At 32.6% G+C, this 576,716-nt stretch overlaps 27 protein-coding genes and 1 long non-coding RNA gene across 57 annotated transcripts; 12 read left to right on the top strand and 16 right to left on the bottom strand.

Annotated features, from left to right (window-relative positions):
* Window positions 1-2,171: 2,171 nt before the first annotated feature.
* On the bottom strand, window positions 2,172-59,244 carry LOC140061166 (uncharacterized). 2 transcript variants are annotated; one of them, XM_072107646.1, is made up of 20 exons: window positions 59,157-59,244; window positions 53,228-53,280; window positions 46,009-46,896; window positions 44,340-45,576; window positions 42,708-42,874; window positions 34,724-34,862; window positions 33,883-33,944; window positions 32,812-33,413; window positions 32,335-32,470; window positions 31,212-31,361; window positions 30,896-30,975; window positions 30,484-30,613; window positions 29,863-29,935; window positions 27,170-27,243; window positions 26,079-26,138; window positions 17,036-17,156; window positions 14,015-14,159; window positions 9,411-9,560; window positions 8,870-8,957; window positions 2,172-5,504 (listed from the first exon to the last, which is right to left on the bottom strand). In XM_072107646.1, the coding sequence occupies exons 3-20, from the start codon at window positions 46,564-46,566 to the stop codon at window positions 5,463-5,465; spliced, it is 4,014 nt and encodes a 1,337-aa protein (XP_071963747.1). In that variant the 5' UTR covers window positions 46,567-46,896; window positions 53,228-53,280; window positions 59,157-59,244; the 3' UTR covers window positions 2,172-5,462. The 2 variants fall into 2 exon arrangements, with proteins under 2 accessions (XP_071963747.1, XP_071963746.1); XM_072107645.1 differs by having other exon boundaries at window positions 44,340-46,896.
* LOC140061297 (uncharacterized) lies at window positions 49,257-50,795 on the top strand. The gene has a single exon (XM_072107806.1). It carries the CDS (start codon window positions 49,257-49,259, stop codon window positions 50,793-50,795), a length of 1,539 nt encoding a protein of 512 aa, XP_071963907.1.
* A 996-nt stretch (window positions 59,245-60,240) lies between the features above and the next one.
* LOC140060609 (rab3 GTPase-activating protein non-catalytic subunit-like) lies at window positions 60,241-74,672 on the top strand. The gene is made up of 28 exons (XM_072106891.1): window positions 60,241-60,398; window positions 60,772-60,827; window positions 61,060-61,189; window positions 61,577-61,658; window positions 61,775-62,100; window positions 62,281-62,379; window positions 62,677-62,825; window positions 63,246-63,325; window positions 63,448-63,534; window positions 63,860-63,999; window positions 64,183-64,396; window positions 64,548-64,777; window positions 65,201-65,265; window positions 65,496-65,729; window positions 66,489-66,765; window positions 66,928-67,025; window positions 68,801-69,052; window positions 69,344-69,541; window positions 69,685-69,808; window positions 70,028-70,219; window positions 70,342-70,448; window positions 70,718-70,784; window positions 71,401-71,507; window positions 71,996-72,070; window positions 72,535-72,837; window positions 73,015-73,269; window positions 73,809-73,967; window positions 74,063-74,672. Exons 1-28 carry the CDS (start codon window positions 60,278-60,280, stop codon window positions 74,207-74,209), a joined length of 4,374 nt encoding a protein of 1,457 aa, XP_071962992.1. The 5' UTR covers window positions 60,241-60,277; the 3' UTR covers window positions 74,210-74,672.
* Window positions 74,673-74,876: 204 nt separating this feature from the next.
* Window positions 74,877-90,953, bottom strand: LOC140060334 (G protein-coupled receptor 137Ba-like). Its single transcript, XM_072106494.1, has 6 exons — window positions 90,389-90,953; window positions 89,629-89,898; window positions 88,021-88,161; window positions 87,545-87,670; window positions 81,961-82,085; window positions 74,877-79,874 (listed from the first exon to the last, which is right to left on the bottom strand). The coding sequence occupies exons 1-6, from the start codon at window positions 90,782-90,784 to the stop codon at window positions 79,691-79,693; spliced, it is 1,242 nt and encodes a 413-aa protein (XP_071962595.1). The 5' UTR covers window positions 90,785-90,953; the 3' UTR covers window positions 74,877-79,690.
* A 4,117-nt stretch (window positions 90,954-95,070) lies between these two features.
* Window positions 95,071-97,484, top strand: LOC140060370 (uncharacterized). The gene is made up of 3 exons (XM_072106548.1): window positions 95,071-95,189; window positions 95,682-95,810; window positions 96,201-97,484. The coding sequence occupies exons 1-3, from the start codon at window positions 95,133-95,135 to the stop codon at window positions 96,321-96,323; spliced, it is 309 nt and encodes a 102-aa protein (XP_071962649.1). The 5' UTR covers window positions 95,071-95,132; the 3' UTR covers window positions 96,324-97,484.
* A 2,354-nt stretch (window positions 97,485-99,838) lies between these two features.
* Window positions 99,839-107,872, bottom strand: LOC140060164 (N-acetylgalactosaminyltransferase 7-like). Its single transcript, XM_072106260.1, has 9 exons — window positions 107,688-107,872; window positions 107,044-107,324; window positions 106,751-106,917; window positions 106,222-106,435; window positions 105,168-105,341; window positions 102,916-103,156; window positions 101,828-102,046; window positions 101,110-101,331; window positions 99,839-100,613 (listed from the first exon to the last, which is right to left on the bottom strand). Exons 1-9 carry the CDS (start codon window positions 107,820-107,822, stop codon window positions 100,470-100,472), a joined length of 1,797 nt encoding a protein of 598 aa, XP_071962361.1. The 5' UTR covers window positions 107,823-107,872; the 3' UTR covers window positions 99,839-100,469.
* Window positions 107,873-107,989: 117 nt separating this feature from the next.
* Window positions 107,990-113,429, top strand: LOC140060631 (centriolar and ciliogenesis-associated protein HYLS1-like). 3 transcript variants are annotated; one of them, XM_072106924.1, is made up of 11 exons: window positions 107,990-108,037; window positions 108,721-108,841; window positions 109,250-109,312; window positions 109,779-109,870; window positions 110,322-110,443; window positions 110,564-110,619; window positions 110,731-110,867; window positions 111,119-111,179; window positions 111,438-111,504; window positions 112,037-112,118; window positions 112,597-113,429. In XM_072106924.1, exons 2-11 carry the CDS (start codon window positions 108,739-108,741, stop codon window positions 112,771-112,773), a joined length of 960 nt encoding a protein of 319 aa, XP_071963025.1. In that variant the 5' UTR covers window positions 107,990-108,037; window positions 108,721-108,738; the 3' UTR covers window positions 112,774-113,429. The 3 variants fall into 3 exon arrangements, with proteins under 3 accessions (XP_071963025.1, XP_071963023.1, XP_071963024.1); XM_072106922.1 differs by lacking the exon at window positions 107,990-108,037 and adding an exon at window positions 108,131-108,230; XM_072106923.1 differs by lacking the exon at window positions 107,990-108,037 and adding an exon at window positions 108,187-108,192 and having other exon boundaries at window positions 108,729-108,841.
* A 2,210-nt stretch (window positions 113,430-115,639) lies between these two features.
* Window positions 115,640-127,537, bottom strand: LOC140061152 (tectonin beta-propeller repeat-containing protein 2-like). The gene is made up of 15 exons (XM_072107618.1): window positions 127,454-127,537; window positions 126,902-127,119; window positions 126,575-126,697; window positions 126,005-126,133; window positions 124,768-124,925; window positions 122,677-123,128; window positions 120,989-121,525; window positions 119,374-120,691; window positions 118,773-118,902; window positions 118,120-118,309; window positions 117,950-118,039; window positions 117,507-117,737; window positions 116,915-117,205; window positions 116,268-116,417; window positions 115,640-115,962 (listed from the first exon to the last, which is right to left on the bottom strand). The coding sequence occupies exons 2-15, from the start codon at window positions 127,100-127,102 to the stop codon at window positions 115,826-115,828; spliced, it is 4,137 nt and encodes a 1,378-aa protein (XP_071963719.1). The 5' UTR covers window positions 127,103-127,119; window positions 127,454-127,537; the 3' UTR covers window positions 115,640-115,825.
* Window positions 127,538-127,579: 42 nt separating this feature from the next.
* LOC140061157 (RNA transcription, translation and transport factor protein-like) lies at window positions 127,580-134,058 on the top strand. Of its 3 annotated transcripts, none has more exons than XM_072107628.1 (7): window positions 127,580-127,673; window positions 128,620-128,744; window positions 129,115-129,214; window positions 129,760-129,837; window positions 130,135-130,295; window positions 132,285-132,333; window positions 132,815-134,058. In XM_072107628.1, the coding sequence occupies exons 1-7, from the start codon at window positions 127,595-127,597 to the stop codon at window positions 132,970-132,972; spliced, it is 750 nt and encodes a 249-aa protein (XP_071963729.1). In that variant the 5' UTR covers window positions 127,580-127,594; the 3' UTR covers window positions 132,973-134,058. The 3 variants fall into 3 exon arrangements, with proteins under 3 accessions (XP_071963729.1, XP_071963732.1, XP_071963730.1); XM_072107631.1 differs by lacking the exon at window positions 127,580-127,673 and adding an exon at window positions 128,085-128,144; XM_072107629.1 differs by lacking the exon at window positions 127,580-127,673 and adding an exon at window positions 128,100-128,238 and having other exon boundaries at window positions 132,815-134,056.
* Window positions 134,059-134,343: 285 nt separating this feature from the next.
* Window positions 134,344-157,473, bottom strand: LOC140061153 (nidogen-1-like). Of its 7 annotated transcripts, none has more exons than XM_072107621.1 (23): window positions 157,223-157,473; window positions 153,336-153,469; window positions 147,726-147,882; window positions 147,312-147,499; window positions 146,911-147,062; window positions 146,638-146,763; window positions 146,215-146,451; window positions 144,275-144,475; window positions 143,515-143,748; window positions 143,147-143,267; window positions 142,324-142,439; window positions 142,068-142,181; window positions 141,127-141,249; window positions 140,335-140,448; window positions 139,444-139,572; window positions 138,902-139,024; window positions 138,580-138,813; window positions 138,288-138,459; window positions 137,859-138,016; window positions 137,546-137,675; window positions 137,261-137,376; window positions 136,830-136,997; window positions 134,344-135,697 (listed from the first exon to the last, which is right to left on the bottom strand). In XM_072107621.1, exons 1-22 carry the CDS (start codon window positions 157,409-157,411, stop codon window positions 136,867-136,869), a joined length of 3,399 nt encoding a protein of 1,132 aa, XP_071963722.1. In that variant the 5' UTR covers window positions 157,412-157,473; the 3' UTR covers window positions 134,344-135,697; window positions 136,830-136,866. The 7 variants fall into 7 exon arrangements, with proteins under 7 accessions (XP_071963722.1, XP_071963721.1, XP_071963720.1 ...); XM_072107620.1 differs by having other exon boundaries at window positions 136,857-136,997; window positions 142,324-142,437; window positions 143,139-143,267; XM_072107619.1 differs by having other exon boundaries at window positions 142,324-142,437; window positions 143,139-143,267.
* On the top strand, window positions 145,457-222,987 carry LOC140061158 (uncharacterized). 5 transcript variants are annotated; one of them, XR_011847412.1, is made up of 5 exons: window positions 145,457-145,582; window positions 157,840-157,923; window positions 205,374-205,794; window positions 210,843-210,910; window positions 222,875-222,987. XR_011847412.1 is itself a non-coding variant. In XM_072107632.1 (4 exons), exons 3-4 carry the CDS (start codon window positions 205,402-205,404, stop codon window positions 210,858-210,860), a joined length of 411 nt encoding a protein of 136 aa, XP_071963733.1. In that variant the 5' UTR covers window positions 145,457-145,582; window positions 157,840-157,923; window positions 205,374-205,401; the 3' UTR covers window positions 210,861-211,775. The 5 variants fall into 5 exon arrangements, 1 of the variants encoding a protein (XP_071963733.1); XR_011847411.1 differs by lacking the exon at window positions 222,875-222,987 and adding an exon at window positions 211,891-212,439; XR_011847414.1 differs by lacking the exons at window positions 205,374-205,794; window positions 222,875-222,987 and adding an exon at window positions 211,891-212,439.
* LOC140061160 (glycoprotein hormone beta-5-like) lies at window positions 202,462-209,174 on the bottom strand. The gene is made up of 2 exons (XM_072107634.1): window positions 208,672-209,174; window positions 202,462-203,027 (listed from the first exon to the last, which is right to left on the bottom strand). Exons 1-2 carry the CDS (start codon window positions 208,870-208,872, stop codon window positions 202,824-202,826), a joined length of 405 nt encoding a protein of 134 aa, XP_071963735.1. The 5' UTR covers window positions 208,873-209,174; the 3' UTR covers window positions 202,462-202,823.
* Window positions 222,988-223,007: 20 nt separating the features above from the next.
* On the bottom strand, window positions 223,008-232,593 carry LOC140061159 (thyrostimulin alpha-2 subunit-like). The gene is made up of 5 exons (XM_072107633.1): window positions 232,434-232,593; window positions 229,443-229,520; window positions 227,874-228,001; window positions 225,931-226,109; window positions 223,008-224,912 (listed from the first exon to the last, which is right to left on the bottom strand). Coding segments are annotated over exons 2-5 (408 nt in total). The 5' UTR covers window positions 229,445-229,520; window positions 232,434-232,593; the 3' UTR covers window positions 223,008-224,813.
* Window positions 232,594-237,701: 5,108 nt separating this feature from the next.
* LOC140061154 (serine/threonine-protein phosphatase 4 regulatory subunit 4-like) lies at window positions 237,702-289,390 on the top strand. Its single transcript, XM_072107626.1, has 25 exons — window positions 237,702-237,969; window positions 240,190-240,263; window positions 244,400-244,502; window positions 245,044-245,191; window positions 246,474-246,547; window positions 248,412-248,518; window positions 249,085-249,192; window positions 249,675-249,796; window positions 261,624-261,746; window positions 262,348-262,445; window positions 263,771-263,848; window positions 264,934-265,053; window positions 265,526-265,603; window positions 266,491-266,574; window positions 275,427-275,609; window positions 277,323-277,428; window positions 277,807-277,954; window positions 278,612-278,756; window positions 279,611-279,652; window positions 279,793-279,994; window positions 280,295-280,390; window positions 280,701-280,830; window positions 284,131-284,189; window positions 284,878-284,962; window positions 285,518-289,390. The coding sequence occupies exons 1-25, from the start codon at window positions 237,880-237,882 to the stop codon at window positions 285,537-285,539; spliced, it is 2,625 nt and encodes an 874-aa protein (XP_071963727.1). The 5' UTR covers window positions 237,702-237,879; the 3' UTR covers window positions 285,540-289,390.
* On the top strand, window positions 270,564-273,483 carry LOC140060860 (uncharacterized). The gene has a single exon (XM_072107220.1). The coding sequence runs from the start codon at window positions 270,754-270,756 to the stop codon at window positions 273,481-273,483; it is 2,730 nt and encodes a 909-aa protein (XP_071963321.1). The 5' UTR covers window positions 270,564-270,753.
* Window positions 289,391-290,109: 719 nt separating the features above from the next.
* On the bottom strand, window positions 290,110-294,810 carry LOC140061156 (uncharacterized). The gene is made up of 7 exons (XM_072107627.1): window positions 294,707-294,810; window positions 294,112-294,266; window positions 293,635-293,941; window positions 293,413-293,487; window positions 292,295-293,196; window positions 291,785-291,920; window positions 290,110-291,459 (listed from the first exon to the last, which is right to left on the bottom strand). Exons 1-7 carry the CDS (start codon window positions 294,768-294,770, stop codon window positions 290,903-290,905), a joined length of 2,196 nt encoding a protein of 731 aa, XP_071963728.1. The 5' UTR covers window positions 294,771-294,810; the 3' UTR covers window positions 290,110-290,902.
* Window positions 294,811-295,089: 279 nt separating this feature from the next.
* Window positions 295,090-360,526, top strand: LOC140061199 (EH domain-binding protein 1-like). Of its 6 annotated transcripts, none has more exons than XM_072107699.1 (25): window positions 295,090-295,137; window positions 304,826-304,875; window positions 307,602-307,661; window positions 309,642-309,809; window positions 326,422-326,479; window positions 327,008-327,103; window positions 327,479-327,535; window positions 327,659-327,843; window positions 328,283-328,503; window positions 331,174-331,227; window positions 333,989-334,127; window positions 334,507-334,654; window positions 335,175-335,350; window positions 335,754-335,802; window positions 335,978-336,661; window positions 341,131-341,265; window positions 342,730-342,856; window positions 346,567-346,593; window positions 350,194-350,301; window positions 352,684-352,793; window positions 352,931-353,042; window positions 353,494-353,587; window positions 355,655-355,728; window positions 356,988-357,102; window positions 357,213-360,526. In XM_072107699.1, the coding sequence occupies exons 4-25, from the start codon at window positions 309,706-309,708 to the stop codon at window positions 357,298-357,300; spliced, it is 2,961 nt and encodes a 986-aa protein (XP_071963800.1). In that variant the 5' UTR covers window positions 295,090-295,137; window positions 304,826-304,875; window positions 307,602-307,661; window positions 309,642-309,705; the 3' UTR covers window positions 357,301-360,526. The 6 variants fall into 6 exon arrangements, with proteins under 6 accessions (XP_071963800.1, XP_071963803.1, XP_071963805.1 ...); XM_072107702.1 differs by having other exon boundaries at window positions 327,008-327,076; XM_072107704.1 differs by lacking the exon at window positions 350,194-350,301.
* On the bottom strand, window positions 314,317-316,779 carry LOC140060861 (uncharacterized). The gene is made up of 3 exons (XM_072107221.1): window positions 316,139-316,779; window positions 315,207-316,046; window positions 314,317-315,101 (listed from the first exon to the last, which is right to left on the bottom strand). The coding sequence occupies exons 1-3, from the start codon at window positions 316,777-316,779 to the stop codon at window positions 314,837-314,839; spliced, it is 1,746 nt and encodes a 581-aa protein (XP_071963322.1). The 3' UTR covers window positions 314,317-314,836.
* A 4,475-nt stretch (window positions 360,527-365,001) lies between the features above and the next one.
* On the top strand, window positions 365,002-383,086 carry LOC140060249 (homeobox protein OTX2-like). Of its 2 annotated transcripts, none has more exons than XM_072106384.1 (4): window positions 365,002-365,276; window positions 379,077-379,245; window positions 380,403-380,554; window positions 381,535-383,086. In XM_072106384.1, exons 2-4 carry the CDS (start codon window positions 379,116-379,118, stop codon window positions 382,075-382,077), a joined length of 825 nt encoding a protein of 274 aa, XP_071962485.1. In that variant the 5' UTR covers window positions 365,002-365,276; window positions 379,077-379,115; the 3' UTR covers window positions 382,078-383,086. The 2 variants fall into 2 exon arrangements, with proteins under 2 accessions (XP_071962485.1, XP_071962483.1); XM_072106382.1 differs by lacking the exon at window positions 365,002-365,276 and adding an exon at window positions 372,348-372,497.
* A 17,600-nt stretch (window positions 383,087-400,686) lies between these two features.
* Window positions 400,687-490,694, bottom strand: LOC140060993 (pleckstrin homology domain-containing family H member 1-like). Of its 4 annotated transcripts, none has more exons than XM_072107374.1 (25): window positions 490,500-490,694; window positions 456,566-456,628; window positions 449,440-449,589; window positions 442,133-442,216; window positions 429,044-429,125; window positions 424,782-425,932; window positions 418,016-418,094; window positions 416,643-416,737; window positions 414,472-414,679; window positions 413,093-413,238; window positions 412,802-412,912; window positions 412,337-412,493; window positions 411,843-412,012; window positions 408,757-408,942; window positions 408,261-408,482; window positions 407,350-407,526; window positions 406,219-406,316; window positions 405,624-405,957; window positions 405,423-405,520; window positions 404,347-404,488; window positions 403,947-404,068; window positions 403,275-403,404; window positions 403,046-403,123; window positions 402,705-402,860; window positions 400,687-401,874 (listed from the first exon to the last, which is right to left on the bottom strand). In XM_072107374.1, the coding sequence occupies exons 1-25, from the start codon at window positions 490,635-490,637 to the stop codon at window positions 401,692-401,694; spliced, it is 4,560 nt and encodes a 1,519-aa protein (XP_071963475.1). In that variant the 5' UTR covers window positions 490,638-490,694; the 3' UTR covers window positions 400,687-401,691. The 4 variants fall into 4 exon arrangements, with proteins under 4 accessions (XP_071963475.1, XP_071963474.1, XP_071963476.1 ...); XM_072107373.1 differs by having other exon boundaries at window positions 406,219-406,448; XM_072107375.1 differs by lacking the exon at window positions 490,500-490,694 and adding an exon at window positions 475,648-475,969 and having other exon boundaries at window positions 406,219-406,448.
* Window positions 490,695-513,089: 22,395 nt separating this feature from the next.
* LOC140060791 (dehydrogenase/reductase SDR family member 7-like) lies at window positions 513,090-520,411 on the bottom strand. Of its 4 annotated transcripts, none has more exons than XM_072107138.1 (8): window positions 520,303-520,411; window positions 519,689-519,896; window positions 519,159-519,241; window positions 518,686-518,859; window positions 517,497-517,736; window positions 516,364-516,483; window positions 514,801-514,982; window positions 513,090-513,726 (listed from the first exon to the last, which is right to left on the bottom strand). In XM_072107138.1, the coding sequence occupies exons 2-8, from the start codon at window positions 519,870-519,872 to the stop codon at window positions 513,663-513,665; spliced, it is 1,047 nt and encodes a 348-aa protein (XP_071963239.1). In that variant the 5' UTR covers window positions 519,873-519,896; window positions 520,303-520,411; the 3' UTR covers window positions 513,090-513,662. The 4 variants fall into 4 exon arrangements, with proteins under 4 accessions (XP_071963239.1, XP_071963242.1, XP_071963240.1 ...); XM_072107141.1 differs by lacking the exon at window positions 514,801-514,982 and adding an exon at window positions 515,002-515,183; XM_072107139.1 differs by having other exon boundaries at window positions 520,271-520,400.
* A 764-nt stretch (window positions 520,412-521,175) lies between these two features.
* LOC140060806 (thioredoxin-related transmembrane protein 1-like) lies at window positions 521,176-528,714 on the bottom strand. Its single transcript, XM_072107155.1, has 5 exons — window positions 528,505-528,714; window positions 527,706-527,867; window positions 525,973-526,101; window positions 525,340-525,487; window positions 521,176-523,406 (listed from the first exon to the last, which is right to left on the bottom strand). The coding sequence occupies exons 1-5, from the start codon at window positions 528,636-528,638 to the stop codon at window positions 523,179-523,181; spliced, it is 801 nt and encodes a 266-aa protein (XP_071963256.1). The 5' UTR covers window positions 528,639-528,714; the 3' UTR covers window positions 521,176-523,178.
* Window positions 528,715-529,235: 521 nt separating this feature from the next.
* Window positions 529,236-556,053, bottom strand: LOC140059836 (serine/threonine-protein phosphatase PP1-beta catalytic subunit). The gene is made up of 8 exons (XM_072105778.1): window positions 555,965-556,053; window positions 555,200-555,331; window positions 548,303-548,533; window positions 547,610-547,714; window positions 540,309-540,380; window positions 534,130-534,281; window positions 533,406-533,540; window positions 529,236-532,735 (listed from the first exon to the last, which is right to left on the bottom strand). The coding sequence occupies exons 1-8, from the start codon at window positions 556,014-556,016 to the stop codon at window positions 532,637-532,639; spliced, it is 978 nt and encodes a 325-aa protein (XP_071961879.1). The 5' UTR covers window positions 556,017-556,053; the 3' UTR covers window positions 529,236-532,636.
* Window positions 556,054-556,716: 663 nt separating this feature from the next.
* On the top strand, window positions 556,717-557,683 carry LOC140061014 (uncharacterized). The gene is made up of 3 exons (XR_011847390.1): window positions 556,717-557,217; window positions 557,315-557,403; window positions 557,489-557,683. It is a non-coding gene; the product is annotated as an uncharacterized lncRNA (long non-coding RNA).
* Window positions 557,684-558,244: 561 nt separating this feature from the next.
* LOC140060765 (signal recognition particle 9 kDa protein-like) lies at window positions 558,245-559,402 on the bottom strand. The gene is made up of 3 exons (XM_072107107.1): window positions 559,237-559,402; window positions 558,761-558,829; window positions 558,245-558,439 (listed from the first exon to the last, which is right to left on the bottom strand). Exons 1-3 carry the CDS (start codon window positions 559,393-559,395, stop codon window positions 558,350-558,352), a joined length of 318 nt encoding a protein of 105 aa, XP_071963208.1. The 5' UTR covers window positions 559,396-559,402; the 3' UTR covers window positions 558,245-558,349.
* A 183-nt stretch (window positions 559,403-559,585) lies between these two features.
* On the bottom strand, window positions 559,586-563,885 carry LOC140060006 (prostaglandin reductase 2-like). Of its 3 annotated transcripts, none has more exons than XM_072106029.1 (7): window positions 563,752-563,885; window positions 562,407-562,525; window positions 561,957-562,148; window positions 561,187-561,357; window positions 560,778-560,987; window positions 560,113-560,301; window positions 559,586-559,817 (listed from the first exon to the last, which is right to left on the bottom strand). In XM_072106029.1, the coding sequence occupies exons 1-7, from the start codon at window positions 563,780-563,782 to the stop codon at window positions 559,710-559,712; spliced, it is 1,020 nt and encodes a 339-aa protein (XP_071962130.1). In that variant the 5' UTR covers window positions 563,783-563,885; the 3' UTR covers window positions 559,586-559,709. The 3 variants fall into 3 exon arrangements, with proteins under 3 accessions (XP_071962130.1, XP_071962129.1, XP_071962131.1); XM_072106028.1 differs by having other exon boundaries at window positions 560,092-560,301; XM_072106030.1 differs by lacking the exon at window positions 563,752-563,885 and adding an exon at window positions 562,707-562,801 and having other exon boundaries at window positions 560,092-560,301.
* Window positions 563,886-564,476: 591 nt separating this feature from the next.
* LOC140060205 (endoplasmic reticulum lectin 1-like) lies at window positions 564,477-570,555 on the bottom strand. The gene is made up of 12 exons (XM_072106318.1): window positions 570,509-570,555; window positions 569,785-570,018; window positions 569,202-569,375; window positions 568,817-568,894; window positions 568,646-568,717; window positions 568,019-568,242; window positions 567,447-567,567; window positions 567,108-567,233; window positions 566,800-566,862; window positions 566,445-566,551; window positions 565,876-566,029; window positions 564,477-565,699 (listed from the first exon to the last, which is right to left on the bottom strand). The coding sequence occupies exons 2-12, from the start codon at window positions 569,914-569,916 to the stop codon at window positions 565,628-565,630; spliced, it is 1,323 nt and encodes a 440-aa protein (XP_071962419.1). The 5' UTR covers window positions 569,917-570,018; window positions 570,509-570,555; the 3' UTR covers window positions 564,477-565,627.
* Window positions 570,556-570,751: 196 nt separating this feature from the next.
* On the top strand, window positions 570,752-573,048 carry LOC140060348 (probable RNA-binding protein EIF1AD). The gene is made up of 4 exons (XM_072106510.1): window positions 570,752-571,301; window positions 571,474-571,582; window positions 571,950-572,058; window positions 572,478-573,048. The coding sequence occupies exons 1-4, from the start codon at window positions 571,215-571,217 to the stop codon at window positions 572,698-572,700; spliced, it is 528 nt and encodes a 175-aa protein (XP_071962611.1). The 5' UTR covers window positions 570,752-571,214; the 3' UTR covers window positions 572,701-573,048.
* The last annotated feature ends 3,668 nt before the right edge of the window (window positions 573,049-576,716 follow it).

Below are 576,716 nucleotides of genomic sequence, written 5' to 3' on the forward strand. Positions count from 1 at the left end.
GTTATATATTGAGAAGACAGCAATTGAATATAAGTCATTTTTGTATTCACAATCAGACCCTAAAAGAAGTTCTCTAAAAGAGCTTCTGCCATTGTCAATATTTTTAAAAATGTTATCTATGTTTGTCCATAAAGTTTTATTTCGTATGCAGCTCCGAAGTTTGCACATTGTGGCGATGTGAAAGGTATATACAAGTGCTTGATTATAGGCTTAAAGTTAAGATTGCAAAATGATTTACACAGACAAGCGGTAACGGTAATAAAAATATAGAATCCATGTTATTCCTTATGACCATTTACACACAACGTGGAGGAGCGGACTTGTGGTTTCCGCTCAGGATAACAGATCCTATACGTGGGACAAGATACACTGTTTCCGCTTACCGTTACTGTTCGTCCGTGTAAAATGGCCTTTAAACTGAATTTTTTTTCGAAATCTGAACAAAATCTTCGATCGCTAGACCAACACAACCGCTACGGTAACTTGTATGAAGATCACAGGGAGCCGGTAGTTATTAAATATTGTACCTTTACGCTAAAGGTATAAGTCGACTATCAGCACTAATAAATGTCGCGCCAGATAGGCTGCTAACGCGACAACTGTACACGCTTATAGTTACCCAGGTGTGTCGCAAAAACTAGTAGCCTACACTTCCTAAATCGCAATTTTAGTTGCGCCGGCGACTTTTCATAAATTTCACAATTTTAATGAGTCTGTACAATTACGATTTTGTCGAAGTTTTAAGAACCCGAACTTTACGCGTTAAACCAGATTGGCCATCCGTCACACCAATTGGGAAATCGAGCTTCGATGGCACGTTATATGACGCGCCAGAAATGACACAAACGGCGGTAATAACAAGCAAGAATGCTGTCGACATGTATGAGGGCTGTCTTGCCCAAGCCAAAGTTTATTGTCGTACCGAACATACATAAACTGTCTAGGCCTACATGTATAAAGAAAATTATGTAATTTATAGTAAAATTATTATACAATAGAGTATAAGCATGAAGAAAATGTATTTCTATTTTCCAAATGACGGAAAAATAAATAAATGTGGAAAATATACGTACGAATAGACGATAAGAACACTACATCAACGTAGTGTCTATAGCACCGGATACCAGTTAAAACATAACACTAGATTTGAACTCATCAACTGGACGAGTAGGTTATACGCGCAAACGCATCGTGCACGTTAAAATTATGTTTATAGTGTTGAATATGCCTTTACTGTATTTGAATATAGGCCTAACCATGGATTAATCCATGGCCTAACGTACGTGCGTAACAATCATTGTTTCATGCCTTTAATTCATGCGGTATGTAAAAAAAGACGAGTCGGTTTTTTAACCTGTTCTTTTTCTATAATACAGTTTTGCCGTTTTACTTCCAAAACCATCTCAAATACGATAGCCTGATCTTACCGTACATTTTCCTATCTTTACAGTTGTTGTTATAATTCCGATACTCTTTATTGCTAGGATTTTATTTTGTTATCGCAGTGGGAATAATTCTTACATCTTTCTATCAGATGGCTTGAGTATCGCAGACAAGCAGACTTCTCTGTTTGAAGAGGGGTCATTAATACACAATCAAAGAAGCTCTCACATCCGATCAATTTTTGCATAATTTTCCTAAAATCTATTTTTCAGTATAAGCTGAATTATTTCCCACGACAGAAAGTTAGGCCCTACAATTTTTTTCGTTGTTGAGCGTAGAGATGGCGATGCATGTTTTAGACAATAATTGCGGTTCTAAAAATCCCATTATCATAATAAATGGCTCTGAAACAGCATGATGGATTGCAAAGATTCCTTGTCAAAGTATTTATTAGGATTAAATCGAGGATTAAACAATTAATCTGTAAATTTTAACACGGGACGACAATAAAAGTCATAAAGATGAATAAAATCAAACTTTAAACAGGATATAATAAAGTTGTTTACTTTTTGCCCAATAGGCTATATAAATAACGAAATAAAAAATACTGATTTCGCTCATAAAATAAACTGTAACATTTATCCAAAATCCCATTGACTTCCAGACTATGGCATTCCGGTTATCCCTTTTTTGTCCATTAATTACGATTCAATCAGGAAAAAATGTTTTTATCCAAACGCGCAGCAGTCGCACGAATTCGTATAGAAAGAAACCACATAACATCTAAATATAATATGAATAAAAATAGTAAAAATGTTTATTATATGCAAATACAATCCAATATACAATAAACAAATAAGTAGTTGAACAAATAAAAACGATCCCATTAAGCCTATACATAAAACACAAACTAATTTCTTTTGTAAATTTTGTATGAATACAAAAGAACGAACACTGATTACATTCAATAATATAAAAACAAATCTACATGTGATAATTCATCAGTGACACTCACAAAATTTACGCGCGCGTACAAACATGATCATCAAAGTCTGTACGCACATGTGAAACGATGCGTCTTCACAAAGTAGTCTTTAAAGTTTACGCGCGCGTACACTATTATCAAAGTTTGTACGCACATGTCAAGTGACTTCATTACATGAGTCGACGCGCGCGTACAAAAATAATCAATATCTGTACACAAGCGTACATTTTGTGAATTTTACTAAATTACTAAATTATGAAATACTGTGATTTTTTAAAAATATCATGCATCATCGAAGACACGGTCGGTATTGTGTGTAATAAATTTATCAAATAATTTTAAAACGATTTGAAATCATTCGTGAAACAATCCGCCAATGATTGGTAATTAATAGTAGTCAAAATTTGTTATTATCGTTCCGGACTGGCAAAAATTGCATGACTATTATATTTTAGTATGTGAGTATTAATATTTCAACTATAAATAATTATACATTGTATATTAAATTAAATATTTCATTAAGCGATAAGAAATGTTACTTTTATAATATGTCAGCAACTGCTAAAAACGCAGAGCCAGTTCTAAGAGAGTTTTGAATATAAAAACTACACTACAAAATCGTATAGAAAACTTGATTATAGAACACATTCAACGTTGATTTTTATCAAACTATTTACATAATGATAAATACAATTACCATTAAATATACCCTGTTATAACTATGGATGTAAGGAGTTTATTAAAATATCATTATATGAATTGTTTTCGAAAATTACAGGTAATTTTTTTTAAAAGGCGTTTATCTAACTGGATCATTTATGAATAGCTAATAATAAGTTGTGTTCACGTACTCGGGTCACAATGTGGTACCGTATTTAATGGGAAATGGCGGTTTTCTGTAGTACTGGGACACACTGTAAAAACTGCCTACTAACTATGTGTGTATTATATAAATTGTTATTGCTGCTGCGCCGATATATTGGAAGAACATTGATAAGAATATAAACCTATATTATATACTTGCAAGTTTATAAAATGTTAACCGAGTACAGGTTTGGTCCTATTGGTTTAGCCAAGACTATTTTGATGGCCAAGCATGATTGAGACTCTTTAGAAGGCTCGTTTGACCATTTATTCAATTAAATGACCAACTCAGCTTTGGTTAAATTAGAAATTACTATGGTGTTTCTTTGAAATAGAAAAGGTCCACGGAAAAACAGACTGGCCTACTTTACAGACGGACACAAATTGCTTGGCGTCAGTCACATTATTTGTCAAAAAGTAAAATTAGTTGATCGAATTAATCAACAAAATAACGAGTTGAGTTATAAATAATTAGTATATTAATATTATTAATATAATATTAATATTAATTAATTAATTAAAAGCAAAAAACAATAAAAACCACCTTTGCTAAAGCTGTATATAAACGCTGACACATTTCCAATAACAAATTCTAAACTTGTCTAACTACATTTTCACCTAGTCTCTTATTGCACTTACTTACAAAAAAAACCCCGAAAAACACACACACACACACACAAAAAAACTATTTATATATTTGTATAATGTATATATTTATATTATTTTTTTTTACAAGGGTATTAAAGTTTTCCTTTGGTGCCAATATTCTAGTTTAATAAACTGCTTATATAATTGTATTTACAGCAGTAGTCAGGTAGCTCAAACAGGAAGGGGAGAAAGGAAAGGATGGAAGGGGAAAAGAGGGAGAGGGGAAAGAGAGAGAGGAGAAAAAGGGAGAGAGGAGAAAGAGGGAAAGGAGAAAGAGGGAGAGGGGAAAGAGGGAGGGGAAAGAGGGAGAAGATAAAGAGGAGGGTACAGGAGAGATGAATGTGGATCAGGAGGGCTCAAAAGTGTTTTGTACTGTAATTTTCATCTAAGGTAAACTGGTAGGCGAACATTAAAGCTGAAGAAAGAAAAAGTTTTCCTGAAGAAAGACATTACTTTGCCATTTTTTAACTGAATGAAAGATGTTGGTGCATAGAGGGCTTTAGAAAATTTCAAATTAAGTGATAAAATTACATCGAAAAAAAAAATGTGAAAAAAATTTACCTTTTCAAAAAGCCAATTAGCTTTCAAAGTAAATAAATTATGATATTTACTTAAAAACATACCCTGTTGTCCGTGACAATTGAGAAACCATGTTTTGAGAAAGGAATGTGTTGGGTTTAGAGAGTAGACAATCCGACTACACCTCTAGTCTTACCGAGAACTTCATCTGAACTTTGAGGAAAACTCAAAACTTTGAAAAAGTTACTGTGTTGACGCAAGGAAAGTCACACAGGGACGAGAAACGGACAGGAAAACGTACATGAATAAAAATAAAAATGTAACATATTTTTTGTATGAAATTAATTACTATATACTGTAGCATGTATTCATAGTAGAGATATGTTAGTTAATTTGATTTATGGATGTTAAATAATCACTGTTAGCCGCAGCTAGGTACATCTCTAGTTAATGATTGTAAACGTAAATACAAGTATATAACACTGTAATATGGGTTTTGATATAAGAGGGAGGGGGAAGCCGAGATATAACAGCCATACACATACATCACGTTCACCTAACAAAATATAAGAATTTTCATTCTTATGCTGTGATATCAATATCATCATGTTATGATATGATCAAGTTGTGATCATGTTGTGATATCATCATTTTGTGATCAAGTTGTAATTATGTTGTGACATCATCGTGCTGTGATCTTGTTATGATATCATCAAGTTATGATATCATCATGTTATGAGATCATCATGTTATGATATCATCCTGCTGTGATCATGTTGTATCATCATACTTTGTGATCATGTTGTGATATTTCATCCTGATATCCAAATATAGACCATACCTAATCATATCACCAACAATATTACCACATTAAACACACTTTAATACCAATGTGTTTTGCAGTAGTAGTAAACCTTACCAACCTCACAATTTGACCCAGCAGATGCTTCACAAATCCGCTAAGTCAAAGGTCAAGTCATTTAGATTGACCCATCAAATATTGCACCATTTTTTTATACATTCATTTCATTCTCGTTATTCTTTGTTATTCTCCTTTATCATCTCATTTTGCATCTTTTAAATTTTGGGCTGCAAGTTTTGCTTTCTATAACAAAAAACAGATTAAAAAAATGTTGTATATACAGAACAGTAAAATCTATTGACTAAATATTGTTATACAGTATACTTTCACAGTTTTCATAAAAAATGCTGATTGCATTTCAAATTCAAAACACATTTTATATAAGCAACTGTAAAATATAACAAATATAAGATTTAGACCGCATCCAGGATTTTAAATAATTTTTTGATGAGGGCAGGCAATAGGTAGTGAGGAAAATCGTTTCAAACCCAGTTGCCATTACACACCTCACAACGTTTGATGACTGTGACCGTGAAATCTCGATGAGAAATTGTACGATGGGAATACGACAACCATTTATTTCGAAAGAAAAATTATACAAATATTTACAGTAGTAAAGAACATCATGTGGCCCCCATTTTTGGCCTTATTGGAGGACTTGTAAAGGTGGTTTTAGAGAAAGATTCAACTTACAAGGAGTGACGTACAAGATCATTAGGGTGTCTCACAATCGGCCTACATTATTACACAACTAGGCTAACTTAATCAATTTGCATTATGACTTAGAAAGAGCAACACAGCTGGTGAACAGTGTGTATGGTCAAATATTATACTATACTATCACTTATTTAATTGTATAACATACGATATTTTTTTACACTGGAGGTAGAAAGTAGAAGAAAACAAGGGTGAATATAAACTCCTCTTCTAAACATAAAGTGTGTGTCTGAACAGGGCTTAAGGATAACAAACAAGATAGAAAATAACCCTCTATAGCAACACATTATGTTTAGTGTGAAGAGGACTTAAGGATAATATTATACTAGCATTTATTTAATTGTACACCATAAGATATAATTTTATACTGGAGGTAGAAAGTAGACGATAACAAACAAGGGTGAATATAAAACTTAACATAATGTTCTAGTGTGGACAGGGCTTAAGAATAACAAACTAGGGTAGCATATAACCCTCTACAGCTACATATTAGTGTGAATGGATAATATTATACGAGTACTCATAAATATACCAAAAGAGATACACTTGAAAATGAAAAGTAGACAATTGAACAAAGGTGAAAATATTAACGCTCCTCGTCTAAACATAATGTTCTATTGTGAACAGGGCTTAAGGATGGAAAGGGTGGAAATATAACCCTCTATAGCTACAAATTATGTTCTAATGTGAACAGGGCTTAAAGATAATAAAAACTAAAGGTATTAAAAGAGGTTTTGTATTACAAAGAGAAGCCTACTGTATAGGATGATGTCTCTTTCTACAAATTTGCTAGAAACCGTTTTCTTTGTGTTGAAACACAAAGAAATAAATTGTGTAAACGAAAAAACTATTATTGTTTAAAAACTCTTTAAGAATTGGAGACAGGAAAATGCTAAATTTACAAATTACTATAAATCTTAAAGGCATAGACGGAAGCAATTTCCAGTGATTCCTAGAAATCAAGACACATAAAACCTGGACAATTCTATTATAAGAAAAAAATATACAAAACAGTTGCTTTTCAATAATGTTAATGGTAACATGCGTTTAATAACTTTTCTTATTTATTATTAGATATTACTCAGACATGATTTGAACTTAGAACATATAAATGATAGGTAATGAATTAATATCACATGCTGTATAAACCACTAGATACATTAATTATATCATGCATCCAATAGTTTCCTTGCTAATTACAGGCAGTTATCAGCATGGATAAACTATCTCCCATTCTCATTTGAGGCTTAAGCTCTGTCTACACTATCAAACTAGTTTGAAGAAAAAAGTGTGATGTGCCCAAACATAGTAGTGATATGCCCATATATAGTAGCAATATGACATCATCATGTCCATATATGGGCACATCCCATTTTTTTTGTCACATAAAGTTTGAAAGTTTAGACAAAGCATTATAGAGAGGAGTACTAGGCACTAGGTCAGGATTGAACCCTGGACCTTGGCATTTGAAGGAAATCAGGTTAACCACCAAGCTACAGCTCCACTACTATTTAAAACAGTTAAAAATATATATTTTGGAACAAAAATTTCTTTGAAAAAAAAATCGTTTATTAGAGGATTTGAACCAAAGCTCTTATAAATGAAAGGAAAAACCACAAAACTGGTTTTTTCTTTCACAAAGATGCAAGTTCAAGTTTCAGTATTTTGGTACAATGTCCCACCTACCAGCCTGCAATCAGCGCGCTGCCAATCTTCATATACTACATAATGAACTGATGAAATTGATGGAACCTTGCTGGCGCTACCAGTAGCCCAGGGCTCTTCAACTAATACCAAAACATAGTATTAACAGTGGTTGGATCTCCCAAAGCCCAGGAGCAGAGCAGTCATAATAACTGATTCAATAGCGTGATAAACTTGAGAAAACATTGGCTTTGACAGTAAGCGCTTATCTATTAGCATTCATTATTTTTGATCGATTTCTTCCAGTTTGTAGACGGAGAACGTATCGCGAGGTTTGACGTGTCAATGAACTACTGATGTGTCAGAAATATTCGCTAAAAGATGATGAATTTATCGCCGTAAGATTATGTTAATTTACCGTGATAAAGAGACACATTGGCAATGACTAAAAATGTCCTTGTAGCCTATATACATATTTTGTTGCCAACATGACATTTTGACACAATGATGATATCTCTCAAGGAGAAGGAGAACAATCACATTAATTGTATATGACACATTGACAGGTTACAATAGTGAAATAGAGGAAATGAACAAATGATGAATTGGTTAGGAAAGATTATCTGTGAAATCCTGAACTAATAAATCATTTGTAGTTTACATTAAAAATTCATTTGATAAAACAAATAAGGTGTTTATGCTAAGGGGACACCTTTGAGACCCAACAACGTGTCCCCTTAATAGAGGTGTCTCCTGAATCAGGGGTTGGCAGTAGTATTAAAACATATATATACTAACTGTTGCTTGTTTAACATGAAAGCGTCCTCTAATAGGGGTGTCCTTTGATTAGAGGTTGGCCTTAGTATTAATACAGATGTTGCCCCTCACAGAAAAATGTCCCTCTTAATTTCTAAATACGGGGTTGCCTAAAACATATATTGCAACTCTGAATAGAGGTTGGCAGTAGTCGTGCTTCTCACAGCAATAATGACCTCTTAATAGTGGTCAGTGGCGTAAGGCATAGTCAAAGGTCAAAGGCTCCGAGTTTAGCACTCCTAAAGGCCCTCCAAATGCTGGATAGTTGCATTGGACTGCTCATGCCCTGGGGCCCCTGGGTTTAGCAAGTGAGCAATAATAGCCATTACGCCACTGATAATGGTGTTAACTCAATAGGGGTTGGCCCAAATGAAGAGGTTGTTTTTTATTTTACATTATTATATTATATCAAATGTTATTGTAATACTCACCAATCCGCCTGCTTTCTTCACTCCCTTTACAACAATTGTTTCCTTTTCTTCTTTTATCTTTTTTACTTTCTCATGTGCTTCTCTGACTCTGTAAAAACATAGAAATTCCATTTTATACCGGTATTCCATTTTTTTTATAGCACATTTTATTAAATGCAATTTAATTTGTCCCTGTCCCTGAACCTGATAACACACTGCCTTGTCTGGACTAAAAAAAATTTTTATCATACAAAAGAAAAATCACTTAATTAACTTAACTTAATTTAAATCAATTCCCCTCATACTACATTCAGCTTACATACTTTACAACAACAAAAAATCATGCTGATTTTACGGATTCATTACATGAAGAATATTTACACAAATGTTTGCTTGTTATATTTTTTATTATACAAAAGAAAATCTCTTGTTAATTTAATTTAACTCAATCCTCTTTATACTACATTCAGCTTACATACTTTTCCAAAAAAAAAAATCATGCTGATTTTACGGATTTATTACATGAAGAAATTGTGTATAAAAATATTTACACATTGCTTACTTTTGTTTGGCAATCCGTTGTTGTTCCTTCTTCCAAATGTCTTTAAAATCCCGACAAAATGGCACCCAGAGGTTAAAGAGATAATTCGGGGTGACATCATCTTCACCCTGTTTAGGCTTCGCACAGTAATAGTTCACCATGGATGCAAAACTATTAAATTAAGAAGAATATAAAACATAGCAATATAGAGTCTTCATGTCTTCGACGTGGGCTCCAAACAATAACACACCAATGTATAGTTAAATGAAAATAATTAAACATTGCAATTATAGTATGACAATGTCTGCACTTAGTTTTTAAACATTACAAATTTACCACTGACACAATACTATTAATATCAAACAATATCAAACACAACAATATAAGGTGATCATCTTTACTTAATTCACAAAGCCCGCAAACCTATTAAAATTATTAACATATCAAACACAACAATATAAGGTGATCATCTTTACTTAATTCACAAAGCCCGCAAACCTATTAAAATTATTAACATATCAAACATACTTAATTTTGGGTGGCAAGTCCACATAGTGTTTACGTTTGATGGGGTAATATTAAGGTGCCTGGTATTTTAAGGGGGGAAATAAAAGATTTATAATGTAAAGAAAAATAAAGAGAGAAGTATAGAGGAAACGCAATTAAGAAATGAGATTTATGAGTTGCAGTATATATGAGAATATGATTTATATACTAACAGTTTTGTTTATACAAGAATACACTTTGCTATTTTAAATGGTCAAATATTTAAATAAATAACTTTGGTGAATGATCTTATATACAGACGTACATGTATGGCTACTACATGTTAATTAATATTGTTAACCTGTTGGATTAGGCCAAAGAAAAAAAAAATGTAGTTTCACGTCCCCTTCCTCATAACATTTTGGAGTCACAAAACTATTTTTTTATTTATTTAATTCTGTAGTAAAAATTTCAAATGAACTTCAAAATTGCATAATTGCAGTCAAAGGGGAGTGCACATTCCAAGTGCTACCCCCTGGATGTGACATCCCCTGGATGTGCTATCCCTCGATGTGATTCCCTGGATATTTGCTACCCTCTAAATGTGCTACCCCCTGGATGTGCTACCCCCTGGATGTGCTACCCCCTGGATGTGCTACCCCCTGGATGTGCTACCCCCTGGATGTCCTACTCCTTGGATGTCCTACTCCTTGGATGTCCTACTCCCTGGATGTGCTACCCCTTGGATGTGCTACCCCCTGGATGTGCTACCCCTTGGATGTGCTACACCCTGGATGTGCTACCCCCTGGATGTGCTACCCCCTGGATGTGCTACCCCCTGGATGTGCTACCCCCTGGATGTGCTACCCCCTGGATGTGCTACCCCCTGGATGTCCTACCCCCTGGATGTCCTACCCCTTGGATGTCCTACCCCTTGGATGTCCTACCCCCTGGATGTCCTACCCCCTGGATGTCCTACCCCTTGGATGTCCTACCCCCTGGATGTCCTACACCCTGGATGTCCTACCCCTTGGATGTCCTACCCCCTGGATGTGCTACCCCCTGGATGTGCTACCCCCTGGATGTGCTACCCCTTGGACGTCCTACCCCCTGGATGTGCTACACCCTGGATGTGCTACCCCTTGGATGTCCTACACCCTGGATGTGACACTCCCTAGATGTGCTACCCCTGGATGTGCTACTCCTAGATGTGCTACCTGCTACTCCTAGATGTGCTACCTGCTGATGTGCTACGCTCTGAATGTGCTACGCTCTGAATGTGCTACGCTCTGAATGTGCTACTCCTTGGATGTGCTACTCCTTTGATGTGCTACCCCTAGATGTGCTACCCCCTGGATTCGCTACCCCCTCGATGTGCCACTTCTGGATGCGTCACCTCTGGATATGCTAAGCCCTGCCCACACTAACTTGTTTGCACCCATGTTTTGTAGCTTCATCGCTGTATTCTGTAGCTACTTCAACATATAAAATACAGGATTTCATGTAGCAAGCTGAGTGTATGATATAGTTTCGTCATCAACAGACCTGATATTACATGAACTTGGAGCCAGTCTCAGGAGATACAGATATTTAGACTGACTGGCTCTTGCCAGAAGTATTACAAGTCAAAAGTAACCACTGTGTTTGAAGTAGTCAAATGTAATTTACATGCTTTAAGATGAGTGGGAGTCTCAATGCTACAAACACTAGATTTATGTACATTTTGAGGATTTTAGTAACAGCTTGTTGATAATTTATACTTTTGTATGTGTTTAAGTCCCTTAAGTTTTTACCAGGGACCAGTACCAATTCTTTTTGGTTTCTTTTTTGTTGATTTTATGATTTAAATATTCTGTTTTTTATTTAATATCTTGTAAAAACAGTATTGTTTAGTTTTGTTTTAACACTTTTCACAGAAATATTAATTGTATGACACACTATACAGTATACTCAATTTAACATAGTGATATGTTTGATACAAAATATGTGACTAGAAACTTTGCAAGTGAGAGATGCAAGGATATCTATGGGTATAATGTTTCTCAAACAATGTGGATATCATAATCATTTCAAATGATTGACAATCACACTAAATACATTTTGTCCCCCAAATATGAGCATATTCCAAAATCTCAAATGAAGCGCTTTTTCTGAAAGAGATGATCAACGCATTTCTGGTCCTCTTGTATAAGCCCACAGCATTTACTGCTATAAGCCCATCACATTGACCCATGTATGTGTACTAACAGAATCAGTACAGCAATATAAATATTAAAAGTATGTCTTATAATGTAATAGTGTACACAGTTTAATCAACTCAAAGATATATGAATACAGTATGAGTATCTTAAATATTTAAATATAAATACATCCGAGAATTCTTGGGTGGTGCTCGAACAAAGACCAGATCACAAGCCTGGCGTTCACACCTCTAGACCACGCCTACGCAGATGGTAGGGTTAGATTCGAGCCCAAAGAAGCAGAGGGTATTGCACCGACAGGATAATTATTTAATGTCAGAGTGAGGACAATAACTTTAATTAATAAACTTTGATCCTATGCAAGGCTACATGCAAGGTACTGTAGATATTAAATAATAATAATTAATATTGTTAATAAATATAAAAAAGTACAAAACATTAGAACAGTAGAACTGCTGTGGTCTGTACTTTTCTTGACAATCATACATCAACTATAAGTCTGTCACAAATACAAACACTTACACATAACGGTTGAATCAAATGTGATATTATAATGATTTATAATGAACCTTATGCCCTCAATTGCAAGATTTTTTTACTAATGAACCCTCAGCTATTTAGCCTAGTTATGAGAAGCTAAAGGATTTCATTAGTACGCCAATATGGCACCTGTTAGGTCTTAGTAAACATGACGGAAAGCAACTAGTTTGATGTAAAACAATATATATGAATGCTTCTCTTGACAGATTCACAACACTGTGGTCTGCGGTTTGTTTGTGACGGGTGCAAAGAAAAAAGTAAAGTTCTAAGAAATTCATAAAATAAAACTACTTGTGGAACCGCAATTCACTGGTCTAAATATCAAAATAGTGATAGATAGAGAGTTGAAGTAAAAAGCACCAAACAATCGAAAAAAGTTCCTAAAATTAAACACCAGAAAGCTACTGTGGAATCCAGTTCCAAACTATCGTTTCAGGTGCAAAAGAAAAACGACAGCCTATGTGTAATACAACCAAAGACAAAAAAATATGCGCAACATATAAGTGGGCATAATTGCAAACTGATGCGCATAGTGATAGCTGCATTGTCTCGCAATTTTACAAAGAATACGGAAGTTAACTGAGCTATCTCAACACTGCTAGGTTGGTGAGAACAATTGCAGAGAACAATTGTGACGCTCTGTTGCTTTTTAGTTTCTAGTTTTCCTGAATCTTTAAAATTTTAACAAGACATTCATGTTATGTCCAAATAGCTCATAATTTAGTTTCACAATACTTCACAGATCCAGTAATTTAATATTTACATTTCAAAAATGTGGTATTTTATTTCGAGTATAAATAATATTTGCAAATACATACAGTTATTGTCTCTGTTTGTAAGAATGATAAATTACTTTGTTCGCAATAAACATTGTTTTTACTTTTATGATTGAATACAGTACAATCATTATTATATACCTTTGAATTTTAAGATTTGTAGAATGTTTGTGAATTTATTCTAAGCTCTTTCTACACTATCAAACTTTATGTGACAGAAAAATGTGATGACGTCAAATCACTACTATATTTACAGTACATCACAGTATTTTTGTCAAACTAGTTTGATAGTAGAACTGTGATGGGGACAAGGATTCCAATTGACAATCCTTGGAAATATGGAAAAAAAAACAATACAGTATATCCTCGGATATAATGCTACTTCTGGTCTAATTCTCACCTCCTGTATGATTTCACAGGCATATCCCTGGGTATAGTCCCAGTATTGACTTTTGGTCTGGATGTACAGGTAGGCCAATAGCCAGTTTTTACAAGAAATGTTTACCAATCATTTTTTTGTGAACCATGGTTTCCCCAGGTATAGTCTAAATTTTGTGTTTTATGGGGTAGGGATTATACAAGAGGATATATACGGTATTTTAAAATAATGTTTTGTACTTACGTTTCTTTGGCTTTAATAATCAATTCTTCTTGGTTTTGTACTTCTAGTTTAGCACTCAGCACAAAATTCTGCAAGTTGTCTTTGAAAGGTTGAAGATACTCTTCTGCAGATGTCTCCACTACTCTCTGCACACGCTCATCACATCCTGACAAATAAAGCAAACATTACTCATTAAATAAAATAATCAAAAAATATACTGAAAACAGTCTTAACTAGAGGTGCACACAGAGCACAAACCTCCGTCTAGGCATATAATAATAATAATAATAATAATAATAAACAATATTTATATAGCGCCTAATGGATCACTGACCCCTCTAGGTGCTTTACATAGGACCTTAACTAATGGAACATATGAAAATTGAATGACTTATTCCCATACAGCTATGAAACCATCCTTTAAAGTCTTATGAAAATCGGGCGATAATTTATTGAGTAATCCTACTAACGATATAGAAACAAACATACGCGATCAACCATATAACCTCTCGTTATTCTGGCGGAGGTAATAATAAGTCTTTACTTTCAATATGGTGGCAATTGCAGAGAATTTTGGATTAAAAAGATAACCTAACTTAACTATTTAAAGAAACGATTACATGGTTGTTTTTTAAATTCCACACACCCATTTAAATATTGCTCAATCGAGCATCGTCCAAATGCATTTCGGGTAATAAATAAGTTAATGAAAATTTGTATATGTTTCCTTCATAAAGTACTATATATCATACTGTACAAGCCAACACTCTCGTTTTGGCCAGAATACTCCAATATTTTAGATTCGTCTCCCAGCCTATAACATCGTGCTTCCGGTTTTCCACATTTTCATTAAAAGCAAAATTACGATATTTAAGCCATTAAGACCATCTGTGGTCATAATTGATTTTTTTCTGTTCGGAAAGAGCATTCCCCTCACATAACCACCACGTGATACCTGGATTTTCAGGATATGGAGAAGAAACCGGCACTTTCAGACAAACTAAGGAGATTCCAGTATTGGAAGAGTTCAGGATACAGCAAAACTTTCACTTTTACATTGGAAAAGACCGACAACAAGTTGGTAAAACAATTTATTGATAGACTGCATGAAATTGTGATATTATAGCAAATATAATATCATGCCCTTGAACTGTCAAAATGCCGTCTGATTGGTTGAATGTTTAGTGTCAATAAATGTCAATGAAGTAGCAATTTATCTCATTTTATCTCATTGCACCTGACATCATCTATGATTGATTGATTGATGTCAAAATGATAAATGGGAAATATTACTCCACAACCAATAAATAATCCTAGTATTTTCTTATATTCAAACAAACAAATAAAATTCAGTTCTGAAATTTATCTGGACATGATTGATTATTATTGATGATTAATGTGTTGATTAAATAAGTATTGATTAATTGATTATTATTATTATTATTGATAAATATGATAGGGGAGGGCAGATAGCATTACTTTCTTAAACAATTGAACCTTTTATACAATTATACAAAAAAAATCTGAACATGATTACAGTATTCATCATTAATGTATTGAATAAATAATTGATTAATTGATAATTATTGTTTATTGATGAATGAATGGGATAAGAGAAGGCAAATAGCATTATTCTCTATTAATGAGGCACCTCCGGTCTCTCTTCAAGGATTTCCTCCAACCCATCCCCAAATACAGTTTATTAGTAGATGAAAGTAGTATCTCCTTACCATGGTTGTCCCTTGAATAGGTTTCTTCTGTACTAAATACTGCATTAATATTATTGTTTATAATTTATAATTATTTTGTTACGAAAGAAATCAGGCTTCGGCGCGTCTGGAATTGCTGTGGTTGGCTATGAAGGCTGGGCGAGGTCTGAAAACTATTCCTATAATATTCTAAAATTAGCTATTCTAATATAAATATTAACCTTTGGTCATTTTGTAATACATTCTAGCCAAAATAATTGCACTTACTCAAAGATTTTGATCTGAAAAAAAGTGATGAAAATTAATTTCTTGATGTATTTAATTCATTATGTTGTCTGGATTCTAAGATATATGTGTCTCTGAACTGGTTTGCCTGTTGCAAACAGTCTGAGCAAAAACTTAAGGAATTTTAATTGCTAACTTTCAAAATTTAGTGACTCCATACTACATCAATAATTTTAAAGTAGTGAAAGAAAATGAAATTCTTCCAATGCAAAATCCTATTCACCATTTACAAAACTGTATCAGCTACATAACACAGAAAAGTATCCCTTTAATAGGTGTCCCTTTAATAAATAGGGGTGTCTTTTCAATAAGGATCCCCTGGATAGGGTTTCCCCTGAAGAAGGACAGTCCAAAGAACTTAGTACATCTTTCGAGACGAGTAGGGTAGGTTACCCCGGTGTACTAGTATACACACAGCCACTGTCACTCATCAAGAGGCCACCTTGATTGTCAGCATACGCTGTTTAGGGTCACCCTCTATAATTAAGGTGTAATAAAATAAATAAAATAATAGAGGGTTTCTATCCTACTAGATTTAGGATTTTCAAATCCAATTTTTTTCTGTAAATTAATTATTTCATTTGAATTTTTTCCTTACAAAATCCTGTTCAAATGAGTACCAATCAAACAGAAATACCGTTAACATTTTAAAAATTTCAGAACACGACACGACACGACACGATAACTTGCTAATTACTTAATTACAGAAAGGGAAGTAATACAGTCTTATTACAAGACATTGGCATTGTTTGACCATCCTAAGAAAATCAAAGAAATTAGTTACAACTCAGGATTAGAACCACAAGAACGTTAATGTAAGCTACTACATGCTATTTCACAGAATTGTGTCAATCACTAGAAGTTCTTTGAATTATACACTACGTTTGATTATTAATTTAGAAAATTTCTGGCCAGGAGATTTTTTCTCTTTCTATGTTACTAGTTTTATTATTTCTGTTTGGATCCAAGAAGAATAGCTAAATGTTGGTTTGCAATTTCAGTTGCTTTTCTAGAGTATAGATAGACGAACAAACGGGGTCATAATCACCTTTCAAATCTCGCCGTACACTCCTAAGATCTTTGTCGACATCTTCAAACTTAACGAGTGTCGCCTTCGTCACTTTACTCGGTTCCGGTATGGGAAGATGCGTTAGTTCAGTGCCGGCATTCTGAAACAAAGAGACACAAGTATAATAAAATAATGACGCTCAGACCGATAAACGATTTCTCCAAAGCAATGTAATTAAAACGACCCCAACGTAGATAGTTTTTAAACTTGTTGTGAGGCCAGTTCATGGAAATAGTATATATTTTACGGTTGCCATTAGTCTCTCTGGAAGCGAACCACTCATAAAAGATAATTGGTGGATACAGTAATCTTGTTTTTATTAAGAGATTTCTTATAAATTGTAGTTACTAGATTTCTTGTTAAATAACTTGAAGAAATTAATTACTTGTATACTGTACACAACTTAATTAATTTCTAAACAGAATTTGTTTTTAAAGAGAATACGGTAGATGGCTACATACAGTTTATTTTCTGAAGTAAAAGTTCATTGAAAGTTAATGAAACTAACTTCAAAAGAACAATACACAAGAATCTCTATTAAAGATACACATTCAGGACACAATTGTCCCTTTAAATTGTCCTTCTGAAAAATGTTATTTTAAATATTTTTGTTGTTAAATATGTAATTTATTATATATGTCACATAATAGAATATTCAATTTGACCAAAAATTGGATTGAAAAAAAATTATTTATCTAAAAAAACTGTAATTTAATAAGTGAAATCATTTTTCAATGGAAGTGAATACATTCATTAGAACTGCAAAATGGGCTATTAAAAGTCTGATTTATAAATCTTTATTTTTCATGATTTTGGGGACAATGCATCTTTAATTGGGTGTCCCCTGAATAGAATTTGGTTAGCTGTTAAGAAATATTATCATTAAAGCTAAAAATAAACAGTTAAGTATAAAAAAATATTTTATTTTAGATGTAAAATATAAAATAGTACAGTTTTATTTTGTTTAATTTTCACATATCTTTTTGAGACAAACTTGGCAATTTTAATCAAAAATATTTAAATAAAAAATCAACTTGATTAAAACGAAGAATCTATAAGCTGAACCTCAAATAATTTAATCCATTGAAAATAAATCCATCTAAACAAATCCCCGTAATAAAAACTAAATCTTTTTTAATCTAGATGGTGTCCATAAGGTGAAATTCCTTTCTACAAATCTGCAAACGCCTTAAGGTAAATTTTGAATAAGAAGTTTGCGACATGTCTTCCAAATTAAACAAGTTACTGAATTGTCCCGATTATAAAAAGTTGATTTCTAACAGACTTCTTGGCTTCTGATGGCTATCTCAACTTAAAATTTTCTTAAAAACTTAACACGATCATTTTAAATTCTTTATTTCTTTATTTGTATTTAACACTTACAGGTATTTTAATCATTTAAAGTATGAGTCAAGGTACTGTACTTTTTTCTAAATGCTGTTATAACTTTTGTCACTTTTTATCACCGTTGTTTCGATGATTACAGTTTAAATTGAAAGAATTTGATACAAATGAAATTGTAAAATGTAGTTGAAAATTTACAGTGTATTTAGTTACACAACTATTGGCATGAAAATAATCTATCAAGTGTTTAAACTCAAAGACTTTCACTGTGCGCAGTTTGCTATCTATTGCGACGTCAAAAAGGAAAAGTATTCAAGTATCTATTTTAAAATTAGTATTAAGAGTGATAGTACTTGTATTGAGGTAATTCAATTGTTGAAAATAGCATATTCTTAGTGGGTACAGATGTTTAAAATAGACAAATCATTGTTTTAAATACATTAAACAATTCTTGGAAACTTATTCTAAATTTGAAAATCTTTTGTTTTTATCTGTATAAAAAGGAAACTCTTTTTCTGGATAGAATAGACAGTATATGAACAGAAAGACTTTATAGAACAAATCAACACCTCCTTTGGGAGCTCCATATTCAGGGGACACCCCTATTAAGGAGACACTTCCTTGTTAAAATAAAGAGGAAATATATGTTTTATTTAACACCAAGGCCAACCACTATTCAATGGACACCACTAACAAGAGGACACTTTTTTGTATAAATGTCTAAATTGTACAATTTTCCTGTGTTAATGTCTGTAAGAATGGTATTTTTTTTGTAGAATTTCGTCTGTTTATAACAACTGTTTTTGTCAAAATCCTGAATTAAATATCGTTTATTGTATATAGTATAAGTATATTGTCCATAAATTAGTTAACAATGCTACCAATTATAGATTAGATTAACTTTTCGGCTTTTCTTTTTGTTATTTTTATGTATGTGTTTTTATATTTTTATCTATATTTTCATCGTGTAATTTGTGTATACACTGTTGAATGTGAAAGAATAAAATACAAAAATACAACAAATATTTGTACAGTTAAATCATATTTTTATGATTGTGCCAAAACTACAGTATCTGACATTGTTCCACAATCCACAGACCAAGAAACATACAGCCTGTATTAAAGCATTTTGGTTTTATGTGTTCCTTTAACATCCAACAATAATTAGCTAGGTGTCAAACTTTAATTATATCTGTTTGGTCAATTATCACTGACCAGTCCTGAAGATCAAGAAGGCAAAATGAGCCGCCAGTCAAGGCTCAGATGTGGACCAAAGAGTCCCTGAGTTGGCTCTCAGACAAATTGAATTATAAGATGGCGTATGCTCTATATTATTATCTGATTGGTTTCCATATGTGATGTTTTCCATTTGGTATTTTGGGACGAAATCAAATTTAAATTTGGAGCATCTCTTTCTCCTAATGTTGCCAGATTTAATTACACTTCTATACTTATATTCTATTAAAATATTTCTGTATTTAGAGTAATGTTAACAGGTTTAATTTCTATATTATAATCACACATATTACCGTAGAGTATTTGGATTATTTTTACCTTATTCTTTCAACTATATTAATATATGTATTTTTTGTCTCATTCTGCCCTGCACATGCTTGATCCTCCAAGCTGACGTGGGATGTATGTAACAATGTATTTAACAAAAAATTAAGAATGATTTGGGAGATGCTGTATCTTCCAATTATAAATTTGTTCAAGGTTTTTTTAACTAGCATTAATGTCAGATCCATTCATAGAAGAAAATCTATCTGACGGATAGATTGGACCAGAGATCACCTGACCACTTTTAAGTTTGAATTGAAATATTTTTTTTGGTAATACAATACTGTACAGTAAATACTATCATAATATACGATATATTTTTAGTTGCGTTTCTATAATTTTAAATTCGGAAAGGTTGCAAATAGGCCTAGATGCAAATTGCCACTGTTACAAAAAGTGAAACATCAATAAAATAACAGTATTTGTGGTCTGTAAAGTCCATATAAAGGATACAATATACCTGCTACAGACTGTTTGGCGTGTTGGCTGGTCCGCCTCTGCAAATTCCCTTGCGTAATTATTTAATCATTGTTACAATATCTATTGATTTTCTTACAACAAACAAGTCATTTTCGTCATGATCAAGATAATCTAGAAATTAAATCCTATGTTTTGTAACCCTTTGAACCATTTAGTCCCAAAGGGATGCAACTGTATACCATGTACAAACACAAATTAAGATTTTAAATGCTTATTTTTATCAGTGGTATTTAGGTAGGTATGTCTTTGGATTTTACCGATTTCTAAAACTGCGATTCATCTCAATAATTATGATGGTTTTTCATTTAAAAACATCATTAAAAACAACATTACATTTAATAAAATCATCAAAGTAAATGTTAATATTGTCTTACCAATTCTTGGAAATTATCCCAGAATTAATTAAAGTCATACTTAGTAAGATAAAGCACTTTATAGAAATAGTTCACTGTCCTTTGACAGTGCCTCCCATGTGGTCAAACGATGAAAGAAAAACCGAAATAGATGGCGCCTCTATTCCAAGTCTTTCAGATGACATGACAATTTAGCATTGTTTGGAGACGCGCCAACGAGGGCGGCTATCAACGGCACTTAACATTCGTCATTGTATTACTTTTTCTTTGCTTTGTACTGGCAGAGCTGTAACCAAAATATGCAGCATAAGCATGACTTTATAATATAGGTAAATTGATGCATGCTGTGTGGATGGTGAAATGGTGTTTGGTGCAATGCTGTGCTATTGAATGCGGCCATAGCCTGAAATATGAAATGTGTAAAAAACAAACAATGATTTGACATTGGTTAATAGTGTCAGACTCTGCCTTGGTAATGATTTTGAGAGGCTAATTGGGCATCTTATGTTACAGATCCTGGCAATTACCTCCTACCGTTTCAGTTAAAATTAATCATTTTGATGTAGCCAGTTATTGTATCGTCAATTTCATTTATATTCAATTTAAAGTTATAATACTTGATAGAAAGGTAGTCTACCTTAAAATTTGAATTATTTTTTTCAAATTTTATTTTGTGAAGGTCTCTTTTGTTTTAAGGATTATTATCATATCAAATTTTTTAATTTTAAAAATAAGTTTGTCAATCAATCAATCAATCAATAATTATGCTCTTATCATAATATTAAATGAAATTAAGAATGACAATTTATCCATATTATTATTATTATATTTATTTTAATATATTTCACAACTTACACAGTAAAACCATTCCTTTAGGCCATTCCTATTCAGGGGACATCCCATGAAGATAGGGGAAACAATGGTATGTTTTAACACTGGCAACAATTCTATTGGACTCATTTGTTTGGTCCTATTAAGGAGTCCCTTTAATAGGTGTTATACTGTAGTTGTAGTAAATTTGTGTATAAAAAAAAAAGAAGGCTAGTCTGTCTTAAGATTTTATATAAATTTAATAGGTCTATGATCGCGAGATCAGATCTAGACTAAGAAAGAAATCAGAATTATTACAAAATATGTACTGATCTGTTAATAATTCCTAAATCAGGAAGATCAAGGTTAAAGGTATGTATTTTGTAGATAAAAATAAATATAAAAATTATGAAAACAATCTGGTGTTTTTTTCCATTTAGTTATTTCTATAAATACATAAAAAATATTATGCAAGATGATTTTATTTTTAAACATAAAAATAGCAAACATCATAATAAATTGATTAGTCAGAATATAAGATATGATCTGATTTTTTTTTATAATTAGTAACAAATATCTAAATAAAAAATAGTGGCTAAGAAAAAGAGGAAATTTAAAACAGGAAGCTGTAAATAATGATTATTGTTTCATTGATTAATTTTTAGTTTTAGTTTAGATGTCATTTAATTTTATATAACACAAATGTCTCTATGCACTCGCTTTGCAAACAAGTCAAATTAACAAACACATAAAAAAGACTAATAATAATCCACGTAACAATTGAGTTGTTGTTCCCTCTCTACAGTATATCTGAATGTAGCTCAGACAATTTTTTGTTCCCTTATCAATTATCTGAAATGTTAAAATTAACACACACACAAAAAGACTATAAGGCACGTAAAAATATGAGTTGTTTTTCCCTTCCTACATCCGAATGTAGCTCAGACAATTTTTTGTTCTCTTACCAATTATATCTGTAACGGCAAAATTAACAGGGAAAGTCCCATATCAAAGCTATTTGTATAGAAATCATACTCGGATTTTGTGTATGTAGTAATTTACAAGAATTTGAATAAATTCAACAAGGAAACTGACACACAAAACATAACATTCACAACATTTTATTCCTCCAGTGGTTTACAAAAAAAAAACTTTCCTTCCTCCAATTTTCTTCTTTTTTAAAGTAACATCAACATTTTTTTATTATGTGGCCTTACAGATTTATATGATTAAATAAAAACGGGATGCAAAAAATAAGTAATGAGTATTGTATGTTCATCAAGTTAATCTAAGGATTATATACTGTTCTTTCTGACAAGGATACTACTATAGTAAATTATCTTTCCACCTTCCCCAATTATTGCTTTAGGGCGCTGGATACTCTAAAACCTATTATCCACTATAATCATACCCTGTCAACTCCTACTAAAGCTGCCGAAGGTGTTACTAAACTTGCACAGTGGAAGGCTTACAGACGCCCTAAGAGAAACCTACATATAAAAGCTCATAGATCACCATTTGATGATTGTGCAGCATTGACAGATGCCTCGATTTTTAAAACATTCACTGCTCGTTAAATACTATAACTGATTTTGTTCATTGTTTTTGTTTTAGATTTTTTACATCTAAGAATATTTGAGTAATAATGCCTTTGGTCGATCACATTAATCAGTTTGTTTTACAAAATTAATTTGACAATACAGCAAATTTGTCATCCTTTATTTACATAAAAGCAATGAGTTACACATAACATTTAAAGTTAAGAATGTTTAATATTAGAACATATTTGAGAGATAGATGTAGGATTTTCCATCCATACTAGCTACTACTAGCACTATAGAATACATAATTTCTATGTATTATCTACGAAACTAACATTTCGATCATATTTATAATAAACTTTGAAACCATCACTGCTTTTTGCTGAATTTTATTTATTTGTTTTTATGTATTTTCCTCAAAACATAAAAAATGAAGATTAATAAAATCAGAATTTGAATAGGGCATTTTGTTGTTTTAATTAATTTAATCACTTCCAAAGTTCCATAGAAAAAAAAATAAACAAAAAATGTTCACTTATGAAAAGTGGTTAATTTCAAACAAAAGCTGGCAGCCCATTTGACTATTTTTTTTTTGTGCTTTAAATTACAGTTTTTTCAGTTAAATCATTTTTTTCCTAATCCAATTTTTGGTCATTGAAAGTAAATAATTATTTTGTGACAATAAAATGGTATATTTAACAATAAAATTGTTTCCGTGGACAATATATCTAAAAAGAATTCAAATTTTCCAAGCCACATGACATAATATGAATCTTTGTCATACAAAAGAAATCCATTGATATCTTTTACAATGTATTCTTAAAATATCGTTAGTTGGAAGCTATGTGAAAGAAAACTTCTATATGAATGTCCATATTACGTCTAATTTGATCGACCTTTGAACTTATTAAGTGAAAGTTATTACCAAATAACTAATTGATTTAAAAATAGTTAATGAGGTGATTAAAACAAATTGAAGGAAGGTGATGTGAAAACAACACAAGAAAGTAGTTGATAGAGTCGCGGAGATGCCTTTGAGGGATAATAAATGCAGACAATGAGAAAAACGCGCATATTTATTAAGACGGTCGCGGACATTAAAATCTTTGTCTAACGGGAAAACAGGAAATTATAGGATTAAGAATCTTTGATGTTGCAACTTTTTATCCGATTTCAGTGACAGGCCAAACGAAAGATATTTACGATTGGGTGTTTGTGATTACGACGCAAAAGCCGAGGAATTGCTTGACACAACAAATATAAGTCGGTATGTCTACCAAAGAGGCTTTTAATTCCATCGGCCAAAGTCTGAAATCCCTGTGGAGACATCAAACCTTATAGGCTAGGCTTTAAGCCGCAAATAAAATGCGTCTGCAAATTAGTCCTGTTTAGACCTTATTTGGAGAGATATTACCACAGGGTGTGGATGGAATCGGGGCTAGGCTCAAGTATGTTGGTTATACAGATGGTACTATTGCAGATGGGAAGATAAGCTTCTTCGGATGAGTGTAACGACAACATGTGGCATTTCTGACCGCCATGTGTTCACAGATATCCTAGTCATTAATCTATAGTAGACAATGTCCCAGCATGATACAGATATTTCCTCATGCCTTATGTATTAGTATCGCAAACAATAACCAGAGGCCTACGTAGTTAATCACATAGTAAAAAAACACACACAGGATAAATAAGTGTAGATTACATATCAATTATCCCTTTAGGGCTTCACATAGAGGGCGCTATTGTGCCTCTTACATAGTATCGCAACCAATAGCCAGAAGCCATACAATAATATGTAAACATGAACAGGATTATCCCCTGGTAGGCTTAACTAAGCCAGACAGGTCAGTGGGTGGAGAGCAGGATAAATTCACCCCAAAACTGGTGCTCCAAATTATGGGGTTGGGTGTGAGGCCGCCTTATCACCCTTTAAAAAGACTCGTCACAGAAAGAAACCGAAATAAAAATTCTTCTTTTTTTCCATTATTAAGATTGATTGATGATTTTAAAAAAATGTTCTAATTTCGACAAAAAAGTAATATTAAAAACAAAGCCGTAAGACAAACATGACTAAAGGTTAAAATAAGCAATAAAGTTAATGGGACATGACTGAGGAGGCAAGGCTGTCGGCCTCTGGTGTTTTCTACCTTAGATCATTACTGAAATCTTAAATTAATGTATAATTTGACAACTAATGTAAACAATCAAAAACACTATGAATGTTTTTTAAAATTTTAGTTTATGAATATTAATCATCATGTGTTCCCGATTTTTCTCTCAAATACGATTATCAAATTCTAAACAATTGCCGCAAAATATCACATTATTAACATTGATTGTCTGCCCACGTAATTCTACCTACTCTACAAATGAGGTGGATGCAGAAATTATTCAAATTCCAAAGACTTAACTGATTTAAATATGAAATTGATAAAAAATAGAGCAAGATTTAGATTTACAGATAAAAAGGTCACTTGAAAAGGAATGAATGCAATGGAGTACAGTCCACTTCCCTAATACTGGACGTCTGGTTTTTCATGAAATTCTGGTATTTCGAATGCGTTTTAATGGTTAAAAAGAATTTGGGACCTTTGGGACCCCAAAGAGAACTGATTTGCAGAGGGTCTGGTATTAAAAGAGTCGATTAACATTAAAGAATTTTAAGAAGGGTGTAAAACTGATAGAAAATACTATCATTCCAAGCACATAATTCTTTATGCTAAATGATTTCATAATGCATCAAAATGAAAAAGAGGGAGAGCTAAAATCAGTGTGGAGGAAAATTGTTTGAACAAACCTGAAGAAAGAAAAACGTCACTTTGGGAAGAATAGAACAGCCAAAGACAGAGTAGATAGAGCATTTTGTTGTAGCCAGCCGGAATGAAGAGGATAACTTAACCTAATGTATTCATATGGTATTTTTACACTCACCTCATCAAATTTCTTTATATAGTATCTGACAATATAATGCAACAATGTTTCCTTATCCTCCTAGAAAAAAAATGATTAAAAATGTATTATTCTTTTAATAACTTAGTACAGTTTTTTAATAAGGAACGCCCCTTGATAAGGTGAACTCTTGAAAAGAAGTCCTTCCGTAAGGTGGTCCTTTATTAGAGTATTAGAGTATTCACAGAGTGTCGTCTGTTGGGAATATGTCTCTTAAAAAGTTTAACCCTCTAAAAAGTGGTCCTTCGATATAGGAGTTTCTTTTAATCGTGGTACTTCAACAAACAACAAACAAACAAACATTGTATTGATTCGTATGTTAAATTTATTATGACAAAGATTTCCAATTGGACATAAGCCAATACAATTAGGTATCATGTTATTAGATTAAAACAAAAGATCTATCTATAGAGTAAAGTATAATATGATCCAACTCTTAATTTAATAATATAAAAGAAAAAAGATGTTTAAACTTTAAAAGATAAAAATAGAACAAAAGATAGTATTGTATAAAGCAGAATAATAAAGAACATGTTTAAACTAATTTTATTCAGATGAATGATATTGCATTTTCTTTTTTGTCAGTCAGTCAAATATATTTCTACAAAATATGCTACAATTTCTGAAAATAAACCATTTTGAATTACGGTAAATCCAAGTTTCCTGAAATTCTAAATTTTATCCTAATTAAATTAAAAGAAAAATAAGTTTTTCATTTAATAAATATATCTAGAAATGTTTACGGTTTTCAGAGTAACATATTTGACTGCAAACTATGTATTTTTTTAATTTGTTTGTCAGACTACAAAGTAATACTCATGTAGATTAATTTTTGTCAAACTTAGAGGGCGCTATATAACTTAAAATCATGCACTAAACTAATCACTTAAATGTTGATAACATTAATTAGAGCAAGAAAGTATGCTTTTTTGTCTCTTTTTGCAGTAGAAGTGCGGAGTATTCAGTGTGTTGTATTTGTGGGGAAATTGCTTACATATCTGCTTGTATTTAAGTATTCCTATTAAATATCTTATACTTCTGTAATAACTTATAACAAAACGATAAATACTTACTGAGCTTTTAACATCTTTTAATTTTGGTAATATTTCCAAGCCAAACCCATCTGCTTGTCCTCGAGTTCTGTTACCTACAAGAAAAAAGAATTTTAATATAATGTTTAACAAATAAAATCAAATCTCTCTCGCTCTCAAGAACTTTTTAAAAGAATGTAATTCAATTCAATTTCTTTATTGCTGCAAATGCCATCAAGGGCTAATATCCGCATAAACATACTGCATCATACAAACATAATTATACATATTTACATTTAAAATTTAAACACATAAAAATTATAGTCATTGAAATATGCTTAGAAAGAGTAGCAGTATGTCTTCCCATGAAATTGGGTCATTTGGAAGGAGAGTTGGTCGAGTGGGTAATGAGCTCTTATACAAGTACCAAAAGGGAGAGTTGGTCTAGTGGGTAATGAGCTCCTATACAAGTACCAAAAGGGAGAGTTGGTCTAGTGGGTAATGAGCTCTTATACAAGTACCAAAAGTGAGAGTTGGTCTAGTGGGTAATGAGCTCTTATACAAGTACCAAAAGGGAGAGTTGGTCTAGTGGGTAATGAGCTCCTATACAAGTACCAAAAGGGAGAGTTGGTCTAGTGGGTAATAAGCTCTTATACAAGTACCAAAAGGGAGAGTTGGTCTAGTGGGTAATAAGCTCTTATACAAGTACCAAAAGTGAGAGTTGGTCTAGTGGGTAATAAGCTCTTATACAAGTACCAAAAGGGAGAGTTGGTCTAGTGGGTAATAAGCTCTTATACAAGTACCAAAAGGGAGAGTTGGTCTAGTGGGTAATGAGCTCTTATACAAGTACCAAAAGTGAGAGTTGGTCTAGTGGGTAATGAGCTCTTATACAAGTACCAAAAGGGAGAGTTGGTCTAGTGGGTAATGAGCTCCTATACAAGTACCAAAAGTGAGAGTTGGTCTAGTGGGTAATGAGCTCTTATACAAGTACCAAAAGGGAGAGTTGGTCTAGTGGGTAATGAGCTCCTATACAAGTACCAAAAGGGAGAGTTGGTCTAGTGGGTAATAAGCTCTTATACAAGTACCAAAAGGGAGAGTTGGTCTAGTGGGTAATGAGCTCTTATACAAGTACCAAAAGTGAGAGTTGGTCTAGTGGGTAATGAGCTCTTATACAAGTACCAAAAGGGAGAGTTGGTCTAGTGGGTAATGAGCTCCTATACAAGTACCAAAAGGGAGAGTTGGTCTAGTGGGTAATAAGCTCTTATACAAGTACCAAAAGGGAGAGTTGGTCTAGTGGGTAATGAGCTCTTATACAAGTACCAAAAGGGAGAGTTGGTCTAGTGGGTAATGAGCTCCTATACAAGTACCAAAAGGGAGAGTTGGTCTAGTGGGTAATGAGCTCCTATACAAGTACCAAAAGGGAGAGTTGGTCTAGTGGGTAATGAGCTCTTATACAAGTACCAAAAGGGAGAGTTGGTCTAGTGGGTAATGAGCTCCTATACAAGTACCAAAAGGGAGAGTTGGTCTAGTGGGTAATGAGCTCTTATACAAGTACCAAAAGGGAGAGTTGGTCTAGTGGGTAATGAGCTCTTATACAAGTACCAAAAGTGAGAGTTGGTCTAGTGGGTAATAAGCTCTTATACAAGTACCAAAAGTGAGAGTTGGTCTAGTGGGTAATGAGCTCTTATACAAGTACCAAAAGGGAGAGTTGGTCTAGTGGGTAATGAGCTCTTATACAAGTACCAAAAGGGAGAGTTGGTCTAGTGGGTAATGAGCTCTTATACAAGTACCAAAAGGGAGAGTTGGTCTAGTGGGTAATGAGCTCTTATACAAGTACCAAAAGGGAGAGTTGGTCTAGTGGGTAATGAGCTCTTATACAAGTACCAAAAGGGAGAGTTGGTCTAGTGGGTAATGAGCTCCTATACAAGTACCAAAAGTGAGAGTTGGTCTAGTGGGTAATGAGCTCCTATACAAGTACCAAAAGTGAGAGTTGGTCTAGTGGGTAATGAGCTCCTATACAAGTACCAAAAGGGAGAGTTGGTCTAGTGGGTAATGAGCTCTTATATAAGTACCAAAAGGGCGAGTTGGTCTAGTGGGTAATGAGCTCTTATACAAGTACCAAAAGGGAGAGTTGGTCTAGTGGGTAATGAGCTCTTATACAAGTACCAAAAGTGAGAGTTGGTCTAGTGGGTAATGAGCTCTTATACAAGTACCAAAAGGGAGAGTTGGTCTAGTGGGTAATGAGCTCTTATACAAGTACCAAAAGGGAGAGTTGGTCTAGTGGGTAATGAGCTCTTATACAAGTACCAAAAGGGAGAGTTGGTCTAGTGGGTAATGAGCTCTTATACAAGTACCAAAAGGGAGAGTTGGTCTAGTGGGTAATGAGCTCTTATATAAGTACCAAAAGGGCGAGTTGGTCTAGTGGGTAATGAGCTCTTATACAAGTACCAAAAGGGAGAGTTGGTCTAGTGGGTAATGAGCTCCTATACAAGTACCAAAAGGGAGAGTTGGTCTAGTGGGTAATGAGCTCTTATACAAGTACCAAAAGTGAGAGTTGGTCTAGTGGGTAATGAGCTCTTATACAAGTACCAAAAGGGAGAGTTGGTCTAGTGGGTAATGAGCTCTTATACAAGTACCAAAAGTGACAAAATAATTGAGTCATTTGGAAGGAGAGTTGTTCTAGTGGGTAATGAGCTCTTATACAAGTACCAAAAGTGACAAAATAATTAGTGTACCTCCGTTCATGTAGTTTCCAAAGGTCAATATAATTCCACAAATTGTTTCAACTTCTGGACTATGTAAAAGCATCTACAAATAAAAAAAGATGCATTATAAGTGTTACTACAATTGCTGCAGTAAATTTATCACTACAGAACAATGTATATTAGACTAAAGCTCTGTCCACACTATCAAACTTTATGTGATGTGCCTATATACGGACAGGATGATATTGATGATACCATATTTGAGCATATCACTACCATATTTGGGCACACATTTTTGTCAAACTAGTTTGATAGACAGAGCTTTAGAATCAAATAATCATATGGGAATAAAAATCAAATGTAAACAAAAGTAACACATTTTTACACAGTAGAAGGACTTTGGATGCTTTCATTTGGAAATGGTACTGTAGATGACGGAAAAACATTAGATCTACAAAATACAGTTCAAATAATAAACAGAATGGGGTATACGTGTGCCCAAATATGGTAGTGATATGCCTAAATATAGTAGTGATTTTGAGATCATCCTGTCCATATATGGGCAGATCACATTTTTTTTTCACATTAAGTTTGATAGTGTAGATAGAGCTTTAGACAGGATTTGAACCCCGGATCCTCTATAATACATACCTTTGAAACTTCATGGAGGTTCTTAACCCTGGATGCTATATCTTGCAGACTGTCTTTAAATATCTCCTGGTAGGTTAAACAATACACACGATCCTCAAAACTTGGAATTTGCGATAGTTCATATAAAAATCTGAAAGAAAGCACATAAAATAATCCCAAGAACATGATGTATCTATCTATCTAAAATGTTATTAGTCAGATGTTTGCCTTATTCTTGACCTAATACTACATATATATGATAATTAGGTCAAACTTATGTCCTTAAGATGGCTAAGCTGACGTTTATACCTCGAGTCCAGGATGGGGATGTGGCCTAGGACTATATGTCCAGGAATATTCCAATACATGTGTTATAGTAAATACTACTGCTGTACTACTACTATTAAAAGTTTCTTTTTCTTTTAAAACATACTGTTCTGGTTTGTCTAGTGATACATCTGGTTTCTTCTTGCAATGTTTTTGAATTAGTTTCAGCTCTTCTGGTTGTGGTCTCTGCAATTAAAACAAAATATATCATAGAAGAATACCTTTTTTACTTACTAACTAATAGAAGGGCTTATTTTACTTTGTTATATAGGGTTTACTTACCAGATCATAGAGGGCTGACTTACTAGTTTATAGAGGGCTTACTTACTAGTTTATAGAGGGCTTACTTACTAGCTCATAAAGGCTTACTTACTAGATCATAGAGAGCTTACTAAATACTAGATTATAGAAGGCTTACTTACTAGCTCATAGAGGGCTTCAAGGTTTTCAAGATCCAACACTGAAGAATCAAGGTTAAGAACAGCAGATTCTATGTCCGACATCTCCGCATGTAAGCTGGACATGAGGATACCAACGGCTTGGGATCGCTTACTGTCTAATAATTTGGCCACCTGAAAAAAGGGTCATCAGAAATTTTAAAAGAATATTTGTTATCAATAGAAAAGATTTGTTCAAACTTGCACAACCAATAAAATGAGAACCGGTTTAAAAAATGTAAAGCATTAATTGTATTATTATTGTTATTGTATTATTATCATATTTTTATGTGGCATTCAAACTTCTATACCTATGGGTCATGTTCAGTTCACACTGTCTGGCTAACGTTACTTAAACCAAAAATTCAATGATTTTTTCCCCAAATACACACAATAGAGTTGAAACGCACCTTAAGCTTCCATTTTAAACATTTAAGAATTGGTTTTGTTATATAATATTTTAAAAGTTCAAAAGTTTGTTTGTATAAGTTTGGAAGTATACATGCAATAAAAATGAATTTAATACAAACTGAAAACGTTTTAAAGGATTAAAAATATATAAAGCTATGTCTACACTATCAAACTAGTTTGACAAAAAATGTGTGATGTGTTCAAATATGGTAGTGATATGTTTAAATATGGTAGTGATATGTTCAAATATGGTAGTGATATGTTTAAATATGGTAGTGATATGTTTAAATATGGTAGTGATATGTTCAAATATGGTAGTGATATGTTTAAATATGGTAGTGATATGTTCAAATATGGTAGTGATATGTTTAAATATGGTAGTGATATGTTTAAATATGGTAGTGATATGTTCAAATATGGTAGTGATATGTTTAAATATGGTAGTGATATGTTTAAATATGGTAGTGATATGTTTAAATATGGTAGTGATATGTTCAAATATGGTAGTAAGTGATATGACATCATCCTGTCCATATATGGGCACATAATATTTTTTTTGTCAGATAAAGTTTGATATTGTAGACAGAGCTTAAGAAAGAAGAAATTACCAATTTAGAGCTTAAGAACGTTAATTAAAATAATGTATTTAGAAATTATTAATATTTGGAAATTATGATATCATTTTTCTTAAACAAACCTTCTTTGTCTTTTGTTTAGCTTCATATGTATCTGATAAAGCCTTCTTTTTCGTTAATAGTTTCTTACTGAATAGACCTTCAAATTCACTGGAGTCTATTTCTAAATCATCAAGCTTTTTCCACAAACATGTTTCTCTGAAGAAAAAAAACAAATTTGTAAATTTTATATTGGTTCAAAAACAAGTGAAATCATCCATTATATGAATTATTCATATATGCATGCAAACGGCAAATACTGTATTACCATGGACCTATAATAGGTCCATGGTATTACAAATATTTATCCACAATTTTGGCTTTCCACGGATTAGAATTTCTCAATTTTCTTTCAAATTAATAATAAACTACATGTATTTTTTTTTGTTATCTGTACAATGAATTCTTAGACTAAGGTTCTTTATTTGCTATGGATATTATGATTTAATTATTCAGAAATAAAAAGATGAATAAATGAATAAATACAAAAGTATACTTACAATGTAAATTTATTGACAGTTTTTAGTTTTTTAAGTTGAATTCTTGTCCAATACAATGGTTTCATAGGCACTGATGGTTCTACGATTTTCTTAAGCTTCTCTGAATCAGGAGTGACTGCCCCTCCTCCAGGAGGTGGTGGGGCACCAGGAGGGGGAGGTGCACCTGGAGGCAGAGGTACGCCAGGTGGTGGTGGTGGTGGTGGAGGTGCACCACCAGGTAATGGAGGAGGAGGTGGTACACCACCAGGTAGAGGAGGTGGCGGTGGCACTCCACCTGGGAGAGGCGGCGGTGGTGGAATTACTCCTCCTGGGGGTGCCGGAGGTGGGGGTGGTGGCGGTATAACAGACGTGGAGGGTGTAACAAATTGTGAGCTGTCTTGTTTTCCTTCAAACAGTTTAATATGATCGTCCATAGCGGTTCTGTCAATTCCAATAGTCTCTGTTTCGACGGCTTTGTCAACAAGTTCTACTTTCTTTTTTTGGTTAGATTTTGATTGGACTATTGCCAATTGTGAGCTAATTATCATCACATCCTCTTTTAATACGTTTATCTCTGATGTGTGCTCATCCCTAAGTAATGATACTGCATTATCCTGCTCTTCCTGAAATATAAATTACATTTAAAATAAATAGTATATAAATATAAATTGATAAGGCAAAGATTCAGTTTGATTTATTTATCATTATGATTTATATAGTGCCTTTCCATAATTTGATAATTTTAGGCTAAATCACTGTACAGTCAACCCAAACATATGAAAGACTTACTTGAAACTTAGAAAAAAGATGAGTTTCAAAATTTGTTTAAAGTATTCGTTCATGTACACTAATTCGAAAACTTTATGTGAAAAAAAATATGATTTGCCCATATATGGACATGATGATGTCATATCGCTACCGTATTTGCACATATCACTACCATATTTGGGCACATCACAATTTTTTTTGTCTAACTAGTTTGATAGTTTAGACAGAGCTTAACATAAAAGTATATTACATATTAGCTGTTCAGTTAAAGCCCAGCTGCTTGACTATAAATGTGGGGTTATTAAGAAATAAAATATATCTTACTCTAATTTGGTCAATAAGAATTTGGTGTTCTTTCTTTATCCCCATTATAATCTTCTGATGATCTGAAAAAAAATTTAATTAAAAATGTGAAACAAAGAAATTAATTATTAATCAGGAAAATATTTAGCTGCTAATAGGAAATAATAAAAGAACAAATACATGAAGCTGTAGCTTGGTTTCTAGCTTGTTTGCTTCCAATTCCAAGGTCTAGTGGCCGTATTCACTAATCACACTCAAGTGAGATATTTCCCTTAAATATTAAGTATTTCACTTAACTCAATAAATAATAAGATAGGAGATTTTTTTTTTAACTTTTAGATTAAGTATTTTCCTCATCCTAAGTGTGAATGGTGAATACGGCCACTGAGTTCAATCTGGCCCTGGTGTCTGGGTTGTAACACAAGGCTGTATCTACTCACTTAAGCTTTTATTTAGCTTAGCAAAACTCTGAAGTTTACACACACCGAGGCACAAACCATACCATATAAGTGCGAGTAGGTGGCCAAGCGCTTAAGACAGTGGAACCGTAATTACGTAGCCATAACATCGGCAATGGTTCGAGGCTCACTAGCTCCATGGTTTTGGTCTTCTCGGATAATGACTATAAACCAAGTTCCAGTGAAGAATCTAGCTTTAAAGAACCTAGTACATCTTTCAAGACCAGGATGGGGTGCTTACCCCGGTGTACTAGTTGACACATCCACTGTCATATGCAGACACTGATCATAACTGGGCCCTTGACTGAAGAGGTCACCCAGTATAAATAAATAATAAACTAAAATCTATCCATCCCATAACTTAATGTTGGATGTGTATAAAATTCAAAAAAATCTAACTTTACCTTTCTCAGAGTATTTCAATGAACCAGGGGCTGGTCTTGGTGGAGGCCAGACAGATGAAAGTTTGCCCGGTGCTAGATTCAGGGGTTGTGATGGACTCGTTACTTGAACACCATGGTTCCAACAGTACATAGCATCCAGCTGAAATGATTTTAACAATTTATATTGGCTTAATACGAATATTTATTATCATAAATGTGCAATATTGAATAATTATTATAAGTAAGTTTTAATCTTTTATCCAATTTTTATCTGAGAATTGAATTGTTTTTGTGTTGTTGCTGTGTTGGTGAAATATTTCTGTGTATTTTTACTGTTTTTTATATATTATATGCCAGTTTATATATTATATGCCAGTTTATATATTATATGCCAGTTTTCAAATAAAAATTCTGTTAATTTCATTTTAGTGGACAAATATAGATACTATGACAATGGCAACAACCTAAAAACCGTTTATAAGCCCACTCTGGGATATCTAAACACATTGCAAAGACTTTAAGTATAAACTGTATATCTCAAGTATATGCCCACTCTGGGATATCTAAACACATTGCAAAGACTTTAAGTATAAACTGTATATCTCAAGTATATGCCCACTCAGGCAGGAACCTAAAAGTGAACCTAATCACTATAACAAGAGTTCAGGTTCCGTACTCCCAAAGTAACAACAATGATATAAAATAAAAAACTATATAAAAATATTTAAATAACAAATAGACGAATCAACAGTGTCAATATAAAATAAACGGATAAAATACATAATAGTCGATTCAACAAAGTCAATATAAAACATGTGATTTAAGTGAATTTAAAAAGCCCATTCTGGGATATATGCCCACTCTGGGATATCTAAACACATTGCAAAGACTTTAAGTATAAACTGTATATCTCAAGTATATGGCCACTCTGGGATATCTAAACACATTGCAAAGACTTTAAGTATAAACTGTATATCTCAAGTATATGCCCACTCTGGGATATCTAAACACATCGCAAAGACTTTAAGTATAAACTGTATATCTCAAGTATATGCCCACTCTGGGATATCTAAACACATTGCAAAGACTTTAAGTATAAACTGTATATCTCAAGTATATGCCCACTCTGGGATATCTAAACACATTGCAAAAACTTTAAGTATAAACTGTATATCTCAAGTATATGCCCACTCTGGGATATCTAAACACATTGCAAAGACTTTAAGTATAAACTGTATATCTCAAGTATATGCCCACTCTGGGATATCTAAACACATTGCAAAGACTTTAAGTATAAACTGTATATCTCAAGTATATGCCCACTCTGGGATATCTAAACACATTGCAAAGACTTTAAGTATAAACTGTATATCTCAAGTATATGGCCACTCTGGGATATCTAAACACATTGCAAAGACTTTAAGTATAAACTGTATATCTCAAGTATATGCCCACTCTGGGATATCTAAACACATTGCAAAGACTTTAAGTATAAACTGTATATCTCAAGTACATGCCCACTCTGGGATATCTAAACACATTGCAAAGGCTTTAAGTATAAACTGTATATCTCAAGTATATGCCCACTCTGGGATATCTAAACACATTGCAAAGACTTTAAGTATAAACTGTATATCTCAAGTATATGGCCAGTTTGGGATATTTAAACACACTGTAAACAGGTAAAAAGCATGATTCCACTCCAGATCACTCCAGCAAACTTGTACTGAATGAATGTTTGCTAATAGTTTACAACATGCAGTTCCTTGGTATGTAAACTTAAAAACTTACACACACACACTATCCTCCACAACTTTTCCTGTAACTCTCTCACCTCCTCCCCCATTCCACCCTCCCATCCCCCTGGCCCATTACACCCACCCCCTCAACCCCCATATACAAATTTGATTTTTTTTCTTTGGAAGCGACATCATCATGGTTATTATTGTAAGAACATACAATAAAACCGGAAGATTTTGCTATTATTAAACTTGATGAATTCAAATGTACACAATCAAACTACTTCTTTAGCGGTGCAGTCAATTGTTGAAAACTATTTACTGTATATTCAGTATTGTATAGTGTTTGAATATGATGATCCTATGGTCTATTCCATTACCTGAACTACCTACATAATACATTGTTATGACTCAATGGATAAACATAGTTAGTTAATAGTTTAAATATCAATTTTGAATAAAGGGAGTGTAGGAGTGCAGTATTAAAGCATTAAGCCATTTACAAGCAGTTTGTCATTAGAATGGAGGCCTTAGATTTAAGCACTAAAATAATTGTTGAAATTCACAAAGATGAATCGCATTTGTGTACATGTCATGAACTGACAGGAGACGATGACAGATTACCTTACATTAAACAATCAGGAAGTTTAATCAACTCTGGACAAAACATTGGGTATGGAGAAATTAAAGAACAACCAACTGAAATGATCAAGCAACAAGTGGAAACATCAAGAAAAACGGAAACAAATCAATTGTTTACCTATCAACGTTCCACAACAGGCAAGAAAAAGATGGTCGCACTTGATCTACGTGTACACAGAAAGAACACGAAACCTGCATTTAAAATTCCACAAGAGAAATTTCAACAGAAGAAAGTTGTGATAGATGCTGTAAATGATGATCTAATGAATAAATCACTGCGAGAAAAGACTAAGAAAAACCAAGCAATACCGCAGCACGTTAAGAATCAACTGATTAATGCGTATGAGGACGTTAATATGCAGTATACGTGCATCGCTGACAAGTTGGGAATAAATAGATCTACAGCTGGAAGCATTATAAGACGATACAGAGTAAAGAACAAAATTGCTGTTAAGAAATGTCATCAATCGGTAACATTTACGAATGAACTGTTGTAGAGGATTGTTGTTGTTGTTCTGAGGGCCTCATGTATGTCAGCCATGTTGTTGTGAGTTACACTCATGATCCATGATTTAAAATAGGGGGTGGAGAGGATTGTTGTTGTTCTGAGGGCCTCATTTATGTCAGCCATGCTGTTTTGAGTTACACTTGTTCAAGAAATAACATAAATAATGCGTACATATCAATGTGGCATATGCTCACATCAAATTCAAAAGTGACATTTTTTACTCTGTAGCAGTAGCTATTAAAATTGTTTAGGGGGAGGGGGGATATTTTAAAATTGGGTGTAGGGTCTAAAAATGGCAAAATTTATGCCCTCATCCTTCCCTTTGATTCTGCCTTTGTAGTGTAAGACCCATCTTCCACCCCTTGCACCCAACATTGTTTTGGATTAATACTTAAGTATCAACATTTTGTTTGACCTGTTATCATTGTGGATAGAAGACTTTAAATTGTTGGGTTTTTACTTACATGACTTGTAATGATGTTTGTATTTTAATTTTAAGTTACCTAAAGCTCTGTCTACACTATCAAACTTTATGTGACAAAAAATGTTATGTGCCCATATATGGACATGATAATGTCATATCGGTACCATATTTGGGTATATCACTACCATATTTGGGAATATTACTACCATATTTGGGAATATCACTACCATATTTGGGTATATCACTACCATATTTGGGAATATCACTACCATATTTGGGTATATCACTACCATATACTGCACATCACACTTTTTTTTAAACATTTGTTCTGGTATTTGTATGCGTTTTGTTCTTACCCACCTTTTAATTGGCGAGTTCCTTTTTGCTGTTGGTTGGTTTTGGAAATAAAATAAAAATAACTAGTTTGATAGGGTGGACAGAGCTTAAGGTCCGATTGAGTGATTGAGCGACCCTCGTTGGATAACAATAGAGTAGTATATTATAGGCTAGATATTCAGGGATTTATGGGTGGTAGACATAAAAATAAGCTAATGGAAGATTGTACAATTTTAGACTATTTAAAAAACAATTTAGGCTGTTCTCTGCTTTCAAAAATACAACTACATCCTACCTGCAATTCATTTGTACCAATTTATAAATCCAATTAAACATTTAAAAAACTGTATAATTATTCGCAATGTCTATACTCTGTCCTTGATACTATACTACAAATGGGCCTGACTGCGAAACCAACAATGTGTGTACATTGTGTGAAACAAATCTGAGATTAAATTCATATTAATATTTTGCATTAATTAACTGTTGTTGTGTTATGTATTGTTATTGGGTGTGATGTTGCATGTGTCATTATTGATTGCTATTGGTACACTCCATTGATGACTAAAGCGTTTAACGTTACGCATGACTGACTTCTCCTGTTTGTGGTAGCGGGTAACGAAGCATGACTGACTTCTCGTGTTTGTGGTAGGAGGTAACGAAGCATTCCATCAACAGTATAAGTTCGAAAATGAGAATAATAAATTAATTACACAAACCAATAGTGGTGTTAATGGTCTGTAAGTCTTCCTTAGCTTTACCTGGATAAACCGACATAGGCCTTTCCCCTTCGAAGGTAGAACATAACTCAAAAAGAGTATGTATGGGCGTTGTCGCCAATCTGAGGACGTGGGACACAGATACCACTGTCTTGGAGGGAAATTTTTAAATTTTTTGTACTTTCAGTATGTTCTCCTCTCGAAGGGGAAAAGGCCTGTCGGTTTATCCAGGTAAAGTTAGTCACGAAATAGACTAAATAAAATACCGCTACAAATACAATAGAACTTCTATTTAGGAAAGATTTTCAGAACCCAACAAAGTTTCCCCTTATAGGAACTCCCTTTGAATAGGGATTGATCGTACCAATAAAATTGCGTTATTCACATGAATGCATTTCTTAATAGGGGTGTCTCCCCTGAATATTCGTGCATTTATTAAGAACATAAATAAATCAAATGAATGCAATAACCAACGACCTACAATTTAATTATTGTGCGCATGCAAGCAAGTTGGGACGTGCTGCTTCTCTCTAAACCTCAACGCAGGTTAGGGTATTTCTAGCTGAGGTGACAACAACAACAAATCGATTGACATGACCTAACCTATTCCTAAGGGTCGTTGCAATTTGAAAGTCTACTTTCGCATCCACATAGCAGTTATATCAATCAAAGCTCCCAGTATCCTAGAAAGGCTGGGCAACCTATTCTAGCTACTGGCTGCAGCTCTTTGTGCTACTGTACCAATTGTTACTCCTGGGTAGAAAACTTTCTTTACCATGAACATGGATACTCAAACCCACAATAAAATTGATGTAATATTCAAATAAAATAATACATGGCTGCCAGTAGTCTATTGCACTCTCTAAATACGAAAGAAGTAAACTATAAGTTAACTGAGACATGGTACCTGAAGCTGTAGACTGGACATTGCTAGTAATGAATCCAGGCATCAAACACATACAAACTACAAACCTAAGGCATATACATACATTCAGCTAATAATTGTGTAAAATTGTCCAAGATATTCATAAAATATTACACATGAATTAATGACTATTTAGGGTATTTTGAATGATTTCGATAATTTATTAACGATATATACTTAAATGTTTCCGCAAACATTTCAAAATAATCTTTTGATGGATGGGGAAAATGTCTGGTCGTGAACCGACATTACTGTAATGGATGAAAAAGGTTATTGCGTAAAACAAAAAATGCAAAGTAATGCAAACTGGTTATGAGTGTATGATTAGGCGGCCTGGGCATAAAAGTTTAATAGTGTAGACAGAGCTGAGGGTCTCCATTAAAAGGGGGTTTTTAACTAGACAAGTGGACCAGTAAAATTATATTTTTACTGGTCCTCCACTCCTTTTCGGCCTATACCCTCATATTTTTGAAAACAATAAATTTATGCTGCCCAGATTAATGGAAAATCGCAACATACTCTGTATAGAAATTATGCTTTTTACAGATATTATTATTATTATTATTGATATTTAAATTTTATTATATTGATTATAAAAGATTTTGTTGAAATTTTGAAAGATTACTTCTTATTCAACTGGTCCACTAAGCATTCAACTGGCGGACCAGTGTTAATTAAAACACTCTTAAGCTCTGTCTACACTATCAAACTAGTTGGACAAAAAAGTGTGATATGCCTATATATGGTAATGATATGCTTAAATATGGTAGTGATATGCCATCATCATGTCCATATATGGGCACATCACATTTTGTTATCACATAAAGTTTGGTAGTGTAGGCAGAGCTTTAGAGGGTGCAGGATTATACTGGATTCCTAATAATGGTATTTAGCAATGTCTTTGTGTCAAAGTGTGGGCTAAACTAATAGGGGTGGGATTATACTCAATCTAGGTCGTATACTATGGAACGCCGTTTACGCAACATTTTGATGATATGAATTTTATGACGCGATATGTGAATGAAATGCATCGATATGAATTAAATGGTGCGATATATGAATGAAATGTTTTGAATTGAATGCTTTGAATTGAATATTTTGAATGAAATGTTTTGAATGAAATGTTTTGAATGAAATGTTTTGAATGAAATGTTTTGAATGAAATGTTTTGAATGAAATGTTTTGAATGAAATGTTTGAATTGAATTGAAAAGTCAAACTATTGGTGGCGTATGTCATTCTCGCTCGCGATTATTTTCTCAACCTCTTAGGCCTAAGCCTGGGTACCCTCATCTCCTTTCTTCCACGCTGCCTTTACAGAGAATCCTAACAGACCTGGGTTCGGAAATATGTATTCCAATGTTTCAGGTCTGTTAGAGAGTCTCTGTAAAGGATTCATATTGATGACAGCGTTGAAAGGAGATGAGGGTACCCATGCTTAGGCCTATTAAGAGGTTGAAAAAAAATCGCGAGCGGGAATGACATACGCCGCCAATAGTTTGACTTTTCAATTCAATTCAAACATTTCATTCAAAACATTTAATTCAAAACATTTCATTCAAAACATTTCATTCAAAACATTTCATTCAAAACATTTCATTCAAAACATTTCATTCAAAACATTCAATTCAAAGCATTCAATTCAAAACATTTCATTCATATATCACGCCATTCAATTCATATCGATGCATTTCATTCACATATCGCGTCATAAAATTCATATCATCGAAATGTTGCGTAAACGGCGTTCCATAGTATACAGTAGTATACATAGTGTGAAATGTATTCCAAGATAGTGTATACATTATACCTAATGACTGTATACATTACTGTTGAATTTCTTTCAAAGTCAGTAAAGATCTTTTTGTATTTGTGAGGTCAAATGTAACTTGTTTACCTCATAGAGGTATTAGTTTATTTTATAGTATATCTCCAGGTTTAAAATTGCCTATTGTTGATATCAGACTGGTAATAAAATACTACTTTTTTAGAAAGTAGGAAATCAGAAAGAGTTGTAAAAGAAGATCCTTTAACGATTGGCGATATAAAAATACTTTTAGATAGATATTTATTATCTATTTAAAATATAGTAAAAATCTTCACAATTTATATTACAATTATGGTTAATATTCAAATTTTTATGATTTGTTGATGACAATATCTACAGTTCTGTTTATATTATAACACATGCAGGTTCAGGGAATTCTACTTGGGGCGTACGTTTCCCCTTTTGACAGTTAAAATAAAATTGTTACTACTTTTAGATATCGATTTTTTACAGTCTTTTTAAGTACTATGTTATCGCTCGCCATTTGACAAATTCTGGATGATCCACCCCTGATTCTTTAGGATATTTTATATTTCTTAAAAGCAACCCATTCAGTGCCTCATAGATTCTTTTTATTACAATTAATAACTATTTATTTTGATTTGTATTAACTTGATGTACCATAAATATATATGTTTTTTTGTTGTTGTTAATGTAATCTTGCTTTAGTATAATTTTGAGTATAATACAAATGCAGATACGAGACACAATAGGCCTCCATACTTTAAAATAAGGGAAAAGAGAAGTGTTGTAAAGTCCCAATAGGCCTCCATACGTTGAAATAAGGAAAAAGAGAAGTGTTGTAAAGTCCCAATAGGCCTCCATAATATGAAATAAGGGAAAAGTCAATTGTTGAAAAGTCCCAATTTAAATCTTAACACTTACCATAAATGCATCCGCCCCTGTGTCTGCCTCAAGAGGTCGCAGCACACCAATATCTAAAAGACTGTTGCACAGTGAGATGGACGCTTGCCGGACATCTGCCTCTGTGGACGGCGACTGCACCGTCTGGTCAACCACTGACGAACATAGCCAGTCTAGCAATCGTTTCCCTGTAAAAATAACACGTCCGTGGAAATCATTTATAATTGCAGATTGGATCTTTTCAAATGAGCCCTGCCGTTTAACACGGTACATTGTGGGATACTTCGCACTATACAACACAGTCCGAGTTTGTCTAAATCTACAGCCTGGTACTAAATGGAACCAAGCACCTCCAAATATATAAAAACTCCCAACAAGTATTTACTAAATAAACATTCCTTTTATCTATGTAACGTTTGATTACTATGAATTATAAGTTTGATAACACAATCATAATTAGTCAGGTTCATATGATTTAGCTACGTAAACAAATGCTTTTCTTAAAACATAAAGAATGTTAACATATGATTTAACAAAGTAAATATAAGAGTTATGCGACGCAAGAACTATGATATATGAGCTCAATTAAGTGTTTACATCCAGTTTGGGAAAAATAACAATATCATAAAAATTATTTAATAATAATAATAATAAATACAATTTTGCCAATTATTTTCTATTGGCACAGGCATTTAGTTCCTATTATCATCAGCATACTGGAAGATAACGATAACTCCTTACTCACACACTGTACCACTATCACATTTGTCTAACCTTCAAAGTTTACTGTACACACCGGTGAACACAGAAAACGCTGACAATGCCCTGTGTTTGTGTAAATTCCGGAGTTTTGCTAGGCAATGCGAAAGGGGTACAGCATACATACGGATTTCTAAACACAGGGCTTATGGAATAATTTTAAATGTATATATTGATGAACAATTCTATGTAGTTAAGTTCTTATGTTATGGAGACTCTGTTGCTTTTGGGGTCCCCAGGACATTTTGATGTCGAATAAATAAATGAAATAAAACGATAATTTCTCATCTAAATGTTGAGAAAATTATTCTGCCAATTGTATCTCGAAAATGTTTAGCCATCTTGATCATACTCACTAAGAGGAAAAGATTTTTAGTAGTGTTTCAAAATACTAGATTATGCTAAAAAAGATTGATTATTTGTTGTATGAATTTTGATTATGAATATTAAAATAATAATTAGATAATCAAAAGATGGATTGTCACTCATATGCCTTTGATTTTAAATAATAAACAAACTTAAATTTCTGCTAAAATTGGATAATTACAAGATGGATCAATTGTTATACAAATTTTGATTTTTGAATATTAAATACACTGAAAAAAATATGTGGTAGAAGTGTATGCAAATTACTCTCACTATTCAATTTTAAACCAACAATGGCACTGGTACAGTAGTATACAAGTGCCACTTACCTGGATAAACTGAAAACAGCCCTGTCTCTCCAAACAGGGGATGCATTTACAAAAAAAGAATTTGACATGTGGCATGGTTCCCACTAGAGGATGCAGTTCTCAGATGAAACCATTAAGCAATACGGGTGCCCTCTTCAGAAAGAGAGAAGGCTATTGTCGGTTTATCCAGGTATGCTAGGCACGAAATGATTCAACTTACCAGCAAAATTCTCCTGATCTTTACAGAGGGCTCTGAAATTTAACAGTGATAGCTTCTGTTTTTCTGCAAATCCTTCCAGAGCTCCATCCTTTGAACTTAGTGCCGATTCAAGTGATTTCGAAACTCTCAAACTTCTATGTTCATTTAGCTGTTCCGGTGACATCAGACGCGATGTTGACGATCTAACTAACCTGTCTTCGGTGCGCTTTCTGCCAAACCTACGCATAGTTGTCGCATCTCTTGAATAAGGTTTTGCAGTGAATTTAAACAGGTTTAACGTTTGTGGACGTTTACGAGGGAATGATCCAGTGGCAGGGTCAAGGAATGATATATCTGGCATAGAGAAAGCAGATGTTAAGATGTCATCATCGCTGGTGTCTTCTCCTGCTAGAGGAAGACTCTGACCAAGCTTAGCACTTTCAGGGTCTCTACCTTCACTGAATGTCCTCTTATAGAATGGCTTTGCCGTCCGCTGCTGCACATCCTCAGAAGATACTGTTTTCTTTATTAAGCTAGGATCAATGACTGTTTTTAATTTTTCTTTCAGACTTTTCCCGGCAGATGATTTCTTTCTCTTTTTACCTCCACGTTTAGAAAGAGACGGCATCGTCGCATAACCTGAAAATATAGTTGATTCAATATCTGGACTGAGACCTGCCTGTAAACTTGGAACCAACATTGGTTTTTTAAAGGTTGTGTCGTCGCAATCGAAAAAGACATCTGAATCCGGAGATTTGTCTTTTTTACTACCTTGGAGATCATAAGAACCGGCAAGAATCCTACTCTCGTCGTGTGAAGAGACTGTATGGTTCTCCATATTCAAATCATCTTCAACAATATCTATAAAGGTATTATACTTCAGTTGGTAATAAGGCACTGGACTGGTCAACGATTCATCTTTTGTATTAGATTCATCTTTTGTAAGTGACTGAAGATCAGACTCTGACAAAGTTGGCAGCGATTGCTTCCAGAAAGAGAAGTCATCAAAGGACTCATCCGTCTTGTCAGCATCAGCTACCAACAGATCATCCATCAATATCGATTTATCTGGTGCATGAAGATCCTTTTCATTTGATTCTGCTGTAACATCCTGATCATTGTCCATAACTATCTGAATATCCTCTGTTGCAACGGTATGGTCAATGAAATCATCAGAGGCATCTCCATTTGTTTGGTCTTCACTACCAGTTGAGCAAGAATTATTGCTATTTTTATCGGGCAGTACTGTGGTTTTTAACTGTGAAACAGCAGAAATACCAGATGTTATTGTTTTGTTAGTTAAAACCTTTGATAAATTGTTAGTACAAAATTTATCAGAGTTTTCTTTTGTTAGATTATCAGTAATGTTAGTGCTCTCGCGTCTACTATCAATGTTAATTACAGGTGTACGCTCATTTGCATTAGCCACCTGGGTGTTATTCCTATCGGTAGTATTAACAGAGGTTTGTTTCCCTATTTTAACTACTTTATTCTTCTCAATCAGATCTTGTTTATCACTTTCACTGACATCTGGTGTCTTGGCGTTCCCCTGCATGTTGGCTAATACTTCAACACTCATAGACACAGAATTATCTGGACATACTAAATGGTCATCTTTCGTGTTAGAGTTGTTAGTAGTAGGTTTAGTTTTAATTCCTATTATACCTGAATCATCAGTGTTATTACTTACTGATGCCTCTTCGTTAACAACCTTTGCATTGTCATTAGCTTTGGAATTTCCCTTTTTACGTAAAAAGCTTCTCCTCCCATCAGCCTTTCCACTTTTTTGCTTAGCAACCGGTTCAAAATCCAAGTCACTTGAAAATGTCACATACTCGATCGTCGCAAAGCTTGATTTGTTTGAATTATCAATTGAACCTTTCTGAGCGACGCTTAACGGCACCCGCTTATTGTCACCGGAATTACGAGTACTACCTGACATGTCTATTTTTGTTATTTCCGATGGCACATTCTGTTTTGTTTTGCTTTGCACGCCTTTTGTAATTTCATTGGTTATTCCACCACCAGCAAATAAATTCACAGCATCTTTGTGTTCATTGTGATGACGGCGTTTACTTTTATGAGACGAGTCATGGTGGTGTTTAACTTTAAACCGGCCACTAGACTTCGACAGACTGTGACGGAGCCCTCCACTTTTAGATCGAGGGACTTTCTCATCGGTTCGACCGGTTGAAGTTGAATGACCTGCTGGAGTTTTTCCTCCTTCTTTACTCTGATTTTCTCCCATTTTAATCAGTTATTAAAACAATTAAACATATTGGAAATAGATTAATTATTCTCTCATTTATATTCACCCTATAAAAATAGAATATTCTTCATGAAAATGGGTCAGGTTTTTTAATAGCTGGTAAACAAAGACATGCTATTCAGATATTCAAAGTTCAAATAACAGATTGAATACACTAGGATGTAACGATATATGCCAAGTTAAAAGCTCAGTAATCCACTGAAGGTTTGCCTATTGTGTTCAGTTCAAAATTCAATGAATGAAGTCTTTAACAAAATGCTTTCCTTGTGTGGTTTACCAAATCATATGCCACAACTTGATCGACCTTTTCTGTAAAAAAAGTAAATAAATTGTTATGTTATGTTATGATATTTATAATAATTATGAATTACACAGTAATATATATTTACAGTAAATTTGTGTTAAATCCACACAATTTTTTTTTTACTAATGTTTGATCTTTTTTGGTTTAAAGCACTTGTGCTTATTTTGTATCCTATTCCATTATCATATTTTATTGTATGTGTATGGGGTTTTCTTTATTATGGAATAAAAATGTTGATGATTGATTGAAATATAATAATTTACTTAGACTTTTATGACAATAATTTCATTTTAAATAGGTTTTTTTTAGGATACAGCAATATTTATCTATAATCTTTTCTACAGTATACCAGCATAAAGAACCAGCATCACAGAACGAACCAGGATTTCTATAAAAGGCAAGGAGCTATTTATATATCAAAATAATTAAATATATAGATTAGGAGACTGTATGCATGGGTGGGGTCATTACCAAAACAGAATAATAAATACAGGATGAACATTTGAAAATGTTGGTGATATAAACAATTAGTTTAAATATTTGTTTATATTATAATAGACAACTAATTAAAAGAATTTATTTTTAAAAAGGGTGACAACTTTCCTACTAAAACAAGAATGGTAATTTTTGTTGTTACCATTTTTTCTAGTACTGTATTTATGGTAATATTTTATAAGCACTAAATCACTGTATTAAGTGTTACTTATCATTTGCCATTGGATGATTCTAATTAATTATTATACCAACCACAACATTGTCCTACTGTAAAGTAGATGGCACTACATTACATTTAGGACTTTCCTAACATTGGTTTGCAATATAAAATTATAGAGGGCAGTAGAGCATTTTAGAACTTTATCATCCCAGCACTCCTGACAATCAATGGTAACCAATTAAAAAAATTAATTCAAAAATATTTTGATAATTTAAATTAAATTTCAGTATATCACCAGGTAGTTTTGAATTCATGTTCTGTGCCTGATATGTTGATAAATAATAACAAATTTATTTTTCTTACATTGTATAGAAATTTTAAATGTTATCTAAGAAAAAAACGTTCACAATTTCATTAATTCTATGTGTTGTCTTGGGGTTATATTATATAGACCATGGAAAATTGATTGCTGTTTTATATTCTCTTATTCGGTTAAGTTATTCATATCAAAGTATATTTATGATATAATAATGCATCTAGCCTCAAGCTATTCTGCATAATATTAAGTAAAAAAAAATTTATATTGCTATAATTCTGCTACACAATTATGACATTGAATAGCATTCATATTACATTACAGTACATTATGTTTCTCTAGGAAATAGAGTAGTATAGTTGGGAGAGATTGAGGGTTGATCTGCATTATAATTTGTAAAGTGAATTTTTGGGGAAATGGGGGCAGGGGGAGATGGGGGCAGGGGGAGATGCAGTGTCAGGGAGAGAAGGGATGTCAACTCATCCAATGATACCACATGTCAATTTCATACAGCACAGTAGATTCTTTACACAAACCATCAGTAGTGTTGGGATATTGGTATTCTATGAGTTGAGTGGCTGAGCGGTTAAGACAGTGGAATCGTAAATATGTAGCCATCATCAGCAAGGGGTCTATAGGTTCACTTGCTCCATGGTTCTGGTAGTAGAACAAGTCTTCTCAGATATAAGGACTATAAATCGTTTTACTTAGTATATCTTTCGATACGAGTAGGGGGTTACTCCGGTGTACTAGTACATCACAGCCACTGATCATAACTGGGCCCTCCTGGAGACCAGTATTTGACTGAAGGTTACCCAGTATAAATAAATAACAAATTCAAATTCAAATACTACAAAAACAAACCTACTTTTTCTTACTGTACATGATATGATAATGACTAAATTTCCTAAGTAGACATCTAAATTGACATATCTACAACACTGTGAAGCAATTCGTGTCTTATACTCAAATTACAACATGCGATATACATTTCTCTTATAGGTGATATTTGTTCTCTTTTAAGAGAAGCTGAAAAGACAAGTGTTCTATTTGAATGCTATTGATTCTCATCAGAGACTGTATTGATGTGGCTTGGTTCGTTAACAAATTATGAAATACAAGCTGACATAATCTAATTCTCGTATTAGTATATCAGCCGTAATCAAAGTTTGTTGCAGATTTTAACACATTGAATAAAGTACAGTATGTGAATGGTAATGTAGAGCGAAATCATACAGTCAACTATCACCAATTGAAATCTCTTATGACTCGGATGCAGAATTCTTGCTTCCCTTTGAAAATAAAAACAATACAGATTCCAACTTGGAAAAATGAAATAACGTGAGAGACGGGATAAAAGCGTGATCAAACTAAGGTGATCTATTTTAAAATATATGGCAATATGGAATATTGGAATTCGTGGTAGATTATGGAATATTATAAGTAGCTTGTACGACAATGTTAAGGGGCAAGTAAGATTTGGTGACATTGAAACACAGTCTTTTGATATAGAAGAAGGTGTTAAGCAAGGGTGTGTCCTTTCCCCAACCCTGTTTTGCATAATAATGAACGAACTCACTAAATTATTACGAGAACACGCGTTAGGTGTGCGCATACACGATATCTGCCTTGGTAGCCTTTTTTGGGCCGACGATATTGTACTTTTAGCAGATAGCGAAAAAGAACTCAATAAAATGTTAGATTTAGTATCCTTATTTGCTAAAAAATGGAAATTTAATTTTAATAGTGAAAAGTCAAATGTTTTGATAATAGGCCAGAATCTGAATAGCGAAAAACTTTGGAAATTGGGGGATACTTTTATATCTGAAGTTGAAACATATAAGTATCTTGGTGTATACATTTCTAGAAATCTAAAAGACAATTTCCACATCAATCAAGTTATTAAAAAGGGCAATAGGATCATTGCGTACATTAAATCTATTATAGATAGACTCAACAATTTTGATCGTGTTGTATATGGAGATATCCTTTGGAGAAGTATCGGCCTTCCGACTATTAACTATGCTTGTGCTGTATGTGTCAATACAAATACTAAAGACATACAAAGGATTGAGTCTCTTCAATTACAAATGGCGCGAACAATTCTTAAAGCGAGTAGAAGCACTGCAAAAGAGGCACTTTATGGCGATCTAGGTTGGCAACCAATTAAAGTAACTCAGGATATTTTTAAAGCAAAATATATAAGAAATGTTATGTGTATGGAAATGTATCGTTGGCCAAAACTTATATTAAACACAATTATTAGACATAAGAATTTTAATTCAAGGTACCAATTTATTAATGAATTTGAAAAAACTTGTGATTATATTAAGTTCGATTTCAATGCCATTCTTAATGATATATGTACAGGTACTGATATTGATATAAACTGGGTCAAGCCATTTGAAAATACAATTAAACAATCGTATTCTACTTTTTGGAAACAAGAAGTATTAAGAAAATCATCTTTGCTTGATTACTCTTTGATAAAAGAGTCACCTAGCCTAGAACCTTACCTACTGGATAAAACAGATTTTTATGGCTCAAGTTTAAAATTTAAACTTCGTATAAACACTTTACCACTTGGAAAAATTACAAATAAGTGGAACATTGATAATCTAAATGACAAGTGTAAGGTTTGTGGGTCAGGTGAAGAAGATGTTAAACATTTCCTGTTTATTTGTAATAAGTTACATTGTATTAGAATGGAAGAATTACAAACACTTCAACATAAACTTATTGCAATAAATTGTGTAGATACTTGGGTAAATTTTATTTCTGGTGACCTATCTATTAAGGTTCAATATGTCCTAGGAAGCACGTTATTCCATAAAAATAACTCTCACGACATTTATGCTGTATTTGACAGTTATTGTAAAATGTACACAAGCCGTGCTTGGAAATTAAGAAATGCAATTGTATTACAAATTTGAACTGTTTTATTTTTTAAAAAAAAGTGTTTTCTTTTCCATTGCTGTTGCAAAATTAGTAGTTGTATATTAGTGTAGTTTTAGTTTGTAAATAAGTTTTGTAATAGCGTCGAGTCAAATTTTATGTCTATCTCAAATATGTTTTATTTTCGTTTCAGTTTTTATTTTTCATTGTTTTTGTATTGAATTTTGTAATTGGTATGGACGCACCATCTACGCATGTGTGCCACTGTTAAAAAAGTGTTGTTCCAAATAAATATTATTATAGTAGTAAAATACTGAATTATTTTAGAAAATCTTAGCATCTACCGGCATAAAGTAAACAATAATGTAGGTTTGACCAGCACTTTTCCAAGCGTTGCACGCCAATTAATATTTGCATATCTCAGATAAATTGTACCTTTAGCAAAGTTTCAGGATTGAAACTCCTGTGATTAACGGAAAACCTGGGAGGTCTGACATAGCAATGTTCAGTTTTAACACACCAGGTTTGTAAAACCGCAGTATATAAAATTATGAACCCCTAAATCTACTGTTTCATTATCATTGTTAAATATAAAATTTTCATCAAGAATAACAGATTTATACTTGCCAATTTAGATTAGAAAACCACTATCAATCGTACAATAATAAACACTTTTTTCAGAGCACAGAAGCAATACAGCTCAGTAGTTTGAATACATTAACCAAATACTGCAAAAATCATATGTATTGAAAGTGTCTTATAATGCTTTTAAAATTATAAAACACTTGAAACTGAATAAAATAAAACGCACAATCAGTTGAGTAGCAGGATATAAAACAAATTGTACTTAAGTGGTGATATATCTATAAAATCCATGGTGATTATTTGTACCACATCAAAAGATTATAAAACATAAAAATAAGAATCACACTGTCATTGTCAATTTATCGTGAAGTCACAATTTGTATACTAATAGTTTACATTGCAGCTACAGTTGTAGGAAAATTTATCAATGTTAAAAAATGAAACTTTATTAAATTCATGGGTCAATTTTATTACAAACTATAAAAGAGATATAAATAGAAAAAAAATTAAGTGCCTGAAAAATGTATCCATAGTGTTTTAAAGGCAAATACGTTTTATTTTTTAATTTGTTGATGTTAATCATAAGTTAGAATTACATACGGTATCTGGTCTTGGTTTTTTGCAAGAAATAAAATAAAAGCACTCAGAAACCGAGTGAAATCAGAGGACGCATGTTTTATTTGTGAAGTTATTATACACCGATTTTTCTGTACTGTAAGTATATACTGTACCCATTCTATTTTGCCAAGTACAGTAATAAGAATATAATATCTAGTAACAACCTTTCCTTTTTTAGCAGTCTGTCTAGAAAAGGTAACAAGGTTATCAGCACAAAAGTGTATAAAATATGATGGTCTAACTAGATACAGTTGAAATGATTGAAAACATTAGAATAAACTTGCGATTTCTTTTATATATGCACCAAGAAAATGTTATAAAATATTAAATAATCGCGATCATAGTATTTATAATGGATACTATACTATACTATACTGTACCAATCATCGTCGTACATTACAAAGTAAATTTTTACAAAACTCATTTATAAGCCGATTCGGATTTTAATAGACAGGAAATCAGAGAGATAGCATAATGGTTTAAAATGCAATAAGATGAAATAACACTATTTACTTTTAAGAGCGTTTGAATGCAAAATATGGAAGTATAAGACTAAGACTAAAAGATCATGTCAAAAATTTGAAAGCTTTTTTTTTAGTATAATTATTGATTCATGTTTACTACAGTAATTTAAAATTTGTATGAAAAAGTGGAAACTCATATTTTTATGCCAATCCATTGTTTTTAACAAGATTTTACAGTATATATTTATATTTATATATATCTGCTAACTTTTCTGGCTGTTTACTTTATCATTTTGATTTAGCTTTTCGCTTTTTTTTTGTATCTCCATAGAGATCCAGCCACTGATACCCACAGCATTGTCATTTGTTTCAGTAATTTGCCTTTGGATTTATATTTATATATATATATATATATATATATATATATATTCTTTATTTTCCCCTTGTACTTGGGAAAAAAAAAATGTTGAGGTTTGGTGTTTTGGTGTTTTTATTTATGTTTTTATCTGTGTCTATTTTAATTGTTATTATTTTATGTATTTGTTCACTCATAAGCCAGAATTGGCTGGTCTTTAAATAAATAAATAAATACAAAAAATACCTGAAATTGTAGCAGTAGTCACTCCAGTAGAAACACTTTGACATAATTCATAACCAAAAAAAGCTACGTCGTCATTAAATGCTAGGCTACAGAAAATGCTCACGCAAGGATTGACGACACAAATGACACAAGGGAACAGTACAGTATGTTGAAGCAAAACCATTGCTTTAATTTATGATACAAAATGTAAAATGTACTCTACCTTTATCCTTGTTGATGTCTGAACAGCAAAGAACTGACTAGGCCAGAGATTCTCTGCAAATAGAATAATAAAACTTTAATACTTCACATACTGTACTGGTATAAAACCTTTAATACAAAATTTTGTTTGGACAATTAACCGACTGTACTGTACTGTACACATGTCAGTATTAAAGCCAATTTATACAGAAAAGCAGAAACGGTACGCATAAAAACGATGTGTAGCTTGTTCCATGTAGAATCTGTATCTATCCTGAGCGGAAAACCGCCTGTCCTCTCCGCATTGTGTGTAAATGGTCATGTAAAACATAGATTCTATATTTTTATTGCCGTTACCGCTCGTCTGTGTAAATTGACCTTTATTATGGAAAACTACTATTTTGTGATTATGAACAGTATTTTGCAAATGGTACCCTCATCTTGAAGGACAAATATGACGCTATCTCAGCTTGGTTCCTACTAGGACGCAACGCAATGAGATAAGCCGCAACTCAAGCAAATTGACCAATTAAATCAATGGATTATTCAAACTATTGCTTTTGATTGGTCAATTCGCTTACGTTCTTGCAATACGTCATATGTGAACCAAGCTAATAGTAATGTAATTTTATAATCCTTGTCTCTGATAGCTTAGCCCTTTTACTCACATAAGGTATAAAACTTACATTTTAAAACCGTAGTACTAGTAGTACTGTACTATTACATACTGTACTGTACTATACTAAGTATTCATATGCTAAAACGACTGTAGTGTTAAACAATTGGAAGGAAAAACACCTGTAAATGATTTTCAAACTTACAACTCTTGTTCGCATTCCAACATCAAATCAATCAATAACACTCAGTATAATAAATGTTTATTTTCCAGTTATGTAATAATGGAAGAATGTTTATTTACTAATATTACAATGGAGGAATGTTTATTTTATGCAACAATTTCCTGAATGCTTTATCATATTGCATATCATAATGCAAATTGTGTATCAAAATAAATGTATGAAATCATCTAAAAATTATACTTTAACCTCACCAATGACCTTTTATAAGCAGTACCTTAACATCCCAAGAGGCTCTAACATTATGAGTGGAGTCATTAAAGGCAACGAGACCTATCAGGACTTGCACAGCATACTAAACTGTATGAAGATATTAAACCGTTAAGAATAGTAGATTTAAAATGGACTTGAAAATATACTGTAGCATCATGAAGAATAATCATCATAAAGTTGTCGTAATAGTTTCATGAAAATAATTAATAATCAAAATGAAATAATATTGGAGATAAGATTGAAGATATTAAACGGTTACAAATATAAGATTTAAATAAAATGGACATTTAAATGTAGCATCATGAAGAATATTCAACATAAAGTTGTCTTTAAATTCATATAAAGGTTCAAAAATCGAATACGGTAACATGAAAGAAATATTAGCAAATGCAAAAATTACACTGTTACAGTAGTAGTACTTTTTCTAGTATTCTCCGACATTCTGAATTTATTGTAATGTTTAGTTACTATATAAACAAATCTTTTAAAATCAATAATTTATAAAACTTTGTTTAGTTATTGATATAATAAATTAAACTAGAAAACTAGAAAATCTTAATCTTGAAAATGATAGATTAAAACGAGGAAGGATTTCAATTTGGGTCATCACCGTTTGTTTGTGTAATCAAAATACAGAAACAAGACGTGAAGTAATTCAACAGCCATCTGTTCTGTTAACTTTCCACCTCTATCGGCTAAAGCTCTGTCTACACATCAAACTAGTTTGAGTGTGATATGCCCAAATATGGTAGCAATATGTCCAAATATGGTAGTGATATGACATCATCATGTCCATATATGGGTACAGTACATCACATTTTATTTTTCACATAAAGTTCGATAGTGTACTGTATAGACAGAGCTTAACATCCAAAATTCTCAGCCATAATCCATTTCATATTTCATTAAAATTAAATTCCTATAGTATTAAGAATTTTAAATAGAATATTTATTAAGTTTGAACAATCAATACATTCATAATGCAACATTGATAATAAAGTTTTGTTATTAAAATTTCAGAAGCATTTGTGGACTCGCGGCAGTTTTGTTGTCTGTAATCCATGGCTCCTTTGGGAGATATGTTAATGGTAATTGTACTAATTTATCATTATAATGACTGGTTATCCAATGTATCATTTAAAGCCTGGTTTATACAACAAATCCACAATCTTGTCAATCTACAAAATTCTTTTCCAAAGATGATATCAATAACCAAGTATAATCCCATGGGACTAAGTCTGTAAAAATGTATCTATGAAATTTGGAGGACAAATAGGAGGTGGGAATCAAATCTAGTCATATTGCAATAAACAATTATTATGTCAGAGTTGAGGACAGGGTTCATGGAATGTACCATTATCTGGTAGGGGTTTTTAATATTGTAGCTCTTTTTTTAGAGAGAATAGGCCAATGTAAGTTTATCCATGTATAAAGCTAGGCACAAAATAGACTAAAGTATTTTAAAATGCTGTTCAGGCCATGTGAAATTACTTCATACATTTTCTTTAAAATATCAAATCTTTTTGATGGCCTTACATTACACATTGCTTTATATTTATCTTAATGGGAATAATATTCAAATCTTAGTTTAAGAATGGTAATTGAGAAATTGTGTATTGTCTTCTACTTGTACTTAATAGGCTATTAGTATTACGAAACAGGTAAATTGTCCAAGAGACGATAATAACATCTTCTTTCATACTAAATGAAGTCTAGATATATATTTGTCTACTGTGGAGTTTGGTTACAACTTTTAATGTTTAAGCATTGCTATTCTTAATTGTAAAAAGCACTTTATTCCATTGATTATCTTCACCCAGGAGAAAAATGGGTACTGAATGTACATACCAATGCTGCTCTAATTAATTTTCCAACATTAGAATGACAAATTGTGTGTTTTGTAGCATTTGATTGAATTAATTTCTGATTATTAATATTAATTATTATATAATAAATTAATTAAATATTGTAAGTGAGTATGGTTGGTATAATTAATAATATTAGCTGAAAACGGTTCTTTTTCTGAAAGAATGTTATGAAAGAAACTGTGTAAAAATTCACCAATGTGTAGCATAAAGAAATGCTACACATAATATAATAATATAAATATAATAATGCAATATTTATATAGCGCTATTTCGTAACAAAGATCAGAGTGTTTCTAGTGTTTGTTGATTTAATTAAAATTATCTAGACTCTGAGCAGGAAATAGGCTAACCAAAGACAACCCATTAATGACAACAACAAAAACACCACCCCACTGTTCCCCCCGCTATTTAAGGTGCAATAGCCATAGTAGTGTTTGTTGTCTATGCCTATGTTTTAAAATATGCAGTTTACAAAACCACCACTGAGCACAAATTCCAATGCAATTTGTGTAATCTCAGGTCTTTAATTTTATAATACCATAAAACATACACTAAATGGCCACAATCTTTTATACCTTAAATCTAAGCAATTTATATCAATTTTCCACACTGGTTCCCATCAATAAAAGAAACATTGTATTTCTGTGGATAACCCTGACTCTGTACAAAATTAGTTTATTTTATTATGCATCAATTCCCTTTACAAATATATAAAAATAATAGTTACTTTAAGGAACCACCTGCCTGCCAATATTACTACTTTTTTCTGACACTGTACAATACAACTGTACTTTTGTATTCTGATTCACACTAGTTCAAAATGGTTTTTTTGCATGACCATCTATCTATTTTAACTGTGGTTTAAATGGGGCAAAGATCCCGCTTGTAGTTTCGGGCTTATATGGTGATTCCCCCTGAGAAAAAAAGTATAAAAAATAAATAGTATAGCAAATTATTTAAATAAATATCTCCACATTTTACAGAATTTTTATTATAATATCCTCTTTTGTTTAATATTTAAATTGATAAATTTATGTACACTCATTGCTGAGTATTTCACAAAAACATTTAATCTAATTTGATAGTGTGGACAGAGACTTTATAATCAAATGGGACAACCAGCTACTGATGCATTTACTGATTAATGCTAATACTTCAAACACCTTTTACAATAATTGATCATCATATAATTATTGTAACAAAAATGGCAATGATCAGGCTCTAATCGGCTAGTATTAGATGCGTTGATGCGTTTAATTTTAAACATATGGTGGTGATATGGTGGTGATTTGATGGTGATGGTGATGGTGATGATTTGATGGTGGTGGTGATTTGATGGTGGTGGTGATTTGATTGGTGGAGGAGGTGATGGTGGATTGATAGTGGTGGAGGTGCAATTTTAAAGCACTTAACAGAAACTTATCCCATTCTGCCTTTAGATCAGATCCCTCACATTTGATTTGTATAACAATTATATAACAAACTTGAGGGTAGGATTATCTACTCAATGGTAGATTTTACCCGAGTCAGTGGTACAGTACGTACCTTTCAAACCAAAAGCAATTTATTTATTTGCTAAACATTAAGGTTTATCGCAAATCAAGTGATTTGCGAGAAACGTCATTGCACAAAGCATGATTGGAAGGCCCGGTATATAAAGTATATACATTTTTTATTATACAGTGGAGCTATTTCTCCAAAACTCTTCCCATCATGCATCGCTCACGCTATTTGCGATAAACCTTATTTGGCAATACTATACAGTAGCTCAATGTGGTTTCAGTCAAAATGATGTATCACTTAGATAATAAAATAATTTTTGGGAGTGCTGTTACTCTTATTTTTTACTAATGGAATACAAAATAATGTTCTACGTCTTTTTCTTTCATTGTCATCACATATTAAAGCCAATCATCAATCAATAATTTCAAACTGAAATATGAATTTTTTATAACTAGAAAATGATTATGCATCTGTTTTAAACTAAGTATTCATTGCTTCACTTACAATACCTTATGTCTAGCCATATGGCCATCCTGAGGAAAAGTAACCTGCTTCACTTACAATACCTTATGTCTAGCCATATGGCCATCCTGAGGAAAAGTAACCTGAGACATCAAATTAATAAATTAAAGGCATTGAGTCATATTAAATAAAATATTTAATAAAATTTACGTGGTATGTGAAGACAAAAATAACAATGCAATTTATAATTGTATTAATGAATAAAAATAGTATACAGTATTAATGTACAGTAGATAGGCTATGTGTAGTGTCTGTAGTAGTTAGGCCAGATTAAAATGTCGGCCTGTCTACATTCATGTAGAGTAGGCCTAGTAACAGTAGTACAGATGTTCCAACCCCGAATATTCAAAAAAAATTTTGCACTGTTCTGAATCCTGTTTTTTAGGTTATTTCTGTCTCTAAATACATATTATAGATAGAGGGCGTAAACACTTCAAATCCGCTAAAAAAAATGTAGACTGCCCGAAATTGTTAACTTGGGGGTTGGAACATCTGCAAGTACAGTAGTAGCAAAGGGATTTTCTTTAGCGGCAGAAGCCGAACAGACTTGGTAAATATTTTTCCTTGGTGGCAGACCATGAATTTGACCGTTCCATACCTGGCAGCAAAAATGAACGACGGATGTAGAAAATGTAGTAAAATGAACTGCAGGCTATACAAATTAGAAAAAGCAATCCAACCAACATAAAAAATAATGGAATTTCTATAATAAATAAGCTAAGCTAAAGATATATGGTAAAATTTGCCATTTTGCCAACAGCCAGTTTGGACGAGCAGGTTACCGCGCAGGAGAAAAGGCAATCAGCCGCCTTCTTTCTCGCCTGCCTCTCTCAGCTCTCCTCCTACTCCACGTCGTACTACTACTACTAGCTAGCCAGCTTCGACTGCATGTGTCTTCGTTCGTCGTCAAGAAGTACCAAACAGTTTGGCGTAAAAGCTAATAAAAATTTTTATATGATAAACAAAGGGCAGTTAATGATTAACTAACCTCTAACTATGTGAAATGGTACAAATAATCCAAAATAAGTTCATTTCGGGAAAGTAAACAACCTCTATCATCCATCCATGTCATGAGCAGTCAGCTTGCAGACAGGTTGTTGAGAAAAAATGTAGACCGTCTTTTTAACAATCTCAACTTTGACCCAAATGGCAATGTTGACACGCTTCAGTTGTTATTGGATTTTTTTTTATTTAATCGTCGCGTAATTAAACAAAAATATAACAATTACAAACATATGGAATTCATTTCAACACCCGCAAATATACGTGGAAATAGATATTTTGTAATATAATTTTTTTTAAAGGTATTTTAATAACATTGAGCGCCAATGATACGTGTAATTATTTTTATAGTACAATTGTTTACAAATGGAACGAAGTTGATTTATGTTCTCTGAAAAAAAGATCATGAATGAATTAATGAATTTGCGGAATGTGATTAAAATTATAATTTTATTGCATGCGGTCATCCTCCCAAATGTAACTGAATGGCGACGCAAATTTATCACACATTCCGCCGATAATTATGATTTTTTATAGTTTTACAGTTTTGTGTTACTCCTTCCAACTGCTAAATTTGAGTGCCTATGTTGAGATAGAAACATTGCATAATTCAATTAAATTTGTTTTAAATATAAAACTAAAAATTAAAATAATATAATATATACAATGAACTCAAGAAAAAGAAAATAAGTAGCAACAATTGTATTGTACACTTACTCTTAGAATAATAATATTGATAAAAATATATAAATTTAAAATTTAAATAAGTATACAATTGATTCGTAAAATTCATATGACAAAATCAACTTTTTTAGGATAATCATCACTAGGCCTAAATCAACCTAAATCATGTTATAATTATAACTTGAGTAACTTTTTTTTGTTTATACGAAAATCTAAAAAAAAATATAAATTTTCTATGAAGTTTCAATACATAGAACCTTATTAATATTATTTCGTATCCTTTTTAGGAACGTTTATAGTGTTCATCCAATGAAAACTAGTTATTACAGGGATTTCCACCTCTTGAGTGATCCAATCGAAATACAGCGATACGTAAACAAAATTGACTCATTCGCCATGAAAGTATCGTAAAATCACATAAAAATGTCGTGTGTTTTGAATAAGTTAGGACAATTTCAAGACATTTTGGCAGTAAGTTCCTTCTTACTGAACTCTCCATCAAACTTGGAAGCGCAATCGGAACAAAAAACGTCTAATGAAAATGGTAAGTTTTGCAGTCCAAAATTTCACCCAGCTAGGCCGACGATATGTTATCCGTGTATACGTAGGTGTGGCAAAAGACAGGCTGATTCGGGCTTTTAAAGCATGCCACACTCCAGTTAAGTTTGTCTCAAATAGGGCTAGAAAATATTGTTGGTTTCTGGAACTTTTATAATAGAATTATAGATATAATTGTATTGAAGTTAACAATAATGTCGGATGATATTTCAGACCAGCCTACACTGGGTTTATTTTGCTGGTAAATATAATAAATAAATTATTTTTTTGAAACTATATTTATGAGTAGGACAGGTATGATCTTTTGTGATCTAGGCCTACAGTAGTCTTAGTTATTGATAATAATATTTTATTTACAGAAGGCTGGGATGAAGACTGGTCGTGGCCTGATGATGCCAATGAAGCTAAACAGCAGGTACTATTTAAAAAAAAACAATTTCCGAATCTTTATTTTCAAACAAATATAATTTCATCAATCAGTGATTGTTAATTTTTCTTATAAATTAAACACACACAGTTTAATTTATTTAATAAATATTCTAAGCACACAGCAATCCACATTTCTAGTACATTGCACCATGTCATATGTATAGTAATTTCTATAATAATACAATAGTATTTTATTGATTACATTTATTTGTTTTAAGGAGGAGAGAGGTAGCAACAAAGATGAGAGTGTAACTAAGGATGCTTGGTTACCTGACTGCAGTGTAAGCCTTTCGCCAGCTAATGATTTGTTGGTTTTAGCATATGACGAGAGAGTCGTCTTTCTTCAACGTAAGTTGACATACTGTATTAGTTCACTACAGTATCTGTCTCCAAAGGTAGATAAATACAGTAATATATTCTTTGATTATTATTAATAATTGAATATTGTAAATACACAACATTATATAAGTGCCTTTATAAAGAAAGATAAAGACTCTTTGTACCTATAAATCTGTCACACTCTGAAAAAAAAGATGAGAAAAACAAAGTTAGAAATATTGAGTCATAATGACTTTCCTCGCTTTTTTATTTTTGGAGTTTGTTTCATATTATGATTTATCAAACTTATTAGTATACCCTCTGGTTTCTGTACAGAAAAATTAACAAAATATAAACAGATACCGTAGCTGAATTTGGAGAACATATAATTTATATATTTTACATTTTTTTCTGTAGAAAAATGGGACCCAGACGAAACTGAAGGGGCAGGTTGCAGGTACCATATCATATACAAAGGAATGCTAAACCAGGAGGAAGGGTAAGCTGTGTATTTATTTCAGCATCTTTCACAAATGTAAAATAATAGCAAATCACATGTTTTGTTTGGGTAGGTGTCGGCCATAAGAAAATCCAGATTTTCCATATCATTTACAGGGAATGTATAACAAAAGTGCTATGCGTGCCGTTGGCATCTCAACAACGCAGTTCCCAAGGAAGACCAGACTGGACGTGTGTCATAGTTGGATTTACATCAGGATATGTTAGAATGTACACTGAGAATGGCGCCCTCTTGTTGTCACAGTTGCTCCACGAGGATCCAGTCTTAAACCTAAAGTGTAGAACACATGATGTTCCGCGCTATCCCGGAATTGCGGAACAAACGGAAGAGCTTTCCATTCTTTTTCCAACATCTTTAGTACTTGTCGATGGATTTAGCTTGTTTCAGTCTCTCCGAGCTTGCCGTAACCAATTAGCAAGAGGTAATAATATTATATATAAATGTTTGTTTATTTATTTATTAAAAATGACACATAAAAATAATTTTATACTACTGTATGAAAACGATGACAAAAATATTTTGTTTAAATAATTTATTCTTAATAATATGGATTATAAGTTTCAGTGGCTACTGTACTTTAAAATATTAATGCTTTCTACAGCACATGCAAGTGGGACCGATGCCATTCAGCCTCCACCATTAGCATACAAGAAATGGGGGTTACTAAACCAGGATACAACTGAAGATCAAGTTAGTTGTGGTAAGTTTTATAATAAAATAATAATAAAACCTCTATTAAGGGGACACCCTCGAGACCCAACAAATTGTCTCTTTAGTAGGGCTGTCCCTGAATAGAAGTTGCCTCTCGTTTGTTTTAAGGGAAAGTGTTCCCTTAATAGGGGTGACCTCAAGGAGAGGTTCTACTATATGAGGACTTTCAAGCTCAACACCAGTGCCATACATTTGCAGCAAATAATATATAGTGTTCGTTTCTTGGGAGTGTCCCATGAATAGGGGTGTCACAAAGGAGGTGTACTAACTGTATTTTCTTTTATAGGTGTGATAACCCCATGTGCATTTGATCAGTTACACACAGCATCCATTCTTGGTGGATACTCTGCAGCCATTAAGTCCCATGCACCAGTTTGTTCAAGGTACCTGTCTGTCGGAACAAGCCCATTTGTTGGGGTGTTTGATGCCATTGAGGTGAGGGAACATATTCTATTTTATCATTCCAATTTTATACTCAGTGTTCAAAGATTCAGAAGATTCAAATTTTATTCTCATCCATTTCTGAAAATTCCATTGCTTGCATTAAAAATTAGAAAATAACTACGGTATTGAAACTACATTACTATAAACATATTTGATATATATAAAAACAATAAAAAGCATTAACTATTTACAGTATATTTCACTTATAACTTTCATTATTTGTAATATTTGTTAAAAATTGTAATGTATTTTCTAATTAATCATTGGTCCCATCCTCATCATCTTTCCCATTATCATTATCATCAACATCATTCAATAACCATTGATATCAAGCCACTTTTTCCTCATTATCGTCATCTGGTGACACATCCAGACTCATATTTAACACAATAACTGTAATTTTATTTTTAGGGTAGCACTCAGCCCCTTATGTCAGATGTAGCTTTTGCAGTAGCAAGCAAACTCAAATCTGCCCTCATTTCAGCTGCCAGGTAAGTATATAGGTTGTAAGTTTGTCAATTGGAACACAAACCTGAGACAGTTATTACATACGTGTGTGTTATTGTGTGACATGAATATATTTATGTGTAAGTCTTTCTTTTTTTTTTTCTAGTGGATGGTGGTTTCGCGGTAAGCAACCAGCAGAAGATTTGTCAGCTGGAAAACCAAAAGTAGAACCAGCCACGTCATTACCGATCCGGTAAACATTCTTTATAATCATTAGTTTATTTAATTTATTTTATTTTTGATTCAAATTTGTTTGTGCATTATTTTATTTTTATTGTTACATGTTTATGTCTCATCATTTTGTGTTTTTGTGAGGGTTCCTAATGATCAGCTTCGGTTGGATGGACCACCCTCGTAAAAATTTAATTTCTTAAATAGAAGGCTATTTGAGTAAAAATCTGTTATAGTAAAAATTAAAAAGATAACATTTATATATAGCAATCATTCCATTTTCATTTCATATCTTTTTACTTTTACTGTTCTTCTCATATCTCTTTATCAATTATATCATTTTGCAGATTTAGTATTCCTGACTTACGACGCAATGGTGACAGTATACATTTAGCTCCAACCAATAGATTAGCTGTTACAACTGATAGCTTTGGGCGTGTCATGTTGGTTGATGTCACTAGAGGAATTGTTGTTAGAATCTGGAAAGGTAAGAGCGCTATACTTTATATTCATGAGAATATTCAAAGAGACATTCTCAATCCTACTTCAGTTTTTACATGATGTACTGTAAATCTAACTAGGCTGGTAATTTGCAACTTATTACAATTTTCTTCCACAAATGGAACATGAAGTTTTAGATAAAATATTATTTATTTTATAAATATTCTAGGTTATCGTGATGCCCAGTGCGGGTGGGTACAAGTTAAAGAAGACTTCCATAAAGAGAAGTCGGACCAGAACAAAGGTTTAAAGAAAAAGAATGCTACATTTCCTAGGCTTGCGTTGTTCTTGGTAATCTATGCACCACGGCGTGGGATCCTAGAAGTCTGGAACATCCAGCAGGGGCCTAGAGTGGCTGCTTTTAATGTGCCTAAATCTTGCAGGTTAGTCTTCAAACTTTTTGAAGAATTAAAACCTTAAATTTTAAGTAGTAACAAATATGAATAAAATGTGCATTATTATAAAATACTGTATTTCTCATAAATACACATACTGTATATTAATTTCTTACTTTTTCTGTCAAATTTATTTTAGACTCCTTGCTCCAGGCTATGGTATTCTTGGGCTTAACCATTTAACAGTACAGGATTCCAGGAGGCAATATAAGCAACTTCAGTGTGTCTTGATGGAGCCTAGTGGTTTATTAAAAACAGTCTATGTCCCATTTCACTTAGCCCTTAGCGATAAGAACAGCAAGAAAGCTAGAGATATGCATCTTGTAAAGAAGCTATCCAGTTTACTGCATAACAGAAATAATCTTAAAGGTACGGTGATTAAAACATAAACATTGATAATATAAGGAGCTTTCGATTTGTTACGACTGACGACCTAACTACCGTAGGTCAAGTCAATCGATGTGTTGTCGGTCATCATCTGGACCTAGAAACCATAAAAACTATGTTGAGGTGTGGAGCGAGAAAACATGTCCCAATATCCCTAACATGGCGTAGTTTGGTCGTCAGTTGTCAGTCCTAGCAAATCAAAAGCTTTCTAATAATCTGTGAAAGAACCATATATTTGTGGTCTAATGGTATGATACTTGCCCTTCAAGAAACCCTTTTCATACAATTCCAACAATCGTTGATAACATGCTCCAATAAGCACTATTTGTAGAATGTAGTTTGTTTATATTGATATTTAGTACCTCATAGTAAATCATTGTTTCTTTCGATATTTTAATCATTTAGAACCTTTAGAGCAAGCTATAACACCAGTGCTATTGGATATTAAGATAGCATCTTACAAACAACAGGTATGCAAATGCATTTTGTACAATCAAGTCAACCTCTCCCTTTAAAGCTCTGTCTACACTATCAAACTAGTTTGACACAAAAGTGCGATGTGCCCAATAGTGTAGACAGAGCTTAAGATTATATACCGTAATAAATAAATAAACATTTGATGTTTCCATTCAGATTTGAAACTTTATTAAGTATACATGCATACTAATTCTATTAGTAATTTTCTTCCTAATTTTTGTAGGGATTAAATAAAATCTTAGCCACAAAAAATGTGCCATCAATGGTACAACTGTACGCAATGGAATCTCTGGTTGCACAATTACGATCACAGGAGCCAAACTCGCTGGACTATGAGAGCCAGTGCCTGCTGCAGTTCTGCCTAGCTCAGAAATGTCTACTAAAGTCTTACAATGGTATCTTGAAAATTAATAGTAGTGAAATGGCAGGAAAAATGGAGGAAGACATTAATATAGAGGTACAGTATGGTTTCTATAACTTCTCAATCATAATACAGTATGCAAATTTGGAAATTATAAATGCCAAAGATAGGACATTAGGTTAAGTTCTGAATTTAATTTCTCCATCCTCCACTGATACAATGTGTTTTTCTAGATAATGCTGTTTTGGATGGAATCTCTGTCTTCACTATCAATGTTTATGTGACAAACAAATGTGATGTGCCCGTACTGTATATGGACATGTTGATTTCATTCACTACTACCATTTTGCTCATCACACTTTTTTTTTGTTAAACAAGTTTGATAGTGACAGAGCTTTAGTAACAATGTGATTGTATTCAGTATGCTCATCTCACACATAGGGGCAGCCATTTTTTTAAAAACCATATTTAATGAGGGTGATCCATCCAGCTATTGCTGATCATTAGGGACATATACTGTACACAAGATGCTCTACATAAACAAAGTCTTATTACAAGTCTTTGGGAGTGGAGTAATTTGGTCCTTAGAAAAAATCCTGACATGTGACGGGACTTGAACCCAGGACCCTTGGAGTGGTAGCCAAGCATCATAACCACCAAGCCACAACGCCATATTGAATGCAAGACTTTGGTTATCTTTATGTTCTGTAACTAAGAATGAACACACTGTAATAATGAACTGCTACAGAGTGTTGATTTCTAGCAAACAGCAAAGACTTATTAAGAAATACTGTGGACATAACATTGGCTATTAGCTAGTTTTCTGAAGTTTATCTTCCACCCCTCTTTCTACAGACCCTTTCAGATACATTGACAATGGATGAAGAAGAGATCAAACAATTTCAAGAACAAATCACACACTACCTTAAAGCCTGCTACACCACTAAAGTGCATTTTACAGACACTGAAGCCTTTATGGACACGTCACAGTTCTTGCAGTGCTTTGAGGTCAAAGTTGAACATAGTTTAGAGAGCCAGGAAGAGAAAGATGTTGACACGATGGTAGATAACCAGCCTCAGGCTGTCATTAAGATCAAAGAGAACCTTTCTGAAGATCTGCAATCAGAATTAGGTAAGATGGTGGATACCATTAATACTCCTGGGTCCAAAAGAAGCATACGCCAAGCATCTCAACTACCTCTCCTTTATTTATTTTTTTCAAGAACAAGTTTTATGAGATAACCATTTATTCAATGGGCAATTGTTGAAATTGCTTTTCTCTTTTTGTTTCTAGGTGTATTTTTATTCAAAGCTTGTTTAACTGGGCAAAGTGATGTACAAGATTTGTTTCCAATCATTGAGCAGCTTAGTGTTCCTATTAAAGACTTCTTGGTGAGTTTATATATGAACCACAACTATGTCATTCATTCATTTAGTTTCTGGTCCATAGTAAAATTACGTATAAACTAACTAAAAAATGACTAATTACATCTCAGGATGGTATTCCACCTGGAGAGCATCTTCGACTTATAAGACATTTTTGCTATAATCTACATTGTAATCTTCCTTAAGCTCTATCTACACTATCAAACTAGATTGAAAAAAAAAGTGTGGTGTTCCCAAATAAGGTATTAATATGCCCAAATATGGTAGTAATATGACATCATCATGTCTATATATGGGCACATTTTTTTGTCACAAAAAGTTTGATAGTGTAGACAGAGCTTAAGAATTTTAACTGTAGCACTTTCTTATTGCAGCATTATTTAAATTTAGCTGTAGCAATCTCTCTTATTACTGCAGTATTTATTATATGATACTCATAATAATAACATATTGTGCATGATAATTACTGTAGGTAACCTCAAAATGATCTAATCTATTTATGTTTATCTTCAAAAAATAAACATTTAGTGACATCTTTAATAAATAAAAGGATTATTTTTTTAATGATGATAATATTTTTATTCAATTTTAATCGATTTCATAAAAGGACTGGATGAAGGCAAGTTTGTGCATCAAATTTTAATTGCTTTTTTTTCTTCAAGGCCTTTTTATGCTACTTCCATTTTTTAAAATTTATAATTTACATACTTTGTGATCAAATAGTATTTTATCAATTTCTTAAATATAAACTATAATTCTTATAATGAACCCTTGATTAAATTTTATTTTTATATCTCTGGTTGTGGGTTTTTTAAAAGATAGACTACCTCATTTCAACTTATTGCAACATATCTTTCCATTTGTAGCTTTTAATGTATCAACAACCTGTGTTACAAAATAAATTAAATTCTACCTTTGCAGCATACCTGTGCATAAATGTCACTCAATGTTTAAGTGTTGCCAACCTACGCAGGGCTATGATTAATGCATTTAATGCGGGAGAACAATTCCACTCATTTCAGCATTACATTAACAGCGTATGTAGGCCTATGTTGCATAAAGTATGTATGTAGCAAAGGTCAAAGTTTTTTTCAAAATTGACCTACATTGAACATGTTCAACTAGGTATGAAGCTCTGTGTACACTCTAAACTTGTTTGACAAAAAAAAAGATGTGCCCAAATATGGTAGTGATATGCTTAAATATAGTAGTCGTATGACATCATTATGTCCATATATGGGCATATCACATAAAGTTTGATAGTGTAGACAGAGCTTAAGTGGAGAACACAAACTTATGGTGACCAGGTCTCTGCTTTTTTCTGTTTCTGCTAACTCAGTTAGTGGGTTCCCTTGGTCCTGTCTGTGCATTTGGACAATGAAAGAAATTAGCACAACATTTGTAGTGGTATAAACCATGCTTATTGGCAGCTTGAAATTATATAATGGGTTTAGAAGACATTTTGCACAATAATTATCAATTGACAGGCATACATAGCATATCAAACAATCACAGACCAATCTTAACGTTTTTTTTGTTTGGAAAACCGTAACTTCCCCCAACCCATGCCAAAGTTAGGACCCTCTAAAATAATTTATTGTAAAGTAAACTCTTCTTCACAAACCACTTATTGCTAATTTCTCTTTTAAACTATTGTAATAATTTTAATAAATAATATTAAATAATAGAATAATATATATTATTATGTAGGTCAATACATTATCATATAATTGCCAACTCATATTTACAGTATATGACTTCTCTATTACTTTTGTAAACAGGTTCTTTTGGTTAAGACATGGCTTGAACAGGAAGAGACCGTTCTTAAGAACCTGACATCATCCTGCCATCTTTACCAGTTCTTAACACTCTTTAGCGATGCCTCTAAAACATCTCGGAAGGATGACTTTAGTTCTTACATACAGCTGCAGGAAATCATCATGACCTCCAAACAAGTTGCAGCTGCTTTGGTCATGTCTGTTGTTATTAAGTCGGTACTTGGCATGTCGTCGCCGGAGGACTCTTCCACTCAGGTACAGGTCAAGCATATTTTTAAATTGTTTATACAGTACAATCAGGGAGATGTAAAAACATAACTTCATCTCCCTGTTGATTCTAGGCTAGTTCCCTACTCCCTGGCTGGTAGTTCTAGGTTAGTTCCTTACTCCCTGGTGGTTCTAGGCTAGTTGCCTACTCCCTGGTGGTTCTAGGCTAGTTGCTTACTCCCTAGTGGTTCTAGGCTAGTTGCCTACTCCCTGGTGGTTCTAGGCTAGTTGCCTACTCCCTGGTGGTTCTAACTAATATCAAATACTCAATTTATATAGGAGATGGAAACAAGTGCTGCAGAGAGCTCTGTTGAGCCAGAATCCACAAACAATGCTGAATCAGCTGTTGAGATCACCCAAGAGTTGGACCATACCTGGGTTAATATACTAGGAACATCAGAATCATGGCAGACAGTAGTCAACCAATTACATGATGTTACATCGCTATGCAGTTTGCTCTACACAAAACCACATCAGGTATGGTAAATCATAAAACCAGACACTTGTGGGGCAAGTGGTTCTGATACTGCAAATTTGGTAACATTCCAATAAACTAATTCATTATGAAACACATCCTTAATATGGTTTTTGTGCTTAAAGATGGCTAACTTTCTTTTTAGGAGGTTACTGCCAACATTGGAAGGGGTGACATGGTTGGCTGGACAGCAAGCCAGGATTATTCTGTAGGAATACAAACTCCAGAATCTCCTATTACACTCAAGACGTTGCTAAAAGGTGGAAGAGGTAATTAAAGATTTTAGACTTATTTTGACCACCATCCACATTTATACTTAATTAATTATCTATAAAGAAATATTTTATATATTATTATTTGTGGAAAATCAATAAACAAACAAAAACAAAGTAAAAGATGTTCTGTTTTAATGAATGTTGCTATATTTTAGGCAAAGGAATATCCCTGAACCTCTATGCTTTACAATTATGTTTTCTTATACTTTTTAGATATTTTTGCCGAGTTGCTAGGCAAATGGGTGGTAAAACATGGTGTTTCACCTACGTATTTGTCCAATCACCACGCCTTTCAGAGATCATTCAGTACAGGCAGTGATGCAGAAACAGTTGCCATGGAGACAGATGCAAATGATGATAAAGATGCAAATGATGATAAAGATGATGGACAAAATTGTCTTCAGAGTATGTTGTATTAATAAGTACTGTATTGTGTCTCTAACCAAACTGCAGGCAATTATGTGATGACATGATAGAGTGAATACCCAAGTTTAATTAATTTGTATGATACCTTTATTTTCTAATAGAATTGTTGGCAGACATTTTGAAGCGGCTGCCCCATAGTTTAGAACATGATACCATTCAAGCTCACTGTTGTTGGGAATATATTGTACAGTGGAATAAAGCCCCAGAGGTAGGTAAATGTAGATGTGGGAAAATGAGAGACCAAAATGTGTAGGCCTAGTGTACTTTTACTGTACAATACAGTGGAATAATAATCCAGATAGGCATAATTATGGTAACATAAGGATGGGAAAGAAAGGAGAGAATTACTGTCACACTACAGTAAGTATGATCATAAGGAAGCATACTTATATAGAAATGAATATCATGAATATGATTATTTCTTAACCTATATTATTTAAATTTACTAGTTCAGTCTCTTTTACTTGTTGTTTTAAGGCAACAGATATGTTGGCGCAAGGATTAGAACACCTCAAGATGTTACAAAATGGAATTCTGAGACTAGGTAACCAATTTGTTAAAGCTCTGTCTACACTATCATTTTATCAAACTAGTTTGAAAAAAGTATGATGTGCCCAAATACGGTAGTGATATGGCCAAATATGGTAGTGATATGACATCATCATGTCAATATAATTATGGGCACATCATTTTTTTGTAACATAAAGTTTGATAGTGTTGTCACATTTTTAGTACACATCTTTTGAGACACCCCTATTCAAGGGACACTTCCCTGTGAAGCAGAGGTAATTTCTGTTCCAAACACCATTAATTGCAACCCCTATTCAGGAGACACCCATATTTAAAAAAGACACTTTTTGGGTCCCAAAAATTGTCCCTTAAAAGAGGCTTTATAGATATAACACTGTTCATGTGTTCATTAAAGACATTATTAATAGCTAAATATAGTTTTCATTATAACCAACACACATTCTATTTACAATTAGTTTGATAAAAAAAGTGTGATGTGCCCAAATACAGTAGTGATATACCCAAATATGGTAGTTATATGACATCATAATGTCCATATATGGGTACATCACATTTCTTTGTCAAGTTTGATAATGTAGATAGATCTTAATAGTTGTCACATGCATGTGAATGTTCTTTTTTTTTTATAGGTGTGGCGACGCTAATGTGGAGCACGTTCCTTGCTAAGAGAGTGTCGGCTGGCGCTTACTTAATGGATAAAGTTGGCAAGGCACCCAAAGATAGGCTTTGCAGGAAGGTATATCGTGTTTAGTTTCACTTTCTTCAGAAAAACATTTTAATAATTAAATTTAGGATATGTAAACACAATTTAAAGTTTAATATAGTCTCCTCCAACTTAAAAACAATTTTGTAAAATGTTATTGTTCAGTTATTTTTCATTCATTTAATATTTCACTTTGTGTTTTGCTACTTTACATAACACCTTGAACAAACTTACTTAAGTCATACCAACCCAAATGTCATCAAATTTAAGGATTTTTTAATTAAAGCATTCAAATTTAGTATGAGTTTATGTGGAAGTTAGTTCTCTTACAGTAGCTAGCTTCTTATAATAATAATAATTAAAATTTCAGCCGAGAATTTAAACCTATATACTTATTTGTCATTAAAATAAAATCATCTTTACAAAAAAAATGGCCGAAAAGTTTGTTCAATTGATACTGTACTCAAGCAAACATAACAAAGTAATTACATTTTTAATGTTGTTTTTATGTGCATATTTAGGAAATCGGACTAAGTGACAGCGCTTTTCAGAAGTTTATGGGGTCAGTTTGTGATCTGTTTGACATTATTCAGATGGTAAGTGCATTTCATAATTATATTATTATTTTTTAGCATAATTCTAATGTTTGACTCATGTGAAACTATCTTTTAATTAATTTTATGAGGAAAATTAAGTTTAAATACAATGAATACATATTTCTTAACAGTTTTGAACTACCTTATATATGTACAGTTCTATTCATAAAACACAGCATTGTGTACTGTATCTGTATTGCATGTATGAAATGCCATGCGTGCCAAAATTATGTCTGTATACTCTAAATTTGAAACAACCAATCATTTGTGCTGTATCTTGACCTAGGTCGAAGGAATCACCTAAACCACTAGTATTTCGAGTTGAGGATCTTTAACACAGCATTGTGTACTGTACCTGTGTTATGTGTATGAAATGCCATGTGTGCCAAAATTATGTCTTATTATTACAAAACCCCTGAATACTGTAATTTGAAACAAATAGTTTGTGTTGTTTCTTAACCTAGGTCGAAGGTGAATCACCTAAGCCACCAGTATTTCGAGTTGAGGATCTTTGGCAGGTGATTCAAGGCTCAACACCACTGATGGTCCTTGCAAGTTACCAACAGCCACCAAATCAACAACTCGTTATCGTTCACAAACAGCTGTGTACGGTAATGCAGGCAGTAATGACGTTTATGCTTAAATCCGTAAAGCCTCTGCAGTATTTTGATGGTACAACGAAAAGCATGTTTTTCAGAGAGCTAGGTGGCTCTGCGCCGACCCCTGAAAAGAATATTAGTCTTGCATTGATGGAGAAACGGCAAGAGGTAATGTGTTTCAGATAGACAGATATCAGTATCTATAGAAAATTGTAGATTTTCAATATAAATAGTATATGGCTTTTATTTCATAAATTCCGTTCAAAGAACTATTATTAATGAAAATTATTTAAAAACTATAACTGTAATTTCAATTATTATTTTATTATTTAAATTTTCTTTTAGTTTGTAAATAAACTTGTAATATCATCATTTACGAACACAACTCCAAATCATGAGGATGGCGCCAAAACACCGGAAGTGATTGCCGTCTCTCCATCAGTATCGTTCATGATTCGATTCCGAAAGTGTTCACCAGCAAGTGTGTGGCCAGCAGTTGCCCAACAACTAGCCCTTGTTTGGAATGTTGATGTTGATATGGTTAAGAGACATCATTCGTTGCAGCTGTACAGCTTGGGATATGACAAGCAGGCTGAGGAGGTATGTTGCGCTTTATACGTTAACCATCTCAAAGTGCAGTGGACCAGTAACACATCTCTTCTAAAGGGTTGTCGAGTTTCACACTAATACTCTTCCTAACGATACACTGGGTTATTTAAAGTGCACAGGAGACAGATGTGTACACTAGACCGCCAGTTTTAGGTCCTTATCTGAGAACAGTTGAACAAGATTTTGTGCCACTCGACTCTTAACGGTTCTTTTAAGTCAAGTACTGCCACCAAACGGTGCTCGTTTATCTTTTCACAATAAGGGCTGAGTACATTAGGGTACTGCCCTACTCTTCCAAAACATACACTGGTTTATTTAAAGAACACAGGAGACAGATGTGTACACTGTACTGGACCTCCGGTTTTAAGTCCTTATCCGAGAAGACTAGATTTTGTGCTGCTCAACTCAAAATTAAGTTCTTTCTTCTGTTCTTCATTCATTTATTCTTCATTTCTTCCTTCAATCATCCAGATTTTAAAATGTTCCTCGATTCATGTATACGGGTTGAATCTCTTTCTTTTTATTGACAGGTTTTAACAACAGTGAGTGAAAATACAGAAATAGCGATGCAACTGATGGAGGTCGTAGGTCAACGACTTCATTACATCGCCGTTGATCAAGCAAATGACGTTAGTGTAGAGAAACTGACATCAGTCCCTGCCAACCTCATGAGTTGGATTAAAACAAAGGTATGTTATTTCGACACATTACTGTAAAGCTCTACCAAACCAGTCTAATCTAAACAGAGGTAAATGTGTTATGTATGATTATTTTTTTTCTCTAGGATTCAAGTTTACTAAGGTGTCCAAATGTTCCTATAGTAGACACTGTTCAACTAATGGGGAAAGTGGTAGGACTGTTACCAGAACATCACAGTCTATACAACAAGGCTATCAGCTTAGTCGAGACATGTCATGCATTAGCTGAATAAATATTTGTTATGGTGATAAATTATATTAACTTAAATTTTTATCCAATAATTCTATATGATTTAATATTGGAAGTCGTTTGGTCAATCTTGGTTTCTCTACAGTGTTACTTGTATCACATATGATACCTGTATCATATGATGTGGAGAGGATCACGTGATCACAACTATTTATTATGATCTGTCGGAGATCAGAGGAGACTTCAGTAAGATCATGCAAATAAATTGAAGTCAAATAAAACTATAGATTTTCTTTTTCCAGACATTACAATAATAATAAAGAATAATTAAAAAAAAAAATGATTTACTCACTTTTTTATTTATCACTATTCACCAATACACAACTATAATTGAAGATTTTATGAATACAAACCAGACCGGCCTCTATTCAACAGCCCAATAGAAAGTTCTCCCGGAACCTAAGATTTGACCAACAGACAGATCTCTATGCAAGATTCCTCTAAGAATTTACCAGTAGACCGGTATCTATTGAACAGCCCAATAGACAGTTCTCTCGAAACCTAAGATTTGACCAACAGACAGACCTCTATGCAAGATCCCTCTAAGAATTTACCAATATACCATTGGCCTATAAATGATATGTCCATATATAGACAGCTCTATACAAAAGCCATAAAAATTGACCAATATACAATAGATATCACTTTATTATTGTAATTCTTTTATGTAACTGTTGTACTGTATTGAAATAATCACAAAGCCATTTTAATTAGCTAAGACCTAATCAACAGCAACAATAGCAATAGTTTAATGAATGCAATTGTTAGGCAGTGAAATACGAAGTCCAATTTATATTTGTTTAGCACCCTGTTCAGAAAAGTGCACCCTGACCCTTTAGGAAAAAATGTATTCAACAGGTTCTCACTACTTAAAATAATTAAGAATACATTTGCACAAGATTCTCAGAATGGCAGAATGTATTTCTGAAGATATCCTTTTTTTTAAATATGCCTGTATTTTTTTTTTTTTTATTCAATTTTATGCAAAATATGTCTACAGCAATAATGTTCAAATTATTTTACATTTCTGCAATTGGATAGCCTATAATTGCCAAGATATCTAGCTATAATCCAATTAGTGACATTTCTACATTTGACAAAACGTTTGTACGCAAAAAAGAATATTAAATGTTGCTAATATCATCAGTTTATTTTCCAGAAATCTTAATACAATATTGAAATATTGGTAATTCAATTAAAGAGAAAAAATATATATGAAATCATTAGTACAAAATAGACAATCTTATCAAAATCATTCAATAAATAGTAATAGACACAATAAAAAATATTTTCTTCATAAAAAAAACTCACAACCACAAATAGTGTGTCATCATAGACACAAACTATATAACTATCTTCGAAAAATATTGCGCTTGTATCGGGTCTATATAATATGTTATAAACAACAAATAATTACACTGAAATTAATATTAATACTGTAGCTATTAACCGATTGAAGTCGCTCAAACCAAACTTTGAAAGAGTTTTTGTTTAGAATGAGATTGTTAAAAAGAAATGTGATCCAATTATTTTATCATTGCATAAAGAAAATATATCAAAATAGAGATATTTGATAAACAACCAATTACATGTAGAACTGTAAATCTCTGTCTACATCAAACTTTATGACAAAAAATGTATATATATACATATGGACATATTACTACCAAAGACATATCACTACCATATATGGGCACATCACACTTTTTTTGTCAAACTAGTTTGATAGTGTAGACAGAGCTTAAATGATGACAGAGATCTGACAATTACAAGCACATTGTTGAAAACATTGGATCACAAATTCAATAAACATTGACATTCGATTAATTAGTAATAGTATTGTTAAAAGTAAAAAAAAAAAGCACCGAAAAAATGTTATTGAAACCCAAAAGTCAGTAGGTAATGAGATCAAGTTAAAATAAAGATTTAAAGGTACTGTAGCAATTGTGACATCATGTAATTTGCATATTATGCATTATATTTAAATACAAAGTTACAAATAAAATGTAAAAATTAAAATGTTGAAAAATGTTAATTGGTTAGTTTCACAGCCTCAATAGAAATACATTGTGCATTACAGATATTCATAACATAAACAATTGATTTACATGTATTAGTGTTTAGTGTTTTCAACAAATCAGTTAAAACAAAATGCAAACCTAAATCTCTGTCTACACTATCAAACTTTAGGTGAAAGCAAAATTGTAATATGCCCACACACTGTATGGACATGATGATGTCATATCACTACCATATTTAGGCGCATTACACTTTTTCTGTCAACCTATTTTGATAGTGTAAACAGAGCTTTACAAAAGAAGAGGATAAATCCACTCATTTCAAACGCTGTGTTAACGGCACAGGCGATACTGTATGTGAATCAACATTAGGATTTTGGTTATGATCGTAAAAAGGATGGAATACTTTATCAAATCACAAAATATACATAAAATCAATGAACACATTTACTAACTACAATTACAAGTAGGATGTATAAATGAAATCATCATAGCATACCACTGCATGTACAGACATTACATATAATTTGTTGCATTGATAGATAGATATACATAAAATTACACAAAAAAATAATATAGCACAATTATTGAAGAAAACTGATTTAATAAAGGATGATAGACATATAAAATTACAAAAAAAATATTATTAAAGCAATTATAGAGGAAAACTAATTTACTAAGGGATATAAAAGCTAATTTTATTTTGGTCATACATCAATACTTTCGTTTCTCTCCCATTTGGGCAAGTTAGCTGCGGGTTTTACTAGCCCATTTCTTGTCAAGGTACTGCATACTGTACATGGGGGTGGGGAAAAGAACTAAAGGGGAAAATCCTAACTCAAATGTGTTTTTAAGCTCTGTCTACACTATCAAAACTTTATGTGACAAAAAAATGTGATGTACCCATGTATATAGACATGATGATGTCATATCACTACCATATTTGGGCACATCATACTTTTTTTTGTCAAACTAGTTTGATAGTATAGATAGAGCTTTACTTCACTACATGTGATCTAATAGTACATAGTACTATCAACTCTCCCTGAGTGATTTTCACATTAATTTAAATGTACTGCATTGTAGCAGTTACAACATTACCCACAAGGAAACATCAATTTCCCTTTACATAAACCAGGTTAAACAGGCTAAATCAACGTCTATTGAACATATTGATACCAGAGCAGTCAGCCATATCACTTAATGTAAAAAAAAAACATATCAATTGAAGTTTAACCTAAAGCTCTGTCCACACTATCAAACTAGTGAAACCATGATGTGCGCAAATATGGTAGTGATACAGTATGGCACATATAGTATACAAATATAGTGATATGACATCATGTCCATATACAGTATGTGCACATCACATTTTTTTGTCACATAAAGATTGATAGTGTAGACAAAGCTTAACAATGTAATAAGTACAGTACAGATCTTTTTAAATAGTTCCTCTTTTTCTGTTAATATTTATTTTCCTAATGGGTTTCCGATTTAAAATCAGAAGTAGTATTGTTATGTAATATAATTATATAATTTGATTTCAGCAGGCCAAATAATACAAATTGCTCATTTTTTATAAATAATGTCATTCAACATACAGCTGCAGAATAATCATAATTGAGGAACATGTAACTATTGGATATATACAGTGCGAGTAATAAATGTGAAATTGAATTGACAGAGAAATGGTGCTATTGTCTGTCAGTACATTAATAACTTGAACTAAAAAATAATAATCTGTAGAGATAAAAATAATCTCATTAGTAGAAATCAGACTTTAGAAATATGAAAATAAAAAGAGACTAAAACTATATTTCAAATCTATTAATCAATATTTTAACTATTAAACAATGTTGTATTGTAACAAAATGATATTTTTACTGAAATATCGAAATATATGGAATACTCAGGGGAAGTGTCTTGGAAAACTACGGGAAGTGTGAGCCTGGTGTTATCCCAGTATAATTATTATTCAGAACATTGTCATGAATATTCAGCACATTTTCATGAATATTAAACACATGGTCATGAATATTAAACACATTGTCAATGTCATGAATATTAAACACATTGTCATAAATATTCAAATCATTTAACCACTAGTAGATAATTTTCACAATCATAATAATCATCTTTTAAATTATTAATTTTTGACCGGCAATACATTTTCGAAAATTTCGCTTTCAATCCAATTACCTTCATTATTTCAGAATAAATCTCAAATGCTATAAATAATTCTATTTCATACTAATATTGCAGATTTTTAATTATATTTATACAGATAACTTTTGAATATTTTTACTTCGCATTCAACTTGTGCTTACAGCCATAGACAATTAGTACATTATAATGATGAATATTCAACACCATATCATGAATATTTAACACCATATCATGAATACTCAACGCCATATCATGAATAGTCAACATCATATCATGAATAGTCAACATCATATCCTGATTATTCAACATCATATCATGAATATTCAACACCATATCATGAATAGTCAACACCATATCATGAATATTCAACACTATATCATGAAGAGTCAACACCATATCATGAATAGTCAACATCATATCATGATTATTCAACCCCCTATCATAGATATTCAACACCATTTCATAAATATTTAACATCATATCATGAATATTCAACACAATATCATGAATATTCAACACAATATCATGAATAGTCACCACCATATCATGAAGAGTCAACACCATATCATGAATAGTCAACACTACATCATGATTACTCAACCTCCTATCATAAATATTCAACACCATTTCATGAATATTCAGCACCAGATCATGAATATTCAAAAACTAATCACACAGTAACATTCAATGTTTGACATATGGGTAGGGCATATTTTGTCCAGAAACACACTATCTGGTTGGTTATATGTGGACATACATTATAGTGAATAAACTGTATTCACCATACTTGTAATAATAATTTGTAAATGAAAAATTACAGCAAGGTTGAATTTTTTTAATGAAAAACTACCAGCATTTTTCGTCATTTCTTGCTTCAAAATATTTTTTTTTAAACTTACAAACTATTTCAAAGCGCTGAAATGTACCCGAAATAATTGATTATAGACCATTTATTTCATACCTCCTAAATGTTATTCTATTTAACCTGGTGTGATGTGAAAATGATGACCTAGTTTTGGTTAATGAACTTCAAATTTTGACTACAAGAATCACAAACATCAGTCAACTTGTACTCTTACTTACTGACATATTACTATCGCTAAACTCAGTTTTTTACATCTAGTATGTTAATTTGTTATCACATGACAGATTAGAAATCAACAGAGCATAACGATCATTTATGCAAGCTTTACAAACCAATGCGATTATCTAAATTTGAAAATTTGAGATCTTCATTTATATGAAAACTTCAATAAGCTGATTGGCTGAAGACATGATTTTCAGTCATAGATTTGCTGATAGCCGCCGATTGAAATTCTGCCTGAGAAAAGTAATGGTGGCGTGGTCCCAGGCATGATGTACTGCCCCCCTGACGAGTAACTGTTGCTACGGATAATCGTCCCGTAGCCCAACTGCGGGGTCCCGTTTATCGATGTAGACGGTGAATGCATATCAGTAGAAAGGCTGTCAAAACAGAACAAAATATAAGGTTTAAATACATCTTGATTGAATAAAACATAATAAATACATTTCAAATTGAAAACTATAAAATAAATAAGAAGCAAATTAAATATTTCACAAGCAATTATAAGAATGGCTTTTATTTCATACTATCATGGCAATAAAATTGAATTGTGGGTAAAATAGTATTATATTATATAGTAACAAATAAAAAAAAAATTGTATAATGTGGTTTCATCATTATGTATTAATAATTATTGATACTAATAGGCAGGGTGGGATTGTCATTAAAATGAAAAGTAAAAGTAACTGAACATGCATTAGAACTCGTCAATACATTTCTAATATAATACTAACGAAAGCCTTGGCCAAGGGTCAGAAAATATTAAATAAGTGAGGATTATATTGAAATTATGGGATCACCCAATACAAGTACCACAAGATAAAATATGCAATTCATATTTAACTGAAGAAGTCACTATAAAGCTCTGTCTACACTATCAAACTTTATGTGACAAACAAAATGTGATGTGCCTAGGGACATGATAATGTCATATCACTACCATATTTGGGCATATCTCTACCATATTTGGGCACATCACAGTAGTTTGATAGTGTAGACAGAGCTTTACATTCAATCAAATAATTTATGTATTGTAGGATGAGAAACGTCATTGAAATAAAAAGTTAAAGCAAATTAACACATGTCTGATCTCATTTATATGGAAATGTAAACATTCATGCATTCTATACACTATCTACTTATAAATTCACTTTCTGGTTGTTTCTTTTTTTAACGTTGACTTTTTAAATACCATATTTGCTTAAATTGTCTGTGTATCAATCTATTGTTATCCACAGTATTGATTTTAGTCATTTGGTTTGGAAAATACAAAATGTCTAATATTATTTCTATGGTTATGGTTTCATTTGATATTAAAATGAAAGAAATTTGTTGAAAAAATCTGTTATGTTTAAATTAATACAAATTGGTTCTTTCCATATACAGTAGTACAGTATGTGTTAGATAAAATAGGGCTTCGTAGTACAAGAAATCTGTATCTTAAGTCTGAAGTAATGTTTGGTGGGCAGGGGTAGGGTGTTGGGAAGTCTGCATTTTCAGAACCATAGAAAAAGCTTGATCAACCAAACACATCTAGTATTCAACTAATCATGTGTAAATTTTATCTTCTTTTAGGGCAGGGGTGGGGTGTTGAGAAGTCTGCATTTCCAGAACCATAGAAAAAGCTTGATCAACTAAACACATCTAGTATATATTCAACTATTTGTGTAAATTTTATCTTCTTTTAGGGCAGGGGTGGGGTGTTGGGAAGTCTGCATTTCCAGAACCATAGAAAAAGCTTGATTAACCAAACACATCTAGTATTCAACTAATCATGTGTAAATTTTATCTTCTTTTAGGGCAGGGTGGGGTGTTGAGAAGTCTGCATTTCCAGAACCATAGAAAAAGCTTGATCAACCAAACACATCTAGTATATATTCAACTATTTGTGTAAATTTTATCTTCTTTTAGGGCAGGGGTGGGGTGTTGAGAAGTCTGCATTTCCAGAACCATAGAAAAAGCTTGATCAACCAAACACATCTAGTATATATTCAACTATTTGTGTAAATTTTATCTTCTTTTAGGGCAGGGGTGGGGTGTTGGGAAGTCTGCATTTTCAGAACCATAGAAAAAGCTTGATCAACCAAACACATCTAGTATTCAACTAATCATGTGTAAATTTTATCTTCTTTTAGGGCAGGGGTGGGGTGTTGAGAAGTCTGCATTTCCAGAACCATAGAAAAAGCTTGATCAACAAAGCACATCTAGTATATATTCAACTAATCATGTGTAAATTTTATCTTCTTTTAGGGCAGGGGTGGGGTGTTGGGAAGTCTGCATTTCCAGAACCATAGAAAAAGCTTGATCAACAAAGCACATCTAGTATATATTCAACTAATCATGTGTCAATTTTATCTTCTTTTAGTTTTATTGTTCATGTTCTGAAAGTTTCATTTTAAACTCATTGCATACAGGAAACTAGGAAAACCTTGTAAGATTGTAAGTAGTACCATTATTAATACTTACTCTGCAGATGCTGTGTTTGTATTAAACGCTCGGCAAAGATCATCGTCACTATCATATCGTCGTGGGTTGTCAAAGAAATAAGCTTTAGAGGGTGTTCTATTCACACTCTTAACTTCTGGTGCAGTCTGAAAAAAAAAATTACAGAAATAATTTTGTCTTCCACATTTTTTAGAAATTAGATGATGATTCTAAATAAAGATTGTAATCATGGCTTTCCTCTCGTTATTTGAAGTTAGTTTTATACTACTTTATTTTAGAATTGGCAAAATATATCATGACTCAAATTTCAGTTTTACCTTAAAAAAGAACATACATATTTCAGTAACCATTTTCTAAATGACAACAGTTCCAAATTTTATAAAGGTACTAAAAAGGTACCAAATATTACGGCAAACAAATTTAACAGTATCTTATGGACATACAGACGTACAGTAATCTAAGTGGTGGATCCAGGATTTTGCTAACATTAATTAACAGTCTTTCAAAAGTAGATCAAGAAGTAGTTTATAATTTAATTTAGCTGTCAAATGACATTACTATAAGGCAGCTATTGCGTACCATACACAAAGTGTATCACTAAAAAATATAATACAACTTTCTGGATGATATCTTCTCCAATTTTTCAAAAAAATTCTTGAAGATCATAAACTTAAAGAGCATACATAATTTTTAATGAAATCAAGATTTGCATACTGCAAACTTGAAACCGATAATTTGAAACATGAATGTGTCTCCTTAATGGAGGTGCCTCAAAGAAGAGGGTCTAGTTTGTAATACTAATACATTTTAAAATGTTATTTTTGTGGCAAAATGTTTTCTAACATACTGTAACATACACTAGACTACTTCAAATGATGTATATTATATTCCAATAGTCCTATTCATACATCATAACTTTTTATAATATTAATATTGAATTTGGCATTGACACTTAATTTTCCATCCTTTGATGCCTTTTGAAGGTCACAGATGGCTGCACTTTAAATAATATATCATAAAAGACTTGTTCATATAGCATATCTAATATAAAGGGTGTCACGAAAGCTCAGACCACGAAAGCTCAGACCCCCTAAGACCTAAGATCACGAAAGCTAAGACCCAACACCTAAGATTACAAATATTTATTTTTCGCACCTGCCTTGTATTTTAACTCCTAACATTTATTCTGAATACCACACCTTAGAATTGGCACTTTCATGAAAAAGAATCACATAAAAAGTAACAAATACATTTTTAAATTGATGATTTTACAGACGTTTTTCTCGCACACAAAATGACTAGCCTACAGTACAGTAGGCCTACCCCATGGGCCATGTTCAATGTTTTTGTTTCTATGGAACGTCAAAAGAGCAAAAATTATATAGAGGGCTGAAAACTCTGTGGAGTCCATCTACAGTGTGGATGGAACAATGTAAAATTAAAATTGTAATGATAATAGTATAATCATGCAAGTACGAAGAAATAAATACTGGCAAATAAATTTTAATTTAAAAATCATGATAAGTTTTTTTGTTTCGTGTTCTTTCTGTTTTTATACTTGTACTATTATTGTTGCTCTTTTGGCGCTCCATAGAAACAAAAACATTGAGCATGGGGAGCTCGAGGAGTTACATTACAGTATACAAAGAAACACATCTGTAAAATCATCAATTTAAAGGATTTATTTATTTGTTATTATGTGTTTCTCCTTCTGAAAGTACTTATAAGTCGTAATTTTAATGTGTGGTGTTCAGGATAAAGTTAGTCAACAAATTTGGAGTCAAAATACAAGAAAGGCAGGTGCGTAAGAAAAACATCCTCTGAACCAACACAATGGAGTAAATATATACCAACAAACAACCCGTCAAGTTTGTTTGTTGTAAAGAAAAAATATACATTTACTCAACGGGCGAAAATAATGTGAGTTTATCTATGTTTTGCGGTAGTATTAAATTATATTTATGGTAATAAATGAAACCTACTGTGTTTAAAACTATGTATGGATAAACAAGTATTGTTTTTAAGCTGTAGTATATCTTAGTATTTGTAATCTTAGGTGTTGGGTCTTAGCTTTCGTGATCTTAGGTCTTAGGGGGTCTGAGCTTTCGTGGTCTGAGCTTTCGTGACACCCCTAATATAAATTATAGAATACATTTACAATACAGTACAACAACCCCTTCTTTGGGACACTCCTAATTGAAAGAACACTCCTATTCAAAGGACACTCCTATTAAGAGGACAGTTGGGTTTGTGTCCCTAAGGTGTCCCCTTAATAGAATGATGTTCAAACTATACTTTTAATACACTTTACATCATAAAACCCATCCATTGAGACACCCTTATTAAAGGGACACCTTATTAAGAGGACAGTTTGTTTTGTGTCCCCGAAGTGTCCCTTTAATAGATGTTCTAACTATACTTTTAATACACTTTACATCATAAAACCCATCCATTGAGACACCCTTATTAAAGAGACACCTTAGACACCTTAAGAGGACAGTTTGTTTTGTGTCCCAAAATGTCCCCTTGATAGACGTTAGTATACTTTTGATACACTTTACATCATAAAACCCATCCATTGAGACACCATTATTAAAGGGACACCCTATTAAGACAGTTTGTTTTGTGTCCCCAAAGTGTCCCCTTAATAGATGTTCTAACTATACTTTTAATACACTTTACATCATAAAACCCATCCATTGAGACACCCTTATTAAAGGGACACCCCATTAAGAGGACAGTTTGTTTTGTGCCCCAAAATGTCCCCTTAATAGATGTTCAAACTATACGTTTAATAATATAATACACTTTACATCATAAAACCCATCCATTGAGACACCATTATTAAAGGGACACCCTATTAAGAGGACAGTTTGTTTTGTGCCCCAAAATGTCCCCTTAATAGATGTTCAAACTATACTTTTAATAATATAATACACTTTACATCATAAAACCTATCCATTGAGACACCATTATTAAAGGGACACCCTATTAAGAGGACAGTTTGTTTTGTGCCCCAAAATGTCCCCTTAATAGATGTTCAAACTATACTTTTAATAATATAATACACTTTACATCATAAAACCCATCCATTGAGACACCATTATTAAAGGGACACCCTATTAAGAGGACAGTTTGTTTTGTGCCCCAAAATGTCCCCTTAATAGACGTTAGTATATACTTTTGATTTACTTTGTATAAATTTTCTTTAAACTTGAAAATTGCTTTAATTTCCTCAACATTCAATTGAGAACAGAAAGAAAGGAAGCCAACAGCAAACAACAGGAAAGCAAATTGTAAGATGAATAACCAAGACCTTTTTTTTTTATATATATTGGAAGATTAAAATATCAGACAACAATTTTAAAAATAATACTTGATTTCCTTACATTATTAACATTTTTAATCAGTGAAAAACAGGGGTTTCCAGAAATGTACATTGCTTCATTTTTTAGTGCTTTATTTATGATGATTATTTTGTGTATGATGATGTGTAGATAATTATAATACATCGTAGGCTACGAACAATACATCATAGGCTACGAACAATACATCGTAGGTTACGAACAATACATCGTAGGTTACGAACAATACATCGTAGGCTACGAACAATACATCATAGGCTACGAACAATACATCGTAGGCTACAAACAATACATCGTAGGCTACGAACAATACATCGTAGGCTACGAACAATACATCGTAGGTTACGAACAATACATCGTAGGCTACGAACAATACATCGTAGGCTACGAACAATACATCGTAGGTTACGAACAATACATCGTAGGCTACGAACAATACATCGTAGGTTACGAACAATACATCGTAGGTCACAAACAATACATCAGTTTTAAAAATACATGAAAAATGAAGATTAATAAAATAAGATTTTATTAGGCCATTTTGAAGGTTTAATGAAGTTATTCACTTCTGTAGAAATAAACGGGAAAAAAAACAAATAAAAATAATTATTTCACTAATATAAAAAGACAAAATAAACTGTTAATTTCAACCAAAAACTCTTTGTCTGACAGACAATTTTAAAAGTATTTTTTTCAGGTAAATAATTTTTTTCAATCCAGTTATAACAAACTGTCATGTGACAATAAAATGACATATTCCCCAATATTTAAAAAAAAATTTTTCAGGGGAACAATATAACTTTAACTTCGTTTAACTGTTTATTTGAAAAAGGTCTCAAGATCCTAAATCATTTGTAATTTGTAGTTTCATATATTAAGTAAGTAAACATGAAACTATATTTTTTGTTATCTTTGTTGAAATTTGAAAATGTGTGTTCTATTCCAAATTTACCAACAAAGGTGACCTAATTTTTGTACTAAACAATACAACATTATCATTCAATTGAAAATGAAAGTATAGTCAAGTCTAGCTGTTATCTAGTATGAATTACACAACAAATTTGACAAACAAAAGTACAATAGATTTTGTGAACCATGTTATTTTGAAACCGTTTTAACCACATTCAAACAGATTATAATACTAAATATAGTTAGTCACTTCAGGATTTTTTTGAAAAAGTTTACAGTTTCAGGAAGTACAGTATGATGTACAGTAGACAAATGTTTTAATATTTTTTTAATTATTTTTACAAAGTATTACAATTACATTGCAGTTATTTAAAAGAATAGTGCCTCTGCAGGGAAAAATTTCATTTTAAAATTTTGTTTAGCAATATTGCTAATCAAACTGATTTTTGAGTCGAGAAACATAGTTTTGTATTGTATTTTTTGCTACACAATTTAAAATATCTGTAGCAAAAAGGTTGTTTTGTATAGCTTTTTGCTATGCTACACTGGCGAAATTATTCCCTGCTCTGTTGTGTAAGGAAATAATAAAAGTTATTATCATTATTGTTATTATGCAATTCAATCAATTTTTGGAAAAATATAAAAAAATATTAAGTAAAGGTAATGACTTATGTGAATGTTGAACCTGGGTGTTATGCTTGATGTACTGTAGCCACCATTGTTTGCTGAGTATTATTCCATTGGGGGCTTTCTCATGGTATGCTAAGGTTTGACTGTAGCCATAGCATAGCAACCAAATGCTCTGCAGTCAGGCCTATAGCAATCCTACATGAAAGCCCCAGTTGTCTATGGGTCTACATATCAAGCGGAACATACAGCTTCAACATTAACTGAAAATTCTTTCAGTTATATTAATGTCCCTTTAAAAAAATAATTTTTTAAAGGGTCGTTGTTGAAATGCCACTTTAATGTCCATATTCACTTTTAATGAAAATTGGATCAGAAAATATGTCTTTACATGAAAAACCTGTAATTTTTAAATTACATGTTTTTATGGATGTTATTGTTAAATACTAATTTATACTTGTAATACTTTTCTGCTTTTATTTTTAATATACAGTAGTAGTTATTCTATATTTAAGCTCTGTCTATACTTTCAAACTTTATGTGAGAAAAAAACGTGATGTACCATATTTGGGTATATCACTACCATATTTGGGAAAAAACTACCATTATTTGGGCACATCACACTTTTTTGTCAAACTATTTTGATAGTGTAGACAAAGCTTTAAACAAAAAATTGATACAAAGAAAGTGATGAATTATCTTACCAATCTTGATGCGTATCTTCTGACACGGAAAAACATGACGACAATAAGTGTTGGCAGGAACTCCCACAGAAATAATATTATACAGAAAGTTATGAAACGGTATCCTTTTAGATTCCGATAGTCAGCCTAGAAAAAAATATTATTTGTTAGAACTTTGCTAAAACTGAGTGTTAATTAGGAGTGGGAACATTATTTTTGTTATCCTAGCCACATCCTGTCTAAAAGCCTTTAGCTTTTCAGTGTTTTAATCTAGAATTTTACACAATTTTTAACCAACTTTTAAAGATGTATTTTCCCCTGAAAACATGAAAAATATAAAATTTTGAGTATGCCATTTTGTTTTCATGGTACAATATCTTTTTTAAAAGATTTTTATTTGGTTTTCTTATCTTTAATGTATTGTTGTAATGTAAACAAACGCCTACAAGTTCAAACCACGTAATGTGATTAAGAATAATCGTGACATTAGAACTCACTTGGTCAGAAACATTTGGCCAACTGTACCCAAAATTCTCTTGGTTGTTGCAGGCCACAGCAATAATGTTGTACGCTGTCCTTGTAAGGTACAGGAACGTAATGATAATGCAGGCTGCTGTTGCATGGCATACTGTTGTTCCCTGACAAAAGAAACAAAAAATAAAATAAAACGATCCGTCGGGTTGCAGAACAATAATCATTATTTTAAAAAGACAAATTTTATTAATTTACCGTGCTTATTTATTAAACTAAGTCTCAATTGAGGCTTAGGGAGTGAAGTTGAAAGAGTTATCAGTTACAAACCCTGGTACTAGGTCAGGATTTATTTATTCTTTCCTCATCTACTGTAGGGGCTATTTTTAATCAAATTTAATGACATGAAAGTAGATCCACACTAGTACCCTTTTCACATTGTTTTTGGACTCCGACACAGACTAGGCTAGGGCATCAACACCAGTGTTTTGTATGGTGTGCACTCCAATGTACTGACACAGACTAGGCTAGGGCATCAACACCAGTGTTTTGTATGGTGTGCACTCCAATGTACTGACATAGACCGACACAGACTAGGCTAGGGCATCAACACCAGTGTTTTGTATGGTGTGCACTCCAATGTACTGACACCGACTGACACAGACTAGGCTAGGGCATCAACACCAGTGTTTTGTATGGTGTGCACCCCAATGACAATGTAAACAAACTCCAGAGTTTTGCAAGGCGATGCAATTGAAAGGGTTATGTTTATTCCCTTCTGCACGGTCAGCAATACAGTAAATCACTACCTTATCATATTGAATAAACTAATAACGGCAATGTTAGTTTATCCAGTTAAGTTATCACAATAGTCAGATATTTACTCTAAGTAAATATCAATATTGAATATTTATCACATGACATGTGTATCCGATAATACAACAAATAAAAAGGTGCCTGGCAAAATTTATATAATATTTCTAGCACAGAACATTTCTTATAGTATTTTCAATATACAATAATTTTTATATGGTAATATATAAAATTTTAGATTTCAATCTATTTCAAATGTTGCAATAACCGTATCATACAGATTGTAATTATGGTCTGATGTCAAATAGGCTTATCAGATAATTTCCTTCATTAGGTCAAATTCTGTGAGGCCTTAAGGATTTTGGAAAAACAATTTTTAATATATCACACAGCAGGTCAGCCCGTCAATATGTATTTTGCTATTGTTCTTGGCTAAGACACTGGGGACCATTTGATCCATGTAGATAAATCATAACATGAACGATCTATTAATGATTTTTTTTTAAAGACATATCAGCAATTTTCAACAAATTTGTGTTCTTATTGTATTCTAAAACAGTTATTAATGCATGCATGTTGCAAAAATATGTCAAAGCTTTACTCAATATAAATTAGAGAGGAAATATTGTAGCTACAATTTGTTCATACACATAAAAAACCGAGAAACTCTCCAATTTCAGGTTGGATCAACTAAATTGCTTTTAAATCAAGTCTAAATTCAGGCTTAGGAAATGGAGTACAAAACAGTACATAACCTTTGTACTAGCATTGAACGTGTCCAACAGAAATTAAAACCAGGCGGCAACAACACCTATACCTACCCTTGCTTCTAACAGTACGTTTGCTGATGTCATTCTTGCTAATTTCCATATTACGATAGATAATGAAATTCCACCAGTGAAAAACAATATACCACTAATTATCACTCGTAGATGTACAATTATGTCCTTCTCAAATTTTGTAGAAAGTATTACCGCTAATAGATTGACTAAAAAGAATGTTATAACTAAAAATGCAACACCAGTCCGAAGAAGCAGTTTTTTCCTCTTGTATTTCTCTGGTTCATACCTTATCTTTGCTTTAAAAACAACCTGAAAAATGAAAGAGAACAAAACAATTCATTTGTTGGTTGATTTTTCTATACCAGTTTGGTACGGATTTAATGCCATCTTTTATTTAATTAAACTTTCTCAACATGACTCATGCATTTAGAATTTGTTTCATCTTTAATGTGTTAAGATTGAATAACTTTTTATAATTCGGACTACACAAGATTAAATTTCAAAAACAGATAGTTCTCAAACTTAACGCTGTGGTTAGGCTTCATGAAATGCAACTGCACAACGTTGGAGATCAGACACTTTTGTAATCGATACGCATGAGAAGAGGCAAAAAAAGACGAATAAAGAGAATCGAACCCACAACCCTGCGATCTCAAGTCAGTCAAACAAATTAAGACTTTAAATACGCTGTGCAATTTACTGTGAAAATATGTATTGGGTATTTTATTTAATTAATCAACCAATCACAATAGTGCGCATGTCGGAACTGTAACCACATTTCGTAAGCTAAAACACGCACCTGTCCAAAGTATACTATAAGAAGACAAAGTGTTGTAAACTGGAGGCACACCGGAAAGCAATATAACAAGAAATATGCGCACAAATTCAATGTGTTCGCTAAATCACAATTGAAAATGTAAAAAGAAAACAATGTAGTCCTCAATGCTGCCCATATTAAACAGAGAAAAAGAAATACTGTTTGATAGCTTTTCCGTTTGTGTTTGTAGTATAAAATTAAGAACAACTGGACGTAAACAAAGAAGAACAGAAAGCTGTAGAGAACGATGAAAGTGATGGTAAAGCTTAGCTCAACACTTGGTGGGACAGCAGGTCCTGTGATGGGCACAGCAGGTGGCTCAGTCTCAGACGCCGATCGCATTTCCAGCCTCGAACTTGACATTGCACTCGTTTTCATCTTGTTGAAGAGACGAACCAAAATGACGTATACCACTAATGATACATTTTCACTTTATTGTTCAATTTTTTTGTTGCTGAAATTAAACTCGGAAAAGCTCAGTAAACTTGAATTTGTGGGTAGTTGGCTAACATTCTCTCCAACAAGAAGGTTGACGTACGTTCGCGAACAGAATTTGTTGAATGTGATCGATTTCCTCGGTGAATTCCATTGAACTTTGACCGATATTTAAAATTGATGGCGCACTTCAGAATTTGAGGCACAATCATTTTCATACATCACCTTTACAATAAATCGTTGCTGAGACTTTTGACGAATTTTTCAACTTAGTATAAGCATGTGGAGGAAATATCCATGGTATAAGCATGGAAGAAAAATTATATTAAAAACATTATATAATGTTTTCCTCTATGTTATAAGCTAGTAACTTAATGATACATGCCGGGAATAATAATTCTGTGGACATACCAAACGACATAACCTTATTCTCTGTTATTGAGTTAAAGTTTGCAAACAATTTCGTTTTTTAGCATTTAAGAAAATTATTTTATTTTCGTTTATGACTGCAAATGATAAACTGTACCGAGTTGAATAAGAAATAGAAGTTGATTGAGAGGATGTGTTGAGTCGTGATCTATATTTCCAAAACGACCTATCGATACCTTTAGATATAATTAGTGTAGTATGATATCATTATTCTTATCATATATATATTATATTTTTGGAGGATTGCTATTTAGCCTCATCATGTATCATTATTTTTTGTCTAAAATTGCTCTTATTATTTTTCGTTTTTGTGCAGCCTTCGCAAACTGTCTTTGGCTTCTCTAATATAGATGCCAAAACTCTGGATTTAACCAAAGACCTCAGATAAACAGTATTAATATTTTAATAACTGAAAAGAAAAACTGGACTACAAAAGTTGACAACATTTAAATAATGTATGTGTAGATGTGTCTGTGGTGGTCGGGGTGTTGGGGCAGCAGTGGAGGGTTGAATTTATTTATTTGTTGTTTGTTGCGTTTTTATGTTTGTTCTAATTGTGGTGTGATAATAAATAGGATTTAGTCTAGCACTGTGTCCTACTATACCCATTTTGGTTGTACTCGCGCACGTCCATAGTGATAGGATTTAGTCTAGCACTGTGTCCTACTATACCCATTTTGGTTGTACTCGCGCACGTCCATAGTGATAGGATTTAGTCTAGCACTGTGTCCTACTATACCCATTTTGGTTGTACTCGCGCACGTCCATAGTGATAGGATTTAGTTTAGCACTGTGTCATACTATACCCATTTTGGTTGTACTCGCGCACGTCCATAGTGATAGGATTTAGTCTAGCACTGTGCCCTACTATACCCATTTTGGTTGTACTCGCGCACGTCCACAGTGATAGGATTTAGTTTAGCACTGTGTCATACTATACCCATTTTGGTTGTACTCGCGCACGTCCACAGTGATAGGATTTAGTCTAGCACTGTGCCCTACCCATTTTGGTTGTACTCGCGCACGTCCACAGTGATAGGATTTAGTTTAGCACTGTGTCATACTATACCCATTTTGGTTGTACTCGCGCACGTCCATAGTGATAGGATTTAGTCTAGCACTGTGTCATACTATACCCATTTTGGTTGTACTCGCGCACGTCCACAGTGATAGGATTTAGTCTAGCACTGTACCCTACTATACCCATTTTGGTTGTACTCGCGCACGTCCACAGTGATAGGATTTAGTCTAGCACTGTACCCTACTATACCCATTTTGGTTGTACTCGCGCACGTCCATAGTGATAGGATTTAGTCTAGCACTGTGCCCTACTATACCCATTTTGGTTGTACTCGCGCACGTCCACAGTGATAGGATTTAGTCTAGCACTGTGTCATACTATACCCATTTTGGTTGTACTCGCGCACGTCCATAGTGATAGGATTTAGTCTAGCACTGTGCCCTACCCATTTTGGTTGTACTCGCGCACGTCCATAGTGATAGGATTTAGTCTAGCACTGTACCCTACTATACCCATTTTGGTTGTACTCGCGCACGTCCATAGTGATAGGATTTAGTCTAGCACTGTGTCATACTATACCCATTTTGGTTGTACTCGCGCACGTCCATAGTGATAGGATTTAGTCTAGCACTGTGTCATACTATACCCATTTTGGTTGTACTCGCGCACGTCCACAGTGATAGGATTTAGTCTAGCACTGTGTCATACTATACCCATTTTGGTTGTACTCGCGCACGTCCACAGTGATAGGATTTAGTCTAGCACTGTACCCTACTATACCCATTTTGGTTGTACTCGCGCACGTCCATAGTGATAGGATTTAGTCTAGCACTGTGTCATACTATACCCATTTTGGTTGTACTCGCGCACGTCCATAGTGATAGGATTTAGTCTAGCACTGTGCCCTACCCATTTTGGTTGTACTCGCGCACGTCCATAGTGATAGGATTTAGTTTAGCACTGTGTCATACTATACCCATTTTGGTTGTACTCGCGCACGTCCACAGTGATAGGATTTAGTCTAGCACTGTACCCTACTATACCCATTTTGGTTGTACTCGCGCACGTCCATAGTGATAGGATTTAGTCTAGCACTGTACCCTACTATACCCATTTTGGTTGTACTCGCGCACGTCCACAGTGATAGGATTTAGTCTAGCACTGTACCCTACTATACCCATTTTGGTTGTACTCGCGCACGTCCATAGTGATAGGATTTAGTCTAGCACTGTACCCTACTATACCCATTTTGGTTGTACTCGCGCACGTCCACAGTGATAGGATTTAGTTTAGCACTGTGTCATACTATACCCATTTTGGTTGTACTCGCGCACGTCCATAGTGATAGGATTTAGTCTAGCACTGTACCCTACTATACCCATTTTGGTTGTACTCGCGCACGTCCATAGTGATAGGATTTAGTTTAGCACTGTACCCTACTATACCCATTTTGGTTGTACTCGCGCACGTCCATAGTGATAGGATTTAGTCTAGCACTGTACCCTACTATACCCATTTTGGTTGTACTCGCGCACGTCCATAGTGATAGGATTTAGTTTAGCACTGTGTCATACTATACCCATTTTGGTTGTACTCGCGCACGTCCACAGTGATAGGATTTAGTCTAGCACTGTGCCCTACCCATTTTGGTTGTACTCGCGCACGTCCATAGTGATAGGATTTAGTCTAGCACTGTACCCTACTATACCCATTTTGGTTGTACTCGCGCACGTCCACAGTGATAGGATTTAGTCTAGCACTGTACCCTACTATACCCATTTTGGTTGTACTCGCGCACGTCCATAGTGATAGGATTTAGTTTAGCACTGTGTCATACTATACCCATTTTGGTTGTACTCGCGCACGTCCATAGTGATAGGATTTAGTCTAGCACTGTGCCCTACTATACCCATTTTGGTTGTACTCGCGCACGTCCATAGTGATAGGATTTAGTTTAGCACTGTGTCATACTATACCCATTTTGGTTGTACTCGCGCACGTCCGCAGTGATAGGATTTAGTCTAGCACTGTGCCCTACTATACCCATTTTGGTTGTACTCGCGCACGTCCATAGTGATAGGATTTAGTTTAGCACTGTGTCATACTATACCCATTTTGGTTGTACTCGCGCACGTCCACAGTGATAGGATTTAGTCTAGCACTGTGCCATACTATACCCATTTTGGTTGTACTCGCGCACGTCCATAGTGATAGGATTTAGTCTAGCACTGTGCCATACTATACCCATTTTGGTTGTACTCGCGCACGTCCATAGTGATAGGATTTAGTCTAGCACTGTGCCCTATACCCATTTTGGTTGTACTCGCGCACGTCCACGGTGATAGGATTTAGTCTAGCACTGTGCCCTACCCATTTTGGTTGTACTCGCGCACGTCCATAGTGATAGGATTTAGTCTAGCACTGTACGCATTTGGTATAGTAGTACTGTACTTGCGCACAGTGATAATAAATAGGATTTAGTTTAGCACTGTACGCTACTATACCCATTTTTTGGTTGTACTAGCGCACAGTGATAATAATAGGATTAGGTTTACCACTGTGCGCTACTATACCCTATGGGCCCTCATCTTAACCAAACACCATTGTCTAACAGACAATTTTAAGTATTTTTTTTCGATCCAGTTTTTGGTCTAAGTGAATATATTTTTTGTGACATTAAAATGGCATATTCGACAAAAAAATTGTTTAGGGGGACAATATATCTTTAAAGAATATTTTATTTCAAATTATAAAATTTTTTCGGCTATTAGAGGGCGCACCTTCAAAATTGGGGCTCTTCATAATCAATTACAAAAGTATTTACAAATATTTTGGTAAAAAATGGACCTAGTAAACAAGGAAGACTTTAGGCTAAATACAGCTGATCTTATTCAACAGGTAAAGATTATATTAAAGATATCATTTATATAAACACTTATGTAGATTATTTGCTGTATCGCCCACAATTTTGTCAATATATGAGCCTTCTCACTTAGGGTAGTTAGGCCTAGGCTAGGCCTACTACTACAAACCCATCTGATCATAGGCCTAGACAGAACAGTCCCCCACAACAAGCTCAGTCAGCTCCACCGTTGAGGTTGGATAGACGTGGCCTACGTTTGGGGGCGGAGGGCTATCTACGTATACCTTTTTTCTTATCTTTTGTGGATCACCACCACCTTTAATATTCATTCAATTTTTCATTACATAATTTCTAAACATTTTCTACCTTTTAAATTATTTTCTGTTTTCCCCAAGCATATCATTAAATTTTAACCTAAAAATATCAATAACATTATTTTTGTTAAATCACATTCATTTATATTTCATTTAGCATATTTACAGTATACCTTTATTTACTATGAAATACTTGATTATCTCCTCTTCCAGCTTTCTCTTTTACTATGGCTAAACAAGAAAGAAGATGAAAGCAGTTTATATAAGCTTGTGACTTCATTAAGAGTTTGGTACGAAATGTATTCCAGGGTTTCTTCGGAAGACGAAATCGATGCGTGCCGGGTATGTTGCGGTATTTTATTAATCCATGTTATTTTCCTCTCATGAGATGTTGCGGACTTTCAGACAACAAAGCCCTACTAACTCTCTCTCACTTATTTTCTAAATACAATCATTAAATACAGTGGCACCCCTTTGAATTCAAAGCACGACCTCTTTTTTTAACTCACCAATTTGTGTTTCTTAAGTTATCATAATTATTTGGGGATGTCAAAGGGGGGGGGGGGGGGTGGTGGCATTTAATCAAATAAATATGTAAAGGCTGGTTTTAGTCAACATTGTCTAGAGGGATTTTTGTTAAAACTTTGGCAGCCAATATATTGTGATCTATATAGGCCGATTTTCTTTGTACTATTTTAACAATTTCTTGCTTATTTTTTCGTACTCTTCTAGAATGAGACGGTCCTAAATATAGCAGACTACATCAAGAAACACCCCAATGCATCCAAAGAACAAATGACTGCGGAAATCGCCAAACAAGTTCAGGCATTTGCACAAAAGGTTGATGCAATGTAGTAAATACTGTATGAGCAAGACAAAATAAGATAGAAACGTGTTGAAATTTTGCTATGTTTTACTGCAGTAATCCTATTCTAGTTGCTGCAGTACAATACCATTGCACACACTTTACTGCAGTAACCATAGTATATTATGATATTATATCAACAACTATAGTTAAGCTCAACTAAAGACATTATTTACAGTATAGTAATGTAATATTTTTACAGCAATTTTTACATAATTTTTAATGTTAATTATGATTATAAATATTTAGAAAAAATGGATAATAGAATTGTATATATTGATTATAACCTTAACTCTATTAATCTTATTTAATGCTATAGGCCTTTTTTTTAGTTGTCATTTAATGAATATAATGCATAATATAAATACTGTATACATACAGGGACAACAAAACATTGAGCAATGTTAATGTAATGTTAATAATCCCCATAAATTATACACTTCGATAAGGGTTTCCGTTTACACGGGAAGTACCGGTATGGTGTACCCTAAATAGAGGTGTCAGATGAAGGGGATTCTGCTGTAATTTTGTTTCTTTTCAATTTCAATTTTTTCGTTTCTGTCGTATTTATATGGTGTTGATTTTTTTTTTTGTAATACAGTATCACGAACTTGTGTAAAAACAATCAATATTGATTGAACGAGTTGTACTGCACCTCAGTCTCGTGTCTAAATAAAGTTTATATATATATAAGCTTGGATGATTCATCGCTTATGATAGGTTAAACAATTGTATTGACTTTCTAGCTTGCATTCCAGTGGTAACTAAATTTGATAATACAAAAATCTGTTTAGCATTCACTCATTATGTTTATACACTACTATATTAATTGTATTAGTTATATCAAGGTTAATATTTTATACCACCTTTTCTATAGAATTTAAGATATTTTAAGATCTGATGGTTTAAGTTTTAAACTTAATGACTGAAACAGCAAATAGATGAAGAAACTCAGCTGTAGCACTTGGAGTAGTAATACAATTCTTGTTTTATAGTACAAAAAGCAAAATTAAAAATGATTTTTTTGCTGTGAAAAAATAACTATTATGTTTATATTAAGTGGTGTAAATAGTTTTAGTAATAATATTTTCTTTTCTTGGCAAAAGCGTCTAATATTTGCTCATTTTGCATCAGTGACAATAAAATGTGATATGTGAAAGTTAAAAATATACTTCCATTTAGTTTTATTTCAGTACATGAGTTGCATAATGTATACATCATCATATCACATCTCCTAGAAATTTTGCTAGGCGATATGAAATGGGTATAAGTAATGTCTTGAAAGTTTTTTTGAGGAGTAGGTTATGCCAATCCTATTATTAGTGTGCTGTGAAAAGTGTTACATGGTTATTACAGTAAAACCTCTAATAAGGGACTCTTTTTGGACCCAAAAGTGTACTGTATTACCAAAGATGTTATACACAGGATATTCTGCTCCATAATTTGTGCCGAACAACTGCATGATGGAAAGGATATTCTGCTTCATAAACTGTGCTGAATAACTGCATGATGGGAAGAATGGGTTACAGTAACACTAAATAGTTACATTCTCACAATAAGAAAAAAAATATACACAAGTACAGTATTACAATTTTATTGGTTTGCTTTTGACAAAAGATCTCAACCAAGAATAAATTAAATAGACAGAAAGACATACATATTCAAAAGTTACAAAGAAGATTTCATGATAATATTTTGAGCAGAAATTTTGTTTTTGAAATGACAAAATTTAAGGCACAATTTAGTGATAATCCTAAAATGTTACAACTGGAAACTAAAAATTTTGAAGGTAACTGTCAACGGGACTGATTGCTTTAAAATATTATATCTTAACTTATGAGATAATCTTTTAAAATTCCAGTTTGACATGAGTTATATCCTTCATTCAATGCAAGCTACCAATGATTATTGGTAACATTTAAGGTTTAATTTCTAGTTAAAGATGTATTGTCCCCCTAAACAAATATTTTAAAAAATGTTGTTGCTGGTTTTTGGTTAAAATTAACCGTTTCGTTTGTCTTTTTATGTGAATAACTGTATTAAAACTGCAAAATGGCCCATTTTTCAGGTTTTTGTGGGACAAAACATCTTTAACTATAATAGCAAAGCAAAATCTTTTCAGAAAAATTTGCATAATAATAATTGTATTGCTCCAATATCATTAAGAGTAAACATTTTATGTAATCTATTACTGGTAAAATTTAAATGAATCTTAAGTAAATAGTGACTTACCGAAATCAGGTTAGTCATGAAAGTGTCAAAGGTCAATTACATTTATTGGGCCTTTGTCGTATTAATGACCAATATAGGATTTAAATGATATGTACAAAATATGTAACTAATTAATCAAATAAGTCATTAATTATGAATAGTATATACATGAATAAAGCTCTGTCTACACTAACAAACTAACAAAGTTTATGTGATTTTCCCATATATGGACATGATGATGTCATATCAGTACCATATTTGGGCATATAACTATCATATTTGGGCATATAACTACCATATTTGGGCACATGACATTTTTTTTATCAAACCAGTTTTATAGTGTAGCTAGCTTAAGAAAGACATTAGATCTTTTTAACACTTGCTACAACAAAAAGTACAAGTATATAAAGTACATACAGTGTAGTCTACAAAATATATTACAATACAATTCACTATTGTATTAGTTTACTAAGATTTTTTATAGTGGTGATTGAGCACTCTTGGGTGGTATGTGTGATATATAACATTCAAATTAATTGAAATTTAACCTTGTTGAACTAAATAACTTTTACTAGCTATGGGTTGCAGCGCCCCTGCTTTAACCTGTCGGCCACTCCATTATACTCGAACATATACAGAATTTAGTTTTTGGTAAGGTGGTGGGGGATGAGGTTCCAATCACTCTTAATATGGTGTAGTATAGTACTGTGTGTGTATTTCTTTCACATATTATACAATACAGTCGTACATAGATATTCACAGTTTGGTTTCTACCCATTTCACATGCATAAATATGATTTGTTTAAACTAGAACAATTAAAGCCCATTTATTATACATAAAAAGATACATGTGTTCATGCAAATGAGGCATGCTTCTCTAAATTTGCATATTCAAATTACTTTGACCTTTAATCGGTCTAAGACACTTTGGTTGCCATAGAAATTACAAGGTGATATTTTTCTAAATATAACAATAAGAGAAATAATAATGAAATTATACAGAAAATCATTGTATCAAGCTACAATAAATATGTTGAAACAAATACAATTAAATAAATAATACATAACATTTATCCTAAACGCTAAGAAAATATTAAAACGAATAACGATTTGTTAAAAATTAACTTCATAATAAAAACTGTAGTATGACAGTTTTTCAAAAAAATTAAAATGTCCAAATCACTAACAGAACAAGATGTTAAAATAACACAACAACCATAATATTAATTTGTATACAAATATATTTTTGTGTATCAAGAATATCCTATCTATATTTCAGAACAAGATGCCTGAAAGAATTAGAAATTGAAATTTCAAATATATACTATATTCCATATTTTTCTAATATAAATTCAGCATAAATTCATTACTTTTAACTTGCTGTATTATATTAGTACTTGTTTGAGGTCCAATATATATTCCAATATAAAGAATAAATCAAACTTATATTTATTTATCATATATTCTTAATAAGATTTATTGCACAGACTTTGGTATGTGTTATCTAATGTTGTATAGATATCATTACACCATGGTATAATTTGTAAAAAATATTTGTTCCACCCAATAACATTGAATGATTATATTATTGAAGTAATATTTCCAAAGAAACTTATTACTAAAGCCATGTCTAGACTATCACACTTTAATGTGATAACAAAAATTGTCACTGTGCCCAAATCTGCTAGTGATATGATATTATCCAGCACATAAATGGACACATCAAATTTGTTTGTCACATAAAATTTGATAGTGTAGACAGAGCTTTAGAATAGAACCTTGGGGGGAGAGCATTTAACTTTTATTCCAACAGCACATGCCCAATTATAACTAGGCCTACTGAAAAGTAAAGGGTAAGTTAACAGTGAAAGTGTATACTCATAATCTCCATTTTCAGCGACCCTCGACCTTTAGCCATTTTCCCATTAGTGACGTAGCATATTCTTGCTTGAAATGTCCCATTGTTGTACAGGTATGTCTGCATTGCACGCTTTCATGAGTACATCACGTTTCGACGCTACATATTCTAGACACAGGTTCTGATCGGTTATTTTTAGTTGATGTGTTTCCTGAAAAAAAAAATTAAAATTTATGAAAAATCAAACAAAATCTTGACAGGATTTGAAGACCACAGGATTGGTAGCCGAGAATATTAACAACCAACAGTGGAATAACGCAGAGGCCCCTGGTTTAGGAACCCTAAGTTGCCCTTTAACCCGTTTTTAGCCTTTTTCAATTTAATGCCTGTTTATTTCTCTGGACACTGCTCAGGGGGCCCCATAAGCCCTGGGCCTCTGGGTTTAATAGCCAGTGAGCACTGGGGATGGTGATTGATAGTGTGATTTTTGTTGTACTGACATAGGTATAAAGACCATCCTCGAGTATAAGCCCACCACCTACTTTTGATAAATGTTTATAAGACCAGAACTAATTTTGGAATCTTAGTAAGTAGTATATAAAGGAAAACATAGTTGATAACTAGGTCTAGCTGTTGTAGGGCTAGGCAATTTATGTTGATGGTGTGTGAGCCTATACCGCCATCGGTATGGTACATTCTTATCTTACCTCTACGTAAGTCCAATGGTACTTATCGCCAATTTCACATTTCCGTAATCGTACATCCCCTGATTTTGCATACGCACACTGATCATGCAATCTGAATTGCCCATCTTCAGTAACCCGGAACAACTGGTTTCCTCCACCTCCGTGGCAACCGGATGTGGCAATTTTACCACCATCACGCCTCCCCATGGAATCAACACATACTTTAGTGTTGAGTGCTTGAACCTAGCAAGGCAATATAAGTACAGAATTTGATCAAACTAATGTATCAATATTTGAATGAGACACTTCAACTACTTTGAAGGAAAGGGGGTGGGGCAGGGTACTTTTTTTTAAGAAGGGGCATCTTTGCAAGTATACATACATATATATATATATTGATATAAAGTTTTTCGAACACCACATATGTAGTTCTGTAAAGAACTCAGTGTTGAGTTTCTTGATGCTTCGATCAATATACTTGAGTGAGAATGATCTATTTATCGAAACATCGAGAAATTCAACAGTTCTTTTCAGAACTACATATATGGTGTACCACAAACATTATATCTATATATTACTTTTGCCATGCAAACATTCAAACAATATAATGAGGTATACAATATAGTAAACATTGTAAACCAAACATTGATTGATGATCTTGCAATGTAAATGGTCTACACATACAACTGATGTATATTGACAAAATGTTGATTTAGGAAAATAATTTAAGCAGACTTACTTCACCCCATTTTATGTTGGCGGCCGGAAGAGGAAACTTAAGAGGGATATCTGGTGCTATTTCTGTCATGAACCAGTGGAAATTCTTGCAATTATGAGTCTTTTTAAACTCAAGCTGCTTCGTTAGGTCACCAGTATCTACCATCAACGCATCTGGTTTACTTCGGTAGAAATATTTTGCGTAATCGTCAAACCAAACATCAACCACTCGTCTTAAATTCTAAAAGAAAAAAATCAAATGTAAATTGTATTTATGAACATAAAAAAACAAGGTACTGTACTGTATTCTCTCTCTTACAAGTGGGAAATGGTTCAATGTTAATATATTTATTTACTATATATTTGTAAAATCTGTCAAGAGTCGAGCCAGGCTGGTAAAGTATTGTGAATCTGGTGAATTGGATCTACAAAAGGAATTAAAGCCCTTGTTTGAGACAACCATATTCATGGGACATTTCCATTAAGGAAAACTTTTCTATGAAATGAACAGAGAGTAATATTGTAATTAGAAATAATACTTTTGGCCATGTTTTTGTTAAAGATATATTGTCCCCCTAAAAAAATATTTTTTTTACATTTTTTTGTTGAATATGTTATTTTAATGTCACATAATAGTTATTCACTCTCACAAAAAATTGGGTCTGAAAAAAATGTATTTACCTGAGAAAAATGTAATTTCAAGCCAAAAATGGTCAAATTGTCTGGAAGACAATGAGTTTTTGGGTAATTTAACTGTTTATTTTGTCTTTCTATAGGTGAAATAATTTTTTCCCCCCGTTTTTTTTCTTATGGAAGTGAACAACTTCATTAAAACTGCAAAATGGCCTATTTAAAGTCCGATTTTAAAAATCTTTATTTTTCATGATTTTGGGGGACAATACATCTTTAATATATTTACCATTATCAATAGAAAATGTAAAATGTATTATTATGTGATTTATACTGCATTTGGAAAGTATTTATTTATGTGATATACTTTTTTGTTCACTTTGTCTGTTTTGTAAATGGTCCCCCTGACACAAGTTCTTTCTAGGTGATGCCACCATTTGTTTTTGTTTAAGATTTTATGAAAATAAAAATCTGTCTTACCCTTTGACCCAGTATAAGCATACTGCCATTAGGAGCAGAGTAAGGAACCCGTCCAAGAATCCTGTAGATGTGACCCACTCTTGAACAGGGTACCCATAGCAGGGACCCACCGCACATCCAGATTTTAAAAGATAATTCAAAGTTTTCACCTCCCCAAATCTCCAAGCCTTCATCGTAGGCCCCAAGTTCAAAGAAGTAGTTTTTGTCCATGGCAAACAAGCCGCCTGCCATAGCTGGTGATCTGTAAAAATGAAAAATACTTGTGTGAATGTTATGCTAAGTTACTAGATTGTGATGATGGTAAAGTAAGATGCTTGACTGCCAATACCAGTGTCTAGGTCTCAAATTGTTATTACCCGACGTCTCAGGCTGAAATTATGAATAATGCATGAGATTAAAAGTAGGGGATCCTCTCCCGCTGATCTGGTAGGCTCTACACTGATAGCTGCCGTGGGTCCATATAGGGCCGCATCCAAAATTCCTTAGTTTCCAGAGCTTGAGAATCAGAATAAATTTACAGTTACCTTTATTAATTACTGTCTATATTAAAGCTAGTCAACCTTTTTCCTAAATAATAATAATAATAGTTCATTCTTATATAGCGCTCTACAAGCAAGCTTCTCTAAGCGCTGAACATTATTACCCCAGTCATTTTTTTTTTGGATCAAACACGTATGGAAACATACTCCCATAATGCAGCTAGTAATCAGCGCAAAGTTGTGTCTTGATCTAACCGGGTACCCATTTATACACCTAACCTTCTAAATAATCTCTCTCAACTATTAAAAAATACATAAAAGATTTCAATAAGATTTAAACCCAGCTCAACAACCTGAAATTCAGACAATTGCACCACACAAGCTCATTGACACAACCTAGTTGATCTATCTCCATACTTATATAGCGCCACCTATAATTTCCTAATTGATACCATTATTAATCTCATGTATTATTCATAATTTCTGCCTGAGATGTCGAGTAATTTTGCGTCCTGGGTTTCAAATCCTTAATAGAAACTATAATTTAATTTAATAAGTTTGACACTACTGTAAATACCTAAATCAATAATTTTGGTATTTGGTAAATATTGGTATATAATGCCTCTCTCCATTTGTAGTACATGTTTGAATCCATAACAAATATTTATATATACAAATTAACATTCTGTTTACGCTTTTCATTATTCTTGTAAGAAATCGGTAAGTCGAAATCCTCAAATATTTATAAAATGATGAATATTGTTTTCCACAAACAAATTCCTCGCACTAACAAATCTGGGTGCAACCTCCGGAAAGCATCATTATAACAAACTTTAAGTCGGTTGATATCTTTTTTTTAAATGATTAGACCATAAAGGAGAACAGTACATGTTAATACAATATGATCTGAACAAAAAACATTTGATTGATTTGGAGCAAGGTATGACAATTTCCTACATAAAACATTACCTCTTATACATGTCCCACCCTTTACAAATTACAGTGAGAACATATCAATTTACAGCCACCCGGCAGACTTTAATTTTCAATGCGTTGGATTGTTACAATACAGATAAAATAAATTATGCAATACATATAAAATGTACTATAGAAACATGAGCATAAAATCAATACAGTATTGCCTGCGCCATCTGTAGCTAAAGAAGAATTACGAGAATGTATTCATCATTAAATTTATTTATTGCATTAATTAATACAGTAATTACACTTCTATGATAATAAAATACCTGTATACAATCACACTAATAGATAATAATTTTGCAGTCACTATTGTGTATTTTACCTGTATAGGAGACATTTTCATAAGGAAAATGTGTATAAAATCAAAGAACCTCTATAAAGTGGACACCTTCAGGACCCAACAAAGTATCCATTAACTATTCAGAGGACATCCCAATTAAACAATTTAATTAGGGTGTCCCCTGAATAGGGGTTGGCTGTAGTATTAAAAAAAGTATATTCTTGTTAATAGTGGTTTTCCTAAATAGTGGTGTCCTCTGAATAGTGGTGTCCAATATTTATATAACATCAGTAATCTTCTACAGTGATGTAGCCACAAGAAATAAAGTGGTTCGGTTTTCACAAGAAATGGGAACAATCTCTGTTCAAGCCACTGGGTTGTCAAAGGCCTCTGTGAAAAAGGTTGAAACCTTACCAACCGTACTGGTGGCTACGGTCCTATTCTAACATTAGGTAAATTGGGTATAAGTATTTCACAAAGTTTGTTATACTTTAACTAAAATGACCACTTACCTCCATGGCTCTGTTGAATACCGTCGCCTTGCTTTTTCAAATTCCGGAAGATTAAAATGTTTCCAGTAAAGACTCCAATCAAACCCACCTCGATCTGGTTCTCCAGATCCTTGTGGATGGAATCTGTAATCTTGGTTGTCAATGACATCAATGATCGGGTTCACGACGGTCGTTCTAAAGAATAAAAGCAATTCAACATATAGTTTTTTATACATTTTTAATTTTTAGAATTGATATCCAATCACAGGACAAACCTAGAAAATATGCTCTACACAAAATGAAAAAAAAAATGAAACATAAAGAAAATTGTGGAGAATGAATTTTACCTATTAATAGGGATATTTCGCAACCTTACGAATACGATAACGAAAACGGATACGTCACACATTTGTGAAACTTTTGAGCTGATCCCCATTTCCTATTCGTAAAGCATATTCGTGTTGACGAATATCACCAGTCATATTCGTAACTACAAAACAAGTATAGTTTTTGATCTACTTTGCACATTTTGCATTTGAATCAGGAATGATTCATGATTATAATATAATTATACTTTTATTGAAAGTAATTTACTAAAGTAATTTACTAAAATGTCAGGTCAATTTTGATAAATAGCAGTTTTTAAAGTTGTCACTCGCTTTGATCTTACGCTAGGCCTAGGCAGCCAAGCACCAATCAACACGTACCTGCGCTTCGCTCAAATTTACCGCAGTCATATTTTGGACGGCGCCATCAATATTTCGTTGCCATGCGAAACAGATTTTTACAGACTTACGAAAAACGAATACGTGTGTGTGACGTATCCGTTTTCGTTATCGTATTCGTAAGATTGCGAAACCTCCCTATTGTATGATATGTAAACAGTAAACATGCTACTACTACTAAAAAAAGAATCAACAAAGAAAAAAAAAAAATTTAATAAACAGAGTATTTTTAGGACGTACTATTGTAACTTATCGGCGCACTTCCATAAATGTGAGTTTCTATGGTTGAGCAAACATTATATATATATTTACTTTTTATTTTAGTTAATTATAAACACATGAAGTCTCACCTATTTTTAGCAATAGGTGTGAGCAGCGGTGGCAGCCAATTAAGGCCAACTTCGCAATGAGCATCCAGCCATAACAACACTTCACCAGACGCGTACTTGGCTCCGTTTATACGTGTGCGTATTAATCCTTCACGCCTCTCGTTGCGAAGTACCTTGACCTTATTTTGAAACTTTGGAAGTCTGGCGTAATCATCTAGGCGCTGTTTTAAATGATCTGAAATGTGTATTTTATTTTACTCATAATAATTTAATTGATTAAATGCAAAGAAACATCTGTAAATATCACAAGCCACTTAATAAATACCTACTCAAATCAACAGCAATCAAATTTTACAGACTTTTCAATTAAACCTATTTTCCACTAGGTGAATTTTATTTGCACAAATCGTTAGCGTCAGCTTATATTCAGGCATATTAATATATATAATTTGCCTAGTGGAAACTTTACATTGCTTGAACCGCTGGCATTGGTAGGTAAGCAACGTATTAATAATGTTAATAACCAAGCTACATAGAGTGAAGCACTAACCTTTTGTACTAAAGTCATCTACCAGTATAATCTCATGTAGAAGCTCTGGCGGGGTTCGGTTCATTATGCTGTGGACATTTCGTAGCAGTGTCGACCATCCCTCATTGTGAAACACGATGATCACGCTGGTCTTCGGAAGTTTTTCTGGGTAGTGCCAAAACTTACATCTGAAAAATTTAAATATGCAATAATAAATTAAAGACCAAAAAACCGTTCATCATAAAGAAATCATATTGTAATTTCTGCCCCACTTTCATGATGTTCTTTTGACGATTATGCCAGGCCATACTTACTGTTCATTTCTTAAATCTGGAATGTTTCTATCCAAAGAAATTTTATCACTGACATATTGGTTAAAACCATATTCTATAATTTTTTCATCTACAGCGGCTTTTTCCTCATGCAGTGTTTTTACAGGGACCCCATTCTCACCCGGCCCTTCTCGCGGTGCTTGTGGGGGTGGCTCGTAATTGCCTATAGTGTCTTTAAAAACAGCGCCATTTTGACTGTATTTGGTATTTAAATCATGACCAGGAGCACCGCCACCTTCATTAAAATCATATCGGTACGAGTTCTAGAAGAGAAATGAAACAAATAATGAAATATAAATATTTTGTTATAATTTTTTTTACAAAATTTTGATTTAGCATACCATAGAGATATTATAGTGAACTATAATATCTCTATGAGCATACCAACAGAATTCCAGTATTAAGTACAGATTTTTTTTTCATGCAAAAAACTATATATATAATCATAATTAATATTTTTTGAGAAGAAAAAATTATTATTTGACTGCAGGCGCTATACCTAAAGCTAGGCTGCAAATTCAAACAGGAACAGTAGCACACGACCGGATAGTAAACCCAATCAGTCAGTAGAACTAGTAGTAGGTACACAGTACTAAAAAAACAAAAACACACCGGCCTAAACTCACCTTCCTGTTATGTTTGTTTGCATCAGCTGCACCTAAATCATTCGAGAAAAAAACATTTCTAACAAATAATAAAACGACAATGACTATAGTTAAGAGGTAGCATAATCTTCGATGTTTCAAACGAACTCTAGCCATGTTGTTTTTTAGTTCGAAACTAAGAACTCGTTATTAAAAAAATAAAAGTTCATGCCACGATTCAGTTTGATTGGTTTTTAAAGATAGAAATTACTCAAGCGAAGCGACAGCATCAATAATCGTTTGAGGTCGCTCGTCATAAGAGGTAAGAGATGTCGTTAGCAAAATTGAGGTTTAAATTACTTTGTTAGATCAGTATACTAACATAAAAAAGTGTGAGTAAAACCAAATATACAATGAGATGAATATAAAAATGGACATTTTTTGTTACTAGTTTATACCGAGTTCAGTTCACTATTTAAAAATGTTTACAATAACATGCGGCATATCCGGCGTTCCATAGTAAAATTGGCACAACGTTTAAAATACAAAAATTCCAACGAACCGCGCTCTGTTAGTGTTAGTTGGGTAAGCTAAAAAAGCGAAAACGTACCACAAATATAACTAACTAATGTATTTTAATCAAAGTAAATAACAATTTAAGAATGTAGGCATTTTGTTCAGTCCAGTTTATACTATAAAAATGAGTATTTTCTATAAATATTAAATATTGGGTTAGCCGCTATATAGGCCTAGGCCTCTAAACTAACGTAGGCCCTAGCCTAGTAGTAGGCTGGCCGGTACCAGCCTAGCCCCTCTCTGTATACTATAGAAAGGATGCCCTATAGAAAGAGGCATACTAGCTAGAGGCCTAGACTAGGTCAGGGCCTTGCTTGGCTAGGTAGCCTGTTTATTTACTAGCTAGACTAGCCTAGTTAGTAGTAAAAGTAATAATGGCTATTTTTTATTAATTAATTAAAGAAGTGAGATACTGATAATAGCGGGAACAGAATTTGAACTCAAACGATCTGGCCCAACCTAATTAATGAATTGTTGATATAAAGTTTGTTATTTACAGTTTAAAATACTCTTGATCATGATGGATGGACTACATTTTACTGAAGAGGATATCCGAGAACAGCTGGTGGCATTAGGCTACCAGAATATACCACCTTCTAGACTAAAAGAATTTGCAAGAGGTAAAATTTAAATCAGTTATTTCAGATTGGTGACGTGATGCTGTCGTAATTTAATTATACAAATTTTCATGAGTACTGATATCAACATACCAGTGAACCCATGCACATTGCAAATCTTAACCCAAATCGAAGTATGGGGATACACCCTCGTTGCTAGCCAGGGTTTGTTCTTTAAATGAACCCATTAACCTAAATATAATTATTTATAGGTACTGTAGGCCTACCGTATTGGTCCTTTAAATATCATGGAAATCACTGATGTTTGAAATATGTTATTTTGTGTAAAATTTATTCTGAAATATTTATATGAAGCTTAATATCTTGATATTCATATTGCTATAACTTTTATTTACAGTATTGTATTGATTTTCATTATATTAAACAAATTTTGTTGATTTTTCTATATAGATTTAGAGAAATTGATTGAACAAGAACGCTCATATTCCAATACTTCATCATCTACTGCAGGAGGTAAGTCTTAATATTTAAAACAAAGAGAAACTTGTCATAAACAAATGAAATTCCAAAATTTGCTGTAAATTTTTTTCCAATGATGAAGTGTGTTCACAATTCATTTTTCACAATGCTGGTCTGTGTCTTCAATTATATCAATTTAACGCTAATTAAATACAGTGTCTCCCTCCTTTGCGACAAGCTTATTCAAAGGTGTAGGCTGGTTGCTGTCTTTTTGCGAAAATGGTAATCAGAGCTGCAGATCTTCATAAATACTTTGAAAATGTCAGGCCTCTAGAGGCCTAATAATAAAGTAAACTCCCTCCAGCCTGCTATTTATGGAAAATATATGTTTTAACACTACTGTACGGCTAACCCCTATCAGGAAATACCGGTACCCTTGAGCAGATACTTGGTTGAGTCCCAAATGTGTCCCCTTAATAGGAGTTTGTACTGTTTTAATGGTGTAATTTTTTATTTACAGACACTGATGTACATGTAAGCTCTGCTACCGCAAGACAACCATTCAAGGCCAATACTAGTACTACACATGAGTACCAGCAAAACCCATCCACTGTGAGTATAAAGGTGGGTCAGCCAAACCTGTTCCACCCCAGTCTAAGGCCTGTTCAGACCTACAGAGTTATGCTTTTGTATCGTACAAATTCATAGGTCTGAACGACAGCTCAATGTACAAGATTAGTGAACGACGCTTACAATACGAAAGTCATGCATCAATAATTTTGACCTCTAACCAATCAAATTTACTCCTGCATACCAGATGTTTGTTTGCCTAAATTGGTGACACTTTTCAAACAGTTTCAAACGAAAGCGTTAGTTAAGCAAACCTGAATACTTTGCTGTTACGACGCTAATTATAATATGACATTGCTTGCGATACGAAAACATAACTCTATGGATCTGAACATACACTAAGTCCACTTAAAGCTTGTTTGATCAACTCAAAATATAAGTTTGTTTTTATCAATTTTTAAATGCATAATGCAATATTATATTTTCTTTAAAGAACTATCACTCACAGTATGGAAAGGAAAATGAACAAAAACCTGATTATCAGCCCAAAGGTATCCTTAAAAAGGACCTTGCAAGACAAACAAGGAAACCCCCTATCTTACGTAAAGTTGTGAGGTACAGTATTATTTAGCATCTTTTCATTCTACTATTAAATAATTTATGCGTGCATGAACATACATTAGTATTGGAGAGTTTTTTGTACCAAAAAGTTATAAATATTTTTTTTTTTTGTAGAAAAAGAGATGGTAAAGCACAGGTATTTGATGAATCTACTACAGAAAGTGAAGCAGGTATATTTTTGAAATTTATTTATTTATTATATAATATATTATTTGTTTATTTCAGTAAACATATGATTTTTTTGTGACTAATTTAAACATTTTTTTTATTATTCTCCAAAGATGAAATGACTGCAATAAATGATCAGCTTGGGCGACTCCCTCTTAACGATGCTGAGTCATATACTGAAACTGACACCGATACGTCAAGCATTATTCACGAAATATTCCCAAGAAGGCCACGTTCTTCACGCGATTTAGTAAGCTAATTTATTTAGTTTATTTCTTATATTAATTTATTAAGTCCATTGTTAAGCTCTGTCTACACTATCAAACTTTATGTGACAAAAAAGTGTGATGTGCCCAAATATAATAGTGATACATCATGATGTCTATATATGGGCACATCACATTTTTTTGTCACATAAAGTTTGATAGTGTAGACAGAGCTTTAAGTGTTCTTCTAATATATATGATGTAGCCACTGACTTTCTAATTTCCTTCTCCTTAGTATTCACACAGACCATCTGGTGATGAAGAGGGCATATACAAACCACATTTACCAAGATCTTGTAAGTCAACCTCTATTTGTTTAACCTGCTTCACACTAAAGTTCCTGCCAGTATAACCTGGAGAACACTTGAGTGTGAACTAGGCTGAAAGGCAATTTACACAGATGAGCGGTTCCGCTTTCCGTTACTGCTTGTCTGTGTAAATTGGCCTTTAAGATACAATTTTAAAGCAGTTTTATTATTTATATATATATAAATATTATATATATATAAATATATTATATATATATATATTTACTACTTAAATTATTTTTCTAGTTATCCGGCCATCATCTGCACAATGTCATTACAGACGAAACAATGTCAAGACAGATCCTGTGTCAAGGTAATATTTATTTATGATAATAAGAATCAAAAAGCACAATCAGCATGTTTTACTATATCTTACCTTATGGAGTTGGGTAGCCGGATGGTTAGGACACTTGACTGTCATATAGAGAGATCCTGGCTCAATTCCCGACAACTCCCAGTCCACTAAGCTGTAAATGAGTACCTGGTTGAAAATACTAGGTAGAAAAAATTTGGCGTGGAAAGGAACTGGCCACCCTACCACATAATGCCGAAACTTAGTAACATGACCTCCTAACAGCTCATTCCCCTAAATGGAATACGGGACTTTATACCTTATGGCCAAAGAAAATGGTGTATACTTTAAAAAATGTATCTTAAGATCTGTCTACACTATCAAACTTTATGTTACAAAAAATGTGTTGTGCCCATATATGGACATGATTATGTCATATCACTACCATATTTGGTTATATCACTACCATATTTGATCACACACTTTTTTATCAAACAAGTTTGATAGTGTAGACAGAGCTTAAAAGTTAGTTTCTTTTTTTTTTTTTTTCAAGACATCAAATGTACCAGAGTGAATGGCATTCCAGAAAAGTTCCTGGTGAAAAGAACCGGAAAGACCTAAGATGGAACATTAGGGTAAGCCATTATAAATTTGTACCCACAATTTATATGAAAAGGGAAAGGTTCAGATATTTTTTATCAATGAGATATATTTTTATTATATTGGGCAAATAATTCTTCTTGGTCTTTTAGTGCTGTGAGACGTCAGTAAATAGCGCTTTATAAAAGTTGATTAAATATTAGTTATTATGAAAATGTCTATAAAACGTTATTACAGAACCTCTCCTATGGGTCACCCATATTAAAGAAATACTTTCATGGTTGGGAGGGGGTAAAGTGTGGGATTTATATGTTTACATATATATATATATATATATATATATATATTCAGGCAACATCCTATTAGGGAAACATTTTGTTTGGTCCCGAATCCTCTACTACTGTAATTATCATTATTGTTAGTGAATAAGTATAATTTTATTCATTCAATAATATATGTATATAACTAACTTACATGTTGTGAACTACAGTAGCTTTACATTTCAATTTACAGGAACGAATGATGTACAAAGATGACCCAGTTCTACCAAAAAATCAGACAAGAGTTTATGTTCCCAACTCCTACCAAGTACCAACCGAAAAGAAACGACAAGCCCTTCGTTGGGCGGTTAGGACAGATTTAGCTAACAGACAAATGCCCCAGCCAGCTTCTGCAGCCTTCCAATTGTAAAGTTATCTAGAATTCTAGAGTTATATTTAACAAAATATGCTATAATACAATGTTTTCTACTTGGCCTTGTGTTGTATACGTACGTCCAGGTACGAACCGATTGGGCAGTAAATACAGATTTAGTTCAGTCAAAATGCCCCAGCCAGCTTCTACAGGCTTGCAATTTTAAAGGCAGAGTTCAATTTAACAAAATATGCTATAATACAATATTTTCTACGTGGCCTTATGTTGTATGCTCCCAGATACCAACCGATTGGACAGTAAAGACCGATTTGCAGATCTAAATACAGAGTTATATTTATCAACTAAATATATAATAATGTTTGGCCTTGATTTGTATTGGTTGCTTCCAGGTATCCACTGATAAAAAGGGAAGTGCATTAGCAGTTAGCTTGTAGATAAATAATCTGCTCTTAATCTGACCAGGGAGTTGTAATAACAACTCCCTGATCTGACAGTCTTGTATAGACAATACGTCTTTGTTCTTCAATCACATCTTTGTTTAAGTTGATACCTATAAAAAATATATTGTGTGATGATAGATTTATTATAAATTGTATATAAATTGACAATTGAGATTTCCTCAATGTGTTTGTATGTGTTTGAGTACTGTAGTTAAAACTAAAGTGCTGTATGTATTTTGATTTTTGTATTACTGTGCATCTCTCATTTACATATTTTGTAGTGTGGGATTTGTTACTATATTCTGTAGTGTACTAACATAGTTTTTCTAAATAAAAAATATTTTTCAACTAAATAGAAATTTTAGTTAATTTGTATGTTAATATATAAACTCTCCCAATACCAGACTTTTTGGAAAACAATACATATTTGGCCAGCCAAATGGTGTTCGGTATTGGGAGAGTTGACAGTATATAATTCAATTTGTATCAGCAAATTATAACCTGTTGTGTATGACATATGATAATGTACTTCAAGAAAAAACAACACGAAAACAAATTTCCCTTCCAATTACTACAATTATAATTAATGTTTAAAAAAGCAAACTTTAAAATATACAGTATGATAAAATATAGAGTATGAGAAAACTTAAATTGCATATACATATTTATAAAATAAAATAAAGCTCTGTATACACTAGTCAACTAGTTTGACAAAAAAGTGTGATAAACTCAAATATAATAACGATATAACATCATCATGTCCATATATGGGTACATCACATCTTTTGTCACATAAAGTTAGACAGAGCTTTATACCTCTTTCACGTTGCTTTGCAAACCTTTGGAGTTTACACAATGAGGCACCAACACAGGTGTTTTTTTAATGGTATTTGCCAGTGTGTGTTTAAACTGGAGTTTTGTTAAGCAATGTGAAAGGGGTAACTGCCAATGCTATTCTAAACCTGTTATACATTATGCATGCATTGCTTAAAAAACTGCATGTAAAAGCCTGTTTTCCATTAGTTTGTTTGTTTTATCTTTATACTGGGTGACCTCTTCAGTCAAAGACTGATCTCCCAGAGGGCCCAGTTGGTGATCAGTGGCTGTGATGTACTAATACACCGGGGTAACCCTCTACTCGTCTCGAAAGATGTACTAGGTTCTTTAAAGTGCACACGAGCAAGTTGTGTACACTGGACCTACGGTTTATAGTCCTTATCCGAGAAGACCCGTTCTACCACCAGAACCATGGAGTGAGTGAGCCTCGAACCCCTGCTGATGTTATGGCTACGTGATTACGGTTCCACTGTCTTAACCGCTCGGCCACTCACTCATTAGCAAATGTATTCACACAAAAACTATCATTCCTGAGTTGTGATTGGTTGCACATTTTTGTTCACGTCACAAAAAGTAAGATAAAAATATTAATATGCATTCCTTAGTGAAAACTTTCATTTTGCGCCAACCATTTTGCATAGTGGAAAACTGGCGAAATTTGGGGGATGCTATAATGACCATATAAGGAAGCAATGTTATGGAAATCTTAATGGTTTTCTACTCTAGTTACTGCAGTAAATTAAATGTATTCTACTCTAGCTATTCCCGTAAAACTTAAATCAAGGCCTACTGAAATTAAATTACTGTAACAGAGTACAATTATTAATACTCAATAAAATTAATATATTCTCTGTGTAAATACAATTTTTGTTAAATATATAGTTTCATTTTCAAACAATGTAAAAAAATTAAATAATGCAATTGGAAAAAATGATTGTTATATCTTAAATTAGAAAAAAAGTAAAAGTATTGCACTAAAACCGGAATGATTGCTATTTACAATATTTTTGATAGCTTTTTTAACCTGTATCGTTCAGTTTCTATAGACGTATGGCTATTAACACTCGGCGAACAGATTTTATGTGCAAGGGTACTCTCGATTACAGGATGTCCATATTTAATATATATAATTATTATTTTACATACATTTATGTAGTCTAGGTTTTAAACAGCGATTCAGCTTAATAAAAAGATAAACATTTTTGCACATATGGCATGTCATACATGTACTTAAGCTGGAACAGACAAAAATTTCAAAACATGATCCACTGTTGACAATAACTACAGAAGTCTCACACTTCTGGGAAACCTCTGATAAGAATAATACATGAACATTTTGGCAGCGTAATGGTATGATAAACATAGTCCTTTAGTATATAATGAAAATTATTGAACCAATTGTAGTTTGAATTTTTAGTCTGGCTTTAGTAGTTAAAAATAAAATATTGACTTTGTTTCAGCGAATAAGATATACACTTTTACTGTACATGTTACTTTTACATTAACTTTTAACGAACACACCATAAACAGCAACCATATTTTGGTTAATGAACTTGTGAACTAGTGAATAATGCATAGGATTGTTGAGATTTAATTAAGGCAGAAATTATGAGAAATTACTCCGGAAATGTTTGGAATTGTTGGGGAATGAAGTAAAAACCTAAGCCTTGTCTACACTATCAAACTTTATGTGACAAATGTGATGAGCCTATACTGTATATAGACATGATGATGTCACATCACTACCATATTTGGGAATCAGTACCATATTTGGGCACATCACACTTTTTTGTGATAGTGTAGACAGAGCTTTAGATTACATCCCATTCTTCCTCTTCCATTATCTTGGTATGTTCTAGGTCATCTACACCACGGTTAAACATCTTAACACACTGCTGGTAAATGTGCCCATTAACATCAATCGACCACAGTTCATCATTTTGACTCACTAAAACAAGAAAATTACCAATTAACTATGAAAATAATTATAATAATGTCAATATAGTCAATCTAAAGCTCTATCTACACTGTGATGTGCCAAAATATGGTAATATGACATCATCGTGCACATAAATGGGCATTTATTTGTCCCATAATGTTTGGTAGTGTAGACAGAGCTTTATATGTAGCACTTTAATGCCCACAGTTTAAAGTGCTTCACATTACCTTCATTTGATAGGACATGCATGGACAGCCATATTAACAAACAGGAAAACAAAGAAATAATTCAAATATAATATAATAAGTAATTACCAGAGATATATGAAAAATTGCCAGGAATTTTTTTCCAGTAGTCACCCAGTGGATTTCTCTCTGTGATTCCATAGCGACGTGCGACATCACCATTTGGACAAAGAGCCCAGACCGTCTCAGAGCTGACACACAGTTGGTTAGCTGGTGTTCCTAAATAGAAATATAACACCTTATAATTTTTGCCATTTTACAATTTAACATTTAGTTTTAAAATAGAAATTGTATTGTCTTTTCATTTAGTATAATGCATGGTTGACTCCATGGTTTTGGTGGTGGAACAATTCTTCTCGGATAAGGACTATAAACCGTAGGTCCACTCTACACACATGGCCTGTGTGCACTTTCGAGATGAATAGGGGGATACTCCGGTGTACTATTTCACACACTCAGACACCGTCACACACAGTCACTACTTAAAAGTATGCCTTTTAGTAATGCTCATATTAGGCATAGTTGCAAAATCTTCAGCTTCTTGAAGGCAGCAACCTAATAGAAGAGGTTGAACAACAACAACACCTCGCAGCGATCTACTCCCATTGCTCGTATATAAATACCAAGAAGCTTGATTGCCTAATGTGAAAGATTTGGATAACATTGAAGAAGAAGATTGAGTTAATAAAAAAAAAGAATATTAAAATATCACATACCTTGAACAATTTCCCATTTTAAACCAATTGGCAAGAGCTCAGATATTCCCCCTCTTGCATACACGTTTTTCTTATTGTCTAAGGCCCAAACAATGTTGTCGCTAGGCCCAACATAGACGTTAGTGAAGTAGGTGCCGTTGCCTGCAGGTTTGCCATCCACTAGCACCCAGGCAGGGACCATGGTGTCATTTCGAGGCATACATAGGCCTAGCCTAAAGTAGATAGCACCCTCATCATCACAAGCCCATACAGCTATGGAGCCGCAACTGAGGTGAACCACTTTGTTTGATCCTAAAAAAATTAAACACAGATTTTTATCAACTATGGCTAAACAAATGTATACAGCACTCAACAAAATTCAAGAGTTTGGTTTTATTCAATCTTATTTATTTATGACCAGACCAGTGAACCGCCTATGCTGACAATCAAGGGGCCCTCATGATGAGTTATAACTGTCTGTGTGTAACAGTGGTTGCACTGTATCAACCGCTTGAACACTCACACCCTTGGCAAAGAGCTACAAATAAAGAACAAAGCAAGTAATATACTTGGAAAATGATTTGCAAGAATTTTGCATAAAGGTTAGACATACTGAGTTGAGACAGATTCAATGTTTTCCATTTCAGGCCCTGAGGATGCCTCTCCGAAATGCCATCTCGCACATACACGGTGTTACTTTCCCCGATTGCCCACAAACCATAGGCTGAGCTGCTAAGGTAGGTTAGGTTATCTTTGATGGTAGGAGGTTCCACTAGGGATGGCCGCAGGGTATCGGAAGGAAAACAAAACACCTCTCCACTTTTCTGTAGAGTCCAAACCATACCTATATATAGAAGAGCAATTAATAAGAAGTGTACAGTTTTGGTATTTTTGTGTTGCTGTGTATTGACCTATCACAATCAACAGCTCTTCCACTGTTCCTCTACATGTAAGAACCAACTCTTGTGATTGGTCAAATCATTTTGCACAATTGCACAGGCTTAAACTGAAATAAGGTATTTTATGTTTGTTTTAATTAATTTTAACAAGGCTTACCACTTGTCGCATAGGTCCCTGATGCAGAAATACACAGCCATTGAATGGACTGGGATAATCCATGGGGAGACACCACATTCCAATAGTGTCCTAAAAATAAACAACAAATGGAATAAACGACATGTCTGAACAAGAATTGATACAATAAAATGAAAAATGTGTAGGCCTACCAATGAGGTTTCCTTTTGAAGCATACAGAGAGCTCTTGTCATGCCCAGAGCCGACCACCCAAACTCCTGCACTGCTTGCGCCAACCAGCATCGGCCTAGGTTGATGCTGTACTTTCAAATGATGGCTCATTGTGTTGAATATTGTCTTGAAATAACTTTGATCTTGCATCAAGTACTGACTCATCGGGACCTGCGAAGAGATAAATAATAATTGGTTGGTTACGCATCATGTGTCATTTGAAATTAAGCCCTAACAAAAAAATCTAATCATTCAAACAAAATCTAATGGTGATAATGAACATGCTCTAAATGCACGTTCAACTTTTCTTTCTGTAAACATTTTGTCATTTTTTGGCACGCTACGTTGTTGACTGATCGCATTTGGAAATCAACTTGTTGTTGAATGTTTTGTATTTGTTGAATGGAGAGAATATTTCATTCGTTGAAAAATTGACTGCTCTATTTGAAACTTGGCTCATGCCTCATTAAAACATTAAAAATAGAGCAGGCAATTTTTCAACAAATGAAATATTCTCACCATCCAACATTCATATTTGTGTACTGATTACATATGAATGCTGAATTTTAAAAACAGTCCTATCTTGAATTGAGATTGTATGGATAAATCAGTTGAACAACTTATAACAACTGACCTGCCACCAATGGTTAGTATCTCCTTGTGGCGTTTCCATAGTTACTCCAGTTTTGAACCAAACATTTCCATCTTGGTCAATAACCCAGCCAGTGTTTCTGCTATCAAGAGCAATACTTGCAACATCAAAACTAAAATAAGTACAAAAATAAGTTTAGATGACAATTTTTAAAATTACATTTCAGAACTATCTTACTTGATTACAGCTATATTGTCCCACTAAAAAAATATGCCATTTTAATAACACAGTTATTCATTTTTAACCATTTATTTTAATAAGTGAAAACCTTTTTTTCTAAAGAAGTGATTAACTTTATTAAAAATGCAAAATAGTCTATTCAAAGTCTGATTTTATTAATGCTTATTTTTCATGTTTTTGAAAGACAATACATCTTTAAACTTTCGTGTTATATTTTGCAGTGAAATATTTAGATTACTGTAAAACACCAAATAGTAAATAATTTAGATTTCAAAAAGGGTGGAGTGAGCACCTCAAGTGGATGTTGCACTGTGTAACACAAAAAATAAAAAATAGGATATGATCAGCATTGGTTGCTAATTTTCAATTAATTATTGAACTAAACTGAAACATGCAGACGTACCTTTGGTTGTCAAACTGCACCCACTGGTTCCCAATTTGTTTGGTAGCTGTAATACCCAGTCTATAAACAATCGTTCCGTCCATGACACGACCCCATGCTACCCCTCGACTTGTTACGACTTGGTCCATTTTGGTCTGAAAAGAGCTTGAAACCTTTATGCTTCGTGAACATACCCGGTCACGACTCAAGTTCTGTTGAACATAAACATCATGGTTAGTTTTAACAATCCATGCTATATTCTCATCCAGTGAAACATAACGAACATCGTTGCAAGCCGGTGCCCATTTAGAGCCGATAGGAGACCGTGGCGTGATAGGAGCACTTGCGTACGCTATTCCTGTTTTCCGATGCACTCGCCAAACAATGCTTTCTGTATGCGATACCGCCATTTGTTGTGCCGATTCACGTAATTTATCCCATTTATTTTTACTTCCGTTGATAAGTTTAAAATGTACTTTATCATGATTGTCCACGAACCATATGTGTTTATCGGAGATGATTAATTGCGTTATGACCCCAGGGGTGTCACATTGTACCCAGCTACCTGCTACCTTTTGCTGAATTCCTTCAGGAATGTTCAAGTCCTCTTTAGACATTTCAGATTCTTGGCTTTCAGAGCTTTCTGAAATTACATCAGCATCATGTACAATTTCAAGTGATTTAGAAGAATCTAGGGATTTTGGCTGATTGTAAATATCATAAATGTCAGCGTCGCCAGGCTCTGCGGGAAGATTATTCTCCTTCAAGCTATGAATTTCATCTGACGACGTCCCATTTTCATAAAACGCACAAGGATCTGAAACATCTGGACTTTGTGGGTAACCATTATGGTTCATAAGATTATCCTCACAAGAACCAGGCTTCGAAGTCAGACTTCCTATATCCGAACCTATTGCATTGTCTTCTTTCGATAAATCATTAACATTAACTAAATTGTTGCCATATTTGTCATCATAACCAATATCATTAATATCACCAATATGGAATGGTTCAATGGAATTTTGTGATGGTTGAATATTACTATGGAATGGTTCAACATAATTACGGGATGTTTGAATTTTACTATGGGATGCATCAGTACTACAAGGTGGTATAGCATTAAATAACTGATCAGTATTATCAAATTGAACATTTTCATTCTGTTCACGAGATGTAACATTTCCCCTTTCATAAATCTCTCCGGATGTTGATACATTTATTGAATCATCCTGTGGCAATAACTGATCTTCATCAACTTCTTGTGTTCTCGGTGAAGTTCCAATCTCTGGCGACGTTATTGGAAAATCAGACAAAGAGGATTTATCATCCTTTTTCTTGTCTGTAAAAAAAGAAAAAAAAATATCGAAAATAGGAATGGTGGAATAAAAGTATGTCTGTGGTTGTGGACAGAGGAATGGCGTTTTGGTGGAGGACACAAACGGAGTAGCATCTGTGTTACATTTGTCACATGGATGTCACATGTCATGAAGATGCAGATAGACTACTATATTGCTGTATAGATTATTTTATGCTTTTTTTTATTTAAATTGAGTCAAGTTGAGTCAGAAAGCAGTTAACTTTTACAAATACAGCATTTGCTTCTTTCTTTTTTAATTGACTCTTTAAACCAATTTACCTTTTTTTTTTTTCTTCTTTTTCTTTTTATGACCATCATAAACAAGGTCTTCTTCAAATTTTTCAGTTGAAATTTCGTCAAAATTATTCACTCTAGTGCTGCTATCATCCACTGCATCTTTACCCACATTTGCATCAGCAGTAGGGAACTGGTTGCCAAGAGAGCTTTCATTTACTTTATGGTTCTCTTCCGCTTCTTTCAGAGCTGCAAGGACATCCACAGAGAGGTCGGCTGCAGGAGTTTTTGGTGCAGATTGTCCAGATGTCGATTCCTTTCTATTTGGAGTCGGCGAAGGCTTTGGAGAAGGCTTTGGAGATGCCTTCGGAGATTGCTTAAATTTTAGTTCAAGTTTTTCAAGATTGTCTTTTGTCTTCTTTGCATTGTTGGCGATCCCGTCTACAGCCTTGTCAAAGAATTGGAGAACTTTAGATTTCTGTTCTGAATCAGTTTGATGTTCTTGCGATTCTTCTTTTGCTCTTCTTTCCTCATTCTGTTTCTGAAGAATTTGAAGTTCTTCCATTGTAAATTGTGTATGATCTATAATAAATAGCATTGTAAAGATGACATCCAACAAGGGACAAAAAGAAAATGAATGAGGGCTAATGTAAAAATGCATAAAGAAGTTAGGATTAAAAATGGACTTACAATTTTGTTCAGAACTTTAAGCCTCTAACAGAGATCATTACCACTTTTGCTTTTTGCTTATGTTGTATAAAATATATCCATCAAGTATCGTGGTCACAACTGGTGTATAATGTATATGAAACAACTATTTTTGGACTTGTTTCTCAAACAAATGCGACAGAAATCAATTTGTAATGCCTTCACAACCACTGTTGATCACTTGCGTGCATTCATTACCAGGATTAATACACATTTGATCACGAATAGCAACTTTACTATCTACTCAAATTAACACTATTGGTGTTCACCAAGTTTACCCAATAAATGAAGAACAGAAATGGTGAATACATGTTAATAGTCTGTAGTTAAGTAAATTGAAATGACTATTGTGGAAATATCTGAACCTTTGCATTGTACCATCCAGAAGTTAATAATAGTGAATAATGAATGTATGAGTCATATGACAGGAAGTATATAATAATATGTTGGGGGTTTCCCCTCCAGCAAACCCTAACATTTTCATAACACAATATACAATATGAATAATATATAAGTAAATCAACTGGAACAAATCTATTCAATAGATAATAAAAAAAAATCTTTTAATGTAATTTATGTGTCAATTTGCATCAACAGTAGAACCAGTTTTTAAGCTAATTATGTGACAAAAAAGTGTGATGTGCCCAAATATGGTAGTGATATGCTTAATTATGGTAGTGATATGACATCATCATGTCCATATATGGGCACATTACATTTTCACATATTGTTTGATAGTGTAGACAGAGCTTAAGGGGACACTTTCTGGACAATTTTTAAACCACAATTTTAAGACATAAACTTTAATTTAAGCATAATGTATCAACTGTCAAGAAGTATGAATAAAAACTATTAGTCAATTACACAATAGATATACAACTTAATAATAACTTAACAACACAAGTCATTTAAGGGGGTTATTTTAGGGATTGGTAAGAGTTCCTGTAACAATAAGTCCATTTAGGGGGAATTTTAGGGATTGTAAGTTTTGATATAAATAAATTATTAAAAAAAAACAAACAAACCTGATAATCTTGAATAAATGTTTTCTGGATTAGAGGCTAGCCTTATTAGCGGTCTCCCAGCACCTTTGGTGAGTATAAATATTTCATCGTTGACGACTGACACACCCATGATGCTTCCTAGACTACCGGCGCATCCTCCGACAATCGTTTTATTAATTGGATCAAGAATAAATAAAGAGCTGTACGACCAAGATATAACTAGTGTTTCTTTATACATTATGACCGGTCCGAGTTGGACTTCACTCTGTCCGTCCTGAATAAGTGATGGAGTGTCTTCGAGAAGTTGAAGCTGTGGGTAGCCTAGGTTTATAAGATCTTTAAACAGTAAGGTCTCTTCCACTTTCCCGTCCATGTCAGATCGCCACAATCGTAGGCCTGGTCTGGACAAGTAGAATTTGGCATCACTTGCCTTGCAAACAGCTGGGATGAAATTGGCTCCAAAAGTTCCTTTGCTGTAAAGATAAAATACTTCATTTCATCAACAAAACTAGTGGAAATAATGGTGCTTGTCTCATACAAAGATAAAACATTAATAAATATATCAAAATATATAATATTAATTTTTATCCAAATAAAAGGTATGTTATTAAAAGTATACAGTAATTTTTCTCTAATTCCCCTACAAGATGCTATGCTAGATTTAATTTATGTTACAATGTTATTTTCTTTTCTATAATTTCATTTTTAAAAATGCTACTCAAAAATATACTCAAGTAATTTCAAAATTTATTTTTAAAGTTTCTCATTTTAAAGTCATGTGAATGACATTAATACTTTCACTTTTCAATGTATGTAATCATGTTTCATGTCAATTGTCATGGTGGTTGTTGTTGTTGTTGTCATGGTGGTTGTTGTTGTTGTTGTCATGGTGGTTGTTGTTGTTGTTGTCATGGTGGTTGTTGTTGTTGTTGTCATGGTGGTTGTTGTTGTTGTTGTCATGGTGGTTGTTGTTGTTGTTGTCATGGTGGTTGTTGTTGTTGTTGTCATGGTGGTTGTTGTTGTTGTTGTCATGGTGGTTGTTGTTGTTGTTGTCATGGTGGTTGTTGTTGTTGTTGTCATGGTGGTTGTTGTTGTTGTCATGGTGGTTGTTGTTGTTGTTGTCATGGTGGTTGTTGTTGTTGTCATGGTGGTTGTTGTTGTTGTTGTCATGGTGGTTGTTGTTGTTGTCATGGTGGTTGTTGTTGTTGTAGTCATGGTGGTTGTTGTTGTTGTTGTCATAGTGGTTGTTGTTGTTGTTGTTGTGAGGGCGTGTGGCGCAGTGTGTTGGACGTTGGACTACCGATCGTCAGACCTAGGTTCGAATCCAACTCTCGCCGCATTGCTTGTATCCGTAGGCAAGATACTTTACTTACGTTGCCTCTCTCAACCCAGGTGTATAAATGGGTACCCAGTTAGATCTAGACACAACTGCGCTGGTTACCGGCTGCATTATGGGAGTATGTTTCCATACGTGTTTGATCCCAAAAAATACTGGGGTAATAATGCTTGTAAAGCGCCTTTGAGCATGATTACTCATGAAAAGGGCGCTATATAAATCTGGTATTATTATTGTCATGGTGGTTGTTGTTGTTATGATCAAACTTTGCTCTTTCCCTCGCTATTCTGAAAGTCTATCAGTAAAGTTATATATTTCAATTTGTATCATTTCATTCATCCATGGTCAAACACAGTAAAATATTGTTGAAATTATTTTCATTTGTTCAAAGATAAAAATTCACATAAAATACAAAAATTAGTTAAAAAGGTTAAAATTTGGTACATGTAATGTAAATTACAGATAAAATACATTGTTTAAAATACAAAATACAAGTAAGATTGGTTTGTGTACAGCATAAAATGATGATTGTTTGCATCTACAAGCTTTGTGGTTTAATGGTAAGATACTAGTCCTGTCAGTGAAAGGTCATACGTTCAATTCCTTTCTGAGACACTTTTTTCATATGTAGCAAAAAATTGAATGTTGATGCCTGATATGATTAGGACATCATGATTATGAGACAATGTTAAAAATGTACCACTTTTCTAAAGATTTGTTTGTTTGATATAATTGTTAAATTCATATTTTTAAAGATTAGATTGTTTTTACTTTACCATTTTCTTGGTTGTTGGCCAACTTGTTTAATACTTTTACTATCAGACTCAAATATTACAGTTCGATACCACGTTGACACAAGAAGTGATTTACGAGAGTAGCTTAATTGTACCACGGGATCACTTTCCTTTAAGATAACTAAAGTTGTACACTTTTTCTGAAACAAACAAGTTTGTAATATTTAAACAAACTATTTCAAAAATATACAAACTATAATGACTGATTAGAGAATAAGATACATACACTTTTTGGATTTATATAGTAATAATGATGTGGTTATGAATATATGTTAATTATGGTTTAATTAATATACAATGATGATAATGATGATAATGATAATGATGATGATAATAAAGTTTATAATGATGATGATAATAATGATGCTGATGAAGTTGATTGATGATGATAATAATAATAATAATGATGATGATGATGATGATGATGATGATGATGATGATGATGATGATGATGATGATGATGATGATGATGATGATGATGATGATGATGATGATGATGATAATAATGATGATGATGATGATGATGATGATGATAATAATGATGATGATGATGATGATAATGATGTCAATTACAATACAAACACCTATTAATGTTATTTATTATTATTACTAAATTATTATATTGTTATTGTATTAAATAATAAAATGATGACAATTGTAAAAACAAAAATCAATGTCAAATCTAATAGCTACTGTATTATATATCATTTAGGACGTATATCATCACATGACAGGAAGGTTGACACAACAAAAGTAGTAATACTTGTGGCAAATTGGCGTTACAAATACAATGGTGCTTTATTATAAGTTGGTGGCGCTCTATATCATGGTGACTAGACATTTTTATTGCTGACAATTTTCAATGAAGATTTTTACTAATTTTTATTTATTGATGTATTTTATTTGGCTTGTAAATTGCTGAAAAAAAGTTCATATATATATATGTACAAATGTAACAAAAGTTCATATATATATTTAAAAATGTAACAAAAGTTCATATATATATATGTACAAATGTAACAAAAGTTCATATATATATGTACAAATGTAACGAATAAATAAAACGGCATTGGTATGTCCGACATGGCCAAATAATGTAATCTTTAAATGTAATTTTTTTTATAGCAATCTGGATTTTATACCTTTTAAATGTGTTTTCTACTATTTTTACCTTCTCATGTTTTTTTCATTTAAGATAAAGGATGATTTTACTACTTACCTCATAGAAGTCTACTTCAGTGCAGACAATGACACCTTGGTTATCACCTGAATATAGCTTCATACCATTCGTACTCCATTCAACACATGTTACTTGACTTTTGTGGGCCTTTAATGAAAACATCTCAACCTGAAAAAAAAGGGAGCATTTTAGTTACTTAAATAACTTTTATTTATTTATGAATTGTCCCTCAAAAACATGAACAATTAATATTAATAATATCAGACTTCAAATAAGCCATTTTGCATTTTTAATAAAGTTATTCACTTCTGTAAAAAAAAAACAAAAAAGAAATAATTATTTCACTTATAAAAAGGCAAAAACAACAGTTAATTTTAACCAGAAACCATTGTCTGACAGACAATTTAAGTAAATTTTGCTTTAAATTACATTTTTTTTAGGTAAATAATTTTTTTTTTTTTTTTTTTTTTTTTCAATCCAGTTTTTATCCAAAGTGAATAACTATTATGTGACATTAAAATGGCATATTCAACAACAAATTTGAAAAAAAGAACATTTTAGGGGGACAATATTTATTGTTATCTTTAAGATCTCGGATTGGTTATTTACCTGTTGTGGTCGTCCAGGTTTGGGAAGAAGGTGTAGCTCAACTGTTCCTGTTGATGTTCCTATGGCAACCTGATAATCTAATGCTTTTAACATCTTCAATGCTGTTATTTTTCCCGATTTATCCTACAAAAGCAATCATTCATGAATAAACTAATTATTTAATAAATCAGAATTCAAGTATAGGTCTATAAGGTAACTTCTTTTGGCCTTTTAGCTCACCCTTAATCTCTGTCTACACTATATCAAACTATAGTTTGTGATGTGGCCAATTGAATATATTATGGGCACATAAAGATAGTGTAGACAGACCCTTACTCCATGTCTTACCTGACATCTTATTTTTGTCATCTGACGATCCTTTCGATTGAGTAGAAAAAGCATTCCAAAATTCACACCAATTGCAATGAAGTCTGCATTTACATCCATCGAGAGCCACTCAACATTCAGAGATGTCAGCCCTCGTTGAGCCTTCTTGGGCATTACATTTACGAGGTAACTCAATGGTTCATATTCTCTCAGATTTTCCATGATTCCCTAAATTTACCCTATAAAAAAATGTGTTTTGTTAGTACATAAATAAAATCATACACTATCAATAATGATCACAAGTCACCCATGCCATGATCTCCCAGCCCTTCCTTGTGCCAAGAATTCCCATAGCTAGGCCTACCTTACCTATATATTGCACTAACTGCCTGTTTGTAGTACAGTAAAAAGTAAGGCACCTCTTCATCTGGACTGGTGGTACTGGTAGTACTCTTAGGCCTAGCCCCTAGCTAGCTAGTCCTGCTATTTCATTATTTAGTTTAGGCCTCACTGCAGGTAATTTATATAATTGAACAAAAAAATATTATAGAAAACAAGGTTAATTCACCGTACCTGTATATTACAATTCTGGAGGAAAAACAAACACTTTCTGGTTGACCTCTTTTTTACCGGTTTTATCAAAGAACCGAAGTTCTTTGATTTTATTGCGAAATAAAAATAAGGAGAAGTCATGTGACAACCATCATTATTTTTATGTGTGACTACCAGAGCGTGAAAGAGCTCGAGAAAAGGAGTCATACCAATCTACGCCCGGGAGGGCCCGGTATCACCGGTAGGGAAATACGATATAAAATGTTATCAAGTACATGCTAACATTATATTTAATGTTATTATGATATTTAATTGTACGTTTATACAAAATACTGATTATGTTTTATTTCTAAACTGAAGTAATGTTTTGTGTGGCGTTGAACGCGTTTGTGAACGCGTTGAGACGAATGAATAATTTAAACAATATTTCAACTGATTTTAATTTATAAGTTAAATTAAAATAATGTTCATTTTATATTATAAAACCGGGACTCTCTACCAGACGACACCGGGCACCTACCAGACGTCACCGGGCACCTACCAGACGTTGACGCATATGCGTCGTTTTTGCACCTTTTTTGGAACCCATCATCATCAAAACGCACACAACAACGCACACGTAAATACCAAGAGAGGGCAGCAAACAATTTGATCGACTTTCCTTTATGTATTTTGTGACACATGAGTAGAGTAAAAACATCTGCGATTTTAGGTCTATAGCTTTAAAAATCATTAATAAATTGCAATAATGTTTAAACGAAAGTTAGACGCATTGGGTTATTGTAGTGGTGATTTACATATTAGAGGTAAATGTATAGTTTTGAATTTGGCTAGGCCTAGGCTACCGAGTAATTTATGAGTACTACTACTACTAGCTAGGCCTAGCTAGGCCCTCTAGGTTAGGCCTAGTACTAGGCCTACTACTCTAGTAGGTTAGGGACGATATGCATGGGGAGATGGATGGCGCGCACCATATCCGAGTTCTGAGCATGAGGAGAGGGAGGCCTAGCTTTGGGTTTTTCCCAACAAATATTGTGGTGACCTGAAAAAGGTTCCAGTTGTTGTTCCAGACAATTTTGGTCAGACTACAAAATTAAATGTTGGGGGAAAAAATAATAAAATAAAAATATTCTTTTCTTTCTATGTCGTTTTATAAATGTTAATGCCACAAATTATTAATTGTGCAGATGATGTTGAATGGAGAAATTTTGTTTATTGGATTGAAGACCAACGAATTCGATTTTATACAATACAAGACAGAGATAACCTGCGTACAGCTACAGGAGAGAAATGGACAGAAGCCTGTGAAAAGGTACCTTTTAACCTGGGTGGGGCTTGTTGGAACTACAGCCAACAGAGACCTAGATCTTGGTATTTGTTTAGTCGTTTGTCCAAACAAATTCTGAAAAAAAAAATAATGAAATAATTCAAGTCGCACAATGTCAATAGTTACAGTATTTACTCGCAAGAAAAAAAATATATATATACCTGATAAACAATAATTGAAGCAAAACATTTGTCAACTAGAAGACCATCTTGAAGTCAATGTATATACTATATATAAAAATATTGATTAATTTGATTAAAACTACTAAATTGCCTATTCAAAGTTTGATTTAGATGTTTTATAAAAAATAAAATGGCATAAAATTAGTAAACATTTCATTATTATTAACCTGTAGTATTTACAAGTCCTACAATGCCCATACAACATAGGGGACAGAGTGGTGATAGCAGACTGGTTACTTGGACAGGCGGTGAGACTAGAATATGGAGAAAAAGGTAATATGATCAATACTCTTCCATTATTTAATCACCAGGCATAGCGATATCCAACACTTCAGTCCAAGGGTCCTGGGTTCAAGTCCTGTCATATTTCTGGATTTTTTCTAATGACAAAAATTACAACTCCACTCCCATAGATTTGTAATAAGACGTTTTTTATGTAGAGCATCTTGTATATGTTTGTCTTGTGAACAGGATTGCCACCTTTAAGAAGGATAGTGAGGAATTCACTTATGGTTATCCTTGGAAATTCGCCTAAATATATAAAAACAAAACTTAGTTAGATTGAGTGAAAGAAATGTCCTCAATCATTGCCCATATATACTAAGAATAAATAGCTGGCACAAGATTTTTCAAGAAGGAGCGCTAACATAGTCTGTCAAAAAAAATATATCAAAACGTAATTCATTATTTTATTTCATTTACCAAATAAGAGAAGAGTGCATGCCCCCAAGAGCAACCTCACTGAATCCACCCATGATTCTCAAGTGTAGTTTAAAACAAACGATCTCTAACATAAATATAATATAATTTATTTTTAGTTGAAAAATATAAAGCAGCCTCAGTTGAAAGTATCGTTCATGGAGCAGTCACCAAAGATCCCTTTGAGCATTTTAAATGTAAGCCTTTTTTTTTTCAATTTGATATCTTTTACTAATGGTTTCTAGGATGCTGCTTATTTGTGACAAGTGAGAAGTTGATTGTTAAGGAGGCCTGTAGAAATTATAGGGGAGATGACGTACCATTTGGTGCAAAAGTCTCTAGACCCAAAATATGTGTAGAAGTCTCTACACCTCTACCTTATAAAAAAACTCCTGATCATAGTATGTAATTCACTGTCTGCTTTATTTGAAATAAAACTTTACTTATATTATTGTACAGAATACCTTCTATAATCTCTACTTGTCTTTTTTCAGTGGATGATTCAAACTTCAAAGCTGGTTTAGCATCCATTTGCCGGCAGCTTAACATGCCCGAGCACTTTGATCAGGAAGTAACGCTACGTGGCGTTAGTATCCTGATAAATCAACGTTTGTCCAAAGAGGCATTGGAAAACAAACAGTTTACAAGTCAAGAGGTTTGCTATATATATTTAGTAATGTACTTAGGGTTTTTACAACATTATCCGCTTTATAAAACAATGTTATTATTATTATTAAGTTATATGCATGATATGCATATAACCTCTTGATTCTGTCAGAATCTTTATTTATTTCTTTATTTATTTATTTATTTATTTATTCTTTCCTTAGCACTATTTGTCCCTGAATTATCTTGATATCAGTTTCATCTATCTAAGTCAATTTTTCAGAGTATATTCCTTATGGCCAGGAATCGATGTGGTTATGTTTTCAGGGTGCGCAATCAAACATTACGCGGTCTACGCGCGATTTAACGAAATCACGTTTGTAATCATATCTTCACAAGCATGAATCACTTTTAAACAAAATTTGGTACTCATAAATTTCAGGTCATATTTCATCATATGGCAATACAATTACGTGCGTAGCGCATATAACGCATGCGTACGGGCGCTTAAAATGTTGAAAATTGTCAGAATTTATTTTCGATGAAATTAGAGTACGTTTCAGGCAATTTTAAGCGTTTAAAAAATTGCCATGAGTGCGCAGATTTTTGCATGCGCACTGCGCGTCAAACATTAATGCGCACTATTTTTGTCCGATTACTGTTGTATAACCTTTCTTTAATAATATCATCATATTTTATTCACTTTTCAACGCGAAACAGCATTATACGAGCACGTCAAAAGTGACAGGCTACGCACGTGTAAGTTAACAAAAATAATGGTGAAAATATGCTAAATTTTAAAATTAATATATATCGTTAGAATGCTCGGGAACAACTATTTTTCATTAAATTTTCTTGAAGTGTATGTATCATATGTATGATTTATTATGAAATTAGAAGAACAAAAGTTGATTAAGTCATCATTAATGGCATATTAAATTTAACAAAATTAATTTCGACAATCAAACAAATTATAACATTTTCTTAGGCCAAAATAACAAACTTAACATTAACTTTCTTCCTTAAGAAGTTCATATATTAAAGTTAAAAGTATATAGTTTGACAGTGCATCGTTTTTTTTATTTTTAAAGATGTCATCATAGTAAAACATTATAATTCATTGCGGTATGTAATATCTATCTGCACCAAAGTGTTTACTGCATAGTAAATACACGGAGGAATCTTTCCTTAACTTTTAGTCAGTTGTGTATGGCTCGGTGGTCTCTGCTTGTGTCTATAGCATTCAAGTACCGAGTTCGAGTCTCACATTGGGAAACCAAACGAAATAAGATTTTTTTAATTATCCGTATTGGTTGTTCAATTGTATTTCTTAGTGTTAGATTATACACATGATTTATAATGAAATCTAAATAAAAACACAAATGTGGTTTATGACATTATTATACGCAGAAAGATCTTTGATCGGATTATGATACCGGCTATTGTATTTGCGTTTGCAAGATCCTATCATATATTATAAATAACTAACAATTCTGAGAAAATCAATCAATCAATATATCTTAAATCAATCAATTATCTTTATTTAAATCAATGCATATAACCTATAATTCGTCATAGTGACGAATTAAATCTAGTTATTATAGAGGTTTGCAGAATTTAGACTTGCATATCATTTAACTATTCAATATAACAAGAACTTTTTACTTCAAAACAGCAAGTCTGAGTATAGGCCTAATAAGTATTAGTAATAATCTTGTGCAGTTTGACTGGAGAGTTATATAAAACAACCTCCTGCTACTAGGCTAAGCATTGCAACATTGTACATCCATCATAGCCTGAAAATAAGCAATCCTGACCACATAAAAAGCCAATATAAATAATGTGTGTAGTTTATTAGTTTGTTGTGTGTATATTAAAATAGACTTGGTGGATTTACTGCAGAGAACAAAAAGTAATCCAGACATGATAAGCGCTATATAAATGTCGCATTACATTGCATAAGCCAATAATGTGTGTACTTTACTAGATTATACTATGTATATTAATTCATGTAATAATTAATTAATTTGATTCAAAGGGTGTTGCATTCAATCTGGAGGACTGTCCTTTAGGATTTGATACTGAAGGTAAGTTGAGTTCTTCACTATTTGAACATATTTTTTCAGAAAACATGGTTATCTTTTGTAAAGACATGGGTATCTTTTCTGCACGTCAACCTGTCTTAAAAACATGAAATAATTCCAACCCAACTAGACTTGCTTGAGTGATATATATTTCACTGCAATTTGCTTAAGCTCTGTCTACGCTATCAAACAAGTTTGAAAAAAAAATTAATGGTAGTAATATGACATCATCATGTCCATATATGGGCACATCACATTTTGTGACATAACGTTTCATAGTGGAAACAGAGCTTTAGATTGCAAAATGCAAAAAAAAAATAGAAATTGGTGAAAATTTGTTTCAATCTGTAAAATATTTTAATCTCATAATTTATTTGTAAATTGAAAGAAATGTTTCTTAACGTTATTCTGATTTTGAAAGAAATAAATGTTTACTTGATTGATTGATTGATTAATAAGTTATAAATTAATTAAATCTTTTCAGATAGAAACTTAAACGAAGCTGCTAAGGTTTTACGTCTACTTCACGTAAACGAACTTCGAGAATTACAGACGAAAATCAATGAAGCGATAGTGAGCGCGCAAAGTGTAACGGCCAATCCCAAGACGGATGAACGGTTAGGAAAAGTTGGTAGGATGTAAAAATGTATATTACTGTGGATAGCAGTTTGTATGAAGTAATACATACCCGAGAGGTTGGTAGAATGTATAGGTTATCTTGTGCAACATCAATTATACCTATAGCAGTTTGTATAAGGTAAGGGATTATGTGAAAATTATTATACTGCAGTTACTGCAGTAATGAGTCTTTTACTGCAATAACTAAGTTTGTTTCAAAGAAGAAGTTTATGAGACACTGCAATAATATAAACAGTGTGTATTGTTTTCTAAAGAAAATAATTGCATAAACAAAATGTACAGTAGTTACTGCAGTAACTGCAGTAGAATAATTTTGACTTGATTTCAAATAAAACACACACTTGAGAAGTTGGTAGAGTGTAAATAGGTATAGGTTGTTACATCAATTAGACCTATAGCAGTTTGTAGAAATAACACAACACATGCCTGAGAAGGTATTTAGTGCTACTCAACAAGGTTAAAGCTTAGTTCACATTTGGCTGAATGCACATTATGGTATAGTAGACAGATTGTGTCTTGATAACAAAGCCAGAGTAGTGTGAACTAATGCTAATCAACAATGTTAAGCTCGGTTCAAATTTGGCTGAATGTTCATATAGTACACAGATTGTGTCTTTATAACAAGTGTGAACAGGAATCTAATGCTACTCAACAATGTTAAGCTCAGTTCACATTTGGCTGAATGTACACGGATTGTGTCTGTATAATCTCGGTACTGTAATACATATGTATAATCTTGACATATAGACCATACATGTGAGACATATTTGACACTTTGTATCATATTATTGCATAGAATACTGTAGACACATATATCAAATTAAGACATTTGTTGGCAACCAGTGCTTTTGTTTCTAAAGATGCAACAAGAATATTTACCGATTGTTGTCTCGCAGAAAGATTGAAAAGGCCTAAAAATTGGCAATTCTCAATTAAGAAACGATAGAAAATAAGCCTACATTGTGTTAAAATAAAATTCAACTGAGCATAGAAAAGAATTTAATTTAGAATTTATTGTTTACTTGTCAACCATTTTTTGCCCATGAGTTAATCTTAAACTATACTTTACGAGATTTAAAAAAGCATATTTTTTAAACATAGCTTAATGTGTTTTTAAAAAAATTTATGTTGTCTAAAATTAAATAATTTGTTTTGTTCATACAGTTCATTCGAATTATTTATTTAAATGTATATATCTATAAAATATATAAAACGTAGGCGCCAATATTACTTATAATAATCACACTCAAAGATGCAGTGTAAATTAATTTATTATTGCTAAGCTGACTGCACAGAAACAATAAAAGAAACAAACACCATTTGCTTATAGTAAGAATTTTATTATTGATTACAAAATAGAAAATAAGATTCTTCACAAACACGAAAGACACACAATTTAAAGTCTTATTATTGTATCGGAAGTACAAGCATAGATATAGTCTACACTAGCACATTACAATTTGGTTTGAACACTTGAGTTTGGAAACAAAAAAAGTTCGGTAGTGTAGACGAGTTGATTGATAATAATGTTGCAGAAAATAAGTTTGCAGAAGACCACACAAGCAAACTTTAGGTTGAAAACTTCAGCAAAAAAAATTTGTTTTCCAAACTTTTTAAACAAATTTTGCTAGTGTAAAAGTTGATAAACTTCTGCAAACTGCCAGAAAACAAGTTTGCAGAAGGCGATGCATTTTTTGACAATAAAACTAGTTTGACATGATTTGCAAACTCAGCGAATGAAATCAAGTCTTTGTAATCATGTGATTCTGCAAGTGGACAAAATAACAGACTCCAGTAAGCCAATCAAATCAGTCTTTGTAGTCATGTGATTTTTAGGTTCTAAAGAACTTCTCTAAGCAGTGGCAAAACTCAGACCGTTTCAAACCAATGTTTGGTACCATTTTCTAGTGTACTTGTGTTTGGTTTATTAAATACTTCGAAGTAGTATTGCGCCAGGGAGATATAGTAATTGGTCAAATGTTTGTCCTACTCTGACGTCATTGTTTTTTAAAGAATCAGTACATTACCATAACAAATTTTCATCTAAATATTTTATTTATTTTACTAAAAACCAAAATCTATACACCGATACACACATCAACTAACATAGAAAAGATAGAAATGTCGCAATTTGATATATCAAAAATAGTTTTAGAAAATTACCCTTTAAAATACTCTAATTATAAAATATCTATCACTCCCTGAACACCTGTATAAGTATAATGTGCAAATTATTTGCTATGAATATCTAATATTCTAAAATGGTTACATGCATTTATTCTAATTTTTACATTTTTAATATCACTCATTAAAAATATGTAGTCAATCCCGAAAAGTGCTCTAAAATTTAGAAAACAAAAATCAGCGCTAACTTTCAACATTCTTTTTAGTCTAAAAAGTATGTTTAATTCGAGTATTCAAACATTTTCATTACTTACGTAAAATTTTAAAACGATTTTGTTTTCTCAAGGTGATACATTTTTATCTATGAGCAAGTCGAGCACTTCTCGGGACTGAAACATCTCAAATTAAAAAAGTTTCATATGACTATCTACTTTTGGCATGCATATGTACACTTATTCTAATAGGATAGGATGCCAAATATGTATAAGAATACGATCTATACTATATTGGAAATAGTTGACAATATTTTCTACGAAGTAGTAGTACAAACAATGTTTTCAGGCAAAGTTCAAGTAGCAACACAATGCATTTATCTTGGCTAACCCTGAAAAAAAACCACACACGATAAAAGAATTACAAATATTATTTTTATTATTATTATATCAATATTTATAAAGCGTCAATTCAAAGACCGAGGTACAAAATCAAAGGCGCTGGGCATGTTAGTGGTCGAAAAATGAGTTTTGAGCAATTTTTTAAATAAGGCAACAGAAGAGCAGTGTTTAATTTGTGGGGGGAGTGAATTCCAGAGTGTGGGTGCTGAAAACGATCTATGGCCAAAGGTTTTAGTGGCTATGCGTGGAACAGAGAGTATTATATAACACCTATATAAATTCCTGTCATTTGATTGGACGAATGTGGGTCACATGGCGTGCAATAGTACGCACTATTCAACGATCGTTAAATAGTACTTTTTGAAACATTTTTGTGTACGAAAAAAAAAAACGTCTCGCGGATGAAAAAAAATCTAGTACACAAATTATCCTATGATATGGCTCTGTACTGTGAAATACAACAGCGCCACCTGTCGTCTGGTCTCAGTTTCGTTTTTCTTTTAAACATTTGAGTACGAAATTTATTTAGGAATTTATTTAGATGTTATATAAAACAAATAATGAATGTTTTGTATTCGTGTAATGGTACAAATAATGGCACGAGGTGAATGAAGAAAGGTTATATTTCAACGAGGCGGAGCCGAGTTGAAATATAACCTTTCATCATTCACCTCGTGCCATTATTTGTACCATTACACTCATAAACATTCATTATTTGTATAATATATATATATATAAATATGTATTTAGGATACGAAAAAAGAACGCAGTAAAGCAAATATCAATAATTATAAATAAGCTTTATTGTATTACATTTAGGGCATAACCAGACTATGTATAAGTGTTATGTTCTGAAACAAATAATCAGACCCATGCGGGGACCAAGGTTCATATACGTGTTTCAATACGGGTTTGTGTGTATCGGTGTGATCATGTTCTCTGTATGGTAAGATCAAACGAATTATGTCAACTGTCGAATGTGATTTAAAGACGGTAACGGTAATAAAAATATAGAATGTTATTCCTTATGACTATTTACGCACAACGCGGAGCGGACGGGCGGTTACCGCTTAGGATAGATACAGATTCTATGTGGGACAAGCTAGGCGGTTTTCCACTTACCGTTACCGCTCAATGTGATGTCCTTACTTGTAATGTTCTATGGTGCTTCTTCGCAGGGGATAGCGTTACCGTCTGAATAGGAACCGCATGCGCATGTCTTCTCGTTTCCTGGTTTAGGTAAGCATAGGGCGCTGCAATCGCCATTGTTGTATGCACAAGCGTTTGAACCTAAAAACATGTTAAAGTATTATACAGTTTATCATTTTAAAAAAATTGTAGAACTCTTATTAAGAAGACACCTTCGGGACACAACCAACTGCCACTTTAATAGGGAGTGTCTCCTGAACAGAGAGAGGTCGTAGCGGTAAATATTTGCTTCTTGTACATTTCACGGGAAAGTGTCCCCTTGCCCTGAATAAAGGTGTCCTAAAGGAGGGGTTTAACAGTTTGGCTGGAAAATTCTAAAAATGTCAAAATTAATATAGGCCTACCTGCTGGACAGGTGTCTGCTACAACGATTCCGTACAAACGACCAGAGCCGCCAGGTGGTGACTGCAGTGGGGTTCCTAGGCTGTCGTCGTTCTTGCCAACATTCTCAATTTTTCCACTAAAATGAATCAATAAAAGTAGGCCTAATGATAAAATAAAACACTCCTTCATTCTATAGTCGATATAGTTTTGAAAATATAAGCATCTTTCAGAAACCTGTATACCATAATTGGAATACGCCTACAGTTAGCTGCACCGTTTTACTCAACATTAGCAATTATACTTACGACCGCCAATCCGTCCAGTAGAATATGTTTGAGTTCACGGTAATACTGAATGGATAATTTGCCTTGGACGTAACTGTAAATCGAGAACTTATATCTCCGTCCAAGTTCATACACTCAACTTTCCTTGTACCTAAAAAGAACGAAATGAAAGAAATATGCATATACTGCCTCACCATAATTTAAAGAGAGACAACTATCTTCCTCTGAGGTACTTGTAGCTATTTCTGTGGTCATGGTAACATTAAATTTCATAAATCAATATTCTAATCTGTAGTTATCGTACAGTAGTAAATATTACATAAGAAGACTCTACCTGCGTCGGCCCAACAAATCTGTTGGCTTCTGTAGTCGATTGTAAGCCCATTTGGTAGCTTGATGTTCTGGCTCACCATCACCCTTCGGTTGCTTCCGTCAAGAGCCGACATCTCGATTTTCGGGTTGCTTCTTGTCCAGTCGGTCCAATAAAGGTTTCTATGAAACAGAAAAGTAAATTCAACATTCAAATAAAATAAAAACATCTACGCCTACGTTTTGAACTCAAAAAAGTTTATTAGTTCTGAAAAGAACTGTTGAGTTGCTCTACGTTTCGATCAATATGCTTTGATCGTCCTCAGGAGTCCAGGAAACTTGGAATATAAGTGGAATAGGGTGGTACTGGTCTCTTTACAATAAAATAACACGTTACCCGCCAACAGGATCAACAACAGAACGAGATCTCTTTACAATAAAACAACAACATTACCCGCCAACAGGATCAACAACAACAGAACGTGGCTGCTTCATATTGTCTTCAAATAATATTCGTCGATGTGAGCCGTCCAGCTGTGATACTTCAATACGATGGTAACCAGAGTCTGTCCAGTACATGTTGCGACTGACCCAGTCAACAGCAATTCCTTCTGGGCTTAATAGTCCTTAAAAGAGAAGAGTATCTGGTTACTGGAGATCTCTCTCAGTAAGACTTAAAAGGCAGTATCATCAATGTCAATTGTCTTAAGAAGACGGTTATTTCAGAAAAAGATGTAGTCTTTCACCTGATCTGATAAGTACTGTAGCACCAGTTCCGTCTCTGTATACACTGTTGATAGTACGGGAAGCAATGTCTGTCCAGTAGATGACCTCATTTCGACAGTCATAACCTACGCCAATGATCGTCTGACGTGAGTTCATGTATACTTTGCGCCCTGGTTGTCCATTTAGTGGTAGACTCATCAACGAATTCGATTGTGCGAATATAAGGAAACCGTCTTTATCACCTACTGGAGATGCTTTGAAAGATATTGAAGTAGAAGTTGATTATGTGTTAAGTTAAGCCTAATAATGTACCGATTCGTGAATATAAGCTACGGTAGTTACCAATACACGATCTGCCATCGCCTTCATAGCCGTCACGGCATACGCAGTTGTAGCTGCCTTGGTAGTTCTCACACCTCGCTTGACTGTGGCAGTCATGAATGCCCAAATTACACTCATTAATATCTGAGAATTTACGAAAAAATAGAGTTGCCAGGACTTGTGTATATTTGAATAAGTTGTGAATATAATCCAAACAGGAAAACAATATTATAGATCTACCCAAAAAAACATTTATCAACAGGTCCTTTTTGTCATATCAAACAGACGTCCGTAATTACAATTATTACATTATTACATTATGTAATGACGATTATGACGTCTTCCTAAATTATTAAACATACGTCAACATTGCGTTTGGTATCTAAATCTTGGTTCCCACTAGGACACAACGCAATTAAGTAAGCGCAAAGCAAGTAATCACGACACGATAGATCATTAACTGCCAATTGTCAACTCGCTTGCATTGCGCTTACGTCCTTGTGTTACGTCCTAGTGGGAACCAAGCTTAAGATGTCTCCAGTAGGTACCATATTTTTACTGACCTGTGCATACGAAACCATTTCCTTCGAAGCCAGCCAAGCATTCACACGTGTATGTCTGACCAAAGGGTTTACAGTCACCCGCGTACTGGTCACATGCGTTGGAAGCGCAAGGGTCTCCAATTGGAATCTCTGTTAAATATAATATAACAATATTAATATTACTTGATCTCATAAAATCCAAAAAGCATTGCTGTAATATGAGGTATGTTTTGTAGCTTTGATAAAATAAATTAACAGAAGCGTCTCTTTTTGAGAGAACACCTCATTTAAGGGGACACTTTCCCGTGAAACGAACTATTAATCAGAAAACAAACAACCCTATATTAAGGACATTAAGGGGACAGGGACATTTTGTTAATGTTGGGTCCCAAAGGTGTTTTTAAGAGGGGTTCTATAAACTTGCTAAGTCTGTAGTTATTGACTTTTACGTTTCGATTTTTTTGTCATGTATTATACATGAAACGCCATATGTACCAAATTTTTTAATTTTTACTTCTTTCTGTCTAGAATATAGAGTGAGAGGGGGGGGGGGGGTGTTCTAGTGTAGGCCTATGTTACCGTAACTGATGTTTGCAAAATATTTACTGTCTCTACATATCTGCTTCATAAAAGCTTTAGGGATTAACTCATTTACACACCTACACACAAAACATAAAAGTAAAACAAACCCATCGTTGCAATAGCAAGCAGACAAAACAAAATGCTTCATTTTCAAATGTTAAGCTCTGTCTACACTTTCAAACTTTATTTGACAAACAAAATGTGATGTGCCCATATATGGACATGATGATATCATATTACTACCATATTTAGGCATATCACTACCATATTTGGCCACATCACACTTTTTTAGTAGTTTGATAATGTAGACAGAGCTTAATGCAAACTTACCTACACACACATTATCAACTACATCAAAGCCATCGTTGCAATAGCAACCAGTCACACCATCTCTCGTCTCACAATGTGCGTTTTCATTGCATACATAAGGTGCACATGCTACAGCTATACAGATAAAAGAAGATCCCAAAAGAATATGCAAGCAAGCTTAGTACTAGTTGGTTAAATTCAGCAATAGACCCACACCAAAATACAGTAATAATTGTATTATGTCGACACAATTAGTAAAGTGTCTCAAACGGCGCCCCGTATTAACCACACTGAATGATCTAAATAACTATAGTGGGTCAACTCATGAGACCATTATTGATTCCTTGTAATATTAATAATTTTGTTTATTGAATTTTGGTCTCACAAATTAGGGATGGAAGTAGTAATGTCCCAAACGGCGCCCCGTACTAACCACACTGAATGATCTAAATAACTATAGTGGGTCAACTCATGAGACCATTATTGATTCCTTGTTATTAATAATTTTGTTTATTGAATTTTGGTCTCACAAATTAGGGATGGAAGTAGTAATGTTCCCAAACGGCGCCCCGTATTAACCACACTGAATGATCTAAATAACTATAGTGGGTCAACTCATGAGACCATTATTGATTCCTTATATTAATAATTTTGGTTATTGAATTTCGGTCTCACGAATTGGGGATATGAAGGTTTTTAGGATTTCATGTTAACGATTAGCATTATTACTTGTAATAAGTAATTTCACGGATTAAATTTTAAATAATATTTATATATTATATAATTGTGCTAATTTCTAATTGGTTACCGTACCTACACACGTATCGCCAGTAAGCGTGTATCCATCGATACAAATACAGATTGCTAAGTTATATTGGTCTAACTGGCACCTTGCATTATTATCCACGCATATAAAACCATCGCATGCATCCACAGCTGAAGCAAGTAAATTGTTGTGGTGAAGAAAAGTGTTATAAATAAAAAGTTAGTTATCATTCAGATTTAAAAACCAAACTACTATTGGTAAATTAAATAAAAAAACGTTCATAAAACATTGCACTTTTAGCTTGGTTCTCACTTGGACACTATGTAACAAGTAATTTGACCAATCATGACGCGATCATGGATCATTTGAACTGTGATTAGTCGTCGTTGCATCCAAATGGCACTACTTAAGCGCATCACAAGTAATTTGACCAATCATGATGCGATCATGGATCATTTGAACTGTGATTAGTCGTCGTTGCATCCAAATGGCACTACTTAAGCGCACCACAATTTGACTAATCATGACGCGATCATGGATCATTTGAACTGTGATTGGTCGTCGTTGCATCCAAGTGAGAATCAAGTTTTAGCAGCATACACCGGAATTAGTGAAGCATAACCAAAAGCACATAATAATAAAGTAATATAGAAAACAGGCAAGGCCAGCCCAAGCTGTTTACTAAAAGTTACATATTAAAAAGAGAATATTTATAGGGCCTATTGAAGTCATTATGATGTGATTTGCCTTTACTTGTACTAAATGCAGCAGAATGCAGATATTCGCTGTGGTTCCCACTTGGACGCAACGTAATGACGTAAGCGCACCACAAATAATTTGACCAAACACGACTCGAACTGTCGTTTGTAATTGGTCAACTCACTTGCATAGCGCCTACGTCCTTGCATTGCGTCCAAGGGAACACATCAAGCTTTAGCGTATAAAAAAGCTCATAACCTGTTCAGCGATACAATGTCATCCGACTTACCAACGCAGTATCCTCCTTCCTGTCTGTAATTTTCTAAACAGATGCATTGTGCGTTTCCAGAAACGTCTTCCTGACAGTACGCGTTTGAGGGGCAGATCTCAGCCTCGCAGGGACCTGGAAAATAATTCAATTCAATTCAATCTTTAATGTCGGAATCTCTGCTCCATAAAAAATAACATAATTACGTACTGTATACATTTGATTTCATTTAGTAGATTGTTTATAAAGGTATAATGACATTGGCTTATTATAGTACCTCGGCAGTTGAAGCCATCCCACGTGTAACCAGGACTAGTACAAACGCATGTGTATCCAGCTGCAACGACAGCGCAATATGCATCGCTTCCACAGTCGACGGTTGCACATATATCTATAGTTATAGAAGAGTAGCAAGAAAAATAGTTTGCATTTAAATTGTGCAGGGTGGTAAAAAAAACAGATTGGTATTACCAGGTAAACTCCATTGAACATTTTGCTTGAAATGAAGTTAAACAAAGACGCCAAAATGGAAATTAAATCTTTTTTCAAGAATTCATGTTTTTCCTTCGTTTGTTCTCTGATGTTTTTCATTTGACTGTATTTATGTATGATGCATGGTATGAGGTGGATTTGTAATATAAACAAACACACACTAGAAGAAGCAAATTAGCAGAAATCAAAGAATGGTGATATACAGTATTTGATCCTTACTGAACGCAACGCAAGTAGTTTGACAAGGGAGTTGTTAACAACATAATAATAAGGCCCTACCTGATTTGACCAATCGGAAGAGATCGAGTTATTGCGTGTGTGTGTAACTAACTTGAAGAAGGTCTAAAGCACTTTCTACACTATCAAACTTTATGTGTCAACAAAAATGTGATGTGCTCAAATATGGTAGTAACATGCCCAAATATGGTAGGCCTACTGATCACATCACATTTTTTTTGTCACATCAAGTTTGATAGTGTAGACAGAGCTTAACTTTAGTCCTGGACTGTACAGTATATCTTCTTAGTCCTCTTTGAAGAATACCGGACCATAAAGTTTAGTTTACACGCAATAACTTTCACTTAAAGTACGTAGGCCTACCTCTAGGCCTACAATTGTAACCATCCCCTTCATATCCATCATTACACGTGCAGTAGAAGCTGTTTCCTCGAGGAGTGCAAATACCATAACTACTACAGTCATTATTTGCGCATGGATCAACAACAGTTTCTGAATAGTAGAACAAATTACGTTAGGCCTATTCCTTTACATTGCGTTATAGCTTGCTTCCAACTTGGACCAAACGCAAGTGATTTGATCAATTACAATCGACAGTTCATGCATACTATCAATTGCGTCGTGATTGGTCAAATTACTTGCGGTAAAAGTCTATTGCGTTGCGTACGCGTCCAACCAACTAGGAAGGAAACTTTCATACGACGGTTTTTTTGTTGTTATTATAGGCATACATACTTACGATCACTTGGTCCTATTTTAGACGCTGTAGCAAATCTAAGAATATTTCCCTGATTTTCGTCGATATCAAATGAAGTATACTGCTGAATGATGTTTAAACTCATCGAATCCTGTCCGCTTGGTCTGTCACGTTCGTCTGCCGTGCACTCTTGGTATGTTATCGTTTGATCAACGTTGTACGTAATGCTAAAATCGTTAAACCGTACCACACGGGTGCTAACCGAACGAATTCGACCTGTAGAAGAAAGTATCCATCTATCTATCCAATTCTAACCAACTTAATAGACCTACTACAAAATGTCCATGAAATCGACAATATAAACTAGGCCTAACTTTTTGGTTGACAAACTGTTCTGAATTGGGTTATTTACATTTGAGTTTGAGATCATCCAGACGATGTGTATGGTTAAAGCTTGGTTCTTACTAGCGACGCAACGTAACGCAACCTACGCAACGAAAGAAAATGCCCTTTCAATAATTGTGTTTGCCCCCGCCGCCCCGCATGCGTGAAATCAAACCTGCGCGATGCAGCACTGTTGCATCGCCGGCGGTTCCTACGCAATACAGCACTTAGCGTCAATACGTAGTTGCGTTGCGTTCTAGTGGGAACCACGCTTAACTAAGACATAATTATAAGTTTGACGAACCAGGTAATTGAGAACAATAGCATAACAATCAAAGTAAATATTGCTCAAAGCCAAGGTTACCGCCAATATATCTAGCAGACGATATGAATGAATGTTTCCGTTTTGAGATCATACCTGGCTCCTTCCTTTCATACACCACTTTATGTTCATCGTAGGCAACAGTTCCATCAGATTTCGATATTACTGGCAATGTGCCTTCCACGTTGGTGTTTACCTGAAGTTGCCCTAGATTATCAAAACCTAGAAATTCCTGTACAATGCGCACTTCGTAACCCCCGTCAACGGACACGTACGCATCCCGCAACAACTTTCCACCTGAAATATTTAATCAATAAGTAATTAGGCCTATTTACAATATTTCTGACAATTGTATATTTAAGAAATGTAATAATAAAAGCAATCGCCATGATTATCTTACATACGGTAGGCCTAATTGTGTATTTATTCATTTATATCGTTAAATTGTATCGAGAAAGAGGCCTACAACAAAATTGCCATGATTATTTTTAATTTTACATTCATGTAAATATATTTCTCCTAAAGTTTAATCCTTATTTGTAAGACACTGTTCATGGGTGATTAATTTATATTTTTATTTTTGTATACGAGCAAACTGGAATTTAATTTTAATGATATAAACTCTTTTAATTTATTTTTTACTGTGAATTTGAATATGCAACATTGATAAAAATGAACCAGAAATGAATATAAGTGAAGAATAAGGTATAAGAACATACTGTAGAATACCATAGGGGGAAGTCAGTATTGTGGGATACATGGCAATAATCAGTCAGTCAGTGCAACAGAAAATGTCAGGGAGGGGAGCGGGAATAACCTACCAACAAGTTCTATAAGAAAGACGTTTAGGCCTACAGACAGTTTCTTTACATGCCAATTACACCGGCAATCATTGAGAAAACTGATCTGAGGTTATAGTAATGAAGCATACTTTCACGTAACTTGCCTTCTATGGGTCTAAATTCAAACGTCTAATGTTTTCCCAGTGGAAAAAAAAACATTATAAAACCCATAAACTTTTAAAAATGTTGTACACTACCGTACGTGACGTCATTATGCATCTCTCAGAGGCAATATAGAAACTGTATGTTTTAAAATAGATTTATTTCATACGAATATAATTTTAGATTTAAGGTTGGGTGGGGTAGGATAGAACAGATAAAAAGAATAATTAATTTACCATTAATTTATTACCCAAAATCCGTTTATTTTGCAAAACTAAAAATGCGCATGCGTAATGTTTTTTAAAAGGTGTGCAAAATTCAAAACAGACGACATCGAAAGAAAACATAAGCCCTAGGCTAGGCCTAGGCCTACTCAGTCTAGACTTCAGCTTATTAATTAAAAAACACAGACTACAATGGCTGAATTTGTGATGTTCATGAACTACAACATCAAAGTAAAGTAAGTAGATCTATCGTATATATTTATAAAATAACTTTTATTTAGACAAGTTGTGCTAGACATGCACGGCTAAGCTTCTCTTAACTAGCCTAGGCCAAGGCCTAGGCTCTAACTAACTAAGCTTAACTCCCTGCACTGATCCGAAGCTAGTGACACTGTCGCTAGTCGGCTTTACATTCAATGGCCTGGCTAACTAGGACTAGGCCTAGTCGAAACTTCTACTGCTACAAGGCAACGAGTCTGCTGGCCTAGCTCAGCAAGTTTGGTAGCTTATTTGTCCTGTTCACCCGATGTGACATGGATGGGGTGATATCGTTAAATTGTGTATGATGTTTTAGAATTGAACCTGGTCTAGCCTTACACAACTTACTAGGCCTATACTAACTTTTCTATAAACTATTAATGGCGCAGGTAAGACTACATCCCTATTTCGTTTTTATCATATTCATGTTTAGTTTTTTTTTTAATAAAAAGACTTGAACAAATGTTGTTTTTCCTTTTTTTAGTTTAAAAAGTCTTGTAATTCTCTCTCAATTTGTATCTTTTCGTTTTAATTGTTATTATTTTGTATTATACTATAACTTTATTTGATATTTAATCAACAATAAATAAAGAAATTTTGAATATCAAACCTGTGAGTTGGAATCCATTCACAGATTTGTCATCGTCCGGCAGCGAGAACATCCATCCCATGAACTCGCCAATCGTTGACAATATCTGCATTGTTAGCCCAAGATCTTCGTCAACAGGGCTTACGGCCACGTAAGCTCTGCCCTCATTTATGACCCCAAAGGTATGAAGGTCTAAATCAACGAACGGTACGCCATTGATGTTGCCATTCATAAGACCACTCGCCCGAATATCGGTATCTAAAATATGAAAACGGCAAAGCGTTAAAACAAAAAAAAGAGGGCCTTAAACATCATTATTAAGCATGTATGCCTATTCCCAATTCTATTTCTAGTTCATTTCGTCTAATGGCAATTGCACGACATGACCATTTAATTTGTACGTCGTCCATACCAGTTATGAAACAGAATCTCAGGATCACTTACTCTTTAATGTACACCCCAGGCCATTTCCGATGTAACCGTCGGCGCAGACACAGCATTCTCCATCTGTAAACTGTCTACATCCTCCATTCTCATGACATTGACTACAATCATCTTCGACAACATCAGCTAGAATAGTAAAAAAAAAATTAATTTAATATGATACACTATAATGAACGTTATAAATAATGCCTTCCTGGTCCTTTATAATATAGACCTATCATACTTAACACCTTGGTACACTAATTATCACCAGATATGGTATTGTATTTTTACCTTGATTACTAGTTTCTTCCACAGGCGTTTCAGTTGTTATAACAAATGGTATTTCGTCCGTTGGCTCTGCTCCGGAACCCTCTGGTTCACTGGAACTGAATTCTGCTCTAAGGTCGTATACAAACAATCCAGGTCTGCCGACATTGGTTGTTCTGTAGGGAATACGTTGAACAAAACCAGAGTGTGTATGAGTGAAAATACGGTTAAATAAATTAGGTGTGACTGTTTTTGAAAAATAAATGCATTGCCTGCTATTTGATATGAATACAATGTGTTCACAATTAGTATAAAGGTTCATCTGGATCCCAGTATAGTATTCAAATATTTTTTCTTTTCGATCATCCAAAAGAAAAATCTGAATAATGTGCTCAAAATATATTGAAAAACAAAAGGTGCCTTACAGATATAAATCGAACGCGCTGGAGGAAGCTGATCCTGGTAAAGTGAAGTACGAACGCCTATCGCCAAGCGTAACTCCTGCTTGTGGGTAGTTTGTGATCAATGACGGTTCGTTGATTGGATCTTCGTACATAAACAAGCCGTACGTTGACGAGCCATCGGTTGCCAATGCCAGTTGGAATGTGGCACTCTAAATTATAATTGGAAAAATGTTATGCATTGAACCACTGTCACCAACATTGCCATCACCAATAACACAAACGGATAGGAGCCACCACCACCACCTAAACCTCATCAGCAATTGCAGGCGCTTCCAATACCAGCAACGACGTCGTATTATCAAAAGCATAGAAATCACATAGCGGATTAACAATGTGTATTTTTTATCCAACGCGTAAAACAGAACATTAACCTACCTCTACATCTCCTTTCTGACGGACGTCTTCCCAGGTAAAAATTAATACTGATCTTGGCTGAAAGTCTTTGTTCATGTATCGCCATATGTCTTGTTTAGCTCTTCTAAGGTAGTATTCGTCGTTAGTCGAACCATACCAGACATAACCAGCATCAGAACTGAAAAAAACCCCAATTGATTACTATAACAACAAGATTACAAGTAATGGCAATACCGTGAATCTTCTAATAGTAATCCCCCTTCTAATAGTAACCCAAGTCAGTCTATAATAATAACCCACTACTTTAATAGTAACCCATGCGAGTTACTATTAGAGTCACAAAAACTTATGATACAGCCGTATTTTTAAAATATGGAGATAATGCATGTTAATCTCGGGAGTAGGGGAGGATTGAGTGTTTTTGTGTTTATTAATTAAAGTTATAGTTCAACCAAATTTGTTTATTTGTACTGTTTTATTATTTTGCTATGAGTTGCTGACTGGGGGTGGGTTACTATTTTCAGGTGCCTAATTTAAGATTAGTAATAGTAACCCACTACTCTTACTAATAGTAACCCACCTTAAAAAAAACAATCAAAGAATAATAACACAGGGTTACAATTAGAAGATTTACGGTAACTATACTGACATTCACACTTCTCAAAAACGTTGTGCCCAAAGACATGTGCGTAATTGATTGAAATGTAGTTATTAATTATTTACGGTTTTTGTGTTTCTTTCAAGTTTTCGATTACTTACAACTACAGTAATATATCGGGAAAGCAGAGTTGGGAAAGTACGTCTTTCAATGCATGGCGACGATCCATACCGAATATATATGGGCAAGTATGCGATCGCCGACATTGTTCAGATAGTAACAAGACACATGGGAATTTCTCCCAAGTTTGGTCAAGCAACCAATTTGTAGCAGTTACTTTTGTTCCCCCCATGGGGTATTAAAAATCAGATTTAAAAGTACCGAGTGTCGTAAATAATATACAAATAATGAATGTTTATGAGTGCAATGGTACAAATAATGGCACGAGGTGAATGATGAAAGGTTATATCAACGAGGCAAAGCCGAGTTGATATAACCTTTCATCATTCACCAAGTGCCATTATTTGTACCATTACACGAATACAAAACATTCATTATTTGTTTTATATAACATCTAGACGTTTTTTTTTCGTACACAAAAATGTTTCAAAAAGTACTATTTAACGATCGTTGAATAGTGCGTACTATTGCACGCCATGTGACCCACATTCGTCCAATCAAATGACAGGAATTTATATAGGTGTTATATAAAAGAACTTATTTGCAAGTCGCTAAATTGTTTTTCAATATTATAATGTTCTAATAACGTGTATTATTTCCGACTTGTGGTATATACCTCGCAAACTAGACTATTTAACGAGTCGTAAATAAGTTCCTTAACTAGATTTGATGACTTTTTGTATTACTCACGCGATATGTAACTTACTTAAATGAGTCTTGAATTAAACAGTACATGTATGTTTTGATCATTTTTAAATTCCTTTTTCAAATCAACATCAAGATTAGATATTCGCATCAAAGTATTCAAAATTGTATACACTGTTCAATAAATAACTAGATAGGCCTGAGATAGTTTTCAATCAAATGTTCAAGCACAGTGTAGGCCTATACATTGTAAGTGACATCGTTCACACTGGGCACATACAAATGGTGCCTAATATACGCTAGTGCATTTAAAAAAAGTTTTGACCGAAGGATTGTCCTTCCTATTTTGATATTAGATAACACACCATATTTTACGTTTGATCACGATTTAACCTAGTTCATATGAGTGTCACTACATGACCTAAATAGACATACATACAATACATTTCACTTTCTTTCTTTTGGACTTAAGGCCCATTTACACTAGGACATAAAACAAAATAAATTAGAACGGGTTTAGTTTCTAGGATAATCATAATTAAATCAATTTACGTCGTAATCAATAATAAACAATAACATATTTTTATTGTCACGATATTATATTTCTCTTAGTCCTACTAATCATGATTTTGATTGGACGTGTGAAAATATCATTTTCATCAAAGGAAGCATACATGGTTATCGTGTAGTTCTACGGTGAAATTTTTTTATATTTCTTGTGTTTTATGCATGGAAAATGCATATCTATGTATCGTTATCGTCCTAGTGTAAATTGGCATTTACACGATATTTCGGGACGATATTATAACAACATTTTGTGAATAGTGAACATTTTCATTGGAAAAATTGTGATTAAAAATAGGTAATAGTTGATCTGAAGCCTGAGTAGGAAACACATAATATATAGTTTTGCACTGCATTTTTGTATGAACATGTAGGAATAGGCCTAGCTTAGTCATAAGAATGTCCACCCTATATGTTTCAAAATCCTGAATCCGCCACTGGAGGTTCATGTAGCTATGCTGCACTGGGGCGAAAATCATCCAACACTATAAGTACCATCAATTAAGCATTAATTGTTGATGGATCTCTTTGATCATTTCAGACTTTTCATTCCTTTTACAGACGATTGCAGTCAAAAAATAAACATGTCCCCGGATATTATTATGACCCCGGCTAATTCAATCTATTGTGTCTTTGGAACATTTTCTGCTCGAGCGACTGAGACATAATTACCGCAGTCACCACATGAATCTGATTTTACAATTTTCATTTAAAACCGTTTTTAACTGATTTATAACTATTGTGATTGGTATTGAGGATAACAAAACAACTTGGAACTGTTACAAATTAGTTACAGCAGACAGATATCACAGTTCAATAAGCAACTGATTCGAGTTCATAGCAAGTTCAAGCGAAGAGAAAATATTTATATCATTTTCGCTCGGATAGTCCTATTTTACTAAATATCAAGTTTATTGTTTCAGTTTTCAGGGAGATTTAGGAAATAAATAAAGTTTCTTTAGATACTACAGAATCTGACAAACAAGTAGCCAATAATATGGATTTGAGTGTCGGGGAAAGTTCCGGGCAGGTTACCATTCCGTTTACACGGAATAATACTTTAAGATCCTACCATTAATTGTGTCCACACAGGAGTAACATTTATTTCTCGGCAAAATGTTTTCTACTGTTTCGACTCAAATCCAACCTGTCATCTTAGATTAAGTAGTTGATCTATAGGTTTGTTAATAAACCTGGCTTCATTGAAACCATTTGCTAAAGATAAACTCAAGTAGGTCTACATGCGACGACCCTTAACACATAGTACCCCTCAATATAATAATCAATGGTGTTTGTCACTGTTCCTGGTATAGACATCGAAGGAATATTTTGGTAAAGTTTGGTTCCCATTTAGAAGCAATTCTTAACACTAGACCCAACTAAATCTATGGCGGGCTAAATTGTCATTTAATCATTAAATGAGATATCTCTTTTTAAACTAAGGTATCTCTATTGAAAACTATAGGATATCTTTGTTAATGATTATATGACAGTTTGGCCCGCCATAGATATTAATGTGACAGTTTGGATGATCCATCGCGTCGTGATAGGTCAAATTACATATGGCGCGCGTACGTTCTTGCGTTACGTACTTTAAGTGGAAATCGAGCTTAAAGGTTAGGTTTACTGTACTTGCAATAGCATTTACGAAATAATTGTTATAAAAAGGCAGTTGTTAGATTGCATGGTTATAATACGTTTCTTGTTTACAACTCCGGTCAATTATGTTTGTAGCCTCCGAAGTTTATGAATGACCGGCAAAAGAACGTCAAACAATGATAACCCGTACATAAGAGTTTATCCTGATATCGAATAAATGGCGTTTCAAAAGCTAAACAAATACAAATAGGGGGCTTACAAAACCACATAATCTCCTTATTGTGTGTCGATGAAGGTTCAAACCGAGTCGCCTGTCTTTGAATGAGCATTTTTGTATCATTCTTTGGGACATTTAGTTTGTATATGTTCTGTACTTACAAACGTAATATGTTTAACCTTGCAAAATTGATTATAAATTAAGTTGAATGAATTGGAATTACAATTTGCTTCCGATTGCTAATGTAATAATAGAAGTTTACAAAGAGACTAGAATAATGCTAATTAAGTTTATATTCCGGTTCTAATTAATTATTGCACAATAGGACTGCGTAACAATTACTTTTTTTTACGCGTGCGTCTAAAGCAGTATAACCATGGACCTATGAATTAATCTAATTTAGGTCCATTATAACCTTATGTCTATAGCGACAAAAAAAATCTAGATTATCTCCTCTTCTGACAGCAATCTTAATCCAATGTGATACCGTATGTAAGATATGATTTAGAGACTTAGGTTAATCATGGAGTTATGTTGCTGGTGGTATGACCTGTTGCTGTTAGTAGACACGATACTGTAGGACCATTGACATGTCGTTAGCCACGATATCTTACACGAATCGGCTGCAATTTAAGGGCTACACTACAACCATAAGCAAACACTATAATGTCAGTGTTTGTTACGATAAAACGATAAGAAAGGGAGTCAATATTTGACCAGAATTAACTTGAATGGCAATGAAATAAAATATTCCATGGCATCATCATTCTCATGGACAATGGACAATGAAAGGTCAATTCCCATCAACTAATAGAAATATTGTTGACGAAAAATGTCTAGAATACCTTCCTTCCAGTACAGTAAATATTGTAAAATGCAATAAAATCCCGTGCACAATGATTGTATTTGAGGTGTTACGTAGCGGTAGACGTTACCGTTCCATCATCTCTCGTACAAATATGTTTCGTAACAGCTTTTATCCAGCTGCCGTTCGGGCATTGAAGCGGCTTGTCAGTACGTACGAGAGTGATGCGAAACTTTGTAGTTGTTTTTCGTTTATCTGTTTTTGTATATCTCAGAGCAAACATAATTTCTATGTATATTTTATATGCAAATGACAATAAATGGAAGTAATTTTCCACTGATGAATGAATGAATATGATCAAGTATCATTTCTCTTTCGTACAAAAAAGAAACTATTTCAGGTAAAATCATAGGTACGGTCTGCTGATACTGAGAATATAATGTAATAGTAATAGGTCCATGTGGAGGAGTGAGATGTACTTTTAAAGCAAGTTAATCAGCTTACCTGCCCTAATTGACATTCGGATTATACCGATAAGGCTATAATGCAAATATTGAAATCTTGCAAGGGCAATGAATCTCGTGTAGTTCATTGGCATCTTTTATTTTTTCTAGTTCTACAATGACGTAATAATGCTAGTTGCTGAAGGCCTACCGGGAAATGAAATATAATATACTAAATGGAAAGCACATTATTCAGTGGCGTAACGCAGAGGCCCTTGGTTTAGAAGCCCTAAGTAGCCCTCCAACGCTGGAGGCCTCGGGCGTTTTTAGCTTTTTTCGACATATTTTAATGTCTGTTTCCCCTCTGAGCACTGCTCACGGCCACCATAAGCTCCGGGGCCCTATAGGTTTAGCCAGTGAGCGCTCATAGTCGTTACTACGCCACTGATATTATCACAGTCGATACCTCAATCCCCACCACCACTCTTGTCCCAAGGTGCCAGTAAGTACAAAACTTAATTATCGCCACCGAGGTAATTATTATTACTCGGTCATTAAGAAATATTTTTCAAATCTTTACCTGGTATCAAAGTCTGCTAGAAACGGTGCAATCAGTCTTGTTGGGTAATTTGAAAGATATGTAGGCCGACTAAAATCGTACGCCTTCTCACCGAGTGGGGTTGGTTCGAACTTTAAAAACCCGTCAGTATGTACCTGTGTATAAAAAAAAAGCAGGTCTCGTAAAAAGCGTGTCATAATCAAACAACAACAACAAACGCACAAAGTACGTACATTGTACGTACGCACATAACATACGTATAAAGTATACGCTAAAAAGTCGTCAGTATGTACCTGTACAATAAAACAGACTCATTAAAAGTGAGTCACTTGTCAAACCAAACAACATCAAACGCATAAAGTATGTACAACGTACGTACGCACATATACGCAATCATGATTGCGTGAATGATCACATATAGGAACCAATGCTGTCGTAACCAGTAATAAACGTTTATTTAAAAAATTCATCGAAAATAAAATTATGTAAAATTCGTGCTTAAACCAATAATGATATACACAGACAGACACAGAAGTTTTTCTTTTATTTATTGGTAATTAGTTTGAGAATTTCTGCTGTTTTGAAGTGCAGACAAATACATATGAAGTGTATTACATTGTAACGAGAGGCGGATTATTTAAATGGTTGTTAAACTATATAAACATATCATAATGTGTATTGCACTACTGGGAACACAAGTTGAAGGTGGGTCAATACAATATTTTTTTTTCAAGGATGTGTTTCAACGACATAATGTTAACATAAAACATTTTAAACATTCTGATAAAACCTAAGTTGACATTGGAATGAAATATTCTGATAAAACAAAAGTTGACATTTTAAAAATAAAACATGATAAAACAGTTTATTAGATTACATTTTTGGAATATTGAAGAATTTTATTTAATTTCTAGGCTATAATATTATTTGGAAATAAGTTTGGACGTAACGTTCATAAACAATGAGGTACGGTACCAACAGTTCAAAGTTCAAATTGCTAATCAAGTAACACTTGATTAGAAAAGAAAAGAATTTTAAAGAAAATATCAAATTCCTCGAGGAAGTTATTGTCCTTTGCTGAAGCACTGTAGGATTAACTTTGGAACTTTTGGACAATCCTAATGAATGATTATTTTATACAATTTATTTTATCGAAGCCAATATTGAAATAAATCTGGTTTACAAACAATCTTAATTATCGATTTAAAAATAATGTTTACATAGCTTTTTATACATATTTCTTTTATATTTCCTGTTATGTCTGATATATGGCTAAGTTTAGTAAAACCACTACACACATCCTAATTGGTACCTACGTCATCCGAGTCCTTGATCTAACTTATTATGCGAATAAAAAAAGTTGTATTACCGTAGTATCAACGCTACACATGATAGTTATAGTACATGGTATGTTTTTCCGTTAAAAAAAAAAGTATGACAAGCCAAGTTCGCCAAAAATACTCAATCCACTAAGCAATTGATACCATCTACACCGGTATGATGTCATGCTATTAACGTCTGCGGTGGAATGTGGTAGCTATTATAAAAGGTACGGGAAGAGAACTTGATAAACATAGACATCCTGACAAGCATGGAAGAAAACAAGATGGAGGAAAAAGAACAAAAACCAGACGAAAATGAAAGGAAAAGAACAAAAACCAACGAAGATGAGAGAAAAGGAACAAATACCAAACGAAGATGAAAGAAAAAGAACAAAAACCAGACGAAGATGAAAGAAGAAGAACGATAACCAGACAAAGATGAAAGAAAAAGAACGATAACCAGACGAAGATGAAAGAAAAAGAACGATAACCAGACGAAGATGAAAGAAAAAGAACGATAACCAGACGAAGATGAAAGAAAAAGGACGATAACCAGACGAAGATGAAAGAAAAAGAACACAAACCAGACGAAGATGAAAGAAAAAGAACGATAACCAGACGAAGATGAAAGAAAAAGAACGATAACCAGACGAAGATGAAAGAAAAAGAACGATAACCAGACGAAGATGAAAGAAAAAGAACGATAACCAGACGAAGATGAAAGAAAAAGAACAATAACCAGAACAAGATGAAAGAAAAAGAACGATAACCAGACGAAGATGAAAGAAAAAGAACGATAACCAGACCAAGATTACAGAAAAAGAACAAAAACCAGACCAAGATATGAATAAGGATGACTAAAAGAAGATGACAGAAAAAGAACGATAACCAGACGAAAATATGAATAAGGATGACTAAAAGAAAATGAAAGAAAAGGATGACTAAATAGAAGATTAACGAAATGGATGACCAAATGGAAAAAAAAAACAAAGTTAAAAAAGAATGACAACCAAAAAAAAAAGTAAGAAAATAAAGCAAAAGAATCGAAGAAAGAAAAGAAGATGATAATGAAAAAAAAATATCCACGAGAAGATCAAGAAGAAGAATAAATAAGATAATGAACAAAAAAAACGCGATAATAACAAATTGGAAAAGAAGAAAGAGATGTTATTACAAATTTGGAATAATAAGAGAGAAACAAAACAATATAAACCAAACATGATTGAAGAAAAGCTATCACATTTTCTAACTATGTGTAGGCCTACTAGATACATTGTACAACATGAACATAGTAGTAGAAATATTTGACCTACATTTACCCTTTTGATAATAAAGGAGTGTTGGAGTTTTATCTCTTTGTCCTAATAGACCATGATAATATCAGCAGTAAAGTACTGCTATTATTAGATATGGGTTATTATTTCTGATGATAAACAACACATAGGCCTTTTTAACGGATATGGATATAGGCCCGAGTATAAAGTTATGTTTTCTCCAAATTGGTACTTGTTATCTAACAATAAATGTATTTTTGTCGGAAGTTGTTTCTTATGAATAATCTGGAAATGAGTATCAAGTATTAAAAGATATAATATGTGGAAAACATCCGTACTTAGTACAGTACAAGTAAAAGTTATTTGTACAACTATAGGCTAATTCCTATGGTGTAACACAGCCCGTCTGTCATTAGCATTTCAATGGTGTTTTCGGTTCACCGCAACATCTTTTATGCATTTTCACAGCCTCCAGAGGAAAAAAAATAATTGATAGGACATAAATAGGCAAAAATCGCGACAATATCCGCGTCAATAGCCACATGTAAACAGCCAGCGCCCTGGATGTCCGCTTGGGTAACGAACAATTCAAGAACCCAGCCTAGTCCGAATTGTTCTTCTGAAATCGTTTCTGATAATTACTTAACAATAACAGGTATTAGACCGATTTCTTTTTAATGCAATGACGGAGCAGCCGAGTTATGTTTGATTGAGGTGTTTATGGAGTCTGTAAGTCTTCGGAGAGGGATAAAATCTCGTTCACATTCCAATGCCGTGAAATTTTTGTTTGATTAAACGTATATGAAATCGGTTGAGTCATGCGAAGAATCGGGACTTATCAAACCCACGGGGCTACCTTAAAATATATTTATTTATAGATCTTTATTACACAACCCTGGTAAGCATTCATGTGTACACAAACTTGTTCATCTCACTCTATATAAAGACAAATTTACTGTCTTTATATCTCTAGCTGTCATCTATCTATGTAGTCATCATCGGTGCATAAATCGAGGTGATAATAAATAACAGTTTAAGAATCCAACAAATGTTATTTATCTCATTGATATAGTCAGTTTTAATTAAATTGTAAACATGGCACTATGTTACATAATGAATAGATAGACACTGTACAATAAACAGATGTTAGTGTAGGTCTATATAGGACATGGAGTTGTAGGACTATAGTTTAATACTTCCTAAAAAATAACTATAGGCCTAAATAATTGGTATTAGGTGTTTTAACAATACGATTTCCCGTCCTACATAGATTAGAATTGTAGGCCTACAGCAAAATCAATACAGTACTTACAAATATTGCGGTTAGTTGTGCATTGTTTAAAATAACTGGAACCCTGGTGTTCAGATTTGCTTGTTGATCGTCACCCGATCGGATAGCTTTATGCCCCTCTGATGCTCCGTATGGGTAGAAATCTCCCCTACGTAGGCCAAGTACTGTTGTTGCCAGGCCTAGCAGCAATACCTGCCCGAGGGAACCCATTTCTGTTCACCTTTACGATGTTTGACTTCGTGATTTACAAAAGAGGCAAGACAAGAGGCACTGGCCTGAGCTTTAACACAATACAAGTGCTTAACTAAATCTCAAAGTTTAGAACCGGAGCAAATCTGGGCTGTTCCACTTTGTAAAAGGGGAGTTTCGCTTTTCTTCTGAACAAAATCAACAGGTCGTTCTTGTGGGAAATAATAATAATTATTATAGCATAAATTGTAGCATGTATTAACCTGAATATGTATCCCTGAGTTGTTTTTTTTTTAACAGAAAAAATAAAGCCAGGTGTGAGTTAATTTTCAAATTAACACATACACCTGTATTCAAACGTTTGCTAAATGAACAGGAATGTATAGATATGCGTTTATAAACAAATTCGTTTATATATCTTTAACTATCTTCTATTTGTTATTTAATAGATTTGTTGTACGTTCAACGTAATGTTACTTCGGTAAGCCATGTTATTTTGGTTCATAAATTGTATTCGAAAGCACATTAATAAGGTAAGCATATATGATTTGTTTTAATCAACACACATACATTTTGTTAAATGTCGATTTTAGCGGCCTCCCCGTCCATACAGATCGTGCGACTATGAATTGCGCCGATGGAATTCAAATTTTGAATGGAAACTCTCCCATTCTCGTTCTTCTTTCTTATGGGAACACGTTTCATTCTATTCACAATTTTACTTCGTTTACTCAGCAAATATCAAGATGCCAACGGGAAAATCAAAACAATTAAACTTTGTAAAGATTTCAGAATAATGAGACCTGTTTCCAAGGTAACGTTTGTGTAAAGAGTGTTGCGAACAATGTACGTACCGCGCTTCGAAATTGTTGATAATCCTAAAATTGATTTTCGTAAGTCAAATTTTTACCATACAGTCGCCGCATGATTATTTTCGCCAATTAATCAGTAATTGTCGTAATCATTACGCCAAAGATTACCGTACTTATAAGATATTCTTTAATGATTTTGGACTTTTTTAGAAAGTTTCCGGGTTTTAAAGACCCGCATGCGCCACATCAATTTAGCTGTATATACACAGAAGAAGTTCATTAATTCATTCACATATAAGTCAAGTTTAGGTATCTCCTCTCTACTTTGCAAAAAGATAACATTTCTAAAGGAGGATATAACCACCAAAATAATCTAGCATGCTATACTAATAAACTGAATGTATTTGAGGTCATAGTCATGTAGTCGTATAAAACACTGGTAATAAAAAACACGTATATATGTGATAGTTTATCGCTCGCGACACTTGGTGTCAAAAGATCAACATATTTAATTATAACTAGGGGATTTCTTTGTTTTAAAAACTTTCACTTCAGTTATAGGAGATGAATAACTGTTTAGAAATGTCTTACCCATACGCGGGGGTTCGCTTGTTTTTTTTTTTCTTCCCGAGTGAAATTCAAGAGCTAAACATTTTCGAATGCACCTTTGCTGCATGGTATTTCATAAATCTCTGTCTACACTATCAAACTAGTTTGATAAAAAAGGTGTGATGTGCCTAAATACGGTAGTTATATGCCCAAACATATTATGGTAGGTATATGACATCATCATGGCCATATATGGGCACATCACATTTTTTTGTCACATAAAATATGATAGTGTAGACAGAGCTTAAGCATCAGCTGATCACACACGCGTGCACATTGTACGAAATGATAAGGTTTTTATAATGTGTGATGATATTGTTGCCATTCATGGAGAGAAATGCGAAACTCGAGCGGTGGGGTATGAAATGACACAATCACTTTATTTCAACGCCAAGAAACCCACTCAATCGTGTGATTCGGAATTGTTACCCTTGTTCCTTACAAAATTAATCGCTGTTGTAGAAAACCTTCAAACTCCGGCTCATTTAACAAAAGGGTAACTTTTGTAAATGTTTCCAGGTAATGAGGTGCCGACAATGCGATCGGTAATAGTAATATTCGTCATACTTTTGTAGTTTTGAGGTCAATCGATTATTTCATGTTGTTTTTTGTTTGTTTACAAGTTTGCATAAGTTTAGGAGGTATCTTTAAAATGATTTTGTCAAATTGGTATCGTCAGCAAATATTTCCCCTGGGGCGCAATTTGGTCGCGTCAAATGCGATCAAAGCCAACTATGGTTTTAACAAAGATGATATAGCGCAGCGGTGCTATGATTTTGGTTTTAGGCCTTCCTATATTGACATATATTGACATTATAGGCCTAATCGTTGCTATTGACCAAAAATGTGTTTGTCCGCATTGCGCAAACCGACTTTTCCACACTGCTTTGCATATTCAAACGATCCGAATGTTTACGAACGCGCATCATATTATATTTCAGATTTTTAGAAAATGTCGCACACGGAATTTACGCACACTTAACGTCTGCAAAGCCGTATTGTAGGCCTGCCGTAACTAGGCCTAATTGTTTACTACATTTGTTTTTTACAACTAGCATTGCTTTGTGGATTGTAAATGACGAGGCGTCAAGTTTGGAGACGTTCTCGCCGGATCATATTTTGTTTTTAAATTCAATTTATTCTTTCGGGGAGAGCTCAGTATTCGGAGGCGAACAGTGATACTATAGGCCCTAGTTATGTATTTTTTAGAGTAAACTCATTACTATGAACTTTCAAACCGTAAGCCGACCAAATATCGATAATTGGAATATTGACGATGCGCCTACGACGTCTGGATCGCCACCGTCAATTAGGAGCAGAACTCATCTACGGCCAACGTATGCTGATGAACCATACGATATTCGAGCTATAGACCATTTGAATGGCAGATATATTGACTGTTCTATTGAATACAATTTCGATGAGGCTCTAGAGTCGCCATCGGCATCCCCAAACTCTGCTGAGTCTTGTGACGTTTCCCTGCTGGACCGGCACCACAACCACCAAGCAGACTACAGCCTCAGAATTGCAGACGATGTTGATGAATGTGGTGATTACTATGGAACGCATACTTTTCGAAATACAACGAAGAAATGCACCAGCGGCCCATCATACAATTGGAACTTAAATTTATTATCGAGAATATTAGCGAAGACAAAGCGTTGTGTTCCACGGTACCCGGATGATATCTGCAGTCATCAGCAATTTGTATTCTTTTTCTTTCTAGGCATTTTTGGTATACTGTTCTTTTTGTGTTTTTAAGGCGACCGTAATTAAATTAAGCTGGCTCTACGTCAGCACTATCGTATTTATAATAAATTGTCGTATTTCCTTAGTGATTTGTTTGATTTTTAAAATGAGACTAATAAACGCCAAGCTATCCGCACCCCCGACCCTTATTACAAAATAATCGAAGAAATACGGTATTACAAAGAGGGCGGGTGACATTTTATTGAAATTGAAACAAAAATGCGTAGGCGACGATCAGTCATGAACAATGTGTTTGCTGCCCTCAAATCTGTTCTACACACGGAATACTCGCGTTTATTTTTCGAGTGGCATTCTCCAGTCTGATGCGTCAAATAATAACCTTATGTTCTGCACGAATATTACACGCGTACCGTATCATACACGAAATGTACAGTATACTGTAATGTAGATATTCCTCGATTATGAATGATAACCTATTATTAGAGCCGTTTCTTTGATGTAAAAATGATTAAGTGTCTAAAATCCAGTAGGCCTATTAAAGGTTATTAAATATATTCTTGACTGAGATAAGCACTCAATCACAATAGTTGTTTGTGCTTCCAAAAGCTACCCCTACCAACTCAAAATATATTTGGTTTGTCAATGAATATGAAGTGTGAATATGTCTACTGCTGAGACACTTACAAGGCCTACTTGATGTGTAAAAAGGAAGAAACCTTGGTCTAACAGACAAGAATGTCCGGGAGTCTAATATAACATTCACATGTTGTCCTTTCAATTTCTAATATGCCCGTTAGTAAGTTAAATACATTTTGAACAATATGAATACATTTTGAACAATATGAATACATTTTGAACAATATGAATACATTTTTCAAAATATTCAGCAATTTATGAACATTTTATTTGCGTTTAAATTTATAAATTCTCCAGAAATTATTTACTTACTTACAAATTTAACTCATCTCAATAGTAGATGTCTGTTCGCCATTTCCCTCTGTTCCATGGTTATGATATTTATCTTAATTGGATCAAATCTATTAACTGAAAAACATTTGTTTTCGGACCTAAATTAGTGTATAGAGAATGACTTCTTGATGGATTACTGTAGAAAAAGTTTTAGTCATTTAGTTACAAAGAGCATACACAAAGGTACGGTTCATTCAAATATAATACTCCCACGTCGTGAAACGTCTACTTGTTGAAACCATATAATGAAGCCGCCAGAGGATATGATTTCTAATGTTTTCTAAAACATAACATTAATCACATTCATTGTTTCATTAAGCAAGAATGATGTAAGTGCTGTATGTTATATGATTGGTATGACGCGAATTGAAAGTCTAAAGCTCTGTCCACACTATCAAACTAGTTTGACAAAAAAAGTGTGAGGAAGGCCTACCCAAATAATAATGGTAGTGATATGACATCATCATGTCCATATGGGCACATCACATTTTTGTCACATAAACTTTGATAGTGTAGAAACGGCCTAAAGGACTGTCTTTGTAAACCATTCCTCCAATGAAAGGAAACATGTCACACACTTTCCTAAAACACTGGAGACCACCTTAGAATTCAGTACATCATCATCTACATATTTTATTTCCATGTCGCTAATATCATACGCATAGACTCTATACAGCTCAATATGTCGGTCGGTTGGTCGGTCGGTAAACTATACAAAATACGAGCTCATGTATTATACGCCATATGTACCAAACTATTTATCTTTATCTCTAATTTATTTTACTAATATTTTGTAGTCATTCGAAGTTGTGTACTGAACTGAAAGCTTTAAATAACCCGTCTCTCCCTTTCTCTCTCCCTCTCCCTCCCTCTCACAATCTCTGTACGGTCCAATTTAGTTATGAAAAGTAGTAGGCCTACTGGATCGAATTTAGAAAGAAATTTAACATTTAAACGCTTAAAAACAAACATTAAGATGGGCTGGCCACATTTGGTTATATGGTTTTCAATAACTAAGACTAACTGTTTCTTCATATATGTATTAATTTTGATGTTCAATTTGTTTTTTATCACCTATAGCAGTACTTTTTAAAATTGTTTTAAGAAGTAATTTTAACCAATTTTATACATATTTTGTAAATTGAAACGCAATTCAGCATTTTTGCTGCCATGTTTTAATCTTTTTAAATACCAATGAATAATAGCTGTTATGATCGAACAAGGTGGTTAACTGATTAATAGGGCACAATCTTTGGAATGATACGTTTAGCCGTTGGTCACATACATAATGCATTGTGTGCGCCAGAGCACGTAATTGTGAATTACACCAAGATGATACATTTATTTTTATTGTTATTTTATTTCGAAACCCAACCAACAGCAAAAAGAAATTTGCCAATAACATGAGGTTTAACACACAGAAACAAACAAATACAAATACAAAAGCGGATACAAATACATGTGATGATAGTTCGCAAACTAAATTAGCATTTTCATCGACAACTGCAAAATTTAATTTGTTGATTTAGATTGAAACTAATAATAAAAACATTCTATGATTGGTTTTGAACAAACCTAAAACTGAACAAAAACGTGAATAGAAAGTAACACAGCTCGATCGATTATTTAGAAATTGAATACATTTAAGACAAAAATGTCAAACACATTTTATTTAAAAAAGGGTAATTCATAGCATAGTTTCGGGTATTGCAAGCAATACTAGAGTACCGTAAAACATGCGTAACCAATGTATTTACGTTTACTAGACAGTGACGCCATTAACCCCACTCACTATACGTCTCATCCTTTTGTGTTTAAATAACTGTGATTCGATTTGATTCGAACATACGAGTATAATATTGTTGACACATTGAGTGGTCACCACTGTTACACCACGGGGCCATACTGGTGCTCTATACACTATGGTAATGGGAGAGAACGCTGTAAGTGGCTACAGGACATGACGAGACCATGAAACGTGGTTCCCACTAGCGACGCAACGTAACGCAACATACGCAACGTTAGAAAATGCCCTTCCAATAATTGTGTTTGCCCCCGCCTGCGTGAAATAAAACTTGCGATGTTTACAACAGTATTGCGTCGTCGGTTCCCACTTGTGATTACGCAATACAGTACTTTGCGTCTAGTGGGAACCACGCTTTAGAGGAGAAACATTGATGCATCTAGTCTAGTCCCAGAGCGCATTGAGCACTTTTTAGTAGATATGTGCGCTTTACAAATCTGATATATTATTAATATTACCCCTAGAGTGAATTATATAAATGGTTACGTATAAATAGTATATTTAAAAAAATGAGTATATCTGTTTGGATTTAATGTCCTTCGCATAGAAAAATTGTAATCAACATGGGGTTATCGACATTTGAATGTTATCTATTTTGAGTGATGTCGATTGATGAGATTAATTGTCATGTTCCTTGTCTTGTTTACTTTGTCTTATTGAGTCGAGGGACACAATCACGCGTTGCATTGCATTTTAAATACACTGATTCATCAGAATTTAGCGATTCCGTGTAAATCGTGATTGAATATTGTATTCAGTGGATAGGCCTAATGTACAATGTTTGTGTACAGTGCGTGCTTCATTAGAACCCCTATTGATGATGGGACATCTTCGGGACCTAACAAAGTTTCCTAATAATAGGAGTGTCCCTTTATTAGGAGTGCCTCTCTCTCTGAGTAGGTGAATTGGTAGTGTTAAAAAACACATTGTTTTCCTTCGCGCGTACGATAAGCCGTATAATAATTGTTTGCACGCCGCGAGGAGTGGGTCTGTTCAGGTTTATTTACCCGAGTAAATTAGTTTCATGGGCCGATTATAAGTAATAAGTAAACCTCTGTCAACACTATCAAACTAGTGTGATGTGCCCAAATATGGCAGTAATATGACTAAATATGGTAATGATATGACATCATCATGTCCATATATGGGCACATCACATTTTTTGTCATCAACTTACTTGGGTAAATAACTAAGCCTGAACTTTTTTTTCTTCTTTTCTTACGATAACATTATTCTTATTTTACGCGAACTTATGTAATTTTTCTTTTGTTGTTTACACAAGTAAGGCATTCTGTCATTTATGAACAGCCTGTAATAATAAAGATTTAGCATAAACATAACATACGGTACACCATTTAAATTGGACAAATAATGCAAATTATTTCGATAAATATACTTAAAATAAATCACATACTGTTATAGTACTATCAAAATTAAAAGGCACAACAAGTGATTTCAAACAGAATTGAAGTTATCAATTATTATTATTATTATTAGGTGTCGCGTCGGTGACAATACGAAGGAGACATTGCGTAAGTGTGTGTTTTGTAGTGTCACGTGTCCATTCACCCATCCTCATACGCAGTTTAATACTGTATAAAAGTTTCTTGTTGTCTTTATTCGTGGTTCACTTTAAAACACAAACATAATGCTTTTAACACTATTTTTTGCTGATCGCGTAAATACACGCGTGTATGCGTTTACTGTAGCGCGCCATCTTAATTGAGTTATAATTAAAAATGGTGAACAATTTTCTGCAATAAGTTCTATTGAAATGGTATATCACACGTCACTGCTTCAGTCACTCTAAAGTACAGTATTAATTAGAAAAAGGTTATTGTTAGTTAGAGTGAGTTATGTCATAGTCTTTAGGTTTTTATAAAAAAAAAGACCAACGTTTCTAAAATGCGTCATTTTAAATGTATTAATTAATACAGTATTAAAGAAATATGTTGTAATGTTTCGTGAACAATGCTTATATCAAAATAAACATCCTGAAATATACGTGTCAGATTGGTCTGAACGCAGTGCGTAATCAATTTTGCATACACGTCATCCGCACCTGTCGAAATGAACTACAAAACGTGGTTAATAGGCTAGTGAGTGTTGAACCACTTTACTTGGACATTCATCAAACAAATTTAAGGGAAATTTAAAAATTAATGATGTCCAGCAGACTGGACCAATTAATTAGACCGCAAGTAATTTTGGTCAATGCATTTGCTTTAGTAAAAATATTTAAAATAAATAATACAATATAATTGAATTTAATGTTACATTTAAATACGATTAAAATAACATGTAGTACTATACAATATTGCACAATACTATAACTCAAAAGTTAGATATATCTCGCAGTACCTTATCAATCAAACTGGAAAGGGCATTTTTAATCCACGCAGTGGCGCTATGACTGCTCTACCCTGCGTACCGCATGACGTCATAAAACATTTGAGTCAATAAGAAAACTGGATTCGTGGGACGGACATGAAGGAAAAACGGCGCGAATCAGAGAGCAGACAAGCTTAATAAAACTGACTTTCCCGTGTATTGTCATATTAACTGACTGGCAAGATTGATTGCTACTTGAGGGATATACCTATATGGTTGGTTTCTTCAAAAGAGAACTCTTTCATCATTTTCTTCAACTAAATAATCACATTGACTCATTCCTGCACAGAAGAAATCGACGCTTAACAGGTTAGTACGAATTAATATTTGTTATAACTTATCACAGTATTCATATATCTATGCCTATTGATACATGGCCTGCGTATAAGCCAGTTTTATTCTTACTATAAAGGCCTATATAGTTTTACACTGAATATTCGTAAGGTCAGTGTTGAATGTGTTGAATGCATATCAATTTTTAGTTAGAGAGGACTGGTAGTCTTTCGCCGTATTACGTCAACAAAATATCTCATGCATGTGTTAGTTGTTTTAATTACTGAAAACCAATTTCTACTACTGTACTTAATACCATACCTTGATCACTAGGAATAGTCACGCTATGGCTTACAATCGGTTTATGAAAACTAGGCCTTGCGACAATTAGTATTAGGCCTATGTTTAATGTGTGCCAAATCCCCAACCGCACTAGGTTTTAAAGTCCAACTAACATAATAGAACCAACATTCGCCAAAAATATAGTATTATGCTATACACAAAATGTTGACTATTTAAAATTCATTCTTTTCGTGTTTTGTGGAAAGTAACTTTATGAGTGTAAAGATTCCGATTGTCTTTTTTAAATTTAGTGTTTTATTCAATCGTTTATGTTCAAAATGTCCTTTCTTTAAAATGACAACATTTTCAGTCAAAGATGCTTTAGAGTTGATATTTATGGCACATCACCAAACTATGCTATCGTTAGATGAGTGTACAATTTTCAAGTAAATTATGATGTTTTATAGACCTGTATGTGCTATATGTACTGAACGTATTTCACATCAAAATTCAGATTAGAATTCTCCCTTGATGTTTTGCTTGGAATTGGCGCAATGCAGTTATTTGATTATTATCAATTAAGTTTTTAAAGATGTTAAAGGTGTGTAGGCCCCCTAGTTCCATAATTAAAGAATTAGGAGGAAATAAACCGGAATATTCTTCCGTAGCCGGAGGGCGGACATCGATGTATATATATTTATAGACATGGGTTAAAAGGTGAATACAACTTAGGACTATATTACTAATGGAAACCTAAGTAAAGTAATAGATTTTGAACATTAACTAATATAATGAAATCTTCCTTTCTTTGACAAATGTTCTGCAAAATTGTAAAGCGTTCTTCATAGTTTATTTTTCAAATGATTGTTTTTTTGTAATATGTAGAGCATGAAATACAAAATTGTATTTTGAAATAAGGTTTTATCCAATAATTGTAGGCCTCAGTTTGTCTTTGTGTAATTGTTGATAAAAATAAAAACGTCACGTCCGTTCTTTTCCGATTGTAACAATACACCACTGGTATACCACGCCAGTCCCATTCTTTGAACTCTTTTAATTTTAGATTTTCCAAATCTATACACTAATTATTTTTGCTTTAGTTATTTTATATTTCTTGTGCTTTAGTACATACTTCAATTGAATCTAGGCTGATAATTTATAGTTGGCTCTTCTATACTGTTTATGCCTAATCATATTTATGACCTCAAAGGTAAATCAAAGTGTTTTATAGTTTTGGCCATTTCTACTGCGATGTGAAATTAAGTTTTCTATCTAGTTATAAAGTGTGACATAGGCCTAAAGGATAACACAATTTGGTACCAAATGTTTCAAGTTTACTGAAATCATCGAAATTGGTTTCACTATCGTTAAGTTATTAATATTATTTAATGTGGTAAATTAAAGTTACTATACTAACCAAACGCTTGCTTGTTTCCAAAATGACAGCGGTTGTTTTTGTATTTTGGTCCGCATAAACAGCATCTTACTAGAACGAATTTAATAGAAAGAACCATTTAAATTGTTTAAAATGAATTTTTCTTTTTCTAATTACTTTTTATTAAGGTCTAATAAGAAAGAATATGAGATAATGTACATTACATGTTGTAATATTCTCAGTTTCGGCCGTTGTTCTTGTTTTTCAGCTACTTGGACGTCATTCCATTTAGTTTGAAAAGCGTCGAATAATTTGTTATGAGATAAAGATTTGTACATAAAAAGATAACAGAAAAAAAGTGAGATAAAGAATATTGTATTCTAGTAAAGCAAGATAGTTTTAGAACATAATCTCATTTTAAATAAGCAAATCGAATTTTGGTTCGGTTAAAGACTTGTTCCAGATTAAGTTATTTAGTGTCGGAAGTTCTGTTGAGTTATTTTAACTTTTAACAAAACAGATACATTCAATATCCTACATAAATCTGGTATGGAATCCGATTATTAAATTGGAAAAATAATGGTAAAAATATCAGAAACTATAGACCTAAAATTAAATAGGAAATGCCACAGGCCAGAGAGAAAACATGTCAAATAGAAATCACCAATGATCAATATTGTTTTTATATGTATATTAAACGCAAATGACGTTATTTTTTTAGGCACATCAATCAAAGTGTTATCATCTTAGCTTTAAAACGCGTTTTATCCAAATGATAGGAAACGCACCTGCCCGCATTAAAATACCTAATGAAGCTTAACCGATGTTTACTTAGTCTGTTGTAGGTTACCAAACTCAACCTAGAGGAAACAGAAACATAAACATCAATTATCAATGTCTTTGAGCTTTTATAATTAAAGTTTATTAACTTAAGGCGAGGCTCCCTTGTTTAAATCCTGTATGAGTCCACCCCAGATCACTTTATAATATTAGAGCAGTATAGAGCCACTTTTCTGTTAAGCTCTGTCTACACTATCAAACTAGTTTGACAAAAAAAGTGTGATGTTCCCAAATATGGTTGTGATATACCCAAATATGGTATATCTATATGGACACATTGCACTTGTTATGTACGGTATTTTGCTTGTTTTTGTATAATCTCAAAAGATTGTTTTGTATTTTATCACACGCCGGAAGGATAAGATATTTTTCTCAGTTAGTCCATTATAATCAAGAGGATGGAATTCTTTATTCATTTCTTTAGTTGGTCAGTTTTTTAATTAAGATAAAGTACACAGTGTATTTTTTGTATTTCTTTTGGGAATGTCGTGTACTTTATGTTGAATCGATTTTATGGATTTATGAATGTACTTTGTTCATAATATAGATTTTAAATTTCTTAAATCTGCTTACGATATTATTATAAATTATGTGATAAAAATAGAAATTTCAAAATATTAGACCTTTAGCTATGATATCGGCATACTTGGAATTATGAATCAAGTGCCCCGGATTAACCGTATTATGAAATTTAATTAAATGTTGAGTATCAAGAATCTTACGAAAACATCGTTTTGATAAAAATGTTTATTAAAGGGCCTAACTGTAATGTCAGATACAAAACGTTTTAAACTATCCTATCCTTGATTTATTTTCAAAAAGTAAGCTCTGTCTACACCATTAAACTGGTTTGACAAAAAAAGGTGTGATGTGTCCAAATATGGTAGTGATATGCCCAAATATGGTAGTGGAATGACATCATCATGTCCATACTTGGTAGTGGTATGACATCATCATGTTCATATATGGGCACATCACATTTTTTGTCACATAAAGTTTGATAGTGTAGACAAGACTTCACCGATTTAAACAAATATGATTTTAGAAATCCACATTCTTGTACCACTTGTTAGATTTATCAAACTGTGCATAACTTCTCAATACCAACTCTGTGGATCATACACTTGCTTAATGTAAAACCTCAACTCAATATAATGTGTCCACTGAATAGGGTGAATAGGGGTGTCGTAATGGAAAAGTTCTACTGTACACTACCTATCTGTTGTTACCTATCTGTAGTTAGGACATAGGTTTACCTAAAGCGTGGTTCCCACTAGCGACGCAACACAAGGACGTAACGCAACGCAAATGAATTGACCAATCACAAGCGATGGCTTATTCGCTTCTAATTGCTAACTATCTATAACTTCGCTTGTCATTGGTTAAAACGCTTGCGTTGCGTTTACGTCCTTGCGTTACGTTCTAGTGGGAACCAAGCTTAAATAGGAGATTCGTTGGAATAGAAAACTGTATACTACTGCTTATTAGCAAACCATTGATTTCGAACACACTTCATTTGGAGAGCTAGTCATCAAATCAAGGTCACTTTCTACAATTCCATAAACCACACTAATAGCCGATTCGATCTTTAAGATGTTTAACTAATGGCACTATTATTGATAATTTGTTCCATTTTTTATAACCAGTAAAGTGGATAGACGTGATTTTTTAGTGACTAATTTTGTGTGAATTGTTTACCTAAATACCGGAACATGTATTTATACATTAATGGGCGTGAACTTAGCTGTGTTCGTTGTAGATCAAATCAAAAGGTTGTCTGTCTGAACACGTCTTGTCTAATTGATATAGCAATATAAGTAGTAAATTAATGTAAGTGAAGTGGTATATTAGGATTTATGTGACTTTCCGTGAGTTTACATTGTGAGTCACTGGATACTGTGTTAGAAATTCTAGGCCTACATCCATTCATCATTCATTATGAATAACAAAGTCGTTTTTTGTCGATATCTATAACACCATGTAATGCCTAGGCCAAATGTTAATAATTATTAGATAGGGCCTATATAGCGCAAATAAACGATGCGCTCGACAATAAAGAGAAAGAGTAGAAACCAAAAGGAAGAGAACAAAAAGACAAAAACAACAAATGTAAAAGAAGTTTCACAGATTTATCAATTACAGTATTTTAACAACAATTTATTTTTCTTTACCTTAATGTTACTAAATTATATTCCTCTTTCGTTTTCAGAATGCAACTTTGGCGTGTCATACACTGGTTGTATTTGCTACCTTTGGTGTTTCTAGTGAGTACATTAATAGCAACCTCATCACAGGGACAGGCTTTAGGTTGTTCAATATTAAAGAATACACAATACGAAGCACATAAGCACGGCTGCCGGACACAAATTATACGAACAGATACGTGTGGAGGCAGATGTCACACGCATCAGGTATAAACAACAAATATATTATATACATTAAAAATGATTGATTATCTCTCATATACTATTACCTCAAGTTGCGTTTATATTGCCACATAGTACCACAGTAACGAATCATTTATATACGATGTGACAGAAACAGACGTATCAACACTATGTTTCAAGCTTTTTTATTCTACTGCAGTTACTGCAGTACCTCGTTTTACTGCGTATGATTTTAAACTTGTCCCATGTAGAAGTTCAGGCAGTCACTGCATCGGCTTGCATATTGAAAAAGCTCCAAGTAAAAAAAAAGTGGCATGGTCCGTAAAGCGTGGTTCCCACTAGCGACGCAACGCAAGGACGTAATGCAACGCAAGTGAATTGACCAATCACAAGCGATGGCTTATTCGCTTGTGATTGCTAACTGTCTATAACTTCGCTTGTCATCGGTTAAAACGCTTGCGTTGCGTTTACGTCCTTGCGTTACGTTCTAGTGGGAACCAAGCTTTACTATCGGAGCATTATTATTTTAGGATGTGGGAATAATTACCATGGACAAATACCCACATAGACACAGTTTGTATTAGTGTGTTTTTATCATCACTATCTAAATATGCAAATTTAAATTTGCATATATCTATGAGTGATGAAAGTTCAGTTTAGCGTTGAAACCGTTGATCAGCGTGGCGGACAAAATCGAAAAGTTAGAATTTTTGAAAACATATTGTAAACAAAACATTAATGAATATATAAATACATTACATTAATCAATCGTTCGATTTATATACAATGCATTATTTTTTTATCTTCATTCTTCTTTATTTTATTTTTTTTTATCTTCTACAGGTTCCAAGACTTGAGCGACCTTTTATCGATTCAGACCACAAGTTATGTTCATACAGCCGCGTAGAATGGAAATCAATTCAATTGAACGACTGTGATCCCGGTGTGAACAGGACCTATTCGTTTATGAACGCAAAAGCCTGCCAATGTAGATATTGCAATAGTGCATACACGAACTGTCTTGGAGTTTAGGTTAATTCAAATAATTTTGTATTTATATTATTAATTAGCTAATAATGCAATATGTAAAATATATACTAAATTACTGGCGCAAGTATAATTCCCCTCAAATTGTGGAGTAATGATATGATCATTTGATGATCGTACTTGTTGGTTGACTCAATACATAATTGGTCCTCGGATGTAATCCCATCTTGATCAAGTGGTAGGCTTAAGCTTAGTTCCCACTAGGACGCACCCCATGGATGTAAGCGCAACGCAGGTAATTTGACCAATTACAAGCAATAGATTATCCAAACTGTCGCTTTGTCATTGGTCAACTCAATCAACAACAAAACCGGTTTAACAAACAGGCAGACAGACATTGAAAGACAGTATGAGGGTTCTATTTATATAGAATATATATTACAGTACGTTTGTTACTATTAATGTCGGTGTAGGTGTTGTCACGATTGGGATTCTGTTCTTACAGTTGGTACATTCTAGAATTAGACAGTAGTGGATAGGGAAGAATTCCCATCATATGGGCTAGGATGATAGAGATTTATACTATTTACCATATAAATGTTATATTGTTTTCTGTTGTATATATTAATTATGATAACATTTTTGTTGTCTTGTGTGAGTTCTTCTCACGTTTATTTAAATTCTCATTGATGAATATATTATATACATATAAGTACATTTGTGACAATTAAAAGTAATTTTAATTATGATAACAATCATAATAATAATAATACTATTTCAAATTTTAAAAAAATTATAAGGTATGCTTAATTTATTTATCATCAACTATTGGCAAACATTGTACATATTAGTAAAGGTATCGTTGATTCTCAATGACATCTTACAATGTAATGCATTACGTTAGTGCTGATGGTGTTTATCTTGTGTAGGCCTACTATTGTTTAGTATATTTTGAAATAAACTGACCACTCATTTACAATTAGCTCTTACTCCTAGTGAACGAGTTTTTCCTTTTAGTAATATTATTTATCTTTATGGCGGTTTTTTTTTGTTTGTCTAAAAATAGTATACAGCGTTGTTTACAATTAATTTTCCAATTTTATGTTTTAACCAAATTCCAAAAAGAGAAAGATTTGTACATGATTTCTATATTAATCAAGAAATACGTATAAATGTATTTTAGACCAACACTTTCCATTTCTAACTCAGCCTTATATTAATATCTTTGTTTCTTTGCCCGAGGGATTTTCAGTACACGTAGGCTGTATATAGTAATTAACAAAATAGGCCCATATCAAGGTTTACGCTTGGTAAACTTACATACAAGGTCTTTTATCTTTCACAAATCAACAAAATACAATAATCATATCAACCAACACACACCCACGTGTTGTTTTGTTTCTTTCATATTTTAAAATAAATCAAAAATATTTCACATTTGCACAACATTGAAACGATGGCCTTCTTCTGATTTTTAAAAAATTATTATTCACATACCAATTGGTTTCTTACTTTTTAAAAATAGTATTATATATTTGGGGTTTACTATATATCACGGCGAACAAAGGCAGTCTGCGTAACGCGTACATACGACGTTGCGCGTATTCTTCAATGTGTGTCACTAACAACGTCAGCCTGATGTGTTGCTTTCTTGTCAATCATTTTAAAACAAAATGACAACAGTCGATACAATTCAGTAACATTCTAGACTAGTCTGCAAAAAAAACTGCATCGCAGTAACTTTCTGACCTAATGCCGTTTAATTATAGACATGTCGACGTCTATCTCAACCAACCTACACAATGTAATATATTAGTAAAGCCTACATCAGACTGATCGAAGGATAGATGATGCTCACAAATTGACATCTGCGGCAATCCAATCCAATGAGCTATGATTAATACTTAATATATTAAAAATTTCACTTTGAAAAAAAGATTCACCTGCTCTGGTTGCTACAGAGGTGGGAGTCATTTATCTAATCATTTATTTATATCATGACAACCAAATTCAGATAATAATAATAATTATGAGCTATAACAATTCTCTCTCTGATTAACCTTAGCCTAGTTTAGATCCTGGTAGTAGTAGAAAAGAAAATAATTATACTTAACTATTTCTAATTTAGTGTTAATTAGAGTGGGGTTGAGTTAATTCTTATCCTGTACAATTTTAAAAATATACATCCGGTTTAACCTATATATGCTAATAAAACAAGCATTGTCATTCTATTCCATTCATTCATGCCAAAAGAGAGTGGAATAGTATTGTTTACGTTGAAAATATATTTATTTATTTGAATTTACACCTTTAGATCGGTGGCACATTTATAGCACTAAGGTGAATCCTTTAAAATAACAATATAACATATAAAATACAATAGACAAAAAAATGCATTTTTACATACAGAAAAGTGTATACTCTAGTAGCTAGATCAACTTTCGTATGCACTTTGAGGTCCAGAGAATTTGACTTCAGAAATTGGTTTAGGGTGGTCAAACAATCATTTTTGGCTTGGTTACACATTTTGAAAATGTGGCGAAAGGTCAAAAGGTCAGGGTGAAAGGTTATAATACCAAACACCAATAGGTCCTTAAATCTCGACAACCACTGGTCACACCAAGGTAATTTTTGTCTCAAATTGATCGGAAGGTATACATTTATATTCAGTCTAATGGGACAATTTAGTCAAAAATGACCGGAAATGCCATTTCTGACCTTTGACCCACTACAGAGGGCATGTATGTATCTCCGTAAGTACTGGTCGTAGACACTTGAATTAGGTCCTAAAATGTTCGCAATATACATTTATTTATTTGTTGCACATTTTGAAAAATGTTACAAAAGGTCAAAGGGTCAGGGTCAAAGGTTATATGAACAAACACAAATAGGTACTTGTATCTTGGCAACCACTGGTCGCAGCAAGTCAATTTTAGTCTCAAAATGTTGAGAAGGCATGTATTCATATTCAGTCTAATGAGACATTTTAGTGAAAAATGATCAAAAATGCCATTTCTGACCTTTGACCCACATACCAGGGCATCTTAATATCTCTGTAAGTACTGGTCGTAGAAACTTAAATTTGGTATCAAATTGTTGGAAATATACATATTTACATTCATTCTAACAGAAAAATTGGTGAAAAGATGATCAGAAATACTATTAATTACTACATACCTCTACACAACTTATTCTTAAATAAATGGTATGCAATAACTGATGCTTTAAATGGTTTCATTATAGGAATTACAACAAATCCTTTACTGTTTGTAATTATACTTTTGCTTATAATAATGCTAGAAAATATTGTTTTTGGTGTAATATGGTAAAAATATATGTATATCAAATAAATACACCCTAGATATAAAACAAGGCCATATAGATGGCTGCAGTCGCGTGCTCAAGTGAGTGTTTACCGACCGACCAACCGACCGACGGACATAGTGAGCTGTAGAGTCGCGACGCGACTAAAAGTACAACACAATTAATATTGTAATAAGAATAACTGGATGAAACCTCCTTCATCCGGGTGCAAGTACAATCATGATATTGAAAAGGTATCGGAGACAACTATAATAGACCAATTCATTGTCATCATTCTGTTGTATAATATTTTTTAATGTCACAGACAAATTATGCATAATTTATACACGTCTGTTCCCAGTGTACATAATAAAACAATATTTCTGGAGATTTATTATCAATACCACTAGAAACTTAGGTTTTTTTTATTTTTTAAGTACTAAATGCATTGACAATAAAAGCATCAGAAGTGTATTTTAAAATCATGATAAAATCATACTACAATACACTACAGTACACAAGGGTGTTTTCAGGAAAGCTGGACATATTGAAACTATGTATTGGCATATATGCAAAAGACGTGTTGATTGTTGACAAGTTGTAGTTACAAACAAAACAGATGACAAATTGTGTAATCGTGTCTCATATAGTGTCTCAGGATAATGATGTGTCATTGTTTTATATCATTATATACTGGCACCTGGAGAGGATTCGTTAAATGGAGCCTGTGACAGTGTCACTTTTATTCTAAAAGACAGAAACATTTTAAATAAACGCTCACCCCTCCCTTCGATTTAAGCGCCCCGCCACAAGCATATACACAACAAGGCCATATACATGGCTGCAGTCGCGTGCTCAAATTTTTGTTAGTGTTTACCGACCAACATAGTGAGCTGTAGAGTTGCGTTGCATGCGACTAATAATTGTATCACAACACATTTCAATGACTACCATAATCTACAATTTACCAAGCATTTTTGTATCACTTTTTGATAATAATTAATTATAACATGCCATATTACACCAATAAAAAACGAAAAATCCCTTCTGAACAATAAATGCACGGGGCGTTTATTAGGATGAATTCGGTAAGTTACTTTAGCATTCTGAAAAGAATTCTGTTGGGCTCGACGTTTCTATCAAAATGTTTGATCATCCTCGGGGGTCAAAAATACTTTCTAGCATTATTATAAGCAAAAATACAATTACAAACAGTAAAGGATTTGTTTTAAATCGTATAATGAAACAATTTAAAGCATAAGTTATTGCAAAACATTACTGTACAAGAATAAGTTGTGTAGAGATATGTTATTCGTTTGAAACAATAACATTAGTAATTAATAGTATTTCTGGTCATCTTTTAACCAAATTTTCTATTAGAATGAATGTAAATATGTATATTTCGATCAATTTGATACCAAATTTAAGTTTCTACAACCAGTACTTACAGAGATATGAAGATGCCCTGTCAGAATAAGTTGTGTAGAGGTATGTTTTTTGTTTGAAACATTAGTAATTAATAGTATTTCTGATCATCTTTTCACCAAATTTTCTGTTAGAATGAATGTAAATATGTATATTTCCAACAATTTGATACCAAATTTAAGTTTCTACGACCAGTACTTACAGAGGTATGAAGATGCTCTGGTATGTGGGTCAAAGGTCAGAAAGGGCATTTCTGATCATTTTTGACTAAAATTCCCCATTAGACTGAATATGAATGCATGCCTTCTGAACATTTTGAGACCAACATTGACTTGCTGCGACCAGTGGTTGCCAAGATACAAGTAGCTATTTATATTTCTTCATATAACCCTTGACCCTGACTCTTTGACCTTTTGTAACATTTTTCAAAATGTGTAACAAATAACAAAATCTATATTTCGAACAGTTTAAGACCAAATTCAAGTGTCTACGACCAGTAGTTACGGAGATACATACATGCCCTGGGTTTTGGGTCAAAGGTCAGAAATGGCATTTCCGGTCATTTTTTACTAAAATGTCCCATTAGACTGAATATAAATGTATACCTTCTGATCAATTTGAGACCAAAATTACCTTGCTGTGACCAGTGGTTGTCGAGATTTAAGGACATGTTGGTGTTTGGTGTTATAACCTTTCACCCTGACCTTTTGACCTTTCGCCACATTTTCAAAATGTGTAACCAAGCCAAAATTGATTGTTTGACCACCCTAAACCAATTTCTGAAGTCAAATTCTCTGGACCTCAACGTGCATACGAAAGTTGATCTAGCTACTAGAGTAGTAAGGCAAAAGAAAGAAGATAAAACCAATTTATATGAAAACATAACATATTTCTTAAATAATTTATTTAATCTATTTTTTACTTCTTTAGTTCTAAACATGTTAAACTTATGTGTTAGAGAAAAGATATTAGTTTAATTGTTGTTTTTTTGGAGTTTCTAATTGTGTTATATTATTTATATTTAATTTGTTTTGTTTTGAGGAGCCTATTCACCACAAGCTTTGCTTTCTTTTAGGCTCTTCCACTTTATATTTATATATTTGTAAAGTGAAATAAATAAATGAAAGGAAATGAAATGAAACATACTAAAACAACACAACGGGATTTTGTTTATTAATAAAAGCACCATTCAGCCAACAAATGGCTTGTCGAAAAGAGTTGATACAACTTATTTGAAAAAGTGGCAATGTACTGTATAATGTATAATAGATGAAAGGTTGTAGTCAGGACCTAATTCCGTACGAGTATCGGGTGAACTAAAACCGCTTTGAAAAAAATATTCACTACAATGTTGTGCCTAGCCTGTGTTCCAGACTTAATATTAGTAAAAAGATAAATATTTTGGCATATATGGCGTTTCATACATAAACTACTCGAACTTCTATTTCAGACAAGCATCGAAAAGCCTCGAAATCGCTAAAGACTTGGGGCAAGTTGTACCCTTCTTCAAATACTAGGGTTTCATTAACTTACTTTAAATTATAGTCCTCGTGTACGACACGAAAGTTACACGCGTGTCAATTGTAAATAATTGTTCAGTATACTAATCATTCCTTAGTTTTTACCAAACCTGTTTGTTTTTTTCTTTCCTTAATTATGCTGATAAATCATCCACCAATCAGTAAAAACTCTTAATATCGCTTTTGAAGCAAGGGCCTAAGGCCTAAACTAAAATAAAAAAGGACATTTAAAAACATTTTAGCAAATTTTCCGTTCTGTAACGAACAACATGTTTCAAGATTGCAAATAATATGATATATGGCGATATACGATTTCTATATTTGGTAAATATATATATATATATATACTGTATTTGTTTTCAATCTTTCTACATAACTACATAGATTTATGGGAGTGCAGAGAAAAAAGTTACAAATAGAGAATCTCCTAAAGAAAACTGACAAAATTGACAAATACAATTAAAAAAAAAGGAAAAACATTTAAAATAATATTTTATGTTTATGATCATCGTCAAGAGATAAAAATGTTGATAATATTATATTAGGCCTAACAGTCGCCATATATAAGTTATAGAAATAGAATAGTTATTCCATAATATACTCGTATTTAATTTGTTCTACTGTCAACTCCCCTTCATCCACATATCTTATTGCATGCCTTTTAAAACACTGACACAAAGTAAGCTTATTTTCTGACTTAAAATAATAATAAAATAATAACACGAAATAATGTTTTGATAAATCGTTTCTGTAAAAATTAAACATACTGTGCTTTTAAAAACATGTATATTCCGTATTTTATTCGAATCTTTCCCATCATCCATACTTTTTCTATTTCATGACATAGATCACTAATGTAGAACACTAGATCCCAGTTTGTATCAATTGGGGTTTTAGGCTGAGAATATTTTTTTTTTACCTTCTCAATAGATTTAATATTATCTCTGCCAAATGACTAAAACTATTTAAATCATGCCGAGTATTTTTTCCGCAATCTAACCTGCTTAACGAGATTATTTAACGTGATTTATTTATGTCGTCATAACATCGTTCTTTAGTTAAAAAATCAAATAACCTGGCAACGAACCCATTTAACTTTTTTCTAAATGCTAACATTACCATAGAAACTGGAACACGCTAGTGCCACGTCTTCTGGTGAGCGCAATGACGTCAGCTTTTACATTATCTTCTACACCCCTGACAGGTATCGAAGTCAATTGAACTTCATGCATCAAATTAAAGTAAATGCGAAATTTCGAACTCTCTCTAAATGCTACTCCGCTAAGTCCGCAAACTAATCAGTTTACGGGAATTATATTGATATAGACGTCAGTCGTATTTCATTGACTGTCTTATTGTTTTTATTGGTAGAAATGATCTGAATAATCATATCATATAATGTAATTATTTTGATTGACTAAATGGGGAAATCGTTGTAGTAAGACTAACTCAGTCGCCAGTTGGTCGTCATGTATGTTGCAACTCAGGAACGGGTAATCAGAAGGTGATACCAAAAGATGCATTGGAATTATTAATATGTTTCAATTAAATGGACAAGACATAGTGGCGTATTTAGGATTTGGAAAGAAGTGGGTGTTCTTGAAGAACAGGTGTGATTGTCGGTGTTCAATGCGGAACAGCTTTCCCCTTCTCTGGACATATTTTTTATTTTCGGTTCGTTGGTATTTCCCATCATTATATTATACAGTAAAATATCTATTTTAAGAACACCTCGACATTCTGATCAAAAAGAGGTAACTTTCCCTGACACGAACGAGGGGAATATACGTTTTAACACTACCGCCAACCCCATTCAGGAGAAACTTTGTTCCCAAATTTGTCCCATCAATAGGGGTCTATAAATTGCAATGTATCATACAATCTATACATACAATCTTAAATAATGTAATTTATGATACTGTATTGCTTTCCATTTTGTTAAAACCATTTTTTTTTCTCTCAAGAGGCTATTCTATTTTTCTCGTGACAAAAATATATAATCTATAAATCAATCATCATGTCTTTTCAGAATCTTGTATCGTTATATAACCGATGCGTTACTCTACTTAGCCACTGTTATTAAAATCTTCTTTAATCCATCCATTCACTTATTAAAATAGAATACTTGAGTATTTACTACGACTAATAATAATAATGCGTATAATGCCTGATTAGGCAAATATGTTCAATTTATATAATGCGTTTTAAACAGAAAGAACATTAACAATCATTATGCTTTTTTAAATATTATGCCAATGGGACTAACGTTGAGCCCAGAGCAGTGTTGTATTTTTAGTCGCGTACAACGCGACTCTACAGCTCACTATGTCGGTCGGTTGGTCGGTAAACACTAACTTGAGCACGCGACTGCAGCCCCTATGGCCTTGTTTACATACTCTCCTCTCCTACTAACTTAGGGTAAGTCCCGTATACATTTCTGAACGGAGAGGAATGAGCTGTTAGGAGCTCGGTTTACTAATACGCGGCCTTATCCCCCCAACTCATTTACATTTACAGCTGAGTAAACTGGGAGTTGTCGGGAATTGTACCCCGGTCTCTCTCTGTATGAAATTCAAGTGTCCTAACTACTCGGCTACCCAACTGATATCAACGTAATACGACAGAAAAAAATGATTAATTAGCTATTAACTGATGGTGCCACCAAGCAACATTATTAGAGTACTGATATTGCTGTTGTATAAAAAAGATGATACGATAAAACGTCACACTATGACGTCACTTTAATCAAACCCACAGATTGTAATGCGTCATTTGTGTATAGAGGGCGATATCAACTCTCATTTTGAAATGAGGAAAGCCAGGAAATAGTCTGCTACCGTTCAAATGATTGTGAGAGCAATTGAGTAGAATTTATAGAAAAGCAATTTTCACTTTTCACAAAACTTGTGATTACTGAATAAACTGTCCTAAAGCGCCAGCACAAGTTATATTTTACCAGGCTATTCATTTATTTCGTGTGAATCTTCGTTTCGTAAAAATTGTTTTACTGATATACTGCCCTCTATTACTATTATGCTAATTACGAAGCGATTCGAAAGCGCCACCAACTGCTAATACTAAGCAAACTTGGATTTATAGGTTACTTACGATTTATTTCGTGTTGGTGTGAATCAGGTATAAATAACATTGTGGAATGTGCGTATAGTAATATACTACTGTTGACTGATATACTGCCCTCTATTACTATTATGTTAATTAATGAGTGGATATTCGAAAGCGCCACCAACTGCTAATACTAAGCAAACTTGTTTTGTTTCACCAAGCTGGTTACTTAAGATTTATTTCATGATGGTTTGAATCAGGTATAAATAACATTGTGGAATGTGCGTTTTGCCATCTACTACTGTTGACTGATATACTGCCCTCTATATTACTATTCTGCTGATTACTGATTAAACCGAAAGCGCCACCAACTGCTAATACTAAGCAAACTTGTTTTGTTTCACCAAGCTGGTTACTTACGATTTATTTCGTGTTAGAAAATTGTGAAATGTGCGTATAGTACTGTATAATCTACAAGTTGACAGATGTACTGCCCTCTATTACTGTTAATGTTAATAACTGCGTGAATTCGAAAGCGCCACCAACTGCTACTATTGAGCAAAACTTTACCAAAGAGAACACAGCAATGCTATCACCTGGCACTAGTTACTAACAATTGATTATAATGTGCACGCAATTCAGAGCTCTTGTAAAAAAAATCGGATTCATTGAGAAATCAATCAATCAAGTCCAATACTGCCATTTATGGAGTGGGCAGAAAATGAAAGATAAAACAATGACCTTCTGAAATGTATATTCGTTTATTTTACAAATGTTCTTTTCGAATAATAACTATCATATACCACCGTGATTGTCTCTTCATTCTTATGCTCTCTTACTTTACTTTTTTTTCAATTTTTGTTTCCTATTGCCTCACTTCATAATTCTTTATCTGGACATATCGTTATTACTTAATCGCCCTATATCAGAGTTGTGAAACGAAATAAATTTAAATTAACCGTATACTACTTAAAATACCCATGTTCGTAACAACGTGTTTTCTATCGGTATTTTACACATTAAATTTGTTTATATTTTACTACTATAGGCCTATTTAACATAGATTTCATCAAACACTGTAAATGGAATGATAGATTGAATGAATAAATTGAGATATTAGGCTAAGACTTTAAAACACAACGTTTGTCTCGTTAACCCAACTAAACCTTACATCGTAACGGTGTCATTGATATAATAATGAATTAATTAAATTACTAATACATTTTGTATGCCTTAATGTCACCGACGCAGTTATAGTGTTCGGTAGTTCAGCATAAACTAGGTTTGTAATAAATAACGGAACTATTCTTCAGATTTATGTGTAATGAATCTATTTCCATAATAACTTATAGGGTTAAGAATAGATTGGTTTTTAACAATTAAGCTTGTAACATTATATAAAAGGCACCTGTAGAACGCCATAATAATTTATCATTTTGTTTATTTATCATCATTTGTCATCTTACTAGTGTGTTCATACTAGAGATCAGAGCGGTTTGTAAATTCGTTACGATGTGATATTTATCATATAGAAATACCGGAAAACTGCCTTCCTTTATTTCCTAATTATTTCACTCACGTCAAACTGAACTCATTTTAAGAGGTTTTTCTTTAGTGTGAATGGTTTTTAAACCAAGAAAGTTTCTTGCAAGTTTCGTCAACACACACAAAGAACAAAATAATATTTAAAGTTGGTCCTATTCAATTGCACTCTTACACACAATCCAATTAAAGGACTCATGCCTTCATATATTACATTTTAAATCTAGTTTAAACCCATGAATTACAAAAATATTCTCCGATAGTCAACTTAAAATACATAATTGTATAATTTAACAGTGATGATGACATAGGCCTAATTAGCGCATTAGTTCAGCGTCGCGGTATTTATAACTCGTTCGTATTGACCTCGGTTGACCGCAACGACATTCAAATTTATCTTCATGCGTATAGTTTGTTTTCACTCCTTTACCACACTTCATCTGGTAGTTTTTCTTCAATGGTACTTCCCTGATAGTTAGCTGACATAGCTGATGACTCGATTTCACGTAAGGGGCTTCTATATGTGGCTCCTGTAAAGAAAAAAAAGAATAAATTATATATGGTCACATCTGTTGTATATAATGTAGTCTGGGTTCCAGACGGAGTTTTGTCTTAATATTAGTAAAAAGATAAATATTTTGGCACATATGGCGTTTCATACGTATACTACTTGATTTTGATTTTCAGACAAAAATCGCGGTCGCAATAAAAACAAATAAATAAAAAAGACGATACAGACTTGGGGCAAGTCTATATAATATAATGGTATGACCTCATTTGCATGTTCAGTCACCTGTATACATTGCTTGACGGTGCGATGTCAAGGAACTATAACAATCGTATGTTACAAACCAAACATAGTTTTGCACACTCCTTGAAGCGATGAGAAGCCCTCGCATTGGCAAAAGAACTGCATGCCCACTGCATGCGCAGTGTGTCGTTTCGTCATCTTTTTATACACTAAATGACGTCATGCTTAACATCTTCATTTGAATTTCAGACATCTGTAAAATATGCTGTTTACCTTTACTGACGCAGCTTTACCGGAAATAAACTAAATAGTAGGCTATTTTTATTTTCAGTTTCTACTAGTTTAGAAATTGGTAAACTAATATTCCTCCGATTTTGTTTGTAACCCTAAGGTGGTGTCTGAAAGTCTGTGATATAGTAGTTAAATGGTGCCAACATATCCGAAGTAAGTTATTCACAAGTAATAACACACACTCGTGTATAACGTGAACACGATTCTTAATCGGATCCTAACAATCAATGATATTGTTTATGGGACATGTTAAAATGCCTTTTTTTAATTATTAGCTACTGTAGTACGTAGGAATGATTATGTGAGTTTGTTGAATGTCACAACGTACAAAACTTGCAGACATGCACTCAGATATGGCCATTTACTATTGTGTTGTTTATTTCCTTTCTGATCCAATAGCTATTGACAGCTTGGAATTAATATCGCTGTTGACATTTCGTCAATTAATTGACCAAAGCATAGGAAAGCTTACATTTAAATTATTGGTTTCCGCTAACATTTTCCGGCTTGATCATCGATTAAAGCAGAGAGCACCAAAGCTACTGTACATTGACACTTTTTCCGACGGTTCCGTTTTGTTAAAAATATTCTAGAAAATTTAACGATGCCGTTTTTCGTTCCGTTAAACATGAATGTGGTTTATACCTTTAAAACTATCAAAGCGCGCGTAACGCACTATGTTGGTCGGTGAACACTAACTCAAATTTGAGCACACGACTGCAGCCATGTATATGGCCGTGTTTGGAAACGTTTGATGCTTTTTTAAAACAGTTATTCACAATGACCAAAATAAATTGAGTTGCAGGCCAATACTGCTACTGACAAGTAGATGTCAGTGAAAGTTCAAAACTGGTGGTCTTTTCATTATAAATTTATTTATGTAAAGGTCATTATTTATAACGCCATTATATCATTATATAAAAGACATTTATTCCATTTTAATACTCGTAAATAAGACATATCAAGAAAGTTGCCGAAGCCAATATCTTCCTTAATCGTATTCCGACTTTTATATTCCGAAAATTTAAAGTAACAGTAATGTTATTGAACAGTCATTCGCCACTGATAGCTAAGACGATTTATCAATTGTAAAGAAATTGGTTTGAAGGTAACCCTGCCGTAAAGTTTCTAAATTTGCACACATTTAATCATGTTAGGCAATAGTATCAAATAGACATTAATGATCTTATACGCTTCTAGCATTCGTTACTAATGTTAGAATGTGATAAAAACAGTTTAAAATCTTGATCCTATTGGAGAGTTTACGATTGTGTCCGACCTGATACTTTACAATTATATTGTCAACTTCAATAAAGGGACATCAAGTTTTGTATCTGTTCATAAATGTATAACGGTATAAAATGTTGATCCTGTTCTCTGAAGAGTTTAAACCTGTTCGACCTTACTGTCTCAACTCGATACGGCGTTATACTCTTCTCTTCATAACACTTAACTGTAAAAATAGATCTTAAACATCTATTTTGTACTCAACTTTTCCACACATTTAACTTTTAAACACGCAGTTTAGCGTGTTTAAAACCTAAATGCGTTTATAGATACATGTTGTGTTCCTCCAATCGTTTAGCAGTCAATAGGCCTATGTTTAGGTACGTGTTTAGCGTAGCGTGCATATGATTTTACTGTGACGGTAAAAAGCTCCACACATGAGCTCCACACATGGCAAATTGCGAGTCCAATGTTTTAACACTCCGCTACGCAAAAGGTATATTTAGTGATCCTTTGATATTCTAATTTTGAATAGAGATTTTGATTGAAATCATAAAGATTCCTGTTTTTAGAAATGTGTTTGGAATAAATTAAACTTCATTTACACATTGATGAGCCTAATATTATCAAAAACTATGCGTAAATAAGTTAAGTGACGTTTTTATATAAACATATCCGACAGTAATTATTTTTATTGCGAGGCTAACTATTCCTCGTGGGTATAAGGCAATATCAATATAGTTCTTTGACATTTTAATAAAACTGTATAGTGGACATTAATGATATTACATACTAATTTTAACGTCACAGTAATTTTAAAAGAAATTGTTAAATTAATGGTACGCCGTAGGATTGTTCTTCTGTATAAAATTAGTATAAAGTGAATAGAAACAAAATGTCAAAAGATCATAACAGGTTTACTTAAAACATGGTTGAAGCGGTACTGACTATGGAAAGCCATTAGCGCCAAAACTGAAACGAAAACGAATGGACAAAAGCATGTCTACATTGTTGAATGTTACCATACTGTTTCCAAATCTTATGAATAAAATTAGTTTAATGTAATTTTTTATTTGGATTTTCCACGTATTTATCCAGGGAAGAGTATTCCACTTCTCTTACTTGTTTCTTTACTTGTTCACTTGTTTCCCGTACACTTTCGTCTACGGGATCGAGGCGAAGCACTCAGTGCTTAAAAGCCCCTCTTAGCAATAAAATCATATTCAATATATGGTGAAAACTTCAGCGGGTGGTTGGACCATACGACGTTAAGTTTTGCTTTGAACAAGTTCACCGTAGCACATGAAACTACATCTCTTATTTATTCCACTGTTTTAAATTATTTTAACATGAAAGTGGCATTTTATTTTTGGTTATATAATTTTCATAAAGATCCTATTTGACTTCTCATTATCAATTTCTTCTGTAAACTAAGAAACTGTTGTTCCACTTTTCGTTTAATTTTTTTTTAGTTTTAACACAAAATTTTTTTTTTAATTTTGTAGATAGGTTATCTAATTTTCATTACGATCCTTGTGTCAAAGTTCAACTTATTTAATGTTATTGTATTCTTTATACAGACTTCCTGTTATCAATTTCGCCTAGAAATTAAGATACTTTATTATCTTCTTTGATAATGATGAATGTACTTAAATGGTGCAGAAATTAGTGCCAATCATTCTCATTAAAGTTGTTTAAATTGGTTAGTTACTTAATCCATTTCTTTGATCGTTTTCTTAATGAACGTAATGTAAATATTATATCAATTTAATCTACTGTTAAGTGAGATTCAATGTATCCATAATTAATTCAAATTTATTATCTGATCATTGTGATTGGTTGATAATGTTTGTATTTCTTAGCAACGGCGTCACAGTCATTCTTTACTGGTGCCATGCCAAAAAACGTAAGCTGAATTATTTAATAATTTGGCAATATTGGCTTACTATTATAGGGTAGGATATACTAGGCCAAAGTTGGAAAATATGGCGGATGAACTGACCTTTTTTGTCCCTACTGGCATATTTAACAGTTTCTCGAATTAAATATTGCAAGGTTCTATTTTTTTTTATCCCTGAACTAATTTTGTTCTATAACTAACTGCAGGTGTTCTATAAACATTTATAATATTAATTCTGATGTCTGATGAATACTTTATATCTGTTTTAGCTTAAATCAATAATCGACAGGTAATGGATGTATTGCATTTCTTTACATTAACAAAATATATATATACAGGCATTAAAGCATAAATGCATTGAAGAGAGGAATTAAATTGAAATGAATTGCTATCAAAATTACATTAAAAATTAAATCAAATTACTAATAAATGGAATGAAAAAATATCATTAATTATAATCAAAATTTTAAAATAAATATGCAATTATCAATTTTTCCATATGAAAGATTCCTACAAACGATTTTGTTTCCAAAGTTATTAACATCAATAACATCAGCATTCAGTAGGTGGATTGTGGCACAGGGGACGCTTAGCACCAATCGCCTAGAGCACTTTTGTTGGCAAGGTGGGCTCTAGAAATCTTTGTTATTCTTTAGTGATGAATGTTTAGAATAGACGGTTTACTGGCAAGTGTACCCCCAGAGTCATGGAATCTCACCCCGTGTAGGAATCTCACCTCATGTATGACCCACGAAGACTATATTCCTATGGCGGTATTAAGCTCTTCTACACCATCGAACTAGTTTGACAAACAAGTGCGATGTGCCCAAATATGGTAGTGATATGACATCATCATTCATATATGGGCACATCACTTTTTGTTGTCACATTCAGTTTGATAGTGTAGACAGAGCCTTACTAAGGGACGAATGCTTTTTAGTCGCGTGCAAACGCGCTTCTGTTGGTCGGTCGGTTGGTTGGTCGGTCGGTCGGTCGGTTGGTCGGTAAACACTAACTCAAATTTGAAAACGCGACTGCAGCCATGTAGACTGCAGCCATGTAGACTGCAGCCATGTATATGGCCTTGTTCCTTTGCTTAGAGAGTCAATGTTTAGAGTTGATAGAGATTCTTGACGTAGGCCTATATGTGGCAATTGTGAAGATTATCCGAAGATACTTTTTTTCGATCTTAATTTGCTTCCACTTATTACTAATATTCACTTATTATAATAAAATACAATTGTTGTGAAACGATGTCAAATGAGTACGTTGCTGTAGTAATAGAGCCCATTATAATGAATGTCGTTTATCTACATCAACTTGATAAAATCAGGAAATTGTATTACATAAGAGATTTGTACAAGTAGAATAAATTCATCAAGTGTAGTTATACATTCTCATGTATTTAGTATACATTTCTATATTACAAAAATAATACAGAAATTTAATAGTAATGATGTCATTATTGTTGATATCAATGGCACGATGTGTTAAAAATTGTTTTTTCATCTAGTTCACAAAAATTTGATAAGATAAGAATGTGTTTGGAAAATAATGATATAACAATAACGAATAATAATTAAACAACAAAACCTATAATACAAGATAACTTTATTGTAAAATTATAATTCTAGGTGCCTATACGTTTAGGTTTGTTTTCTTCAAAGCAACAAGAATGTACAAGATAAATAAAATAGAGATATAAAAGATAGTTTCATGTTAACAATGTATTATGCTGTATAAGTATATTGATTGATCTCTAAAATACAATATAAAAAGAATAAGTGTTCAGCTCACTATGTCGGTCGGTTGGTCGGTCGGTCGGTTGGTCGGTAAACACTAACTTGAGCACGCGACTGCAGCCATGTATATGGCCTTGTTTTTTTTTTTACAGATATATGAATATTATATAGAAATATGAAATCCCTATTCATTTTATTTATATATAGGCCTATACCGCGTTGCGTTTTGCGCATATTTGAAAAATCACTATGTGAAACAAAGCAACGTTTATAACAGAACTACTTCCAACATTATTGACACTAACTTAGTAATCTACTGTACTGCAATAACATAACTACTGTACTGCAGTAACAAAAATCATGCAATATACTTTTTACTCATAACGATAACAAAATGTCTTACCTCATAACTTAGACATCTTCCAATACATTTAGTTGTTTCGAGGACGGTAAGGGGACTACACCCCTCCCTCTCCACCACCGTTCTCATCTTGATGGGCCTGCAGTATTTGACCACCGGCTTAGACGCAAGGTCACTGACAATCTGTAAAAACTTTTCCATTCTTTGGGCATTACCTGGTTCCATAAAAACTAGAAACGTTGCCATAATTGCCCATGTGTGTATCATCTTTATCGTGAACATTGTTTTCGATGATGCGATAAAAAGTCCAGTCAGCTGTCCTGGTAGAAATCGTTTTAAACTTACAACTGTTGAACATGTCCTGCTCGTCACTATACTATGACGTAGGCTGACGTTTATGAATTCATATCTGAGTGCGCTCAGTTCAGTTTCCCAACAGTCAATGCCGTTATATAAAACACTATCAAAGCCGAGATTCCATTAGTCTTATCGTAACAATTTTAAATCCCATCTGTTATTTCTAGAATAAGAACCGATTTATAAAAAAGCCGGCTTTGACTAATTTCTCGATATTACTTGGTCAAGCTCATACGTAAATTCATCTGTCTAATTAAACACAATTGAAATGGGCAGAAATATAATTAACAAAATGTTATTTTACAACTAAGCAAACGCAGTAATATCAATCCTAATTATAGTTGTTATTGCATAGGCTTTTACTACTTTAAATGCTTAAAGTTGGTCGCTTATTGTTATCGTTTTACTAAATTTATTATTTTAGTTTCTGATCTCAAATCTTGAGGTATATTATTTTATACTCATAGAGTTTATTAAAGATAATTATAGTAGTAAAAATATTGATGGTAATAAATTTGTTATTAATTTGACATTGATTGGTTTGTGCCTGGGGATATATTCAGGGGTATATGATTATTGAATGCAGACAGGCAATATTCCGTCCCTTCCCTGTGTCTTGACTTGTTTGCCTGAGCAAACTTGTTTTTCCGCTAGGAAAATCTGTTCGTACGAATCAAATAATAATGAGTTCAGATTTGTTGCTCATTGTTCGAACCACAAAAAGTGGTACAAACTTCAGAAGCTCCCCTATTAAAGATATATTTTCCCCCTGAAAAAAATCATTTTTTAAATTGTTTTTTTATGCCATTGTATTGTCACAATAATAGTTGTTCACTTTGACCAAATGGGTTTTTGGTTGAATTTAACTATTTTGTCATTTTATAAGTGAAAACATTAATTTTTTCCGGGGTTTTTTTTTCTACGGAAGTGATTAACTTTATCAAAGTCTTGATTTTATTAATCTTAATTTTTCATGGTTTTGGGAAACAATACATCTTTAAGAGAACATCTTCATAAAATGAAGTTAATTAACATTGTCCTTATAAACCGTTACTAACCCATGGTGAAACCCTTTCCAAGTTTACTGCCTAACTCTCATTTTGAATTATTTTTTTCATTCAGAAGAAACACAACGCGAGATAAAAAAATGTAGTAAAATAAATGTTCGCCGTTGTAAATCGCAATAAAAATTCTGGATAAAAAGATAAAACCTACAGTACTGAAAGCTTTTGAAAAAAAACATGCCTACATGAATTTGTATGCAGTGTCGGTTGAGGCTTTTCTTATAATAACACTCTTTGTGAGTGTTCGAGTTTGTGGCGAGAGAGTAGGCCCATAAAGATAAATCAATATACGCATGCGCATAAGCTAAGGTTGTCGATTCGCATGAATACATTCGACTAGTGGAAATACAGCTTTTTACAATAAGTATAACTCAACTGCTGGTGTGCTGTCAAAGTCTATAGAAACACGAAACGTGGGGCTGGCCATTAACAGTATTTAAAATTAGGTTTAGAAAAAATAACCACTAGAATTTTTTTTAATGAATTAGTATTAAAAAAACTATACATAGATAGGTTTTAGTAAGCTTCAACAAGTGACGATTAGTTAATTAATCAGCGCAACGTGCATGTAATGTATTAGTATGCCAATACATTGTTTCGTGTAATATCTAAATGGCGCCAAAGAAACAAGTTTAACGCAATGGTCTGATAATTTGACGGTATACAGTTATTATGAGAACGCTTACATTGTTGCGCAGCGTGGACGGCACGAACCCATGGTCAGCTCCAGAGCTACATGCCTGGTAATTATACTGAGACCATCAGTTTCATGTTAAATTTAAGCTGAAATAATCAACGAGTACACTCTACAAAGTAAAGTAATATAGTTAGAATGTTACGGCCAACATGGAAGTTAGAAGTACTGTATAGGTATATAACAACAACAAGGCGCCATATACATGGCTGCAGTGGCGTGCTCAAATTTAAGTTAGTGTTTACCGACCGACCGACCGACATAATGAGCTGTAGAGTCGCGTTTGCACGCGACTAAAAATAATCGCAGTTAAGAATGTGTTTCTGGTAGGCCTATTCAGAAAACAACACAAAATTGTTTACGATATCTCTGTGCTAAAATGCAATTACACCGTCAATATTAAGCGAGAAACTGAATGCGTTAAAACTAATAATTATTAGTAATTAGTGTTACCCCACGCTGGAATTTTGTTTTTATAGACTAGGTTCTCTCTCATAACGTTGATGAATAATTCCTAAAAGTCTCGCTTCGGTGCGACAGAGACTAATTATCTTCGAACAGTCATCTGTAACCTGCTTTAAGGTGAAAAGTCCATAACAATGATTATCTAGCTATAGTACTGTTTTTAACTGAAGAACGTCACTCTGATTTTTTGTTGTTTATAATTAGAAACTTCCGCTCATTACAAAAGGATTAAAAATTGTAATGTTTTGTTCTTTGACACTCGTTATACTGGATTCCTAGAACAATGTTAAACTATGTTTGATAAATGATACTTGTTGTAACAAAGTGGTACGTTAAGTGACGTAGTGTGTAGGTTCTAACCCAGGGAAGAATAATTTCACTTTTCCCTGCTATACCAAACAAAGTTAGTAAAAAGATTCTATGAACTTCCGCGTAAGGTGATATGGCAGGTTGAGGAGGACAGGTATTATGATCACGAAATGCATTTATGATTTTGCTCTTCCATCATCCGATATACATGGTAGATGGATGAAGTTATTGTATTAACCACGTGACTATGTGGCGTCGGTTTATTTATATATGTTTTTTTTATATTTAAAATAATGTAGACACTTGTAATTTGTTCTTGAGCTATGGAGAATTTTGTACTCTGTATTCTTTTTTTCCGAAATAAAAGATGAAATGAAATAAATATTTTGTCACATATGGCGTAACAGACTTGGAGCAATAAGCTTATGTGATGTATTGAAAGGTTGTTGATGATAACTTAGAATCACGACGGAAAGATTATTATTTCCCCGATTGAGTTTCGTAGCAACGATTAAGCTTTCCGTAGCAACGATTGGACCCGGAATCAATGCGTTATTACGTTTACATTGAATATTACGTCATAAGGAATTGAAATGTTTATTTATTCAAAGCTATGATTAAATACCATTGCAAATAATAGCGCAAATATTGAAAAGTTGAAGATGGGCCCGTATATGAATATTGAAGATTTCACTTTCATTTGTTTTGTAATACTCTTTATGAAAGAAAAAGTATCGATACGGGTAAAACGGTTGATAACATAATATTACTCCGTTCAGTGTTCTCGTGTACAAGCTTACCTTATACCTTTCCTCATCGGGCCGAGTTTCCCATAAGACTACTACAAGGCTCTCCGGTCAATTCTGTTCTTAGCTTCATTCCATGATCTCCAGAAATATATATTTATGTATTTTTGCGTAATAAAAAGTGTAAACATTTTTAAAATTCAATTTGGCAGATTGTTTTCTTCACTCAAACTAATATCTCATTTCATAATCATTTCATAAGACATTTTATATTATGATGTAGGCCAAATAGCAATAGTGAAACATCTTAGCAACTACAGCTAAGTGAATAATAATCAATAGTGTAATGTTCTAATTAAAACATGTCATTTCGTATTTGGCATTACTTGTGTAAAAATATAGAGTGTGATGACGTCACGTGCGTAGGTGCATTCACCATATACTCTCATTATTAAATTTGGATAACAATAAAAAAATATTTAAATGTGTTACAAAACACTCATACTTGACGTATATGATCTTGTATCGATTTAGAATTTAATCTAATAGCGGAACTTTTTCCGGTATGATGCCGTCTATGTGAAGAGCTATGTTGACATCTATAATTGAATTGTTTTCTTGGATGTTGTTTTTAATGCAATCTAACAACAGGACACTGAGCTCACATTGGCAGAATAGAAACTCGCAACAGTCCTTTGATCTGATATCTGGCTGCGACAAATACCAACAGTACTGTACTATATTTTCCGCGGCGCGGTGTCTGAACATGGAACAAATCGTGTCGCAACCACAGATACACCCTTTGATCTCCGAAGCTCAGCATCCTGTTGCATCAGCATCAAGTTAGGCCTAAAACCGAGGTCGAGGCTCGGTTTTTGACATTTTTTACTCCCGTTTTTCCACGTTGCATGTTTTTTATTATGTGTTACAACTTTTTTTTTTAAATTATTTCTTCTGGAACCGAATTCATTGATTGATTTATGTTTCTCCTGTAGAGTACTGAACTCATGCCACACAACAAGTCTTCGTTACAAAATATTATGGCAGTGAGCCCTCTATCGATATAGCTTAGTATTTTGTGTGAACTCACGATTGCATGAGTTTTTGCAGATATTTTGAAGTCTTTAATAAATTAGTGGCCTAATGTTTACAAAATAAATCCATTTTTTAAAATAATAAATTAAAAGTAATAGTAACCATACATGTTTGTATGGGATGTCTACACGGCCTTAAAAAAAATATCTCATTTCGTATAGAGGCCTTTATCAAACGTAGGCTACGTGTGTAGCCTAAACGCAGCGCCGAAAAAACATACCGTAGTGCAAAGCCCGGAGTTTTCTCCGGCCACCGAACTAGATGTAGGCTATCGTTTCACTGTGATTTAAGTTTCAACGGTTATCTCATCATGACTAACCACACTAACAAATGTATTGATGTTTTCAAATATTCAATACATGTTCGTTATGCTTGATGAGAAATCCTAGTCGTGAAATAGTTCCATCCCTCTTTTAAACACTTTTTAAACGTTTTCTCCCTTAGACTTCAGATGTCTGGCAATTGATTACTTAAACAAATGTTTTGAATAACTAGGGCATGTTTGTTAGTAACCAGTTTATCTTGCCTACTGTTGCAATGATGATTTGCCAGAGGAGGTTTTGGTAGTATAGACTTAATGTGATTGTTCTATTTTAATGTTCTTAGAAATAGTTGTTTGACAAATGCCGCTTTCATTCGTCAATGTATTTTTGTACACAATACTGACTATAAACTGTATTTAAGTAAATTAATGTTTTGATGTAATGGGAAAAGTATGTAAATGGACCGTAGGCCCTACACTCCCAACATACAGACTTCCATGAAATGGAGTTGACTGCAACTGAGACTGTAAGCTAATTCTGTTCGAAAGGACTCAAAACATATACCGATGCTTTGGTGGTTATCCTAGTGACACGCGAGACCCATCCATTTGTATTGCTTCCTCGCATTACACTCGATGAATACACGCGAGTATCCTATGTGGTATTATGTAGATTTGATGTGAACGTGTGGTTTATGTAATACATTAATCTTGTTCTGTCGCATGGAAAGTTCCCAGAGATTATACTCGGCTTGTATCTAAGACAGATGAGTGTCAAATAAGTTCGTGACGTAACAGACGATAGGTGGCGCCTTCTGAAAGTCTCCTTTTCCAACGTTTGTAGATGAATCTTTTCAGTAGATTATCATTGAACGAATTTAAATTCTAGTTTCATTTCCATCAGACATAATACAAGTGATTATTTGGAATCTATCAAGTACATTAAAGTCAATTATTACCTCTTTCCAGACTTTTTAACATGAGCTTGATGATAGGTGGCGCCCTACAAATCATCAGTTTAAAAACGTTTTTCACAGTAGTTTTGTCACTTTCTTGTAGACTAAACTGATTGGACCGTTTTTTAATAGGCGTGGATAAGACATTTAATGTTTACTACTATGTTCAGGAAATATAAATGTTATGTTCTGCTGTTTTGCAATACTCTGTAAAATCATCACTTTCTTGAAAATCAATGTTATTGTATAGAAAGGGCGAGCACTACTAAATTTGGATGCAAAATTGCCTCGAAAAATGAAACGAATACGTAATACAAACCTATAGATAGAACGTGTTTGTCGTTAATAATCGGTCACTTTATGTCTTGCTTACTAAGTAAACGTCCGTCTCATAATATAAATTGCTCAAACCGAATACAGTTGATATTCCGTCAGTTTTGTTATGTAGACATAGTCAGTCATTATCGCTTATCTGGTCAGTGATGTGACACTATCTTGTTATTTGACTGTTAGTCAATTGGTCGCCCGATGATCGGTTGGTCAGTCATTCGATTAATGATTGGTCCTAGCTTTTCATTTATCAATTTCTTTTAATTAATCATGGATCAATTGTTAGTTAGACAGTTTTTTCATATTATATCTTCTTTGTACTAATTGTTATTGTGCTTTGCATGTTCTTTATATTGTTGACAGTTTTCAAAACAAATCTCTATTATCGTAATTCATGGACAAATAAATATAATATGACATTTTGAGAAGATTTTAATTGTGCTGTTATAGAAACTGCAAAATAATTCCACAACCAACTTCCTCCTTCTTCTTCGATCGTCAACTGGCTGCTAGCACCAAATAATCTAAGCCCGTCACGAATACTTTTAAAACTAGCAGTCATAAGCCAGGGACGTCATACTCACACTTACCAATTTAAAAAGAAAAGATTTTAAAGTATTTGAAAAACATTTGAGGATTAAATTTTGAATAATAAAAATCATTTCTTTTTCTACGAGAATCGTTTCAAGAAAAGATTTGCAGAAACATCAATTTATAGCTTACAGATGTCATAGTTTTCTCCACTTGTTTCAGGCCTGCTGTCCATCGGGTATTGAAGTTGACGCATGCGTAAAACAGCTGTAGGCCTGTTTGTATGTATAACGTTTGTGCTTTAAATTTGTTTGGTTGGTATATTAGGTTGGTATATTAAGAGGCGTTTTCGTTAAGCGTGTCATACAAAGTAACTCCACCCAACGCAAAAGTGCCTAATCTCCTCTAACGGGTGATTATTAGCATACTCTTGCAAGTTATTTTCTATGACGTCAGCTCGATAGTAAAGAGGCACTTAAAGCACGGATGACATTTACGCATGCGCATATTAGTATAATATTACTGCTCATTATTTCAAAAATGCTTGTCACAAATTGATATATTGATATAATGTATTAATCCTATTACTTTTCGTTGCATCTCGAAGAAGACCTCTACGTAAGTAGAGCGATTTCTCTATTTAGAGGTCAATGTGGCATAGATTTGTTTATTGCGCGCCCATTCTCACCCGCCATCCGTTCCTATTTTAGATCTACAGATAATCATTAATAATATGAGCAATGGTAATTGCATTGTTACTGTTTAGGTATGGCGGTTTGACTTTCATAATCTTTGTCAAATAGATCAGTGCAAAACATGACAAGACACTTTAAATTTGTTCATTCCAATCGGTTTATCTAAATGAGGTTAGATTTGATTATTATATTATTATGCGCTTTTTAGTACGTTTTTCCACAACGCAGAAACAAAATAAAGTTTACTACAGGTCTTTCTCAGTCAAAATGTTTGTTTATAATGAAGGAATGCTGAGATTTGTTTCATTATGTATCGGGCGAAACTCATCGATATTGCCTATGGTTTTGGAAATGTGTAAGGGAGTGAAAAGAATCGCAGCCTCGGATCTGACTACTCCTATATTTTTCATTAATGGCTATAGATACATACCATTACTTTGGCTAGCATTGATATATTGGTGGCGTTACAGAACTGTATTAAATCTCGAGTTACCTGTATCTTAAATAGGACAGAAATATTTAATAGCACGCCCTCTGTTGGTCTCTGTCATTTGCTACGTATTTCGGTCAATTTATGAGCGCTTAATTTCTATTTTTGTATTGAAAGTTAGCAACTTATAATACTGAATACTGAATACTGAAATGCTTTATTTGTCCATCATCATCATAAAATAACAACAGAAAATCTTCTTGAAGATTGACAATTATTAGTACAAAAATAAATAGATATGCAAAGTATGTACACACACATAATTGCACAACAAAAAAATGAAAATAAAAATAAGTTATGAAACACGGTGTAAAAATGACTAGGTATTAAAATTGAATAGGATTCAGGAGATTAAAATAGTTTAAAACAGCTTTAAAAGGATTAAAAGCAGCTTTAAAAGGATTCAAACCATTAGAAGTACATTATGATGAATTAAACTGTACATGTATTGAGTTAATGAGCAAAATGGTGTCCTTAAATGCATTTTGAGTCGCTGTCTGCACTAGTAAATCATTTACAGTTTACACGATACATTGTATATGTCTCTACTTATTATTTATTATTTTTTAGCCTACGGTTGTTCTAATAAACAGTATTTTACACAGAGTAAATTACTATACATTTCGGTAATCACAACACTTGTAAAAGTGTTTATGTTTTCATTAGGACTAAAGTATTAATAGGCACGTTCGTAGAAAATGACGTCTCAATTTTAAAGATTAGTTAGTAATGAAAGTTCTACTACTATCGAATTACTTATATAGTTCTCATTAGGACGCATGCGCAAGGATGTATAGCCCGTGAAAGCAATCAAACAATCACACGCGATAGTTGGGATAATACTGTAGGCCCATAATGTAGTTCCCCTGAAAAATAATTTTTAAATTTTTGTTGTTGAATATGCCATTTTAATGTTACATAATAGTTATCCACTTTGACCAAAAATTGGATGTAAACACAATTTATTATACCTGAAGAAACTGTAATTTAAAGCAAAAAAATTTTCAAATTGGCTGCCAGCCAATGGATTTTTGGTCGAATATAACTATTTATTATATTATTTTATAAATGAAAACATTATTTGTTTTTGTTTTTTTTCTATGGAAGTGATTAAGCTTATTAAATTACAAAATCCCCTAATCAAAGTCTGATTTAATTAACCTTCATTTTTCATTAAAGGACAATACATCTTTAAGGAAGGTACGCGCAATTCATTCTTGAAACCATGTATGGCGTTAGAGAATTATGCGTTCGTTTGAGGTGCAAAGTTATGGATTGGTGTGTACTGCATGACGATTGGTGTGTACTGCATGATAAATGTGAACTGAAGGCAGAGGAGGCGTTCCATACAAAGTGACTCACTTTTTGCCTTTTCCCTTGCTTGCTCATTCACTGATGTAGTTATACAGTAAATCAACAGCTTAATAAATAACAACATCTTGTAAATCATATCGTATTAAGCGCGCTTAGCAAAAAAAAAATCATTTTTTGTTTTCTTTAAGTCATGCCTTTTTTTAGTCCATTCCATAAGATAAAAAGAACTGGTTTAATAATTAAAGCATCGGTGTTTCACTTAAGCACTTCTTAAATATCTTGACTTAAGTAAAATCAGGCTCCTAAAACCTTCCACATCCTTTCCCCTGGTCACATTTTGTCTACGTATTGCTTTAAATATTGATAAATACTAATCCTGAACTGTATTGTATTACTTTATCAATCAGTGAAAAGCAATCTTCATCTAAAAAAAACACATGTTTCCAGACCCATGGGATGCTCGAGTATAAAATAAACTTTTTTTCTGATTAAAATTGCATAAATATTTTATTTTTAGAGCATATGAAGCCATAAATCTCCTCCCACACTGAGTTCAGATAATCGGGCTGTTGTATATTGAGCCACTAGGACGCAACTAAGGACGTAAGCGAAACGAATTGACCAATCACAAGTGGCAGTTTGAATAATCCATCGCTTTTGATTGGTCAATTCACCTGCGTTGCGGCTTACTTCCTTGCGGATAGCCAAGCTTTGGATGGAACGCAAGAACGTATTCCATGTAACGCGATAATTTAACCAATAACAAGCGATAGTTTGAATTATCCATCACTTGTGATCAAATCGCTTGGTTTGCGCGAACGTACACATCTTTGTGTTGCGTTCTAGTGGGAAACAAGATTAAAGTCGTTTATTTAGGAAAATGTAGAGTCATAAAAGAAAATAGAATATTGATAATTATATAACACCTATATAAATTCCTGTCATTTGATTGGACGAATGTGGGTCACATGGCGTGCAATAGTACGCACTATTCAACGATCGTTAAATAGTACTTTTTGAAACATTTTTGTTTGTTATTTAGATGTTATATAAAACAAATAATGAATGTTTTGTATTCGTGTAATGGTACAAATAATGGCACTTGGTGAATGATGAAAGGTTATATCAACTCGGCTTTGCCTCGTTGATCCTTTCATCATTCACCTCGTGCCATTATTTGTACCATTGCACTCATAAACATTCATTATTTGTATACTATACTATTATAAAACATATTCTATATTAAGGGACCCAACAGAATTTCTATTCAATAGTGGTGTTCCTTAAGCTTGGTTCCCACAAGGACGTAAACGCAATGCAGGCGTGTTAACCAAAGACAAGCGACAGTTCGAATAATCCATCGCTTGTGATTGGTCAACTCACTTACGTTGCGCCAACATCCTTGCGTTGCGTCCTAGTGGGAACCAATCTTTACTGGACGTTTGCCGTTTCCACTCGTTCGTTTCGCATGAAATGGTCTCTTTAAATGTCTCCTACATAATGGAGTATCCCAATGGAGATTACTGTATTTTATTAGACAGGGTTTATTAAACCACCAGTCGTCTAGTGGATGCGTTCACAGTGAAGGTAGTTTAAAGAGTTGTTCATCTTTCTAGGCCACACTGTAAGAGTATAATGATTCAATGAACCTTTTTAGTTCAAATAACAACTAGAACATCTCTATAACTCTTCCTACCATCGATCGATTCATACATCGATGACGAGTATCAGTTACATTGCATTTTGAATTTTATTATAAAGCCCCAAACAATTGCATTGAGAATAAATAACACGTACAATAAACAAATTCGCTGAGACCTATATTAAACCGATTAACCGGTTGTTTCTTACCATCACTGATTTATCATCGTCAATATCAAATTCGTATAGATATTCACGTAAAGTTTTGAGTATCAATTAATTGAATATCTAGGAAATGAATTTATGGTCGTTACCTGGTGGATAAAATTCAGATACATCTAACATATGAAACGAAATTCTGAGATTGTTTTACTTATGCTCACGTTTTGTACGCTATATATATATTATTATATACGAAACAAAATTCTGTGATTGTTTTATTTAGGCCTATGCACACGCTATATATTAATTATTATACTCCCTGCATCCGAATCGAAATATTTGGCTGTGTAAGAAACGCACTTTCAGAAAACATAATATCAATAATTATCTGATTATTCTGAGATAATGGTTATTAATAATAGTCAACACATGTGGATACTAAAACTAATTAGTTATAATTTTGTTTCACGGGTAACGCAGCATTGGTCACATCACACGTATCTACTTAAAACACGGAAAATAAAAATTAATTTTATAAAAACATTCAAACCAGACAGGTGGTAATTTATGTTCCAGACTGCATTTCGATTTCATATTTTGTAAAAAGATACATGTTTTGGCACACATGGCGTTCCATACGTATAATACGTCAGCCCATTGGAATACTGTACAGCACAAACTAAACTACAGACTTGGGGCAAGTCGATAAAGCAACATAGATGGCCTACAAACCAAGTTGTCATTAGATAAGATCTAACCGACTATTGCAAGTCAGTTAAATACAAGTCTAGGTGCATTATATGAAATACATGTTATCTCTGTCAGTGTCAGTAGCTTCTATTTGCAGACAAGGTATGACGTTAACATGTGTATCAATTTATTTCTACGATACCCAATGCACGACAACTAATGACATCTGACGAATCGGATGAATCAAGCGTGTGGAACGGATTTAAGCTGATCCGAATCGTATCAGAGTTACATCCGATAATGTTAACTCCGATAATAACTCCGATATGTTTTATCCGGTGTTTTCACTGTGGATGACATGTTCCCTTTTATTCTTTATAAACAGGACCATATGTAAAACAGGTGATAAATCTATACCTGATATGTTTTTAACCTGTATAAATATGTTTTAAATAAAAAATAAATAATAATAATAATAATAATATTAATAGAAACACAGCGATTATAATGAAAACGTTTAGTGTGGTCAGGTAATTAATTGTGCAGTTTTTTTTGTTGTCATTATTGAAGTAATGGTCATGCCTGTGGCCATTCATGAATATTACACGGTATCAGTGAATCCGTTTTGTACTAACAAACCCGTGTTGTAGCAACGAACATGTTACTCGTGATTATCTGCCAAAACAAGCCATTACTAAAGGCAATGAAAACACAATTATGACTCAAAGAGTAATGGATGAACCTGCTTCAGATATTAGAATATTAAAACTTAATTGTCACACTTCCAAGTAGCAAATTAATATATTTCTGTATTTGAGTGATTGAATATGTATTACTCCCATACAAATATGTTATGGAACATTTACGCCGGCGTTACACTACCGTGATAAATCAATAACGAGTTTTTTTAGTTGTATTCAACGTTATTGTTATTTTTTGTCATGTCATTTTACTAGAGCATTATGATCTGTTACTCTCAAATCTTAAAGAGGTATTTATATTCGAATCATTGTATTTGGCCTACATATTGTTCATTTAATGCTTACACGCCTTGAGGTGGTTGTAATATATTTAATCGCATTTAAACCGTAATAATTCAAGTCGTGTCGTAGGCGGGGTCGAACACACTTTTTACAGCTCACTATGTTGGTCGGTCGTTCGGTAAACACTAACTTAAACACGCGAATGCAGCCATGTGTATGGCCTTGTTTGTACATGGAAATGATGGGAGCCATTTTTAGCGACAAAATTCTTGCAATTTCCAAGTCTCATCCTCACAACAACCATGGGCGTGGTCTATACAGCCTCTTGGATACGTCACTATCACTATAAAGTTTGGTTCCCACTAGGACGCAAAGGGCAAGGACTTAATAAACGCAACGTAATGTAATTTGACCACCAATCATGAAGCGATTGATGATGGTCAAATAACTGGCGTTGCGCTTACGCGCGCCCACGCGTTGCGTCTATAAAATAAAAACAAAGCGTTAGGCCATAGGTTTTTATTTATCGTAATACTAATATATGTTGTTATAACTTAAATCGAATAACATCGAATTTAAATTCTTGTAAATGGACTTTAAAAAATCCATATCCTTCATTCGTGTTATTTTACATTAAGTGGTATCGAGTTAGAAAAACGTTTATAATGTGTTAATGTTTAGTAACAAAACCCACTAAGACGCTCAAAGCTTTTGATAATCAAAAACATTTATTTCATTTCAAGAACACAACTTTCAAAAATGAATAGAATAATTAAGAGTTTGTTGTTAGATAGTTGGAGGTTTGTTATTGTTGAATATCCATGCCGCAAATTGGCGACGGTACGTTTGTACAAGCGTTGTTTAGCAGTTCTTCAGGTATACGTGTCTACAATTAGCTTTAAATTTCAAGTTTGCAGAAATCAAAGTAAATCCACGTTATCTAGAATAAATAGATGGATTTTGTTCATGGTCTATTTTCCCGGCTATAGATAGTTGCCTGTGAGTTATGTGCACGCAGAGGTTGTCTTGGAAGCTGCAATAGTAACTGATCTGTCCATGGTGTCTGCTATTCGCCCGGCAACCGATTATACGTAGTTGTCTGGGCGGTATGCGTACGCCGATTCTGAAGAACTTGGCGCTTTACATACGCATGTGACTGCGTTTATATACGTGTACGTTGGGTCTACGCCATTTGCACAATTGCTCAGTGTTTTTGTAGCCGTCGTGTATGTATCATAGTAACACATAGGATGGAAGGCGGCCGTGTACGGAGGTTCCAACTCCGGAATCTGAAAGAAAAAAATAGTATTTTAATTTACGTCACAAATATATGAATGTAAAGTTGGCGCAATTAAATTTTTGAATAAACCAGAACTGAATTAATATGTGCGCGCAACCTCACAAGTTTCCTGTATATTAGGCCTAACGTGACCAGGTTTAAGATTAAAGGGATCAATGCAGTACCCATTTCCCCACCGTCCTTATCAACCTAATAATGGTGTATTTTTTGGAATTTTGACTTAATTTTAGTAAAAAGATAAATATTTTGGCACATATGGCGTTTCATACGTTATACTATTTGAGCTTGAATTTTCAGACATTTCGAAACGTCGACTGGTGGAATAACATAAAAAGACAATAACTACAGACTTAGGGCAAGTCTACTGTTGATGGTACATGGTTGGGAATGGTGAGCTGGTAACCAATTTGATAGTGCAGATATTATAGGGCCTATAGTAGATGATGAATGTGGTACGGATAAATTGACACGTGTCATTTGTATATAAACTATGGTTGAAACGTACTGTTACGCCTACATGGAAAGTAGTTCCTTAATAGATGCTTAATTCACAATGGAGTAATAAAACGGAATTAAATGAAAAAAAAATGTCTTTGTAAACGTCATTATGAAAACAAACTCGGCTTTTAGGAGAAGATCGAAATTAACCACATCCGGAAATCAAATGGAAAATACGCGTTAGTTTAATTTCTTATGAAAAAAGAAGTAATTCAGGAAACCAAATTACCGATTGTATACTATCGATGATTTATTAAAGTACATCATTAATTTAATATTCACAAACAAATTTGATTAAATATAATAATTTTATTGTCTTATTCAAATTTTTCTTTTGAAGTATAAAAAGAAAATAAAGCTTTGTCTACACTATCAAACTTTATGCGACAAAAAAATGCGATGTGCTCATACAGGACTATGGTATGATGATGTCATATCACTACCATATTTAGGTATATCACTACCATATTATTGAAATTGAAAAACAATACAAATCGTTGTCTACACTATAAAACATTATGTGACAAAAATGTGATGTGCCCACATATATAGACATGATGATGTCTCGTTTCCATTTGGGTATATAGTAGGCCTACTTTTTTTTGTCCAACTAGCTTGTGATAGTGAAGACAGAGCTTAAGGTTGTAATAAAAAGAAACTGCAAATGCTGTTTACTGTCACTAGACATAATACCGTACTAAAATCGGATGGGGATTGACGGTATATTAATATAGCATATACATATTTGGAACCGACGGATACGATTTCGGTAATAAATAACTGTTTATGTAGAGCATCTTGTCTATATGTGGGATTGCCACTTTTAAGAAGGATAGTGAATGAATTTGCTTATGGTTATCCTCGGCAATTTGCCTAAAATATATAAAAACAAAAACAAAAACAACTCAACATTCACCCGTTTCATACTCGTTCCCATTTTTTTACAATTGCAATTTTTTTAACAGTCTAAAACACTTTCCTAGAGTTGACAATGCTTTTAAGTTGATGATGAATCTTAGTATTTTTCTGGGTTATATTTCTGACCTTTCCGGAGTTTCTTTCAATTAAATATTTGTCAATACTAATGTTCTGTGCCAGTATTCGTTACACTACAGATGTGTATTTCAGAGAGGCCCGTAAAGAGCTGTTTGTACAATAACCATCATGTTTAATAATGATTTACTGACTTCTAGTATTGTTGTATTGATGTTTATGAGACTAGTTGGGTTAGTTTGTAATAAGCAGTAACCTATTTCACACATTTCTTGTGAAGCAGTAGGCCTAAAGATAAAATAAAGGGTTGTGCACACCATTATGCCTAAAATAGTAAGCTGGTAAATTTGCGAAATTTTATTTTATTTGTTTTTCGTGGGTGTCCCAAAACATCGGAAGCTGACAATTAGTGGTGCACTTACATATAGGCACAATACGTATCACATATATACAAAGTGCAATACAAACAAAAGTGTCCCCCCGGTTAGGGGTGTCCCAAAGGAGGGAAACCCGCAATAGTACGCATTAAGCCGATTTTCCACTAGGCGAATTTGTTCGCGCGAATCGAAGGCGTCAGCTAATACGCATGCGTAGAGTATGATTTGGAAGATGTAAACATGAATACACATGCGTACAAGCTGGCGCTTTCGATTCGCGCGAACAAATTCGCCTAGTGGAAAATCGGCTTTAGGCGGATTTTCAAACATACAGTGTGTGCTTCCTACAATGACAGTGACAAAAAAATGTATGTACCCATATATGGACATGATGATGTCATATCCCTACCATATTTAAGCATATCACTACCATATTTGGACACATCACACTTTTTTTGTCAAACTAGTTTGATAGGTAAAAGAAGCCAAATTGCGATGGGCAGGTCACATAGCAAGAAGAGAAGACAACAGAAAAGATTGACAGAATGGCAGACGAGAATCGGTAAAAGAAGAGAAGGTAGACAAACACGCAGATGGAGGGGCGACATCATATCTTATACAGGTACAACTTGTAGGACAGCACAGAACAGAAAGAAATGTGGGAAAGGCTTGAGGAGGGCTACATACGACAGGGGCAGTGATGTTGCTAAACCCAGAGCTTATGGGGTCCCTAAGCAGTGCCCAGAGGAACAGGCAATAGAATATGCCGAAAAAAAAGCTAAGAAGCTCGAGTCCTCCAGCGTTGAAGGGCCACTTTGGGTCCAGGCTAAACCAGGGGGCCTCATGCCTCTGCGTTACGCCACTGGCACAGTGGATGATAGAGCCGAGGTAAGTGACGGCTTCTACTGTATCATGACTCGACGTTTCGATTTGACATTTTTACTGTGCTTTATTTTTGTCATAGATCTTTTTATATAACTCGTTCATGGTTTTAAATTACCTTTCTAAGAGAACTATAAAAAGCACTAGTTTGTTTATTGAATAAACTATGCACCACTGTATTAGAAACAAAACTCAATTCTCGTTCTATATACATAGTATTAATAGATAGTGACTATTTTTTATGATAACAGATTTACTCTATTTTGATTTGTGCAATTGCGAAGTTTTCGCTTTGTTTGTATCATTGTTATTGATAATTAAATAGAAACTATTAAAAAAAATGTGTTACTAGTAAAATGGATGAATAATTCGAATCGAGATTTTATTGTCACTGTCCAGTGGTCGTAACACGTTGCCATATAAGTGTGACGTTCACGACAAATGAGACCTTTTTCATAAAACGCTAATTAAATAAGATAAACAAAATAACAATAATTCTAGACGTTTGTGGTTGTAGCAATATATACAAGAAAAACAATTATCAATCAAATTTGTTAGAGATGTCAATATTATGTATTCTACTTCGGAGAACTGTTTTTACGTTCATAGCACGTTTTTTGTTTTAGCTCACACTTCACACGTAAATCACGCATTAAATCGCGTAAAGCTTGGTTCCCACTAGGACGCTTCGCAAGGACTAGTGGGAACCAATCGTAATTGTGTTTGCCCAGGATGTTTATATTATCATATGTTTGAGAGGATTACACTGGATCAATGTAAATTAAAGACACACTGTTTTATTGATCACGTGTACACTTAATGATCCATCATTTTGTGTCTTGACGTTTACTGTCATTTCCGCCAATACTTTAAGTCCCATTATTAACACCATTACGAGACTCGCAAACCCACACCTATAATAAGCTCAGGGTGTTATTAACTGATTCCTCAACTCCAGCACTGACGTTGATTTACATTTAAATGTTGCTTGAGTCATTTAATTACAGTCCCAGCTACTTATGGTATTTCTGCGATAATTGGTATACGTGTGTTGCAAACATATCGTTTCAGGCGACCGTATATCAATCAATATCAATGCAAATTATGTTTGTATTCTATCATGCTGTCTCAATGATTCAAATTAACTGTCATTGAAAATAATAAATATTGGAATTTGATTTTAATTTACGTGTGTTATTGGTATTAAGCTTGGTTCCCACTAGAACGTAACGCAAGGACGTAAACGCAACGCAAGCGTTTTAACCAATGACAAGCGAAGTTATAGACAGTTAAGCTTGGTTCCCACTAGAACGTAATGCAAGGACGTAAACGCAATGCAAGCGTTTTAACCAATGACAAGCGAAGTTATAGACAGTTAGCAATCACAAGCGAATAAGCCATCGCTTGTGATTGGTCAATTCACTTGCGTTGCGTTACGTCCTTCTTACGTCCGTCGCTAGTGGGAACCACGCTTTAAATATAGTCGTATAGAAAATAACACTGTTTCAGGTGATTGCACACAAGCCATTACCGTCAATACTATTTTATATTCAATTAAATTTAAAAATCGAATGTACAATATACAGTATTGTTCGATAAATCTTTTACGCGTGGCGTGCGAGTGAATTTCGAGGGCTAAAATTATGTGCTTTTCCCCTCACATACTATATATCATAGCAAAGACTTGTCAAACGGACGTAAGATAACTATTACTGAATAGTCAGTTATTTTATTTTAGTTTAAAACATGTATCTTAAAGGTAATTAAGAAGAATAACATTTCTTTTATTTTATAAGATGAAATTCTTTTAATAGTAAAACTACTTCTCAATAATCTGAAAGCATGTTATTAAACAATAAAGCCGTAGATGACATTCACTATAACGTGAGATTTTTTTTTAAGTAACCAAAAAGCTAAACAAAAAACATAAAAGTAAAAATATGGCGCCAGAGGCAAAATATAAAGCTCCCGTTACAAATATTTCTTCCATAATCTTTGATGAAAATCATAAAAATTAGGATCATGAAAGAAAGACGAAAATCGACGAGAGAAATTTCGACCGACTTTTATTTAATTTATTTCGTAATAAAAAAATACATAACAAAATAAAAAACTAAACAAAACAATGTTCAAAATCCAAAAGACTGGTTAAACAAAAAGCGAAGTGAATCACTGTCAAGTGGCTCACCAAAATGGAAAATGAAAAAAGAATAACATTCTTAAAAATGTATTGTCCCCCTGAAAAAATAATTCTTTAAAAAAAAAAATCATTTTTTTTAACAGGCCATTCTAATGTCACCTAATAGTTATTCACTTTGACCAAAAATTGGATCGAAAAAAACCAATTTTTTTAACTTTAACTTTATTCAACCTACAAATAACCTATTATTATTAACTACAAAGTCCTATTAATTAATCTTCATTTTTCATGTTTTTGTGGAACAATACATCTTTAATATGAAACTGAGCAAGCTAATTTAGGCCTACTGTATCTTAAACCCCTTTTTTATTTTTAAATTTAAACAGAAAAGCTATGCAATTCAATTAATTTCATGGATATTAACTTTTACGTTAATTATTGTATTTTGCTGGGTTATTTGACATGTTGTAAAATAGATCGACCAATAAGATTACAATTTATACAAGATAGATACATTATTTCAGGTAAAGTAGATCTAAATGCTACATATACGTATTTACATGTACATTGATAGCGGATTAGCAATTTGGGTATTATATCCATGACACGCCAGCATGAACTCAGGTTTACCCCTTCCACAATGCTAAATCCTAAAACATATTAAATAATATTAAAAAGACACCTACGTTTACATAACCATTCAGTTCCACTTTAATCAAATTGAATAAGATTAAGATTCTTACCTCATTTGAGTTACAACGACCCCAGCATCCATGCACGTATATAACCTGGTCCTGGCACCCTGGCTTTGATGCTATATGTTTCATTTTTGTGTGTTTGAAACAGTCTGTCGTCGTGCTAGGATCTACAGAGTTCACTGTAGATATTAATACAAAAGGCAGCACGGCCAAAAAAGCATACAATCTTCGATGATCCATTCGCATAGTACTTCAGGCCTAAATGGAACAAAAAACACATTAAAGAATTCCCAGTTATACGCAACACTAAGTCTGTCGTGTGTCTAAGTACTGAAATTGCTGTTTCAATAAATCGCTCTCTTTGGTTCTGTATACGGCAGGTCATCCACGCATTAAGTGTAGATGTTATTATCACGCCAAACACGTTCAATATTCCCAGGCTATTTGAGATTACAAACTGTATATCACAAATTCTGTCAGATTCTGACCATATTTTCTGATAGTACAGAAACAAAATAAAGAATCTTAAAATACGATAGAGGTTAGGTTAGCAGTTTATTCATGCAGCAATGGCGTACCATATTGTACCTGAACAATTAAACCGTGTATATACTAATTTGAGTTTTTTTATAGACTGTTAAGTTCATTCAGACGTTATCCAATGATTGTTCCTGTTTCTTTTTTACATGTTACGTTACGTGGTGACTTTCTATTGGCTAAAAGTATTTTTCTGACTTTCATGTTTTGTGCAACATATAAAATAAATGTATGTCATGCAATAATGTATTATACATGCGGTATCTCAACTAAAACGAGAATGTTTAGATTATGTTGTCATAACTGCGCTGGCATGTATCAGGTTCAAGGCGCTAACAAACGAACGTTATACGCGTGTGTTCAAAAACTGATGTAATATTGTGTAATTATGTGTGTCTTGTGGTACTACTAACGAATCGCTTAAATCTTCATCATCTTAATTATTATGACAGTTAAAATGAAAATAAAATTAGTAGTTTGTAATGACAAACATTCACTTGACCTCTGACTTATTGTGACATTAAGTTTGTATGTCAATATCAGTACTTGATTTGTCTTTAGATGATTTATTAACTATACGTACATACTTACGGGCTTAATAATGGCCCTATGTATCAGATATATCCATAGGCAAGTAAATGTAAAGACAACAGTGTCAACAGAGTGGATAAAGAATGATGCCATGGTAAAAGTTGAAGAGTGATTAAAAGAAATGTAGACGTTGCTGGTTAGAGTCTACGCCTGCATACTATCCTCTGGAACAACCCTTTAAGCTTGGTTCCCCTTTATGACGTAACGAAAGGACGTACATGTAATAAAAAGTCATTTGACGAATCAGAAACGACGAGAGTACAGATGATCCATCACTTGTTACTATTGCGTTTACGTCCCTCGTTACGTTACGTACGTTACGTTATGTCCTTCGTAACGTTATGTCCTTCGTTACGTTATCTCCTTCGTTACCAGGCTTTGCTGTCACATACACCAGTCTAGTTTGACAGTTGAGCTCGCGTTTTACTCGCAACAGTTGCGATGTCGATTGGCGCGTCGTGTATCATTGATCGTGTACATAAAATTACGTATCTCTGGAAATATTAAATAACATTAAAGCGTGGTTCCCACTAGCGACGCAACACAAGGACGTAACGCAACACAAGTGAATTGACCAATCACAAGCGATGGCTTAAGCGTGGTTCCCACTAGCGACGCAACGCAAGGACGTAAAGCAACGCAAGTGAATTGACCAATCACAAGCGATGGCTTATTCGCTTGTGATTGCTAACTGTCTATAACTTCGCTTGTCATTGGTTAAAACGCTTGCGTTGCGTTTACGTCTTTGCGTTACGTTATAGTGGGAGACAAGCTTTATTCGCTTGTGATTGCTAACTGTCTATAACTTCGCTTATCATTGGTTAAAATGCTTGCGTTGCGTTTACGTCCTTGCGTTACGTTCTAGTGGGAACCAAGCTTAACTAAATATAACTTATTGAGAATGTATAATATATTATATTGAATACAATATTACCGAACGTAAAACAACAGTTGAGTTCAACTTTTGTATCATGTTGGTTCATTGTGTTCAAATTTTGTATCATGTTGGTTCATTGTGTTCAAACTTTTGTTTAACTTCACATTTAATATACTTATATGTTACTTATATGTTGTATCTTTTTTTTAAGATGGTAGATGAAGATTAACCTGTTTGGTAGACGGACTAGATCGACTTGGAGACATAGTAGGCCTAAATGTAAGCTTTCAATGTTTGTAATTATGTGATTATTAGCTATTTACCAAAGAGGAATTACTGGCTGGTTTTATAGTTCGTCATACATTCGCTAAAAATATGAAATTTAGTATTATTAGTCTTTTGAATTAGCATTTTTGTTTTTGTTTCGACTGCCAGAGTTCAAAGCTAATTAAAATGGACGTTGTATGAAACTGTAAGCAGGTTATCCAGTGCTACCATAGTAGCCACAGGAAGACTTGGGCATATTTAGATAGTAATATGATAATTTTTGGGTTTCCAACTCCAGAAGTAAAAAAAAAGCAACTATACCTACCAAAACTATCGTATATCTTTTAGATATTGAACTCCTTTCTTTTATTATTATTTGTTGTTTTTTTTAATGTATTTTTGTTTCTTTTCTGATAAAATCAATAACGAAATGTACATATTGTAACACAATATAGGGCCTAAAAGACTAAACTTAAAATCCCATTTTCAAAATGGTAACAAATAAGTATGGTGCTGTAAATACATTCTTATAAGAAACATTTAAAGAACCTATGCATAATTGATCAGATGTTTGACAAAGCACAATTACGTCAGAGTAGGGCAAACATCTGACCAATTACTTTACCTGACGCAAAGCTCATTCGCATTAAACAATACATCACTATGCAAATCGCAATTGTTAGGCAAAATCGTTAAAAAAAATTGTTGAAGAGCTAAGTACATAATTATGTAAGTGTGTGGCTTGTGCGTCTAATCTCCAAAACGTTTACTTTATTAAACGGATGTTTATTTGGTTAGTTTTCTATAATTTTTATAGAAAACAAGTAATATATAACGTCAGTCAAATTATATAGAATGACAATTAAAACAATTTGGTTTTTTGCTGTCGGAAGTAGAGTAGATCACGTCTTGATTAATAGGATATGTAGAAATAAACCACTCAATAAAATTTGCGTCCTTAATTTTCTATTATTAAAATTTATCATGCGAAGGCACAACAAGATTGAAGACCGATCATCAAAGGCGGGGCTGGGTTCTGAACTGATCTGTGTCTGAGCCGAGTAAAGCATCAAACAATGTATGATTGATTGACTTGACAGAAAAACTGAACACAATAAGGAAAACTCTATTCTTTCGGCTTTCAATGAATACAACCTAAAGATTACCACGCAGTTTACACGGCGCCAACGTAATAACGTACGATTGCCTGCGTAATTGGATTACGTTGGATGCTATTGTACCCAAATCAAGTGAAAATGTCGTAACATGTATTATTTAATCCAATCAAATTCGTCCACTGCGATAACTTCAACAAAATTAGTGCCTACGTTAGCAATTAGAAAAATCTTGTTATTGGAATTTTATGCGATTCCTCTGAGACTCATTGTGTATACTCCCTGAAAGTAGTATTGGGTTTAGAACGCCTTGCTTGCTAACGTCATCGAGTTCTATACAACCGTAGGGGTTAGGTTAAGTGGCAGGCGGTAGAAAATTGGCGGGATATACGAGATTTATTTTCATCAGTACTTTATATCGGTCATTATTTATTTTCGAATTAAATATAAAAGCAGATGATTTTAGGAAACATAAAAATGAAATATTTCACAAATACTCACAGAAAAATAGTTTTATTCGTTTTTATTACTTATGCAGGTGCAAACATTTCCGTTATACGATGTTATTTTAAAGTACCACCTGTGATTAATTAGTTACACATAATTATTGTATGTTATCAATGTAAATCAAACATCAAAATGAAGTTCAAGCGAGGTTTTATTTTTATTTTCAGCAGGCGGTTCGAATATTTAATATATAAACATGATTCAGTAACTGAAAAGTAATATAAAACGGTTATAATTGCATAAATTATACTCTGCAGTTCTATGGTTTTAATTACTCTGTTTTGGTTAATTTCTTTCGACTAGACCTTTTTAGACCTGCTAGATTCTTGAAGTGTACGATTTTTAATGAACAAAATAAACACTGTCGATGTTAAAGATGTATTGTTCCCCAAAAACATGAAAAAATGAAGATTAATTAAAGACTTTGAATACGTTATGTTGTAGTTTTAATCAAGTTAATTACTTCCGTAGAAAAAAACCCGAGAAAATATAATGTTTTCACTTTTTTAAAAAATGGTTAAATTCAACCAATTTGACTATTTTTTGCTTTAAATTACAGTTTTTCAGGTAAATTCACTTGTTTTCAATCTAATTTTTGGTCAAGAAGGATAACTATTTTATGGGACATTAAAATGGCATATTTAACACACAAAAAAAATGTTCAAGAATTATTTTTTCAGAAGGACAATACATTTTTAATAAAAAGGGAAAAAAATTGTATATGAAGATATGAAAATGCAAGTTATGCTTTTTGGTTATTGAGTGTACATTTGGATCGGACAGTGTCAACAGAAATCCCATAGCATATCTTGTGAATTGAACCAATAATTCTGGTTTATAAGAACGTAACTCGTAGAGGGATAAGATATTTGAACGATAGAAGATAACTATTTGGATATAAGAAAATGCAAGTTCTGTTATTTAGATATTGAGTGTAAATATGAAAAGGCAGTGTCAACGGAAATAAATCTTATAGAATTTGTTATGAATTGAACCAAGAATTCTGGTTTGTAAGGAAGTACCCCTTATTGTAGCAACATTTGAATGGCAAATTACCTAATTTAATTGTCGATTGTGAACGATACGTAACTTTATTAAATATGTACAACTTTTAACAAGATATTAATCTCCAAAGTAAAATAGACCTTATAGATTAATACCACATTTACTACTCAGTCAACGTACCTTAAAATGTCCTTAATCCCCCACAAAATCTCCAATATTATGCTCAATTTCTAAAGATATTTTGTCTGCTTGTCTGATAGGATGGTCTGCCTCTTTACCATGAGTTGTCAATGTTCTTCCAAAGGTGTACAGAATAATCAAAATATATCATTTCTTGTCAAGATTATAACGCGCATGTCACTCTGCTGGATGTCAATACTGGTCAAATATATTTTTGTCTTCTTGATAATCAAATTAATGAATGATTTTTACGTATACATTGGTTACGTTTCAATATTGGTATACTTTTGTCTTGTGATGCTAACGAACGCGTCTGTGGCTTAACCTCACTATCCTTTACGATTGAATGCACTGTTAGATATATTTGAACTTGGGTTGTAATTTAGAGATAACTCCGTAATTAAACATGGCATTAGCTGTTAACAAGGAGTCGGTGAGGTAGCTATGAGTGGATGGACTTTGGGATCTGTACACATAGTTGTGATCACTTGATCTTTGTTTATTACTGTAATTATTAGATATTTACTTATTTAAGTCAAGTGACCGAGTGGTTAAGGCAGGGACGTAGCAATAAAACCGTAGTTCGGAGGTAGAAGAAGTCTTTTCGGATAAGGACCAGTGTACATAATGTGACTTTAAAGAATCCGGTGCATCTTTCGAAAGAGTGGGTTAACCCGGTGTAGGCCTACTGTTCCATCTCACCCACTGTCGCTGCACTGTGGTTGTCGTGGATGTAACGTTTCTCAACAGTCATATGACAATCCATGATACAATGTTTATCTATGCTTAATTCACTTAGGGGGAGGAGGTGGGGGACGAGATACATCAGACCTTACATTGAGGCTTTAAAGCTCAGGTACAGGCATGAATTTTAAATATAATATTTGGTTAATTGTACATAAATCAAATATTTGTAACAGAAATCGAGACGAAAAAACATGAATTTCCCTTAATATGGTCAAATACAAAATTTGGCAAAAATTCTTCCATAAAAAACAGAAAGACTTTTTTTCAGTAGTTAGGTAGTTAACCTAATGTAATAACATGTCTGGTGACTCCCTAGACGGTGAAAAAAGATGGTGGATATACAGTGGATAATTTTTGCTATAGCATGAAAATAAAAAGTTGAAGTTGAATAAAAATATCAGAAATGTAAAATTCAAGTTATATTACCTATATTTAGTCATCTGATAACACTTTTTACCACACCGTTTATTTTTCATAGCTTTTTAAAATGCCTCTCTATTTACAAAATTTGTGTACAAAAGAATAGAGATTTTACTGTGTAACTGATAAGAAAGTGCTTATTTTCAACAAGCTTGTGTAACACAAATAAAATCCCAAAAATTATGAAACATAGGGGAAACTATAGATCGATAATTAATGGAATGTATGATCAATAGAAATTTTTTGCCCGCACCTGGCCTTTAAAGTGCACTGAAAAGATAGATTTAAACTTTTATAGCGCATGCTTAGTTGTCGAAGATATATATAACATGACGTCACTAACATACAACACCCGTAATTTCGCTAAGAAAATAAAGCTCCGTATAAAAAGATTTACCAATGCTAAGAAATGTTGTTCAAACATTACGGATAGAAATATTGGGCGTTTCTACGAATCGGTAAATAAATAAAGTTACTAATTTTATAAAAGGGAAGTTAATATAGGATGTTAAATTATTGTTGGCCATTTGTCGTCATGCAAAGTAACTGTTTGTTTTTTTTTTACAATTATAGACGGCAAAGTATTTCGGCCTTCTCAAATAAACGTTTATATTGATCAGAGTGTGATTTAATGGCGTTTAATCGGTTCGGTTCCACAAAGTAATCTACTGATAGACGAGTAAAACATTACTACAAATTTTATAAATATAAATACAAGATCCGTGTCTGGAAAGTTACTCTCTCAGCTGTGTATTGAATGTATTACTGTTTCATAATGGACATTTACCATTTAATGCATACGAAATAAGTTGTCTTACGTTTTAAAAAACGTAAGTTATCCAGGAAGGCAAATAGCCAACACATTTCTATTATAGGTTTATGAATTGATTTTATTGCTCGACTTATATTGATTTATAACATTTCTCATGTCAACTGTTTCATTAAATGTATTTGAATTTGTACATCAAGTAGAATTGCGTATCTCCAGAGACCACTAAGATCCACTATAGGCATTTTTTTTCAATATACAAAACGTGAATGCATGTGTGGCATCAGCTTAGAAAATCTTGAAAATTATGGCAACAGAAATGTTAATTAGTAAATTATTGAATACAACATCAGGTTGTATCAACCAAAATTATTGTTATTAGGTTTTAGTAGCAAAGTTACATTAGTTTAGAAAGGTCAAAACAGTGATATAAGACAAAAAGTCATGTATTTTGAAACCACGTGTCGCTTTAAACTTGATCTTTCCTTCTCCTTTCTTTATTTTCTTACGTTGCGTCTCAGTGTGAATCAAGCTTAAGAAGAACTAACACAAAATTCATCCGCAGAAAAGATTATAACCCCTTTCAGACACACAGTCACCTCTGGCAAAACTTCTACAATCAAAAACTGTCGTTTTCTTCCCACAATTTATTTATTACTTTGTGTGATGCTTTCCTTTCCGTATATATTGAAACGAAAACGTAATGTTTTCAGTAATATAACATTCCCTTTAACTACCCACTTTTATACCGCTAGCATTACTTTATTGTTACTTTACCCATTTACCTACATTTGTTTGTCTCGTCATGTCTCCGGAACTAGAACAACTTAAATTAATTTCCTAAAACTGCTTGTTTTTCTCTTATTTGCAAATATTATAAACAAAATGAAACGGTGTACTGTAATTAAGTAAATGGGAAACAATGATTATTATGTATCGACACTACAAAGATCCTTAGGGCGTACCGCTTTGATTAAAAGGTATGGTTTTGATTTATACGTCTGAATATGCGTTCTAGTTTCTAGGTAATGGTGTTTAACAATACATTTAGATATGTTTTATACTTATAAGCTTTTGTTCCCACTAGGACGCGACACAAGGACGTAAGGACAACGAATGTACTTTGACCAATCACGACGGGTCATCCGAACTCTCGGTTGTGATTGGTCAACTCACTTGCGTTATGCTTACATCGTTGCCTTGCGTCCAAGTGTATGCAGTGACCAGGCTTTCGTGCTTTATAATTTAATGGTTTAATTTCTTCCAAACTTGTTTCTTTGAAAAGTTAGTGTTATTACTCTTGTCGTGTGTTACTAAAACATGATAAAGAAGATATACGGTCTGTTAATATGTCATTATCGGTACGACATGACAAGCCTCCCAATGATCATTAATGTCGGTGGTTTTTCTATTTGATTGTCTTCATTATTCTTTGAATCACCTACTTACCACGGGTGATGATGCACAAAATAGCTTCAAATAGAAAAGCAAAATAATGTATCGTATGGTTGTTGTACATTTTAGTGATTAATTTACGTTTCTTTGATTAACTATGTTTTAATAACATCAGTATCTTTAGAGAATGTTCAGAGTAGGGCAAACATCTGACAATATTGCCATAGCTTCCTAAAGGCAAAGCTACATTGCAGTTATCATCTTGTTGGCAGTTCCCGCTGTTCTTCTGCACTGTAAAAATAGTATTTAGATCCTAAACATATTATAGTGTGTACCCACGTTTTCCACACATTTAGCCTTGAACATGTTCAGATCTGAAATATGTTTAGGTTCTAAACACATTCTAAACATATTGTTCTACCTAACTCAACACATCAGTGATTGATTGTTAAACATGTGGAGCAATATAATGACACGTTTAGGTTTGAAACGTGTTAAATTTTTCATGTGTGGAGCATGTGTGGAACTTTTTTTCCGCCACAGTAAAATCATAATGCACCCAACGCTAAACACGTTCCTGAACATGTTGACTGCTACACATGTGGAGAAATTGAACATAATAGTGACATGTTGGAAAACAACATGTAGCTATAAACACATTTAGGTTTTAAACGCACTAAACATGTAACTACGTTTTAAAAAGCTCCACACTGTTTTTACAGTGTGAATCCAACCCTGGCCATAAGAGCAAACTCGGTAGTATAGAGGTATGAACGACAGACTAGTGATCTCGAGGACGTGGTTTTGGGGCACATTTCCTATCCTTTTTCATTCAACACTAAACATTCGCCTGACGCAGTAAGAAATTACAGTAGGCTATTCCCTCAGTCAGTATTATTTAGATTATACCAAATTGATGAACTAACTGTAATACAAATTGACGTCATATGTGTTTTATGTTGTTAACCCTTTACCAACCGTATTTATTCCAGTATCCAGGACTCTTTCCCGTGCAACGAAAAGTAGAGTAGAACCCTTCCCTTTGGGACATCCCTATTACGGAGACTAGTGACAGGAACTAGAGGTAATATATGTTTTAACATTACGGCCAATGACACCCCTTTTCAGGGGACAACTCTAATATTTTTTTTTAAATCCATATACAAAACAAAAAAAAGAAAAAATGTCAACAATTTTATTTATTTTTTTATAAAATGACAAAATAAATGGTCCATTTCGACCAAAAACCCATTGGCTTGGCAGCCAATTTGATTTGAAGTTTTTTTTTCAGGTAAATAATTTTTTTTCTATTCAATTTTTAATCAAAGTGGATAACTATTATGTAAATTTAATATGGCATATTTTAAAAAAAATTAAAAATATTTTTTTCAGTGGGATAATACATGCACATTTAAAAACTTACAGATTAACTACAATCATCACATCTTAAGGTACTTTACAAAAAGCAATCTCCCCTACCCCTCTGTGGGTCTCAACTTTATAAATAAATAATTGTTTTAATGCGGCTGATTGTAGTCTTTCAAACCAAACGGCTGATCTAAACAAAATTGCCTAATTAGGAACAAATAGCAAATGAATCATTTAAAAGATACATCACACAAAATGAGTCAAATTGCCGCTGGCAAATGTGTATTGCTAAATTAAAATATAGACGCTATATGTCTTCAAAGATTAAAAATGAAACAGAAATAGCCTGTGTAATTTGTCTAAATTAAGAAGACAAATTGATTGAAGAACAAAGCTTGTTTAATGATGTTATACATTTTGTAGGTATAGATGCGCTTAATAGCAATAAAACGAGCGGCTTAACATATGCGCATGGTACACAATAAACCAATCGATGTTCTGGTAGTGATCGTTACTACTGGTTTCTAAGTGTATATAATTATTTAATTTTTTAATGCTTTTGTAATCAATAACAAAATAAAGATCTTCTTTTATAAATCAGAACAACAAAAATTAACTTCCACAAATCAAAAATAATGATAAAGAGTACACGCCTCACGTTAGTATGTTTTCACAATCTTAAACGTTAAACGTTTCCAAAAGGGTATTATATAGTTAGTTCGATCTTAGATATAGTTATTCAAGCTTTGATTGTTAGTTTGCCTGTGATGTTGGTTGCGTTGTTTTTTATATCATTAAAAACTATTATTTTCTTTCTTAAACAAAATGTGTTTTCTTTTTTTTATTAAGCTTGGTTCCCACTAGGACGCAACACAAGGACGTAAGCGCAACGTAAGTTATTTGACCAATCACAAGCTATGGATTATTCGAACTGTCGCTTGTCGTTGGTTTACTGTGTTTACGTCCTTTCGCTGCGTCTCTATCTTCATCGTCATCGTTGTAATTTCCCACAATCATTGTGTTGATTATCACGGAACTATAGTGGGAACCAAGCTTTATTATTATGGTGGTGCACTCAAAGTGGTTTTTTAAATGTCTGTGCTTAACAGTCACAGAATACGTCATCTACTACGTGTTCAATGAGGTATTAAATACTACACTTAAATGATACAATCATTCAATATTCTGTAATTCTTAACCAGCAACCAAACACGCGTACACATTTCCATTAATATCTTTCTTTGAAACAATCCTATTTAGCGTAAAATTAAAAAATTATGACCATGAAGTTATGAAGTAAAATTAAAAATAGACTCTTAATCAATTCCGCATGGCACGTACTAAAATATACCTAATTATTATTATTATCTTAGAATAGTATTTCCACTCTATGAAAATAAATCACCAAGCAAAATGAACTGACTCATAAATGGCTTTTTATATTCTATTATAAAATCATACTATTAGGAACTAATCTAAATAAAATTGTGCTCAAAAGCATTTAAACCAAGACTAACGTGTGTACCGTATATTATTTGTAATTATTCTGTTCCCTATATTCCCTAATATACTTAAAAATGCAAGATGTAGGCCTAATTCCGAAAAATAATAAACTCCGAAAAAATGTTGATTTTCTTACGGTATCATGGCTAGTTTGTCACGACAATAATGCCGTTTATTGTCGATAGACATGATATCATACGTTGTGTTATCTTTAATGCCATTTTTAACTGTTTTATCACTTAATACTTTTATTACATTGAGTTAACAAGACCATGACGAGTCCTCAATCATTACTTATTGGCATCATTTCTAAAGGTCAAACATCAAATTGATAAGTTCATCTTAATAATCCATGGATTTTCTACGAATTACCAACAGTGGTACTAAAATGTCATTGACCTCATAATGTTATACAATTGGATCATTGTCGTTGGCGTGTGTTTATTGTATTTATTTAAAAAATACACCAAAATGTGCTTAATCTTAAAGAGGAGTTCATTTAACAGAATTCCATCGATCATCAACTCTCAACCAACTTAATGGTCGACGGACTTACAGCTACTGTCAATAAAAACATGAACTTAAACGCTCATATATCATCAATGATTTATCGCTATGTTGCATATTTAAATTTATAGCTATGTTGTATAAGCATATTTAAATTAATTCAAGTAGAATGCGGGTACCGTAACAGGTCAAGTATCGGGGATTAAAAAATGGCTTTAAAACAATATAGCGCCGCATACGAATTATGACGATCCAAAGTAAACGTTGATGGCGCTTTAGAAATCACGCCTATTACACAAACCTCAGCAAAGGATTGATAACTTTCTTAAGTTGCAACCCTCTCATAGTTACTTTCCTGATTTGATTTTATTTGATGTATCTCCACGGGTCATATGACATTATATTGTCTTCAGTATCATAGGAAAATCCCTTAATACCCTGTCACACGTGATGCCTGTATTATGTTAAGTCTAAAATTAGGAAATAAGAAGGCACCTAGGTTAGTCTTATGGCTCATGACACAGGCTGTATATTTTATGCTTTGTGACATTGTATTAAAGAATTTGCCCATAATGTGCAGTCAAATATAATGAATTGATTTGTTAGGAAAACTGATTTAAACGGGAGGAATTCGAGTTGTAAGTAAACACTGTAACTCGGTTAATTTCTTATTTAACTTGTTTTAAATATTGTAACTATGTTAACATGTTTATATTAACCTGTCTTAAAGGATTAAAATTACAACATTTTTCATACGAATGTTATTTTTCACTAGTACATATTTGAAAGCAGTGTTCAGGCCTTATCATGTTTGTCTCTCCTCTTGGCCTTACATTCTCCACACTATACACACTCTCGTACAATGAGAACGAACCAATGTTATATCAATACCACTTTCACAGCTAAACTCCAGAGTGTGTACACACCGGGGCCGCACATACAAACAATTGTTTTCCTCCTGATACATGTTCTTATTTTCATTACAACAGACAATGTAGCCTATGTAGCCATATGTTTTAATCTTATGTTATTTGTGCGCGCGTATGAAAATTTAAAACAAACATGTTTACATTTTTACTCTTTACATTGACAAATAACTTTATAAATAGCCATTTCATGAGTAAGTTTCTGTCAATAAGAATTTAATTACAGCGACTAATTGTTATCTATACAAAGGAATGGTAAAAATAACCAATCGCGTTAAATTTAATTATATTGGAAAATAATCATATTTGGACGGGGAATAGTTTACGAGATGCCTTAGCTTGTTTTGAAAGTGACGTAGGTTTGGAGCGTGGTCTATTTTGCATTACGTCCGTTTGGCTGATACTTGTTTGGTTCTTAATGAAATCAAATGTGTTTTTCGTGTATTGCTAGTACGAGAGTAATTGACTTGTAATGGTAAAACGAGAACAGCTAACGTAAATACTCGTTTACCGCTTGGCGATGTGACGTACATAATTTTGACCCGCAAGCATGAAGAAAAATCACCAATCAGCAAGAATTAAAGAGTTTTATGTTGATATAACCATAGAGGAATATACCTCCATTATATAATATAAACTATAATAAGATGATTGCGGCCGCGCGTCAGTATAATAAAATTGATAAAATCAGCGCGTACTCGATAACATCTTTACGCGTTTGTTGGCGTACAAAAAGCGACATCCGGCGCATTATTCTCGTATAGAAAGCCACCGACCCACGTAGGCATAACGCTGTTCAAATATGAGTGACTGTTAATTCGCAACGTGTATGTGTTTTTTGAGTCATAAAATACGGTACAGGAAGCTGTTTGAACGACAGGTTAATCATCGTAGTATGTACGATGCGAGAGTGGGTCGACGACGCGCCTGGCTGCGTGTAAATATTCACAACACTCATGCAATATTCATAGGAAAGTTATACGAGTATCTATTTATGTTCCTAAAAAAACATCAAAACAATTTCGAGTAATTAAGTAATACCGATGTGAATTTTAAATTTACTTTGAACTAGCGTGTGTGACATTTAAGAAGTTACCATTTCACAACAAATGGCGCCTGGCAGGCCGGCTCATTCTAACGCTTAGATGCATATTTTAGAAATAACAGAAATAAAACCGCCAACGTTTAAGTCAAAAAGCACAGTAAGTTATCCAGTGATGAATTCAAATTTCAAGTCGATGGAAATAGTGTTACAGATTTATAACTTCCTAAATAGTAAGCTAGCAGTTTGTCAATTGCACGACAAGAATGTTTAATAGTCAATTACTTAGCCAGGAGTATTTAAGAGAAGAAGAAAAGCTTCTTAAACTTAGACAAGCTCATCAAAGTTGTTTGTGATGTCTCGTCTTTGTAAATATATGTGTCTAATAACAACTCTAAACAATTAAAATCACAATTATTGTTGTTATACATTATGTCTGACGGTATAACATTGTAGTTATGCGTATTTATTTTAAACGATTTCTTTAAATAGAGAGAAGATAATTCTGCAGATTTTCAAATAGAATTCGCTGTGAATGAGCACACATAAACACATTCCACCTCAAGCCCGTAGCCAGGGGGAATTGGAAAGAACCCCCCTTTCAAACTAGAAAGAAAGAAGTCTAGAAGTGAAATTTCTAGTAAATGGCTTAAAACTCATGACCATTTTGCCTAATCTTACGTAGCCAGCAGGCAAATTATTTTCAAATTATCATTCATATACTTAGTAGGTCTAAATATACGATCTTTTCTAAAGTTAATTCTTCTACTTTCTTCTACTTATACTACAAAATGTTTATATCTTTAAATTTTCGAAGGAATGTCTAAATAGATATTGTTGTTTGACTTCATTTCTCAGTTCCAATTATGCTGAACGGTGCACAGTAGTAAGATGTAGTAGTCTCCTTATATTTTGTGCTCGTGGCGCCCCATACCTTACGGCATCAAGGAGGAATTGCACGATATTACTTTTTCAATCTTTGTTATTTTGTTACTTTTATCTTTTGTTCTGGGTCCCAGTAAGACGAATATCTACTTCTATCTGATGATAATAACACTCTTTTCTTTTTTTCTTTGCATTTTCATAATTTTGTCATAATTCATGCCATTATCCAGGCTAAATAAATGTTATTGTAATAAATGTTATTGAAGTTATTTAGTGGAATGCACTTTTGGAAAATCATTGCAAATGGAGGATGCACGATGATTTTTTTAAGTGTCATTTATGATGTTACAAACATATTTGTGATCTGTGCGTCACATTTAAATGTGTTATTTCCCCTCGTTTTCTTTACTAACTTAATAACCCCAAGATTGATAAGCTTACATCAACCCCGTCGTGTCACTTTTTATCCACTCAAAAAACCTACTGCATTGTAAAAACAAAATAAATCAAGACAAAATCCGATAACACGACATTCTGTAAGTGCGTTATATTTTTAAAATAACAAACATAAATTTAAAACGTAACGTGTAATATAACTGATGAATTAATTTGATCTTGTATAGACAATGAATATACATCATTTTGGTATAGTTATTTAATATTAAACTATTTTAATCAAGATATTAATTTGTTTAGGCCTAATAAATTAGCGAATAAATAAAGACATATTGTGTATTGTGAGTTCCCTAAAACATGTACATTACACTAAAGTAGATAGGACGTAGATAAACATCATCGTATCTTGTGTATTAATAATTACATAGCCTAGCCCTATCAATCCTCAGAATGGAAATCAGTATGTGACGATAGTAGTGTATCAATCATATATTTATACGTCAGTTTACTAGTTTCAATAAATCATGATTCTCTCCGTTAAAACGTCTGCACACGTTTTAGCGCTCATAATTGTTTAGAATTTGTGTGACATTTAACCGTGTGTGTCATATTATCTTTGGAGTTATCCGTCAGAAATATCCTTATATTTAACATGTTAAAGATTTTTGTAATCATCGTTCCGGAACGCACGCGTCCAGGTCAAAGTTTATACTGATGACGTAATACGAGTTGCGTTGTGTGATCATTAAGAGAGCGTGTGAATGGATATTGTTAAATTTTCCATTTCTATGGCATCAGTGGTAACTACAGAAATGATGAATGCATACTTCGGCTAGTAACTTTAAAGGTGTGTTTCCACTGACGGGATACTGGTGTGCGTGTATGAAGATGCATGGGGTGTCTGCTGTATTAGGTCTAAGTCACACTGGAATGTTAAGACGGATCCATATCAATCCCAAATCGAAATATAAAAATATGCATTGATATTTAAACAGTTTCTTCAACAATTATGATGACGTATAAAGATCGCGTGTTTGTGTACATCAGCTGGCATGACGTCATACTGTTCAAAAAATTCAAAATGTTGAACGAAATATACAGATATGTAATAGTGATGGGCTTAGTCTAACATTATTAGGTATTCGTCTCTTCAGTCACTGACGTCACACAGCGAACATTCACATGTTTTAGCTGATCGAAACGTATCCCTGTAAACCTGATTGTCAACGCATTGTAGTACAATATTTACCTGTAAAATAAAATACTTTATTTTAAAGAGTTTCTAAATTTTCCCACATGCTTACACACAACATTAGTTAATATTAATTTAGCTTTAAGTTAATGATGATTTCATAGTCTGATATATTCTGATAGTTCAATCAATTATTTTACTTATTTTCTACTCAAACTCATTTTATTTAAATTAAATCAATAAACCAAACGTGTTTTTAACCAATGCACTTCAATGTTAGAGAGGCGATAATAACAGATTTTTAAAACCACCCAAGAGTTTTAAGTTCACTGTTATTGATTTAGCAAACAAATGTACACTTACAGTATTATATTTTTCCCGATGTGATCATCATTTATAAAACTGTCAAATACGCTAGGACGCACATTAAGCTGGGCTTTCCACTTGGACGCAACGCAAGGATGTAATTACGATTCGACGGATCATTTAAAGTAAAGCTCTGTCTACACTATCAAAGTTTATGTGATGGGCCCATAATTATATGGACATGATGATCATATCACTACCATATTTAAGCATATCACTACCAAATTTGGGTATATCACACTTTTTTTTGTTAAACTCCTTTTGGAAGTGCAGACAGAGATTTACGCTTGTGTTTGGTCAACTCACTTGAGTTGTACCACGTGGTTGCATTGCGTCCAAGTGGGAGCCGAAGCTTTAGTGGGAGGCAGCGTATAGACTCCCGAGCAACGCAATTTGATTCAGATGAAATTTCGCTCCCTTATTACTTATTGTGTGACGAAAAATGTGATGTGCCCATATATGGACATGATGATGTCATAACACTACCATTTTTTTGGACACATCACCACCATATTTAGGCACATCACACATTTCTGTTAAACTAGTTTGATAGTGTAGACAGAGCTTTAGGATGTGAATATAGTGGGAAAATAAGTTCAGGAGATTTCTCCGTTACAGGCAGTTTTCGAATCTACAGCTCACTAATGTCTTTCGACACTAGTAAGCGCTTTCTAAATCCCGAGTTATTATCATAATGTGCTGAACTTACATCATGTGTTTGACCGATTGTACAACATGACCCATAAGATGAGAAAACCTGAAGGCCACCACTCCGCTGTAACGTATCTTGTGATGATAAGAATGAATAAGACATACAGTATCCTCTACATGCATTCATTTGGACGTATTCAACATGGCAACCCGGTATTCGAACTTCTTTTGTATAGCCTGCAGAAAGAAAAAAGAAATATAAAAAGAAAAATAGATTTTAATTGACGAAACAAGCGCAATGCGCAATGCAATAGAACCTCTATACAATGGACACCTTCGGGACCCAGCCATTAATGGTAGGGGTTGACTTCAGCCGATTATCGGTACTGTGTCTATTTCCGAAGTATCATGGAATATTTGGTAATACAACATCACATGTGTTTCACATGTATCTAATATTAACCCACCCTTAACCTTACATGATACAGGCACCATGTGATATAAATGAGATGCTGTATTACCAAATATTTCTATGATACTTCGGAAATAGAGTTATGTGGGAGATACATTACTGGGTATTGACAGTGTTAAACGCATATTATTTCCCTTCGTTGTTTAGTGGGCCCGTGAGTAGAGGTGGCCCCTGATTTGAGGTTCCCCCTTAGAGCTATTGGCATCGATTCCCACTTTGGTACAACGCGGCAGCTCGTTCAGGTAATGATCCATCACGTTCAGATTGGTCAAATTACTTGCGGTGCGCTTGCGTACAAGTGTGAACCAATTTTAAAGGAGGGATTCTGCTGTATTTCAGTTGTCCATTATCGTTCCCACCAGTTACTTTGGTTTTGTCGTTGGTCGAGTGGATGGCGAACAATGTAGATCACTACGAACACATTTAAATATCCACGATGTAACGAAAATTGTTGACATTGTTATATTAGTCATAATAAAACATGATCATTAAGAATCTAAAGTAAATTTGCCGAACGATCATTAATAATAAACCTTCTGCACGATGAGTTATCATCAGGTAGTTATAAAGTTCAATGTTGAGAATGCACAGCAATTAGGTCTTCTGTTGTAGGCTATACACAACCAAGCGAAATTTGCCCTTGTTCGTTGTAAAAAGAGGATTATTGCGAACTGCTGATAAATTATTATAATGATGACGTTTAATCGAAAAGATGATGGTAATACTTATGAGTACAATAATTTTTATTTATTTCATTACATTTATTTACATACAGTAGAACCGCTATTAAGAGGACACCTTCGAGACCCAATAAAATGTCCCTGAAGCTTGGTTCCCACTAGAACGCAAGGACGTAAACGCAACGCAAGCGTTTTGACCAATGACAAGCGACAGTTCGAGTAATCCATCGCTTGTGATTGGTCAATTTACTTACGTTGCGTTACGTCCTTGTATTGCGTCTCTAGTGGGAACCAAGCATTAGGGGTTTCCCTGCGTAGGGGGTTGGCCAAAGTACTCGGTGCTACGATCCTGAATGATAAGTATACGAGAATGGGAGATCAAAATGAAGGCAAATGTCCCAATGTTAGGCGAGCCCAAATAGTGATAAAATACAATTGTGCTTATACAATAGTAATTTAAAATGTTGATTATCATATTCCAAAGTAGAATAGTTTCCAATTCCTTCGATTATATCAAAAGCTTGTTTGTTCAAGCACTATTTCCATATACATTATAGGCTATAATCATGTTTGCTAGGCCTACGATTCCGTATTTGTAAGGTATTACATTTTATCTTACAATATGTTTGTTAACGTAAAATAATTTATTCACATATTATTCGAGAGATAAAATGTTTGTCCTAAAGAGTTACGATAATTCTGAGCCAATTTGACAATACTTCTACAAGATGACATCAAACGAACATTATCGCCACTTGTTCTCAATATTGCTAATGGAAATACAAGTATGTCGACTATACTCGTGACGTCACTTTGACCGTTACATCTAAGAATATTTGAATCACTTACCGACCACGTGGCAACCTGGTTGCTCCCAGTAGTTGTCTCCATTGGCTAGCATTATGGCGGTGATTAGAACCAGTGATTTCAATAGTAAACACATCTTTTGATTAACCGTTATTGTCAACGAAGACAACCTAAATAAGAAGAGTTATTATTACTTTAGTGAATTGGTAAATATTTATTCCGGATTCGCAATTTGCAAAAATGAATGAATGTAAGTGGATGGTCACGCTAAGATGATTTATAAATGCGACCAGTGGCGGATCCATGATTTTGAAATATGGAGGAGGCGGAGGGCTTAAAGTGATAACATTGTGAACGGAACCTAATGAGATAGTTATAGATGGGGGCGTTCCGGCTGGCGATATTTCTTTTCGTACATAAGTTGGGGACCCCTCATGAAACGTCACAAAATAAACATATTCATTAGTCATTTCCATAAGAAGGTGTAAGAATTACAACTACAATTCGCTAATGCAAACGCTTTCTGTCGAGCCGTCTGTGTAGTTGAGTGGATTAGACTATGGACTTTACATGTCGATGTATTGGGTTCGAATCTCATGAGCAACTTCTTTTTACTTTATAGTGAGATACAGATTATTGTAGGTTTAGTTATATTTAGGAAGTAGTTCGGCTATTTTTCACATAAGTGGTCCCCAACTTATGTACGATAAATAAAATCACCGGGCCTAGATCCGCCTATGACGTATAAGAGGAGGTGAGGATATTATTTGCCTTCTTCGCCTTTAAATAAAGTCGATGACATAGGCACTTACTACTATATGCAAAAATATTCGATTCATCATCATCATCATCATTTAATAATGATTAGCGACGTTGTTGTAACACAACTAATATAAATATGATTAAACTAAACAGCTAAAAATAAGCATTTTAAAATAGATATGCGTACTATTAATAGTAAGGTGTTAAGTGATCTCTGTTCCACTAGCTTATTATTTTTGGCATATACGGTGTAAGACGCTGTCTATTTTTGAATGGACAGTAGTAAATATTATTAGAAGACCGACTAAATATAGTTTTAATCACATGAGTGTAAGCGATCGGGAAAGGTTTATTTTAAGACTTTATGACCAGTTTTTGTGAAATACAGAGCCTGTAATTTTGTTATAGGCCTAGATGTTATTGTGCGGAATTTTTACTAGTTCAGATATTACGTAATGTAATCATATAGGCCTATATATTTATAGTCTATATTAAAACATTTTATAAAATATTGGCAGATTAATAAAGTCAGTAGACACAATTAATAATTCTAAACTGAAATAATAACAATTTAAAAAAAAATTATACTTTGAATTCTTGGTTTTATAACAGTAGAAAAACAACAATACTTTTATGGTTATTTTTGGTTTCTGATGATTTTAATCTTTTACGGGAATACGTGTTGCAAATTGATTACACATTTTCATTATTTTGGATGCACTATGCCGATTGGTTTGTGCCGCTGTTCCATTCTAAATAAAGTTATTATTTATTTATCTATTTCATTAGTAATAGGTAATTTGTAAAATAATAACAAATGTATATTCATCATTATTTTTATATACTTACATAATACTATGTCTCCCCTTAAGTTAAAAATAAGTATAAGAAAATTCTCCACTCGATCAGAATTCGAATTTATTCTTCCTGAAAAGAGAATGAATTTTGTTGATTAAACGGTTCTCTTTTGTGTGTAGCTTCCGCCACTTAAGGCGGTAATAAGGCTGATGGATTAGAAGTCGGACAGGTCGATTGAAAAAGCATCCGCTATGAAGTCCATCAGCTGGTCATCTAGTTAGATGACAATGAAATTACGATTCACTTTTAATATTATGTCACTATCTCTATTTGTGACCCACTTATATATAGAAAATAATGTAGGCCAAAGAATTATCACTACACACTACTGTAAGCTGTAAGAAATGCAATACATATTATATAATAATTGTTCTTGTAATCATCATTGACCAAGTTAGTAATATCAACAGTGTCAGACGAGCAGTGTTACCAAATTAATATGTAATCAAAAAATGCAACATCGAAAAAAAACAACTCTGACTTTATTCATTACTCATAATACTCATATCATTTGATAATATGGTCAATGCTTTAAGTAATTAATATTTATTTTTCATCTCTTTTCACACATTGTCCTCTTTGTATCTTTTTTTTCTTTTCTAAACTATTTTGTACAATGTGTTGAAAATAAATAAATGAAATGAAAAACAATAATACACCTTTCTTGGGAAAGAGACTCGATCCCTGATAGACCACCGAAAATATATCACAATTTAGATTAAAACTTTTGTTTTTCAATTTTGCTTAGGCCCCTAATCGCGTCTTATAGTTGGTATATGACTGGAGTTTGAAATTTAAAACAAAAATAGTCGAATTTCTTTAATGTCTTTTGAGAAAGTTATTTAAAAAAAAGTTCCATCTTTTTAAAGTCTTAAAGTCATACATCATTTCACCTTTACATTGCTGTCCAAATTGTAAGTGATTCATTTATAGCAACGTGTACGTATAATAGCTAACAATTAATATTATTTTTTATATCTTCACTATCCAGCATCAAGGACGACTCACAAATCACAGGATTGGAAACTATGATATTTATTTTTAAAAATATGTTAATTAAATATTATTAAAATGTAAATTAGAAGTTTTATTTCAATTTAGTTATATAATTATATATATTGTATAATTATTATATAATATATAATTTTCACTATCCAGCACAAAAGACGACTCACCAATCACAGGATTGGAACTATGAAATTAGAAGTTTTATTTCAATTAGTTATATAATTATATATATATATTATATAAGTATTATATAATATATATAATTTTCACTATCTAGCATCAAGAACGACTCGCGCCATCACAGGATTGAATTTATTTTTAAAATATGTTAATTAAATACAATTATTTTATATAATTAAATACGACATATAATGTATTAGTATAATGTTGCTTGTTGCTGCTACATTGTATATTTTGACGTCAAACGTCACCATTACTCTTACCCATTAATTTCTCGAATCTTTTCCGTTAGAATCGACAACATGCAATTCATATAGGTAGATCTAACGAACGATATCAGAATATATTTTGCTTACATAAAGCTCTGTCTACACTATTAAACTGTATGTGACAAAAAAGTGTGATGTGCCTATATATGGTAGTGATATACCCAAATATAGTAGTGATATGACATCATCATGTCCATATATGGGCACATCACATTTTTTGTCACATAAAGTTTGATAGTGTAGACAGAGCTTTTCAATGATATTGATAGAGTTTATTAAATCGAGTTAGTGATTTTTATTTTCTAATGAAGTGTTTTATTGTAATTCCTGTGTTTAAGATGGCCGTCCTGTAATTAGTAAAGTGCCTGTTAGGATCAAAATAAGTGTACTATTAATAATTAAATTAAAGCCATGTTTTTAGTTCCTAAGCTGGTATTCAATCAAAGTCAATCAATTTATCATTTATTTCTCTTCTTCTCTTTCATAGAATATAAAAATTAAACATTGGTATTACCCTTTACAGTAGAACTCCTCCTATAGGGCTATTACCTATTCAGAGGACTACTTCATTAAATGGACACTTTACTATAAAACGAACAACATATGTTTTAAAAATGCGGCCAACACCTATTCAGTGGCCATTTTTCCGTAACACATAGGAGCAGTTTTAACACCACGGCTAACCCCTATTCAGGAGACACTTTCCCGTAACACATAGGAGCAATATATATTTTAACATCACGACTAACCCCTATTCAGGGGACACATTCCCGTAACACATAGGAGCAATATATTATATTTTACCACCACGACTAACCCCTATTCAGGGGACACATTCCCGTAACACATAGGAGCAATATATTATATTTTAACACCACGACTAACCCCTGTTCAGTTTACACCACTTTTAAACTAGATGTCTTGTATTGGTATATTCACATGTCATTTAACTAATGTGCGGTAGCATAACGCATGCATACACTTTGGTCAAACGATTTTCTAGTATTGAGTACGTGTACAAACACTTATATATCATAGCAGTGTAAACATATACTTGAAAATAACAAGATGATAAAGATAAAACTTCACGAACCAAATAGAGATCGAATAATTCCCTTTTTAAATAGTTAATTAATTTATTATTTTACTACATTATATCAGCAACCTATGATTACGTATTCCACGTTTTTAATGAAACATTTATTTCTTGGCCTGAGGTTATTGATTTAGGTTACTAATGATTAAATAGTACCTATGAATATTCATCCCAGGCCTACTGACCAAGCAATGAGATCAAGGATCAAGTGTTAACATGTGTGTTTAAGAGGCCTATAAAACGTTATAAAGGCCTATATACCTGGGACCATCTAACATAGCTGACCTTTGTCCAAGTAGTCGTAATATTACCCCACTATCTTTTTATTTTATTAATTATAATTATTATACACCCTAGTTGTAAGTTAGAGAATGAATGTAACCACCAACAGACTCTTTCTATACATTAAAATGACAATATTTAACTTACTCTAAACCGGCAACTATTTACAAGCGTGAAAACGCCGTAAGTATTTAGTCCTTCGCTTCGTTATTGACTATCTTTATCTTCGTAGCGACTATTATTTTCCTTCCAAGTTCAGACTATAGTCTCAATGTGAATATAGAAATATCGATAATACGTACGCCTGCTCCACAGAATCGCGATGAGTAAGTTATTTCATCGACGGATGATAAATATATTACGCCCTCTACGACGTCAGCAGATTAATAACCAATTCCGGAATACCCACTGATTGAAATTGATATCTTTGTGCAAAAATATAATTAATTTTTACCGGCAAATACATCATTATTGCCACATTTCATGTCCCCTTTTTTTTGGCAAATGACGCGTGGTAGAAAAACACGTAAACACCTAAGATTAATTATTAACATTATGCAAATCTCTTTACGTAGATCCCGCTTGAAATCTGGATAAGAACAACATAATGCATCAGGATTTCATTTTAATGTAAGTAAGTATGTAAGTGGCTTTCAGATTGAAATATCAAGGATAAGCAAGTACGTAGGCTGGTATAAAGTGCACTTTAGTCATTTTGTTGGCTATGAAGTGAATCAAAGCGAATTAAGACCTCAATCTTACATTTTTATATGTAATTTGATCAACGTTTCTATTTCTGTAAAATTTAATAATAACCTATACCATTATTATTCAAAAAATAGCCCCAGTGATTATACAATAATTTAAAAAAAATTGAAAAAATAATAAAACTATATAGTATGAGACAAATTCAATTATTTTGACACAAATTGTTATCGAATGAAGATACATATATAAACAGTTATCGGCAAATCATGACGTCATTACATAATCTCGTAATTTGTTTGATAGAAACATTCAATTATTAATAAGTTTGTATTCGTATTACATGTCTTTAAGATTATTAGCAGAGACAGTTGAATAAAACTCGATCAGATTTCCACAACAAAACATTTCAACAATTTTTAGAGCAGGAGAATCATTATTGCATTAATAATGCCTCTATTCATGCGTCGGTACGTTATAACTTATCAATAGAGCTTGGTGGTTAACATGCTTGTCTTCCAATCCGAAGGTCCAGGGTTCAATCCTCAGTCCCTTAGTTAGTGGCTGTAACTGACTAGTCGTTCAACTCTACTTCCTAAGTCTCAATTTACAAGCATAGGTCTGACTTTTTACTAACCCAGATATATTATCTCCCTAAACTTATATTATTGAAATATTATGCTGTAGGCCTATCCTAATAATTAATTATCTATTTAGCAAAACCAACACTCTTTATATCAAAATGGATTAAGAATTTTGTTTACGAAACGTTTACTTGGACATTGGCCTGGCTGGTGACGTATTTGTCTGTGTTGATCAAAGTAAACTCAACTTTAAAATGTGATTAATTGTGTTTTTATTACCAACTTGACAGTACAACCAATTTTGTGTTTATTTCTATGTTTTTATGTAACGAAATACAAGTTAATATTCATCTTCTTGTCAGTTGGTACGAAGCAGAAACAAATTAAGCTTTATACCCTAGAGGACTTATACTTTCGACTACAGATTCATGGTTTAGACAGATCTTAGGAAAAATCAATAGGCCTTATACTTTAAGATTTAGAATGGCGTTGATGACATCAGCATTTTCTGATTATGAATACAAATAATACGAATTCTTCGTATGTTAGTTGACTTTGTATAAGTATACATAATTTCAGAATGATCAGGTATATCACTGATGATTGATAAATGAAGCCTATCGTCTGAGATTTATTTTCATTGTCAGCAACAGAGTCTTTGGCAATTATGTTTTTGGTCAAACTGAGTTTTTTTGAAAAATTGGTTTTCAACATGATGTTTTTCCCGTCAAAAACAAATTCAGAAAACTAGATGTCGGAAAACTGAATTTTCGGCAATTTACCGGTAGTTTTCAGCAAATTTAACTCAAATATGGTTTTCGATAAACAGAGTTTTGGGTAACAAAAAAAACAAAAAGTTTTTGGTCAGTAAACAAAGTTTTGGAAGATAGGTTTACATGCAAATTTAATTTTAACAAGTGATTTTCGGTAATTTAAACTAGATCAACTAGATTTCGGAAAATCAAATTTTTTGGTAAACTGAGTTTTCGAAAAATGTACAAATTAACTTCAACAGTGTTTTTGGTTAAACTTTGTTTCAGCAAACTTGATTTTGGAACAACCATGTTCAGTAAACATGGTTTTTAGTAAATTGAGTTTTCTACAACATGGTTTTGGTAAAACATGTTTTGACAAACTTTCTTCGGTCTGATTTTTCTTCTAATTATTCAGCAAAAGTTTATTTCAGAAATATTTGATTTCGGCAAATATATTTTCCGACAAACTTTATTTTGATAAAGCAGGATTTTCTTAAGTTTCCCGTCAACCGATTATCCGGTAAGGACTGAACTTCATCAAAGTGTGTTCCAGCGTGTACTTACAGGATACATCATCTACCGAGAATCTACATATTATAATAATAAGTTCACAATGATTTTTGTAAAAGTAAAATCATCTGCAGCGTTCCTAACAACCAACTGTTATTGTAACTGCTTTGAAATCCCTTTCAAAAGTCATGAAAACATTTTTACAGAATTAAGATGTTTATTATTTTTGCAGCAAAATATATTCGAATGATGTCATCATTAAGTGACAGTTAACATAATATAATATCATTTGATATAAGATATAAAGGTGGTAATGATTAGGTGTTTTCAATTAATGGCATAACCGTAATATCATTACGTCATACGCGCGCGTTGCTCTTCTTGTTAATGACAAAGGCGAGGTAATAACAGTATCTTCATTTTTGACCTTGATATTTAGGAGAGGATCATTTAAAAGAAGAAAAAAAATCTTGAATGGATTGACAATCGGAGGAGGTGATTGATTGGTGTCCATTAGTCACTGTATAATAGGTCTACGCATCTAATGAAACGATAACAAATACGAGAAACTGAGGTTGTTTTAAGCTTTCAATATCACTGATTCTTTCTATAATGTTTTCTGGAATTCTGGACAATCTAGAACTAGAATGTGTGATTCGATTGTAATAATTGTATTACTATACAGTTTAATCTATATTCAAGTTATGTAATATTGTTTAAAATGGTAAATAGGCTAAAGCTACATTATCAAACTAGTTTGACAACAAACATTGTGATGTGCCCAAATATGGTAGTGATATATGCTTAAAAATATGGTAGTGATATGACATCATCATGTCCATATACGGGCACATCAGAGCTTAACGATGAAAATCAATCAGGTGGTTAAAAAATAAATGGATGTACTCTGAGGCATTACTTACAAAACCTACACAAATAAATGTTAAAGATTTAATATACCTATATGAAAAATGTTGGTGAAGAATGAAATAAAACTTCGAATAGGCAATTTTAATATCGGTATTCACTTTCACCGAAAAACCGAACAAGATAAACGTTTACATTTAAAGCTTTGTTTCCACTAGCGACGCAACGCAAGGACGTAACGCAACGTAAAGCTTGGTTCCCACTAGAACGTAACGCAAGGACGTAAACGCAACGCAAGCGTTTTAACCAATGATAAGCGAAGTTATAGTGGGAACCACGCTTTACGTGGCAGAATCACGTCTTTAAGGTTTTTGGTAAACAAACATTTAAATTACGGGTAAATACAATTGAATAGGTCAACATATTTGGGTTTTTTTTCAATCAATCTTTTAAAAAATACAAATGTATGAAACTAAAATATCATATTTACCAATATTTAATTATTATTATTATTATTATTTTGATTTGACGTTTTCATCAATTTCTTAACGCGCATGTCACGTTAGTATAGTCGTCACTGTGTGACTATTTGCGTGCGTGGTTTCGACGTAGAAATTAAATTAACAAATACACAGATCTTCACCAAATGTAAACAATTTAATTATTGTTTCTTGTTTCCATCTTATAATTGTTAATACGTGAAGGTGACTGCGGGGTCACGGCCGTAATCAACTTCTATATTACTTTCTCCATTGTGGTAATTATTAATTTTCTTCTACGATTCGTCGTCGGCGCCTGAAAAAGATGTATTTTGTGCCTCGTGGCAGTTGCTGACGTTTAAATAATAATGCTGAAAAATGGCAAATGGATAATGCTCGTCGTAACGAATATGAGTGGTGTGTGTTGTTGTACAGATAAAATTAAGTCGTGGTTTTAAAAATATTAAAGCAGGCCTACGAATTTATGAGAAAAAATAAGCGACATAAAACCAATAGGCCTATTATGGTCATTAAAAAAATAAAATAATAAATAAAACAATTTCAATTTGACAATGTTTTTAGTGTTTTAATTTTTAGACCCAGCTTAAGTTCCTGCTTGTAATATTATGTGCTATTTTAAGTAATGTTGTAGGTTCCTTTGAAAAAAAAGTTAAATGGATGGAAAAAAACCCTAAAATTATGTTTTTAATTGCGACACTGTAAGCGCCTCTTCATTCAAAGTACGGATATTGTAGGCCTATATTTTTTACGCGCGCGCCCTTTCACTGATACCTTTGCTTAAGACGATAGATGGCGCTTGTACATATTTTGAAGCTATCTTCATAATCCGATGTCATTATCCTTAATAATGCTGTTAATGGAACTTGTTTACACGAAAGATGCCAATTAATCGTTAACTATTAATCGCACGCTATATTTAGACTCTAATTCAGATACCAAATAATGATACACCTTCTGTTACTATTAGCAACGTACGGTGATGATGTACGGCTATCAACCAATCAATTAAGAGTTTGATATTTCCGGCAAAATTGTGAAATTTCACTATGTAAGAAAAGGTCACAATTACAAACAAACAAAAAACCCACACATAATGATATTTTATCCTAGTATAACTGTCTGAAACTTGGTATCTAATTATTCAATATACGTACGAGGCTTTTACGCAGGCTACTTATAGTTATTCAATATACATAATATAACATAATTTTATTTTCTCGCCTAGGTCTTTAATAGTTCAATTTGCTATTGACAAAAATCGTGGTTAATTAATCGATGACAACATTTAAACAAATGTTTGAAATGTTTCAATAATTTTATTTATACTATAAAGAATGCTTTTATGAGATTTATTTAGCCTAGACTAATTAATAATGATAATAATTTTTATTTGTCAAAGACTAGGACTCGAGGCCAAGTCGAATCCGATTCCTTCTTCAATTTAAAATAGCGCCATCTATAACTGAGATTGTTTTTCTAAAAACCAATGGCGGCGATAACAACGACGCTGCTACCGTAAAAACTAACCAAGTCGAATCAATCAAATAACTTTTCTAGGAGATAATTATTTGCTTTTGATGTACCACTGACATGAAAAAGTGCAAATAATGTAATCAAGGATTTTATTAGTAAAATAGGTGCATTTTAACGTTACAATTTACTATTTACTACAATGGATTGGAGCTCCAAGGAAGGTGTCGCGGAGATCGAGGAGAATTTGGCCGATCTCAGCCTTGAGAAAACAATAACCAGTAGCCTAAAGGTAAATAAGGTTAAGCTAATAATAGCCTATCTTATAAAGATAAATCTTGAGTGAATCAGTTAAAAATTGTATCAGATTTGAAAACGATTTTATTACATCTTTTTATCAGGCAGACAAGGCACTTTTTTTTGTTTGTTTTCATGACATTTCGTAAAAAAATCAGTGCTGTTACTGCTGGTTACCGAGTCATGTACTAAACTTTAGGCCTACGCCCGGAAGGGACCGGTACCGCCCGGCCATCAAGTACATGCAAACATTATATTTAATGTAATTGTGATATTTAAAGGGGGGTTCCGGGTTTAAAATGAATAGTAAAAAATGTAAAATATATTTGTTTGTCTCTTGAACGGTAAAAGTTTCAATTTATATAAGCGCCCAGTGAAGCAGAACGAAGGCTGTGAAATGAGGCCAAATTACAAGTGCAGCTACGGCGATATGACACTGTGTTACAGAATAGGAAATTCGTGAAATGGTCAATCTTCCGACGACTCGTTATCATTAACCATATCAATTACTTTTGTAAAATTATACTTATCTGATGTAATTTTAGTCGGTCTTCCCATTTATAAAGTCAATGTTCTATGAAAATTCATCAAAATAGTGAAAAATTAGATATGTTTGCACTTTACGTTTGCCGATTTTCGCACTGACTTAGGGAAAGCCTTCAAAATCAATGAAGCGTAACGTATACATTCCTGCTGAGAGCGAGGAGAGCGAGACGACGATACACGTGCTCTATCTACCCATGCCTGGCATCGTCACGTGATAAGCAGATACAGTATACAATACCAAACTGGTCGGGTCGAGTATACCCCGTCTATAATTACAACATGAACGATGTACAGTATTTGATTGAAGGTTGACTCGACCTACCGGAATGGTATAGATAATATAGCTCGAATGAGAGAGTTGGAATATTTGTAAACATAAGTATTGCTAATTTTAAGAAGTGTAGCCTAGTAAAAGGCCTGGTAGTATCAATTCGCATAGGGTCTACTACACTAGCTAGCTCAATTTTTAACTGGGCCGGATCGGCTAGGTCTCCTTCCTACTACTGGTCTACTTGCTTGATGCAGTAGTATCCGCTTTTTTGGAGAGTAAACTAGGCCTATTTTAGGCCTACTTAGACGATCGGGACATCATACGTGCGGACGGCGAACGGCGATACAGTATTTACAGCCGATTTTGTAGAATGTTTTAGGTTTAGATTGTTTAGGAGTTTGGCTGATAGGATGGGTTTGGAATCCACTGAGTTTTGTTTTTTATGGGCCAATCGTTTAGTAGTGGGCCAATCGTTTAGTAGTAGGCTAGCTAGGCCCATGATGGGCCCCAATGTTTTAGCGTTTTAATCTCTAGTCAGAATGGCTCTCACCCATGAAAAAAAATGATTTAGGCTAGGCCTAGCCTAGTACGTGAAGCCGATAGTACGATCTGTACTATTCGAGGTATAAAAATAGTATATAATTTATGACTCCGTAATCTATACTAAATTTTGTATTTATTAAATGTCAAATAAATATATGCTACTACTGTTGTTATTACACTTTAGGCCTAGAGCTTAGAAAACCTACAAATAATGTATTTCACAATGATCGGGTGGTCGTCGTTTGACAGGGGAGATTGAAAAACACAACGTACATGACGTCGCGAGTTATGAATCCACTGATGACGTGATTTTGTGAATATCTCATGAATATTAATGAGCTTCCCTAAGCTGCTGAAAAACAAACTTTCCATGAATTTACCCTAAAATGTATATGAAATTTTATTTTTTTATTTCTCGTTATTATTTCTTCATTCTGACATGTCTATATTTTTATAATATTTTTTATTTAATAAATAAACGATATTTAAAAGCAATTTTAAACCCAGAATCCCCCTTTAATTGTACTTTTTATACATTTTGAATCTAAAAAAACTGTCAACATACTGATTAGGCTAGCCGAGGTTTATTTCGAAAGGAATAAACTTCCCCTTCCCTTCATAATCTTCCCCTTCCCTTCATAACATATACTGTAGGGGTGTGTCACAACTCTGATAGGGGTTGGTCTAGCCCCAACAAGCACTACCTCTGGGTTAAATGGTATTCCCAAATTAATGACACAACATATTGAAATATTATTAGACAAAAGTACAAAAATACAGTACACTACAGTTACAGATCAATAACTTAACATTATTTAAAAATATATTTTTAATTTTTAATTGTATTCTTTGCAGAGTGCAGAGGAGATTGAGCGTTTGACTGTTGATGAGAGTTTAAATGACATTCAACGTGCTGTGTTTTTATTAAGGTGAGTAGAATGAATGTTATGCCAAACTACTGTAGCATTACATTTTTATCAAAAATTATATATAATTTCTTTTTTATCATGTTTGAATTGTTTTTATACATTTAAAAATATATTTGTAAGCTTTCAATTAGTGAGAATTTCTCATCTTAAATTTAAAGCAAGTTGTACCAATCTTTAGTGTTAATACTGTATATAAAATTAAATATAAACTACATATTACCAAGGCAATAACAAGAGGATGCTGAGCTCCCAGACATTAAAGGGTTTATCTGTGGCTGCAACACAGCCAGTTTCACGCCCCTTAATAGACACTTCACGCTGCGGATATTATGTACATCAGTACTGTTGGTATTTGTGGCAGCCAGACATAAGATCAAAGGACTGTTACGAGTTCCTATTTTGGCAAGGCAAGCTCAGTGTCCTGACTGTTAGAATGCCTTGATATTATTGTATAGGTTACCGGTATGTACCATTTCCTACCATTTTGATAACTTACTGTATCCACCATTATCCACTTTCTTAGAGATTATTTGAAACCTCAAGATTCATGTATTTTATTGAAAAATTGAAATGGTTTTTTTTATGAACAAATTGTTGATGTCTATGAACTGTCAAATAAATAACTGATATTCTTAAACTATAGTCTATACTATCATCAAACTTGATGTGACAAAAAAATGTGATCCATAATGAACATGATGATGTCATATGACTTCCATATTTGGGCATATCACACTTTTTTTTCAAACTAGTTTGATGGTGTAGGCATAGCTTTAAAATGCTTTAACACATCCTATGGTAAAGTGCACAATTGATTTGATGGGATAGTCTGCCCATTGTTCCGATTGTCCAATAATCAATTCTTTATCCTATTTTGAAAGAAGTCCATTCAGATGATCATTGTATACAAGACCTCTTTCTCAAGGACTAGATACTGTTGGTTTAAAATAGAGATATTTATTTAAATATTGGCTAGGTCCCAAAACTGTTTATTTAGTTTGACTGCATTGTTTGGGATTAAAGAAAGTGAAATAACTTCATACTATATTTTTATGTAGGGTATACTTACTGTACTATAGTACAGTACTGTAGTACTGTACTATAGTACTACTAGTATTAGCCCTGTTTAAATACTAGCCCTGTTTAATACTAGCCCACTGTACAATGTACAGTACTGCAAACTGGGCAAGTTGGCAATCCAATTTTGGTGGTCTTGTGAAAATTGTGCATCGTTTCCAACATGAACAGGAAAGCCATAAACCCTTACATCTGTTCCAATTAGTATGTACCTGTATTGTGAGGAATAGGTCGGGCTAGCAAAGCATATTGGTTTGGGCTAGTACGATTGACTAAACTACACTCAGTTGGCTATTAAAAACTGTAGGTTACTGTCCAAGACTCTCATCACATAACTCTGCTAGCTCCACAAAATGTAATTTTAAAACTAATATAGTCATCATTATGATAATGTCCTGTTATTAATTTTTAAAAAACATAAAATTCTTTGGAAATTAAGATATTGACATTAAAACCAGGATGTGATATGGCATATTAAATATTAAACTACAGTACTGAAGTAACTGTACATGTATATGCATATTTTTTAAGACTCTTTAGAATTCTGTTGACTTTATAAACGATTAAGGCATGGTGTATACAAACAAGTTTTAAGAAAAGAAACCATCACCACTACACCAATATAATTGATAATATTCATCCATGTTTGTGATATCAATAATCAACTATTGTTTGTTGTTTGTTGAAGACTATCTTTCAACAATTATCGTTGATAAATCTTCTTTCCCTGTGGAATTGTTTGTTTTATTTTGAATAAACGACGACAACGTTAACACTTGAAAACATTGTGAGATACATAACGGTAGATCTGGGATTCCAACCCAATTAACTTATTTAATATTGGTACAATTCTGTGTACTGTATACAGTATGAAAATTTCCTTTGAATACTCTACAATAGTTATATTTTAAAGATGTATTGTCCCCCTGATAAAATAATTATTTATTTATTAATTTTTTTTTTAATATTCCATTTTAATGTCACATAATAGTTCTCCACTTCGAACAAAAATTGAATCGACAAAAAAATGTTTTTACCTGAAAAAGCTATAATTTAATAAAGCAAAAAATAGTCAAATTGTCTGTCAGACAATTTTGGTTTAAATTTTACCGTTTATTTTGTCATTTTATATAACATTATAATAAGAAAACATTATTTTGTTTCTTTTTTTTTCGGTGAGTGATTAACTTTATGAAAACTTCAAAATAACCTATTCAACAAAGTTTAATTAATCTTATTTTTTCATGTTTCTCTATGTTTTTGAGGAACAATACATTTAATAAAAATTAGGAGGTGTGATATTTAAGCTACGATGTAAAGTTTAACTATACTATTGTCTACATAATATTATTGATTAGACATTTAACGAATGAGTATTATTATTATGACCTAGGTTAAAAATGTTAAATATGTAAAGTGATATAATATTTCATCACTCTATTATGACTGTTTCTTATAAATAACCAATTTAGTTAAGTTTAATTTATGAGCAACAGCCAGTTACTGTAGTTAATACTGTTGGCTTTAATTGTCACACATCTGTATTAACTTCAATCATATCAAATAATAATTACTGTAATGTACATTCTGTTGTTGTTATTTATTGGTTTTTTTTTTCAAATTTAAAAAAGTGAGAGTAATTTGAAAAGTTCCTGTTGCATATCTACACCGTACTGTACCAAAAACTAAAAAATAAATTAAATAAAACTGTATTAAAATTGTGTAAGTTTAACTGGAATGTGAGGAAGTCCCCCCCTCCCTTAGATAGAGACACCGTGTATGATTCCTCCATGTGGCAGATATAGCACAGCGCCTACAGAAATTTATAATATCCTTCCATAACACAATGTTTTAGTTTTCGCTCAAATGTATTGAATGAATTTTTATAACCTAATGTTTATATACTTTTTAATGTAATAATTTATAATGTTTGTATTTGATTGTGTAGTAAAGATAAGTCCATATTTATTTTTTTGTTGTTGCACATCTCTTGAGAATTGTGCCTCTGTTATAAAAGAGAAAAATAAAGTTATTATTATTAATATTATTATTACAGTTCTATAATAATTAACAAATACAGTAGGAGTAGAAACAATATATAATAATAATAATATACTGTAGTAAACAATTTGAATTCTATGTTTACATGATTCCCTTAAGCGTGGTTCCCACTAGCGACGCAACGCAAGGACGTAACGCAACGCAAGTGAATTGACCAATCACAAGCGATGGCTTATTCGCTTGTGATTGCTAAACTGTCTATGTATAACTTCGCTTGTCATTGGTTAAAACGCTTGCGTTGCGTTTACATCCTTGCGTTACGTTCTAATGTGAACCAAGCTTTAATTAATGTAGTACTTGCTATTTGGTTATTCTTTACTGTATTGATACTTTTCACACTTAAGCTTGGTTCCCACTAGAACGTAACGCAAGGACGTAAATGCAACACAAGCGTTTTAACCAATGACAAGCGAAGTTATAGACAGTTAGTAATCACAAGCGAATAAGCCATCGCTTGTGATTGGTCAATTCACTTGCGTTGCGTTACGTCCTTGTTTTGCGTCGCTAGTGGGAACCAAGCTTAAGGATGTGCATACTGTACATTACTGTACAAGAAGACAAACCATCAAAATTAAAATGTTTTCTAAAGCTCTGTCTACACTATAAAATGTGACAAAAAATGTTATGTGCTCATATACTGTATGGACATGATAATATAATTTCACTACCATATTTGACCTTATTTGGGCACATCACACTTTTTTGTCAAACTAGGTTGATAGTGTAGACAGAACTTACTTGATTAGTAGTATGTATTAGTGAATCTGGTAAGAATATTAAGCTTTAGACATTACCATTTTACTATTTATCATAAGTACAATACAACCTAGCCAGGTGAATGTCTTATCACCTGCGAGCATTATGTAACAGATTCTTTATTTTCTCAGAGCCTAATCCCTGTATTTTATCAAATGTCATCATACCCAATGAAATATTTTCCCTGTGTGATGACTAACAACAATCTTGTCTGATCAAGACGTATGCTTTGTTTTCTTTAGCTCCGGTCAAGAGGTCCAACGGATCAGCGTCATTAAGAATCTAGCCTCGCTTATCACAGACAATCATGACGACGCAATGCGAAGGGTCGTGCCCAAAGTTAGGGTAAGATAAAATGTCAATATCTATCACTTTTTAAGACAAACTGGACAAATTCATTCATTTCCTTTATTTCGGATAGTACATCATACATCCACAAAGGCAACCTCAAATAAAATATAAAAATACTATATTGTACTAATTTTTTTAACTAGACTAATAAAATAATTTATGACAAGATAAAAAAACCTAAAAAATTAAGATGAATAAACCATTTTGCAGTTTTGATAAAGTTATTCATTTCTGTAAATAATTATTTCACCTATAAAAAGACAAAATAAACGGTTAATTTTAACCAAAAACCATTGTCTGGCAGACAATTGAAGTATTTTTTGCTTTAAATTCATTCTTTTCAGATAAATAATTTTTGTTTCGATCCAGTTTTTTGTCAAAGTTAATAATTATTATGACATTTAAATGACATATTCAACAAAAAATGTGAAAAAAAAACCATTTTTTTAGGGAAAAAATATAGTATATCTCAGATTTTGCATTCCACATACAGATTTTTGATAAAAGAACATTTTAAAATGATTGTTATTTTTAGGAGGTGCTACATCTGGCCAGCATTGAACTTCAGCAGGCTGCAGCCGAAACATTTGTTCATATCGCAGAGAAGCAGATTGTGTTGCACGCTACATATTCACAAACGTTCCTGCAAACGATTCTAACAAATATTGACAACAGAGATCCAGGTAGGTTGTTTGTTTTATAACATTTGTTCTCAAATTCAGGAAATTTTTTATTTTTATGTCAATGGTTACCAGATGTCTCTATGTAGCCACCCACCTGAACCAGTACCAGAATGGTCTTGAGGAGAGACTTGAACCTAAGCCAATTCTATAGACTATAGGTAGATGGCGACCCTGTCGTAACCGCTCGGCCACTCAACTTGAATATATTATCAGGCATTCTCAGATATACAGTACTATGTACTGAAGAAGGCAGCGGCAAGGTGGAGGGGAGGGAGGGGCTGTTTGTAGAGATTTACTGTATAAGAGATGGATATTGAAAAAAAGCGCAGAAAACATTAGGTTAATATAGGAATCCAATTGATACAAATATGCTGCAATATATACCATTAGTCCATTAATTCTACACACTAGTACCACCATAATATAATTACTGTACTGTTTTGTATGTATTATTAAATTAATACCAAGTAATTACAGTAATGTTGGTGCTGTCCAATATTGCTTTTAGTGCAAGATTAACTGCTTATGCTTTGATGTGGAAGCAACTCCCAATGGTGGGGACAAGCACTAGACATGGCTTACCTTTTCAGCATAATGAATCAAAATTAATTATGTATTGACTTTAATTATAAAAAATTGCATAAATTTACTCTATTACAATTACTATACTGTACTATAATGCACTGTTTTTCTAACATTGTGCTCTAACGACTTTGCAATTGTACAGTTAATTCTCCCAATACCAGACTCTCTGAAAACCAGAAACTCTCCCAAGACTTTTCTAGAGGTTTAAAATGTCCCATTCATTTTTAAAAACACATTCTAAATACCAGACTTTCCGGAAAACCAGACTATTCAGCCAGCCCAAAGGTGTCTATATTGTGAGAGTTGACTGTGTAATGAATTGGATTTATAGTTACAATTAACACTATATTATTTAAAATAAAAAATACGTGATTACATTTGCTACTGTACATATTAAACCAATATTGGTTAATTCAAACAGTCCTAACAACATATCGCATATAACAGTGAGTCCATTAAAAACATGTAATTTTCTATTGTAAAATACTACAGTGCTATAGTATTAGCTCTGTCTACACTATCAAACTACATAGTTTGACAAAAAAAATGCTAGTGATATGCCCAAATATGGTAGTGATATACCCATCATGTCTATATATGGGCACATCACATTTTTTTGTCACAACATAAAGTTTGATAGTGTAGACAAAGACTATAGTATTTGATAATTACTATTTTATTTTTTATATTTTTTTAGATATTTCTGAAGCATGGTTAGGTGTTCTATTACAAGTTATTTCACATTTACCGAAAGATCTTATTCGAAAAGAGGCAAGTGAATACTGTATTTATTATAATATTATTTTATATTAAACATAAATTAATACTGAAAATATATTCATATTTATTTATTTCCCAGAAAACACACAAAATATACAAGTACAAACATCAGATAACCTTTAAAATATCAACAAAACCACACAAAATTCTGGTTGTGAACAGAGTCTCTAAATAAGCACGAAATGTAAATGTCATAAATTGGTTCAATAAATTTTTAATCAATTTGAATTTCAGATTAAAAAAACATGAAACCATGCATTGAAATCATGTATTTAAACATGATATTGTAAATGAATACAGTATATAAATTATATTATAACCTCCAATCAACTGTACAACCGTAGGAGGTGTACGATGTCATCATCAACAACGTTCGATTATAAAATACTTCGTTTTTTTACACTATAGCTGAAACTTTATCATTTTTAAACTAAAGCTACAATACCATACAATACAAAACAATATCAAACTTTATGTGACAAAAAAATGTAATGTGCTTATATATGGACATGATGATGTCATATCACTACCATATTTGGGCATATCACTACAATATTTGGGCACATCACACTTTTTTTCAAACTAGTTTGATAGTGTAGACAGAGCTACTGTAAGTGAAATTCTTGAAGATTGTCATTGAATCATTGAATATTGATAATACAGTTACTGCTGTATCTGATTAAAAAATTGCAAGTACTAGGGTCATAAATTCTAATTAATGTTGTCCAAGTACTGTGTACATGTTTGAATTGCATTTCATAATTATTTTAATAAGGTGTTATTAACATGAACAAATTTGAAAGGTTCAAATTACTGATGTCATAAATTAAGTTAAAACTACAGAAGGAGATTGCATGCTGTGATTTGTTCCAATCCCGTCAAATTGATTTTACAAACCCATCAAATCAGGTTAAATTAAAAACACAAGTGCCAGAATGTGTACAGTAACCATGGCAATGATATTATGAACACTTTCGGTTCAGTAGAGTTGTCTGAATGTAATAACAGTCACTGATTACAGATCATGTGTAATAAAGTGATATAATCAAGTATGTACAATCGGCAGGTGTTTGTAGTAACGCGACCGTAGTAATGATTCTCGTGTAGCTAACGACGCTGGTGTACTAACGAGCCTTGTGTGTAGTAACACCCATTGTGGTTGAGATAGTCATATTAGCTTATATTCTTAACAATGGTTTCATAGCATTGTGTTGTATCTTCCATATTCAAAGCCTATCCAGGAAATAGGTATTCTCGATTGAGTGAGCGAAATCATATATTTTTGGTATTGGTGATACAGTACAGCAATACATGCATCATAAATAATATTTGTACCTTATTTGCATAACAATGTACTATCATATCATCATGATTACATACTATACGTAAGAATATTAATGTGTACAACAAATCACAAACAGATAATAATATAATATAAAGAAATAATTTTTTTTACAAAATTACTGATTCTAGTATAATTTAGAAATTAGACTTATATGACTCCTTTCCCCCCCCCCCCCCCCCCACACACACACATAATCAATTTATTGAATTTATGTATGTATTTTATTATATTGTGGAAATAAATCAAAATTTAAATTTTTCTTTTTTACACTACAGTTATAATTTCATAGAATCTCTATTATAATAATTAAGAAGTGAAAGTTTAACTTTTAATATCGGTTGATCTGTACTACAGTAACCCAATATGCTCACAATGTGATAAATAAATGCATTCAATTTTCATGTCATTAAAAAACAATTATATTTAAATAGTTAGGATACAATTATTGTATTTATGATTTTTGTAACTATTTTAACTAAACTATTTTGTTTTTCTAATTGTTTCTGGTAGATTTTAACAGTAGCTATTTCTAAAGGTAGGCTGACGCAACTAATGCAATCACGTCTTGCGAGCTGTCTCATCCTGGGCAAAATAGCAACACGATTTGACTCTTTTATGTAAGCATTCACTTTATGTTACTTGAGTGCTTTCTTATTTTCACCAAAAGAGGCTTATTTTAAGACGATCATTCTGCTTCACTGCTGTCGGGAAAATAAGTGGGATTGATTTTTGTTATCAATGTTTTTGCATTTTTTAAATTTTGTTTATGTCTTTAGGCACATAATCACTGTCCTATCCTATCAGATAGGTGGTAATCCAATTAAAACTGTGTACATTGGACCTATGGTTTATAGTCCTTATCCGAGAAGACTTGTTCCACCACCAGAACCTTCGAACAGGCCTCAAACCCATGCCCATATTGTTGGCTCTGTAGGTGTGGTAAACGTCACCCCTGCCTTAACTGCTCGGCCATTTGACTCGCATTATGAATTAAAAGATGTTTACTACTGTAGATAATTTCAATACAAAATTTGATGATAAAAAACGATTGACATTTCGAAACCATCATTGACCCATTCTCAAGTATTTAAATCAAAATGTAAAATTATAATATAGAAATTTTAAACCCGAAGCTATCTTTTAATTATCGCTTCAAATATTATATTTTTTATTTATTTTTTAGGATCAGAAAAGATCTTTTACCTCTCGTAACCTCATTATGCCAAGACATCGAGTATGAAGTAAGGGCGTGCATGTGTCGGCAATTGGATGCCGTGGCAAGAGGATTAGGGTAAGTTTAAACCAATCAGGGGGGTTTATAGAGGACTATGGAAGCATTTTATGACGATATTTTGCTAAAGGCTTGGCTTGTACTTTAGAAGGTTAAAAGTTAAGTGCATCTGCTCTAGGGATTGTGTGATCTATCATAATTTGTCAAAAGAATGTGATTCATTTAAAACATCACAATTTATAGGATTTTTTCTGACGTAAATGTAAATGACGGTCAATAAATTCTCTCAGATTAAGTGGGGTTTTTTTTGGCAATGATTGGTCGAAAGTTCAAACTAGGTTTTTTTTTGTGGGGTTAGAAGGAATCATTCCAAAGGAAAAGTAGAGTATAACCTCTATATGTCATAGGAAAGGGGAAGTTCCCTGAATAGAAGGTGGCCTCGCATTTAAAGTGTCCTCTAAATAGGAGTGGTCTAAAAGAAGGGGTTCTACAGTACTGTACAGAAGCTGAAATTTATATAAAATATTGTATTGTCCTTGCAGACTGGAACCAACAAAAAGTGCAATTCTACCGGAGCTAGTTGAACTTAGCAATGATGAGGAGAGCTGTGTACGGTTAGCAGCACTGGAAACTATAGTCAACCTACTAAGTCTGCTGGACGATGGTAAGTTTCTGAATCACAATTTAATTACTGCAGTAAAATTTAATTACAGTAAGTAAGTAAGTTTAATTGCAGTAAGATGTAATTAATGTAGTAATTTTGAATTACTGCAGTAATCATTAATTACTGCATTAAAATGTAATTACTGTGGTTGGTTGGTACGTATCCGTCATGTCTGACAGTTTGTGACTCTCATGATAGCGTTCCACTGTTTACGATCAGCAGCTAGTTAAATACTGTAGTAAAAGCTAATTACTGCAGTAAAATATAATTACTGCAGTAAAATGTAATTACTGTAGTAAAAGCTAATTACTGCAGTAAAATATAATTACTTCAGTAAAATGTAATTACTGCAGTAATCTTCAATTACATTATTACTATTTTGCTTTTTTTAAATAATTGCATCCATCAATTTTTAAAAACTATATACACATTACGCAAGAAAGTAAACAGTGGCAGTGTATACAAAAACAGATACAAACAGAAGTTATAACAAATACATTAAAATATTGCGAACCTCTGACTTTGACTTACAGTACCGGACAGAATTATTGCAGATTTTGAACGCATTCAACGCATTGTTAAAGTGTTGACAACGCGTTGAAACTGCGTTGTCCGTTGGCGTTGAAAGTGTTGAGTTCGTTGAACTGTTTATTCAACCAACACAATGTGTTGCGTTGAGTTTGCGTTGAAATAACGAACAATCGGATTCGTATGGTATTTACAGATTGCCAGTGTGTATTAGTAGTAGTAGTAATAGTATAAAATACAGTATTACAAATATTTAAGAAAACAAACATAATGTGTATTTTTCCGCGGAAACCTAGCTTAATATATTACACTAGGCTAGGCCTACTACTAACGAGTAGGCCCCGTGTGTATATGAGCCGCGTCTGCCATCGCAGTTAAAAGTAGTGGTCATGTCCTTAATTACTGTGTGCCTATATTAACTGGAGTATTAAATACCAAAGTTAAGGCGGCGGTGAATCTTGGAGGCTAGGTCACATCGTAATTAATTATTTCCAAACTAAAAACTTCGCAGTACTGTACTACATTTTTCTCGATTTATAAAAACAACGTAGCCTACACCCGCCGCCATGGAAGGCAACAATACACCACCAACATAACGATCCAGCATGGTTGTCGTCTTTTTCACGCATGCTTTTCGTGACGTGAGGGACGAACTGATCGAAAGGTGAAGAGTTCATTCATTATGAAATAACGCGTAATTAAAAGGGAAAAAATCGTTTAGTTTTATTATTATCCATAAATATATCATTTATATCATGTATTATATTATAAATTAATTATTGTGATGCCTAACGTAACCCATGCAGAGAAAAGCGTTAAATATAATAACCAAGAAATAGGAATGACCAATTTGATGACAATAGGCAATGTTAGGCGTTTTCTTTAAAATCAAAACCTGTGCCATACCATATTATTCACGCCAAGGTGTAACCCACAAATATTTGAATAACCAAACAATTCAGAATAAAGAACCACTTTATTCTGATGCAAGACAATATATTATTACAGGCGAGGTTTAGGCGTTTTCTCTTTAACATACTATTGTTTTGTTTCTTAATATAATTATATTGGCCTCCTCCTGAAATGGTATGGGAGTTGCGAGAATATGCGAGCGAACAGCCAACATTTTAATCAGTTTACAGTGTGATGCTTTTCAAAACGCGCAACGTTTTCAACGCGTTGAACGCTATGGGATTCAATTGTTTAACGTCGTCAATGAACGGTCAACGGGTTCAACACATTCAACACGCTCTATTGTTAACGTATTCAAAACGCTTTTTGTACTTAAAAATGTAATGTTGTTCGATTTATAAAGATTTAAATTGGTTCATGGGTGTCGGACACGTCAAATTTTTTAGTTCTTTCAAATTACATTACAACAAACAATGGGACAATTATAAAATAAAAACCAAAATAGAGAAACAATATTTTAACTTTATCTCTTGAATCTCGAACAGCTAAAAAATGTAGGCCTAAATAAAATTAATTACTTCGTCGTCATTAACGATCGTTAAATACGTCATAACACACGTGGTGTTTTTCTTGAGGAAACCAGGGTGGCGGCCTCGTGTGTTGATGTCAGTAATTTCCACGTTGTTTGATTTTACGACGTGAGATCGTGTTTTCCCCCGGAAGGCCTACAGTACAGTGTTAACTGTTAGACTTGGCATCGACCTTATTATTCGATGTTTTCCTTCACTAAACACTGGGAAATATCACTGTGTGTTTTATTTGGTAACTGTCCGTTCAATACTTAAAAATATATCTAAGCTTCATATATATTTTATTTATATTAAAATATCTGGTAGTGACTGCCGATAGGTATTTTGCCTGTTGTTGTTACTGATCGTTCAGGCGTGCAATCGGCCAGTCTAGTGCTGCAGCAGCTAGCGTTGAAATAACTAATTGTTTACTTGACATGCTGATAATGACTTTCGTTGAATAAACAACTAAACGTTGAAAGCCGTTCAACGCAACGCAAACACAACGCAACGACAACGTGTTGAATGCGTTGGGATTTTTGCAATAATTCTGTCCTGTACTGAGTACCGGACAGAATTATTGCAGATTTTGAACGCATTCAACGCATTGTTAAAGTGTTGACAACGCGTTGAAACTGCGTTGTCCGTTGGCGTTGAAAGTGTTGAGTTCGTTGAACTGTTTATTCAACCAACACAATGTGTTGCGTTGAGTTTGCGTTGAAATAACGAACAATCGGATTCGTATGGTATTTACAGATTGCCAGTGTGTATTAGTAGTAGTAGTAATAGTATAAAATACAGTATTACAAATATTTAAGAAAACAAACATAATGTGTATTTTTCCGCGGAAACCTAGCTTAATATATTACACTAGGCTAGGCCTACTACTAACGAGTAGGCCCCGTGTGTATATGAGCCGCGTCTGCCATCGCAGTTAAAAGTAGTGGTCATGTCCTTAATTACTGTGTGCCTATATTAACTGGAGTATTAAATACCAAAGTTAAGGCGGCGGTGAATCTTGGAGGCTAGGTCACATCGTAATTAATTATTTCCAAACTAAAAACTTCGCAGTACTGTACTACATTTTTCTCGATTTATAAAAACAACGTAGCCTACACCCGCCGCCATGGAAGGCAACAATACACCACCAACATAACGATCCAGCATGGTTGTCGTCTTTTTCACGCATGCTTTTCGTGACGTGAGGGACGAACTGATCGAAAGGTGAAGAGTTCATTCATTATGAAATAACGCGTAATTAAAAGGGAAAAAATCGTTTAGTTTTATTATTATCCATAAATATATCATTTATATCATGTATTATATTATAAATTAATTATTGTGATGCCTAACGTAACCCATGCAGAGAAAAGCGTTAAATATAATAACCAAGAAATAGGAATGACCAATTTGATGACAATAGGCAATGTTAGGCGTTTTCTTTAAAATCAAAACCTGTGCCATACCATATTATTCACGCCAAGGTGTAACCCACAAATATTTGAATAACCAAACAATTCAGAATAAAGAACCACTTTATTCTGATGCAAGACAATATATTATTACAGGCGAGGTTTAGGCGTTTTCTCTTTAACATACTATTGTTTTGTTTCTTAATATAATTATATTGGCCTCCTCCTGAAATGGTATGGGAGTTGCGAGAATATGCGAGCGAACAGCCAACATTTTAATCAGTTTACAGTGTGATGCTTTTCAAAACGCGCAACGTTTTCAACGCGTTGAACGCTATGGGATTCAATTGTTTAACGTCGTCAATGAACGGTCAACGGGTTCAACACATTCAACACGCTCTATTGTTAACGTATTCAAAACGCTTTTTGTACTTAAAAATGTAATGTTGTTCGATTTATAAAGATTTAAATTGGTTCATGGGTGTCGGACACGTCAAATTTTTTAGTTCTTTCAAATTACATTACAACAAACAATGGGACAATTATAAAATAAAAACCAAAATAGAGAAACAATATTTTAACTTTATCTCTTGAATCTCGAACAGCTAAAAAATGTAGGCCTAAATAAAATTAATTACTTCGTCGTCATTAACGATCGTTAAATACGTCATAACACACGTGGTGTTTTTCTTGAGGAAACCAGGGTGGCGGCCTCGTGTGTTGATGTCAGTAATTTCCACGTTGTTTGATTTTACGACGTGAGATCGTGTTTTCCCCCGGAAGGCCTACAGTACAGTGTTAACTGTTAGACTTGGCATCGACCTTATTATTCGATGTTTTCCTTCACTAAACACTGGGAAATATCACTGTGTGTTTTATTTGGTAACTGTCCGTTCAATACTTAAAAATATATCTAAGCTTCATATATATTTTATTTATATTAAAATATCTGGTAGTGACTGCCGATAGGTATTTTGCCTGTTGTTGTTACTGATCGTTCAGGCGTGCAATCGGCCAGTCTAGTGCTGCAGCAGCTAGCGTTGAAATAACTAATTGTTTACTTGACATGCTGATAATGACTTTCGTTGAATAAACAACTAAACGTTGAAAGCCGTTCAACGCAACGCAAACACAACGCAACGACAACGTGTTGAATGCGTTGGGATTTTTGCAATAATTCTGTCCTGTACTGTATATCCAGATTATAGTGGGTAATAACAATAACCCCATTTTATTTGATCTTGTAATCATTGTGCAATTTAAAGAATATTATGTATAGTTTAACAGCATTGTGTGTACAGTTTACCATTATCGGTGTAAATGCCTTCAATACAATTTTTTTAGTGACATTTTCCGCCTGAAAAAATTGTTTTCTAATAAAAATAATAGTAATCCTTCTTATAGTGTTTATTGGATAATTCTTCCAAGCGCTTCACATTATTACCCCAGTATTTTTTTTTATCAAACACGTATGGAAACATACTCCCATAATGCAGCTAGTAATCAGCACAAAGTTGTGTCTTGATCAAATCAGGTACCCATTTATACACCTGGGTGGAGTACATCCCCAATGTTTATTAGGTTTTCCTTTATGCCATTTTGTACTGTTCTAGTACTTCATTATAATATGATAAAGCCCCATTTCCTACGTTTTTTTAGATTTAATTTAAGGTCACAAATTTAATACATTAATTGTAAAAATACATACTATACAGTATGTCCTATTGCGATAACTTTTTTCATCTTTAAATGGTTTAAAATGTGAAAAATAAGTTGATTCTAATAATTGAAGCGTTCCACTCTAAATATTGGTAATATAATTTGGGAGCACATACAATAAGTTATTTACTTGTGTATTGTGCAAATTTCATCAAAATTTGTATGCACAATTGATATTAAATTAAGCAATGTGCTATAACAGAAATGCAATCCACACTACCAAAAACTGACAATTTCTTGTTTTCTAGAATTTTTTTTATTACGAAATAATTACTCGTATAAGAAGAATTTAGCCTTTAAGAAAAAGTCTGGTTTTTGCTGAATTTCTTGTTACAAAAATAGGAGAGTTTGGCTGTAATTTCTAATATCATTATACTACATTATAATCTGTATGTTTTTCAGTGTAGTTAATACTGTGTATAGCGTACTGTAACAGTACTGTATGTATATTTGTGTGTGTGTGTGTGAAAATAGCATATCTGAATACATTGGAATGTCTCTCTTGAGTTTATGTTGTAGGCATGATTTGGGATTTACGAAAGGTGACATAGTTAATGATGTGTGGCGTAAATCATGCTTGTGTTAAAGCAGCAAAAACTAATAAAACATAAAGGTCAGATTGCTGGGTGTTTAAATTATTATTCCATTTGATCTTTGCCAATTCGTTAGTATACTTGCAGTACATAAAAATATGTTTTAATTTTTATTCAGGTGTAATTTTTGTATTATCGTACAGTATATGAAGTACCGTATATTTCGGTGTATAAGTTGCACCTGTGTATAAGACGCACCCCCTAACTGAGAGTAAAATATCGGTATTTTTTATATCGTCTATGTATAAGACGCACTTTATATTTCATCATTTTAACAATGTTTTTTTTTAAATTGTAATCAATATTATTGTTTTAATATATTGTTATATCTACAACGGAGTCCTTTATTTAGGGTTTTTCTTACCTAGGCTCGGCCGCGCCCAGCCTCAACAAGTTCTTCTAACTTGTTATTCATGAGTTTCGCACCTGCAACATCGAGTGCATGACCGTGTGTGTAACACGCACGTGTGTGGGCTAGCCTCGCTCGATCATTTCGAGAGGGCGTACGTTTTCACGGACAATCGTATTCGATTAGTATCTATGTATCCGAAAAGTGTATACGCTAGGTCCATGCTATAATCAACTGGAGAATATACTAGTCGAATACCATAGACCATGTGGCCGCCAAGAAGGGCTTGCGCTGGGGGTACGGCGGTCGACGATCGTGCGTATAACTATAAATAAATACTATTCCAATCGTAAACGTTTACAAATGAAATTTTATCGGAGCGCCTAAAACAGCTCCATAATGAACAAATATTTTCATCATATTTAGTATATATAACATCACGCTAAAATGCCTTGAAAACTAGGCAGAAGCAGGTTGCCGTTACGTTAGTACACTGTAGCTAGCCTAGGCTAGGCCTAGCCAACGAGGTGACGATATGTAGGCTACAATCTGTGTGGTGTGAGGCATAATGTTCGGTGTATAAGACGCACCCTTAATTTAGAGGGCAAATTTGCGTGTCAAAAGTGCGACTTACACACTGAAATATATGGTATGTAGCACCATAGGGCCTGGAAATTCGGAGTGGGATTATACTTGGATTTATTGCATAATTCAATGTATTTATCAAAGCCTTATTCTCTCTAGCTTAAATTAGGCGTTGCGATTACTGTATATTCAAACGTGGGATTATTAATAATTAAAATCCAATTCACAATTATGCATTTGTCAATTGTATGACCAACTATACGACCCCGGGAGAGGTGCATCATTTGTCCAATGTGAATCATACCTTAGGAATACCATGGCACACCTCTACGTCAAAAATTGACTTGCCTTTAGGTGACCATGACGCACCCATTTTGACGCCTTGTGACCAAGTTTTTCATGGGGTAGTGACGGACATTGACACACCATTGTTCATTGATGTAACATACCATTTAGGTTTTTCACACACTGCTGCATCAATAATTATTTGTAAATGATACCTTAAACGGAACTTAAATACTGTAAATGTATTTTTTATAGCCTATGTATTGTACAATAGTTTAATCAATTATGTTGTTAGATAAATAAGCCTCCATTAAATTGTTAATTAAATTATTAATTAAAATAGAGATCCTACTGTAGGCCATTGTATCTCCTATATAACCCATTGAAATTGTTGAAAGCAATTTCATTCAACAAAAATTAATTCATTTTACAAATCCCAAAAGTACAATTTCATATAATTCTCAAGATAAATTGTTATTTCAAAGTGAAAAATTGTATATATTTTTTTTATTTCCTGAAACATATTTAAGAATGTTTCAAATGTCTAGGGGCATGTTTGTCCCTTTTTCTATGACTCAATATTGAGGAATTCTGAATTCTTTTTGGTTCAATTTGAGTCTTGTTTCACTCTCTCATAATTCATCTATAAATTGTTAAGATTCCCCTAATAATTTGTCAATACAACAAGAACAAATCAATCCCTGAAGATTTTTTTTACAAAATAATTATTAACCTGTATCTACACTATTAAACTTTATGTCACAAAAAAATATGATGTGCCCAATGATGATGATATATCACTGCCATATTTGGGATATCACTACCATATATTTGGGCACATCAAACTTTTTTTTGTCAAGCTAGTTTGATAGTGTAGACAGCAAGCTTAAGACAAAGTTGTATACATGTGGTCTTGTACTAATTGGTTTAACAAATTAGTTTTATACAAAGAGAATCTAAATTGCATTTATATTTTACAGGGTTGTCCAACCTTTGATAAAATATATGTATATTTTTTGTTTAATGTATTTTTTTATAATTATAGCAAAATAATTATTAACTGCAATATATACAAAGTTTGGTATGTACAGAGGTTTCCTATATTATGGTCTCGTACTAAAGGACAAAATTAGTTTGATACTATAAGTGGATCAATAACATAAAGTGAAACCACATTTAGAGGTTCCAATTATTATTTATATATTTCCAAAGTAGTCTAAACTTCTGATACTGTAGAACAATTTCACCAGTTTTTTAGCACTGCAATTTGCATTAAAAAAATATATTGTTCTAGCCAAGATGCAAGGTGGAACTACTGTACATTTAATACGTTAATTCTTCATACACCTTCGTACAAACATGGAGGTATGGTTTTCCAGCAATATTATCATTGATGTAATTTGCATTTTTAATTCCATATTTATTAAACTGTAGTACAGTAGGCTTTATTGGAAATTGCTATCTCCTGAGTTCCCATAAATATACAATTGTGGGATTACCTACTCAAAAGAACACACCTTTTGACCTATTAGTGTTAAATACAACAGTTATATTTATCTCTGTCTGATCAGTGATAGTACCATTTTGGTATTTCACAATAGTATAAAAGAGTATAATAGCTACCTGTGTGTTTTGGAAATTGAACAGGTCCTGCTAAGTAAAAAGTATTTTTATTAAGTACTGTCTAAATACGATATTGAAAGAAGGTGTTTGTATAGCATTTGGATGGGGTTGTGCCATGCTTTAACAGTTTTATTGTGAACTTGTACTTAGACAATACAAGCGTACTGACAAGGTAAAGCAGGGTTATCAGGTATTGTTACCCCTTGCAGGGGTTTATTTAAGGTTGCGAGTGAAAATAGAAGTTGATGGGAAGATAAAAGTAAGAAGTGCAAGTGGCCCCAGTAGGTTCTAACACCAAATTCCATATATGAATCTCCTTCTTTGCCCCAGTGTCTATATTGTATCAAAGATATTCTTATTTTCATAAAATTCTTTTACCAGCAATAATTGTTTTGTTCTTGGTATTACTCGAACACCAAATACTATAATGAATCTCCTTTTTTGCCCCAGTGTCTATATCGTATCAAAGATATTCTTATTTTCGCTAAATTCTTTTACCAGCAATAATTGTTTTGTTCTTTGTAACTCGAACACCAAATACTATAATAAATCTTAATCTTTGTCCCAGTGTCTATATCGTATCAAAAGAACAGTATTCTTTTTTTCGCTGAATTTTACCAGCAATAATTGTTTTGCTCTTGTTATTAAAACTCACTCTAAAACCAAATTCTATATGAATCTCCTTCTTTGCCCCCAGTGTCTATATCATATCAAATATATTCTTATTTTCGCTAAATTGTTTACCAGCAATAATTGTTTTGCTTGTTAAACTTTCTCTTCATAAACCTGGGTCAAAACACAGGATTTGAGAATGATTTTGTTTGTCAAATACTGTACAATATACAAACACATGAGGCTTTAAAGTCTCAAAAAGACATGACTTACATATTTTTTTACTGTGGACTCTTGACATTTTAAAAGAGGATCTTATATAAACAAAGCTGTTTGGTGTTTTTATGAGGAATATGTTCAAACTTACAGTATGTAATCTAATATTCTTTCTAATCTTTTTCTTGATCAACAAGCCATTGCAAGGAATTCATTTTTCACACAAGGTATCTTTATACTAGATAAATAGCTTTACATTTTTTGCATGGCCCCCTTTTTTTTAATCGTTTTTTTACGAAAGTTTCATCGTAAATTAATTGTGTATTTTATTATTTCAATTTTTTTATTTTAATTGGCATTGCACACTATTTTTATCTGTATTAAACTATATTTTTATATAATTTATTTTTATATTTTAAGTACAGTACCTTCTTCTATGTACCTAGACGATTTCATGTGTAGAAGTTTGCTTGCCATATGTCCCTCTAAATGTTAAGCAGTTTTTAGTATGGCCTACAAGAGCTGTTGTAACTAAAGTTATTAGGGAGGTTCCGCAACCTTACAAATATGATAACGAAAACGGATACGTCATATATTTGTGAAACTTTTGAGCTGATCCCCATTTCATATTCGTAAAGCGTATTCGTGTTGACGAATATCACCAGTCATATTCGTAACTACAAAACGAGTATAGTTTTTGATCTATTTTGTACATTTTGCATTTGAATTAGGAATGATTCATGATTATAATATAATTATAGATTTATTGAAAGTAATTTACTAAAGTAATTTACTAAAATGCCAGGTCAATTTAGATAAATAGCAGTTTTTAAAGTCCTCACTCGCTTTGATGTTACGCTAGGCCTACAGTAGGCAGCCAAGCACCAAGCAACACGTACCTGCGCTTCGCTCAAATTTACCGCAGTCATATTTTGGACGCGCCTCAATATTTGGTTGCCATGCGAAACAGATTTTTTTATGACTTACGAAAACGAATACGTGTGCGTGATGTATCTGTTGTCGTTATCGTATTCGTAAGATTGCGAAACCTCCCTATTGTTTCTTTTTTAAAAGTGCACTTTGTGTATTTTGTTATTGTTATTTGTTAGAGACGTTTAACAATGTAGTACAATATAACAAAATTCATTTCCACATTTCCCCTCTAAGTCTAAATGAGACTTGTTTAAACTATATCAGTCAATGCTATTATTAGTTTAGTTGTATTTGAAAAAAGTAATGTGCCCTATATTTATTTTAAAAGTGCACTTTGTGTATTTGTTTTAATTGTTATTTGTTACAGACGTTTTAACAATGTAGTACCCTACATACTGTATACATTATTCTCTACTCAGAGAATAGTATTATTGTGTAGAGGAAGAATTACAGTATAACAAAATTCCATTTACAAATTTCCCCTCTAACCTGTTTAACTATATCAGTCAATGCTAGAGTTATAATACTGTATTGAAAGACATCCATAAACACCTATTAATACACCTGTAGACAGTTATATTGGGTCAGATAATCTTTGTATGCACACATCGATTGAATGTCTTTATAGTGTTCAATTCTAATTGTATTAATTTTGCTGGTGTGTCATTACATGCTATTGTTAGTTTGGTCTAATGAGCTCTTTTCAATGGGCAGAGACAATAGAGACTTCAATTTAAGACCTACAACCTATTTGTCATTCATCGTAGCCTGGATCTACAGTAGAATCCATAAAAACTATGTCATATTATCATTATTTGATGCCCAAAATAACTATGTCAAATAACTTGGTCATCTATGTCATCGAAAATCGAAAGCTCTTTTCAGTAATGCCTCACTGCAAATAATTTTCAAAACCAGAAAAATCCCAAATTGTTACCTCCTTTAAAATGCATTCTAAGTAATATAACCAGACATTCTCCCCAGAGCCTTAAGAAAGTTGATCATATTTAATTATCCATTAATTGATTTTATCATAAAATATTCTTAGGGGATTTGATTTATTTTTGACTAATTTTTAATGTTTATCTTAAATGGCATGATCACCAGTTTGTTTTATTATGAATATACTTTATATGAACACTTTGCTCTTATGGCCTAAATCTCCAATGATGAAATTCAAACATGATGGCAATTATTGCAATGGTCATTTTACTGACTGATTTTGTTACAATTTTTTTTCCATGCACTGCATGTTTAAATTTATACTAAAGCTCTGTTCACACTATCAAACTTTATGTGAACAAAAATGTGATGTCATATCACTACCATAAATTTGGGTATTTGGGCATATCACACTTTTTTTTGTCAAACTAGTACTTTAATAGTGTAGACAGAGCTTTAAACTTTGTTCCGACGCGTAGTATTTCTTGTTTTCCATTTCTTTACAATCATCATTGAGAGTATATATTTTAATTTGTATATTTATTGCAGAAACATGTACGCAGACGATAATCCCACTAATTTGTAAATTTTGTGAGACTGCCATGATACAAGAGGATGCTACGCTACCAACCGTTGCGAGACAGTTTGGAAAGTTATCTCACGGTTTATCAGGTACAGAAACCTGTTTCTGTTAATCCAGTTAATTACTCTGTTAATTACAGCCATTTTTTAAGTGTTAACATACTTGTCTGTAAAAATGATGTTATTGATATTTTGCCTAAAAACCAATAAATGGACTGATTATGTTTAAATAACATACCATATTTACCGGGAGTTTATTATTCAGGAGGATTTCTACCAAATAAAAATGTGTTTTAATACTAATATTGTATATCATATGTATGTGGCGGGGCGTTAATTTTAAGAAAGAAAGAAATAAACATCCCGGGCGTTTATTCCAAATGATGTTCATTTATTCGAGGGAAGCGTTTATTCAAAGCAGGGCATTTATTTGATTAAATATGGTAGTATAAAACTGACAAATAACAAGAAAGAAGCCATGATTCGACGTTTCTATCTTTATTTGATCATTATCAGGAATTATTGCCTAGTATATGTTTTAGTTTTTATATTGCTTATAAATATTATCTGTTATATGATATGTAATAGATTATCTCTTCAAGGTATAATCATAACCATCAAATTTGATTTTTTTTGTGTATGATGTTATAATTTGTTGTGTCTAATTTGTGTCTATTTTGTTTTTATTTAGTTAACCTAAATGAAGAACAGAAAGCATGGATGATGAGTTTCTATTGTAAACTATGTTTACTTGGTCTTAATAATAAAAATAAAGATAATGGAATACAGGTAGGCAAATTTATCTATTACTTCTCTCCCATATCATTTATATCAAAAATACATAGTTTACATACCCTAAGAACAACACTGAACAACATTAGGTTTGATATTGATAAAAAAGACTTTTTGGCACACATAGCAACAGCTCAGGTGTAGGTATGATTTATTTTTCAATCTGTTATGGATAGCTATACGAATACCCATATTTTCAATTCTTCAAACAAGTTTCTCAACTCAATAATAATAATGATAATAATAATAATAATAATACCCAGATTTTTGTTAACTCTTTATTACTTGATAATATTTAAATTGTTTTGTTCCAGCAAAACTTATTTTTGAGAAATAACAACTTGTCCATATTATAAAACTTCTTTCGTTCACTGTTCATTCATTTTTATTTTATTACTATGTTTATGAAGGCAAAAGATCCACCAGTATTAACAAAGGTGAAAGAATCTTGATAAGTTTGATGTGTGGTTAGGTTTTGGAGCTTTTTGTTTGGCCATTGAATCTGTGGCATGGCAGATTCAGGGTGATAATTGGAAGGTCATTGGCGGTCTGTGGATATAGTTCTTTTGCTTGTTTATGGCCTTCTCTGAATCCGCCACTGATCATCATCGTTAACATTATTAAAGATTGATGTTTTTTAATAACTAAAGCTCTGTCTACTCTATCAAACTTTATGTGAAAAATATGTGACCATATATGGAAATACTACCGTATTTGGGCAGACCAGTACCATATTTGCGCACATCACACATTTTTTGTCGAACTAGTTTGATAGTGGAGACAGCTTTATAATATGTGTATGATTTTAACCTGATTGAAGTGTCTCTCAATAAGTGTATTAAGTATAATACAGTACATTTTGTTTCAGCAATTGTATTAAATGTCATACTAATTTAATAATTCACTTATTATAAGATTTGTATCACTGTTTTGTGCTTAATTAAAAATATATTTGCTTTTTTTTATATAAGAATAATCTTAGAAACAATATCATAATTGAAACTTTGCACCATAGAGCAGATGTTTTGCCCTGCGTAATTGTTTCCAATAAATGTACAATTAATTATAGAGTTGGGACTCGAACCCACAACTTCCAGATCACTGGCCTGACGTTCATACCGCCGATCATCAAGCTTGCGCTGATGATATCATAAGTATATTCATCACTATTATTTTATCAATATCATCTCTAATAATCAGATTTGGAAGTTATTAAACCATGTATAGTATTACTCTGCTATCATTTTCGTTTTCCGCTCCATCTTCCTGGAGAGAGAAATTTGAGCTTGTATATTATTAAATTGTGTATTCTTACATTACAGAGTCCGCCAGTTTTACCAATTTATACTGATGAAGATAGATATATAGAGTGTAGAATAGCTTCGGCCTTTAATATACCTGTAAGTATTTCTCGGAAAGTAGTTAATATTTAACTTAAGCGCTTATAATTACTGTCATGTGATCTATTACGAAATAGTTAATGTCTGGAAGTTTTTCACAAAGCTTAATTAAAAGACAAAGTACACAAATATAGAGCCATGGGAATTAAATAATATGGTTCTCATCCACAAATTTCAGAAAAGTATTCGATTGACTAGATTTTAATCACATGCGCACACACTTGCGTCCCATCATCTAGTGCTCAAACATACCAAGGACGCTGAACTTGCCTTACCAAGATAGGAACTCGTAACAGTCCTTTGATCTTATGTCTGGCTGCCACAAATACCAACAGTACCTGTATATGTAATATTTTCCACGGCGTGGTGTCTGTTTTGAGGAAGCTATTTATTGGCCAATCAAAAATCAGAGGGGGAATGGTACTAATCGTGTCGTAGCGACAGATAAACCCTATGATTTTGGAGCTCGGTGTCCTGTTGTTAGATTGTCTTAAACATATATTGAATAATGCATTCTATAATAGAGAGGTTTCGCAATCTTACGAATACGATAACGAAAACGGATACGTCACGCACACGTATTCGTTTTCGTAAGCCATAAAAAAATCTGTTTCGCATGGCAACGAAATATTGAGGGCGCATCCAAAATATGACTGCGGTAAATTTGAGCGAAGCGCGGGTACGTGTTGCTTGGTGCTTGGCTGCCTAGGCCTAGCGTAACATCAAAGCGAGTGAGGACTTTAAAAACTGCTATTTATCAAAATTGACCTGGCATTTTAGTAAATTACTTTAGTAAATTACTTTCAATAAATCTATAATTATATTATAATCATGAATCATTCCTGATTCAAATGCAAAATGTGCAAAATAGATCAAAAACTATACTCGTTTTGTAGTTACGAATATCACTGGTGATATTCGTCAACACGAATACGCTTTACGAATATGAAATGAGGATCAGCTTAAAAGTTTCACAAATGTATGACGTATCCGTTTTCGTTATCGTATTCGTAAGGTTGCTAAACCTCCCTATTGGCCTAATTTTTCCATTTAAATTATATTGAAATATTGTTTTGTTATTTCAGTGTATGGTCTTGTTTGCTGGTGCTCGTAACTTCAAAAGAGAACTTCATGGAACCTTTGCCAGTCTCTGTGATGACCCACATCCTATGGTCAGGTCAACTATAGCCACTGGGTTTCATGAGGTCAGTGAAGCCAACTTTATGGCTATGTTAAAGGATGTCTCTTGAATAAATGTGTTCATTGAATAAATATTCTTCAACTTGACTGGACAGATACCACTTTCACATTGTCTAGAAAAGTTCCAGTTTACGCACACTGCGAGGCATTAACGTCAGGCATTAACGCCGATGTGGGGGTGTGGGGGCATTAACACCGGTCTTGGGGGCTGAGGGAATTAACACCGGCCTTTTGTTTGGTGTGTGCCCCAAGGTGTGTGCTAGGCAATCTTAAAGGTGTAAATCTCTGTCAACACTATAAAACTTTATGTGCCCATATATATGGACACAATGATGTCATATCACTACCATAATATTTGGGCACATCGCACTTTTTTTCTCAAACTAATTTGATAGTGAGGCATAGCTTATTGGTCCATAACAATTTGTACTTTTACCTACAGTGTCTTATTATTATATAATTTGTTTTCATCCATAGATTGCTAAGCTATTGGGTAATAATGTCTCATTGATTCAGGGTGAACTGATCAATCTGCTCAAAGATGAATCTGTTGATGTAAGTACATCCTTAAGTTAACTCTCCCGAATCTGAACCACTTTGGGCCGGCCCAAAATGCTTACTTATTTTGGCCTTAGCCGTTTTAGGGCTGTTGGGGCCCTGTTCTCCCCATCAGTTTGGTCCATTCTTTGAATGAGTGTTTCTTGGGTCTTCCACAAAATTACATTAATAATTAGTTGTTACTGTTTTGAACCTTAAGACAATTTTGTTGGTTTTGGAGAGTTTTTGATATTCAGGGTATCCAGTTCGGAGGAAGTCAATTTCCAACTACTACACTACTATAGTACAAATAATTTGTCGGTGTTCGTGGAACTAGAATCCGACCGCAACTGTGCCTTGAATTGATTGAGGAGGCAAATTCCCAATGTTCCCGCATAATAAATTAACATGGCGTAACTAACTATGAAATCCCTAATTATAAATATGATCGCTCTCTATCAATAAGTTAAATTAATGTTGTATTGTTTTCTTGCGTTTTAAATACATGCATACTAATTATGGAATGACCTTTCAAATTTCTTTGACCACATCATCTTGTAACTTTAATCTCTGTTCACACTATCAAACTTTATGTGACAAAAGAAATGTGATGTGCCCATATGGACATGATGATGTCATATCACTACAATATTTGGGAACAACAAACTTTTTTTTATCAAATTTTTTGGACCACATCGTCTTGTAAAGCTCTGTCTACACTATCAAACTTTATGTGACAAAAACATGTGATGTACCCATATATGGACATGATGATGTCATTTCACTGCCATATTTAAGCATATCACTACCATATTTGGGCACATCACACTTTTTTTGTCAAACTAATTTGATTGTGTAGACAGAGCTTTACAAAGAATGGTGTTGATTTTCTTTGTTTTTTACAGGTGTTACAGGGCCTTGTTTCTCACCTGCCTGAGACATTGCAGATGTTTGCAAAGAGCAGCGGCAACGTAGTAACGGAATCAAAGGTAATTTGATCATTAATTAATTAAAGGAGATGTTTTCTCAAGGACCTATGTGTTCAGCCTATTTCTATATCAATACGCTTTATCGTTGTTAGACATCGTTCTACTATTTGAGAATGCCAAGAATGCTTCTCACGGTAATAAGCTTAACACAGGCGTAGTAATGCGTAGGGAATGGTTGATTGCAGGCGCCATCTGGTTGGTTCCTCTCCTTGAAGAATCATTTATCTCACTGCGATAACATTAGAGTTGACGATCTAGCCTTCAGCTATAAGATCATTGAATTTAATATTGTTTTAAGTATCATTTTTTGTTGGCTGGGTCACCCTCTTAAAATACAGTGAAATAACATCACTATTAAAGTGTTTCTTTAATAGGAGATTCTACTGTGTATAGGTCAAAATATTAAAAAATAAAAAATTGTTATCTTCCATATCTTTATTTTCAACTATGCATTCATAATTATACAAAATAATCATATCCACTTTCAATTGACTTCTATTTTTTAAAAAGCAATTATCAGGTAAATACAATCTTGTTCTTGCTAGATATTTGGTTTTGGGTTTAGCAATGTGGTACACTGTCGCCGGGTAAGATTAAACGCTAGTGTACGATTGCAATGCCTGTCTGTAGATTATGCACAGATTAGATAGTATATATACCACTAATGTTTCAGATTGTGCATGAGATAATATACTAAACTATAATTCAACTATGACTTTGTTTACATTTGAAACACACTTTTTTGATTTGGACATTTTTGTGACATGGGACTCTGAGATCGATAGATTTAGTACTGTAAGATTTTTTAAAGTGACAACTTTCATTTTTCCATGGAAGTGCCAATGACACACCTAAAGAAATGGCGTGTTCAGACCCTTTGAAACACCGATTCTCGCCAGATCACCGAAGTTAAGCAACGTTGGGCCTGGTTAGAGCTTGGATGGGGGACCATCTGGGAATACCGGGTGCTGTATATAGAGCTGGGGTCCCATTAGGGATTTGAAATCAACACTACTGACTCTTATGGCAGCCCCTGCATCTAGTATCTGCCTCAGACGTATTGGCCCATGCCTTTCCTCTGGTCAAGGTGTGCACTGGACGACAGAAGCCCTTTATCAATGTTAGGACCAATCAAGGTGCTTAAACAGTCCTGGCTTAGTTTCTTTCATCCATCATTCAGATGAATGTAAAACTATTTGACAGACGTCAGCCATAATAATAGGGCAAACACATACTGTATCTATCATTCTAGGTTGTTTAGCAATAGCATTACAGACACTACTCTTTATCATTAGATTGAGCACACTTAATTAGATAGTAAATTTCTATAATTTCTAATACATGGACATTGTAAACCTATAAAATCCCTAAAGTAGTTAAAGTGAATGCGTATGGAGATGCTTTAGGATACGTATATCATTTATTAGCAAGTATCAAATATTCCATAGAACTAGGTTTTATTTTAGATAAGTAAATGTCTGATTAATTATTAGGTTATAGATTGATTAATAAGCAACAAGGATGTCAAATATCTATTAAAAACGTTTCTTTGGTCTTGCCGTAAAAATCAATATTGGAATGCCCACAATACTTGACCAAGACTCCATCAAATGCAGACATTATGATTACAAGACAATCTAGAACTCTCTGTGTCTTCTTTTAGCAAATAAACGCAGACGCATTTAAGACATTTTTAAAATTAAATACCTCTTGATGACTTACAAATTGTCTAGCAAAATGTTTACACTGGTTTGTTTTTTTTTATAATGGTCTTAAAAAACCATTATTACAGGTTAAATTTACGGTTAGAATTTCATGTTTGAAAGGTGAAAAATATTATAGTCTATATCGTGCCTGCTTACCTGGATAAACACGACATAAGCCCTTTTCCACGAAGTGCGAAACAATTACGAAAAGAAGAATTTAGCGGTAGCTCACCTCCATGATAAATGGGACAGTCCGCTATAGCGCCCTCTAGTGGGACCACTCCCACGTAATACCGTCATCATTTCTTTTCGTATCGTCGTAGTTGACAGACACGAAGTTTTTTCGAAGAGAAGACGAATTTCAAGGAATTCTACAGACTAGAATAGTCTAGCTAGCCGAGGCTAAGTTTAACTTTCATTATTATTGATACGTTGGAATACGTTGCCGTTGTTGTTTAGACAAGGCAGAAATATCGTTTCTTATTGTTATTTTGAGAATTTGATACGTTGCAAACCGTTGACTCGCCTAGCAAGCGAGTCAGAAATAGCTTTAGAGTTCACCGGGGTCACCGGCCGAGTGTAGGCAACGCTATACAACAGAATCAGTCAGGCGCTAGGTTAAGAGACTGTTTGTTAGGTAGTTGATTGTGTGTCTGTTAGACAGGTGTTTTGCACCATCATGCCTAAGCAAGAGTGTGTCCAGTGTAGGGGCCCGCGGACGACGGTGAAATGGGATCGCCACATGCGATGTATTAAGTGCCGTACGTGCAATCAGGATAACCCGTGTGACGTTTGCGTTCGCTGGACGCCAGCCAAGTTTGCGTCGCTTCCGCGGCCCGTGGAACGCACTGTTGAGGTCGGTGTTCCGGAGGAGTCCGCGCCTGTGGCGGCTCCAGTGGTAGCTACGCACGATGTCGTGCAACGCGAGGAAGAGCCTGTGGCTTCCGTTCCACTTGCGAAGGAGGTTATTCTCGGCGCCGCGCCTGTTCCCGCTGCGGCCTCTGCAGCCCCGGACCCTAATGAGTTGTCTCCGGCGTTGCTGCATGCCATTGCGGCGGCGGTAAGGGCTTTACCAAGGGACGAGCCTACGGTAGCCCCAGCCCAGCGTCCTCCGATTCCGTATTATCCGGTGCCCCCTCCTCAGACACCACTACCGCCCTTTTCTGAGGGTGCTTCGATGGAAGACGACTATTTGTCTGATCGGACTATGGTCACGCTCTCGGATGAGGAGAGAGCCGCGTCGCTTAGGGGGCCCGGTGAGGAGGGTTTACAGGCGCTCGTGAACAGAGTTCTTCCGGCGGTACTGGCCTATCTTGGAATCGACTACTCGCTCCGCGAGCCTAAGCCTGCGCCTTCAACTAAGCGGTTTTCTACTTTCGGCATGCGTACGCCTCTTAGGAAAAGCACTACCTGTCCGGTGGTGCCTCTCGACCAAGAACTGATCGACCGCTTAGACGTGTTTGCGCGCGACTCAACAACGACACGTAGAGCCGCACCGTACATTCTCTCGTCGGCCTTTCCGGTGCCGTCAACGCAATTTGATAAGTACATCATTGCACCGGGAGTGCCTGATGCAGCCAAAGACCGCGTCCGAGAGGACCAGGGCGTAGAGGCTGGCAAGACCAACTACTTGGCTCCGAAGGCTGCTAAGACAGAAGAGACGCTTCTCGCAGTTGATAGAGCGGCCCGCGAGACAGTACGCGTGACGTCTATTTCTGGTTATCTCTTGTCGTTCCTGGCGGACCCGGAACACCCTAGAGAGCGTGATGACGAGGTCATCGCTTTGCTGCAGCAAATAACTGGTCTTATCGCTGATCAGCAAGCGTTTATTTCCGTTACGTCGGCCGCTGCTCGCCGGGTCAACGTCCTCCAGGGGACAGATATCGCGCCAGCGCAATATCGTAGATTCACTACATCGGAATCTTTCGGCGCTAAGGATCTCTTCTTCGGGAGTTTCTCCCAAAAGGAAGATAAGTGGGCGCGTGAGCGGGAGGCACGTCGTGAAACTCGATCGAGATTCCCGCAGAAACGTCGGGCTAGCCGTGGACGTTCGGGACCATCCAGACCGCCTCCCCTTTTTCCGGCTCCAGTACCGCCAACGCAACCGCCAGTACCGACACCGGCGCGTCCTGATACGCAGGCTTCTACTTCTTCCCGCGTTCGCACCCCACATGACATCAACAGATATCCCCGACCTGCACGAGGCAGGCCCGGAAGATATGACGCCAGCCATAAGAGCGGCAGGCGTCCGGGTGCGTTCGCGCGTCGCCGGTGACGCGATCGGTACGCCCGTCCCCAACATCGACGGGCAGGTGGGGGGTCGCCTAAGACGGTTCGCCCGAGTGTGGGAGACCCTGTCGGAGGACAGGTGGATTCTCGCCACCATAAAAAACGGCTACAGCATCGAATTTACGAGCCCCCCGGTGAGCGGGGGCGCTCGGTCGACAAGAATTCCGCCAGAGCCTCTAAAGAGATGTGCGCTTCTGGACGGCCTCAATTCTCTTCTCCAAAAAGGAGCAGTAGAACCAGTCGACGAACGATGCGCCGTCTCGGGACACGAGTCGACCGTCTTCCTCACAGAAAAGAAGACAGGCGACTGGCGACCTATTTTAAACCTGAGGAGTCTAAACAAGCGGTTTATTCGGCCCCAAAGGTTTCGGATGGAGACAGTCTCAACCATCCTTCTGGGGCTAAGACGAGGAGACTGGGCAGCCTCGATAGACCTGAAAGATGCGTACTTTCACGTTCCTATCGCAGAGGCAGATCGACGTTGGCTACGTTTCAGAATCCTCGACCAACTGTACCAATTCGTCGCTTTGCCGTTCGGCCTATCGACGGCTCCACGCGTGTTTACACGCATAGTCAGAACGCTGGCGTCGTTCTTCCACAAACATGGAATAAGAGTATTCATGTATCTCGACGATTGGTTGGTCGTGGCCCAGTCCAAGGACAGGCTGATGAGCAGTCTGCAATATGTCCTTCTCGTAACGGAACAGGCAGGTTTCATTGTCAATCGGGAGAAGTCGTGCCTGGTGCCGACACAGCTCCCGTTATACCTCGGAGCACAGATAAATCTCGTGACGGGCTTGGCGTGTCCATCCCAACAACGCATCGCGTCTGCAATGAGTGCAGTACGCAATCTAATATCTGCTCGTGCTCCGACGGCTTACGAATGGCTCAGAGCACTGGGTTGTCTGGCCAGCTTCGTTGCCTTAGTTCCGTATTGCCGGCTACGTATGAGACCTTTACAGCTGCATCTGCTGGCTCATTACCGACCGCACATAGACTCCCTACACAAAGTGGTTCCGTCGAATGCATTCATTCAGACGCATCTCGAATGGTGGCTGGTAGAAGGCAGGTTGACTGTGGGAATGCCGATTCAAAAATCTTTGCCGGACGTCCGTATAGAGACAGACGCATCCGAGACAGGCTGGGGCGGTTGCTCCAAGGCACTCCGCGCCTCCGGCCTTTGGACGGTCAAGGAGGCGCGCTCCCACATCAACCTCCTAGAACTCTGGGCAGTCGTCAGGACCTTGAAGGCCCTTCGACCTCACGTGACCGGTCGTCACGTCCTTATCCATTCCGACAACACAACAGTGGTAGCATATATAAATCGTCAGGGAGGCACGAGGTCACCGACGTTATGCTTCCACCTCTGGAGACTGATGATGTGGTGCATAGGCAACAACATCAAACTCTCGGCTGCCCACATTGCGGGCAGCCTCAACATTGTGGCGGACGCTCTGTCCCGACAAACACTTTGTCCCACGGAATGGCGCCTTCTACCCAGCATTGCCACACTGATATTCGACCACTTCGGGCGGCCTCATATAGATCTGTTTGCGACGTCAGACAACACACAGCTCCCGACCTTCTGCACAAGGTTTCGGGATGCACGTGCGTGGGCGGTGGATGCCCTATCCATACCGTGGGACGGACTATGGGCTTATGCGTTTCCACCGATCTCACTAATACCAACTGTTCTGACGCACATTCAGCGCCATCCTTGCCGGGTCCTTCTGATCGCCCCGGGCTGGGCTCGACAAGCGTGGTATCCACTGCTTCTCGACCTGCTCTACGATCATCCCCTGCGTCTTCCAGTTCGAGAGGATCTGCTGACGCAGGGCCGAGCTGTGTTCTCACTACAGAACCTACAATCCCTGCGCCTGACTGTATGGCCATTGTCAGGGATCAGCTCCGAGACTCAGGCATTCCAGATGGCCCTGCCGCCCTCGCGGCGAAATCTCGTCGGGAATCTACTCTTACCGTCTACAATAGCCGATTAAAGCATTTCTTTACATGGTGCAGGCGCCAACAAATAACACCAGGGTTGGTTACCCTTGGTCAAGTATGCGCCTTCCTGCATTACCTATTTGAGTCAGGTCTTCAGGTCCGCACCATTTCAGGCTATAGGTCCGCCATTGGGGCGGTGACACCAACACTGAAAGACGGTTCTACGATTTCGTCATCCTCCGTTATCACTCAGCTGATACGGGGGATGTTCAGACAACGACCTCCAGTCAAGGTCTTGATTCCTCGATGGGATGTCAACGTCGTTCTAGCCGCTCTTACACGCCCGCCATTTGAGCCTATGAGTAAGGCTTCTCTTTACAATCTCTCGCTGAAGACGGCGTTCCTGCTCGCATTGTCATCGTGCAAACGCCGAGGCGAGCTGCACGCTCTTACCTTAGAACCAGGGCATGTGAGGTTCGAGCGAGGCGGCGTGAGGCTAGTGTTTAGGAAAGATTTCCTAGCAAAAACTCAGACGTTGAAATATTCGCCGCCGGCTGTGTTCGTCCCCACCATCACATCTTACTCGGCGGTTGACGGGGACAAACTTTGGTGCCCAGTGAGGGCCCTCAAGTGGTATATCCACCGCACAAAGACAATTAGAGACGGAGTGTCTCACCTGTTTGTCACCTCTGTTCCACCACACCGCGCCGCAGCTAAATCAACCATAGCAAGGTGGGTCGTATCTACAATTCAAAACGCTTACACGTCATCGGACACACCGCCGCCGGCACACATGCATCAATTGCGCGCGGTTGCCACTTCGTGGGCGTTGTTCGCGGGTGTCCCTGTAGCTGACATTATGGAAGCGGCATGGTGGCGAACACAGTCTACATTCACCTCTTACTATCTTTCGGATGTGTCCGCTAATCTAGCTCCAGTGGCGACAGCAGTACTGAAGCCTCGTCTATAGGTATGTACTGGGGAAAAAATTTTGTTTCTTGTCACCCACCGCCGACTAGATATCTAGTCCGGTGCTACACTGGCTTATGTCGTGTTTATCCATTTAAGCAGGCACGATATAGACTACACAAACCAGAAATGGTGTTGGTAGTCTATGAGTGCCGCTTACCTGGATAAACGCCCGCCCGCCGTCCCCTCAGACAAGAGGTCTTGAGAAATGATGACGGTATTACGTGGGAGTGGTCCCACTAGAGGGCGCTATAGCGGACTGTCCCATTTATCATGGAGGTGAGCTACCGCTAAATTCTTCTTTTCGTAATTGTTTCGCACTTCGTGGAAAAGGGCTTATGTCGTGTTTATCCAGGTAAGCGGCACTCATAGACTACCAACACCATTTCTGGTTTGTGTAATTTTTGTTAGAAAAAAAAGTATATTCAGGAAATATCTCTGAACAAATATGGATTTGTTATCATATATTTAAAATTATATCATAACAACAAAGATATTGTTTTTCATTTTTCCTCATTTGTCAAATTGTATTTGCATCGAAAATTAAAAGTTTTACATAATAATTAATTTTAAGGGAATATCGCCAAACAATCATTTAAAATGATATCAAACAAATATAGGTTTATTTCTTACCGCCAAGACTTATCAAATTATATTTGCATTAGAAATTGAAATGTTGCCATAATAATTATGCCATTTGATGTGCTTCTTGATCGGGTACTCTGACATCAATGGTCCGGTTATTAAAATTTAAAGTAGGGAGAATTTGCTGTGGCAGTTTTAAAATGTTAATATGTATTTGACAGTAGCATTGCAATCTACGTAATATTTTACCAGCTTTTATCATCCCCAGCTATTAACTAATTGCATGTTCTACCTCAAATACACATCATTCACACACATAATTAGCTAATTAGCATTTTTCATTATCATGATTTTTAACAACTTAAGGAGCTTCATGCTGGTAAAAAAAACTACCTGATTGTATGAATAATACACTAGGGAGTCTCATTACTATATCTTTTTTCATTAGTATTTTTAATTACTTCTTCATGATAGAAAAAAAACACATCTGAACAGCTTGAAAAGCTTCTAATGATTTTGTCTATTTTTAAACTGTATCTTGTTGCAGAACAACAATTGTGACTATGTCCTAATTGAATACATTGATGTTTAAAAAAAATAACATGCTTATTTTTTAAAGATCTAGTTAAATGATATAAATGTACTCAATTTCAGTTGAATGGCACCAATTACAGATTATATTACAAAGTGTACACATAGACATAGTCTTTTTTACATGATGGAATTTTCACAAGAAATACCATTAACATTTAAAATACCATATACTCTTTTTGCTGTGATTTTATACCAGAAACAATAAATTCCATGCTACACAGAATATGAATATGAAGCTTATTTGTTTCACCTTTATATATTTAATGACATTTGACTTCCTAAGTATTATTTATATCATCAAATTCTACTTTTCTAACATTTTTTAAAGTTTAGTAAGTAGACTTCTATTGCTAGAATTTTTAACACAGAACCGTTGAAGGAGTTAAATTAAACCTAGGATTGTACCATCAGATGCAGTGTTCTCCCAATATAGAAAATTAAGCGGAAGAGTACAAAATTGTATAAAGATATAACTATCTACTAAATACAAAGAAGTCAAATAATATTGTACTTTGTCTATCCAATCGACAACATACAGCCTTTGATTGCCCTTGGTCTATGTTTTTAATGGCTAGGCCTAACCTACCACTAAAAGAGTGTTTATGTACAATTTCCTTACACCTTTTTTAATACTCGTTGGAGTAAATTTAAACCGGCAAATCTTGCTGGCAAAACCTGCTTCGGGAGAACACCACACCGCATCATCATTAAACTTGCTCAACATTTTTATATATATGTATATATATTATTTTGTCTTATCGTTAGGTATCTGGGTTGTCTGAGCTAATTCCGGCGCTTTGCGAAGCTGAACTGAACATTTCGCAATGTCGACGGTGGCGCCTTCATGTGTCCATGTTAGAGAAGCTTTCCTGTCTTCCCAAGTGTCTTACAAGTGATCAAATTTATAGTAAATTTATTCCAATTGTAACGAAGCATATTACAATGCATGTAAGTAGTTTCAAAGTATAATACAGCTGTCTCATTTGTCTTTGTGTCCAATGGCTAGCTATGGTTAGCTACCATGGTCTTTGTGTCCAATGGTTAGCTATGGTTAGCTACCATGGTCTTTGTGTCCAATGGCTAGCTATGGTTAGATACCATGGTCTTTGTGTCCAATGGTTAGCTATGGTTAGCTACCATGGTCTTGTGTCCAATGGTTAGCTGTGGTTAGCTACCATGGTCTTTGTGTCCAATGGTTAGCTACTATGGTCTTTGTGTCCAATGGCTAGCTATGGTTAGCTACCATGGTCTTTGTGTCCAATGGTTAGCTATGGTTAGCTACCATGGTCTTTGTGTCCAATGGTTAGCTGTGGTTAGCTACCATGGTCTTTGTGTCCAATGGTTAGCTATGGTTAGCTACCATGGTCTTTGTGTCCAATGGTTAGCTACCATGGTCTTTGTGTCCAATGGTTAGCTACCATAGTCTTTGTGTCCAATGGTTAGCTACCATGGTCTTTGTGTCCAATGGATAGCTACCATGGTCTTTGTGTCCAATGGTTAGCTACCATGGTATTTGTGTCCAATGGTTAGCTACCATGGTCTTTGTGTCCAATGGTTAGCTACCATGGTCTTTGTGTCCAATGGTTAGCTACCATGGTCTTTGTGTCCAATGGCTAGCTACCATGGTCTTTGTGTCCAATGGCTAGCTACCATGGTCTTTGTGTCCAATGGTTAGCTACCATGGTCTTTGTGTCCAATGGTTAGCTATGGTTAGCTACCATGGTCTTTGTGTCCAATGGTCAGCTACCATGGTCTTTGTGTCCAATGGTTAGCTACCATGGTCTTTGTGTCCAATGGTTAGCTACCATGGTCTTTGTGTCCAATGGTTAGCTACCATGGTCTTTGTGTCCAATGGTTAGCTACCATGGTCTTTGTGTCCAATTGTTAGCTACCATGGTCTTTGTGTCCAATGGTTAGCTACCATGGTCTTTGTGTCCAATGGTTAGCTACCATGGTCTTTGTGTCCAATGGTTAGCTACCATGGTCTATGTGTCCAATGGTTAGCTACCATGGTCTTTGTGTCCAATGGTTAGCTACCATGGTCTTTGTGTCTAATGATTAGCTACCATGGTCTTTGTGTCCAATGGTTAGCTACCATGGTCAATGTGTCCAATGGTTAGCTACCATGGTCTATGTGTCCAATGGTTAGCTACCATGGTCTTTGTGTCCAATGGTTAGCTACCATGGTCTATGTGTCCAATGGTTAGCTACCATGGTCTTTGTGTCATATGGTTTAGTTACCATGGTCTTTTTTTTTTCCAATGGTTAGCTACCATGATTCCACCTACCCATAATGAAATATATGCTATGCATATATTTTTATGCACTGGACCTTTTATCCTAGAAGACTAAAACTATCAGCGAGGAGAGCCTTTCCTGGACCGATTTTACGACTAGGTTCTCACATGCTATTCCCTTACCATTATGTCATATACATTCTAAAAATTGTCTGGTCCTTACCTTAATAACTGAGAAATAGTTGAGATCTTAAGCTCTGTCTACACTATCAAAGTTTATGTGACAGGAAAGTGTGATGTGCCCAAATATGGTAGTGATCTGACATCATTGTGTCCATATCACATCACATTTTTTTGTCTAATAAAATGTAATAGTGTAGAGAGAGCTTAAGTCATGAGTCTAAATATTTCTTGTCTTTTGCAGAGAGTTCTTCCGGTGAAGCGTGCTGCTGTAAGGACATTGTGTGTATTTATGAGATACAACAGAAAACAAGAACACAGGCAAGAGATATGTAGTAGACTAATACAAGGTAAAAAATGCAGCAATTTATATGCTAATTCTTGTAATATACGGACTTCCAAGTGTCTATTCTTATATTGCAAGACTAGAACTTTTTTAGAAGCGGCTTATAATGTAATCTCATCACTGATACAATAATTATTGTTTTCATTTTACAGAGAATATAGTAGAGCCTTCAGAGGAGACCTTCGTGCCTCCTTAAATGTTTCGGCGTTGGATGTTGTGTTAAAATATATTATATTTTTTGGGAAAGTGTCCCCTTAATAGGAGTGTAGGTGAATAAAATTGCCCGTAGTCTTAAAATATATTTCCCTTCGTCATCATTTGATAGGAGGGTGTCCCTTTTTAAAGTTTTATTCACTAATATTTTTCTTTGTGTTTTTTCTAGCCTGCTGTCACTCTAAATCATGTACATATAGGATGCTTTTCATTGATGTTTGCCAGGATATCATGGAGTTTTTCTCCAAGGCTTATTTCAAAGATAATTTGTATGAATTTGTATTAGAATTAGCTGAGGATCCTGTTCCCAATGTTAGGTAAGATTACACTACACTATCAAACTATATGTGATGCTCTCATATATAGACATGATGATGTCATATCACTACCATATTTGGGAATATCAGTACCATATTTGGGCACACTTTATATATAAATTATACTAGTTTGATGTAGACAGAGCTGTTTCTGCTACAAAATATTACCCAAAATGCAATGTGCTCAAACATCCAAGATGAGTAGTTGCCTTAAGGTCAACAGGGGTGAATAAAATCTTTATATTGCATTGCAGCTAAAACTTACATAGCCCTAACAGGTTAAATGGCATTCAAACACCCAAAAAATTTGTGTTTTTAACCGTTGTTTTGAGAATGTCATTTAACTTTTTTTTTTTCCTGTTTCTGCTATTGCGAAATTTGGGATAATTTAATAATTGGTTATATATTCGCAGCAGAAACAAGCAAAATGTTGTTGCTTAATATGATTACTACACAATTTCATGTTCATAATTATTAATATTTTACAGTTTAAAATTCTGCACAATCTTGCCTATGTTAATTTATTTTACCTGGTTAAATGATAGTGATTGTTTGCAACAGAAATAGGCCAAATGTCGTTATTTGTACTGTGTTTATTCAATATATTACACAATTTCATATTCATGACTTATAACATATATTTACATATGTTTACAGGTTAAAATTCTGCACAATCTTGCCTATGTTAAAGTCTCAAATGAAGTTACCTAAGGATCGACAGATGCTACAAGATTTGGAGTACATGGCAAGGAAGCTAATGCTACAAGAAAACGACAGGGACGTCAAATCCGCAATTAGAAATGTAGGTTACATATTTACAAAATAAATCATACTATACTAAATTCCCATGGTCCTGGGTTCAAATCCCATCCTCAGCAAAACAACTCCACTTGAAGAATAAAGCTCTGTCTACACTATCAAACTAGTTTGACAAAAAAAAGTGTGATGTGCCCAAATATGGTAGTGATATGCTCAAATATGGTAGTAATATGACATCATCATGTCCATACATTTTTTTGTGACATAAAGTTTGATAGAGTTTTAATAGTAATTTATAAACTACGGACAGAATGCGAAATACTATTTTTAATCATGAGAATTATCCAAGTTACGATTGGAATTGAACCAATGCCCTCAGATTCTTTAACAAGAAGCTGACTGGTAACCTTATGTGCATACATTATGAACAAATTGTCGTATGCGAGTGGACGGTTGAGTAGTTTTTTCGTTGAGTACTTCTTTAACGGAGTATTTTGAGCATTGAGATTGTTCTTAACGAAAAAGCTTTCGTTGTCAACGTTTTCTATTCGAATGACTTTCTGTTGAGCACAAATTTACAATTCGAATACAAAAAGTACTCAGCGAATCTTTACGTTGACAACGAAAGTTCCCAATCGAATACGACAATTGATAACATTTATTTCACTTTTTCCATAAAACATTTTGTGCTTGAAATAAAATGAAAGTACAATTGATCAAAAGTAATAAAGAAATAATAAATAATAGATAAATGAGAAAAATTACAATTGTATTTTTATGATTTAATGAGTAAATAGAATTATAGCCTTGCAATTCTGAAGTATTTTTAGTATTTATGTTACTCTATGTATTAAAATCAAATTCATTAAAATACCGGTTTTCTTATTTCCATTTTAGGCTTCATTCGAATTGGATAAAATTCAAGTTGTTATGGAATCTGTAAGTATTTTACACCATGTCAATTTAAGATTAAAACAACTGTTTCAAACCATATTATATTTTTACCATAGATCGGATACATTATACATTTAACATTATTCAAATATTAATATTTGTAATCTTTTTGGGGTTTTTCGCAGCTTACAAAGCCGGGAACAGAACATGATATTTTAGATCAGCGTAAAGAAGAAGAAGAAAAAAAGATTTTAGAATTAGAAAAACGAGAACTAGAGGAAAAAGAGCAAGCGCCAAGTAAACCTGGTGCTCCTTCCAAAACCGACCGTAAAAAACCCAACAGCGCAAATATTACAGAATCCAAGCTTTCAACTAAACGAAATACTGGTAAATAATCTTTAACAATGAAAATTGGCATTTAAAATTAATTAAATTATTGTGGCATTAAAAAAACTTTTTATTGTGATTATTAATAATAATTTTGTGTCCATTAATAATAATATATACTGGATTTATAAAGCACCTAATGTTGTGAAACCTCTAAGCGCTGTACATGTTATTACATTACATTGTTTAAAAACCTTTTGAGCACAACACTGTGTATTATAGTATGAATCATGGTTTCAACTCTTAGTGTTTTTGTCTACATGATGATTGAAAATGTTTGTTAATTTCGGCATTTGCTAGGCTCTAAAACAAATAAGACAACAAGTTCAACTAGTAAGAAGAATGCAACCTCATCTATCCTGCCTGGTCCTCCACCTCACCACACCTCAGCAAAAGGTAAATAGAACAGCATTCTCACTATGTCATCATATGGAATAAGTCTTTCTTTTTCCAAAATGAATGGCTTTAAAACTGGAAATCCATTGTACACATCTGGCTTGTGTGAACTTTAAAGAGCCTAATGAATCTTTCCAAAAAAAACGTTTTTGGTTACCCCTGTTGTACTGGTCCATCTTAACCTGTTTATGGTAGGCACTGTACTGTGGCTGCCATGTGTCCGTAGAAGACCTAATCCAAATGTCCTCATTTAGCATGAATATTATGAAACTAAAAAATCAAACAAATTGTATATACTATTTCGTTTTAGCTTCTAAGACTACAAAGTCAACTGTGAAAGCACACACCAACTCATCGCTCTCGTCCAAGTCGGCTGGTAACCGTGGTCGCAAATCTCCAACGCATGCCGAAAACAACAATATAGAATCACCAACTGGAAAGTAAGTCAATTATGTTTTATCAAACAAAATGTCTTTTTAAGGAATCCAAATTTTGCCAAATTTATACCTCATTAAAGTTTTATCTACACTATCAAATTGTTATGTGACAAAAAATGTGATGTGCCTTTATATATGGACATGATGATGTCATATCTCCACCATATTTAGGCATATCACTACCATATTTAGCCTGGCCACAGCTGTTTCCAATATTAAAGTAGCAAAAAGGATTATCATTTTTACATATAAAACTATATCTCTCGTATGTATATTAATACTATATATTGTATTATTGATTATTTTGCTGTATGTAAATTAATTAATAATAGTGTTTTTATGAAGTGGTATGAATACTAAATTAATATGTTGTGTGGAGTGTTGAGTAAAGTAAATATGTTTGTACCGAGTGTTGATTGAAGATTAATAGTAGGTTGATATTAGGTTATATATAATAATTAAAAATTGCGTTATAACTTAAAAATTCATTTGCAAAAACATTTTATCGATTCATTGTTTGAAATGAAAAAAGAATGTATTATATACCGTAAATTGTAATGTAAATGTTAATATTTGTTTGTCTTTTCTGTACAATAGAAATATGTGTAATATTATATAGTGTACATATTGCATTTTGGTAGGCATACATATATATCCCTGCATTAAATGTATCTTCTCCTTATCTGCACTTTCAGCATCCTTTCTAATTTATCATAATTATCACTATTACCAATATCATCAATATACCATCATCCTTATACCAAAACCACTGCCACCAGAATGCCATTAACACCACTACCACAATATACCATCCTCATTATCATCATCAGTATACCATTATCATTATCTGACATTAGTACATTATTATACCCACATCATTACCACCAGAACACCGTTATAGGATAGAAACAAACCATCATCATTAGTATACTATCATCAGTATACCATCATCATTATACCATCATCATTATACCATCATCATATACCAACACTAATACCTACCACCAGAACACCATTGTTGTACCAATACTAATACGAATATACCATCATCATCATCAGTATACCATCATCATTATAGCAACATCACTACCGCCATACCACCATTATTATACCAACACTAACTATCACTAATAAACCATCATCATCATTAGTATACCATCATTACTATACCAACACCACTACCACCATTGTTATACCAACACTACTATCACCAATATATCATCATTATCATCAGTATACCATCATCCTTGTACCAACACCACTACCACCAGAACACCACCATTATACCAACACTACTGATACCAAAATACCATCATTATCATCAGTATACCATCATCCTTGTACCAACACCACTACCACCAGAACACCACTATTATACCAACACTACTTATACCAATATACCATCATTATCATTATCATCAGTATATTATCATCCTTGTATCAACACCACTACCACCAGAACACCACTATTATACCAACACTACTGATAACCAATATATCATCATTATCATCAGCATACCATCATCCTTGTACCAACACCACTACCACCAGAACACCACTATTATACCAACACTACTGATACCAATATATCATCATTATCATCAGTATACCATCATCCTTGTACCAACACTACTACCACCAGAACACCACTATTATACCAACACTACTTATACCAATATACCATCATTATCATTATCATCAGTATATTATCATCCTTGTACCAACACCACTACCACCAGAACACCACTATTATACCAACACTACTTATACCAATATACCATCATTATTATTACTATCACTATACCATTATCATTAAGGTCATAATTACTATCATGTTGATCACCAATAGTATCATCCTCTCTAAAGCTCTGTCTACACTATCAAACTTTATGTGATGTGTCCATATATGGACATGATGATCACTACCATATTTGGGCATATCACTACCATATATAGGCACACCACATTTTTTTCACTAGTTTGATAGTGTAGACAGAGCTTTAAATTCAAACCCAAAGTTTCAAATGGTGATATGTATGTGTTCGTATTTGTGTGTCTTGCTACTCAAATTTGTATCCCTAATCTTGTGAAGATATTTTGCATTTTGTATACGTTTCTCTATAGCTCATGTATTTGCATTTTCAGCAACAGAAGAAGGGCTGGTTCGGAAGGCCTGATTTATCCACCGCCCTCTATTTCCAACAGGTCAACCACGTGACTTGAACTTCATTTATTAGCTTATCACGTCGTATAATTAAATTCACTATATAACATGTGTGCTGTGTTTTAATATCACAATTTTGAAAAAGAGTTGGTACAGAAACAAAAGCCATAAATTTATGCTTAAATTTTATAGAAAAACCTACATAATGTAAACACATTTTACCACCAAGGCATTTTATTTACTTTTAATACTTATGTGTGATGTGTGAGATTACAATACTTTACACAATACTAACTCATGTTTAATTAATATATATATATTACAATTAATATTACAGATCAATTTTCATTTATTTATGATAATTTTATGCTTTTGAAATTTATTTTTAGTCATATTATAATGTGTTAGCATTTGAAAGTACAAGGGCAAAACATACAGTAGAACACTTATTAAGTGTCCAGGCAGGTGTCCCTGAATAGGTTTGAGAGTAGTGTTAAAAGACACATTGACCCTTTATTTCATGAGCCAGTGTCCCCTTAATAGGTGTGTCACTTTAATAGTGTCGACCATACTGTTAAGACACATTGGCCCCTAAATAGGCCCAGGGATTTCCTAAAGGAGTCATCATAATGTGACTTATATTATCCATGTAATAAAATTGTTTACTGTTAAACAGTATTCATATATACAATTGCACTGCATTATAGTATTACAGTTTAATATAGTAGACTTGTGCACTCATTTTATGTGTATATATATATTTGCATACATTAGTGACATTTCACTGAATGATATATATTGAATGTAATTTGTGTGTATTATATTGGAACGCAATGGTTTTCACTACCATCGTTATCACCATATCATTATCACCATATCATCACTTGCCTCGACCAAGACCACTACCATAAACATTGTCATCATCATTGTAAATCATTATTAATTATCAGGACCGTCAATATTGTCTACAATAATACTATCACCATTATAATACCCAGTATATTATCACTTTTTATCATATTTCATCACCATCACATGTATAAATTATTATTATGTCACCGTGACAATTTACTAACATTTGCTGTTTTAATTAATCCCATTTTATAATTTTAAACTTTACATTAATTCTTCATTTTCAGGTTAAGAAAAGTTTCAGATGTAGGAGTGCGCAGAGTGGCTAGTAGTAGCCCAGTACAAGGTATTGTTTAAATTTAATAACTGTATAATGCTTTGTCCACACTATCAAACAAGTGTGATGTTCCGAAATAGGGTACTGATATGCCCAAATATGGTAGTGATATGACATCATCATGTCCATATATGGGCACATCACATTTTTTTGTCACAAAGTTTGATAGTGTAGATAGAGCTTAACACAAATCGTCTTTAACTATACTTTTTCTTTTTAACAATTAGAAGCAAAATGTAATATATTATATATTGTTTGATAAAAAAATATAAATCTTGTATAATATAATATTAGTAGTTCAATATACAAATATATATTTAGTATAATAATATCAATAAAGATATAGTGTATATTTGTTATTAATAATCAATAGTATGTTTTTAATTGTTATAATTTTGTGTTGCAAAATAATATTAATATTTAATAGGAAAATCATAAATTTTATATACTGTAATTAATGTCTATTTTTTCTTCAAGCTTCAGGACAACCAAAGCTTACTTCATGTCGTTTAATTTATACAAATTATCACATAAAATAATGTTAATAAATAAAAATAATGCTATATTATTAATAAATAACATTAACAAATATTTATATTCAATTGTATTATGTATTTGTATTGATAGAATAGAGTAATAATTGATTTATTCTTTGTGGGATTCTATTGGCTACTAACCTTCTTACCTCTTGAAACAGGTCTCCCTCAACGTAATAGTTCAGCTTCTTCTGTTTCGAGTACAAGCTCACGTAAATCTACTCACAATGTGTCCACAACAAAGTCGTAAGTCTGTTACCGTGTGTTTCTTGTTTATGTTGTTCTAATATAATTATACTTGTAAACATATTATAATGCTTGGTTCACTGTAAATGTAATATGAATAATGACTCCATTTTGTGTCCGATTTATCAGTAAACAACAGTAGGTAGTTGACTGTTTTCCTCTTTAACAATAGAGATGTAACTAAAATATATTACAGTTCAGTGAACACATAATTCAAGTTTTGTCATAATGTAGAGTTGTGACTTGGTGGTTATGATGCTTGGCTACCAATCACAGGGTCTTGGGTTCAAGTCCTGTCATATATCAGATTTTTTTTCTAATGAAAAATTACAACTCCACTCCCAAAGACTTATAATAAGACTTTGTTTATGTAGAGCATCTTGTGTATATGTTTGTCTTGTGAATGGGATTGCCACCTTTAAGAAGGATAGTGTATGGTTATCCTTGCCAATTTGCCTAAATAGATAAAAACAAAACAAAAAATTAAAAAATGTGAACATCAAAATTGGTCAGCAATTTATTTATCTGTATTTGTTTTGGTTTTTTTTCGACCAGGAAAAAGAGTAGCAAAACGTAGCAGTAGGTTCCTTAGCTACGAGCACCAATATGGATGGACCCCGAAAAATACATCAACTGGTTGAAGAAGGCAACAAAGTAGTTGTAGAACACAACAACCTAGAATTACATTAAAAGAATGCCACCAGCAAAAGATGGTGAACCAAATGATGTAAATGCTCAAATGGCAGCTTGAAGGTTGGGGATTTATGCAAAGACAGCTGACTGTGAATATGGTAGAATCAAGATGTTGGACTTTGACTGTGAAGATGGTGGATTCAAGTTCTCTTTTTAATAAAATACATTTTGATTGATATGTTATCGAGAAAAAAAATAGGTTGCCATCAGTTGAATATGGCAACCATGGGAGGATGGCACATCAAGTGTACAAGAACTGGAGTTGCCAACATTTAGTGAGTGACATCATACAGATCAACTACTGCATGAACTTGGTCTGGTGCTACAATAAAGACTCGCTCTTAACTTGGTCAGGTGCTACACACATGCTGAAGATATCTTCCGTGTTCACACTCTTCAACGACAACCATATGATGTTTTGTCCATGTTCTTCTGTGAAGGAGTATTTATTTAACAGACCAGCTTCGTTGCTAACAAATGGTTTACTTCATAGTATAGACTCAACCTAATGGATGTAGTGCAGTGGTGTATTACAGGGTGCATAACATACATTTAAATAACAGACACAAAAATAGAATTCAGTTATTACGTATATATAACGTTCACTTCAAATTGTGATTTTAAATTTAATTATTTGTAAGTCTTTATTTTAAAGAAGGTGCTTCGTCTCCCTCACCACCGTATTAGGAAGCTTTCGAAATGAGCGACACGGCATCAGAACTTTCACAGACTGTTGAACAGGCATCGCGTCTTGTCCAATCCGTATCTCTATTTCCCTAATGTTAATACAAGATGCTCCTTTGCATTGATAATTAAAAAAATATATTTAAATGTTTATTCCCTCCTAATGTACACATTATTTTTATTGATTTATAACAATTTCTAATTGATATTAATTGGTGCGGCTTCCATGATAGATATTTTGATACATATACATGGTGCTCTGGCAAGCCAACAGAATGTTTTTAATTAATAACAATTTTATAAAAGAATATAACTTGCACGATTATATAAATTTGGCTTCCAAAAATTTCAATTTTTATCTGTCAAATTAGTTTATTTCATTTCTCCTTCTTTCACTTTTCATGCATGATTTTTTTTATCAAAAACTTGTGGTATGTCCAATTTATTGTATGAAAAATATCGGGATATGAACCAGCGACCTCACGCTTGCAGGTTGCAGGTATCATATTTGTACCATAATAGAGATAACAAACATACAGAATATCCATGCTGACAAACGAATGATCCAATTTTAACATCAAGTTGTAGATTGAATGGATTGAGCATGTGCAGATGTGTGTTACGCCCTACTGCCTTCTGTAGTGTATTTGGATATTAAACTCCAATTAAAAATCGTACAAACATGAAAACATACAGTTTAAGAAAGAAGAAGGAACTTATGTTGTATAAACAATTAATGGCCGTGATTCAGATTATATAGAATGTTTAAAAATATCAAACCTTGACAAATGTTTTCTAACTACACCTTTGCAAAGCCAAAAATAAAATGTGTAATGTTACTTATTACTATTTATTTATTTTTATTGATAAATACACAATCTAATATTAATATTATTTAATGAGTATAGGATTTTTATTTATTTCTTGTTTATTTAATCTTATTTTATATGGTCAACTCTTAAACTTTCCAAAATTATTAATCTGAAAAAATAATTTTCAATAAACCAGACATAGACTATGGATATCTGGGTTTTAAGAAGTTGACCTGTCATAATGATAAATATCTATTCTGTGACAATGTTTAGAAAATGACTATAGATCTGTTCATTGTGATGATGTCACAATACCATGTGATCAAAACTTGTTCTTTATGTAAATGTAAAATTGATACTTTATATTACTGTTACTGAATCAATTATTTTGTATTTTATGTACAATCTTCTTTTAAATTATTAAGTTTTAAAACATAAAATTCCTGAAAGCTGAGCTAAGCTTGAGTAGATTATGAAATCACTGGTGGGTAACAACTGCTTTGGTGTCTGTTGACAACAAATAGAGTCACATGGTACTATGATGTCATATGATTTTGATTTATTTATATTAAGATGTTTTGTTATTAGATTACAAAATTTAGATGTTTGTAAATTGTTTGTTAATTTATATAGTTTCAATCTCAATTAATTATTGTTGTATGCCTTTAATATTATATGTGCAATAATTTAACCATTGATGAATCATTTAGTTACGTCCAAAAAGTATTCATACATAAACAAAAGACCCTCCAATTAAAAACCACTTTCATCATCACTAACAACCCACCTCCAAAAAGAGTTTTCGCCATTTTGCCTTTTAATGTCAGTGATTTTGACTTTACATGCATGTATGTTCCATAACTAAAAAAACAGCTGAGTGTTGTGTTTGCTATGAAAATAATGTCCAATTGGGAGATTATATGAATTATGAGTTTCTTTGATATGTTGGGGGTAGGGGGATTCGATTTGATTTTAGTTCAAAATTCATACCAAATCACTCACTAAACTTTCTGTGTAGAAATACATCACAAAACATGGTACGCATTTATACTATTATGAAGAGAAAATATATATATTCATAAAGAATACTGCTGGTGCTCAACAGCTTATCAATATTGTTGTAGTGTCTGGACAGAAAAGTGTGTAAAATGTGTGTGATAAAATAGGACATGCAATTATGCTTGTGTACTGTATACATTCAGTAAAAATGTTATTCGATTTAGAAACTTTTCCAAAAGCCCTTTTCCTCATTCATTACATCCTTATACCTTTATCTTGATATAGAGTAGAAAACCCTCCTTTGGGGACATCCCTATTCATGGCACAGGGATATCCTTATTCAGGGGACAGGGACATCCCTATTCAGGGGACAGGGACGTCCCTATTCAGGGGACAGGGACATCCCTATTCATGGCACAGGGACTTCCCTATTCCGAAGACAGGGGCACAAAAATTCAGGGGACAGAGACATCCCTATTCAGGGGACAGGGACATCCTTTATCCGGGAACAGGGACATCCCTATTCCTGGGACAGGAACATCCTTTTTTTTGGGAACAGGGACACCCCTATTCCGGGAAACAGGGACATCCCTATCCAGAGTACAGGAACATCCCTATCCAGGGTACAGGAACATCCCTATCCAGGGTACAGGAACATCCCTATTCAGGGTACAGGAACATTCCTATTAAGGAGACACTTTCTTGGGTCCTGAAGGTGTCCTTTTCATAGGATTTCTACTGTATTTTGGATTTCTACTGTATTTTGGATTAAGCGTTTTTATCATTGTTAACATAGATGAACACAGTATCTAAGATTTTAGAAGTATTAACAACCAGATTTTTAAGAATATATTAATCTAATTTATTTTTCTGCAACATTTGTAGTATACTTAATTTGACAAATCCACCCTACACTATCAAACTAGACAAAAAAAGTGTGATGTGCCCAAATATGGTAGTGATATGAGGTCATCATGTCCATATATGGGCACATCACATTAACTTTGAAAGTGTAGACTGAGCTTAAACCAGCCATTTTTAACAGATATAGAATAAGATTCTGTTTAGAACATAGAACACAATTGGTTTTTAATTAGTAAAAGCAAGTCACTGTTTCATCAACATCTTATTGTGTACAGAGACAGTATCTTGGTCTAGATAATTATTGTCATTTTAAAAGAGCTTGATTATTCTCGCAGTTGTTGTAAATAAATGTTGTAAAAATGTAGTAATTGATTTATTAGATTGTTCTTGGGTTTTCTTAAAGAGTCTTTCACACCTGTTCCAGGCACGGTTCCGGTCTGGCGCCGGCAAGTCAAAAGGAACGCCAAACGTTTTCTATGCTATGCGGCAATCGATTTGATTTGCCAGTACAGGACCTGTGCTGGAACAGATGTGAAAGAGCCTTAACTGTTTTTCGTAAATAGGGTGCATGGAATAAATTAGGTCTGTATAGAGTAGTGTAGTTAATGTAGTGTAACTCTTCCTTTGGGTTGACACTCCTATTTCACTTCATTGTGAAATGAACAAGTACCAATACATGTTTTAAACACTGCACCAACCCACTATTTAGGGGACACATATAAAGGTTGGTGGGTCCTGAAGGTGTCCCCTTAATAGGGGTTCCACTGTATTCGCTTTGCCGAACCTTGTCCAATGACCAACAGTACGTACAATATTTCCCTTAGCCAAGTGAATATGGCCACTGGTCATCACAAATCAAAAAGGGGTGGTGTTCTAGGAATGACTTCGCAGTCCTAGTCGATGGAAAGTCTGTTCTGAATCTAGTTTGTGATTTTGATTAAAAAGGACAGAACAATAATAATTACTGAACCATTTGCGTATAATAATTTAAGTTGAATTTAATAATTTCTAAATTATAAAATACAAAAGATAACAATATAAATTATATAATGTATAAATTTAAAAACTAGTACAGTAGAAATCTACTTATTATGGTGGATCCATACATTTCAGATACAGTATTTTAATTTTTTTGATTTTAATCAGATTATCATCTTGTCAAAAATACAATCACATATGTTTATCTAAAGTTTTTTATATTAATAATAATGATTTAGTAATGATTATTTAGTACTTTCATTTCTTAAGCTCTGTCTACACTAGCAAACTTTATGTGACAAAAAAATGTGATGTTCCCATATATTGACATGATGGTGTCATATCTACCTAACTACCTTATTTGGGCACATCACACTTTTTTTGATAGTGTAGACAGAGCTTTATATGTTTATCAAGCTGTAATAAAGTTCATGAAAATGTGCCATTCACAAATTCTTCCAATCAATTATTGTAAGGCAACAAAACAGTGCCAGACATGGGTCCATGATGGGATTATACCTGTAGCTGCAGTACAATATTAATCCCATGTACTAACTTAGTCATAATAAACAATGTATCTTTGGTAATTTATGTAGATGCCGTTTTAAGGAACAGACCTGCCGCTATTTATTTAATAGCTTCTGAGATGTTTAAATAATTTAGATTTTTTTTTTTGGTTGCTATGATGCAACAGAGAGTCTCCAAACATCAATCGTGACAACCATAAGATCTGAAAGACTTCCAGTAGGTACTGTATGAAAGTGTGGTTCCCACTTGGATGCAACAAGACGATATAGACACAATGCAATCACGAGCGACAGTTTTGATGATCTTGATTGGTCAAATTACTTGCTGTGCGTTTACGTCCTTGTTGTGTCGCATCCAAGTGGAAACCAAGCTTAAAGAAAAGTTAATTTATAAGAAGAATTCTAATATTTCCTTCCATGTCTCTGAGTGGGTTAGTAATCTCACTGAGAGACGCCAAACAAGAGGCAATATCTTCAGTTTCTTCTTGATCTGTTGATATCACAGTCTTTTCCTCTTTTGCAATCTGTGCCAATACATTTAGTTGAGAATCAGACGGCATAAGCAGAGCATTCGAGTTGTCGTGCATGGACGGTTTTTGTTCCGTTTCTTCAACCGGACTTGGTTCTACCTTATCAATCATTTTATGAGTCTTTGCTAAATGTATTCCATCTGTTTTTAAGACTTTCCCATGCTTTGCATATAAATGTCTTTTATACGTGTTCCTGGTTTTGAACCGGGCAGAGCACTCAGTGCAGCCAAATGGTTCCTCGCCCGTGTGTCGTCGCAGGTGTTCCCTGAAATGACTGGCGTGTCTGAATTCTCTGCCGCAATGTTCGCAAGTAAACCGACTTTGGTCGTTATGGATCATCATGTGATACTTGAGACTGTGTAGCCGAGTGAATGTAGCTGAACAAACTTTGCAGGAGTATGGTTTTATACCTGTAAATGAAAAAAAAAAATTGTTGTGGAGCTTTAGATTGGTGGTTAATCTTCTTGCTTTCCAATCTCAAGGTTCAGGGTTAAATTCTGACCTAGTGCCAGGGTTGTAACTCCCTACTCCTAACTACACTCCCTAAGCCTCAGATAAGACTTAGTCTATAAGCACGATAAATTATTAAATAGTTTATCCATCCTGTAATTAGCAAGTTACTATGTCTATGAAATGAAACAGATCAGATTGATGAACTGGCTACCAAAATAATTGACTATTCCATATATTGTTTGGGGTTACTTTTATAAAATGTGTGTGTGCATGTTAACTTACCTGCATGACTCCTGTAGTGGGCACGCAGAGTTCCAAATGCAGTGAGCATCTTTCCACAAATCTCGCATTCCAATAGTTCCCCCTTTCTAATACGACTTCGTTTGCGTGACTGGTATAAGAGTTCCAAGGCTTGTTTCTAGATGTTTTGATAAAAATATTTACTGGTAATAATTTATTTTTCAATATTTTTAGATATTTTTTTAACAGTATTACAAGGAATTTAGCTTTTTAGTAATTGCCACTTGCATTATATGCAAAACTTATTGGGTACTTTATGCAGTTGTTGTAGATTACTGGCCCAGTAAGTCCCTCGCTAGTAACATGTAAGTTGAAATAGCAATAATAAGTAATGGTACAAAAAAAAAAATTCTTGAAGCATTGTGAAAACAAATGAAAGGGGAAAATGGGAGAAAGTCAAAGTTTAATGTATGTGGATATGCTGTCATCTCTAACCAGAGTTTAAACTGATGGACTGCAGTTAGCATCAGTAACACAAAGACAACCACTTACTCTTATTCTTCTCTCATCAGGTGTCAAATGTTGAAAGAGTTCATAGTTGATGACTGCCAGTTGTGGATCCTGCTTCCTTTTCTTTTTACCTTTTGTCAGGCCAACATCCTGACATACATTGTCCATATCAAAGTCTGTCACAATCTCCACACTATCAATATCAGCTGTAGAACTCTTAAACGGCTTCTCTTTCATATCAAGACGCTCTTCTTCTACCACTTCCTCCTCTTGAAAAACTACTTGATAATCTTGATAATCTTGACTAGTAATTTCCGGTTCAGGTATTGGCATACCAGATGAGTCAGTATGTAGAGCTGTTGGCAGAGGTTTTGTTGGAAGGAGCGCGTAGACGTGGTCGACATGAGGCGGTGTAAGAGGAACGACCTCCATCATGGCAATCAGGTCATCAGCAGTACCCTGCATGTATGTCTGTACGACGATCTCTGCACCAATATTATCTGCATTGATTTCCTCTGTTATACAGTTCTCACCAATAGGTAGATCAAAAATGAACTCTGAGCTTTCTGAAGATATGTCTCTCTGTAATGATTTTGGAGGTCTTCCTAACTTAACTTCTTCTTTTGGTAAATCTATGACATTATTTACTGACAGACTCTGCTCTTCGACTGTCTGTCTTGGGATTTTTATATCTGCATCTTCTGGTTTGTTGGGTGTTTCTGAGGTACTGGATAGGTTGATCAATCTTCCTTTGGGTAGAAACACAAGTTCATTCACTCCTTCATCAGAATGAATGATTGTAAACTTGTCATCAATGTGTTTACTGTCACTATGCAACACTTTAGCTAGTATTCTTTCACTTCTTCTTCCTTGTTTTGTTGCGTCTTGCTCATCTTCATTTTCCGACTCTTTCATGAAATGCTTTTGGGGAGATGTTTCTGAAGCTATATAAATAGATGTAATTTGTTAAAATAAATGTATCAAACTAGTTTGCCCAAATATGGTAGGAATGTCACATCATCATGTCCATATATGGGCACATCACATGTTTTTGTCACATAAAGTTTGATAGTGTAGAGAGAGATTTAGAGTTAGAAAGCATGTGTCCACATAATCAAGATATCTTAGTAAGTTAACATAAATTAAATGATTGAACTTACATTCACTGTCTACACAAAGTGGCCTCTTCACTGCAGTGATATTAACAGTATCCTTTGCTCTCTTTGAATCTGGATCTAAAATAATAAACAAAATAAATAATTTTTTATATTTTGCATATTGATGTAATTTTCTGGAAAAAATAATCCCAGTTGGTTTAAGCTGAATAACTTGTTGACTCTCTAGACCCAACAAAGCTTAACTTATACAGTGGTTTTGATTACCCAAATTACTGAGTGTCAGGAGTTCCCCAATATGTCGAAGTAGATGCCGTCGAATCTCCTCCTTGGTGTCCGAAGCTGAACCGCAAAAAACCTCTCTGCAATTATGCGGCATCATCTGACAGCTGTACTCGTGCTGGATGATCGTGCTTGATCGATCTTTAGGAATCTGCTTGGTGGTATGAATGGCGTACTTGTCAACAAGTTCTGTTACCGGTAAACGTCGTAATAGATCTACGTTCAGCGACTCCTCTTCTGCGAGTTTACTTTTCTTTGATTTGGTTCCAGAATGAGATGGTACTATCTTTTTCTAAAAAAATAAATATTAATGTTTTATTTTACATTTGCAAACAATCAATCGTTCCATTTTTAAAACGCCAAAAATAAAAAATATTGATTCTTACAATTATTTAATACAGTTTTTTATTTTTTTAGTTATTTTCTATTGTCACCAAGTGTAACACCAGGAAACAACCTTACTTTTGTTCCTTTCTTTGATGGTGTCTGTGGTTTCTTTTTCGCTTTTTTTAATGGGGAAGGTGGCGACAGATTTTTTGCCATCATCTTGCTCACGATTCGGCTTGACCTTCGTGTACTTTGTGGCACTTCTGAATCTAATTGGTGACCTGAAGTTTCTTTTGATACAAAAGATTTTTAGTTATAGGAAAAAAAGATTGATTTATTATTTAAAAAACAAAATAAACAATACAAACATTCTAAAGAAGGGAAAATACAACTTTATTTTGGAGAACAAAGACCATATCTTTCTTAAAAGTTTGTCTTATCATGGATTGATTCTATTTCTTCAATACAATTGAAATTTTAAGTATAAAATAGGCCTATATAAACATATTTTGTTGTTAAATATATTTATACTTTATATCATTTAAACATAATAAAGTTAAACACAGTGTTTATAGTTTGTACAGTACGTTCTGTATGTATGTAGCAGCACACACAGCAGCAAGTCACGAAGACGAAATACGATTGTCATTGCTGAATATTATAACAATCATTTTTAATGCTTTAAGCAGAAATCTGTTATGTAAAATATAACTCTAGTAAGGCTACATACCATCTGGTACACATAGCTCCAAAGATCGCTGAGGTTTGTTTTGTTTTCTCTTGGTTGAAGACATTTTAATTGATTTAAATCAATTTTTGCGTCTTCTGCTCCAATTTGAAGTCGTCTGCTTTGCGAATTGTAAGCGAGGTCATATTATATGACCCAGAAATAAGTTTTTTATTTTTGGAATATTTTCTTAATTTATATTAATCTTACGTAGATTATAAAGCACATAATTTCAAATTAAACAATAAAATTATTTTAAAACCTCCAAATAATATTTTTATAATTTTAGAATAATCAATGATGTGCCGGAAATGGCGATTTCCGATTTTTCGATGTCGTAAAAATAGCAAAAGGTTTTTGTTGACACTCTGTTTTCCAAAGGTCAAATTTTACTGCACACCCCACATCAAAATTGAGAAAAAATAAGAAACATTGTAAGTTGATTGTAGATAATTTATTTGATTTGGCATGTTATGTGTGGCATTAAACGTGTGTAACATACTTGGTGAATATTATAGTATAATGTTATAACAGATACCAAAATTGTATAACGAAATCCATTAATATTGATATTGGTCTCTACTAAAATAGGCCACACAAGCTAGGCCTAGCCAGTCAAAGAAAGGAGGAGAGCTAGTATTACTATTACTATTACTATTACTATTAGGAGGGGTAGTTAGGCCTACTAAATTATCTTGCTATCACTAGACTGAGGCCTAGGCCTAGTCTAATAGGGATCCAGTCAAGTCGCCCCATCGCAAAGTCGCCCCATACAAAGTCGCCCAATACAAAGTCGCCCCATCGCAAAGTCGCCCCAAAACAAAGTCGCCCCGGCACAGTCGCCCCATCGCAAAGTCGCCCCATTACAAAGTCGCCCCATCGCAAAGTCGCTCCATCGCAAAGTCGCCCCAACGCAAAGTCGCCCCATTGCAAAGTCGCCCACGGTTTTAATCATATTGGGTGCGTTTGATATCGATTGCGTTGTTACTTTGGTTGCGCTAAATGTCGTATACATTATAATGTTTATCATATTATATATGTTATGCGCGATTTGAACGATTTGCGCAATTTGAAATTGCGCAAAAAAAATCCTTACGCAATTTGAATTGAAACATGTGTTTCAAATTGCGCAAGCAACGTATTAAATTGCGCAAGTAATCTGCAAATTGCGCAAAGTTTTTCGACAGATTGTGAAATCATGCACACCCATATTTTTATAGTAATTTCTAAGAATGATTCAAAATTAAAGATAAATATCGCATTTCCTTATTTTAGTAGTGCAAATATTGTTATAAGTTAGCATACCGTCGAAGAACCGACGAAGGAAAACGAAGCGGTGGTGTTCCACCAGGCGGGCGTGGCGCGGGCGGCCGGCTATACTACTCTAGCCTAGCTAGGGTCTGGACTACTGATACTGACTAGGTTACATGGCCTAGCTTAAACTAATATTAAAAACTTAATTTTTACATTTATTTTGATTTATTTCAAGTTACAGTGATAATATTATTTAATTGTAATAATAAATGTTATGTATTTATTATACACATGTTATCTTCGCATTTATTATGTTTTATTTTGAGTTATTTAGTTTCCAATAAATTATTATAATACCGATTGTCTGGTAGAATTTTGTTGCGCAATTTGAAAATTTACAGTTCGTTTTCAAATTGCGCAAAGGTGTCATTTTGCGCAAGAACTATCTTGCGCAATTTACAAATTGTGCAGCGCAATTTAAAATTGCGCAAAGATTTTCTTGCGCAATTTGAAATTGCGCAAGTTGATTGCGCAATTTGAAATTGCGCAAAAAAATCCTTGCGCAATTTTAAATTGCGCAAGAATTCTTTGCGCAATTTCAAATTGCGCAAGGATTTTTTTGCGCAATTTCAAATTGCGCAAATCGTTCAAATCGCGCATAACATATACATAATTTGTGTTTTAATTTTTATTTTACAGGTTTTAATGGAGTGATGTGCTTTTTAAAAATCATTAAAAAAAATAGTTCCTAAAAAGATTATCCCTGATTTATAGTTTCGAAAATGTTAATTTAATATGATTTTAAAATTAGTTACCAGAGCCACAATTACGAATCTTTCTTCAACCTACGCGTGGATACCAGCTAATTTTTTAGGATAATATAATAAATGTATAAAAATGTGTAGTACTAGTAGTAGGCCTTCGTATAGATTTACAGTAGTTAAAACAATAACAGTGTTGTGAGACAATGAGTGTTAGGCTACTTATTGATCATTTTGCATTTATTGACAAGTTATGTGTCTTAATTTTATAATGACTTTTCAAAATGAAGAAATAAGAAAAAAGGATTTCATCGCCGATATGATTGTTTTACATGCAGGTATTTTAGTAAAATTAAAATGCTACATTTTGACCATGGAAAAACCATCGTACAGTATCGTGTGCGTGTTTTTTAAAAAGGGGAATCCCCGACGGTCAGCAGAAAGACGTAGCAGCTGTGAGGAAACAGATACCAGAAGGCGCAGCTCCGATTGGTTTCAGAGAATGTTTCAGATGGCGAGTCGCCTTTTATTCAACAGCACAATGATAATTTTACTGAAGAAATTCTTTTCAACCCTTTTGGTTATAGAACATTCTAATTATCATGCCTAATAAATATCCTCATATCGGGTGTTTATTTAATTTTAAATTAAACAAGACACTGAAGAGGTACGGAATAATACGTACACGACGGACGTACGACGAATACACACACGCCCGTCATCATTTACGACATATAGTGGTGATATGATGCAATTTTATAATGGATATAATGATGGGATTGCCTTTCCAGGCTTACAATCAAGAATCGCATCGACACAATGTAGTTGATATGGGGTTTAAAAAGGCACATCGCCTAAACTTTCCCATTATAACTAAACTAAACTAAACTAAACAATCAATGTTCATTGTTATATGTATATAATAATAGTAAACTGAATGTTTATAAATAAATTGTTTTACGTAATTTGTTGCATATAAAATAAAAGACACAGACGTAGCCTACGTTTCCTATAAAATATTTCACATTTTAATAATTATGTACTGTTAAATGACATTATGCTGGATAATACTATAATCTTAAACTATGTTTACATATTATTAATATAGGCCTAATAATAATAATAAATATTCACCAAAGTAAAAATGATCTAGATCGTATAACATCATTTTATCGCGACCAAAATTAAACGCAACCGATTTCGAACGCGACTGATATCATCGTAAAACTCCGGCGGGGTTTCCCCATCTTGAGATGGTGCGTTGTAACCGGCGGAGTAATTACGGGGGTTTCCCTCTGGTAAGCTAGCACGTTAGAGTGCGACCGCGGAGTGATTAGTCGGGGGCTTCGTCTCTGATGATGGGAGTGCGTGCCGATCGTGTGACCTGAGAGTGAGACTAGGGCCTACATGGCGGGGCTTCCCCCTTTTATGCCTACACGTTCCGTGTTATTTTGTGTATCATTGCGACATTTTACGCACTTGTAAACTATTTTTTAACGTTTTGGGGCGACTTTGCGATAGGGCGACTTTGTGATAGGGCGACTTTGCGATGGGGCGACTTTGCGATGGGGCGACTTTGCGATGGGGCGACTTTGCGATGGGGCGACTGTGTCGGGGCGACTTTGTTTTGGGGCGACTTTGCGATGGGGCGACTGTGTAAGGGGCGACTTTGTATGGGGCGACTTTGCGATGGGGCGACTTGACTAGCATCCGTTAAATACTCACTGCGAACACTACAACTATAAGATGTCTCAACTTTACACTATAAACTAGCCTTCTATCTATAAGTATATAAAATATGGTATGGTATATTTTTTGCATATTTGTTTTTATTATGACTTAATTTTCACTAACTAATCTAAATGTTTATGTTGTCAATTAACAATAATTAATATTTTTATTAAGGTGGCTGGTGGCTTTTTAGTTGTATAGTGCTCTAATTAACACTTTGACTGCCAAACACGAAGATCTTCGTGTTTGGAAACACAACGCTTGACTGCCAAACACAAAGATCTTCGTGTTTCGCATTTTTTTACGAAATCCGGTAGATAGGTTAATTATTGGTATATACTATAAATACGGACACTATATTCGGTCTGGACCGTCAATATTTTACTTTACGAACGATTTTCAAAATGGTACCTGTCGAAATAACATACACCGCGCATCACAGTAGCGCGTACAGCGATGGTTTGGCGCATTGTGTATCGGTCGCGCGCTAGCTATGCCGCCGAAGCATTACAAAGGTTTATGTGGATTGGCATGTTTGTTTGTTATCTGAATAAAAAATAATGGATGAATTTTCAATATGAAGTCTTTAATTTTATTATTGTATGGATACCCTAATTGTTTTGGTGTTTCACTGTAAGTGGCCGAGTTTCACGCAACAAACTTGTTTACAAATGGTATGAATATTATCATCAGTTTACTAGCTAGGCTAGTAGTACTAGGCTAGCCTAGGCCTAGTCGTAAAACGGTTCCGGACCAACTTTAGGCCTATTTACAGTAACTAGGCCTGGTGTCTTTACTATGTGGATTTTGGCGAAACATTGATGTAAGATGATTTATAAAATGTAATACATTTTTCGATAGTGATAACTTGATTTTATAGGCCTATCGGTGCCGTGTAAGTAACTTTTTCGTTGTTTGTTGATCTCACCGGGCGATATTTTCATATTGTGATGTCTTGCACAAAATCGCGAATATCTCGACTTTCTTGCCCGAAACTACGAAAAACTCAAAAAGTGGGTTACTTTCATTTTACTATTACGATTTACATATATTGCGATTTGACAATCGTTGTTGGTACCATTGTAAAGCTAAAATCTTTATGATTATTTTAGTCTAAATTACATGTAAATCAGATCACATACATAGTTTCAATCAGCTTTAATAAAAACATCGAATTGGGCTAAAAACGCTGGCGGTGGCAGTTTCTAACTGGAAAAACCTCTGGCAGTCAAAGTGTTAATATAGCTAAGCCTAGGTATCTACTGTATACAGATACAATTTTAATGCAATGACAAATATTTTCACTCTCTCATCTGTACTATGTACTGTAGTGAATGAAGTATTCTGAACGATTGCTTTATTATATCTGAGTTGCGTTTAATAATATTACATAAAAAATGAATAATTTTATAATAAATTAGTCTATTCTGATATAATAAATGTTATTTATAAATTATTGATTTATATTTTGATAATTGAATTAATACTCCCACAATACAGTGTACTGTAGCCATGGTTACTCTCATTTATATCGTATGGTATTATGCAATAAATCATAAACAAAATTTCAGTTTTCATGGTAGTCAAAATATTACTGCTTTTGAAATCTTGTTATTTAAATTGTTTATGTGGAGGAGAGGGGTCATTTCCAATTGAGATCCCAGCAACTGTTTAATGTAATGCACTCGTCAATTGTATGACCCACTATACGAACCCCAGGAGAGGTCATGTTAAAAAACAGGGATGGATGGTACATCAAATCAATAAACAATGTTGTATCAATGTCCATCACTTTACCGCCCACTATATCATTAGCACCATGGTCACAGTGCGTCAAAATTGGGGTGTCATGGTCACATTTTTTTATGCATAATGTATTCATAAGGTACAGTATGATTCACATCAGACAAATGACGCACCTCTCCCAGTACAGGGGTCGTATAGTGGGTCATACAAATGACGCACCTCTCTCAGGGGTCGTATAGTGGGTCATGCAATTGACAAGTACATAATATAATTATTGTTTTATTTTTTATAACTATAATCATAATAACAATAATTACAATAATTTAAAACAATACTATTAATAACTACTACAGTAGTAATGACTATAATTTTTATGTGTTTGAATTTTAAATGTAAATATGTATAATTATGTTTGTATGATGTAGTATGTTTAAGCGGATATTAGCCCTTGATGGCATTTGCAGCAAAGAAATTGAATTGAATTATACTACTGACTGACAGTGACACTGTATTCAGATCCAACATAATTCAAATGTGGAGCGCTAACATAATGTTAATTAATGTGTCAAAAAGTAATTTCTTTTTTCATTGTATCTTTCAAAAGGGGAAGAATGTGCTGTAGTGCTACTATACTGGATCTGCCCCTGTGTATACAGATACGTTTTTGGCAATATATTTTTAACAGTGACCTTTAACCTTTACTGTACCTTCCAGAAAATACATAATAAAACATTAGGAATACTTATAACTGGCTAAATGGTTGCAAAGTTCAAGTTCAGTATTGTTTATAATTTGTCAATGTCAACATCACACAGCATATGGAGTGATTGATGAATCTAAAAAAAGAATGTCAATGCTATTGCAATGTATTCAATGATGGTCATTTTAAAAGTGTGTCATAGTTCACGGGCTGTTAGCCAGTCATTGGCTGTAAAATGTGTCATAGTTCACAAGCTGTTAGCCAATCAGTGGCTGGAAAATGTGGCATAGTTCATGGGCTGTTAGCCAATCAGTGGCAGGAAAATGTGGCATAGTTCATGGGCTGTTATGTTAGCCAATCAGTGGCTGGAAAATGTGGCATAGTTCATGGGCTGTTAGCCAATCAGTGGCTGGAAAATGTGGCATAGTTCATGGGCTGTTAGCCAATCAGTGTTTATAAATTTTTTTGCTATTGATTAATGTAATTCAGGTAATAAATATTTCGCCAGTGAGAACTCAATTGTTTAATATTGATGTCGATTTTATACAAAATTATGGATTTTGCCTATTTAAAAAAAAAACATTTATTGGGCTCAGTATTAAAACAAGATGATACTTCTCCTTATAGAATACAGTAATGTTCTCTCTTTAATTTCAAATTGATAATTATTAGAAATAGAGTAGACACTCTATTAAAGGGACCCAACAGAGTTCCTCCTAAAGAGTTAGATGTAGTGTTGCTCTCATTTATTGCATGTGAATTTGTCCCCTTAATACGAAATGACCCAAAGAACGAGTTTTACTTAAAATAACTTTAAAATAATAGAAGTATCGTAATAAAGAAAAAATATATATTGAGACTCTTAATAATATTAATAATGATAGTGATTATTTTATGTTTGATAACAGTCATATAATATACTACAGTACATAAAATATGGTTTTTCTTTAGCCTACTACTTCCATCCTGGAAATGGCTGGATGTGGTTAAAAGATAGTTCCTTTACAGGCTACTGCTTTACCATACTGCATTGAAAGCATTAGTTTTCCTCTTAAAGGTCATGTCTATGTCAGTAAAGAATCATGCAAAATTAGGTCAAGTTTGAGATCTGAACGAATAATAAGGATACAAAAAATCGCAGTTACAGCAAATTCTGAATTGGTGCAATATTTATTCATTTATTTTGTTACAAAATTTATTACCCTAGTTTGTTTCACAGGAAAGTGTCCATTGAATGTGTATTGGCCAATATTTCCCCTTCACATAGAAAAGTGTCTGTATAATGTGTGTCCCATAAATATGGGTTTGCTGTAGTAGTGTTTATATTGCCCCTTAATATTATTTTAATTATTGACCCTTGTTCATTTAGCAAAAAAATCTTATTAATAAGAATTTCCCAAAGTTGGCTACTGTATTTTAAAGTTTAGATTTATTTAATAATTTTTAGATTTATTAAATATGGATGATTCATTTATAGCATCCTTATCTATCATTACATCTTTATAAATTGTTTAAATTAGAGGAAATAAAATTAATATATAATTTAACAGTAACGGAAAACAATAATAAAAAATATAACATGCCGAAAGGAGATTTTTGTATTAATTATTTAAATGTTATTGAATTTAGTTTGAACTACGCTTTTAAAAAGTAGTACACGGGTTATAAACTATAGCTCTTAATTAAACCTTATCAAAACTAGATACTATTTTTAAATGGCATGATTTTTAAAGTTCAAGTTTTTATTTTTAAATCTGCAAAATTGTATCAAAATACGTGATCTCATGGTAACAATTCCAAGTCACATAGACTCACTCATGATTAAGCTGCATCATTGAACCAGCGAAAGCTAGAGCAAAAACATATGTTTTATTCTCTTTGGATCATCCAAAAGAAAAATTATTTGATTACTAAATCAGAAACCTAGGATAATTTTCTCAGCTGTTTTGTAGACAGTGTTACATTTGATTTTAACTGGGAAATGATAAAGCCACGTCACTGAATTCAGGTCAGTTTAGTATTAATCTCTGTCTACACTATCAAACTTTATGTGACAAAAAAATGCAATGTGCCCATATATGGACATGATGATGTTTGATAATGTAGACAGAGCTTTAGATTTTCATTGTACAATTCATTTTGATAATTGTATGCAGATCTCAAGTGTACTATGAATTAGACTAATCAGACATCTTAATTAACCGCTCAGACAATTTTGGAAGTAATTTGCATAACTAATCTGCTCCGATTATGTCATCAAAATGTATTTTGAATTGATATTTGATTAAGATCAGTACATTTTATCATTATATCACACTTAATATACTTTAGACAGAGAAGAAATTCTGCAGTAAAATGCCCGGTGATAGAATGAAAATTAAATATATGAGAATGAGGAAAAAATGCCCAAACTGAGATTTGAACTTAGAACCTTCTGCTTAATATGCATGTGTCCTAACCATTAGACCATTGAGGTTTTCATTGATATTTTTAGAATTTGATTTGATAGCGACTCAGACTTTTTAACACCATCAGTATGGTACAGCAAAACATCTACATTTTTATTTATTTCTTTCTCCCAGCCAATAATGTTAAATCATGCTTCAGTCAATTTTGTTCACTATCACTGATTTAACATTCTTAATGCTTAATTTATTTGATAATTTATTTAATAACATTATCAGTCGGATGGTTTCCAATTTCTCTCTACATTAAACATTCATCAAAAGTGTAGTAAATTGTACATTTTACAGTAATATTCACTAGCCTGTACCATACTATATTTCAATCTTTTAGCACATCAGCGGTTTAGTACTCTAGGTTAGTTTTGTATAACGCAACACAAAATGTACAGTATGTAAACAGCAATCGGGAAAGTATATCTTTGGTGATAATATTAATTATGCGTAATATTGGGCGTTTCTCAGAAACATCCACACAATACATTGAGTATTAATTCACAATAAAATCAATTTTACATAAAGAATATGTTTTTCTTTTGTCATTCGTTTAATATTGATTCACATTTTGTTGAGTTATCGTTAACAAAATTAGGATGAGCCAACAAGATAATACATCATTGTTTACCTGGAAAATAACATTATCATTGTTAGATTTAATTTGATTCATCATAGAACTATGTACGGAAGCCAAATACAGGGCCGTAGCCACCAGTATGGTTGGTAAGGTTTCAACCTGACCACTTTTTCACAGAAGCCTATTGACATGACAACTCTGTGGCTTCAACAGGAATGGTTTACTTTTCTTGCGAAAACCGCACTACTTTCTTGTGGCTACTGTACATCACTGAAATAAGATAATTAGATTTTTTTTAAAGTAGAACAAGTGTTCAAATGTTTTTATTACAGTATAGTAAAACTTCTCATAAATGAACGAGAGAATATATTTTAACAATATAGAAAAATAATAGTGGGTTAGATTGCATTACAATCAAAATATTGTACTAATTAATACTATTCTTCCACAAGAAATTAGGCCTAAGCTCTGTCTACACTCTCAAACTGTAGAAAGTGTGATGTATCTAAATATTGTAGTGATATGCCCAAATATGGAAGTGATACAGTATGACATCATCACATCACTTTTGTTTTGTCACATCAAGTTTGATAGTGTAGACAGAGCTTTAGGGCATATTTTATTTTAGGATAATTATTACAGGATGCTGTGAGAAATGTATATCTTCACCAGACGAAAACACATTAAATATATAAAAATAAATCTATAACATTCCTTATTCATTCAATGAAAGCCCAACCCAAATAATTAATGTAATGATACCCATACAGCATATCCTGGCTTGTTGTGTTACACAGTGCTATAAGTATTGACTCAGCCACACTATATTCTATGTATGTTCACTGGGATGTTATGATAGTTGATTTTACCATTGATTTCTGATTCTCTTTTCAGGTTTGTTGTTCCTTACTACTGATGTTGTGAGTACTAGTTCTATACTATAGGTAATTATATTTATTATCTTTATTTTATTTCAAACTATTTCTAATATTGATTGTGAGGACATTCAATTCAATTCAATTCAACTTCAAGAAAATGAGGTAAACATAATAAATAATAAAATTAATAACAAGGCAATTGCTGATAAAAAAAAGTATACATTAATCAATAAGAGGATTAAGGGGGTCATGTTAAAATTATTTTGCTGCAGTAACTAAATTTTTACTGCAATAATGTATGAGTTTAATTTGTGATTAATATAGAAGTTTATGAGCCCAATGATGTGATAAGGCAGGTTTGTGATACATTATTCTGTTAATTATAAAGGTACAGTATTTAAGAACAACTATCTAAAGATGTGTCTGCACTTTTAAAGTTTATGTGACAACAAAATGTGGTATGCCCATATATGGACAAGATGTCATATCACTACCTTGTTTGGGCATATCACTACCATATTAGGTTACAACACACTTCTGTTGTCAAACTAGTTTGACATGGTAGACAGAGCTTTAGATGCCAACTATAAAAGAGGTAAGATGGATCTTTATGTGTTCTCTCCTTTTCCAGTGTACTGTTGATGAGATCATTACCAATATGTAAACCCTGCGCAAAGAGAGAGTGTCCGTAATATTTTTGAGAGTGACCGTAGCACCATCAACATAGAAATTGTCAAAAAAACAAGACATTTTGACAAACTTTATCACCGAACTCGCAAATCTACATTTTTCATTATTCTAATTAGCAGAAACAGTAAATATTTTGTAAGATCCTCATTTTTATAGTTTTTTTGTATTTCAGTTTAAAAGCGAGTCTTTAATCAGCTGATTTATGTCAAACGGTCAGGGACATAATTATTAAAAACCCTTTGTCATAATCATAATTGTCACTTCCCCTCAGTGGACAGTCGATAATTTCTCTTTCTTTTGAACTAGTCCCATGTTTTACTAGCCTATATCTTTTTTGCTTCCTAATTCTTTTCCGTATTTCTATGTGATATTATAATTATAAAGACTTGCTCATTGAGAACTGACGGAGAGAGAACATAAAGAAAAGGTAAAGGTGTCAATTTATATGCAGATATTAATGTTCCAGCTAACTATAAATAACTTGTATTAATAGCTTATATTCACGGTTTCCTGTACTTCATATTGATCAAGACTTATTGTACATGGAAATATTTACAATAATATCTCATTTTAAAATTGCGTTGTGACTATAATGAAAATGTACCAATTTACAACCTATGATAGAGATAAAAATAATTTTTTTACACACTTATGCAAGCAAATGTACAATTAAGGGTTACATTTTGTACGTAATATGTTAAATTTTAAACTGACCTTATTAAAATGTACCTATTTACATTCCATGGTGAAGTAAAGAGAAAGAAAAAAAAAAGCAGTCTCAATAGTTGACATTAAAGACAAGTATATTGAAAGATTGCAATGATCTTTTTACTCACTTAAGCGTGGTTCCCACTAGCGACGCAACGCAAGGACGTAACGCAACGCAAGTGAATTGACCAATCACAAGCGATGACTTATTCGCTTGTGATTGCTAACTGTCTATAACTTTGCTGGTCACTGGTTAAAACGCTTGCGTTGCATTTACGTCCTTGCGTTACGTTCTAGTGGGAATCAAGCTTTAGTTTACGTCCTTGCGTTACGTTCTAGTGGGAATCAAGCTTAAAGCAAGCAAATGTATTAAGGGTTTTATTTTGTGTGTACAGTAGAACCTGTGTTTTACGTACCCTAATTTTACGTTCCCTGGATTTTACGTACCCTGGATTTTACGTATGCTTAAAATAACCAATGACGTCATCATTTTCTTACATTGAGGGCATTTTCAAACAAAGCCATGGCTGTGTAAGGAATTCTGCTGTGTAAGACAAGCTACACACGTGCATTCCTCCTACAGCAGCGACCGTTTTTATTGATAGAAAATACAAGAACATTATTGATATTAAGCGCACAGGCTGTATATACTGTGTACTTTTTTAGTTAGGCCTCACATCTTGCTAGGCCTGCTAGCCTGGACTGAATAGTCTAGGCAAGGCCTAGCTAGTGACCACCTGCATGCTGTACAGTAAAGTAGGCAAACACGGTAGCCTTTATAGCTACGATCTCTACATATTTGGGGTCAATTTAAGGTCAACCTTGATTTTACGAATCTCTTGTTTTACGTACGCCTTTCGGTCCCGTACCGTACGTAAAATGAAGGTTCTACTGTAATAGGTTACATTTTTGTTGTATCCATGACCTTATTAAAATGTACCTATTTACACTCCATGGTGAATTAAGGAGAAAGAAACAGAAATATCAGTTGTTGTTTACATTATTGGTTTCATTGTCCGACCTAATTTGATGACTTGTTATACTAATTGTACGATGAATTGTTTCCCCGATTTGCGCAAGGGATATGGAAAATCTCCGTCGATTAGCTTATGTATCACTTCATTTCCTGGAAATCCAAGGGCAATCCTTTAGGAATTTATTTGAATTGTATTCAATTGTCATTATAGAATTAAGAATTTTGGTTTATTAGTCTGGGAAATTAAAATGATAATTTAACATTCATGTATACATGTAGAAAGCAATGTTAAGTTAATGATTTAATTCTAGATAACCTTGTAAAAGGGGTGAACCTTGTTATGTGTCAATTCGCACAATCGCAAGGAAAGACAAACATAGATAATGTTGGTTTTATTACTATATTTTTTATCTTTCAGATTTGATTGGACAATACTGTATTTCGATAACTGACAAGAAGATAAAAAGTGTATAACCATGTAAGTAAATTGTTTGTGGAATGCACTATATGAATATAACATTAATAGGGTTGTCCCCTAAATAGGGGTGTCACAAATAAACCTGATTGACGAAAATGTTTGAGGAGCACCTCATTTCAGTATCTTACCATCATGGCCTAAAGCAGCCACATTTTAAAACTGACTACTTTAATAATAATATTCGTTTATATATAGTGCTTATTACACTGCTTCTAAGCGCTTCATATTATTACCCTAGTCATTTTTTTTAATGAAACATTTTTTGGAAACTCCCATAATGCAGCTAGTAATCAGCGCAAAGTTGTATTTTGATGTAACTGGGTACCAATTTATACACCTGGGTGGAGAGAGGCAAACATAAGTAAAGTATCTTGCATAATGATAAAAGCAATGCGACGAGAGTTGGATTCGAACCACGATCTCATGATCAGTAGTCTAAGGTCCAACACTGTGCTACACACCCTCTTTCCATGGTAAATTTAACACTGGAGAGGTTTAAATTGGGAGATGAAAAAATGAAAAGGTTTAATTTATATCAGTGATCAGTGACACAAGAGACACACCAAATCAATTACCAATTATAAAATTGATTGATTTGGTTAATATTCTTAAATAGTACCACAATTGGATAATCTTTAAGCTAATCCCTGCTTTGACCATTTGACCAATTTGAAATTTGACCACAGACTCTCTCATTCGTTATTAATTAATTCGTAGGTTTTATCCCTAGACAAATTAAAACTCTTGCGTTTCTCGTTTGACCAATGCTCAATAGAAATCTTGTGAAATTTAAGATTGTCTGTTTATGATTAACTCTATTACTACGTTATTACTTCGTTAAGAAGGCTTTGACATTTTATCATTATATTCCAATCTTGTGAAATTTGAATCAAATTTACAGTTGAAGTAATAGACATACTTTATTTTATGGAACCGCTAACCAGTGGCATTAATGCATGGGTCAAAAATAGAACCAAGAAAAAACGATGAACGTATAATGTATAAATATTAGCAGTCCGGCTCAATCACTGTTATCATTATTTATGTTCAACTTTAACGATTCGAAAATTCAACGCAACTAGCCATAGCGTTATGTAGCCTGGAAAACAGGCTTTAGTTGCCCTCCAATACCAGGTAGTTGCATTTAGGATTCTCATGCTCTGAAGCCCCTGGGTTTAGCCAGTGAATGCTCATAATTGTAACATTACCATGCAGATGCATGTATAAGCCAACCCTAGGCTAAAAAGCACACCCCAACTTTAAATCAATGTCCGTATCTTTGTGTGTATATTCCCACACACCAAACCTCACTAAATTATTTATCAACTGTCTTTATGAAAAAAAAAAAACTCAAGTAGACGATGATACAGTTATGAATGTGATTATATTAATTTATTCAAATTCATCTTTTGTAAACATATGATATTAATTATTAAATTCAAATGTAAACAAACGCCAATATAAAACTAAAATACTGTACACCACAATTATTGTTTAAACTCAAGTTGACGATGATACAGTTATGAATGTGTTGTATTCATTTTTATTCAAATTCATCTTTTGTAAACATATGACATTAATTGTTAAATTCAACTGTAGACAAACTAAAATATTACCACAATTATTGTCTAAATGATGTAATTATCATATTTGTTATTATACTTATTAATTATGCATGTATTTGACATATTGTGTTAACAAATCAAATATTGCATTAAGTTTGTTAAGAATTGTTGAATATGTGACATTAGATTGTTGAGGCTACGGATTATCACACTAAAATGTATTTGAATCGTAAAATATACCTGAATGTGCTCTACTCTTATTGAGAGCGTATTATACTAATAGTGCCTGCAGCATGTAAAGGGACAATTTGAGATCATACATTTTCGGGGAAAAAATCTTTATCTGACACTATCATCTATTTAAATTTAACTTGTTCTTTCTAAGTAAAGCTTATTGAACCTTTTTTTTTTCCAGATGCAGCGTAAACAACAAATTCTTTGATCGTTTTTGAGTGATGAGCCGATAACTGTCTGCAGCTATGTCTTCTGTTTGGAAAAGATTACAGCGGGTCGGGAAACGGGCTGCAAAGTTTAAGTTTACCTGCTCATACCATGAACTGCAACTCAAAGCAACTAAGAAATGGTAAGTTTTTAGTTGTATAAAATTGTTTTACATCCTCCCCACCCACCCTCTATTAAAATTATCATGCCTTGCTCCCTGAAATAGGAACAAATATTAATAATATTATTATTATAATATTCATTCAGATGAATACAGGTAGCTGTTCATTTTGTCAGAAACATAATATTATTAAAGGCTATCCATAATAGTAAGAATAGCACTTTTCATAGCACCTTGTTGCAATAGGTGTCCATTTAAGGGCCCCCTAAGGCACTATAAAAATGGTTGTGAGCAAGCTGTACAGTATGAAAACAAGTAGTTTGTTACAGTGATGATAGTGCGTATCCAACTGATGTATTTAATAGGTATCGAAAATAAAAGGAGTTAACAATTTATAAAAATTAAAGTGAAATGAGTAATTTTGAAATTGTTATTTCATAGTAAGATTATATTATGTATTGTAAGGTGACTTTCAATAAAGTGACATTCTGTAAGGTAACATTCTATAAGGTGATATATTCTGTAAATGACATTCTGTAAGGTGACATTCTATAAGGTGATATATTCTGTAACTGACATTCTATAAGGTGACATTCTATAAGGTGATATATTCTGTAACTGACATTCTGTGTAAGGTAACATTCTATAAGGTGATATTCTGTAAATGACATTCTGTATTAGGTGACATTCTGTGAGGTGATATTCTGTGAGGTGACATTCTGTGAGGTGATATTCTGTAACTGACATTCTCTAAGGTGACATTATATAATGTGATTTATTCTGTAACTGACATTCTGTAAGGTGACATTATATAAGGTAATATTCTGTAAGTGACATTCTGTAACTGACATTCTCTAATGTGATAGTCTGTAACTGACATTCTGTAAGGTGACATTCTAAAAGGTGACATTCTATAATGTGATCTGTAACTGACATTCTGTAAGGTGACATTCTCTAAGGTGACATTCTATAAGGTGATATTCTGTAGCTGACATTCTGTAAGGTGACATTCTATAAGGTGACTTTCTGTATGTGACATTTTATAATGTGATTTTCTGTAACTGACATTCTGTAAGGTGACACTCTATAACGTAATATTCTGTAAGGTGACATTTATTCTACAATATAAGGTGATATTCTGTCAACTGACATTATAAAATGTAAAACTCTGTAAAGTTGAAATTCTGTAAGAGTGTGTTTCTTCTCAGTAACACCAGACAACACATTCAGCTGAAATTAACAGTTATTTTACAGTGCATTCACATTTTTACTACAAAAAATAATAATTTTCAGTTTTTATAGTCCTTTTATTTATTTATTGTTTGGGTTTCATCTGTCAGAATTGCTTTCTCATTTATTATGTCAAGCTAAATAGCAGCTCAGGAAGTGCAGAATTCTATGAAACTGTTTGTCATTACATCCGAGTATATCCCCAACCCATATTTATAAATGATATAATTTGTGACAAAAGACGAAATAGACACTCTTTAGAGCACACATCTGCTTTTGAATATGAATTAAATATTGTCCAACATTTGTTGTTCCTTTTCAAATATGTAGTAATGTTTAACAATCAACTTCACGTGGCTAAACCAATCTGCGCCTTGTGATACCTTCCGCAAATTTGACAACTTTTTTTTTTCAATTGCAAAACTTGGCAAGGAAGCTATCACATTGTTTATTTATCTGTGAGCATGTGCAGAAGGTTGTTATGCTCTATCGCTTTATTTGGTGCTGTGTTGTGCCTAGTATTTCATAAAAATCTTGCTTCTGTCTATTTTCATTTAGGATATGACTCACCGTAGGGCCTATTTTAGTATCACCTGTTTCACCCTATTTGCTGCATCTCGGTTTATGATCAATTCTAAATTTAGCTAGCCCATAATTATATCCCATGGACTTTAACACTATGCATTTACACTGTATCAATTGTTTTGTTGTTTGTTATCACTGCTAGGTATACAATACTTTACTGTAGTCCAATTGAAGCTGTATTTCCCTACAAAATACAAGGTTTCTTAAGTTTCTTTAATGTTCTCCTGCCGACCTAAAAACTACTAAAGGCCGACGCTATCTCAAGACGAATTGTCTCGTCAGGATTCAACTCAGACAGCACCAACGAGTCAAGATGTCGGGCATCGTCGTTTTGTAGATATAGGAGAATATGGTATACTGTTACGTGTTATGGAACATTATTGTTTTGTGACATAATATACAAATAATGAATGTTTATGAGTGGAATGGTACAAATAATGAATGTTTATGAGTGGAATGGTACAAATAATGAATGTTTATGAGTGGAATGGTACAAATAATGAATGTTTATGAGTGGAATGGTACAAATAATTAATGTTTATGAGTGGAATGGTACAAATAATGAATGTTTATGAGTGGAATGGTACAAATAATACCTTAAATTTAAAGCACTTCTTTTTAATCAACCTGCGTACATTAGTCAATTAATCACCATTTATGTTCCTGGACGGACTCTTAGATCATCTGATGATATCTTACTCTCTGTTCCACGCATAGCTACTAAAACTTTGATCATAGATCGTTTTCTTTTGCAGCACCCACACTCTGGAATTCACTCCCCGCACAAATTAAACACTGCTCTTCTGTTGCCTTATTTAAAAAATTGCTCAAAACTTATTTTTTCGACCTCTAACATACATAGCGCCATTGATTTTGTACCTCGGTCTTTGAATTGACGCTTTATAAATTTTGATATTATAATAATAATAATTACAAACTTCGCCAGGCAACTGAAACTGATCTAGACTAATTATGTTTTTTTTCAACGATTCCATGTCTTGTAGAGTGTTTCCCATTAATTAATCAAAATCACACAAACGATAAATTAGTACATATCTCTCTAAAAATATGAGATTATCATCGTGGCGAAAATACAAAAAAGCAGCACTGTTTGATTTCTAAAGTAATGCTTTTATTCAACAAATATTTTCTGTAACCAAAAAAGATTTTTTTTCCGTACACGACAAAAAAAAAACGATTGTTAAATAGTGCGTACTATTGCACGCCATGTGACCCACAATCGTCCAATCAAATTACATGAATTTATTTAGGTGTTATATAAAAAATAATAATGATGTTTAATTAATGTTCATAATGCAGCAGTTTCCATTGGAATGTACTCCAACACTGTTGAATTATGTCTGTTGGAATTTGTACCAAGTGCAGTGAATAATTTAACTCTACTACTCCCTGTAATAATATGATTAGCATGGAAATTAAAGCACTTACTGTATCTCAGGAGAGTTTAGTAAGTGTTTTGGTACCTTTTGACAATTTCAAACACCTTAAAGTGCATTTTGTCACATTTGTAAAATGTTTGTTTATAAGAATACCAACAGGGTGCACGGTGATGTTGATAATTAAACTTTAAACACCTATTTTACGTAATAGACTACCTTAGTGAATATTTGACCCATTGGGCATAAATATTGTTACATGGGTGGAAACAAAACTTGGAAAATGTTCGCTCTTTATCACCTCTGACCTGCTGACTCCTGGGTCATCAAAATCTATAATCTTTTATATTGTCAAAAAAAACAGATCAGAGATTATTTTTATTTTTTTTTTATTTATTCAACTTCCCACTAACAGGATCGGGACCAACAGGTGGTAAACACCTCTAAAAACGGTCATGTTGTAAAATAGGTTACAACCATACCCTATTTTTTTCTGTTGTCATTATTTAATTTTCTGTATAATATTAAAACTATCCTATAGTATAAATATAGTAATATAATTATAGTAGTGTTTGTGAGGAAAAGCAAAATTGGAAGTGAGCCCTCTGTTGGTGAAACTCTCAAACCACTAGCTGAAAATGTGTCTATAAAACGTCTAAAGACATTGAGAAAGTACTTTCTATGGATTAGTACCAACTTATTGTTTTAACTCAACTTATTTTCGTTTAAAGATTAATCATCAATGCATTTTTAAAGGATATAACATATATTTGTATTTTACTTTTAATAATTCTGTACTGTATATACAGTGGAACCCTACTAATAGTGGGGTGCCTTAGGGTCAAAAACGTTACACGGATGACAAAGTTTTCAAATTTTGCACATATGTTCACTTGGACATACAGATTAAAAAAATCACTGTAGCCAAGAAAAAAAATGTATTTTATGACCATATTTGGAGTATTTTCAAAATGGCCGCCAAAACAAAATGATGGTCCATATCTTAGTAACCGGTAGGGGTACAGAGTTCATTTTAGTGTTAAATTGCTTAGAACACATATGTTTCTATTCACTCTAATACAACATTTTGTTAGAAAATGGCCGGAATCATCATTTCCGGAATTGTGACCTTTGACCCTAGTATGGTCATATCTCGATAACTACTGACAGTAGAAACATGAGGTTGGTCTTAAAATATTCACAATATACATGTTAGTATTTGGTCTAACGAACTATTTTTCCCAAAAGTGACTGGAAATCATAATATTGACCTTTGACCCGATAACCTCAAATTTCGTTACTGAATGCGCATAACATCAAAATATTGGGCTTAAATTGTCAAAAATGTATATTTTTGTATTAATTAAGGTAATGACTGAATTTGTCAATTGACCAGAAGTAATTATATTAACTTTTGACTTAAATTTTGTTTTATATCACTACAACATTGGCAGTAAATCGTCAAACACTTATTTTTCACGCAATACATTGTTTTCTCAACAAATTTAAACAATTACTTTTTCATATGATATGTTTGTTTAGAATGATTCAGATTGTTGTATCTAGAGATATGGCCTACCTGGTTATGTGTAGAGGAATGTTACATTTTACTATGCGTGATTACATTTCCAGATTATTTTCTGCAAGTTGTAAGCTTCAATAAATTAATATAACTGTTTTGCAGTGTATTATATTTACAGTTTACACTTCTTCATTTTATATTTCAAACCTCAGTTATTAAAAAATAAAATAAATAAATAATAATAATAAGTATTAACTATGTCTTAGAAATAATAAATTCTGACACGGATCGTCTGTATTCAATTACGAGTAATATTATCTGGGACATTTGCAGCTGCACAGTTCTGTACAAGGGAGGTTGGATTTGGCACATTTGCAAGTCACACAACCACGGTCAGATTTGCAGCCACATTTGATAAGTTCATTGCAGGCCTTGGCTGCTTCTGGTTTAGTCATCCAAACTGGCTTCCAATGTGTGTCTTCTAATGTCCAACCCCAATCTTCTGGAGTAGGAATAGTTGGTTCAGCATTCTGACAAGTGGTCCATATACCTCCTTGATATATGGCTCTTTTCACATAAGTAATGCATCCTACAATATAAATGTAATATAATGTACAAACAATGCTGTTTAGTTGAATAAAAAAAAGTATGCACTAAGTATAAGTTTAATTGTATTCCAACCATTCAATTTTAATTACCTGGGTGGGTGGAACATGAGCAATATCCTTGTTCTTCTGTGAAAACATATTTCGACGGGCTTCATTTACTGATAATGATATGCTGCTTTTGTTGTATAGAAGAATAGTGAGCCGCTCAATATGTTTGAAGTTGAGAGAAAGACAGTCAACTTGTTGAAAAGGATGTCTGTACATGGAAAGAAATGCCTCTGTTGCCTCTGGAAATGATTTCCATGCTTTCCAAGCACTCTTCTTACTCTTACCGAAAAATGAGGATGTAGTGTCACAACCTGAAAAAGCATGGAAAAGTGGAAGGGCGCATGCCATGCTTTCACCTAGATGTCTACACATGTTGTTGATGTTATAGTAACAGAAGTGATTACCAGTGCCGAATGCAACCCACAGTTTCAGTTCAGGAAATCGATGGCAAAGATTGAAAAATTGACCAATTAGAATGATGATAATGTCAGTATCCACTGTTCGCACCATGATTTGTCTTGCACCATGCTCCAACGAGTGCACCAAATGAATTACAATCCTGGTATCTGCTTCTTCTTGTGTTGAGTTACTCATGTTGTTTCCTTTAGATATGACTGATGTACCCTTTGTTATGTACACATTCTTGTTGTCTGTAAATGATTGTTGTTCAACTAACTCAGACAAATATAGGAATAGTTCCTCTTTGTTTTTGGAATTAAGAAGGAAGTCTTTCCACTTGACAGGTGTCTTGGTTTTTGGTTCTACTTTTAAGCGTACACCTTTACCTCTCTTCTCTCTAGTAGATTCTTTAATGCTTGATGAAATATATCTATCCCACACAACATTTCGAAATGTTGTAGAAGGATTTCTTTCAAGCGCGTTTTATTAAATGATATATTCTCTCCAAATTGATGAAGACGATCTTCAAACCAAGAATGTAAATGTGATAATTGAAATAACAATGTTCCCTCTTCTACTAATCCCTCTACATAAGAAACCAATTCTGCAAACACTCTGCCTTTCACACGATCTCTTTCTGTTTTAGAAAAAGACAAAGTATTGCTTTGATGTTTTCTATATCGATTTCTAAATTGCGTCAAACAATCCATGTGGTATTTTGCTGCAATAGCTACTAAATCACCATTCGAAATAGTAGCAAGAAGATCAAAATCATTCATTTCTGTCGCCATTCTTCGAAGTATTTTTGTCAGTGACACCTTTGAGTATTCATGAAGCTTTTGAAATGTATCTTTTTTGCAGAAAATACAGTTATTTCTGCTAGGACTTGCAACTTTCTGTCTTTTTGAAGACCGCTCTTTCGTATCTATGTTTTCTTTTACTTGATGTTTTCTTAACCTTTCCAGCTTAGTGTTGTTGAACTTCAAATGGCAAGAATGATGCCACGAGGCACCGTTTTTAATAAAAGCCTCCGGTGTACCATGGTCTCCATATTCTAATGAAAGTGGTGAAGCTTGTAGTTGCTTAAAGCCGTCTACATTGTTTAAAAACGCTTCGTACACACATCTAGCATTAATGTTTCCTCGTTTTTGTGAACACCTTAAACTTTCCGATGTAGCAGACTGGCATCTTGACCAGTCCATTGTAAGTGTTTACTTACACCTAGTCTAGTCATAGGGCTAGTGTCTCGAACATAAATTCTGTGAAATATATAGAGTAAACTTAAACAAATAACAATCCTGATAGTTAAAAAATAAATATGAATGTTTTTCTTTTATTCATTTTCTATCATTCATGTTTTAACCAAAATACGTGTAAGAAGCAATTCCTGTACCTATTGGTCCTAAACCTATAGCCTACATCAATTATTTAAAGTTATTAAAAAAAATTGTAATTATTTAAATTATTTAAAGTTAAATTTAATAATGATGTGTAATTGCAATATAATTTTTCACAAAACTACACTTGGGACTCCCTGTAACTAAGCATTTGCTAGGCCTATGAGAGGCATCCGCTTTGCATTGCCACAGTCGTTTTCGCCGTGGAGGTATGCCTAGCAACGAGCCTGTGTTAGCCTAGCCTAATTGATAATCAATTTAAATGCTTAAAAGAAACAAGAAAGTAAATTAATGGTAACCTAATGCTTTAAAGTGGTAAATCAATATATATATATTTAATAAAAACACTTGTTTGAAATCAACAACTGCTTTATAAGCATAAAAATACTTACCACTTGGCAATTATCCACCTGTCAACACGTTTGACTTCATAAACTTTTAGCCAATCAGAATGCCGGATTTTATGAATACTCATTTTGGAGGGAAATCTTTGTCTAGGTAATACTATAGTAATTGATTGTATATAAAAGGGGTTCTATGGACCTTAAATAATGAAATCATTGTTATTATTAGTATTTATTATTCTCAAATAGAAACTATTATAACAAATATTGTGATTTATTTTAACTGGTCTTTGGAACGTTAAAAAATAGATTATGTCGAAAAGGCACTGCTTCTCTATAACACTGAAGTTAGTTGTAGTGATATAAAACAAAATTTAAGTCAAAAGTTAATATAATTACTTCTGGTCAATTGACAAATTCAGTCATTACCTTAATTAATACAAAAATATACATTTTTGACAATTTAAGCCCAATATTTTGATGTTATGCGCATTCGGTAACGAAATTTGAGGTTATCGGGTCAAAGGTCAATATTATGATTTCCAGTCACTTTTGGGGAAAATAGTTCGTTAGACCAAATACTAACATGTATATTGTGAATATTTTAAGACCAACCTCATGTTTCTACTGTCAGTAGTTATCGAGATATGACCATACTAGGGTCAAAGGTCACAATTCCGGAAATGATGATTCCGGCCATTTTCTAATAAAATGTTGTATTAGAGTGAATAGAAACATATGTGTTCTAAGCAATTTAACACTAAAATGAACTCTGTACCCCTACCGGTTACTAAGATATGGACCATCATTTTGTTTTGGCGGCCATTTTGAAAATACTCCAAATATGGTCATAAAATACATTTTTTTTCTTGGCTACAGTGATTTTTTTAATCTGTATGTCCAAGTGAACATATGTGCAAAATTTGAAAACTTTGTCATCCGTGTAACGTTTTTGACCATTTTTTCCCTTAAGGCACCCCACTATAAGGGGAAACTTTACCATGAAAATGTTAACAATATGACCACCCCTTATTTAAGTGGATACTTGGCTGGTCATGAATTTGTTCCTTTATTTGTGTTTTCTACTGTATGCAACTGCAAATATGTTGGATAGCATTTTACCGTCTAAAGTAATGACTTAAGCTCTGTCTACACTATCAAACTAGTTTGACAAAAAAAGTTTGATGTGCCCAAATATGGTAGTGATATGATATCATCATGTATATATGGGCACATATAGTTTTATAGTGTAGACAGAGCCTTAGACATCTTGTATTTAAATCCAACAATAATAATGGCCAATTTATCTATTGTTGATCCTTTAATTATCATTATCTTAATTATACATAAAAGAAGTGTGTTTGTATGATTATTTCTGTCATTATACATGGATTTGGACTATACTTTTAATAATCCTATTATTGGACAATGATAAGTATGTTTGCTAATTGCAGGGTTTTTTCCCCTTTTATTTTTTCCCAATTAAAAACAGAAACTTACAAAACAGATGGAGTATTAAGTTAATATATTCCTCCATACACAAAGTAATTGTTATTACAGGATTTTATATTTCTTATTTAATAGACAGTAATAATGTTATTTGATCATTAGTAAGGAAAATCAAACAGCTATAGATAATAGTATCATGTATATTATTAATCCAAAGGCAAATTACTGGGGAAAAAATGACAATGCTATGGGTATCAGTGTCTGGATTTTAATAGAGATACAAAATAAGCTCAAACCTAAATAAAAATGATATAATGTAAAACAGCCAGAAAAATGTGCAAAGCTTTTGGGCAACACTAGCCTTTATTTATTTTTGTTGTTGTCTGTGTGTCATGTCAGATTAATTGGATATTCAAGATTATAACATTATTTAAAACAATAAGGAAATCATGAAATAATACTAAATAGTAATAACAAATTTTAAAAACATGTTTACTTCTTTTGGAGTCTTATTGCTGAAAAACACCATTATTTACAAAGGTAACGTGTCGAGAAGTATTCTAGTGGGAACAATACAAGTGATAATGGGGTACGTAACACCTCTCTCTATTCCAATCAAGACACAGTACTTCAAACAATACCTCTGTAAATAACAATAGAAACAGGTGAATCAATGGGCTACCTTAGGTAATCAATGGCCCACAAGTATTGATCTGTCCACTCATCTTAAACAATTAGCAATCTCCATTGCAGGTAGCCAATTTGCCCTCCCCTTATCTATTGTATAACTTATTGATTTCCGACTTTTCTCCAGCAAAACAACACATATTTTGTGTCTTGTTTTTTCCCATCTCTATTCTTCTGGGTACAATCTTCCCTCCTTGAAGACAGTTAGGGTATTAATTGAAGTTGGACCCATAGAGGATTAGTCAAGTTACCCTTTATAGTAAATTCAAGTAGAACATTAGATTTGAGCAGATTAATTGATTGGATTGGGTATCAGATAGATTAATTTAGGAAATAACTTTCAGTATTTGATGTGATTGATAGATTATTGGTTTATTAGTTAACAACTGTACTTTGCTTATCAATCCCAGGGTTCTTGGTCCAGATACTTCCAAGTTCTATGATTACTCTGATGGCCAATGTAGCACCAATATCTACTGTATAGCCTCATACTCTCAATAAACTCAATAGTGGAGGAGGTTGTTTCTGTTGGTTGGTTTAAACAATAAAAAATAATTTCTTTTCCCACTCAGATTTCTATAATAGTTTTGTTTATATACAGTATGCATCATTTATGACTAAATACACTCGTAAATAAATATATGTATTAATGTGCTTTAGATTGAAAAAAAAATCTGGATTTGGCCACCCTAACCAGCATATTTATAACCTTTTATTTTCTAACAAGGCCATACACATGGCTGCAGTCCCGTGCTCAAATTTGAGTTAGTGTTTACCAACCAACCGACCGACAGAGTGAGCTATAGAGTCGACTTTTGCACACGGCTTAATACAGGACTATATGTAAAACATCTATACCTGTTTTTATCTTGTATAAATATGTTGTAAATTAATCAAATAAAATATTTATACAGTGGATACTTTGTTTGGTCCCCTGAATAGAATTGCTGTACTACACTGCCCTTAGCTCATTTCTGATTAGGGGTGAGTTGTTCTGCTGTAGTTATAATGCATGTATTCCTACCATAGATAGATACTTGATATGACTCACTACTACTAGCTGTTGATTCGTCTATTTGTTTTTTAAATATTTTTATATAGTTTATTTTATATCATTGTTGTTACTTTGGGAGTACGGAACCTGAACTCTTGTTATAGTGATTAGGTTCACTTTTAGGTTCCTGCCTACTCCCTTAGTTTCTGTGTTTTGTTTGTTTGTAACTGGTTTTTGGCAATAAATAATAATAATAATAATAAGTATTATGTGTCCATTTTTGTTTAGTTGAATGTACAAGAAATATGTTTGAAACCAAATACAAAAATTGTTATTAGTAATGTATTATTATTGTTTGATTTTCTGTTCATGTATCATATGTATTATTAATAGGGACCCTCATAAGACAAGCTTTTGCCTCTAATCTGATTCCCAGTTGTTCTTAACTGACTAAATGTGGAATAAATAATATTTTTTTTTAAATAAAATTTTGAAACTAATAATAATGAGGTGCATCATTCCATTTTTCTATACAATTAATTTATGAAAAATTATTATTGAATTTCAAAACATTTATAATAATTCTGTCAGAATGTATCATGGATGCATTTTACAGTAACCTGTTATTTTGGTTTCACTTAGTCAAGAAATTTAAAGGTACATTTTACTGGTCTATTGTTTGTAACTTGAGTGGCGTTACTATTGTACAGAATAATAAAACATCACTTTCAGTTGATGTTGTTCTAGAATAGATACATTGTATAGAACTGACTTTCCATGTTGTACTAAACTAGTCCTGTTATGAATACCGGACTAGTAGCCCATTCACGCTTTCCCTGACCTGGGAATTTTAAACAATTCAGTTTGATTTTGTACCTTAATGAAGCAACGGAAGAAACTCCTTTTTCAATAAGTTCTTAAACCCCCTTTTGTTATATTGTTTCTTTTAATTTAAAAGTAAATCTTTAGAAAACTCTTTGCCATGTTCTTCATTATTAGTAAGAAACAACTGACTATCTCGTCCATTCATGATGTCTGGCTTTCCATAGTGATTGCCTCTTTTCAAGCGGCAGAGGTTTTAATCTTCAAAGGCCGAGTTAATTAGTAAGGTATTATTAAGATTTGAGGTGGACGTTTTTTGGCACAGATACCCACGGAGTACTTAGCTTTTAATAGTGTATGGTACAATAGGTAGTCTCCAGCCATTCAATTTAGACAGTCTCCACATTTGGTTAATTAGTAAAGTTGCTTCATAGCCGTTTTACGGTAGCGTATCCAGGGTAGAAGATTGCGATGTAGTAGACAGGTACAGAACATAACAACTCCTTCCTATAGTGTTCGTCAAAATACTAGATGTAGTCAGAAAATATACTGTAGCATACCAACTAAAACAACAATTTCTCAACATTAAAGATATAGTGTTCCCCTAAAAAAATAATTGTTCACAATTTTTTTGTTGAATATTAAATTTTAATGTCATAATAGTTATTCACTTTGGCCAAAAATGGTATCGAAAAAAAATATTTACCTGAAAAAACTGTAATTTAAAGCAAAAAATGTCAAATTGTCTGTCAGAAAATTGGTTTTTGGTTGAATTTAACCATTTATTTTGTTACGGTTTGATTATTTATTATATGGAAGTGATTACATGGAAAAAGTGAAGTGATTCTTTTTTTAAATAAGTTAGCTAATAATAATTTTTTTCATTCATACATGATTTTTATTAATTCATAAAATAGTCATTCTATTTTTGTTTAAATATTTTTTAAGAGCGCCCTCAATTGTCCGTTTTTGCATAACTTTTCAACTTTTCAAGAATTGTTTTGTTTGAAATCCTATTATAAATTTGGATTTGTTTAAAGGTTTATTTCTTCATATTTGAAATTTATAAATCAACCTCATATACTAGTTGCTTAAAGCAGATGTTCCAAAGAGAAATTGGTTAAAACACTCATTTTATATTGCTGGATTAAACATCATTTGTTCATAATTAATAAGCATATAATTATGTATGTATTACTTGTTGTTAATATTAATCATTTTAGTAGCTAATGATCAGGGTTGTGTAAACGTATCCCGTTGACCAATAGCAGGTGACAAGCATATGTTAGCCTAATCTCCGTCCAGACTCCGTTTTCATTTTGCGAACAATGATATTGGAAAATCTTTTGTAAAAGTGGAAATGTAGTTTGGTGTTTTGCTTAATAATCAGAGTCTTTGGATCAAATTGTAGCTCTGTCGAGTACCAGGATTTTTTTTATTGGCACATCAATTTTACCAAACCCTTCCTTTGGGACACTGTGACCTCTAATCTGTAGACACCTATTTTTTTCGACATAAATGACTCTAAAGTTCGTTTAGATCCAGAGAAACCTATTAACTATTAATATTACATGTTAGCGCTCTCCTGTTTAAAAAAAATCCTGACTGGCTCCTTAGAAAGTCAGACATGGGCTTAATAATTAGTGAGGCTAAAGCTCTATCACACAGTACACTATCAAGCTAGTTTGACAAAAAAGTGTGATGTGCCCAAATATGGTAGTGAAATGACATCATCATGCCCATATTACTAACTATGTGCACATTACATATTTTTTTCACATAAAGTTTGATAGTGTAGACTGAGCTTTACAATAAAGTCAGTTTGTTTGTTAGTTCACCATCTTATTCAGCAAAGCATGCTGAATATTGTGCCGTTCTGCCATCAGCGTAGGAGGTCAAACTCAGAAAAAGTACCTTAGTCTTTTTCTTTAATGAGGATTAGGCCTTTGACAGTATTTACAAACCCCCTAGCATTTTACCAAATTCAAAAGGTACAGAAACAAGTTGTATTGAAAATTGGCACCTTACACAAAGCTTCAAACCAACACGCAAGACAAGTGCCTATGTCTGTTCACTTCCGAGAGGTGTCGAAAGAAAAAGAAACCCCCGGGTGGTTGCGGTGTAGTTTAAAAGACAAATTGTATCGCATTTTATGTACTTTATGTACTTAGATTGAATTTTGTGTACGATCTGCTTGTGTCTCGATTTTATGTATTTAATTTAATCGCCATTTATCATTATCACTATTATTTTTATCACTATTTATCATATTAAAATTAAATTGCTAAATATTATCACTCTACAGGTATCGCTATTATCATTGTCATCACTATTATGATTATCATCATTATTGTCCTTATCATCACTGTTATCATTATCATCAAATTATCATTATCATCACTCTTATCATTATCATCACTATTATCATTATCATCACTATTATCATTATCATCACTATTATCATTATCATCACTCCTATCATTATCATCACTCCTATCATTATCATCACTATTATCATTATCATCATTATTATCATTATCATCACTATTATCATTATCATCACTATCATCATTATCATCACTATTATCATTATCATCGCTATCATCATTATCATCACTATCATCATTATCATCACTATCATCATTATCACTATTATCATTATCACTATTATCATTATCACTATTATCATTATCATCACTATCATCATTATCATCACTATTATCATTATCATCACTATTATCATTATCATCACTATTATCATCATAACTATTATCATCATAACTATTATCATTATCATCACTATTATCATTATCATCACTATTATCATTATCACTATTATCATTATCATCAGTATTATCATTATCACTATTATCATTATCACTATTATCATTATCATCACTATTATCATTATCATCAGTATTATCATTATCACTATTATCATTATCATCACTATTATCATTATCACTATTATTATTATCATCACTATTTACAGGTATCAACACTACCACCATCACTATTAATTATCATTATCACCATCAACAGAATCATCATTGTTATATTATATGTATTTATTGGTCTTTGATATCAGTGAGTATCTTTAGTGGTGCAAGCAACCAAAATAAAATCAATAAATGAGGTAAATAAAACACAAAACCTAAATAACAAAGCTACCCTGTACATGGATGAATGAAATAAATAAAAAGATCATTAAAGTAAAAGGTCCAACAACTATCAAACCTAAGCTATTGTATTCTAAAAACCAAGACATTTCCACCGAATTATTATTATTTTATAACAAATAAAAAGACAAATTGTATTATTGTACTTAAATTGAGTTTACATACTTAACTTACTCAAGTTCAATTTGTTGTATTAAAATCTTATTGGCATAAGCAGACTAATCCTCCGTTTAGTATCAACCGCAACACCGGCATTTAAATCCAACTCATAGGTGTTAAACATTTATTACTTAATACCGTATTAATGGGCGCGAATTTATTTCCAAATGGGTATAAATTTGGCAAACAATTTGAATAAATTGGATCAGATTAAGGCTTAAATAGGTCGCTAATCTATCGCCTCATGGATGCTGACTTTCTACCTTACCTGGGTACCCTTAATCTGCCTCTGTAATGGTGTTATACCTCTAAGGGCTAGACTTTATAAACCACTTAACTTTAAAAGAATATTAAAGTTAACTTTTTGTTTTAAGCCTCTTACTGTACATTAGTTTCAGTATTGAATTATATGTTGTAAGTTAAATTCTGTTGTAAGCGGGTTTGTGGTTCTGTCTGGGATTTGATAATGTAGTTTTTTTAAATATTGTGTTTGCCACGGGACATATATCATCAAATATTAAAGTTAACTTTTTGGTTATTTAAGCTGCTTAAATTATTTTCTTATTATTTGATTAAATATGTGGTAAAGAAATATACATTCTGTTGTAAGTGGTTTGGTCAATTTTATTATTAAATAAATAAATAAATAATTAACTACAAATTATTTAAGATTCTTTTGTCCAATGACGTTGATGTGGCTATAGTATGAGTTATAGACAGGGAATAATTTCGCCAGTGTAGCATAGCAAAAAGCTATACAAAACAACCTTTTTGCTACACATTTCTACAATTGTGTAGCAAAAAATACAATACAAAACTATGTTTCTTGACTAAAAAATCAGTTTGATTAGCAATTTTGCTAAACAAAATTTTCAAATGAAATTTTTCCCTGATAGATACTAGAAGAATATTTTGTAAATAAAATGAGAGATAAAATAAGTAGAAATTTCAATAATAAATCTCAGTATATACGCGGTACTCGGTAAAGCCTTGTCTACACTATCAAACGTGATGTGAAAAAAAATGGGGGGTTGTGCCCATATATGGACATGATGATGTCATATCACTACCATATTTGGGTATATCACTACCATATTTGAGCACATCACACTTTTTTGTCAAACTAGTTTGATAGTGTAAACAGAGCTTAAGGGAGTAAGACTTTAGAGTAGGAATTTAGTTCCCTTTTAACCTTCCTGCCACCTACTTTGTAATTGTATGATGTTTTTGGAAATAAAGAATAAGATTAAGAATATCATATCATTTATTTTGGCAAAAAAATAAAATATAAGATATTTAAAGATATTTAAAAATACATTTTTTGGGGGAAAAAAGGTTTAAAATGGAGTTATTATTATTAGCTTTTTTTTGCTATTTTATTTGTAATCTCGTTTGTCTTTTTTTAAGCAATTTGCATTGGATTTATAGTTAAAATGATTATACTTTTATTTTGTCGAAAAATGTTTTATTAGAGTTTTACTTCTATTTATTCTAACTGTTGAAGGTTGTTGTACTATTTTATCAGCATTTTTATTATCAAACTTATCAATAATTGTTGGTGTATGCTCTAACCATGATCATATCTCCACAAACAAAATTGAAAATTGACGTTGGTATTGGCATTGCCCAGCGGCGCTTTGTTTTGTTACCTCATATCAAAGAGTTTTGTTAATATTAGGTTGTCTTTTCATTCCAAGGAAAATAGAGTTTCCTGTTTTTTGTAGATAGATAAAATCATTTTAAACCTGTAAAAAATATTTATTATTGACAGTTGATGAGTGAAATTGTTAGAATTGTTTTTCTTTCTTCATAGGCAACCAAATAAATTAACTGTGGTGTGGACAAGAAGAGGCAGAAAGAAACCTACAAAGGTATGTTTTTGTTGAAGTTATGAAAAATAGTTAAGAATCATAAAACAACACTAAAGTAATAACAATGAAAATGAGGTGTTCAATTACAACTGCTGTACACTTACAGTATAATAAACACTATAATATCCATAAAAACTTTTACACAATAAAAAAAAATCAATATAATAATTATTTTAATCATTATTTCTAAAATCGATTAATTAAGAAAAAACATTCTACTCATCATCCCATGCATAATGTATTTGAGGTGTTACGTAGTGGTAGACGTTACCATCATCCATCATCTCTCGTACAAATAGGTTTTGTAACGGCTTTTATCCAGCCGTCATTCACACACTGAATACTTGTCAGTATACCGTACGAGAGTGCTGTGACACTTTGTAATTGTTTTTGTTAGTTTTTCATTCATCTGTTTTTGTATATCTCAGAGCAAACATAATTTCTATGTATATTTTATATGCAAATGACAATAAATGGACGTAATTTTCCACTGATGAATGAATGAAAAACATTTTCTTTTTCTTTCAGTTACATCAATGGGTGCCTGGTATCAAAGACCCATACAGGGGGTCTATTGTCTGGACAGTACCTGAAAATGTAGAAATTTCTGTTACACTATTTAAGGTGATTATATTATATATTTCACGTTTTTTCCTTTTTCTGTTTTGTGTGATTACAAATAAACAAGTAACAACAACATATTAATTTAAATATTTTAAATGTCGGGACAGTACCTGAAAATGTAGACATTTCTGTTACTCTATTTAAGGTGATTATATATTTCATGCTTTTTACATTTTTCTGTTTTGTGTGATTACAAATTCTTAATAAACAAGCAAAAACAACAAATTATTTTAAATGTTTTAAATGTCTGGACATTACCTGAAAATGTATAAATTACTGTTGCTCTATTTAAGGTGGTTATATATTTTACCCTTTTAACATTTTGCTGTTTTGTGTGATTTACATACAAAAAAATTGTTTGAAATGTTTTTAAAGGAAAATCGACCTGATGCAGAATTTGAAGATAAAGAATGGACCTTTGTCATAGAAGATGTAAGTTGACAGTAAATTTAAACAATTTCCTTTATCCTAAATTAATTATCAATTATCCAACTTAATTTTACCTTCCTGAGAGTAAAGCACTTTGATATCATTAAACTTTGTTCACTATTTTAGGAGTCAAAGAAAGGCAAAAGGAGACCTCTTGCGCAAGCTACCGTAAACATGAAAGACTTTGCCACACTGCTTCCATCGCAAGAATTCAAAACCATTAAACTACGACCGATAAACGGCAAGAGATGCGAGGAAGCAAGCATTAAGTTGACGATGTCGTGTATGTTAATTAAGGAGGGATCCGCAATGTAAGTCAATTTTATGTTCTTATTTAATTAACCTTTCATCAATTTTCCTCCTAAACTTGCCTATTACAGGATGAATACACTATAAGTCATTTTAGACTTGGGAAGTAGATTAGAAAAAGTTGTGAGTTAAAGCCATGGCACTAGGTCAGGATTAAACCCTGGACCCTGGCATTGGAAAACAAGAATGTTAAACACCAAGCTACAGAGCCACTTTATGTCCTGCAGAAACTTTTCTGCAGGACTGATACCCTAAAGCTCTGTCTACATTATCAAACTTGTGACAAAAACAAAATGTGATGTGCCCATATATGGACATGATGATGTCATATCACTACCATATTTAAGCATATCACTACTATATTTGGGCATGTCACTTTTTTTGTCAAACTAGTTTGATAGTGTAGACTGAGCTTAAGTCTATTTTTACTCCTTGTTATAGGGATGATGATATGCAGAGTTTAGCCAGTATATTGAGTTTTCATCAACCAGACATAGCGGACATGGCTGATTTTGATGATGAAGACGATGATGACGATGAGATCACGGATAAAGAATCAGCGATGAAGATCTCTGAGATCGCCAACTCAATCAATCTGCTCTCGGAACTAGAAGATGAAAGTTTGAATCCTGTAGGGGATAGTGGTGATGAGTTTGGATCAGGTTGGTTTAAAATATTGTTTTGTTTATTATTTCCATTTTGTGCAATTTGATGTGTAGTAACGTCTGTTCACATGTGAACCCAGACTTGTTCTGTTGTGTTTCTCAATGGCTTCATTCATTTTGTATAGAATTCAAAATAATATAGTTTGAATGGTTCTATACTTAAACACTACATTTTTTTTATCTGATCCGGAATCTCGGCTCGATGTCAATGTATAGCGTTAGATTTAGCCATAGAGATTTTACAAAATCTGTAAGATTTTACAAAATTTTACACGTCCATATAGTATAAATAAACCCAGCATGTACAAATATCTAGTAAAATACTCCAGACTTTTGTTGTACCAGGCTTGGAAAATAAAATGTGGGCTAGTAACCATATTGGGCTAGTAACCATATTGGACTAGTAATTTTTAGTGGGCTATTGAGGGAAACAAATTGAGATTGAGATAATATAATTGGCAGAAGTAATGGATAATGAATATAATGCAGAAGTAGGCGTAAGGGGCAGTCCCTAGTTTAATGTAATGATTTAACCTTAAAGACCCTAGCTTTGAAATTTAACGGATTATTAACGATCTAATTCCTTCCTCCCAATTGTGGTGGTTTTTGTTAGAATAATCCCAAGCAATAATCTTCATAATTACTTAGTTGAGTTTATTTCCAGATTTTCTATTATACAATGTTATTCCTCGTACTTAGCTTGCTGACTGAAAGACAAAAATATTTGGTAAAAAGATCAGACCTGGATTAATAGACCAATGCGAACCCCTCGGTAAACAGTTAATGTAAAATCTCTTTTATTATAACATAACAAACACAGAAACCTGAAATAATATAAAGCCCATTGTGGGCAGATGTGATCGTTTGAAAGTTTAATGGAAAAAGGGTGTGAATGTGTATTGTTTGGGTTATTTTTATTTGCTAGTAGCAGTTTATAGATTTCAATAAGTTGGTAAATACTGGTAGACAACGGTGAAAAAGTACATTTCCTGTGTATGACATGTTTTAGGTTGTACGAAACACCTTGACCTTATTCTACAGCATAGACTATGATTTTATTATTTAGATTAATGAAGCGCGATTAATTAAACTATTTGGTTGCAGTATAAAGCTAACAATGATTACAGTTTTTTGCAGTGTTGGGTACCGGTGGACACGTGTGTTTGTGAATGGGGCATGGAACAGATGATGTAGAAATGCCTCCAAGCGCAAACTTATTGTGGCAGTGTGCGCACAAAAGAGTTAAGCGTGCACTAACTCGGTTAATTAGTCTAGGTCAATGCGTCGATTTCGCAAACCAGCGCTACCAATCGCTTGACTGGTCGGCTGCTAAACGCGATTAGTTTGTTTGATATGTGAGATGACATTTAAGATTGTTGCCACGGGTTCAACGCCTGGTTAAGAATAGACACCACAATTTTCAATTGATTTCGCTTTTTTACTTAATTTCAATAATTAACCAAAGAAATAATTAAAAAATACAATTGAGTGTTTGTATAAGGAATATGTTAACAATTGAGTATTTCCTTTTCCATTTTGTAAAATTCTATAGATTGTACAGGTAGTTAAATGATAATACATCAAATTTCTTTAGAAACTTTTTGGTGGTGATTTTTTAAATATAATCATTATAATTTATATTTCTTTTTGTACTATGATTTAAATGAACATATTTTTATTTTTTTTTTCAATTAACCAAATATAAAAACATAAAATTAGCCCTTGTTGATACCAAAAGTTGTGTGTTGAGTGGGTTACTACAACAGTTTATAGAGTACACCACACAAAAACAAATAAATTAATTTCCACTTTTCACTAGAATTCCGAAGTTTCAGGTAGTATGCAAACTTTTTTGTATCAAATTTGTTATATATTTTGTTATTAAACTTGTGGCATTTATACATTTCAAACTATTATTAAAATTTGGTATTCCACCATTACAACAAAATATCTATCCTAGAGAAAAACCTATTTGATAAATATGCCTTTAAAGTCGCCGATTGTGCAACAGATTACAGTACTTTATAGATTTACTCATTAAAAATTCATGTTACTTGTTTTTGTTTACCCTTTCATCTGTGTTTAATCCAAGTGTGAGGGCAGTAAAGATTGTAAATGCACAATGAGAAAATCTGTATTGATTTTTCATTTGGCTCTCTTCTGTAAGATTTTTTCTGACATTGAGTAAAGGAGTTGTTGCTTAGTGGTTAAGACCTGGATTCCTGGATTCTGGGTTTGAATCCGGTCAGATGTCAGGATTGTTTCTCACAACAACAACAAAAAACTCCACTCCAAAAAACTTGTTGTAGGGCATCTTTTGTATGTTTGTCATACCACCTTTAAGAAGAATAGTAAATTAATTATCCTTTGCAATTTGCCTCATACTGAATACATTTCTAGCTAGGCCTAGTTAGAGGGGGCCTAGCCTAATTCTCAACCCAATGTGAGGTGTATAAGATGTAAACAAACACTCTATAAACCGTACCAGCCAGTAAGTTTACTGTACATAAAACATTGTTTATTTTACTAACAGTAAATAATGTACCAGATACATGAAATAATAAATTGTATTTCTTAATCTTTTTAATCTTTTCATACTGTACTGTTTTCCTCCTAATAATTCTTATTCAGTTCTCTTTTCTTCTTTTAATCTGCCTCAATTTTCAGGACGCAGACGAAGACATTTTTTACCCTTTGCTAAATACAAAGGTTCCAAGAAAGGTTTGCTTATCCACATATATTATGAACTCATTTAGTAAATGCCTAGTGTCCACAATATATGATGCAATGTGAAAAATGTTTAAACAAATAAATTATATAGAAATTCAGTAAATTTTAAACAGTATTGTAGTTGAGCTAGTTAAGCTGTAGCGTGCAAAGTGAAGCTGCTTCCGTAGTGGCATTGCAGCTTGGGTAGCGGAGCTGTAGCTTGGTGGCTAACATGCCTTCCTTCCAATCCCAAGGTCTACGGTTCAATCCTGACCTAGTGCCAGGATTCAATCCTGCATCCAGAGTCCAATCCTGACCTAGTAGTGCCATGGTTCAATCCTGACCTAGTGCCAGGGTTGTAACTATTTCTACTTCACTGCCTAAGCCTCAAATGAGACTTTATAAACATGATTTAGTTTATCCATCCTGTAATTAGCCAGTTACATGCATTTGAAATATTTTAAAAATCAAATCAATTATTTATCTCATTTCACTCATACTTTATGATCTAGACTCTTTGCGATTATTCTTTAATTTCTTGATTTATACATGATTTAAAATGTTGATTTATAATTTATACAGTTCATGATAATATTTTAATAATAATTTAATTTAGATTTTTATATCTTTCAAACCTACAAATGTATGCTAATTATTGATAATTATTCTTTGAAATTATTGCAAGTCTATAATCATTTGAAAATGAAATCCATTGTATCAAAATATAGTTTTGGACACTAAGCAGTACAGATGTATTATTTGTTTTTAGAGTTATTTTTTCATTTTGATTTAATTAGTGCATTGTTTATTAATATGTTCATGTGTGCTGTGAGGCTATTTTAAAGTGGTTTTTATTTCATATATATATTTTAATTTAAGATTTTTTTTTTAATGCAATCATTTTGTAATTTTGTTATATTTTAAAACACATTTTTTAAGTCATTCCATGTTGTTTTTTCTATATTATTAGTAAATAAAAAGCTTTGCTTTTTTTAAATTATTCTGATGATTTATGATAATACAGTGATATTTATATATGTATTTAAAAATATTGTTTGTGTTTTTGTTAATTTTGTTTATAGCACTTATTTGTTTTGACTACCTTTAGTAATTAAATTAATTTTAAGTTATTGTAAACAGAGAAAAACTATATTTCATTTATAAAATGACGACGTTTTTTGTTTGTTTTTTTAAATGTTTTAAAGCATAGTGGTAATTTAGCTTGGTGGTTATCATGATAGCCTACCATTTCAAGGGTGTAAGTTCTAGTCCCAAGTCTGTCACATGATGTTTATACTTGGTCTACTACAATGTTCAGACTATTAATTGCAAGATTTACAATTATCAGAAAAATCTTTTCTTCATTTAAACATTTTCTTTTTAAAACGGAATGACAGATGACAGAAACCACTTTCCCACAAAAGGGGCATAGAATTCAGAAGAAAGGACAGCTCGCATTTTGATAGTGTGACGTCGTTTAAATTGGCCCGCAAGCTCATGTTGCACTTAACAAGCGTCCGCATTTTGTGTTTACCAAACAATTCCTTTTCAATCAGTTAGTGAATGCCGTTCTTTACTTTCAATACCATGATTATGTAATATACATCTACACACGCTGTAACATTATTTAAAATATTCACCAAACAATTACCGAGTCCCTCTTATTAACCCTCAAGTGTATAACCCATTGGAGAGGTACATGCTTCTTGAACAATAGCCATTGAAATCTATTGTCCATCAGTCATTGAAAATATATTGTCCATTGGTCTTGGAAGTCTATTGTCCATTTCTACATACCTATCTTCTATCAACTTATACAATGGTCAATTTTTTACCTCTTGTTTCGGAAAATTTCCTAAGGGCTTATGAATACCGTTGGGAGATAATAAGTACACGCAACATGCACGCGATTGTAAATTGTTAAACTTTATTTTTAATGTATCTACAGGAATTTTTTTTTCCATCTCTGGTTGCATGCTTCCACACAGTTCTATGTATATTTTTTTTTTTTATGTTTATTATTATTATTATTATTAAAAGATTAAATTTTATGTATACATTTTCTGTATAAAAATTATTAATCTCAAGTAATTATCTTATGGCTTTCTAAATATAAAATTACTTTATAAAAGATTAAATGTTATGTTTCCTTTAAAACAACAAATTGTATGTAAATATTTGTTGGGTTTTTTTTTTCAAAGATACCATTTTCGTTCACAAATCCAAATATTTTTCAAATCTTGTTCATTCATTGTTTATTTTTATTTTAACTTTGACAATGATCAAATTGTTTATATATTTCTAACATTAATAACTAAAGTTTATTAAAATATTTATTTAGTTATTTGTACTAATTTATATTTATTATGACAAATATTATTTAACAAGTTTAAAATGTGTTATACATTTGTTTACTTAAGATGTTAAAAAAATGTTAAAATTTCGTTTAGATTAAAAATTATTACATTTAAATTTCATTTGCTTTAGCCTTTTTATAATTCAAATATTACTTTTCAATAGTTTATCATTTATTTTTATATGATAATAGTTTTATTGTTTCTGAACAACTTTTGCTTCTTCATCTTCTTTTGTCTGTTTTTCTGTTTAGGGGTTGGTAAAGACAAGTTTTTTTACATCTATTTCCGATCCCTGAAACAGCTCCTATTTATTGTTACCATTTAACTTATTGTAAATGTATGATTATGGTTTTTTTCTTTGACTGTTTCAAATAAATGTAAATGAAATAAAAATAAAATTATGAATTTTTTTTTAGATGGATATTTCGATGATGATTTCAGTGTAGAGTTTGATGATCCTTTAGAAAACTTAGAAAATGAAACATTTCGGGAAGAAGAAGAAAAAGTGGTTGAGGAAAGTAATGGAGACAGTACAACTCCAGAAGATCAGGATATGTAAGACACCCACCAGGAAATTAATTTTCTAATCTAATCTAATATAATTTCACTGGTCCAAAACTTGTAAACCTCCCAAATATTAAACGAACGAATTAGGACCAGAAGATAGTTTTCAAAGTTTCCTGTTTTTCAAAAGTGGTGACTTAGAAATCAGAATTTTCACTTGCAATTTTGTCAAAATTATTCTGCAACAGTTATTGCAGTACCCTTTTTTTTTAGCAATTTTTTTCTGGGTAATCATACACTGTTTATCGCAGTAACTTCTATATTAACAAAATAAATCATACACCGTTCCAGCAATAAAATGTAGGTACTGCAGTAACTGCAGGAAAATAATTTTGACATGATCCTTAAATGTTTCACTTTCTCTTGTCAGCACACCAACAGAATCAAGACCTAGGTACAGGAAACGGAAGGAGTCTCCTCCTGATGTCAAGCCGCCGCTGCAGCTTGATCTCGCCAGACAACCAGTCTCAAGTGCTGCTCAGAAAGAGAGCACTCTACGAACTACTACTACATCAGAGGTTTGTTTTAAGAGGTTTTTTTTATTCTGTTGTGTCTACGATTATGTTTTTTTAACCATTCCAATAAGGATTTTGGAAAGCTCATCTTAAATTGGGTGGATCAAATTTTTGTAATAATATATATACAGTAGAGACTTAAGTTAACAGTGGTTGAAAATCTTGGAAGCCGTACACGCTTCGGTACATAGTGATGTATAGTAAGCACCAATCACAACACGATGGATGATCCGAACTGTTGTGTTGTGCATAGTTCGTCGCGTTGCATCCAAGTGGAAAACGAAGCTTTAAGCTCTGTCTACACTATAAAACTTTTGTGACAAAAAAATGTGACATGATGATGTCATATCACTACCATATTTAGGCATATCACACTTTTTTTGTCAAAGAGATCTTTAGAAGTTGTAGAAACATTTAGTAATCATTTCAACTGCAATTTGGAGTGTCCTTACTCCTTGTTTTTATTCATTAGTGAAAACAAATTTGATTAAAATTGTATTATTAAACATGCAACACTTTTCAGCCTCCTCCTCGTAAGGTACTGAAAGGTAAGAAGTCTGCCCCCAGTCAGGAGCTGCTGGAGTGGTGCCGGAATGCAACTAATGATTACAAAGGAGTAAAGATCACCAATCTGACAACCTCTTGGAGGAATGGCATGGCATTCTGTGCAATACTTCATCATTTTCATCCTGAACTAATGTAAGTTGTGGTACTTAATGTAGGTACTTAACTCCCAAACCCAAAGTCCTAAGTTTAATCATTGATAATCTAGGTGCTTAACTTTTAAACCAAACGTTTGTACTTATGCTCTGATAAAGTACCAATATGGTTTGTTACTTCTTATTCAGTGATCTTGGGCTTTAATAGTAATAGTCTCTAAAGTTCTCCTCTAGGAAGGGATTCACTAGGTTGATGCGACTGGTTTTTAGGAGCTTGGGTCTGCGACCTACTTAGTTTAAAAATATCAGTTGTTAGTTGGTAGTACAGTAGTAGTATTAGTTCGCTGCGGAAGGTTGAATGAATTTAGTGCGATCTGTCAATTTAACAAATATAATAACTGCAATTATGTTTTAACTGTATTTACTTATTTATAATGTTTCAGTGATTTCAATTCTCTGTCGCCACATGACATAAAAGGAAACTGCAAAAAGGTAACTATTGAACAGTTTACTAAATTATAATATACTAATAATAAAAGATGAATGACAGATAGAAACAGAGACATTATGTAAGCCTTAAACAAATATATTTAAATTTATATAAGTATAACATCATTTATTCATGTGAAAACCAAACATTGACTTTTTTTTGTTTGGCCAATTTTAGGCATTTGATTCAGCAGCCTCAATAGGAATTCCAAAGTTAATGGAACCACAAGACATGGTGTTACGTTCTGTCCCAGACAAACTGGCAGTTACAACATATTTGTTTCAAATACGCGCTCATTTTACAGGACAGGAAATGCAAGTGCGAAGTATAGGAGACACTTCAAAAAAGAGCACGTACGTTGTTGGGAAATTTAGCACAGATAGCGAAGGAAAAGTTTCTGAAAACATGTTTGAGCAAGAAGCCCGAACTCTGCAAGATGTACCAAAACCAGAGAAACCAGTTACTCCTGGAACCCCGGAATCTAATGGTGTAACCCCAGATGAAAATAACTCTAAAGTATCAACTAATAGTGTCTCTAAAATATCAAGTAATAGTCTCACACCGGACTCGGAAAACGAAGGTCTTGATAAAACTAATATAGGAAACAACGGTAGCGCGGTTGGAAGGAAAATATTGCGTTCAAGTCATAGTCGTAAAATAATTAAGCAAGGGTCGAGGGAAAAACTAAAAATAGATCCTGCTTTAGTGACAACTTTGGAGAATGGAGAAAAGGAAGATAAAATAGACATTAAAAAAAATGATGAGAATAAAGAAAAGGAAAGTGTTAATGTTGAAGAGATAGAGGAGAAACCAACAATTGAGGAGAAAGAGAAGGAAACCGTGGAAGAAGACATGTCAGAGGTCAGTTATGTTTTTTTTTTTCTAAGTTGTTTTTTCCTACACTCTTTGTAGAATTGATATTTTATGATTAAAGTAAAGTGAACAAATTTAGTTAATTTCATTAAAGATACAGTTTTGTTAATGTATTTCTTATTCTTTACTTTTTTTTAGTCTTACCCTAAATACTGTAGGTTAATTATAATGATACCATCATTTACTGTATTTTGGACTCATATTTATTATTATTTGTACATTTTTCTATGGACTGTGTTTGTCTGAAATAAAAATATTACATGCAATACATTACATACATTAAGTAGCAAAATGTTATAAAATCAGATATTTCACTCTTCACTGATGAAATCAAACATCTACTGTTACCAAATTGAGTCTTAGATTAAAAAATCATTTAGTGGACTTGAACCTACAACCTGATCCTTACAGAATGAGCAACTTAATCACTAGACCACAAAAGATCTTCAGAGTATAAACGATTACAATTATAACCAGTATACATGTTATCATACATTATTAAAATAGTATGGTATTACTTAACCAAATAACATTATTGATATTGCTATCTAAATACTAGCAGGGTATAAATCCCTCTTATTCTTGAACACTTAATCTTATTAAAGTTTGATTTTAATAATTAGATTTACAATTATATAATATTATTAAATGTTAAATACATTTGTTGTAGAGATTGTATCTATAAAATAGATTATCGGCTTTGTTTAGCTATGATTATGCTCGTATAGATCTTTTTATTTTAAAAAAGTACCGCTGAATTAAGCAGAGGTCTTTAGACTTGGTTATAACTTGCAATCAAATTAACCAAATGTTTATTACAATCTAAGCAAAATAAGGACATATCCCTGAGGCTGTTAGGGAAAAAAGCTTTTAAATCGAATTAATTTTTTTTTTTATTGTGACGTGTTTTGTCATTTTGATAATTAAACTGTTTTTGTTTTTCGTCTAGTAAATTAAAATCGATTGTTATGATGTAGACAATAAGAATGTGGAATTTTAATTTTAATTTAAAAAGGCTCAGATCTTTGATTAAATTGCTAAATTTAATAGGTCTTCCTAATTATTAATTACGTAGATTAATGCTATTTATAGATTTCATCTTTATGAATTAGCAAATGATTTTTTTCAATCAAATCATTATGTTTTAAAAACCAAAATTTGATTCATTTATTAATTAATTATGGAAATAATATAAATTAGGTTACGATAACAACAGATTAAATTAATAAGGGAAGAAAGTATCACATGAAAAAGATAATTTTAGATGTTTTAATTATAAAACAAACTAATTAATTACTTTTATTGATTGATAAATTTTAATCAGGTTACAATACTAATGAAGTGTCTCTATAGTCATAGTATTAAATGTGATAGAAAATAAACCGAAAACAACAAATCTTAATTGGCATATTTGTTAGATGAACAATAATTTGTAAAATAATAAATAAAACTAAATTATAACAAATTGAGATGTAATCATCATAAAATGGCATTTAGACCCCAAGAGCGTCTCTTATACCGACAATAAATCATAGTTGAATTGACTTTAAACGACAACGTTATTGCAAATTAAAATGTTTTGATCCAAACAAACATTGATCATAGCTATACATGTATCAGACTTAACTACATGTTGACTCTTGTACGGTTTACGCGTCACTCGTGGGTACAAGTACCTGCTTACGCATTTCACCGACTAAATCCCGTGCATTTTTCGGCTATCATTCTTCTAGTCGTTAAGCCTCTTTGCAAGATTTTAATCTCCTCAAATTGCGATTTGCCAAGAATAATTTAGGTGTGAGAAAGTGAAGGAGAGACAGAAAGCCGTTGAGAGTGAATTCGTCGTCGATATACTACCAAAACAAATTTACCCTCCATCAGATTGATTAATTTTCTGATTTAATTTCTTCCCATCAGTACATGGCAGATTAATGTAATACTGTAACTCTATACTATTCATTAGGTATTATTTCTGGAGGCGATACACGTTTTGGATTTATGTACATTTTTGCTTTCGTAAAATCATAATTTTGATTGTGATTTGATATAGGTTCTCATCCCTTCATTACTGTCTAAGAAATGTTATGTACAGTACTATTCTTTACTTTAAGCTCTATCTACACTATTAAGCTTGTTTGACAAAAAGGTGTGTGCTCAAATATGGTAGTGATATGCTTAAATATGGTAGTGATATGCTCAAATATGGTAGTGATATGCTCAAATATGGTAGTGATATGCTCAAATATGGTAGTGATATGCTCAAATATGGTAGTGATATGCTTAAATATGGTAGTGATATGCTTAAATATGGTAGTGATATGCTCAAATATGGTAGTGATATGCTTAAATATTGTAGTGATATGACATCATCATGTTATGTTATATGGGCATATCACATTTTTTTGTCACATAAAGTTTGATAGTGTAGACAGAGCTTAGTTTATGGGATTACAATGACAATAAAGAAGCGAGGGCTGATTTGGGTATACTGTAGGTAAAATTAAATTGGAGTTTTGTATTTTATGCCCTTCCTAATTCTACCACAAGTAATATGATGGCAAATATGAGTCATATTTCAAGATAAGTAGTCTTATAAAGTAATAAATAATTATTTATTTTTAATATCATTAATTTCTGTTTTACATTCTCCTCATAATGAAATAGCACATAAAACGACTAAACTAAAGATGATAGTGTTGATTAGATAGATATAAAGTCCATTTCTTAGGCTCAATCAAATCAACCAAAATCGTTATTAAATATCATACCTCATTGCAATTAGAGACCAATTTATGGTGATAACGTAGCCTGCGCCCCTGGGCAAGCTTTTAAACCAAATTACGTTTTTTTTAATAGCGCAGTCTTGGTAATTGGTTTGTTTCTAAATTCTAAATTCATAATGTCATAGATAAGAATAATTTATAAATATGTAGAGCAATATACTTTTTGTGTTGTGTTCATTTTAACATCCAAAAACTTGCTGAGTACAAGAGATAAAGACTTTAAATACTTTTTTTACTAGTATTTTTCAACCAGGTACCGTACTTATTTACAGCAGAGTTGTTCTTATCGGGAATCGAATCTGCGTCTTTCTGTAAATTAAGCTTCATAAACCACTCGGCTACCAAACTCATATTCTCAGTTTATAACAGTATACAATAACACCACCAAAAATACTACTACTAAACAGTTCTTTTTATCAATGCTTACTGTAGTTCTAGCCAAATATTTATACTGTACTCAACAGTGAACCACCTCCTTCCCCCTTATATACCCACCCTCAAATTTTGTTCTCTCTTTGTCTCATTTTCTCTTGCAACTTCTTGTAGCTTTTTTCTAGATTAGTTAGTACTGTCTTTAAATAACTCTTAATTATGCCAAAACCACCTTAATATAAAATTGATTGCCACTAATTCCGAATAGTTTATCGTAACCAGATTACGTACACACGTCAGCTGAAATCCGTCCCTATCCATTTCAATATCCCTCTTTTTATAGTTTTCTTAAATGTGTTAAGCTGATTTCCTTTGGTGCATATTTAAAATCTTATAAATGTTTAATTCTACTTAAAGTATTAACGTCAATACAAAATACCAAATTTGAATTGTTGAATGAATTGTCGCAGATTATCCTTTACATAGGGGTATTTTGCTTTCTGTTGTGTTAATTCCTTGTATTATGATTTCTTAATATTCTATGTAAATGAAGCGAAGGGAAAGATCTTAGCTAAAATCCTCTTTACTACCAAATTCAACTTCCTTGTATCCTCTTCCTAAGAAGATTTTCTTTCTAAGCGCATTCCGTTAGCTGCTTATAAAATAAATCAGAAGTCAAATCCTTCTCAGTTTGTGTTTCACGTCAAAAATAGAAGTTCCTCATTTTCTTCTTTCTGTTTAACTTTAAAATGAAAACTCTTAACTGATTTTAGAGTTACACATGCTGTGGAAATACCTTTGGATTTTTTCTTTAGTTTTGTATATGCTGACATTCGAAGATAAAAATTTTCATGTTGCACCTTGAAAATGCGCGTTTCAATCCAATTTGTTTTAATTTACTGAAGTTCTGAAACAAATTTAGAGTTCTTCGGTGTAATACTTTTCTTTAGTTTTGTATGGTGCCAGTTGGAGATAAATTTTCTTGTTCAGCACTTAAAGCTGTAAGTTTAAGTAGAGAAAGTAAGTAGAGTTCTCCAGATTGTGGAAATACCTTTGAAAATGGATCAATACTATTTCTTTGCTCTTGTGTGGAGCCATTCAACGACAACATTATGCCATGGAGTTTTTAAAGATAAATTGTCTTGTTGCATAGATAAGTTATTGAAGCTCTAAACTGAGTTTAGAATTCTCCAGATTGTGAAAACACCTTTTGAAAATGGATCAATACTAATTGCTCTTGGGAGTTTTAACAAAATATTTGGTTTCCAATAGTCCAATAAAATTCTTTGTTTTTTTATCTAGCAAAATTTGTCAAGAAGAGAGCAACTGCAGTTAAGAGCTCGGAAATTATTAGAGCAAGCTCGCAAAGAGGCAAATGCAAAACTTTCTCGCAACAACGATGGATCATTAAAGTCACCTGATGAAGATCCAGCTGATGTGAGTAACAGAATTTAAATAGTTTGGTTTCTTGATGACAAAGAAAGCTAAACTTTCTAAACTAAGGTCTCAAGAAAGATCAGCTACTGTGACTCCGGTGGCTGTATTCACCAATCACTCTTGAGATATCTTCCTTAAAGCTTGGTTCCCACTAGTTAGAACTCAACAACAGACGCAAGTTATCATATTTTCTTGCGTTGTGTTGTGGCAGGATTTTGTTTCCAAGCTTTAATAAGTATTTTTTACATAAGTCAATAAATATTTAAGGATTTTCCTTAAGTGATATTCACTGGGAGAATTTTTAAATATATTATTATTCCCCTGAAGTGTGATTGGTGATTACAGCCACTGGACCTTAGGATTGCAAGCATTTTGAGCACCACTACTTAAATACCACAGTTATTAGAATGTTGGCTGTTTGAATCACTTTAAAAGATGTTTATACAGTATTAAAATGCATACAATTATTTCTTTAGTGCTGTTATCGCATTTAATTTTAAATTTATCGTAGCAAATTGCATTTACACTCGATTATCTTCAATTTACCTGTATAGTTTTTGACAAATTAATTTGTGCTGATGTAATTTCCATATTGATCGTGTCATCAAAAACATGACAGAGTATTTGGGGTTGTAAGTACAAGGTTCTTTGCGGAAATAAGAGTTTGGATAGATTCTGAATAAGTATTTAAGTGTTATTGAGTTTTTAGAGATTGATTTCACAATGCTGTTTGAGTATCATGGGTTATTTTTTATGTTACGAGTGTTAGTAGAGTGTGTGTGGGGTTATTGTAAGTTTACATATGATCGTGTATTGTGTGTACTATCATGATTGAGACATAAAGGGTTTAGCCATCCTAGTTTTTTTGCCTTTGTAAAAATACTATAATGATTTTTTTATGGAAATTTGATACAGTATAATAATTTAATTCATATTGTGCGTAATATTGTTAAACCTTACTTTAAAATTACTGTTTTACTTTTCACTGAATCAAGTTATGAATTTGTAGTAAATCGTAAATATATACGATTGATTGAAATATAGATTGATTGATTGAAATATATATTTATACTGGGTAACCTCTTCAGTCAAAGACTGGTCTCCCAGAGGGCCCAGTTGGTGATCAGTGGCTGTGATGTACTAATACACCGGGGTAACCCCCTACTCGTCTCGAAAGATGTACTAGGTTCTTTAAAGTGCACACGAGCTAGATGTGTACACTGGACCTACGGTTTATAGTCCTTATCCGAGAAGACTCGTTCTACCACCAGAACCATGGAGTGAGTGAGCCTCGAACCCATGCCGATGTTATGGCTACGTAATTACGGTTCCACTGTCTTAACCGCTCGGCCACTCACTCACTCACTCATACAATATAACGAAACCCCCTTATTATTCTTTAAGAATGGTATTTTCTCCTGTCTACAACTGTGTAATTTGAATCCCCTTTTAATTAAAATATAGGCCGAGTCTGTACGGAAAGCTAACCTCAAACAACGTGCTAAACAACTTATTGCCGATACGCGGAAGAATCTTAATCGACCAGAACCAACAAATCTTGATGAAATCGCAACTAGCGGAAATTCTCTAGGTGAGTACACATTAAATAAAACACTATATCATATATTTTATTGGATAAATGAAATTCCATAACTCATCAATTTTTCCAGTTAATCATCAATTTCTTTATTTTAATCAATAATGTTATCTAAAACTTCGTAAATTTCAATATCCGATTCAAAATGGTAATTGAATGGGGCGTTTCAACAATGCTGAATAATCAGCTGCAAAAAATACTCGTTATTTATCTTAACTGTAAACTGCATTGTGGCTAATATTATGCAAAGTCAACGCAGATCTACATACTAGAATAACAGGTTATAATTAGTAACAACTAAGACAAAATGGTGGGAACTAAAATAATTATTATTAGAGAAAGCAGACTGATTTAGCATATAATCCGTTTGGTCTCCGTTGAAAGTAGACAGAAAATCAAAGATAAATTGATAGCGCCATCCATTTTTTTTCCACCAACAAATTTGCTGTAACTTTAGAATAGAATGAATCCTTTCCGCTTTCTCTGTTTTTAATTATTATTGGTACAGCTACCCTTGTAAAACAAAGTTGAATGAATAAATAAATAAATAATTTTTAGTATAGTATTTATAAAAATTTTTTTAGTTTTTACTTTTTACTTTTTAATAAAATATTAATGTTCTAACTTTATTTTTTATTTTATTCAAGTTGTATTAACGTTGTTTGTTATCTTCTAGGTTTCTGTTAATCAATTTAAAAACTATAATCATGCATTTCTAACCCGTAAAACTGTATATATGTATTATATATATTTTGAAATTAATATAATTATTTTATTACTGATAAAATATTATTTTTGGAAAAATAATTTTACTCATTTTTAAAGTGGTTTGATGTGAAAAACCATGCATTTCTAACCTGTAAAACTGTTCATATATATTTTGAAATTGATATAATTATTTTATTCTTAATCTTACTGATAAAATTTTCTTTTTAGAAAAATAATTTTACTCATTTTTTAAGTGGTTAGATGTGAAAAATAAATTCTGTTTTGATTTTTTTTTTTAATTTACTCAATAAATTAATGAAATAGCTTGCAAACGTCTTTATCACGATTACCAATAAGAAATTCAAATAAATTCATTTCATTAAAGTTATTAATTCAAGAACTGGGGAAATGATTTAGTCTGTTTGCCAACAAAAAATACTCAGGGGACGTTAAGAGTAAAAAACGAGTGTTTTATGTTAAAGTAATTATGTGAAATGCTGGATTAAGATATTTTGAGCGATGAGATAAGAACCGTAACCTCTGGGCCACACCTCCAAGTCCAATAACAGAATGTCTCTGATTTCAAGCAATTTTCTAAATTGCATTGTCAATATTAATGTCTCTATGATTTATTAGGTGAATGGCTATTAGGCAATCTAATTCAAATATGTTTAGCGTGTTATCTAAATTAGATTTTGTAACAGTATGATTTCCAAATTCTTAGATATAGGCACTAAATTTTAGAAATACTTAAAGATATATTGTCTCCCTAAAATTTTATTTTTTTACATTTTTTTTAATATGCCATTTTAATGTCATATAAAAGTTATTCACTTTGACCAAAAACTGGATAAAAAAAAAATGATTTACCTGAGAAAAAAATGTTAATTTATTAAAGCAAAATATACTTAAATTGTCTGTCAGTGTCAGACAATTGTTTTTGGTTAAAATTAACCATTTCTTTTGTCTTTTTATAAGTGAAATATAATTTTTTGGGGAGTTGGGGAAGGGGGTTTGGGGATAATACATCCTTAAGAATTTATCATTGTATAAAAGATTTTTTTTTGTTACTCCTTTAATGAAAAGTAAAAATTATAATTGGTGATAATAATTATGAAAATTGATAAAAACAGAAAAATTTGAACACAATTCGAACTTGGACTTGTTAAGCAATGCAATTGGCATACCAGTTGACTACCGGTACTTAATTTATATCACGATTGTTTATATGTTATGATATAATACTATAATTTGAATTCTATAAGTTTATACAAATTTTAAAATAACCATATTTATGAAGCCAGTGTAGCAAAACTAATTTTCTATACTTAATTGAACACTTAAATAAGTGTGTTTTTTTTATAATATTTACGGTTTGTTAGGCCCAACCTCTTCAGCAACAATTGTCTTACTCTACGTACCCTACAGCCAACTAGAACCTATTCACTAGGCTAACAGTACCCCTATTTTTGTCAATTCATACACTCTTTGAGTGTTTTAGTAGCAATAGGTACACCAAACCCAGCCAACCTCAGGCCACAATTGTTTTTCTGTTTAGAGGCTCCTGGCAATGTTTTGCTACTGACACGCTGTTCGATTCCGCCTCTGTCTAATTTCTATGGATGTGTATTTCTGTTAGAAAACCAAGCCAATGAACTTTTCGCATCGTTTGGCTAGAAAAAGACTTGTACTAAACTAATATATAATTGGTATCAAAGGTTGTAATTTAAGTGTTCCATTTCTGAAGTAAAAACGGAAAGACGACAGTTTACTTTTGGCAGCTTGGACTTAATTTGTTCATACAACAAGTCATTGATGTTGTTTATATAAAAGTAAACATAGAAGGCGCAAAGTGTCTGGTTCTAAAACTCTCTAAATATGATCCACATAAAACACCTTAATAACCACTTAAGCTAAAGAGTCAATACAAACAAGAACTAAATGGGAAATCAGTTTTTGATTGTGAAACAGATTTAGCCTAGTTAAATAAACACAAACACTTTACAAACATTTTTATGAGTGGTTTTCTGAAACTAATGTGTCTGTATTTGTGTTGTTACATAATCAGGCATTGCAGATATAAAGATTATGAACATTATGTGTTGTCTTATGTTTACCTTTTGTATTAACCGCTATAAAGGCTTAAAATAGAGTTGATAGTATTTATTAGGAACTATAAAAGTACAATATATTTTTGTAATACTCCTAATAGTAATATTGACATTTGAATTTTGTTCAATAGTACAAAGAAAAAAATATAGTGAAGTGAAGTCAAATTTTAAAAAGGAATATAAAGGAATATAAAGTTAACTAAACGTAACCTAAGAATTGAAAAACTACATAATAAGTCTTAATAATAATAATAATAATAACAACTTTATTTAAAAACGGATGCAACACTTGAATCACCATATTGGTGTTTTTCACAAGGCCGTTACTTACTACAAAACTATTTATACTATTACACAAGTTATCAATTACAGTCATGAAAAAATATAGAGTTTCAAGTATATTTTTTTTCTTAAGCCCTGTCTACACTGTCAAACTTTATGTGACAAAAAAATTTGATGTGCCCATATATGGGCATATATTTGGGCTTATCATTACCATATTTGGGTACATCACACTTTTTTGTCACAAAGTTTGATAGTGTAGACACGACTTTAGAATATAATGGTAATTGAAAAACTGTGATAATTCCAAGCTGCTTTACAAACTGTATAATAACGTAAATTAATTATATTTTTCATTTCTAGTTAAGTTAGGATGCACATTGGAAACATGTTGATAAATCTGTCCTTACATTTATATATTACTGAGGATTTGTGGGGTGTTTTTTTTTGGGGGGGGGGGGTTTATTGCTTCAGTTGAGAAAGTGATTTACTTGTCACTTGCTTGATTTCTGTTTTTTTACAAATTTTAAAACATTATTCTTCATTTACAAACTTGTCCAACTTTTCCACCTTCTTTATTTCTTCATTTCTATTGGATACCAGGTTCTCGTTACAAGGTGTTTCAACTTGGTAAGATGCTGTTAAATAAAACATGCTTGTTTCATATCATTTGTGTAAACCTTTATATTTCATGCACTAACAATTTCATGTTATTAAATCGTAATTTCACTACATCTTTGAATATACTTATTAATCTACTAGAAAAAAAAATGCCTGCAGTGTAAAAATATATTTGAAAGAATGGTTTTTATTAGTTTCCATCATATTGTAGTCATTTTTTTGTGTTAAATTGTGGTTATGTTTGTTGTATTGGTGTGTGTAATTAGAATAATGTCTGTAGTGTTTTCAAACTGCCTAGAAAAGTTAAACATATATTGTTAGAGCAGAATGAATAAAGAATTTAAAGGATAAGTACAGTTGAACCCCTCCTTCGGGGAACCCCCATTCAGGGGACACTTTTTTTTGTGAAATGAATGAGGGGAAATATATTTTGAACACTACAACTATTCTATGTTTTTTTTGTAATTATTATTTTATGTTTATTGCCGAAATGAATAAAATAAATAAAATAAATAAATATTCAGGGGACAGCCCTATTAAGGGACACTAGCGGTTTTGCTATTTTGATTACACGTTGTAATATTAAAATATTAGTTTTTTGGGGGTTTTTTTTTTTGTGTGTTTCTTTTTTTTTAATTGTTGGAAATTTGATTAGGTTATTTGGTGATAATTTTGTAAGCACATGTGTAGTTATATGAGCATTATGTTATTTTTGTTAGCACAAGTGTCGTTATGTGAACATAATGTGTAGACATGTGTTGAATACACGTCGTAAGCGTGTTTTATGTGGAGGTATGTGTACGTCTTGTATGACTCAAGATGCTGTACGTGTACTACAATTACTCTCGACGTGTGTTATATATAAACGTACTTACTTCACTGCACACTCAAAATGCAATACGCGTGTGTCAGTGAGAATATTTCACGCTTTGTAAGTTTGACAAAATTATTGTAACAAACAAATACGCAACAATGATTTAAAACCCTAAAGAAATCTTATTTGTCGAATATTTTATTTCTTAGGCTTTGTGTGTTGTAAATGTAAAGAAGGATATTTATTAAATAGCTACTAAAGTACTTTGAGCAAAGTTATTTTGATAGTTTGCCCAGACATAATTAATACATTGACCATTTGCTAAATTTAGTTTTTAATTTTTCTCAAATTGTATGTTACTACTTACTACTACAAACTTTTGAAGTTCCATTTATGCATAAAACCAATTTTAAACAGTGATAATTTTGTAGCCGTTTGATAAAAATTTGTGTAAATTGATCTTACACCTATTATGAACAATTAGATAAACTGAGAGCAACCTTGAAAGAAAAAAGAAATAACTTATTTGCACTTATTTGTGAATAAACTGTATTATTTGGTTGTGGTTTGATATAATTATATAGATCTTTAGAATATGTTTCCAATTGCCCAACCACAATACCATAACTGCCTACCCCATTGACATTTATTTCATTGAAATTTTGTGGCCATGACCCAACATAATAATGGTATATATTTTGTATTCATCGTCCACACACAAGCGAATGAAAAGACCAATTGTACGGCCACTCTGACCACTTCGAAGTGCGGAATAAAAAAACAACGAAAGACCTTGGCACTGAATTTTTGCCGGAATGTCTAAGGAAAAATTGATAAATAAAAGTTGTGAAATTGAATCCGGCTTGGTTTATAACCCTGACCACTAGCCAGCGGGCTAGGAAAAACTTAAATTTGTGATGGTATAATGCCTTTTAACACCCTTAAGTCTGTTGACAGTTGCTTAAGACTTCCCTTAAGACAGAGTTTTAAACAAGTTAAAGAAGAAAAGCACTATAGATAGAAAACAAGCCTAGTGTACTTTTCATTTTAAAAAGTTCTGTAAATTTATCAAACCTGTTTAATTTATAAATTTACAGGTATAGAAGAAATTCTAAACCGTCTGGTAATAGTAATACACTGAAAATTAATTAATTAATTTTGAAACAGTAGATATCTGAGAACGAGAACCAAGATTCAAACTTTGAACCTTCTGCTTATATGCACATAACAGTTTAATGTATTAATAAGTAGTGTAGGGATTACAAATTTACGAATAATAAATTTTGAAGAAAAACAAACAGATAAGACTTCCTGTTAAATATTTTGCAAAACTAATTTAATTAATGTTTCTGAATATTAATAAGCATTATAAATATGTATAACATTGTTATGTATATTAATAAACATTATTTAAAGCTTAAATTAATATTGGAACATTTATTCATTAATCCTTGATTAAGCTGTATGATTTAGAAATCAAATCTACATATTAATTTTTTTTTTTTAACAGTATTTCACCGTTTTTTATTTAAAAATTACAATAAAAGTTTGTTCAACTTTAAATAATGTTGTATTCAATTATTATTAAACCACAGCTGTATGATTTAGGAAACGGATCTACATTAATAATTTATGAAAAACAATATTTTACCTCTTACTTAAAAAAGTTCTTTCGACCTTATAAATTAAATGTTATATTCAATGTAATAATGTATTAATACGCTATAGCTAAGTGGTTAACATGCTTGCCTTCCAATCCTGACCTATAGTGTCAGGGATGTAGTTCACGGGACTGTGTGTACTTTACTCCCTAGACCGCAAATGAGACTTAAGCTCTGTCTACACTATAAAATTAGTTTGACAAAAAAAGTGTGATGTGCCCAAATATGGTAGTGATATGACATCATCATGGCAATATATGGGCACAGCACATTTGTTGTCACATAAAGTTTGATAGTGTAGACAGAGCTTTAGTTTATAAGTTTGATAAAGTTGATGTAGTTGGCAATTTACTTGCTGGTGTATAAGGTATGAAAAAAAACCAAAAACTAAACAACTTCAAGAACGCTAAAAATGATGATGTAATTTATTTCTAAGTTTATTTCTCAAGAATATGTGTGCCATTGCTAATATTATTATTATTATTAAAATAATAAATTATAAATATATATTAAACATGAAAACAATATTTGATACTAACAGTGTAGTTTAAGCTACTAGACAATAACCATTATAAATTTCTTTTTCCTTCCATATAACACTAATATTGGTCACATGTTTGCCCTAATTTGGGGACCCCTTTGAAAACAAGCCTCTGGGCTTAAAGGGCCATCCCCTGATTTCCATGCTTATTTTCTAGTTTAGTCTTGTATTATTATATTTAATGTTTTCTCGTTTTATTTCATTTACATTATACTGTTTTATAATTTTGTACTGTTCTTGGAAAGCAATAAATATTACTTACTTACTAATTTAACGTAATTGTACTTTTTGATAAATACATATTGAGAACGCTTGTGGAAAAAAAAATTCTCTATTCTCTGGTTGGACTCGAACCCACAAGCACCAGATCACTAGCCTGGCACTCATACTTCTAGACCACCAAGCGGTACAATTACGTTTGAGTAGGGCAAGCATCTGACCAAATTACTTAGCTCCCCGTTTAAAAGCTACTCCGCAGTAGTTTAACAATTCACTAATATTGCAATGCATGTTTTGTTTTTCTAACAACAATCTTGTTTATTTAATTTCTAAGCATGATGTTTTTTGCGATATTTGTTTATTACCGTGAACAGGTTTAAGGCACAACTCAGGTGGTTTATCGCAAAAAGTTGCATCAACAAAGAAAACATCCTTACAGTCTTTTAGTGATCTTATTGTTGTTTCTCCTAAACCTAAATCAGGTAATACTTTTTTACTAACAAATAATTTTGATTTCCCATTTTCTGTTTGTTCTATTTTTTATTTTTTTATTACAGTAATATTTTTTTTTTTTTTATATGTGTCTAAACATTCCTCTTAATGGTTCCAATTTTCTGATTTTGGTTAATTTTTGTTAGGTTTCAAAATTCAATAAAAATTTGTCATGATGTTACAAAAATCCTTCACCGTTAAACCCCAATTGGCCCCATAGAGTAGATAATGGTGAATTGCTTAATCTCATAAAAAAAGCACTGTTCTTGTAAAATAAATAAAAAGGCGTTCCAGCTAAATTGCGCATCTTGAGGACGACACAATAAAATACAGTTTAAGCAAGGAGTTTCTTAAAATACATCTCCCTGGTTTAAACAAGTAATAATAATTGCAACAACAATATCTATTTAATAACTTTTTAACTTTTTTCCTTCTGAAATAAATGTCATATGTTTTAAACATTTTAACTATGACGAAATAAATGAATTTATTTTGATTATATAAACAGATTGATTTTAGCTTTTTCATATCAACTTAGAGTTGGACATGTTTTCTTAGTCTGTATATAAAGATCAATAGTTTGAAGAAATGATCTCAGCCCTCTTGCTGTTTGCAGCTGTAACTTTCCTTTATATCATAGGTCTACTTCAGCATCTACAGCATCCGGCCTAGGCCTAATCCCATTGACTCTGTGTGGTCAAGTGGTCATCAAACTGACCACTTTAAAACGTACTTGTAGGTGATATCAAGTATTGAATAACTAGTCAAATATTTTAGAAAAGTTTTGCCAATATATACTTCTCCATGATGATTTATAATTTTGGAAATGTCTTATTGCTAATATTATATACATTCTGATTATGTCTACGATTTTTTAATAAATTTTATTTTAGAAATATTAATATCTACTGTATTAATGTTCTAATAACAAAAACATATTATAATTATCTTAAAATATATAGAATACTGTATTTGACATAGTATAATCAGTTGGAACAACTCCCAGGTATAATCCCATAAGAAATTAAGTAAAAAATAGTGGGTTGGATTATATCTGGATTATATTTGTCTATTACCAAAAATCTAATCTAATTTAAGGGTGGATATTATATTGTATTATACTTGGTCAAATTCAATAATAATAATTATAATACATAATCTTATTTTAATATTTTTACATAATCTTTTAAAATAAAATTGCATTCTATTTTTTAAAGAATATATTTTACAATTTTATTTTAATAAATAAAATATTCATAACAAATATTTATTTTTTTTTGCATTATGTTCTTAGAATATTTTAATTGATATAAAATGTGCATTTCTTAATGTTATCAAATTTATGTTTTTTATATATATTTTTATAAAAAATATATTGGAACGTTTGTATATTTTCATAGATATTGTTACTTGTTAAGTATAACATGTATTTGCATGTGTGGAGAAATTCTTGACCATGTTATGTCATTATATATCAATTTTACAATTATCATATATGTGGTATTCATTTTATATCATTTTCAAATAATATTTTATATTTTTAATATATAAATGTTCTTTTTAAAGCACAACTTCTGGTTTAATATTTCTATTGTTTAATAATCATGTGCAACATTAATGATAACTAATAATAATTACTTTTTTGCGATGGTGTCGAAAGAGAGTTATAAAATTGTTCAAACTAAGAAGGAACTTTGTAAGAAAATTACACTAATTAAAATGTTCCGCTATAAATGCACTTTTTAACAGAATGTGATAATTTGTTGTAAAGTTAGAGATGCGATCAAAAATGTATAAAGTAATTTATTTTAAAGAAAGATTCTCCTTACCCTAGAGAGTTCTTCTCCCCGTAACTGTCTCACTTAATAAGAGCATTAAGTAAATTATGTCCCTAGGATGTAGACATTAGTATATTATTTAATGTGGATTAAATTTTGTAAGAAACACTGGCAATCTTATATAGGCCTACTTTTCACATAACATGTTCTGAACAAATTTAAAATTTAAATTTGTCACTACTAAGTATTGAAAGTGCATGAAGTGCAGACAGAAGAAATAAATATCCAGAAAGACTAAATTTATTTAATTTAAATAAAGATATAGTATTCTCTCTTACCTAATACATTCAACTCTGACTCTGAAAACCAAAAAGTTTCCCAATCAAGCAGTTCTTGAGGTTCAAAAGTTCTCTAATTCTTTGTCTGTATTACGACTTCCTTTAAACAAGTATTTGAGAATATTGATGTCCATCTTAAATGAACATAAAAACTTTAGTGTAAATAATATTAGGAGATTAGTTGTTGGGATATTTTTATTTGATTAATAATTATTTAGTACTTATTTTTTCAAATTTTGTTTACCAAAAATTTAAGAAACAGAATCAGAAGATACCGAATCGACTAAAGATGATAATGAAAAGGACCCGCAATCTGAGGAAGTTTTGGATACTTCGGTGGTTGACGGAGAATTACCGATCGAACAGGTGTGTTTAAGTTCTGGAACTATTGATGTACAAATACCGATTTCCTCATCTTAATTTCCATTATAAACTGGCCAGTTTAGAATGTTTTCTATGCCTATATATAACATTAACTACTATATAAATGTTTATCTTGTCAGGAGGGAAGTGACTATATAATGGGTGAATATGCTGCCCTAGAGAGGGAGCAGAAAGGTTTGGATCAGCGAGCAGGTATCGTGGAAAAGGCACTTCGAAAGGCTATGGAAGGAGGTAAAGCTTTACGCATTATGCAAGAATTTGTGTTTATTATTTACCTAATAATGGATCATAATCTTCATAGTATTTTACAGTAAAACCCCTTACAGTATAACATCATTATGATAACTGTACGTTCTTTTTCTACAGGTTTTTTTCCAAAAAGAAACATTTATCAATCAAATGTATTTCTTAAAATGCAGAAAAATATGATTAGTTAATTGTTTACAACTTGACCTTGTTACAACCTCATCCCACATCCACAAACTACTCATCTAAAACGAGATTGACTAAACGGAATCATTCCGTGAAAACATAACCGCTTTTAATCATCTTAAAGGCTTAGCGGTGGAAAACAATTTGCCAAGACAATGAAGATAAAGAACTTTGAAATTAATATTAAACGATTCATAATGTAGATGTCGAGAGGAGTACGAGTACTTGAGTGTTTTTTTGCTTCCCGTAGGTACTGATGACGAAGGTCAGCTAATGCAGGAATGGTTTGAGCTTGTCAATAAAAAGAATGCGTTGATTCGCCGACAAGACGAGCTCAATACAATGTAAGTTAGGTTGTGTAATTTTGCTGCATTTCCAACAACTTTAGTAGCTTCAAATTTAAAAGTTAGAAGAATAAAAGGTCAAACAAAGATGAAATGAGGAAGTGAAAAAAGGAAAGTAAAAGGAATATTATATAAAAGATGATGGAGTAAAAATGTTGTGATTATTAAACTATTCAATTATGATTATTGAGAGAGATAGCTTAGTGGTATAGAGTGGTGAGTGAGCCTATACATATATAGGTTGTCTCTTCTGATGGAACATTTAGCAGTCGGCTCCAAGTATACATTACAATCAAAAAGCTCCGCATATGGAGGAGGGCCAAATAAAAAAATGCCTTTCAAACTCACTTGCAAGTCTGTAGCCTCTCCATTGGGACCTAATTTGAAGGTGCTAGCCAGGTGCAGTGTCCTACTTGTCTAGAAGTCACAAAAGCCTACTACATCAACAAATTATGAGTCAAATTATACAAATATTTAACAAGACTTAACTGTTACATCATATAATACTCACAAATAAGATACCAAGTCAAATGTCGTCAAACCACCCATACATGTGTACATATGATAGATGAAGTATTTTCAATACAAGCATCATAGTGATAATGGGGATCAAATTTGCTTAATGGATTAAGGATCTTGAAGATTAACTCCATTAGAAATTAAGCCCTAGGAAAGATAGACTTTGGTCCAAAAAGTGGTCGTTAATTCGTGGACGCCCTATATGGATAATGTTTAATGAAATTGATAACATTTTGCACATATAACGCTGTAAAATGAAACATTTAATAATAGATTTTTAATAATATTGGTAGACAGGTTAAAATTAAATTTACTTAGCGGATTAGTGATATGCAAGATTAGGATTAAAGCCTCAGGTGAATATGCTGTTGATTCTTGTAATCTTGCTAATCCTTACAGCAGACGCAACAAGTGATATTATAATTATATTAAAGTAAATAATTATGAATAATTTGCTTAATTAAATTGCAAAAATTTGCAAGTTTGGGAGAAATTTAGAATGTACTTCTTTCTGTAGCAAACATGAGCAATGTAATTTCTTTGACAAAAATAAATTTTGTATTTATTGTAGATAAAGGTTCTTAATTATTTTCACGATACCTAAATAATAAGAAATAATGTGAAGGAAAGAAGCAGAATACATAATACATAAGATTTACCATTTACCAAACACAACCTTTTGCTTAGACTATTAATTGACGTTACTGACAAAGCATTGTGTTGGAAAACAAACTTTTTTTTAGCAAAACTTAAAAAATATGAACATAATATAGTTGTTTCCTAAAATTCCTAAAAATGAAAAAAACTAAGATACCGTGGGAATGTGTCCAACTCAATAGCTATGCCTGTATTCTTTTCGTAATAACTAAAGTTAATGGTCAAACTGACCGCTATTGTTTAGAAGGACATTCAATGAATAGAAAGGTTATGTAATAGTGCCTAGGAATTCAATTGTCTTTCTTAAAGAACCCATTCACAGTTACTTTGTACAAATTCTTTCTTTTACTCAAACTCACTGATGCATGACACTTTATTTCTGTACAAACTTTGTAAATGACTGTTCAACATGTTTCAAACTTCTTTGTCATTGAGTTTACATGTTTTAACAGTAAACAAGTTCATGTTGTTATGTATATTGGTAATATTGTTAAAAGAAGGAGATTCCCAAAATATATGTTTACTTTTAGAAAACAAATTTAAATTAGGATTGAAGATAATAATAAAGATAAAGTTAAAAGATAATTTAAAGATATTTTTTCTTTGCTACATTTTACATGTATAAATTTGCTAAATTTATTAGTATACTTAAATCATCAGTACATTAGAACCATTATTAAGGGGAGACCAATAATGTGTCCCTTTAATGTGTCCCTTTAATGTGTCCCTTTAATGTGTCCCTTTAATGTGTCCCTTTAATGTGTCCCTTTAATAGAGGTGTTCCAAAGCAGTGTTTTACTGTATATAACTAAGACATTTTTTGAGCAATATCTTTGCAATGATATTTAAATTGAAAATTCCTTCTTATTGTTAATTTTTAACTTTTTTCAGGGAGAAGGAACACGATCTTGAAAGAAGATTTGAAATGCTAAATAGAGAGTTGCGTAATATGATGTCTATTGAAGGTATCCAACAAATTCTCTTTCATTCATTTCAATCTTTCATTCAATACTTTATTCAATCTTTTATTCAATATTTTATTCAATCCATCATTCAATCTTTCATTCTATCTTTCATTCAATCATTCTTTCAATCTTTCATTTTATCTTTCATTTAATGTTTTATTCTATCTTTCATTCAATCATTCTTTCAATCTTTCATTCAATCAATCATTCTTTCAATCTTTCATTCAATCATTCTTTCAATCTTTCATTCTATCTTTCATTTAATGTTTCATTCAATGTTTCATTCAATCTTTCATTTTCTTTTATTCAATCATTCTTTCAATCTTTCATTTAATGTTTCATTTAATCTTTCATTCAATTTTCATTCTATCTTTCATTCAGTCTTTCATTATTTTTCATTCAATCTTCCATTCAATCTTTCATTCAATCTTTTATTCAATCGTTCTTTCAATTAATTTATTTCTTCACAATCAACCTTTCATTTTTGAATGCATTCTTTTCTCAATTCATTACTCATAACATTTTTGTATCATGTATTTTTGTAAATTGATACAATAATTTGTTTTGAATAATTTTTTTTAATTATTTGTTTGAATATATTTTTATTTAAAGTTTATCCCTTGGAATATAATAATAACTGATTATGAATTAGTAATGTATTTATTAGTGATGTTATTGATTGAAATATGTTATTTATACTTTGGGCATAAAGGGTCAGGGTTACATCCCATACCTCATCTTTTCAAGGAAAAACCTTCACGACATATTTGGTTGTTTACTAACGTTTGCCGGATCAGCCTTTTTCTTTCTTCTATTTTCTTTCGTTTTATCACTACCACTCAGAAGTTGGTAGAATAATAGGTAAATTGTGTCGTAACAAGTATGTCAAGGGTATATGAAACAATAAAAGCAAATTATTTACAAGAATAATAGGACAAATAATTACTTAGATACAGGTTGTGTATAAAACCTTGTCTACAGTCTCAAACTCTCAAATGTGACAAATATGGATGATGATGTCATATCACTACCATATATGGGCACATCACACTTTTTTTGTCAAACTAGTTTGATAGTGTAGACAGAGCTTAAGACTGCTATGATAGCACTAAGTACAAAACTTTATTTATTAAAGCAATTTGTGGGAAAATAGACTTCTAAAATATTCATTGTATTAGTAGGATATTACGTCCCTATTTATTTTAGTATTTTATATACCCAGGCTTTTGTCAACTATGATTATGCTTTACCATATATAGAATGTCAAAAGTCAGAGGCTGAGAAACGAAGAGAAGAATTGCTTCTAGAAGAACTTGTTATTATTGTAGATAAACGTAATGACCTAGTACAACAACTTGACGAACAAGAAAGAGAGTAAGACTTTGACATCAATTCTTTTAAACTCATAGATCAAAAATAAATTATTTGTCCATTAAATATTTGTTATTTATGATTGAATATGTTTTATTTTTTACCCTGTTTAGAGCTGAGGAAGAAGAGGAACATATCCAGAATGTATTTCAACGAAAGAGTTTACCATTAAATAACAAAGATTCTTGTGTCGTGCAGTGACCTGATGACATTGACAATCATCAACTTCTTGTTAAAGTTCTTTCTGTTGTTTGACAACAGTGATGATAATCAGAAACTAATACTAACTTTGATGTCTTCTGGTCTGATGTCAAGTTATGGTAATATTGATGTTGCTAACTTTACAAGTTTTGATGCCATCAACTTTTGGTGGAAGTACTGATGTTGTCAACTTCTGCTAACTTTGATGCCGTCAACTTCTGGTAGTACTGATGTTGTCAAGTTTTGCCAACTTAGATGCCATCAGCATCTGGCGGTACTGGTGTTGTCAAGTTCTGGCAGCTTTGATGCCGTCACCATCTGGTGGTAGTACTGATGTTGCCAACTTCTGCCAACTTTTATGCCATCAACTATTGGTAGTACTGATGTTGTCAACTTCTGGTAACTTCTATGCCATCAAATTCTGGTGGTAGTACTGATGTTGCTAACTTCTGGCAACTTTGATGCCATCACCATCTGGTAGTACTGATGTCAACTTTTGGCAACTTTGATGCCATCACCATCTGGTAGTACTGATGTTAACTTCTGGCAACTTTGATGCCATTACCATCTGGTAGTACTGATGTTAACTTCTGGCAACTTTGATGCCATCACCATCTGGTAGTACTGATGTTAACTTCTGGCAACTTTGATGCCATTACCATCTGTCAGTAATATACTGATGTTATCAACTTCTGGTAACTTGATGCCATCAACTGGTGGAATTACTGATGTTGCCAACTTCTGGTAGTACTGATGTTGCCAACTTTAATGGTATCATTGATGCTATCAACCGGAAACTTCTGCTGGTATCATTGATGCTGCCAACCTGAATACATTAACACTATTCCAGTTCCTCTAACCTTTTTAAAACTTCGAAACTGTTTTATTTGATTGTTTAAATCTAAACCGGCCTTCATAATCATTTAACTTTTAACTCACTGTTTCTAACTGAAAAATACTAATAATTAATTATCGTGTGTTCCACCACAGCACATCTTTTTTATAGTTCCTAGCAACAAAAGTGTACCATTGATATTTAATATCCCCTACATACAATTATATACTAATTTTCTCTCATCTTACTAATTTATTTATTTTATTGAACCTTGATATATTTTTTGCGTTTTAAAAACTATTTTTTTATTATCATATATTTAGATATTTTCAAAGTGACATTTAAATAGTTTAAATATAGAAATTTATTTATTTAAAATATATTTTTCTTATTTCATTCAATCGTTTAATAATTTATCATTCCTTTATTTCTGAATATAATTTTGACCTACCATTAACGCTAGTGTTTCTAATTTTAAATTCATACATTTCCTTCACATTCAATTTAATCTTTATTAATTAAATTACTATGCTGCCATCTTAACACATAGCCTTTGTATTAGTTACATAATTTTTTATTTATTCATAGAAATCATTTAGGCTAATTTATTATTGGTTAATTTACACATTAATTATCACTTATTTAAAATACACTGTTGTTCACCAATGAAGGAATTATTCTGATCCATGGTTGTACCGATATATTTTAATTTTTAGCTCACGGGGCAGTATATGTGTGTTATTAAATTTAACCATTTTAATTTATTCACCTTAGAAATTGGTATAGGTATATCATTCATTTTAGTATAAAAAAGACATACTAGTAATTGAAGGAAAAATAACCGGAGATGGAGGCAATCCGTACGCCTCAATCTGAAAAGCAATCCCGACAGCTTCGAGTGGTTAAATTATTGTAGCTGTGTAGTAGCTGTAATGATTTTTATTTTCTATTTAAACCATGAAATGTAAACTTTTATTGAAGTATTTGTAAATCTGTAATATAAAACGTCTTTTTTCTGAGTGGGGAGGGGGGATTATTCTAATTTTTTCTCGATTCGTTGTTTAGTATATGCCTAAAATTCGGTGCTTTTTGTTTTGTTTCAGAAATGCAATTTTATTCAAATTATGAATTCATAAATAATAAAACGATATTAAGGAAGAAATGTTATTATTATGGAAGGCGCGTCGTAGATAATCCATTGTTTTCATATATTTTTCGTTTCATGAATCGTTTTAAAAAATTAATTAATTAATAATAGAGAGAAGAAGTAATGAAATTTGGTATGGGTTAAATTCTTGAGTTCCGACTAACTCAAAACTTCGTTTAAATAAAAGATTTATTTTAATGATCATACGGGGCTGCAAGCTTACCATGCTAGCTTACTATGCTTAAATTAATCTGAATGGCGAATGCGAGAAAACTATTCAATTTTCCATATCTGAGTTACTTACGACGTAGTGTTAAAGTTGAAAATATTGTTCGTTAGTACCGTTAGTTTAGACAAATTCTAGACTCGTTTGTTGGAGTGTATATTATGATAATACTAAAAATTGATATTTTAGAAATAAATACGTCATGTGTGTTAATATATAATGTAAGTTTACGTGTGCAATGTAAGAGAATTCAAAGTTTAAATAATACTGCATAAGTTCACCAATATTAGGCCTACATATAGTAATGTCTTTATTATTATTTCACCGGCGGCCGTGAAGAGATTACGTTTGGAAAATTATACGGTGAAATTTGTCAAATTATTTGACCGGCACTCGTTACGATATTGTATTCGGAAAGTTTAGAAAGATAGGAGAATTAATTAATTCAGCTCTGTCTACACTATCAAACTTTATGTGTCCGAAATAAATGGTCACGATGACGTCATATCACTACCATATTTGGGCATCACACTTTTTTTGTCAAACTAGTTTGATAGTGTAGACAAAGCTTTAACTACGGTGCCTAATATAAATAGTCTATGTTTCTGAGAAACATTTTGTTTAGACCTAATTTTATTTGAACATCCGTTCCGTGCCTTTAAATTACATTTTATCTGAGAATTTAAGAGAATACCGTATCTTTATTTATTTATTTTATTTATTTATGTTTTACTTATTTTCGTCGTGAAAGCCAACTTCGTGTGGGTGAGAGATGTTAGACGCTTTTGGCGTAGGCTTATACATTATTTTATAATTTTTTCTCAATTGGATGCCGTAATACGAGACTAACACGAGATAAGCTATAATATAAAGAAATGTATAAATTCAAATCGACATATTTTGGTATTTAAATAGGGGTGTACAACTCATTATAGCATTTGTTTTGTTTTTTATTTTGTTCTTTTTTTCTTCTATTTTATTGTAATATTAAAAGAATGCACGGTCAGGTGATGTACATTAAAGGTAAATAAATAAAATAATAAGATATAATAAAACATTGTTTTGTCTTTTTGTTAATGAATATAAATTGTACAGAATATGTCATATTAATACTAACGATCTTATTTTTTTTATCGTTTATGATTCTCTCCCATCTTTATTCGTTAATGTATGCATATATTTTAATTTACAATAATTCATTATTATATAATACAAATTATAGATCAAGTTATCAATTTCAGGCAGCACACAAACACTTATTTTCCATAGTCACTGTATACAAATATTGCACATCATTAAAAATCATAATATTTTAATATATTGTTTACCTGTTATATTTGGTCAAAATGTATGGCTATTATTACATTGTTCATGATTGTGTTTATATCTCTCCATTTTAATCCAAGAAATTCCAGGATTCAAGTCAGGATGAGAATGTTTAGTTTGTTTATTTTTAGTCATGGAGTAAAGTTACTCCATGTTTTTAGTGCATTAGTCGGGTAGGAAGAAGGTGATTTCTATGCGATCTAAACCAGTTGAATGTCCAGTTTTTGTATCGTAAAGTTTTTTGCCGTGACACTCGCGAACTTCTCAGTCGCGACGCTATAATTCAGCTTTGTTGATCCGCTAGATAGGCCCTACTACTTTCAATTTCAATTCAAATTAATATATATTTAATTTCTTTTAAGATTTAAACAATAATGGAATAAATAAAAAATAACATTGACAAATAAGACATCTGTGGGGAGGAAGAAGGCAGTATCCCAGAAAGATACAGGACCTTGCGTCTAGTCTGCCTCGGACACAAAACGGGATAAAGACAAGCGGGACACGGGGCAAGACAAATCAACAGAAAATAACCAGGACATTAAACACTAGGCCTACTACCAAATTATAGTCTTTAAATACCGTAATACCGTATATTGACTGCGAACCTACTGCATGTAATAACACTTAGTAGGCCATCAATGTCATGCATTACCATCGAATAGATAGACCTAATGGAGAAATACGGTAATACACAACCAACCAATCTGTAAATACCGTATTCACTGAACCTACTGCTTTGAACCTACTGCTTTTAATTACACTTAGTAGAAACATATCAATTTCACGCATCACCATCTGTCACAATTTTACCTTTAAGAAGTCATTTACAAAAAAAAATCAAATTTAATTGAACAATATAACCACTCCCTGATATAACAATATTAATTTTATTTTTATTATCATTTATATAACAATAATTGCATTATTGTTTATTTTCAATTCTTTAATAAACTTCGTTGTCATGGGAATTGTGTAAAATTATCATTATTCCGTCATGTTTGCACTTTTTTCAACCCTAAGGATATTAATATTTTCTGACAAAGAACCAGTCAGTTTACAAATATGATATTTTTTTAAATTTCATTATGAATAGGGGTTTTCAACTTTAATGTTTTAATTTAAATAGTATTGTTTGTTTCTGTTCCTCTTGATACATTTTAATTTTTACCGCCACGTTTTTTGGAGATGTTTTTTTTTATTATATTATTTCGGTCATGTCAAACGGTTCAAAAGTTTTTTAAACTCTCATTACAAATTTAATTGAATATTTTAATTTAGCCAAAATGTATTATTCATTGTACTAATACGGTACCGTGTTTGGCCTGCTTTAAATAATTATCACTGGCTATGTAACATGAATGTTGTTATAAGCTTCTTAATGTTATATTATGTCCAAGTTAAACTGGTATAAATGAAATGTAGGCCTAGTTTATTAATGTTAAATGTAGTTATATGGTTCAAAATAACTAGGTCTTGGGTGTATTCATTTTTTGTATATAGAACTTATGGATTAATGTAATGTAGGCCAGAAACTTTAATAACATTTTCCATAGATAATGTTGCATCATTGTGTTTTTGGTTTTTTTTAGTAATTCGATTTAATTAAATTTTAATCCTGGCGCACTTTGTGTGTATTTTCGTGTGACTTTTGCTTTAAATATTTAAATCAACCGTTTGTAATGGATCATATCTAGTCCTCCTTATAACTTAAGTGTTTTCCTACAACGAAGTATCTCATTATCCACAAATTATTAATTATTTTTATTTTATCAATTCTGTACATCTTTGGGAATAGCATCTTTAATTAAGCTCTGTTTTTTAACGATATTTATTCACATTTAATGGAATCGCTTTCGTTAAAAACATCCTTGACCTGTAAGATACCAAGTTTTGTTTTATTTTCCTTTAATTAATATTAAATTATTTTGTATTATTATTTTTTATTATAGAAATAGTACTCATACATTCATTCAATTTCGTCAAAATCAACAATAACAATTTACAAGAAAGTTTGGATGTTTAAATTTATTTTAAATTGTTAAGTTTTGTTTTACCTCAATTAATATTTACTAATTACTTTTTTTTATTATAGAAATAGTACTTTTTCATACATTAATTCATTTTCGTCAAAATCAACAATAACAATTTACAAGAAAGTTTGGAAGTTGAAATTTATTTTAAATTGTTAAGTTTTGTTTTACTTTAATTAATATTTAATATTTACTTCTTTTTTTTGGATAGAAATAGTACTTTTTCATACATTAATTCATTTTTATAGAAATAGTACCTTTTCATACATTCAATAATGACAATATACAAGAACGTTTGAAAGTTTACTTGTAATTTCTAAACTGATGACGTCAAACCCCCTTTGCCTTATTTGGGTCCATTGTATGTAGTCAAACATGGTGGAAAGAATTCAATTCCAAAAACGTTCTTATCCCGATCTTTGGTCACGGTAGACTCGCAATGTAAACTAACTTGTTTAAAATACCAAGGAGTTGTTACTCCCTGAAAATACACAAAGAAGAATTTACAAATTGTTATATCGTTTTTATTTTGTTTATAATTTCGCCGCTTTTAGGCCTATACATTGAATAACAATAGAGATAATAACACAATTACTTAATTATTTGATTCTCCTTTCTTTGTGAATCGCTCCATTAACTGTTTATCGTATTGCAACTGTAATCGCTTGAGTGAGCAGTATACTCTCATTTCCACTGATAATAACCGGTTTAATTTGTGGAATCGGTTACCGCTTTCTAAAGCTTGATATGGACCAATCATAGAAATTAATTAAGCGGTAATTATTTGTTTTGATTAATAAATTTAATGTATTTATATTATTGTATTGTTACTTGTAAATATTTTTTTTTTTTTAGGTATAGCAATTATTATTCATGCTTTTTTCCCCTATATGTTCTGTTCTGTTTTGTTTCTTATTGTGAGTGCCACTGATTCAAAGGTGTATCGTCAACAAATAAACACAATTTTCTTTTTAAATTCAAATCATTTAATTATTAATTAATATAAAATTGGTTATTGTAAATAGAGGATTTAACAAAAAAAAAGAATGTTAGGAAGTAAGTACTTTATTAATGGTAGGCCTATGATACTAAAGGTGAACATGTTTTAGGCCTATATCAATGAGGGAAACAGAAAATAATGAAAAAGGTAGAAAATGTTGAGAATTATGTAATGAAACATTGAATGAATAAAGGTGGTGGTGAACCACAAAAGATTTAAAAAAAAATTGAATCATAGAGGAAAAAATAAATATTTTAATTTATTTTTTTTTTCACAAAATCGAAGTTATCAACATTATAGAAACTAAAAACGGATTGTTTAAAATCTATAAATAAATAAATTTGAATTATGAATTTTCTGAACGATTCCTTATTTATTATAAGTGCATTATTAGGAAATATACATATATTAGGAAAAGATATCATTATTTAATACTGAATAAATAGAATCTAAATTTTATATTTAAAATGAATTATTCTAAATTAAATTGAATTTTAACCGTTTTTCAGAATGGCAAATTGAACGTGTAGTAGAAACAGTTGATTTACCTAATGAAAAAACTTAACCTTGACATGGTTTTTTTAAAGGGCCACAAATGTAAATGTAATTGTTATCTTTTTGTTTGAAAATAATTGTATTTTGAATGAATGAATGACATATTTACATACCAAATGCAACACATAATAGACGTCTTTTATTTGATTCATTTTTTATTGTAGGCCATATCTGTCATATCTTGCCAAAGGCAGATTAGACGCGTTATTAATGTATTGATACATTCATTTAATAACTGTCCTATATGGAGTCAATGAATTTGGTTATTTTTATACGTTTTATTCACGTTGTTTTATTATTTATTATCAATATTAATTTATTTTCAAAGAAATATGTAAATATATTTGTTGGTTTTTCTGTATAATATTATTTTATTTTTTTATCATTATTTTTGTTAGTAATTATTTGAGGTCTATTGAGTCACTGAATGTGGTTATTGTTTTGAGTAAGTATCCTATGTTGTTTTATTGTTTATTATCAATAATAATTTATTTTAGAAATATGTTAATATATACATTTGTTTTTCTGTATATAATATTATTTTTTTTTTTTTTATCATTTTTGGTTCGTAATTAATGAGGTCTATTAAGGCATTGGATGTGGGCATTGTTTTGAGTAAGTGTTATCTTATGTTTTATTATTTATTATCAATAATACAGTCATGTATAGTTTCAAAGAAATATTAATGTTGATATTTTATGTTTTTTTGTATATAATATTATTTTTATTAGTATTATTTTTGTTAGTATTTATGATGGACCTATTGAGGCAGAAATTTAGCAGACAATGTGGAATACCCACGACTTATTGATGGAAATTGGCGCGAAATTCATCATTAACTCGCATAATAGAAGGTACGGTAGGCTTTATTATTTGTTCAATTCTTTATCTTTCGAAATTGTCATCTTCGAGTTTATTTTGATAATTCCATCATATCAAAAAATTAGAATTTCACCTATGTTACACTGTATATAGATATACAGTATATATATTGTACTGTACATATTGTATATGGCATATAATAGGCACAACTAAACACTATAAGCGTATAATAGGATGGAATACAACAACATTTTCCGATCGTATATTAACATACATGCATGTTAAAAAAATGTTAATGTCAATAAAATGATAAAAATGATCACCTATAATTCGTCAAAGTGACGAATTAAATTCTAGTTATTTGTTTATATATGTAATTACTGCCCTACATCTAACACAAAGTTAGCTTATATAGGCCTATGGATATTAACAATTAGTTTTTCACATTCGAAAACTCCACCACTTCTGCTGCATCTGTTCAACAGCCTAACAACATGTGGATACCAGTTTTAAATCAGTGTGGCCTACAAAGATGAATCCTTATAGGCCTATATTCTTTTAAATGAAATAAACAAATTATTAAAAAAATTTATTTTAAAAAAAATAATAATGTTAAGGAAATAAAAAGTAGTGAGACATTATTTCAGTATTTATCGAATGGTAAATTTTCTAATCAAATGTTTAGGCCTACAACTTGACTAATTATCTCTCCCACTCCTTTACAATTTCATTGAATAGGCCTACCCTAGATAGGGTAGGCCTATATTGTTTAAATTGAATTGATAAGTTATACATAGTCGAATTATACCAGAAATATGCGGAGGTACAATGAGTACATTCGATTTCATGACTATTATTAACATGTCTATATACATTAACAGGAATTTAGTTAATTCCTCTATGGTATTAGCTTATTATCATTTAGTGGACTGTTGTGCTTAAAATGCCTTTGTTTTTAAGTGTGTAATGATGGATAAATCTTGTTATCCGATTACAAATATCATATCTGTCATTTTGAAGTCGTTTATATATAATTTGCATAGAGCTCATTCTACAGGTGGTCTTGCAAATTGTGTAACTTAGTAAATCATTATTGTTGTGATATTATTTGCGCAGGCATATAGCCTATTTTTTTTTTAAGTATGCCGATTGTGTTTACTTTACAAGCTGGTCCCACCACCCAATATGAGAGCTATCATTAGATATATGAAATCGATAAAGGCAATTTGCTTTAGTGTAATTATATTGAAGCGTGTGAAAAATGCTTTAATGGTGTTTTGAAGCGTTGAGATTTTAACAACCTGTTGTGGGGACGAGGTGACTTTGTATGAGTCGGACACGGATCTATGTTGGAGATTGCCGTGGGAAGGGCAATGTCTGTTGCGTTTTGGATCACGCACCTTTTCGCTATCTTGCTACCAGTGTGCAATAAAAAGTAAAGTTCGTGCGCTTTATCCACGCTTTGATAGAACATTTGTTGACATGGTGTTGTTTGTTAATAGCTGTATGATGTGTTGACCTATTAGCCAAATTATGTATCGATACCGGCAAACATTCGTGTTAAGTGTAGGCTAACTACTGTTTGTAGGTCTATATTTAGTTTAAGAGAGAAACGGTCGAACAATGATAACCAATGCTGAAAAGAAATAAATTAGTTTTTAGGCATATGGGTTATCGTTCCAATGCATTTTTCACTCTACTTTTATTTCTTTTCCAAGGGAGAGTACTCACATAGTGTCTTCGTCACTTTTCTACAATCCGCCAGACTGGTGTTACTTAGTAGTTGTATTTTTTATTGAATTATATGTCTTCTGGAAAACAAATGAATTGAATTGAATTAAAAGGGGAAGAAAAAAAGTACCATCCTAAACATAGTTCAAAATATGTTTTCAGTTACCGTAGGCATAGGGGCCTATATAATGTAAAATGTCAATTGAATGTGATACGAGTACTGAAAGATTTGTATTACAGTACAAAAAGATCTAAAATACTTTAGGTCACTTTTACCTGTCAAGAATTGAAATGTCTTATTTAATTTCCTTTTAATCAATGGCTTAACACTTTTAACACTCTGGAATAGTCCCAAAACATCGTAGGCCCTACCAAATACGAAAACCGTCTAGGCCTACATAAGCTTATTAAGTACAGGTATTTTGACAGCTTTACTCTGTGTGCTTAAGCCATTTAAACGAATCCTAGATAGATTAAACCCGTTAACCAGGATTAAATATTCATTTGTTTTTGGAACGGATTTAGCAATTGACTTTTCTTGACAGTTTTCGACACATAAAAACTTGAGCATCAGTGTGGTTATATTTGTGTATGTGTTTAAGTGTTTATTTGTATAACACAACCGGTCTGTGGGACATCGCGGTTAGAGAATGGAACCCTGGACCTAGAATCGATTTTACGCCCGGAATGTATCGTGTTTTTCGTGTATGAAATAATAACTCGGAAAGCAAACATCGATTGTAGTGCAAAATAACAAATGAGAATAAATAGATTTTTGTCAGTAGAATCAATCAGTTGAGAGAACCCGTCCCCTGGAATTACTCAGCCTTGAAGAGCGAATGACACCTCTACACAAAATGCAATATTGGTACCAAATAACACAGAAAATATTCGGTTGTTCATTATAGAGTATAACCTCCGTTCAGGGGACATTCCTATAAATGCAAATTTACACATATGAGCGGTAACGGTAATAAAAATATGTTATTCCTTATGACCATTTACACATACCATTTTACAACTCAAAAAAAAAAATCGGAGCGGACGGGCGGTTTCTGCGCAAGAAAGACAGCGTTTACGTGGACAAGCTACGCGGTTTTCCGCTTACCGTTACCTCTCGACATTTTGCCGTGAAATGTTTTAACATTATGGCTACACTGTACACTCCTGAGAGGACTCTCCTAACATAGATAAGTAATTAAGGGCCTCTAACAACGTTGGTACTAATCCATTTAGACCCTACTCTAATGTACTTTTATAAAATGTTACTTCAAATTTTACATGCTAGTGGTTGTTAAAGAACAATATTATCTTCAAAGCTTGTGTAGTTAATCCTAACAACTTACTGGCTTGACGCTATTACACAATAATACCATTTTGTAGTTTGTAGGCCTAGTATTGCTCTTGAAATCTTGGGCCTAGCTTGATCTTAGCTAACAAGGTAAATCAGATAGAGCACCCTAGCCTATAAGCACATTTTATTTTCTATTTGGCTTAGCCTTTATATTAACTATGTTTCAGAAATCAAAGGGTCCACTAATTAATTAAATATAATAATATAAAATCCGAATAAAGTGAGGCAAGCCAATGTGTTTCTAATTTTTTTAAAATATACTATTTACTTATACTCATTTTAACTAAAAATTCGATCGGGAAAAACCTTATTTTAAAGACAATAGTCAAACAGATGCGAATTTGACAACGGGGTTTTGGTTAAATTGACGGTTTATTTAGGGTTTTTTGGTGGCATCATTATTTTTGTAATGTTTTGTTTTCTGCGAAGTGAATAACTTTATTAAAACTGCAAAATAGTCTATTAAAAGTTATATTTTATTAATCCTTATTTTTCATGTTTGGAGAGACAATGCATAGAATGTACATAATCATTGTATTGATATTGATTAGCATATTCTATTACAGTATCAGCAACAGTTCGGAAGAGATCAAGTTAATTAATCATCGATAATTAAACTTTAATTACCGGAACCTTTGATGATAGTGTATATGACTATGTTTAAATAAACAATGTTAACAAGTTTATTGGAAATACATTTCATCCATGAATACTCGACATTGTAAGATAAAACAAATCTGCCTGCGCATGCTCAATAAATGATTGCGTTTCTCCATAGTGTAATTGATATATTGATTGATTGATTTTATTCGATATTCATACATAAAAGTTAAAATATACAATGTATAAAAAGAATACCTGGATAACCCAGTCGCCAAAAAAGTAAACTTCGAAGAAGAAAAAAAGTAGGCCGAGGGGTTAATCTGTAAGTTTGTCAAATTAATATATTAACATAATAATGTGTAAGTTTATCAGATTACTATTTACCTAAATATTTATGAAGAGAATATAAAAGGAAAAATATTATAGGAATAGGAACAATATAAAATACATAAATAAAATATTTATCATCTCAATATAGAATTAAAATAAAGGAAGTTTTTAACATGGTAAAAGTAAAACATTGTCTAGGTCTACACTATCAAACTTTATGTGACAACAAAAATGTGATGTGCCCATTTATGGACATGATGATGTCATATCACTACCATATTTGGGTACATCACACTTTTTTTTTATACTAGTTTGATAGTGTAGACAGAGCTTTAGAGTTGGAGCAGTTTGGATATACCAAATAAGAAAGAAGCCAAACCGATTGAACAATACATCACTTACCCTGAATATGACACATTTTATTTATATAACAACATATTATAATTATTAAAAAAAGGAAAAAAAAAACATTTAAATGGATAGAAATAATTCCATTCTCGTTGTTTATAGCTTTGAACGGCACCTGCTGATTTATTGATTTTAGGCAAATTTTCCATAGCACTGTCGGAGATTTTAATCTAGTGGAAATTTGACGGGAGAGCGAACGCGGCAACATCAATAGGATTTAAAACAATTAGACAAATAAACTATGAGTCTTAAGACGTTACCGTTTATAGACATAAACAAGTTTGTAAATATGGAAAATTGATTTATGGTGTTTATTAATCTGGTGTGTTTATTACACCAGGAAGAAAATAATTTCACCGCTTTTATACCAAACAGTTTTTATTTTGTGGCCGTCTGTAGTTTTCATAACTGAAAAAATTGTATGTAAACCGTAGCTTCGCTTCAAATCAAGAATAAAATTCTAATATTTACCAACTAATTGACCTGAATTAAGTTGTTTTATGTTTTGCCGAACTTGCTAACTTTTTTTGAAAAGAGTAAATAGTCGAAATTACTTCATTTTGAAATTGTTAAAACGAGAAAATATTCAAGTGTTTTTATTACAAATGAAAGTGGTAGTCAAATATGATCTATATCTTAGATTTTTCTATTTTTCCTTTTCTATTTGTCCTTTGGTGTTTTGTGCTATTTGTTTGTTCATGATTAGTTTGGCCATGATTTGGTAAAGTATTCGAATGCCCCATTTGGACCACTTTGCTATCGGCATTCTCGTGTATAATGAATATGTTTCATTCGTTCGTTCATTCATCAGTGGAAATACTTCTATTTATTGTTATTTGCATATATTACATAGAAATAGTTTGTTTGTAAAACTGTAACATTACTTGTAAACGTTCAGTGTTCAATGTTTAATCTTCATTTCTTTTATTATAACTGTATGGAAAACATTTAATTTGACGAACGAGTTTATTTTAACAAATTGAAAGATCTGGTTGTTGTAGGCCTACTCATATAAAACAATGCTCGTGTGGGCTTCTACTCTTTTCACCCGTAAGATCCAAAACTATAATATTGGCCTAGGCAATTATTTTATCATATAAATATTACTATTTTAAATTGTACATACATTATAATATACATCTTTTTTTATTTAAAATATGTCATCTTTTTTGTTTCACAGACATGTTTTTTTTATGTTTCAATCATTATTTTTTCGCCTTTTAAAAAATACAATACCTCCGATAAAGAAAGTACAAAAGTAAATCAATTACTTGAATAACAAAAATAAATTTACCAAAAATTAATAATAATAAAACTGGTAAAAACATGTAAAAACATTCAATTAGGTCTACAATTTTAATTTGCAAAACATATCTAGAAATTTAGTGTTATATTAGGCCTAAACTTTATAAATTATAATACATTTAAAATGGGTTTTTTTTTCTCCCACTTTTATTCGTTCGTCATATCACAAATACATATTATAGATGTTCGTTATTATTTCTATTTTTTAGCTTTTTTTAAATACTTTTCTTCTTTCTTTAATCAAGGAGGAATTAAACCGATTCCTCCATACTGTAATGATGTTGTATCAATGTTTTATTTATTTAGTATTAAACAACATGCTTCATTAATACGTGTATATTCGATGAGTTTGTGTATGAAGTCGGCATTATTGTTTCAATTCTTATCTATAACCATAGTTTATATCACTAACATGTGACGTAAACAAACAACACATCATAAGAAATACCGACTTTATTTTAATAAATAAACAATTATCCGTCATGTATGTTCCTTTACAGCGGTCTGGCTTCAAGTAATAGCATGTTGTAATGTTTAAATCAGGAAAAATTTCACTCTTCACTAGGTTTAGTGAATGGTGTAGAAATGTTAAAAGATGCAGATGACAGGGCGGTGGAGGTGTAACTGGTAGCTTTCAAAGACATTGTTAGCTACAAAATTATTAGCGACAATTATACCATACCCTTTATTATGTTTGTTATATAAAAATGTTTTAGTCTCAACGATTATAAGCAACGTCTTGGTTAAGTCGAAGATGCTCTCCAGGTGGAATGCCATCATAAGATGAGTAGTAGTAATTAGTCTTGTTTATTTTATTTCATTAATATGTAATTTTTACTTTCTATGGACCAGAGATTCCGAAATAAAAGAATGAATGATTAGATTATTTAAAGCCGATCATACTATGTTAGTCTATAATAACAACCAGTGCTATAGGCCTAAAACAAATATAAAATTTCGATCCAAAAAAAAATTATTTGAAATATATCTTTTTCTTTTCTTTTTTTTAAATCAAAACTTAAGCCCCTAAAAAGCCATCTGTCAAACGCGGCTTAAACTTAAAAGGATTGGGTAGGCGCACGAGCAGAAAACATTTTTCTTTTATAGTTAGTTAAACTAGTGAAAAATTGTTTGAAAATGAGATGATTTACCCTCTCATTTAAGATCAGTCAGTCAAAAGCACATACAGCCCGAGACTGGGGAATATTGAGATATCTAACCAATGGTGTAGCGTGTAGCATAGCGTCAGCAATCCGATTGATCGTATCGATAAAAGTTTATATAAGCTGCTCGCTGATTGGTTGATAACCATAAAAGGGTAGATTTCGGTACGAGTCAGGCGGGTGAATGGTTCATATATCCTGGTTGGTTGTAATTTTAGTATAATCAGTTGTAAACTAGGGCTGGTATAACTATATTCTTCAAACGGTTGTTTTCATTTGCTAAAAAACGTTGTTGGTTAAGATCTTTTTTTCTAAATCCGGTGTTTAACAGTCTAAGGATAAGTCATTATTGTTAACAAGTAAGTTCATTTCTTTAATCCTGATAGATATTCTTTTTTAATCTCAAGTATTTAGCAAGTATTAACTTGTTAGTCTTTATATTAGGCTTAGGCAGCGAACAAATAATGATTATTGTTTGATTTTACGTTTTACGGCTTAGCTTTAAAAATTATTTATCGGTAATTTATCTTTTGATTTATTAATAATTTAGCTGTTTAATTTTATTGTTTATGTTTTAATGTTTTAATATAAACAAATAACGTGTAAACCTACTAAACATGTGCATTAATAATTCATTATTATTAGGCGTATAATATTTGTAAATCATTTCTATTTTTGCGGTTTTAACACTATAATATAATTTTAGTTTGTAGATCTATTATTAGGCCTAAACATAATAACTAATGCCTGATTTTTTCGCTTTCCTTTTTAATTTGTGGTTTTATTCAATAAATTCGTTGTTCTGTTTTATATTTAGTGGGTTAGTGAACGCGAGACTGTTTACTCTTTTTCTATTATTTTCTTTATATTTTATCAGTACGTATTCAGTCTATACTCTGCATCATTGATTCTACATTGTAGGCTATGACCCTCTCTTTTATTCCAATCAAAAGTGCATTTAACACGGTTGCAAACCTCGAATAATATACAATTCGATTCCCCAAGAGGCTAACACATATTGTAAAGCATGTTACAGTATATAGCCTACACAATAGGACTACCGTTTGCCTACGAATGCACTTTGTAAAAAGTACCAAATGCCTTGGGAAAATAAATGCCCTAGTCCGGTTGTGAGACTGGTTAATAAATGTTAGGCCTAGACCTGTCGTGCGTAACTCGTACCATGGAGTAAATCCATGCTCGTACGTACTAGAGAACGGTGCTTAAAAGTCGGGTCATATCCTCGGTGGGTACAGTTAAGTATGTGATGCATACATGCTACTTAACATTCTGTAAATCCAATTTAGTCTATTATTTTTAATTTCAATAGAAATGTATTGTTAAGTTAAATGTTAATGAAAGCTCTATCTGGAAGAGTATGTGTATGTCTGTTTCTATATCGCATACGGGAAAAGAACAACTCTATCCTTAATAGCGTATAATTTTATAACGACGCCATATATATAAATAATACAATATGCTATGCGTGCATGTAGAATTATAGTAATCTATAAAATGCGATTATTGAATAATTGTGACCTATTGTAAATTTAAAATTCAAGGTAACTACTTAGGCAAATATACATAGGGAAGTCAAACCATTCTGTTCAAAGATTTTTCCAGGTAAAATTCGATACCGAGTTGATGATTCATTAAATGGAGGAATCCCATTCTTCAATCAAATGGTTTGCTATCAACGAAAAATTTAAAAAATAAAATGCAGTTAATCTCAATATTATTCAAATGTTAACAAAAAAAAATCGTTCCCTTGATTCTAAGGTTCAAGGTCTTGCACATTCTGTTTCTTCTGTTTAACTCTGCAAAAGTGGAAATTCTTCCAAGCCCAAAGAACGACCTGGGTCGATTCGTACTATGATTTGACGGTTATGGTATAAATTAATTTTAAATGTTGTATACATTCATTTTCGACCTAACAGTAAGTCGATGTTAGGCCCATTCGTCCCCCTGATCGATAGTGACCGAGGCCGGTGCGTGGATACCGTGGCCTTCCCTGTTGTTCAACAACGTGCGATAAGAAAACAAATCATAGTTGTAAATCGATTAAAAAAACCGGCAAATGAAATACGAAACGCATTCAATGTTCAGTCGAATTATTCGTTGGGTTAAAAACTAAAACGAATTCAAATTTAAATAGACATAAGATATTAAATACGCTGAAGAAGGAGATAACAAACGAATCATAAGAACAATCATTGTTAGAAATAACCATATAATAATATAATTCAATTTAAAAAATCAAATTTTTTTTATCTAGAAAGTAATTCGGCCTAAATATCCAAATTAAATATTTAACATTTTTTAGTTTAGAAACTGACCCGAGAAATTTACGAACGTCTGGGCCTGAGATAAGTGTATAGGCCTATAGTTTTAAATATTTATTTATTCTTTCTTTTGACTGGATTGCATTTTCAGTAACGCAGTACTGCTTTCCAAAATGGTCCAGTTATAAGTTTAAAAGTAAATAAAAATTATAACATTAGTTTATAGGCCAATGTTTCCTTGTTTATGTTTGCATATACTGTGTAGGCCCTTATGTTACACATAATGTAGAAGATGATATTCGTTATAAATACTTGTATAGGTGTACATCATTTTAATGATCAACGCAATACAATTAGGCCTATTGGTGTTGTAGCAGCTAGGTGAAAATCGCGGGGGTTTATACGGCATCCCTGTGCGCGTCCCTTTTTTGACGAGCCTGTTTTGTCACCAGACAACTTTTCACGCGGCAACTTCTTAGAGACACCTATCAAGAATGACTTCATTAGCCTTATTATGAAAATCTTATCAAAAAAAGTCACACGATTTGCCTTAGAAAATACAATGCAAAGTGTGATTCCTTATAGAGCGTCGTACTTGCCTATTCTTTGATCGAGTCGCAAACAGACAAGTTTGTAACCCTGCTAATTTAACCTCTATGTCAATTAATGCACTTTTATGTTAACGAAGCCCCTTCAATTGAATTTTTAAAGATATTTTTCTATAAAACCTTTATTAACGCTTAATTTAATAGATACAGATTTTGTTTTTGAAAATTTGTTTAGATTTTAGTTTTTGTTGTATTTATTTTTGTACGTGTGCACATATTCTGCAAACACATTGAAAAACAAATTAAAAATAATAAAAAGTCTTACATTTGTGGATTATATAACATTGTTTTGGTAAACACTGACCCTCCGAATTGTGTTTTTTTTTTCTGAATAAGCAGATATGAATTTAGATAACAGTAAAAACTGGGTTTTAAAAAAATAAAGTAAACCTGTAAGGGAAACAATAAAATTAACATAATAAAAATATAAGTTTATCAATATCAACACGCACTTGCTTTAAACGGGCGCGCCAGATTTAACAGATTTCTTTTTATTGACGTGTTACAGATTTTTTTTTAAATCTGTAAATGACCTCAAAAATATTACAAAACGCGGAGGAAATTCTGAGTAATAAAAGAGAAATTATTTCGGATGAGAAAACTTCTGTAGGTGTACATAATTGTTCTTGGTCGTGCGACGAACTGAATCGTTTGTGAGGTCAATTATGTTTGACTTTTACGGTTAATATAATTATTTCTATCACATCTGCGTACGCCTACAGTAGCCTTTACTATGGGTCCCTATAAGCTTTTTGTAGGCAGCTGGAAGCCCTTCGGCAGGGGTTTATAAACCGTTGAATTTGCACGCTCCACCTGCTAAAAACATGGTATTTAAGACGGTTGAATTTTTTACGGTAATTTAGCCTCGTTTTGAGAATTAGTTCGTATGTTTTCATAAGTTTTGTTTTCTGTTTATCACGTGGCTAGGTATGCATCAATGCATTAAATCTGTACCGTGCTATGTGGTCATACGCCTCTAATATTACACCCCTTAGATCAATGTCAACGTTATATATAATCGATGTTATAATCCACATGTTAATGTGTATTTACCCCACGTTTAATCCGATGATTACCCATCCTTTCTACTTGATGTTAACGTATTAAACTGATTTGTCTAATCCCCACATTTAATCCGCAAATTACAAATTATGCCAGAAATCCCCTTCCTCTTAGGACCTCTTAAGATGGTGTATCCTGATCCATTTAAATGGATAAGACGTGTTCTGTTCCCGTCAGAAAGTTAGCATACTAAACCCCCGTTTACACACGAACACACAACACTAATAACGACATAGTCTATTGCTCGTCATTTCAGCTTAAACCCCCGTTCACATTATACAACGATATCATATAATTTGACAATCACGAAGTTAATTTTGATATCATTTTGTGTGCGCAGATTGTTATATTAATTAGATTGAGTGGAGGATCATAGCTTACGCATGAGTCTACCTTGGTGCACTTGTCGTTCTAACCCAATCTTTAATTTTGCCAAATGAATCGAATATCGCTCATAGTACTCAACTCAATCAAATCATTGCCAATTTACAGTAGCACACTATTAAATTAATCGTTAACGAGTTGCGAGTGTTTATCCTTTATTACGGAGATTGATGCACGATAAATTAGATTACGGTACTTGAAAAGGCGGCGGTTGATAGAACTTCCACGACAACACAACAACAATAATTAAACGTTGGCCAATTAGTATAACTAAATCGTTATATTGTGAAATGTATATATATCATATTTATAGATAACTGAAATCTACACGGATTGCATTGGTTGTGTATTCGACTTACACGTATCGAATGGTGGCGTTGGATGCGACTTTATTGAGACTTTGCCAAGATAATGTGTTCACGTATAGATCGTGTATTGTCGGATGCTATAGTCCTAGATCGCCACAGGGACGTCAATTTAATTTAACTGCCTAGCTTTCACAAATTCATATTTATCTGTTAGGTATTTTTTGCAATATTGCTCCATTATTATTTCCATTTTACTTTCCATGAAAATATACCGCACTTTAAAAACATAAAGAAAAACTCGGCTTTACATTTCGTTAAAAAAATAAATACGTTAATAGACGTAGAAACTCACCCGGTGAAAGCACAACCCCAGGTCCTCTGCTTTTAAGATGTTCATGACTGATTGAATTGAACAAAAAAATAAACGATTTATTTTTCGATTTTATTAATTCCACGATTGTTATGACTGAATATTTTGGATAATTCTGTTTTTATAATGATTTGTATTATTTATAGTTACCATAGTAATACGTTTAAAGAATTGAGTCTCATGTACTTAACACTTTTAAATTATTAATTATTATGATGTTGATTTTGAACAGAATAAATAAATATATTAAAAGCTCAACACTATTTCTTATTTGATCTACACCAAACCAGATTAAAACAGAATAACTCACTCCAATCCACGTGTTCATTTTTTTTTCATAGTCCCTGATTGCACTTTTTGGCGCATTTATATGTCATTCGCAGACTACAGGGTGTGATTTAAAATTCCAATCAAATCAATTTCTTGTACTATTACGTTATGCTGGTGACGATCGATTGTGGCCCGACAAACAAAAACATTTAAATGAGGCGAGGCTGACTGGCTTCTGTCTAAAAAAAATCGCTCAATAATTTCAACAAGTTTTCCTTATTATTTTTGTCTAGGCACGAGCTATGCGAAAGGTTAAAAATAGAGCACAGATAAGCAACGAAGTGAACAGATATGTGATGTAGGCCAATACCAGATAAATACACGCAATGCGTTAGTTCCCTTAATAAGAACCCGGATGAATAAACTTAACAATTCAAACTCCGGCTTTTAGTGATTAGGTCTAATAACTTCTATTTTATTATTTTATTGATGACGTTTTATTTTATATAAAATACCAATTTACAAGCTTGTTGATTTAGATCCGATTAGTCGTTTGTTGACTTTTTTTAAATTTCAACTCCGGTTATAGTCTGTCGTGTATGACGTATTATGACGTGTTTCAAATATGGACATTCCTTTGACATATTTGTAATGTTTGATATTCCATACACAATGTTTTCAAATATTATGCCTATTCTGAATTATAGATTAATTAGTTTAGTTCCAGGTTAATCTTGTAACACGCAGTACTAATTATTTTGTTCGTATTCAGTTAAGTTTATCTGTCTTTAAACGATTCTAAATGAGAAACTTCCAACCACTATAGAGGGCGATATACATAAAACCTTATAGAGATATTGGAGAAACTAATACTGTGAAGAAGACATCCATGCAGTGTCGACGTTATAATTAAACATATACAAAAATAGTCAGCTACCTACCAAGATTATTAATTAATGTATTCAATGTATTAAATTGACGACACTCCTTTTATGAGTTATCTTTTAATGCAGTTGTATTGTACAGGGATCTCCATATATATTGTGTACTTCTAATTCAATATATTAATTTATTTATCTCGTGGCCTATTTCGTATTGTGAAAATTATATTTTAAATTTAAATTATTTCAAACAATATTATATATAGTTAGCTTTATATGGCATAATTTTATGTATTTTATAAATTTAGATTTGACTTTTTAACGTGATCATTTGTTTGGTTTTATAAGTTACAGCTCTTCGTTACGCATGATCCGTGATTTTAAGAACGAATTTAATTGGGTTGGCTAAAAACAAGGCTAGTCCAAAATAAGAATAGAATGAATGAAAAGCGAAACAATAATGTGTGAACTCTCCCTATTGGTGTGGGTTTGTATCACGTGATATTTCAAAAGAGCTTTAGAGTATTGACAAAAAAGAACAATAGAATCTATTGTTATTTACATTTTCACTCCTCTATGCATGCGCTGTATGAAGTTTAAAGCTTCTTGCAAAAGTGGTTTACTTGGACTTTGAGAAGCAACCTGTTAGGGTCGTTATTTTCTAAATTTTCAACTAGGATTCATATTATTATTTCAGAAATTTAAGAAGAAGATTAAAAATTGTTGTTTTCTATTTTCTAAATTTTCAACTAGGATTCATATTATTATTTCAGAAATTTAAGAAGAAGATTAAAAATTGAGAAAGTTCCGAAATGGAAATGAAATACACAATACCATCACTACCAACCTCTCTGAAATCGTCGCCGTACTCTGTGAATGGAATCAGCCTAGCTCATGGAGAATCGCTGCATCCCATCGCAATGGGCTACCCATCTATGAATGGTAAGTTATCATATTGCCATTATTAATAAACGAACAGTAAATATGTTCTGTGAAATATTCATGTAGAGTATCGTGAGTGCTAAGTAGTGAATTAAAAAAATAACTTAATTGGAAAACATTGTTTAACAGGCTGTTATTCATGTTATACTTGTACATACAATTCTTCATAAATCTCACTAATATATTTATATACTATTATATACTAATATATATATATATATATATTATAATTTGAAACGATAAAGATGAGGAAATCTGTGAGAATGAGAAAAAGTCTCCCCAACCGAGACTCGAACTCGGACCGCCTGCTTGATATGCAGATGTCCTAACCATTAGACCACTGGGGCTTTCATGGTATTGTTCGAACTCGATTGGATAGCGACTCTTTAACATTCTCGGCGTGGTATGGCGGAACAGCACTAGTCCTCAGTTGTACGCACGCGCACCAGAGATCAAATTGATACGCCCTCCTAATATATATTATATATATATATATATTTAAATGTTGTAATTATATACAAAACCCTAGGCATAGTCACTTAAATGTTGCCCTGCCCTTTAAACTAGCTTTGCATAATAATATAGGTGCAAATCATGGTGTTGCCATTTATTATAAACTTCATTAACACCTTTTAAAATATATACTGTAGGCCTACTGTACATAATAGTGCATTTTTAGTTATGCTAGTAGCCGATGACACACTCCTCATAAAAGAAAAAGGTTGGAATCGATAATAAAACAGCACAGGTCCTGGTTGTGTGAATGACCCATCAAAAGGGCCATTGTTACGTTTAAAAACACCTTACACGCATAGATACATACTATAGAATAGAGAAAATATGTTGAATGAGTAATATCGATTTATTATATGGAGCAATGTACAACAACCCTTGCGGGTCATGCGTTTTGCCAAAAGTTCTCTTGATGCGTTAGGCCTATATAAGTATTTTTCTGAAATACTACCTTAAAACTCGAGTTTTTCCAAAAGTCCTCTTGATGCGTTATTTGTGTATTTTCCTAAAAAACTATCTTAAAATTCGAGTTTTTCCAAAAGTCCTCTTGATGCGTTTTATATGTATTTTCTTAAAATACTATCTTAAAGCTAATTCACAGCCTAATATAATACGTGCTAATCTAAAATTTGCTTTTTTTAAAGGTTCACAAAGAAAACAGAGGCGAGAAAGAACTACATTTACTCGAGCTCAACTTGATGTACTCGAGAACTTATTCTCTAAAACCAGATATCCAGACATCTTCATGAGAGAAGAAGTCGCATTGAAAATTAGTCTCCCAGAATCCAGAGTACAGGTAAGGTTCATACTATATTTCAAGTTTAATTATTTTGTGCGTTTTACTTTTCACGACAATTTCTCCATTTCTTTTATTCGCTAAAACAAAATCAGTAAAATATTCTAGAATCAGAATTTAAAATTTTCTATTTAAATTAAATTACTCAATTAGGATATAAATTAATTAGGCCTATTGTTGGTTTCATACAAATTAGCCGTTTGTTAGTTGGTGTATCGTTGCAAATTAATTTATACAACCGGGAAAGTTAATTATGTTATCTGTTTTGTTCTAAAAAAGAACACACAAACAGCTAATTAAGAAACAATACCTAATATTTGTCTTTTTGTCTTGTTAATAATATAATTACATTTATATAGTTCTAACGTAAGCTGAAAACTAATTAAGGAACTTTGTCTGATTAGTTTTCACTTGTAACATTTCTTGATTTGTTTGAAAAGCTGACTTTTGATGTCTTTTTATTTGCCGTTTCTCTTATTTTTCTGGAACAATGCCATAATCCGCAACAAATGAAAGTGGAAAAGGTGTAAACGAATCCAGAGAACGAACAATTACAAATTGTTGACTTTTCATTTAAAACTGTTTGCGGGGCTTTTAACACCACTTACATTCTCTCGAAGATTACGTAATATGTTAAGAAAATCAGCATAAATACAAACCGCCCTCATTAAAAATAATTCAATGTTAGAATATGTTTTTGTTTTGCAACTTGCAAGCAAAATAATAACAATCCATTTAAAGAGGAGACGATCTTTTTTTGACTTGTTAAAATGCTTTATTGTTTTATTATGTACAACAATTTCTTGTTAATTCTGGAAGATGTGATTGATGTTTCTGTTTCTTTAAACAAAATAATTTAATAATTCGTTCGTTTCTACGCGAATATATTAACATAAGATTTAATTATCATTTAAGATTATTGATATTATTGGTATATTTTAATTCATTTAACTATTAATATTTTAATTTTGATTTTTTAGGTATGGTTTAAGAACAGGAGAGCAAAGTGCAGGCAGCAGCAGCAACAACAGCAAAATGGAGGTCAAGTAAAACCAAGGCCAGTCAAGAAAAAGTCACCAGTTAGAGAAACCCCAACAAGTGACGGCGAGTACAAATCACCAGTAACCACAATGCCAAACAACAACACTATCTGGAGTCCAGCCACTATTCCAGTAACTCCAATGTCAATGACAGAGACGTCTCTTATCAATAGCAACAGCTGCATGCATCCGTCGTACATGACAAGTAGCCAACCAGGGGCTTACCAACAGAACTATCAAACCTCTCCATTTTACGGTAGCATTGATTACCTGTCGCCGATGACGCAATATGGAGGCGCTGCCCTCAACCATATGAACCAAATGAGTCACTCTATGGCAAATAATCATATGGCGACTGTACCTTCACAACTACCACCTCCACCACATTCCATGAACAATTTATCGTCTGGTCAGATGGGAATGACCTCTCCCATTGAATGTCATGATAGCAAAGATAGTATTTGGAAATATCAAGTTTTGTGAAAGAACTAAATTTACTATGAAAAAAAAAGATACACGGGTATATGTGACATGCTAAGGTTAACTGATGCGACGTGGCAGACGACATTCGACACGTAAACTTACGCAGTCAACGTAGTCACGACGGCAGAGGATACGGCCGCGTTGACGTAGAGAGCAATATCGAACAACTGGCACAACTTCAGCTCAAAAACCGTTAGCCAAAATGATCAATAACTCATGGTGTTTTATTTATGACGTCAGAATGTTCACATTCTAGTTACGAATTGAAAGAATTTTGTCAATTATTAAAAATCTGCGGACTAAACTAAAGCAGACAAGCGTAAATCGTGCTGATTCATTTAAGTAATTAATATTTTAATACCGACAGAACACAATTATTATATGAGAGCCAAAGAGGACGACATGATTTAGTTTTAGCTTTTTTATATCCATTCCATTGTTGTGCAAATTGTATATATATGTATAAATGTTTGAACAAAATATTAGTTAATTTTAAAAATTATTTTAAAAGTTGGACGTCAAAATGTAGATTGCAATTGATAGTATTAAGTCGACAACTTGTGGGTTTTATTTGAGAAGATCTGCTATCGGATTCTAACCTACACGGTTTGTAATCCTTATTGCATTTTACTGAGGGTTAGGGACGTTTGCTCCTTGTATGGTCGTTCACACGTACGGTGTGAGGCTGGCGCATGGTGGTGTAGCGTACGCCTTACGTGTGAACAAGAAATAGAAAGTTCTGCTCGAACCAGAGCCTCAAATAGATACCTATTTTCAATAAATACAACGTAATTTGAAGGGAAAACATTTCATTGAAAGATTATAAAAATGTTGAGAATTTGTCTTATAGTTTTATTTGAAAATAAATGTACAATTTTTTGGGAAATTCAAGTTCATTTAAGCACATTCACCATTTCGATACTTTTAAACCATTATACAAGTTATTATGTTACAGATGATAATAAATTGTATTTTTTATTTGTTATTTACACATGGTAATTTTGTAGTTGCCTACATAATAAATGAAATAATTTATGACATTTATTGTTTTTCTATTATATATTTATGACGTCATTATCTAAGTCTTTTTCAGTTTTATTGACATTTCGAACCGAACTATCTGATTCGTGTGCAGTGGTAATACAGTGGCGTGACGCAGAGGCCTGAAACCCCTGGCTTAGAAACCCTCCAACTCTGGAGGCCTCAGGTGTCTTAACCCTCGACATATTTTAATGATACATGGCAAATTTTTTACCATTTTATTTTTAGCTATAAATGGTTACTATAGCATAATAACCATGCGCAGAGTCGAATAATGGGTTCTGCGCATCTCAATTGTGCTATAGTAACCAGTTATATCGAAAAATAAAAAGGTCGAAAATTATTTTAGACATAAATTGTTACTATTGCATAATAAACATGCGCAGAGTCGAATAATGGGTTCTGCGCATCTCAATTATGCTATAGTAACCAGTTATATCGAAAAATAAAATGGTCGAAAATTATTTTAGACATAAATGGTTACTATTGCATAATAAACATGCGCAGAGTCGAATAATGGGTTCTGCGCATCTCAATTATGCTATAGTAACCAGTTATATCGAAAAATAAAAAGGTCGAAATTTAGGCAATTTTGGAAAAAATCCTTATACTATAGTACATGGATTTTTTCAAAACATGGCAAATTTTTTACCATCTTATTTTTAGCCATAAATTGTTACTATAGCATAATAAACATGCGCAGAGTCGAATAATGGGTTCTGCGCATGTCAATTATGCTATAGTAACCAGTTATGTAAAAAAATAAATAGGTCGAAAATTATTTTAGACATAAATGGTTACTATTGCATAATAAACATGCGCAGAGTCGAATAATGGGTTCTGCGCATCTCAATTATGCTATAGTAACCAGTTATATCGAAAAATAAAAAGGTCGAAATTTAGCCAATTTTGGAAAAAATCGCTGTACTATAGTACATGGATTTTTTCCAAAAATGGTCAATTTTTTACCATTTTATTTTTCGCCATAAATGGTTACTATAGCATAATAAACATGCGCAGACTCTAATAATGGGTTCTGCGCATGTCAATTATGCTATAGTAACCCGTTATATCGAAAAATAAAATTGCAAACAAATTATTTTTAGACATAAATGGTTACTATCGCATAATAAACATGCGCAGAGTCGAATATTGGGTTCTGCGCATCTCAATTATGCTATAGTAACCAGTTATATCAAAAAATAAAAAGGTCGAAATTTAGCCAATTTTTGGAAAAAATCCCTGTACTATAGTACATGGATTTTTTCAAAAAATTACAAATTTTTTTCCATTTTACTTTTAGCCATAACTGGTTACTATAGCATAATAAACATGCGCAGAGTCGAATAATGGGTTCTGCGCATCTCAATTATGCTATAGTAACCAGTTATATCGAAAAATAAAAAGGTCGAAAATTATTTTAGACATAAATGGTTACTATTGCATAATAAACATGCGCAGAGCCTTATAATGGATTCTGCGCATCTCAATTATGCTATAGTAACCAGTTATATCGAAAAATAAAAAGATCGAAATGTAGCCAATTTTGGAACAAATTCCTGTACTATAGTACCGGGATTTTTTCCAAAAATGGCAATTTTTTACCCTTTTATTTTTAGACATAAATTGTTACTATAGCATAATAAACATGCGCAGAGTCGAATAATGGGTTTTGCGCATCTCAATTATGCTATAGTAACCAGTTATATCGAAAAATAAAAAGGTCGAAATTTAGCCAATTTTGGAAAAAATCGCTGTACTATAGTACATGGATTTTTTCCAAAAATGGTCAATTTTTTACCATTTTATTTTTCGCCATAAATGGTTACTATAGCATAATAAACATGCGCAGAGTCTAATAATGGGTTCTGCGCATGTCAATTATGCTATAGTAACCCGTTATATCGAAAAATAAAATTGTAAAAAATTTATTTTTAGACATAAATGGTTACTATCGCATAATAAACATGCGCAGAGTCGAATAATGGGTTTTGCGCATCTCAATTATGCTATAGTAACCAGTTATATCGAAAAATAAAAAGGTCGAAATTTAGCCAATTTTGGAAAAAATCGCTGTACTATAGTACATGGATTTTTTCCAAAAATGGTCAATTTTTTACCATTTTATTTTTCGCCATAAATGGTTACTATAGCATAATAAACATGCGCAGAGTCTAATAATGGGTTCTGCGCATGTCAATTATGCTATAGTAACCCGTTATATCGAAAAATAAAATGTTAGAAAATTATTTTTAGACATAAATGGTTACTATCGCATAATAAACATGCGCAGAGTCGAATAATGGGTTTTGCGCATCTCAATTATGCTATAGTAACCAGTTATATCGAAAAATAAAAAGATAGAAATTTAGCCAATTTTGGAACAAATCCCTGTACAGGGATTTTTTCCAAAAATGGCAATTTTTTACCCTTTTATTTTTAGACATAAATTGTTATTATAGCATAATAAACATGCGCAGAGTCGAATAATGGGTTCTGCGCATGTCAATTATGCTATAGTAACCAGTTATGTAAAAAAATAAATAGGTCGAAAATTATTTTAGACATAAATGGTTACTATTGCATAATAAACATGCGCAGAGTCGAATAATGGGTTCTTCGCATCTCAATTATGCTATAGTAACCAGTTATATCGAAAAATAAAAAGGTCGAAATTTAGCCAATTTTGGAAAAAATCCCTGTACTATATATAGTACAGGGATTTTTTCCAAAAATGGCCAATTTTTTACCCTTTGATTTTTCGCCATAAATGGTTACTATAGCATAATAAACATGCGCAGAGTCTAATAATGGGTTCTGCGCATGTCAATTATGCTATAGTAACCCGTTATATCGAAAAATAAAATGTTAGAAAATTATTTTTAGACATAAATGGTTACTATCGCATAATAAACATGCGCAGAGTCGAATAATGGGTTCTGCGCATCTCAATTATGCTATAGTAACCAGTTATATCAAAAAATAAAAAGGTCGAAATTTAGCCATTTTTTGGAAAAAATCCCTGTACTATAGTACATGGATTTTTTCAAAAAATGGCAAATTTTTTCCCATTTTACTTTTAGACATAAATGGTTACTATAGCATAATAAACATGCGCAGAGTCTAATAATGGGTTCTGCGCATGTCAATTATGCTATAGTAACCCGTTATATCGAAAAATAAAATGTTAGAAAATTATTTTTAGACATAAATGGTTACTATCGCATAATAAACATGCGCAGAGTCGAATAATGGGTTCTGCGCATCTCAATTATGCTATAGTAACCAGTTATATCAAAAAATAAAAAGGTCGAAATTTAGCCATTTTTTGGAAAAAATCCCTGTACTATAGTACATGGATTTTTTCAAAAAATGGCAAATTTTTTCCCATTTTACTTTTAGACATAAATGGTTACTATCGCATAATAAACATGCGCAGAGTCGAATAATGGGTTCTGCGCATGTCAATTATGCTATAGTAACCAGTTATATCGAAAAATAACAAGGTCGAAAATTATTTTATACATAAATGGTTACTATTGCATAATAAACATGCGCAGAGTCTTATAATGGATTCTGCGCATCTCAATTATGCTATAGTAACCAGTTATATCGAAAAATAAAAAGATCGAAATGTAGCCAATTTTGGAACAAATTCCTGTACTATAGTACAAGGATTTTTTCCAAAAATTGCAATTTTTTACCCTTTTATTTTTCGACATAAATGGTTACTATTGCATAATAAACATGCGCAGAGTCGAATAATGGGTTCTGCGCATGTCAATTATGCTATAGTAACCAGTTATATCGAAAAATAAAAAGGTCGAAAATTATTTTAGACATAAATGGTTACTATTGCATAATAAACATGCGCAGAGTCTTCTAATGGATTCTCCGCATCTCAATTATGCTATAGTAACCAGTTATATCGAAAAATAAAAAGATCGAAATTTAGCCAATTTTGGAACAAATCCCTGTACTATAGCACAGAGATTTTTTCCAAAAATGGCAATTTTTTACCCTTTTATTTTTAGACAAAAATGGTTACTATAGCATAATAAACATGCGCAGAGTCGAATAATGGGTTCTGCGCATGTCAATTATGCTATAGTAACCAGTTATGTAAAAAAATAAATAGGTCGAAAATTATTTTAGACATAAATGGTTACTATTGCATAATAAACATGCGCAGAGTCGAATAATGGGTTCTTCGCATCTCAATTATGCTATAGTAACCAGTTATATCGAAAAATAAAAAGGTCGAAATTGAGCCAATTTTGGAAAAAATCTCTGTACTATATATAGTACAGGGATTTTTTCCAAAAATGGCCAATTTTTTACCCTTTGATTTTTCGCCATAAATGGTTACTATAGCATAATAAACATGCGCAGAGTCTAATAATGGGTTCTGCGCATGTCAATTATGCTATAGTAACCCGTTATATCGAAAAATAAAATGTTAGAAAATTATTTTTAGACATAAATGGTTACTATCGCATAATAAACATGCGCAGAGTCGAATAATGGGTTCTGCGCATCTCAATTATGCTATAGTAACCAGTTATATCGAAAAATAAAATGGTCGAAAATTATTTTAGACATAAATGGTTACTATTGCATAATAAACATGCGCAGAGTCGAATAATGGGTTCTGCGCATCTCAATTATGCTATAGTAACCAGTTATATCGAAAAATAAAAAGGTCGAAATTTAGGCAATTTTGGAAAAAATCCTTATACTATAGTACATGGATTTTTTCAAAACATGGCAAATTTTTTACCATCTTATTTTTAGCCATAAATTGTTACTATAGCATAATAAACATGCGCAGAGTCGAATAATGGGTTCTGCGCATGTCAATTATGCTATAGTAACCAGTTATGTAAAAAAATAAATAGGTCGAAAATTATTTTAGACATAAATGGTTACTATTGCATAATAAACATGCGCAGAGTCCAATAATGGGTTCTGCGCATCTCAATTATGCTATAGTAACCAGTTATATCGAAAAATAAAAAGGTCGAAATTTAGCCAATTTTGGAAAAAATCGCTGTACTATAGTACATGGATTTTTTCCAAAAATGGTCAATTTTTTACCATTTTATTTTTCTCCATAAATGGTTACTATAGCATAATAAACATGCGCAGACTCTAATAATGGGTTCTGCGCATGTCAATTATGCTATAGTAACCCGTTATATCGAAAAATAAAATTGCAAACAAATTATTTTTAGACATAAATGGTTACTATCGCATAATAAACATGCGCAGAGTCGAATATTGGGTTCTGCGCATCTCAATTATGCTATAGTAACCAGTTATATCAAAAAATAAAAAGGTCGAAATTTAGCCAATTTTTGGAAAAAATCCCTGTACTATAGTACATGGATTTTTTCAAAAAATTACAAATTTTTTTCCATTTTACTTTTAGCCATAACTGGTTACTATAGCATAATAAACATGCGCAGAGTCGAATAATGGGTTCTGCGCATCTCAATTATGCTATAGTAACCAGTTATATCGAAAAATAAAAAGGTCGAAAATTATTTTAGACATAAATGGTTACTATTGCATAATAAACATGCGCAGAGCCTTATAATGGATTCTGCGCATCTCAATTATGCTATAGTAACCAGTTATATCGAAAAATAAAAAGATCGAAATGTAGCCAATTTTGGAACAAATTCCTGTACTATAGTACATGGATTTTTTCCAAAAATGGCAATTTTTTACCCTTTTATTTTTAGACATAAATTGTTACTATAGCATAATAAACATGCGCAGAGTCGAATAATGGGTTTTGCGCATCTCAATTATGCTATAGTAACCAGTTATATCGAAAAATAAAAAGGTCGAAATTTAGCCAATTTTGGAAAAAATCGCTGTACTATAGTACATGGATTTTTTCCAAAAATGGTCAATTTTTTACCATTTTATTTTTCGCCATAAATGGTTACTATAGCATAATAAACATGCGCAGAGTCTAATAATGGGTTCTGCGCATGTCAATTATGCTATAGTAACCCGTTATATCGAAAAATAAAATTGTAAAAAATTTATTTTTAGACATAAATGGTTACTATCGCATAATAAACATGCGCAGAGTCGAATAATGGGTTTTGCGCATCTCAATTATGCTATAGTAACCAGTTATATCGAAAAATAAAAAGGTCAAAATTTAGCCAATTTTGGAAAAAATCGCTGTACTATAGTACATGGATTTTTTCCAAAAATGGTCAATTTTTTACCATTTTATTTTTCGCCATAAATGGTTACTATAGCATAATAAACATGCGCAGAGTCTAATAATGGGTTCTGCGCATGTCAATTATGCTATAGTAACCCGTTATATCGAAAAATAAAATGTTAGAAAATTATTTTTAGACATAAATGGTTACTATCGCATAATAAACATGCGCAGAGTCGAATAATGGGTTTTACGCATCTCAATTATGCTATAGTAACCAGTTATATCGAAAAATAAAAAGATAGAAATTTAGCCAATTTTGGAACAAATCCCTGTACAGGGATTTTTTCCAAAAATGGCAATTTTTTACCCTTTTATTTTTAGACATAAATTGTTATTATAGCATAATAAACATGCGCAGAGTCGAATAATGGGTTCTGCGCATGTCAATTATGCTATAGTAACCAGTTATGTAAAAAAATAAATAGGTCGAAAATTATTTTAGACATAAATGGTTACTATTGCATAATAAACATGCGCAGAGTCGAATAATAGGTTCTTCGCATCTCAATTATGCTATAGTAACCAGTTATATCGAAAAATAAAAAGGTCGAAATTTAGCCAATTTTGGAAAAAATCCCTGTACTATATATAGTACAGGGATTTTTTCCAAAAATGGCCAATTTTTTACCCTTTGATTTTTCGCCATAAATGGTTACTATAGCATAATAAACATGCGCAGAGTCTAATAATGGGTTCTGCGCATGTCAATTATGCTATAGTAACCCGTTATATCGAAAAATAAAATGTTAGAAAATTATTTTTAGACATAAATGGTTACTATTGCATAATAAACATGCGCAGAGTCTTCTAATGGATTCTCCGCATCTCAATTATGCTATAGTAACCAGTTATATCGAAAAATAAAAAGATCGAAATTTAGCCAATTTTGGAACAAATCCCTGTACTATAGCACAGAGATTTTTTCCAAAAATGGCAATTTTTTACCCTTTTATTTTTAGACAAAAATGGTTACTATAGCATAATAAACATGCGCAGAGTCGAATAATGGGTTCTGCGCATGTCAATTATGCTATAGTAACCAGTTATGTAAAAAAATAAATAGGTCGAAAATTATTTTAGACATAAATGGTTACTATTGCATAATAAACATGCGCAGAGTCGAATAATGGGTTCTTCGCATCTCAATTATGCTATAGTAACCAGTTATATCGAAAAATAAAAAGGTCGAAATTTAGCCAATTTTGGAAAAAATCCCTGTACTATATATAGTACAGGGATTTTTTCCAAAAATGGCCAATTTTTTACCCTTTGATTTTTCGCCATAAATGGTTACTATAGCATAATAAACATGCGCAGAGTCTAATAATGGGTTCTGCGCATGTCAATTATGCTATAGTAACCCGTTATATCGAAAAATAAAATGTTAGAAAATTATTTTTAGACATAAATGGTTACTATCGCATAATAAACATGCGCAGAGTCGAATAATGGGTTCTGCGCATCTCAATTATGCTATAGTAACCAGTTATATCGAAAAATAAAATGGTCGAAAATTATTTTAGACATAAATGGTTACTATTGCATAATAAACATGCGCAGAGTCGAATAATGGGTTCTGCGCATCTCAATTATGCTATAGTAACCAGTTATATCGAAAAATAAAAAGGTCGAAATTTAGGCAATTTTGGAAAAAATCCTTATACTATAGTACATGGATTTTTTCAAAACATGGCAAATTTTTTACCATCTTATTTTTAGCCATAAATTGTTACTATAGCATAATAAACATGCGCAGAGTCGAATAATGGGTTCTGCGCATGTCAATTATGCTATAGTAACCAGTTATGTAAAAAAATAAATAGGTCAAAAATTATTTTAGACATAAATGGTTACTATTGCATAATAAACATGCGCAGAGTCCAATAATGGGTTCTGCGCATCTCAATTATGCTATAGTAACCAGTTATATCGAAAAATAAAAAGGTCGAAATTTAGCCAATTTTGGAAAAAATCGCTGTACTATAGTACATGGATTTTTTCCAAAAATGGTCAATTTTTTACCATTTTATTTTTCTCCATAAATGGTTACTATAGCATAATAAACATGCGCAGACTCTAATAATGGGTTCTGCGCATGTCAATTATGCTATAGTAACCCGTTATATCGAAAAATAAAATTGCAAACAAATTATTTTTAGACATAAATGGTTACTATCGCATAATAAACATGCGCAGAGTCGAATATTGGGTTCTGCGCATCTCAATTATGCTATAGTAACCAGTTATATCAAAAAATAAAAAGGTCGAAATTTAGCCAATTTTTGGAAAAAATCCCTGTACTATAGTACATGGATTTTTTCAAAAAATTACAAATTTTTTTCCATTTTACTTTTAGCCATAACTGGTTACTATAGCATAATAAACATGCGCAGAGTCGAATAATGGGTTCTGCGCATCTCAATTATGCTATAGTAACCAGTTATATCGAAAAATAAAAAGGTCGAAAATTATTTTAGACATAAATGGTTACTATTGCATAATAAACATGCGCAGAGCCTTATAATGGATTCTGCGCATCTCAATTATGCTATAGTAACCAGTTATATCGAAAAATAAAAAGATCGAAATGTAGCCAATTTTGGAACAAATTCCTGTACTATAGTACATGGATTTTTTCCAAAAATGGCAATTTTTTACCCTTTTATTTTTAGACATAAATTGTTACTATAGCATAATAAACATGCGCAGAGTCGAATAATGGGTTTTGCGCATCTCAATTATGCTATAGTAACCAGTTATATCGAAAAATAAAAAGGTCGAAATTTAGCCAATTTTGGAAAAAATCGCTGTACTATAGTACATGGATTTTTTCCAAAAATGGTCAATTTTTTACCATTTTATTTTTCGCCATAAATGGTTACTATAGCATAATAAACATGCGCAGAATCTAATAATGGGTTCTGCGCATGTCAATTATGCTATAGTAACCCGTTATATCGAAAAATAAAATTGTAAAAAATTTATTTTTAGACATAAATGGTTACTATCGCATAATAAACATGCGCAGAGTCGAATAATGGGTTTTGCGCATCTCAATTATGCTATAGTAACCAGTTATATCGAAAAATAAAAAGGTCGAAATTTAGCCAATTTTGGAAAAAATCGCTGTACTATAGTACATGGATTTTTTCCAAAAATGGTCAATTTTTTACCATTTTATTTTTCGCCATAAATGGTTACTATAGCATAATAAACATGCGCAGAGTCTAATAATGGGTTCTGCGCATGTCAATTATGCTATAGTAACCCGTTATATCGAAAAATAAAATGTTAGAAAATTATTTTTAGACATAAATGGTTACTATCGCATAATAAACATGCGCAGAGTCGAATAATGGGTTTTGCGCATCTCAATTATGCTATAGTAACCAGTTATATCGAAAAATAAAAAGATAGAAATTTAGCCAATTTTGGAACAAATCCCTGTACAGGGATTTTTTCCAAAAATGGCAATTTTTTACCCTTTTATTTTTAGACATAAATTGTTATTATAGCATAATAAACATGCGCAGAGTCGAATAATGCGTTCTGCGCATGTCAATTATGCTATAGTAACCAGTTATGTAAAAAAATAAATAGGTCGAAAATTATTTTAGACATAAATGGTTACTATTGCATAATAAACATGCGCAGAGTCGAATAATAGGTTCTTCGCATCTCAATTATGCTATAGTAACCAGTTATATCGAAAAATAAAAAGGTCGAAATTTAGCCAATTTTGGAAAAAATCCCTGTACTATATATAGTACAGGGATTTTTTCCAAAAATGGCCAATTTTTTACCCTTTGATTTTTCGCCATAAATGGTTACTATAGCATAATAAACATGCGCAGAGTCTAATAATGGGTTCTGCGCATGTCAATTATGCTATAGTAACCCGTTATATCGAAAAATAAAATGTTAGAAAATTATTTTTAGACATAAATGGTTACTATCGCATAATAAACATGCGCAGAGTCGAATAATGGGTTCTGCGCATCTCAATTATGCTATAGTAACCAGTTATATCAAAAAATAAAAAGGTCGAAATTTAGCCATTTTTTGGAAAAAATCCCTGTACTATAGTACATGGATTTTTTCAAAAAATGGCAAATTTTTTCCCATTTTACTTTTAGACATAAATGGTTACTATCGCATAATAAACATGCGCAGAGTCGAATAATGGGTTCTGCGCATGTCAATTATGCTATAGTAACCAGTTATATCGAAAAATAAAAAGGTCGAAAATTATTTTAGACATAAATGGTTACTATTGCATAATAAACATGCGCAGAGTCTTATAATGGATTCTGCGCATCTCAATTATGCTATAGTAACCAGTTATATCGAAAAATAAAAAGATCGAAATGTAGCCAATTTTGGAACAAATTCCTGTACTATAGTACAAGGATTTTTTCCAAAAATTGCAATTTTTTACCCTTTTATTTTTAGACATAAATGGTTACTATTGCATAATAAACATGCGCAGAGTCGAATAATGGGTTCTGCGCATGTCAATTATGCTATAGTAACCAGTTATATCGAAAAATAAAAAGGTCGAAAATTATTTTAGACATAAATGGTTACTATTGCATAATAAACATGCGCAGAGTCTTCTAATGGATTCTCCGCATCTCAATTATGCTATAGTAACCAGTTATATCGAAAAATAAAAAGATCGAAATTTAGCCAATTTTGGAACAAATCCCTGTACTATAGCACAGAGATTTTTTCCAAAAATGGCAATTTTTTACCCTTTTATTTTTAGACAAAAATGGTTACTATAGCATAATAAACATGCGCAGAGTCGAAAAATGGGTTCTGCGCATGTCAATTATGCTATAGTAACCAGTTATGTAAAAAAATAAATAGGTCGAAAATTATTTTAGACATAAATGGTTACTATTGCATAATAAACATGCGCAGAGTCGAATAATGGGTTCTGCGCATCTCAATTATGCTATAGTAACCAGTTATATCGAAAAATAAAAAGGTCGAAATTTAGCCAATTTTGGAAAAAAATCGCTGTACTATAGTACATGGATTTTTTCCAAAAATGGTCAATTTTTTACCATTTTATTTTTCGCCATAAATGGTTACTATAGCATAATAAACATGCGCAGACTCTAATAATGGGTTCTGCGCATGTCAATTATGCTATAGTAACCCGTTATATCGAAAAATAAAATTGTAAAAAATTTATTTTTAGACATAAATGGTTACTATCGCATAATAAACATGCGCAGAGTCGAATAATGGGTTTTGCGCATCTCAATTATGCTATAGTAACCAGTTATATCGAAAAATAAAACGGTCAAAATTTAGCCAATTTTGGAAAAAATCGCTGTACATGGTTTTTTTCCAAAAATGGCCAATTTTTTACCCTTTGATTTTTCGCCATAAATGGTTACTATAGCATAATAAACATGCGCAAAGTCTAATAATGGGTTCTGCGCATGTCAATTATGCTATAGTAACCCGTTATATCGAAAAATAAAATGTTAGAAAATTATTTTTAGACATAAATGGTTACTATCGCATAATAAACATGCGCAGAGTCGAATAATGGGTTTTGCGCATCTCAATTATGCTATAGTAACCAGTTATATCGAAAAATAAAAAGGTCGAAATTTAGCCAATTTTGGAAAAAAATCGCTGTACTATAGTACATGGATTTTTTCCAAAAATGGTCAATTTTTTACCATTTTATTTTTCGCCATAAATGGTTACTATAGCATAATAAACATGCGCAGACTCTAATAATGGGTTTTGCGCATGTCAATTATGCTATAGTAACCCGTTATATCGAAAAATAAAATTGTAAAAAATTTATTTTTAGACATAAATGGTTACTATCGCATAATAAACATGCGCAGAGTCGAATAATGGGTTTTGCGCATCTCAATTATGCTATAGTAACCAGTTATATCGAAAAATAAAACGGTCAAAATTTAGCCAATTTTGGAAAAAATCGCTGTACATGGTTTTTTTCCAAAAACGGTCAATTTTTTACCATTTTATTTTTCGCCATAAATGGTCACTATAGCATAATAAACATGCGAAGAGTCTAATAATGGGTTCTGCGCATGTCAATTATACTATAGTAACCCGTTATATAGAAAAATAAAATGTTAGAAAATTATTTTTACACATAAATGGTTACTATCGCATAATAAACATGCGCAGAGTCGAATAATGGGTTTTGCGCATCTCAATTATGCTATAGTAACCAGTTATATCGAAAAATAAAAAGGTCGAAATTTAGCCAATTTTGGAAAAAAATCGCTGTACTATAGTACATGAATTTTTTCCAAAAATGGTCAATTTTTTACCATTTTATTTTTCGCCATAAATGGTTACTATAGCATAATAAACATGCGCAGAGTCTAATAATGGGTTCTGCGCATGTCAATTATGCTATAGTAACCCGTTATATCGAAAAATAAAATGTTAGAAAATTATTTTTAGACATAAATGGTTACTATCGCATAATAAACATGCGCAGAGTCGAATAATGGGTTTTGCGCATCTCAATTATGCTATAGTAACCAGTTATATCGAAAAATAAAAAGATCGAAATTTAGCCAATTTTGGAACAAATCCCTGTACTATAGCACAGGGATTTTTTCCAAAAATCGCAAATTTTTACCCTTTTATTTTTAGATATAAATTGTTACTATAGCATAATAAACATTCGCAGAGTCGAATAATGGGTTCTGCGCATGTCAATTATGCTATAGTAACCAGTTATGTAAAAAAATAAATAGGTCGAAAATTATTTTAGACATAAATGGTTACTATTGCATAATAAACATGCGCAGAGTCGAATAATGGGTTCTACGCATCTCAATTATGCTATAGTAACCAGTTATATCGAAAAATAAAAAGGTCGAAATTTAGCCAATTTTGGAAAAAATCCCTGTACTATATATAGTACAGAGATTTTTTCCAAAAATAGCCAATTTTTTACCCTTTGATTTTTCGCCATAAATGGTTACTATAGCATAATAAACATGCGCAGAGTCTAATAATGGGTTCTGCGCATGTCAATTATGCTATAGTAACCCGTTATATCGAAAAATAAAATGTTAGAAAATTATTTTTAGACATAAATGGTTACTATCGCATAATAAACATGCGCAGAGTCGAATAATGGGTTTTGCGCATCTCAATTATGCTATAGTAACCAGTTATATCGAAAAATAAAAAGGTCGAAATTTAGCCAATTTTGGAAAAAATCGCTGTACTATAGTACATGGATTTTTTTCCAAAAATGGTCAATTTTTTACCATTTTATTTTTCGCCATAAATGGTTACTATAGCATAATAAACATGCGCAGAGTCTAATAATGGGTTCTGCGCATGTCAATTATGCTATAGTAACCCGTTATATCGAAAAATAAAATGTTAGAAAATTATTTTTAGACATAAATGGTTACTATCGCATAATAAACATGCGCAGAGTCGAATAATGGGTTTTGCGCATCTCAATTATGCTATAGTAACCAGTTATATCGAAAAACAAAAAGATCGAAATTTAGCCAATTTTGGAACAAATCCCTGTACTATAGCACAGGGATTTTTTCCAAAAATCGCAAATTTTTACCCTTTTATTTTTAGATATAAATTGTTACTATAGCATAATAAACATGCGCAGAGTCGAATAATGGGTTCTGCGCATGTCAATTATGCTATAGTAACCAGTTATGTAAAAAAATAAATAGGTCGAAAATTATTCTAGACATAAATGGTTACTATTGCATAATAAACATGCACAGAGTCGAATAATGGGTTCTGCGCATCTCAATTATGCTATAGTAACCAGTTATACCAAAAAATAAAAAGGTCGAAATTTAGCCAATTTTGGAAAAAATCCCTGTACTATATATAGTACAGGGATTTTTTCCGAAATTAGCCAATTTTTTACCCTTTGATTTTTCGCCATAAATGGTTACTATAGCATAATAAACATGCGCAGAGTCTAATAATGGGTTCTGCGCATGTCAATTATGCTATAGTAACCCGTTATATCGAAAAATAAAATGTTAGAAAATTATTTTTAGACATAAATGGTTACTATCGCATAATAAACATGCGCAGAGTCGAATAATGGGTTTTGCGCATCTCAATTATGCTATAGTAACCAGTTATATCGAAAAATAAAAAAGGTCGAAATTTAGCCAATTTTGGAAAAAATCGCTGTACTATAGTACATGGATTTTTTTCCAAAAATGGTCAATTTTTTACCATTTTATTTTTCGCCATAAATGGTTACTATAGCATAATAAACATGCGCAGAGTCTAATAATGGGTTCTGCGCATGTCAATTATGCTATAGTAACCCGTTATATCGAAAAATAAAATTGTAAAAAATTTATTTTTAGACATAAATGGTTACTATCGCATAATAAACATGCGCAGAGTCGAATAATGGGTTTTGCGCATCTCAATTATGCTATAGTAACCAGTTATATCGAAAAATAAAAAGGTCGAAATTTAGCCAATTTTGGAAAAAATCGCTGTACTATAGTACATGGATTTTTTCCAAAAATGGTCAATTTTTTACCATTTTATTTTTCGCCATAAATGGTTACTATAGCATAATAAACATGCGCAGACTCTAATAATGGGTTCTGCGCATGTCAATTATGCTATAGTAACCCGTTATATCGAAAAATAAAATTGTAAACAATTTATTTTTAGACATAAATGGTTACTATCGAATAATAAACATGCGCAGAGTCGAATAATGAGTTTTGCGCATCTCAATTATGCTATAGTAACCAGTTATATCGAAAAATAAAAAGGTCGAAATTTAGCCAATTTTGGAAAAAATCGCTGTACTATAGTACATGGATTTTTTTCCAAAAATGGTCAATTTTTTACCATTTTATTTTTCGCCATAAATGGTTACTATAGCATAATAAACATGCGCAGACTCTAATAATGGGTTCTGCGCATGTCAATTATGCTATAGTTGCCCGTTATATCGAAAAATAAAATTGTAAAAAATTTATTTTTAGACATAAATGGTTACTATCGCATAATATACATGCGCAGAGTCGAATAATGGGTTTTGCGCATCTCAATTATGCTATAGTAACCAGTTATATCGAAAAATAAAAAGGTCGAAATTTAGCCAATTTTGGAAAAAATCGCTGTACTATAGTACATGGATTTTTTCCAAAAATGGTCAATTTTTTACCATTTTATTTTTCGCCATAAATGGTTACTATAGTATAATAAACATGCGCAGAGTCTAATAATGGGTTCTGCGCATGTCAATTATGCTATAGTAACCCGTTATATCGAAAAATAAAATGTTAGAAATTTATTTTTAGACATAAATGGTTACTATCGCATAATAAACATGCGCAGAGTCGAATAATGGGTACTGCGCATCTCAATTATGCTATAGTAACCAGTTTTATCGAAAAATAAAAAGGTCGAAAATTATTTCAGACATAAATGGTTACTATTGCATAATAGAGTCTTATAATGGATTCTGCGCATACATTTTTATAGTATATTTTTTAACCCATTTGTTACAAATTCTTTCTCTTTTATTGCTACTTTCCTTTTCTAAAATCATCAGTGTTAATTTTAATGCTATTAAATTTTGTTACTTAAAGGTAGCATTTTTTGTATATAGATGATATCGACAGCCTCATAACAAAAGTGTCTAAGTCATAATTTTTGTTTTGTTTTTCTGCCTAACTCACTGCTTATATCAATATACTATATTGGTTGTGTTTCTGCCCAATTCAGCTGTGTGACTTAGGCAATTAAGGAGAGCTGACTTATGATCTGCCTAACTCACTGCTTATATCAATATACTATATTTTTTGTGTTTCTGCCTAAGTCAGCTGTGTGACTTAGGCAATTAAGGAGAGCTGACTTATGATCTGCCTAACTCACTGCTTATATCATTATACTGCCCTCTGTACATTATCTGAGTGCTTTTATATACATTTGCACATGCTCAGATCGTTTTTTGTGTTTGCAATTAAGGAGAGGAGACTCATGATTTTTTTAATAAAATAAGAAATACATTTTTGTAGACTCTATAGTTCACTATGTCGGTCAGTTGGTCTGTCTGTCGGTCCGGTATCACTATGCGTTTTATCGCTTTTCTGTGCTTTTTGAACTGTTTTGATGTACAGAAAAGTTTTAAAGTACATTATTTTTTGAAAGTTCATTTTTTTCTTAGAGCACGCAACTTATGGCTGTTGGCCTTGTTATTTAACTTATTTACACATAAAAAATAATTCATTCGTGACAAACAGTAGGATATTATTGTCTTCATCTTGGAAGTAACCCTATGTTCCATAATTATTCTAAAAAAAACCCGTTTGAAGATGAAGATGAAGTAAAACTTACTTCCCTCCCCCCCCCAAAAAAAAACCAAAAAAAATTAAGATTAATAAAAAGACTTTGAATAGGCCATTTCACATTTTTAATAAAGATAATCACTTCTGTAGAAAAAAGGCAAAATAAACGGTTAAATTCAACCAATAGCCCATTGACTTCCAGTCAATTGACTTTTTTTGCTTTGAATTACAGTTTTGAATGAATAACATTTATGCGATTATTAATTTGGCATAACCAACAAAAACATTTTAAAAACAATTTCAGAAGGACAATATATCTTTAAGGAATATCGAATTAGATATTCTGAAGTTCGCAGACTTCAGGAAGCTGAAGAGGAAGAAAAATAACATCACCAAATGAACTGAAAATTCCTTCAAAGAAAACACAGAAAGACTTGTGGAGGGAACTGGTAAAAATGATCAAAGTGACCATACAACCACACCCAGTCACAGAACCAGTAATAATGTGTGTATGTTTTGTAACATTGTTAGTAGCATAGTTCAATATTTTCGTGTTCTATTTTACTGTTGGTTGGTTATTAAATTAATACAAAATTCCACATCCAAAGTTAATGGTAAACTCAGGAGCTTGAAAAAATATCCCTCCAAATATAGGGAAGTGAGCTGGGGGGATATGGTCCTTGTTCAACCTCCTAAATTGGTTCTATCCCTATCTGTCAAACAAAATATTTCCTCATCAAAAAGGGTAGTGGGCGTAACAATTGTAAACCAGCGAATTGTTCATGCCACCCTATTCTTCCGAAATATTTTTTATGTATATTATTATAACTGAATGAAAAAGGTTTTTGCTGAAATTAATAAAAAATACAATCTCAAAATAATTTTTAATACAATGATAAATAGCATATACCATATTATCTTGTAATCAATACCAATCAATATCAATCAATATCAATCAATACCAATCAATATCAATCAATACCAGTCAATATCAATCAAGACCAATCAATATTAATCAAGACCAATCAATATCAATCAATACCAATCAATATTAATCAATACCAAATCAATATCAATCAATACCAATCAATATCAATCAATACCAATCAATATTAATCAATACCTATCAATATATCCTGAATACTAATAATCTTTGAATATTATTTTTATGAATTTCTTATGATCCTATGATACGAACGAAGCACAATCTTTACCTTATATTGCATATATTTATATAAAAAATGTATATAATACATTTATACACTATGTCACATTATATACAGTAGTCCAGGCAATCTATCTATCTATTCCAGTAGATAATTATTTAGTATAAGTAATTAATTTAAAAGTTTTTTGATCAGATCTCTAGCTAAAACATATAATACTGGCTAATATCTTGCCAGCATAAGTTTAATGATTCACTTGCGCATCTCTTGCAGAATGCGGGACATGCCCCATCAAATATTTTTTAGGGGACCAAGTAACTACAGTACTTCCTATGACTTTCTCACCCCATCAGACTTTTTACATACCTGTCTGGTGATCATATAGTATATTAAATTCTCTTGTTTTGTAAAGATTTTAAGTTTGAGAAATCTGCTGAATAAATGAGGGCTGATATTATGAGGGATTTCATCATAGCATAAACAATGTACATATATGCCACAACTGGCTCTGAAATGCCGCAGTTAACGAAACAAGTAATCAATACGATTTTCAGACTAATGTAACATGATCGCAACAAAGAATATCCCACTCATAGTTTAAAACATACAAAAGAGTCCTTTTTTACAAAAGAGCAGACGATAATGTATTTCTTTGGCAGACGACACGCATCTTTAACCAAAGGTCTGGTTGTCAGAAACCAGACGACAATGTATGTTCTTCAGCAGACGACATGCATCTTTATAACCAAAGTCTGGTTTTCAGAGCAGAAGACAATGTATGTTCTTCAGCAGACAGCATGCATCTCTATAACCAATGTTCTGGTTTTCAGAGCAGACGACTATGTCTTTTTCCAATCTCTGGTAGATGGCTACTTTCAAAGTCCCATATCTTTTTGTCTATAACATTTGAAGGTGAAACTGCCTGTGTCGATGAAGGCTCATATGTCAAGTTTTGCTGTTTTACGATTGCATTTATATAACTTGCTATTAAAAGAGTTATTTCAAGAATCTAAAATAAAAGGAAAAAAAACTCAATAATAATTCTAAAATAAAACACTTTATGAATACATTTTAAAGTAAACTACACAAACCATTTATGGAAAGGGTATTAAATGAATTTTCGAGTATACCTCGATCTTCGAGGTAAAAATGACATTTGTTGGTTTATCCAGGTAAGCTAGGGACGAAATAGACTGTATAACTTCTTTTTATTAGGAGACCACGTTTGAATTATTAAAGAGTGATTTTAAGTTTGGGATTTAAGCAGTGTTTTTAAGTAGCTTTCCTTGTCTTATTTTCAAAACAATATTATTATTATTTGTTAAACTTGAGAAATTACATTTACTATTTTAGTTATTTATTTACTATAATTAATTAAAATCTATAAATTACTAAAAAGGGAAAGAGCAAGTAAGCTGATTTCTGACCTCATCGTGAATCATTAATTATTAATATTTAAACTTTCGGTTTGAAACCAAATAAGGAAGGAGGGATATCTATGATAGATACAGAATATCTATTTTAGATAATTACATATATAAAATACTGTCAACTCCTCCTATACCAGACTCTCTGAAAACAAAAAACTTGGACTTTTCTTGAGGATCAAAAGGTCCCAAATTCCTATTTACCATTAAAAACAAAATTCCAAATACCAGGTTTTCCAACAAATATTTCCATTGGACTACCAAAATATCTCCATTAAGCTGCCAAAATGTTTCCACTGGGCTACCAAAATATTCCCATTGGGCTACCAAAATTTTCCCACTGGGCTTCCAAAATGTTGTGTGAAAAGAATTATACAATGAAACATGCTGAAACAAAAAAATGTGATCGAACCTTTGGTTTATTCATTACAAACAGGAGTTTCTCTGTTCCTTGTTCCCTTGAAGACTGCACCTCTTTTGAGATGCTTTGACTTAAAACCAGCATAAAGTCATCTTTACATCCTCCAAAGGTCACAACCATTTTGTAATTATGAGTCACAATCACTTTCTAAAAAAAAACCAAACAAAAATAAATTTAAGTAACCAAATAAAAATGTCCACAAATATATGCAGTAATATATTAAATTGAAACAAATGTAAAATAACCTAGGTCTATGTATTGTATATATTGCAAATAATAATATAACAAATATATATATGTATTTTTGCCCTTGAAGAAAACAACCCTCTTACCAAAGTGGAATAATCAAGAAGACTAATACTATCATCTTGCACAGCAATGTATATATCACCATAGTTACCAAACTTGGTCTGAAAAAAAAATACATTTTCATCATTTAAAAAATAAATTGAAACAAAAATACTCTAAAACAATACATTATTTTAAAAATTACATTATGTAGGTTAAATTTCTGCATAAAAACAATAATTATTCATCAACACCTACTCAATTCTAACTTACCTTAGCAGAAAATAACTTTGCACCCAAAAATGGCCACTTCCTAGTGACACCGAGATAAATACGTATACACTCCTGCTGCGTGCGCCCTCGTAGTCCAGTCCATTTGTCAGACAACTTCAGTTTTAGTGTTCTACATTTAAAAAAACAAAACAAATCTTTTCTTTTGTTTCCATCATTTAGGTCCTCATTGGGCCTGTATATGTTACAATGTTTTATTTCCTTTAATTAAGCCTCTTGTCATTAGCTAATACATTCGCGCAAATTTAACATCCTTGAGGTATTATTATTATTTATTCAGGCAAAAGATACATTTTACCAAATATAATACAAATTAACAAATGAAACAAACGCGAGGCAAGAAGAAAATATAAAATCATAGTCATTATAGTTGGTTGTGCATTTTTCTACGTCCCAAAAAAGTAGATGAAAATATTAATACGCATGCGCACGATAAATTTGTGTAGTGGAAAACCAGCTTTAGATAGGATGATAAGGAGTTGACCCTGTAGCGAAAAAAAAGGAAGAGCAAAAGAGAAGAGAGGGCTACTGGTGTAAGCCTACTTATTATGGGGTTTGCTACCTCTGGGCCTGCCTGCCTTTGAATTCATGATCTTGCGTCATCAGTATATAATTATGTAGGCAATATTCTACAATATTATCATTAGCTCTTACCTCATCTCGTCCTCAGCATTTGCTCGATATCTTTTAGGGTAGAATTTGTTAATGGCCCTGTCTAATGTTTCAACAATAGTTCCTGAGCCATCAGGGGAGTATTTGCTGTCCCCACTGTCAATCTGTGTTAACACAAAGGAAAAAAAATAATTAATTCTTCCCATCAATCTTATTTATTTATTTTTTTGCAATTTTTTTCCCCCATTCATTTAATACAAAGGTAATGTCAACGAAGTGCAGTTTAACAGTCAGCGTTTCAATATATTTTTTTTTTCCAATTAATTAATAACAAAGCCTGGTCAATAATTTGTAAGTATACTTACAGATCAAAGTTATGACCACAACCCTAACACTAAGTTCATAGTTCTTCAATAGTTTCACAACACTAATAATTAAATACCTGGATCATTAGTGCAGCTAATTCCAGTGCTAGTTCTTTATTTAATGGAAACCTGCCATGGATTACATCATCGTTGATTTGGTAAGTTATCAAAAGACGCTCTCGCTCCGTCTCCTTCTTCACTTCTCTTCGGAAATACAACCTTTGAAAAAAAAGAAGACACTTTCAAATTTTGATAATTAAAGATTTTCTAATTTTGAAATGTTGTATAAAGCTCTGTTTCCACTATCAAACTAGTCAAAAAAGGTGTGATGTGGCCAAACATGGCAGTGATGTGGTCAAATATGGTACAGTAGTGATGCACCCAATTAAGGGAAGTGATATGACATCATCATCATGTCCATATATGGAAACATCACATTTTTTTTGTCATATAAAGTTTGATAGTGTGGACAGAGCTTTAGGTTTGTGATACACCATGTGTTTTCCAATGGAAAGAAAGTAAAGTTAATGTCTCAACTTTACTCTTGTATTGAAGTCATATTACACAACAGATCTGAAATATATCTGGCAATAATTTCTCTTCTTTAAACAGATGGCTGGTTGCCAGGATATCAGTGATAAGGATATGATTATTATGCCCAAAAATAAAGGCACCAATTTGAAAAACCACAGCTGAAGAGGAAAACGTCAACAGCATATTCCAAAGATCTCAATTTGTTTATACAAACACAGCTGACAGCGTCTTTTATAAAGTTAACCGAAATGTATTAATTGTTTTAGTGTCAAATGATATTTGGTAAAATTTGGTAAAACGAATCATACACCCAAAGGAAGTTGTGTATCTGTATTTCATATATAAAATCATGGTTTTATGTCATTGGAAATTGTAATAAGTAAAATGTGTATTTGTTATCAAGATAACTTGATGAGCGTGATTAATAATGGCATTTATATTACATTAACATGAACGTTGCAGTCATGTGTGTGTGTTTTTTCCTGTAAATTGTTATTTCTGTATCAAGTGTACTTTATCTGGACATCCTAGGGCAAGTGTCAGGTTTTGGGAGAGCTATAGTCACTCGAATTTAGAAAGAATACTTTGATGGCAAATAAAAAAAAATCTATTTACTAACCTGTTCTTATATGTTAATTTGACAACTTTGGTGCTTTCAATTTTACCATTCTGAGACTCTTTTAATGTCTGTTCCCATTTAGATATCACGTCACAAATCTATAAATAGAAACAAATGTAAATTTAGATATTACATCACAAAGCTATAAATAGAAACTATAAGAAAAATTGTCATAAAAAATAGAAATAACCCTAAAATTACCTTAACACTTCCCTGCAAACAGTGTTCGGCATCGCGTCCCGATGGATCATCTGTAAACAACGCAAAGCCTGATTGTTCATTGTCGCGCATTCCTATTTGATGGTTTAGCGTCATTACAAGCTCTCGTACCGTGGTCGAACCGTCAAAACTGACAACTTGGTACAAACCGTTCATAAAGTGAATAGGAACGCTAATTGGGTTCGAATGATAGAAGGGGTTTCTTAGGATAATGGATAGTACTTCAGTTCTTGATGGACGGGCTTCACGTAAGCCATTTTTTATTGTTCTTTCCAGAGTTCTCTGGCAAAATATTGCATATTTTCCGACTTCGGTTCTAAAATAAAAATAGTACATTATTGTATAATAACACTCTTGTAAGACCTGTCTACACTATCAAACTTGTTTGAAAAAAAAATGTGATGTGGTCAAATACGGTGGTGACATCATCGTGTCCATATATTCCCACATCACGTTTCTTTTTCACATAAAGTTTGATAGTGTAAACAGAACTTAAGGCTTAAGTAAAATATTGGACGTGGATGAATACAATACAAGCCTATAGACAATTAAATATGCTCTTGTTTCTACTACTTACTGAGAATTCATATTTTTTTGTAGATGCATTTTGAGTAACCACATGAACTTCTGCCGCGGCAGGAAAAGAGTGGTGCACATCGCAAGGAGCTGCCAGGCCTGCAGAAATTCAAAAGTGGGGGAAGTGTTTTGAGTCTCTTGTGTAAGATCAACCAGTGAAGAGGAAAGAGAATCATGGCCACCTGCTCCGTCGCAGGAACCAAACCAAGTATGTGTGCCACAGAGAAGGTTCTGCAATAGAAAGGAGGCATTCACATAGCTGTTAGCATGCTCAAAGAGGTACAGCTGACTCAGTTATAAGCCCTCTCTGGGATATATTAGACTTTTTTTAAAACAATTTTTTTTTTTTAATTTGTTATATCTGTTTTTTTTTATCTTTTTGAAATCTGTGCTCTGTGTAGAACAGTCTTAAAATATGCATCCTCTATGTACATGCATTGGGGGTGGTGTATGTGGAAATATTAGATAAATAATTGAATTTAAAAAGAATTGAATCTGGGTATACAAATTCAAATTGTATATCATCTTCAATCTATAATATAAATAGGTATACATCAAAAACCACATTTTGGTTTACCTAGTATATACGCTAGGTCCTCATAGAAATTGTGATTTTTTTTAAGGGGGTGGAGGAGATGTTTATAAACTGGTCAGTACGGTATAACAAAACATTAATAATAAGAACATGTGTAAAACAAGACTGCATATCCTTAAAGTAATATATATGTATCAAGCAATAGTGAAAATAGAGAAAAAAAGTACTATTTAACAATCATTAAATAGTGTGTACTTATTGCACGCCATGTGACCCACAATCGTCCAATTAAATAAGATCTGATGCATAGTGAAAACATTGTAGTTAACTGTTCCAATACAAAACACTCTGAAGATTTCTCCAAAAAACAAATTCTGTCTTGCATTCACAAGTTAAGAGTGTTCAGTATTGGGATAGTTGACTGTGGTGTATTAGTAGTAGTGGTAGTATAGATGGAAATAAAGACAATAGAACCATAGTTATACAAAAGAAAAACAATTTTAAAAAAAAGAAAACCAATGTTTAATTATAATATAACAAAATTTAATTTGTGTTCATTCACTAATGATCTCTGCAATCTTGTTTATTTAGACCTACCTGTAGACTTGTTGTCGTCACTGGCGGCTTAGGTGTAGTCTGTTTAATCAGCTGGCAGTACATTTCGTTCTGGAGCTCTGGATGCGTGACGCAGGTTTGCAAAGCACTCTGGGCCAGGTTCACATGGTAATCGATAGCGGGTGAGTCCATCATCACATTGATGAATAAATTACAAGCCTAAAATAAATATAAAATTCAACATTTTTAACTCTTTAAAACTACAGCAACTTGTACTTAACTCTCACTAACTTGTTCTGAACTTTTACCAACCTGTACTTAACACATACTAATTGTTCTTAACTTATACTAACTTTTACTAACATTTTCTTAATTTACACTAACTTGTTCTTAACTTTTACTAACTTGTTCTTAACTTTTACTAACTTGTTCTTAACTTTCCCAACTTGTGCTTAACTTTTACTAACTTGTTCTTAACTTTTACTAACTTGTTCTCAACTTTTACTAACTTGTTCTTAACTTTTAATAACTTGTTCTGAAATTTGACTAACTTGTTCTGAAATGTTACTAACTTGTTCTTAACTTTTACTAACTTGTTCTTAAATTTGACTAACTTGTTCTTAACTTTTACTAACTTGTTCTTAACTTATACTAACTTGTTATCAACATTTACTAATTTGTTCTGAAATGTTACTAACTTGTTCTTAACTTTTACTAACTTGTTCTTAAATTTGACTAACTTGTTCTTAACTTTTACTAATTTGTTCTTAACTTATACTAACTTGTTATCAACATTTACTAACTTGTTCATAACTTAATACTAACGTTTTCTCAACTTTTAATAACTTGTTCTTATTTCTCTCTATCTAACCTGTCCTTATCTTTTACTAACCTGTCCTTAACTCTTACTAACTTGTTTTTAATCTTTACTAAGTTCAAATTTTATGACCTACCTTGTTTAATTTAACAGCTTCTTTCTTGAGGGCTTCTGAAGGCAGTGTGGTTAGCGGTTTATCAATGCTTTCCTTAGATTGACACAAGTGAGGATGTCTCCACAAAGTGCTGGCAGGATCTCCATCTACATCCATCAGTTTGGCAATTAGACGTTCATACTCCGTTCCGATATTTCCAAGTCCTGATCCAGAAGCCACAGTCAGATGGTATAGCCATGTATCCTATAAGATCAAAGGGGAATTTAGTTAGGAATTGCTCACATTCTACATCTTTGGTAACTACCTATTTTTTATTTTTAATAATGAATTATTTTATAATAGTTTATTTATATTTAGGTCTTAAATTGTTTATAATTTTGTTCCTTAGTCTGTTAGTAAAGGTTTCTCTGTCTGCTGTGAACTTGAACAAAATATTTTTGTTAAATGGTTGTTTCAGTGAAAGTTCATAGGAGCAAAACGATAAAGATTCTTAACATGGTTTATTTCTCTGACAAACCTTTTCTTCTTTGCTTTGCATCAGTAGGTACGTTGGACCCTGTACCTGTTGGTTAACCTGTATGACAATCACATGCTTTGGTTCGTCAGCGTCCATTTCAAATATTCTACTCTCGTCATCGGAATCCAGCGAACGATCGACTTCTTCAACTTGGGTTTCACGCATGTTGATTGTGCCAACTGGCAACTAAAAAGTAATTGTTAGATATCATTTTTAGTTTGTTATTTTATGTCTTCAATAGTAAATTAATCACTGTCCTATCAGATAGGTGGTAATCCCCCTGATACTATTTTGTGAATCAATTCGTCTCGAATGATGAACTGGGTTCTTTAGAGTGCACACAGGTTATAACTGTGTACGTTTAAAGTTCCACTACCAGAACTAGGAGTGAGTCGGCCTCAAACCTGTGCGATATTGTTTGCTCTTTAGGTAAACGCCGCCCCTAACGCTCTCTCTATGCTTGTCAGTTAATTTATTGAGTTTTGTTGTTTATAATGTTTTCAAAAGAGTACTGTAGTATTTGCAGATTACATTTCTACCTAACGTAATTTCTTGTCGACTATTCACCCATTCTAACAATGATATGTGATTATTATTGATCATGTTTTTTTTTTGGAATTAAATCTTCTTTTCCGTTTATATAACAACATCCACTTCACAGCTTCCCCAAACTAATTTAATGTTTGAAATTTTGCTAATAAAAAACTATCTTTCACACATTTATGAATCATTGTCCTCTATTTTGCATACAATGAGTAAAAAAGTAGGTCGTGCTAAAACGCTATTTTTGTTCACATATATCATTATTGGATTTAATATACGATTAAAAACTTAAAACTGAATCTGCATTGAATGAACTAAAAATGTAATTTCCATATAGAGCAAAGTCTATTTGAAATCATTAAATAAATATGCTAATAATTAATGTTTGGCTAGACGCTGTCTAATTGTAAATATTAATTAAACAAATTTTGCAGTTCGAATGAACTTAACAGTTGATTTAATTTGATCCAGTTGGCTGTAAAAGTACTCATCGAGGGATGCTGCCAAAGTATATTTTAATCATTAATAATATTTAAAGCATTATAATTTTATTTTTTATCAATGATAACTACAGTCAAAGTCAGTAATTGTAAATTGTAAAACAAAATGATAGTATGTAGGCCTACAGCATGTTCTCTTTGTAGGAACTCTAGCAGATACCAGAGCCATATATATATACTGTATTAGTTACGACATTCTCTCTGTGAATCTTAAGTCATGTGGTCATTCGGACCTCAATGGAAACTAATTCTTTTATAGGATTAATTGGTTTGTCCTGAATCTATTCATCTTGTTTTTTCCTGATGTTTTATCTGTTATTTATGTATCGCCCTCTTTTAAAAAATATGTATGATGTAAGGATTCGAACTAAAACCAAACAAACACCAGGCATGTTGTTCATTTTCTTCACCATCAATACATGTAAACTATAATATGAACAACATACAACTTTTAAGTTTTCTTTATACTTTCTCAAACATAGTGATAATTAATAAATTGTTGAAGTACAGCAAGGAATAATTGAATAATTATAAATGTCAATCTTTAATAATTCATAACATTTTCTAACTAAATGAAATAATGAAGTGTTGAAGATGAATGAGTCTCTGACATCACAACCTTAAGATAGACGATTGTTGATGATGAACAGATCCTTTAATTTTGTGTCAAACAGCTCCTAATAATTAATGTAGATCTTCAGCTATGGCAGATAATTTTCATGCCCTAATTTGAATAAAGTTATGAATGAATGCCCTATGTGCAACCAATATAAGTGCTTTTCAAACTTATTTTACAATGATGTTAAAGCTCTGTCTACACTATCAAACTAGTTTGACAAAAAAAGTGTGATTTGCCTAAATATGTTAGTGATATGACATCCTCTCATGACGATACATGGGCAAATTACATTTTTTTGTATAGTGTGACAGAGCTTAAGATTGTAATTTTTATTTTAAAGAACTTTATAATTCTTAATTCCTAACTTGATTTTTTTTCTAGTAATACTTCCAGATTTAATCATTGCACTTTTACAAGTATGATTTGAGATTTTCATTTCCTTAACCAGAAGCATTTTTTCATTTCATAAAAATTAAATTAATTATATCTATGTGAAATTTAAATTTTTTTCAAACGGAAGCACAATGATAAACATAATTTTATAAAACCAACAATATGTAGCTGGTGGCATTATTCACTTCCCCGTACACCATATTTTGTAGAAAATAATTACGACGACAAGAGGAAATAATGGCCTAAAGGACTACGCAGATTTAGAGAGAGATATCGCCCTTATCAGCAAATTAAAAAATAACTGACATGGTCAACATGGTGTCACAAAGATAAACATATATACTTGGAGCTATATATATTATCATTATTGGATTTTGAACTTTACAAAACAAACTGTTTTCCTACCTGGAAATGGTGGTTAGAATTGATAATTGTTTGTTTTCCTTTAATTTGGTCCTTTTTATAATTCCATTATGCAATCATAATAATAAATTATAACAGTAATTATGATTGATATGTGGTATAGCAAGTTCTGTTTACTAATACTGTAAAACCCTTTCCTTATGACCTCTGTTAAGGGGACACTTTGAAACAAATAAAGGACAATATGTTTAACACTACAGCCAACCACTATCCAAGGGACAATTTGTTGGTACTGAAGGTGTCCCCTTAATAGAGGCTCTACTGTATTCTATAACGGAAATACAATAGACACACCACAACCATGCAATATATATTTTCAAATTTAGCTTGAGGTGTGAGGATTATTGTATTGTAAGAATCATATAGTTGTGGGTATATAGATTCAGATTTTTTTTATACACACCTAAAGCTCTGTCTACGCTATAAAACTACTTTGACAAAAAAGTGTGATGTGCCCAAATGTGGTGGTATTATGCCCAAATATGGTACTGATATGCCCAAATATGGTACTGATATGACATCATCATGTCCATATATGGGCACATCACATTTTTTTATCACATAAAGTTTGATACAGAATTACACTAAATCAATTACGAAAAATTTACCTTATCTCCTTTGTCCTTGAAATATGCAAATGTCTTTCCTACGAGCACGCACCAACATTTCTTGCTATGTCCGTGTTTTACTTTGTTTATCCAGCCTTTGATGGCTGCCTCCTGACCCGTTTGCTCAAACATAGGTTGCGTGTTGTATCGCCTCAACACATTTTGCAAAACTGTCAATAAAATATATATTTTCTTCAATTTATTAAAAAAACAAATAAAAGAACAATAAATTATATTTATCCAAAAAAATTAGTAATTAAAGTAATGATGTTTCTTCTTATTTTTATTTATAATTTTTTTATTTTTTTAAATATAATAATTCAATATTTATCAATTTCTATCAATAGAACAATAAATTATATTTATTCAAAATCTTAGTAATTAAAGTAATGATATTTTTTTTTAAATATAATAATTCAACATTTATTAATTTCTATCAATGTTGCAGTAATACTAATGATTGAGTGTTACCCACTTCCCCACTAGATATTTACCTTGAATCCATTCCTCTAACGTGGATGATGAGTCCGCTGTTAGGTAGTAGATCTTCTTTGTTGTGACTAGTTCAAAGGTGTGCGCACCATTGGATCTAGCGATCTTACACATGCCATCCAATGGGATATGGCCTTGAGCCTTCCTTGCAACGTCACCCTGAAGGATGATAATAGAAGTAATAATAATACAGTACAAACTCCAATTAATGGGATGGGGACAACCAGGGACCTAAAGAAGTGTACCCTGAATAGGGTTAACGGTAATGTTAACTTGCCATTTGTTTAATAAGGCAAGGGTACACTTAATAGGGTGTCACCTGAATTTGGGAGGCAAAAACTAAGATGCGATAGGATTCGATCGTGTTGATTGGTTGGTGGTCCAACAGTTGAGATTTTTTTTAAATATCAGTTTTCTTAAATTTTCAAATGTCATGCAATTAACTCAAGTATGCTGTTGGTACTAACCTGTGATTTGTAGTATCGCAATTCTCCATTTTTCAACACAAACCAACGCCGTTTCCAGCTCTTTACTTTACCTCCTAACTTTGTGAGCCAGCCACATTTTTCCATTGCCTCCTAAGGACAAACAGAATAAACCAACATTTAAAATACTAAACAAAGAATTATTTCAACCACTGATTACCAATAAAGGATATCTTTGAATTCTCAATATGTTTTCTGTCTTTTTTTTTAAATATTGAAAAAACTAAAGCTTTGAAAGAAATTGATGGTATTTAAAAAAATCCCAATAGTGACCTTCTTCATGTTCTCTGTTGTATAGGCAGCGCATGTCTTGAGCAGTTTGTGCTCTGGTTCTTCTGAGTTGTTGCTACTGGTGTAAGACATGGCATCTGGTGGAATGGCATAGTCACCCTCTGAGATGGCAGACTGACCTGATACACCTTTGTAAAGTAGATAAAACTGATTACTATTTGGCATAGATACTTTATAATATCTTTGGAAGAAGGACAGACCTTAAGTGAAAAGTTTCAAAAAAAAATAATATACAATAATTTGAAGAACAGTTGTATAGGTGTCTGTTCTGGCTAGATAATTACAATTATAATATTACTGCTATGTAGGCCTACACTTGTGCAGAAGTCAGTGGAGTGTACATAGTAACGGACAACAGTAGTAGGTCCATGGTAAATGAACAGAACACAATACAATGATATTTAAATATCATGATTTACAAATTCTGAAACAATTAATACATTTCTAGAATTGAAATATTATCATACTTACAGTATATATACAACAAAATAATCAGATTGCACACAATATTAATTTAAAAATACCATACTACTAATACATAGGCCTAATGTTGGAAGTACTTCCTTATACAGTAAATAATAACACATCAGTAAAGTACATAACATAGGTAACAATTAAGTCAAGGTTTGCCTGTATGGGAACAAAGGTTATATTTATAATACCGGACTGTTTTTGAAATTTGGCCATGGGGTTAAACAATTGCATGATTGTAATCTACATGATTGATTGTGCATTGATAATGGAAGCGTGTGGAACATATTTATGCTTTGTTTAGTTAAGTTGCTTTCACTTTAATAATAATGTATAAATATTGTTAAACAATCAAAGGAACAAGTAGCAACATACATAGGCCGGACTAGTGTTGTGAACAATGCCAATTAAGACACGGAACAGGACACCATACCTACTAAACCACTCAACCATAGTGAAGATTTGTCATCAATTACAATAAAGCGTGGTTCCCACTAGAACGCAACGCAACGTAACGCAGCGACGTATTGACGCAAAGTGCTGTATTGCGTAATCACAAGTGGGAACCAACGACGCAATAGTGCTGCAAACATCGCAGGTTTCATTTCACGCAGGCGGGGGCAAACACATTTATTGGAAGGGCATTTTCTTACATTGCGTTGGTTGCGTTACGTTGCGTCGCTAGTGGGAACCACGCTTTAGAGTGGAACTCCTTCTTTCCCTACTCAGGAAAACCCCTGTTCATGGGGGACACTCTTATGTTTTATAATCACACCCAGCCCCCATTTAGTGGTTTTTTTGAAGGTTTTTCCCCTTTTTAAGGATTCTAATACATTGTTATAGTATTTATGACTCAATACAGATTTGATGTTTAAAAAGATGATTTTTACCTCTTTTCTTTGCAGAAGGTCCAGCGAGTTCTGGTGTTTTACAGGAGGATGACCTGCTAACAATTGATATAATCGTTGCCCTCTCCACATTACTTTTACATGGTTTGACGATTCCAGCTTTGCTTGAGTGCCGTCGTCGAACATGTTCTTCGTCTGAAGAGTCTGAGGACTCACCAGTAAAGGGAGTGCTACGAATCTGCGAAGCAGCCTGGGATGAAAAGTTTTATAGTTGCATATTAAGCAAGAATTCTGGAGCCCAAAGTCAAAGCCCAAATCAATGTAGTGCTATCGTATAATTTAAATAGTTCCAAACTGTCTATACTGAATAAATGTCATATTGAGTACAGACTTGTCAAAATATTTACTAAAAATTATCTTTATAAATAAAATAATTTCAACTGGTCATTAAATATAAATATACACAAAAAATATCTCTAAAATAATAAAATAATAATAAAACAAATCCTATAAAGTATTCATTTTTTTGTGGAGAAGCTTTAAAATCAAAATAAAATTCTAAATTATAGTTCTGTCTTTTTTTTTCTCTCTCTTAGTCACTAAAATAAATATACACAAAACAGCTCTCTAAAGTAAACAGTTCTCATACTTCTCATTCATTGTTTAGGGGAGAAGCTTTAAAATCAATTAATCACTTTAATAAAGAGTTTTCTCTTTTTTTTTCTCTTTACAATGTAAAATTCAACCTAAAATTTAAAAAAATACTAAAAGTTTCACTCACTATTCAAAACAAAAATGTTGTGAAAGTTATATTTAACAGTGACCAATTAACCTTTAAGGACCCCACCCAAAACTGTAATGATCTTATCTATCAACTATTAGTACCTAAGATTATAGTATGTTTCTGTTTAAACAAAATTAGCCTCAAAATAGTTTTCAGAAACTTTTGTTTTTGTTTTCACGTTTTAGTTATTTTTACAAAACACTTCTTCTTCACAAAAAAAACATTTTTATAAAAACACAATTTAGTAACACTATACCATATATTTTTTTTGTTTATTAAAATGTTTAAATGCCTAAAACTTATAAATTTATCTTCAAATAAAGATTTTTTTTTAATTGATGTAGATTTTAAAGATGTAATAAAAATGTTCTAAGTTGAGGATATTTTGGAATCTAAACGGAAACAAACATGGAACAGAAAGTTCAATCCCCAACCTCATTTCAATCCCCAACCTCATTTCAATCCCCAACCTCATTTCAATCCCCAACCTCATTTCAATCCCCAACCTCATTTCAATCCCCAACCTCATTTCAATCCCCAACCTCATTTCAATCCCCAACCTCATTTCAATTGGACAATTTCCCTTCATACCATAGAAAAATATTTAAACTAAAAATATATTTTTGTTCACAGGTAATATAGGAATTAAAAAGGGAATTTTCTTTAAAGGAAATAAAATTGTTTTTAAAGAAAGTTTAAATAATGTATATAATAGTAGAATATATATATATATATATATATTTTACTTTTTTCATTAATTTGAATCAATAAGATGATGAAATCAGTGAGAATGAGAAAAAGACGCTCCAACCGAGATTCGAACACGGAACCTTCTGCTTGATATGCAGATGTCCTAACCATTAGATCATGGTATAGTTCAAACTTGATTGAATAGCGACTCTTTAACATTCTCGGCATGGTACGGCGGAACAGCACTATAGGCTCTCAATTGTGCGCATGCGCACATTTTCCTTATTAGGTTTAAATGTGCATTTTACTTTTGTATTTTGGTAGACCTGCTAAATTGTTTCTTCAAAATTGAAGGTTATAATTATATTAATGGATATTAATTCATGTATGATTAATGTCTTCAATTCAATGTACTATTTGTATATTGAGCAATGAAAGTGAATATATAATATAGTTAATTAACATCTGATGGAAATCGTTATGATGGTTGCCAGGCTAGATTCCGCCTAATTAGCATTTATTTACTGTATATCATCAAGATACACTGGATATGAGATGACCTTAACCAGATATGATTTGTACGAAATGTCATCATCGTTAAAATCACTTCCTTAACAATATACAAATCTTTCTTTTTTTATACATTTACATAATACGTATATAACCATTTCTTCTTTCACAATACCTCTATTATACCTCTGTTAATGTTTCAAATAAATAATAAAATGAGTTAACTCACTCCTCGTAATGTTGTGTAAACAGGCACGTCCATTTCTTTATACATAGCGTTGGCAAACTCATTATCACCTGGTTGATAAATAGCAGCACTGGATTCTGTAAAAAGTAACCAAATTACTTAAGCTTAGAAATAATTCATGTTATAAACAGTAGTCACACACTTAGTTAAAATTCATGAGGAAGAGATGTGGGTGCCAGTTGGACCTCTTTTTGTGTGTCCACCAGATTGACAAAAAAAAATGCATTAGGGTGAAACAAATAACTAAAATGGTATCACACTGAAGTCCTGGTATTAACAATTCTTTTTAATTTTCAACAACAATTATATTTTTAATTTATACTCAACATGCAAATACATATGTAGTTAAAACACACAGCAGTCTGTGGTATACGCTTGCGCAAAACACAAATGTCCGCAAGTTAAGCGCGGTGCTTAATCAACCGTAAAGTGAAAGAATACAATAGTACTTACGTAAAGACAAACTATCAACGATCATTCCAAAATGCATAATCGAATACATATTGATAGGTATTGATTGTACTGATTATATTATACACTGTCAAATATATTTATTTAAACCAAGATCTTAAGTGTTACTGTAGTTCTTACAGTGAATTTGAATCATTGTATACCGATATATATTGTGATTCGTCTACCACACAATCACCTGAAATCATTCTGCGTCACATGGACGTCATGTGGGTAGACGTTTGCGGTTTGATTTTTCCCTTACGTAAGATTAAAAGGATGTATAGCTATAGGAAAGTAATATATTGAACAAATTTTCAAGTCACATAGGATGCAAAGTATGTGAAAGAAAAAACAGTTAAAGATGCAAGAATTGATGACAGGCCCACGTGCTGTTACGTTTCCTGACCAGCGTTATGAGACATAAACGAAAGCTAGTGATTGGTGGACACTGATAAGTGTGTGACCTCGATCGGTTGAGAAGTAATCGCTAACAATTAGCAAAGTTAATCAACTTGAAAATACTTGTTGAAATGATGAATATTTATTTGAATTTGGCTGATTTATGAGTGGGACTATATTATATAACAACAAAGAATATTTTAAAGTGTATACAGTAGAACTCCAATTAAGGAGACACCTTTAGGATTCAACAAAGTGTTGTCTTAGGTGTGTCCCCTCAATAGGCCATGGTGTTTAAGGAAATGTCCTCTCGTTCATCTAATGGGAAAGTTAATACTATAGTTATTCCTTCAGGTTCTCAATTATGTAGTTTTAAAAAGTTTTCCAAAAATAAGTTGGGACCACAAACCACATCCTACATGATTTCTGTTGGCAAAAACAATTGGCAGAAGTGCAAGACATTGGCTGGTCAACACATCAATGTTGGTTGGTGAAATACTTACTTCTATTTGGTGATGTTAGATTTTCAAGACTGGCCGACATTCGGATACCACCGCTTGCCACATTGTAAATACGATTTTCCTGAAACAGAAGACAAAACATAGTAAATAATTAGATAAAAATATAAAAGTACAATTTTAAAGTGCTTGATATTTAGTACAAATATATTTGTAGAATAACAATATAATGAGGGTGGTCCATCCAGTTGAAGCTGAAGAGAAGAAAGTGCAAATGACCAAACCATAGAGGGTGCTTTTTAAAAATACATCCCAACATAAATGGTAATTCTGGCATCAGCCTTAAACAAAGGGTGTGTCAGATTAAATAAAGTTATAAAACTTGAAAACTTGTTATGGTGATTTGCATGTATTGCAAAAAATGATTACCAATGGTTTTTTTCACCTTTAGTTAACCAAAAGTTGTCAACTAGAGTAAAGCCTAAAATATGTTAAACATCCACTATAATATTAAGATTTGTTTGTATATCCAAAACTATGGAGAAATTAAATGTAGCACGAGAAGGAATTTTAAATGTTTGGAAATGCCAAAATATTAGGAGATTATGGTGTTGCATAATAAAACAATTATAGATTTTATTTTTAAATGGAATGGAAGTCAATATCGTACTAGAGTACTTTATGCAGCAACTGCAGTAGTATAATTAGTTCTTAAACATGGCTGTTATTTTTTTTTAATTTCGGGAATCAATATTGTACCTCCCATTCGTAGGAAGTTGTAAAATCTGGCAAAATATATTTGGATGAAAAAAAAGTTAAAATCGCTGCACCTGTCTGTACTCAAGGTTTAAATCTGCAAACCAAATTGGCTAGACTTTGAAGATAAGTATAAAAAATCCAACAAAGCACGTAAACTTTAAAATATGGTAATATACCTGATTATTGAATTATATTTTCATATTCATAAATCATAAAGGGTAATAACAATATACACAATTGGAACTTTTATTTATTTCCATTTTATCATAGATTTCCAATTTTAGAAATGACAAAACATTCACAGGACAGATTTGAACTACAACCTCTTGCTTACAGGCAAACACCTTAACCAGACCACAGATCAAATCACCACAAGGATACATTCATAATTATAAACTTAATTACTTGAAACATTACATAAATGTTGCAATGATTTTAAATGTTGTACCATAGAACCTCTATTAAAGGGACACCTTTAGGACCCCACAAAGTGTCCCCTTATAATAGTAAAATGGGTGTCCCCTGAATAGAGGTCGTTTGTAGTGTTAAACATATATTTCCTCTTGATAGTTTCACAGAAAAATTCTCTTTACTAAGGATGTTCCATAAATAGGGGTGTATCAAAGGAGCTGTAATATTTTGTAAGTTTTTATAAATTGTCAAGTTACATAATTAACTCTTTCACTTTGCTTTATATATGGAACATAAATTGCGCTTCCTAAATTAAACTGTACTGGAAATTATATAGTTCCTACAAAATATATTATGTGAAACTTATTAAGAAAGGAAAAGCACATTAAAAATAGGAATGAAATTAAATGGAATTAACCTATGTGCTTTAAAAAAATACTTACAAGATTGTTTGAAAAAGATTGTAGAAGAATGCAACATAGTTTTTTTAATTAAAATATATGTGTACTTAATTATAATTACTGAATTATTATTGAATTAACATTATTTTATAGAATTCAATGAAAAGTTACTGCAATAACATACTATTCTGCAGTAAAGTCATTTAAGATGGTTCCAAAAGTTTAAAAAAGTTATTCTAAGCAATAAACATATTCTTCTAAAATGTACTAATTAAGTATTCACAGGTGTATCAACAGGCTACTTTAGTAACGTAACACATTTACTTTGATATGATTGTTCTTAATATACTGTAAAAAACTTTAACAAATTCTGCTTAAATTTACTTAGTTTCCTCTAATTTGGAAATGGCACGTTTGACAGACATCAACAGAAACACAAATGTTTCCAATCAATGTCAGAAACAGGCCACGTATTAAGAAGCTCCGATAAACTGTTCTTTAATACTTCCGTAACAGCTGATGAACTCATTAGAAATTTCCAAGGTATATTTTCATTTCTTAATCGAATTAGATGCCTTTCATTTGGGACCAACAAATACTCCTTGCCTGGACAGAAAAACATCACTGCCCAGATATCAACTGGCAGGGATCCAAACAAACTGGAGAGATCGTACTTGTGGAGCAATCCCTCAATAAGAAACAAACAATATCTTTTTAAGGTAAATTAAGTTTAGTAAATTTATCGTTTAGCACAAATATTTTCAACTACATCCAATAATGAGATTGCCCAACTACTGTAGTTATGGCACAAAGTCAAACTTTCTAAATTACATCTTGTTTGAGGTTTTTAGGAGAAAAAAATGGCACTATGAGAATTTGAACCCAGAACCTAAGATTGGCAAGAAACATGGGATTGGTTAAACCACCAATATATACTAACCTACAATGATTGCCAATTTATTGTAAAATTGTACAACTATTACAGAATGTCAAAGGAGCTTGGGTGCACTACAAATTTCTTATCCCCTTTCTTTAAGTGTATGAGAACATTCTCAACAAAGTATTAAACAAATATTTTTTAAATAAGCCGTTCAAATTATAAGCTGTTATCTATCGAGCTTCCAAGACAGAAATAAATTTTTAAAAAAACAACTAACTGCATATTATTTTTGGCATTTTCAAAAATAACTAATAATAAAATTAGAAATTAAAGTTCGGAAGTTATGTATTTCAAATGTTTACCGCAACACATTCTCGTTTCTATTTGCGTAGGGAGTATTAGAAAATTAGTAAACACAGGAATTTCCGACGCTGTAAACTTTCAATGTCAGAAGGACATATTTAATTAAACAAATTTGGAATAAATTCAAAGTTAGATGATTAAACAAACCTTAACACACTCTAAGTTCAATCAATCTAATTTTCGCTTTTAATTTCAATTATCAAAAACTAGTACAGAGTAAACAACGTCCTATATTGCAGACATTAGATGTTTCAGCTTTGTCTGGGCAGAGAAGTGCCAAATTGGTAAGCCATACACCCAATTCACACAGTACAAAAATCTTACAAAATATAAAATGTTTGTGATGGCAGCACTCGACACCCTAAGGGGAGAAGAAAGTTATTGCATGCGTCTTCCACATCTGTGTGCAAATCGGCTCAGTTAGACTGCAAGCCACAGGTTTTCCCCAACATTTACATTAAATGGTATAAAATCTTGGAAAAAGTCGAGGACCGTAAACACACCTGTGTCTAAGCATATCTTTCTAATGAGGTTTCTTATACAACGTTTAAGTTACATTCACACTGGGACAAACAAGTGTGTGAAAGAGCTGACTCAGTAAAATTATCTCAAGAATTCATTAATTTTCTGAATGTGTGAATCAGGTATAATACAGTTATCAACATGATCAAGTGGTAATCTTTGATTGCTTTTATTTGGGGTTCCAGTATTTGGGTTCACTTCTTTAATACTGTTTTTTTTTAGTTTATTCAACTTAAAAACTTGTAATTTGCAAAGGATTTAGAAACAGGTTTTAATAGTATAATAAATATATTTTTGAATTATCTTGACTGATATATATATATAAATATGTTTAAACAGTTTCATATCATCAGTTTGGACATAACACATCTATAAATACATTGATTATATCATGTGTATCAAATCACAAATCATATCACTTGTTTTGCAGAGGTTTTACCATCTTCAGACAAACAGTCTCACACAGTGAGTTTACAGACTTTCCTAAATTTCGCCACTCATGGCCGATTCCCCTCTAGATATCCCTAAGGGACAACATGGCTATCAGGCACAGGAACCAACATTCGTAAAGAGGACTGAATTTGTCAGAATGTTGCGTTACGGGTGAATGAATGGTTCCTCTTCGGGGGTAATTTAAACTTCCTTGGGGAGTTACAGGGGGTCTAGAATAAATCCTAAAAACTCGAAGTGGGCATACTGTCAGATTTTATCTTGACCAAAACATTTTAAGTTACTATAGCTGACAGATAATATACATTGTCGACATATAAAGGACCTGTAGGGGGCTGATTTAATTTAGGTTTAATTGAATATTTAACTACAGGGTATTATAGAGTATCTTTTTATTTCAGATTAGCTAATTCTTTTCTTTAACTGTTAGCTTTATCAAACATTAAATAACAGTATCTGCTCTCTGTGTCCATGAAATGTCAAAACGTATATCAAATGGATTTTATGATGTCTTTGGAAGATTTCCACATTTACACACAGTTTCAAAACTATATATTTTTTTTCATTTTTACTCAGTTTAAAGTTTCTCTATATCATAACAAAATAAATCTTTTTTTTTCCTTTTTTGAGTAAGGATTTTATGATGTTTTTGAAGGATTCCACTTTTACATAAATAGTTTTGGTTCTAAAAAGTTTCAAACTTATATATATATTTAAATTTTTACCCAGTTTTTTACGTTTCTCTCTATCATGAACTAAATAATTTTTTTGTTTCTTTTTTTACCCAGTTCACTTTTTAATTCTTGCAGTTTTCTCTCTATCAAAACTAAATAAATCTTGTTTTTTTTTTCATTTTTTTTACCCAGTTCACTTTTAATTCTTTGAGGTTCCTCTCTATCAAAACTAAATAAATCAAATTAAATTTGAGATACAAATACTTCTATGATTCAGGACTCATTGCCAAAAACATTGTATGAACATCAAACTGTAGTGTGAATTGAGGTTTTTACAATGGTTTTTATATTTTATCAATGACATATGCTTCTCTATATTAAATAGCAAGGACAAATTTAAGTGAATCCATAAACTTAACTTTTATCTAATAATATAATATGAAGTTTTGTTGATTCTTCAAAAATTGTTTTGTATTTTTACAGTTATAATTGACAAGGAGTTTGTGGCACAATTTAGATTAAAGGCACACGGGTGTGCTTGCTTGTGTTTAAGTTCAAATCATATTTACATCATTTTGTTCTCTCCCACATAAACATAAAACTATGAATTAAATATATTAATATGTAAATAATTTGTTTGCATACAGAAGAAACCCTATAGGGGAAACCTTCGGTACTCAACAATTTTATTTTAATTTATTTCTTCTTTCTTTAAATAATAATAATAATAATACCACATTTATATAGCGCCCTTTTCATGAGTAATCATGCTCAAAGGCGCTTTACAAGCATTATTACCCCAGTATTTTTTGGGATCAAACACGTATGGAAACATACTCCCATAATGCAGCCGGTAACCAGCGCAAAGTTGTGTCTAGATCTAACTGGGTACCCTCTTATACACCTGGGTGGAGAGAGGCAACGTAAGTAAAGTATCTTGCCTATGGATACAAGCAATGCGGCGAGAGTTGGATTCGCACCTAGGTCTGACGATCGGTAGTCCAACGTCCAACACACTGCGCCACACGCCCTTAAACCACACTAAACTGAAATACACTTTCAATACAAATGTACTGATTTCCAAAGTGGTTCAGTAAACATATTTACAACAAAAATAAAATATAAAAGAAAAACAAAAAGAAAGAAAACAGATATAAAACTATTTATAATTGTGAAGGCAAAAAGGTTAATACATATATGTTTTCTATAGTGAAGATTTAAAAGTTTCCAAAGACATATTATGGAGTTCTGATTTTATGTTATTTGGTAGAAAATTCCATAGTTTAGTTGATCTATAAGCAAAAGTTCTTTTACCCTGACAGTTATTCCATAACGGAATAGATAAGTCATTATTACTTTTTTTTCACAACTGTGATAGAATAAACGAAATACCAATACTGTAGAACACCTATTTGTAACAGGGACAGGGGTAAGGGGTGCGTTCCTAGAATAGATGTTTGTTGTAGTGTTGAAACATATATTGCTCCTGTTTAATACACTGGAAAAGTGTCCCCTTAATTATAAATAAATAAGGCAGTCAGTTTCTCTCTGTAAAAGAATAACTAAATAGAACAATAATACACAACCAAATACAGTAGAGCTAGCAAAACAGAGTTGGAGGAGCAGAGTCTTCACATATGAAGTTGGCTCCTAATACGAAGAAGAAGAAGAAGAAGGGTTGCCCCTGTTGGTATTTCGTTTATTCTATCACAGTTGTGGAAATTTGCAAAGGATAGCAATAGGTAAAATTGTTAGAAAAATTAAAAAATAAAAATCTCAATTCAATTTATTAGCTAAAATAACCAAAAATTGTAATACTATAAATATCAGGGTAAACTGCTGTCAATGCTGACTGCCCGGAGGATATATTTCGATCTAATAAAAAAAACTTTAATATTCACAGTCAGCTTGGAAATGACAATATGATATAACTCTTTTTTTGACAAAAAAATCAGATATATTTAATTGAATCCATCATATCTATATACTCACTTCCTCTATCTCATTCGCATTTGTCACTAAACTTCTAACAAGATATTACAGTGTAAATGTACATTTAAGAAACTCCAACGATTTCTACCGTTATGTTAATATTATCACAATAATGTACCATATTTATTGGAATAAACACTGCGGGTGTTTTTTGAGGGAGGCGTTTATTCAAAGTTTATACAAATAAATATGGTATCTTATAAAAAAGAACAACAAATTGGAATGTTTGTATAGTATACTAATTTAGTTAATTTACAGGCATAAAAACAAATGAATGGGGGGGGGGGGGGTGGGGACAAAACAGTTGCTTTCTTCATCAGAAAACAATAATGATAGCAGTAATAAAAGAAATGACTTACCCATGATGGCATTTTGTGCAATGGTGGAGGCGGTGGTTTAGACAGGTCTGGACTTGCAGCATTGGAAACACCTGAAGATTTTGAATCTGATCGTTCATTCAATCTTGGTGGAATTTCTTCCGCTAAGTAATACTCGTTCTCGCTTGGTAAATGCTCCGAGTGGAAAGATGCCATTGTCTCGTACTTTCCTTCTGCGTTTGTTTCCTCGTCAGATGCAAATAGATCCTTGTACGTTATTTCTGTATGTTGGTTTGACTCGTATTCGGAATCAATTGCATCAGCCTCTGCGTTTGAATCTTGATATAGATAATCCACACTGCCATTAATTTGACACGACTCTGGAATAGAATCGGTAGATATATGTCCCACCATCGCATTATCTGCTTCCAGTTCATCATTTTGACTGGCAGTTGTAAAGTCATCATGATCGATACCAGATGCAACATGTCTAGGAGAGATCTCTCCAGCTGCAATTTCTGATTCCGTAGCTGAGATGGCATCATTTGAAAAATGTTCCATCGCTGTGGCTTCTGGGTGGAGAGAAGCATCTTCAAAGACATCTGTTTGCACACACGCGTCAATTGTTATTTGTTCACGAGATGATGATATTAAAGGTTCACGCGACGTGTGATGTGAACATGTGTCACATGACCCATGGCTTCGCATTGTGTCCGTCATTGCTCGACTGTATCTGCGTGGCCACGTGCGTGTCCAATCCTCCTCTTCCTCGTGAAAACTGTGTAAATTATGAGGAACGTGCAACCTTCCTTTACCCCACTCACAAGCCATGCACATAAAATTCCCATTTCCATTGACTTTCTCCTCCTCCATTTTAATTAATTCTTCGTGTACTTTTATCAGAGCGTGAACTGGGGAATCTCCAGGACTCCTTCGTGTTCGCTTAGGAGGAGTAGGCCTCATTGGCCTCACTTCGTCTCCTGATGAGTCTGCGTCTTGCCTCATTAAGATGGCTTTCCCTCGGATTGAGGGTCGTGCTGGAACCTTAGGAGGGGAACAAGCTCGGGGTGAATTTGATTCAGCGGTATCTGCTTCGAGGAATTCCATTTTGATCGATTCAGTTGGTGTTTGCGTTCTTGTCTGTCCAATCGGCATTGGTATTGATTCCGTTGAAACAAATGATTTCCTTTTATCTGGAAAAGAAAATGTTTAAGCAGAAAATTTAATAAAAAACTATAATTTTCAGAGGACAAACAAATATTTTTCAAAAATGTTATAAATACATTTTTTCAATATGAAAATATAGTAAAGTACATCAGATCAAATTTTGACTTTTCCCCAATTTTGTTTACTGGACTTATTCATAATAAAAAACATACGTAGAAGAAGTGAGACAGAAACTGACGTCGCAAACACTTGAAGACTGAAAGTAAATCTTATTTTTTTAAAAGGTAGAAAGACGTAGAGATAAACATTCACCTACAAAGAAAAATGCCTTTATTTTCTAATAATAACAACAAAACAAAAATTAATCAGATAATCTCTATGGGTCAACAACTTATTAATCTTTTCACTGAATTTTACACATTATCACAAACACACATCTCAGCGATGTAGGACAAATAAAACTAAATGACCAATCAAAATACATAATTTACTTTGTGAAACAACGACCTGCTTAATTCGTTGACCTGAGATTACGGGATCAAATTTAACCTACTTTTACCTGTACTTCTACTACTTCTATCTATAAATTCACATACTATTTTTTTTCCTTTATAAACTATTAGGATTGTACAACTAGAGCCCATTTCAAACATACTGCAGTTACTGCAGTAATTATATTTTGTATATTCTTTAAGCTGTTTCAATCATCAAATCATACACTTTCAAAGTGTTTGTTGAAGCAACATTGAAACTACAAAGCATACAATATTATTGGAGTAAAATCAAATGTAGTTACTGCAGTAACTGCAGTAGAACAATGTTGATATGACCCCTAAATATATTATAAATATACTACATGCAAAAGATGTATAATAATAATAATAAAATCCTAGTCTGAAGTGTTATAATCCCTATTATGAAACCAAAAAGAATCAACTATTTTACTTGAGAAATCTATTATATGTTGATTCATGGAGGTTTTTTCCTCCATGGTTGATTTGAACAAATCCGTAAAATTTATGCATTGTGTATGGATTCTATTTCCAGCCTTGTAAATGTTAACATGGGCCTAGTTGAATTCAATAGGTAAGGGACACATTATATAAACTTTATAATGATTTGATCAACAACAGAAAATCTGGAAATGAGAGGTAATCGCTTTTGAATTGACCATCCTGCCGAAAGACGAGCAGAGACGACAGAAGCTATCAAACTTTAAGGTAAAGTCACATGACACACACAGGGGTAAAAAGGACAAGTCACGTGACAACTTTTTGGCAACGAGTCAAAGAAATAATGTAAAAACACATGCTTAACCGGTGCACTAGAAAACCACACTAAAAATCTATTTTGGAGAGGAGAGGTTATTGTGATGTGAACGTACTGTGCAACAACAGCAAAATGATTTGAAAGTAACTGTAGGGGACGTGGAGGAAATTCACAAAGATTTGATAAAATTATTAGAGTCAGCAAAACAGGGGACAATTTGTCAAATAAAGGACGTTACTCCTACCGAGATAACCGTGGTTCTATTTTTTTTTTAGATACCTTAATACATTTAGTACTTTTTATGATAAAAAAAAAGAAAATAAATAAGCAGACACAACAAATGTATGAGAAACATGCTTTTGCGAGTAATTATTCATATAGGTGCATTAAATCTCTTAAAACTTAAAATTTGGAAGAGAAAGTTCATGAATGTTCCTACCAATTTTAGGCAATTATATGTGGGGCCTCAGGGTAGAATACAAATAACCAAAGGGAATGTCATAGGACCATCTTAATTTGCACTATTTCATATTTAATTTTTTGACCTCTATTCAGACACCTGATCATTGAACAGGAAGTGCTCTTCGAAGCAACAAATTTAATCAATGATTTCCTATTCAAAAATATCACTCACATTGCCTTCTACCATATATGGTCATAGGGCGAGCAAAGGAAATACATTTTCAACCAATCACAATTCAGTAACTAAAGCACTATCATTTCACAGATTATTTTGAATTTTTCAATTGTTATTATATAAATTATTAATTTTATAAAAAGATAAAACTAAATAAAATCACATGCAACACCCTTTGGGCAAACAATCCTTTTTGGGGATATTTTGGATAAATATTCTAGGTTTTTATTCATTTCAAGGGCTTTTTATCAGTTTGCGTGCAGTGGGATTAGTATTAAATAGTTACTCATGCGCCTAATTTGTAATATATCTCTGAATATTTATTTCGGATGATAGATAATGATAATAGCTCAAGATCACAAATCAAGATGTCTTTCATTATGAAGAAAAAAAATTCTATGATTTATAAAAAAAACTTTATACACTTGAGAATTAAATATACAGTAATATATACACCTGTATCCTTGCAATTTGATTGGTCCATTTTGAATTGCATAGTAATATTTAATAGTTCTATTTCATGGTTCTATTACACAGGAAATTTTGTGTAATAGGATGCAAGTGAATATTGCACTTTTTAAAATCAAACTGCAATGTTCGCCATTTGTAACTGTTCTACACGTCGACAAAACTGGAGTGCATGCCTAAATTGTGTAGCCTATCATTTAGACTTAAAAAACAATTAAAGATAGAAGGATGACTTGAATAAAGGTTTACCTTTTATAACAATAGATGTAACACTAATAATGTTTTGTATATTCATTGAACGAGGAGAATATTTTCATGAATTACTGACTTTCCTATTTAAAGCTCTGTCTACACTATCAAAAGAAGTGTGATGTGCCCAAATATGGTAGTGATATGACATCATCATGTCCATATCGGCACATCACATTTCTTTGTCACATACAGTTTGATAGTGTAGACAGAGCTTAACTCGGCTCCATTTCGTTTTAGCTCATGAAAACATTCACATCATTAAACTCATAAACATTCATTACTTGTATATAAAACAACATTACACATATTTTGGATGAAATAGATTTTGTCAGAGGCTTTTCTGCACCAAACGAAGAACTAATGATTCCTTAAACCCAATAATCATTATCAGCTGAGGGCACATTGAACTTTAGCCACAGGGTAAAATCAAAGCCTAATTTATATTTAAGTATTTAATTATAATTTTTAGATGCAAAAAAAAAGACAGAGAACATCAAAGAGGTGTTCTTACCGATAAGTCGTTTTTGTAGAGAACGGATTAAGTCTTGGGCTTTTTGGTTTGACAGTCTCAAGTGCTGGTTTTCTTGTTCAAGCTAAAAGAAGGAAATTGCAAGAAAAACATTCAACTTTTAATTAGATTTTATCAAATTAATACCATATGAAACTATCGGTACTTCCAATCCCTGTGGGATTTCTCGTTTTGTTTAATTTCTGGCCGTTTCTACTGCTTTGCTGTACCATACCTCCTCTTTCTGTTTACACGGAAAAGAAGAAATTGTAAAGTTATATTTTGTTAATTTAAAAAAAATTACATTTATCATATCATATCTATATATAAATTTACGTAAGGGCAAAATTCGGTAAATCGCGCCTTACTTCTAGAATTTTCACTCGATGGTATGTAAAGTTGGTTCGTACTTTCGGTACTGATTTTAACCGCCTGATGTAACCCTGTTTACTAATTAAATTGAGTTAAATAATTAGTTATTGACGATTAAAACGAATTTAGGTTCAACGATTTGCCCCAAATAGGGGTGTTTTCCGATCGTGGTATACACTGTCTAATGGATGTCCATCTTGAAAAATACCCGCCAAAAAAATGCGAGGAGGCTTCGCATTTTTCTATCTCCTCCTACGATAATTGTTTTTAATAGCTGAAAACCGGTTGAACAGCTAGAGTACACCATCATAATGTTGAAGACAGGCCGATTTTCTTTAAAAAATACTATTTTGATAGATTTAATATACGATTATACAAATGTATTGATTTGCGATGAATGGAACATCCCAATCTCTCAGTCTGCCAGAGTTTGGTTTAACACAAGTACTGTAGGTAAATTTATGAGCCCTTTGAGAATAAACTTGCAATACTTTGACAATACTGTAAATACCTATTAACTATTTTTCATTTGAATCGAACATTTCTTACTGTGAATGTTCGTACTGTTAGATGTAATATAAAAATATATACAAATAAACTTTATTACTGAGACTGTGGATAGGCTCTACTGTTAGATATACAAATAAACTTTATACTGACAGTTCCTTCTCAACGTTTGTATTAATTAATAATTACCAAAAATATAAACGTCGTAGTGGTGTATCGTGACATGTACTTTAATATTTCAATCGATTATGACAGTGACAGTTTTAACAAAGTATTAAATCGCAAATGTTTTAGGCCTACTGTATTTAGAGGTATATTATTTATAGGCCTATAAAACATGAACAAAATATTTCGTTACTCAGTGGATAAAGAATATATTTAAAAATTGTTCCTCTTTGTACCTATCCGCTTTCCCATCCCTCAACCCTAATGTTACATAGCGAGGAGGCTTCGCATTTTCCTATCTCCTCCTACGCTAATTGTTTTTAATAGCTGAAAACCGGTTGAACAGCTAGAGTACACCATCATAATGTTGAAGACAGGCCGATTTTCTTTAAAAAAATACTATTTTGATAGATTGCTAGAGTACACCATCATAATGTTGAAGACAGGCCGATTTTCATTAAAAAATACTATTTTGATAGATTTAATATACGATTATACAAATGTATTGATTTGCGATGAATGGAACATCCCAATCTCTCAGTCTGCCAGAGTTTGGTTTAACACAAGTACTGTAGGTAAATTTATGAGCCCTTGGTTTAACACATACGGTAGGTAAATATATGGGCCCTTTGAGAATAAACTTGCAATAGGTTCGGAAAATGTTAAAAACCAATTTCTATTATTTGAATCGGTAAACAGTTTCCATTTATTATACATTGATAATGAAACATGAAATATTCCTATTTATGTCCCTCGAGGTTCATTACAATTTATATTTAGTAGTCCCACGGACTTCATCTTAGCCACTCCCCCGAGTGCTAAGGCCAAATTTATGATACCCTACTTTCTATGTAAGTTTAGTTACAGTTAGTTCTTGACGAAAATACAACGAATTTAGGTTACACCCTTCGGCCGCGAAAACGTTTCTGTACAAATATGATACCGATTGGCTTTATTTCATTCAACAGCGACCATAATCTCGCCAATTACAGGATAGATAAACTATTTTATTATTGATGTGCTTATAAATTAAGACTCATGTAAACAGCTTGATTACATCATTTTACAGACAAACGAAACTTTTTTAAACCTACTGTTTCAATAACTGAGTATAATACTGTATACGTTTTCATAAGTAAGTGCATATACATTTTCGTGTTTTCATTGACGAGATTGTAATAGTAACTTCAGTAACTATTACAGTACTTATTTATTATACGACACAAGACAATTGTATCTGTCAGGTACGTACATTATTCTAAAAAATAAGTCTAGATAGATCCCTTAGGCGTCATAAATCACAGGCCAACAAATCAGTACTCATGACAGAAATTCGACCCAGTTTGGTTCACACAAATGTTTACAGGAATTTCAACACCACAACCGATGATTTGCCCTAAATATTTAGGTAGACTACAGTTTAATTTTTCACTGAATAGGAGCTTGCATTTCCGATTTCCATTTCGCAGAATGTCTAGGTCTATTTATTTAGTTTGGTTCTTATAATATATAAATACAATCAACTTTATTACTGCGGTTCCATCACCACCACCACGTGTCGCCCAATTCCCGTACATACATTTCCATTTCTCCCTAATTTCTTTAATCCACATAAATTAATTGTCCTTTATGGAATCCAGTATTGGTTTTGTTGTCTCTATTTCTGAATACCCCAATTAGGGGGACACTTCCGTTTTTGTTTAGTGTCCCAAAAAAGTCCCCGTCCGTGGATTCTACTGTATTCGAGAACCATCTGTGAGCACCCCTAGATGGTACGCGAGCGAAGCGAGCGTGCCATCTAGTTTAATAAAATATACATAAAAATGAAGAACAGAAAGCGGTTTCTATATAAATATATTTTGTCAAAATTTATGAATTTTACTATATGGGATTATTACAACCTCCTCTCATACGGTGGGCCCATAAAATACTTTAGTAGTTATATGATAAAGTTTGATTCACTTTCACAAAAAAACAACAAAAAAGTAATAAAAAATGTTTTTTCTAATCAAATTTTTTGTCAAAATATACTATTAAGTGAAAAAATGTTTAAAAAAATGGGGTTTTTTTCCGGGGAAATTATATTTTATAGTTATAATATTTGAATCATTGCAAACAAAATTATCGGTGCAATATTGTCTATCAACAAATGACGACATTATGCGACACATTCTGCATGTACACATCATGCATCTGTTCACCGTACATCGAAAATGACATTTCAGTTTTATTAATTAGTAACGAAAAACAAAACTGATGTGTTTCTTGTTTCTATGTCACAAAGGTCAAAAGGATTTAAAATGAAAGCTTGGCACAAAACATTCAAAACTTTATTTTAAAGATGAATAATAGTACTTTCTGTTGGAAATAAATATAATATATTTGATGCCAGATAAAAGTTTTCAGTAGAGAAATTGTCTATAATTGTTACTATCTGTTTTATATTTCCATACCGAGAGTTTACAGTGGATGTACTTTTTCTTTCGTAGCATCCTCCCTATAACAAATTACCACTTTTTTTATCAAACATTCTTCCACTTTTGATTCTTGTAAAATATTTTTTTTACAACTTTTCTTTTTTTTAGAACTATTTTGTTTTTGAAGTTGGGGCAAAACAACAAATGTTTGGTTATCACACTTTGTGACTGCATTTATTGTACAATAATTGGAAGAGTGAAAAATACCAATTTAATTTAACATCTTCATTGTTTTAATTGACTTCTCTTTTGATTTTAATTATTTATTTATTTTTTTTAAATTTTTAATTGTTTTGTTTCAAATTAAAATTGTATTATTGTGAGCATCTCTAATCAGCTTCGGCTGGATGGACCGCCCTCGTAAAATATTGTTGAAATCAATAAAATAAATAACCTACCTTGTAGTAACCTATTCTAAAACCATTCAATTAAATATCAATTAAACCAATTAGATTCATAATCTAATCAAGTCATCTAATTATACTAATATACAGTAATTAAAAACAATGTTTTACTTATTAATGACATCTAATACCTTTAATACAAATTGACATATTAATAAGGTGTACCAATAAAATAGAGTCTTTGTCAGCATTTCTTTCATAAATGGACCTAGGTTAAAAGAATCAAGCAGATTAAGACAAATTCTGACAAGTGATAATTAGGAGGTTCTTAGGACTGGGATGACATTGCCGTCAGCTTCGTTCATTCAATTAGGAAAGAAACTAAATTTAATTGAAAACAAATGATATATCTAGAAAGGATCACGATTTCTATGGCACTGCAATAGGGCAGAATCGGCCAATTCTATGTACTGTGCCTAAATTTGTTTTGCATCATAGGCAGATTCCTTGATACAGCAACACATGAAGCCTGTATCATAGACCTTAACCTGAACCTATGCAGACAACATATGTGATACATATGAGATGCTGTATTACAGAATTTACCTAAGACACTGGACAAAAATTGTCATGAAATTTGAGAATCAGGTGGAAGATAACAATTCCGATTCCGTGGAAAGAACACGAATAAAGTCATACATAAGTTTTATTTGAAAATGTAACAAGAAAAAGATTCAATTTTAAAAATAGAAACAGGTTTCTCATTTAATACAAGTTGGTGGAGTCTAGATGTCTGTAATGCGTAAGCATTATTTTCGTTTACTTTTTGTCTTTATGATGAAATTGCATGCTAGCATTGTACATTTGATATAGACCTACATAAATCGGAATTGCAACAAGGCGATTTCTTTGACTGTTTCTACAAGACTGGACAGACCTTATCAGGTGTAACATCTGCGAGGAGGTCTTAATCAGACGTAGCATCAACGCTTAATCCATTTGAATGATAAACCATGTGACTGAGTTCTTCCCAGTCAACGTTTGCTGTATATTAAACTGGATAAAGCAAAATGATTTCCTTCTGCAAGCTCACCAACTGTCAAATTAAGGAAACTGTGAGTTGATAACCGTGTATGCATTATCCAACATCAAACACGTGGCTGGCGCAGATAAGCGAGGTAAGCTCTCAGGAGATCTGAATGGGTTTATGTTTAGTATGTTACTGCTGAAACGTTTGTTTTGGGGAGCCTAAATGTTTTGCAGATTGTAATCAGGGGTGCAATTTTGTACCCTAAATTGATTCGCAGTCGCCTTAAATGAAAGTATTTACGTCTAAGCGTGCATTTTATGAAACATAATCGTCATTTGGATAAAGCATAACTACTGATACATCACGCGGAATAAACAGTTTAATTCTCAGAACGTTATTATCTTTGCAAGACATTGAAATTTGTTTGATAACCAAAATAGATTTTATCTGCAAAATCTAAGAATGTTATCCCTGGAGAGCGAGACTGATGAAATAAAGTGTCTGCAAATGTATGCGAGATATAAGAAACAATACTACCGTAAGTTAAAAGTAACAAGTATTTAATGCAAATCCATGACAATTTCCCATAGTATGCTAAATTCTAAGATAAATAGAGGACAGATATAAATCTGGGGTTTTTTTTTTTGTCTGGATTCAATTAAAGATAAATCTATAATTTATACTAAAGCTTTGTTCACACTTATCAAACTTTATGTGACAATGTGATGTGCCCATATATGGACATGTCAATGTCATATCACTACAGTATTTTGGCACATCACACTTTTTTGGATAGTGTAGACAGAGCTTTATACAAACTTTATACGTCAAAAAGGACATTCAACAATTGTCTTCCTTGGAAATAGAATAAATTATCATTAAAGCTTTATAGCGCACTTTGAAACTGATTATAGTCATTCAAATATTTAATTGTTCCATATTCTTCAAAAATATTCCAGACCTTTCTTATATGATCTTTATAATTTAATCTTTTGTAATCCAATACTAAAACTATTACAACATTATTAATTACATAGCAATTATACGAATAACATAAAAATCATGTTCACTACATCTCCAATTTCTGCAAAAGTTGAAAAGCGTGAAGCGCCTTTCAAATGCAATAATTCTCACGGAAATTAAATTAATAATTTCAGATAATTTATTTCTTATGTTTCACGATTGTAAAAAATCATTAACATCAAACAGAAACATCTTAGATAAAACCTTATGTTATTCTACGCAATGACATCTGTGGAAATCAGTTCTGACGTACTAATTTATTTCGGTTGTTAGGGTGTGTTTACATCCTTAGACACTAGAGGGTGTGCGTCTACGACGACATGTATGAACTTCAATTAACGAGAATTTCCTTCCATTTTGTTATTTTTATTTGACCTGAGTACTTTCTCATTTTCATTTTCATGTTTGTTATTAGTCTAACGTCATAATTTGTTACAAAGATTGATGGAGTTTTGAGGTTAAATGATTTCATTCACGGAGAGGAAAAACAAAATTATTTGACGTAGTAAAATTGTCAGGTCTACTTCCTTTATGCGTCTTATAAAAATTAATTTCACTAATTGACCCAAAATAAAGATTCTTATCATCTGGAAGTCTAACATCTCCAAGCAAACCAAACTTAATTCTGCAGAGAATGTGTAGAAAGCATTCTCCTGTACGATAATGAAACATGGACAATGAAAAAAAGACCGACATAATGACACCTACACACGTCTCTTAAGCTTGGTTCCCACTAGAACATAACGCAAGGACGTAAACGCAACACAAGCATTTTAACCAATGACAAGCGAAGTTATAGACAGTTAGCAATCACAAGCGAATGACCATCGCTTGTGATTGGTCAATTCACATGCATTGCTTTACGCCCTTGCGTTGCGTCGCTAGTGGGAACCACGCTTTAATGAGAGTACAGAATATTTCATGTCAAGACCATATAAAAAGTCTGAAATATATATGACCGTATCCAACCAATATAATCCATAGTCACCAAGCATAAATTTACTTTTCTGGTCATTGCTAAAGATCAGGTTATCTTTGATGTAATAAACTCTCACGTCTGTCGAGTCTAAAGGAAGAACTTTTTAGGGAAAAAAACCATAAATTTAACAATCATTGATTATTAATTTTGCAATTTCATTATGATTCATGTTCCATTGTTTTTGTTCTAAATGTTAAATAATTTAATTAAAAATGTAGTGATAGCACAAGTTTTAGCCAATTGAGTTTACATCATCACTCCAGATATTCCTAGAAATCCTTTCAAGTTTGTCTTCCTATCTTTGATGTCACACTCAGTTTTAAATCCATCCATGTCTTTCATAAATATTAAATTAATTATGAATAATTATCTAAAAGTAATCTTGTCATAAAATTAAACACCCTTAGTGATAGAACAACGCAAATGTTAACAGCAAGTGTTTAGAATTGTCAATCATCAGTTAAAGGGTGTGGCAATTTAATATTAATCATTACAAATATTTAATTTAATATTTTCTGTTTCCGACATGAAATCGTTGATACTTCTATTCAATATGACTGACATACAGTGTAATGTCGATTTGGTTATGTTGATATTTTGATCTTATTTTTTGGAAAATGATGATGAAAGATAATAGTCGAAAAATAATAAATATAACAGAAGAAAAAAGTAAAATAATAAAATTATGAAAATGGAAGTAGAAAGAAAATAAAAAAGAGAATAAAAATTATGGAGAGGAGAGAAGGTAGGTTGAAAAAAAAGAAGTGAAAGGTGGGAACATATAGAAAATAATGAGAGTAAAAATTATAAATGGAGAGATAAGAGAAACGAGTGGAATGAAAAGGTAAAAATCAGGGATTTAAGTTCCCAAAAAGTGGCATAATTATCTAGGCAAATTCTGAAATACAGCGTCACATATGTATCACATGTTTCACCTTTATTTACGTTAAGGTTATGTTAGGTCTAAGTTACACTGTTTGCCTATGATGCAGGAAAAATTATAGATATGAGAATTGGCTAGCAACGGTACAAGATAATATTGATTAATTTTGATTTATTATGTCTATGATGTCATATGCAATAAAGTTTAGGTTTGTCTGGGTGTGTACTAAATGACTTCAGATCAGTAAAAATTGTACAAACTGTTCATAAAACACTCACAACAATTATAAAGTCATCGGTCATTAATTTCTGAAAATCTGAAAGTTGCAGTAAAGCAGACATAAACCACAGGCTTCTAGACAAACTTTGACAAACGGTTCATGAATAAGGGATTATAGGGAAGGAAAGTTTTTGGAATGAATTGTTAAACATCTGATTCTATTTAGGCAAAAATAAAAAGTAATTGTTACAGAGTGACTTTTAAATCACCTGGTAAGTTGTATTGTGTTACATATCAGTCAACAGAATAATTTTATACTAGGTAACTTCCAATTGGGTGATGCAAAAGGCTTCAAGAACAATTTGAAAAGAATAACCTGATGTGATAGACATTATTAGGAATGATTTTAAGTAGCCTCCTACAGTTCATAAGTCTAAAAGATATTGTTGTACAGTCAACTATCTCAACCTTTATCTTAAACTTTATCAGACTTTTTTTTATGTCTAAAGCTCTGTCTACACTATCAAACTTTATGTGACAAAAAATGATAGAGACATGATGATGTCATATCAATACCATATTTGGGCATATCACACTTTTTTTTGTCTAACTAGTTTGATAGTGTAGACAGTTTTAAGTTCCAAATTCGTTTTTACTAACAAAAACACATTCAGAACATCACAATTTCGGAAAACCAGACATATTAATATATATTAAGCCACCTTAGAGTGTCCAGTTTTTGGCAAATCATCATACCACAACAATGCTTACCTCAAGATTATTTAAACTAACAACATTATTTTTAATATATTAAAACTAAATTTTTTTAATTACATCATAGATAAAGAATAAATAATAAAATCAATCTTACCAATAATTTCTAGACATTTTCCATATCCAAAAATGAAAATAAATCTGTATGCAAATTAGAAATTTGCATACTAACTAAACATAGATAGAGATAGTTTCCACTCCATTCTGCACTTCAACAAAATTAAAAATGAACCGGTTTTGAGTCAACAAGGGACTTTCAAAAGGCGACCATTGGAAGGTGATCACATGTCAAGCCTAATTTGCATATTAGTAATTATACTGGAAATCACTTCAAATGAGCCATAGGCTATGCAATCTCACCGTATAATATTTTAATCCAATTAGTTAGAAATTGTTGTACAACATGAACATTTTAATGATGTTAGTCATTCGTCGTGACAAATAATGTCATTATTATGTTGTCACAAAGAGTAATTGTAGTAGCAGGTAATGGTAATAGTGTTGTTATTATGGCACAGTGGTACAGCAACAGGTTAATAATTAAATTGAAATGGTTCAAGTTTAGTGCTTGTCAACAAAGATGACTAAAACCAAGAAAAGTACATTTTTGCATTGTCACTAACAAACTATTAATAAACAAGCGTTGTAAGGTTGCTTAGTGATGTTCGTAATCGAGAAGTATAATAAAGTCTACCAATAATTTTTAGAAAACTGTACTGTACTTTTAAAGCATTAAAATCTCATCTTGGTATAAAATTTTCCTAGGAAAGATGTTTTTTTTTTTTCAATTATTTGATTTTATTTATTATTTAATTTTTACTTTCAATTATTACTATTTCAATTGCGATTGACAATTGTTTTCATATATTATTTATTGGTATACATCCAAAAATGTGGAAATAATTTAAGACACCAGATGTTAGTATGTGAGAATTAAATTTAAGACATGATTTCCGATTATAGTAAATCAGATTAAACTATAAGACTGTAAAACATTAAAATAATACCATAATATTTACAAAATAACTAAATAAATGATTTTGTATATTTGGTAATCTTGCAGTGTCATTATATGAACCTAAATTATTGCTTTGCAGGGATGTGTGTGTTTCTCTAAAGCTCTATTTACACTATCAAACTTTATAATAATAATAATATCCTGGATATATATATATAATATATAGCGCCTAATGTTGTGAAACCTCTAAGTGCTTAAAATTATTACCCCAGACATTTTTTGGATCAAACACGTATGGAAACATACTCCCATAATACAGCTAGTAATCAGCGCAAAGTTGTGTCTTGACCTATGTGATAAAAAATGTGATGTATCCATATATGGACATAATGATGTCATATCACTACCATATTTGAACATATCACAACCATATTTGGGCACACCACACTTTTTTTGTCAAACTACTTTGATAGTGTAGACCTAGTTTAAAGAAACACCCAAATGTGTAAATACTGTAATCATTTACTTTTGAAAATAAAGGTTACTCGATAATAATTGCTAAACTACTGTAAAATGTAGCCTATATTTAAACATTCAAAATAAACCTTGTTCACAATTCCATTGAGAATATAACAAACCTGAAAATTAAATAAATAGTGTAATTCATGAAGTCAAGGCTTTGTATTCCATAGTGATTACGGAAATTGCTGAGTAACATGAAAAAAAAATACAAAAATATATATCAAAATATATTCCTACTTTTTTTCAATCTTAATGTGTATGTGCATACTCAGAATTGAATTTGTATATAAAATTTACGAAATGTGGAATATGTAGAGTTCTCTTGGTACTTATAAGAAACATCTATTTTATCTATGCAAAATAAATGAATACTTGTTGAAATGTTTACCAGGCATAAGCTCGACTTAACTACTATAGCTCATAAAAACTGAGAGTTTCCAAAGTTTGCTGGTTTGTTACCAGATGACTTCAACAAAGCATGCAGAAGTTTGTAAAAGTTAGGCCTTGTGTGCTAGGCCTTCTTGACAAACTAGTTGGCAAAAGATCACAACAAATAAAAAAAGTCATATAATCCTGCAGATGGACAACTATAGTGTATACAGCTGGACCACAAACTTCTCCAAAATGTGCAAAGTTATCAGACTTCTGAATTATGAATTATTTGTGATCTTTTTAAAAATAACATTTTTAGGCTCTTTAGAAAATCCAATATTAGACAAATCTTTCAACAATACCTTCATTTAAGTTAACAAACTATGTTTTACATCATAAATAGTATTTAGAATATTGATAAACCAGAAAAAAAAGTGTTGTAAACCCTAGGGTATCCTGTATTTGTACACTGAAGTACTGAAATGACTCTGATGCAAGACAAACTTAGCCATGTGTTTTCCCATAGGATTTCACTTAAGGAAAATGTACTTCATGGGAAAAGGTTATTTGGAACTTTGTCAACATGTAATTCCTTAAGGTCTATCTTCATGTCTAATCAGAATAATCATCAGAATCTAATCAAATCTCATCAGAATATAAATGAATGATAAATTTGTAAAAAAAAAAAGAAGTCTAAATGTACCAATAATACATTAAATAAACAGTGACAACAAAATCCCAAAAAAAACAAAGACTAACAAAAGGCAGACACAAGTAAACAGAATCACTAAAAAAAAGTGACCTTTTATCAGGTTATAAAAATAATCATCATTAAATTTATATAAAAACTATAGATAATAGCAACTATTTCCAATATTAAAAATTAAAAAAACAAAATTAAGAAGGTGAAATGTGGAATTGAAGATTCTTAGAAATAATGTTGACATGAAGTCTTTGAGGAAAGATTTGCCAAAGTCACCAGGAATTCATGGATGGCAGGATGAAGAAAGTTGGTTCTAGCTTTTATTCACTAGTAGAATTATTTCAAAAAGTACAATATTTGTAAAAAATAATGCATAAAAGTTTCATTCAAATAGAACTTCAGTTTAATGTTTACAAACATTAGAAACAAGCAAGTGTTCTTTACTAATCTGAAAAACCTGTGAACTTGCAATGTTTCATTTTAATCCTATAACAAGTTTACAATAGACTCGAAAATAAATTGCAAACATATTTTCACTTTAACTCTTTACACAAGAGAAGAAAATATTCAAAAATCTTTCATAATAGAATCTGCGCAAAGAAAAGAGAAAGCTCCTGAAATTATTTTAAGTATTCGCAAGGGATATGCGTATAATTTGTGAATTTGTCCAGATTTTCGTGTTAATTGTGCTTGTTTTTGACCTAGATAGACTTGTTATGAAACTCTTAAGAAACAAGAGTTATACCTTTTTTTTAAAGGGATGATTCTGTCCTATAAATTCTGAAAGTTGACTTTATAACAAAAATTTGTTAAAACAATGTTACAGCAAAAGTTACTATCCAATATAGGGACAGGGTGAACTACAATGGCATCACAAAAAATTGGCGACTTTGATATAAATTTTAAACAAAGCTATGATTTTGTATGCAGTTAATTTTTTTTTAAACTATGTGTACAAACCCTACACCAATATCAGGAAGAAAATGTTTACAATGCCTCTTTAAATCCTAATGAGGTCTAAAAACTTAGATAAATAGCATTTTTGTACATACCTTTTTGTTTTTTTCTTTACTCAAAATATAATCTGCCACATAAAGTAGTAGTAGTATTAGTAGTAGAGTAAATGTTACAATATTATTTTTGAAGAAAAAAATTGTATTTGTCAAGAATAATTAACTGGTAGTGTGCACGTCTACATAAATTAGATTTAAGTATATCTTTTATGTAATAAAATAAATTATCATCCATTACGGCAACTCAATTGATCAACATGTCTCATACATTTCATACACGTTTATCGTATTCAATGTCTTGGAATTCATACAAGCATTTATTAAATTTTGATGTCTCATACAATTTTGTATAATAAAATTGTCATAACTTTAACTTGATATGATTATCTCAAGGAAGAATTTTATAAAGAGTTACAATGAAAAAAACACAAAATAACAGGTGGATGGCGCTCAAACAAAAGTAGTTAGGAAGAAAAGATATAGTACGAGTATGACCTTCCATAATGAAACAAAACCGCTAAGATCAAGAAGACCTCGATGAAGAGATAAGACATTTGTTGACGCAAGTTGTTAATTAAGCAACTAACGACCTTATGTATTAAAGACTACCTCAAATTAGAGTCTATTTTTATGTGCACAACAATAGGGAAACATGTACAACTTCTCCATGTAAATATTCGTTAATAATTAAATATTTTTTAGACTTTATTGAAATACTAAAGTTTGATTGGTGAAATAATAATATACTAACTGTTGATAGTTTGTTTGTGACCCATTCTTTGATTTTTGCTGCTTTTTCTTCCACTGCAATGCCATCCTCTTCTCGCATAGATTTCTGTAAAAATACAAATATAAAAACGAGAAATGGTTAATTGTAGTATGCAATGAATATGCAAATTAGAATAAAAATGAAATATCCTAGTATTTCATTTTTTTTCAAATAGAATTTTTTTAAATATGGAAAATATGTTTTGAAAGAAAAATCTTTATCGATGATCTACCAGAAGGGTACAATAATTTCAGTTTCATAGAAATCAAGATTTAAAGATTTTGAACTTGAAAGACGAACTAGGCTTACAGATTTTTAATTTGAAGGTCATGGGTCGTAATAATATTCAATTCCTTTCCACAGGATATCTGTGAAATTAGGTTGGTAGATGATTTATCTATATGCACTAATATATATTCGTTTTACATATAAAATAGTGAGACTAAAGTTTGAAGGTTAGGGTACTGAAATGAGATGTATCGACAAATGAGTACTTATTTTCCATGAGTCTCTCTGAGTAGATATTAGCTGGAATAAATTAATATTAGTATAAATGTGAATTAACCATGACATTTAAAAAAATAAAAATTAATGCATATATATGCGTTTTTTTTAATTATACTCTAGAAGAAATTGTATAATAAACAATTGATGTATTTTTTTGTAGAGAAATAAATTAAGCAGTTAAATTAATTAATTAATTATGAATGTATATTAATTAGTATACTGAAGAGTAATAGTAAATGCAAATATTAACTTATTCTCTCTCAGGCTTTATATTACCTCAGGTATTAAACTTAAAAACCCTTCAGAGTTTTTTATTTATTTGAAAACATAGTTTATGCAAAATTGTTATATAGTCAAAATTTATTAGTTAAAAATTGATTAAAAGTATTTTACATTGAGACACACTCATCAAGTAGAGAATATTTCACATTTGTAAAGGTATAGGTACAATTTTATTGTTTCATTTTATCGCATTAGAACATATACAATATTTACAAAAATAGCCAGACATTGTCATGTTGGACATGTGCTTTATGTAAACAATATCAGCATGTATTGACACCATGTGGTTTCCTATCCAGGGACCTCCATCCAGGGACCTATAAGGAACATTGTAGCTATAACAGCATGTTCCGCAATATACAGTTGTGGATTTAGTTTAATGAACGGCCTTGGTTAGTAACCTACAAACAATTGCCAAAAATATGAATTGAGAATATCAGGCAGTGAGGGTACGGTAACAGAAAAAAACAATTTATATTATACAGTTCATAACACTAACAGTAATGACTTCTTTTAATATATTCAATAATATGTAGGCAATGTGATCAGAAAATAATAGATAAAATGTTCACTTTGCACATGATAATCAGAAGAGTCTCTGATATATCGTAGTGATATGACATCATATGTCCATCACAAATTTTTGTCACATTTTGGTAGTGTAGACAGAGCTTAAGTGCATGCTAATGTAAATGTCCCTTTTAACATAACACGACAAGTTACTAGACAAATAATCCTTCTTTCACCCCCGTTAAATTAAATAAGATAAGATATTCTCATCCACGACCTTCAGCATTCTCCTAACCAGTATCAATATAGGAAAAGTAGTAGTAAAAGTAGTCGACGACTATACATGCTATCACGTCTCAAACGGTTTGGTGTCCCGACTGAAGATTTGATCTCCGTGTATACGTGTTATGTTCGCCCAATAAGTGAGTACGCTGTCCCGGTTTGGCATAGCATAGCAGTATAACCAAGGAACAGACCTACCAATTGGAGCGAATCCAAAAGAGAGCATGCCGCATTATCGTGGGTGCGGATTACGTATCATACACGGAATCACTGAAGCAGTTGGGACTCCATACCATGACTGAGAGACGTTACCAACTTTGCATTGAATTTGCAAAGAAATGTGCTAATGCGTATAGATATGCTGAATGGTTTCCGAGAAATATGAGTACGCATAATATGGCCTTACGGAAAAGTAATACATACCAGGTCCCCAAAAATAAGACAAATAGATATGGAAACAGTGTAATCCCGTTTCTCACTCGCTGCCTCAACAGTATTGATTAAATAATAAAAGAAAATAAATGTATAATGTAACCAGATATTAATTAATTTGACATATAGGCCTAGTAGAAATTTCTTGAATTTGACTCAATTTATTCTTAATTCTCATTTAATTTTGTATTTAATGTTTTTGTAAATGTATAATTGTAATTATCTATTTGTCTGAAGTCGACTTTAATTAAGAAACCAATGTAAATACTGCAACTTAAATTTAAGATTATATTTTTATACTGTAATTAAGTAATAATGTATATACTATATCCTTGCAATAAGACTATTTTTTTTTTAACTTTATGTTTACATTTACATATATTTTGTAATTGCGATAATTTTGTTTAATAATGACTATTACTTTACTTGTCTTTTGAATGTATATTGTCCCTTACCATGCAATTCAGCAGATTTGCTGCCAATTGGTTTGTTTTTAATAAAGAAAGAAAAGAAAGAAATAGGAAGACTCCCTGGTAGGGTACGACTTTAAACTGCCTAGAAAACGCAATCTGACTCAGAAGTTGAGCAAGGACAGAGAAAGATGAAAATAAACCGTGTCTGGTATGGAATGAGTTTGGATCGTTACCAACGCTAGACGTAGGTTATCCACGATTATAAACAATTACATTTAATCGATCACTCATTTTTTTGTGTTGACCTTAAAAATTAGGATGAAAATAGAAATAAACACTTGGTGTATTGGGAAGAGTTTGGAAATCCCTCCTTGATGATAAATAGATTTTCCGAAACAATTGATTCAATTATGAATGAATTATAAATCAATTTATACAGTACAACCCGTCAATTCCTATTAAGGGGACACTATCCTTAGAAATGAACAAGGGATAATATTTGTTTTAACGCCTATTTGGTGGAGCTGCTAAAAAAAAGGACATTTTGTTGGGAAGATGAACTAGTTAGTTTGAACTACTGTAAATATGATAATGTTTAGATTTTATATAGAAATGAAAAATGTAAAGAAAAAATTCCTGAAAAAAGATATATATAACCTGCTATATTACCTGTTTTATCACCTGTTGTTTAACATTCCGCAGTTCAATATTTTTTGCGCTTAAAACATATTTGTAGAACTCGTAAGCCATCTTGAGCAGTACTTACAGTATCATCTTCAGAAAGATAATGCAGTTTGCATCACGCCGCATTAATCAAAAATGCAACAAGCGCATTAAGATAGTGCACTACTTTCTTATCGATGAGGCGTGCCAAGGCAGATAAGGTGCGTTGCTATTTAACCGTCGAGTTCAGCCATTTGCTGGCTTGACTCAGTCAACGCAACAATGGGACTAAAGGAAGTGTTGTTTAAAAGAATGTCGTCGTATTTGCCAAGGCGGTGTACGGGAACGCTCATACCCTGGAAAAGCAAAGGCGGCTTCAGAAACGGTGTGACCCTGGATGGATAAGTATCTGTGACTGAGACCTGTCATACGGTATTAACCTATACAAGTTTGCCTAATTCATATAATAAATGCGGGGGATTGTTTTTGTAACATACCTTGTATTATATACTGATATTAGGAAACATACAAAATCAAATGTTGACTTCAATCACGAATATTTATTAACACTAAATCTTTTTTTATATATTATAAATGCTGTTATGACAGAGTATAATCCCTTGCTTGAATATAATCAATCACATAATTTAGGCTGAGTTTAGGTATTCTTTGTTAAATTCCATGGTTTAATGCATTCTAAGTACAATTCCTAAGCCCAATTTTTCCAACACAATTGCTCCATGAGACTATTAATTGAACATACATGGTACAGTATATTTCAAATCGACTATGAAAATTTGCATAAAATTTAACAATTTTTTTTTATTAAGTTCACCTATACAGACTACTATAACAAACTAAAAACAGTATTAAAAAAATTTGACGATTTTCGAGATTTCAAAAGAAACAGTATCACACAAAAATGATCTACCATAACCCATTTATGTTATAATTTAATTATATTACATGTTACATTACAGGATTAAATGTAATTCATTGTTATACAGATCTTGATGACTCATATACCTCATCTATTTTTATACATAGAGAAACCTCAGTACATTCTCTTGTGATTAAAATGTTTAAATGAAAAGAAAGAACTTAAAATTAAGGAAAGTGGCGTGATTAGATGATTTCTTGATTGGATTAGTCACAAAATTTCAAAACATCATTTTATTACAACGTAGATTTAATAAATTATAAATTTCTGGAAATAAAGAAAATAAAATATTTGCATTTGAAGTTTTAGTATAGTAGTATTACGGTATAAAACCTCTAGTGACAACTTCAGGACCAAAAAAAGTGTCCTGTAAACAGGAATGTCCCCAGAATAGGAGTTGGATTTAAAACATGACCATTGTGCCTCATTCGTATCAGAAAAAAGTTTCTCCTTAATAAGGGTGGTCTCTGAATACGGGGTCACCTAAAGAAGGGGACTCTAATGTATCTAACACAATTTGTTCCTTGTAATTTTGTGGAGAAAAGTAGTATGCATACAAAAAGCCTGTATTACTATTAATTACCCAACACTGTAGTCACTTAAACAACTAGATTTATTAACAGTCCTATACCATTTTTCATCAAATTATTAAATTCTTAAATTTTAATATACTTTTTACTTCCCTGCAGACTGCTCTTGCCTTTACATACAATTTGGCCATTTGGCCATGAGATGTAAAGTTGGTCAGTATTTTTGTATTTGTTGGAAATACTACATAACTGACCTCATTGGTGGCGCAACAAATCCCTTTTGCTTGACCTTTCATGTTTACTAACTAAACTTATTTATGCATAAACAATAATGCGTGCATTTCTTGCAAAGAGAAGCTCTACGGCACAATGCCTCTTGGTTTGTCTTGGTACGGGTTTTAACAACGGATATAGTTAAATAAAATTCCTTGGAGAAATGAAAGCAATTTGAATAAAACAGGAAAGAAACTAGCACAGGTAGAAAGATGTAGTTTACAAGCGTGTTACTGTACATGTCAAACTTTGTTTTTGTTCCTTCCGTCCAAATCATAATCTGTCGTGAGCCAGGTAATTGTGTTGGGGACGTTTCCGTCCTTCGCAGTGCAAGCAGAAATAAGGTCAAAATTAGTAGGTGAATTCTAAAATGTTGTTTATATCGCTCTCTGTAGTATCATAATTACTTCATACTGTAATGTTAATGTTATTATAGTTTTTTTTTAATATTACGAATGTTCATAGTTTAAACAATTCTATTATGATGAGGAGGAGAACCGGTTTTTTTATCAATTCATTATGTACCAAACATCATTTTTTTTTCTATTTTCTTTTTATTGTTTATTTTTCTTAATTTCTTCATTATTTACAACAGCAATGAAACCTTAATACAGTTGAAATCCTGTTAAGGGACAATTTCAAGGGTAAGTGTTCCCTTAATAGGAGTGTCCTCTGAATAAGGAGGACTACATTAGACTTATGGCTCATTATATTAAGCAAAGGGTAATGTAGGAGATAATATAATTATTCACAATACAATTATTCTAAAATGAATAAATATGATTGATAATTTATATTAATTACATATTATTAATATAAATTAACAATTTCCTTATAATTACTTTATATGATTTTTTTTAAACAAAATATTTATTTATTTGTAGATTAATTTCAATTCAATCAAATATAATTTATTTTTTCTGTTTAAATTTCATATTTTGCTATCAAGTGCTAGAAGGGATCAATGAAAATTATGATAAAAATTAAATAATTATAATTCATAAAATATTGATTGATTTAATCAGATAATCGTTTTAATGAATTCAGGCATTGTTAATAAATGTACAAAAAGAACTATAAGCAACAAATTGAAATTAAAATTTGCAAACAATTACAATTTTATTCAAGCCCTGAGGCTAAGGTTTTAAAAGATCAGCATGTGTTGTAAAAAATCACAATATTGATTGAGGAAAAATAACAAATCATATAGAAATGGCCAGAAGCTGTTAAGGATGAATTAGCAAATATAATTTTTTCATATGAATGTCAGAAGAACTTTATATCATTAAAATCAATTTTTTTCGTGCTTATCTTTAGAAACTTTGATACAAACGCGATGTAAATGGATAAAGTTAAATGGACAGTAAAGTGATTTTGTCGTTATGCAACAGGTGGTAAGGAATAAATGTTTATTTTAAACTTTACAGATGCAGTATGTATGTATCTTTTGTTGTTTGTGTGAAACACAAATTTTAAGGAAGAGATTTGGATGCTCAGCTATAAATATGAAATAAAAATGTTGATCAATGATCTGGGGGTTCTAACTTGTGTGTGATCCATAATCTGGGGTTTTAACTTGTGTGTGACCTATTTACTCTGAGGATTAAGCCTCCGACACATGGTTAAAAAACTAAACCTACAATTAGAGATTGCATTTGCAATATTTTCCCCAATTGCCTCTTAAAATATATTATACTTTCTAAACGATTTGTCTTACCATAACTGTACTTCATTATCCTATTATGGATTAAACAATACATCTTCTCAATAGTCGTTTCAGCTCTGTTTATTGTGATAAAGCGAATTAACCAATTGAAAAGTAATTAAACTTCAACATTTACTTTTATGAGATTTATTTGCCAACTGACGGAGAACCTTGAACGTTTCAACAGGTTGCAGGCAGCGCATTTGCGTAAAGGGAAGAACTTTCTAATTTCTAATTTCCATCTCATCGTAAAGTTAACTTTCAGTTTGTATATTATCATGAAATTGAGATTTGAAAGTATTATTGTATTAAGGGTTTGTGTGGGAGAAGAAATTAGCTAGAAAATACCTGCGGTTTATATGCTCAAATATACAGTTTGAATTAGTCTATTTATTTTGCACTAGGCAGTGAACAGGGAAATAAACAAAATTAGACATGCATAACCGCATAACATATTTTGCTTCTCTCATAGCTTGGAACCAATTTTCTCGTCACCAGGGTACATCTCTTACTAAACTATGCAGTACAAAATGTACCCAAGGGTATTGAAATACCAAGTAATAATATACAATGTGGTCTTGTGGTTTAGGACACTAAGTAAAAGTTTCTTGGTTCAAATCGAGCCAAATGACATTTTATCATGCAGAACCTAATTTTAAACTTAATTTGGGAAAAAACTTAATCTATCAATGCTTTCAAAATAAATAAAACAGATGATTAAATAATTTAATGGATAATATTGCAAAACTAACCTGTACGTCAAGCTCATTCTGCAATGCCACAATCTCTTCCTCTTTGATCTGGCATGATCTCACCAGTTTGCGCATCTCCTTACGATTACACTCCTGGTCGACCTCACTTCCCAACTCAACTGATGACAACTGGTCAGCCATCTCTTTCACCTATGCAGAGAAAACAAAGAAGAGTTAGCATTGTCTAAAAGACCTCTTTAAAGACAACATGTCATTTAGGTACACAGTGAAGATTTAGCGTCTTCTAAATATCTTTTTAAAGACATCTGGTTACATGTGTTTTTTAGTTATCCAGTGAAGATTAAACAGATTTAGCATCTTTTAAATATCTTTTAAAAGACATCTGGTTACATGTGTCTTTTAGTTATCCAGTGAAGATTACACAGATTTAGCATCTTCTAAATATCTTTTTATCATCATGTTGTTACGTTCAGTTATCCAGTGAAGAATGGAATTGGCATCGTCTAAAAGATCTCTTACAACAGGATACACATGTCTTTTACATATCCAGTGAAGAAATCCAATGCAACACCATCTACAAATCTAGGAAAAACTCAGATATAATCTTCTCAATGTCTTGGTAGTTTAGAATTTTTATATCTGGAACATTTTAGACTTTTGCAAATTAGACCTCTAAATATGACATCATAAAAAAAAATTGTTTTATTTACCAGTGTTTCATTTAAGTATATATTCCACTTGCAATATTCTTACTTCATTGCACAAGTTTCTCTGTCAATGTATTTAGTTTAAACTTTGCTGATTTTTAAAAACCCGGGGCAGCCAAGAATTAATCATCCATGAACCATTAACAGTGATTATTATCGCACGCTGCTGGCGCACGAAAGGAAAGCTAGATTGACGCGTCAGCCAGGAAGTATAAATACAAATCAAAGCGAGCGTTTATGATTCCCATGGCAATTAAACTCGTTGATACCTCGATGAAAATTGTGCCGTTTCCTGTGATAATCAGTTGAATAGGTATTATACATGTTTGATCATGATACTAACACTTATTAATTAGTAAATTAATTATACTGAAGTATGGGGTAAAAAAAAGCACTTAAAAGCTGTTGAAAGCTGTTGATTGAGAATTAGCATTAATAAAGATATTTGATTTATTAATTGCAATTTTTAAATCAAATCATATTCATTGAAAAAAAAATGTATTTTATTTTTAATAGTCTGCCCTCCTAATGTTATTATGTAATGTTTTTGTTTAATTTTTTTCTACTGTTCATAATTGTTTTATTTATTTGAATAAACCTTTTATTTGTATAAATAAGAAAAATATAATGTTAATATTTTGTCAATTTAAGTAATGATATTTATACTGATTTTCATAAAAAGAACAACATTTCAACTTTTCCTTTAAATGTTAATTGTCCTTCATGGTAAAGAAAGTTAAACTAACTGTTTAATTTCCTAACTATAGAGGGAACTAGTTGCCAACTAATGATCGTCTGCAATAAAATTATTGTAAAATTATCGACCCCATCCTGCCCCCACTTTCCCACTCTTGGCACACTCTTATTCTGAGGACACACACACTAGACATGAGACATATTCTCATGAACACGGCAAAGCCTCTATTCTGGGGACGCCCTTAAGGGACATGTTATTTCATACAGTTCCTACAGTAATAATAGGGTTATACTATATTTTATGTAGTATTTACCCCCAAATTGTCTATCATGGTTTGAACAATGAACTGAAAAATGAATCCTTATCTAACATCATACTTTGTAAATAAAGTTTTTGTAATTTTATTTTGAACACAAGCAATAGGCCACCAAAAAAAAAATGTTCTCAAATGATAATAATTATTTAAAACATACGGTTATTTTGGATTTATTTATACCAAAACAAATTAAGGGTGGGGGGGGGGGGGGGGGCTAGTAAAATTTTATGAAATCAATCTAAAAGTTCATGTTTATTAAATTAAATATCAAAACCAGAAAAAATTACTTAAAAGATAAAATCTAAATTTAAATGTACTTGGCACAGATATTAGTTATGAAGGAAATGGATTAAATATTTAATACAAGTGTCATCAAATATTAATCATTTTATTATTTACAATTTTTGTATAAAATAACATATCAATTCGAAATTAATTTGAAAACAGATTAATTATAGTATAATATTAATGACAAACTTTTTGATAGGAATATATTATTTATTAATTTATACTTAATATGTATTTCTATAACATCTACATTTAATCTTTGAAATTTAAATGTTTTCATTTTATATATAAATAATATATAAAAATATATATAATAAAATAATAAATATTTTTCTTTTTTTCTTCTCTTTCGTGGGGGTCACCCACATTTATTCATTCTTTTTACAAATATATATTACATAACATATATATATTTTTGTAAAAATAAAAAACAATAAAATTCAATATAGAAGTTAAAAAGGCACTATACATGTACATATCTCGGAATGATAATGTTCTCCTTATACATTTTCTGTCGGTTACCATTATTGAAAATGCTTGACATTCGTAAAACTAAACTACTTTGTTTCACAGTGTTTTAGATGATTAATAACATTTTAAAGTATAGTTTTTATTGTTTGGTAGGGCCCTTTGGGGAGGCGGAGGTCATTTGAGGGAGGTGCTTATTCGAGGGATATATGTTAAATTTTGTAGTTCTAATAATATGGTAACATTTATAATCAAATGAAATCCTCTCATAGATATGAAAAGTGGTAAAAAAGAATAACAAATGCTTGGTAAATTGCAGATAACAGTGCGGTGAATTCTACTACAAATAGTATAATTGTGTTATTATAAATATGTGGATGGACGTTTATTAGATAGTTGGGTTGTGGGGTGGGGGGGGGGGGGGTTATTATTCAAAGTGATGTTTTATTGGAGAGGCGTTTATTCAAATGAATACCATCCTAATAATTATTAATACATTATTTAATTTAATCATCTTTTGAAACTAACTGCCGTGACAGAGTGGGCCCAAGAAAGAAGACATTACGGCTTGCAACATGGGCAGACATCTCGGTCCTAACGGGACACAGGAAGATAGCCTACAGTTATTCCTGCAAGCTTACTCAATAAAACTCAGCTATCGGGATTTCACTCGAAAAATGTCTTATCAAATCTCCCTATGTAATTTTATAATACTATTCCCCACAATATATTCTGATTCTTTATGGCGTATATTTAATTTGATCTTTATTAATTTGCAGTATAATTCCTATTATTTAACTACTGTACCTTCACACACGTGTGGTATGTTTTAAAATAAACAAAAAACTGAAATGGCTATGATTAATGGCCAATTTTTTTTTCGTCTTCCAAAGGGACACTGTATTGATTGATGGAAAGTGCCTGTTTCCAGTCACCTTTAGGGTCAAATCTATTATTTTAACTGCTCCCTTGTGTATAAAAGAGAGGAAATATTTGAAACTAAGGTGAACTTATCTTAAACCCGGAAATTACTTTGACCGGGAAGAATTGAAATTGAGAGGAAAATCCAATGTTGAAATCATAAATGTTGTTAAAAAACTCTTTATAATATCTTCCTAAGATATAAATATGGAACAATAGCGTCGGCGTGCACACTAATGTTATCAAATCTACGTTTCGCGGTACATATCGGATAGATAAGGTAGGTATCCAAGGCGGAGATTTGTAGAGAAGTTTTTGCATTGTGCTCGCCTATGTCAGAATTAACCATAATTTATATATAGATAGAATATTATCATAGCAGATGTGTTACAATTATGTGTTCTGCCTAAACTTAATTCAATTGATTTATTACATTCTTACATAACTTTATAGTAACTACTAGTACGGTTTTTATTTTCCATTATATGAATGTTTATATAATATATACACTACAGCTAATTGTATTAGTTTTATATTTTTCTTATTTTATGAATTCTAATAATTTAATTTTAACATCATTCCATTTTATAACTGCTTTATACTGATTACATGCGTCACCATTTTCTATAAGATTTTTTAATTCAAACTTAAACATATTCAAGATACTTTTTGATTTGTTACCAATCATGTTATCTAATAAACAAAGCCTTATGCGGGATTTGTAGATACAAAACGTAAAGATAGATGTTAGTTCATTTACAAGTTTATCTTTGGTACCAGTAACTATATCAAACCAATGTATAGGCGTTTCATGAGGAAAGCATTCAACAATAAGATTATTGAATTTCCTCCAAACTGGCTTAATCACTTTACACTTAAGTAACATATCTTCTTCGTTTTCTATCACATTCTTACATCTATCGCAAATATTAGTTTTAGACAATTTCCAAATATGTAATCTTTTATTACAAACAAGTATGCGATGTAAAAGTTTAAAATTGAATTGCGCAACTTTTACCATATGTTTCATATCTTTGACTTTATTATTCCATATTTTGTTCCATACCATAGTCTTATTTAAAAACTCTGTTTCCCATTTTACTTGGGAGATTGGCACTGTCTTTAATTCAATTATAAACTTATAATATAAACCTGTTTTAACATTTGATTTGAATAATTCATTTTTAATATCAACATTAACTTGTTCTTTCTCTATTGTAGGTCGTGCCAATACTTCCTTCCATTTAATAGGAATAGCATTCATGAGCTTGAAGTATTCTATTATCCCATTATGCTTTACTAATAACGTGGGAATTAAATCTCTAAGACTTACAATTGTGTTATTGACCAAAATGTCACCAATTGTTTTATAGCCCGACTTCAACCAATCTTTGAAGTATAAAGACTTTCCGTCTGACAGTATATGTTTATTTTCCCACAAGGTTTGAGATTTAATTTCCTGTACATTTTGAGGATCTAACATTTAAATATTATTTATATAAAATAATAAATATTAAAAAAGAGTCTTGCCCTTATTGTATATTAACTATAGCAGATAAACAAAATCTGTTTAATAAGTAACAATTTGAGTTTAATACATTTTTTTATACCATCTACATTAACATTAACTCCATCATAAAAGTATTGTTCTGTCTGTAAGTTTATTTTGGTTTTTGTTATTTAATTTTACTTGTATAATTCACTTCTTATTTAAGATTTAAATGTTATTTTTTATACTTTTCCTTTTGTTTTTATATTGCCTTGTAAATATTGCTGTAAAGTTTATCGTTTACAAGTAGGGCATCTTTACATATATTATTATTATATTAAAATATAAATAAATATATATAAAAATGGAAATGATTTATTCCTGCTCTTATTTTGTTTAAACAATAATCAACAAAACATGTTTAAACTAAATAGGAGCAGGACAAAAATCCTTTCACATACTGTAATCTAAACAATATTGTAATAATTTTAAATTCCAAATATGTATTAAAAAACAATATTATTAAAAAACAATATTATTGAATAAAAATTGTAATAATTTAAAAAAAAATGTATGTATGAATTCTATTTAAATACAATACCAAGTACTAATAAGTTAATAAAACATATTTCTTTTTAGAAAAATGAACAAAAAAAATGAATAGTTATATAATTAAAATAAAAATTACCTACCATAAAATACATGGAACTATATAAAAACTATATAGTTTAACTCCTCAGAATTATAACATCCTGTTCGCACAAGGTTTAAGTGAAAAAATGATCGGCTAATTTTTTAAACTTTAATTTCATTTGCCAAAATCGTTTATCCTATGATTAGGTAATTACCTAGGTCAAGCCAAAATCTGGGTCATTTCAAGTGCGTGAGGATTGATATTATAAATGTAAGCTATTCCGAGTCGTTGAAGCATATCACCATTTACATCAACATTCATTATTTGACCTTGCTATCATCCAGGTGATCATGTGACTTGCAATGTTTATCAGCTGATTGGATGTTAGTTTTATCACATGATCACATTTCCTTTTAATGTAAAAATCATGAACTTTATCACTAAAAATTGCCATAAAAAGTGAAAATACTGTTGTTTACCCACATATTGAATGAGTTAGAAAATTATAATGTGAGAGCCTACAAGTTTTTTTAATTAGTCATTTTTTTGGATTGCATAATAAATGCTGAATAAACAGAACATTACTGTATCTATATATTTTTATTCTGACAAATATAGTACTTTTTTTTATTTGTTTATAGGATAGCATCCGCAATTTTTAAATTATCGTCCTGAACGTTTATCTCCTAATATTTACAGAACAAATTCCTATTTATTTTCAGAAAAATTTATATATTGGTGATGCAACAAATACTTATTAAAATCTTGAGTTATCTTTATCTTCAATATAGGATGAAAACAATAAATGGCACACTGTTGCTAAATTTTTAATTAATTTATTTACTTCATTTAGTATTACATGATTTTAAGTTGAGTCAAAAATTGAATGAATGTGCATGCTCTGAAGCATATCAGGATGTGTAAATGACTTTGGGCTCAATAGTTACATGACGCGTCATGAAAAACTGATAGTTGCTACTACTACCACCATACACACACCTGTTGTGTATGCAAATGAAAACACATGCGATATAAACCCATAAGATTAAGCCAATCATTAAAACACATTATTTCCATATTACACCATGACATCCGTGACACATTTTGAATGTAACTTCCGAGAAAAAAAAATTAACAGCGCTGAGGTCAAACATGAAGTCAATAACCGCATAATGTGCAATATATTTTGATCATTTTTAAATTAATTTAATTTAATTTTAACATGTGGATTTAGTAATCGGAATACATTTGTTTCACATTGGAACATGACATCAGCAAGATTGTTTCTGATGCGACTTCCACAAACAAGAAATAAACTTTTTATAGAGACTGTATTCAACTTACAATACTAAGGGTATCCTCGGGTATAATCCCACTTCAGGTGTAATCCCACCCCCTACATTATCCCCAGGTATAGTCCCAGTATTGGACTTTAATTTGTTCTGTATGTATGCTTCTCTGAACCAGGGTTTTCCCGTCTATAGTGTCCCATCCAGTTAGATGACTTTTTACAAGAAATGCTTACAAATCATTACCAGGGTCTTCCCGGGCATAGTCCTGGCCCTCAACGTTGGCCCAAGTTCGTTTTCTAAGATGGTGGGATTATACCAGAGGATATACGCCAATTAATAAAATAAATAAATACCTGTTTTTCTGCTATATTTCTCCTAGTTTCAGCATCCAAAATACGTTGTTCCAATTGCAACATCTGGAAATATTGAAGAAATAAGTTTTTCATAAATTTATAACTCATCTACAACATATTATTCAACTTTTTTTTTTAATGCAAGTACAATTTTGAAAAAAAAATACCATGAGAGAAAAACAGCAGTTATAGTAACTAATGAAATAGCGATAATTGGAGGGTACAGAATATTCTTTCTTAATACTAGTACTACACTAAATATTATTTTGCTGGAAAATCCCATAATGAAGAATTATGTTAGCAATATGATAGTTGACCATTATTTATAGTCATGAGTAAAACACTAGATGATTTATTCATGTCATGTCCGCATAAATTACTTACGTAAACTTAACCACTAACCAAGGAGAGTCCCCAACCACACTGTCATGGAAGAAGTATTGCATTGGGTTATAACACATGAAATGCTAAATATTGTATAAATATATACTCAATTATCAAAAGCATTCAAACAATAATATACTTGTGTGAACAACAAATAACTAACTAAAACAAAAAAATTAAATTATCAGGTTGTACAGATATATCAGATACAAATTTTGTAATACTTAAGTAAACTAACCACTAATTTAATTAAGTCCAATATAATTGTGCCATGTATAAAGAAATAAAAGCCTGGTTGAGTGGATGAAACAAACCGTATATCTTCAGTTGGTACTTAAGCCGTGTTACCACTAAAGAGTAGATCGATGAGAGTATGTTCCGAGTGTGAAATCATTTAAGGATGTCCCATAAGCAAAATACTTCCTAAGTACCTGATACTTGGAAATCAATTACTTGGCAAAAGTAAACTATGCTAACTTAAAGGAGCGGTATCGTAAGTCCTACGTTCATAAATCTGGTAAACTAGCTGTTCATCTAAGTCTGAATGATGAGCTCCATCTTAGTGAATTCATGATAATAATCTAATGATAAAAGTATGATGATTGAAAATGTTCATCTGGTTTGTAGGTACAAAATTTAAAATTTAAGCCAAATCATCAACAGAGACGAGGGCACCCACCAACTCAGTCATGTGTATGACCCTGTCATTAAACAGAATAGGCCCTCTAGAGGTCAGTCTGTTTGATGATAGATCGTCATTATTTCTGAAGAAGCTGTCCGATCAGGACAGCGAAACTGTCAAGGTTAGTTTTTACTAATTATTGGTTTGGAAAAAAGAATATTTTCAATATATAAAAGTATGATGTAAAGAGAGAATGGTTGATATTTAATGAATGAATATTAAAAAGAACTGAAAGCATCTTAACTAAACAGAAAAGAATTTTACACAACTGAAAGTAACGGAAATATCCAATGTGCGATCGATAATGTCAACTTGGAACCGATTTATAAATTATGGTAACCTATTGAGAGCGCAATTCAAAGTTAAAAGAAGAACCAGTATGTGCGAGCACTTATATCACAATTGAACTGATTGCAACTGGCCATGGTTACCTATACCGAGAGCACAACATGATTCAAAGTTGAAAGAACCAGTATATGCGAGCACTTTTATCGAAAATGAACTGATTAAGATAAGATAAGACAAGAGCAACAAGATTGCAAAAGGCCATGGTTATCCATACTGAACATGTTAGCATGATTCAAAGTTTTCAGATTTGTAAAAGTAGAACATGGTCTACTCAACCTAATTTGAAATATTTTGAACATCCCTTTGAGTTGCGAGCAGTTTAGGTCAATTGGACTCCGTCCCTTTGAGTTTTCACATCGACACAGTCGAGTTGCTTTTAATGTAGTAATAGTATTTGACATGACATTATTTCTATACCAGCAGAAAAACATATGTTAAAATAAAAATCAATCAGCAATATTTAACCAGCCAATACAATCGGCCTACACAAAATATAATTAAATTATAACTATAATAATTACATTGATGATGATAACGAGTATTGCTGAGTAAGGATAAGCCGTAGGATAATTGCTAATTATAGTTTTTAACCAATGATTGATTATTAATAAAAAGAAAGTTGATTGATTATTAATAAAATATTTTTATATTACTTTTCTGAAAATTAAGATTAGAAACTCTTATTAAGTGTCCCATTGATATGAGTGTCCTTTGAATAGGAGAGTGGGGGGTATCCCAAATAATATGATAAAGTATTGTCTCCCAAATGATTAAAATAAAACTTATTACCAGTAGTTATTAATCAATTGAACAAAACTGATGATTTTGATTATATAAAAAACAAAATAAATAGTTAATTTAACCAGAAAACATTGACTTCTAGGCAATACTGTAAGCTTCCGGCTGACTATATTTTTTTTTAAATGACGGTTTTATTAGATAAATTTTCTTTTTCAATCTAATTTTTTGTGATAATTATCGGATATCAAAATTGCCAATTAAATTGAACAAAAAATTTGTTTTTTTCACAGGGACAATATATCTTTTATGAAAAACTTATATACAAAATGTATATATACTGATGAAGGGCTAGTGTTGCCCGAAAGCTCTGCTAATTTTACTGACTGTTTTATTTTATCATTTTGATTTAGTTTTTTGCTTATTTTATTTTGTATCTCCATTGAGATCCAGCCACTGATACCCACAGCATTGTCATTATTTTCAATAATTTGCCTTTGGATTTATATATATATATATATGGCATATCCTATATGTTTACTATATGTTTCAAACTGTCTTTTTGCCTCAAAATATTTACACTTCTAAATACAGTAGCAGATTTAAATCAGTTTATATTTCCTAGGGAGTTAAAGGAAACGGTCATGTTGGATTTCTACGCTTATCCTGTTTCAGATCTACTATCATTTTTGAAATCGAAACCAATTCAACTTCAAAACACTTACGGAAATACATTAAGAACCAGACAGTATTGGCACTGTAGCTGGGTGGTAATAACATGGTTCTTGGTTCAATTCCTATCCTCGTCTCTGTCTCATGGGGATGGTAAGAGACAGGAGGGGAGGTTAATATTACTTTATTGTGCAATATTTTTTGTTTAAAATGAATGTCAGGATATACATAGATATTGAAAAAGTTGGTCTTCATGGAAATAGCAAACAGTATATATGTGGGGAGGGATAGTAGCAGCAGTAGAGGGGGAGGGTTAGTAGCATCAGGGGAGAGAAAGGGGTAGTAAAATAGCAGGGGAAGGGGAGGGTAGTAGCAGAAAGAGAGGAGAAGGGGTAGTAGCACCAGGGGAAGGGGATGGGTAGTAGCACAGAGAGAAGGGGTAGTAGCACCAGGGGAAGGGGATGGGTAGTAGCACCAGGGGAAGGGAAGGGTTAGTACACACTAGCAAGGGATCACAGTGCTATTTTACTCTCTATGACACTCGCACTCCGAAGTTGGTCATTGCGCTTTTGCTTGTTGTGAAAAAGCATGAACAAAGTTCAAGATGCATGAGACTTGACTTGTATGGGCTTGTATGAATTTTATTTCAAACTTTTTATCAACTGGTATAAAATAATATTTTTGCAAAAAATATTGCATAATTAGCAATTAAACAGACAGACAAGAATTTATCCCTACTGTGCAAAATATCACATGTTTCAAATTAAAACAATCTCCTGGGAATAGCTGAATGGAACATTGGGAAGGGTGAATCATGAACGAAATCCCATAACATATCCCTATAGATTAATATCAAATGAACAACCATGTAATGGTTAAATTAATGTCGCAGCAGACAGTGATAAACGGTGTCTACAAGATTGATTTTACGTAAATGACTTGAGGGTAGAAAGAAGATCAGTGTCTATATATACCTAATATCGTCACATTTTTAGTGCGATAAAACTAGGTCTAGGGTTGAGATGAAAATTCATCCCCTATGTAGTGACTCTACCCAGTAATCTCAACTGATCTCCTATTTAAATATAATCTGTGACCTTGACAATATATTCTATATCTATTTCTACAATTTTACAAATCACTATAAACAAGAAATATTTCTTACAAAAAACGCTGCTCGCTTATTGAAAAATATTTTTTATTTTAAAAGTTTTTGAATGTGTCATTTTATTGTCACAATAGTTATTTTACCTGAAAAAAATGTAATTTAAAGCAACAAATACTTAAATTGTCTGTCAGACAATGGTTTTTGGGTTTCTTTTCTTTTTTTATATGTGAATAAATATTATTTTTTTGTTACAGAAGTGAATACTCAATTTCTGTCACTTTAGTTAATTTTATTGCTAAGGTCAAATCTGGGGGTCACTTCATCACCCTAGATATTTCAATTGTGAAGTATCCTATTACAAACACAAACTTTAATGGACTGTTTCGATAATAATTCAATGAATATCTGACAGTGAATATACCAGAAATGCTTAGGGATTTGTAATTTTAGCATGACATGTCCTAATAGACTCTTTCCCAGACGTTTTTTGGGTCTACTGTAGCAGCTGGAATCAATAAATTATAGTGGAGTTTCCATTTTCACAAAACTGTCTGTCCTTAGAACTATAACTGCTGCTTGCTTTAGCTTCTGATTGAGTAGTCCTAATGGGACGTAGCGGGCTAGAGCAGCAGCGTGAAAAAAGTATTAATTTATTGGTAAAATACAAATTTGGAATCTCAATTGTTACAGTCCCTACTTTGGGACATTCTGTTCAGATGAACCCTAGACCCGGTTACGGGTCCACTTCAAGATATGAGGCACTTGCGCTACCTGTTTTACTGAAAAATACTATATAAATATTTTAAACATTTTCTTGAAGTTGCCTGGGAAAAAAGATCTGAGTTAAAAAAGAGCTAATTTGCATTGTTGCCAAAAAAAAAAAGTTAAAAATTAAGAAAAGCCACTGCATTGGTTTTTGTTTTACTATTGTATTTAATGCCTATGTATGTATCGTTGAGTGTACATACATACATGTTTGGTTTATAATGTTCATTTGTATGTTGTTTAAGTTGACTGCACCACTAATGAGTGTGTTGACACTGATCCAAAAGTGTTTGTCAATAAATTAAAGTTACTTTACTTTACTATGAAATATTAAACTACCATTTAGAGAGGCCGCAATATTTGTACTGGTTCTCTGCGTTCCCTTTATATATTCAAAAGTAGGACCCATTTAGCAATGGGCTTAGCATCCAGTATAGCTAAAATCCCTGCTAAAAGTGTGCCACCTGGGACTCTAGATACCTATTCTACGAGATTATAGTCATTTGTTATCATGGAAACATAAATCCTAAATTAATCCCACTTCGGCATTCACTTAGACATACCCTTTTTGAGGTCCACTGTCATATTCTTATTGGCAGAAATTCAATTCAAAACAAAACTCATTTATGTTTAGACATACTTATCCCATAATCACTGGGAAGATATAAAACCAATTATCATATCTATGATATTAGACCTGATTTTCATGTAATAAGCTAACATTCCAAGCATGGCAAGTCAACCGGTACAACTCTCAAGTCAAATATATACTACGGTATTTATAAAGCAGTAAAACTCTTTTAAAACATATATAAAGCAATATTATGAATTACATATTTAACAGAAAGGATTTGAGACCTAATACTTACTTTTTCTTCCATATTTGACTACTATAGGACTACCCTATGATTCACACTCACAAACAAAGGCATATAAATACCTGTCTAGCTTTTATTGTGTTTACTTTACCTTTAATAAACAATGATTTTGTTGACTATACTTGAAACTTTCCGAGTGACTGGACAACAATTGACTAGTATAAAAATAAGGCTAAAACTGAAAAATAACCTGTTGATATAACTCCTCCCTCTTTACATTTCAAAGGCCCTGTTCCCACCAATGGAAAGATGTGGTATTTTAGCATATAACACATTTATTATGTATATTATTAGTTAGTTTCCACCACCAGAACTATGATTGTAAAAGTCTTTGGCATCTCTTCGCAGCTACTTGACTCCAAATGTTATGAAATTCTGAAACCGATATTTAAGCAATCAAATAATTTTATGTGACATAGTCACTATGCTATCACTGTATATGAATTACATTATGACATAATCTATGGTTACCAGTTGACATAAATAAGACAAAATTTAATTAGGTCACATCATAATAAAAAAAATGGATAACCATAAACATTAAATCATTTAAATTTCATGAAGGATTTGCCTAATTTGCAACGGAACTCATTGAAGCATGACAGGGCTTATTTTTGGATTTTCAAATCCCCTAGTTCAGGAACCTAGTTTATACCCCGCTTTTCAGGATGTAGATTATGTGTAAGAGAACACGTAATTCTGCCCCTCAAATTAAAGAATATTTTAAGTCGTAAATACATTTTTTATAGAAGCCAATGCATTATTAGAAAAAGAGAATGGTGTTCATTTTAACTCAGTCCCTGTTGTTAATCGTGATGCAACGGGCAAAAATGTTTCTACCAGTTAAAATCATCTTGTTACAGAAACATAAAGAGCTGTGGCCCTAATTCAATCCAATTCAACTTTATTTAATCAACACATATGGTTCTTCCTACACACATACAAAATACAATATCAACAATGTTTCAATAATATGTACAGGATATATCATATTTAAACACGTTTTAGTGAAAGTTTATGTTTACATGATTGTAGGGTCGTAAAATGTAAACACCAAGATTGTCCCATTCAAGTGCACCTTTATATGCGAGGCTACGTTTTTTATATTCCATAGGATCCCAATTTGGATAAAAGGGGATTAAAAGGCTACGTTTTTTCTATTCTATATGATCCCAATTTGGATAAAAGGGGATTAAAAGGCTATGTATTTTCTATTCTATATGATCCCAATTGGGATAAAAGGGGATTAAAGGGCTACATTTTTTTATATTCCATAGGATCCCAATTGGGATAAAAGGGGATTAAAAGGCTACGTTTTTTATATTCCATAGTATCCCAATTGGGATAAAAGGGGATTAACTACAGAAAGAACAATAGAACATAAAAGAATCTTTACCAGAAACGCTTTGTATGGACAGAAACTAACTTACCTAGCCAGCTATTGTGCCACAGTATTTATCCATTCAGTAGAAAAAGCAAAAGCACTGACAAATCTAATCCCATCAAAATAACAATTGCTGAAGATACGTGAAAATGTTGTTATCCCGATGTTATCGGAAATAAAATCAACATCCTTCCTTATCAAAACTGAAGAATCTCACGGTCGAAAATGTTAAACAGCTGGTCTTCACAAATTGCTGTTATATAGCCTACTATACTTAGAACTGAATTTAGTAGGCCAAATACACAATAACAATTTTAAAATAACTTTTATAAATTCATATACTATATATAATGAAGATAGCCAGGCCTTCCTGATATTACTGGACTAAAACTCTGTCTACACTATCAAACTTTATGTGATGTGCCTCATATATGGACATGATGATGTCATATCACTACCATATTTAAGCATATCACTACCATATATGGGCACATCACATTTTTTTGTCAAACTAGTTTGATAGTGTAGACAGAGCTTTATAATTTTGAATAAGTAAAAGAGTTCCAACTTTAACAAATTAACTCTCGGTAGACTTTATAAAGCATATGGCCAAACCATAGAGGGTACTATAGTTTAATTAATTTAATTACATCCAAACATAGTTGACTATAACAAATCTTGGGCATCACAATCTATGTAAAAATAGGTGCAAAGTACTTTCTAAGCATGGCATATTTTATATGTACATAGTGTACAATGCATTGCCAATGCATTTTTTTCCCTTAATAATAGTTAACCAACATAAGCCTAAATGGAAAATGCATGCACTATCATTATCAGGTTTTTTTGTATATCTATAACTGTCTTGCAAACGTAAGTTTACACAACTGGTTTACTATCAAAGAACTACATATCAATATGCGAATCGAAACCAGAAGCAATGTTTTCATTAATCTGGAAAATAATCTGGAAAATTGCATCTTTTATCAGGAGATATTAGATCACTTAACAAATCTACTGCAGTCTGACTTAATATTCAAAAGTAGCTTTTAGGTTTTGTTTAGTTTTTTGGAAAAAAAAAAAAAAACAACTTTAAAAATAGCACATAAACTCGAATATCAATATATGTTTACATGCCATAATAATATTTGTATGATTTTCCATGCTCTGCCAAAAATTGGAAACTTCTGGATAGAAAAAAGAAGGTTCGTCGATTCTTTAAAAAAAATAGTACATAACATTCTCTAATTGGTTATCCGCCTCAAGCGGATAAGCCCTTGGAATTGTAGTGTTTCTTTTTTTTTTTTTTTTTATTATTCTTCTTTCTTTCCGCCACTTTTGTACGGGACGTTTCTCTGCAACGTGTTAACATAACATGTTGTAACTTGGTAAACCTTTAGACATTTAACTGAAGATGTGCAGCCAAACTTTTGGACGCAGTCAGAACCGCATAGCGTAACTTACGCGCGATTTTCTGAAAATCTTAAATTTATCATAACTTCGAAACCAATAAATATTTTTTAACGTAACTTGCAGCCACGTTTTCTTCACATCAATGGCTAACTTTTTCAATCTTTAGCACATTTTTGGACACTAGAAAGTTTGCGCGTAAATTGCGTTTGAAATTTTAAAATGCTCCAAATGTGTACACGCTGTTTCTCTGCAACGCGTGAACATAACATGTTGTAAGTTGGTCAACATATAGACATTTAACTGAAGATGTGCAGCCAAGCTTTTGGACGCTGTCAGAGGCGCGTATCGTAAGTTAAGCGCGATTTTCTGAAAATCTTAAATTGATCATAACTTTGAAACAGATAAATATTTGTTAACGTAATTTTCAGCCACGTTTGCTTTACATTAATTGTTAACTTTTTTATCCCTACCGAATTTTGTAACATTAGAAAGTGCGTGCGTAAAGGGCGTTTGAAATTTTAAAATGCTTCAAATCAATTTCTGATTAAATTAGAGCACGTTTCAGGTCATTTTAAGGGTTTAAAAATTGCCACTGGTGCGCACATTTTTACGCGCGCACGGCGCAGGGAACGCGTATAAGCTTTTCTTTTACATAAATTGTGTTTTTCAAACGTAGATTAACAATTTTACGTTATTTTATTCACTTTTCAACTTGAAATGGCGTTCTACGAGCACGTTAAACATGACTGGTTGCGCACGAAAACGTCAACAAATTGTGAAAATGTTGCAAAATATGTCTACTTTTAAAAGTGATACAGTTCCTCAGAATGCAAGGTTACCCCCATTTTTTATTTTATTTTATTACAGTCTATGAATCGTAGGTCTGATTTATTATAGTGTTGAATGTTAAAACGTGTTTGATGGCTACATTATTTGCATATTAAATATAATTTTCGAAATTTTTATCATCAAACAAACAATAACATATTCAAAGAGCAAAACAATAAACATAACGTTTATCTTTTTTCTTTACATGTTAATATATAAAACTTGAAAGTATGCACTTTGCTAATATGTCACTGTTTAAAATTTGTGAAGATTTCATCATAGTAAAATTTATGATTTAAGTATGATATGTAATAATCAACTTGCATCGAGAAGATTCACGACATACCGAATGAACGAGGACTCTTTCTTCGGATTTTCTTCAGCAGGTTCTCATATGGCTCGATGTGTAGTGCAACCGACTTTGGTATCAGAGGTACCGGGTTCGAATCTCATCACGGGAAAACAATTAAATAAAAGGATTTGTTTGGTTATTACACTGAAAGGGCAGTTTTAATTTTGAATAGGCTACTTTTTGGAAAAGTCAGAACTGAAAAGTACTTGAATGCGCAAGATATGCTTTGTTGCGGGCGGATAACCAAACTCGTCCTCAAGTGACGAGTTCAGATCTAGTATAATTCTATGTTTACATGCCATAATATTTTTATGATGTTCCAAGCTCTGCCAAAATTGAATTTGGAAACTTCTGGATAACTCATTTATAATGGAACGCAGGTCTACCTGCCAAAGACATCCTGATAGGTCTATTTATGATCGATGCTTATCCGTTGGGAATATGTATATCCTTTGGAATACTCCATCCATTGGGAATTCACGCACACTGTCATTTTTAAACAACTGTTAAATTTTAAAATGTTCTGCATTTGAAATTAGATTTGATAAATGTAGTTGCAATAAATCAGAGAATGTGTAATAACGCTTACATTTGGCTACCCTTTTAAGAAATAATCAGAATTTCTATGAAAAAATGAACACTAGACTATTAATATGTAAAGGCTCCTAAATACTTTGATCTGAGATTTTCCTTTTTAAATGTAAACTTCAGAGGAAAAAAGACTAGAAACTTTGGCGACATAAAACATTCGTGAATCAGCCATTTTCGGAACATAAAACTTTCGCAAATTTGAAAAACAAGTACAAGTAAATACTGTAACAAGATTGCATATGCGCGACCTTTGTGTTATAAAGACGCTAATAGATAAGCTACTGTATACAGTAGTAGGCCTACTCTACATTCTGAAAAGTATTCATGCCCGCAAATTTCAATCATTCACAAAATTCGCAAAAGTTTAATGCCCGCAAAAGTTTAATGCCCGCAAAAGTTTCTGGTTTTTACAGTACTGTGAGCAAAATAGTATATTAAGCTAAATCCATGAATCAAATATTTACTTATAACATTAATGTAGCTACTTGTTTTGGATATTTTTATCAAATTAACCTTTTTTTTTAAAGTTGAAAGTATTTAGAAGACATAAGTTAACACCTGTCCGAACATTAACCCCTGCTTAACTTTAATATTTCCCTGTATTACTTTCTATTTGCAAAATTTTATGTTTCAAGCTGGTTTGTTAAAAAATATGATAACCCAATAATGTTGAAAATAATAATGACACTTACCTTGACATACCATATGTATACAATGTATATAGACAAAGGTAAGCCTACCCGACAACGAAATCATCGCAATAATTTAGTTTTCATGCAAAAGAATAAGGTAGGCCAATTCATTTTGATTATCTATTCTCATTCCTAAAAACTAAACTTATTTTTAAAAACTTTACTTTTCATCCCTGGATGGAAAAAATAAGTAAAAGTTTATAGTCTTGCTCTATATAGCCACATAGACAAGACACAAAACATGGGAAATATTATTGTTTATCTAGTTGTGTTCCTGATTAAGAAAATCAGTTAGTATTTAATATGAGTGCAAAGTTAATTTCATCATATCCTGTACCTATTTGTATTTGTGCATGGAAAATGTAATAAAAATTGTACTGTATGTTTAACTTAAAAAATATATTCAAATTCAAATTCAAAATAATATGAAAAAAATAAATTCATTCAGAACAGAGCATATATCATGTACCTATTGACACTCCTGGGTGACCAGACTGACATCATTATTTACAAGGACAAACCAGATCTATGACACAGCTATTCAAAAATGTTACTACTGATGCTTCACATTTATTTAATTATTGTGAGAAGACCGACAACATTAAAATCCTTTAAAAAATGTTACTACTGCAAAAATCAATAGATAATGTTAAAGTCAAGGATAAACCTAACATACTTAGCAATGGCAGACAATTTGAACACTAAGGAATTAATGAAGTTCAAAGGCACCAACTTATTAACTTCAAAATCAATTCATCCTTGTGTATAAATCAACTAATAAAATAAATATCTGAAAAAATCCAGTTCAAGTTATTAATTAAGAAATAAGTCACAATTTCAAACATGACCGTCGACATCTATCAATCAAAAAGATGATTAGCCTAGCCTTGAGATTGTCATGAAACGCCTTCAACTGCCAGCTTGAAGCAGAGACAACCTGCTTCTTTCCGTTCTAAGGTACTTTAAGTTAGGCTTAGAAACGTCCATCAAGCTAAAATGATAATATTTTGCTATTAATGTGTAGAGCTTTATGTTATTTAAAAGTTTTAGGATTTAATTGATTACCATGAACCCCAGAATTTAGAAACTTAGTGAAAATCATGAATCATAAGTATTTAAGCTTTAACCCAAGGGAAAATCTCATCTACGAATGTCAGACCAGAATTTAGCCATGTGGTGGAACATCTTTTAGTGTTATGATTGTAATATTTTAGGTATAATTCAAAACTAATAAGTACCTTTTTCCGCTTTTTCCAAAATTTCTAAAATACAGGTTACCAATCATGAGTTTTACTCAGAACTCCTCAACTACTTTTCTCAAACCTGGAATTTGACACTAAAGTGGTGCAAGCAAATTGTCACTGATTTTACAAGGAAGAAACAACATTTCATGGTTGTGCTTATACATAGGTTCTACACAGGTTTTTGCCTGAAATCAATCAATATTTTCTATATCTTCCAATATTTTAAGCATTGTTTAACTGATCAAATTTATCAAACATTTTTGCCCAGCACAGAAGTGGGAACTTAACTGGTTTAAATTGGTTTTAAACTGGTTAAAATTGTTTTATTAGCTGGTTCAAATTGTTTTTCAACTGGTTTAAATTGGTTTTCAACTGGTTCAAATTGCGTTCAACTGGTTCAGATTGGGTTTCAACTGGTTCAGATTAGTTTTCAACTGTCTAATTGATGTTGGGATGAGTTGAAAACTATGACCATTCTGAAAATTGGAATATTTACCCTCTAGAATTGAGGAGGTGGTATCTTTAAATGTTATTAGAACCTATTTCTTATATTTCAAATGTTAATAAAGTTGAAAGTTATAAGGCGTGAACCTGAAATGTAATTTTTTCAAGGTTTTACAGATTGAATCAGACTTTATCTATAAAACTGTACTAATACCAGTAATATGTTAGGCTTAACACAGTCTCTCGCCAAGACCCCACGAGGGAGTATGTTCATTATAACCTGTAGCTTAGTCGCTAGCGCATCCGCACATTTAAAGGCCTAACTTTCAACTCCCAACAGACAACAACCAAGTTTTTCTGTTACGGCAATTATTGTAATATTCTGAAAATAAACTTTTATATTTGCAGTCCCTCGGTGGTCAATCTCTTCAGGGGACAGGTAGTCAAAATCAAATAGGAAATATGTTTAATGGCAATTAGAAGGTCAGATTAAAAGGTCAACAAGTTTGTCTATAGATGTAGTAAAAGGTAAAAAAATAGTAGTTACTGTATACAACAGGTGTTAAGTTGTGTCTCTTTTGAATTCCCAGGAAAGTATAGATATTGAAACATCACTATGCTTTTTTCTACTTTTTTTTTTCCTGAGAAATCTTTTCCAATCCCTTGATGAATACTCTGAAGGCTCAGAGTTTGTGAGCAAATGTAAGTGTGGTGGTATTTTTACTATGTCAACTTCTCTTTTTCTCTTTTTCACTGTATTGTAAAGCTTTTTTATGTAAATTGATTTGAAATTACTAAATTAAAAATTTTATTTATGGTACTGAGCAAGAAACGACAACAAATAATTATTATCATTGGGTGAGAGGGTTCTGACCAACATACATGATACTTAACAGATCAGAGACACATTTAATAAACCACTAATTGTTAAAAGGCCAGAGGGATATTCCTAAACTTCCCAAGGGGTAACTAATTAATAATTAGGCCACTTTCTCACATTTATTGAAATTGTGTTCAATGATTAAATATTAAAATTTCATTGATTGATGTAAAAGACTGATGTTGTTGCTTTCGAAATCAAAGAAATCACATAGTGAAAATGTACTTTTAAATATATTTAAATAAAGACCTTAAAAATTGACAAAATGTGACCCTCAAATTTCTTAATAATTTCCACACTTTTAAAAATATAATTTAACATATACCAAAAAAACACAATTCCCATTAGGATGTTCGTGATCTGGTTTACCCTCTGATTTTCCTGTACTTTCACCCCGATTTTAATCTGAAAATTCCCTGTTGCATTTCTCAAAAGGGTCCATGCACTGTATTGGCCCTCTAACTTCCCACATTTCTACCACAAATATATTCCCAATTGGTTCTTTAGAGGGTCTATGTACTCTGATGGAATTAAAGGATGTTTTCAAGACATTTTTCTTACACTTAGTATAAAGATTATAAATGGCACCATGTGTGAACAAAAAAAGACCCGATATTACTACTTGTTGATTGCAGAGGGTACATTTTTTTCTTACTTTGTAACATGTAAAAAAGACAAACAAAATGCCATTCTGACAAAAAAAACACCATAACTTTATACAACGTGTATAAACACATAGGGGTTTATTTATAATGGTGCAAGTATTTTTAAACTGTTTTATTTATATTATAATTTATTTCGTTTACTTTAAGAAATTAATACATGTTGATTGATTTATTGATTGATTGATTGATTGATTGATTGAATACAGGAAAAGACTAAATGAGACCTCAGTCCTTATGTTCGTAACCATTTTTTTTTTACAAAAAATTGTATATATTTGTTGGAGTTTAATATTATCCGGGTTGGATCACCCTCTCCACCGTTCTAAACATCTCCTCACCGCCACTACCACTCTCTTTCAATGCAATAACATTTGTTTTCAATATTATTACAGTATTTTATTAACACTTAATACCAGCATAAAAATAGTTTTACTTTAACTATAATCATATCGTAATGAATCACCAAATCAAATCAATTTTTTTTTTAATCATTCAAAGCTTATACACCAATCAAAACAGGAACATATTTTCTCCGAGGCTAGAATTAGCAAATAAAAACGAACAATATCAAATACAAATTTAATTACTTATACAAACAAAATGTTAGTCCCTAAAGTGGTCAGAGGAAGTCTGGTGCCAAGACACCGTGGCGTGGGGACTTAAAATGTTGGTGGGTGTGAAAAGTCTCAAGATGCCATTTTAATTAAATATTACGGTATAATATTCCATGGTGGTAGCTCATCAAATTATAATAATTTCAGGTCACGAAAAAGTTGTCAAATATAATTAAGTAAATAAATTAAATAAATAACAAGATTTAAGAAATTAGAAATTGTTGTTGTTTCTATCATGGGTAAATTACTTAAGTGTAATTGAGTAAATTGGAAATCTATAATTTTAGTTAAATTGCAAAATTTGGGGTAAATTGTGAAATTTGAGACAAACTATGAAATTTGAGATGAATTGTCACTTCTAGCCAAATTGTCACATTTGAGTATAATTGCCATAAATGAGCTAAATAGTCACATTTTAGCTAAATAAATGACATTTTAGCCGCAGAAAATAAGATTAATTCAATAAACAAATAAGATTTTTTTTTAAATAAATACTAGTTTAATTCGCTCATTAAATTTTTATCAAAAGTTTGTTCCTTTGTAAAAATAATTCTTAAATAATTTTTTGAATATGCCAAGTCACATAATCTAATTTGACCAAAAATTGGATGGGAAAAAAATTTACCTGAAAAAAACTGTAATTTAAAGCAACAAAATTGTCAAATTGGCTGCCAACCAATGGATTTTTGATTGAATTCAACCATTTTATCAGTGAAACATGATCAACTTTATTCAAACCTATTCAAAGTATGATTTAATTAATCTTTTCTAGTTTCTAATTTTCAGAAGATAAATGTTAAGATTCTTTTTGTTTACCAATTAAGCCAAAGTGAATTTACTTCTACTCAACCTTCCTTAAAAAAGAAGTTTGTTTTCTTGGACTAAGACAGGATTTGAACCAAGGACGCGGATCAGAAGGCAAGAATGAAAACTTGTTTTTATAATATTGAATAAAAGTTATAGCACACATGGGAAACATACTCCATTCTATACTCGGTAAACAAAGAAAATTATGTTTAGAGGGCAAGAAAATCCAGACATTTTATGCTCAAATAGTAAAAACATTAATTAGCAATAATTTCCCATGACAGATGCTATTTTCCTCGTTATGTATTTAAATGGCTAATAATTAAAGCTAGCAATTAAAATGAAAGTATAAAAAAAGTACAACTCATAATAAACTATGAGGGCGCTATCATTTTTTTGCAAATAATGTGTATCTCTCTGAGTATGGTCAAATGCTTAGCAAAATTTAGTACAATAAAAATCATATTTATATATACTGTATATATTGCAGTTTATTTTAAACAATATTTATTTTCATCTACAGTATTTTATGAGGCCTCACATTTCTACCACTGACTAAACATTCAGAAGATTTCTACTCTAGCATATATTATAATTTTAAAGTTTCTTTTTATTTAAAGTTTCTTATATTTATAGCACTGTCGCAGCCGAAGCTGAATTATTGTGTATTTGCATTTAAATGTATAAAACAATAAAAGTATTTAAATAATAATATAAAATCGTGAAAATGTATTACAGTAGGCGCTAATACAAGAACACAACGAGATGTAGATTACATCTATTGGTAATCGGAATGTTCGGTAATGCATGGCATATCAGACGGCCAGAAAGCAACAAATTAAGAGAAACAAGCACTTTAGCTTGGTGTTGACAAGATCCTTCTTACCCCATTACATCACACATCAGGCTTATAAATGACTCATTTGGAAATTAACACTCTTGTCTGAGGTGCAGGACAGCTGAGCAGGGGTAAATGCGTGAGAACTTGGCCCCCCCACCATCTGGTAACAATATCAGGGGACACTTAACAAGGTCCAGATAGCATTAATTTGAATGAAGCATATCTGATAAAATTTCAATTAATAATCGTAATTAACCTAGCTTGCGATAAGCAGCTTTTCTTAACTAACCGTGTCCCCCCTCTCAAGGTCAAAGCGACAAACTGGAAATACAGACAAATATATATTAACTGCATTTGTTGATGGAAAAACTTAATGCAGTTAACTTCACTTAAAATGTTGAAGAAATAACAAAACAAAAAACTTTCTTTCAACAAATTTACAAAATACCAAATCTTGTGAACATAACATAGAATAAATTACTTAATGATTAACTTAATTACTTATTGATTTCATTATCAAAATTAGCTAATCTTATTATCTAATCAAATACCATGGAATAGGAAAAAAAGTTATTCAAGGAGAAGAAAAGATAGAAAATCAGGTTCCAACACCAATGAGACTCAAACCTTATTGGGAATAAAATGGAGCAGCTAAAGCAGAGATTTCTGAAGGCTTCTCAGCAAAAGAGCATTAAAGTCATTAGGTTAAGTTCAGCCTTTACATTATTCAAACTGCTCCCCGACACCCCAATTCCACCTCTTCTCATATTTCAATCAATCAATCAATCAATCGATCAAAGTAGCATACAGAATATTGTTAATGTGAGCAAACGAACAATCTTGAGAAATGGGCTGCCCAAAAACAATAATGCGTTATCAAAAATTCATATTATATAACACCTAAATAAATTCCTGTCATTTGATTGGACGATTGTGGGTCACATGGCGTGCAATAGGACGCACTATTTAACAATCTTTAAATCTTTTTGCATATGGAAAATATTTTCTCTTTTCTTTACGGCATTGTAATAAGACAGCAACACAATTTCCCAAGTAGGGATGAATAAAGTTTCCTTGTATTCTTGTATCCTTGTATATTTGTTAAAATGGACCTGAAATGGAATTTCGATTTTCAAGAAATTCACACATGTTATTTAAATGTATCAAATTAACACAAACCCATACAAATAAAAACAAAATGTATAGTATTTTGAGTAAAAACGAAATTTTAAGATACCATGGTAAATTAGCGAAAATTACTCACGCCATTGCAATATTCTATTTCAACGGCCGTCGGAAGCCTCTATATTCACGACGTCACATATACACACGATGATATCGAGAGCGTGTATATGCCGCCCGATAGTCAGTGAATGATCGACGGCCTGGAAAGATACGCGAAGCGTTGACACTAATACTAATTTATTCAATATCTAATGTTGTTGAAATATAGGTCCCTAAAATGTACTTCGTTTGTTCTAAAACCCGAATTTAGAAGGCTACCTTCCAAACCTTTACTAGGCCTAGGCCCCCAATCCAGCGCGCGGAGTCAATCCACCACCCACATCATGCGGCGAGCCTCCGTTTCATGTGCATCCAAGTACCAAAGCGATATCAACAACTTGCTGCGCTCATTGTCAAGCCAAAGTAAAATATGAATAAAATTCGTTTTCGAACTGCCTGATTGGTGACAAATAAATTATCATCTCATATTACTAATTTAATTCTGCTAAACTAAAAACTAAAGAAACTAACACATTTTAGCAGTATAAATTACGAACGATATACAAAATACACGAACGGAAAATATGGATACGCATCATTGCGCACGGAGCTGTATCCCGGACAACGTTGCCAGGCCAACTTCGGTATTGCCAGAAAAAAACCGTTGATTTTAAGATTTTAAATCGTCATTTACTCGATGAATAACCGTTTATACGGTAATAATTTTATCTAAAAAAATTCTAAATACGTTTCTGCAAATGCACAACCATTTTTTAGAAAATACTCCATAGATTTCAAGAGTTATAGCCAAAAAACTGCAAATTGTCCATTGGAGGGATAGGAATATATTCGCAAAGTGACGTCACCCGCGAATTTTTTTGATTTTCAAATGGGGCTTTCCCCAAAAGGGCCAATTTATATTTTGTAACAATATACATTCTAGCAACACCTAATAGCCCCCAAAACATCATTCTAAAATGAAAAAAATCGAAAATCCATTTCAGGTCCATTTTAAGACCATTACTTCAGAAATCCAACATCATCATTTACCTCATGGCATTATTTGTACCATTCCACTCATAAACATTTATTATTTGTACAACATTCTCCAATCCATATTTTACCCACTTTTTTCAAAGTTTAAAGCATATAACAGTAAATATATTAGTTCTTGAAATAGACTGTTCATTGTACTGTAGAAGCATGCATTATGTCAGTTAAATTAAATACTTTCAAACTAAATTAATTATTTAGATTGCCTCACAGAAGTCTTAGAACTTCTAAAGAAAGATTTAATTACTTCGGTAGTACTTTAAAAAAATAATGTATATATTTTTTTAATAGCAATTAGAATTACAAGTAAATACACATAATTTGTTAACATTGTCTTCAACCTAAAAAAATAAATATTAAAATTTAATTCTATTACTGTAATTGCATCATATTCACTATTTACTAAATTAGTTATCAGCTAAATCTACAAAATTAACAACCATGCTAAAAAAACATCTTCTAATATTGCACTTACTTTTATTTGTCCAGCTATCAAATTCCAATCTCACTCATTCTGTATAAAAACTGTTCCAATAAAGCTTATAACAATTTAGGAATTTTAATTTATAAGAAAAACACTTACATGACTGCATTAAAACAAATGTTTTCAACTCTTTTGCTCAGCACACAGGGTCCCAAAGTAACCCACAAAAAAAATCTCTTAAATCCTACGTTCACTAGAGGATGACAAGTAAAGTTTACTTTCGCTTTTAGAACTTCTGAAATCCACGAACACGTGCTGTTAAAAGTGGTTTGATTAGTGACCAGGAAGTTACCTCTTCCGAAGGAAGGAGAGAATTGAGCATGTTTAAGATTTCTAAAGAGACTTCAGCTTCATTTCATTGGACCCTCTACACACCACTCGACTTTCAATTATGAAAGTTTATGTTGAAATAGTGAAAGTTCAGTGGAAAACAACATTAATTTTTTTGGAAAAACATGTAAAAGTATTTATATATTCATAATTAAAAGATTTTATAATCCCTTTTCTAATCCATAAGCTCTCTACACTATCAAACTTAATGTGACAAACAAAAGTGATGTGCCCATATATAGACATGATGATGTCATATCACTACCATATTTGGGTATATCACTACATTATTTTGGCACATCACATTTTTTGTTAAGTTTGATAGTGTAAACAGAGCTTTATAAAAGATTCCTTGGCTGGAATTACTGAATTTGAATTGTGAATGGCCGAACATTGGAAACATACATCTAATGTATGTTTTATGAAGGTTGTGTACATTTAAAAATATAGACAAACATAGCTATATTTAATATCATAGTATTTTGTATTGTTCTTTAAATTTTAATTTGATACATTAAAAAAAAATTTGATTTGAAAATGAATAATAGTAAATTAATTCCATCCAGCTTCTGCTCATAACTGTTTATTTGCCATAAGTCGCGTGCTAAAACGCATAGTGATACCGGACCGACACAGACCGACAAACAGACAGACAGACCGACATAGTGAACTATAGAGTCGCGTCCATGCGACTAAAAATGATTGAAAAAATCTTATATTTATATCAACTGCATGCTAAATTTGTGTTCCAAAAAAATCAATTGAAATCATATTTTGTATTGCGGCTATAAGTTGTATAGCGATAAACTGGCGTTTCAACACCCAATCGATTGCATGTTTTTAATTGTTCCTCATTCTGCTGCCAAAAAATTGGGGAATTTATTTAAATAGTTATTAATTATAAATTTTTTTTTTCAAACAGAAACAGGCTTGCAATTAATTTAAATGTAGGAGACCTCTTGTTGTGGGCCTATTTTTTGGGACGTGCCACAGAAAGTTCAGAGTACAAAGAGAAAGAAAATATGTTTGTCAAAATAAATGTAATATACCAATTACGCTTCAAAGCGAAAGTAAGTTTTGAAGTTTAATAAATCTTGCAATAATTATCTAATACTTGTTGATTCTCTATTTTCATGAACGACCTAAATTCTAAACTGCTAAAAATTCATCTTACTTAGAAAAAGAATATTTTTATTGGCATTTCTATGTCGATTAATTACGAATCTTTATGTCATTAATCATAACCCAATAATACTCAGCCTACTAGCACTTGATATGGGTGTGTCTCAGGTCTTCCTGATCGGATCATCCACCATTACTAAATAACCCACTTTAAAAGGTCAATGCTCTTTAATATAAAATGCTAAATTTCATTTCTTTCTTTCTTTTTCTGAACTTTTGCCAAAACTTGAAGGTCAACGTTTTTGAAATCTCTGTTGTACTTGTTATGGTATTGACACATGACAAATACCACAGGATATGTCTTCCAAATTTGGCACATTTTGAAATAGAACACAGTTGCACTCGGGCACAAAATGGTACCTAAAATATGAAATTTATAATAAATATATTGTAACTACATTTTTTTCAACTGAATTGAGATCGAGAGTTGTGATGTTATACAGAAGAAGCAACATAGTTGGGAAACCAAATAATACCTCTTTCACACTAAAACTCCTGAGTGGTCTCCGGAGATACCCCGGGATTTAAGACCATTCAAAACGTTGAGAAATTCCAGAGATTTTCACACCAACCTAGCAACACCGGGGTTTATAAAATAAAATTGTAAATGTTGCCCTCTATTTTTTTTGTTTACATAGCGACTATCATTAGAATCATTTTAATTAATAATATTTTTAATTTAATAATTACTTTCAACAGTCTCAGAAGTAATATAATGTTTTATTGATAAACTACTTATTATTTTTGAAACTCGCTATATAATTCGCACAAAAGCTGATGCAGGTTGCATTGTGGACTCAAGTACATTAACTATGTTTTTATTTACAACTGTCATGAATTCTGTTCTTTAAACTATGAATGAAGTTCCTTTCTCAGTTTCTCCAATATTCATAAAATTAGGGAACGTTATTCGTTACAAACATCATGCTTGCGCTATTATATAACTAGGTAACTTCAGAAGCTTACGTAACCCGGTATTCTAAATAAGTTTACAGTACCTTCACTGAATTTACTCAACCAAATATGGTAGTGATGCCCATATATGGTAGTGATATGCCACCATAATGTGTTTATATTGGCACATCACATTTTGTTGTCACATAAAGTTTGATGTGTAGACTATGACAATGGGAATTATATACGTTTTACAGATGATTTCTGACAGAGATTTAAAAAAAAGTTTGATGTTTTCGTATCATAGTGTTCTATAACAACCAGGTATCTATATATAAATTTACGTAAGGGCAAAATTCGGTAAATCGCGCCTTACTTCTAGAATTTTTACTCGATGGTATATAAAGTTGGTTCGTACTTTCGGTACTGATTTTAACCACCTGATGTAACCCTGTTTACTAATTAAATTAAGTTAGATAATTAGTTATTGACGATTAAAACGAATTTAGGTTCAACGATTTGCCCCAAATAGGGGTGTTTTCCGATCGTGGTATACACTGTCTAATGGATGTCCATCTTGAAAAATACCCGCCACAAAAATGCGAGGAGGCTTCGCATTTTCCTATCTCCTCCTACGATAATTGTTTTTAATAGCTGAAAACCGGTTGAACAGTTCGAGTACAGCATCATAATGTTGAAGACAGGCCGATTTTCTTTAAAAAATACTATTTTGATACATTTAATATACGTTTTTACAAATGTATTGATTTGTGATGAATGGAACATTCCAAATTATTTGGTTTAACCATACAGGTATAGATTTAGATTTATGGGCCCCCTTGGAGAATAAACATAAATAGTATTGCAATGCTGTACCAGGGAGTTCCCTGGCTGTACAATACTGTTAAGGTATTTTAATGGTTAAAACCACTTTTGATCGCAATTTGAATCGCAAATTTCTTACTCAAGTTCAAGTTCAAGTTCAAATTTATTGTCAAATACACAGTAAATGAAATTTGCCTTCCAAGGTTCAAATTACAATAAAAATAACAACAGTTAAAAACATACAATACTATACAATGGATAAGATAATATATAAGAAAATATGCTATGTATAAAACATTATGAACAATATAAATATTAAAATACTATATAAAGAATAAAATATAAAACGTCTCAAGTTATCTTTTAAATTGCTTGTTGTATTGCTTGATTGCACACGGAAGAAATGATTTATTATGACGCTCAGTCTTCTTAATTGAAGGAATCATCCTTCCGGATCTACTGAAATTTATAAAGTTAAAAAGAGGATGAGACTGGTCGTTAATTATACATTTTAGTTTTTTCTCCATAACCTTATCGCATATATCATGGATAGATGGGACGTTTGCACCTATTACCTTCTTAGCCATTTTGATTATTCTCTGTAATTTATTTGAGTTATTCTTAGATAAACTATTTAGCCATACAATACAGCAAAATGTTAATATGGACTGTATCATAGCCTGATGGAATAGAGACAGCGCATCTCTGCCAATCTTAAAGTTTCTTAATTTCCTTAAGAAGTACAATCTTTGGTTTGCCTTCGCATAGACTTTGGCAGTGTTGGCGTTCCATGAAAGTTTTTCATCTATCCATACTCCTAAATATTTATGTTCACTAGTTGTGCGGACATCATTATCTTTGATATTTAAAGGTATAAGTTGCCTCTTAATTTTACGAAAGTCAAACACAATTTCCTTTGTTTTATTTACATTAATACTTAGACAGTTCATATCACACCAGTTAATTATATTATTAACTTCAGTTCTATACGTGCTCTCATCATTGTTTACAATTAAGCCTGTGATACAGGTGTCATCAGCAAATTTAACTATTTGACATGATTCACTTCTAAGGTCGCTTGTATATAATGTGAACAACAATGGAGATAACACGCATCCCTGTGGGGCACCGGTGTTTGAAACAATGATATCAGACAAAACATTATCAATTCTAACACGCTGGGTTCTGTTTTTCAAGAAATCTCTGATCCATAGACAAACAAAAGGATTAACATTCATACTAACTAATTTATCAAGAAGTATGTTTGGTTTCATTGAATTGAAAGCCGAAGAAAAATCTAAAAATAACGTCCTTACATATTGCCTAGGTTTATCCAAAGTTTCATAGATTGGATGCAAGAGGGTAGTTATTGCATCGTCGACACCTCTATTACTACAGTATGCAAACTGATTATTATCAACAAAAGGCAACGTTTCTTTAATCAATACATCTTTAAATAGCCTCTCAAAGCACTTTGTAATAATTTGGGTTAGAGCAACAGGACGATAATCATTTAATATTTTCGGCTTAGGTACTTTATTTATTGGGGCTATTATTGAATACTTCCACATGCATGGGACACAAGAAGAGCTTAACGACCAGTTAAATAATCTACAAAAGATAGGCGCAAGTTGTTTATAGCATGACTTTAAAATATTGCCAGTTAGTTTATCTGACCCAGCTGCTTTATTTGGCTTAACACCCTTAAATACTTTCTCAACTGAAAGCAGATCAAATTCAGGTACATCAGATTTGGTTGTATTTAACTCTAGGTTCAGTTTAACATCATTATCATTAGTATTATTAATTTGGTCATCATTATCAAATCTGTTAAAAAATATATTCAGTTTATTTGCAAAGTCCAATGGGCGGGATCCGGATGGAACTATTGTTGTGTTCTGCCTTTTCGCGTTTCCAATAACTTTCTTTAATCCATTCCATGCTTGCTTGGGGTTACCGCTACTGTGAGTGTTGGTACTGTTAGATGTAATATAAAAATATATACAAATAAACTTTATTACTGTGAGTGTGGGTAGGCCCTACTGTTAGATTATAAACATATAATATACAAATAAACATTCCAAATTATTTGGTTTAACCATAGAGGTATAGATTTAGATTTATGGGCCCCCTTGGAGAATAAACATAAATAGTATTGCAATGCTGTACAATACTGTTAAGGTATTAACCACTTTTGATCGCAATTTGAATTGCAAATTTCTTACTGTGAGTGTTGGTACTGTTAGATGTAATATAAAAATATATACAAATAAACTTTATTACTGTGAGTGTGGGTAGGCCCTACTGTTAGATTATAAACATATAATATACAAATAAATAAACGTTATTACTGACAGTTGCTTCTCAACGTTTGTATTAATTAATAATTTAAAAATATATAAACGTCGTAGTGGTGTATCGTTACATGTACTTTACTATTTCAATCGACTATGACAGTGAGAGTTTTAACAAAGTACCGTATTAAATCGTAAATGTTTTACTGTATTTAGTGGTATATTATTTATAGGCCTATAAAACATTAAAAACAATATTTCGTTACTGAGTGGATAAGAATATATTTTAAAATGTTTCCTCTTTGTACCTATCTTCTTCCCCCATCCCTCAACCCTTAATGTTACATACAAAACACAAATTGGGTTTGTTTAAATGAGTCCAAATAAAAAAATTTGACTCATTTTGTTTCTCTCTCGGAAGTAATTCCCAGGGTGCTAATTTTGGTTGACTACATAAATCATTGTGTATATTTATTCGTTTCTGTAAACGACAATGTATTATAGTCCTGCGGTACGTACATTTGAAATCTCCATTTTTTTCTCGCTGGAAATACTGTGTATTCGAGAACCATCTGTGGGCACGACCTAGATGGTACGCGAGCGAAGCGAGCGTGCCATCTAGTCTATATATAAATTTACGTAAGGGCAAAATTCGGTAAATCGCGCCTTACTTTTAGAATTTTTACTCGATGGTATGTAAAGTTGGTTCGTACTTTCAGTACTGATTTTAACCACCTGATGTAACCCTGTTTACTAATTAAATTAAGTTAGATAATTAGTTATTGACGATTAAAACGAATTTAGGTTCAAAGATTTGCCCCAAATAGGGGTGTTTTCCGATCGTGGTATACACTGTCTAATGGATGTCCATCTTGAAAAATACCCGCCACAAAAATGCGAGAAGGCTTCGCATTTTTCTATCTCCTCCTACGATAATTGTTTTTAATAGCTGAAAACCGGTTGAACAGTTCGAGTACAGCATCATAATGTTGAAGACAGGCCGATTTTCTTTAAAAAATACTATTTTGATACATTTAATATACGTTTTTACAAATGTATTGATTTGTGATGAATGGAACATTCCAAATTATTTGATTTAACCATACAGGTATAGATTTAGATTTATGGGCCTCCTTGGAGAATAAACATAAATAGTATTGCAATGCTGTACAATACTGTTAAGGTATTAACCACTTTTGATCGCAATTTGAATCGCAAATGTCTTACTGTGAGTGTTGGTACTGTTAGATGTAATATAAAAATATAAACAAATAAACTTTATTACTGTGAGTGTAGGTAGGCCCTACTGTTAGATTATAAACATATAATATACAAATAAACATTCCAAATTATTTGGTTTAACCATAGAGGTATAGATTTAGATTTATGGGCCCCCTTGGAGAATAAACATAAATAGTATTGCAATGCTGTACAATACTGTTAAGGTATTAACCACTTTTGATCGCAATTTGAATCGCAAATTTCTTACTGTGAGTGTTGGTACTGTTAGATGTAATATAAAATATATACAAATAAACTTTATTACTGTGAGTGTGGGTAGGCCCTACTGTTAGATTATAAACATATAATATACAAATAAATAAACGTTATTACTGACAGTTGCTTCTCAACGTTTGTATTAATTAATAATTTAAAAATATATAAACGTCGTAGTGGTGTATCGTTACATGTACTTTACTATTTCAATCGACTATGACAGTGAGAGTTTTAACAAAGTACCGTATTAAATCATAAATGTTTTACTGTATTTAGTGGTATATTATTTATAGGCCTATAAAACATTAAAAACAATATTTCGTTACTGAGTGGATAAGAATATATTTTAAAATGTTTCCTCTTTGTACCTATCTTCTTTCCCCATCCCTCAACCCATAATGTTACATACAAAACACAAATTGGGTTTGTTTAAATGAGTCCAAATAAAAAAATGTGTTTCTCTCTCGGAAGTAATTCCCAGGGTGCTAATTTTGGTTGACTACATAAATCATTGTGTATATTTATTCGTTTCTGTAAACGACAATGTATTATAGTCCTGCGGTACGTACATTTGAAATCTCCATTTTTTTCTCGCTGGAAATACTGTGTATTCGAGAACCATCTGTGGGCACGACCTAGATGGTACGCGAGCGAAGCGAGCGTGCCATCTAGTATAAAACAATTTAAAGTTATAAACCATACGCCCACCATATACTGCATACACTTCTGCATAAATAGCTATAAAGCAAAACAGACAGTTTATTATTTATCCTTTTGCACAACATCAGATTTGTGTCATTTTTCTTCCTGATGAAAATTAAGTTTGTTGAAAAGAATTCAAATACATCCTTTTCTAATATTATACTTGCTGATAGATTTTACTTTTATTTTTTGTCTTGTGTGTAAAGATTTTACTTTTAAGCAGAGACGTACATTACAAAGTTGGCTATGCCAAAACAAGACAGTAAACCGGCACGGTTTAATTGATAAATTGATATAAAAGATATTAATAAGTGATTTAGAAAATTTAATATCCTATATCCCCTAGGTGTATTAGAGGTAAAGTTGATGCCACTTTAGTATCAAGGTTGGAATTCTTACCTCTGCTGACTGAAAAGAAAATAAATTAATTTTTATAGCACTACAAACCTTTCCAATTTAGGGGATAACCTATTAAGGAGACACTTTTTCATTATGAATGAAGTTTAGAGGTAATATTAATACTTTTTTTGCCATGAGAAAATCATATTATGGTGACAACAATTTGATTTGAATCCAGAACCCTGCATTTGGCAAGCAATCATGAAAACCACGATGCTACATTGCCATAGGCCTACATGACCATACTGACAACATTTGTTTGTGAAGAGTTCATTGATTTGCACCAATCAGTGCTGAACTATAACCTATGTTTTTCTTCTTAATATTGAAAATTTCTAAATTTAGGGAGGTCCTGTGCACGCCCGGGTGTATGTTATTGTTATGGTTCAGTGATTTTGTTTGATTTTTTGATAATGGAATAGCCCATGGGGGATGGGAACCCTGCTGGACACCCAAGCCTAGATAGCTGTATCCAAGGAGACATCTCTTTCTTTTTGGCTTGGGTGACTGGCAGGGAGGAGTGTTCTCCTTAAATAATAAATAATAAATGCTATAGAATTTGTAATTAATTAATTAAACTGCCATAAACTGAGCCTGTTTTGCTTGCCTGTTTTGCTTGCCTGTTTATATTCCAATAAATGTTTGTTGTGAGATCAAATCAAGACGATTTACCTGGTATCATTATTTCACATGTCGACCGCTACCCCACACAAGTTAGGGAGGCCGGAGCCTTTTACATTATCCTATGAACTGAAGCTCAAAATGAATAAATGGTATATTATTATTATATTATTATGTCACACCCGGAAATTGGGTGTATTTTATATATAACTCAAAGCTCAAAATGCGTAAATGGTCTATTATCATTATATCACTGTAGAAATCGTAGGTGTCATTACATGACCCACTTTTATTTAAATTTTCAACCAGCATGATGATATCATCAGAATAATATAAATGGTAACATTTGTCAAAGACAATAGCATAATAAAATTTTGTAGGAAATTAAGCAGTGATAAGGAAGATGCGCTCTAATGAACATGACAAACTTCCAATTCAATATTTCATTTTTCTCAAGGCCCATACACAATAATGTTCAACCAATTCTGGTAATTCCACATACATATTTTTTTATATAACCAAAAATAGATTGAATAACGAAATTAGGAAGGAACAGCCACAACATTCATCATTCATTCATTTGGCACCATTTTATGTGACTGAATTAGTATCGTGTCCTGACTTGATTCTATTTGATGTTTCATTTTAGCAATGACAACATAACTGCCAATAATCATTAGTAAAAACAACATTTGAATTACTTTAATTATGCTTATTAAAATTCAAAGAACTATATTTCAATTCAATTTTATTTGGTTAAACACAATGGCCTGAAATAACATAATAATGGTAACAAGTAATGCAACACCAACTTGTTAGAGTTTTTTTTTAAAATCTGGATTGCATTTCTCATTACTAAAAGCTCTGTCTACACGATAAAAAAAGTGTGATGTGCCAAAATATGATAGTGATATGACAACATCATGTCTATATATGGGAAGTTGGAAAATGTGGACAGAGCTTTAGATCTATGTGATGGAAAATGTTGCAGTAAAAACACCATTGAGTTGTTTGTCTTATTATTATTATCAGTCTCAACACGTCTTCTAGCTCTATGTGGTAGAAAAACGTTGCAGTAAGCGAGTTTCCGCTGTCATTTATAAATGATGAGTCAGGCTCAACAGCAGGACTCTAGGAGGTTGCATGAGTACAGTTGTTTGTTGTATCTAATGACCAGGAGACCTAAAGTGTGTAAAGCCAATTAGGATGCTGTACTTTAGCAGTTATACAACAGCACATAAAACTTTTGAACTAAAGATGTTTGGATTATTTTATTTACTGTAGATATGAGTTATATAATTCATAGGTGGGTCCTATTGGGGCTCAGCAAGCCTGCGACTCTTGTCCCTGCCGAAACTTTTGATGATTACTGGACCTTGAATTAGCCCATTTAATTTCTGGTTAGTATTGAGAACTTTTCACACAGACATAGTACAAAACTCTCTCAACACTAGTCTTTATGAAACCCAGAAACTATTTAAAAACCAGAATTTTCTTAAGCTCCAAATTCTTTTTTATCCTTAAAATAAAATCACTTTTACAATACCAGAATTCTAAACCATCAAAATTATGGCCTGGAAATGATCAGGGATGTATAAATTATACCTCCATGAATTCACTGTGAATCACGGCCAGATGAAAAGTGTAACTCGAGAATACATGTACATTTTTTAAACCACCATGGTCAAGTAATGTCTTCATATGGAAAAAACAAAGTAGTAGCAAAAAACTAACACAATCAACAATGTAACAACAAATTATGGGACACGTATCCAACAGTTCCAACACGGTGACTACCAATTTCTGTCAAACCGAAGGAATAATGTAAAACCAAGAAGATTCATTGGCTAACTAATCAAATATCCACATGTGCACCTGATAATGCAAATTAAAACTTGTGGTCCTTACTTACCGGTCAAGACGAATTTTTCTCAAGTCTTATCGCTATGGTTACACGGCAAGAGGTTATTATTGAATTGTGTTTGTAACAAAAATACCGGAAGATCAGGTAAAATTGGTTTTGGTCTAATATTGACTTATAATTGAACACTTATAAGTAAGTTATTTGAAAATCAGACAGGGTAAAGATTTAAAAGGATAGAAAGGAATTAAGGATCTAAAAAATGTCTGGTTTTAGGAATGTTTTCGATATAATATTAATATGAAACTTTATACTTTATATATCTACCGCATTTTAAAACTTAAGTTTTGTGCAATATTATGTGTATACTCTGTATATGAATTTTTGTTTTATATTTCATATTTATCTGTTTTTTTATCATACTAATATTTGCCAATCTTTAAGATGATGAATGTCTATGGTTAGTTTATTATGAAAAGGGACAAATAAAGTATTCAGTATATTCTTAATCTTAGCATTCTATTTCGAAAAAAAAAGGGGTACCTGCACTTTGTATTAAATCGATTAAAAGATTTTTTTTAATTTTTAACATTACTGTTTAGGTGAATGACTTTTTTTTTCCTGACAACTTAAGTTTATTATTTCTAATTTTCTCAAAATTGGTTGGAATTTTTGAAAGATAGACATCTAAAAAACGTCAATCCAACTACGACTCAATTAAACTACGATATGATATGGTCACATTCAATTGACTGACACTGACACCTAGGTTGTATCACGATTGCGGAGGTAGCCCAAAGCATGATGGGAAATTCAATTGACTGACAGCAACACCTGTCACTAGGGTTGCATTACAGAGACGATAGCCCAGAGCATGATGGGATATGTTGATGTTTTACTTTAGTATCTTATTATGAGTGGCTTGAGACTGGAATTCTATACGTACAGCTAGTTAAACAATGCCTGATATACCTTAGGCTGTTAAAACCATCAAAATCACTTTCAAATGATGGAAATTCAGTACAAAAAATTAAAGATAGATCGTTTGATAAGAATGTCAATCATCATAAATATATAAAAAAGATAAATTTTAGCCATGAATCTAGTATGGGTCTAGAATGCAGAACAAAATAAAATTAACAATAAAAAGATATTTAAATTGTGGGAAAATTAAACCAAAGGATCTGGTAAAAAACGAACATTTTCACTGAACTGGAGAAAGCATAAGATAGGCCCCACTGTGATCTTCAATTTGATAGCAAACACCAATATGTCAATCTTTTAATGCTCTAAGCCTGTGGGCACTTTACAATGTTACCATAGTCATTGGAGTAAACATGTGTGGACACCCCCATAATGTTACAGCTAGTAATCAGCACTACAGTTGTGTTTGGTCATACCAGGTACCCATTTGTACACCTGGGTAGAGAGAGACAAACTTAAATAAGTGTAAGTGTAAGTAAAGTTTCTTTCCTAAAGAACACAAGCATTGGATATTATGATTCTGTGTTCAACGCCTAACACACTGAGCCACATGCCGTTACTTTACCATTTGATAAGTATAAAACAACCATCAAGGCAATGAAACATTTGAGAGTAACAATCCAGTCAGAAATTCACTTTCCTAAAAATCTCTTTCCCATGTTTAAATTAGCCTATTAACATCTAAATCATCACCGCAAAACATGCAGACACTTGCGTCATACAACAACCTGAACGAGAAAACTCTATTTTAAACATATCCATAGCATATGACATCTTCAATAAAACACAGGAAAATAGGTAAAATTTATGTATTTTATTTTTGACAAGGGCTTCATAATTCAAGTCATTTTTAATTTAATCTTTCCCTTCATTTTCCTCAAGTCACTAAACTTTCAAGTTATATTGACATCAGGACATTCAATCTCCATTAGTTAGACTTCCTCTCCCAAGATTTAAATCCATATATGGATAATTGCAGTGAGCGTCCCATTATTATCAGAAAAAAATGAAATAATTTAATTCTTACAGTAATTATTGTGGTAGAACTTTAATAATCTTAAAAGGAATTTGATTTGATTTTACTTTTTCTTTGTACTGTTTTGAAAAGTGAGAAGTACTATGAAATATCTGTGCGATAGGTATCGGAGGATATTGACCTTCAAGGTACTGGAGTTTATCGGAGTTCATCGGACAAACATGCTTTTAGCAACAGGTTCAATATCATTTGCCAATTAAGGACAACTTTGAAACTATGGTTTAGCAAGGGTAAAGTAGTACTAGAATTTAATAGTAGGGATGGTAGTAGGCCTACAGTTCTTTCTTTGCCCCAGACGTAAGCTAGAACAACTTCTCACCACCTAAGCTACGGTTCAGCAGGGGTAGCTGGTACCAGACGTGTGCCAGAACAACTCACCACTAAACTATATGGTTTAGCAGGGGAGTAAGGATGTCTCGTGAATATGGGTTGGGTCCGTCTGTTCAACATATCATTACCCTTCGTTTGTTTCCCAAGTGTAGCCTGAATAGGGATGTCCATGGAGCCAGGCTTCTTAGCTGTATTTGCTAAGGCACGAAACTGGACAATTAGACAATATTTATTTATTTGTTGACCATGCACCTTTGAATCGGTAACACTCACAATATACAGTGCAGTCCAAAAACACAGAACAGAACATATTGAGAAGAAAGACAATAACTCAAATAAAAGCTATTACAAGCAACAATACAATACTATAAATCCAATCATTGGGAGTAACTTTAAGGAGGACCATTTCTCCCATGCAGAACAATATTTAAAAATATTTCTTTCTAATCTGTTATCTGTAACAGAAAATCTGTCAATCTTGACATTTTTTATTTGTATTATAAATATTAATGTCATAGCATATGGCGTGCTCATAAAATACAAAGGTTTATTATTGGTGCACGTGATAGTGCCAGTATTGACAACAACTGCCATTATAAATGCTTGTGGTAACACCTGTGTATTATAAGTTCATTACGAATAATTGAAATTAAAACATGTGGTGTTACCGCAATCATTGATGCATAAAATGCATACTCTCAACAATGTATCCTTCCCCCAACAACTGCCTTACATAACTTTTATGTTAAATATTTTTGCATTAATATATCACCATTTGACATCAATCAATTATCTCTAAACATGACCTGTTCAATGAACCATACTTCCTGTCTCCGACACGGTCCCTGGATTAAGTATGTGGTTAAATAAGTTAGTCAGGTCAAAAAGATTATTTGATAAAGAATCCATTTCCTAAAATGACATGGATCTTTACCTAATACATATTCATAAACGTGAATTTAATATTTAAATCTATTGTTTTTTTAAGCAATTATTAATGGATTTATTAGCAGACGACCTTAATGTTGTAAGGTCAATGTTATGATAAATCCTGATGCGCATAATGTCATTTGAAACATGAAACAAAATGAAGGGAAACTAGTAATTGCTGGACGTCAAGATGTCAGAGATGTAGAAACACATAACGGCGTCGAAGATCCTAAGTAAACTCTACAGTCGAATCACTTGGGATGAGAAGCAGTGATGAATGTAATAAGAGATGTGGAGATATCTCAGATCGGATCTACCGTAGGGTCAGACGGAAGTAATCAAATGAGTGTTAGAATGAAACGTCAATCAAGGAACGCTTTGATGTATCGTTGAATTGCGAAGTAGAATCGGTCAGAAAAGTTTGATAATGTGACAGATTTTTAGTGAAAATTCGTTTTTGAAAATAACGGATACCCGATTTTCTCGTGGAACACAAATTGAACAAAATGTAACAAATTATCATACCAAACTACAGTGCTTTTTCACACATTAGTTTTTCACGTTGGTAGAAATGTAAATTCCATGTAAAAAACTCATTAAAAAGATAAATTTGATAAAACAACAAAATTTGATGAATAAAAACGAAAGTTCATGAAAATTGGAATAATGCTGATCTTACCTTTTCTATTTAAAAGTCAAACTTGAATTAATAATTGCAGTATATAAAATAAAATTTAACAAAATAGGTTAAATATCAAATTTCTTGTTTTTCATAGACTCATTATGTCCTAAATATTTTTTGCAGTATCATTCTCGTACACATTTACAAATGTTAACCCATCCACCCCTAACGCATATTACACGGAAACATCCTACGTCACATGAAAACCAGCTGTCTGCAATTAGCGACAAACTTACGAAAGGAAAATACAACCATCTGATACCTAAGTTTACTTACTTTTTCCTTAAGGATTTCCCGCACATAGTGAGCTTGGGATTTGAATTTTTCCAGCTGATTTTCCAAGATTAAGTAGCGCTGTTTCCATTCGTCTGCTTCAACCTCGTCATAAGCGCTATCACTTTCCATTTTGATCATAGAGGGCACACTCCACTTTTTTCCAGTGATACTGTACTTTTACATTCAATATCTACACTGTATAAATAAATGTTGTTAAATGTTATTAATTAAATTGTATAGATTTATTTTTAATTACTGTAGATCAAGTAAAAACTGATGGTACACTCATAATACACTTTCAGGGGTACAATCTGTACCCCTTGGTGTGGAGTAATGTTGGCCAACCCCCAAACTTTACCCAATTGTTAAGTGTAAGGGATGTGGGCTTGACCAAGCCATTCTGTATGTTAGTATTACTAAGTTTTACCTCTACTACACTATACTTATATATCTACTATATAAATCTAAAGGAAAATTACTGAAAAAGACAATTCTGTTGAGTAAGTAGCTGGATTTCAATGGAGATACAAAATAAGCACCAAAAAAATTACAATGCTGTGGGTATTAACTATTATTAAAATAAGCAAAAAGCTAAATTAAAACAGCCAGAAAAATGTTCAGATCTCTTTTTTTATATCTTTCTAAACTGTAAATATTTACTACATGCTGCAGCCTTGCATTAATTAATTTGTTCTAATCATCGCAAATCAATACATTTGTATAAACGTATATTAAATCTATCAAAATAGTATTTTTTTAAGAAAATCGGCATGTCTTCAACATTTTGATACTGTACTCGAGCTGTTCAACCGGTTTTCAGCTATTAAAAACAATTATCGTAGAAGGAGATAGGAAAATGCGAAGCATCTTCGTATTATTGTGTGCAGGTATTTTTTAAAGAAGACATCCATAGACAGTGTATACTATGGTCGGAAAACACCCCTATTGGGGCAAATCGTTCAACCTAAGTTCGTTTTAATTGTCAATAACTAATTATCTAACTCAATTTAATTAGTAAACAGGGTTACATCTGGTGGTTTAAATCAGTACCAAGATTCTAACCAACTGTATATACCATCGAGTAAACATTCTAGAAATAACGAGTGATTGACCGATTTTTGTCCTTACGTAAATTTATATAGACTAGATGGCACGCTCGCTTCGCTCGCGTACCATCTAGGGGTGCTCACAGATGGTTCTCGAATACAGTAGAATAGAATAGAGACAACAAAACCAATACTGGATTCCATAAAGGACAATTAATTTATGTGGACTAAAGAAATTAGGGAGAAATGGAAATGTATGTACCGGGAAATTGGGCGGCACGTGGTGGTGGTGATGGAACCGCAGTAATAAAGTTGATTGTATTTATATATTATAAGAACCAAACTAAATAAATAGACCTAGACATTCTGCGAAATGGAAATCGGAAATTCAAGCTCCTATTCAGTGAAAAATTAAACTGTAGTCTACCTAAATATTTAGGGCAAATCATCGGTTGTGGTGGTTGAAATTCCTGTAAACATTTGTGTGAACCAAACTGGGTCGAATTTCTGTCATGAGTACTGATTTGTTGGCCTGTGATTTATGACGCCTAAGGGATCTATCTAGACTTATTTTTTAGAATAATGTACGTACCTGTCAGATACAATTGTCTTGTGTCGTATAATAAATAAGTACTGTAATAGTTACTGAAGTTACTATTACAATCTCGTCAATGAAAACACGAAAATGTATATGCACTTACTTATGAAAACGTATACAGTATTATACTCAGTTATTGAAACAGTAGGTTTAAAAAAGTTTCGTTTGTCTGTAAAATGATGTAATCAAGCTGTTTACATGAGTCTTAATTTATAAGCACATCAATAATAAAATAGTTTATCTATCCTGTAATTGGCGAGATTATGGTCGCTGTTGAATGAAATAAAGCCAATCGGTATCATATTTGTACAGAAACGTTTTCGCGGCCGAAGGGTGTAACCTAAATTCGTTGTATTATCGTCAAGAACTAACTGTAACTAAATTTACATAGAAAGTAGGGTATCATAAATTTGGCCTTAGCACTCGGGGGAGTGGCTAAGATGAAGTCCGTGGGACTACTAAATATAAATTGTAATGAACCTCGAGGGACATAAATAGGAATATTTCATGTTTCATTATCAATGTATAATAAATGGAAACTGTTTACCGATTCAAATAATATAAATTGGTTTTTAACATTTTCCGAACCTATTGCAAGTTTATTCTCAAAGGGCCCATATATTTACCTACCGTATGTGTTAAACCAAGGGCTCATAAATTTACCTACAGTACTTGTGTTAAACCAAACTCTGGCAGACTGAGAGATTGGGATGTTCCATTCATCGCAAATCAATACATTTGTATAATCGTATATTAAATCTATCAAAATAGTCTTTTTTAAAGAAAATCGGCCTGTCTTCAACATTATGATGGTGTACTCTAGCAATCTATCAAAATAGTATTTTTTTAAAGAAAATCGGCATGTCTTCAACATTATGATGGTGTACTCTAGCTGTTCAACCGGTTTTCAGCTATTAAAAACAATTATCGTAGGAGGAGATAGGAAAATGCGAAGCCTCCTCGCTATGTAACATTAGGGTTGAGGGATGGGAAAGCGGATAGGTACAAAGAGGAACAATTTTTAAATATATTCTTTATCCACTGAGTAACGAAATATTTTGTTCATGTTTTATAGGCCTATAAATAATATACCTCTAAATACAGTAGGCCTAAAACATTTGCGATTTAATACTTTGTTAAAACTGTCACTGTCATAATCGATTGAAATATTAAAGTACATGTCACGATACACCACTACGACGTTTATATTTTTGGTAATTAATTATTAATACAAACGTTGAGAAGGAACTGTCAGTATAAAGTTTATTTGTATATCTAACAGTAGAGCCTATCCACAGTCTCAGTAATAAAGTTTATTGGTTATCCGCAACGAAGTTGCAGGATAACCTCTTGTGATTGTACGAAATCATCATCATCATCATCATCATCAACTTTTTATTCTTCTTCTTTCTTTCTGTATGATTTTTGTGTAACGCTTTTCTCTAAAACTCGCAAACATAACATTTTGTTAACTATGTCAACATTTTGACATTTATGTAACGTCGTCAAGCGAAGCTTTTCATGATGTTTACAATTGCGCAACGTGACGTACGCGCGATTTAACGATTTTATCGTATTTAACATATGTCGAAAACCAAATAACATTTTAAAGTGAAACTTTGCAAAAGTTTAATTTATATCATGCGCTAAATTTCTGTTGAAAAAAAATTGCGTGTTTTACACAAAGTTACGCGCGCACGCACATTTAAAATTTCAAAATGCGCAAAATTAATTTATAATCAACTTTCTACGCGTTTCATGTCGTTTTAAGCATGTCAAAAATTCCCACGCGTGCGCACATTTCTACGTGTGCGGTGCGCACGTAGCATTGAAAACGTATTTTTTTCGCGTGATTTATGTTTTTCCAGCCTTTTCTAGTAATTTTACCAAATTTTAAACAATTTCGACTTAAAGATACGTCATACGAGCACGTCGAATTGGACAATTTGCGCGCGTTTTTTATGAAAAGGTTAAAAAATTCGTTTAAAATATGCCTTTTTTTAAACAGTCGTAATTTCTAAACTAGACGGTCAAATTTTTGTGGATGACATATTCTGGAAGTAGATGAGTTTTAGATATCGGATCAGGTATTAATATGGCTAACCGGATATTGTGACGTCATCGTATGGCCACGCGAATATAAAATTTAGTATTTTTGTATCTTTCGTCATAGCTCATCACATTGAATAGAGCGCATCTCCACTTATCCGTTTTCCATTTTCACCCCGATTTTGATATTGTCTAGGTCAATCAATTATCTTTCGCATGAGTTAAAAATATTTTAATTTTTTTGACGTCATCATGCCTAAAAATTTAAATCACGTGTGGCATCAATTTCATCTTTACAGTAAATTTTAATCTGTTATAGCTCGTAAGAATAAAATGTGATAATCACGATTAAAACTTTTTCTGGAAGCTATTGGATTGTAGATACGAAATTATGTAAAAATGTTGCCAATCGGATGTTGTGACGTCATCATATGGCCAGTTAAATAAAAAAGGTCGTATTTTCATCTTTTTCGTCATAATTCATTACATTTAAAAGAGCGCGCATCAATATTTAACGTATTCAAATTTCTTCTACACGCTAATACGTTGTTGCTGAGATAATTTCCTTTCGGAATTGCTAACTTCGCGTTTCATTTTAAAACCATCAACATGTTAAAAATTGCAATAAATAGCGGGTCCCGTAATTTCACCTATTCTACACTGTATGTGATATGGATACAGATTATACTGTGTATACTATATATGAATTTAAATAATAAAATTCAGCAATAACAACAGATCATATTCTTCAGTTCAGGTCATAATGCCAACGTGAACACTTCCTTTTGTCCTCAACCTATCCCCTTAATGTTAATGTTGCACCACTTGCGCGGCGGATAACCAAACTCGTCAAAGTGACGAGTTACATGTCTAGTTTGTATATATTTTTATATTACATCTAACAGTACGAACATTCACAGTAAGAAATGTTCGATTCAAATGAAAAATAGTTAATAGGTATTTACAGTATTGTCAAAGTATTGCAAGTTTATTCTCAAAGGGCCCATATATTTACCTACCGTATGTGTTAAACCAAGGGCTCATAAATTTACCTACAGTACTTGTGTTAAACCAAACTCTGGCAGACTGAGAGATTGGGATGTTCCATTCATCGCAAATCAATACATTTGTATAATCGTATATTAAATCTATCAAAATAGTATTTTTTTAAGAAAATCGGCCTGTCTTCAACATTATGATGCTGTACTCTAGCTGTTCAACCGGTTTTCAGCTATTAAAAACAATTATCGTAGGAGGAGATAGGAAAATGCGAAGCCTCCTCGCATTTTTTTGGCGGGTATTTTTCAAGATGGACATCCATTAGACAGTGTATACCACGATCGGAAAACACCCCTATTTGGGGCAAATCGTTGAACCTAAATTCGTTTTAATCGTCAATAACTAATTATCTAACTCAATTTAATTAGTAAACAGGGTTACATCAGGCGGTTAAAATCAGTACCGAAAGTACGAACCAACTTTACATACCATCGAGTGAAAATTCTAGAAGTAAGGCGCGATTTACCGAATTTTGCCCTTACGTAAATTTATATATAGATTAAAGCTAAATTAAAACAGCCAGAAAAATCTCTCTTTGGGCCTGTTTCTGCTGCATAAAAAATAACCGGTTAAAATCGGTGTGAATAAATTAAAATCGGTGTGAATAAATTAACTCCATTTTCTTGGCAGCAGAAACAGGACACATTTGTGGTAACCGGTTAAAAGGCAGCGCAAAATAACCGGTTAAAAACACCAATTTAAATCGGTGTTAGAACGCCGTTTAACCGGTTATCGCTGAGCAATTCTTAGCTGCAACACAAAATAACGGTTATTTGATTGACAGTTGTGACCCCGGGTCAGATACCGTCGCATACGGTGTGTGTTTTCCTCGTGGTTTTGACAGTCGAACGAAGAAGTTAACATGTATGTGGATGAATGAAATCACAAGATATGTTATTCAGTTGTGGGGGGAGAGAAAGTACGGGGAAGGATGGCAGGCAACAGAAAAGAATCACAGATAATAAATAAGAGCATTTTTGCGAAAGTAAAAGAGGAATTTGGGGTGGAGTTCCGGGGACTACCCAAGCTAAAGCAATTTGAGGCGTTAGTACACGCTCGCGAAGGGTATGGATGGTCCTATATTAACACCAAAACGGAAACAAAAGGGACTCAGAATGTTGCAAATACCTACCAAACGATAGTAGATAATGGTTAATTAATTATGAAAACCCAAATTTTATAGCAAAAATCATCCGAATTTATGTTATAAACGATGAATTTAGCAACAAAAACTTAATCCAAACGAGCGTATTTATGGCACGCCCTTAGTGCCTTTAATAGGAGAACAATCTTAATTTGATCGTTTTATATAATTTTTTTAGAAAAACATCACATCGACCGAAAACAAAGGTTATGAGAGCCTTTGATAATATATTAAATATGATTTTATTAAGCATAGAAATGTGTTATTATTTATGTTAGTACATAAATATACGAAACAATGTTTAATACTCATTATTCTATTAAAGGCACTATGTGCGTGCGATATTCTATGACTTGGATACTCTCGTTTGATTTAAGTTTTTGTGGCTAAACTCGTCGTTTTTAACATAAATTCGGACGATTTTTGCTATAAAAGTTAGGGTTTCATAATTAATTAACAATTATCTACTCTCGTTTGGTAGGTATTGCCACATTCTAAGTCTCGTTTTTGTTTCCGTTTGGTTTTTTGTAGGACCGCGCTCGCGAAAGACAACAGTCGTTCACGTGGGAAGGGCCGTATCATCATCGCCTTTGTTGAGGAATTTTAGGCTAGATAAAAATTATCCTAGGCGATCGGGCGCTGCACGACCCTCCCCATGTTATTGAAGGCGCCATGAGAATTAATTTTATTAGCGATCAGTAAGTAGGCTTTACAAAAAACAAAACTTGTAGACCTGTAGACAACATTTTATTATTTTAACATGTTTGAGATGTTCGGCGATATACACACGTGTGTATTGACGACGTCGATGTAAACAAACAGCCAACTTACTAGTTCCGTCTGAGTGTATTGCATTTTGGGTAATGATGACGTTTTGCTCGACGACCACCCATAGATTTAACCGGTTATTTCGGAGCACAAATTGAGCAGAAACGCGGTCTTGTTATTGTTATCTATTTTTAATCTATTTTAAAATAACCGGTTAAATTGCGTTATGCAGCAGAAACAGACCCTTTGTAAAAATAATGATGATATTTTTCTAAACTAAATATTTACTACATGCTGCAGCCTTGCATTAATTAGCATGGCTAATAAACCTTCACAACAAACTAATTAAATTAAAGTTTAATGTTAGGGGTCATAACTGATCATCAATTACTGTATAATAAAATGTTATTTCTAATTGAAAATTGTTGTAATACTTTATTGCAATACTTTTACTGTTTTGCTAGTGTTACTGCAGTATGTTTACTGCAGTTAATGCAGTTTATCATAGCTTGTGCATTTTTACTATTATTTTTTTTTTATGTAGATTTAATGTACAAACAATACTTTCACATTCGATGATGTAGTACTTTGATAGAGTACTTTCATTTTAGTTCTTAATGCTATTGGCATGCTATAGCTTTCACTTGGTAGGTAATACAGTAGTTTCAAAACATCTAGTAAAAAAGAAGTTTAAAAGATTTTACAATTAAAAACACATACCAAATATCAGAAAATCAGAATAATATAGCCAGACCAGGGGTGTCCGGTATTGGGAGAGTTGTATGATAAATAAATATTAATTACATATATACAAATTTCAATACATGTATAGAAAATTATCTCTTTGATTGAATATTAACAGACTTACGATGATCATGAATAAAATCACATACAAATTAAAAACATGTAATAGAAAAAGTATTATACTATACTATATTATTTAACTAACCCATGGAAACAAAACATCACAAGCAGTACAGATGGACAAAGAATGAACAACGAAATAGAGGAATTTGGTTGCAGCCTTATGTCCCAGCCAGAGGATGGGTATCTAACTGTAGAACTCCTACTAAAGGGAAACAAAAAACCCAATTATTTTGTATGGTACCAGGGATAGCCCTCTAAATCCCCAAAAGGGGATTTACATCCTGAAGAGCCTCCCATATTTCTCCTTGTTTGTTTCATGATGAAGTGTCCCCTTAATAGGCGTCCACCCTAATTTTTATTTTTATTTTTATTTTTTTTTTCATTTTAACACATACATAATACAAAATTAATAGATAAAGGTAACGTAACTATTAAAATGAATAAATAAAAGGAAACACTATATAATACTCTCTCAAAAATAAGAGAGTAATGAAATTAAAGAAAAAAAAAATTATCGCAAAAATACACTTTATAATAGTCATTTTGTAAATAATATGGTTGCCTTGTATTTTTGGTAAATGTGAAAACCCTAAATGCGTCGACCCTAAATAGGGGTTGGCTGTAGTGTTAAAAATGTATTACCCCTTGTTAGGTTTAACAAGAAAATGTCCCCTGATAAGGGTTCTAGTCATTTTTAAAAACAAAGATTTTACTTACCAATAACCAGCTAGAAACCATGAAAAAGAAATAATTTTATCTTTCAGATAAGAACAAGATCTGATTTACTGAATAAATTCTAGAAATACTAAGTATTCAGGATACATTTAATTAGATTGGTAGCTAAACCCAAAATGAGTCAGTCACAGAAAAAAATTAACATAAATGGCTCCAGAAAATGATAACGCATCACGAAAAAAGGAAGAGGCAGCCTGGACAAACGACCTTAGAGCAGTCCCTTGATACATCAGCATTCAAAAACAAGTCAAATTAACACTTTCGTCTTCTGTAACGTAAGTGGTTTCCCCCTTTCGTAACAGACACCTGTGACTTCGAATCGTGATATGCTAGTGATTCAACGAAAAGTTTAAATAAAACGATTCCAAATCTGTCAAATATTTGACTTTTCTTTTTCTACACATTACTATTTTTGTCGATCAGTTCATTGAACCTTTATTTAATATTTCAATCTTAATTAAAAAATATTAAAGTTTATTTCCAATTCAAAAGATTTTCAGAGGTATGACTTACTATGGCATACCCATATAATGCAATTATATTTCTAATTATTTATAAACTATTTATCTATAAAAAATATAGTGGTGCTGGCACTAAATGCAATAACGACTTGAAGATCACTATGCAAAAATAGGTTATACAAAAGGTGGGAGAATAGGGGATGGGGTACAGGAGGTGTGGTAGTGTAGTGTAGTGTGTGGATGAATTTGTGCAATAAAAGAATACAGAGATGATAGCAAATTAGAAAAGCAGAACTGTGGCTTTGTGGTTAACATGATTGCCTTGCAATCCCAATGTCCAGGGTTCAATCCTGACCTGGTCTATGATTCAATCCTGACCTGGTCCATGGTTTAATCCTGACCTGGTCCATGGTTTAATCCTGACCTGGTCCATGGTTTAATCTTGACCTGGTCCATGTTTCAATCCTGACCTGGTCTATGGTTCAATCCTGACCTGGTCTATGGTTCAATCCTGACCTGGTCCATGGTTCAATCCTGACCTGGTCCATGGTTTAATCCTGACCTGGTCCATGGTTTAATCCTGACCTGGTCCATGGTTTAATCCTGACCTGGTCCAGAGTTCAAATAATGACAGTTTCTACTCTATTACTTTGATAGGGCAATGCCAAATCATTTCAATTTGTTGGTATTTCTTAGATTTTTCTGTAAATTCCACAATATCTTGACAAATGTAAGTTGCAATACAGCCACCTAGAAATTCTTCAAATAGACTAGAGTACAGTAAGTAAGAAAAGAAGGAAGGCAACAATTAATGGACAGAGAAGACTGTCTACTATGAGTACATCCGTGAACTTAGTTCAATAGACCAAATAACCACAATATAGTCATCCTTAAATATAATTAAAAATTTTCGTTTAAATTAAGTTTAAGTCACTATTTGTCAGGTTGTCCAATCAATTTGTGTTTTAAATCATAATAATTGATTACGATTAGCTAAATATGGTCATTTAGGTTAAGGATGACCACAGGGCATTAATAGATGGATTCATTCAACATTTATTTCCATCAACGAACGCAGAGAAAGAGACAGACTACAGTAAAACCCCTATTAAGAGGACACCTTCGGGACACAAAAAAACATGTTAACTCACTGGATACGGGTTGGATGTTGTGTTCAAACATATATTTCCCCTTGATTATTTCCCAGAAAAATGTTCCCCTAAAATATCTCCTCTGAAAAGGGTTGTGGTAGATTGGTTCTCTGTTATCAAATATTAGATTAGAAGATAAATGTTTTCTAATGGAGAGTTTAGTCTAAGTTATACGGCAGACCTAAGATATAATAATTTTTCTATAAGAATTCACTAGAATTTGGGATTTTTTACACCCCTGACCCTGTCTGATGGCACCTATGACTTAGAATACCCTTTCCTTAGCCTATTTCCTACACCATCTCCAAAACATGAGGCTGTTGTGGTAGGCCATATTGGTAACTTTGAACATGTATCAAACCTTGAAAATAAAAAAATCATCACTTGTCCTTGACTAAAACCTAGAAATAAAATCTAAGATAACAACTACTCATTAATCTCCCATAGTCAAGGTCAGTTTTTATTTAAAAGTTGGGGAAAATCAGACATGGCTTACCCTTCAAAGACGAGGGCATAAAATTCATTAAGATCATCTATCTAACGAGGTTAACCCAAATCCCTATATTACAATGTACTTTATTTTCATTATAAAAAATATAATTTAATTATGAAATTTATATAATTTGATCCTAACTAAATTCTGTCAAATTAATAAAATTAGAATACTGATAATTTTCTTTTTCGCGATTTATACACAGTAAACTGAAGATGGAATGAGGGATGCAAGGACCCCAAAACAATTAGGTTGTGCGTTGGTTTTCTAGTATTATAGAAGAAACCCTTATGGTACAAAGTGTCCACTGAATAGGGGTATCATCTGAATAGGGATTGACCATAGTGTTAAAATATATATTGGCCACCATAATTTCAGTGTTCCCTTTAGTAGGGGTGACCCCTAAATAGGGATATCCCAAATGACAGATTCTACTGTACAATGATAAAACTTAACACTGACTATAATATTATGACTGTATACACCATAACCAAGGCAGTCAATTATTATTATTCAACAAGGGTTGAAAAGCAAAATAAACCCTCTGCACAAGTACTGTACCTAGAAATCATTGTGGTTAAATCGGCAATCACGTTTTTAGCAATGTTCAATGACTTGATGGGGGTGTCCTCCTTGACCCTGTCCTCCAAAAACTGGGGTTAATGCTCCAAATTCTATCGTTACATCCCGTACTATCAACTTTTTTTATCTGCACGCTAGGAAGGGCAAGTAATATTGATATTGTTTGAAGATAACTATATCACTTTTTATTATATTTGATATGTTAAAATATGATGAATAAACCAGCAGCATAATACAATTTCAACTAGTAGTATGCATGAAGCCATATGTGCTTAATCACATTTTAATATTTCAATATAAAACTACTATAACTCATACTTTTACCAACAGGAGTAGCATAGGATTTTAACCTAAACTCGCCACAGAAACAATTAACCATTTAAATATCACAAAAATATAGAATAATAATCTACTAGAAAAACAATGACATTGAAATTATGCAAACAAGCTATAAACCAAATGCTAACCACCATGGGATTTAAACCCAAACTCACCACAGAAAATCACGTAAAAAACCAATCAACCATTAAATAAATTCATAAAATTAAAGCATAATCTACAAAAACAAAATTACACTAGTAACAATGACACTGAAATTATGCAAATAAGCTATAAACCATACATAACAAACATGGGATTTGAACCAAAACTCACAATTAGAAAGTCATGTCAACAACCAATCAACCATTAAATAAAATTCATAACAATTAAACATAATCTACAAAAAAAAGTACACTAGTAACAATGACATTGAAATTATACAAACAAGCTATAAACCAAATGCTAACCACCATGGGATTTGAACCCGAACTCACCACACAAAATCATGTAAACAACCAATAAACCGTTTAAAAGTCACAAAAATAAAGCATCTCATTGTTATGTCACATGACAACATCCTGAAAACTTTCGTTTCAATCCATCATTCATAATCCATTGCGGTGATTTGTAATTACAGGAAGATCTAGTCATTAAATCAATTAGGTCAAATTTTAAATCTAATTTTTATAAAAAAGTTTTAAAATGACAGAATTTCAATGAATACCAGGTTACCTAATAAGTACATGTCCCACACTTGATCTTGACTAATATTCTAATTAAGTTGATTAATTGCTCTGATTGGTCAGTTAAAATTAGCATGTGACCAATCTAACTTTATACAGTATGCAAGTATTTGCATTGATTGGTCAGTTATTAGCATGTGACCAATCTAACTTCATACAGAATATGATTAATTGCATTGATTGGTCAGATAAAATTAGCATGTGACCAATCTAACTTTATACAGAACGTGATTAATTGCACTGAATGATCATTTATTAGCAACTTTATAACTAACAGTATAGCTATTACATTAACATAACTGACTGACATCTAAATAACTTTCAATGTCGAAAGACCATTGGCCAAAACAGACTCATTAGTGTGAGGAAGTCACTCTTGATACCACATTTTTCTAAATTAATTCAAGCACCAAATTATCTAGTTTTTACTTTTTTAAAGAATTACATTTGTTATTTTGGCAAAACCACAAGAAAATGTCATTAAATATAGAACGCGATGCTGACAATGAAACCAGGAAAAAAACAAAGACAGTCCGCCTAGGATAAGTACACTAGGATAAGATAAGATGTCAGGAATGAACTTTAAAAAGCAAGAAATTATTTGATGACAGATAACTTAACTTCTGTACTTGGTTAAAAAAAGTTTAGCTTTTCTGACAGGTTAAGTAAACCCACTTACGTGTGGAATAAATCAATTGATAGGTGATGAAAGTAATAATGCGATAGAAATGACTTAATTATCCAGACTCATGCTTATTGTCTTCAAGATACATTGCCAGATAGAAACCAGGTCGCTATTAAGTTGTTCTTACAACCATAAACCATTAGTTTTACAGTTGTCTTCAGCAGCAGCGACAAGCAGAAGAGGGGATGTGTAGTGTTTCTTTATTATATTGCCTTTTTCAACCGATCTGTCATTGCCCTTTTCAGCCTTTTCAATATTTAAAACTACTCTAGGTACTATCATACTTTTACCGTTTTTACAGACACAAATCTTGTATAAAACTCACTATTTGTCTCACTACTTGAGTGTTGTGATAGTTATTCTACAAACGTATGATTTGAGATAGAGCGAAACATCGGACAATTTTTCCATCAGGGTCAAATGCAATGACTACTTTATGGTCCTATAAATCCTTATTTTATAGTTTGGTCCATGTGCGAACTGGTACCAAAGAGAAACAGGTTGTACAGCAATCTAACTAAGTAGTGGATTCATGTTTAGTAGAAACTGGTGGTACTAAACTAGGTTTAAGAAATTTAGATGTAAAATTGTTTTTTAAAAAAAAGTCAACATAATATTGTTCCATATGTGTGAACTGGTACTAACTTTAGGTTTAAGAAATTCAGATATAAAATTGCTTTAAAAACAAGCCAACATCGTATTGTTCCTTGTGCGAGCTAGTACTAAATTAGGTTTAGGAAATTCAGATACAATTGTTTTAAAAAACAAAGCCAACTTATAGTATTGCTCCTTGTGCGAACTTATTCTAACTTAAAGTTAAGAAATTCAAATACAAAATTGTTTTTTTCAAATGAAAATTGTAGTAAATAAGCTGTTATTGCTTAAAAAGCTTGGAAACTAGCGCACCACGGTAACCCTATGTCTTTACCAAAATTGTTATGTCCCCTAAATCTGAATAACTAAAATTTGATCAAATCTATCCTTTTTTTATTTGGCAATAGAGCATAACATTTTTTTTTATAGTTCAGTTATTGCATACACAAATGAATTTTCCATATCGCCCTCTATTTATTTATTTTTTGGCCCAGTTATAGTTTTTCTGTTAGCAAAATTACATAATTATTGTCAATTACATAAAATCAGCTTTAAAACAAATGGGAAAAAAGCCACTGAACGACCATGTTTTTTAATTGATGCCGACATGCTCAGGCAACATGGCAATTTCTTTTAGGTATAATAGTGTACACTGACGAACGATGATCAATGGACCTACAGTCCATCAAAGAAAACAGATACCATGGAGGCGACTGGCATGAATCTATCCCCATGTAGCGGTTATGAACTAAAGCATCCATGCCGTAACCGCTAGATAATTTTGCATGAAAATGTACAGTACTATGTGGACACATGATATCTATTTACATCCCATCTAGATTGTAACAACAATTAAATTTAACAGTTTGCAAAGAGGGTTACAGCAGTTTTCCTACCATGTGAATACATATTGTATTATTTAATTTGGCACTCATATGCATGTACTTTTTTAAACTGAAAAATAGAGTTCTAAATGTGAATATCTAAAAAAAAAAAGACTCATAACCAGACATTTCTGGGTATAACCGAGGTGGCAATTAATAGTAGATAGGGGGCAAGGTTTTCACCCCTTTAATCAAATTATCATTTATCAATTTAAAGTGCAAACTATAGTCACAGAAACAAATATCTAAAAATCCCATACATGTATTTTTAATCTTCTTGCTACAAAGTGAAATCATGAAGAGAACGCTAAAATGAAGTATAATCACCATCCTTGAAAATAATTCAATAATTTTAAACTACAATATAATTGACACAAAAATATGTTTTTTTAGAATGGTACATTTGGGATTTCTGGTTAAATAGCAAAGGAAAAATAACAAACATATCCGATTCTCTTTTTATAACTTTAAGAAAAGAGATATTTTTAAAGTACTGTGCAAGGATACCGGATTGATTAAATCATTTTCAATTCATTTCCACAGAAAATACATAAAACAGCATTGTGTACAATATAATAAGTTTAATAATAATCAATTAATGAAAAAAAAAGTTTTTTTAAATATATAATTTTACCAAAAGCTTTGCTTTGTTTTAGTTTATCATTGTGATTTTTTATTTTATTTGAGATCCAGTCAATAATATCCACAGTATTTTCATTTTTCCAGTAATTTTAGATTTATATATAGGCCTACAGTACAATTCAAGATTCAAGACATTTTATTGGTCCACTTAAAATGGAAATTCATTTTGCTTGGCATAATTAAGAGAATAAAACTTCAAGAAAATTACATCAAACTGCATAAACATACAGGCTAATGATAAAATGAATTGAATAGGGATTGGCTGTAGTATTAAAACATTATTTTTTCTCGTTTTCCAAACAAAAAAAAATGTCACCTTTATAGGGTCCCAAGGGTTTCCCAAAAAAGAATTTACTGATAATAATAACCAACAGTATAAATGAAATAATTGTATTTGGTTGGAATCAAACATTCAGTATATAAACAAATATTAAAAAGACTAAATATTAAATATTGATATGTAGTTCATAGAAAAACAAATTATAATAATTATAATTTGAACGTACATCATCGTCAGGGCGGAGGCTTTTAAGATTACATTTTCAAAAAACAGCGAAGTCATTTGCAATAACCAATCATATTGACAACAACTAGTTAGTGCTAGATAGCACTTAGGCTATAATGACACTGGATTCTCAGAGTTTTAAATGGCGTGACACTAAATGTCCATCTTCTATGAGTAACAGATATTAATATTTCCTTTAAAAAAAATATGTAATTGTTTTTGTAATTCACTGATATTATCCTTTAAAAAAAATTAACCTACAAAATAAACTAACTTTAATTAAATTATATAAAGTGTGGACATTGATATCAAAATTCCTAGTAAAAATGATTGATTTATTATCCCCAAAACAAGAAAGTGCTTCGTTTAAATATCATAAAATTAAAATGATACAATTATAGAGGAATGATAAAATAAATTAAATTACTGAACGTATTAATAAAACAAATTTAGTTTAATTTACAAAAAATAGTTCAATCAATGATAATCAAGGTTGACATAAAAGACGTAAAAAAATGTTAAGTTAAACGGTTTTAAAATTAAATTAAAAATAATAAAATAAAATTAGTTTCAACACGAGAACAACATTACAATAATTGTACAATTACGATTTATTTTAATTCAGATTGACTTGATCAATATTTGAAACTTTATCATGTTTTAAAATTCTCTAGTTATTAACCATGTATAATCAAATTTATGTGAGTAGCTACATAGTCTAAAGCTCTGTCTACACTACCAAACAAAAAAATGTGATGTGCCCATATATGGACATAATGATGTCATATTGGGTACATCACATTGTTTGGTCAAACTAGTTTAATAGTGTAGACATAGCTTTAATTCAAAGTGACAAAGATAATTTTATGGAGTTACTTTTTTCTATATGGAATGACGTTTAAATTTATTCTGCCAACAGAATAATAACATTTTCAATTTGATATGAAATTTAACAAAAAAATAACAGAAAAGGTAATTCAGTCATTTAGTAGAAAGATATTCAATAAAATTAATTAATTTGTGGATAGAAGTTATACACATTTCTAGTGAACTTTATAAAATTGTATAACTCTATAAAACTTTATAAAATTGTATAAATCTATAAAACTTTATTAATGATTATTTTTTGGTGATATATTCATAATTTTTTTTTTTTTAAATATATTCGTACAGTCTTCTTGAATTAGCATCACTTTTGAGAAGGTGAGCACCTGATTTTGGGGTCACTGCAATACAATGAATGTTGTTTGGCCAGAACCCTGTGAGATATAATACCTCCCATCGTTTTCCAATAAATAGACCAGGGACCTCAATAAACATTGTTTTCTTTAAAAATTCATTGTTCATTGTTTTTACTAATGTTTTTCCGACATGAAGTGCTGAATATAAAGTCCTATCTTTTGCATTGACTGGGCTCATCTTCGATCCGCTATGCCAATACAAACATATTTACCGAATTAAACTTTTAATTTATTGGATTTTAAACGTGTTACTTTTCATTCATGTACAATTGATTAAACTGCAAATCATACCTAACCGGAATAGCAACTGTTACTGATATTTGAATCAAGGACATTTTTGTTTTAATAATTAGATTTAATAAATACAATGATAGTGTCATATAGTAAATCTTAATGTCCATTATATTTCTTATATTGTTAATTGAGTACCCTGTTTATTTGTACTCAATAATCATATACTATTATTAATGCAAGTTGGAAGGTTCACCTGGGAATATCATATTATGGCAACTAAAATGATTAATGTTATAGGATGAGTCATGTACATACTGGTCTTCAGATATAAGCCCGGTCCAATACTGGTCCTCAGATATAAGCCCGGTCCCATTCTGGTCCTCAGATATAAGTCCGGTCCCATACTATGTTCAAATAGGTGGGCGTATTGTACATCTGAGCATGAAAATATGTTATTAAAATTGTTTAATACCATGGAGGTATAAAAATGATTTGTACATATTTTTTGTAAAGTGCAACAGCAAGCACATAGAATTTCCTCTTGAAAAAATGTCTTGAAATCTTTGATTGAATGTAAACATGTAGCACTTTGAACTGCAAAGATTAATGTTGACTTGTGATTTTAATCCAATTACTGTACAACGTGACATGTTCATGCAATGAGGAATCATACACATGAAAATAACCAATTTGCAACCATTTCAGAGATAGACTAAGCATTCCAAGGAGATAATTTTTTAATTTTTTTACTGAAAAAAAAAATGTTTTAATTTGTGTTATCTCTTTTAAGATGTGTGTATTTCATTGTATAATTTTGAGTACCTTTATGTTAATATTTTTTTTGTGACTTTGTTAATTTTGATGAAAAATGACATGTTGATAATGACTAAAATAGATGTGTATTATATCTTTATAGATTTTACTAGCCCACATGCCAGCATACTACACCAAACAAAAATTGTTTTTAATTTTTTTTTTTACTTTTTTAAATTTATATATATTTAGACAAGATAAAAACATATCAGGTATATATATTGCACCTGTTTTACATATGGTCCTGTTTTTTAGAGCATAGATTAAAAACACTCATAAAAAGACATTAAAAAACTTACAATAAAATTTTAAAATCACAATACAAAGATAAGACAATATTTACAATGTTTTAAAAGGACTGAAAATAGGTTGGAAATGTACATTCATAATGGCTTGCCTCAATTTTTTTGGAGTTTGTTTCATATTGCCATATCAAACTTATTAGTTGACTTAGAAATCCTCAAGACAGAAACAATAAAAAAACTTACCTTTTATAATATTATTTAACAAATAATGTCCAATGGTATTAAAATTAACTATAAGCTTATATACACTGTTTACCACACAAAGCATGAACTAATGTGGGATACAGCATAAATATTACAAGGCATCATCAACAAAATTAAACCAATAAAGGTAATAAACAATAAATGAAAATCTTACCTTTTAAAATATTTTTTTTTTTTTAAACCACCTCTGCTCAATAATACCACAACTTCTGTACTAAAACACAATTCACAGGATACAGCAAATTAACAAAGAATTTCCACGCAGCACAATGGAACAATCCAAATACTAAAGACAATATCGTTTCTTCTTCAGCTTACCACTGCCTTGAGTTTAACGAATTGACCTGGTAGCTCGGCAAGGGGTAGTCTGCAAGCAAAATTTGCATCAAACGTGACAGCTGTGAGGGCGGAGACATGTGCAGTTGAGGGATGCGATTGGAAACACAATGCGGCCTATGGCTACGCCTTTGATACCCAATAAGATTTGCATTATCATTGGGTTAACTAGGACTATCCTATCTCTCTGTATCTCTAGGCATATGTAGTTCTAGTTCTGTCTGTTGGCAATAGTTGTTGGTTTGTAGATATAACCTTAGGCTTGCCTTGAAATTTAAGTAACTTTTTATCTCAGAACTAATAAGTCCCATCTATGAATACTAGTCAGCCTGGTCACAGATACAACAACAAAAATAATTTAACTTTATTCTATTGTAATTTGAGTATTTAAAAAATCTTAAAACAATTTATTAACATGAAAATACCCGAAAAAAATGACTTTAAACTCTATGGCAGTCACGTAAAAACAATGTAAAGATCTGGCTACACTATCAAACTTTCTGTGACAAAAAAATGTGATGTGCCCATATATGGACATGATGATATCATATCACTACCGTATTTGGGCATATCACTACCATATTTGGGAACACCACATTTTTTTGTCAAAATTGATAGTGAAGACAGAGCTTTACTCTCCTTACCTTCACTGTCAATCTATTGCTTGGTGTAGTTTAGTGGTTAACATGCTTGCCTTCAAACTGCAAGGTCTTTGGTTCAATACTGGCTTTAGTCACTGAATACCAGGATTTTTCTCATGGTCAATAAGCGGCGCCAATGTTTAAGCCTCATATCGAGACTTGAAGTTTAGGTTCTAATCCTATAATTGGTATTCATTTAATCACATCCTAAAAAATGAGCATAGAAAACAATATAAATTATTAATAACATGAATATTATATAAATATATTGCATCATAAGCCATCATTATATGTTTCTAGTTTCCTCAATAAATAAAAAAAATTATATATATAATGGACATTTGTCAAGTTCAAAGAATATGTCATGTTTGAAATTACAATTTGGTGACATTTTGACAAACCTGTTAATAGGGGGTCACTTTGTGGTCTTAGCCTGTCACCATAACAAGAGTGACCAGCAGCTGTGGCATTGAAATTTGGTGTTTATACTAATCCCAAAATACTGGGTTCAATTCCTGTGGACATACTTACCAATCACACCTAACGAGATATTTATTCATTAAAGTCAAGAATAGAGATTTCACCTAAGTGATACTAAACAGAAAAGATTTTTTTGAAGAATTTTCTTTTATAGCCTAAAATGAGATTGGTGAATACAGCCACTTTTATAGATATGCCACACGCACACCACAGCCACTTCTTAACACTCCTAATCCTAGTACTTTCCTATAAAAATAGTGCCACCATCAAAGTTATTTTTCAATCAATAGGTAGGTATTTTATTTTTGTATAATCAAATGTTGTTTTAAAACTTACCTTGACGAAATACTTTTCGAAGTTCATTTTTTTGGTCAAAATCCTGATTACTAAAATTGTCAAAAGTAATATCATTAAAAAAAACATTTAAAGGCGAGATGACACAATTATTTAAACCAAAAATGTTAAAAAAAATTGATATTCTCATAGTTTGATTTATGGGACAAAATAACTTTGCGGTTAGGATGAAGTTTACGTGACCAAATCAGAAGTTATAAATCAAAATAGATTTGTTTTAATCCTTAATGTCTTTATTCAAGAAAATGTCACCAAATTGAAGTTGATTGTAATTTCGACATCTGATCTTACATCTTGCATTGATAATATCTTACAACATAAAGCAGATTTTTATTCCTATTTCAGGCCGTGGATGTTAATATAATAAATCCTTTTTATTAAAAACATATTTGATTGAAAACATTAATATGGCATGTTTAACATTCATCTTTGAGCTGGAAAGTCAAATATGACTAGCCAATGTCAAACTGACTTCTTTTGCTCTAAATTAAATGTTGAATTTATTTTTTCGGGACACGCTATAGCTTTCCCATGGATGTGATGATTAAAAAAATCTCTGATGAAAATGATTTGATTTTCTTTTATAATTCAAATCCTTTGAACTAATATCTAAGTGTTTTTCTATCTATATAATGTCTATACAAACGACACAAACTGAACCACATACATTACTGTAGATCCGTTCGTTGGGACATCTTGTACAAACGCAGGAGAGAAACAAATAAACTAACAGGGGCGGGGTGACCAAGTAAATTTTTTTTAATTAAAAAAAATAATTTTTTTTTATTAGAAAATCGACATAATAGCAATACAAGACAATGGTACAATAATGATAATAACAACCTGGTTAGAATAACCTGAGAGAATAATGGGCTGATAGCCCGAGACAAAAGTGAACAACTGATTTGATTGATAAATCATCGTTTTATGAAACTAAATTTTTTAAGAAGTTGGTTTACTTCACAGTATCTTATAGCAAAACAAGTTTAACATCAATCAATTCTTCTCTCTTAAAAGCTTTTTAATTCAATTTGTCGCTGATTTTTATAATCATTTTTAACAATCCCATTAAGTGTGTATTCTTAAATCCAACTGATGTTATTGGTGATATGGTTCAACTCACGTTTTAGGAGTTCAATGACCTTTACATGTTTAATATAAAATTTAGCAATAACTCAAAACTTTTTCTCCTAAACCACAGACCAATACTACAGCAAGGCCTAACCTTCAAACCTGATTAGAATCTTATTTAATACATTTTTTAAATATGAAATAAAAAAAATGTTTTTTATTCAATTTCACAAGATGTTCATTTTGGATAAGCTTAGAGAATCACCAGAGCATGTTATTGCAAAATAGAAATAACTGATAAAAAGGGTGAGGTTGTGATATAGGCCTTCTTGACGGATGAAGACCCGCCATCAAATGAAACAAATCAACTCTATGCATAAAAAAAATCAGACTTAATAACATGTTATAATGTATGTTGATATTTTCTTGATATATTTCCAAAGAATAAAAAAAAAGTAAAAACATTTCAATGTTTTTCTGTATCATATGTCTAAAGTTCTGTCTATCAAACTAGTTTGACCAAAAGAAATGTGATGTGCCCAAATATGGTAGGGATATGATCAAATATGGTAGTGATATGACATGATCATGTCCATTATATGGGCACATCACATTTTTCTTGTCACATAAAGTTAAGTTTGACAGTGCAGCCAGAGCTTTACAAATTTAGGCCACAAGAACTCCAAAACGTTGCGCCAGTCAAAGTGAAAGAAAACATAATATTAATATTATAGATCAACGGACACTAAATATAGAAATTGCAAAATTAGTTCCAGAAATGCAGAATTGACGTGATCTGGAAGTCATGTACTTGGTCAATCAAATGTGAAATATCCGCGGAAATGAAAAGATTTCTAACTACATTTGCCTACAGTATTCATTAATAATATATTGACCTAACAAATTATTATATTGGCCTTCAAAATGTACGAATCAAACACATTGAATTGATGCTAGTAAATTTAGGGCTAGGCCTACAGTATATGCAAAGACCTTTCTGCCAACGCCACTACTATTGTCTACTAGGCCCAGGCTAAGTACTACTACTTAGACTAGAGCAGTAGACAATGAGTGGCTTAGCCTTTGGTTGGAAACTTGGACAGGAGGACCTGGAAAACAACATTTTGCTATTAAATAGGCCTTTCAATTACATTACTTACGCTAGCAAAATATATACTTGTAAGTTGTATGTTATATTCTGTCATATTTTGTTGTTTTTTACAATTTCCATCGTACCCATCATCCGTTTCGTCGTCTGCTGCAGTACCTGATCAGGTGGTTGTGTAAAGTTAAGCACGTGGAAAAGTTTCTCAAAATTACTCAAGCGTGCAATAACTTTTTTGTTTCTATCGATCGCGGCAAACATTAACGGGTTTTTTTATATTCTTGAAAATGGTTTCATAAAATTTCCAAACACGTCCACCTTGTTTTTTTTTTGTCATTTATTTAGTGCGTAAATCTATCAGCAATTTTCTTGTTCAATCAATTTCTTCTCAAAATAATATAAAGAGAAATGAATGAATGAATTTACCATATCTAATTATCTATTCTTTATTATTTTTCATATTTTAGATTAATACACCAAACCAATATGTATATATATATTTTAATAAGAAACCTTATTAAAGTTGAATTTTCCTGAATTTATTAATACTTAAGGCATAAGTTATATGTATTACATGCACCAAAATAATACATTTTTTTCCTTTATATACCCAACTGTACAGTATATAATGTATCATTTTCATATGATTATCTTTTTCCATTATTTTCTTATACTTTTCTGTATATCTTTCTTTGACCTAAAGTACTACAATAGCCTACAGTAGTATGTTCACACACATAATTAGGAGCAGCATATTGTGTTTACCATCTAGTAAGAAGACTTTTTCCAAAAGGATGCCTAGAACTAGAACTAGAATGTTCAGATATGAGTTTTCTAGACATCCCAGTCAAAATGCAGAGTTCATCCGAACTCTGTATAAAATTTACCCGCATCACAAATAAATTAATAACCAATTATACATAAATATGATTTATATAAAGTAAATACACCTATTTATCATTATTATTCATTATTTATGTATCAAAAATGATTAAAATACAGTTAAAATAATAATAAAATCCATCAAATATGTAGTTTTGTGAGCAGTTCATCTATTTCTCCTTCTGAATTTTCTGAAAAGCTTCAATCCGCTTATGGCCTGATCTCACATTCAGCCTAGAAAACAAAATGGTAAATCAATACAGTAGTTAATCACTTTAGGCTTTATTCTTGGTGTGTCAGATGAAGGGGATTCTGCTGTAATTTTGTTTCTTTTCAATTTCAATTTTGTTCGTTTCTGTCGTATTTATATGGTGTTGATTTCTATTTGTTTTGTAATACAGTATCACGAACTTGTGTAAAAACAATCAATATTGATTGAACGAGTTGTACTGCACATCAGTCTCGTGTCTAAATAAAGTTTATATATATATATATATCCGATTGGTTTTTTTTTTGGACTCCTCGCTGTTTCTATACAAGCAAGCACTATGAGGAAGTAAACAGTCAAAAATGCCTATTAGTAAAATAACGGAGGAAATGTAGTATAGATTAATTATGCACCACCAATATAGTATATATGCAGTGGTGTAATGCAGGGGGAAAACGCCCCTGGTTTAGCATTCATAAGGGGCCCTCCAACACTGGGTAGTTGCATTGGGGTTGCTCATGCTCTGAGACTCCTTATTCCCCGAGGCTTCTGGGTTTAGACAGTAAACTCTCATAGCCGTCACGCCACTATCAAAATGCAGATATGCTCACAGGACAGGATTAGGCACTCCACAACATGACAGGTAGTACTTTTTGTTTGGTTGTGTACTTGTGAAAACAGCATATCAATTCATCTAGGACAAATCAAGCCTGTAGGCATGTGGGTACGAGGGTTGGATCGAACAAAGCCCCCCCCCCCCCACTTTTCCTGAAGTGCCCATTGCAAGGTTGCGAGACCAGCAGCTGAATTGATGTTGAATAGGCTTAACCAGCCTAGCTTGTGATGATATTTGCTCTTTTTGTTGAAAAACAAACTCCATGTAAAAATCTGGGCTATGGACATGATTGCCACTCAATTTTAAGTCCTATTGTCGAACATTTCAATTATACATATGAATGCTATTTACAACAAAGGACTTTCTAGTTCTACATAGATTGGATTTTAATGGACATGATTACTTTAGGATGATGGTAAACTTTAAAAAGGGGAGGCATATTTGTGAAATACAAGTTTAGCTAACTTGTAAATGTAAAACTTACCATGAAAATATAGAGGGCATGTATTGTGATACGTAGGTAAACAAAAGCACTGGTTGCTTGCTAATCCAGGCCTCGTGAAGATTATTGGCGAGAGCTACGGTCGTTAGATGAGCACAGCGCTCAGTCGGCATGACGGATCTTGGGTCTCGCTCCGCCAGTTGTAAATCTTTTTTATATGTAGGCTGTAAAAAAAAATCTTACCAGGAAAGTAAAGAAGGCATGTATTGTGATAGGTAGATGAAAAGAAGCGCTGGTTGCCTGCCAACCCAGGCCTCCTGAAGATTATTTGCCAAAGCTACGGTCGTTAGATGAGCACAGCGCCCTGTCGACATGATATATCTTGGATCTCGCCCGCCAAATTGCAAGTCACTCTTAAACGAAGGCTGTAAATCAAAATCAATTTAAAATAAAAAGTTAGAAAGAACCAAAAATGTTTGCTTTTTTAACGCCAATGGCTAGTACTAGTGTTCGCCTTTATATCTGCCTTGCAAACTCATCTTTTTCTTTTAAATTGTGCTCTCTCATACACCACGCCTTTGATTACTTACTACTGGAATTGGCGCATTACAAATTCATATTATTATTATTATTATTATTAGTAAAATATGAAAACATCTTGATCAAATAGGAATGCACTTCAAGGTGTTTCTAATAGAGAGACATATATTTTGCTGGTAGATTAAGACTTTAAACAGATGTATATATTTATAACACATCACAGATGTTCATTAGAATACCAGTAAATATGTATAAATATGAAAATATTATTTAATTGCAATGTTTAAACTAATAAAGTTGTAAAGTTGATGGTAGAAAGAGAAATTTCACAGTATTATAGATTTTTAATGATCCTCAACCAGAACTTGTGCGTACTTATTATAAGGATCAAAATGCTCTGTTTGTCCGACCACAAATAACAAAAAACCCAACTGAAAAACTGAAAAAAAAAACAGAAAACAAATAATGGATGGATATTAGATACAAAATAGAAAAAAAGTAAATTAAAATATAAATTAAACCAAACAGATGGCATTATATGTTCTTCAGTGTGATAGGCAAATCTTGTAATATAGTGACACAGGTGGTGATAGTATTAGGTTAAGCTTTGGCCTATGATACAGGCATTACATGTGATACATAGGTTATTCTGCATCACAGTTACAGTATAATGTATTTTTAAACCTAAAGGAAAATTACTTAAAAATGAAAATGCTGTAGGTATCAGTGGCTGGATCTCAATGAAGATACAAAATAAAATAGGCAAAAAGCTAAATCAAAACGATAAAAACAGCCAGAACAATTTGCAGAGGTTCTGGTCAACACACATCAGTTCAAGTGAGAATACTAAAGCTCTGTCCACACTATCGAACTAGTTTAAAAAAAAAGTGTGATGCCTATATATGTTAGTGATATGCCCAAATATGTTAGTGATATGCCCAAATATGGTAGTGATATGACATCATCATGTCATATCAGCACATCACATTTCTTTGTCACATAAAGTTTGATAGTTTTTGGAGAGTCTTGTTTCGAAAGAGTTGATCGAATAATACAGATAATTACCTGATCGATATCATCTCTCATGGCATTTGTGAACACATTTGAAACAACTGGACCAGGACATACATTAGTAATTGTTACATTTTGACGGTACACTTCTGCTCGGAGTGTATTGAAGTAACCCTGAAAATAAACATAGCACACTGTCTATTTTTTAAGTAAAAAATATATTATCCTGCAGGCCTTGTCTTTTCAAAATGATAGGGGTGCTACAAATTGCACTCCTCAATACATTCAGGGGTGCTGTTTGTATTTTTGTGTGTAGAAGTTTACCAAATTAAAGTGTGTTGTAAAACGCACTCCTCAAGGGCAGTTTAGGAGTGTTAGGTGAGTGATCGCACTCACTCGCCTTAAAAGACAAGGCCTGATTCTGCCGAATCTTTAATAAATTTGATAGAAATGTCTGCCCTGACAAATGGAGAATTCACTTTTTTTGTATGCATTTTATCTAAATAAAATACCATGACTTTATAAAACATGGCCAATCCATAGAGGGTGCAATAATTTTTCCAGAATACATTAAAACATTAACAGGCATGCCATGCTTTTTGCAAACATGTCACATGCCAATGTGCATTGTATAAAAGTTTACTGCCAATGCATTTCTTTGTCTTTAGTTAATCAAAATGGGTTTTTTTTTTTTTAAACAATCAAGAGAAATTGGACCTTTGCCAAAAATATCAGGAAACTAAGGTGACTAAAGCTCTTTTTATCAAAAAAGTGTGATGTGCCAAAATATGGTAATGATATGCCCAAATATGGTAGTGAGATGACATAATCGTGTCCATATATGGGCACATCACATAAATTTGATAGTGTAGACAGAGCTTTAGAATAGGTTAATTTTGTTAATTTGTTTAATTTTTATTAAAAGAACAGTAAAACAATTGAAAAAAAAATTATAAGGTATTAGATTTTGTTGTATTGTGGAGGCGAATATTGGTGATGTGTCAGTCAGATGTCGGGACTTTTCCTCATGAAAAAAAAAGAGCAACGCCACTCCTAAAGACTTGTTTAAAAGACTTTGTTTATGTAGAGCATCTTGTGTATATGTAAACTATTATATTCCAAAATTGCCTCAAAATATTCAATTTTTCTGTAATTTGGTTGAAATTATTAATTATATGTAAGGTTACCTGGATGGCATGTTTAGTTGCTGCATAAGAAGATGACAGTGTTGGTCCAAACTTGCCTGCTACGCTACTGATGTTAACAATTTGACCAGATTTTCTGGACAGCATGTGCGGGAGGACAGACTTTGTTATTGAGACTGTACCAATGAAGTTTACATTAACAAGTTGTTGGGTCACTTCCAAAGTGGCGTTTACACCCAACGATCGCTGCGAGACTCCACCATTATTAATGAGGATATCAATCTGCAAATTGTAAAACAAAGAACAGCTTAAAGTCAGGTTCCCAAGGCAGAATAAACGTATCTCAAATGCAAAGATATATATAAATATAAAAATCAATATAAAACCGCTCCTGAAATCCATACATGTCGAGAAAAATGAAAATAAGAAAAATACATTCTTTACGTAAATATGTTATTCGTTTTAGCGATTTTTATTTTCGTTGGCTTGGGGAATTCTATTTCAGGTTCTCTAACGACTTAAAAAAAATAAAAAGATTTAGAAATATCATGAGGGATAAAACTCATCCTCTTTCCAATACTTTCCATGTTAGTTCTCAAAGCTGCAAATACTGATGAGAAAAATAAATACTGAATGCTATAATAAATCATTGATTCTTACTATACTACTGCAATCCTTCAATAATACTGTGTAATGTAATAATAACCCGGTTTATATTTTTGTGCCATTTGTTCTCTCTCTGTGTTTTTTTAAACATATTTTAGATTTTTATTATGATTGTGCTTGTCTTTTGCATTGAATCTTTGTATTACTACAACCAAATGAATTTCCGCAAGGTTTGGGATAATAAAGTTTTATTGAATAGAAATGCTGGTTTGTGTAAATGATTTTGTTCTTTTTACTACCAGTATGAAAATGTCACTTAAGCGTGGTTCCCACTTACGACACAACACAAGGACGTAACGCAATGCAAGTGAATTGACCAATCACAAGCGATGGCTTATTCGCTTGTGATTGCTAACTGTCTATAACTTCGCTTGTCATTGGTTAAAATTATTGCGTTGCGTTTACGTCCTTGCATTACGTTCTAGTGGGAACCAAGCTTAAGCAATAGCTTGCAACGCAAGGCTATTCAGGAGAATTTTAAAATAAAATCAGCACTTTTACCAATATGTCTATAACCCATCCTAATTTGTCCAAACGGTATAAAGTGTGAATAGTTCAAAATCACCTTTCCAAATCGGCTAATGACATCTTGCGCTAACTGACGGTGAGATTCAAAATCTGTAAGGTCAAGGGGCAAGATCCAAATATCCCCGCCCTTGGCACCGTGATCGTTAATGCAGTTATCTTGGACACGTTTAAGTTCACTTTCTCGTCTTGCGGATAGTACAATCTTGCATCCCTAATAAAGAAAAATAAATTTGTTTATTAAATTGTATTATAATAACACTCTGAAAACTTTTATGTTTGTCTTGTGGGATTGCCACCTTTACGAATACTGAATGAATGCGATTATGGTTATCCTTGGCAATTTGCCTAAATATATAAAAACAAAAACCAAAAACAAAAATATGATGTTTAAGCTGGGGCACCTTTATTTGGCTATGTTATAGAAAAATGTGTTTTTCTGATGGCAGAATGTTAGATGGGTGGCCTGTGCCTTGGTGTAATATTGCGAGAGTACTCTTCCTGTATAGTTACCTTTGTGGCTAGTTTGTAGGCTATATGTTCTCCAATACCACCTGACGCCCCTGTAAGCCAAACCACCTTTCCACTTAAATTATCTGCAAAAAAGGTGAATTCTGATGAGGTATTAGGGTGCAAAACATAGGACATTCGTTCAGCACTTCATTTTACAATTTTTAGGCCTAATTGACTAGATTTTGCAGCTGAATATATTAACTGTTCATCAAATCAATAGTATTATTAATTCGAAATAGGTTTTAAATGATTTTTTGTAAAATAAGTTTTTAATTAATTTTTAAATATCAAAAGTTGCTGATGTTGAGTTTGTACCAAGAAGAAGATGCAAAGTAATATAAAGTGCACAGTATGGAAACAGATAACAACGATTTGTCAGAAGAGCGAACGCATCAAGGAACAATTTGGCTGATGGATGGGAAAATAACGATGAAGATAATTTTTAAAAAGTAACATTCATGCTGTAATAAATTTCTATTGTCAAAAAATATACAATTAATTTAAATTTAAACATTTGTTTTTTACTTTACCTCCATCTGGATTGATTTTATCATAAAACATAAGAGTAAGATCTCCGTCAGATATCAGAATCAAGAAAAATGCAATGATGAATGCTATGGTCATGAACACAGCAATAAAGTATACAAATGGCAACAGGAACAGCAGAATGAGAGATGCTAGGCACACACCACCAAGTTTGTAAACCAGTTGCATGATGAAATTAATTGTCTCTGTCCTCTGAAAGAAAATGGAAAATTAATAATTAAATGCTTAATATTATTTTTTTTGTGTTTAAATTGCGCAAATCGTTCAAATGTGCAATTTTAAAATTTAAAATTGTACAAGAAAATCTTTGTACAAATCGAGCATAGGGCCTATCATTAACAAATGCCTACTCTATTCTACAGTATGGATACTAACCTCTCTCTACCGGCCCTAGCCGGCCAGAGAGAGTCTAGGCCTAGGCCTACATTTTAGACTCTCCATCTACAGCCTGGGGCCGGGCCTAGCCTAGCCTACTACTAGCTACCTAGCTGCCTATTTTATTAGGCCTGATATACTTGATAGGCCACCTAACTAAGACGCACCCTGGCAAAAAGATCATAACTTACATAATGTATTAGTGTGCAGAACAGAAACTTACACTATTGTAATGTCTTATCGGTAACTGCTGGCATAAATAACTGCATTGCCGGCTGGAAAAAAATAAAAGTGGGCTGGCTTATTGTCGGCTGGCTTATTGTCGGCTAGCTTGACACAAGCGGATAAAGTAAGTTCGCTAATAAAAAAAACACTAAAATAAAGGTACTGGTACGACGGTGGAATTTAAAATGGGAATCCTTTAATGTACCGCATTGGTAAGTTTAGCACGTCATGGTCGACCGGCCACGGTACGTCTGTAGGAAAGTCTACTTGAACTTTAAATTCTTAACTTGCTGTGACTTTCTTCATTCAAAACAAAGCAAACAACAACAAAAAAACCATACAAATTACTAATTTTTATATTTTATTATAAGAAATTTGAAAAACTATTTTGCAGTGTTATATCCTATTATTGTAGCTCTAAACCCAAAATGTACTTTTAATCAAACCTACACTTACTTTTTGTACATGCAATGCAAGGATGCATGATGGGATATACGCTGCATGTCCAATGGTGCATGTTCGCACACTCTGCACATTGCCTGTCACATTCAAGTCAATCTTGATAAATCATTTTTGTATGGTATAATACTAAATTAAAAACATTTCTTTGGTAATATCCTGGATAAGACATCAACCACGACACGATGGATCATGAGAACCGTCGCTTGTGATTGGTCAAATTACTTGCATCGTTGAATGGGAACAAAGGTATCAAACTAGCTTCACAAAAATAGCCAAATATAGCAGTGATTTATGCCCAAATATGGTAGTGCTAAGACATAATGTCCATATATGAGCAAATCACATTTTATTGTCACATAAAGTTTGATTAAGGATACTAGATTAAACCTAATACTTTGCATAGACAGTATAAAGAATGTAATCATTTTAATGGCAAAATTATAAATAAAATAACTTCAATTCATTACTGGGTTTTTCCACAAGTGATAAATAAACCAATTACTTTAAAAAAAAATTAAATACCGTATTTATTCGAATAAACATACCGGGGCGTTTATTGTTCAGGAGGATTTCAGGGAGGCGAGAGTTTATTCGAGGGGGAGGCGTTTATTTTGCCCGAGGCGTTATTTTTTGGGGTGTAATGGTATGTATAATAAATACCCCCTAGATATGAACAAATACAACACACCTAATATTGAGAAGTGATAAAATGCAGTAAAAATTGTATCAAAATGCTTGGTAAATTGTAGATCATGTCAATCAATGAATTCTACTACAAATAGAAATGTGTTGTAATAAAATATTATGTATATATACATGCATGTGGCGGGCTGTTTTTTCGAGAAAATAAATAAATGCTCTGGGGCATTTATTCGAGGGGCTATTTATTTCAAATTCCGTTCTATGGGGGGGGGGGGAGGGAGGGGGAGAGAACGTTTATTCGAGGTTGATTTTATTCAAAGCGGAGCGTTTTTTCGAATAAATATGGTAATCAAATTGAGGCCGATGCATTTTGAATAATACACAATAGTACTATAACAATAATGTGATATAAAGTATGTAAAGAAAATAACAATTATTTACAAATATTTAAATTTACTTGCCAAAGTATATACCAGAATTTACTACGAAGAAACTATTGTGTATTTACAATAATCAATGGAATGTAGAGACCGTCAACACCTGAGTACTGGAAACATTTGAGCATACATTTTTATAATAAGAACAGTTATATAATTCATTCAGGATTTAATTTTCTGAATAATGGAAAAAATCAGTAATGTTGTGTGGTTAACCAGTCATCCAGGATTTGTTTTAACTGGGGAGCACTAGCATTATAATAATAGTAAAAAAAGGTATCAAAAAGTAGTTGATAATTTTGTTTTAGACGTCAAAATGGTGAGGTGTATGCCTCTAGTGCTTCATCTGAAACCGGTCATTTGTTCATAGAAGTACAGCTAAAGAAAATCTGTTTGACGGAGACTATTTAATGACCAGACTAATTTTCGTTCACAGGCAGGTTTTAAAATTTGTTTTGCAAATTTTTCCAGTACATACTAACATTCATATATTTTCAATGCTTAAAAAGTAAATTGGAAGACTTAGTAACTTAACTGCTAGGCTAATTTGCATATATATTGACAATATGATTGCTAAATTATAGTATGGATAGAAGCGCTTAAAATAAGAACACCTAATTTGCTAAATTACATGAATGGGAGCGCTTAAAATAAGAACACCTAAGTTGCTAAATTATATGGATGGGAGCACTCAAAATAAGAACACCTAAGTTGCTAAATGATATGGATAGGAGTACTCAAAATAGGAACACCCAAGTTTCTAGATATATAGAAAAATTTATCACAGAGCATTTCTCAAACATGGCACAGTGAGCCAATCACAGAGCGGTTAAGGCAAGTGTGCCATAATATATAGCTACTCAATTCAATTCAACTTAACATTTATTTCTTCCTTCAAGAAAAAGAGGTAAACATAATAAAAATAAGTAATGAGTCAAGAATGATAAATACTGTGATTAAAAAGTATAAAGTTATCAATAAAATGAAGTAGGCAGAGTTATTGGCATGTGTTCGCTGCAATTTTTTTTACCCTAGTAAAGGGTTGATAATGGACAAAAAAAAGTAAATTTCAGGCCCTGTTTATTAAATACATTAAGAGAAGAAAGATTTCAGGGCGCCAAAGAAAAGTACCAAAACCTCAAAATCGGAAGAACTTAAACTCTGTAAACAACTGAAAAAAAATTAAAAACTGCAGCATGAAACAGTGTATCAAGTTCATTGGTAAATCAAACAAAAAAAAACCCCTCAAACCACTTAATCATTGAAAACCAAAAGAAATTAAAACAATTGAAACAAAATAATATTGCAAAAGAAAAGATTAGGATCTAAATAATTAACTATCATCTTTCGGTCGTTGCCGTAATTCGGTTCCTTCAGTTCCTGTTCCTTTAGAAACTTTATCTACTTTCTCTTCTCCATTTTTTGTCTGTTTCTTTTCTTTTTTATTACCCTTTTTCTTTTCTTTGTCTTCTTCTGATTCCTTTTCTGCTTCTGCTGGTGGTGGAGTTGGTTGCGTTTGTCCTTTAGTTGGGCAAATGCAATCGGAGATGAGTACTAGTATCTACAATTGACAAAAAGTATAAAATGAAAATATATATTTTTAAGTAGTTTATACATCAGCTGCTGTTTTTACAGATTTTTTGGAGCGATATACTACCTAAAAATTTGGCTTGACGTTTGGCTTGTTTCCAAAATGTATAATATATTTATATATAATTTTATGTTAGAAGTATAGTAGAACACTCTTATTCAGGGGAAACTTTTCCATGACATGAATGAGGGAAAATGTCAATTTTAACCCTACGGCACAATTGGCACAGGTGTGGATGACGCATACAAGTTTGTCTTCCCTTATGATTCTGGGGTAGCACTAACATTTCATTTTGTTTAGCCATTTGGCGAAAGTCAAAATATTTTTTTTAGTCAAATCAGTTTATCTATAGTCAAAATGGCTAACCTAAAGTAAATTTTTTTATTTAGCCAAATGAATCGGTTTTTAGCCAAAATTTAAAATTGTTGAAATATAATGGCAAAAACATTTTAGTCCATTTATCTATGTCAACAGGTCTATACACTGTTCCCTGAACGTTTTTGTAAGGCATTGAGAAGAACCATGCCTAAATCACTGTATGATTAAAAAATAATATTTTTTTTGTATTCTTTTTACATGATTAAAACAATTGTTCAAATTGTTTTTAATCATACAGTTACCAATTTAATAAAGAAACATTTTACAGTTTTCTTAAATCCCCTGAACGCTATGTTACTTTTGTTTTTTACGCTTGGCTGGTCATGTTTGTGTGTGACGGCTTCTATCGCGTACCCAGGCAAAAATCGTGTCCTAGACTTCACGGTCACTCAGCATCACCGCCGCGCAGCGGGTTAATGTTTTCAAATTTGGTATGCTCAAGAGGTGCAAAAGTGCAGAACCGCCGGTCTAGGCCTACAAAATTATGTACAACAACGGTATATCGTATGCTAAAAATATTGAGGACAATTTCTAGCAAACGAACGCTCGTATCGTTGTTGAACGTAAGATAATATAGGCCAAACACGTCTTTCCATCCCTCAAGGCTGCGCCGAAGCGTTTCTGTCAGTGCGAGAAATTTATCCCGATTATTATTTATTTACACAACACAGAAGCCGGAGGCCGGCCCCGCTCAGATGCACGTGTGTGTTTAGCTAAATCCCCGTTAGACTCTACCATTTCCCGCATGTTGTTTTGTTTACACTGACGCACGATGGAAGTTTATTAAGGGTAAAATATGAAACTACATTAAACTGGAAGACTCTAAAATGCATAACGTATACATTTTTTATTTCGATAAGATTAAGACGTCATTCATCGAAGATACTATAATGTTTCTTTTTAATCTGAAAAGTACACCCCTATCGAAAAATAGAAATTAGCCGATCGTCGGCTACGTCGTAGTCGTTTGTGCAGCGTACAACACGTGATAGTTTGGGTAGACTTCATCGTCCATGTGTCGTGTAACGTCTGTCTCTCTGTGCAGTCTACCTCTGCTATCTGAGCCATCTTTTTGAAATAACAAAGAGACGCCTGGTACAACGAAACCCAACGAAACAAGTTGACGAAAAATGGAGCTTGAAGTAAACAACGTGATAACGAACAAAATAAATGCTTGGAGATCGACAAATGGACCTTTTAGTTGGACTTTATGCTTTGGCCAAAATGATTATTTAATTATCTATTATATCATATGTCATCGCCAAAATGGCTAAAGTAGCCGTTTTATTTTTCGCCAATCTGGAAACGTTTTCGCCCATGGCGACTTGGCGATCGGCCAGTGCGAGCCCAGTGATTGCTTTGTGTCTAGCTACCACCAAACAAGGGTCACTTTTCTGTCAACGACAAGGATTGTGGTGTTCGTTAACCACTAGTACACTCACTTGACCGGTCATTTTTCCGTCAACGACAGAGTGTGTGGTGCTAGTACTTTAAACACTCGTCCACTCAACTTGACCATACTTACCAGGCCTAGAAAGAGTCCTATAGCAACTGTTAAGAGAGCGAACAGTGTGTATGAGCTCCAAGCTGGTATCCCATACTCTTCTGTTAAAACTGTGTGGATCACCCTCACTGTCATAGAAATTTTGAAAAGCCAAGATAGGATACCCATTCTGTAAAGAAACAAAGAATAAATAAACAAATAAGTTCAAATCAGGATATTCGAACACATGCCTTGGCCAAAACCAAGCAATCCATTTTTAGAACACTGTCCATACAATATCTTAAGTTAAAGCTCCGTCTACTAAAACTAGTTTGACAAAAAAGTGTGATATGTAAAATATGGTATTGATATGCTTAAATATGGTAGTGAAATGACATCATAATGTTCATATTTGGGCACATTTTTTTTTCACAGAAAGTTTCATAGTGTAGACATAGCTTTATACATATAAATGCTATCTGTGTATATACAATATTTGTGTGTGCTAAACATTATTATAATAATAATAATAATAATAACTTTATTTAAAAACGGATGCAACACTTGGATCACCAGATTGGTGTTTTTCACAAGGCCGTTAAACAAACTATACCAATGCAGTCAATATAGGAGAAAACAAGAGAAGGGGGCGAGTATAAATTTAAAGCAACTTACATGTATGACCCAGGGGCGTACCATCCTGGTACAGATTCAAGGTCAATATATTTCCTTTCCTGTATGAATTGAACAAGGTCATCTTCTGTTCGACCTCCTTCATATTTTCGGTATTCTCCATTGATAACACTAATGAAGGGAAAAAACGATACATTACATTGCAAAACAATGAATATAGCAGTTTCAAACAGTGCTAATAATACACACTGACAAAATTATAGAAAATATTTTAATATCTTATTTACAGTATTAATTTCTATAAATATGGATAATTAGATAAATAAATGTATGTGTTGACAGAAATGAATGAATGGAACAGCGAATGTATGGCAATAACCTGTGTCTCACAGTCTATGAATTGTGCACAGGTATGGACGATGTACTACTACTCTTCCGAAAGATGCACTGGGCTCTGTGCGCACGATGTCAAATGTGTAGACTGGATCTCCAATTGCTTTCCGAGTAGTCTACCATTTCTACCACCAGAATCAAGGTCGATGGAGAGCCTTGAATGTGATTCAACTTGACTAATACTACTGGTTGAATAAGTTAATGTATGGAAGAGTTGATGAATAGATAAATGAAAAGATTATGGAATGTGAATGAATGGATGGATGAATTAGATAGGTAGATAGAAAAATGCATGGATGGATGAGGTGACTAGATGCTTGGAAGTTAACATAAATTGATATGAGTGCATATATGGGATGAATACATTAGAATATAAACATGGTAAATAGAGTTGAATGGATCAGGGACGAATCAAGGGGAATCGGGGGGGGGGGGGGTGCACTGGAGTCGGCCCGGTTCTCCTAATTTCTGCAAATTGTAATGCAAAAGATTGGACATCAAATTAGGCACAGCTCTTTATTTCACCATTTTTAGGCCTTGGGGACCCCTATTTCAAAATCCTGGATTGACCACTGTATAGATAGTATACAGCAGCCCCTCTGTCAATCAGTGTAAAGATCTCGGAGGCCTACAACCTTTCTTTTCATTTACAAAACCTAAACTGTCCAATAAATGTTTTCAATCTTCGTCTACCCATGGAGCAAAGTGGTAACCTACCGGCTTTCTGAAATTAAATATTAATTGATTGACATTTGCAACATTATTATGAAATATATTCTACCAATGAGCTTTGTGTATCCAGTTAAGTGCGGAGATTAAGCATGTCGAGATTTAATCGTGATTGACATTGACATAACACTGTTATTACAGGTATATCTTATATAGTGTTAGTAATTACAGGCCATCTGCGTATATGGACATGGCAAATTCGTTAACATTATTTAATGTGAAACAGTGAGGATTTTCTCGATCAATTTTAAGGTACAATGTACAAAACTAGTTGGTTAGGTTCACTTTTCTCTTTGTGTATGTTTTAATGTTTGAATGAGACAAATAAATGAAATGGAAAACTATTTGTTTGTAAATGAAGTGCATTTATCAGGGGCCCGGCTTGTGGAGCTCCTTGACAGCTAAAATGACATTTTAAACTACTGTTTTACAGACTATTAATAATATGTTGGCAACACCATTAAACAAACCCTGAATCCCCCCTCTGCCTACACTATCAACCTTGTGTGACAAAAGAAGTATGATGTGCCCAAATATGGTAGTGATATGACATCATCTAATGTCCATATATGGGTATATAACCTTTTTTGTCACACAAAGATTTACTCATCATAAGATTTGACATACTGTAGAACCGTGTACTCCAAACTTACTGGTATATAGTAGGTAATGCTGTTATTACGAATCTACCACTAAGACCAGGGTAGGCAGTCACATCTACCTCTCCTACGTTGATATCTAAATCTTTGCCTTTTTTAGAAATTTTAGTCCAAACAGGTTCAAGACTCCGACACGCTGGACACCAAGGAGCGTAACTGAAAACAGAAACATAAACATGAATGACAAATATTTATCTTACTCTTTTTAATTATTTTTAACAATTATTTACACTTTTTGTCTTTGTATTATAATGTATAAGATCTTGATTCTATATAGTAGGGGTACAATAATAAATGTCAATGAGTTTTCTATATTTAACTACAGTAGTATAAAAATTGGGAGAAAGTTGTGGGAAAAAAGAAATTATTGAAGTGACGATGACTGCAACAATACTTAGTGTGGAGTATATCATGGTTTCCTATCGGCATGTGGGTCTAATAATAATCTTGTTTTATTTCAAACTGTGCTGCTAAAAAATAAGCGTTAACAACAATAACATTTTGTTCATTTAAATAATATTAATACTCTCAAAAACAAAACCAGGAAGTTCAGATTAATTAGAAAATTATGCACAGTCACTGCTCTGGCCTGGCTACTTGATTTTACTCTTAAATATAATCTATCGATATTCCAGAAACAAGCAATCGCAATTTGTATCCCTCAGCCTTGCCTAGTCAAAGCTATGGGCCACACACGGGGAAAACACCGATTGCTTTGCACCCCGGTCCTGCACACTCTGCTCTGCATGCTGGGCAGGAGAGATAAGAGATAGGAATAGGATAGGCGACTCACAATTTAACTAGCCATTCTCCTTTCTCCAAATCTCTCCAGTTTTCTTCAGTAATGTCTATCGAACCTAACACATCTTGTGCTGTAATTACACACGCAGTTAATAAAACCAATAAAGAAGCTGTTTTGATGCCCATTCTGGTTGAAATAGAGGGAAAAGTTAGGCCAAGTTTGTAATGTACGTACACGATGGAAAGTCCACGTCGTCCAACCGGTTTTGCATACGGAAATTGCTCCTTAACGTACATTTAGTTACCAATGCGTTTACCGCGTTAACAAAAACGCAATTTCTTGATACAAAACTATTCATAATATCAATCAATCAATCAGATTTATATAGCGCCAGTATCCATAATAATGTTCAAAGGTGCTTGACAAAGTTAAGCAGGAAATGCCTCTGTGTAAAAATGGGTTTTTAGTCGTGTTTTGAAAGTGTTGATGTTTTCAGATGTCTTTATGTCGAATATCTATGTATTTTGGTGAAATATGTATGCACAACATTTTAAATACCACACTTCTTTCAAGAAACATATGGTTTACAATTTGAACTAAGGTTGATGTATAAACTAACTACCACACATCCATGCACTCAAATAAATTCATTCAAAGGGATTCAAACTATTTTTTTGAGCCGAGAATTCTGGACATGTCCTACTGGACATTGTTGACCAACCTATATCCACGTACCTCATTAGCAAGACAAATAAGTACAAATGACAACAATATAGACAAAAGAAATTATTTAACCTTTATTTACCAGAAGATGAAAATGAAAGAAATGAAAACGAGAAATTAAATATGATCTTTCTGCAAGTTTGATATGTTTGTTTTTAAAATTAACAAGAGTTTATAAAATATTAAGTTATTGTAAACTTGTGTTTGATGGTTTGAATTCAGTGGCGTATCCAGGATCATTAAAGCTCTGTCCGCACTATCAAACTTTATGTGATGTGCCCATATATGAGCAAGATGATGTCATATCACTACCATTATTTGGGAATGTCAATACCCTATTTGTACATATCACACTATTTTAAACACTAGTTTGATAGTGCAGACAGAGCTTCAAAAGGGTTGTTTATTAAACATACACTAACTTTAAAATAGTTAAAGAGTGGGGAGGGGGGTAAGGAGGACGTTGAGAGTGAACACCTTAGGGAGGGTATGGGGAGTGCTACAACACCCTAAGCTTGTTTGGATATGCCACTTGTCGTTGCTATTAAATACTGCCGATACCGACAACATATCTTTAAAACCTGTATTGCGCAATATGTAAAGAAACCTAAACTACAAATTCTATGTGGGATTTTCAATATTTCTTTACAAAAAAAACCACACAAAATCCAACACTCCAATCAATCCCTTTTAAGTAACCTTTTAACGAGATGAAATTTCGTCATTTTGTTAATCAAAACACCACCCAAATCATACAAAATAAAATGGCAATCACAGAAATCCATCAATATCTGAATAATCAATTTTGTAATTGTTTAATTTTTTCCCTGAAGTTCTCCGTCCAATTTCTTCATAAAAAGCATTTATTACAATTACAATTGAATAAAACAATGTACATATGAGAATACAGCCACCCTATTTGATAAGAGATACAAAAACGATTTGACACAATACGCATGTTAGATACATTGGTTGTAACTGCAACTAAATCATCATTTTCAGCCAATTCACAATTTATTATTAATTACTATTCTGTTATGATATTTCTAAAATTCAAATACTTGTTAAAAATGTTATAATTAATTATGTGATATACAAATACTGGTAATTAAATTTGCACCCTTTGTTTCTGCATCTAAAGCGTTTACAGCATTTATTTTGTCCAATCTATACATGCATTTAAGGAAACCTAAGTCAAATAATAAAGGAGCTTTTCTACAGTATTTACAAGCACATAAAGGGGAAACAAAATAAGTAATACATATTTATTTCTAAATATTATCTGATTTACATAAATACATCTACAACGCTATTTAAATTTATTTCTGAAAATAAAGTAAATCGGTGCAATTGTAATATTAATTACAGTGTTCTGAAAAAATATCATAAAATTTAAATCTTAAAATGCGGATAGATATCAAACTGGAGGCGTCATCTTAACGACGCCATGCATATAATAAAAACAACGTGAATGCTGTTTAAATTGCATAAGAAATGGAAAATTAAAAGCATTTAGAAATGATATTTATATTAAAAAGTCATAAATAAAATGCACAATACTCAATCTGGTCTAAAAAATGAGCGGAGATTACGATTTTATGGCTGGTAGGAATTGGTATACATGTAAGCTAAATGTAGCCGATACGAAAGACACTGCGAAATTGACATGGCCAGATATTGAATACACCCAGTACAAACATACACTACATAACACACAGGTTTACAAGACTTATTCTCTGCCATGATTATCACATATTAATTGACAAAAAGATGTACAATGTCCATATACAGAGACAACGCACCCATATATGGTCATCATTTGTCCATATACAGAGACAATGTACCCATATATGGTCGTTTGTCCATATACAGAGACAATGTACCCATATATGGTCGTTTGTCCATATACAGAGACAATGTAACCATATATGGTCGTTTGTCCATATACAGAGACAATGTACCCATATATGGTCGTTTGTCCATATACAGAGACAATGTACCCATATATGGTCGTTTGTCCATATACAGAGACAATGTAACCATATATGGTCGTTTGTCCATATACAGAGACAATGTAACCATATATGTCATCATTTGTCCATATACAGAGACAATATACCCATATATGGTTGTTTGTCCATATACAGAGACAATATACCCATATATGGTTGTTTTTCCATATACAGAGACAATGTACCCATATATGGTCGTTTGTCCATATACAGAGACAATATACCCATATATGGTTGTTTGTCCATATACAGAGACAATATACCCATATATGGTTGTTTTTCCATATACAGAGACAATGTACCCATATATGGTCGTTTGTCTATATACAGAGACAATGTACCCATATATGGTTGTCCATATACAGAGACAATGTACCCATATATGGTTGTTTGTCCATATACAGAGACAATGTACCCATATATGGTTGTTTGTCCATATACAGAGACAATGTACCCATATATGGTTGTCCATATACAGAGACAATGTACCCATATATGGTCATACATTCATACATGGCATGGCATAACAATGAAACATTTTGATGGCAAGTTTAAACTTCTCTTGAAAAATAATATGTAATAAATCCGACAGAGCTGTACATAAAAGAAAACAAAAATATTACATATTCTTTTTGTTTGTATTAACCATATAAAGTGTAACATTAAGATACAAAACCTGACTTGGAAAGTGGATTAAAATTCTTTTTCTTAAAAATCAAACTCACGGATAATCACAACTGTTGTTCTAAAAAATCATCTCAACAACCTTTGGAAATGATTGTTTTAATAAATAGAAACATCATGTTTTTAATATACCTAGAGAAATCAATACACAACTTTCTATATATAAAGGAAATAAGGAAAATCAATCAATAATAATAATATTAGTATCAAGGTAATAACATTTTTACACACAAAAATGTGTATGTTACAAACTTCGAGAAAATTGAAAAAATCGTTCTCGACTCAATAGAATATATGGTATAGTGAAAAGCTGTAAACAAACTATATCAGAATAATATTTGACAAAAACTGTAATATTCCGATATTTAGGCATGTATAAACCAAATATTGAAATATTAATATAATTTTTGTCAACAAATATAATTTGCTTACAAAAAAACAGCGAACCGAAAATATTTTGTGGCGTGATAACATTATTACCAACTGCAATGTAATTTACAAATGATTGTAACCTGCCTAGATGTTAACAAATTCTCTAATGTTTAAACCTTCTACTAATAAACCAAATGTGAAAAAGATGTTTTTTTAATATCTTCGCCAAAGATTTCATTGTGTCGACTTGTCCGTTGTCCTTGAATCTGTTCTTTTTTATAGTATTTTTTACATTTTTCTTCAAAAAAAATCACACCAACACAAATAGATTCGCCAGGCTTCACTAGGAGAGTCTGAACCAGATGACATCACCAGTCGCTGGTAGGAGTATGTTATTTCTTTTTCTGTGCTCCTTTCGGTGGTGTGACGGGCCTCCCTGAATTCAGTCCACCATATTGATACTTTGCTTTCTTTTCTGATGGTTTAAGTATCTGTAAAAAAAATTTAATCAAAATATTTTTATAAAATGTACAATGAAAAAAAAAATTGATTTTATTATTTACACATATTATGGGCGTTGATGACACGGAACCACTCAAATGTGTTGACGCATACACTGCGAGCAACTGACTACAACTCTACACAATTGAATGCAACTGACTGCAAATCACTGCAACTGACTGCAACTTAAAGCAACTGACTGCAACTTAAAGAAACTTACTGCAATCTCAATGCAAATTAACGGAACTCACTGCAACTTAACGCAACTGACTGCAACTCAACGCAACTGACTGCAACTCAACGCAACTGACTGCAACTTATTTTAGCACACAGTTGATATAAGCGCAGTTGAGTTGCATTTATTTAAAAATGTTCTACTTTTCTGAAACTACAGAAAGGAAATACCATCTGAAAACTGAAATCATGTGTGGTATGGGTAACTGTGAGCAATTGATTGCAATCAATTTGATGTCACCATAATTACTTGCACAAACTCATTTCCCTTCCAACTATGAACCATGTATGCAGTTTGGGAAACCAGGAATAGTTGAAAATTTTCAGCCATTCGTGCTTGTAATGGAAAATAATAAGAGAAGAGCACAATTTTTTTCTCTGCGAATGTTGTTTGTTTCGCGCGATAAGCTATAAACCATGACAAACCTGGAAAGAACACATGAGAGATTCATCTACGCTCATCATGCCGCCTGCATTATCAAACTCTCCGCAGTAGTTAGGCGCCGAGAATAGTGTTACCAGTTGTCGTTTTGCAAAGAACTCGTACCCATCTTCAACGACCTAAGAAAGAAAAGTCAAATAACTTATTCCACAATCCATATCTCTGATTTATTGGTGGAAAAAAAAGTTTTGTAAATGGATGGAAACTAAAGAGTTATGAAATCATCATTTTTACACGTCCAATTTCAATTGTGAGAGATGGTTTTAATGTGAGGTTACTGTACATACAGTATAAATATCTCAGCCTGTAAAATGGTCATTTATCACGAAAAACATACCAGCAAAGCATCTAGATAACATCCCTTGTGGAGGCTGTGCTTCATTATATAACTAATATAATTATAATATTATATGAATAACGAATATATGAATAATAATGGTTTTGCAATATTCAACAATCTTGAATCTTGTACTGTACTGTATTTATGATTGTCTAACCTTAAAATGCGTATTGATTTATATTTCTAGTTTTTAATCATGTAGTGTTTCAAAATACAAATTTCTAATCTAACAATTTTTATATTTTACAATGCTATGCAATCTTTAAAATTTTATCTTTTTTGTGGTGGTGGTGGTGCCTGAAATGCAAAATGAAAACACTTAACCATTTATACGAAAAATTTGTTATGACACAATCAAAAAAAGTTACCTGATGGGCTCTTGTTATAAGATCCAAATCATGTCTGTTGAGGAATTTATTGACAATATCAGCTCCGAATGTGAATGATACACCACGGTCGTTCTCTCCCCAGCCCTGTACATCTTTGTCTGGATCTGACCACAGAAGATCACACAGTAAGCCTAAAAAATAAAACACAAACTTTGAAATTATTACCTTTTAAATCTCTCAATCTAACTTTTTTTATATAATCTACAAAATGTATTTGTAAACAACTTTCTATAACCATAATGGGGTAAGGTTTGTGAGTAGGGAATGAGGTTTGTGGGTAGGGAATGAGGTTTGTGGGTAGGGGATGAGGTTTGTGGGTAGGGGATGAGGTTTGTGAGTAGGGGATGAGGTTTGTGAGTAGGGAATGAGGTTTGTGGATAGGGGATGGGGTTTGTGGGTAGGGAATGAGGTTTGTGGGTAGGGAATGAGGTTTGTGGGTAGGGGATGAGGTTTGTGGGTAGGGGATGAGGTTTGTGAGTAGGGAATGAGGTTTGTGAGTAGGGAATGAGGTTTGTGGATAGGGGATGGGGTTTGTGGGTAGGGAATGAGGTTTGTGAGTAGGGAATGAGGTTTGTGGGTAGGGGATGAGGTTTGTGAGTAGGGAATGAGGTTTGTGGATAGGGGATGGGGTTTGTGGGTAGGGGATAGGGGATAGGGTTTGTGGGTAGGGAATGAGGTTTGTGGATAGGGGATGGGGTTTGTGGGTAGGGGACGAGGTTTGTGGGTAGGGAATGAGGTTTGTAAATAGGGGATGGGGTTTGTGAGTAGGGAATGAGGTTTGTGGGTAGGAAATGAGGTTTGTAGATAGGGGATGGGGTTTGTGAGTAGGGAATGAGGTTTGTGAGTAGGGAATGAGGTTTGTGAGTAGGGAATGAGGTTTGTGGATAGGGGATGGGGTTTGTGAGTAGGGGATGAGGTTTGTGAGTAGGGAATGAGGTTTGTGGGTAGGGGATGAGGTTTGTAGATAGGGGATGGGGTTTGTGGGTAGAGGATGAGGTTTGTAGATAGGGGATGGGGTTTGTGGGTAGGGGATGGGGTTTGTGAGTAGGAATAAGGTTTGTGGATAGGGGATAGGATTTGTGGGTAAGGGGATGAGGTTTGTATAGAGTTGGGGTTTAAGGATTTCATACAGTACTGTAGGCCTACAACAAGATTCAATTTAACTTAAAATATTAAAAGTGTACAGAGTACAGTACTTAATAATATACCAACTATAGGAAATATATTTTACTAATGTGTTAAACATTTTGATATCTAATACTGCATTGAAACATACAAGTTGGGTTAGTCGTAAGTCAGGTCACCTTTGACCCTTGCTTCATTGTCATGAGCTGGGTGATATGCAAGTTTTGAATAATGTGTCGTGGTACAGACACCAGCTGGTAATGTACTATTTCAGATAAATGATATACATAGTTAATTAGTTCTATAACTATGAGAAGAAACAAATGATCTGCTTATATGCTAAATGAGAGAAAACAAATGTATTTATTATAACATGTACATTAGTAAGTACATTAACCTCGAAAATTAATAATAAATTAATTTTGCTTATTTAAAAATAAAAATAGTTTATTATTTAACCAAAAACTCATTGACTTTCAGACAATGGCTTTTCGGGTTGTTGTTTTTTTTTTTTTAATTACTGGTTTGATCAAGGTAAGGAGAATTTTTGAGTGATGGCATATAATCAAAAAATATTTTTTTTAGTGGGACAATACCACTGTCTTAGAAAGAGGGAAGTTCAGGAACATTTTTACTTTTCGGGTTAAGTTCTCCCCTTGACGGGGACAAGGCCTATATATCGGTTTATCCAGGTAAGCTAGACACGTAATAGACTATTGACAGTTACTTTGTCCAATTTTTGGAACACTTAAAAAGTGCTGACTGCGGACAAGACAATAATTAAGATACAACAGTTACAACTACGCAATTTAACAGGTGACAAACATTGGTTGATTTGGCTGTTCATTAACAGCTAGGGTGATACCTAATTACTGTTAATTTGGCATCTAAATTGAAACACCTTATACAGTGATGCGTTGTTTAATTACACGTGGCATTTCTACCATGGTCAAGGTTAGCACTAATGGATACATTCAACCCCCTACTACACTTTCAACTCTTTTGCAAATATACAATAGGCTATCTTCGAAGCATTTAATATAGTAATGTATGTTGCGCGTCGTTTGTCGGCATGACATAGAACCCTGTAGCTCCTCGCAAACGAAACTAATACGCATTATTTATAAAATTAGGCTTACATTAAATGAGTATGTGCATTTATATAATTTAATTATTCGAAAAATAATTAATGTTTAATATGAAATTATAAGGCGAATTATAGTGTTCCTGCAAATGTGCATGATGCTTGAATACTGTAGCCTGTATCTTCAGTTTACAGTCTTTTAATTCAATATTGAAATCACCAATGTTGTTTATAAATATTATAAATGGGCATGGAAAAAAAATGTTAATTTTATATTATGTAAATAATCTAGTTTAAGTTACCTTGTAAATAGGCCTATCACTTTTTTTCTCTAACTTTTATTTTACTTACTCTAGACACGCACCTTCATTCAAGAAATTTGGCTACTGTTTCAAAAGTGTATTATTATAGAACCATTAATATTAAGGACGCAAATATTTTTTATTTCGTTTATCCATATTAGAATGAAAACCTAGATGTATTGTTGGTTGGATATTGGGTAGGCATTAGTTAAAAGATTATAGTTGGTGTAATTTAGTGTATTTTTACACTACAGTTCAGGGGTGGATTCAAGGGGGGGGGGGGGGGGCTCTAGTCAGCTCGAGCCCTTTAAATTAAAATAAAGATAGGATATCTAATTAAGCCAGCAGTTCATTTCACTACTTTACTAGCCCTGGACCCTTACCACCTATTTCAAAATTCTGGATCCGCCACTGCCTGCTTACTGGCTCCCATTTAAAATGAAATGACTCTTTTATGACATGTTCTAGTTATTAAAGAATTATTAAATATTGTTTGGATTATTCATGAGCTCATGCATTATTTGCGAATATTATTAAATTTATGTATATTTCTAATATCAATATATCTTATTATTTAATAAATCTGTAATTGATTTATTATTTATCAATAACTACTATATTTAGGTATCCCAATGTAAAAATTCAAATTAATGATGGTACTTTTTCTTTCAGTTAATCAGAAGGAACTTACTGAACATAAACTTTTGCAATTTAAATGATTGAAATCGGATTATCCATTCAAAAGTTATGGTCCGTTAAAGTGCCCAAAAAACAGTGATTTTTGCTTGAAAAATGGCACTTTTTCTAATTATATTTGAACCCATTTTTGAAGGGTTATAACTTTTATACTAATAATTTTAAAGTTCTTATTTTTTCCAAACCCATAGATACAACAGAGTTGTACAAGAAAAATTTTTTTTTGGGTGTCCTCGACATTTTTTTTTTTAAATATCGCCCTACAAAATTCGTCCGAGGGCTTTTTACGCGTGATTTTCCCAATGTCTCAAAAATGCCCAAAAAGTTCCTGTCTTTAAATGATTCATAACTTTTGAACCAATGTGTGAATTAACTTCTTTTTTTTTGCATTGCATAAAATGTAATATGTATTTTAGTAAGGTTATTTATATTGACAGGTAGGTAATTCTGAAATACAACATAAAATATTGTTAAAAAATGTTAAAATGTGAAAAAAAAAATATTGCGTTAAAAAACTGTGTGGGTATTGTTTCTTTTCATTAAATATTATTTTTCGTAAGTATACATTTTTTTAATAATTCTAGTATTTAAAGTTATATTTATAATCATATATTATTTAAATTGATTTTCGAACCGCCAAAAATAAGAATTAAGCCCGTGCTTATTATGTGTTCGATTCCATTTGGAGCGCCGGGCCGAACGTAGACTCGGCCGCGCCTACTACAAAAGTTAAGATAGGCCCCTACAGCTAGCTAAGGTCTAAATAAAGCCTGACGCTAAATTCTGCCTAAGAAATATCGGGAAGAAATTTTTTATTTAACAAAGTAATTACCTCAATGGTATAATTGTAGCATGTTTAATTTTATTTCCCTTTCGATTATTCTAACCGAAAGTTGCACTTTGAATTGAAATATACGGAATAAAATTTAGGCCTAGAAACAGCGTAGACATAGACGGCAACACAGGCCAAAGCGCGTTTCGGCCGCCTACATAGAATGGCTTACGGCCGCTGCATAGCAAAATCAAAGCTTCTTAAATTTCTTCGGTACATTTCTTCCTAACGTACTTGCTTTATATAGTAGATTTATAAATATTCCACTTATTAAATAATTTAATAAATCGGTAAAATTGACGTTTCGAAGCAAATATTCCATGAGAGGCGACATTTTTCGACATGCCTCGTGTGCGGCGAAGACTAGTTCAGAAAATGGAACAGTCCACTGCAGGGGTTATCCAATCATTAATTAACGCGCTAATACATGCATACCATGCACATTGTCTGGGCGACGATAATTTAGTAATAAGCGGAGAACTGAATCCCCCCCGTAAGGAAAATGGTAAACACTGATATTTATGGTAGGGATTATTTTTTTCAGTGGTTGGTCTTGTTGGCCTCTTCGCACGAGGTCCACGCAAAGTCAAATAAAACGATGTGGTTTATCAAACAGAAATATAAATTAGCTTCAATTCAATACTAAATTAGCCAGATTTTGATAATGAGAAAGACTAAAAAATTCAATTTTTATCGTTAAAATTGACATTTGAGGCGGATGTACATAATAATAATAACCGATTTACATATCAAAATAAAGAGTATTTAACGCCTGATAACATGCAACAAAAATTACTCCACCACCTATTATGGACCTCGTGCGATCGTGTTTTGAAAATGGGTAGGTGTTTTCCAAAGTTATTTTTAGCGCGCGGATTTCGGCTCGCCGGCTTTTGTACCTCATTTTTAACTCGCGTTTTCTATTAAAATATTTAATAAACATAGATTAAAAGTATATGAAAATAATCCCTTAAACAAGATCTTTCCAGACATATAATTTTTATTCACATGTGTATATCAGAAATAGTATATTTTTAACTTCAAAGACACGTCACTTTTTGAAATTTCACGAACGTGTTAAAATCGCGGTAACGAAAATCCGCTTCATTGGGATACCTACTATATTACAATTGAAACTATATTGCTTCATTTTTTTTTCTTTAAATAATATTGTAAATTTAAATGTGTATAATATCAGGGAAGAGTGAAATTATTAATTTTATTCTTTAATTTTAATTATTCTTTAATTTTATTCTTCCCCGATATTATAAAATGTTTATAATTTATGTGTAAACCTGATGTTATAATGCATCTGATGTTAGTACCAAGTCACCTTGCATGCATACTTTAATTTATCTAATATACAATGTGTGTAATGACGTTACTGCAGCTCATCCAACCTTCATTTCAAACCCAGCATGGCGCCCAAGATCCCTGAATGTCTAAAATCCACCCCGACATCACCCGCCCAGTGCATTTGGAGCACCTAGTAATTAACAGCGAATAACTCCAAGTAAAAAACCAGCGCTGTAGCAATAGCGCTCGTTATTTCCCCCAGAATTGACCTCTGCCACACTCCACCTGCTCCAGTCAATTATGCTTTCATAAGGGAATTCCATAAATGGGCCGTACCATTTCTACATGGGATGACATGTTACATGTGTGCATTTAACATAGGCTCTATCATCATGCTATAATGTGCTTTTAATACTAAAGTATGTGTTCTTAATACATTTTAATTCTTTTATGATTGTACAATAAATTACTTGTTTTTATAGCATTATAAATTATTAATTGGTAATTATTTAATTACAGTTTTCTTTATTTACTATTTCATTTGTTTCATTATTAATTTATTTTCAAAAATGTTATAAAATAAACAAATTAATATATCATCATAATAAAAAATTAAACCATATATTTAATAGTCTAAAACATTTTTACTGATTAGTAATCAAAATATATTTACTATAGTTAACAATTATTATCTATAATAAAAAAAATGTTAATAATTATGTATTTATTAAATAACATCTGAGTTTTTTCATAACAAAGAAACCACAAAAACAAACATACACAATCACAAAATATAAGATTAAAAAACAGTGTTCTATATTACCTGTTTCTGGAACGTCTGTTGGTCGCATTATTCTCCTGATTTGTTCCATTGATTGCAAATCTGGTGACAACCCTACAAAAAATGATTATTACTTTATTAATAATCATAATTTAGATGATAACCCATTTAGAGAATGGTCTCTGAATACCTGAAGTATGATGTATAGAGATGGCAAAGATGTCCATTTGCCCGTTTCGAATAAATTGCCATTCTTGGGAAAATCCTGTAGTTCAACAGAAGATAAAAGCTCTACCTACACTATCAAACTAGTGTGACAAAAAAAGTCCCCAAATATGATATGTGATGCTTAAATATGGTAGTGATTTGACATCATCATGTCCATATATGGACACTGTCACACACATCACATTTTTTGTCACATAAAGTTTGATAGTGTAGACAGAGCTTTTTAACTAAAATGTATTCACTTTTTATAGGTAATCGGAATATCTAGAGCATACAGACACGATGTTACACTTTTTATTATGTCATCCAAATCCATACAGATGTAAACAGGCGCTAATTATCCATCAGGGACAGTGAACTAGTAGAATACCAGTGTAATCTACATACTAATCACAAAATATGTACTTAAGTTTTTAAAGTGTACACATGCAATTGTGCAAGCAGGACCTACTATGGTTTATAGTCCTTATCTGAGACTTCCTCAACGAAATAACATATTAATTAGCTTCTCAGATACAGCCTGAACTTAAATAACATTGAGTTGGGCATACTTGAATGTAGCGTTCCTTTCAACATGAATTAACATTGTTGATAATGGATTCAGTGGGTGTCTACTTGATAAGTCCGCTTTCATAACAGTACTAACTATCGCTATATAAGGTGACGTACACCTTGATACTATACAAGCCCACATCCTAAAGGGATGAATGAATAGCTAGATGGAAAGGATGGGGTAGATGGAAAAGATGAATAGCTAGATGGAAAGGATGAATAGGCAGATGGAAGGGATGAATAGCTAGATGGAAGGGACGAATACAGTAGGTAGATGGAAGGAATGAATAGGTATTGGAAGGCATGAATGGCTAGATGGAAGGGATCAATAGGTAGATGGAAAGGATGAATAACTAGATGGAAAGGATGAATAACTAGATGGAAAGGATAAATAGGTAGATGGAAAGGATGAATAACTAGATGGAAAGGATGAATAGCTAGATGGAAAGGATGGATAGCTAGATGGAAGAGATGAATAGCTGGATTGAAGGAATGAATAGGTAGATGGAAGGGATGACTAGCTGGATCGAAGAGATAAATAGCTAGATGGAAAGGATGAATAGCTAGATGGAAGGGATGAATAGATAGATGGAAAGGATGAATAGCTAGATGGAAGGGATGAATAGATAGATGGGTAGGATGAATAGTTAGATGGAAGGGATGAATAGCTAGATGGAAAGGATGAATAGCTAGATGGAAGGGATGAATAGCTAGATGGAAAGGATGAATAGCTAGATGGAAGGGATGAATAGCTGGATGGAAAGGAAGAATAGCTAGATATAGAGAATAGGTAGAAAGTAACAAAGAATACAGTACATAATGTAAATAGGCATCACTAAAGACAAAGTCTATGTATACCCAATATTACTATAGGATCCTTTTGAACAGATGGGAAGGTACTATAGTAGATTAAAAGCACTCACTCACACTGTGCTTGTGGGATGTTTCATCAGCTGATACAGTCCGCTTGCATAGACTTGCGTCAATAGACACCAAACATTTCGTTATTTAATTAGTGTTGCTTGTTCATTACAGTACCCAATGTGTGGTAAAGTACAGTAATGTGCAAGATTTTCTAATGTATATTAATTAAAGTAAAATAGCTAGTTACTGTTTATACAACAATGGCAGTATATATGGCATTTGTACTTTGATGATTTGTTCATTTTCAACACATTGTGTGAAGCATTAAATGGACCAGGTAACCACAACTGAATTTTGTACTTTATGATTATCTGGAGACAACATTTGTTGGTATTGCACATTTCCATACACGTACTGTAGGTTATCAAAATGGCCGAAATAGTTCAGAGACGGTTTTAAACTACTGAACACGCTCTGGGAAAGCTCTTTCCTACTTAGTATAGTAACTGTATAATGTCCTACAATTACTAAGCTAAAAGTAAAATTCACAGTGAAATCATAAATCACTTTAGTATATTGTCCTATGCTAAACTTAAAGCATTGATATGAGATAGTCCTACTGTATATTATAAGCCTGTGTTGTGTTGAGCAATAGTTTTACACCAACACAACTAATCTGCAATTTTATTTATACCGCTCTGGGATAGATATCTTTCCTACCTAGTACAGTTCTGTATAATAATGTCCTACAATTATAATATAAGCTAAAGGCCCATTCACACTAGGACGATAACGATCAACGATAATAGACAATAATTTGCATTTTTCATACATAAAATAAAAGAAATATAAAACCTTTTCATTCTAGAACTATAGAATAACCATCTATGCTTCCTTTGATGAAAATTATATTTTCACACGTCCAATCAAATGACGTCATGATTAGTAAGTAAGAGCAATAATATCGTGACAATACAACGATTTTATTGTTTTTATGTATCATGACGTCATTTGATTGGAATTTTAAAAATATTATTTTTATCAAAGACAGCATAAATGATTATCCTATAGTCCTAGAACAAAACCCTTTCTAATTTCTTTTGTTTTATGTTAAAAAAATGCATGCTTATATATTTATTGTCGATCGTTATCGTCCTAGTGTGAATGGGTCTTTAGTCACAGTGAATGAAAAACATATGCTAGTAAATCCTATGCTAAAGCATGACATGGGATAGTCCTACACTAAGCCTGTGTCATGTTGAGCAATAGTTTTACACCAACAAAACTAATCAGCAGTTTTATTTATACCAGACCTAACAATTAAAATCAAAGTGAAAGAGTGATATAAAGCATACAATGGGTCATAATACAATAAATACAAAGGCAAGTTATTTTTATTGGGTTTTTTTTGGATGAATCATTCGTGTGTTAAGTAATATCCTTTCCTGACAAAGGAAAAAGCATTCTGAAAAGGGAAATGTTTGTCTTCCATATTATTGATATTCAGTAGGTGTTTCTAATTAATCAAATTTTCTACGTATCTAAAGCTCTGTCTACACTATCAAACTAGTGAGTTGTTCCCAAATATGGTAGAGATATGCCTAAATAGTATATAAGAATATGACATCATCATGTCCATGTATTTTTTTTGTCACATGAAGTTTTATAGTGTAGACAGAGTTTTAAACTCCATATCACTGAGATAGTGAAATGGGGTTGTAAAAATCCATTATTTAAAAGTCCTACCCCATCCTTCTCCGGGAAAAATAGAAAGTAAATTTTCTAATTTTCCCATTATTTTTTGTTTGTTCAGAGTTGATATTCGAACAGGAAAATTAGTTATCGTTAAATCGACCTAGACAGTGAAAATAGGTAGTAAGATTTCATAAACAGGTAAAAAATTTAGATGTCTAATTTTCACTTTTGTCTTTGTTGCGAGTTTAATTATATACTGTTTGATAAGGAAAACGTTTTTAAACTTAATATATAGCCTAAGATATTGAATAAAAATCATGTAAAATTTACACATATTCTTTTGGTTTTTTTTTTGCTTGAAGTTGAATTGTTGAAATAGACAAAAAACATTTTAAATGTTATAAACCAAGAAAAAAAGGTAGTATTTTTTTTTCCAATGAATCATTTCCAGCATTTCCCATGTTTTCCATAATTACTTGATTTGCTTATTTCCTAGCCTTCCTTTCACTCGCATAAATTGGACTGGAAATCTCTATTCTGTATATACTACATTTTATGTTCTGGTTTTTAAAAAAAATTTAACGTTCATAGCAACATGCCTCTATCATAGAAATTGTCCGAAAATGAATGACATCCAGGACAAAATTTCTGTATAAGCTAGATTAGAATTTGAATAAAATCCTGAATACCAACAAATTAAATTAGATATTTTGGATATTTATCATCACAACATTTCAATCTTAAGCATTGATACTGTAAGTTAATAAAATGCTATAAAAAAAAAGAATTATACAATAAAGGATCATTCTATTGGTCATATAACTTAAAAGACTATAATATAATTTCAATACAATTTTTGTATAATCTATAATTATTTATTATCTCTACTATTTAATTTATTATTAATATTCATTTATTATTGCATTAATATTCTATGGTGAGAAAGAATAGGTAAACTTATAATTTCTAAAATTGAGAAGCTGTACAGAAATTTATTTATTTAGTTTACAACAACAGACAAGATATCTAGGTCTAGTTCATCATAATGAATTCTGTGACTGTTCCAAAAATAGATCACGGATAGTAAATGGTTTTCAGCGTTGTACACTATCAAAGCATTATTGAATAGAACATTTATACTACAGTCTTTATAAAACCTATTAACAGCAATTTGGAAAATAAATATGTCATCTCCAACCTTTACATTTACATTTCTTTCACAAACAGATCAATTAATATCAAATTGTATGACTACTATATTATATTAATTCATAATAACTATGATCCTACTGACTGTATATAGTAATTGCATCTTATTTTTAAATTAATAATAAACATACACACGCCTTTTTGCAAGCAAACACATTACTGTAAATAAGCCCATGCTTAAGTACAGTAGTATAAGCCCATGCTCGAGTACTATAAGCCCATCTATTTAGGCTAAATATGGATATAAGATTTTGGTAAATACTGTACCAATCCGAATATAATCCCACCCTCTAATTTTAACCACATTTTGTACCCAGACCCCATTAGACTAAACTTAGTCCTATACTGTAATCGCAAACATTGCTACTGAAATAAAAACGTATGATAATATGAACTACTTTTAAGACCTACATTCTAGACAACAGTACTTAACAAAATGGTTATAAATCTGGCTATATGACATACATTCAATCAGACTTTCTATGGATACAAGAGTATATGTAATAGGTCAAAGAATCTTTATCTCGTTGTAAATCAAACGAGTCTATTTTGAGTTGTTGGCTAAACAAATATAAGCTACTAGTTTATGTTGCATCAAATGACACTATAGACAGCTAAAATAGCAATAGACCAATAACTACTACACTGCATTCATTCTCTAATGTAACAGGTCAACAGGGTAGGGTCATTGAGCTAGAGTTACGATGGGCTAGGGTGAGCTGGCTAGGGTCATTGAGCTAGAGTTACGATGGGCTAGGGTGAGCTGGCTAGGGTCATTGAGCTAGAGTTACGGAGGCTAGGGTGATCAAGCTAGAGTTACTGAGGATAGAGCAATCCTGTCAGAATTTTGGAAGCTAGGGTCATTGAGCTAGTGTTATAGTTTTATACAGGCTGGTGTGATCGGGCTAGGGTCATTGAGCTAGCGTTACGGAGGGTGATCAAGCTAGAGTTACTGAGGATAGAGCAATCCTGTCAGAATTTTGGAAGCTAGGGTCATTGAGCTAGTGTTATAGTTTTATACAGGCTGGTGTGATCGGGCTAGGGTCATTGAGCTAGCGTTACGGAGGGTGATCAAGCTAGAGTTACTGAGGATAGAGCAATCCTGTCAGAATTTTGGAAGCTAGGGTCATTGAGCTAGTGTTATAGTTTTATACAGGCTGGTGTGATCGGGCTAGTGTCATTGAGCTAGCGTTACGGAGGGTGATCAAGCTAGAGTTACTGAGGCTAGGGCAATCCTGTCAAGAGTTTTGGAAGCTAGAGTCATTGAAGCTTGGTTACCAAAGATGAGGTGATCTGGCTAGGGTCACTGTCCCCAGCTGGGGTTATTGAAGCTAGGCTATGACAAAGAAGCTAGGGTATCCTCAAGTCAGGGCTTACTATATAATAATTACTTTCTGAAATAATCAAAATATCTGCTTAAATAACAACTGAACAGTATGGGGTTCTCAGATTCTAAAAGAGGTCAAACAAGAGGTTCACCATGAAATGTATAGTTTCAAGGGTTGGAATATTTTAAATGCAGTATTCAATACAACACAATTATACACAGTATTTATATCCTCTTGTTGTTACATAAAGCATGAACTAACTTTCATAGAAAGGGAACAATAAAATTAAGCATGATCAAACTGAAATATAGTATTAATAAAATTATGAAATCCAGGAAACATATAGATAATAATATTAATATTGTCTCACATCTTGATCTTCTTCAAGGCCCACTTGTAACCACTTTCAAAAAGCCCTTAAACACTTGAGTCTGAACATGTTTATTATAAGAAAGACATACAAAGCTTTGCAGAACATTGCAAACCAAAAAATCTGGGTTAAATCCAAGACTCTTCTTCTTGCCTATAGTTCTGGTGGTTAAGGCCCATTTACACTAGGGCGATAACGATCGACGATAAAAAGATAAATATGCAAAGAATTTTAAAAAGTTTTCATCCTAGAACTATAGGATTATCATCTATGCTGCCTTTGATGAAAATAATATTTCCACACGTCCAATCAAATGACGTCATGATTAGTAAGAGCAATAATATCGTTACAATACAACGATTTTTTTGTTTTTATTGATCATGACGTCATTTGATTGGATTTTCAAAAATAATATTTTTATTCAAATTAAATACAGCATACATGATTTTCCTATAGTTCTAGAAAGAAAACTGTTCTAATTTCTTTCGTTTTATCCAACAAAAATCTATGTTTTTCTATTTATCGTCGATCGTTATCGCCCTAGTGTAAATGGGCCTTTAGTCTTGAAGAAGAAGGTGTGTGCTGAACAAATCTGGATTATGTGTACTTTAAAAGAACCCTAGGTACATCTTCAGAAGAATATGGGATTACTGTACCCCCTATATCTGGTTAATTTCAACCCCTGCCATTTTGGACATGAATGAGCACTATTTTATGACAACACAAAAACAGACTTCAAGTAGTTGTCTAAAGGCCAGCGTCATACGACAAGGCCTGAAAAGTCGTCACATCGGGAGCAAATTAAACATGCTCAAAGTTCTTGCAATGACCTAAAACCTATGCCCCATGCTATCTCAATACGACCATCTTGTCGAGATTCAACTCAGACAGCCCCAACGAGTCAAGATGTTTAGTCAGGCCTGTCTGAGTTGGCCTTTAGCTGCATGTTACAAGTTATTAAATTGTTTGTATCTATATGCCAGTGCTTTAGACTATGGTGGCTCTCAGGTACAGAACCACTTAAAAATTTGTGATCCAGGCTATCGTAGGTGATTGGGGATAGGGTTATACCTGTAGAAATAATAGACATACTGTACCTCCATGACAGCAGAAAATCTTCTCGTCTACAATGGCTGCAATTGGTAGGCAGTTGAAACAATCTGTAAATGTCTTCCACAGTTTAATATTGTACCTTCGTTTACCTGTAACATTCAAATCAACAAGTTTATTTCTATTTTTAATTAAAGAAAGGTCATGATGCAGTCACAAGAATTATATATAGCAGAGAATTAAAGCCATTATAGATTTTCAAAAGCATAATCTTATATACTGCATATATGGCACTGGTATATATGGCACTGGATAACAATTGTTGAGCGAAAGTAGCATAATTCTCATAAAATCCTTATTTATATCTGGAAGGTCACTCACTACCCAGTACCAAAAGACTGGTGTGTGTCCTTAAAATTTGGCAGGTCAACTTCGGCCTCTAAACTAAAGCCCTGCTAAACTCCCCTACCACCAGACACCTTTGGGCTAGCCTACTATGTCTGGTTTTCCAGAATTTTGGTATTTATAATGTTTGTTTAATCATAAAATAAACCTTTATGTTGGTTTATCCATGTAAGCTAAGCACGATATAGACTAAACTGTATTTAAAAACACATTTTAAAAATGTATTACTGTAATGACTGAGTTATCCAAGTACATCCTTAAAAATAAAACTAAGTAAATGTACCGAAAAATTGACTAAAATGTGTGAAAGAGTAAAAAATCTGTTAAAAACTTACATTCATCGTAAAACCCATAAATTCTGTTGATACTGGCACATTCATGGTTACCACGAAGTAAGAAGAAGTTTTCTGGATATTTAATTTTATACGCCAGAAGAAGACAAATTGTTTCCAATGACTGTTTACCCCTGTCTACATAATCTCCCATAAACAGGTAATTTGAATCTGGGGGAAAACCTCCATACTCGAATAACCTCAACAAATCTGTAAACTGCCCGTGAATGTCACCTGTAAAACAAGATTGTGTCTTTGTTAAAGTTTCTAGAATATTTTCTTTGTAATTATGGGTGACATGGAAAGTCTAAAGCCCTGTCTACACAATCAAACTTTATGTGACAACAAAATATGATGAACATGATGATGTCATATCACTACCATATTTGAGCATATCACACTTTTTTTTTCAAATAAAAATAGTTTGATAGTGTAGACAGATTAATATACCATTACCAAAAGTCCAATTTTGCAATAACTTCCTACACTGTATGTATGATATCTAAAGTATACTGTACATCCTAGATTGTATATTAAAGTCAAAATCCTTCCTATAGTACTGTATTGTACTTCTCACCCCCACCAACCATAAATTTCTATAAAACCAAGAGAATATAAATACAGCACAGTATCTACCTCTGAACAAACAAAAATATACAGAAGTATCATTACTTTTTTTAGTGAGCTATATACACAAATTTGCCACATAATTAATAAACAACTGCTATTAAATGCTAATATAAAAAAGGCTTTCTATTATTATTAACATAAAAATAACTTTATTATTATTATTAATTAAATATATTTTATGAAGATTTCAAAGCATTAATAAAGTGTTACTAAAAGAATATTAAATATTGTCTAACTTTTATGTTATGAGAATTTTATAGATTTGTACTGTACATAAAAGTATCATCAAACACTGAAATAAATATCTACTCTTTTCCAAATTTAATCTTGCACTTTTCAGTATTAAAGTAGTTTAGCCTAAGGATGCGATAAGTGTATAAAAGTTACAATACACACTAAACAACTACTGTACTATAGTATCTATCAAGCCTATAGTTGAATGGTAACTAAAGAATGCACGGAATGTATACCATAATGCACTAGGACATGCTGGCCTAGCAAGTAGCTAACACAGACCATTCATAGAATAAAACCAGTATGGAACCCCGGGATGCAGGATAGCCGTCGCTACTACAACCAGAACAGCTGATGTCCGTCCTCTCACCTGGACATTTAATGTACAAAATTCATTCATATCTGGACTTGTGTTTATAGAACAATTTTTTATATTTTTAAATATTTTTATTACACACTAATATTATCAAATTGCCAAAAATACCAATTAATTTCAGAAAAATTTCAGAAAAAACAAACAATTCAAAGAAAATGAAAAATCGCACTAAATAGGATTTCTCCCATTCAGCATTCTCAATGATTTAATTTACATTTTTAATATTTTAAAAAGACTTTAAAATTTATTTTTAGGGTGATTTAAATTTCACCTGACTAATATTTTCAATTTATTATTAGGCCTACTGTATTCCAAATAATTCCTGTTGTTAAAGGAAATAGGATGGGAATAACTACCACAATATTTCCTTTATTAAATCCATTTTGTAATTTATACAGTACTGTTTGTGTGTGAAGTCATATTTTAACACAAATTGTTGTATTATGGGGTTCATGACACTAATAGTGTTGTAATGTCAAAGTCTTTAATATTATTTACCGATTTTGACAGTAATAATTTGTAGATTATTAGCACTTTTTTTACATTGTAAGCTTCTATTATTATACAAAAAACTACAGACTAAACCAAATACCAGATGGCTGAGGGAAACACCGTTGAAATAAAGAATAAAAATCTCCTATCAAAATGAATTTAAGGGAAATACTTAAAGACCCCTTCCCTGCAATTTTGGACGTTTTTTGGAAAATAATACATATATATCACTTTAAAAACATTAAACCATGTCATTCCTTGTCTTAAATGTACGTTTTATGGTAAATTATGATAAAAAGTGAGAAACAATGCACTACCTAATTAGCTTGCGGCGATCGACCTCTCGTGGACGGTCTTAGGCCTAGCCTAGCTAGGCTTAGTTTTGTAGGCCTAGCTGGTAAACATCGATAACGTACGAACATCGTATGCTAGCTATATATCTAGCCTGACGTTGTATAGTTGCTGCATTAACTGTCTTTCTATTTTTGCCAGACTCCGTTGATACAAATTGGGGAAAACCCGGTATTTTCGCTGAAAAGTTAGGAGTCTTCCATTTGTTTTGGCTTCACGATCGATCGAAAAGTGGGCGAATTACAGGTGAAAAACAAAAATATCAATCCGCGCGCAATGCATTTTGGAATTTATAGCAGGCCGCTATACAGTACAGGACAGAATTATTGCAAAAATCCCAACGCATTCAACACGTTGTCGTTGCGTTGTGTTTGCGTTGCGTTGAACGGCTTTCAACGTTTAGTTGTTTATTCAACGAAAGTCATTATCAGCATGTCAAGTAAACAATTAGTTATTTCAACGCTAGCTGCTGCAGCACTAGACTGGCCGATTGCACCGTTGCACGCCTGAACGATCAGTAACAACAACAGGCAAAATACCTATCGGCAGTCACTACCAGATATTTTAATATAAATAAAATATATATGAAGCTTAGATATATTTTTAAGTATTGAACGGACAGTTACCAAATAAAACACACAGTGATATTTCCCAGTGTTTAGTGAAGGAAAACATCGAATAATAAGGTCGATGCCAAGTCTAACAGTTAACACTGTACTGTAGGCCTTCCGGGGGAAAACACGATCTCACGTCGTAAAATCAAACAACGTGGAAATTACTGACATCAACACATGAGGCCGCCACCCTGGTTTCCTCAAGAAAAACACCACGTGTGTTATGACGTATTTAACGATCGTTAATGACGACGAAGTAATTAATTTTATTTAGGCCTACATTTTTTAGCTGTTCGAGATTCAAGAGTTAAGTTAAAATATTGTTTCTCTATTTTGGTTTTTATTTTATAATTGTCCCATTGTTTGTTGTAATGTAATTTGAAAGAACTAAAAAATTTGACGTGTCCGACACCCATGAACCAATTTAAATCTTTATAAATCGAACAACATTACATTTTTAAGTACAAAAAGCGTTTTGAATACGTTAACAATAGAGCGTGTTGAATGTATTGAACCCGTTGACCGTTCCTTGACGACGTTAAACAATTGAATCCCATAGCGTTGAACGCGTTGAAAACGTTGCGCGTTTTGAAAAGCATCACGCTGTAAACTGATTAAAATGTTGGCTGTTCGCTCGCATATTCTCGCAACTCCCATCCCATTCATACAGTTTCAGGAGGAGGCCAATATAATTATATTAAGAAACAAAACAATAGTATGTTAAAGAGAAACGCCTAAACCTCGCCTGTAATAATATATTGTCTTGCATCAGAATAAAGTGGTTCTTTATTCTGAATTGTTTGGTTATTCAAATATTTGTGGGTTACACCTTGGCGTGAATAATATGGTATGGCACAGGTTTTGATTTTAAAGAAAACGCCTAACATTGCCTATTGTCATCAAATTGGTCATTCCTATTTCTTGGTTATTATATTTAACGCTTTTCTCTGCATGGGTTACGTTAGGCATCACAATAATTAATTTATAATATAATACATGATAATGATATATTTATGGATAATAATAAAACTAAACGATTTTTTCCCTTTTAATTACGCGTTATTTCATAATGAATGAACTCTTCACCTTTCGATCAGTTCGTCCCTCACGTCACGAAAAGCATGCGTGAAAAAGACGACGACCATGCTGGATCGTTATGTTGGTGGTGTATTGTTGCCTTCCATGGCGGCGGGTGTAGGCTACGTTGTTTTTATAAATAATCGAGAAAAATGTAGTACAGTACTGCGAAGTTTTTAGTTTGGAAATAATTAATTACGATGTGACCTAGCCTCCAAGATTCACCGCCGCCTTAACTTTGGTATTTAATACTCCAGTTAATATAGGCACACAGTAATTGAGGACATGACCACTACTTTTAACTGCGATGGCAGACGCGGCTCATATACACACGGGGCCTACTCGTTAGTAGTAGGCCTAGCCTAGTGTAATATATTAAGCTAGGTTTCCGCGGAAAAATACACATTATGTTTGTTTTCTTAAATATTTGTAATACTGTATTTTATACTATTACTACTACTACTAATACACACTGGCAATCTGTAAATACCATACGAATCCGATTGTTCGTTATTTCAACGCAAACTCAACGCAACACATTGTGTTGGTTGAATAAACAGTTCAACGAACTCAACACTTTCAACGCCAACGGACAACGCAGTTTCAACGCGTTGTCAACACTTTAACAATGCGTTGAATGCGTTCAAAATCTGCAATAATTCTGTCCGGTACTGTAATTATTCGAATCGATTTATTTTTCACATTTTTAACCGTTTAAAGACGAAAAAAGTTATCGCAATAGGACCATATAGTATTATTTTTACATTAAATATAGTTTGTGATCTTAAATTAGATCTAAAAAACGTAGGGAATGGGGCTTTAAATATTTATTGAGATAAGTTAAATACTTAATATTTAAGGGAAATATCTCACTTAAGTGTGTTTGGTGAATACGGCTAGGAATTCACAAAAGCAAACTTACAGTGGGTTAGTAAGAATTTAGTAATTCGCAACGGTTATGGTAGTTGGCGTGTGGGCCGCACCTGCCCAGAATAAATACGTTTCAAACAGATAGTTTGTTTTTGTTGGTTCTTGTATGGGGTTAACGGGGACTGAGATGAGATTTCTACTACTTTTTTGTTGGTCGATGAAATTACAGAATAGAGGTTTATTGGTGTACGTTACACAGTATAGATAGTAGTATTATATGATACAACACATTGATTTATGAGTGAATGTGATTGATAAGCCTAGTCTACAGTACAGGTGAAGGCATACTGTATGTACATTCTAATGTGCAATAAGGGACAATGTTATAACAAACATTTAGCCATCATCGGATACACTGTGTTAATAATACTAATGAATCATTACATATTGAACGTAACAATATTCCTGACAGTATTCCTGCTCTATTGAGTATTAATGATGTGCCAGTTAACAATACTATCAGATAGATAAGATCATATTTTTACTTGTCCGAATAAAAAAAAATTTTTCAAATTACTTCCGTTAATAACATTACTTTTTTCTTTCTTTTTAAATTGTTTATAAAATGTAAAACATTGATATTAAACTTTTGGCCTTGGATTTTGAACCTAAATAAATTGTTTAAATAGCATTATCTATTTGTTTGTATATTTATCTAATTGTCTAGAAAATTGCATGATTATTTACACTCACAGGTACAGTATAAAAACAGCGACTAAACAATCATATGTTGGTATCAACAGCTATATACTATAGGTAATATTAAAGTCTCCTCATTAAATTCAAACTAACTGGAACTAACAATTTTTTTTTTATTTGGTCTAAAGATTAGGACACAAAATAAACAATAACAACAACTGAGTAAAGTTCAAAGGTTAAACCTTAATGACAGTTTTGGTGCAAAAACAAATATTATCCTATATCATCAGTACATTACATTTATATTGTATGTATAAATATCCATTATAAGATAATGAGGTTCAATGTACACTTAATTCAAATTTTTTAAATAGAGAACTTATTTTAAAATTATTAAATAAAGTCAAATAACAAACCAAAATGCACATTTAAGCAACATTTTAAACCTACTAGACTAAATCTCATTAACCAATGAATGTAGTGTTATAGTTCACAAACCTGGTTAAAGATTTCCCCAGGGATATTAACCATAATTTATAACTAATGCATGTTTACAAAAGTACTGACCTGGGATTTTGAAATTAAATACTTGCGATGGTAAATATTATTTTAGAGAATCTTCTCGACAGAAATTAATTTATTGAAAAAACTTATTACGATGACATTGATGAATTATGTTTAATTTTAAATGGATTCTCGGAAAATTAATTATACATTTTATCGTTTAATAAAACTCATCCTCTACCAAAAAACATAGTCCACTGGCACTTGAATTATAATAATACTAAATATAGAAAATAATGTCATTTTATTTTAAAATGCTAATCTATAATATAATATTCATTAATTTTATATTGTCTAGTAGAAACTTAATGAATATGAAAAATGTGCACAAAATTAACCTAGCTAAAAATGAACCTTGGATACTTGTCATACATCAGTGCACTCTATCGAAATGAAATGATAGCCAAATGAGAAAATATGTCACAACACCATAGTATTTATTTTAACTAAACTCTCTTAGTCCAAGATGGAATTTTTAATGCTAAAATTTGGGAATTGAACTAAAAAAATATATAGTTAGATACAATAGAAGCAGTAATGAGCTGTTAAAACTGAATGTGTTTGCTGAAATAAAATGGACAGTTCACGATTGGTAAACATGTTTCTTGATTCAATTCAATGTAATTAGGTTAGATTTACGTTACTACAATGTAGATCATGTTGGTTACAAGTTAACATAAATTAACCCAATTTTCATCCTAAACTTATGAATGAAGTGTCGTTTAAAACAAATATACTATTCTCATCATCAGAACTGAAATCAACGCCTAGTAGAGTAATTAAATACCAATAACACAGGTAGTATTTAAATGTTTTTTTTTTTAATTTTTATGTTTATTTATTTTTTTAAATAAATGATTTCAACCTATGAGCTGCATGTTGACTTTTCGTTTAATATCAATAATAAATAATTAATTTGTGAGTTTTTAAATGATACATTATTAAAATAAATAATTAAATATGTTTTTAAAAAATAAATAAAACAATATTTACCACATATTTTTAGAGGTGCTTCTAATTCTAGTAATATTGGTTGACTAAGAAAGATCTCTCTTGACTTTACACATAATCCTCGAACTTCTGCCTCCGATAATTGCACTTGTTTACCAGGTTTACAACCTCGAGCTTAAAAAAACAGAACAAAAAATTAACTATGAAAATTATTTTTTAAAATTAAAAAATGAAATTAAAATGCAGCCAGCCTTATCTGTTTAAAAGTTTAAACAAATTTTTATCAAGACATTCTGCACAAGAAAGTTCAGTAATTATTACTAATACCAGGCCTAGGCTTTTAGGCTAGCCTAACAGACACGAAAAAAATGTAGTATGATAATGATTGAATTGAATAGAACTGTCAAACTTTCTTGTTTTTCTTTTCTTTCTTTCAAAATTCAACTTCCTCATTAAATACCTCAGTAGTAAAAATGCATTTTCTACAAGATAATAATTAACCATATATACTGTAATTGAAGAGATATTAGATGGCAGTATAAACATTTTTTTTAAGTTGACAAGCTAGGCAGGTCCACGAGTTATTGAACGACACCATGGGAAGAGGCTAAACAACCTCCGTTCTCTCGACCGGCAATCCTGTCATCGTCAAGGAAGTAGGGCCTACGCCCTCGAAACAAACATCAAAATTAAGCATTAAATATCATGAATTCTCTCAAATATTTACAATATTAAGGAGAACATATCGTTCATTATATCATCTAGTAAATAAAAGTTTGCAAAAGATGCAAAAAAAGTGGAATTTACCTTCTAAAAGCTGGGAAATAATAGAGGTTATGTTCAGATCGCTCTCCGCCATGGTGAGTAACTCTGACGTCACTGCCCACCAGCAAACACCATATTTGGATAGAGCGCCGCCAACTAGGGTCTAAAAGATCGTTGAACTTTCTCATACCTTAAGGATACATGTAAATAATATATGACAATCAATAATTAATAATAAAAAATGTTATTTTTTTCAAATTATTATTATGAATATGAGTATAATAAACCTTACTAGTGCTACTATTCATTCATGTATTACTGTATCAATAAACTATATACATCTTCCCCATAGTAACCAGGTATAATACCCCCAGCAGTAATTAACCACATTTAATATTTGAAATAAAAACTAAATTATATTTAACTTTTTACTTGTATTTGTCCAGTTTGTAAATATGACCTATCCTATCATTCTACTATTATTATACTAGTATAATTATACAGAGAGTAATAACTTATCCTGTTATACCAGTTTGTCGCCCTCACTATATTAGTACCGTGCGAAACTTATATAAGCAACTTAGTACTTGTTTTTTTAGTACGTTGATATATAATTTGTTTTATATAAAACTATTTTTATTATTAATGAATTAAATTGTGAAGTATACAATGATGTATTCATTAGCCGCCATCATCGCTAGAATATGTGGAAATTGTATCGGCGCGATGTTGTTAAGTTGGGTGTACAGTAATAACGATTTTTTTTAGGTTGGGTAGGTGATAGACATAATTTAGGTAACAGTGAAAGATTTTCTTTAATTATATAATATATAAAAATAACGCGGAATGAGATATGTCATCCTTAATAATAATAGTCAATGTGAATTACTGTTTAGTAAAGTCTAAAACCCCACTGAACCGACTGGTCACGTCAATTTCCTGTATTTTGCATATGCACCACCTGTGCATACCACCCGCATGTACAGGTGTAAAGCACTATAAAAGGGTGTGTAAACGTACAATAATTGCACAGTACAACATCTACTCCACCAGCTGTGACACGCACGCAGCTGGTCGTGCCAAGGCGGCTCGGCTTGTAACTTTTTATTTCATTCATTTTAGTTGATTTTCGTCTACTTTATGCGAATCCAGAAGCAGTCTGCTCAAAACGATACCAACGAAAGTTGTCGACACCACCATGGACGTAAAGCCGGTGGTCGACTTGTAACCTTAAACCAAATTTTACGATTGATCATCTAGCGGACTACATCGGTTATTTATATATTATATTTTCAGTAAGTGTTTTACCGCCGAATTGCCGCTTAAAATTACGATGTGGCTCAAAGGGTTTTTTAAGGTTTTTTTTATGCTTTTTGCTATCTTATCTTGCAGGTTTTATTTTCTCCTCTTCGCCTGGCCGATGTTCGGATTCTCAACTACCAATTGATTTCATTTTTGTTAAAGCATTATATAACATCATGGTACGTATTTCCCACTTCACGTAACGCTTTTTCCTAGGCCTACTTTGTTCACTTTTTTAACCGCCTTTTTTTTCTTTTTTTACAGCAAGCAAGACCATCTTTCAAGCCGCCTCCAACTGTGTATCTTACTTTCGTTATCCAACAAAAGACGCAATCGCGTACGATTCGATTATATAACTTTCTTGTCGACGTGTGCGGACTTACAAAGAGCAAATGTATAGTTGAATGTGTATATATAATTTTGAGTTGTTTATTTTCATACTATGCTCTGTAAATAAAATATTTATAAAATAAACTAATTTTGTTTTCTCTTCTGTATATGCCTGTTGTACGTAATATTACCGACGACCGACTAGAGCCCCAAGGAACTTTCCACCCCTACTAACCGACGACAACAGCACTTTAAACAAACATTTTTGGCCAATGATTTCTTAAAATTATATATGTTGGCCAGCTCCCAACATATTTTCCGATATTTTGAATCTTCCAACGACGCTTTCCATTTGTCTGGTTATGGCGGGATGGTTTGTTTCCTTCTAACTTCTTTCTTTATTCTTTATAAAAATATATGGGTCCCTCTCGAAAACCCACCTGAACAAAATGCCCAGGGAAGCTTTTCATTGTTGAAGGAAAATAATTATTTTTATAGTTTTAAATTGGCCACCATATCACCATATTACTCTGATAAAGTTTAAGTCAAATTCGAGCCAAAGTTTACATTAATCGTTGCATGATGAGGTATGTTTTGATCGAACTTATTTTTTGGTATTTCTTCAAAATATTTTTTATTTTATATACATCTTTAACTGCGTCAAACATTACAAATACACATATCAAATTTACATTTTATTATCTCGCCAATGATCACACAATAAAATATACATTGTACAAAAGCATCCAGTAGCACAGTAATCGTCCTTCATTAAGTTTAACATGTCCAGTCTCTTCATTTGGACACCATATGCCTCATTAGTGTACTGTTAAACTTCTCTAGTTTCTTCATATCTTGTGCATGTTCTGTCTTGTACTGTAAACACTGTACAATAAAGTTAAAGTTTAGTAACATGTTTATCTTATTGCAATAAATCTGTTTAATATAATATCTCTACATAGTTTTGAACTGGTCTCTCTTATCAGGGCGGATCCCCTTTTTATATTATTATATAGGAAGGATCTTATCCCTGCTAATCCACCTTCATCCCATTTTATTTCCACGAAGTTATGGTTATATTTCTGCACCTAATGCACTTTCACACCTAATATGCACCAATCAATACGTTCAGGAAGTAGTCTTCTAGGGGCTAAATAAAAAGTCCACCCCTTTTTTTAAATTAAAAGCCTGCAAGAAATCACTTACTCTTACGTCGTCAGTAACCTTTATTTTCATTGTTCCATCACAGTGCCTGTATTTTAATACCACTCTAGCCTAAAAAAGAATGGTTTTACTTCATTACTATGGGTCTGAGATATTTAGTAGTAGTATAATGACCGTTGTATATAAGTATACAGTATAATTAGAAATTCATTAATTTAGTTTTAGGCCTAAATAACATTAATGTAGAAATTAAGTTTTCTGTACTACGAACTAGCTAGGCCATTCCTTTACTTCTTTTAAAAAACATTATCTAGGCTTAGACCTAATTAGAACAAACGAAAAAGAGAGCTAGGCCTAGGCAATGAATTGGCCAATTCAGCATTGCATGAACCATGGTAGAAGCTATACTTTCCCTGTCTGATCGATTCGTCGACAGCTGGTAGTTCTCTTAAGTAGGCCTAGGCGTTTTAGCTGTATTTATTCGACTTAAAATCAACTCTACTATTAAAAATACTCACTTTTGAAGGATCTGAAAGGTACAATCGTTCAGCTGCCTTTGAAAATTCGTCCCATGATGTTAAATATGGCATTGTTTTAATACAATACGTTAAAAATATACAAGCCCTACCACTTTCCACGACGCACAAAAATACAAACGCTAAAACATGCCTTATCATACTTCAGGTATATAAAATATACCATATTGGTAAGTCGTGCATGTTCTACTTGTCTGGCGCAGGAAGTCTATATCTGGAAATACGAATTCTTGGGAACTTAGGGGGTTCGTATAATTTATTAAAACTTGAAAAATGAACTCTTTTGGATATTTCTTTATTATTTTAATTGAAAGTAACGAAACTTAAATAACACAAATCAAAATATTTGTATGTATAGTTTTATTTCAAAAATCCCTCTGCCTATTATATATAAATGTAAAATTATATAATATTTTATTCTTATTTTATAGCATGAATATTGAAGAAGAATAGCATCATAGATCTGCTACATGTACAATCTGTTTGCCGATATTTCCTCCCGTCATCATTGATACAAATGCAGCTCCACAATTCTCTATTTCATTTACAACAGATTCTTTTACCTGAAACAAACAATTTAATTATAAAAAAATATTTGATTTATTTTTGTTTGAGCGATGAATTCTTACGTGAATTTCCGAAGAAGGACCATTAAATCTGAATAAAAATAACAATATTGCCGGCCTAAGATTGAAATTAGACCAAATTTGAATTTTCTTTGACGAAAGAAATTATAAGTATATGCCATACTACAAATAGAAATTATCAGTGTTCATTTAAAAGTACTGCTAGTAACAATTATAAATATACAGAACTCTGGGGGAGGGGGGAAGTTACCTTTAATTGTCCTGATTTTACCCAACTTGCCAACTGCATAATTCCCTCTAGGAATTTGTCTTGATAGTTGAGGACAAGATAGCGCTCTCTGGTGATGTTCTTTGTACGCAGTATCTCCTGAATATTTTCAGGGAGCGGTGGTGGGTATGGAACATCTTTGTTGTATTGAGAAATTTGACCGCAAAGAATTACACGAGATTCAGGGTTCATCTGAGAAGTTAAAAAAATAAACAACTATCAGATCACCTTGGTTCACCACTGATCCACATTACTAACAGGCTGCGAAATTTGTCCAAGTACTTTCTCTGGGAATCCGAGAGATTGTAAGTCAGATGCTACAGTATTTTTTAACTGAACAATAACCATGTAAATAGTCTCTTAATCATAACAAAAAATCGAGTAAGGGTTTTGAACCAATAGGCTTCCTTGCACAAGTTAAAGTCTATACCGTTAAGCCAAAGAAGTGGCTTGCTGAAACCGTTGATATGCTTATATAGTGCACTCTATTTTTTCTTCATTCATTATGCATTGAATGTTAAATATATTTTATTGGTATTAAATAGACCAGTCCACCAGTCAACTCATGAAAATATTTTATGACATTTATTACTTATTTTATAATGTTTTGTTCTCATTACTAACCTAAATGTCCTCAACTGACACCAAATAACATTACATTTACATACCTGATGAATAACAGTATTGCTTATATCGCCCCCGACATTATCAAAATAAACATCAACTCCTTCACTTGCCACATTCTCCAAACATTTTCCGACGTCTTCAGTTTTGTAGTTGATGGCAGCGTGGAACTTCAATTCTTCTGTAAGATAGTTACATTTGGCGTCAGATCCACAGATACCTACAACCTTTTCACAACCTTTCAGCATCGCAATCTACACAATAAGGAGATAAGTTTGATTAACCATTTGGGCAAATAATTATTTAAAATATAAAATATTTGGGCACATCACACTTTTTTTGTCAAACTAGTTTAATAGTGTAGACAGAGCTTTATACAAACTAGATCTTTAAATACCAGATAGAAATAAAATAATTGTTTGACCAACTGTATTTACAAGACACATATTGTACCTGTCCAGCTAAACTGCCACAGGCTCCTGCAGCCCCACTGACCACCATCGTTTGCTTTCCCCCAGATTTTACATTCCCCTTCTCCTGTATTCCAAATAAGGATGTTAACCCTGGCATTCCAACAGCACCAAGGAATAGAGAACATCGACCATCTACTATTGATGGATCTACCTAAAAGAATAACAATATAATCTTTAGGCTTAAAGTTAAGGTGCAGGCATGAATTTGAAATATAATACCTGATTAAATGTACATAAAACAAATATGTGTAACAGAAATCACGACAAAAAAACATGAATTTATCTTAAAATTGCAAATACACAATTTGGCAAAATTCTGCTATAAAAGCCAGGCAGACTTTTTTTCAGTAGTTAGGTAGTTTTACCAATGTAATACCATATCCGGTGACTCCCTAGAAAGTGAAAAAAGTGCAACATTTTTCAAAATTGTTTAAAAAATGCCTCTTTATTTATATTTGTGTACAAAGGAATAGGGATTTTACTGTAATTTGATCTTCCACTGATGTTGTCATAAGCTCCCTGTAAAGGTCTGTCTATTTATGACAAATAAAGTGTGATGTGTCCAAATATGGTAATGATATGACATCATCATGTCCATATATAGGCACATCAATTTTTTTAAACATAAAGTTTAATAGTGTAGACATAACTTGTACCAGTACCCAAAGTATGATCATGTAATTGATTAAATATCAAAATAGTGATTTTTAACGAACAACATTGACCAATAGAAATATGATACCTATAAACCTTTTGCACTTTGTTGCCAGGAAATTCCACATAGTGTTGCCATGGCCAATTGAAAGATTCCACAACATCTCCAACAGACAAGTTAGAACATCTACTCGTCACAACTACTCCTACCCCTCCTCCAGTAATGGCTTCACCCAGTTTCCATGCCTCTAAATAATCAGCTCCAGAATCTTCATTCATTCTACATCTCTGAAAATATAAAAATAATAGAAAAATACATAAAAAAAAATGATTTGAAAAAAAAATGTATTGTAAGAAATCTGATTCCATATTTTATTTGAAGCGTATTGGTTTAAAGCGGTTATTCATAGATTTCGATTTCCGATGACCTAGGAACAAGTATAGTTGTTTAATTCATTATGTGCAATCAAGCACATCAATGGGCAGGTCGTAGTTCACCAGTTGTCTCAAGTCGAAAGCTGTTCAAATTTAGGTTTACATTATTACCATATAAGGATCTACTGAGAGATATAGCGTCTTTGACAACACATGACCGTCAGCAATGTCCACTGGGCATGTACAGTCCTCCACTGCAAAGTTGTTTACCGATGGCAATTTATCAACTCCTAAAGAAATGAAAAAAAAAGAAAATATATCAATCTATTACTATTGTTTATAATAAAAACAAAATATCCCCTCTCTGAGACTCTGTTGTTGTACACTTATTTTAGTGAGCTTCAGAGATAAAGTATAAAAGATAAATCAACCAAATTTGTGAATTAACAAGGCTTCAAATATGATACCTACAATCCTTTCTAAAAGCCACATAACGTGTAACTTAGGCCTAGCTCTAGGTAGAGTTATTCACACCACCCATCATCACTCACTCTCCTCAAAGGCCTAGCTTGCCTTGTTGACAACCTACTTACATTTCTTTTTGGAGAGAGCCTAGAGCCTGATATTACCTAAGCCGGATTAGGCCAAGTTGAGCCGCCGACAAGTTGAGCCGCCGCCAGAAAAACGTTATTTTCTATGGAACGCCAAATGCTAACTTTCGCCGGTGCTCGTTCTATTTATATTAGGGATAACGATGTACATTCAAAAGTTTATATATCATGGTTTTTAGTATATATATTATTAAATATTATATTTAAATAATTATGAAAATCTTGCTTGTAGATTCCAAATTATAAAACATCACCGAAAGTGATCGTTTTTAGCCAAAAATGACGTAAACATGTTGCCCCTCAGTCGGCAGTTGTATGAACTAGGCTTACTCCATTTTTCGGTAAAATAATTACATAAAATCACGTTTTTTAGTAAAATATTTTGTGTATTAACATTGTAAAATTCAATAAAATATTATATTAAAAGATTAGTAAATAAAAAAAATATTTATTTAACCTCATTCGAAGAATGTTAATACTCTATTAATTAGTCCTGAGAGACAACGTGACTTAATTTTTCTCGCGTGTGCCTACTACCACGTAAAGCTTTACGTGGTAGTAGGCCTACATGCGAGAAAAATTATGAGTGCACTGAATTTTTTCCTCGAAAGATTAAAACAATTAAATTATTAAATATTACTACTTTCCTTTGCTGTGTTGTTAATTGTAATATGTAATTATATATTATTTATTTTCATGACCAATAAACCAAGACCATGAACTTGTGTAGGCTACTAGGACACCATCCTAATCACTACGCGAAATGTCGTAAAAGACGCATGCACTGGGCGTTTCATAGAAATCACCGGCGGCTCAACTTGTCGGCGGCCCAACCGGTCATAGGCTATAAACACCTCAAAAGAGGCTTAGTACTAGGCTATATATTATTATTCCAAATACATTACCTGGACGACCTGCAAGGATGACACGCTTCATAATTAATTTAAATACTGTTTTAAGTGCTGTATTTAGGAAAAGTATATGGCCTAAGCCTAGTAAAGTAAGTGTAGAGAGTAGTAGAGCGATAAAAAGGGAAAACCCCAGCTACTGTTTCACAGACACGTGACTATCCAGAAAACCCGATCTGATTGGTTGACACAGATTTTCAGACGCAGACGACTGGAGCTTGCTCCTCCCCTTCTGCTTTTCTCATTTATACCATGGAGAAATAAGTTTGTCCATTGTTTATACACGGTATAAAACATTTGAAGACAAACACATTATACAGATTAAAATATCATTTATTCACTAGTTTTTCAAATGTTTAAATAGAAAAATTAAATTACTTAACATTGTTCTTGTTGGGGCCTCATGTCAATTGTCAAACATAATTTAAATTAAGTTATTTACAATAAACCTAATTTATGGCAGTTAAATAATATCAAAATAAAATATTGTTTAGACTCCTTGATAAATTTGACCTGTGTTAAATATGAAACCCAATATTATGAGTTTTTTTAAAAATGTTTACATATTGTTAATTATTATTTATTATTTATTTCTTATAACAGTAATTAATTAATAATGAATGTTAAAGTTTACTTTATCAAATAATCACAATGTAATAAAAAATGATGATAAAAGATGAATGAATTATGAATCTCTTTTCCATTATGAAATAAATGACACATATATAGCATATTGAATGTGATAATCTAATCTTCTATTTTATATTGAAATACAATTAATAGCTGTAGAAAAAATATATTATTGCCAAAAATTAAATGATGGAGCAACAAAATAATTATCTTATTTTGTTGCTCCATGGTTAATTTGTAAACTATAAACGATAAGAATAAAAATGCAAAAAGTTTTCATCAGACTAATTTTATCATATTTAACAGGTCAAAGGTCAATTAAACAATTGTCGTATTCGATTGGGAACTTTCGTTGTCAACGTAAAGATTCGTTGAGTACTTTTTGTATTCGAATTGTAAATTTGTGCTCAACAGAAAGTCATTCGAATAGAAAACGTTGACAACGAAAGCTTTTTTGTTAAGAACAATCTCAACGCTCAAAATACTCCGTTAAAGAAGTACTCAACGGAAAAACTGTACTCAACGGTGAAAGTCTAAATCGAATACGACAATTGATTCGGAAAGGTAACCACACCGGTAAAGAAACATGGTTGTTTTGCACAATCAATTTACAGCCTTCCACAAATCAAGTACAGTTCATATTTACAGTAACATTGATGCAACAAACAAACTAAACAAATTCTTTACAATCATAAGCAGATTAACATGATGTTAACAACATAAGTTGTACTATGAAATATGGATATTTCCAAACATGGATTAGGTGGCTGTATAGAGAAATCTAGATGTTAAAGATTTATTGTCACCATAAAAATATCAAGATTAATTAAATCAGACTTTGAATATGTCATTTCAAAGTTGTAATATAGTTAATCACTTTCGTAGGAAAAAAAAAAAGCTTTCACATATAAAATGACAAAATATATGGTTAAATTTAATCAAAAACCCATTTGGCTGGCAGCCAATTTGGCTACTTTTTGCTTTGAATTACAGTTTTTCAGGTAAATGTTTTTTTCCATCCAATTTTTGGTCAAAGTGGATAACTATTATGTGACATTAAAATGGCAGATTCAACAAAGAATTTGTAAATAATTATTTTTTCAGGGGGACAATACATCTTTAACGGTTTGTAATGTACAGTATAACAATAATAAAAAATGATCCTATAATACACATTATTGTTTATTAGGTGAAATTGTTTTATTAGGTTTAGGTGAAATGTATTGGTTGAAATACTAAGAAATTATGGTGAATAATTAAACAATCCATTGACATCAACTGTTGATAATAACGGGCAAAAAATGGAAGACTCAATCTGTAAAATAAGAAGATATAAAAACATTATTGTTATTATTGTATTCTTATTAATATACAAATTTATTATTAAATATTGCATAAAAAATGTTTGATAGATATGTCGGATTCAGAAATATAACACGACAATGCTTTTCATGACATGGGATTAGTCGGTAAAATAAGTGGTAAACTTACTGTTAAAATATAATCACATGTCAATGGTTCTTGTAGTGATAATGAGACGGCAGGCAGTTTGAGTGTTTCTTTACATTTTAACCTAACTTGAACCTGTCTTGCTTTACCAGTAAGGTCACATATATCACCATTGCCATAAAACTGACTGATGATTCTACAGGAGAAAGAAAGAAATTAAACTACCACTAAACTAATAAATGAATCAATCAATAAATCAATTCACCAATAATCAATCAACTAATAAATCAATTCACCAATAAATAAATTAATCAATAAATCAATCCACTAATAAATCAATCAATCAATCAACCAATAAATCAATTCACCAATAAATCAATCAATAAATTAATCAATCAACCAATAAATCAATCCACCAAAATAAAAAAACCAATACATTAATCAATTCAACTATAAATCAATCAACCAATAAATAAATCAATCCACAAATCAATCAACAAATAAATAAATCAACCCAACTTAAATAACTAACAGACTGATAAATTGATATATCATTAAACCAATAATCTAAATCATCAAAATCAATAACAGTGATTTTGCAGTTTGCTTACGCTGGGTTTTGTGTTTTTAATCTTTTTGATGAATGATACCATTTTATATGTTCAACTGTATTCCAAGTTCCTAGCGTTATTGTGCTTGAGCGAACACCTGTTCTTTCCTGAAAAGAATATTAAATTAATTAATTATATTAATAAAAATTGTTCAATTACTTATAACAGCTGTACAGTATGTTGCATGCATTTGCAATTCATAAACATACATATGTTCAATATTCTGGTGACATAGAAAAAGGAATAATTGTAAAAAAGTGTTGAAGGAATTTGTTACAGATAAGGTTGTAAAAAATTCATGTAAAGCCTCATTCCTACCATTTAAATATATTTGATCATCAGAAAGGACGCTTACCTCATGATATTGCTGTACAAATTTCCCATAACAAAATGTGTACATCCACCAGCTTCTACCACCCTGCAAATATCAGAAAATAACTATCAAGAATCTGGTAAGCAATAATTGTCACCCAGTAACTATTTAACTATAGCCCCCTCGATAATTGCCACCCAGTAACTATTTAACTATAGCCCCCTCGATAGTTTTAAACCAACAATGAGGGAAGAATTATTTGTTTACAAAGTTACAATGTATTTCTAAATGTTTTTTTCGTTTACAAACATCTCCTCTGGATAGTAAAATGCTGTAATCTTAAACCTTACCCCTCCTGATAGACAGTATTCCCCTTTGAAGAATGCTTTCAGAACGGATGTGTCTATTTTTGGTAGTGGTTGCACTGTGGCTGGCATTTCCTCTGTAGTTCTTTTTGTCGTGCTCTCCTTAGGAGGCTGTTAAATACAGAAATTAATTTTTTTTTTAGTAGTTATGGATATGTAATGCATTAAATACTCTACTATACAAAGTGCCAATATATGATATAATAATAATATATAATGCTCAACCTAATTCTTTTTATTCAGTATTTCCTTTATGACATCATAGTACAAAATCAAAGGAGAGACCATGAATTTAATTGTCATTATGTAATAAAGCAAACTTACCGTAATAGGCGAGTATTGATTTTGACTGTTTGCGTCATTTAGCCTCTTAAATCCAGCTGGTTTTATAGGAGAACCAGCGAGTGGCTGGCATTTGATATGATTCTCTGGAACTTCTTTAATTCTGTAAAGTAAATAAGAGTTATTTTGATATAAAGGAAGAAAGATCCATGATATTTTGGTGGCGGAGGAATCTCAACATGTCTCCCATTAAGATCCCTAACTTAAAGACGTTTTGTAAAAATAATACATACATATTACTTTCAAAACATTAAACAAGGTCATTGTTTGTCCTAAATGTATTATGGTAAATTATGATAAAACGAGAGAAACAATGCACTACCTAAGTAGCTCGCATTGAATGTCCTCTTGTGGATAGTCTTTAGGCCTAGCCTGATGTTGTCTAGTTGCTGCACTAATTGTCTTTCTGTTTTCGCCAGAATCCGCTAATACCATATAGTATATATTTTTACATTAAATGTAGTTTGTGACCTTAAATTAGATCTAAAAAACGTAGGGAATGGGTATTTAACTTACATTGAAAATGACTCAACGTGTACGATAAACACACTTACTTATATTGTGGATGAGAACACAAGGTTGGCGATAGTACAAGACCCTCATATTCACACGTGCTGACCTCTTCAATGTTAGCCAGCTCATTGCGAGCAAGAGGATCACAAACATAACGTAGTCGCGTTAACCGCGCTTTCTTGGGCTTGATGTCGCATAGTGTGCCATTTGAAAATAGTACTTCGTAGTATGGCATATCTTTTCCATCAATCTTTTTTGTTGGGATCTGTAAAGTATTTTTTTAACATGTAGTGATATTTGTAGAAAAAAGTTAAGGAATAGGTTTTGTTTTTTTTTCACGCAGAAGACGTGTGGCGCAGTGTGTTGGACGCTGGTTTACTGATCGTGGTTCAAATCCAACTCCCGCCGCTTTGCTTGTATCCTTAGGCAAGACACCTTTACTTACTGTACATTTGCCTCTCTTCACCCAGGTGTATAAAATGGGTACCGGTTAGATCAAGACACAACTTTGTGTTGATTACTAGCTGCATTATTATGGAAGTATGTTTCTATACATGCATGATCTAAAAAATGTCTGTGGGAATAATGCGCATTGAGAGCCTGCTTATATGCGCTATATAAAAATGAATTATTATACTCAATAATAACAAATACTCTGAATTTTTTACCGATTTTGGAACACTCTCTGTGATAGCTGGCGCTTCATATCGGCCTAAAAAATATTCAACTAACTTTATTTCCTGAAATAAAAAGATAAAATAGTGTTTGTTATTAATTGATACAATCATACTAAAAGCTATTGATGTAAGTGATTCCAAAATAAAAGGCAGAATTCTTACATTTCCTGGCAACTTTTCCTCATGATATTGTCGTAAATGTTTGCCATGGCACATTTCATATGTCCAATATGGTTCAATCTAAAAACAAAACAAAAAATGTTGAAAGGGGAGTAATAATATAATATATATAATGGTATTTATTTTTATTAAAAAACATCTATAAAACCTGTAGACTGAATTACAAATTAATTTAAAAAAACTAAAATAAATATAAAAAATATTATTAAATATTATTAAAAATCACAATTTATGTGACAAAAAATGTGATGTGTCCATATATTGACATGATGAAATCATATCACTACCATATTTGGGCACACCTTTTTTGCCCAAACTAGTTAAGCTAGAGCTTTACACCTATCATTGCACACAGGCTACTCCATACCTTATATACACATATTTGTTGTTTAAATAATGGTTTTAAAACAATTTTAGCTGAAGGTCCGCTATAAGCTGTATTCTTCATCTCATCATTGCCTGTTTTTGGGAAAAAACATCGGTATTGTTCTTTATCCGATGTTGTCATAACAACTGAACTTTCTTCCGATAATTCCTCTACCTAGGAAAATGAAACAGAACAAAGTATATTTATAAAAAAAATACACAATTTTTAATCTTTATTTCAACACACCTCAAATAGCAAATTTAACAGGTTGAGATTTAAAACCATCTTTTCTGAACTCTGAAGTCTCCGTTAAGCTTTAGCAGTAAACTCTGGTACATCAGCGCAAGGATTTAGAGGTTGATCCAAGATTTTTTTAATAGGGGAGGGATATCAAATAGTATTTCATAATTTTATTATAGCTGTGAAAATGGGAAGCGTGCCGCAAGCACTTGTTGACGACAGTGTGTACTCTTTCAAACATACTGACACAGTATATTGGTATGCAGTACCTATTTATACAACTTGGTAAAAAGATAGAATGCTATGCCCATGAGAGTGAGACAAGGCAGGCATTCATACTCACTAAAGACTGTGGTTTCTCTACCCACTTAAGACGAAACAAAACATCATCCAATAAAAAGTCACTTTTCCCGATGTTTATCTGTGTTAATATTGCTATGAATATAAGTACAAAAATCCGTCTTAATATCGCCATCTTCAGCCTATCATACAGGTTGCACAATTATCCAATTTGACATTTATTAAAAGGCCTACTTTTTCAATTAAAAGAAATCAGTATTGCTTATGGATGATGCATCTGAAAATAAACAAAAAGGTAATCATTAATAAATAATAATATAGGCCTAGTGATTGCTACTATATATTCATTACAGATTCAATCAAGATTATCATTATCAACATCAATTAATCAATAAATTAAATAGGGCTAGACACGGCTCAATCAATTTAAAGAAAAAAACGTTATACATACTGCTCAATGAGGCCGACCACCACCACTCCCCTAGCTTAGCTATAGGCGGCCTAGAGAGCCTATCTACATTATTGCATGAGGCGTGTGTGGTCCTCCTAGACTAGAATCTAGGCCCTCTAGGCTAGTAGCCCTAGCTAGCTAGTAGGAGGAATACCGCTAGGAGGCCTAGCCGGCTAGAAGATTCTAGGTAGGCCTAGCCTAGGCCTACATAGTTAAACGGCACATGCCTAGATCTCGCTTGGCATTAGTATATGTATTATATTAAAACTATAAAAATTTGATAATACTGTATATAAATTTAAAGGTAAAATCTGACCTTAATCTATGTTGCAAAACCGTCGCGACACAGCAGATCGACCATCAACACAAATGCCACATCACATAACAAACTCAACCACCCGTATGCGTTATAGCAATAGAACGACGCGTTTAAATCGAAAATAATCGCGAAACACAATAATCTTTTTCATTCTGCAAAGGTAGATGTGTTTTGTTTTTAAGAAATGTTGACGCGTCAACACTTTTCAAAAACGGAATAAATTAATTGCGCCATCTTGTGCAATTTGTATTTTAATTTTTGATACTTTTGGAAAACATGTGTCAATCTGTTTCTAACGTTTTCTGCAATTTCGTCTCTCTAGTTTTCATTGATTTCGTCTCCATATTTTCAAGAAAATAACGACACTGATTGCCTCCAATTATGGCATTCTAAACCCCATCGGGGCCAAGTTTGTAGAACTTGTTTCGGCTAGCCACTGTAGGCTAGACATTCCAACAACGGAACAGCTATCTCCAACGGGAGAGAAGAGCTTTGAAATCTAGGCCTAGGAATTAATTTAAACTAAAACTTTCGCCAGAAGGGTTGAACTGTGCAATATACTGAGTACTAGCCCTAGCCTAGGCACATATATTATTTGATATAGATTTTTACAGAAAATTGAGACCAAAAAAAAAATTTAATTCCAAATTTTGTCAACTAAAAAAGACTAAAAGAGGTAGATAAGTGTGCGGACAAATTTAAAATGTCAAAAACGACAAAAAGGAAGCATGTGACCAGGGAAGTCTTGGACGAGTTTGTTCTACCAGAAGACAACCAACAGATTGTGAAGGTGCGTCTTCTAAAGGTCGATGTTTAAGTATTTAAAGTTTACATAAAGGCTTAATTTTTAACTGTACTACATTTTTGTTTCACATGAATTTTGAATTAAACCAGTCCTCAATCCTAATTATTTATACGTAAACATCAATAACTTTTCATTTTCTTTATTTTTATCTTTATAGATTTGTGCAGGAAGGGGAAACAACTTACATGAAGTGGTCACTGCTGGACAGGAAAAGTTCCTAGCAAGCATGCCGAACAAATTCAGAAAAAACGTGTGGATAAAACGAGGTTGGACATCTTGTACCGTATTAAACGATTGTACCAAATCCAATGTAGAAACAATCGATTGATGTAAAGTGTTACCTTGAATCGGACCACCAAGCCTTCTTTCTTCTGTCATGCTTACCAGAATCCCTTAACTGTTTGGATTGTTTATTTATTTAGCAATTCTATTATATTAAAAACAAAGATGTTTAAATAACATAGTATAAAACTCCAAATAATGAGATGGAAGTTATGAATCGAAATTATAAAGGTCTGTCTACACTATCAAAACTAGTGCATATATGGGCACATTAAGTTTGATAGTGTAGACAGAGCTTTAGAACAGGAACTATATATTATTATATTAGTAATCTGATTTGTTATTCTTCAGGTGATTTTGTGATTGTTGAACCAATTGAGGAAGGTTTTAAAGTGAAAGCTGAAATAGTGAGGATACTTTACCCGCAACAAGTAAAGTATATACAGAAAGAAGGTAAATGGTAAGTGGGAAAAAGCAACTAGAAGTTACCACAGATTGCTGAAACAGAATATGAAGTTAGAAAAGCGCTCGGTTAATTTTGTGAAACATCAAATTCAGAGAGGTCAGAATCTCGTGAGCGGTTTCTCACAATTACAGCATCATTGAGAATGATTATTTAGTAGAACGTCTATTAAAGGGACATTTCAGGACTCGACAACAAATCAAATAGGTGTGCCCCAGGGGGATCCCTGAATAGTGACCGTAGCGTTAAAAATCGTTTTGTTTCACAAGTGTCCCTTTAATAGAAGTGTCCTAAAGGAGGGGTTCTGTTGTACTGCTTGTAAACTAACCCAACTAATAGTTTAGTATCTAGAATAAATCCCTAAATTTAGGCACCACCAAAACTCCTTCGACTAATTAATGAATTTTGTTTTCTAGGCCAGTTGAATTTTTAAAGAAAACCGAAGAAACCATTGTTACCAAGCAAGAACAGAAAAATATCGTAGATGATGAGGTGGATGAGAAAGATGAGGATGACTCCAGTGATGAGGAGGATGATGATTCAGATTTGTTTATTAACACAAATCATCCAAAGGCTGTTTATTATTCTGATAGTTCATCTGAAGAAGATGATGAGGATGATGATAACGAAAGTAGATAAATCATAACACCGTCCTCTTAGAAATATTTTACTGCGAAAAGAAATTTTTTATATATTAAATACATAGACCCCATTTACACTTTCGTTCCAAACGAGGCCCTGAAGATTAATAGTCTCAAGTCATATGGTTAACTGCATAAGCCGGCCCAAATATAAAAGCCGCTCGTGGACCTACTCGAGAGGTGGTCCAGGTCTGAATCCGGCCTAACTTTATGTAGTGTTTACACTCTGACGACCTAGGGCTGGCCCAATCGTAAGTGTAATTGGGGTCATAGTAAAGTATTAAAGTAAACAATAGATTTTGATTAATTGTGATTCTATATGAATTAAAAATAAGAATGAATGCTATTTGTTGTTATATTGTATGTGTGATTGAATGCCTCTGATAGGATTTGAACCTGACAAGTTGGGCATCATAACCATTAGACCACAGAGTCTACATGGTTGAACAAGTTCCAATAAGCACACAAGTGAGCTAAATAAGTTTTAAGCGCTGTCTACACTATCAAACTTTATGCGACAACAAAATGTAATGTGCTCATATATGGACATGACGATGTCATATTACTACCATATTTGGGCACATCACACTTTCAAACTAGTTTGATTGATAGTGTAGACAGAGCTTTAAAAAGCCAACAAAAAAAAACAACATAATCATTAATAATATTACTGAAAACAAACAAAACAAGATTTGGTCAGAAAGAAACAATGTTCTGCTCCATTTATTTAAGTGTGTAAATAGGTCAAAGGTGATATTTAAATACCAGAATCAACAACAGTAAAGGGATTTAGAAACAAAGGTGATGTGCTACCTAACATGTTTTACTATGAAAGCAATTTTTCCCTTTTAAAAATCCATACCACTTTGCACTGATTTACTTTTAAATAACATACGATTAAAACTTGCTATTAATGACTGCATTATTTTTATACTGAAAAATGTGGTCCAAACATTTTCCTAAAATCTAAATTTTCATTGCACATTTACACACCGGTAGGCTACTCTGGCTTCCTCACTGGTCAGAAAAAAACAATGATAATCTTAACAGTTGATGAATAGCGATGGGTTATGTCATACACTATACTCATCTGCAACTTAAGCCTTGTCTATACTATCAAACCTGATGTTACAAAAAAAATGTGATGTGCCCATATATGGACATGCTGATGTCATATTACTACCATATTTAAGCATATCACTACCATATATTGACACATCATTTTGTAAAAATAGTTTGATAGTGTAGACAGAGCTGTCCGGCACTAGAAAGGTGGACCCCCTAAATATATTTTGATTCACATTATTTAGTTAATACACAAATATAATTTTTCAATCATTACGGTAAAAAATATAGTCATATACTTAAGTACAGATAAGGTAGTTAATGGCACAATTGATCACCATGTATGTACTTTTTGTTTGGGTGACGTATTTGCTTATACAGCAACCATCAATTTTGTTTACAATTGTGATTTGATTAATATAGAAATATTATTATGATTTATGATCAACAGTGAAGAAGCCAGATACTAAAAAAAACTCTGGGTAAAACAAATATTAAAAAATTATATTAACAAAACACTATTTCAGCTTAAATATATAACCCATTTTGTTCATGTACCCTGTACACCCTATTTGGTAGTTTTTCAATAAAACACAAAGGTTCTGTAATCAATGTTAAGTACAAAAGTATATTGCCCGTTTACACTACCGACGATTAAATGTATATTTCCTACAGAAAACAATACGAATTAGAAAAGTTTAATCCTAAAACTATAGGATAACTATCTTAACTTTCTTCATGAAAATAATATTACCACATCTCATGGTCAATAACAACAATAAAATCATTGTAGTAGTATAAACAGGACTTAATACATTCAATATTAATTGTGTCATCATAATGATTGACATAATTAATACATTTTGTACATAATTAGATAATTTAAATAAATTTGTTTATAGGCAAAGTTGACCATGTAAATTAGCATTTCCCATCAGCAAGGTTAACTGTTTGTCTAATTCTTTGTTTTCTATCGGCAAGGTCGGCCGTGCTCTTCCTCAATTGTGTTGCCTTCCCTGCACAGTGTACATGGAAAATGGTCAACCATGCGGATAGAAAACAATAAATTACATGCACAATTGCCAATAGTCATTTCTGTTTTGGCGGTAAAATCCGTTTTGCACTTTGTTTTTGGTGTGTGTACACAAATTTACATTCTAATTTAAATCTATAATCAAACAAATATGTTATAAATATTTTGTGCAATTTACAAACAATGTATAACACATTTATTTATTGTCTTGAAAATTTACACCACAAAATGATTTCAATTTTAATAGCACGTTGTTGTTATTATAGAGGGCAGCAAACAAAATGGGTTATACAGCAACTATAACATAAAAAAAGTAAAATAATAAAATTTAAATATTTAGGAATACAATATAAATATATAGGAAAACAAAATTGTATTTAAAATGAAATAAAAAAATTGGTGGTTAATCTAGATAAAATACTTTTTTTAGAAGACTGAGTTGATTATTAAAAAATGTTTGGATAAAACTACTTAATTATAGCTTTTACATAAGATAATATATTATAGATATATTACCTCTATGTTAATACACTATTGCTATGTGTAACCAAAAGAAAACAAAGAAACTAACCAAAAAAACGGTGAAAACATTTGCTACAATTTTTACACAGCTTATATTCTTTACACTACTTTTGTGTACTACAGAGAGCGTTACAATATCTCTCACAGAATATCTCATAATATAGAGATCTCTTAATCAAGTTACACATTTTTGTCCACGTTATATTGTACAACATCATGCAAAACAGCGAATAAAACAAATTTATTAATACAACTCACAGACAATTTATAGATATGATACAGAATTTACAAATGTCATACGCTCTAGATTATAGTCTAACCATATACTAGTAAATAGCTATCACTTCAATTCTATTTATTCTATTTATTCACAAAAAAAAAACGAGAATCACTAGAAAATGCATCTAGCAACTCTCACAACAATCATTTAAAAATCGTAAAAGCATATCCGCAATACAGATATGAGCGTCTAAATATTTAAGTTAAATTTCCGTCACTGCCCGATATTAAAGTCAGTCAAGTCTATCCGTCGGGCAAGTCGAAACAATTCCGTCGGGCAAGCATCTCATGTCGGGCAAGCGTTTCCGTCCATATAGATAAATTCTGTACATGAAACATGGCGAAATTTATACCAAAAATGTTGAATTACATCGATAACACAGTTACTATAGTTCCACTACTAATAATTTACAATCATTAAAATATAACAAATTCTGGTCATTCTAGGCTTCTAAGTGTACAGTTTTAACATTATTTTACCTGCAAATTTTATACTGCTAGAATATGTACAAGGTTAAGAGGCAAGGGGGTATTGTAGCTTATAGTTGTAAGATATGGTGCAGTTAACAAAAGACAATATAAAAACAGTTTGACAAAAGAATAAATCGTTTTTTGACTGTCCCAGTTTGTTCTAGCTAAGCCAATTGTTTCAATATGTCCAAGATTTCCGAGCAAAATTAACCAAAATTTATAAAAATTAAATGACAAAGTCTCGTAAACGCATTCCAATTTATACTGTATTGTGATATCGCAAAACAGTTTATTACAGATTAAAAATAAACCCTATCATTTCAAAAATTTAAAAGATCAGTGGTTAAGTTTAGTATCAAATTTAAAACACTTGTAATTTTTATAAAATTAATTCAAATACATATGTTATCTTCAAAATATTTTAATCTAAAGTTTAAAAATCCAATTATTATTTCCAATTCATTATTTTAAATATTTAAATGTAACATCTATCGCTTGCCAACAAATTTGCATTTTTATTAAGAAAACCTTATCATGGACAAAACTAATTATGAAGGATTGTGTTTTTAACCTTGGGTGCACTCTCAGCCTTGTAGTACTAATTTTAACACAATTAATGACAACATCGTCACAATTCATCAATA

Source organism: Antedon mediterranea, chromosome 10, assembly GCF_964355755.1.
Source record: "Antedon mediterranea chromosome 10, ecAntMedi1.1, whole genome shotgun sequence".
NCBI lineage: Eukaryota > Metazoa > Echinodermata > Crinoidea > Comatulida > Antedonidae > Antedon > Antedon mediterranea.

Excerpts from the sequence above, each read along its gene's own strand:
- LOC140061199 (XM_072107699.1), top strand. The coding sequence starts at position 309,706 with ATGTCTTCTGTTTGGAAAAGATTACAGCGGGTCGGGAAACGGGCTGCA. Across the intron at positions 326,480-327,007 it reads GCAGAAAGAAACCTACAAAG|TTACATCAATGGGTGCCTGG; the intron begins GTATGTTTTTGT and ends TTTTTCTTTCAG. Across the intron at positions 334,128-334,506 it reads ACTCCAGAAGATCAGGATAT|CACACCAACAGAATCAAGAC; the intron begins GTAAGACACCCA and ends TTCTCTTGTCAG.
- LOC140060249 (XM_072106384.1), top strand. The coding sequence starts at position 379,116 with ATGGAAATGAAATACACAATACCATCACTACCAACCTCTCTGAAATCG. Across the intron at positions 379,246-380,402 it reads GGGCTACCCATCTATGAATG|GTTCACAAAGAAAACAGAGG; the intron begins GTAAGTTATCAT and ends CTTTTTTTAAAG. Across the intron at positions 380,555-381,534 it reads TCCCAGAATCCAGAGTACAG|GTATGGTTTAAGAACAGGAG; the intron begins GTAAGGTTCATA and ends TTGATTTTTTAG.
- LOC140061297 (XM_072107806.1), top strand. The coding sequence starts at position 49,257 with ATGGCAATATGGAATATTGGAATTCGTGGTAGATTATGGAATATTATA.
- LOC140061166 (XM_072107645.1), bottom strand. The coding sequence starts at position 46,566 with ATGGGAGAAAATCAGAGTAAAGAAGGAGGAAAAACTCCAGCAGGTCAT. Across the intron at positions 34,863-42,707 it reads CAGGGGCGGATGCATTTATG|CTGGATGCTATGTACTGTTG; the intron begins GTAAGTGTTAAG and ends AAATCATTTCAG. Across the intron at positions 32,471-32,811 it reads ACTGTCAATAAATTTACATT|AGAAACATGTTTGTGGAAAA; the intron begins GTAAGTATACTT and ends TTTTTTCTTCAG.
- LOC140061154 (XM_072107626.1), top strand. The coding sequence starts at position 237,880 with ATGGATTGGAGCTCCAAGGAAGGTGTCGCGGAGATCGAGGAGAATTTG. Across the intron at positions 246,548-248,411 it reads AAGATCTTATTCGAAAAGAG|ATTTTAACAGTAGCTATTTC; the intron begins GCAAGTGAATAC and ends TGTTTCTGGTAG. Across the intron at positions 277,955-278,611 it reads GATCCTGTTCCCAATGTTAG|GTTAAAATTCTGCACAATCT; the intron begins GTAAGATTACAC and ends ATATGTTTACAG.
- LOC140060164 (XM_072106260.1), bottom strand. The coding sequence starts at position 107,822 with ATGGCTAGAGTTCGTTTGAAACATCGAAGATTATGCTACCTCTTAACT. Across the intron at positions 106,918-107,043 it reads CCAGATTTAAGAAATGAACA|ATGTAAGTTTTGGCACTACC; the intron begins GTAAGTATGGCC and ends TAAATTTTTCAG. Across the intron at positions 105,342-106,221 it reads ACACCTATTGCTAAAAATAG|AACGACCGTCGTGAACCCGA; the intron begins GTGAGACTTCAT and ends TTTATTCTTTAG.
- LOC140061158 (XM_072107632.1), top strand. The coding sequence starts at position 205,402 with ATGGGCAGGTCACATAGCAAGAAGAGAAGACAACAGAAAAGATTGACA.
- LOC140060370 (XM_072106548.1), top strand. The coding sequence starts at position 95,133 with ATGGACCTAGTAAACAAGGAAGACTTTAGGCTAAATACAGCTGATCTT. Across the intron at positions 95,190-95,681 it reads CAGCTGATCTTATTCAACAG|CTTTCTCTTTTACTATGGCT; the intron begins GTAAAGATTATA and ends CTCCTCTTCCAG. Across the intron at positions 95,811-96,200 it reads ACGAAATCGATGCGTGCCGG|AATGAGACGGTCCTAAATAT; the intron begins GTATGTTGCGGT and ends GTACTCTTCTAG.
- LOC140060765 (XM_072107107.1), bottom strand. The coding sequence starts at position 559,395 with ATGATAAGGCATGTTTTAGCGTTTGTATTTTTGTGCGTCGTGGAAAGT. Across the intron at positions 558,830-559,236 it reads ACCTTTCAGATCCTTCAAAA|GCTAGAGTGGTATTAAAATA; the intron begins GTGAGTATTTTT and ends ATTCTTTTTTAG. Across the intron at positions 558,440-558,760 it reads AGGTTACTGACGACGTAAGA|TGTTTACAGTACAAGACAGA; the intron begins GTAAGTGATTTC and ends TTTATTGTACAG.
- LOC140060348 (XM_072106510.1), top strand. The coding sequence starts at position 571,215 with ATGTCAAAAACGACAAAAAGGAAGCATGTGACCAGGGAAGTCTTGGAC. Across the intron at positions 571,302-571,473 it reads ACAACCAACAGATTGTGAAG|ATTTGTGCAGGAAGGGGAAA; the intron begins GTGCGTCTTCTA and ends TTATCTTTATAG. Across the intron at positions 572,059-572,477 it reads ATACAGAAAGAAGGTAAATG|GCCAGTTGAATTTTTAAAGA; the intron begins GTAAGTGGGAAA and ends TTTGTTTTCTAG.
- LOC140059836 (XM_072105778.1), bottom strand. The coding sequence starts at position 556,016 with ATGGCGGAGAGCGATCTGAACATAACCTCTATTATTTCCCAGCTTTTA. Across the intron at positions 534,282-540,308 it reads AACAGACGTTCCAGAAACAG|GCTTACTGTGTGATCTTCTG; the intron begins GTAATATAGAAC and ends TTTATTTTTTAG. Across the intron at positions 532,736-533,405 it reads CTCTCATGTGTTCTTTCCAG|ATACTTAAACCATCAGAAAA; the intron begins GTTTGTCATGGT and ends TTTTTTTTACAG.
- LOC140061152 (XM_072107618.1), bottom strand. The coding sequence starts at position 127,102 with ATGGAAAATCTGAGAGAATATGAACCATTGAGTTACCTCGTAAATGTA. Across the intron at positions 120,692-120,988 it reads AAAGAAGAAAAAAAAAAAAG|ACAAGAAAAAGGATGATAAA; the intron begins GTAAATTGGTTT and ends CTTTTTTTACAG. Across the intron at positions 118,040-118,119 it reads TTCAAAAGGAAACCTCATTG|GACACTATTGGAATGTGGTG; the intron begins GTAGGCCTACAC and ends GTTTATTTTTAG.
- LOC140060860 (XM_072107220.1), top strand. The coding sequence starts at position 270,754 with ATGTGCGCTTCTGGACGGCCTCAATTCTCTTCTCCAAAAAGGAGCAGT.
- LOC140061157 (XM_072107628.1), top strand. The coding sequence starts at position 127,595 with ATGTGTGACTACCAGAGCGTGAAAGAGCTCGAGAAAAGGAGTCATACC. Across the intron at positions 128,745-129,114 it reads GGACAGAAGCCTGTGAAAAG|TATTTACAAGTCCTACAATG; the intron begins GTACCTTTTAAC and ends ATTAACCTGTAG. Across the intron at positions 130,296-132,284 it reads AACAGTTTACAAGTCAAGAG|GGTGTTGCATTCAATCTGGA; the intron begins GTTTGCTATATA and ends TTTGATTCAAAG.
- LOC140060806 (XM_072107155.1), bottom strand. The coding sequence starts at position 528,638 with ATGGGCATCAAAACAGCTTCTTTATTGGTTTTATTAACTGCGTGTGTA. Across the intron at positions 527,868-528,504 it reads GGAGAATGGCTAGTTAAATT|TTACGCTCCTTGGTGTCCAG; the intron begins GTGAGTCGCCTA and ends TTCTGTTTTCAG. Across the intron at positions 525,488-525,972 it reads TACGCCCCTGGGTCATACAT|AATGGGTATCCTATCTTGGC; the intron begins GTAAGTTGCTTT and ends GTTTCTTTACAG.
- LOC140061160 (XM_072107634.1), bottom strand. The coding sequence starts at position 208,872 with ATGCGAATGGATCATCGAAGATTGTATGCTTTTTTGGCCGTGCTGCCT. Across the intron at positions 203,028-208,671 it reads GTCGTTGTAACTCAAATGAG|ATTCCGGAGTTGGAACCTCC; the intron begins GTAAGAATCTTA and ends TTTTTCTTTCAG.
- LOC140060334 (XM_072106494.1), bottom strand. The coding sequence starts at position 90,784 with ATGAAAACGAGTGCAATGTCAAGTTCGAGGCTGGAAATGCGATCGGCG. Across the intron at positions 88,162-89,628 it reads ACGTACTGTTAGAAGCAAGG|GGAACAACAGTATGCCATGC; the intron begins GTAGGTATAGGT and ends TTCTTTTGTCAG. Across the intron at positions 79,875-81,960 it reads ACAAACACAGCATCTGCAGA|CCTTTCTACTGATATGCATT; the intron begins GTAAGTATTAAT and ends CTGTTTTGACAG.
- LOC140060631 (XM_072106922.1), top strand. The coding sequence starts at position 108,141 with ATGCGGCATATCCGGCGTTCCATAGTAAAATTGGCACAACGTTTAAAA. Across the intron at positions 110,620-110,730 it reads TACTACAGAAAGTGAAGCAG|ATGAAATGACTGCAATAAAT; the intron begins GTATATTTTTGA and ends TATTCTCCAAAG. Across the intron at positions 112,119-112,596 it reads ACCTAAGATGGAACATTAGG|GAACGAATGATGTACAAAGA; the intron begins GTAAGCCATTAT and ends TTCAATTTACAG.
- LOC140061156 (XM_072107627.1), bottom strand. The coding sequence starts at position 294,770 with ATGTCTTCAACCAAGAGAAAACAAAACAAACCTCAGCGATCTTTGGAG. Across the intron at positions 293,197-293,412 it reads ACTTTGTGTAGACAGTGAAT|CTTCAGAAACATCTCCCCAA; the intron begins GTAAGTTCAATC and ends CTATTTATATAG. Across the intron at positions 291,460-291,784 it reads CCACTACAGGAGTCATGCAG|GTATAAAACCATACTCCTGC; the intron begins GTAAGTTAACAT and ends TTTCATTTACAG.
- LOC140060861 (XM_072107221.1), bottom strand. The coding sequence starts at position 316,779 with ATGGACTGGTCAAGATGCCAGTCTGCTACATCGGAAAGTTTAAGGTGT. Across the intron at positions 316,047-316,138 it reads TTAGTAGAAGAGGGAACATT|AAATCCTTCTACAACATTTC; the intron begins GTTATTTCAATT and ends CGCGCTTGAAAG. Across the intron at positions 315,102-315,206 it reads ACCCAGGTAATTAAAATTGA|TTATGTGAAAAGAGCCATAT; the intron begins ATGGTTGGAATA and ends AGGATGCATTAC.
- LOC140060205 (XM_072106318.1), bottom strand. The coding sequence starts at position 569,916 with ATGGCGATATTAAGACGGATTTTTGTACTTATATTCATAGCAATATTA. Across the intron at positions 566,863-567,107 it reads AATACTGTCTATCAGGAGGG|GGTGGTAGAAGCTGGTGGAT; the intron begins GTAAGGTTTAAG and ends TGATATTTGCAG. Across the intron at positions 566,030-566,444 it reads TTAAAAACACAAAACCCAGC|AATCATCAGTCAGTTTTATG; the intron begins GTAAGCAAACTG and ends TTTCTCCTGTAG.
- LOC140060791 (XM_072107138.1), bottom strand. The coding sequence starts at position 519,872 with ATGCAACTGGTTTACAAACTTGGTGGTGTGTGCCTAGCATCTCTCATT. Across the intron at positions 516,484-517,496 it reads CAACTAAACATGCCATCCAG|GGTTACTTCAATACACTCCG; the intron begins GTAACCTTACAT and ends GTTTATTTTCAG. Across the intron at positions 514,983-516,363 it reads TGAGAGATGATATCGATCAG|CCTACATATAAAAAAGATTT; the intron begins GTAATTATCTGT and ends TTTTTTTTACAG.
- LOC140060006 (XM_072106028.1), bottom strand. The coding sequence starts at position 563,782 with ATGAAGCGTGTCATCCTTGCAGGTCGTCCAG. Across the intron at positions 562,149-562,406 it reads TCTCAGTAGATCCTTATATG|AGATGTAGAATGAATGAAGA; the intron begins GTAATAATGTAA and ends TTATATTTTCAG. Across the intron at positions 559,818-560,091 it reads TAAAATCAGGACAATTAAAG|GTAAAAGAATCTGTTGTAAA; the intron begins GTAACTTCCCCC and ends TGTTTGTTTCAG.
- LOC140061153 (XM_072107620.1), bottom strand. The coding sequence starts at position 157,411 with ATGGGTTCCCTCGGGCAGGTATTGCTGCTAGGCCTGGCAACAACAGTA. Across the intron at positions 142,438-143,138 it reads TTACAATTGTAGGCCTAGAG|ATATATGTGCAACCGTCGAC; the intron begins GTAGGCCTACGT and ends CTATAACTATAG. Across the intron at positions 138,814-138,901 it reads CGATGGCAGATCGTGTATTG|CATCTCCAGTAGGTGATAAA; the intron begins GTAACTACCGTA and ends TATCTTTCAAAG.
- LOC140060993 (XM_072107373.1), bottom strand. The coding sequence starts at position 490,637 with ATGATCAAAATGGAAAGTGATAGCGCTTATGACGAGGTTGAAGCAGAC. Across the intron at positions 408,483-408,756 it reads TGCAAAGCAAAGAAGAAAAG|GATACATGGCTATACCATCT; the intron begins GTTTGTCAGAGA and ends TTGATCTTATAG. Across the intron at positions 403,405-403,946 it reads AATGCTGAGGACGAGATGAG|AACACTAAAACTGAAGTTGT; the intron begins GTAAGAGCTAAT and ends TTTTAAATGTAG.
- LOC140061159 (XM_072107633.1), bottom strand. Across the intron at positions 226,110-227,873 it reads ACCAGGTTGCCACGTGGTCG|GCTATACAAAAGAAGTTCGA; the intron begins GTAAGTGATTCA and ends TTCTTTCTGCAG. Across the intron at positions 224,913-225,930 it reads CAATCGGTCAAACACATGAT|GTAAATATTGTACTACAATG; the intron begins GTAAGTTCAGCA and ends TTTATTTTACAG.
- LOC140060609 (XM_072106891.1), top strand. The coding sequence starts at position 60,278 with ATGTCGTGTGTTTTGAATAAGTTAGGACAATTTCAAGACATTTTGGCA. Across the intron at positions 66,766-66,927 it reads AGATCTGCAATCAGAATTAG|GTGTATTTTTATTCAAAGCT; the intron begins GTAAGATGGTGG and ends TTTTGTTTCTAG. Across the intron at positions 70,220-70,341 it reads TGGACAAAATTGTCTTCAGA|AATTGTTGGCAGACATTTTG; the intron begins GTATGTTGTATT and ends ATTTTCTAATAG.